General features: G+C 43.5%; 5 protein-coding genes, 3 long non-coding RNA genes and 1 pseudogene across 16 annotated transcripts; 5 read left to right on the top strand and 4 right to left on the bottom strand.

Annotated features, from left to right (window-relative positions):
- Window positions 1-60,835: 60,835 nt before the first annotated feature.
- On the top strand, window positions 60,836-154,893 carry PGBD5 (piggyBac transposable element derived 5). Its single transcript, XM_039530154.1, is given in 8 exon segments — window positions 60,836-61,251; window positions 61,254-61,406; window positions 108,386-108,813; window positions 114,705-114,839; window positions 132,040-132,220; window positions 138,861-139,058; window positions 145,025-145,130; window positions 148,596-154,893. Coding segments are annotated over 8 exon segments (1,626 nt in total). The 5' UTR covers window positions 60,836-61,022; the 3' UTR covers window positions 148,792-154,893.
- On the top strand, window positions 74,334-77,922 carry LOC120400887. The gene is made up of 2 exons (XR_005596132.1): window positions 74,334-74,471; window positions 76,753-77,922. It is a non-coding gene; the product is annotated as an uncharacterized LOC120400887 (long non-coding RNA).
- LOC120400886 lies at window positions 132,214-169,330 on the bottom strand. 2 transcript variants are annotated; one of them, XR_005596131.1, is made up of 4 exons: window positions 168,738-169,330; window positions 143,662-143,696; window positions 141,466-141,555; window positions 132,214-133,132 (listed from the first exon to the last, which is right to left on the bottom strand). It is a non-coding gene; the product is annotated as an uncharacterized LOC120400886 (long non-coding RNA). The 2 variants fall into 2 exon arrangements; XR_005596130.1 differs by lacking the exon at window positions 132,214-133,132 and adding an exon at window positions 138,868-138,996 and having other exon boundaries at window positions 168,738-169,325.
- An 11,068-nt stretch (window positions 169,331-180,398) lies between these two features.
- GALNT2 (polypeptide N-acetylgalactosaminyltransferase 2) lies at window positions 180,399-346,285 on the bottom strand. 4 transcript variants are annotated; one of them, XM_039530759.1, is made up of 16 exons: window positions 346,168-346,285; window positions 260,517-260,610; window positions 250,614-250,767; window positions 234,575-234,673; window positions 234,411-234,478; window positions 233,547-233,612; window positions 230,356-230,477; window positions 220,849-220,936; window positions 216,692-216,779; window positions 215,414-215,517; window positions 203,355-203,481; window positions 197,296-197,388; window positions 197,028-197,111; window positions 192,110-192,236; window positions 184,704-184,823; window positions 180,399-180,900 (listed from the first exon to the last, which is right to left on the bottom strand). In XM_039530759.1, the coding sequence occupies exons 1-16, from the start codon at window positions 346,225-346,227 to the stop codon at window positions 180,745-180,747; spliced, it is 1,650 nt and encodes a 549-aa protein (XP_039386693.1). In that variant the 5' UTR covers window positions 346,228-346,285; the 3' UTR covers window positions 180,399-180,744. The 4 variants fall into 4 exon arrangements, with proteins under 4 accessions (XP_039386693.1, XP_039386694.1, XP_039386695.1 ...); XM_039530760.1 differs by having other exon boundaries at window positions 346,258-346,276; XM_039530761.1 differs by lacking the exon at window positions 346,168-346,285 and adding an exon at window positions 345,965-346,091.
- Window positions 346,286-365,045: 18,760 nt separating this feature from the next.
- On the bottom strand, window positions 365,046-368,168 carry LOC120401754. Its single transcript, XR_005596713.1, has 3 exons — window positions 367,890-368,168; window positions 367,171-367,387; window positions 365,046-366,459 (listed from the first exon to the last, which is right to left on the bottom strand). It is a non-coding gene; the product is annotated as an uncharacterized LOC120401754 (long non-coding RNA).
- Window positions 368,169-432,228: 64,060 nt separating this feature from the next.
- On the bottom strand, window positions 432,229-456,756 carry URB2 (URB2 ribosome biogenesis homolog). 2 transcript variants are annotated; one of them, XM_039530363.1, is made up of 10 exons: window positions 456,593-456,756; window positions 455,516-455,658; window positions 452,774-452,950; window positions 448,417-451,825; window positions 446,205-446,365; window positions 444,341-444,451; window positions 443,129-443,371; window positions 442,285-442,375; window positions 440,735-440,874; window positions 432,229-433,157 (listed from the first exon to the last, which is right to left on the bottom strand). In XM_039530363.1, the coding sequence occupies exons 2-10, from the start codon at window positions 455,639-455,641 to the stop codon at window positions 432,963-432,965; spliced, it is 4,653 nt and encodes a 1,550-aa protein (XP_039386297.1). In that variant the 5' UTR covers window positions 455,642-455,658; window positions 456,593-456,756; the 3' UTR covers window positions 432,229-432,962. The 2 variants fall into 2 exon arrangements, with proteins under 2 accessions (XP_039386297.1, XP_039386298.1); XM_039530364.1 differs by lacking the exon at window positions 456,593-456,756 and adding an exon at window positions 456,265-456,526.
- A 73-nt stretch (window positions 456,757-456,829) lies between these two features.
- TAF5L (TATA-box binding protein associated factor 5 like) lies at window positions 456,830-483,158 on the top strand. 3 transcript variants are annotated; one of them, XM_039530367.1, is made up of 6 exons: window positions 456,867-456,984; window positions 459,805-459,981; window positions 463,640-463,784; window positions 469,746-469,850; window positions 472,542-473,266; window positions 481,214-483,158. In XM_039530367.1, the coding sequence occupies exons 3-6, from the start codon at window positions 463,643-463,645 to the stop codon at window positions 482,009-482,011; spliced, it is 1,770 nt and encodes a 589-aa protein (XP_039386301.1). In that variant the 5' UTR covers window positions 456,867-456,984; window positions 459,805-459,981; window positions 463,640-463,642; the 3' UTR covers window positions 482,012-483,158. The 3 variants fall into 3 exon arrangements, with proteins under 3 accessions (XP_039386299.1, XP_039386301.1, XP_039386302.1); XM_039530365.1 differs by lacking the exon at window positions 459,805-459,981 and having other exon boundaries at window positions 456,830-456,984; XM_039530368.1 differs by lacking the exon at window positions 456,867-456,984 and having other exon boundaries at window positions 459,802-459,981.
- Window positions 483,159-492,129: 8,971 nt separating this feature from the next.
- On the top strand, window positions 492,130-493,057 carry LOC120401136 (annotated as a pseudogene).
- A 3,605-nt stretch (window positions 493,058-496,662) lies between these two features.
- ABCB10 (ATP binding cassette subfamily B member 10) lies at window positions 496,663-532,472 on the top strand. Of its 2 annotated transcripts, none has more exons than XM_039532792.1 (13): window positions 496,663-496,823; window positions 508,469-508,669; window positions 509,048-509,250; window positions 512,393-512,527; window positions 516,061-516,207; window positions 517,295-517,430; window positions 518,393-518,488; window positions 524,143-524,352; window positions 525,116-525,195; window positions 527,472-527,652; window positions 527,914-527,957; window positions 530,766-530,800; window positions 531,647-532,472. In XM_039532792.1, the coding sequence occupies exons 2-13, from the start codon at window positions 508,507-508,509 to the stop codon at window positions 531,900-531,902; spliced, it is 1,686 nt and encodes a 561-aa protein (XP_039388726.1). In that variant the 5' UTR covers window positions 496,663-496,823; window positions 508,469-508,506; the 3' UTR covers window positions 531,903-532,472. The 2 variants fall into 2 exon arrangements, with proteins under 2 accessions (XP_039388726.1, XP_039388725.1); XM_039532791.1 differs by lacking the exon at window positions 496,663-496,823 and adding an exon at window positions 505,263-505,403.
- Window positions 532,473-533,325: the final 853 nt, after the last annotated feature.

The raw sequence follows: 533,325 nt of genomic DNA, 5'->3' as shown, positions 1-533,325 counted from the left end.
AGAGTTAATGAAAGAGATGCCTGGAGCTCAATAATTTTTTTTACTTTAATAACTGACACAGCAAGCCAGAGGTGTTGGGGCTATGGCCAAGCCTAGAGGTGCCAGGGTTCAGCCTTGGCATAAATTCAGTACTGCTCACCCTTGGTATTTAGCCTGGTGCCCTAACTCGGGTTCAGTTCTCTGATGTACATGAGGTTTCTGGCCCTAGACAATTTAGGGCAGTGATTTTTGACCATATTCAGCTAGGGCAAAGATAGGCAGGCTTTACCTCAGCTTCTGGATGTGACAACAAGAATGTCCAACTATCAGGGTGACTGGCCCCTTTAAGAGGCACAAGGTTCCTGTGCATCCCATTTAGACCCAACTTTCATAGGAGGAAGGTATCTAGAGTCATATCTTAAAGGTATATAGAGAGAGGGCTCTAAAGTTGGTGTCAGATTGGCCCCTTTAAGAGAGAGTAGGTTCACTGTCCAACTGTGCTTTAGGGAAGGCACCTGAGCCATATAAAGAGGGAGACAGCTGCAGCTGGTTGTTGGCTGATGTATGTTCCTTTATAAAACACGGGTGCCTTCCCTCAAGCCCAATTAGGCAGCAGATAATTAGTCCAAGTTATAGGGGCCAATCAACTTGTGACACCATTAGAGCCATCTATTTAGCCTTTAACTTATGACTGTGGATACCAATCTCCTATGAAAATTGGGTCTAATTCCAGACTCTCTAGTCTGTAACATACTCAAGGCACATTCCAGTTCTAGAGTGGCTTTACCAGATTGGAATCTAAACCAAAAGATGTGTTCTGTATTTGCATCTTCACTTGTCATTAAAATGCTATGTGGGTAAGGAATGTATTTTTTTGTGTGTTTGTACATTGGAGAGGGCCTTGATCCTGACTGAGGTCTCTGGGGGGTTAGTATAATATAAATATACAATAATAAACACTCCATGGGAACCTCACACTTTAGCCATAAGAACTGAGGCAAAATAGTTGAGAGTCATAGTGAGCTGATACTGGTTCTGCCCTAGTCCACTAAACTAGACTATAGACACCCAAAGTGGTGCTACTCAATGGGAGTGGTGCAATGGAATGGAGGTATTACAAAAATACTCTGGTTCTTTAATTGTTTCTATCTGTTACATAATTTTGCTAGGTGTAAATTAAATAAGGTGGTGGGGTAGGTTTGGTTAGAGAATTTTGTTACTAACCAATCCTAACAGTGTAAAATTTTAGTATAATGATTGGTTAAGGTAGAGCTAGAAAGGACTCACATTTCACTATATAAACTGGGGTCCAAAAGGAAGTTCTTTGGGAGCCAATTCCAAGACACAGCCCCAAAGATCAGAGCTGCCAGACCTCACCACTCTGCTAATGACACAATGCAGAAACTGGAGTCCCCCAGATGAATCTGATCCTGACTGGCCAGCAAGGAAAAGTTAATGTCTTATTGGGAGTGGTGAACACTGTATGTGTAACGTGTGCATTCTGGTTTTGGTAATTGTTAATAAATAGAGGATAAGGATATTGCTGTGTAAGGCTCTTTCACTGATAAAAGGTCCTGCAAACCAGCAGGGTTATGCCTGAGCCCTAGGAAGAGGGTAAGGGTAGGTGCCTAAATTAAGAGGATTATATCTTGTGCAGGTAACACATTGCCAAAGTAGGAAGGTTGGGGGGGAAAAAAAGAGGTACTTACAGACTGCACAGAGGCTGATAGCTTTTAAAGATCCCAGTGTCACTTCACATCCCTGAGCAGAGGACACTTCAAGGGATGCACATTGATATGATAAATAATCACTTTCCTGAGGGCTGCCAATGACTAATCTACTATCTTGGAAAAGCTTCCATTCCAATATACATTAGTTAAATGAGGAAGTAAAGAAACCATGTAACCTCCTGTCTCAGTCTTAAGGTTTCTCTGGGTGTTATTTTTACTAAAAAGCATTGCTTGTCAGGGACATTGCATACAATTTAGGATAAAGGGTAGAAGTACAACAGCATGCTGCATGCAGGGACAGAGATACCAAAATTAATTCATGAGAGATGTGTAGGCTACCAAGAACCTCCAGGAAATGTAGATAACATTAAACAAAATGATGTACTTGGTGCTGACGCATTGCTTTGAGTGCATTCCCTTAATAAAATGACATTTCTGCCACTGCAATGCTTGGCTGTCTGCCCACATTGTTAAAGACAAATTCTATTTTGGCTACTTCCTGTAGATGTCTAAAAACTGAACTCTAATTAAGAATCTTAAGTTCAAAGCAAAGGAAGATGTTTCCAACTAATACTTCACTTGCATCCATTGTTTTCTGTTGACTGCAAAGCACGTGGCAGTGGGTCTACTCGTGTGAGTAAAGTGAGCAGGAGTTAGTTCTGTGGGTCCAAGCCTGCACGCTGAAGTCTATGGGGATTTTTCCATTGGCTTCAGTTACAGCAGGATAAGGCCCAAGACCCTGGTTCAGCAAGATACTTAAGCGTGTACTAACTTTAGACACATGAGTAGTTCCACTGGGGCCAGTGAGATTCCACTCATGCTTCAAGTTAATATGTGCATTAGCATCTTGATGGATCAGGGCCCATATGAGTCAGATGAAGAATTAAGGTTGCTGAATTTCCCAACTGATGTGCAATTTAAATCTGGACCATAGAATTGAACTGACATTGATTTGGTCTGGTTTTTTGTTTTTGTTTTGTTATAATTTATTATATATTTGATAAAAGGTATAGTAGATTTATGTAAAATGCATTATTCACATATGAAAATGGAACAGTTTTGCAACTTTTAAAACATATGTAAAACACATTAAAATGTTGTAAAATTGGGCCCCTTTTCATCAAGGATAATTCATGGGCCATGTAGTGAGTCGGTGTGGCTCCCCTCCTGCCCAGCAGAGGGAGCTCCCTCCCAGACACCCAAGTGGGCGGAGCCACCACCACCAGTTCCCGCCCCCCGGAAGTCAAGGGGTGGGACAGGAAGTAGAAAAGCCGGCCGCCAAAGCTCAGTCAGGGCCTAGCCACTGCCGGGAGCAGATGTGCTGGTGGGAGCTCCTGAGTGGGAACCCTCCAGGGCCCGAGGCAGCTGTCCTGACTGGCCGGAGCTTCCTCGCACCCAGTACGACGAGGAGCCACCGGAGCTTCCCCATGACCGGTACCCGGAGGAGCCACTGGAACTCCCCCGCGCCCGCTACGAAGAGGAGCCGCCGGAGCTTCCCCGTCCCTGCTGTTACCTGGAGGAGCCGCCTGAGCACGCCTGGCCGGACTTCCCAGAGGAGCTGCCGGACCTGCCACCAAGCCCTGGGCTGGAGGAGCCTATGCAGGTTGACTGGCCTGGAGCAGGCGCCCCGGACGAGGTAAGCCCTGAGGGGGAAAGTGGAAGTAGCCCGGGGGTAGCCGACCCCTGTCAGGCTGCAGACGCAGAGGTCCCGATGTCAGTGTGTTGCGGTCAGGACCCCACTGACCAGCGGCAGTGATAGCCGCTGTTAGGGCCCCGGGCTGGGACACAGTGGAGTGGGCGGGCCTGTGTCCCCCCTGCCACCCCACTCACGGGTGGCAGTTTTCCCCCTCACCCAGGTGTAAGGACCTGGGCCTATACGCCTACTGTTTACTGCTCAGCCCCTGCTCCAAAGGGCCTGAGCTCATTGCACTGTACTGCTGCTCAGCCCCTGCTCCAAAGGGCCTGAGCTCATTGCACTGTACTGCTGCTCAGCCCCTGCTCCAAAGGACCCGAGCTTTCTAACGCTGTTTACTGTCGTTCAGCCGGTCCAATAGGAGACGAGGAGTGAGTCGGTGTGGCTCCCCTCCTGCTGAGAGGAGGGTCGAGCCCCGGCTCAACCGATTACAGGCCAGATTATCTTCAGCCAGAAACACTTAGTGAAGGCAGGAGTGAAGAGGGGGCATCAGGGAACTGGTTGTAGCACATTGATTCTCAAGCTGCCCTGATCCTACTCCTGAGAGAAATCAGAGCAGACAAGGAGGTGCTCTGCCCCATGACAGCTATCTGTGGTTCCTAAAGGACCACCTGCCACCTGAAAATTGCTGTAGGTTCCCTGTCCCTTCCTGACATGCCCCCTATGACAGAGTGGGAGAGATGAGCATAAGAACTAACTCTGCTAGCTTTATGCCAGTTGAGATTTCCCCTCTGCAGGGGAACAGCTTAGCTGGCCAAATCCTCAGACAGCACAAAGTGGATAGAACCGTGGCTGAGAAACTAGCCCTGTGTGCTTTAATATACTATGTAATACAGGAGCAAGGCTACCCAAATGATTGCTGGTTTCCATCTTTAGAAAAGAGAAGGAAGAAGTAAATATATCCTCTAGTAAACATACTGGAAGTGAATACACAAATATTAGCATCTGCATAACTAGCCACTGGATGTCACTGATGCTTCACAGAAACAGAGAAGCATGCATATTTTTGTGGCTGTAAATAACGTGACTTCAAGAACAAGAAGTCTAAAAGAGAAGTAGTTATATGTGTTTAGTATGACTCCAAGAGGAGCAGGTTATAGCAATGTAAACATGGACCAAATTGGGCCCAGTGAGTTGTATTGAATTCTGATATGCTAAGAGAGAAGAACAGGGACTCCATTAAACAGGTCTGTGGGACTCTTCCTAGTGCTAAGCTTGCAATGATCTCTTGTGGAATCTCAGAAGGTCACAAAGGCATGTACATAACCAAGCTGAAAGATAAACTTATTATGGGATTTAATAACTATCACATTCCGGAGTGCAATCCAGACCAGTGAGGAGTTGTCACCCCTGACCTGTAACCTTGGGTGCCTCACAATGTCTTGCTGCTATAGCTCCCACCTGTGATGCTCACAAACAGCCTGCCAGCAGGCAGGTAACACCCAGAGTGTCTGTATATAGTTGCAGCATGCCAGCCATGCATCAGTCACACACTGGTTTCCACCAGCCATGGTTACCATTTTCATGGTGTCCCCAACATACTTCCAGCCCCAGATTTCCCCTCAAAATGTGAGCTCTGCACTGTCCAGCCCTCTCCTAGACAGTCCAGATATATTAGGTCCATTGCCCTCATAAGGGGATCAATATACAACAGCTTGCTACCCTAAATGGAGATTCCCACACAGTTCACAACACTGAATTAGTTTTGGCTAAAGAATAAAACATTTAACTACAAAGAGATAAGTTTTAAGTGAGTAGAAATAATGAGGCATTAAAGTCAGAAATGTTTGCAAGAAAAAGATAACACACTTCCTAGTACTAAAACTTAAACTAGAGTTGGTTCAAGGTGAAGTGCCTTACCATGTGTTTTCAGTAATATTGTTGACCAAACTCTGAGGCAAGGATCTGTGCACAAAGTCCAAAGGCTGTTTCTTCTGTCGTCTTAGATGAAAGAGAGAGATGGATAGGGAAAGAGAGCTTGGGGTAGTTTTGCCCCTCACTTTATAGTCCAGTCCCCCTTTGAAATGCCTTTTCCTGAGGGTTACCCCTAGATATAAAGTTCATTCTCTCTGTGAGGAAGGAGTCATGCAGTTTCATGGTGAAAGAGGTTTCATGCTATTGTTTGCTAAGATGCTGATCTGCTTGTTCCTGCCCCCTTCCTTGCCAAAAATGACCACTTAATAGGTGATTGCCCATCAACTTTGATGACACTTGGCTAAAGGTGTCAGCTTGTCATTTGTCTTTGAGAAACAGGTTGACCCACTCCCCACACTTACCTTTCAAACACACTTCAGTCGTGATTTCAGCTTATGTTCATAACTTTACATATAATGTTGTTACACACACTGTATCATGATATTATTGATCAATGAGTGATTAGTTATCCAATGATACCGCACAAAACATATTTTGTACAAAGATTATTACAACAGTGTGTAGGGTGTGAATAAATGGATGCATTTGATAATAACCACTCATTGAGTTGTATGCATAATATATATCACAAAAATCTGTATCTATACCTCCAGCACATGAGTAAGTTATGGAAATGACTCAAATGTGCCATCATTGCCTAAACTGCTTTAAAGGAGAAATGCACACTTTTGGCTTTTGACAATGGTTGTAGCATAAAAGGGCAATGTACTCGTTAAACTATTCCTGGGAGGGAATATAATGAATTGTCTTTATGTCTGTGAGGTAAGGTACAAGGAGATATTACTAGTAAATGGGTTAATCTTAATATGTGACCTATATTAGTTATCTATTTCTGTTACAGTAGCACTCAAAATGTGGTAAGAGTTCTATAGGCACTGGCCACACTAGGAATATTAGTGTTGCCATTTGTTTCTTTTTCAGGTTCCTGACCATTGCAGATTGTTGGCTCTTACTTCAAGCAATGACCAAGCATGTGCTATGCTGATGATGTCACAACCACCAGGGAACTCCATAGTGGCTTGAGTACAGGCCTAGGAACTTGGAGTTCTGAAGCTTTAATCCTAACTCTCACACTAATTTCCTTTGTGGCCTAAGGCAATTTACTTAATGTCTACCTGTCTCTGTTTCCCCATCTATAAAATGGCAATAATCAAATTTACCAAGCTCAAAAATTTCTTGTGAATTGCAAAGATCAGAAACACTTTGTAGATTAGATTGCAAGGTCTTTGGGGGCAGGGACTGACTTTTTGTTCTCTGTTTGTACACTAGCTATCACAATGGGGTCCTGTTCCATGGCTAGGGCTCCTAGGGGCAATGGGAATAATAATAATAATAATAAAGATTGAAAATGTTAAATAAGTTACTAAGGATTATTATTATTTAGTTTAAGACCCTCAAACTAACCAACCTTTGGAGTCTTTGAAACTGGGCTAAAGCTCATGGGCATGCCAATTTATTAGTGGTATTTTATCACAACCACTTCTGTTCTTATCTGGACCCAGTAATACAGACTGGCATAGCCAAAAGTGTAAAAGGCGGGGGATGGGGGGGGAAAGAATTATCCAGAGCTCAACTTAGGTTTGGTTAAAGCTCTGTCTGGACTTTTGGGGCAGTTATTATTTGATGTGAATAATCATATTTTATCTTAATAAATTTTGCCCAGTCCTACAAGAAAACTGAAAGGTTGCATGCAGTTTTCTTTCAAGGAGATTTTTTCCTCTTGATATGGATGGAAAGTAATAATAAACACCATCTGTTGTAAATTAGGTTACTCTCTTAGCAACCTGTTAGATCAGACTACTGTTCAACCTCCTGTTTTCTATACTTAAGTACTGCTGAGTCCACAACAGAGTGAGTGATCAGAAATGAAGTGGAAAAGAGAAATGTGCTGAGAGCAATTTCTGTTAGCTCAGGGATTGGTAGCATTGCAAGGACCACAGTCTTGAGACCAGCATAAAGGTTTTGAAAACCTTTTACTCTTCCCATTGCCAAAAATAGCAGCAAACAATAGGTTATATTCAGCCCTCAAATTCTGCTGGTGCATCTGAATTGCAGGCCTCGTGGCAGAAAGTCATTTTAGAGGGCCAAGAGCAACATCACAAAGTGCTTGCAACCGTGCTCTGCTGGGGGGTGCTGGGAGCCAGCCCAGAGAGGAAGTAGAATCAGCAAGAGAGATGTCAACGTGAGATGAGCTGTAAATTAAAACTGTCTGCCCCAGCAGAACCTTTGTGGCAGAGAGGCAGTGATGCACTCCATTCACTACCTGTCCTCCCTCAGCAGTGAATATCCCAGCTTGTGCACCTTCCCTGTGGGTGCAATTTTCTTCACCAGCCAGCCACCGACTTTTTCCTTCCTGTTTCATTATTGTATTGCCTGATGATTACAGTGTGTCAAATTGTTTAGAGCAGCAGTCTGAGCAGACACAGCATAGAATCTTTTAATGCAAAGCTTTGGCTGCTGGACAAAGGCAGATTTTTCCAGAAAAAAACAGGTATATTTCCTCTATTTGTGTAAAGAGACAAAAGTAGAACTGGTGGATCATTAATTATTATTTATATTGCAGTAATGTCCAAGGGCCTTGATAATGATCCAATAACCATTGTGCTAGGTACTCTACAAACATGTAGAAAGACAATTCATGCCATGAAAACATTACAATATATTTGTAAACAAAGGACTTGAATTTGATCCATTACTATAGGAAGTGTCATACTATCCTTTAGTCAAAATATTCAGACAGCCCTCATGAAAATAATCACAAATCTTGAAAGTTTCAAGAATTCCTATTGGGAGTACTTTATTTGCTATTTCCCATTTGTCATTCTGCCTTTTAAAAAGTTTCCAATCAGTGCCCTGATGTGTAATTTTTGGCATGATCAATAATAGGAAAACAAAGTTCTTATGTGATGAGATTTTAGTGGCTTTCTACTGGATCCACTAAATGAGTCAATCAGGGAGCAGCAACAATACCATGTGATCAGTCACACTTCACAAATTGTGAAATGCCAGTAGTTGTGGAGAGCAGTTCATTAACTATCTATGCTCATGTCAGCTGATCACATCTGCCATCGTGCCCTGGGTAAAGAGGTAGTCTAATGCTGGAAGAGTGTGGGATGCTTTCTTCACTTATATAGTGAGAGAGAAACAGATGAACCCGGAGTGCATTGAAAAGCCAGTACCTCACATTTGTTAGACTAGTGACTGGTATATCCTTTAGGATTACCATATAGCGTTTGTACTACTTACAACATTCCTTTTCTTATGTTCTAAATAAAACATGAGTCACTTGCAATAAGTTTGTCAACAGGCAGTTAAGGTTGTGAGCACAAAACACATTCTTCTTGTCCTTATGCCCTTCCAGAATGTGGGACTTGAAAAATCCAAGCAACCAAACCACAATCTGAAATGTTAGACCTTCAAAAAATAAGTTAGGGTAAAAAACAAAACAACAACCAACAAATGTACAAAACTCAGGAAATACACAATTAAGATGCTCCTTCCAACAAACAAACACACAATCCCTGCAACCAAACTTTTGAAAAGCAGGAAATGTGCAGTTAGATTGCTCCTTCATACACTACACAGCCACATAAACTTAACTGTGTCCTTGGGGCTTGCCAGCACATGGAAACACGAAGGAAATGCACATCAGTGCATCCAGTGTGATCTCTGTTGACCTGCTGCATTTACTGGACACAGCAAGCTGCCTCTCCTCTTGTAAACTTCAAACAACAACCATGCCACGGGGACTGAGTTAAAGTTTCGTGGTTAACCCAGCAAATTGATGACTTTGCTGCTTATACTATCCATGCTGTGTGTGACCTTCATCACCTAACACAGTATTCTAGAAGATGAAAGAGAATGTATGAGGTTATGATTTGCAGTCCCCATTCTGTCAGTGTACCAGCTTTGTCAGGTTTTCAATCAGATCTACCAGTTAATTTACACTGTGACAGTAAATGGTCAGACACAAACTCACATTTTCTGTCTATTCCATCTTTTTCTGCTTTTCTTCTTCAATCTACATGTAATTAATGGATTTTGTCAAGACACTTATGTTGGCTATAGCTGAAGATCAGGCCCGTAGCTTCTAGAGATAGTTGAATTTATAACCCACATTTCAAATTAAACCAAATGAGCCTTTCAATGTTTGAGAACTCAATCTCTCTCTCTGCGTCAGATCCCCTGCTATACAGCAATCATCTTGCTGAAATCTCTCTCAGCAGCACTTATAGCATCCCTGTATGAGTGGGCTGATTTTAGAAGTCTCATAAGTTCCAGAACTTTCCCAGAGTTAGACAGGGCAGTGCATACTGAAAGGACTCCTTATGGAAAAGTCAGAGAGAGCATAACAGAAAATGATATCCCTGCTACAGGATTCTATGAGATGGCTCAACAGACCCATAGAAAGATTTGTATTTTCTAGTAAATTCTATGTGTACGATTATCTTATTTATTTTGTCCCCATTGTGTTGCTCTAGTTGCCCAAAGTTGCCAGAAAGCCACCAGACCTCCTTGGATTTGGATTCCCCTAACACTGGGGAGTCCCATAGCCTAGAACTGCCTATACCAGGGCCAGTTTCACTTTACCCAAGCAAAGAGAAATGGTGGTGGTGGGAGTGTGTATCGCTACTCTACCGCAGCAGATGGCTCCTCGGGCATTATAGCCAGCAGACGTTCTGTAGAGTAGATGTACTTTGTAGAACGATGGAGCCCAAGCCCATATACAACTGACCCCAAAATCAGGGAGCCACTATCAGTTACCTCTGCACCATACCCCAATGGATACTGGGTACAGCAGAGAATAATTTCTATAGAACCCTATTGAGGTTAATCCCTTTACATTCTATAGGATTTTCCAATAAGAGTGGGAAAGCCCAAAAGCATGGAACATCCAGCTAGAGCCCAACAGAGAGAGAGTGAGCGAGCAAGCTCTGAGGTCAGCTCCAATGGAATAGCACTAAAGATACTGGTAGGACTAATAGGCGTTGGGTGTAGGATTCTGAAGTCTAAGATCTGTTAGGAGGTCATGGAGAGGAAGTTGGACAGATTATGAGGCATCTGTGAAGACTGAAGCAAGGGATGGCGCTCAAAGAAAGGAAGAGCTAAAAAGCCACAGGTGGTATAATCCTCCTTCAAACCTCCCCTTAAAGCCCACCTGTGCCAATGATGCCTACAAATTGCTTGACAATGGTGAGTCACCTGGTGTTCTGTGACTGCTGCTTATTACTCTATTCATAACTTGGCTCCTCATTACCATGTGCTCCATCCCCACCCCAAACTCCCCCTGAAGTTTATAAGCACTTTTGGGCAGTTATTGTCTTTTCATTATGTGTGAGTACAGTACCTACCACAATGGGTATCTGACCCCTGATGAGGGACTCCAGGCCCCACTGTACACAAACAAATAATAATAATAATAATAACTAAAAGAAAAGGAAGAAGAACATGGAAGTAGGGAGACTTTCAAAAGTTCAGGTACATTTTGGGTAGATAGAAACTTTCTGGAGCTTATCTAGAGCAAAACTTTTGATATTTCCCGATCACAAATGGGGAACACAATTGGTTCTAAGTGGTATATACGGCAGGGAGGGGATAGTCAGATGAGAAGGACGGACAGTTGTAATGCTGGAGATGCTCAAAGTTTTGAACTGCTCATAGGCACTAAACAAACAGCTTTGCAAGAATTGTGAGCTCAGCTGGGAATAAACTTTGTGTCACCTTGTTACCAATGTTTCACTGCCCTAAGACAATGAAGTAAAGGAAGCCATAGCAGGCTAGGTTTCAAATGCACTTGTATTACAGTTGGGGTAATTCCAGCTCTCATCTGTTGTAAAACACTGGTCCTCTGAAGCATCTTCCTTATTCCTGTCTATAATTTGTTAAAGTTATCTAGTAGATATTTTTCTAAGAACACAGGACTAGCCATACAGGATCAGACCAGTGGTTCAGCTTGTCTTACATCCTGTCTCTGACGGTGGGTAGGACCAGCACAAATAGCATTTATTGAACTGACAAAAGGGATTTTATTTAAACATGGCCCTAGCTAATTCTTAGAAGTGCTCAGATGCCACAGGGGGAAAGGCACCTTAAAGCAAATAGGCTACCTGAGACGCCACAGCCATCTTCTATTCTTAGTCCAACCACCAGCTGCATTGTCACTCTCAGAGAGCAAGAGGGTAATGGTGTATGTAGGCCACAGCTTATGCTGATAGTACAGGTAAACTCTTTACCAGATAAGGAGGGGAGGTTTCATCACAACATACAATGATGGAAGGATTGATTGGGTGGGGAATGGAGTAGAAGAAGGGGTTTGAACCACCGTTTCTACGACCTAAGGCTTGTAACATACCCATTTGTCTCATCTCAGTCCCAGGAGCCTAAGTAGTGAGTGAATGTTTCATTAAAGTCCCAATTTGTTTATGACTCTAGGCCAATAATTTATAGGATTTTTTTCCCGTGATTCTCAGAAATGTTGTTTAAGATGGAGCACAGAGCGTTCTACTTGTTCTAACAGCATGTGCAGCATGTTAACCTCGCACCTCATTTGGATTACGGCTTGAAGCTTCTGCACACTGTGGGAGGGAAGCTGCCTAATTGTTTTTGTTCATTTGTTAACCATAATTGTTTCCCCCCCCAGCCTCTCTTTTTCTCTTTTGATGTATGCTATATCACTAGGCCTCTAATAGATGTAATTAGTGATTCCCGCAGTTTGGTCAGATATGGGGCAATTGCATTATTCCGTTCAAGATAAGTCTTTATTTCATGTTTCAGCTATTTGCATAAATGTTTATCCAACAGAAAAGAAGTTCGAAGATGTACTGTCCTTTGAGAACTTTGCCCTAGTTATTTCTGCCTTAATGCAACTAGAGTGTAGTCAAAAAATTGCAGTAGTGTGCATGGAAGTTGACTAACTCATGGGAAAGCAGAAAGAAATTGATCTAGAGCATATATTACAGGGAAGGAATTATGAACAGTTCTGTAATTCATTTTGGAAGGAAGAAGTTTCTGAAAGTCTCACATACTGATCCATTGTCAGAACTGTACCTCTTGCCAAATTTCTAAGTATCTTGGAAAACCCAGGCCCATCACTCAATAGACCTGTTACTTGAAGTCTCCTCTCTCAGCATATATTATCTCCCATGGGAATATGATTACTGTTATAACAAACTTTGCAGATTTCAAGTGCCTTCCATCTGAAGGTCTCAAAACACTTAACAATAATGAAGCCTCAGTTCACCCCTATAATGTTTTATGCCCATTTTACTTATGGGGAAACTGAGGTACAGAAAGTTTAAGGATACATGCCTACGGTTATACAGAGAGTAAGTGACAAAGTGACAAAGTAAGTGACGCATGCCAGGAATCGTGATGCCCAAACTCATACCACAACATACTCTCTGCTCCTTCCCCTAATACGTGGTTTGCCACAGGATGAAAGAATTCAGATAACATCCAGTTACAGTAAGAGAACTCAGAGTTTTACTTAGTAGCATTGGATCCTACCTTTAGATTTAGAGTAAGAAAATCCTACCTGCTTCTTTCTTGTACATACCCAAGGTTGGCGTTTGCATTTTCCCTTCCCCAAAGTCACATTGCAACACTGTGACAAAGTTTTATGACATTTGCATTTGCAAGTCCTAACTCTGCATCAGTGAGTGATAACACACCACCACAATGTCTATAGACACACAGTTTGAACAGGTGGCAATCCAGCATCAGGATAATAATTTTGTGACACCCAAAATAAAATGTCATGGTGAGTGGCAACTGCACCCCAACTTCCTGTTCTCTTCTGTCCTCACCTCCTGAGGGAGAATAGATGGATGAAAGACTAGCTCCCCTCCTCCCTAAACCACCAGATATTAAAACCATGTAACTATCTTGTGTGTGTGCACACAAAAACACATACATAGACACACATGCACAAAAATAAAGAGCTTATTGCCATTGCAAAATTCCTTATTAAAACCATGCACTGCCCTTGCAAAAAGAACTTTATTCTAAGCCCCACACCACCTCCCATTACACAATCAAGTCTCCTGACACATCCTGATGTGTCCCTAACATCAAACTTCTCCCAATAGTTCCAGACATCCTCTCTCATCTATTTAGCTTAACAAAGAGAAAGTTAAGGGATGACTTAGTCACAGCCTATAAGTATCTACATGGAGAACATGTATTTAATAATGGGCTCTTCAATCTAGCAGAAAAAGGTATAACAGGATCAAGTGGTTGGAAGTTGAAGCTAGGCAAATTCAGACAGGAAAGGCATACATTTTTGTCAGTGAGAGTAATTAACTCCAGGAACCATTTACCCAGTGTTGTGGTGGAGTCTCCATCACTGACCATTTTAAAATCAAGGTTGGATGTTTTTCTAAAAGATCTGCTCTAGGAATTAGTTCAGAGAAGTTCTATGGCATGTGCTATACAGGAGCTCAGACTGGATGATCACAGTGGACTGATTTTCTAAGGTGCCAGAGGGTGCTCAACCTCTGGCTCTGCCCCATGCTCCAACCCCACTCCACCCCTTCCTCCAAGGCCCTGCCCCCGCCCTGCCCCCACTCCACCCCGCCCTGCCTCTTCCCACCCCATTCTGCCCCCTCCCCCAGCGCGCTGCACCCTCGCTCTTCCCCCTCCCTCCCAAAGCCTCCTGCACGCTGCAAAACAGTTGATCATGGTGGGTGTGGGGAGGGATGGGGAGGTGCTGATCAGTGGGGCCTGCCAGCAGGCAGCAAACACTGGGAGGCAGAGGGGGAGTTGATAGGGGGGCTGCTGGTGGGTGTTCAGCCTTCCAGCCCTGGAGCACCCACCGAGTCAGTGCCTATGCAACACTATGAATCTCTAATCAGGCTCCTTGACCTTACTCCACCTCAGCCAGGCCCTCCTTTAGCCCTTCCTCTGAATGCAGCAGCATGCTTCCTCCTCCCACCCCACAAATGATTGTCACCAGACTGCTAACACCATGCTCCCTTATCACTCCATGAGGGTTTCACCGCAAAGCATGCAGGAAGATGAACAGACATGGTTTCTCCTCTTCTATTGTTATATTCCTTGCCCTTCTTTCTCTTCTCCTCTGCCATGCTTGTTAATATTTTTTTTTCTAATTATTTTCTTTCCTTTTCTGTATTTTTAGTCATCCTTCTTCTGCCTTTTCTTCCATCTTCCATTCCCACCTTTCCTCCATTCCGCCTGCAAAATCACACCTCCAATCCCAGTTGCCCCAAATCCATTGAGTACATGCAAGGTCTGATTCAAAGTCCACTGAAGTCTGTGGGAGTCTTTCCATTGCCTTCAGATCAGGCCTATACATGCATAGTCAAATTCTTATGGGACAGGATGGTTACCCTTTTAACTTTAGGTGAAAAGTTTGCCACTACCAATTTATTACTGACATGAAGCTTGGGATATTTTTCATCCTCTTCTTGAGCAGAGACCATATGCTGGAGTATGGTAGACCTATCCCATGTGACTAATTTCCTTCAATTGCAGGGGCGGGGTGGTGACTGATGGATCTTGTGCCTGCCTTCCCATCTTCTATGCTCTGTAAACCTAATCCCTTTTAAGCCTAATATTCATGCTGTCTATTAAATGCGTGTCTTGGATTAGTGCAGTATCAGCATTTTTTTAAAGATAAGATCAGTTGTACTTTTGGCCTATTTGGACTAGGTATACCCTGTACAAACCATGAAATCAATTTTGGACAGTGTCATTTTCCACTGGATTTCAGATTTCTCTTATCTCTTGTATCCCACATTTAACCCAGCGTGTACACAGGGCCCAAGAGGCAGAGAAAGTACACTGTCCCTTCAGCATGATGCATTCCAAGAATGCAGCTAGTTTTTAACTAGTGTCTATCCCAGCCTCTTTGGGTGATTCACAGAAGCTCTCAGAGCCTGGAAACATTTGCCAGAGCAAAGTTAAAAGGCAAAGAGAAAAAGCCAGGAGGAATTCTCTGATTAAACTTGAAAACAGAAAACTTTTCAGTGAGATACATAAAGAACACTGTCCTGCTGAGACAAATTAGCATAGCCCCTACTCCATGCTGAATTACCTGGGACAGCTGCTACTGTCAGTAATGCAAGGATTTGGTGATGTGCAGGATGAATACTTGGCAAGTCCAGTTAGCACCAGATATCAAACCCTGCTAACACCTCAACTTTGTGCCTGGCAGTGTGCAAATCTATGATCTAGCTGAATACAACAGTATGTGAAAGCCAGTCAAGGAGTGAGGAACTCAATCTGCTGTTAAGCATCCTGCTATCAAATTAGCATTGGAAGACACTGCCTTACAAACTTACCCAAAGTCATAAAGACACCCGTTAGAAAGCTAGTCCTATAGAAATAACTGGATGGCAAATGTTTCAAAGCACAGCTCTGGGAATTACATGCCCCTTAATTACCAACAGACTAACAGAGCACTTTCTAACACTTATTTTTTGGTGAATAAATCTCTATAATTTTACCATTAAAACAACCTGCTTCCCAGCACAAATACCACTCACACAACAATCTTGCTTGAATAGTGGCGATGATAAAAAAAAATGTCTCTTGGTTGCGCAACACAATTCTGTGAATATTCTGTCAATTCTTGCCTGTGATATACTCAGCTGGGAATCTAAATAGCCCGCTAGCCTCAATCCTCCTTTATTGAGGGAAAGGGGTTGCTAGTCTCCCTACAATCTCTGTGTGCCTTTGTCTGGTCCAAATAGCACTAGTTCAAATGAGAATTTCTAGAACTTTATTCTGGGCAAAATGATCTTTTGACATCATTTAACTGCCTCCTCTCATCTGCAAATGCACTAGCAGGGGGGTTCCTTCTGTCTGGTAGAAATAACAAGTGGTGAGCAGCACAAGTGACTAATACTCCACAGAGCTGCTAGCAGGAGGTGCTAACACAGTGTCTGTAAATCCATCATCATCACCCTTTCCCCCTCCTTTCCAGAGCACAAGGACATCACCTCCAGGATAAGCAAGCTTGACACAGCTAAGCCTGAGACAAGCCTGAATCCAGGTCTCTCTATGCTGTGGCGTGCCAAGCTCTGCAGCTGCAGGACTCTGTCCCCACTACAGAACATCACAGCCAGGCTGCTGCTAAAAATTACACCCTCTACAGTAACACAGCAGAGTCATCGGTTGTTTTTTTAATCCCAGAAGGAATTTATAGTAATTTGGGGAATAATATTTCCATTCATCGAAAACTGCCATGCCAGTGCAGTCTGTGACAATCCTAAGCATGACTGATTTCAAGGATTCATTATAGCAGGGGTGGCCAAACTTACTGACCCTCCGAGCCACATACAACAATCTTCAGAAGTTTGAGAGCCGGAGTGCACCTGTCGGGGCTCAGGGCTTCTGCCCTGCGGCAAGGTGGTGGGACTAGGGACTTCAGCCCTGTAGGGTCAGGGTCTCTCGAAGCTTCAGCCCTGCAGGGCATGCCTGCTGGAGCATGAGGCTTCAGCCTTGCTCTCACTGAAGCCCCCAAACCCACCTCCCTGCTGGGCAGAAGCCCCTAGTCCCACCACCTCACTGCAGGGCAGAAGCCCTGAGCTCCCCCAAACAATCTGGTAGGCAGAGAATGAGGAGTGTGGGGGGCTCTGAGAGCTGCACTTTAACTGTAAAAGAGCCTCATGTGGCTCATGAGCCACAGTTTGGCCACCCCTGCATTATAGTATCCTCGTTCCTTAATTTTTAATAAAGTGATTTAGGAAAGTTCTAGCAATTAAATAATAGTTATTTTTATCTTCCCAGTGGCTTAAGTACTATTTCCCCTGCAGTTTTCTTACTTTAAAGAGGAACATACATTTTCAGTTGTGTGGGATTGCAGAGAAGAGACAGCCTTCAAAGCATTAGAAGGAAGCTAAGCAGAGAAATTGTACAGGATAATTGTCCACTGACTCTGTACAGATTTTTAAAGAATGCGCGCTGGCTTGTCTGCAGAATTTTTATCACCTGAATAGTTAAAATGTGAAATTAGGAAAGGCCTGGCATGGCAGAAACGTTATCCAGGGAATAAGCCTGTCCAGGAAATAAGTCCCTGGGTTCCCCTAGGATGCCAGTCAAGCACCCTAGTTGTCAGGTACACCTTGTACATGGTATGTTGCAGGGCTGCCACTGGCAGGTCGGGCTCTTGTACAGATATGGACTGGCTACCGAGCTTCCTTTCCAGAGAGATATGCCAGAGATGCGTTCACTATACGATCCTTTAATGTTCTGTCAGCCATGGCTGAGGTTAGCTTAAATAAGGTATGTTACACAGGCAGTCCCACCTAGTGGCTGAACAGGATCATACAATTTAGCATTCTATTACGCTAGTTACACCCCTTTCTTTAGGGGGAGATGTGACAGATATAGCAATTTTCTCCAACAGCCTTGAAAAATCGTATTGAATGAAGTTTAAATATCTTTGGAGCCCATTGTATTATGTATTATTGTGGGTCTGGATGAGCAAAAGGACTATATTGAACAATGTGGCAGACCAGAATGGTCTATTGGGACAATATGTGCAAAGTGGAATTCTTGGGGAAAATCTGGGAGGGAGGGGAGCAGAGGAGGGCTGAAAGGCAAATCCCTCCCTGCCTGCCCACAGACACCCCGGTAGTGCAAAAACCCAGCCTTCTGCAGCCATGCACTGAGGAGGGGACCACTATCTGCTGATCAGCAGTTCCCAGAATCAGAAGATCAAAGGCCCAAACTATATAAAGGAACAGGCTGATCTGCATGGTCTATGTGCTTGTTCTGAGCTGAGGCTGCCATGAACTTGTAACTACAGAAAAGTCTCTTGGTCAGGAAGGCGAGAGTGACTGTTCTCCCAAGAGAGGTGATGGCTGAGGAGCTGGGATCCTAAAGGTGAGTGTCCCTGCTGGACCACAGAGGGGAAATACAGATGCAGTTGCCCTGAACTGTGACATATATACATATAGAGGGTAGGGGGGAACCAAGGCAATTATTCCTGCAATACTCGTCAAGGACCAAGAGTCCTGGGATCTGTTTCATCCCTATGTCTCTCCCATATGATATGGGAGAACAAATTACATCAGGCATGATCCACCTAGTGCATTGGTCCCCTCAGCCTGCACTCCAAAGGAGTGTTCCTATTCCTTGGGGTAGTACAATATGTCATCCCTCTACCTGCATCTTGGGTTAAAGTGAATAAACTGGAAATCACATTCAGCCTGTGACTGCTTGATCCTTTCTATTGCTATAACCTTGTCTCCATCTATATATGGAGATATACATATCTCATAGAATTGGAAGGGACCTTGCAAGGTCATTGAGTTGAGTCCAGTCCCCTGTCTTTGCTAGCAGGACCAAATATTGTCCCTAACAGCTGGTTTTGTTTTGTCCTTCCTTGATGGCCCCCTCAAGGATTGAGCTCACAACCCTGGGTTTAGTAGGCCAATGCTCAAACCACTGAGCTATCCCTCCCTGCAGCTAAGGACAGCAAGTACAAAAAATTGCCCCCATGGACCTGCAACCAGTAGGCTGCCTTGAATATTGGCACCAAATAAGCAAAACTTCAAGTACACATAAGCTTGCCCTGGATATAATTTCTAAGTGAACAGAAACCATCCAACGAGTCAGAGTGAGACACAACCAAATGAAACCCAAATAAAAATGTAAAAAGTTTAGGAGGGATTGGTATATCACCCTCCCCCCCAGGTATGTCTACACAGCAAAAGCTGTGAAGGAACTAGCTTACTTGAGCTAGCTTGGTTTCCGATAACAAAAAGCAGTGAATACAAAAGCAGTGAATACAGTGAAGTGCAGGTTTCAGCATGTGTTGGAATTAATATTATTTACGCAGGGTGTTACCACAACACTAGTTTGATAATAAATTCCTTTATTAAATCCAAAGGCCAAATGGTATTTATACAATTACTCTAAATATGCCTAAAATGCTAACTAATAAGCAAACAGTAACAAAATATTTATAAGCATTTGATCAAGATACTTACAAACAAACTAAAACCCAGGGGAGCTTAGGCCCATATTGGTCAGCTCCAATCAACCAGGTATTAGCAATGAACCCTTTCAGAGTTTATTTTTTACACCCTTTAACAAACAAGTGATGTCATTGCCAATTATCGGACCTTAGCTAAGGCCAAATGAAGCACTTTTTTATATAGCCAATTATTTTCTGCACCTGGTACCCAATTAACTGTGTTTTATTTCTATTACTTGGCTCTAACCTTAAGTAAGATAACACTGTTATTGTGAAAGGTCACTAACAAGTTTAACACAACAACTCTTCTTTCCCATGAGCTCATTCTTTTTGGTCATGTGCTTTGGGCCTATTGCTCATGCTAATATCCCCACTTAATTTAAAACCACCGTTCACCCAATCTAATGTGGGTCTGTATTCCTACAGGGTGGGTAGGACAGGCCCAGCACAGAGCGTGGGTACATATGCAAGCTCCCTTGCTGATGGTGAGATGGGAGAGGCCACATCCTCCACTGTTATAAGTAGAAGCAGCTCTGTTGCACATTTACACCAGCCAAGCATTTGACCCGCCACGTTTCCCTAGCTCAGTGAGTGGCAGCTGTTATTGTTTCTCTTAATAGTTAGTCTCAGTCACACCAATTATGTGACATTGTTTATTTAAAGTAGTTCCATTTATTTATAGCTGCTCTAAAATCATCATCAGCTCATCATTTCAGTGGAATATTTTGTCATTGAAATGAATTTCAAACATTCCACTGAGGTTTAAATCTACCTCAGAATAGACAGAACTTTCTCACACACATTAATATTGCTTCCAGAAATAAAAAGGCAAGACCAGACCAGGTTCTCCTTTTTCTAGATTTCTCCTGGGATGGATACTTGCAGCTTTCTGCACCTGAAATACGTCATCTGCTCTTGCACACCCCAATTCACCCTTTGTTAATCTCTTTCTTAGAAGAAGATACTGAATGGTTGTGAAGCAAATATATCTCTTCCCAAAGGCCAAGCACAGAACTTTGATAGTTAAGGACTGGGAGAAATGATCCAGCTGGAAACTCAGCTGAATCAAACACTTAAAGGTTTGGATGGCTTCAGATAAGTGAAACGCCCACCTGTAGGTCCACAACAAGACCCCTTCCTCACTACTTATGTACTTATGCATGTAGATAGTCAGGCTAACACACCGGGCTCAGTGACAGTGGCAGCTTCTCTGTTAGGCCCTATGCACCGTTAATTGAAAGTCTTTCCCATGTTGGTATAACATGCTCTCTGGAGGGCCACTAAGGGGACAATTCCTGTAGCATGTGAATTTTGAAGCAGAATTACTGGGGTCAACTAAAAGGGGCTGTTCTACAGCTGCAGGGGGTCACCAGGACCCTGCTGGACAAAGCATTAAGGGGTTCTCAAGTCAGGCCTGGTAGAGGGAAGTGGGGAGATGGAGTCTGAGTGCTGCCAAGATCAACCTGCACCAGACCTAGCTTAAAAAATTAATTCAGATTAAACCACATGCAAACACTAACATCATATCACAGAAAGGGGATAAGACAACTCTGGAGACAGGCTTTGTAGCCTGTTCATCTTCTCACTCACTGGTTTACATCCCAAACAGGTCAGTAGTGCTCAGAATCTGTATCATCCCCTGGCTGATCTAGGTACAATATGAAATGAGCTGGTTGTTCCACTGGTCCATGGTGGACAAATATCCACATCACAAAGGGCAGGGGTGCCAAAAGGGTCAAGCAATTTCCTCAGCGAGGCCAAGGACTGAATAGGTTAAAGACAGCACTACCATCTTTCTCCAGCCGTGAGCCCTTCTGCTTAGGCTCAGACATGTTGGTGGGGTGTGGAAACTTACCCTCAGCCAATTAAGCTGCATGTAGATAACCATGTTTGCTGACTAGCATGTTTGTACTACCACCACCATCTGGATCTCTGGCTGACAGGGGAGTTAGGCTGATGGAAAATTATATAGATTTTGCTTGATTGACACAGGGCTCTGACCACATGATCATAACGTTCATTTCCTTTGTCCTTTTTATATATCCAGTCATCAACAGCATTCTAGGGAAAATTGTCTCCATTCTTAGTGCTATTCTCTCTTCCCTCACTGGAAAAATATACCAATTTCATAATCTTGCAGATTTTTATAGCTATGAAACCACCACATAATTAGGCAAAATCCAGCGTAATATAATCTCTTCTCGGGACCAGTGATGGCTTTTGTTATTTCCATACACAAAACAAATCATTTACTTTCAGTCGAGATTGCTTTCCTTAAACTAAAATAAAAGCAAAGAAAGGACAATTATACAGTCCCTATGATAGACATAAAGAGAGAGACAAAGACCCTCTATCTTGAATCCTTTCAGAGGCTTGCCCCCAGCAGACAGGCTTCTTCACTTCTTCACTTACACTGCATCAGACACAGAAAACTGAATCATAGCTCCCCACATCACAGCTTCAGGCACGGAAAGGCCAGGTGGCTTCATAGGGGATGAGGCAGCCGCCAATGCTGTCCCTAAAAGCAAGCCACATTCTAAGTACTGACAGCAAAGGCAGACAGTATGGAAGGGAGGAATGAGGTGTGGTGGGCCCAGCAAGTGACATGGTATTGCCTAAATGGAGATCAAGCAAAATATTCAGACAGCTGAGGGGTGGGCAAGCACCTAGCACCTCCTGTCCACTAGGAGTAGGGTGGTTGAAAATTTGCCACTGAAAACGCCCCAAACAGCTGATCGGTGGCGGGCAGAAGGCACTGCGGGGAGAGGGAGGAAGGGGAGGAGCTGATCGGTGGGCCCTCCAAACAGCTGGGTGGCTGGTGGGTGCTGAGCACTGACTATATTTTTTTCTGTGGGTGCTCCAGCCCCAAAGCACCCATGGAGTCAGCGCCTATGATGTGTAATGCTGCTAAATGTTCAAAATAAGGTGTTTTGGCTGAGTTTGGCTGAACACAATTCCAAGTCCCTTATCTTTGTTTATCAAAGCTTCAAAAACAATGACTTTGTGCTGGCATTTAGTCAGGATGCCTGTACCATGAGCATGCTTATAGAACTCATGCAGGTAATGGTAGGCACCATCACTACATATTAATACAGCACCTACAGTGCATCTATTTTTGAGCAGAAGTCCTCCAACAGCTTGATACCAGATAGGTACATGGCTGCCCCACTGACACCAATGCAGAAGCAGGAGCTGGGAAAAGTAATAAAGCAAAATGTTTGCCCAGCAACAAAGGGGAGAGATCTTATCAGCAACCTCCAGAAAGGAGACGGACCACACCCCTAATGTTCACACATGTACCCTGTACATTACTATAACTGACACTCAAACTCTTGGGGAAGCAGCTTTACTAGGTGAGCTGATCTCTAGTTAAGCCTGAAAGGGGCTACCTTAAATTGGTCTCCACTAGAAATCAACAATTCTATATTTCACAATTTCTTCCATCTACAGGAGGTGGAGCTAGAGGCAGAAACCAATACTGTCCCCATCACCGGCTGATGTGTCTGGTACCACAGTGAATTCAGACCGCATTTTTCAAAAGTGAGAACTGATTTTGGATGCTTCCATCTCATGGTACCCAACTTCAGACACCTGCTGGCCTTCTTTTCAGAAGTGCTGAGCACCCACCACTCCAAAAGAAGTCAAAGAGCACAGTCAGTGTGCATCAGCTTTGAAAGTCAACCCCAGGTGTCCAAAGATGGGTCCCCCAAAGTCAATAGCCACTTTTGAGAAACTGGACCCTAATCAACTAGTGGAGCCCCCTAACATTAAAGACCCAGAGGGGTCAAAATGCTGACCATAATCAGAGCCGTCCCTAGGGGACAGTGAATGGGGGTGACCTCTCTGGGCCCTGCGCTTTGGGGGCCCCATGGGCCAGCGCAATTGGCCGGTACCACATGGGCGGCGGGTGAACCACTGGCTGGGGGAGTGGTTCACTCTTAGCCCTGCCCCTTCCACCTGAGGTAGAGCACGCTGGGAGGGAGAGTGCGCAGCTGCACTGCTGCAGCCTCCCCAGCCCCAGAGCACCGGGAGGGAGAGTGTGTGGTGCTGCCATAGTCTCCCCAGCCCCGGGAAGGTGAGTGGCGTGGTCCCAGCTCCCTGGAGCCTCAGTGGGGGTGGAGTGTGGGCAGGGGGCCACGCCTGGCTGTTTGGGGAGGCACCGCCTCCCCCAGCCTCCCCTACTTGCCCTGGCACGGTCAGTCCCGGAAGTGACGTCACTTCCGGCTCAGGCCCCGCACCCTGCTAGGGACGGCCCTGACCACAATCCTTCCTCCCTTCAACCATGTTTTAAGTTTCCTTTTGGATTCTTCATACCAACTGCAAGAAAATGAAGTCTTCTATGGATTATCTGTTGTAAAAGCTTAATGCTTGATTGAGACTTTTGAAAAGAGTTGGGCCCAAACACCCCAACCTTTAGGGTGGTGATTTTCAACCATTTGCGGATCTCAAAAATTTCGAATGGAGGTGCAGACCCCTTTGGAAATCTTAGACATCATCTGAGGACCCCCAGTGGTCCACGGACCACAGGTTGAAAACCACTGCTTTAGGGTGTTCAGAATCCAAATCTTGCTGCTTGAGGCCCTTTTTTCTTTTGAAATTCTGAAAACATTTGTAGCTGGAAGCTGAGACGCTCTTTTCCTGGAAGAAGCTCTCTGTTCTGCCTATGTAACTTTACGGTATCTCCTCAATGATTTCTTTGCAGGGACAAATAGTGTTGAGTGTTATCGTAATGCTTCCTAAAAGCTCTGGTTGACCACAGAGACCACTTTTGGGGTCCTCGCCATAGGTGCCGATTCTGTGGGTGCTCCAGCCCTGGAACACCCACAGAAAAAAATTAGCAGGTGCTTAGCACCCACCGGCAGCCAGATCCCTCCTCCCTCCTGCCCGCCAACAGCCCCACCGATCAACTCCTCTCCCTCCCTCCCAGTGCCTCCCACCTGCTGTTCTGCGGTGTTCAGGATGCACTGAATGCAGAGCGGGGAAGGGACATGCTCAGGGGAGAAGGCGGAACTGGGCAGGGAGAGGCAGAGTGGGGGTGGGGCCTCAGGGGAAGGAGTGGAGTGGGGGGTGGGGCCTGAGGCAGAGCGAGGGTGGGAGGGAGCAGAACAGGGGTGGGGGGTTAGGGGTGGAGTGTGGATGGGGCCTGGGGCTGAGTGGGGTTTGAGCACCCCTGAGGAAAGGAGGAAGCCAGCGCCTGTGGTCCACACAGTCTTGTACAGTAACCTTGTAAATGAACGAAAAAAGTAGTGTAATATCAGAAGTCAGCTAACTCAGATAATTCCCTGTGTTCATAAATATTTTAAATCATCCCTTTTAAATGATGGTCTTTTCTAAGAATATCCAGAACCTTTCGTTAGTGTCTTCTGCTAATGCCTTTTCCTGACTGAGGTTGTTATCCTCAGTTATACTAATAGCAACTTGAGAGACAGACCAGTAGTGACATAACTGAGGCGGCATTCTCTGTCTGAGTTGTGCCAACAGAAACAGGAACAACCCAGGTTGCAGGTTTCAGCAAAGATAAATCTGCCTGAAGCAGGGTGAAGCTGCACAAGCCACCTGCAAGAGGTCTACTGTCGGCCGGAGCAGCTCTAAAAGTGGCTGGCTCAGGAGGGATTGGGACCAGGCAAGCTAGGAAATGTGATGAAGCTGTTACAAATTAGTACAATATGGAGTAGCCCTGGGGTTGCTCTATCTAAGTTGTGCTGGGAGCTGAATTGGTCCAAAGCAGTTCCAAGGATTGGGAGGAGTTGGGAGAAAGGGGGCAGAAAGCCACCTTCACTCTCTGCTGCACCTGGGGATCCGGCCCAACATCTTTACAATTGCCTTTGCAATGAATTAATATGACCACAGTATTTGTGTAATTCCTTATACTAAAAGTATAGGGATTTCTAGGGTAACACCATCTATTTGCAAAGGCAGAAGGGTAAAGATGTATATGATGACCCCTGTCATCTACATAGGATTAATAGCTTCATTTGCTTCCACATGAGAAGGCAAAATTCAGTCTATGTTCAGTATTGGTCCTGTTTCTCTTAGATTTTCCTGGTGCCTGTCAGAAATGTAGGTATGTTTGTTTCTCCTTTGTGGCATCCACGATACTCTTTTTGTGATCTTCTAAGGGATACCTTTGTAATGTGGTCTGAATAGCTGCAGTGTGGATATTGCTATTGATCTTGTAGGAGTACCAGCCTGTCTGTAATTAAGATGTGTGATGGCTGAGTGAGCAGCTTTCCAACTATGCAACACACCAGGCCTGTCACAATATTCCAGCTCAGCCTGCAACTGCACCCAGGGCTCACCCATTTGGCACTGAAGGATCCCAGCTCAATTTTTGCACCCATAAACTCAACCAATTTACAGTTTCCCTGCAGAGCTTAGCTCCACAGTGCTCAATGGCAAGTTTACCTTGGATGATTATGGGGATGATGTAGCTGCAGGGTGCAAAAGCTCATGTAACATGCAAAAGCTCATGCAACGTTTCCAGTTCATCAGCCAAACCAAATCCCCAGTAGCCACCTATGCACATGTCATTGACTGCCTGGTGTTGGACTGTCATATTGCGCACATCTGTCTTATACACAAACACTAAAGGGGAGTGTGTGAAGAAGCCACCTTGTTGTTTCTTTACTGTGTTTGGGCCCAGTTCAAAGTCCATGAAATCAAAGGACTTTGCATCAGTTTCTGGAAGGGAAGCTTTGTGACATGATGCTTATAAGAACAGCTGAATAATTTAATTAATCGGTGTGTGCAGGGGGGAAATGTGATGCTCTCCTTAATATTTTTCAATATTATAGCTGTCATGCAGGAAATTATTGATGAATGTCTTAAATTAATACAAAGCAAGAACTGTATGTTTACATCTAGTCCCATTGTGCTTTTCCTACATATGCCATATCAGTATCACTATGGATAGATGTTAACTAATTGGGTCAGAGGCTTTCTTTATAAGAGATTTTTAATATTAACATCTTTACTGGATTTTTCCAAATGAAAAAAACGGGTTTATAACTCAGAAGAGATCCTTGCATGACCTGCTTCTGTTGCCATCTTACAGTTCTTAGAACAGCATAGATCTTTGCAGAGGTTGGAAATCCTTGGCAACCTGACTTCCCCCCCCCGCCCCCATCCAGATTAAACTTGAGAGAAGTAACGCAACATGACACTTGCTGGTGACTGAGACATCAGAGACTCCTGAGCATCAAATTGAAGTGAAACCAGCTCTGCTTTTTAGTACTGCGTTGCAATGAGATGCTGAGATTTCTGATCTTTAAACTGAAAGATAAAATCCTGTTTCACCGACTCCATATGACATTACATTGATAGATATTTCTGTGCAACCCCCACTCCCCCAAAATTTCTTAACATTAATGAAACATTAATGGTGAGAAATCAAGCATATAAATAAGTAAATGCAGAGTTCAGCCATAACTTTCTTCATGCATGTACCTCAAAATATGAGGCACCATTGTGAGCTGGTATAAATCAGTATAGCTTCATTGAAGTCAAGGGGCTACACAGGGGTGGCCAGGCCATTGGGGCTAGCCCCGACCCCTCCCCTTCTGCCTGAGATCCCACCTCTCGCCCGCCCCTTCTACTCCCCCTCCCCAGCAGGAGCCCAGAGCACCCCCCAGAGCCTCCCCACCCCAGCCATGGGCCACCTGAGTGCCTCCAGCCCCAGAGCTCCAGATGGCCGGGCGGTGTGGCCCCAGCCCCGGAGCTCCAGGCAGGACCCCAACCCCAGCCCTGGAGCACTGGGTGGCCAGGTGGCATGGTCCCAGTGCCCCGAATGCCGGGTGGGCAGCATGGCCCCAGCACCAGTTGCCCCAAGTCCCAGCAGCATACCAGCTCCAGCCAGCCTGCGCTACAGAACAGCGGGAACCGGGAAGGAACTGCAGGAAGGGGCCTAGGAGCAGATGGTGGGCAAGGCCATGCCAGGTTGTTTGGGGAGGCACAGCCTCCCCCAGCCGATGATACTGCTGCCCATGGGGCTACACCAATTAACACTAGCTGAGGATCTGGCCAGTGGTCTTTTTCATAAATTGTTGAATACTATATTATATAATACAAGCTAGCATTGCTGTTACAACTTTAATACAGTATGTGGTACATTACATGGAGTTTGCGCTTTGGTTTGATTAAGTACAAGGAGATCCATAAAACAAGCCAAGTCAGGAGAAATTCAGTTTAATGGTTTGAAAATGATCAGCTTTTTCAGTAAACACCTCAGATTGGGCCTAAGTTTGAAAAATATCACTGGCTCTGAACTGAGTACTGAGTTGAAATATTTTATCTTGCTGACTTTAAAATTACTGAATTGTTTTTCTTCAAATATTGCTTATCCTTGACTGAAACAATCTTAACTCTCCAGTGTTTTTAACTTGGAGGAGTCTTTAATATCTTGGAGTTGGACTTCATTAACGCATTCCCCCTGATGATCATAGAATCGTAAGACTGGAAGGGACCTCGAGAGATCATCTAGTCCAGTCCCCTGCACTCATGGCAGGCCTAAGTATTATCTAGACCATCCCTGACAGGTGTTTGTCTAACCAGCTCTTAAAAATCTCCAATGATGGAGATTCCCCAGGCAACTTATTCCAGTACTTAACCACCCTGACAGGAAAGAAGTTTTTCCTAATGTCCAACCTAAACCTCCCTTGCTGCAATTTAAGCCCATTGCTTCTTGTCCTATCCTCAGAGGTTAAGAAGAACAGTTTTTCTCCCTCCTTCTTGTAACAACCTTTTATGTACTTGAAAACTGTTATCATGTCTCCTCTCAGTCGTCTCTTTTCCAGACTAAACAAACCCAGTTTTTTCAATCTTACCTCATAGTCATGTTTTCTAGACCTTTAATCATTTGTGTTGCTCTTCTCTGGACTTTCTCCAATTTGTCCACATCTTTCCTGAGATATGGCGCCCAGAACTGGACACAATACTCCAGTTGAGGCCTAATCAGCACGGAGTAGAGTAGAAGAATTACTTCTCATGTCTTGCTTACAACACTCCTGCTAATACATACCAGAATGATGTTCGTTTTTTTTGCAGTGTTACATTGTTGACTCTTATTTAGCTTGTGGTCCACTATGACGCCTTCCTAGGCAGTCATTTCCCATTTTGTATGTGTACAACTGATTGGTCCTTCCTAAATGGAGTACTTTGCATTTGTCCTTATTGAATTTCATCCTATTTACTTCAGACCATTTCTCCAGATTGTCCAGATCATTTTGAATTATAATCTTACCCTCCAAAGTACTTGCAACCCCTCCCATCTTGGTATCATCCACAAACTTTATAAGTGTATTCTCTATACCATTATTTAAATCATTCATGAAGATATTGAACAGAACTGGACCCAGAACTGATCCCTGCAGGACCCCACTGGTATGCCTTTCCAGAATGACTGTGAACTACTGATAACTACTCTCTGGGAATGTTTTCCAACCAGTTATGCACACACCTTATAGTAGCTCCATCTAGGTAGCATTTCCATTGTTTGTTTATGAGAAGGTCATGTGAGACAGTATTAAAAGCTTTACTAAAGTCAAGATATACCCCGTCTACCACTTCCCCCCAACCACAAGGCTTGCTACCCTGTCAAAGAAAGCTGTCAGGTTGGTTTGACATGATTTGTTCTTGAAAAATCCATGCTGACTGTTACTTATCACTTTATTATCTTCTAGATGTTTGCAAATTGAATGCTTAATTATTTACTCCATTATCTTTTCAGGTACAGAAGTTAAGCTGACTGGTGTGTAATTCCCTGGGTTGTCCTTATTTCCCTTTTTATAGATTGGCACTATATTTGCCCTTTTCTAGTCTTCTGGAATCTCTCCGGTCTTCCATGACTTTTCAAAGATAATCGTTAATGGCTCAGATATCTCCTCAGTCAGCTTCTTGAGTATTCTAGGATGCATTCTAGGCCTTGATGACTTGAAGACATCTAACTTGTCTAAGTAATTTATAACTTGTTCTTTCCCTATTTTAGCCTCTGATCCTACCTCATTGTCACTGGCATTCATTATGTTAGACATCCAATCACCACCAACCTTAGTGGTGAAAAACGAAACAAAGAAGTCATTAAGCACCTCTGCCATTTCCACATTTTCTGTTATTGTTTCCACCCCTACTCATTGACTAACAGGCCTACCCTGTCCTTGGTCTTCCTCTTGCTTCTAATGTATTTGTTGAATGTTTTCTTGTTACCCTTTATATCTCTAGCTAGTTTGATCTCGTTTTGTGCCTTGGACTTTTTAATTTTGTCCCTACATATTTGTTTATATTCATCCTTTGTCATTTGACCTAGTTTCCACTTTTTGTAGAACTATTTTTTTGATTTTTAGATCATTGAAGATCTCCTGGTTAAGCCAGAGTGGTCTCTTGCCATACTACCTATCTTTCCTATATAGTGGGATAGTTTGCTTTTGTGCCCTTAATAATGTCTCTTTGAAAAACTGCCAACTGTCTTCAATTGTTTTTCCCCTTAGACTTGCTTCCCATGGGATCTTACCTGCCAACTCCCTGAGTTTGCTAAAGTCTGCCTTCTTGAAATCCATTGTCTTTATTTTGCTGTTCTCCGTCCTACCATTCCTTAGAATCATGAACTCTATCATTTCATGATCACTTTCACCCAATCTGTCTTCCACCTTCAAATTCTCAACCAGTTCCTCCCTATTCGTCGAAATCAAATCTAGAACAGAATCTCCCCTAGTCAGGGGCGGCTCTACAAATTTGGAGCAATCATGCCGCCATGACTGCTGGTCGCGCGGCTCAGCTGGACCTAGCTGCCGCAGTCATGCCTGCGGGAGGTCCAGACCTCCCGCAGGCATGACTGCGGCAGGTCCACCGCCCAATCTGCCGCCCCAGGAAAGGCTGGGCTCTAGAGCCGCGCCTGCCCCTAGTAGCTTTCTCCACCTTCTGAAATAAAAAATTATCTCCAATACATTCCAAGAACCTGTTGGCTAATCTGTGCCCTGCTGTGTTATTTTCCCAACAGATGTCTGAGTAGTTTAAGTCCCACATCACCCCCATCTTATGCCAGTAATGAATTTGGTCTTTTAAATACATACTAGAGCTGATTGGGAAATTTTCTGAGACATTTTCCACTTGAAAAATGTGGATTCATTGAAACCAAAACTATCAGGGGGAAAGGGCCAGTTCTGATGAATTTCTTGCCTTGCAAAAAATGCTAAAATTATTTTTTAATTGTCAAAATATCCTATTTTGACATTTTCAAAATGAAAAATTTCATTTTCCTGTCTCAACATGACTTTTTGTTTCAAAATGTAAGCTAATTGTAGTAAAACCAATTTTACAAATAAAAAAAATGGCTGAAATCAAGTCAAATTCAAAATTATCAGAATGACCCAAATTTAATTTTTTGTCAGTTTACAAAAAATTTCAAGATTTCAACTTTTTGCCCCAATTTGGCTTGGGAAATTTCTTCAAAATCTCAGATATTTTTCGAAAACAGGAAGACCACTTCCCACCAGTTCTAGTACAAACTTGAACCTGTACTGAAGAACAGAAACTACAGCTGCACAACTATGAGGTATGTTGTATTTATCTGCTCTTCTTCGAAAGGTTGCCTTCAAGTTGGGAAGGAGATTTGTTATAAAGTTCAGCACTACCAAGGGAGTGATATTATCGACAGTGAACTATATCCATGAAGGAGCATTTAACAGAGGGGAATAGGTTTAGTGCTTATAAAGATACCATAAATGTTCAAAACCCCCAAGTGTGAACCCTGTAGGCTGTTCTCAGTTCTGCAGTAGTATAAGGCAATATGGAAATATTTGCACTGGACAGTTTCAGAACCAGCCCTTAATATTGGTATTTGACTGAGATACTCTTACTCAAATTGAATACGTAGTACCTTACTCCACATGTAGTGATTAAAGGCTGTTACAATCTAAACACACTAAATCTCATCAGGAGCTGTTTCACATAGTTTGTCTGTATCAACCTAAATGCATCTACAACACAGAGAAAAAGATTGCTTGGAAGATTTTCTTCCCTCTTAGTTCATTGATTTACTACCCTCTAGACCTGAGGATAGACACTTCGAAATCTAGACATACATATGACAGACTTGTGCTCTAGGTCTGAACCACAAGACGGTATTTATTTGTATTGGGCCAAAGACTGACCTCAGCTGCACGTGCACACTCCATTGACTTCGCTGAGGAAGCAACGGTGTAATCAAGGACAGAATTTGTCTCCATTTGTAATTCTTAATAGCCCAGCACCTCATGCAGCTATATTTTGTATTGTGAATCTCTGAAAACAGCTTCTTTTCAAATAATGGGTGGTCTGAACTCCCTGGCCTGATGATAATGGGGAAGCTGATATATAGGCAAGACAAGACTGTCCTGCACATGAAAATGACCTGCATTTTCTGAAGGACTTCAATCCATCTGAAGCATTCTATTGACCATACTGATTCTCATGCTGCCCGCATGTGTTTTAATTCCATCAGGTATGAGAGAACCTTACACAGTGGCCCTGTGCCAGTATTTGATTTTACGCCTTGAACAGACTGGAATTTCCCCCACCTCTCCACACTGTCCTCAGTGAGACAGAGGATTGATGGTTGCACAGTTAGCATGCAGTGGTAAAATGCCCTCTCCACTCCCTCACTTTTCCTTACTATCATCTGTTACTGTCCTTGGCTATTTAGTAGTGTATTTTATAGATGAAGCTGCTTCATTTGATCTTAATACTGCAGCCAAGCTGCTTTCTGGCATTATCCCAGCATAATCACCATAATTGCTTCAGCTTCCGATATAGGTCAAGTTATACCCAATTCAATAAAATATCATTTTAAAGTAAGTGTTGTTAATCATATGGTACATTAGTCTGTTTCATTTTGATAATTGTTCTCCATTATTTTTGTTAGCTCTCCCCCTCCCCCCCCCCCCGCCCTTCCCTGCTATTTAATTCAGTAATCATGCTATGGATTAGTAAAAAGCTGAAGCACCGCTTAAATGAGGTGGTTATATACAAGTGTTTGCTTCCTGGCTCAGTTTACATTCTTTCGGGGTTCAAGCCTCACAGTCTTCTAGAGCTGGGATGGGGATGTCAGAAGTGTCCTGGTTGCAGTGTTGACAAAAGGAATGAAAGGGTCTGGTCATATCAGACTCTGAGACAGAACTCATTAGCAACTGAAAATATTAAAAAGCTGGATCAGTTGGGGACTGGATGGCTCAGAGGATTGGTAATTGGATATTTTTTGTGTGTGGCATATGATGTCTTCTGGAAGAAAAAAATATTCTTAAGGCAAAAAAAATTCAGCTGATGTTTATGAGGTATAAGGCACCAATATACACACTCGATTATACAGTAGAAACTCAGTTATGAACACCTTGGGAATGGAGATTGTTCATAACTCTGAAATGTTCATAACTCTGAACAAAACATTATGGTTGTTCTTTCAAAAGCTTACAACTGAACATTGACTTAACACAGCTTTGAAAATTTACTATGCAGAAGAAAAATGCTGCTTTCCATTTTTTGTAATAGTTTACATTTAATACAGTATGGCGTACCAGCAAGAGCCGGCGTGCCGTACCAAGGTGAATCGGCTTCCCCTGGTGGCAATTTAAAGCAGCAGCTGAAGCCCCGGGCCCTTTAAACTGCCGCCAGAGCCCTGCTGCTGGAGCCCTGGGGAAGTGGCAGTGGGGCTCGGGCAGCGATTTAAAGGGCCCAGGTCTCCTGCCACAGCTACCACCCTGGGCCTTTTAAATCATCCCAGGAGCCCTGGGGTAGCGGCAGCGGAGCTCCAGTGGCTCTTTGAAGGATACAGGGCTGTGGCAGCCGCTACTGCCCCAGCCCTTAAAATAGGCGCTGGAGCACCACCTCCGCTACCCCAGGGCTCCGGCAGCAGGGCTCCGGGGATAATTTAAAGGACCCCGGAGGGTAGTGGCAGCTGGAGCCCTGGGCCTTTAAATCACTGCCCGAGCCCCCGGCTGCCACTGCTACCCCGGGGCTCCAACAGCATGGCTCAAGTGGTGATTTAAAGGGCCTGGGGCTCTCACTGCCGCTACCCTCTGTGGCTCTTTAAATCGCCACTTGAGCCCTGCTGCTGGAGCCCTGGGGTAGCAGCCGCGGGGCTCTGTCAGTGATTTAAAGGGCCAGGGACTTCCGGCTGCCATTACTGCAGCAGAGCTCCAGACCCTTTAAAGCTCCACCGGAGGCTGGGGCCCCTCCAATGGTGATTTAAAGGACCTGGGGTTCCACTATGGTAGCAGCAGCTGAAGGCCCAGGCCCTTTAAATCACCCCCGGGGCTCCCAGCCTCTGCAGCTGGTAGCTCAGGGGTGATTTAAAGAACCCAGGCCTGCCAGCTGCTGCTACCACAGCCCCAGCCCTGGGCCCTTTAAATCCTGATTTAAAGCACCCAGGGTTTAAAGGTCCTGCCTCTTCTGGTAGAGGCCATGCCTCTTCTGGTTGAGGCCCCGCCCCCTCCTTAGGACTCCAGAGTAGGGTATGTCCTTTAAGTTATTTTCATCCCTGACAGTACTGTACTGTATTTGCTTCCCTCCTCCTTTTTTTGTGTGTCTTTGCTGCTGCCTGGTTGCGTACTTCTAATGCCAAATGAGGTGCGTTGTTGATTGGTTAGTTTTTAACTCTGGTGCTCATAAATCTGAGGTTCTACTGTACCTTCTATTTTATTAGAGATTGGCTGAAACCAAATCTCCAAAATTAAACACCTTAGTGCAGGGGACTGGACTAGATGACCTATCAAGGTCCCTTCCAGTCCTACATTTCTATGATTCTATGAAATCAAGATTTACAAGTTGCAGCTTGAGCCCATGTCAGAATTTTATAAATCCATCCTGTGGTTTGTAGAGGTGCACAACAGTGCAGTGAGTTACAGAAGTCACTCAGAAAGATCACATGGCATTGAGAGGCTGCCTTTAGAAACTCTTGACTACAAACTAAAAGCAGCTTTGGTTGTTCTGGCTTTGCTAGCATAAGTGGCTTTCTTCCTAATATGGGCTTCTTTGCTGGAAGGCTTGAGCCCCTCACCAAGTGAGAAGCAATTGTAAAAACATACAAACGCACCAGTTTTCCAAAAGCTTAGGCATTCTCGGTACCAAGATAGAAAGAATAAATAAGACTCCCAACTAGAGCTGGCTGGCTGTTCCCCAAGAAAATAACAAAATTTGGAGGGGAGGGGGAATTGCCTATTGGTCCCAGCTCTCATGATTACTCTGATCCCTGCTTGCTGACTACTGCCTGGTGACCGCAGTCCAGCAGTGACATTTAGGCCAGAGCCATGAAAATGTTTCATTTTGATAAAGTTCAAATTTTTTGTTTTGACAATACCAAAACACTATAATACAATATAAAATATTAACTATACCATATGGTGCATAATATTTAATACACTGTGTATACTTATATTAGTAAATTATTTTAATACTAGATAAGTCAAAACTAATTAATCAAAACAAAGTCAAAATGAAACATTTTCAACATTACCAAAATAAGAAAGTTAAAATGCTTAATTTTGTTTTTTTCCATACAAAATTTCATTAACAAAAATCCAGGTGTTCCTGGTGAAACATTGATTTCAATGAAACTGCATTTTCCAGTAGAAAACTGTTCCACCAAAAATGTTTCAACCAGCTCTACTCACAATTAGTGTTTTTTAAATAGCATCCAGTAACCTATCTGATGATAGACAGTGGAAGGAAAGTTTAATGTTTCTCATGCAAATTAGGGAACACTCCAATTATGAATAATAATAATGTATTTCTTCTAGCACCCACAGTATGCTAGATGCTATAACAAACACAAATCTTACAGAAGGTAAAAACCCAACAACAACAACAATCCCCTTAAAACAAAATCATAAAAGCCTTTAAGTTTTCTTTATACATTACAGAAAAGCAAGAGAATGCATAGGCCCAATTAAAAAAATCTTTATCACAATTCATTTCATTACATTTCAGAGAAACTTGGAAGAAGAAAAAAAACAAACAAAGCAGAGAACATAAATAAATCATGCATGTGTTACCTCACCCTCCAGCTAACCTTTTTCAGTGCAGAAAGTAGAAAATGTTGGGGGTCTGCTCCTTCTACAGAGCTGAAGGACCAAAACAAATTGTGTCTGCTCTAACACGTCAGATCCCCAGAGGGAGAGAAAACTAGTAGAACAATTACTTACTTTTAACAGGCCACTTCCTAGAACAAATGGAACTCATTGCCACAAGACACCATTGAGGTGAAGAGCTTAGTAGGATTAAAAAAAAAAGGATTGGACTTTTATATGGAATGAGAACATCCACAGTTACATTAGATAGGATATTTTTTGTATATATTTGGGATAAAAATCATTCTGCTTCAAGGCATAAGTCAGCCACTAAATGATAATGTTTGGAAGAAAATTCCCCTATATGTATATTATTCCATAATTGTCCACAATAGGTTTCTTGCACCTTTGTTCAAAGCACCTGGAATGTGGCATTGTTTCTGTTTCCCCTTGTCTATGTAGGCCCTGGCTCAGCAAGGTGCTTAAGTGTGAGTGTAATTTTAAGCACGTGACTAGTACCAATGACTTCTATGGGTCTATTTGCAGGCTTAATGTTATATATGTGTGTAAGCAGAGTCAGGATGAGATCTACCCTGACATCTGGTGGTACATTATGAGGAGTGGGCAAAGGAATTTTAGGAATGTGCATTTGCATTGGTAAACCCACTCCACTTAGCATAACACACAGCAGCATGGGATGGTTATTTTCACACTGTGGAATCCCCAATTTCTTTGTTATCGGGGCAGGAAGGAAAAAAAGGGGCTGTTACCTTAATTATGTGAATGAGGAACTATGAGACTGCTTTATGACAGAAATGACTCAACCTACATTAAATAGTACTTGCTAGATAAGGGACATGGGTTCCAAAACCCAGTGAAGGGAGAGAGGCTGGGGACTGGTGTGTGTACCTGATGGTGTGGGCCCCTTTTGAGGGCCTGGAACACCAATTGCACTTCCTCCTCTCTCCACTGTTAAAGAGCAGAGCTAATTTTGAATCCTTTAGGAGTCCATCTAGAGGTTGCTGACCTGAATTCACGTTGGGCCATGTGGCAGTGGGGCTCTCCTACTACAAGTTGAAATCACTAAGCGCTGAAATCACTAAAAGAGCTAAGCTTATTAAGCCGAGATCACTGAGTGCTGTGTTAAGTAGTGGGAGAGCCTGAAGATCTATCGCTAAGCAGCTGGCAGAGCGGAGCAGTCTGCAGCACGTTGGAGCAGCCCATGGAACAGTGAGCAGTGTGGAGTGGTTTGTGGGGGACGGCTGACGTGGTTCACGGGTCTGCTGGAGAAGCGGCACAGCTGGTGGAGTGGAGCCAGTCGTGGTGAAGGCTGCAGCAGAACTCCACGGAGAAGCGGGGCAGTCGGCCCTGGCCCAGGTAAGGTGTCCCTAGCACCCTGTGTGTGCGACCCCCCCCATTTCCACCCAGGCTGGGGGGGGTAAAACTCTGCAGATAAACTTTTGAACTCTGGGGTGGCACTGACCGGAGACTGAGACTTTTGGGTTATTGGACTTTGGGGTGATTGGACTTAAGACCCTAAGGACAGTGCCAAATGTACTTGGAGGTGGGTTTTTTGCTTATGGTTTGTGTACAGTCCTGTTTGTGGTGTCTCTCCAACGTGATGCCACATTGTTTCCCTCCTTTATTAAAAGGATTTTGCTACACTCAGACTTCGGAAGTATTGCCTCCTAGAGGCGCCGGAGGTGGTAGGTAATTGTCCCAGGTCACTGGGTGGGGGCTCGAGCCGGTTTTGCATTGTGTTATTGAAACGGAACCCCTGGATACTGAACCCGGCCCTTGTTGCTGCCAACTCAGAGGGGCAGAAGGGTTACATGTGCTTAAATATCATGTTGAATCAAGGCATCAGATTGGAAGCTGTTCAGAGCAAGGACTGTATCTTACTTAGGGCCCTCAATGGACTAGCACTGGCACTGACTATAATATAATAATAGCAATGCCTATCAAACACCTGCTACTGGACTAATGGATCATTGGTGTGAACCTGTCTGGCAACCCCTGTGTTCACATCCGAAGAATCCAATTCTTCTTGCATCCGAAGAAGTGGGTGTTCACCCACGAAAGCTCATGCTACAAAACATCTGTTAGTCTATAAGGTGCCACAGGATTCTTTGCTGTGTTCACATGCTAACTCATGCGGGCAACTTAATGCTCCTATCCAGCTATCTATCCTATCCAAAAGTATGTCTGGATGGCTATTACGTAACCTTGACTGGCAAACAGTACACAGAAGGGAAGATCGTCCATCTCGGTAGGCAGCCGAGAAAAAACGGAAAGGAAAGAGCATCTCTCCTTTTGGCTAGGAATCTGTGCCTAGCTGCATTCAATTGTTAGTATAATTACATACACTGAAAGCACTGGGAGTGCTCAGCTGTGGGGGGCATTATAGCTGAATTCTAATGATCAGCTAGCTGGCTATCAGCTGCTCTTTTTCACATGGGCAGAGTGGTGAGCACAAGTTTTGGCCAGCTTGGGGTCTTCAACTCCTGGGCATTGAGGACTCTGGGACCTTGTCTGCCCTAGAAAAATGTGTAAGTGTATTTAGTGGATGTGTAAGGTGGGTGCAACTGTAGCCGTTTTACCACTGTTTTAAGCTGCAGCGGATGCCTCCCTTATGTCACAACAAATGCTAGAAATGAAAGGACTGTAGCCCTTCATCTAATCCCAAACATTTGGGCATCAGAAATTCTTGTCACAGATGATCAGTCTTTCTAACCATGGCTTGTTCCTGCCTGTGTATCATAAAAGCAACTTAGCTTGTCAACAGAGCTGGCAGGTCTGAAGAATCGTATTCTGCCACTCCTCCTACACATCTTAAGCAATTCCTGACCACCAGCTTCACATCAGCGTGCGTAGGGACAGCCTGCTGTAAGCTGCAAGGGCATGGGTGGCCTACCTTGTAGGTGGATCAGGACAGTGCCTGGTGGTTGTGGTGGCAGTTTGGGTAATAACAAGCATAGATCTAGGGATCAGGCACTAGTCTAAAGCTGAAGCTAGACTCAGGGTAAAGGTCTTAACCAGAGTCAGAAGCCAAAGCCTAAGCTGAAGGGAAAGGCTGAGTCATAATCAGAGCTTGGACCACAAGCTAAGTATGAGTCAGCAGTGTAACGCTGTTGCAAAAAAAGCGAACATCATTCTGGGATGTATTAGCTGGACTGTTGTAAGCAAGATATGAGAAGTAATTCTTCCACTCTACCCCGTGCTGATTAGGCCTCAACTGGAGTATTATATTCAGTTCTGGGCGCCACATTTCAGGGAAGATGTGGACAAATTGGAGAAAGTCCAGAGAAGAGCAACAAAAATGATTAAAGATCTAGAAAACATGACCCATGAGGGAAGATTGAAAAAGTGGGTTTGTTTAGTCTGGAAAAGAGAAGACTGAGAGGGGACATGATAATAGTTTTCAAGTACATAAAAGGTTGTTACAAGGAGGAGGGAGAGAATCTGTTTTTAACCACTGAGGACAGGAAGCAAGGAAGGGTTAGGTTGGCAATTAGGAAAAACTTCAGGGTCCTGTCAGGGTGGTTAGGCACTGGAATAAATTGCCTAGGGAGCTTGTGGAATCTCCATCACTGGAGATTTTTAAGATCAGGTTAGACAAACACCTGTCAGGAATGGTCTAGATAATACTTGATCCTGCCATGAGTGCAGGGGACTGGACTAGATGACCTCTCAAGCTGCCTTTCAGTCCTGATTCTATGATTCTAAGTAGTCCATAGGTCAAAGCTGGGAGTTGGAAGTCAAAGTCTAGGCCAAAAGTCTAAGATGGAGTTCTAGTCAGGGACATAGTCAAGTATCAGTGCCAGGAGTAAGAAACCAGAACAGAGCAGATAGGTGGGAGCAGGGGCAAGGGCTAGAAGTAGGAAGCAGAAGTTAGAGGAGGGTAAGTGCAGTGGTGGGCCTGGTAAGCAGAGAGCAGATGCTACTGCTGCAAGGTTCAAGGAGAAGAGTGTGACGCATGGTGGGGGGCATGCCCCCCCCCAGTTTTCTGCCAAGGTTTATATGCCCTGCCCTGTACCCTGCTGCATACACCAGAACCTTTACATTGTGCCCCCCTCCCACTATCAACAGTTACGTGTCATCTCTGCTGGCTCCCCTGCCCAATCAAGAAGTGCAACCATTTGGAGGGGACTTACTGGGCCCAATTGAGCTTGCTGGGTTACCTAGTGACCTGGTTAGCAGCCAACTGAACACCTGACACCTGAGCATACCAGGGGGCAGGGAATGGGAGTTATGGAGCATGCAGCGCTCTGCTGACAGACATGAGAGAGGGGTGGGGAAGGGTGAACAGTTTCTATGTGTAACCCACACACCTGGGGGATGGAGGGGGAAGGGGAGAGAGAGAGAGAGAGAAAGGAGTTTGCTGTACAGCCTTAGCTAACAGCCATATGGCTTTTAGCTCATGCAGTAGAGGTTCATGCCTATAGCTCCAGATGTGTATATCATTGCACATATTGGTACCAAAGTTAAGGCTGGGTGGGGGATGTAAGATGAGTGGAGTGATTGTTAGTGAGGAAGGTTTGCATGGCAGTGAGGAACAGGCTAGGTCTCTTAACTGTTTGTGCTAGCATGAGCACTGGGGCAGAAGCCTCATGTGAGTCTAATTAGTTGTTTGAGCACAATGATTTTTAAAAAATGCTTATGCTGTGGCCATGTGGGAGGGAAAGAAAAAGTTATTTGTCTCAGTCATTAGCATCTGCAATATCTTGGAGCAGATTTGTTTTGGACTGTACATAGTGTGTGGACTGTCTCTGCTTGGCAGCTGGTCCAAGTGCCTCCCATTGTGAGGACATTTCTTATTTTGCAGATAAGACTGATCATATTACGGATGGGCTGACTGCTTCTGTGGTGTGAGAGGAAGGTCTTGAAGGAACAAGGGCTTGGTCTTCTATGCTAGACTTTCAGCCGGTGATGCTCAGTGAGGCACTGGAGGTGCTGAGACAACTTCATCCCACAACCTGTGTTTTGGATCTGCCGCCCGAACTGCCGAAGCAAAAAAAAAAAAGTTGCCTGGACTGTGCCGCCCCAAGAACGGACGGAATGCTGCCTCTTAGCATGTGCCGCCCCAGGCACATGCTTCCTTCGCTGGTGCCTGGAACCGGCCCTGGCTCATGCTCACTATTTAATCCACATGGCTGTCCCAAGAAGTACTCTGGGCAATCTCACAGACATCTGGCTGCTGTGACTCCAGTCTCTTACCCTGGCCTGACTCTGACCGTGGCCCTTGCCTATTGGTCCCAGCTCTCATGATTACTCTGATCCCTGCTTGCTGACTACTGCCTGGTGACCGCAGTCCAGCAGTGACATTTAGGCCAGACAGCCTATGCCCTGGTCCTTTACAATTATTTCTTCCTGGGGATGGATGAAGATCAGGTGTCCATGCTGGTATTATTAAATCCATCAGCTCCCTTCAGTAAGGTGTTGTTGATTCACTGACGGACCCAGATGGGATTAGTTTTTTTCTCTCAGAGATACCTTGGTGAATAGTTGTGGGCCATTGCTCCTCTTCTTGGAGAGCACTCAGGTGTGGGTGTTGTGGGGTGCTATTCTCTCAACCCACCTCTTCAGCGTGTATAGGAGGTCATAAGAAAGATTAACAAAGAAGCATAGGGTGTGATATTTTCAGTGATGCTGATGACACCCAACTGTATAATTCACATGTATAACTCGACTCACAGTCGACTCGGACACTGATGAGTTTCAGTGCCTCAGCTGGCATCTGGATGAGACTGGGGCATGGGGGTAAAGGTAATAATTGGAGATATACCAATCTCCTAGAACTGGAAGGGACCTTGAAAGGTCATTGAGTCCAGCCCCCTGCCTTCACTAGCAGGACCAATTTTTGCTCCCGATCCCTAAGTGGCCTCCTCAAGGCTTGAACTCACAACCCTGGGTTTAGCAGGGGAGGAGAGCAAGCTGACTGACACTTAGCTCAGACAAAACTCACATGGTGATGGTGGGTTGGGGGAAGAAGCTGAAGGAGATGGCAGAGGTAATATCAGTCCCTTTGATTGAGGGAGTATGTCCACCTCTAGTTACTAGGGTCCAACTTGGGGATGATCCTAGACCCCTACCTTCTGTTTGACTATTCTATTACAACAGTAACCCAGTCTGCTTTTTACCACCTGTATCTGGCTGGGAGGTTGTGACCTTTGTTTTAGGAGCTGACCTTGCCACTGTTACCCATGCTTGTCTGACTTCAAGATTAGACTTTGCAATGTGCACTACATGGGACTACACCTTTAAACAACTTGAAGATGGCAGCTGGTGCAGAACGCAGCAGCTCACTTATTGAGGCGGTATCTCGCTGGGACCACATGACATCAGTGCTCTGGAATCTGCACTGGCTGCCCACTGGTCTTTGGGTGGAGTGTAAGATGTTGGTTATGATCTATAAATTTCTATATGGCCTGGGACTGGCCTACCTGAGGGATCTCCTCTGTCATTTGCCATAGTGCCACAGCTCTCCCACCCATGTAGAATCTCTCTGGACCAAGCCCAGCTACTCAGTCTTGTGTGGGGTGGGAGAGGGTTTGGTTTTACTCCCTTTTTAGCTCTCTTCTTGTGGCCTCAAAGAATACTGCCTCAGGAGAGCCTTAAAATGAAAGGCCGGTGAAGTGTGTACTAGCTTTCTGCAATTATCACGTGAAATCACTTCTCAAAGCTTTCCAAATCTCACCCCACCCCAAAATCAACAAACAACCCTCCTGTATCTTTGTTACTGATACTAAATGAAATAGAACTATGTGGTTACAAAAACAAACCCTGTGAGACTGCTGGGCCTAATTCAACCCTGGTTTAACTCTATTTGGCTTCAATGGAGTTACAGAAGGAATCATTTGGCCCATATCCTTTGGCTCTATAAAGTAAATAGCTATTACATAAGACGAAGGCAGCCAGAGCTGTCAATCTGCCAAGTAAAATTAATATAATTATTGTTTGATTTCATGTTTTTACCTTAGTTGGTGTAGAATGTTGGGTTTTTTTTGCGTTTTTTTTGTTACTCCCAAGAGTGAAGCACGCTGATGTGATTTCCTATACTAATTAAATCTTTGACAGACTTGTTGAGTGATCCCTCAGGGAGATAATCACCCTCTTGTGTGTGTGCCGTGATTTCCAAGTTCATCTATGTAAAAAGAGGAAAAGGCAAATTCCTCTCTTTCGGGGATAGCAATTAGGGCATCATATGTCTGTAAACTACCAGCAGCCTCTAGATTTCAGATGCCTCAAAGTATAACCACGTCAGACTATAAGAAGATGTTGCTGCAGTTGCAGAACAGTAAGTGATTTTAAACCGTGGTCAAAGCCATGATTCAAATAACAAGCAAAGTGGAGACAGAACTGACGTCAGTATCTTGGAAGGGAAGAGCTTCAGCTTCTTGTTTTCCCAAGCAAACTTTTAGTTTCTCCACTCCAAGTCCTCCCTCACCTGCTGGTCCCCAAGGCACATCTTCAGGAGACTGCTAGAGGGGCTTCCACAAGTAGCAACAATTCCTTGTCCTGACAGAGAGACCCTCTGAACCCCAGGAACTTGAGGAGAAAGGGAGTGGAGTACCTTTTTTTGATTCATCACCATTCACAGAGGGCGAGAGAGGGAGCAATTTCTCAGGTATCATGGTGAGTATGTCTGGCCTGCAGAGGGAAGCAATGGGTACCAGTGAAACTGGCCTACTGAAGGTAAGGGAGTGGGGGAGTTTTGGACACGCTCTCTTTGAGGAGTGAATACCACAGTCTTTCGGGGCTGTGGAAAAGGGATGGGTACCAGGAAGTCTGGTGGGGCTGGGAGCAGAAGGGAGGATACTGAGGAATCTCACTGAGTTGTGTTTTGTGGCGAGGGAAGGATGCTGATCACATGTAGTCTGGCTTGGTGGGACAGGGTGATGCTAATAGTGAGTTCACTATGAGAAGAAGACAAGGTACTGAGATGTGTGTCTGGGGTGGAGGGGAGCTGTGTTGAGAAGTTTCCCAGAATAGGGAAGAGAAACTACACTGGAGTCCCGCAGTGCTTAGAGGAAGCCAAGTGCAAGAAATCATCTTCACTATTCCTGGCACGAAGAGGGGAAATCAGCAGCAAAGCATGATGCTTCCTTCCCTTCTGAAGCTTTCCTCTAGAGAGCAGGAGCAGAGGTGCCAGAAGGAAGCTCAGAAGCTCGGTGAGCGTGCCAGGCCTTTACAAATCAGGTGTGACTCACTGTGGGAGTCCTGGAGAAAGCCTGCTGTGGTGGTCTCTCTCCTGTGGAGGTGATAGCATGTGGTGACTTCCATCTGGAGAATGGGATAAGCCCCTCCCCCTCAGCCCGAGACTAGCACTGCCCTGTTTTGAGAAGGTGCTTTCTAATGCTCCAGCCACATTCCTCCAGTCTTGGCCTCCTTTCTATTCATTTCCAATTAGATTCTTTTACAGATATGGTCACTCTTGCTTTCATTGTCATTGCTGTCTGGAACTCCTACCTCCCACCTGCTTATTTGCTACTTCTCTTTGAGATGCTCTCTTTGCTCTAACCTATAGTTGACACTAGCACTCAGTTCACCTTTCTCATCCCCATACTGTATCCTTCCATTCCCTTCTCAATGGAAGCAGTCAGCAGCAATACACAAATGCATGTTTATAGGGGGTTGTAACAGGGTGTTGGCTAGGAGAAACAAGCCAGGCCCCTGTTAGCCCTGTTCCAGAGGAAGAAGGGTATTAGTTGGGCTGGCTGAGGGGCCACACCCTAATTACCAGAGTGGATCCACCTGCAAGCCTGGATAGCCAGCCTGCCCTATAAAGCTGGCTAAGAGACAGGAAGAGGGAGGAGTGTGGGCTCTAGATCCCTGCTGGCTGGAAAGTTAGTAGTCTCCCAGAGTGTTGGTTTCTGTAAATGATAAGTGGTGGGAATGGACACAAACAATAAAAGGATATGGGTGCTGCACTTCAGTTGGTCTCTGATTGCGTTTGTGGAGGGGCTGGGAGCAGGAACCTCTACAGGGGTTTAAACTGGTTCACACTTCCCCTCAAAATTCTAGTTGTGTCCAGAAAGGAAACACAAAAATATCTGTACTTTGCAAAGTTATAAAGGAAGCAATTACAGGGCTTATAACTGAACCCTATATGCTGTCATTTTTTATTTGTATTGTGGTGTCAACTAGTTTCACAACCTTGAAGTCTTATTCAAATCTTACCTCTCCTCGTCAAGGCTCTAACTAAATCCTGTTGCTTATTCTTCTATAATATCTCTAAAAAACAATCCATTCTTCTTCATTCCAAATGCTAAAACCCTGGCTGCTGTGGTCCATAGCTTGATCATCTCTTACCTCAGCTTCTGCAACTTTCTCCTCTCAGGCCTCCCTATATCTAACTTCTAGTCCCTTCTGAAGACGAGAAAAGCTTCCTCTTCCATTGTTCTGAACTCATCATAATCTCCCCCATTGGTGAATCCTTTGCATAGCTTCCTTTCTAATTCCATATTAGATTTGAATACCTTGTTCTCAGGTTCAAAGCTGTGCATGAATTAGCTCCCACCTATGTTTCTTCACTCATTTTCTCCTACTCTTCTGCCCACTCCTTATATTCTTCCCCATCCTCTCTCCTGACAGAATTCTTTATCTTCTCCTACATACAGCTTTGTGACTCCTTTCATGGCCCTGCCACTTTACACAGCCTCCCACTTCATGTGCACAAGTTCCCTCCTTTTCTCCTTTAAATCCTTCCTTACAACCCAGCTCTTTCGTGGACACCTCAGTGTTGATCCATCCCAACTGTGTTTGATTCTTTCACTTAAACTTTTGACCTGTGTGTCCTAGCCATTTGAGGTAAACTGTAAACTCTTTGGGAAAGAGATGTTACCTTCTCGGCTTTTTACAAGTTTGTAAGTTGCTGAGTACACCTAAGGGGCTAATAAAGACAATGAAACCTTTTCCAGACTCCCAACATTATACCTGCATTTCAAACCTTTTCTGTGTAAGCACAGATCACTGGCAAAGCTGAAAGAGAAGACAGCTGATGGAAGGGCTTTTCAAAAACAGTCATCACTAGCCTAACTCTGCTTCCACTGAAGCTAATGGGAATTTTACCACTGACTTTAATGAGAGAATGCTAAGCCAATGCTGAGCACTTCTGAAAATCCCACCCTATAGTTTCACAGAAGGCAGAAACAGTGAAATTGAAGAACTGGGATTCCTGCCCTTCTCTTGATTCTATGCATAGACAGATGAGCAGACAGGTTGCAGACACAGGTATAGGCCAGGGGGGAGGGGGAATCTTCCAAACACCAGCAGCATCCATCTTATGGCCAGATGGACTCTAACTGAGCCAAAACATTATTTGACCCAGCGATTTGCAACTCCCAGTTTAGCCCCATTGGGTAGCTGCCACAATCATACAGCTCCTATGAAATAACAGCAAACCATTTTATGTGGCCAGTGACAAATAAGGAACAGTCACAAGATGATGTAATATCTGGTTGCTTTTGTTTAAAATCCCAACACGCTTACAACAATTACATTAAAATAAGATTGCACGGGTTTATGTCCTTCTTTTTGAATAAGCAACTTTGTGTGGTCTGTTAATTTCTTTGCAGCCTTCAGCTATTCTTCTGTCACAGTGAAATCAATGTCTCTTTATATAAACTACCAGATGAAAGGTACCCACAGTTGGGCAGATGAGTTTAACAAGCTTTGCTTCATAAATCTTGCAGAAAATATGTTTGCAAGATGGATAAATGCTCATGATTCTTTTTTATCTTTCAGCCTGTTTTTGTGTGAATTCCAAGATCAGAGAGATATATGGGATTTGAGCTCATTGAAAGGGAACAGTATTATAGCCAACAGCTGATGATTTGACCTCTGTTCATCTTCAGATAGCAGCTGCTTGGAAAAGGGAGTTGAAATGCAGCAAAGCTGACTTTAAAGTATAAATCCAACTATATTCATTGTACGGTATGTTTGATGGCTGAAAATAGATTGAAAAAAATAAAAAATAACCATATGAAATGTCCTTGCAAAATAGCTATATCAAATTATTAATCTACACCAAATAAATTGGAATGACTTGTATTGCAGCTGCTACAGTTAATGACTATTTTACTTGAACTTTAAAGTTTGCAGAGAAATGTAATTAACATACCCATCTTTGGAGGAGAGATATGTCAGAGGCTGGCAATGTTTGCCTGATACACCCTACCATGTTAGCAGGTGTTGATACTGCTGCAAAAGTCCATGGTAGAAAGGCGGTAGGGATGTTTCTCTTGGGAAGACAGAACCTAGGATTTGGGCTGAGCGCAGAGGAAAGCTGGGAGCAGCCAGTGGGGGCAGGGAGAGCAAAAGCTTAGGCCGGATTTTACATAGTTTCATTTTTTGTTCATGAATAAAATCAAACCCTACCTTGTGTCCCCCGTGTTTAGAGCAAGATACGGGGAGGATACCTACCAAGAACATAACATATTCATTGCAATGATTGCAATTCACCAATAGGAATAACAGCAGTATAGAAATAAACCATGGTTACTTGTACCTTTTTGGGGGGTGAGGGCTACCTACGAATCAGGAAATTGCAAGAAATGTTTATGATAAAGTTAATTAGACATAATGTACTTGTTTTGCTTTGATACAGTCTCATAATAGAGAGCATGCTGCAATACTGATCAGCAGTTTTATTGTCTGTATTTTGAGAGACAAAGGGAATTTGTAAAGAACACTGTACAGCACAGCACTATGAGGAAAGAATCTTGGAAACGACAGTACACGCACTGCACCCTTACATAAGAAGTACTGGCCCTGAGCCTACTCTTAGTTAAGTCAATGACAAAACTCTCACTGACTTTAATGGAAACAGGATTGGTCTGAATGAAATCAAGGAAAATTCAGGGATTATGTAAATGACATGAATGCATGTAAAGGGATCTGAGGTCTTGGCATATAAACTGGGACTAAAGCAGTCAACTGTACCTAAATTAGACCCCAGAGAAATGTGCTGTTTCCGGAGGTGTAAATAAACCTTGATGCAGACCTGGTGTAAATCATGATGGCGATGCTAAATTTGCATCCTGCATCTACATAACCTCCTCCATGGACTAGTCTTAGTGTATGGACTGTGGAAAGGTAAGTGACCAAAGATAGAACACCTAAGAGGGCAGACTGCAGAGACCAAATGAGTGATCCCAGGGCATTAGGCCAGAAAGTGATACATAATATTTATTTTAAACTGCAGTAAATTATTAGTTTGGGTCTCAAAAAAGATTGTTTTTGTGTTTTGAGAGGCTATATGTTATGGAGTTAACAGGCAGAAAAATCTCAAATAATACCTGGTAAATATAAATATAATTCCAGAATTTACCAAAGATCCATTGACTTCACACTCTAGCGTTTTCTTGTTTACTTCATGAAAGCATGCAGACTGGCAAATGACACATGAAGCATTGTGTCAGATTTACTGTAGTAGCTAAGCTTCAGTCAGTTCTTCCATTATGCAGTGCTATTTCCAGCATATATAACTTTGCCAAAAGAAATTCTGGGCAACACAATACGTTTAAAAAGATTTTTGGCTCTATTTACTCTACTGTCAGGTTAAAAGTTAAAGAAACTCATTCTTGTTCCCTGTCTGGGGGGATCAAGTGGTTTGGGGGACTGGTAATGGGAAGTACAGGTAGCTGCCTGTTCCAATCCAGCCCAAGTCCCCTCACCCCTAAAGTGAACTCTCCATATTTAAAAAGGGGAGGATTTACAAAACCTAATGGGAAAACTCCTGACCCTGAGCACAAGTGCCAAGGGTACACTTCTGAGGTCAGAGGATTGAATCCTCCACTATGAAACTTCAATGATCAGCAAGCAGCTCCACAGCCCTTTTAACAGGCCTTAGGGTCTGGTAGCCATTGCCAGCTGAAATACAATAGCAGCTGTAATTGGCACATCCCTGCCTCCCCACCCTCATATGGAGGCTTTAATCAGTGGATTTACTTAGTTATGTGTCCACCATATGCAACAGTTCCTTCCTTGGTTTGCCTTTGCCCCCTCCCTGAATGGTGGTAGGATTGATCCCTCACACAGCAGTGCTCTGAGCTGTACAGAGAGTACAGTGTGCCCATCTGTGAGTTCCCCACAGCCAGTCACTCGCCCCTGCACTGCTTCCAATGCCTCTCTGGCCACGTGCATCCATGGATGCATGTGCAGGATTTGAGCCAATTAGAAATGTTTTCATTATTTTTTAATGTAGTAAAACAGGTTTTAAGGCAATTTTAACATTCTCCTTGAAATGCTAGTAACCCAAGTACAACAAAGAATCCCAGTGCAACAAAGCAACCCAACTTGCTAGCTCCTGAAAAAGCAAAAGGAAACTGACTATAAATAAGAAGTGGAATTGAATTCATTGTCCAAGCTGAGTGAAGTACAAGAAAAGGGTATAAATGGTGAAAAGTGCCTCTCATTTTTTAAATTCTTCCATTTTTAATGCAGAGAATAAAAACAACATGTATGGAACTCAGTCCTTCTCTTCATACTACAGGATTGGACCCCTGATTTTTATCTTGACAGTGTCCCTGCAAAATATTCCTGTTGTGCATCCTGATTAGTATTTTTTTAAAAACCCTTGAATTTAAATAAATTATCTCCTATAAAGAATCATAGGCATTTCCTTCCAGATGTCAGCTCTAAAATAGTATCCTGCTTCCACGCAGCATTTCAAGCTCTTTAAATATCACAGTTCCAGGAATTTTGGTAGCTTCCATTGGTTCATCTCAGAATAGAAATCAGAAAGCGTGCTGAGTTAATAATCACTGAAATTCCCTGGAAGGATTCATTCTAAAGGACAAATCCTGAGAGATGTTCAAGTATCTGCAGATCTCAGTCATTTCAATGGGAGCTGCAGATGTTCAATAATCCTCAAGAACTAACCCTATATTCTTTGGTGATGTTTCAACTTCTACTTGAAAATAACTGTACTTAGCCCCTAGGGGTTAAAACAAGGGTAAATTACCACATAAATGGCATTTCTGAGACTAGCAATTATCTTCATTAAAGGAAAGACACATTATCTCTCACATCACCCCTCTCCCTCAGACATTTTCAATATTGCTCCTTTTTATGATCTAGTCTTGATATCTAAAGGACTTCTTCTGAGGGAAACTGATCTGGGGATTGGTATCTCCAGTGTCTGTTCTGGCTAAACAGAATGGAGAAATTCTCTTTCGATGGTGATGAACAGCCATCTATCTGCCTTATGTGATAACTAACATTTATCCTCTTACAGGGGGAAAACATGATGAGATTTCAGATTCTTAAGCAACTCCATTTTCTCCTACCACCCAAAATGGATAGTAATTCTGCTTTTCAGGCTCTTTTCCCATTCTCCAGAGAAGGGGCTGATGCCCTAAAAGATGCAATAGAAAAGGGTGACATTGACCAAACTGACTCACAGTCGATGAAATGTAGCAGAATCTAAGTTTCTTCTCTAACCTGTGCTGCATTGCAAGGACTTGGCTGGCTTATCTATTTCAATAAGATTTAATTTCCTGATTAGCTGTTAAAGTAAAAAGGAAACACCTTTCTATGAGAAGGTTTAACAAAAATTGCTAATGGTCTGAAACATATTTAGATAAGGCAAACCAATGTGTTCTCCTAACAACTACTAAATAGGATCCCGCTCCTCCTAATGGATTAAAGGCATATTTTAGAAGGTAAAAAGATATGGTAAAAAGAGTTAGCTGAAGAGACAGATTTTGAAATGAAAGCAGAAGGATGGAAGTTAAAGTCAGCGACGTGGCTGACAGAATCCAGGAAGTGCAAACTTTGCTGGCTTGGACACATACAGAGGATGAGTGAAGAGGACGTAGTGAGGAAAGCATGGCAAGAGATGGGGATAGGAAATAGGCCCAGAGGAAAGCAGAGGAAGCAATGGATGGATTGCATCAATGAAGATGGTAAGCAGGTGGACCTTTGTGCTGCCTCGGACAGACAAAGATGACAGATGCTTGCACGACACAGTGGCCCCAGGTAATGGGATAAGGGGAAGAAAAAGAAAACACAATATTTAAAAGCAATAGGAATTATAACAGCAAAAGTGAAGGTAATGTTGGTTGGCAAAGGGAAGCAACTTGAGGAACTGATGAGGGTGATGATTTCTCCATCTATTGAGGAACTATGTTAACCCCTTGAAAAAGACATTCACAATTTTGTGGTACTTTTGGACCCATTTAGCGGCAGTGGCTCATACCATTTAAAATAATTATTATTTATTTGCATTGTAGCAGCACTTAGAGGCCCCCGGAGCAATCTGGGTCCCAGCAAGACTGGCTAGGAGCTTGCAGTCTTCCATGTATGGAATCCATCTTGCTATGGTCATCCTTGTTTTTGTGATCTGCAGGGGCTGTGCTTGAAGACCATTAGAAAGCCTCAGCTAGTGCACAATGTGGCAGCCTGTGTGCTTAGTGGAGTGAGTTAATGTGAGCATATTCTGGCCTATGTTCCACAAACTGCATTAACTTCCACTCTGCTTCTTAATGCAATTCTAACTGTTAGCGCAAACATATAAAGCTGTACATGATCTGAGACCTAGATACCTTGTGGCTTGCTTTTCTCTCTGTTCCCAGCCAATGAAGCAGAGATCAGATGAGATGCTTTTGCTGACAGTCCCTAGATGTGAACTTTTAAGGAAGGGAAGCTTTTCACTGGAGGGTCCCCAATTGTAGAACTGTGGTTCACCAGAGCCCAAATTTACTGACCCTCAGAACATAGTACAAGACATACCCTGAAATCATTCCTCATTCACTGCATATCATGCAAGATGCACCTTACAAGGCTGTAGAAATAAACATATATTTTATTGTGTTGTTTTGAAAATAGCATATGATCATGTAATTAAAGGCTTTATTGTAGCTCAGACTTTCAAGGGGGTAGAGTTAATGTCACTACCTTAGCTTTGGCATTTCCTGACTTTTGAGCATTTAACCATACAATCTTAATGATCTTTTAATGTATTGATAATAGAATTTGCTTGTTTGGAAAAGAATAGAAAAAGTGCAGACACCACCAGAAAGCCCAACTCCCATGCACTTGAAAACTCCCATAGTAGAGACTCCATTCCTGTGTAACCTAAGAGCCGGATGGTTTTTACACCATATGGTACACAGAGATTGAGAGACAGGCTCTTACAGAACCCTGACTCTATCACTGCACACCTCAAAAGAGTTGCACTGCACAAGATAAGTGATTCTCTGAAACTTTGCCTTATTGAATTTGAACTAAGAAAGGTTTTCCCTGACTGAGGTGAGGTGTGCTCTACAAAAGGTGCATTTCAAAAATGTACACCTTTAAAATATATAATAAATGGAACATGGGCTCATTCGATGCACACTAAACACAGAGTGTACTGCCCTTACGTATTCTCATGCCCCTGGCTCGATGTTGACACTTTCTAAAGTATGCGTGATGCCCAATGCACAGGTACATATAGGACACACGGAGAATGAGGCAGAGAGCCTCCAGACCCCTGTATCATTCACTACAAACACTCCATAAATTATTAACCACGTGGCTAATTTTCCATGCATGCATAAGCAATACACCCTGCCTTCCTCAGAAAGTTAGGCAAACATTGTTAATAATACTGCTGTGGTTAAAAATGTCCAGTGCATGCACAAAATGTGATTTTTTTTCCAAATGCTCATAATTCAACCAAATCAAAACCATTTATCACTGAAACATTCCAAGGTACTTTGCCTCCCGGAGAACTATTTCTCAGCCAAATTTTAACTTTCAGGCCACAGCTGTTTCAATGTTAGGTCTGTTTAAAAATTCACAGGATATATATTTTTTACATAATGGTGAAGATGTCTTTTTTTCCTCTCTCCACTTACTTGAAAATGTTGACCTGTTTTTCCTCAAACATCCAGCTAATGTTGCTTTTGGGCAAAGATCAGACCTGTAAAATTTCAGCCCAAGAAATGAAAGACTTGGAAAGTTATGCGTGACTGAAAATAGGGGTTTAGAATGGGAATATGTAGGCAGCTGTGATGAGGTATACAAACCCCACAATGAAGAGCAAGAGGTTAAGGAACAGCTCTGGGCCCAGGCACCCCTGCCCAGCCACACCTGCAAAGCCTGCACAAGCTGGAGGTGGGGCTTTAAAAGGGGGAGCAGAGCAACTCAGAGGCAGTAACAGAAGGGAGCAGAGGGCTGCTCTGAGCTCTGAAGGGAAAATACTACTGAGGTGCTCCTTGCCTGGAACCTGGCAGTGCAGGCCTGTGTAAACCCGGCAGGTGAGATATTGCAGGCCAGAGACTTGATTAGAGTGAGTCACTCCAAGAAGTAAAAGGAGACTAAGGTAGGAAATGGTCCAAGGAGGTATGACGTTCCCCTCTGGTGTTATCTGGACCGGTGTTCTGCAAGGCCACTCCAATCCTTGACTCTGGGAGCCAGCCTTACCCTGCTCTGCTGTGAGAATCCCCACTCCTGGGCTGTTCATGCACAGCCTCTGGCATGTAAGCTGCTCCCAGCTACTTGCAAGTGAATGACACTAGCCAATATTTCCGGTCCCAGAAACAACCCTAGGAACCTCCGTCTTGCAGTGTCCAGTTATGCCCACTGGACGCTGCAAGCTTATGTAAGTTCATCAATTTAACAAAGAAATTGATATGTACCAGGCTTGTTATCCTAAGGGGAGTTTCTGACACACTGCAAACCAAATGCACTGCTTCAGGTAGAATAAACAAACAGATTTATTAACTATAAAGGTAGATTTAAGTGATTATATGTCAAAGCATAACAAATCAGATTTGGTCAAATGAAATAAAAGCAAAATGCATTCTAAACTGATCTTAACACTTTCAATGTCCTTACAAACTTAGATGCTTCTCAACACGGGCTGGCTCTTCAGCCAGGCTCTCCTCTTTGATCAATGGTTCAGTCGCTTGGTGGTGGTGTCTGTAGAAGTATGTGGAAGAGAGAGAGCATGGCAAAATGTCTCTCCCTTTTATTGTGTCCTTTCTTTCCTCTTGGCTTTGTGCTCCCCCCCACCTTCAGAGTCAGCTGAGCATTACCTCATCGCAGTCCCAAACTGCCTAAAGAAAGGGGGTGACTCCCTCGAGGGTCTAACAGATTATTTTGTTGCTGCCTAAGCCAGTGTCCATTGTTCCTGTGAAGCTGAGCTGGGTTTGTCCCATCCATGCCCTGATGAGGTGTGAACTGCCTCCCTGTTCTTGGAGAGTTTTGCTTCAAGCCATGAGGATACATTTTCAGCCTCATAACTATATACATCAACTTATAACCTATAACCTTACTATAACATTACTGTAATAATTACTATAACATCAGTATAACAACCATGCTCTGTGCATTATGAGCCTTCCGAAGACCCTCAACATTACAAACTTTGCATTGGATACCACACAATCATTTTATAAAGATGAACATGGGGGTGTAGTGTGTTCCCCTAAGGTATAGAGTGTCACAGGTCTGTGGTGGCTTAGCACCCCAAGGTGTCAAGTGTGGCTGCCAGCCATTGGGCCCTAGATTGGAGCTCAGTGTAGAGGACAGGGGTTCCCTACCCACTCCGAAAGGCCATTAATCCACCAGGAGTTTTCACCTAGGTGAGAGACCTGCTGGAAAAAGCCTTGACTGTTCAATGGCTCTGCCCCAATAAAATCTCTGTGCTAAAGGGAATGACTGGAAACTCTTGGGGTAGGGGCACACAATGGGAATCCACCATGTCAAAACCCCGCCTAACCATTAGGCAGTATTGTTGGTTATTATGCACCTTCTACAGCAACCTTAGTTATGGTGGCCAAAAGCACTTCAGCTAGACCTGTTTAACAAGTTTCAAAAAGAAAAATATTTTCAACATCACTTTATGACCCACATTATGCAACTGTACAGGGGAGCAGGGAGGTGTAAGGTGCCTCCAACTCTCCTGCATGGGCTAACTATAGCACACAGTACAGCACAAGGAGGAAGAACAGCCTCTGCAGGCCTGGTATTCCCCATCCCATGCAGGTGGGCAGGCAGGGGAAGGCACCATAGCTGTGCCACTGTGGGTGGGGATGTCACCACATCAATTATAGGGCTGAAGCAGATAACTCCCCCCTGAAGCAACAAGAGAACCAGGCATCCTGCTTTGGCACTCTGAGTCACAATACGGTCCTTGATCTCAGAGTCTGTGGTCTAACCACAGTGTAGTTCTATTTCTGTCTCAAGTGATCAGAAAAGTGAATGTGTAAAAATAGCACCTTCTGACTCAATGTATATTCCCTGTGTCTCTGAGTCATTGCTACTCATTTTACAGATAAAACATATTTTTGTTAGTTTTACAAGTGCCCCTGCAGAGACAATACAGCTAAGAAAGTGTGGACTGTAATCTATTCTGCTCCATAAATCACCACCACCATTGTCTGTTGAGTTCTGATTGCATAATCACTGGTACTAGTGATTAGAACTGGGTAGAAAATGGATTTCCCATCCCATGAAAATTTTTGATATTTCAAAAATTGTCCTGTTCCACATCAGGATGAAACTGAGCTCTTTCCAAGTGTTTTGATGAAAAACTAAAGAGTAAGTGAGGCCCCAGAATAGCCTGGTGATTAGGGCATGCACCAGGAATATAGGAGACCCAGTCTGAATCAGAGACTTGAATCTGCAGGTTCAAGAAGACCCAACTTCAAGTCCCTGATTCAGACCTGGGTTTCCTGGATCCCACATGAGTATCCTAACCACCAGGCTATTGACTATTCGGGGGTGGGGTATCTCTCTGTGGCTGGAAATTTCATCCTAGACGTGAGCAATCTTTCCTGGTAAAAGTTTCATTAAAATGCATGTTTTACTATGTATGTTTCTGAAAAATGTTTTGGTTTCAGCAAGTTGGTATTTTCTAGCAAAAAATTCCCAACCAGCATTGCTGGTGATGATTGGAGAAGCAGCAGGAATTCATCTTGAAATTCAGATTCTAGGCTGGATTTACAGAACTGAGAATTGAGACAAATCATATTTTGTAACCTGAGAAATATTATTAATTACTTTAAAGCACCCCGCATAGTTTGGTGTCATAGAAACACGGAACAAAAAGAGAGCTGCCCCAAAGAAATTGCAGTCTAAATATGATATGGAAGTCACTGAGAAATGATAAATACAGAGCTTTATTATACATTTTTTACAGAATCACTTTTCTAAGTACAATCAAGTATTAAAACCTTGTTTTATCTTGTGCATATCTTCATAGGTCCACACAATAATCTCTCTATCTTCCCTCTCATTCAGGACTGGATAACATCCCTGTGGCAGCAATAGTGTTTGGATACATGGGAAAATAATATTAGGAAAGTCCTGATATATTTTTAGCTGTCTTTAATGTTTTTTAGCAGGTGGATACAAAGATAATTACAAATATGTGGCCAGCCAGTTCTTTGTGGACCACCAGCTAATGTTCTACAGATTGCTGGTAATCTATGGGCGTCAGTTGGAGAACCACTGCAGTAGCTAGAGAATAAACTGAAACAGATAATTGTAAGTGGTGCCTTTTATATAATAATGGCCATGTCTACACTACAAGCTAAGGGTGTGATTCCCCTGTTCGTGTACACATACTTGTGCTAGCTCTCCTCGAGCTTGCATGAGTATAAATTCCAGGGTAGCCACGGTAGCATGGGTAGTGGAGCAGAGGCATGGCTGAGCCAAACTGAGTACAAACCCACCTGAAATGGTGGGAATGTACTCAGCATGACTCAGCCAAGCCTCCACTGCTGCTACCCTTGCTTCCGTGGTGACACAACAATTTATGCTTGAGCTAGCTTGATGAGAGCTAGCATGAGTACGTGTACACTAGTGGGGGCATCACACAGCTAGCTCGCAGTGTAAACATAGCCAAACTGAATAACAAAATAAGGGCCTGATCCCACTCCCATGCCTTCAAAGAGAGTGGGATCAGGCTCCCATTGACTGTAATTGGAGCAGGATTAGATCCTAAAATGTGCAAACTGAATATCTGAATTTAATGGAGTGTCTGATTTAACATGCTGTCACTCTGCTCCATGTACTTTGCTTTGCATTGTTGGATGAAATAAGTGAGAATCTCAAAAGATTTTATGAATTAATTTAAGGAGTATGTTGCCAGACTGGGGAGGTCACAGGGAAATTCCTAGACATTTAATGACTTGTTTAAAAAGGTGAGGGAAATTTTGGAAATGCAGCCGGAGATCATTACTGCTATTGTAATAAAAATAGAAGAACGTAAAATAAACCCTAACATTTTATGTGTTGGGAGTTAAAAGCTGAACTGTGGGTTGTAATGGATACAATGTTCAGTTTACTGGAGTGGTCATTTCCTAGCAGCTAAACACCAGTATAAGTAACTCAGAGGAAAGCAGAACTTTATTCGCAATGTTCCATAAGGCTTTTAGTTCAATTAAAGAAACCCCTGATGATTTTTTCTTCATTTAAAACAAAACAAACAAAAAAGCCTGACCTGATCCATTTTATCTATCTAACTGCCATATATATATATATATATATATATATATATATATAATCACGCTACTACTAACATTTCAGACAACTCAGTTCAGACAGTATTTAAATGTGCCCATTTCAGGTCACAGTAATCTAGTTAGCGGTCTGCATGTGCTAGGCATCCCAACAGGGAAACCCCCTTACGCAGCCTCAGAGCTGAGGCCCCACCTTCACACCTACTTGGAGTGGTAAGTGCAGGGGGCACTCACACAAGAACTGTCTGCTCTGCTGGTGGGAAGGGCCACCAAACACTCCTCTTTGGGCAGGCCAGATTATCCCCCCTCCCAGGGCTACCATTTCCTAGTTTTAGGTGGGCTGGCATCTGTCCTGGAGGAGGGAAGGCTAGCAAAGAGCTCTGCATGTTTGTAGGAGTGGGTGGAGACTGTTGACCTCACCCCAGCAGAATCATGATGGACTAGCAGTAGCAAGGGCCAGACTCTCCCTAGCCACAATCTTCTGCTGCAGAGGGGTGGGCCTTCTAGAACAGGGGGTGTTCAGCATTAATAACCCAGTAAGGTGAATAGCACAGTTCAGCCCTCTCAGAACTATTGTTCAGGCTGTTTGCAAACTCATGCAGACCTCACTGCCTTGTTTATGCTCTGCTCACATTCTCCTCCACAACCAAGAGGCCTAAAAAGATACATTTTAAAAAAGAGAGATAAAGTTCTGACATCATCACAGCACTCTTGGAGCTGAGGCCCTACACACATGCCTATTGTGCCTATACCAGCACTTGCTGTGTGTAAACTCTTTGGCTGAAGTGGGTAAGGCCCGAGAGGCAAACTCCATCCTTGAACTTGCAGAGCAGCTCTTCTATGGGCATTACTCCGTCCTGTGAGCTGCTCTCCTGTACCAGTTGCAGGGGAAGTCCACTATGTCTAGTAGACCTTCCCTTCCCCTGTCCTGACAAACCTTCCTGCTGACAAGTTCTACTAACAAGGAGGTGTGGTGACCCCCCTCCACACACATACACATGCAGCCCCTTCAACACTCATCTCCCCCAAACCCTGCAGAGACCCTAAGCATACCCTCTTAACTCGGGTGAAATCTGTACTGTCTGTGCTGAGAATTCCATATTACTAACAAAACTCAGGGCTGGGTAATCTTCCCAGAGGCAGCAGCATTTGCCACTGAGAACATCCATGGGTTGTGGATTGGAGAACAGCACTCATATATGAAGGCTAGGTGTGATATAAGCAGAGAGACCTATTGAATAAGCAATCATGGACAATCTGATGCCAGTACTAACAGGGCATGGTGGAGCAGCAGATGAAACTGCTGCCCCAATAAAATACCACAAAAGCCCAAAGATTGCACTGGACATGGTGAACATAGGCCGCCATTAAATAAGCCAGCAGCCAATCCTAACCACTGCCAGAAAGAATTCTGAAAAGACATATGAACCCTAAACAGTCAATGGCATTTGCTCACGGTTTTGGGGTCAGATAGTTTTGGGGTCAGTGTGAAACAGTACTCCCTAGTAACTCACCACCAGATGTGGAAATCTGCATAATTAAATCTGCAAAGTAGCCTTGTAATCTGACTGGCAATCAGCATTGCCTTGTACCCAGGCAGGACAATGTAAAATAGACTAATGGGTGCAGTGATGTGGGTAACTGGTTATCTTGTATAATATCAGCTACTGGAAAATTACACAGTTCCTTGAGATCCTAGGTAAGAGAATAACATCTTTCTGCAGACACATTGCTTTCTAAACACACAATGACTTGATTCTGGAGTTCATATTATCAGTTAGGATTGCAGGCAAACCAGGAAGAGGAAGAAAGAGAGCCAGCTACATCACAAACTCTGTCACAATTGCAAAAGATGGAAGGTAGTGGTCAACAACTTCCCTATCAGACTTCTCACTTAAAGAAGATGACTAACAAAACTATATTCCTAATTCCTTTAGTACGCAGAACCTGACAACACCTTTAAAGTGTCTTTTTACTATATAAGGTGATTCTGTAAGAATCACTATATAGTGATTCCGTAAGATTCTGGGGAACCATGTTTATTGTGGTTTGTGGATTCAGTCTAAAATAGATTTAATTTGTAAGGAGAAATACAGGTATTTTATTTCCTAACTGCCAGCACAGCAAACTGGACTCTGTGAATCAAGCTGCTTAGTCATCATCACCAGTAATAAAGTTTTTGCAGTTCCAGTTATGTCCTAAGAGATAACTGTGTGACTCCATACTCTTCAAATGATTATCGCAATTATATTTAATTTATTTTCCTTTACTTTGTTTTATCTTATGACATCATATTGCTTTTTAAATTAGTTGTAGGTGTGTATATGCCTGTTGGAACAACTGCTGCTTTATACCATATTATTCATTAAACACAAGAAAAGCATTTTAAAAGCTCAGTCCTGCAAGGTGCTGAACGTTCTGGCCCCAATCCTGCTATTTTGGAAGCAATCACGTGCTTAACTTTAAGTGTGTGCATAGTCTCACTGTAGTCAATGGAGCTATTCAGATGATTCAAAATAGACATATGCTTAGGTGCTTTGCTGGATTGGGGCCAGAGTGCTAGGTCTCCCAAACTCAAGCCCACTCAACCCCCTAAGCTTGATCTCAAGTGGCTATCCCAAGTAGTCACAAGAGACTCAATATCCACACTGCTATTTTAAGTGTGCTAGTAGACCCATTAGCATGAGACTGGCTACCCAGGCTTAGGGGCTTGCTCCCAGCTGCAGTGTAGACATACTCACAGAGTCAAGCCCTTGCTTATAGGGTTACTTCTTCTTCAGTGGTCATTCTGTTGTGCAAAACAGCTAGTTCCTGTGAACTCTGTGAATCTTAATCCCAGCTGGTTTTGGATCAGTGAAAAAATAAATTTACAGTGCTGCAAAATTGTTAACTGTGTGTACCCACATGGAGATCATGATGAGTTGGTTTTGAGTCACCATGGCCGGGATCCAAATCTCATTGGATTCAATTGGAATCCTTCCATTAACTTCGATGAGAGGTGGATCTGGCCCCATATATTGGTTATACATAGTGTTCATTTACATTCATTTATTGTATTAGGCCTTAGTTACAGCTGGTTTTCTAGTATTTGTTTTACTAGTGCTCAGCTCAGAATCCATTACTTGCTATAGTAAATTGTAACACACCCAGTATAGAAGTTACTGTCATAATTATCCAGTAAGCCCATGGGAAATATTTTACTACAGAATGGTAGCTTTTAAACACCCCTAAAACTATCCCTGAAGTACCCACATGGGTAACCTATAGAGAGTGTGCCCTTTTCCCTCCTCCCATTTTTTCCAGGCTCAGTAGGGTTTGCACTCATCTTTCATTAAGGTGGCTCTCATCAGTATGAAACTGATTTGCAGACCTTAGCTATAGATTAATGCAATCTTGGAGGAAGAAGGTGTGATAGGATAGTGATCATTATGACCCTCATACACCTCAACTCGGTTTAAGGGCCTGTGTGCTTTTCTGTGTCCTTCCTGCTTCTCCCACTGATTCCTGTTGCTTGTCACAATCCCCTTCCCGGCGCTCAGTCATTATGTAACAAGCACTGCCACACCCCGGGGACCTAGAGGGATGTCAGTCTCTTCCCACTGTCGATGAAAAGTCTCAGCCGCAAGTTGGACGCGCAGGCTGCACTGGGGCTCCTGGGGCGGGTGGGCTTCAGCACCGCAGCCCGCGGACAGCTCCGTGCGCCCGGGAGCCTAAGGGGTGGGGAAGGAAGCGCAGCTCCCGCAGGGCGGCTCTCTGCCGGGGGAGGAGCGGAAGAACTCCTCCCCCCCGCGTCTCATCGAGCCTGGGGCGGGGCGGGGCGGGGCGGGGCGGGACGAGACCCGACCCCTCCCGGCGGCGGCTCTCCCAGAGAGGCTCTGTGATTTTAAATGCGCCGAGACCCGCCCCTTCGGGGTGGGGCGTGGGCGGGCCAGGCCGTCCGGGGCTGCCATATAACCCCACCTCTTGGGTGAGGACTGCGGCTATAATTGGCTGGATGTGGTATTTGGAGATGCTGAGCTGGCTCCTTCCCCCCATGTCCCTGCACACACACAGGGGTGGGTTGCGCGGGCGGCCGAGGGAGGCAGGGCTGGGTGGTGGCGGCGGCGGCAGCGACGGCGGCTCTGCCACTCCCTGCCTCCCCGCCTCGCTGTCCGAGCCGCTCTCGCTGCTGGGCTGCTGCCTGCGGCCGGGCGAGGCGGCGGAGCCGGGCCGCGGGGAGCGGGGCGGCTGCTGCTGGCGGCGGCGGCGGGGATGATGGCGGAGGGCGGCGGCGGGGGGCCGCGGCGGAAGGCGCTGTCCCTGCTGGAGGCGGCCCGCTCCCGCTACGAGAGCCTGCAGATCTCGGACGACGTGTTCGGGGAGTCGGGCCAGGACAGCAGCGGGAACCCCTTCTACAGCACCTCGGCCGACTCCCGCTCCGCCTCCTCCCAGGACGAGGACGAGGAGCAGCTCGCGGCTGCGGAGGGGCCAGGCCCCCGGGGCAGGGGCGCCGTGTCCCCAGGGCGGCGGCGGCGGAGCGGCAGCAGGTTCCCGGCGGCGGCGGCAGCCCCGGCCCCGAGGAGGAGGAGGAGGAGGAGGGGGGCTGGACCCCGACCCTGCGAGACGCCCCACCCCCAGACTTCAAGGATAGCTTCGGTAACAGGCGGGCCGGGCAGCGGGGTGGTGCCTGCAGGGGGGAGCCCCGTCCCTCGCCTCGCCGGCTGGGGGTGGGGTGCCTGGGCTGCTGCCTGCGGGGAGCCGAGGGACGGGGCTTTGCGGGTAATGCTCAAGGGGCGGCCCCGGCCGGCAAGCGAGAGGAGCAGGGGAAGTCCCTGCTCCGGCGGGAAGGTTAGTGTGGGGGCTGCAGCCAGGGCCTGAGGCTGGAGGGCGGGTGCAGCCGCGGGGCACTTTTGCAGTTTGGTCAGAGGCAGGGCAGGCGGCAGCTCTCGTTGCACGGGGGCTGCTTACAAGAGAGCCCCGATCGCTCAGCTCCTCGGAGCCCTGTGCAGGTGTAAAGGTCGCGGAGCCCCCCTGAAATCAGTGCTCCGCGCTTGGCCCCAGATGTCCCGACCACCAACTATAACTAGCGGGCGGGGTAACGGGCTCAGCAGCGTACGGGAGAAACAGGCTGATTTGCTCATCCCTGGCCTGGCGCCCGAAACCCCCGGAAGGGGAGGCTGGATCTGTGGGGTTAATTTGAGAGAGTGCGGTCGGTCTGCCGACCCCTGCCACCTGACTGCGCTTTGGCCTCGTTAAACAAATCGCTCCTAGGGCGGATGCTAGTGAGCATGTTAGTCACTAGGGAGAGAACAGCCCCTTCTCGGGAAGAGTTGCTCGGTTCATCTGCACAAGAGCAGCAGCAGGGTAGGGCTGGCTGTTCAATCGTTGCCTTTCAGGACAGAATATATAAATATCTCTCCTGTGCACCGGCTGAAAGCTTTATTTGATTTCATTATGATAAAGGATAGCTTCCCTCTTTCAGCGTACTGGCTTTTTTCATTCCTTAGTTATTATGAGGCATAGCTTGTATTTATGTACTAACTGGATAATTGCCTGGACTTAGATGAAATGGTGTCTAACAAGACCCAGGGAGGGCAGCATGTGATTGATCATGAACACTTTGTCCGTTTTTCGTCTCCCCTGATAATTTTGTGATCCTCAGAACAACAGGGCAGGTTATACAATGTGCCCTTGGGAATCTCTGCTGCTTTGCTGGAGTTGGAAGCTGGAAATCCTGCTCAGCCTGTGTGTCCTAACATGTACATGGCCTATGATATAGGGAATGTTGTTATACCCACTTTACAGATGGGAGAAGTTGTGGACCAGAATGATTAAGTGACTTGCTCTAGATCACACAAGAAGTCTGTGGCAGCCCTGGGAATAGAACTCGGCTCCCTAACCCTTGTCTTTACTACAAAGCCATTCTCAGCTCTACGCACCACCACACAGGTCTTTGAGAAAGTAAATGTTGAGAGCTCACTGAAGTGATCTGATGTATTATGGCACTGCATGGTATGGAGATTTTAATGGAATGATCTGTGTGAGAGTACATGTTATAGTGGTTTATAGGGAGCCATTCCAACATCGGTCCACGACATTAATAATTATGTTGTGTATGTAGCAAAGAAAAGTCATGTAAAGAAAACTTGCAGAATGTGAAAAATACAGCAATCAAGTAGAGCTCACAAATAAACCTGTAATATATAGTATTCTGAGATGTTGCATTACTCTACTACTAGCAGCTTGTCCAATTTTATATTTGCTAGCCTAACCCCACTGGTTTCTAATTCTTGATTGTCAGGCTTAATTCATTAATGTTGATGAGAAGTATCAGAGAAAAGTCTATAAATATCAAATAAATAAATGAAGATTCAAGAAAGAAAAAGTGCACTTCAACAAACCTCCCTGTACCACAGTGGGAATTAAAACAGAGCTAGAGGAAGTAATTTTTTTTTTTAGCTAATGTAAAAAGAACCCCAAACAAAGTTAAGCTCCAAATACTATATTACAATAACATTATTTTTGACTGACGTGTTAACTAACAAAAGCAAGACAGGCTGCTGCTCCCCTGTCTAATCACTGTAAAATATTAAACATCATGTACTAATATAAAACTTTTGTGCGTCTTTAAAGAGAATGCTAGTGGATATCCTGGATTCCTCTAATTCTCAAGCATATCTGAGGACACAATTTGGACCATACTTTTTATGGAGTTAAATAAGGATGAAGTAACTTACCCTTTAATTTCTTTGCCTTTGCTAGTATATACATTTGTGTAACTTTAAAGCCGTGATATGCATTTAATATAGAGATGGGATTGACATTTTTATTGCTTCTTTGAAAAAAGAAAATTAAGTTGATGACCTATTAGCTCATGAGTTCAGATTTCCTTAGAATTGGAGTTTGATTTTTGGGAGACAGAAGTGAACACAGAAGTCTTTGGAGCAAGGAGAGTTGGTAATACAGAGTCTGCTTCCACCTAACAGTAGATTTGAGAGAGGTTTCTGCTGCTTCTTACTCTGTTTGTGGCATGAACTGCATACAGTATCTATAATAGTGATTAGCTTTGGCAAAAACTTGGTTGAATAAGAATGTCCATATTGGGCCAGACCAATGGTCTATCTAGTCCAGTATCCTGTCTTCCAACAGTGGCTGGTGCCAGATACTTCAGAGGCAATGAACAAAACAGAGCACTGTCATCCAGACCCAGCTTCTGGCCGTCAGAGGTTTAGGGACACCCAGAGCATGGGGTTGTGTCCCTGACCATCTTGGCTAATTGCCATTGGTGGACCTGTACTCAAGGAACTCATCTAATTCCTTTTTTAACCCAGTTATACCTTTGACCTTCACAACATCCCTTGGTAATGAGTTCCACAGGTTGACTGTGTAGTGTGAAGAAGTACTTCCTTATGTTTGTTTAAATCTGCTGCCTATTAATTTCATTGGGTGACCCCTGATTCTCATGTTATGTGAAAAAGTAAATAACACAACCCTATCACTGTCTCCATGCCATTCGTGATTTTATATAACTTTATCATAACCCCCAGGCCTCCGTCCAGTCATCTCTTTTTTTTTCCCCAAGCTGAACAGTCCCAGCCTTTTTAACCTCTCCTCATATGGAAGCTGTTCCATACTCCTAATAATTTTTGTTGCCATTCTCTGTATTTTTTTCCAGTTCTGATGTATCTTTTTTGAGATAAGGTGACAAGAAGTGTGCAATGGGCGCACCATGGATTTATGTAGTGGCATTATGATCTATCCCTTTCCTAATGGTTCCCAGCATTGTTTGCTTTTTTGACTGCCGCTGCACATAGAGTGGATGTTTTCAAAGAACTATCCACAATTACCCCAAGATCTCTTCCTTGAGTGGTAACAGCTAATTTAGACTCCATCGTTTTGTATGTATAGTTGGAATTGTTTTCCAATGTGCATTACTTTGCATTTATCAACAGTGAATTTCATCTGCCACTTTCTTGCCCATTCACCCAGTTTTGTGAGATTGCTTTGCAACTCTTCACAGTCAGCTTTGGACTTAACTATATTGAGTAATTTTGTATCATCTGCAGACTTTGTCAACTCCCTAGTTACCTCTTCTTTTCAGCTCATTTATGAATATGTTGAACAGCACTGGTCCCAGTACAGTTCCTTGTGGGATCTTGCTATTTACCTCTCTCTATTGTGAAAACTGATCCTTTATTCCTACCCTTTGTTTCATATCTTTTAAGCAGGGACTGATCCACAAGACTGCCCATGACTGTCTACTTTGTTTAAGAGCCTTTGGTGAGAGACCTTGTCAAAGGCTTTCTGAAAGTCTAAGTACACTATATCTGCTGGATCAGTGGTTCTCAGCCAGTGGTCTGCAGCCCCCTGGGGGACTGCGAGACCCTTCAGGGGGCCATGAGACCCCTGTGGCTGAAACCCAATGCTCCCCATGGGCTGAAGCCAGGAGCTGCGGGGCTGAAGCCTTGATCCCCAGCGCCCCACATGGGACTAAAGCTGTGAGTGGTTGGGCTGAATCTCGGGTCCCCGAGCCCTGGTGCTCCCCATGGTGGAGCAGAAACCCTGAGCCCATGGGCAGAGTTGGGGAGGGGGGGAAAGAACAATGCCCCCTGTGCCTCCCAACTACAGTGCAAGAGCAGGGCAGTCAGGGCAAGGGGCAGCTCAAAACACTCCCATGTCCATCTCTGCCTGTGACTTGGCCAGGTCAGAGGTGGGAAGCCGGAGCTGGGCAGTGTGGAGCAGCTGCTGCTCTGACTGGTTCCATGGAGCAGGCTGCTGGGGTGTTCCCTCATCTCCTGCTGGTATCTGGGGTGGAAGCTGCTCCTCAGCTCCTAGCCCCCTTAGCTCATGCAGCCAGTAAGAGCCACCAGGGAAGGGGGACCCAGCTCCATGGCTGGCAGAGCCCTCCTGGAACAGGGACTGCAGGGGCACCTTCCTGGCACACAGCCCCTAGCTACCCCTCTCCCTGCAGCCTGAGCTACCACCCCACCTGCACACAGCCCCTAGCTACTGCTCTCTCTGCATCCTGAGCTACCCCCTGCCTGCACACGGCCCCTAGCTACTGCTCTTCCTGCACCCTGAGCCACCACCCCGCCTGCACACGGCCCCCAGCTGCTCCCCTCCCTGCACCCTGAGCCGCACCCTGCCTGCACACAGCCCCTAGCTACTGCTCTCCCTGCACCCTGAGCTACCCGCCTGCCTGCGCATAGCCCCTAGCTACCCCCTCCCTGCACCCTCTGCCTGCACACAGCCCCTAGTTAAGTGCTGCCTGCACCCTGAGCTATTTTCAAACTTTCTGCACTGAGCCCTCCCCCTTTGAGTTATAATTTTTGTTTGTACTCCCCACAACCTGTCTGGGTTGTGGGGAGTCGAGGTGGAGGTGGCGCAGAAGCCGTTCCATTCCCCTAATAATTTTTGTTGCCCTTTTCTGAACCTTTTCCAATTCCAGTGTATCTTTTTTGAGATGAGACGATCACATCTGCATGCAGAATTCAAGATGTGGGCGTACCATGGGTTTATATAGAGGCAACATATTTTCTGTCTTATCTATCCCTTTCTTAATGATGCCCAACATTCTGTTGCCTTTTTTGACTGCCGCTGAACATTGAGTGGATGTTTTCAGAGAACTCTCCACAATGACTCCAAGATCTTTCTTGACAGCTAATTAAACCCCATCATTTTGTATGTATAATTCCAGCTATGTTTTCCAATGTGCATTACTTTGCATTTATCAACATTGAATTTCATCTTCCATTTTGTTGCCTAGTCACCTATTTTTGAGAGATCCTTTTGTAGCTCTTCGCAGTCTGCCTGGGACTTAACTATCTTGAGCAGTTTTGAATCATCTGCAAATTTTACCACCTCAATGGCCTTCCAGACCATTTATGAATGTGTTGAATAGGACTGGTCCTGTTCAAAAGAAGAAATACTACCGTAGGCATCAAAAGATAGGCTAGCACTGACGGCAACTTTCTTCTCCTCCTTGCCTCTGTACACTCTTGTTCTCCTCATAAGATATACTCATATGCACATGCCCAAAGATGTTAGTAAAATGATATGCTAGAGATTTTCCCTATTGAAAATGCAGATTGACACCCCCCCCTTCAGTAGACACACACAAAGTATGGTTTATAGTGCACAGCTCTGGTTTTGCATGGACTTTTGCTTTTGAAGACACTTTTCTAATGTGTGTTATGCCCTACAATCTTTGGAGAACACATTCAGGTAGAAGAGAGAACTGCTAGGCAGCAGTCATGTTGACTTAGACTTTTCTAATGACCTTGAAGAGATTTAAACAAACTTTAAATAGTCTTCTTTAACCTACATTTATGGTGGTGGGAGGAAACATTTTCTAAAAGCCAGGTTATAGGAAACATTCATTTATCGCAAAGTGGTTGTCAGATGTGACTTGACCCCTGTATGCAGAAGATCACTTTTGCTGGGTAGATGAGAATCAGGACTTCATGCAGCAGCATAGCACACTCTAAATATGCATGTCAGGAAGCAAAGGATAGCTTTTGATTAATGCAGTGAACTGGTCACATCTTTTGGGAGTTAGCCAGTTAAATATTAGTTGCATCTGCAGCTCACTGCTGAAAAAACACACTGGTGAGCATTAGAGATTTTACTTTAAATAATTCTCATTTCACTTTTTCTGCTAGTTCACCAATGGGCAGCAAAAACCAACTACTAGGAAAAGGATTATTTATAGGTGTGCATTAAAGCAGCTTTACTCCATTGTAAATATATTACATTGGGCTGCGTCCACTTCTCAAATTAAATTATTCAGAGCAGCAATATAAATGCTGACTATGCACATCTGAGATGTGCAATCTGTCTCCTTGATTATGCGATCATTAAACTTAGTTTCCGTTCTTAACTTTACTGAAGAATGTTTACTGAAGTTGGGTTAGCTGAGGAGGGGGAGAGATGCATCTGTGTAGGTGGTTAATGAACCAACTTCCAGTTGGATGGATGAAGGTTACAAGATGTTAAGAAGGATGCTGTCTCTTCTTATGTTTGCATAGTGCCTCGTACAATAGGGCTTCAGTCTTCGTTGCTTCCTCTTGGCACTGCTGTTATACAAATAAAGAAAATGAATTTGGCTCCTTTGAAATAAGAATAAGGAAAATGTGTTTAGCTCCCTCCGTCTAGTCTCCAGTGAACCTCATAATACAACATAGTTAGTATGGCGTCATTCATACATCCTGTATACCAATGTGTTTTACAGGAATTAAATAGTAACTGAAGGGGGGATGATGGGACATAGCTGAAGGAGAAAAGAGGGCTTTTAGCTGAGATTTCAAAGAATAGAATCTTTGCTAAGCAGAGAGATACAGGAAGATTGTGCAGAAGGGAGGAGAGTCAAAGAGATAGTGAGATCACATGGAAAGGCAGAAGAAGTCAGTACTAGAGGAGCAGGGTGGGAGTAGAGAGAGAGCCCTCGAGGTAGGATGCAGCATATCCATAAAGACTTGTAATAAGGAGGGGAACTTTGGTCTGAATCTTGGAAAGAATCAGGAATTCTGGGTGATGCAAAGTCACTAAAGAAAGGTCCAGTACAAGAATAGCAGGAAAGATGCACTGCAGGAGGTGGAAAAATATTTGAGCATCACTTATTCATCTGTGCCAGATTGTGCTGTAGAATGTGGCCTAAATAGCTCTCTGCTTGTGAACGTGGGTGCAACTCCTCTGACTTCAATGGTGTTTTGCCTATTTAGGCCATCAGAGAAATTGGTCTATTTAACTTATGAACCCTAAAATTATTTCAGAGTGTAGAATATTTATAGGAAATAATTTTGCATTCACCTTTGGATAAATTCTCCAATATTTTCCTGGGTGTGTTTGTTATATAATAAATAATACAGTAATAGGACTCAGAATTGCAGGATGATGGTGAATGCATCTGTTGAGATATCAGAGGAAATGTGTGTAGGATGATCTAAAAGTTTTTATGTTTAGCATAATCCACATCTTTATTTAGCAAAGGTTCAGTATCTTCTAGATCTTATGAAATCCAAACATGTGCTTCTGAAGGTTTTATTGGGCCTAAAGCAGATTTCTCTCCATCCATCATTGCTAATAGTGTTGATTTCAGTGCAAGACAACCTTGCAGATCTTAAAATGTAATGCAATTTAACTGTCATTTCCCTTCCCCCCACTTTGCATTATTCATGTTCAAGTTCAGCAGCAAAATGCTCATTACTTAAACTGGGTAGAAGAACCAGATTTTCTGCTCTTAAAATGACAAGCATTCGTACTTTGTATTTAATATGCAAAAGTCAGTAAACACTGCAGATGAAGGGCTCTTCTTCACAATATATCTGTAGCCTTTTGCATAGGAGAAGCATGTTTCCTCCCAGACTGATCTCTTGCATGTGACCAAATGATCTCCCCTCCCCCATCTCCTTTTGAAGTGAATGAAGTGGTCGTTCAAAGGTAGTGGGTGAGCAGCTCTGGGAAGTACGGTCCTCTCTGCACAATACAGGAACAGTATAAGAAACAGCAATGCCCTGTCAATGTGCCTCAAACTTGAACTGCAGGGACCACCTTGTGGTGTGAGAGGGTGGTCTTTCCATGTCCATTCAGCTCTCTGCCGAGACTAATGAGGCTACTAATCACTGATTAGCTTAGTTAGTCTGTATAGACTTAAGCTCACAGAAAGTACTTGCCTAGGTGGCACAGAATTGAAAGAAGCTGGAGGCTTCACTCAGTTGAAACTTTTCCTTCCATGCTCAACATCCCACCAAATTCAGTAAGAACACAATGAATCCTGCACAAATATGGATTCCTCGGTAGAGAAGTGTGACGCACACCTCAAAGGAATGTTAACAATGGGTATAACCGGATTCCCCAAGAAGACCTGTTGTAATGTCTGTCCTTCCTGCAATCAGAAACCAGTGAGTATGTGGTGATTGCTGAAATATTGTTAGGGACCCTTGTCACAGGGCATCAAAGCCAACTAATAAAGATGTTCCATTGTACTCTTATATTCTATTTCTTCTGTGGTTAACTTGTCCCTCTTTTAGCATTGTCAAAGCAGAACACATTAAAATAGAGAACAGCTGTGTTCCAAAGGTAGGTGCAAGGAAAAATCAAATAATAGTTCTCCCATTCATCTGTCATTTTACTTTCTTGTGGCATGGCATTCTTCTCAGGGAGAGAATCCTTGCTGAAACAAATCTATCATTCCCTTTCATATTTCTTAAAGGACAGGGTATAAGATCCCCTTTCTCTCCCCTCACCCAACATGACCTGCCCGGTTATACAGTGGATCTGTGTGAGTGGGAGGGGAACAAGCTTAAGATAGCTGCTTAACATATCTTGTGACAGTAATGGTGTCTCTGGCAGCTTCCTAAGGAGAAGACCAGGAAAACGGCCGGCACATGTTAATAGTGTATTAATTGAAGCATTCTTCAAACTCCTGGCCTTCCACATCTCCTTCCTCAGATGTGGCATAGAATTTCACATGATTTGTATTGATTTAATTTCGCAAAACTATGTTCACTCCTGTATCTTATTTGATAGTTGAATAGAAATTGCTTTCATTCACCAGTAATAAAAAGCTGTAGCTGATCAGTTTGTAGCTACAGAGTGAGGAGTGGGGAGAGAGCAACCATACATACTTCGGGCAACCCTGTGGCCTAGGAATTGCTTGTACAGGCTATACCCTGAAGACAAGCGGAAAAGATGCTCTGGCTTGAAAATCAGAGAGAAGGAGCAGGAGATGACTCTAGACTAGAACTGGAGGGATGAGTAGTACACTATGGAGCTGATCTTCATTCATGTAAAGAACCTCTCAAACACACTTCATGTTTTCAGGCCAAGCAGAAGAGGACTTGCACAATTTCTAGTCAATGTGCAATACTCTTAATGTGGAGGCACAGCAGAAGAGCTCCTGACAGGATAGAAAATGCGATCTCAGCAGGGCCATCCCCAGACATTGTGATGTCCTATGCAGCCCCTCCCCCCGCGGGGAGCTGGTGTCCCCAAGCCTCCACAGGGGTGTGTGTGCACCCAAGGTCTATGGGAGGCAGGGCAGAAACTGCCCCCCAGCATGAGCTGACAGAGGAGCGGGTTGGGGCTGGGTCGCTTAACTTCCTGCCGCCCGGTGATTGCAGGGCAGGCCTGACCCTGCACTGATGGGGCAGTGGGAAGTAGAGTGACCTGGCCCCAGCCCGCTCCGCTCTGCTCCCCTGGCTCCCAGGCTTGGGACTTGAGGGGCAGAGGGGAACAGCTCCCGTGTGGCTGGGAGCTTTCAGAGCAGGCTGGGTCACTCCACTTCCCGCCGCCACATGAGTACAGGGTCGGGCCCGACCCCTGCTGCAGTCCCCCGGGATATAGCTCAGGGAAAGTGATGGAGTGAGGGCGGGGCTGGGGCAGAGCAGGGGTGGGGGCAGCTTTCCTGGCTGGCTCAGCCAGCTGGGGGATCGGGCTGGCAACTGGAGCAGCACACAGCTGCGTGGGGCACCAGGAAATTTGGGGCAATTTGGTGCCCCAAATTCCCTGGTGCCCTACGCAGCTGCGTAGTTTGCATATGGGTAAGGATCTCAGATAGGGAAAGTGAATTCTTTCAGCCCTTTAGACCATTTGTACTGCAGAAGGGGATTGTATAAGCGCTGTAGATCATGTGCAACTTATCCCTTTCAACCCTAGATGTAGTTCACTGAGGCACTCTGTGAGGACGGAAGATCATGTCAGACAGGAATACACGAGAGATGTTGAAGCAAAGAATACTGTATATGGCCTTGCTTGGGGGGGGGGGGGGAGAAAGTTGTGCGTTGAACAGGAAGATTTGGTATAAAAGATTATTGTTAGGATGTTTCTTGTGAAGCAAAAGCAGACAAGAGACTTAACAGCTGGCTGTTGTAAGAGGCATTGATCTCTATTGCATAGGGCACAGAGGCAGATGGATACCAAGTAGATTAAATTAAAGAGAGATAAATTTAAAATATTGACTTGTGTATTTCAGAGTGAGAGTTCAGAGCCAAAAGGGACCACCTGAGCATCTAGTCTGACATCCTGCATATCACAGGCCGCTAAACCCCACCCTTTACTGTGCACAATAACCAGCATTAGGCAGAAGTGTTACAGCCCTCATGGGGTTTTAACTATTGTGTGCCACAGACAAACAGTAGGAGGAACTGTGATGCACCAATGTCTGGGGCCCCTTCAGTTGCACGGAATTGATTTAGTGAGGTGTACTCAGATGATCCTAGTAAGCAACCTGCACTTTGTGCTGCACAGGAAGACAGAAAAAAAACCCAGCTAGGTTCCTGCCAATCTGACCTGGGTCAAAAATTCCTCCCTGCCTGTGAAAATGGCAGTCAGTATAACTCTGAGCATGTGAGCAAGACACGGCAGCCAAGCATTTGAAAGAGACTTGTGTATTGCCTCAGAGGACTGGCCGTTCCTGTCTGGTGTTCCATCTCCAGTCGTAGCCATCTCTGTTTCAAAGAAAGGAATGTGGCTGGAACAAAGTACACTGGGAGCAGGAGTGGGAATCCTTCCTGACCCCTAAACGTGACTGGCTGAAGCATTAGTTTTAGGAACATAAGTTGTAGGGTCAGAAGGTACCTCTTGAGTCACCGAGCACAGCCCCCTGTCACTGGAAGAAAACCTGTAAAATTATCCTGCTCATACATTTAAGAAGCTCTTTTAGAGTTTACCTGTGGTGCTCACTGTTGCAGAAAGTCAAAGCAAATACGACCATTGTATTTTTTAAAAGTGCTGGCTGACTTTCTGACCATGAACAACTCTTGTAGCTGTGCAAACTAGGGCCCACGCTCAGCAGGACACTTAAAGCATCTGTGGAGCTTTGAGAATGTGATTAGCCCCAGTGATGTAAATGGAACTTTTCAGATGCAGATAGTTACCCGCATACTTAAGGGCCTTGCTGAGTTAGGCCCTAGATGAGATAATCAAGTCTCATTTCAAGGCATAAATTGACTTTCTGTAATGGTGATTCCAGATGCACAACTCTTTCCATGTATATCATTGTGTAAATGGCTAGATGCATTTGGGAATGGGGGATCAGAAGCCGGATCGCTTCCTTCTGGCCACTGCTAGAACCAGGATGCCAAACTACATAAATTAATAATCTTATTTGGCTTGTCTAATTTTACTTTCCCAGACTCAGAACCCTTTCCCAGTGACGGTGTGGTGTGGTTTTTGTTTTTTTTGCATATTCAGTTTCCTCAGTATAACACCCAGTTCACTAGGGTTGAAAGAGGAGAAGACATCTAAACTTCTCCAGAAGGAAGAATGCTGTTCCTTAAAGCTTGAAATTAAGTTCTGCAGGGCCATTATCAATAGAATTATTTTTACGTTGAATCAAAACAAAAGATTCAGATGAGCTGAGCCTGGAAAACCAGCAGGGTTTCGGACCCAGTACTGCTGAATATGTTGTATGGTTTTGGATAAATCCCAAATCAAACTTTCAATGTTGTTGCCACGTATCCCAGTTGTTTCTGGGTTGCTGGACTGTTGGTCGCTTGATAGGCTCACTAAAGAAAACTGAACAAACCCAAGTGACCAGTAGCAACCTATATCAGTGGTCCCCAACCTTTTCAGTGTGGCAGGCACCTGACGACTAGCCACGGAGGAGCATGCCCGCCGGACAAGCAGCCGCTAAAATGCTGCCGAAAATCAGCGGCATTTTGGTGGCAGCGCTTCTTGACGTTGCCACTTCTCGGCAGCATTTCGGTGGCTGCTTTTCCGGCGGCCAGTAGGCAGGTGCACATAGATGCCACGGCGGGCACCATGGCACCCACGGGCACCGCATTGGGGACCCCTGACCTATATGGTGCTAACTTGCACATGATTTCAGTTCTTCCTTTTAGGCTGTAAAGGGAGGAAGAACGTCTCTCTCTAAAAGCTCTCCCGTGATTCCCCCCTGGCTAACTGGAAAAGCAGTGATGACCGGCTCTAGAGCGAGCCACATCCTGCTTTCTGCATCTGATGGTAGATGGGTGTGCATGAGAGTAATAAGGAATGACCCTCTTCCAAGACACAATCTGCTCCACCTATTTCTACATCGCTGGGCACTGACTTGCTGTCTGGTGTCATCTTTAGTAACAATTAAGGCTAAGATTTTTTGTCACAGGTATTTTTAGTAAAAGTCATGGACAGGACACAGGCAATAAACAAAAATTCATGGAAGCCCATGACCTGTCCCTGACTTATACTAAAAATATCCCTGACAAAATGGGGAGGGAGGAGGGTCCTGCACCCACAGCTGCTGGGGCTCCTGAGTTTCCCCCGCCACCTGTGGCGGCTGGAGTTGCAGGGTCCCCCCATGGCAGCAGAGAGGTCAGCGGTTCCCCCCACAACCCGCCGTAGCTAAGCAGCTGCTGGGGGTCTCCCCCCCCCCCCCACCACACCCAGCAGCTGGGAGCTCTGGGTGACTCCTGCCCCCAGCGGGGGCTGGGAGCTGTGGGGGTCCCCCTGCTGCCCGGCAGCTGAGAGCTCCAGCCCCACTGTCCTGGGGCTGAAGTGGAAAATGTCATGGAGGTCTCTGGAAGTCATGGATTCCATGACCTCCATGACATAATCGTAGCCTTAGTAACAATCTAAGACAGGGATTCTCAAACTTTTAAGCATTGTCAGTTGCTTCAAAAGAACTACTAATCCTTCCCACACTGATTACACACCACCTGTGCTGCAGCAATTGTTCTTGCTTGCATCAGAGAGGACAGCATTGAAAAGATGAAAAATAACATGGTATTGCTGCTTGGTTAGATTGCCATCTGTGCTGTCTATTTGCTTTCCCTGCCTGTAGGCCGCTCCTGATGCCTGCGTTGCTAGAATCCCTTCAGCTTGCTTTGTGGTTTCATCCTGTCTTCTCATGCGTTTGCTGCCTTTTCAGTGTGGGGGACATCTGCAAAGCTGACCATGGCTGAATTTACATTAGAGAAGTACTTGACAAAGAAAGGCATGAAGCAGCTGTGCAAAGTATTGGTGTTTTGGTTTTTTTTGCAGGGGCGGGGTTGAGAGAAGCCTTCTAGATACCCTAGAAGAGTTATGTAGTGGCCTATAATTAGCAGGAAATACTGTTACTGCGTTTCTGGTAGCTTGTGCTTCCCATTTCTGTTTGTATCAGCCTGTTGCCTTTCATCAGATATTTAGACTGTAATCTCTTCATTGTGTGTACAGAGCTTAGCACAATGAGGCCTCAGTGCATTACTGCAGAAGAAATAATAACTATGACAAAAGTGCCTCTGTGGACCAAAATTCTCCACAGACCCCCAATGTAATAGAGACACCAATGCAAGAACATTGTATCTAACAGATACATTCTGTGGTGAGAGTGCCTCAAAGAGATTGTGTTGTTGCTATATTGGTCTTTATTGCTCTTTGAAATCAATGGAGCTACCCTGATTTATACCATCAGAGGGTCTGGCCTGGTATCTCTAAAAGTACTGGTTGCATAGCCAAGCCTTCTATTTATTTCTCTGTTCTGCTCTCCTAACAGAATCTTCCTCTGTGTTGCATTTAGGGACAGGATGAAGCCACAGCATTCAGATTGGAAATGCCTCAGGGTTCATGGCTGCTAACTTGGGGTTTTAGTTTGGTCCATTAAACTGGTAAAGACTCATTTGCAAGATTCAGATCCTGTTTTGGATTTTTTTACTCTGCCTTTTTGGTGGGTTCAGATCTGGGATTGTGGCTGTATCCGCACTGCTGCATTTTCTAAACATAGTACGCAGATTCTGCATTTTAAGGTAAAATGCAAGCACTGGGGAAGCAGTGCGATTCCAAACTGTAGTGTTTGCAGTACCATGCTATTCACAGTCTATATAACTTTTGCTCCCCTGGATTGGGAACAGCGAGGAAGTCATGTGTGCAGTCCCTGGAAAGGGTCTCTTAAGTGCTCAGTAGATTTGTAGATTACAAAACTGGAAGAGATTGCTCTTATCATCTAGTCTGACCTCAAAATAGATGTCTTTCTATTCCGTTAGGGCAAAATTCCCCTGTGTAGAGGGCCAGTATAAGGCTTATGTGCCCCTTACTGTTGTCAACTCTTGCAATTTTTATCACAAGTTTTGTGAAAATTTAGGTGGGATTTTGTTCTTAATACCGCAGTGCTCAGTTTCAAGTGATTACATCAGAATCCCAGTTTTCATTTAAAAAACAGTAAGCTTCTAGCCTTCATGTTTTCAGATAATGTTTCAAAGTGACCCATGGGCACCCTACATTCTCAAATCAGAGGGCAAATAAAAAGCAACCCAAATCTAATTTTTATGTCATGATTTTTAAGACAATCTAAGACTTTGGGGGCCCTGACTCAGTATTTTATGAATGCTTAGGGCAGGGGACTGGCAACCATGCTCTTTAGACCCACTTAAGCCTCCAAAATAGGGCTTACGTGATGCCTAGGCCCTGTGCTAGTGAATTTCACCTCTCATGACAAATGCTGAGAGGCTTTTCCAAATGAACATTAACCAAAAGAATGGAGTCTCCAAAATGAACCAGTGGAGTGGTGTGAAAGTGGTGGTGGGGTATGGGGGAAGATAGGGAAAACAGACTACTCATAAACCTCTGGAGAGGAAGATGCAAGCCATTTCATTGATTTTGAACTTTGTATCCACTAACCTGATAGAGCAGTTTTGCTTTTGAGGACAGACTGTGGGTCCAAAATAGTGTGCAATAAAGCATTTTTGTGTCATGAAACCAGTAGCGGGCATTGAGGGGTTTTTAGGCATATAAATAATGAATATGAAATAAATCCTTGAAGCTGCTAGTGCTGCTGGCTAGACTGGACCAGCACTGAATTCTCCATTAGTATTTTTTTTAAGGACCAGACTGTGAGACTTTTTAATCAATGAAGGAAATCTTAGTTTAACAATAAAAAGTTCCTTTTAGACATCTGAATGTAGTCACCTACATTAAGGGGAAGGATCTGATAGAATTTTGTGGGTATATATTGAAATTGTGGGATACAGACTGAATGTGCCTTTTGACTTATTGATAGCTCTTTTTCCCACATCTACCTTTTTGAAAGATTGATACAAAGGGAGACAGTTGGATATTGACCTGAAATGTGCTGACTTCAAGCAGTGGATCACCAGTTGCTCTAATACATCATTTTTTCCCCAAGATAAAAAAGACAAAGATAAGAATCCATTTCTTTTATGCTGAGACTGGCTAGTGAAGGAAAAACTCCTAAGCACAACATTTTTGATCTGGAATGGAGCATGAAGCAAGAACACCAAAATTGTACTAACCTTTACTTCAAAGTTATCTGTATCCACTGACTCCTTTTAATCAGTGCTATGACTTTTTCCTATACTGTCTGACTGTGCTACAGTATTTAGTTTGTTGTCTAATAGCATTTAGCTTCTTAGAATGCTCCAGACTGGCTTCCAGGTGAATGCTATATTTTATACTTACTAATATAACTTATATTGGGGGAGGGGGGTGATAGCAGTACCTGTTGTTAATGTTGCCTGACACTTCCCATTATAATACCCTGCTTTCAGTTACTTATAACTTTTCTTATACTTTAACTGTTTGGGCTGAAATTTTCCATGTCCGATGTCTGCCTCAGGGTTGGGGTTTCAGGTAAAACAATTCAGCCATTTCCAAGAAGGAGGGTAGGGAAAAAGACATTGTTTTGCCCATATGAAAATAGTGGTGTCCTTTTCTTTGAAAAGCACTAGCTCCCCTCCCCCATGCTTTGGTGCAAAGGCTTTAAATTTGGCTGGGGGGTGGCCGCTGTGTTAGGGATGTGCCTTTTGCTGTCACTGTGAAAATTCACCCATTTTTTTGACCAAGTTATAAGCCACTGAAAAATTGCAGCTCACACCTGCTCAGTAAAGACTGCTTGGATTTTATCCGCTAAATACTCTGAATATTCTGCACTGGGCATGTTCCAGCCTGGGGCTGAGCAGGACTTGTTCTGCAATTGAAGCTCTGGGCACCTGAACTGAGAGCGGGGAGCCTCCCTCTCCTGCGCTCTCAGTGAATCCTCTGTTGGGCCCCGGCAGTGTAGAGGAGGAAAAAATAGTATGTAATCAAAGACTGTATCATAATGCATATACTTAAGGGGGCCAAACTGTGACCTTAATTCTGGCATTTTCAAACTTTTGAGTGTCTGACTTTATTAAGATTGCAATGTTCTTTTAACGCGTTTTGTTTGTAAAATTAGATATAAAATTATCCTAATCTTTAATTCCTGTGATCTTCCCTGTACATCCTGTCTCCTCTCTCTGTCTTATTTAGACTGTGAGGTCTTTGGGGCAGAGACTGCGTATTTTTGTTTCACACACATGCTTGTTTCACATACTGATGCTTAAAGAAGAGAAATTACCACATATGTGGAGGAGATGGCCATATGATAAATGCACTTTATCATGCACTTTTGATCTGGTCCTGGGTGAGTCGTGAGCGGGTTGGGCATTTTAAAAAATATGTAGGGATACAAAGAAGTGTCTAATCAGCGTCTACATTTCAGTTGTATGGATAATTCTGTCCCAAATCTCACTGCAGAGGTAGAAAGATCATTTAAAAATATATATATATATATCCGGGTGCTACAGAAGAGAGGGAAGACAAGTGAAAGAAGATACCCAGTCTACAGAGAAAGCAGTTACGTGTGATTTAAGATGACTAAGCCAAGAATTTGGACCACGATTTCTGAGTAGTTCTCTTCTCTTTGGGCTGGGTCTTCTGGTCACTCTTTTCTGTCTGGCTTTTTCCCCCTGACCTGCTCTACACAATCTCCTTCAGAGTCACAAAATTATAGTCCCTGGGAGAGGAAGAGGGGAGCAAAAATAAGTGGGCACCAGTATTTCTCCAAGCATTGCTGGTGTTTGTTACTTTCCTTTCTCTCTCCTTCGCTTGTGGAGCTGGTTGATTCTCTGTCACCCTGCGTCTTGTGGAGTCACTTACACCATAGGAAAGCAGGTGTGAAAAGCTATCAGCTACTAGTGTTTTACACCCACTTCCCTTCACTGTGCACTAATGTAAATGGCTACACAAGGTGCCGAGTAACAGTGAATTGGGCCCTGCCTTACTCTGTACTCAGCAGGAAACAGTTCAAGCTGTGCTTCTCCTGGTCTAGCTGACCCTGATAGTGGGATTCTGTGGTGTGAATCTTGAACTGGTAAATCTAGTCAGCAGCTGCCATTAAATCCCCTCACAGGCTTTGTGGTTTTACATCAGATTCTCGTATTTAAAATGCTTTTCTCTTCTCTGTTTCTTTGTGGGGGAAAAAACCCACCCAAACAAAAAGAGAAACTGCCAACTACACAAGAGAAACAGTGAAAATGATTATAAACCAAGTGGTGTCTAATGCGCATAGTGAACAAAATGAGACAGTTTAGGTTCTTATGATCTCATCACTCTAGGTCTGAGTGCCTTGTAAAAATTAAAAAGTTTATCCTCAACACTGTGAGGTAGGGAAGTATGATTAGCATCCTCACTTTATAGGCACAGAGACATAGGCCCTGATCCAGCAAAGCATCCAAGTAGGTGCTTAATTTTAGGGTCCGAATAGTCCCATTCATGTGCTTAAAGTTAAGCATGTGCTTTACTGGATCATGGCCTAAGTGACTTACCCAAGGTCAGAATGGAGGTCTGTGGCACTGCCAACAATTTAACCTGGATCTCCTGAGAAGTACATCAAATTCTCAGCCATGAGTTTATCCTTCCTCTCAAAAAAACCAGGATTTTTTTCCTCTATTCTCTTTCAGCTACGGTAAACTTAGAGGTTATTTGCAACAATAGCAAGTTAAAAAGAAAGTTCAGGCAGATGTGTGAAATTTTTTTCTAAGTTGATGGTGTCCTTTTAAGCGAATGAAATAGAAATACATGAGAGTGCAAATGATGCTACTATTACTGCTAATGATGCCTGGAAATGTGATATCAAGGGAGATTAATCTGTTACTCAAGAGAAAAGAGGAAAAAAATACTGAAGAAGAAATTGAACTTAGGCTCCCATGCATGTATTTTGGAGTTTCCTGCTAATCAGCATGAATCGATCAAAACTGCAAAGACAATTAAAGTAAACATGTCAAAGATAAAGACAGGCCAAACTAATAATCACAAAGGAAAACAGATCCATTTTGTCAAGGAGGGGAAGTTCTTGCTCAATCCACCTCTGTTTCTGGGAACAATCACGCTGAAAGCTTCTTACTGAAGCAAAATATAGAATTGCAAAATGACTCACTCAGTATTGCCAACCCCTTGTGTTAAAAAATCATGTGTAGCACCAAAAAATGTCATGAGATGTAAACACCAGGATGAATCACATTCTGTTTTTTCCCACTGTCTGGTTTGAACCTTTAAGCAAGCCTTGTCTCCCCAATTTGTGTACTAGGTTCAGTTGAAAAGTCAACCGTAAGTGTGCAAACACAAATGCAGACATCCGCTGGTTCCACTTCCAGGGTATGTCTACACTGCAGTCAGGGGATGTGATTTCCAGCGTGTGGAGACCATCTTACACATGATAGTGCATTAGCTCAAATCACAGCTAAAAATAACGTAGCTGCAGTAGCTTGGACTAACAGAGTACAATCCTGTCCAAGGGGAGGTTTACACTAGAAGCACTACATCAGTGGAGCTGAACCGCTGCAGCTGTACTGCTGTAGCACGTCTGGTGAAGACCCTCAGTGCTGACGGGAGAGCGCTCTCCCATCAGCATTACTACTCCACCTCTGCAAGAGGCGGTGTGGACAGTGCTTAGGTCGCTGTAACTTGCGTCGCTCAGGGAGGTGTCTTTTTAACACCCCTGAGCGACGTAAGTTAGATAGATGTAAGCGGTAATGTAGACTTGCCCCAAGATCCTAGGCATGTACTCAGGTGGCTAGACTGAGCCACTGTGGCTACACTGCTCTTTTTAGCATGCTGGTTCAATCAAAGCTAGCACACGAAAATCTACAGAAGCTGGAAATTACACCTCCCAGCTGCAGTGTAGACATACCCACAGTCACCAACTCCTGAGATGAAGGAGCCATCGCTGCCTCTCTCCTTATGCATTTGTGTGTGTAAAACTCATCTGCTCAAATGTTTATGGAAACTGAATATGGAAGGGGCACAGGCTTGACCAGCACAAATTTAAGCAAAATACTCATGGACATCTGTTTGGGCTATTGTCCCAGTTCTAATAACTGCATTTTTATAGGCATCACCTAAGGTTTTTTTTAAAGGTGTAAAGTAACACCTTTCAGTAGAAGGTCTGGGTACAAATGGAGGAGTTGATATTTCAAGATCTACAGCTGTAAGGAAAATCTGTAGAGCAGGGGTCAGCAACCTATGGCACGCCAGCAGCGGGCTGAGCAGGGCCGGCGGCCGAGACCCCGGCAGGCAGCAGCGTGCCATTAAAAATCCTGCCCAGCTCAGCCTGCTCTTCTCCACCCCCCCCCACCACTCTCTCCTGCAGGGGCAGGGGGCAGAAGCTTGGTCCTGACGGCTGCTGCTACAGGGCAGCCTCCACCGGCCGCCAAGCTCCCTCCTCCCCTGCCTCTTCCTCCAGTGTGCTGGGTTCCTGCCCCTCCTCCTCACCTCCCTGGGGAGGGAACAGCTGATGGCCCTGGAGAGGGGGAGGAGAAGGAACTGCAGAGGCAGCATGCTTGCTGCTCCGGAGAAGAGGCGGGGATGGGGCTTTAGGGAAGGAGGGTGGAATCAGGGCATATCCCCTCCAGTCCCCTGCCATGAGCCGCTCAGGGCTGGGAGAATCCCCACGACTCCAGCCCATGCCCCCTGCCCTGATTCCTGAACCCCCGCACACACACCAAGCCCTCTGCCCTGAGCCCTGCACCCCACCATGACCCCAGTCCTGACTCCTGCACCCTTCTCACACACCCCCATGCCCTGACTCTTGCACCCCCCACATCCCCACCCTGAGCACCAAACAGAAGCTCCTCCTCCCCATTCCCACCTGCACCCCTCACACCAAATGGGAGCTGCCCAGGTAAGCACTCCTGCCCCAACCCTGAGCCCCCTCCCTCATTCTAGCTCCTGGCCAGACCCTACACCCCAACCCCCAGCCTGCTCCTTCATCCCTAGCCCTCCCCCAGTTCAGTGTACTCCCACCCTCAGCTCTGTGCAGAGAGAAAGGAAGAGAATGGGCTAAAACCAGGGAGAAGGTAGGTACCCACTCTATGTGGCAGGAAGTTAGAGAGCTGTTGCTTAACCAGGACATTTCTTTGTGAACATCCCACTAAGGAACTGAAAGAAAGGAGGGGAAGGCACAAAGACACAAATCTCAGGGTACGTCTACACTACGGGATTATTCCGAATTTGCATAAACCGGTTTTGTAAAACAGAATTTATAAAATCGGGTGGAGCACGGCCATACTAAGCACATTAAATCGGTGGTGTGCGTCCATGGTCCGTGGCTAGCGTCGATTTCTGGAGCGTTGCACTGTGGGTAGCTATTCCCTAGCTATCCCATAGTTCCCGCAGCCTCCCCCACCCCTTGGAACTTCCGGGTTGAGATCCCAGTGCCTGATGGGGCAAAAATAATTGTCGCGGGTGGTTCTGGGTAAATGTCGTCAGTCACTCCTTCGTCTGGGAAAGCAACGGCAGACAAGCATTTCGCGCCTTTTTCCCCTGGATTGCCCTGGCAGATGCCATAGCATGGCAATCATGGAGCTTGTTTTGCCGTTTGTGACTCTCACCGTATGTGTACTAGATGCCGCTCACAGAGGCGATTCAGCAGCGCTACACAAAGCATGCTTTTGCTTTTGCATGACAGCAGAGATGGTTACTAGCCATATTGCACCATCCAAACCCTTCCATAAATTGGAACTGAGGATGATCATGGCTACCAGTCCTTTTGTACCATTTGCTGCTAGTGCCCCTGGCCGATCAGCCAGGGGCGCAAAAGCCAAGATTGGTTACTAGCCATATTGCACCTTCCATCGTTTTGTACCATTTGCTGCTGTCATAAGTGCCCCTGGCCGATGAGCCAGGGGCGCAAAAGCAAAAATTGGGAATGACTCCCTGAGTCAATCCCTCCTTTTTGGTATCTAAAAATAGAATCAGTGCTGCCTAATATAGGCAAGTGTACTAGAGAACCACCGTATCATAGAACCAGAGAGCACAGCTGCTCTGTGTCAGAGCCTGCAGAAATTATGATCTGTATGCTATTCACAGGAGGTGCTCCTGTAACAACCCCACCTTTTGATTCCGTTCTTCCCCCAGCCTTTCTTGGCTACCGTAGCATTGTCCCCCCACTTGTGTGATGAATTAATAAAGAATGCAGGAATAAGACACACTGACTTGTTAGTGAGAAATGAGTGGAAGGCAGCCTCCAGCTGCTATGATAGTCCAGACAGGACATTAAGCAGTGTGTAGGAGAGAAGCCCAGCATCCCACTGCTAGTCCAGGGGCAACTGAATCTTTTCTTTACACATGAAGGGTGGGGGCTGATGGAGCTCAGCCCCCTGTTGCTATGATGAGGATGGTTACCAGCCATATTGCACCATCCATCCACCAGAAAAAATTAGGGCCAATAGGCTGATGACGAGGACGGTTACCAGTCCTTTTGTCCCATCAGCTGAGGCTGATGAAGAGGATGGATTTCCATCATTTTGTACCATCAGCCACCCATGGCGGGGGGGGGGGGGGAGGTGGAGCAAGGATGTTGGTGTTGAGTGCTGCACTATCGCGTCTATCTGCAGCATTCAGTAAAGATAGGGTGACATGTAAAAGAGTCAGAGGATTGTTTTACCTTTCGCTTCTGGGGGTGGTGGGGGGTGGGTGAGTAGATTGCCAAGCTATGCCCTGACCTGCGGACACTGTGTTTGACCCTAGAAGCATTTGGAGCTCAGCCAAGAATGCAAATACTTTTCGGAGGCTGCAGGAACTGTGGGAAAGCTTCAGTCCTCCAGTCCATGAGCGTCCATTTGATTCTTTGGCTTTCCGTTACGCTTGTCACGCTGCAGTGCGCTGAGTCCCTGCTATGGCGTCTGTCTGGAGATTTTTAAAAAAGGATTCTGAATTTCATCTTCTGTAACAGAGCGCTGATAGAACGGATTTGCCTGCCCTTACAGCGATCACATCTGCATGGTCCATGCGGGAGCTCTTTTTTTATTTTGATTTGGATTACGCCATACCCGTGCTGATCGGAGCTCCACGCTGGGCAAACAGGAAATATTCAAAAGTTCGCGGGGCTTTTCCTGTTTACCTGACCACTGCATCCGAGTTCAGATTGCGGTCCAGAGCGGTCACTGGTGCACTGTGGGATAGCTCCCGGAGGCCAATACCGTCGATCAGCGTCCACACTAACCCTAATCCGATATGTTAATACCGATACTAGCGTTACTCCTCTCGTTAGGGAGGAGTACAGAAACCGGTTTAAAGAGCCATTAAAATCGATATAAGGTGCCTCCTAGTGTGGACGGTTTTGGCGTTAAATCGGTTTTACGCTCCTAAAACCGATTTAAACGCCTAGTGTAGACCAGGCCTCAGCTATCCTATAAAAAGAGTGTTAGCGGGTTAGTGCCACGAGGCATAAAAGCAGGACAGTCTCCGTGCAGCTTTGTATTCTTTCATATTGATTTACCATGACTTCCCGGCCAGGCTATTCCTGCACACATTGACTTGAGCTGGGAAAGTTTAACAAGGGTAGGGAAGCTTGGGTCTCTGGCTACTTTCAATTCTATGATCAAAAGATATTTAAACCAATTCAAAAAAATGAAAGGCAGCTCAGAGGGGAAAAAGCAAGGATCCATCACTGTGAAACAAGGGGACACCAAATCTCCATTATCCTTGCTGGAACAGCAACAACAACATTCTGCGGTTACTTCCAGGGGACAAGCATTTGGGACCTTGGACTTCCCTGATAGACAGGAACTGACTTGACAAAGGAAGTGTCACAATGAGAGGGTGGAAGGGGAGTTCTCAGAATTTTAGGACAAATGATGATGAAGATCTACAATAGTTCATATATGCTGGTAACAAGGAAGGGAAATTTTTTACACTGTGGGAGTAATAACTCACCTGCTTACGTAACCCTAAGCTGTTTGTTCTAAATGGGAAAAATTCTAAAGTGAGTTTGTTGCTCTAAGACTGAGTGAAGATGTAGCAGAGAAAATAATCTTGGATTTTCTCATCTGCTTCTTTTAAGTAAAAACAAGGAGTCCGAAGAAGTAAGGTTTTTTTACTCACAAAAGCTTATGCCCAAATAAATCTGTTAGTCTTTAAGGTGCCACTGGACTCCTTGTTGTTTTTGTGGATACAGACTAGCACAGCTACCTCCTGATACTATTATTTTTAAGTGGCACTAAAAACCAAAATTCTGTAAGAGCTCTCAGTCCATTCCTCATCGGTAAAGACTGGACAAAACTGAATTGAGATCTGCAGTTTATCAACATCAGTTGTCACTCCTCTCTGTCATAGGATGTTTTATTGGACTAAACTACTTAAACACATACATTTTCTCCCTCATCCACTTCCACAAGTAGCTCCTACTATGTTTTTTTTTAAAGCCATCAAAATTACATTAAATATTTCATGACTAATGTCATCTTTAGTATTGTATGCTGAGTGCAGCTTGTTTACTTGTGGTACAGTCAGCTGTATACTCCATTGTGGGAAAAACAGCGAGGGGTGAAACCTTTTATCTTGTCATGCAGGATAATGTAGACTTTGAAACAGAAAATAATGGGGATATTTCCTAATTTTTTTTCTCTTTTTCAATTATGGAGCTCAGCCACAGGCAGTTCATGATGACTTCTGCTTTATGTGTGTGGTGTGTATATCTTTCTGCTGGTTGTTTGATACAAACCCCCAATCTTCAGGAAACAGGTATATTTAAGTAGGAACACACACACACACACACACACACACACACACACCTACCTCTAGTGTGTTAACATTACAGCCTTAGGATACTCATTGTGGACATAAGGGGGAGTTGGTACCTGGCATTGTTTTTGAGCTGCTGTAAACATAAAGATCAGAGATGAGATCTAGGGCCCAGATCCTCAAAAGTTTTTAGTTGCCTAAACTTCCATTGAGTCAATGGGAGTTAGGTGCCTAAATACTCTTGAAGACTAGAGCCTAAGTCCATATTCCCTGTGGTTTGCACAGGAGAGCCTTTCTTCCACTGGTCACTGGATGTTAGTCACTCAGCACAAATTGGACTGACCCTCCATTTATCTGAGTAAACATTTGATTCAAAGCAGGAACCATGGAAGCAGCAGTTTCAAGATGAATTGACTCTTACTAGTATAAGCCTAAGTCTCCTGTACTCCCCATCACTGAAATAACTCTTAGGAGAATGAGGCTTACTAGAGAATGGAGGCTTCCAAGAAGGTGTGGCAGCCTTTGCAAAATGCAGTGTTGGGGAAGGGAGAAAGGGGATAGAGAGGATGAGAAAGCAAGGAAAATGAAAATCTAGGGAAGAAAAGTCTGGGATTGGATAAGAACCAGGCAGTAGAAGAAGAAGAGAAAAGTGAGGAAGGTGAATGACTGAAAGAGGAAGAAAGAGAGGCAAATCCTATTATCATTCATTTGGGAAAAGGATAAACTGAAACCCCAGTGAAAATGGGACTTGCCTCCACTCATGCAGGAAGGCAGTGGCAGAGTAAAAAACCAAGTGTCTCAAACTCCCAGTCCCCTGCTCTGCATATTTGCATTAATTGGTGTTCAGGCAGTTCCAAAGAAAACATCAGCTGATTTCATGCACCACCTCAGAGAGAGACATTGCTTGCTTTCTAGGCGGTGATCAGAATTTGCAGGGTGTAATGTCTCCTAATCATAAAACTTCCAGGATATTTACTTCACGCTGAGTAAATATGCTTTTCTAAAGTATAGCCTGAGATTGTAAACAAGACTTAACAAAGAAGGAATCTTAAGGGAAAATTTTAAAGACACCCAGACTGTAAATACAATTAAACAAATGCCACCACACCATTTTAATGATTAAGGTGAACATTTTACTTTCACAAAAGTTCAGGACATTCAAATCAGTATTTTTGCTGTGAATATCAGATTCAGAACATTGAATCTGAAATTTCCATATTTTTGTGTAATTAAAAATGTCATCATAATGTTCCATTAATATTGGCCTTGACCCTTATATAATTTTGAGAGATGGAGTCCAAGTCACCAAATTTTGATCTAAATGTCTCCAAAGTTTAACTCAACTCAGTAGAGAGACAGGGACCAGTTATAAAGTTCAGGTGTGAATTGAGGTGAATTTCTGCAGAATTCAGATCTGGAGATTCAGTTTGGGTGCATCCCTAATAATTTTCATCTTTACATCTGTGTTGAGTGTGTCCTCTCCTGAGCAATAACAAAGGGAAAACTGGAGAAAAACACAATGGGTACTTACTGGCTGCATCTTTCTCTTATAACTGGTAAGTGCTGACCTTCTGTCACATGCGTTTCCATCTGCAGATGCCCTAAACCTGTGGCTATAGAGAAGGAAGTTACGATTAATTATTAATAGACTCACTAAGGATCAGGGTTCCCTTTTGTGCTAGGCACTGTCCAAACACATGGAATTTCCACTCTGAATATTTTACAATAAAAGACTTACTAATCTAAATGTGTCTAGCTGCTGATACAACACTTACCCTCACAGGCCAAAGGAAATGAAGCTTTGGGTTCCAGCGTGTTTATAGGAGCAAAAAAGATGTGTGCCATGCTCTTGGCTCCACTGCCTTAAGCCTCTGCCTTCTCTCCTTCCTACTGGGAGATGGTCACTGAATTAAGCACTTTAAGGAGTTCCCTCAAATCTCTCATTTTAATGCACTTATTTCACGAAGCACTTGGAAATCTCTAGTACAGTGGTCCTCAACCAGGGGTACACGTACCCCTGGGGGTACTCAGAGGTCTTCCAGGGGGTACTCAGCTCACCTAGAGATTTCCCTAGTTTTACAACAGGTTACATAAAAACCACTAGCCAAGTCAGTACAAACTAACATTTCACAGACAAGGATTTGTTTATACTGCTCTATATACTATACACAGTACTGTATTTATATTCCAATTGATTTATTTTATAAATATATGGTAAAAATGAGGAAGGAAGCAATTTTTCAGTAACAGTGTGCTATGACATTTTTGTCTGATTTTTGTAAGCAGGTAGTTTTTAAGTGAGGGGTAATTTGGGGGTACACAAGACAAATCAGACTCCTGAAAGAGGTTCAGTAGTCTGGAAAGGTTGAGAGCCACTGCTCTGGTACATATATTTTATTTCTGTAACTACTAGGACACTCATCATGAGGGATGTGTATTGCTTCCTTCATTTACAAGCTGCTGGACATTACTGTTTCTGCTATTGCAAATCTAAAAGGAGCATAGGGAGCTTCAAACAATGAGGGTTTGAGGCATTAATTGGTCACCGTGTTGGCAATCTAAGCAAAGAAGGAAAACATTGAATGGACATGGAATTTGAATCTCAATTGAAATGATCTCTCTAGGTATGTCTACACTACGGGATTATTCCGATTTTACAGAAACCAGTTTTTTAAAACAGATTGTATAAAGTCAAGTGCACGCGGCCACACTAAGCACATTAATTCGGTGGTGTGCGTCCATGTACCGAGGCTAGCGTCGATTTCCTGAGCGTTGCACTGTGGGTAGCTATCTCATAGCTATCCCATAGTTCCCGCAGTCTCCCCCGCCCATTGGAATGCTGGGTTGAGATCCCAGTGCCTGATGGGGCAAAAAACATTGTCGCGGGTGCTTCCTCACCCCTCCCTCCGTGAAAGCAGCAGCAGCCAATCGTTTCGCACCTTTTTTTCCTGGGTGAACTGTGCAGACGCCATTCCACGGCAAGCATGGACCCTGCTGAGCTCAAGACAGCAATCATGGACATTTTAAACACCTCGCGCATTATCGTGCAGTCTATGCTGAACCGAGACCTGCAAAGCCAGGCAAGGAGGCGGCGGCTATGGCAGCGGCAACGAGAGTGATGAGGACATGGACACAGAATTCTGTCAAACTGCGGGCCCCTGTGCTTTGGAGATCCTGCTGGTAATGGGGCAGGTTCTAGCCATTGAACGCCGATTTTGGGCCCAGGAAACAAGCACACATGCATGCGTAAGGGCACTTTCATGGAACTTTGTGACTTGCTTTCCCCTGCCCTGAAGCGCCAGAATACAAAGATGAGAGCAGCCCTCACAGTTGAGAAGCGAGTGGCAATAGCCCTGTGGAAGCTTGCAACGCCAGACAGCTACCAGTCAGTCGGGAATCAATTTGGAGTGGGCAAATCTACTGTGGGGGCTGCTGTGATGCAAGTAGCCAAAGTAATCACTAAGCGGCTGCTACGAAAGGTTGTGACTCTGGGAAATGTGCAGGTGATAGTGGATGGCTTTGCTGCAATGGGATTCCCTAACTGTGGGGGGGGGGCGATAGATGGAACCCATATCCCTATCTTGGCACCGGAGCACCAGGGCACCCACTACATAAACCGCAAGGGGTACTTTTCCATGGTGCTGCAAGCACTGGTGGATCACAAGGGACGTTTCACCAACATCCACGTGGGATGGCCGGGAACGGTTCATGACGCTCGCGTCTTCAGGAACAGTACTCTGTTTAAACCGCTGCAGCAAGGGAATTACTTCCTAGACCAGAAAATAACAGTTGGGGATGTTGAAATGCCTGTCATTATCCTGGGGGACCCAGCCTACCCCTTGATGCCATGGCTCATGAAGCCATACACCGGCAGCCTGGATAGTAGTCAGGAGCTGTTCAACTACAGGCTGAGCAAGTGCAGAATGGTGGTAGAATGTGCATTTGGCCATTTAAAGGTGCACTGGCGCACATTACTGACTCGCTCAGACCTCAGCCAAACCAATGTCCCCCTTTGTTATTGCTGCTTGCTGTGTGCTCCACAATCTCTGTGAGAGTAAGGGGGAGACCTTTATGGCGGGGTGGGAGGCTGAGGCAAATCACCTGGCCGCTGATTACGCACAGCCAGACACCAGGGCGATTAGAAGAGCACACCAGGAAGCAGTGCGCATTGGAGAAGGTTTGAAAACCAGTTTCATCACTGGCCAGGGTACAGTGTGACTGTTTGTTTCTCCTTGATGACCCCCCTCCCTTGATTGACTCATTCCCTGTAGGCCACCCCCCCTTTCGATCACAGCTTGCTTTCTACAGAAATAAAGTCACTCTCGTTTAAAAATCATGTATTCTTTATTACTTAATTATAAAAAGAGGGAGAGAACTGACAAGGTAGCCCGGGTGGGGTTTGGGAGGAGAATAGTAGGGAAGGAAAAGGCCACTAAAAAAATTTCATAATAATGAGAGCCTTTTGGTTGGGCTGTCCACTGGGGTGGAGTGGGCGGGTGCACGGAGCCTACCCCCACGGAGCCTCCTCACCTGTCTGGCAGGTGAGGAGGCTAAGGAACATGGTGAGGGGGGAGGGTGGTTATACAGGGGCTGCAGCGGCACTCTGTGATCCTGCTGCCGTTCCTGAAGCTCCACCATATGCCGGAGCATGTCAGTTTGATCATGCAGCCGCCCCAGAGTTGCATCCTGCCACCGCTGATCTTCCTGCCACCACCTGTCCTCACGTGCGTCCCTCCTGTCCTCACGTGCGTCCCTCACGTGCGTCCCTCCTGTCCTCACGTGCGTCCCTCCTGTCCTCACGTGCGTCCCTCCTGTCCTCACGGTCACTGGCATCTTTCCTGTACTTTGCTACCACGTCCTTCCACTCATTCAGATGAGCTCTTTCATTGCGGGTCACTTCCATGATTTCCGAAAACATTTCTTCTCACGTCCTTTTTTTTTTTTTTTCCGCCGCCTTATCTGAGAGAGCCTTCGGGACGGAGTAGGTAAGCTTGAAAAATTTGCACCTGCGTGAGGGAGGGAAAAAGGGAGAGAATTATTTTAAAAGATACATTTTAGAGAACAATGGTCATACTCTTTCACGGTGAACAACACTATTCACCTTACATAGCACATGTGTCTTCACTACAAGGTCGCATTTTGCATCTTAATATTGAGTGCCTGCAGCTTTGGTGTTACCGTTGAGTGCTGCTTCTTTCCTGTTAACGTGCAGCAGCAGAAACCACCCTGTGGCTGGCATCATGGAAGATCACTGCTAAACACCCCCCACCCCACCCCCCCACCACGTGGCTGGTAGCAGGAAAGATTCCTGCTAGCCAAACGCGGAAAAGCTCAGCGCCAATCGCGCCCCACACCCTTCCCCCCCGCTTGGCTACCTTCAGGGAAGGATTTCTTTTAAGCCACAGCCCAGTAGGAATGGCCATCTCTGTCCCCTTACTTAAATTCCCGAATTTCAACCAGGTTACCATGAACGATATCACACTCTCCTGAGTATAACCCATCGAGATAAAGAACGGATGTTGCTTGAAAGCCAGCAATCATCGGGACCATACGCAGCTAGGCTTTGTCATGCAATGATACCAGATTACTTGCTACATGCATGGCGTGGTCAAGTGTCCTACCCTGGAGGACGGAATAAAGCCGCGCTGCCCAGAAACCTTCTGCAAAGGCTTTTGGAGTACCTCCAGGAGAGCTTCATGGAGATGTCCCTGGAGGATTTCTGCTCCATCCCCAGACATGTTAACAGACTTTTCCAGTAACTGTACTGGCCGCGAATGCATCCCAAGTCCTCAGGGCAAATTAATCATTAAAAAACGCTTGCTTTTAAACCATATCTTATATTTACAAGGTACACTCACCAGAGGTCCCTTCCATGGCTTCATTGTCCGGGATAGTTGCTTGGGAGGGTAATTCCATCAGGGTGAGAAAAAGCTCCTGGCTGTTGGGGAGAACGGAGTGTTGTGTGCTCTCTACAAGCTCGTCCTCCTCATCTTCCCCGTCCGCAGAATCCTCAGCCATGGCTGCGATTGCCACCCCCACCTCGGAATCCACGGACAGGGGTGGGGTAGCGGTGGCAGACCCCCCCTAGAATTGCATGCAGCTCAGCATAGAAGCGGCATGTTTTTGGCCCTGCCCTGGACTTTCCGTTTGCTTCTTTGGTTTTCTGGTAGGCTTGTCTTAGCTCCTTAACTTTTTTCACATGGCACTGTACTGAGTCCCTGGTGTGGCCTCTCTGCATCATGGCCTTGGAAATTTTTTTAAATGTTTTTTCATTTTGTCTTTTGGAATGGAGTTCTGTTAGCACAGAATCCTCTCCCCATACAGCGATCAGATCCAGTACCTCCCATGCAGTCCATGCTGGAGCTCTTTTTCGATTCTCAGGAGACTGCATTGTTACCTGTGCTGGTGAGCTCTCCACGGTGGCCAAACAGGAAATGAAATTCAAAAGTTCGCGGGGCTTTTCCTGTCTACCTGGCCAGTGCATCCGAGTTCAGATGGCTTTCCAGAGCGGCCACAATGGTGCACTGTGGGATAGCTCCCGGAGGCCAATACCGTCGAATTGCGGCCACACTAACCCTAATCCGACATGGCAATACCGATTTGAGCGCTACTCCCCTCGTCGGGGAGGAGTACAGATATCGGTTTTAAGAGCCCTTTATATCGATATAAAGGGCTTCGTTGTGTGGACGGGTGCAGCGTAAAATCGGTTTAACGCTGCTAAATTCGGTATAAACGCATAGTGTAGACCAGGCCTCTGAGTCAGAGTTGGGACATATCAGCAGGGTAGTGTGGGGAAACTTGCCCTGGTGCTGCCTATCCTGTGCTTCTTGGCACTCCAGAATTGTCAATCCTGAGCCCTTCACCAGCACTGTACACAAACAAACATTCAAGGGGATGTTCATTGCTGTTGGATAAACTGCATGTTTTGTGAGTGACATGATTTCCTTTTCCAATCTCAGCAATGTAGAATAATTGAAATTGGGTGGGAGGGAGTGGACTGTGGATCTAAAATGACAAGCCATCCCTCATAAGAGAGGTCATTGAGAGTACTGTAAGATTTCCACTCCTCATGAGCTTGTCGCCATGGCCCAGCCCCCACTCTGATGGCCCTATGACAGCTTTGCAGTGCAGCTGCAGACTCTTGACAGAAGCGCCATGACAGGTGCTGATCAGTTATGCCTCCTGCACACAGTCCCTGGAAAGAGGTTGCAGAGGTGGTGTTCTGTTGCTGAGGGAATCGGATGCTATTTCTGGACACCGCTCTGTCTTCACCATATTGTTTGACAATGATTTGTGTTTCCCACTCTCTGTGCAATTGCAACTCCCAAAAAGCCTCCCCCCAGAAATGTGACTGCGGTAAACATGCACACTTGGCCATGGATTTACCACGTGCATGCCAAAAGTGTAGGCTGCAGCTCACTGGGTGCAGCAGTGCCTCTGCACTGATAATTGCACCTCTTGTAGATTTAAAAAAATCTTTGAAGAAAGACTGTTTCCTCTTATTGAGGAATGATTAATTTAGCATTTAGCAGATTTAGTGGAAAGATTAAGCAGTCAGCTGTGCAAGACTCACTGTGCATTCCATGTGGTAAAAGGATTAAGAATGTTTATATGCAAGGTATATAGGAGGGATTGGCAAACCTGTTTAACCACTCCAGGATTGTGAGTTCGGAAGTTCAAACAACCCACATGGCTGGGTTTGTCTTCTGTGAAAGAGAGAATGGGAAAAGCAACAGAGAGAGGTAGAAAATCCAATGGGAAGAATAGGGCAAAAATACAGCGGTGAGCGTACCCAATGAAAAATGCATCTCGAGACTGGGGAGGGGAAAAGGAGCAGGGACAGGGAGAATACACACACACATTCACTCAGAGTACATAGAGCAGGCTTTGCAGGTGCAACAGGGTGGGGTTACCTGGGCAGAGAGCTTCTCCTTAACCCTTTCATCTTCAGTGTGGGGTTCGTATATCAGATTGCACAGATGATTACTTTTCTTTCCCTAACAGAGGGCACACACACAAGCTTCTCTATAGCTAGACAAATATTTTTGACTTGATTCCCCTGTAGGAAAAATCAGGGAGTTAGAACTACAGAAAATCTCATGACCTTAAACTAGTTTGAGAGGCTCACAGCAAAGATGGTTCAGTTGTCAGCTGAGGGTGCCAGAGGTTTGAGCACTGGGTGAATGTATTTTATACTTATGAGCTCTCAAGAGAAGAGAGAGCCTTATAATGTCTCCCCCACCTCCCCTTCCCCCCCACTGTAGGCAACCTTCGAGTTCCAAGAGAAGCCTCATCCTCAGATTGCTGTGCCAGGTTTGGAATTTCCTCAGTTTTACTACACAGAGTAGCAAAATCCAGTGTTTGGGGGATATTTGGGGCTGAGCTTTAGATTCAGGCCCTCATCTAGTTCGAACATATGATAGCGCTTGTGCTGCTCCAAACCCCTGTCTCACTATTGTGAAAGTCACATTCCACCCCACATCGGAGCATGTAAAATTGAGAGGGAGCACTGACAGGTACTATGGAGATCTGAGGCTTGGTCTACACTACAGAGTTAGGTTGACCTAATTATGTCACTGTCTACACTACAATGCTGCTTCTGCCAAAGTAAGTGGCCCACTACACTGCCATAATAACTCCACCTCCATGCGAGGCGTAGCACTTACGTCAGTGTAGTTAGGGTGACACAGTGTCTGTGTAAACACTGCATTACTTACATTGGCTGGTGGCTGTCAGCTGGGTGCCAGGCTCACAGCAGTGTTGTCCCCCCCAGGCCACAGCTGTCAGCCAGGCACTGGGGCAACAACCTGAGGGGTGAGCTGAGCTCAATTTCACAGCACAGGAACCTACCAGCAGTGAAATTGATATTCTTGTGTGTTTCAAAGCTGCTATTTTCTCTACTGGGGGCTTACAGCTGATAGGCTCCCTACTGTGAAACTGACCCCCATGCTGGGCTCACAGCTCAGGCTGTCACCTCGGGCCTGGGAGCTGGGAGCCCCGCGCAGCTGTCAGTACCCCCACACTCTGGCTGTCCGTGCCCCACAATGCCCCACTTCAGACTGTGCAAGAGCTCCTGATGAGGACGTGCACCATGGCAGAAGGAAGGTAGTGTGGACACCAATAGCCAACTTGATTACTACAGTGGCTGTAGGTCAACCTAACTGAAGTCAAATTAATTTTGGAGTGTAGACAAGCCCGAAGTCTGGCTAACTAGTATTGTTGCTTAAAAAGATAGAAACCCCAGCTCTAGTTAAAACACTGCTGAGCTGTCTGGATTTTCAATTGATTTTACTTTTTTACTCCAGGTGATTTGCATTGAGTTTTTTAAAAATCAATTTGTGAGCAAAGCCCCATGCAAGTCCCTCATGAGATTAACTCACAGCAATAGGTCCTGTGGCATGTGTGTTTTGCATGTAAATGTAGGCGTTAACCTCAAAGCTTTCAGCATCTCATTACATGGGTCACTCCCTCATTGACTTTTATTTATGAATGACAAATTAAATGTCCTGGTCCTTAGCATGGAAAACATAGTGTGCCATTTCCCTTCTTCACACATAAATCTCTCCTTTGTGAGCAGGGTCCTAATAATGAGCTGGGAATGGCTGATTGGGTGGATTCTTTTTTAATAGTTACAGAGTATTAGTAAGTGACAGGTTTGTAATGATTCTGGTGAATGATGAGCAATAGAATTGAATATATTGCTGCTTGGTTCAGATTTTACCCAGGAATAACAAGCCTGAAGGTACTGCATGTCAGTAAGTGCTCACAGATTAGATCCTTCCCATAAGGGGATATTTCCAATCCAAAGAAGTATATACTGGGGATTTAGCTGTGAGTCCCTTTAATCGTAATGGGAGTGATGCTGCTATAAATACCTCTGTGCTGCTTTGAAGATTTACGCCACATAAACCTACACACATCAGGCTGTAGATGCAGCTGTGGAACAGCTTTGTTTATGGTCTATTGAAAGCAGTAGTAGAGCTACTGTATGAAGTTAACCTTTTGAAAGCTGCCTCTAACCTGTTAAGTACATTCAGACAGATTACGGTATGACCGCCGGACAGTCAGATGCAGTAGATGTGTCCTGATATTGGAGTGCAGTGGGGGGTTAATAAAAAAAAAAAGTAGCAATACAAAAAGGTGAAATAGAACATCAGCAGTGGAACAGTTAAAAAATAAAGCCAAAGCTTAGTTGACAAGGAGTATATTTTCCTAGTCCTGCATCCAAATGATAAATAAATGCAGAAAGTACAGTATAAGATGTAAGCTGACACATATAGTATTGGTTTTAATGTCAGCCGTGCTGCCTTAAACTTTGCTTGTATAATGTTACCCATAAATCCTTGTGCACAGGTGGTGGGAGGATAGATCCTGTTTGGGTGCTGATAATACTGATTGGCAGATCTCCCACTAGAAATAAGCTACACATATAATTAAAGACATCAGCATTATCAGCTGTGGGCTTTTTGTTCCTTCCAACTCACTGGTTTCAGCATGAAGGTTTAGTTTGTTTTTAAAATGGTAAACACAAGGAAATATATTTAATTAAATGTTTAGGTACTGGCTTAAATCCACAAAAGAAAATAAAGTTATATGAAAGGCTGCCATACAGCGCCTTTATCCCCATCCCTCATGCTAAGACCATTTGGTGGTATATAGCGTAACACACAACCTATGGCAACCTTTTGACTGAGAGCCAAAGCTATTACCCTCAGCAGCCCGGTCTTGTTCCCATTGACTTCATCCATGGTCTGCTGCTGCGCCCAATGGATATTTGTTGGCCCATTTGAATGGAGCTGGTGTTCTAAGTTGGGTCTTACTGTGAGGCCAAGCAAGGAATGGGCAGCGTGGAGTCTCAATGGTGAGTTGGGGAAGCTGCTTTTACCATTACCTGTGGGGTTAAATAGGGCTCTCACACATTCAGTAAAGAAAAAAATGAGCTTTGTGAACTACATAGTAGGGATCTGATTCTCCTCTTACCTAGGCCGGGTTTATAGTTTAGACTTCAGTAGAATCATAGAGTATCAGGGTTGGAAGGGACCTCAGGAGATCATCTAGTCCAACCTCCTGCTCAAAGCAGGACCAATCCCCAGACAGATTTTTGCCCTAGATCTCTAAATGACCCCCTCAAGGATTGAATGCACAACCCTGGCTTTAGCAGGCCAATGCTCAGATCACTGAGCTATCCCTCCCCTATTTTATACTGGCATAAGTGAGAGGAGATTCGAGTCCTAATATTTGGCGAAGAACCAGAATTCATTGTGGTAAATCATTTAATCTAACACACCCTAGATTGTTTCACTTTGCTGTGGAGGTAAGAGGCTGAAATGTAGCTATCTTTAGAACTGAACCAATGCTGTCCATACCTTGGTGCAATATTACCTTTCAGGGGGAGCTAGAGAATCTAAACATGCAGTTTTGCATTCAGCTTTAGCCCACAACAACCAGCTCTAAATTCTTTTTATGGGTAGTACTTAGGATGCCATGTGTGGATCACTTTATTGCTAGCGCTACAAAGGAAACGATCAGGTTTAATGCTGGGATGAGGGATGGGGGCGGGGAGGCAATCCACTGGAATATGCTCTGAACAGTTCTTTATGATGCCATTACAGATGCGGAATGGAAGCATTGTGTCAGAGAGCCATTTACTTTTGGAGTTTTAGCAGATGCAGTCAAGTCATATTTCACAAAGTAGTTTGGAACAAACTTAAAACCAAAAATATATTGTGGCAGGGTGCTCTCCCTTTAAGAGCAGGGCGGGATGGGAACTGCAAGGATATAAAATAAGAATTTCCAGAAGGAAGTTAATCTAGCATAGATTCTGGTAGAGGAAAGATCTGCCAGTTCAGTAGAACTACATGGATTTATGCCAGCTGAGGGTCTGGCTCCATGTTTATAAAATATCCAGCACGATATTCTAAAAACCAAATAGCTTTGTACACACTGCTGCTCAGTCTTGAGAGAATGGGAGAAACCTCTGAAATACAGTAGAGTAAAATGCAGCAGAAGAAATAAACACTCTTTAGTGTTTATAATCTATAGTAACACAAATCAAATTTCCCATTACCTGATAATGTAAGAGTTACAAGTGGATGAATGGACTCATGTGAACTCCTCCCAAAGTACAGGGAACAGGGTAGGTTGGAAAACTGAATTTCTGTTCCACCGGAAATTCTGACATTTCAAAGTTTGTTTCTGTGCTACAGGAGCACAGGAAACCTATTATGTAAGAGCCCAAATAGGGATTTGTTCTTGTCTTTACAAATCACACGGTCTTCTGTCAAACACCAGCATAATTTTTCATCCATTATTTAAGCTTCAAAGGTGGAGAGGGTTTGGGGGATCCCATCAGTGCCTAGCAATATACTGCGACAGGGTGCTAGTTGTAACAACTTGGTCACTGAAGTTGCTGGAGCCCAGAGAAGGATTCAGGCTTACTGGGAATCAATCAACCTGTTACTGGTGGGGATGGATTACTGACAGACACTTGGTGGCAGTTTTTGAGGTAATTGGCTTTTTAATAAGAGGGTGAAGGAAAGAAAGTCTGTTAAAGGCTTCTTCTGCTATACACCCATGTTATGGCCTGTCCTGGTTTGAAACAGGGTTGAAGGTGCATGTGGTAAAAATGAAACAGATTGTGTATTTGCAAGCAGGGTAGGCAGCGCTGCTCCTCGGGTAGCTGAAGAAGTGCCCTGTGACACGTACCTTATAAAATCTTTTGCTCTCGGTCTATAAACTCTGTTGGTGAGTTATTAATGGTGGGAAGATAATTATAACTGGGGGACTGATGTCAAATATTAATTTTGCAGGTATGAAATTCATTAGGCTAGTCTAAGCACATGCTCTCAGATTGCTTTCCCAGCCTTCTTACTAAGCAAATAGAGAAAAAGTAATTTATTAAAAAAAAAAAAAAGGGGGGGGGAATTCAAATGAATATCTGCTGAAAGTCATTTGCCTGTCTGTGCTGGAAGTGCTGGGGGACTGATCATTGAGGCCCCAGTCCTATACTGAGCCCCGGTGAAGCACCTGCACATGCTGAGTGGGGCTTCACGTAGATGCAGGGAACCACATCTGCTATTCTCATTTGTAAGATCAGGGCCTAAATTGTTTCTTTTTTGTATTTGTTTTCCTAAGCCTCCTAGGATGTTTTACCATTTTTTACAACTTTTCTTGCTGGTAGGCAGCTGCAGTAAGCATTATTAAAGCCAGAGCTCACTCTTTAGTGCACATAGTATAAGGGCTAGGGTCTCATATCTACTCCTGAATCAGGTCTCCAGTGTTGCTTTCTCTGCCTTTGCTTTCTCACCATCTTCATGACTGATTTCCCGCTCTCCCCCCCCCCCCCCCCGGGTGATTAAGGAGCCATTGCCCTGTTGATTGGCTTTGAGAAAGACATTACTTCCACATGCAAAGTATAAAATTAAACCAACTGGTCCTGCAAGTTGTTGCTGTTTCAGCCATTTGCAGCTGATGTCACGTGGTACCGTTATCTGAAAAAGGTGTGTGTGATGAGGGTAAGAGAGAATTGTATTTTGATGCAGAAAATTTGAATTTTCCATATATTGCGACATGGGCTTTTAAAGTGGAATGCACCAAATTAAGACATACTGTCTGCAATATCTGTTTGAGCTTTCTGTATATTTGTCTCTGGCAATTGATGGGATACATACTAGATTTCCAAAGGATGCCTATTAAGGCCAGATCCTTCAACTGGGCTTTACACAAGAGCAAAAGTTTGTGCTACTGAATCTGATTATAGGATTTGGGTCTACGTGTGAAATTGTGGACTCAGGGATGCGCGCGCGCACACACACACACACACACACACACCCGCCTCAAAAATAAATAAATAAACAAACACCTTGGTGCAATGGCACTGCCATTGCATTTGAAAATAATTTTAAGATTGAGTTTGCAAATGGACATGTATATGTCCATAACTGTTTCCCTAATATTCACTCTGACTATCTAGCCCAGGACTCTTTTCAGTGTAATAAAGTCCCATTTATTCAAAGATAACAGAGGATTTCTAATTTTTCAGCTAAATAAGATTTTTGGATAAATAGGGACTCCTCAGTGCAAAAGATACACATCAGGAATTGCAGCCCAATTTTAGATAACTTTTGGATTAGTGTGGTTCAAGGTAAATGAGGTTCTGCTGTAACTTGTAATAACTTCAGGGTGCAAATCCACTAATCAAGGGTTATTGCACAGTTTGCTCCCTCTGGAAAATACCTGTGTGCTTAAATAGATGGCAACAATTTACTAAAGAAGCTTGCTCACTTATCTTAGGCTGGTCATTTCAGCATGTAACAGGTTTTGTGTTTGTTAAAGTGCAATTGTGCTTTAAAAAAAACAAACACCTTCTAAAAGCATGCTTGTAGGCAGGGCTTTGGAGCAGCTCCGGAGCAGCAGAGCTGCAGGTTTTTGCCTGGAGCGGGAGCGGAGCTGGAGCACAGCTCCAAAGCCCTGCTTGTAGGGTTCCACATTGTCATTGGTAAAATATGACAAATGATTTTTTTAAAGACAATAGGGTTGGACAGATGGCCTTGCAAATGACATTTAGTCAACAACTATGTTGACGTGCAAGCCAGAAATGAATTCAGTTCATTCTTCCGTAGCTGCGTAGGTTCTGCATGGCTGACAGTAGTAGAATCTTGTTTTTTGTCACTAAAGAAAGCAAATAGGACTCTGTATGAGCACAGAGAGCAGATCTGTTGAGTAAAATGGTGTTGCTTTTACATAATCACTTTTCAAGGCAGAACCGCACTTTAAGTGACAGCTATTGAAAATGTAATTACACACAAAATTGACTGTCTTGTGCTGCTGACTGCATAACCAGCCTCCTGAAAATGGAGCCCAATATATACATACTGTCAACATCCCCATGTCTCAGGAACAGAATATTTCACCTTCATAAAGCCCTCTACCGTATGAACATATCTTTTGCCCCTGCTCTCAGCCTGCTTCTCCTAAGGGCAGGGATTACAAAATTGCCTCCCTCATCACCCCTTGTAGGGTGCCTAGGTCCTAGTGCTGAATGCAATAACTAGTAATCCAGGGGGGAATTCCACACCTAAAAATTCTGCATGCAATATTTTTAAATAATACCTAGTAGCAAGTATACCTGTAACAATAACAAAGTATGTCTGTAAAAATACAGACAGCAAAAATAAAATAAAATAAAATACAAGAAATGTTTTTTGACATTTCTTACTAGGCATATTAATACCGAATGTTGAGTAATAATAAATTTACACTACTATAAGAACTGTATTTTCCACACTCCTCAGAAGCAGAGCAAAGGCTTGAGGGAATGGAGGAGCTGAGGGAAAGGGACGGAGCCTGGGAGTGAACCTGAAAGGTTGTTGGGTATGGGAGGGAGAAAAATGGAAGAGGGTTGTTAGGGCTTTTTTGCAGGGGGGAGGGATTGTTTGGGAGTTGGGGAGCCTCCCCCCTGCAGACCCAGGCTGACCCCTAGCCTCTCCCATTAAAGCTACATCTACACTACCTGCCATATTGGTGGGTAGTAATCAATCTATCAGGGATTGAAGTATCGCGTCTCATCTAGAAGCGATAAATCGATCCCCGAATTGACGCCCGTACTCCACCCCGGCAGGAGGAGTAAGCGGAGTCGACGGGGGAGCCATGGCGGTCGACTTTCTGCCATGAGGACGGCCAGGTAAGTCGAACTAAGATACTTCGCATAGCTGAAGTTGCATATCTTAGATCGATTTCCCCCCGCCCAGTGTAGACCAGCCCTAAGTCAGGCACATCTGCACATGTGCCGTCCTTTGTATTTATGGGGTCCTATGCAGTATTATTAAACTGGTTCCCCTATGCCCCATGCTCACAGCCCGTGGGGGAGAGGGATGAGACAGTAAAGGATACCGAGCTGCCCGGTCCGCCTCACAGCGGCGGAGAGTCTTAGTTCCCCGCAGAGACCCCTGTACCCTCTTCCTCACGCAGAATATGCGGCGCCGGCACATTTGCCTCTGTGAATATGGCCCCGGTCTAAGGATGCTTTGTAGTAAGGGCAAGTCAGCTGTCCTGCTGAATACAACATTAAATATTATGGAATACATGATGCAGCTCTTCTCTGGTTTACATTTTCTTAATCGGTATTTCTAAGTTGATTTTGTATTTTAAATGTACTCTTAAGCCTTCATAAAGTAATCATTCCAGATTACTACATATTTAACTCACTGAAACAAAGACATTTTAAATTAATCAGTCACAGAGGTTTAGTGTGTTCATAACAATATTCATTGCTTTTAGAAAAAGGGAATACTAATTTACCCTGTGTGATCTCCATAACAATATATATGTTTATGAAATTTCACCAACTTTAAAATCTTTGGAAATATATTTTTTAGGCATAACAGAGGATTTTATATCTTACTAAGGTACTGATTTCACAGGAGGGTTCTCTTAAAACTAGTTCATCAAATAGTCAGAAGTAAAGAAAGGGAAACTGGTTTGTCCAACTATCTGGAAGGAAAGGGGTGTTGTCCCTTTAAGGGCTCTTCAACAGGGGGGTGAAGGGGGGAAAGGGTGGATAGAAAGGACAGGAAGACTTTGGAAGCAAGTTTTTTGTACTATAGTAATTAACGTGTATTTTAGATCAGGGTGGTCTTTTGAAGGATTTATTTTAAAAACTATATGTCTGAAGATCCAAGCATTTAAGGCTAAAAATGAATACTCAGATTGTGCATCTAAAAATGTATGCAAGGATTTTTTTTTAGAGATGTGATTTTATAATCTTGAGCAACACAGTAATGAAATATTTTTAAAGCAAATTTTAAGCTAAGGTCCTGTAGACTAACCTGTTCCGAGTAAATATTACGGTAATGCACAACTTCTTTTTTCTTCGGTAAATTCAGAAACTGACAGTATATACCTGGGGGTTGGCAAATGCCTGTTAAATAGCTTCATTACTATGGCTTTTCAACAGTTTCAGTGTTGTGCTAATAGGTCTGGCAGGCTGGAAGACTTTTTCACTTTTAAGTTACTAGATCCCCTCTGGAGGAAGACTCACCGAGCTGCAGGAAGGGTCAGAACAGGGATAAGAAGAGGCGGAGGGTGGACACTAAGACCCAGGGGATCTCCAAATTTTTGGGTGCCTATGCAGCCGGGTATGCTGCGTATGCCTAAGGATGGCTCTGCATGTCCCCATGTGTCCTTAAAACCCCCTCCCTCCCCCACTCTCTCTTGTCCTCATGTGGCCCTTCACTCCCACTCCCATTCAGTCCCTGGCTCAATGCTGTCACCCCACTAGCTCCTGTACCTCTACCCCAGTCTCTCCCACTATCCCTTCTGAACCCTAGTCTGTGTGACACCTCAGCAACACCGTGTGCCCCACTCTGTCTGTCCCTCCATATCTCTTGCCGCCTCACCTGGCAAAGCAGGCTCTGCCCTCCCTCTCTGAGACTGGCTGCTCGGGCCCCTGAGCCTGCTGCCCTCTCTTCTGGTGCCTTCTAGTGGCCAAAAGGTATAAATGCAACTTACCTTTACCTCCCCGTCAGAATCACTTATGCTGCAGGGCATATTACCGTATTTTTTCCGTGTATAAGACGCCCCCATGTATAAGACGACCCCCCCCACTTTTCTAACCCAAAATTCAGAAATCAATATTTTAAACATAAAACAGAACACATTTTTATTTAGTAATTACCGTAGACAACATTTACATACCAGCTGTGAACGCGGGAAGCCTGGGAGGGCTGAGAATCAAGCAGGCTTCCCGCTCAGGCCCAGGAAGAGGACGCCAAAGTAGGGGTAGAGGGAACGAGGAGGGCTGTGCGCCCCGGCTTGTCTCCGGCCGCGGCCCTGCCCGGCTCCTACCGCGTCCCTCCCCGGCCGCCCGGCTCCGTCTGCGCGCCCCCGGCCCCGCGTCCCCAGCCGCCCGGCTCCGGTAGTGCGGGTCCGAGCACTGCGGCGGCCGCGACCCCACCTACCCGGATGCCCGGCTCTGGACACTGCCTGGCCCCGTGGCTCCAGCCGCCCGGCTCCTGCTGTTTTGCCACGCGGCTGGGCTCCGGCAGCGCGGGTCCGGGTGCGGCGGCTGCCCAGCTCCGGCTGCGACCCTCCCCGGCTCCAGCCACCCGACTCCCGCCACATCCTCCGGCTCCGGCCCCGCGACTCCTGCCCCGGCCCCACGTCCCAGGCTCCCAGCTCCAGCTGCGGCCGGACTGTAGCACCGCCAGCCACGTCCAGGCAGCGCGGTAAGGGGGCAGGGAGGGGGTGTTGGAGAGAGGGCAGGGGAGTTTGGGGGTGGGGGGGAGTGGATAGGGGTTGGGATTTTGGCAGCTCATCACTGGGTATGGGCAGTTTCGCAACCGCGCGGTTCTCTCCTCGGCTTACTTCCATGTATAAAACGACCCTCAATTTTTAGTCTAACAATTTTAGGAAAAAGTATAGTCTTATACACGGAAAAATACGGTTAATTCTGCGCTTGCACAGTGGCACAGAATTCTCCCAGGAGTATAACTAGGCAAGAGTTCTTATATAAGTCATGTTATCAAAGAGCCATATCTAGTGGGCAACAGTGAAACTTAATCAAGTGATATCCAAAAGAAAATGTAAACGTTTTCATAACATGTCATCGATCCCTTTTCTCTCTCTCAGCTGCTCAGTGCTGCTCTTCCTTTGCAGCTGTCCTGAACATCAGCCTGCAGGTAATTCCTGAGTATCGCATTCTGGGGTGCAATCCAAACTAATGAGGTGTTGTCATGACCTGCCCTGCAACCTTGGGTGCCTCACAATGCTTTGCTGCGGTAGCTCTCAACTTGGGCTGCTCACAATCAGGTCAAACCCTGAGTTTCTAAATATAGCCACAGCCCTAATCTAGTAACTCTGACCCTAGCAGCCTGTCATAAACACCAGATACACTCTGGCTTCCTGCAGCCTTAGTTACTACCTGCAGGGTGACCCTGACACACTCCCAGTCCCAATTTCTCCTCCAAAACACGTGTTCTGCACTGTCCAGCCCTTTCATGGACAGTTCAGGTGTTATAGGTCCATGGCCCCTGTAGGGAGTCAATATACAACAGTTTGCTACTTTAATTGGGGTTACCAAACAATGCAGTTTAAACACAACGCTGGATTAGTTTTGATTAAATAATAAAACTAGTTTAATTACAAAGAGTACAAGTGTGAGGTATTGAAGTCAAATGATTATAAGAGAAATAAAAATAAAATACTTTTAAATAACTAAACTTAAATTAGACCTGGTTTAAGGTAAAATCCCTTCTCATATCAGGATCTGCCCCCAAAGTCTAAAGGGCTGGTTTCTTTGTCATCTTAGGAGAAAGAGTGAGTGACAGAGTCTTTGGGATGTTTTTGGGCCTCACTTTTAGAGTCCTGTCACCCTTTGAAATGCATCTTCCTGAGAGTTATCTCAAGATAAAATTCCTGCTAGTTGTGAAGATGGAGACGGGAATCTTGTGGTGAAAGAGATTCCATGTTGTTGTTTGCTAAAATGCAGATTGATCTGTGCCTGCCCTGTTGGCTACCAAAGAATGGCCATTTGACCAGTGATTGCCAATCAGCTTTGATGACACCTGGGTAGAAGCATTAGCTTGTCCTGTGTCTTTGAGAAACAGGCTTTCCCCCTGCACCCAGACTTGTCTGGTAAACACATTTCAGTCATAATTTCAGTTTATGTTCATAACTTTACATATGTTTCACCATGATATTATTGACTAACAAGTTGTTAGATTTCAAATGATACCACAAGTCATATTTTGTCCAAAGATTATTACAATGGTATGTACGGTGCAAATACAGGGGTGCATTCAGTCACCCTATGGCACTGTGCTCTGTGACTTGTACTATGTGATTCTTTGTAGTCCAATTTGCCTTATAGAAATTGTTTCACTCCGGTTTGGGCAGGCAGCTATACAGAACTTTGATATACAGAACTCCTCTGTAACAGGCTTTATTATGATAGAGAACAGCAGCGACAGTTATAGTCTGGGTTACGTAAATGTATCCATTATAACTCCTTGTTCTCGGTTACATCTGAAAAACGTGCACTATTTATGGTGAACGTTTCCACTTGGTCTCTGCACAGTGTGCTGTTTTTTTCCTGTTTTGGTAAAGAGTATAACAGTTCAGCTGCTTATAGGTCTGCACTATTTTGTATACAATATAATCACCTACTAGAATATAAAATTATACCTATATTAGCTTTTCTCATAAAATAAGTTCACTTTTTCCCCCTGGCATTTCTTGACTCTTGATAGCTTAATTTTGCAACCTTAACATTCTTTGTGTCATTTTTGATGGAGTTAGAATATCCTAAAGGTGGTTCTTGTTTACGAGGCAATAACTAAATAGCTTGACCTTAAGAGAGACTGCAGCTGAAACAAGGTATGTAAAGTAAACACAATTGGATGCCAAGTTAGCCCTTGATCTCTTAGTTATTGCCAAGTTAAGAGGAAGCCCTCAAAGAGAAATCCAGGGAGTACAAACCATGCAGTCCAAAGCCAAAAGAGGTTTTAATTCATCTTTATGATCCAAAGCCACAGGATTTCACACTTCTCTTCTTCGAGCGTTTGACATTCAAACTGAATCAGGACCCAAGTAGTCACGTACTGCAAGGAAAACACTTTCCTGTTATTAACCAGAATTTCAAATGCTAATGTCAGCTCAAAAGTCATTAGATGGACAGGAGACTGTACACATGCTTACAGGGCCGGCTATAGGAAGTGCAGGGCCCGATTCAAATAGTTTTGATGGGGCCCCGGCAGGGATGACTCACCCGGCAGCGCTCTGGGTCTTCCGTGGCACTGAAGGACCTGCCGCCGAAATGCTGCTGAAGACCCGAAGCGAGTGAAGGACCCGCTGCTGAAGTGCCGCCAAAGACCCGGAGCGCCGCCGGGTGAGTAAAAATTAAAAAGACGCCTAAGTTAGGCGCTCTTCTTTAGGGCGCAGGGGCCTCTTAGGCGTGGGGCCCGATTCAGGGGAATCGGCCTAAAGCCAGCCCTGCATGCTTAGGGTGTAGGAGACATGGTACTGAGTTAAGAACCTAAGGCTCGTAACAGTAATCAGCATGCTTTCAGTGTACCTTGTATTTTTTTCCTGTTAGAATAAAATAAAGGCTTGAAAACTTTCCATTTTCTCTGCAGTTCAGTCAAAAAACAAAGTAACTAGAGGGGGGAAGTGCAAGGTTTATCCTTTGTTGTGGGGGTGATGTGCTGGATAAAGAACATATCTCAACAAGAATCATATATAATGCAAGATAGAAAAACTTGTCCATATGGTGTTTTAGTTTGTTCTACAAAGGCCTGATCTTACACTGATTGAAATCAATGACAAAATTCCATAGATTTCAGAGGGTACCAAATCAGATTCACAGATACCATGGCCTAGATACTGTCAGGGCTGCCCAGAGGGGGGGGCAAGAGGGGCAATTTGCCCCAGGCCCCGAGCCCCACAGGGGCCCCCACCAGAGTTTTTCGGGGCCCCTGGAACGGGGTCCTTCACTCGCTCCGGGGGGCCCGGAAAACTCTTGCGGGGCCGGGCGCAGGAGCTTCTTCTGCTCCCGGTCTTCGCCGGCAGGGGGTCTTCCGCTCTGGGGCGGAAGGACCCCCCACTGGCGAATTACCGCCGAAGACGGAGCGGGACCCGCTGCCGAAGTGCAGCCCGGTCTTTGGCGGTAATTCGGCGGCGGGGGGCCGTTCCCTTCCGGGACCCGCTGCCGAAGTGCCCCGAAGACCCGCGGCAGGGGCCCCCCTCCTCCGAATTACCGCCGAAGACCGGGCTGCACTTCGGCGGTGGGTCCGGTTTCGGCGGTAATTCGGCGGCGGGGCGGGGGCCCGCCGCAGGTCTTCGGGGCACTTCGGCGGCGGGTCCCGGAATGGAAGGGCCCCCCACCGTCGAAGACCCCGGGCCCCCGGAATTCTCTGGGCGGCCCTGGATACTGTGGTGATTTATGTAATGTTGCGCCAGTGTGTATGTAGTAACCAGCAAGGTTGTGGTAATAGCATCCAAGAGGTAACACTGAAAAAGACAGAGGGCTGATAGTAGACAGCAAATTTGACAGGAGCTTGAAATGCAGTATAGGAGCAAAAAAAGCCATTCAGGTTTTGACGGCAGGGGAATTATGTCACCTTTCATAGAGGCAAGAACCTCTCTCAATATGGCTGTCATGTGCCTGATCATAGAATATTGCATTTGCCGTACCATCTTCTTTAGAAGATAGACAAACTGGAGAGAATTCAGAGGAGCAATGACAACAATTGGGGGCTGGAAGGACCGATATATGGGGAAAGATTAAGAATGCTAAATATGTATAGATTGGCTTAGAGACTAAGGCCATATGTACACTACATCTGTGCCAGCATAACCCTGTAGTGTAGACACAGCTTTCAGTGATGGATGGTAGCTAGGTCAGTGGACGCATTCTTCCATCGATCTAGCTGCATTTACACTGGGGGTTAGATCAACATTGCTCAAGGGTGTGGATTTTTCACATCCCCGAGCACTGTAGCTATGTTGACCTAGACTAGACCTAGGAGAGAATTGACAGTCTCTAAATAGCTGAAGGGCATAAATACTGAAGAGGGAGAGGAATTATTTAGAGTGATATATGGGGTGTAACCAGAAATAATTATATGAAACTAAGGTTGAATATTAGGAAAACATTTCTGACACAGATTGTTTATTCAGTGGGATAGCCTAACAAGGGAAGTGGCCCAAATCCCATCACTTGGGACTTTGTGTAAAGACTACACAATATACTGCAGGAAACTCTCCTGCACTGGCTGAAGCAAGGGATTGGATGATCTAATAGTTGTTAGTTATCAATCTAACTAACCACTATGATGAATAGTTAATCCAGAAATGAGCTTGTTTTTTCCCCACTTTTGTTCTAGGTCCAACCCATAAAATGCCCCCAACTGCCAGTGCCATGGACTTTTTTCAGCTCTTTGTCCCTGACAATGTACTAAAGAACATGGTGGTACAAACCAACATGTATGCCAAGAAGTACCAGGAGAGATTTGGCAAAGATGATGCCTGGATGGATGTCACGCTAACAGAAATGAAAGCCTTCCTAGGCTACATGATCTCAACAAGCATTCACCACTGTGAGTCCGTCCTCAGCATTTGGAGCAGTGGCTTCTACAGCAACAAGAGCATTGCGCTGATCATGACACAGCCGCGGTTTGAGAAAATCCTGAAGTACTTCCACATTGTGGCCTTCCGTTCCAGCCAGATGACACACGGCCTCTACAAAATTCAGCCTTTTCTGGACTCTCTGCAGCATGGCTTTGACTCTACTTTTAGGCCTTCCCAAACCCAGGTAAGAGTTAACTTATTGGCAGTTGAAATCTTAGCTTGCTACATACTCTAGGTTATTTTCCAATGACCATTAGTACCGAAACTGCAGAGGAGTTGCCTGTAGAGAGAGTTAGACATTAAAGAATGAAGACACAATGCAGTGTGACTATGACTGGGTATAAGTGGCACCTTCTAGCTCTGAGCATCTGCTCTTGAGCAAGAATCTGAGAGGCTTGCAACTCTCAAAACAATAGAAGTTGCAGGTGCCCAGCCACTTCGGTTTGGCTCTGTCTCGTAAGCCGTGTTTCTTTGCCTGACTGATCAAAACATGTTTTCACTGCTGTTGGCCCTGCAGCGATGGATCTTATTGCCTGCATGCTGACAAAAAAGTCAGTCAAGTTCTAATTGTGGACTCTTTTTAATTATTGGTGCTGCTGTAGGAGGCCGGTAGAACCCAGCTGGATTTTTAGATTCCAGGTTCAGGTTGCAGTTAGGGGGGGAACTTCAGGCTTGTAAGCTGAGCAAGTTTCATATAAGACATTGAGAAACCAAACATGGAAACCTGTGCTATTATTGTTACCGTTACTTATCTGATTATTGCCACACAAGCTGATAAGTAACCAAATAAACCAAGATCAAGGAAATGTAACTTAAAATTCTCACAACCTATATCATTTACTCTTCCATCCATGGCACAAAATGTTATATATGGCAAACAGCTCTGTGGACAATTCTATTTCCCACCTTCAGGAGTTTAGGAAAATAATAAAACAAATGTAATTCAAAATGTTCTACTTGAAATACCTTTTAATCAAGCTCATGCTTTCAGGGTGCAAAGCTGACTTATTGTGGAGAGCAGCAAAAGGACTTTCTTTTCTTCTTTTTTTCTTTTCTTCTTGTCTGTTTCCTGTGCTATAGCATTGCAAAAAGAGATGAGTTATAGGAGTGTTTGCCCTCCTCTGAAGCATTGGGTATTGGCTATGATCAGAGACAAGATACCAGACTAGGTGGATGTATAACCTGATCCAGCATGGCAAGTCTTATCTTAAAATATTTTGCCATTGAAGTATGGCTAAAAATAAATAGAGCTGAGTAGTAAATAATGGAAATTTGCCTATTTTGTAGGGGAAGAGAGAGAGAGAGACCAGCCAACCATTGTGGCTGTAGAATTCAGGACAGTGCAGCAGTTCACAGTCCAAACATTAATCAGTTTGAGGTAGGAGTCATGAGACAGAACCCTTCATGTTAGGCTACGCCGGCAAGGTGCTGTCTCTGGTGTCAAGGCAAAACAGCAAATCAAACACAGAAAGCATTCCGAGGATAGGGCATCCCACCTATTGACTTCAGTGGATGCAAAAATCAAGGGCTTAGAAGCTTGATCACCATGTTTGTAAATGCTCGGAACGTTGGATTCCTGTGGGACATTTGAAAAGCACAAATCCCATTAACGAGTAATGTGACTCCCACATATACCGTCCCCCACACAAGGTCTGAAAACGTAATCAATAGAATCACCTGTACCACGTTTGCGATGACTAAGCGTCTGAATCTCCACACGCAGTCTGTATATTTGTGTGTTGTTTTGTATGGAGACTTTTCTCTCTCTCTTGTGTGTGTGTTTTTTTTTTAAGGTGACAGCCATTCTTAGCTCCCATTTACCCCACCCCTAGGCTCCCTTGTCAATGTGTGTTGATTTTATAAAGCACCCTTCAGCCGTCTCAAGCTGAACATCAAACACCAAAATTAATTAGAGGTGAGAAAGGGGTTTTAAGTCTGTTCTTGAAAATAGTAAGACAATCAGAGGAATAAGTATCATACTGGAGTACAATCCAGACCTGATCCTGCAAGGGGCTGAGTGCTCTAGCTCTCTGTGGAGTCAACAGAAATTGTATACCCAACATCCTGAGGGACTGGGGCTCCACCAGCTTGAAGCAAGAGGGGGGGGGAAAAACCTCTAACTGAGAATTACCCAGGGTGCAGATGCTATAAGATTAAGTGTCATATCCAGAATGTAAGGGCCAAGCGAAAACATAAATACTAATCCTGTTGAACAGATACAAGGGGAAATGGCAAGAAAGAGCTCATTCTGATGGGCGGTTGGATGTGTCCTGTTTATAGCTATGGCAACTGTGTTATGGAAAACCCCCCCTCCCCCATTTTTCTCTGACCCAGGGATTTTTGGAGAACTTTGGGGGGTGGCTATTTTGTGCATGGGGGTTTCTAGTCTGTCACTTGTTTCTGGATGGTTTGAGATAACATTTCCTGAGGCAGCCAAGGTTATTGTGTGTCCACCAGTATGTTTTAATTGGCTGGCTTTAATAATAATAATAATAATTAATAATAATTTTTAAAAATTGGTATCCAAGCTGCAGCCTTCTTATCCGTATCTGGATTTCTAGTATTCTCAAACCTTGTGGTCCCCAAATCAGGAGTTTTGGCACAGGCCCATCTCCTGTCGGTCCTCTCCCCCCACCCCTGCCTCCCCAACAGCTGTGTGTTCTTACCTTTAAATTCCTTTCCATTATTTTGATTGGATGATTTGTGTAATCAATGCTAAGGTTGTGGTGTTTGTCACCTTCTTGTTGCTAGTCCTCAGGAGGCTTGTGAGTCTGGTACAGTCTTGGAGTTATGAAGCCTGGGTTCTTTAGCTCTGGCAGTAAAGGCTCATGCTTGAGGTCCTGCCTTCAGTTCCTGCTGCTGATAACCTATCCAGGGGCATCATATTACATGTGTTATTGGGGCAGCGTACCATTTTTCAGAGACACAAATTCCTGTCTCTTATCCCAAAATCCACATCATATATTTTAAATGAATGCTAAACTTTTGCATGCTCTCTTTTAAGGTGCATATGCTACAGAAAACATCACACTTGGGGATTTTGTGAACTCCTTTTGTACAAGGGGATGGGAAAGCTAATATCCAAAGTTGAAGAATGAGGTAAACAGAGCATGGTACTGTGGCAGGGGTAGTCAAGAAGTAGACCATGGGCCAAATCTAGACCCCCCAGGTGCTTTTGAACATACAGTGAAATCTTATTTACTTATTATCGTTATTGGTTTCTGTATTCTTCTCTCTAGAGTCTGGACTTTGACAAGAAATTTGGACCTTGACAAAAACTAGTTAATTACCCCTGTACTATGGTATATTTAGCATATGATAACGCAAACAGAAATGTACATAGAGGAAATAATACCCCCTGCCCCAGGTTGAGAAGTTATTTAAAGTACAGAACCAATTAACAGAGAGCCAGATCCTGTTGTCGCTCCATTAGCTTCAATTACATTGATTTTAAAGCAGCTGAGAATCTGGCTCACATTGTTTAGAAGGACAGGAGAATTTCCTTGCTATCCCATCCCTCCCCAACAAACACATGTAAAGAAATCACTGCCTTTACCTGGAAAAGCCAGTGGGAAGGGGTTTTGAGCCTCAACTACTAGGGTCAATGCTTCATCTGTTGCCACTTGGGTACACTTTTTTTAGTGGACAGGTGGTACTGTTATGCAGGGCAGATTCCATCCACAAGAGGATGTGTGTGTACATGTGTACACGCGCACGCGCACACACACACAAGCACACTTCACAATACTGAACAATAGCCAGTTTGAGACTAGAAAAAGGGAAATAAATAACTGATCAACCCCCCTTTTTTTGTTTTTTTTTCCTTTTTAGAAAGGCTTATGATTGAATACAGATTTGTACCAGATGTTTATGTGAGATGATGTTGGGCAAGTCACAACCTCTCTGTATTTCAGTTTCCCCATTTGCAAAATATGTATAAATATCCAGCCTCAAGGGAGTGTTGAGAGACTTAATATTTGCAATGTGCTTTGAGATCCTCAAATGAAAAGTTGCTACAAACGTGCAAAGTGCTGTGTGTACTTTAACTATAAGTTATTTGACTTGATCCTAAAGGAAGAAGGTTCAGTCGTGTTGGGATAACTGGCGCTAGGTGGGCTGGCAACTGCAGCTTCCCCAACAGCCAGGAGAATTTGCATGCCTCCTCACGTCTGCATCTCTATTTCTGTAGGTAATCTGTACATTTTGCAAGAGTGCATTCAGATGGTGCCGTGAATGTTTTATGAGCCATTAAAACCTGGAGTGTGTCTAAATGAAGCTGTGCAGCAGCCACGGGCCAGAGAACATGTGTGCCTCTTCTGGATTGAAGGAATGATGTCTTAACAACTTCAGTTTTTGAGAGACAAGTGGCTACCTCTGAGGTGGCATTACACAGGGGTGTGCCACATCTCCACACACATCCCATGTTTAATGCAGCAGTGGCATTGCAAAAAAGTACCCTGATTTATTTATTTTTTTATAATTAGATGCATATAGATGAATACACCTGTTAAATTGAAGTTTATTTTGTGTGGGCACACACAGGTCAATATACATATAAGACCCACACAGGTTGATAATTTGTTTTATTTATTTTTTATCATCAGGAAAGGGAGATGTGTAATGGTTATAGAGTTCCTGGTCCTCCACAGTTACCAGAGAGGACCAAGATGTTTTCCAGGGGTGCTTCATAAAAGAGAGACTTCCTAGTCCTGGATTTCTATAGTTACTGCTCACGGCATGGCTCTTTGTGTTTGTCCTCACACTGCGCAACTGTGCATACCCACATTGGAAAAACCTAGGCCACAGTGGCAGCCCACAAGGCAATAGGAGTGATAGGAACACTCTTCTGTAAGTAACTCCAGGAGCACTAAAGGAACTCCACCTTTGTAAAGAATTCCACACAAAAAATTGTTAAAAGAATATTAAGATTGCCAAGTCAAACATTCGATGTAGGAAGTGCTGGAATTAAGGTTGCCTGTGGACTGTCAGGCCTGTTCCACCTTTCTCTGAGGCCTCCAGGACTAGCCACTGTCAGACAGAACCGTGTAATAGATGGATCAGTTATCTTGTTCCAGTATGGAAACTTTTATGATCTTATTTAATAGCAGCCATTAGCAACCAGCGCAAATCTTTGAAAATGTGTATAGTGTCCCACTTTCAGGTCTTCGTTTCCACTCAGCATGACTATTGTGCCTTCCTTTTTATAGCCTTCCCACATCCCAGCACACGCAGAATGCTGCTGCTGTTGTACACGCACACTTAAAGAAGCACAAACTATATAATTCACATCCTCAAATAGTTCTACTGGCTCCCCATTCATGCTATGTTGCTGGTGCAAAATTGCCCCATTTTGAAACACTCCATAGACTTGCTCCAGTCTGCATCATAGAACTTACCTCTTTATATTCCTGTCCCTGCTCATTTTGCCCCCGCTTCCTGCCTGTCCTTTCACAGAATCTCACTGCTACTGGTGCAAGAGCCTTCTCCTCTGCAGCTCCTGGGATTGGGAACAAAATTCCCTCATCTCCATTTTTTCTCAAGTGGCCTAAGAAAGCATCCTTATCTCCCTTGAGTACCTCTTTAATTTCTCCCCCCCCCCCCCGCTGTTTATTTTTTGCTCAATAACTATGTCATGTAAACCTGCAAAATACTGTAGGATATAATTGGCACGAAAAATGCTCTGCAAAATAAAATAACATTTTATGGATAAGCATGTATTTGAAGTTCTCATGGGATAGTTTCACATTATAAATCACCTGGAGAGGCATATAACTTTGTGACAAGGAGGACATGAATGCAGTCTAATGTCAACATTGGGGACAATTAAAATTAGGGTGGAGAGACTAAGACAGACTCCTAAGGACCTCACTTCTTTCACATAGTCCTCAATGCTCAAGAGAGCATATTGGCTTGTGATGATGGGCCATAGTGCTTCTAGATGAGAGAACTGAGCAAAAGTAGCATTTCTTTCTCTTACGGGGTGGCAAGTGCAATCATGACAGAGATAACATTGCCTTGGAAGACTTTACAGTACTGTTACTTCTAAACAAAGTAATGTACTTATTTTGATCATAGGTGCTACATGAACCGCTGATCGATGAGGACCCAGTTTTCATTGCCACATGCACAGAGCGGGAGCTACGGAAAAGGAAAAAGCGGAAATTCAGCCTGTGGGTTCGGCAGTGCTCATCTACTGGTTTCATCTGTCAGGTAGGTTCTGCGTTGGTTGGTCTCTGTGCAATTTCTAGCGGATAGGTGTGTGCACAAGACTCATCAAAATTGCCAGCTTTACTGGTAGTCTCAGCAGAGGCTGAGGGTTAAATGGGCTCTGGAGGCTGAACCAGGCCTCTCTTCACCCTGTGGATGGTAGCTCCAGAATGGATTAGAGGCACGTTTCTAATACCATCAAAGGAAGCTTGTACTGCCACTACCCATGCTATACTTGTTCTGTGGCTAAACAGGGGGGTTCCATTTCTGGAACTATCCAGCTGGCTGCAAGCCTTAAAAGCATTTAAAAAAAAAAAAAAAAAGCCAAACTGCAGCAATAGGGAATATCTCCATCCCAAAGATAGCTGAGGAATCTTTCCTGTTCTTTAATTGGATCATTTTTTCCTCCAAGCATAACACTGCATATATCAGACAGTTTAAGTTGTATCCATATATGCAATAGAACTAGTCCAAGTGTAGCATCCTCATGGCCTGCATTCTGTGGCCAGTATATTAGGTTCCCCCTCCTAGCCCTCCAAGACATAATCTGACATTACCTGAAGAAAACATAAGAGCTTGAGTTAAGGCTTCTGGTTGGGTCTGTTTATAAAACATTTTGAGCTAGATTTTTTTTGGAAGAGCCACTTATTTTGGTGCCTAGATGATGGGGGAAGGGGGAATGGCCCAACTGTGAGTGCTGAGCCCTTTTGAAAACCTGGCCCATGTCAGCAATGGTGTAAACTATTTGGATAGCTCTCCAAGAAAGAATTTTATTCTGTAAGACCGGTTAGCTGGAAATAAAGGTCTGCATTTTCAGTGGTGCAATAAATTGGCAAAGGAATTGGGAGAAAACTAGAATCATATACTTCCACCAGCTTTGCCAGCAGCAGCTTTCTCTGTCACAGCAACCCCAGACAAGGGCTCCCTGTCCCGTCCAACCACCCACCCCCACCTCCCTGGTTGGCATGGCTGAAAGGTGGCCAAGCTCTGAAGGCAGGGCTGGGGAGAGACTGGGTGGCAGAGAAGCTGTGAGTAGGGTGGGGGAACTCAAGCAGGGGAAGTGTGTGTGTGGATGTGGGGGTTGTCTCTTGCCTGTGTTCCCAGGCTCTGAGGGGCCTCATAGAGAAGACAGAGGGAACGGCTCTGCACACATGGAACTGCAACTCCCATGATGCTCCTGTGTCATGTGTCAGCAGCTGCATGGTTCCTCGTGCCCAGGGCTGTTTATGTTGTGTAGCAACCTTGGAAGTTTCCACTCACTGGCTTTTGGAAGGCAACATTCAGCACAGCGGTAGTGTCCTTAGTCTCCAAGGAGAACTTTCCTTCCAGGTTATTATTGATGGATAATAGGGACAGAGACAGAAGAATAAAGTTCACAGATCTATCCAAAAAACCCGATAAGATGACAGACATGCCAGGATTTCAGATACACTGAGCTGTAATTAGATTGTATCCCCCAATCTTCTCCATTAATGCACTCTTTAAATGGACGAGTCAGTGGAAGCAGAGGACACTCGGCACCTCACAGGATCAGACCCAGATGCTCTCTCACAATTATGAAGTTGACACTCATGCCTGACTTGCATCCAAATAACTAGAATATTCTTAACGGCCTTTAGGTCCTTTCCATTATGTGACTCATTCATCATCATATTAAAATGGCTGGGTGAGAGAGCCCTTAGGAAGGGGTGAGAATGAATATTGAGAAGCATGAACATTCATTCCAAAACAGAAAACACACAGGATTTTGCCAATTACAGTAGCAACTACAGACTTTAAATACCATGTTCAGCACTGTCACTTAGTTCTCCACCACATTCACTCAGGCCTTGCAGAAGCCAAACACTTAGGTGGTGACTGCTGTTCTGTGAAGGAGTAAAACAGTAATTTTCTTAATGTACCAAAAAATGGGTTTTAGCTGAGTTTCATATAAAGAGATCATAGATCCAGATAAGAGGAAAGTTCCATGTCTCTCTCCCACCACACCCATCCTGCAAGTCTGCCAACATAAACAAAAGCCTGTTGATAGATAATTAATGGGTGACCAAGCTGTGTGTTCTCAAAGAAGCTCCCATATGCAGGCAAATGCAGCACAAAATCCTGTAACACCAAGGGGCCAGATTCCACCCTGACACATACATGTACAGAGATCTCAGTGGGAACAATGGTCACTTGCTTGTGGACAGAATTTGGCACTATACGTTTGTATATAGGAAATTTTAATGTAATTCAACCAATTGGGCCACTGTAGGCAGAAGAGGACCGAGCTACTTGGTCAACAGGTCAACTTGCTCACATTTGTTTTTTGAAGTTATTCACTGAATCATTTCTGTGCACAATTCTTGGTGTGTAGTTCACCAATGGGTTTGTTGCTAGCATTCAGTATTTGAAATTTGAGCTGTTCAGAAAGATCATGTGGTTTTGATCTGCTCCCTGATTGGATGAGCAGAACTCTGAATCAGATGTTGGTGTAAACATGAATATTTGTTTACACCAAGTTCAACATTCATTCCCTATGAATATTCTGCAATATGCGTTGATAGTTTGCTGTCAGGGTAATATTCCTGCCAGCAAACTAATTCATTAGAAACTTCATGGAACATTAGATGCTAAAACACAAAGCGCATTCATTTATATGTTGCGGTACTGGTCCAGCTCTCTCTCCTGTGCTATGAATAACTTGATTCCAGAGTTGGCAATGCAGGTCCTTGCTTTGGGATGAATTTACATTTTGTATCACATCTGCCTCAGAACTTCCTAAACAAAGCACCACCTCTTGGTTCCTAATATCTTCCTGGTGTAGCTCAGCCATTCAACTAAAACAAGTAAGAATATGAGCTAAGCATAGGCAAACCCAGTTTGGATAAGATAAATCTACATGTACAGTTGCTCAGAACTCAAATGAAAGCTTTCTGGAGATTTAAAATTTCTCTCATTTTTTTTCCACTTCCCTATCCCCATTTTCCATTCCACGTGTGTTATGAATATTATATATCGAGTGATAAAAGCAATGTTTAGTTCTCTCGTATTTTCTTCCATTAGAGTTGCTGTACTGAAAAAAGGGCTCCTCTTTGCTTTAAACGTGCAATGGCCATACAGAATTGCAACGACTGCACAGCCTCCAATCTGATTATCCTTTTAACATTCTCCCATCATTAGTATCAATACATTTAGCCTACTTAGGTAAGTGCGGCAGAACAGTTCTGTTCTTTACAAAATTAACTCATTTGATAGCTAGCTGCAAAGGAAAGTTGGGTCTTTTAGTTCGAGTGTGAGAGGCAGGACCTCTGGGTATATGCTTGGCCAAGCTGTGTCACTTTAGGCATCTCACTTAAACTCTTCGCCTTAGTTTCTCCATCTGTAAAACCAGGATTACAGTCTGGAGTATTTGGGGCCATCTAGGATATCCTGGCTGCCCCTGTACTGCATTCCAGGGCAACTTCCTTCATGATAACTGAAGCCCTACAGTGCAGGTTCTTCTGCACCAAAAGCTAAAACTGAAGGAGAATCTATCAGCAGTACATGGCTGATGACACCGAGATAAGTAGTTCAGATTGGTGCGTGCACACACTAGTTAGTTTCTTACATTGTTGACTTTCCCCTCACAGTTGCTGCAGATAAATGAATGTTTGTAAAGTGCATGGAGAGCGCAGGTGGAAAGCACTTGAAGTGTGAATTATTAGCCGCTATTACAGGCATTGCAGATTGGATTTGCCTTCCCTAGGGAATGCCAAATTTACAGAAGTAACACTGAAGTTGGGTTTGAACTTGGGCCTGCTGTCTGTCCTACAAGCTGAGCCAGCAGGCTGTCTTTCCAATATATTTCCCTATGTATTTATTGCTGTTGAGATGCTTTTCAAGCCAAGCCTTCAGTACTTTAAGTGCAGTTTTCTGGCTACAGTCCTGCAGTGGAAGGGTTTTCTTCTTTTTGAGAGCATTTGCTGACACTGTTTAAATCAAAACCCTAGATGTGCCTTTTGATTTCACTCTCTTGATTTCTCCCTCGCCAACATTCTGGGATGCTTTACTTAACAGATCTTTGTAAATGCAAGTGATTAATAGTGCTAACTACACCCCCATCAGCTTACTGCAGACTCTTGGAACTACCAAACAGCTGTAACTGGGCATTTTAGCACCCTGGGCGAGTGACGCAAATATCCCTTATGGGATTTTTTTAGATAAAGAGTTAGAATATTAGAGAAGTTATAATGCATTTATTTTTGCATATCAATACAGTATGTAGACAATAAAAGCTACTCTATGTGATGCTTTTAGTTGCCACATTACTTTTCACACAATCGTTTAGCATCCAGGGCCATTGTGCCGTGAAGGTGCCAGTTCCCTGCTGTGTGAGTGCACCTTGCTGGCCAGATACTGGAGCATTATAACGATAGATCAGAGGGAGGCTCCTTATTCTGCTCTGTAATAAGGATTGGCTCAGGCTGGGGGAGAAACAAGTAAGGGTAGGTCACAGTAACAGGAAAACACTCCTAAAGCAGGGAGCAGGATGTGTTTTATCCCTACTGACTAGTGACTAAAAAGGCATGTTTTACTTGTGCAATGTTTACTTCTTTGTTTCTACTGTGGCTTCCACTAGAAGTAAATCACAAGCAACCCAGGCCGACTTAATTTTTCTTCTCCGAACACTTCCTCCTGAGCATGGAAACCGTTCTGTTCCCCCGCCCTCATTTTTGCAAACAGGGCAGGTGGCTCATCCCGTCAGGGTAACTGTTACCCCCTCTGCCACTATCTGGCAGTACCTCAATCCTGGGCTGAACCCCGACTCCTACCCCAAATTTTGCTCCTCAGCCCCTCTCTTGTCCCTGCCTCCTCCTGTTTGACACCCCCCCCCACCCACTTGGTTTCTGCCCCCTGGTCAGACCCTGCCCATTCCTCCCTTTAACTTTTTTAATTCCCAGCGAGGGCAGCAGTTTCACCAGATGTTACTGAGCAATGAGCATGCTCAGTAGGAGCCAAGCTGGCACTCAACACCCTGCCACCCCACCACGGTCTTAGTGCTGGGGAACCTGCTCCACGATCCAGCAGGGAGGGGGGCCCTGAGCACCCTAGGCTCTGGCTGGACACCACTGGCTCTGATTTTGCAAGGGTAGGGGCTGACACCACTGGGCCTCTGATCCTCTGTGCTACCCCATTTTTGCACCCCCGGTGGCTCTGTGCCCTGGGTGGCTGCTGTGCTGACCCCACCCTAGTTACAGCCCTGCTACCAAAGGATTCAAAACAGAGCTGTTGAAACTTTTTGTTGTGCTAGGACACTTCCTTTTGTTAGATGTCTCAAAGGGGATGACCAAGTACAAATGCTAGCTGAACTTAGCCAGTAACAACTTAAGGAGGGGAGGGGGAAAAGTTATTAATAAGTAACTTTTAGCTCTCAGAGATCTCCAGGAAAAAGTACTATATAAGTGCTTTTCCAATGAAGACAAATGGTTTTATTATCCCCATTTTACAGATGGGGAAACTGAGGCACTGAAGTTTAAATGGCTCGTTCAAGATCATACAGTGAGTCAGAGGCAGGATGAGGGCCAGAAGCCAGGTCTCCTTAGTCCCATGCTTGTGTTTTATTCAGTGGATCATGCTGTCCCCCCAGGTCACCATATTCCTTCCCCTCTCCAGTGAAACCTTTCCATACAACCAGCCCGTGTTCAGGGGACCGTGAATTGTGTGTGAAGGGGGCAGGGATAGACTTGGGAAACAGCCCTTTCTGACATTTGCAGTGTCTCTTTTAGAAGCTATTGCTGAGCCAGGCTTCCGTATGCACCTGTAGAGTCCTGCTGTGCACTCTCACAGGGGTGGGGAGGGGTGTACTGGGAGCTAGTGGGCAGCCTATGAAAGCCACACTCTTGTCTCCTCTTCATTACTTTTTTCCCTTGCTCTTTTCAGGTGTGATGTATTTCATCTGAGAATTGTACGCTGGGGTGTTTCAGTTCTGTACAGACGTGGAGTATTTGCCATGTGCTGTTCACAATAGCTTTACATTTCCCATTGGAGCTTTGTATAGTAAAAGAATCACTTATATTTAGCTTCTAGGGAACTTTACAGATCTGTCATAATGTAGCTTTGTCCTGGCTGGATATTTGTGCTCCCCAATTTCTAGTGAGATCCTGTGTATCCTTTGCATGAATGATTTTCCACAAGGTAAAATCATCAGCACAAGTGCTGGGGAGCCTTAGTGGCCTATAGTGCTAATGTCTATTCCAAGACCCTAAAGTGTGGGGGTGGCAGCTCATTTCTGTCTTCCTTTCCCCAGTAGCCTTTTAACAGTCTGCATTGTTTTCTCAGCCAAATGTATTTGCTTGAGAATTTGAAGTCTGGTCTACATGGAAAAAGTTGTTGACTCAGCTACATCACTCAGGGGTGTGAGAAAATCCATGGAGGATTTCTTCCATTGACCTAGCTACCACTGCTCAGGGAGGTAGATTACCTAACCAAAGGGAGAACCCCTCCCCCCAGCATAGGTAGCAGGCCACTCTAATGCTTCAGTGTGGACATCTGAAGCTGTGATCTTGTAGCATTTCAAATGTAGACAAGCTCCTGGTGACGGTGGCAAGAGAATGGGAATTCAGGCACCTGACTCTGTGAAATGCCTCTCAAATGGTAATGTGTTTTCCAATAACCTCTCATCAGCTGAAGCCAGCATTTCCAGAATGTGGTTGGGGTTTTTTGGAGGTGGCAGGGGAAGGGGGTGGTTTTTTTGTACTAGATCAGCATATTGCTCTGGCATCCAAGGGCTATGCTATTCCACAATACACTGATTAATAGTCTATTCTGAGTGCATATGCACTCAAGTTCTAGGGGATTAAATCCATTCCCTAAGTTTGCCATGAGCCATCTGTTTTTTTCAGACTTCGTTGGTTTCCCATTTCATTTCACTCACTGGCAGAATGTTCACTAGCAAAACTGTGTGTTTCATTTTCATTAATGGCCATTTGAAATTTCACTGGTTCCAGCTATATTAAGTCATTTAGTCCCTTGTGTTGGTTCTGCATTTGAGCTCCTATTTTTAACTGCTTATCGTGGAAGAAATGAGTCTGAGAAAATGTCAAAGATTAAGAGAGCACGAAAAAGAATTGGTTACCTCTCATCCAGAGTCCTCCAACCCAGATGGGTTTCCTTTCTACATTACTAACCTATTACTATTTGTATTGGAGTGCTTCAGTGTGTTAGGATAAGAAACAGTTCTTGCCCTGAAGAGCTTACAATCTAAGTATACAAGACAAAAAACAAGCACAGAAGTGAAGTGACTTGCTTAAAATCATGCAGCAGGTCAAGAGCAGAGTTGCAACTAGAACCCAGGTCTACTGACACACATATCTTCCCCCGTCCACTGCCTCACCCACTAGATCCTGTTGCATCCCCGGTCTTGATATTCCTTTAATTGTTATAGCATCTCACATTAGTTGTAGGTGGGATTTTTCTACAGTATAAGAGGTTGTGTGAAATGCTGCTGTCCAGTCCTGATGCCAACTCTGGTCTATACAATTGGCTCAAACTCTTCATAATATGAAATACCAGGAACTATTTCCAGTGCCCTTTTTAAAAAAAAATCAGTATTAAGGGAAACTGGGAAGGTATACTGAAGAATCTGTATCACTTCACTATCACACAAAAATATCACAAAGAACAAGCTTCTCTCTCATTAAGCTATAATTGATTTACCAGATCTATTTTGAAAGAGGGAGGGGAAAAAATGGGGTGAATTTATATTTCAAGGTCCAAGTTACAGGAGAGTTAATTATTTGTCCATTTGTTAATCATGCAGCTAAAAAAGTTAGTTTTCCATCATATTTAAGTTCTGTTTAGAGGTTTGGGTTTTTTTAGCAATGCCTTGTTAGTGTCTTTTTTTTTTTTTAAATAACTGGCAGTTAGAATGCACAAAAGCAAGTAGTCTCATTAAATATATTCTCAAGCTCAGTTTTAGTTCAGAAAGAGAGTCCATGAAGTTGGGCAGTTTTATTTGTGTGCATTTTCAATCAGAGAATCCTCCAGCAATGTTTTTCCATAGCTTCCCCAACAGGGCCGGCTTTAAGCCAATTCCCCTGATTCCCCGGAACTGGGCCCCGAGCCTAAGGTGTCTTTTAAAAAAACATTTTTTTACGCGGGCGGGGGGGTCCTGCTCCAGGTCTTCGGCGGCATTTCAGCGGCGGGGGGTGGGTCCTTCAGTGCCGCGGAAGACACTGAGCAAACCCCCCCACCACTGAAGTGCCACCGAATCCCCAGACCGCCACCAGGTATTCGAATCAGGCCCCGCCATTCATAAAGCTGGCCCTGCTCCCCAAAGATTATCTCAGTTTCAATTAGCCTTGGTCCTTAACAACACTGCGTACAGTTCTATAGCATCTTCATCTGAGGATCTCAAACTGTATTCCAAATGTTAATTAAGCCAGGGTTTAAAAAATAATCCATTCACCACTTTCAAGGAGGAGGGAAGTTTTCCCAGGCAATTTCTGTAGAATTTAAGTTCTAATTGTTTCTAGCTCAGGGCTGGGAAAATAGCCTTCAAAACATGAACCAAGGCAGTGCTCTTTTCCTGAGCCTACACCCAGTTTCAGTGTCTCTGCTGCTGCTCGTGGTTTCCCTGAGCAGCAGCAAAGTAAAAGTAATGCGGTTCTTGGTTTTACTGACGCTGTTCTCGACCACATGGGCAGCAGTGTCACTGAGAAAAATCATACCAGGTTTACTCTGCTCCTGCTTATTAAGGCAGACACTAGAGCTCTTCATGAGGGAAGAGGATATAAATAGCGGAGACTGGAGCCTGGTCTACACTAGGCGTTTAAATCGGTTTTAGGAGCGTAAAACCGATTTAACGCCAAAACCGTCCACACTAGGAGGCACCTTATATCGATTTTAATGGCTCTTTAAACCGGTTTCTGTACTCCTCCCTAACGAGAGGAGTAACGCTAGTATCGGTATTAACATATCGGATTAGGGTTAGTGTGGACGCTGATCGACGGTATTGGCCTCCGGGAGTTATCCCACAGTGCACCAGTGACCGCTCTGGACCGCAATCTGAACTCGGATGCAGTGGTCAGGTAAACAGGAAAAGCCCCGCAAACTTTTGAATATTTCCTGTTTGCCCAGCGTGGAGCTCCGATCAGCACGGGTGGCGATGCAGTCCGAAATCAAAATAAAAAAAGAGCTCCCGCATGGACCATGCGGATGTGATCGCTGTAAGGGCAGGCAAATCCGTTCTATCAGCGCTCCGTTACAGAAGATGAAATTCAGAATCCTTTTTAAAAAATCTCCAGTCCATAGCAGGGACTCAGCGCACTGCAGCGTGACAAGCGTAACGGAAAGCCAAAGAATCAAATGGATGCTCATGGACTGGAGGACTGAAGCTATCCCACAGTTCCTGCAGCCTCCGAAAAGTATTTGCATTCTTGGCTGAGCTCTAAATGCTTCTAGGGTCAAACACAGTGTCCGCGGGTCAGGGCATAGCTTGGCAATCTACTCACCCACCCCCCACCCACCCCCAGAAGCGAAAGGTAAAACAATCCTCTGACTCTTTTACGTCACCCTATCTTTACTGAATGCTGCAGATAGACGCGATAGTGCAGCACTCAACACCAACATCCTTGCTCCCCCCCCCTGCCATGGGTGGCTGAGGGTACAAAAAGATGGAAATCCATCCTCATCATCAGCCTCAGCTGATGGTACAAAAGGACTGGTAACTGTCCTCGTCATCAGCCTATTGGCCCTAATTTTTTCTGGTGGATGGATGGTGCAATATGGCTGGTAACCATCCTCATCATAGCAACAGGGGGCTGAGCTCCATCAGCCCCCACCCTTCATGTGTAAAGAAAAGATTCAGTTGCCCCTGGACTAGCAGTGGGATGCTGGGCTTCTCTCCTACACACTGCTTAATGTCCTGTCTGGACTATCATAGCATCTGGAGGCTGCCTTCCACTCATTTCTCACTAACAAGTCAGTGTGTATTATTCCTGCATTCTTTATTAATTCATCACACAAGTGGGGGGACAATGCTACGGTAGCCAAGAAAGGCTGGGGGAAGAACGGAATCAACAGGTGGGGTTGTTACAGGAGCACCCCCTGTGAATAGCATACAGATCATAATTTCTGCAGGCTCTGACACAGAGCAGCTGTGCTCTCTGGTTCTATGATACGGTGGTTCTCTAGTACACTTGCCTATATTAGGCAGCACTGATTCTATTTTTAGATACCAAAAAGGAGGGATTGACTCAGGGAGTCATTCCCAATTTTTGCTTTTGCGCCCCTGGCTGATTGGCCAGGGGCACTTATGACAGCAGCAAATGGTACAAAACGATGGAAGGTGCAATATGGCTAGTAACCAATCTTGGCTTTTGCGCCCCTGGCTGATCGGCCAGGGGCACTAGCAGCAAATGGTACAAAAGGACTGGTAGCCATGATCATCCTCAGTTCCAATTTATGGAAGGGTTTGGCTGGTGCAATATGGCTAGTAACCATCTCTGCTGTCATGCAAAAGCAAAAGCATGCTTCTGTGTAGCGCTGCTGAATCGCCTCTGTGAGCGGCATCTAGTACACATACGGTGAGAGTCACAAACGGCAAAACAAGCTCCATGATTGCCATGCTATGGCATCTGCCAGGGCAATCCAGGAGAAAAAGGCGCGAAATGCTTGTCTGCCGTTGCTTTCCCAGACGAAGGAGTGACTGACGACATTTACCCAGAACCACCCGCGACAATGATTTTTGCCCCATCAGGCACTGGGATCTCAACCCGGAAGTTCCAAGGGGCGGGGGAGGCTGCGGGAACTATGGGATAGCTAGGGAATAGCTACCCACAGTGCAACGCTCCAGAAATCAACGCTAGCCACGGACCATGGACGCACACCACCGCTTTAATGTGCTTAGTATGGCCGCGCTCCACCCGATTTTATAAATTCTGTTTTACAAAACCGGTTTATGCAAATTCGGAATAATCCCGTAGTGTAGACATACCCTGTGAGAAAGGAAAAGAAGCGGAGCCTACCCACTTCCCAAACATATGTCAGGAGACTCTGGTGGGAGAAGGGAGGAGGAAGACTAGAGAAAGCTCCTTCTCCCTTCCAGCAGCTAGGGGCACAATGGCCTCAGAAATAGACACTTAACAGCTGGTGGGTGCTCCTCAAGATGGAAATGGCTGTTGGACAATAGCCTCTGCAGCAGACTGTGCTATGGAAAACTACAGCGGTGAATTGCAATGGGAACTGATCCCTTGCTACTGAAAAATGTCACACAGTAAAATGAATTCTCACTTCCCCTGTCTCTTTAATAGTGCCTGTGCTTTAGACTAGACTTGTTGGTGGAAATAGATTACATTATCTTTGTGTGTCAGTTTCCCATGGGAATGCACAGGTGTAACATTTTGCTGGGGTACCCAGAGCTGTGAGCCACTGTTACCTTTCTGCCTCAGCAAGAGTGAGCTTTGCTAGTGATTAGACTGTGTGTCAGCTCCCTGCCACACTAGTCTGTCTTCCTCCCCAGGAAACTCCTCAAGGCTTTCCTGGCCCAAACCTCATCTAGCAGGTAACAACATCTAGCAGTGAACTCCAGCCTCTGTTCAGAGATGTATCTTTGCAATGCACAACCCCTGCCACTGTACATTCACAGATATTAAGTTTGCTGCTCTTTTAAAGAGTCAGTACATTACAGCTTAACAACTTAACTAGGGTATACACACCACTGCCTTCAAACACAGCACTGACTTGGTTTAAAATAAAACAAGTGTATTAACAAAAGGACATAGGTTAAGTGATACCAAATAGATAGAAGGGATAAAGATGGGAATGGTTACAAACAATAGTAAAAATATACTTTCTAAGGGCTGAGACCTAACTTAACAAGCTACAGACTTTGTAGAGCCTCCTTCTCAATCTTCCCTTTCCAGCAATAGCTGATTACCTCTTAGCCAGGATCCCCACAGAGTCCAAGGCACCAGTTTTCCTTGTCTCCTCAGGTGAAGGGTAACTTAGGGGTTCACTCCCTCTCTTGTTCTAGTCTTCTGAAATATATCCCAAGTTAAAGATCCTTTTTCCTGCTGGCTGTGGGTTCCTCACCCCTGCACACTCCATTGATAATTTTTACAATGCAAATTCTCTCTTCCTGCAACCTCGGATACAAATGAATAGCCCATTGAATTTAGTCACAGCTGGTTTCACCACCACTGCCTTTGAAGTCTCTGTCTTTCCTGTGCTTTCCACTGATGAGCTGAGTCTGCTGGGGCCTAATGTCTGGCTGATATGCTTTTTTGAATTAATTAAATGGTCCATATAAGTTTAGCAGTGGTGGAAGTGCTGGTGTGACAGCTTTCAGGACTGAAGGCCCCTGTTTACTGTAGAACCTCAGAGTTATGGACACCTCGGGAATGGAGGTTGTTCAGAGTTATGAACCACCTCCATTCAAGATGCTATGGGATGCTCCTCAGGGCGAACTGCTCAGAGCAGGGGCTCACAGCAGTCCATAACTCTGGTGTTTGTATCTTTGAAGTTCTACTGTATCTGCAAAACAAGTAGAGCATTGTCAGAGGCAGCACAATATTTCCTACTAATCTGCTTCAACCCTCACCTGGAGACTAGTCTTGTATAAAAAACCCCCAATTGAGCAGGATATTGAATAGTATAATATATTTAGACTTCCTTTTACATAGGAAGAGTTTTATAAATACTTTAGGAGCACAAGAAAGACAAAGGAAAGTGAAGACAAATAACATTAAGAATGCTGAGGTGTTCAATGCCTATTTTGTTTTTAGTCTTTAGTAAAAAGAGTAATGGTGACAACATCCTTGACACAATATTAACAACAAGGGGGCAGGAACAGAAGCCAGAATAGGGAAATAACAGGTTGAAGATTATTTAGATAAGTTAAGTTGGCAGGGCTTGATGAAATTCATCCTAGGGTACATAAAGACCTAGCTGAAGCAATCTCAGAACTGCTAGCGATTGTCTTTGAGAACTCATGAAGGATAGGTGAGGTCCCAGGAGAGTGGGGACAGGCAAACATTGCCCCTGTTTTTAAAAAGGGGAAGAAAGCGGATAGAGGGAATTATAGATCAGTCAGCCTAAGTTCAATACCTGGAAAGATACTGGAACCATTTGTTAAACGATCAATATGTAAGCACCTAGAGGATAAGGAATAGTGGACAGCATAGATTTGCCAAAAAACAACTCACGCCAACCCAACCTAATTTCCTCCTTTTGACAAGGTTACTGGCGTAGCAGATAGGGAGGAAAGCAATAGATGTGATGATCTTGATTTTAGTAAGGCTTTTGACACAGTCCCACATAACGTTCTCATAAGCAACTAGGGAAAGGTGGTCTAGATTGAATTACTATAAAGTAGGTGCACAGCTGGTTGAAAGACTATCCTCAAAGAGCAGTGATCACTAGTTCACTGTCAAACTAGGAGGACATATCTAGTGGGGTCCTACAGAGGGTCTGTCCTGAGTCCAGTACTATTCAATATTTTCATTGATGACTTGGACAATGGAGTGGAGCGTGTGCTTGTAAAATTTGCAGAGGATACCAGGCCTGGAGAGGCTGCAAACACTTTGGAGGACAGGATCAGAATTCAAAGTCACCTTGACAAATTGAAGAATTAGTCTGACATCAACAAGATGAAATTCAATAAAGATAAGTGCAAAGTACTACACTTTAGAAGAAAAGATCAAATGCACACATCTAAAATGGAGAATTACTGGCTAGGCAGTAGTACTGCTTAAAAAGAGGAGGGGTTATAGTGGATCACAAATTTAATATGAGCCAACAATGTGATACAATTTCAAAAAAAAAAGCCAATATAATTCTGGGGTGTATTAACAAGAGTATTGTATGTAAGACACAGGAGGTGATTTCTACTCTGTTCGGCACTGAGGAAGCCTCTGCTGGAGTACTGTGTCCAGTTTTAGGTGCCACATACTAAGAAAAGTAGGAAAAAATTCACACAGTCGAGAGGAAAGTAACAACAAATGAGAAAAGGTTTAGAAAACCTAACCTGTGGAGGAAAGGTTAAAAACCCTGGGCATGTTTAATCTTGAGAAAAGACCACCAAGTAGGGACTTGATAACAGTCTTCAGATATGTTAAGGGCTGTTATAAAGAGGACTGTGATCAATTGTTTTCCATGTCCCCTGAAGGTAGGACAGGAAGTAATGGACTTAGTCTGCAGCAAGGGAGAGTTAGGTTAGATATTAGGAGAAAACTTTCTGGCTAGAAGGATAGTTAAATTCTGGAATAGGCTTCCAAGGAGGGTGTGGAATGCCCATCACTGGAGATTTTTAAGAACACCGTAGTCACATACCTGTCAATGATGGTTTAGATTTACTTGGTCCTGCCTCAGTGCAGAGGGCTGGACTAGATTACCTCGAGGTCCCTTCCAGCCCTACATTTCTATGATCTACTGTCTAATTAGATCCAGTCATTAGTATATATTTTGTACTACATTGAACTTGTCCATTAATGCATAAGTTATTTGAAAAATACAAAACACCTGATTTCTTGGAGGCATCACACAGTACGTATTCTCTGGGGTCTGTTTCATGATTGATGAACAGTCAGAGAATATTGTGCCAGTATTCCTAGAACCTAGTGCTGGAAGCTGTAGCATCTAAAAATAAATAGAAACAGGTTCAATTGAATTTCCTCCCCCCAAAAATGATCTTTGGGATACCAAAAAATTACTGAGCACCACTGCAAACATTCGAATTCTACTCATTTTGTTCTCTGATTAGGTTTGTAGTGCAGTTTCCTTTATGCTGATTGGCGCCCCTGAAGATGGGGAGAGATGTGTGCAGGGAATGATCTTCTGAATGAATCATCTTCTGAATGATTGCAGACTCTGGATGAAGTTTTCCAAAGCTGATGAGGGGATTTAGAAGCACCATTCCAATTTAAAAATGAATGAGTGTTCACATAAATCCTCTGAGTGATTTTGAACATCTCAATCTTTACTCTAATGAAAACAGGTAAAATTTTTGAAAGCACCTAAGTGGTTTAGGAGTCTAAGGCTATGCCTACATTTGAGGCAGCGTGTAGAGTACAGGCACTACAGGTGTAGCTACACACTACAGTGAGGCAGGCTGTCTTGTCACCGCGCCATGTAGCTACATACCATGGAAAGGCTTTGATAGTTCCTTGCTGCCTCCCTGGCGCCAGAGCCTTTCAATGTGATGGGGAAAGGCTCCAGCAAGGGGGAGCTATGGGACAGTGCACAGCAGTGTGGACTTGAGGGGCACTGGTTGGGCATGTAGAGAGCCATGTAGGGTATATACCCTGCAGGTTCAGGCATGTAGGGTACTCTAATCTACTCTACTCACCTAAGATGTGCCTTACCATTAGTACTGCTGTTTATACCCATGCTAGCTGGCTGTGCAGTGTCTACTCTACCCAGTGCCATAAGTGTAGATGCACCTTTAGTCTCATTGAAAGTCAATGGGACTCAGGCTCCCAAGTCACTTAGGCACTTTCGAAAATTTTGCCCACTTTATTCATGTTTTTTTTATTAAGATCTTCATAAACAAATAAAATTAAGACTATTTAGGGATTCAGATTATAGGGCTAGATTCTCCTCTCCTTTACGCAAGCGTGTGTCTGCTGACTTTGAGAGCAAAGGCAGGATCAGGCCCATTGTTTAATTGAATTTAATTTTGGTGGAAGATGCTAGATTGGCCATTCCTGGAAATTGAGACCCCCAGATCTTTTCCTCAGATGGTGCTCCCACTGTTGTGATCAGTGAAGGACTGAGAGCTAACAGTTCCTTGGTTTAAAAGTTGGGGGGAGGAGGAGGAGCTGGTGGCAGGGTATTTTCAGCAAAGGATCTTCAGCTCTGTAAGTCACTCCTTCCTTTGGTCCAAAGTTGTTGAGGTTTACAGCCTGCCTTCCACGTCATTTATTTTGGGGGCTTGGGGGAAAGTGAGTGGATCGAGAAATAGGATGGGCAGATGAGACAGAGGTGATTTGTGTATTCTGGGTCAAGATTGCTAAATTATTTGTGTCTGGGATTTTAGCCTAGATATATACAATTCAAATGTTTGTATGAGCAGCTAGGCCACTGGAAGAGCTGCTTTCCAGTAGCAGGAATAAAATAAATGAAAACTGAAGTCCTCTATTTCTACAATGAAAAGAGGTGCACTTTCCTCTACTGCCCAACTAACGTGCCATAACCCGTTCCCAGAGTGACCATCTGCAGAGTGAGGCTCTAGTCTGGCCTCTGTGCCATTTCCATCCTCCACCTCTCAACAAGCAGGCCAGTTGTGCTATACATACCTGTCCACTTGCAAATCGGACTAAGGTCATCAGCAACTCATTTTACCAGAGGCAAAACACATTCCTGCCATTGGATATCCACTTAAATGGCCTTGTGTGGATGGTGGCTGAGTATTATGAAGGGCAGAAGGAACATTGCCTGGACAATGGTAGCTGTTAGTTTTAAGATACTATGGCAGTAATACAGTATCTGTAAGGATTGCAGCCAGCTAGAAAGGAGCCAGATGCTTAAGACTTTTAAAGCCAGTTTAATGCACTCTTTCCCCCTTGTTCAATCTGTTTTAATGGGTTGTCTCCAAGTCATGATCTGGACACAAATGCTGAGAGTTAGAGCTACCCCTGAAGATTCCAGTTAGAATGTATGGTTGGTATGTAAGGACACCACTGGCTTGTACTGGAAAAAGTGTCATGCTGGCATTAGCGTGGTCATGTCACCCTTTAGTGTCTGCTACCAGAGAAAATACAGCTGAACTCTATTATAGTAAAGCTAGCAGACCAGATTCCTTCTGGTCATCTAGTAGAGGCCTGTGTTTTCAGAGCAGAAGGTCCCAAGTTCTCCCTTTACTGGCAACAATGAAGTCTATATAGGATCAACACAACATACAGTTCTCTTTAGGAGTCATGGTTTATTACTGCCAGACAAATGCTTTTCCAGCTACACAATAGCAAGAGCAACCTCAAGCAGCCCTTAATCTTAGGCATAGAGCTGTATTTCCCAATAGCCACCCCAGCAGAAAATTCCAAACCTGCCCCAACTATTCCAAAGTCATTTAAAGGCACCAGTCATAAAAGGTGTATTAGGGGTTAAATCTGAAACAGGTATCTACTGCCTTAAATTTTTCAGCTCATCTCTAGTGAAAGCCGAGCAAGGGGTTTGGCAACTGCGTGGCTCGTGCCTGATCTGTTCTAACCACATTGACTTGTCTTCTTGTTTCTACTTGCTCCTTAAGATTTACGTCCATCTAAAAGAAGGAGGTGGTGCCGACGGACTGGATGCTTTGAAGAACAAGCCCCAACTCCACAGCATGGTGGCCAAGAGCCTTTGTCAGAATGCATCAGGAAAAAACTACATCATCTTCACTGGCCCTAGCATTACCAGCCTGAACCTTTTTGAAGAGTTTGAGAAGCAAGGTTTGTGACAGCTGATCCACTGACCGTTCATGCCAAAAGGCTTATGAATATCCTGCTGCCAGAAGTCAGCAAATAACCTGAAGTGTTTTTGATTGAGGCTTTATCTCCTCGCATAGCCATGAGCAGCCAAGCCAGAGAAATCCTAAGGGTAATTTAGTCTGTTCATTACAAGGGGACCTGCAGAAGTTATTTAAACTGAGCTTGAGCTTTCCTTTGAGTCGTCTTCATGTAGAAAGAAGGCTACTTTAACGGGAGGTGGGGGGAGAGAATAGAAGGGCTCTGATTTTTTTCTTTTACCTTAGGAATTTAAACTCTGGTTATTCCTGTGGTTTTTTTTCCTGGAGGACTTCTTGGGGGTCTTCTATATGTATGGGAATTCTTTCTTGTGAATAGGGTGTGTGGGAAGAAGGAGTGTGCTGAGTCTTTAACTAAGGCAAGGTATACCCTAGAAACGTTTGCCAGTAAAATGTCAGTTGGAGAGCAATTTTTTTTTTTAAATGCAAAAGCCCCATGGTAGAGACAGTTGCTAGCAAAGCACCCTTTTGCCCATATAAGCTGCACCTACACTAGAAGGGTTTGCCCATATAGCAATACAGGCATAAGTATAGACTAGAGTTAAACCCAAATGCCTGTTAATCCGTGGTGTTAAATAGGTGTTGTACAAGTGATCTGAATTTCAGATATGCTGAGTATTCACTGCTCCCATTGAGTGCAGTTGTAGTCGTAGATGTTCCCACTCTGAAAATCAAACAGTTACTGAACATCCATTTCCCCATGAACTAGTCAGCTTAAAATCTTCTCCAGGGATGCAACTTTTCCACTAGTTCTCCAGGCACCAGGGTCTTCCATTGTAAACAAGATTTGAATTTCTAGCATCAAGAAGAATTTCCTTTGTAGATGAACACTTCATACCTTTCCAAAAACACACACAAAAACAAACCAAACAAACTGAGGCCACAAGCTCATTTTTTCCCCTCCTGTGCAGTTCATCTTTGGGAGCCAAGTTCTGTTTTCAGCATGGCTTCCACTGACAATGTGGGACGTTCAAGAATGGAATTTGGCCCAAAATATAGAAATTGGAATTCTGCCATTATTTTGAGTCCTACTTAAAAGGAAAATGCCAGTGATTGGTTACAATACTTTAGCTACCTAATGTCTTCAATCTTGCCCTCAGCTCAGTGCGTGCACACAGGTCTGCCCTCATGGAGCACAATGCAGGATTGGGTTGTAAATTATTTTACATACATTGTAAACATCCACAGAGCTCTTTGAAATGCATCTATACATATATAGAAGTAACTATGGGTTCTCTTAGTACTCTAAATATAATGGCCACATTCAACGAATCAATAATATTTATATTACACTGGAGTTTTCCCTCTAATGACTGGAGAATATTCCGTCTGAATTTTTTTCATAAATTTTATGGCTGGCTGCCCACAAGGCCATTATTTCTAGCATTATAAAAGCCATTTTATCAAATGTCTAGTTATTATGCATGAAAACCTAAATATTCCAGTGTGTCTAATTCTTAAGCCATTTCAGTTGAAATAAGGGGTTACTAGATCCTTAGACCTAAAACTGTGACTTTTGGAAAATGATCCTTTATTCTGACAGACTTGCGAAAGAGAAAGAAGGGGATAATATTCTCCTCTGTGTCTCTGGAATCACAGTAGAAAAGAATCCTGGCTACTGAACCACCACAGTATTTCTTTCTCACAGGTAACTCAGATTACCTACAGTAGTTAACTACTCACAGGCATAGCACTGAAGAGAACTCAAATTACCAGCTGTTAGCAGGTAGCTGACACTAAATGCCTTCTAGAGATTCAAAGTTAGGTACGTTATCTGATCAAAAATGAAAACCCTATGCAGCGTTTTCACTTCCTTGTTCATGTTTTATTATGTGGCTCCATGCGATTTTGTGATCCATAACAACTGCTTCCTCTGCATTCTATTCACTAGCAGAAATGATAGTGAGTATTGAATTGCAAATTTAATTTTGGGAGACTCAGAGCAGATTTACTAGCTTTTTTGGTAAGTAGCTTGGGTACTCCTTTCAAAGCAGGCTGCAGTGGGAACATTGACACATTGTGTTAAACAGGGACATGGGATTGTTTGGCTTTTATGTTTGGGTGATAAAGGCTAGTTCACTGGCTTGGCAGGGTATATTGAATTGGAAGGATTATGGGACACTCAGGGAAATCAAACCTTTGGCATGTCACAACAGTGGTGAAGTCAGTCAAGAGCCCTGGAGGAGACTGTGAATCTTGACCCTACCCACAGAGCCAGAGGTAAGGTACTATAGTCAGCACTTGCTGTGATCCCGCAGCATTAGCTGTGAAATTTGGAGCAGAGATTTGCCAGTGGAAGGCCTAGCATCCCCTCAAAAAACAGTTCTCGTGGTGTGTCCTAATTTCATGCATTCAGGCCGAACAGTGGCATCAGGTTGATCAGTGCTCTGTGAGCCAGGAGTAATGCTTAGTTGGAGAATTAAAGTCACACAAGGATAAAAATGCAACTAAGGAGGAGAATGTCCTGAGAAAACCTGAGGAACCTGCTATAGAGGATGAGAGCAACCTTGCAAAATTAAGACACATTCCTAACATATTGGATTAACTTTTGTTGTTCTAGAGAAATTATAGTTCCTGGGCTAGAGCTGAATGAATAGAGGTGGAGGGGAAAAAAAAATCACAAAAATTTGAGTCAAAGGAATTTCTATTCATCCATCTTTGCAATGCTTTCTGTGAATCTTCAACATGGACAGTGGGGAAAGATTTGAACCAAGACTTTTTAACCAACCCCCCCGCCCCCCAAACAAACTAGTTATTAGGTGCCTTAGTAGTTGGGTGCCTGAACTGACATCTTGAAAGGGCCTGATTTTTCTGAAAGTGCTGGTCACCTGTCCTCTGAAAGTCAGAGCCTTTAGGATTCCCTTCCATTGGAATCCAAAAGTGTAGGCACCAATAAATAAAATCACTGTTCACTTTTGGAAAACTTTGGTCAAGGCTTTTGTGGAGCCTTCACTATAAAATTACCTCCCATCTCTGTTTCATAACTACAATAGTACTGTTCTGAAATTAGTAATAACCTTAATTGTATCATCCCAAAGTGTTTCTGTGAATATAAAAGGATGTCTGCAACACTCAATTCCAAAGTCATTAAAATTGGACCATGGGCTTCTTCTGAAAAATAAGAACGTCCTCTGACTGTTTCAAAAACCAAACTCGATGTAAGCCTACTTTATATAACTACCTTTATGACCATGGAGCATAAGTTTCTGGTTTCCAAGTAGAACAGGAACCAGGCACTGAAATGGCACAGGAAATGCTATTCTGCATGGAGTTTTAGATGTGACTAAAAGTAGAGATGCCAGAAATTTTATGAGTGCCTGTCCTGGTGAGATTCAAGCTCACTCATGAAGTTTAGATATTGCTGTTTGTGAACTGAACCGGTTGAGATTCCCTACTTAAGCACAGATTTGTGGGCTGCTTTTTAAGTTTGAAATAGAAATGACAGTTGGAATGGGCTCTGTATGAATGAAACTCATAGGTGCTGAAAGTAGGGGTGCTGAGGGTGGTGCCGCACCCCCTGGCTTGAAGTAGTTATTAACAGGGTTTACAGTTAGATTCAATGGCTCTTAGCACCCCCACTATAAAAATTGTACCAGCACCCCTGATGAAGCCCTCTTAAATTTCCCTCTGAAGCAAGAATGTTACCATTGACTTATGAGTAGGGCCCTACCAAATTCACAGTCCATTTTGATCAATTTGATGGCCAGAGGATTTTTTAATTGATCAGTTTCAAGTTTTCAGCTGTTTACATCTGAAATTTCATGGCGTTGTAACCGTGGAGGTCCCAACCCAAAAGGTGGTGGGTCTGATCTGCCCCATTTGTCCCACACAGCAGCCCTGCAGGGGAAGGACAAGTCCTGTTCCTCCCCAGCCTGGCAGGGACTTGCAGCAAGGGGGAGGTCAGATTTCACAGGGAAAGGCTTATTTCACAATCTGGGACACGTTTTTCATGGCTGTGAAATTGGTAGGGCCCTACTTATGAGAGCAGGACTGGGGTCTGTTCAGACTTCTTTTGAATTCTATAACACTTCATTTTCTTCTGGGCTGTAATAAAACATGTTAAGCATTTAATTAAATTTGGACCACACCATTGTGCCAGATGGGCTTAATTTTTATTGCTGCTATTGTCATAGCAACTGGTTGTTCTAAATTACAGCTTTTAAAAACCTCCACAAATTACATATGCCATCCTCTGCAAGTGGTGATACTAAATCTGCAGCTACCATATTGGTCACCACTTTGTGTTATGTAAGGAGATGCTTCATTATTTTTTCCTGAGATGTGCAAGATGGTTCCAATTGTCTTATGAAAAGAGCAAAACAGCTGCTTGAGTCTTTTGCAAGCTTACATGAGCTTAAGAAAAGGCTGCACTTAATTACCTCAGCAATCCTAAAAATAGCAATGTACTGGCTAGAGTGGCTCTGTTCTACTGCCCTCTGCTGAGGAGAATTAAAATGGCCTTTCAGCGAGTCATAGACCCTATAATGCTAGCAGCTAAAGGAAATTCTTCTCTAGGTTAAGGGATTGTGCTATTGGAGCAGGAGGATCAGAGTTCTAATCCTGATGCTGCAGTGACGTTCTCAATGGCACATAGTGACAACTAAAATCCTAGGTGGTCACAGACTTGTTAAAGAAAGTTTCAGAGATAGTGGTAGCAAGAGGGTTTTTAGCACATATCATATGTATACTTGTCCCACCACAGTGCAGAGATCTCTCTTTTCAAATCCCTTCCAGCCATTTCTATGATTTGAAATTCCAGTGGTTGAGATCAGAACTGGGAGATAACACAGGATCCATTAGACAAGTCCTCCCCTAAACTCAAATAGCTAAGTTGATGTGTTGGTTTTCCATTCTGACATTTAAAAAGCTCCTGTCTTCTAATTGAAGAGTCACTGCTTCAGTCTTACTGCTGGGGCAACAGGAACAATTATGTTTATGTAAAAATGTAATGCAGCTGTAATTTTTTTTAAGTTATAGTTCTGTGGTCTCCCAGCCTGTAGTTTTTTTTCTGGTTTTATAAAGCATTGTTTGGGAAATCTCAAGAACCAGTTGCCAATTGTTTTCTGCTCTTTGGATCAGTTCATGAGCATTATTGATTATTTTGTATTACCATAGCACCTAGGAGCCCTAGTGAAGGACCAGGACCGCACTGCACTAGGTGCAGTACAAACAGAAACCCCCACACAAAAGACTGCCCCTGCTCCAAAGAGCGTACAGAATTCCAGACCGACAAAGGCAGAAGAGACGCATAGTATGTAACAGCCTCTATTCCCCCTTGGTCAAGTGGTTTGATTTTTAATATTCTTTATTTGCTGAAGGATGATAGTTCAATAAGTAGATTTTAGACTCTAAAATGTAGGTCAGTGTTCTCAGTTAACAGACCTATTTTGTTTTACCTGAAATAGCAGCTTTGGGCTGCTGTAGTTTAAGTGGATCAGTCTAAGTATAATATACACACAGATGTGTGCGCTCTCATTCCCTTCATATAGTCAAAACAAAGCCTAGAGAGATGGTGAGGAGATTTGGATTTAAGATTTCCTGGATTTTGTAAAGCTCACATCAGGAAGAGGACATTGCTTTGCAATATCGAATATCTCAATACTGAAAGATTTGACTCTTGGCCAAAGCTGGATTTGATCCTTTAATCCAGTTGATCAGCTGTTTGATTTGGGGATTTCTGACTAAATTTCCTATGCAGAGTCTCTCTCTTCTGATAGCAAGAAATTCTATTAGTATATGCTCTTTAAATTAATCAGATGAATGGAAGTTTTAACCCTCTGATATTTTTCTTATCACCTACACATACTCAACACAAGCTAGGCACTGTCATTATTAACGTATGTTAAGTGATTTGGTTATTCTGATGTGGCTACATTGATTGCTAGAGTCAGACGTGTCTGGGTTTCACAACATATGAATTTACTCATGGGTCCCTTTACTCATCCTTTTGTCATGGATGAAGGAGGGTAGAATTGATGAGCGTTGATAAGATTGTACTGCGAGGCAGTTGTAGGCTGAGTTGTCATCTGCTAGCACCAAAAGCTGTCAGCCATAGGCTCTAGGATTAAAAGCACCATGGGGATCATTTCAGAAACTTAAATTGGAAAAAAGGCTTTGGCCTCCTTATCAGCATAGTTAAACATGGAAGAGAGTACATCCTCCACTACTTTGTCGAGTCTAATGCTCAATGCCAAAGCAATGTGGCCTCCTCCCTGGGAGGAAATGTCACAACTTGATAGATTTTATTGGTGGGAAGTTCAGCTACTTGGCCTGTATTCTCCATTTTCGTTTCATTTTAATTATACCCCCCTTTATCGTATTAAATCACCTGGAGAACTGGCTCTCTGGACTCGTGTATTGAATGCATTTCTTCCTGGAGCCTGCAAGGAGAGAGTGGTCCTGGATACCACAGGGAAATCCTCGGACATTGGCCAACTTATGTATCTACTGGCTTAGTTTTAGGACCAGCTCTTCCTCCAGTCAAATAGGTCAGACAGCCCACTGTCATTTCTTTCTAACCCTATCAGATGGTTTGCTGATGGGAATTTATTCTCTTTCACGTGCAGAGATTTATTGCTGCGGATTGCTGAGTTCCAGGAAAAGTGACTGCACAGGCCTTCCTCCATCAATGCTGCATAACCCAGACGCTCCTCAGTCCAGAGGGCAGTACAGAATAAAGATGAGAGGAAACATGTCCCTGATCTGCTGGTACAACAAAGGGCATTTTCGTTTTCTCACTAATGCCTATTCTCCAGTTCAACAAGGTAAGCAGTCAGCAGTATCGCTACCTGTACTGTGACCATGTTTTTCAAAATAGGTGACAAGACAAGATAGGACACTTACTAAGTTTGATAACCCCAGACAAGCAGCTTGATAATTATCCTAGATAAACCGTAGCATTAATGATAATTTCCATTGTGTTTGCTCTTGTCCATAAGGTACTAGTTAATCTACATTAGCAGTGGCTAAACATGTTCTGTCTGCAACTGATGTCTTCTCTGCATAAAGTTAAAAAAGCTTACTAATGCTACCAGCTAATAGTTACTCCTTTAGCTGGCACAGGAGAGAGCTGTTCCTTTTTGATGTTATACACATCCCAGCTGACCTGTGGTCGTGCAGAGAGTTGTAACGGAGGTTAAAATCCTATATGTAACAAGGTGTCTCATGGGATAATTGCATGATAAGTCTTTGTAAAGAGTAACTCCTAAATGCATAAAATATTTTGGACTGATAAGAACCATATTGACTATTAAAACTTTGACCAGATTCTAGAATTAGTTTCTCCTGTGGATTTAAAACCCATTCATCACATACAAATGGCTTTTGTCAAGAGCCTTCCCATTGCATACTAAACTGATTGTGCAGCCACTAAAAAGAAAACCAGAACAGCCAGAAGTATATTTGGGAGTAGTTTTAGAGTGTGAATAGTTTCTTGAAGGCTCAGCTGAAATTGATCTTACTAGGAGAGGGGTTTAAGGGACTCAAAGATTTTTAGGTATAATGTAAGTTTTGAAAAAATATTTACAAAACCCAACACGAAAGGACATTTTTAAAGAGTAGTTTGTCCATTTAAAATCTCTTGTACTTCTATTGTCCAAAGTGAGTAAAATACAAAAGTCAAATTATAGTTGAAAGAATGTTACATATTTACGAATGTAAGGTGCTACTGCTTACAAAGGTAACTTGGTGCTTAAACCACATTCTCAAAAACTTGTACAGAATTTAAGGTATTCAGGTGGTAGTTAAGTGTTGCATAGGCACACCATATGGCTAAATGTCATAGGAATTGGGGGTTCATTTATCAGAATTCACTGCACATCCTAACCTTTATGCAATGAGCTAGGGAACTGGACGCTACTTGGAATGCTATTATACGTCACAAGAGAACATTGATTTAACTAAAAAGAGCAGATAACTTGAAAGGGTTGGTGTCTTAGGGCCTGATTCTAAAAACACATGAGAAAGAAGTTACACATTAGTAGTTTGATTGAAACCCATGGAATTATATAAAGTTACTATATGTTTGCAGAATCAGACACCAGCAATACAGAATTAGAGCCTTTCTAATAAGACCTTAAATTTTAAATTGAATTAAGTTCAACAAGCTAATTTATGGTCATTAGTTGCATTGTCCGAACTTGCTAACATGCAAAAAGCAAACAACATAGAGTAATTAAACCAAAGTCAAGTCAATAAGCATCACCTGGTTCTCATGCACTAGCACAAAGCTGCTGTCTTTGGCTACAATTACTAAAAACAAGTTTCAGAAAAGAAATGTGTTTGTAAAGATGCTGGTGACCGTTAAGCTTTACAAACAAAACAAACTGGTTGAATGTCCCTTTAACAGAAGCAGAGCAGACAGACAACAAATTTTACACATGGGTGTGAAAATCTGCACATTTAGGACCCATCTCAGCGTAAAGTCACACACTGGTATGTAGATGAGGCTAGAACCTCAGCTGGTATAAACTCACATAGTTCCATTTACAGAACATGATAATGGTTTACAAAGTTTAGCCTCTAAGGTATGCAAAATCTTTCAAGTACATGTTCACTAAAATGCTTCACAGGGATTCCTGATAAAGAACATTAAACAAATAGTAGCAAATTCAGAGAAAATGTGAGTTATAGGCTAGGGAGAAAAGATAAAGGCTTCAGTTGAGATTTGAGAAAGGAGGGAGATTCATTGAGACTGGTAGAGGGCCAGATTGCCAGGTGGTGTAAATTGGCATCTCTCAGTTGAAGTGAATGTAGCAATGCCAGTTTATGCCAACTAAGGATCTGGCCCAAGAAGTCTCTTTCCAATGTCAGGGGCACAGAGGAGACGTCTTTCACACACACTGTGGCAAGACTGCACTAAAGCCAGTGTTGAGCACATGGATTGAGTGGGAAAGGAAGGAGGGAGAGATATATCAGTGATGTAGACTGGAGTAAGCACAGAGAAGGCCGTTTTGAACTGGAGCTGGAGATGAGTGGGGGCCAGTGAAACAGTTTGAGAATGGAGCCATGTTGTCACAGCTTTTTGCATTAAAAGTGGGCGGCAGCTTACTGCACCCGGGGGGACTTGAGCAAGCTGAGGCGTGGATGAGGATTTCAGCAAAGGTGGAGGCAACAAGAATTAACCTAGTTACTTACTTTACATAAAATAAAAACAGAGAAAGGGAATCTCACCTGTGTCCTGTATGACTTCAGCAATTTACACCAGTTGAAGATTTTGGCGCTAAACTTCCAAATACCCTTTACGAGAATTCACTGATGAGTCTGGTGGGGAAAAACATTGTAGTAGAATTATGCTTCAGACCTTTTAAACTATGGCAATTCAGGTCTATGCATTTCCTTACCTCACGGGACTTTGAGGATTTGTTAGAGGATATCTGTACAGCACTTCGGACCTGCAGTGCTCTGTTGACCCCTATGGGTGCACACACCCCACTAACAGCCCCTGCACACCACGGAACATGCAAGCTGCTCCTAATATTATCAACCTACTGTTCAAAAATCATGAGTCGGGGATTGGCTAAAACAAAAAAAACCCAAACATTTTAGGTGATTTTATTTGCCTTCTGGTGGCTGAGCTTTAGCATGCGATTGGGTCACATTTCAAGCTTCTCTGTAACCATGGCTCATTTCCCCCCTCCCCCCTTTCCAATAAAAGCTGAGATTCTCACAATCACATAATGCCAGGAGCTGGAGCATTAAGGGAAAACCACCACACACACGATTGTAGGAGTTGGGATTTAAAAAAATCACAAGAGTTAGCAGCATGGCCCACCTCTCTCCACATCCCAGGAAAGAACAAGCAGTGTTTGCAGCTCAGTTCTTCTCTGGTAGCTCCACCAGGGGAAGGGCTACATAGGAGCCCTGTTAGCAAGACACCTTGGGGGGAGGGTCTGCTGAATGAGCACATCATCATCATCGGTGTATCCTGGCAATGCCACCTCTCAGCCAGCTATCTGCTGGAGCACTGTTGACCAGAGGAGCTCCCAGGGCAGTGCCAAAGGTTTGAGCAATTTGTGCCACCCCAACCTCTTTCTGGGGAACCTTGTTGACCCCCTCCTACCAATGGCTCGACTCAAGCCTGCGAAGTGCTACAAGATAAACCTATCCACATTCCAGAAATTGAAACACTTTATAATTGAAAATAAGAGGGAGTACATGGTGCTATGTAGCTGTAATCACACATTTTTAGTGAAAGTGAATGATGGAAGGCGAATCAAAGGAAATTCTAGAAGCCAAAAAAAGTTTCACCAAACACACTGAACAGATCTCCTTATACTTTCTGACTTACTAGGAGAAAGACATGGAAAGACAGCCTTGTCTTCATACAGTCAACCAGATCTTTCAGGACTATTCCATCAAAGAAAATAAACACCCTTGCTGGGTATGTTGAGAGCAATAAGAAATATTGGTTTTGTAAGCTTTAAGGATCCCCCCTTTGCCCACCATGTTCTATCATGCATCATGCTCAACTCTAACATCATTTGGGACTCATTAAAATCTGTCACTCAAAGGCTTTAAACAAACAGTCATGGATCAGTCATAAATATGACACTTAGTATGTGCTGCGAGTCTTCGATTCAAAACAGGGCCTACCAAGTAGGGTGTCATAGGGGACATGTCAGAGATAATGGAGGGAATTGTACTTCTAGCCAAAAGAATTTAATTCTCAAGCCTGTAATCAAAACATGAGTAACAATTTTGGTCCGTACGTCTTATGAAGTAATTTAATGGTTTAGAAGATTCAGGAAAGACCAGAGAGCCAGGAGGAGTCTGGGATCTCATCCAAACTGATACAGTGACTAAAAGTGGGACCAAGCACAAGGCACCTTAATCCTTTGTGTCTCAGTAACTTCAGCCAAGCTGAGCTGCCTTCCCGGAGGAATTAGAATAGTCCCTAGGAGACAGTGAAGGACAGGGTTCCATTGTGCTAGGCACCATGCAGAGTGAGGGAGACAGTCCCTGCTTCAAAGAGAGTTTACAGTTTAAATATACCAGACAAAGCCTAAGGGAAAAGAATAGAACACACCTGCAGAGGGAATGGAGTGGCACTACCACCACTGAGTGTGGAGTGAGGCAGGCGCCTACTTCATTCTCACAAGACATTACTTAGGTACCTACTCCACCTGACTTAAAGTGGCTGGTAACTATTCATGGATCCCTAAGCTGAACGTGGCATCTCCCTGCAGTCCAGATATAGACCCCTCCCCCCATCTCCAAGAAAGGGGCGGGGATTCACACCCAGCCCTCTCATTGGCATCTCCCATTAGCTAGCTTCGGCTGCACCCCACCTAGCATGCTGGCTTTTGTGGATCACATTCTTAGGTGCCTAGGCTCCCTATGTAAAGAATGGGGAAGATAGGTGCCTACCTCAGCTTTGTTGAGTATGTTGTTGTTCTGGGCACCTAGAAAAAAAAATCACAGGAAGTTAGGCACCATGATGATGAGGATTGCAACACCCTAGTCCCTCCATGGACCCCACCCTAAATGTATATGAAGAAAATACTAGACTCCATATCAGATTTCCGCTCCAAACTGACCTTCAAGGCCCCCAAACCTGCTGCTGCTTAGCAAATTGTATTGCTCCTTTGCTGAGCAGCAAAGGATGTGTCAGTGTCCCTATTTGAAGCAGAGCTCAGTGACATGGAGTCCAGTATTTTCTTAGTATGGTTTATTTACAAAATGTGCACAAGTCCCATTTCCTTGGGCACAGGGCGGTAATAGAGCACAGACAAGTGCCTCCTGCAGAAACTTCATATGAGACATCTGGAAATAAATTACAAATGCTTCTCTGACTCTTCAGCCCATCACACCAGGCAGGCCTGGACTAGATTTCTAACCAAGTGCCCCATGAACTTTTCCCTTCTCCAGACCACTGGTCTCATCCGTTTCCTTGCAGGAGAGCGAGCGAGCTCTGGATACAAATGCAGTAGCAAAGACAGGGTGGAGGCAGTACAGCTGGGAAGAGGGGAAGTGTCTCACCTCAAGGATGAATCATGGTGAGGCAGGTGGTAGCTGCAGCATATAACACCAGCCTAAGACAGTTTGCAGCCATATCTGGCACCAGCTGTTTTGCTTACAGTGCTCCCTGTAGACCCCACTACCTTAAGGCTTACAACTGCAACAGAGGTGATTATCACATCCCATGGTAACCATTGCTCTTCAGTACCTGCTAGTGTCTCAGTCCATGAAGAAGGGCTAGGCAAATAGTACACACCAGAATCCAAACCCACAGCATTCTGTCCCAGTGAATCAAAGCTGAACTTTTGCAAGTTCGAATTTAGCATCTCAACAAGATACTGGTGCATCAAGAAGCAATCACCACCACATGAAGTCTGACCAACAAGTGCCCCACCATGAAGGGCCCCTAGCTGGAGCTCGGGAAAGAGTTCAAGTTTGTGTTTTGACCTCTTTAAAAAAAATTATATATATCTTGCATCGCCCACACAGTTGCTTTGGCATGCACATTACTAGCAAGGTCTATGATACAATCTTCCAGGTGCCAGTTGGACTGAGAAGAGGGGTGGGGGAAGGAAAGTAAATTCAAGATCAACAAGGTTTAGTTTCAGCATAGAAATTCTAATGATTAATGGAGTCTTGCTAGCGCTGGCACACTAAGTAGCTGATCTCAAATCCCCTTTTCAGAAAGTGTATTGTCGTTGGTAACACTGATGCTAACACAAACAGTTAAGATTCAACAGCTGTATTTTGTTTTGTTTTTTAATTGATGCAGGAGTTATAATTAAGAGAAAAAGTGGCGAGATCCCTTGCCCGTTGGCAGTAGAAGCTTTTGCTGCTCATCTTAGCTATATCTGCAAATATGACGACAAATACAGCAAGTAAGTGGGTGGAATGGCAAGTGGGTGAATCCCATGTTACTGGAACATTTGAACCTTTCTTAGATTTTGAGGAGAGACTAGGAGCATGATCCTGCCCTCATTAAATTCAATGCCAAAACTCTCATTTACTTCAAAGCAAGTGGAATCAGGCTCTATAGCTTTGCACATGATTTTCCTAAGGGGAGCAAGCTGCACTGCTGACCATTATCTTGGGAATGTGTGTAGGAGTTAGATATGAACAAACAGTTCTGATTAAATTCAGAACATCCTTCCCTCCCCCCTTCACATCTTACATAATTCAGCAAAACTGGACCAGATCCAAAACAACCCTGCGATACTCCTGTCTGTCCATTCGTCAGCCAAAACACCACGAGAATTGCATCCTTGGAGTATTTAAATGACATAGCTAGAGAGCTGTTTGAGAGAGAAGAACCAAAGTGGTGGTGGATCCACATTAGGTTTAGGCTAAAGTTTGGGTTTAGGGCCAAACCAGCGTGTCTGGTGAAGACACTCATTGCCCACGGGAGAGAGCTCTCCTGTGAGCATAATAAAACCACCTCCGCAAGCAGCAGAAGCTATGTCCGTGGGGGAGACACTAGCGCTTAGGTCAGGGTAACTTGTGTTGCCCAGTGGGTGGAATAGTCAAACCCCTGAGCAATATAAGTGGTAGTGTAGACATAGCCTAAGGCTACCAGGAGTTTCTACTGCCTTCCAACACACTGTCAGTCACCAGCTTCACCGTGCTATAATCCAGCTGCTCCCAGGCACCAGGGAATAGTTACAGCGGCTTTGATCCAAGTCATAACTACAAGAGATTGTTTCTTTGCTATAGCTGCCCTCTCTATGTTGTCTACCCTTAGTGAGCATCAGCTTCAGGACACTCCATAATTAGCAGCCTCTGCACTTCTTCTGGAGCTGGGCAGGTCCTTTCACAGATTCTTAATTCCCTCCTTGCCCCTGTCTGGGGCTGTTTTTGTATCCTTGATTTTTAGGGATATCTTTGCTTAAGTGGTCATTATAAAAACCCTGTTCCTTCCCTGTGCTACTAACAGCACCGTAATCAGCTGTACACAAGCTTTCTTGCCATGGACAAGTAGCTGTCTTCCTGTGGGTTAGCAAAATTATGTTTTTGCCCTGATAATCCTCATGGCAAGGGTACATGAGTAGGTTTTGTGCCTCACTTGGCAAATTTACATGACTGTTTTGCTAAGGCTGCATGACTAAGGGAGACTTCTTTAAAAATAAACTATTCACCATTTAGGCAGTTTGCTTAGTGCTTTTTGCTCAGCTTGGATGATGATCCGAAATAGACAGTTCCATGTATTTCCTTTCTGGTTGTACACTGGATCACAGGTGTATTTGGGCAGATGGCATTCAGTGAAGCAGAGTTATGGCAGCCATTTTACAAGCTATATTTTATTACCTTTGTACATGGGATGGGATCCATGAAAACTGTTAGGTGCTTAAGTCGCAGGTTGAACTGCGCAAGTCCCAGTCTTGGGTCCACTGTGATCCACAAAACTTCCCCTGAACCCTGTAGCTACCTAAGCTCACTTGGCGCCTAAGTTTCTGCCTCTGGGCATGCAGGCTGGTACCTCCCTCTAGGCAACTGCCTAAGCCCTAGAGTAAGTCACAAACCAGGAAAAGACAAGCATTCAACCATCTAAGTCACATGAGGGACCTCATCTGATAGGTGGCCTCTGAGCACGTATGCTGGATTGGGTCCCATTCAAAATCCAGCCAAAGAAAGAGGCAGCGAGCTTGTAACTTTTAGTCTAGTAGTTAGAGCATGCACCTGGGATATCAGAGCCTCAGGTTCAATTCCCTCCTCTGCCCGAGGCTTAGCACACACCCCTGCCATTGGCATCTCCTGATGTCTACCTTAGGCCACTCCCCACCTAGCATGCTAGCTTTGTAGATCACATTCTTAGGCACTGCTCTCTCCCCATTCCTTATATAGGGAGCTGAGGCGCCTAACTCAGTTTTGCGGAACAACACTGATCCGCTGATTTTCTAGGTGCCCAGAAGTTAGATGCCATAGTGTTCAATGTTGCAATACCCGAGCCCCCGTATACTACCACCAGCCAAGCATTAGGTCTTAGTAATATAAGGGTTAAGGGAACAGTTCTGCACAATGACAGCAGTGGGCAAAGTGACTGAATGGGCCCTCCCCCATCTCTAAGGTCTGTTGCTTCCACATACACATGCGGTTTCTCACTAGGCAGGAAGTCAGTAAAATGTGCCATTTTTAAAAACAAAGGAACTGGGTTCTGGATAAATTCAAATTGCATCATGGTTTGGGTCCAACTCAGAAAAGAACGCTTACTAAGCCCATAAGCGTTCTCCAGGCTCACAGCAGCTGGTGCTGTGCAGCAAATCTGGACCTCTGGGCTTTTGCTGTTTTAGCTGGTGGACTTGGTTGTGATCTGGGGCTGAACTTGAAGCTGTTTTGAAAACTGTAACCGGAACATGGCTCTTAGAGCATTAAGCACTTTCTCTGGGAGTTAGTACAGCAGGTAGTGAGGTGCTTAACTCCCATTGATTTCAATGGGAGTTTGGCACCTAAATACCTTTGAGGAGCTGGACCAAATGCCTCATTGTTGAGTATTGTAAGGGTAAGAGCTGCCTGCTGAGCACTATTGGGGGAACTTGTTTGGGAGAAAGAGGCAAACTAATATATTGCTATGTTGTATGTTACGGCAATAGTGGACTCCGTTTTGGGCATCTCATTGCCAGAAAGATATTGAGCAACTGGAGGATGTTTAGAGAAGAGAAATTAATGTCCAGTTAATCCCTCTGTTCCAATGATAATAGGAATTGGCAACGCAATGAATGATGGGGCAGAAGTCTACAAGTATATGAAGGACGTGAACATCAGAGAGAGTGCGATTATTTGGGGTGGTACAAAGGGATGAACTAGGATTGATGGCCTGAACTTAATGGAGGGAAAATTTAGGCTAAATTTCAGGAAAAAAGGTTTCCTGACAGTGAGCTATATTTAGCTACAGCATAGGTTGCCAAGGGAAGTGGTGGAAGCTCCACCACTTGGCACACTGAAAACTGGACGGAGACCGAAAGTACTGAAGTGACCGATCCTGTACTGCTAGGTGACCAAAACAGGCCTTTTCCATCGTGCATTTTTTTTGCCCAGATGATGTGATCTATTGGCAACCCTGGAGCTAGGACTTTCTGATGAGTGCAGAAAAATGCAAGACACAGACAACCGAACATTGCACCGAAAAGGGAGAACTAGAGACTCTCTCATAACTTTACTACAACAAAGAGTTATCAAACATATTGTTGTACATGTCCCTTAAGACAGGGACAATGAACAGCTGGCGTATCGTCCTAATGAGAGCTCCTGGGCCTGCAGAACGTCTGGGGTCACTTTTCTTGCCTCCCAGCAGGACACACATAGAAGGGTTTGAATGTTGATTATCTTTTCACTCTCTCCCCCTTTCATAGGTATTTCATTTCTCATAAACCAAACAAGACCTGGCAACAAGTGTTCTGGTTTACCATCAGCATTGCCATAAACAATGCCTACATCCTCTACAAAATGTCAGATGCCTACCATGTGAAAAGGTATAGCCGGGCACAGTTTGGTGAGAGACTTATAAAGGAGCTGCTGGGCTTGGAGGACACCTCACCTTCTCATTGATGCATTATTCCTTGTGGCTTAGGTATGGGGTGGAGGGGGAGCAGAAGAGGAGACCACAGCTCTGGAATGTCAAAGCAGGGAAACTCATGACATCACCAATGCCGCTCCCTAGAGGAAAATGACAGTGATGCCAGTAGAGGGGTGGAGACTTTGTTAAAAGTAGCAGCTGGCTCTTGAGTGTCCTACAGAGAGAGCCACAGGAAAAAAGTCAACACACAACTGCATCTGTGAATGCTCTGCGGGTACCTGTCCATCCAAAAAGATTAAAGTTAGTAGCCATTTGTCTGCCATATCTGTTGAACAGGGTCATCTTGTAAGGCTTCCATAGGGCTCACCATGAGCTTGCCACAAAGGGATGTAGCTCAGTGGTCCTGGGTGGGCATTACCAAAACTCTGCCTTGTCTGGAGTTCTTTAACTGTGGAACAAGCAATGTTGTGTCATGGATAACAGTGCTTGGCATCTTGTAAGGAATCGTGACAGGGTTAAAGAGAAACAACATAGATTTATGTTCTTCACAAGTATATTGACAGATTACTTGTTACAGACAAAGACAATAGAGAACGTAACAGTTAAGAATTTTTTTTTAATTAGTGTAAGGCAATCAGATTGCCGTATAGGAATAAAAAGTTTAGAGGAAAATTAAACATCTTGGAGAACCTTAAAAAAAAAGCAGCCTGAGTGAAATTTTAAAAATCATGGGGAAAGCTAAATTGATGCACATAGTTTAACAAATAAATGAGATAATACTGCCTGCCACCATAGCTTCCATATTGCCCGTGTGCAGGTGAGAAATCTGAGTGTAAGCACTAAAACAACTATATTTTCCTTGATTTCAGTTGTAGCTTCAGGTTCTTCCAACTGTTGCTCAAGATCTACCTTAATGGACTGTTTTACTTAAATTTCTATGGATGATTTTTCATTTCTCCCTCCCCCCCTCCCCGTTTTTTTTTTTTAAATATCAAGACAGATTCTTCCTCTTAGATCTTCATTTCCTATTAACACACATGTGGCAAGCAAAAAATAGTTCACCGATAGCAGTGCGTTTTGCGTTTTCACTGTTGGGTGTTCTGTAGGAATCCTTCTTAGAATTTGAAATGCGTCACAGTAGCTGTATTTTTGCAGATTATATGTTTAGAAAAATAGCGTGTCATTGTAAAAAACTGTTCAGGTGCAACCAGACATTGACATCACTGAAGCAGAACAAAACCCAAATGCTTTCCTTGTTTTGAGTGACTCTCTGGAAGCTAGAACCATTTGGAATTAGTGCAGCCTGGTGCCACTGGCTAGTATTGACAAGACTTGTTGGCTGAATGTTTTCAGCAGAATACTGGAGTTCACTGCCACCAGGACGCTTCAGTGGGGAAAGCAAAAGGGGAGAGAGGTCTGAGAGCAGGGGGCAAAAACCCAGCACTGGAGTAAAATACGGCTCTTCCTTCATCACATTATTGATTAAAGCCACAACCCAATAAACTGGGAGATGTATTACAGTTAAAACTTTAGTATGGTAGAACTTATGGGAACGCACTAATTTATAGGGCACAAATATGATGCAACTTCTCTTTGTGGATGGTTTGGGCCAACTCTCACCAAAGGCAATAGGAAAGCTCTCATTGACTTTGCTGAGAGTTTTACATGCTAGTCACTGCTCGTTTTAAGGGCACAAGTAGTTGTCCCAAAATTTGGATTTTGTTTGGAGAAGAAAAAAAAGTTTCACACAAACTTTACTTGACCAGAGAGGGGTTTTCATTAGTTAAGAAGCGTTTGTTTTTAAATTTTCTACTGTTTGTGTCCCAGAACACAACTGCCTCCTCCTAGTATAGGAGACCCTTTCAGTGAAACTGGCCATAAAGGGAAGGTGGGTTTGAGCAGCCTAAATTCACTGTCCATGGGGCATAAATGGGGAAAAATAAATGTTAATTAGAAAAACACTCACTCAGCACCCCCTGGCGTTCTGAGAGATGTAGAGGAATTTTGAAAATATGAGTTATCTTTCTTGTGCCCCATAATTGCCAGCAGGGTTATAAGAAGCAATAAATAGTCAGTAAGGCTCTAGCAGGGGCGGGGTGATACAATTTAGAAGCCCAAAGATGGACAAGATCATTCCCTTGGGCTGGGGGTGAGAACTGTCTGTTTCTGCCAAATTCTTCCACTGCATAATGGAGTTTGCTTTTTCCCGCACAACCTTCAAACGCAGCAGGATATTTGGCATCCAGACCTCACCTGATCTGTGCCTAGCTTCTGACTGAGACCTCCCCCTTTCCAACTACCAGGCTGTGCAAGTCCAGTAGGTCAGTGCTGTCAGGATATTTCTCACACATGCGCCTCTCCCACCCCACCATGAAAAAGGGTTGCTAAGGGGTGTGGGGACCTTACAAAAAGGCATTCAGCTTTTTGCATGGAAGCCCTGTGGGGCTCAAAGGGGAAAACGCATGCCCCCCCCCCCATGATCTCCCCCCTCCTCACAATGATCTCTAAATCCACTCTCAGCCCTCTGGGAAGACAGACACATGCCCAGTTCTCTGTAGGAGGAAAATCTGCACAGGGAGAGTCACCTCCATCCAAAATTTTCTAGCAGAACATTCCTCTCCATTATTAGGCCTAGAGCCACACTGAACCAATTAGCTCCTGTGCTGTATAGGGGCATCATTACACAAGATTCTGTGTAATAAAATGGAACAAAGTGTAGTAAGGAGCAATTGGACACACAGGGATAAGATGACAATATAGAGGTAGAAAAGTTAATGTAAACAAAAAGTATTGGAAAGGATATAGAACCTCAAGCTCAGGCTTTACACCAATCTCTGATTAAAGATTAGGATGAAATCTTAACAGAAGTTAGATTATCCCATGTTTGCCTACTATGGGGTTCTTACATCTTGCTCTGAGGCATCTGGTACTATCCACTGCCAGGGACAGGCTACTGGACTAGATGGACCTTGGGTCTGTTCCAGGTTGGCACTGCCTATGTATTTCAGTCTAATAGTTGTAAGAGTTATGTGATCTGATAGGCCATGCCAAGTGGTGCCACTTTATTCCCTACTCATTGTCAGCACAACCCTACATTTACATTACAGCATTGGCTTTGCACATGGCCAGTCAAAGTGCAGTGGTTTTAACAGTTTCATCACATAGCAGCAAAAACATCTGCGTGCACAGCATGAATTTGCTTTCTAGTGTTGTCACACCAGAGCACCATCATGTGATCATTGTAGACACCCATAGAGATTTCAAGACCTGTTTTGTTTGCAGGGAAACCAAGCTCAGCCCCATAAAAATTGAGGTAATCAGTTTACCTAATACTACACCGTAGTTGGCAGAAATAGATTGATAGAGTGGTAATAAATACCACCTCTCTAAGGCCAAATATTTGAATAAACTGGCATTGAAATCCATTTTCAGAGGTGCTCAGAACCCACCACTCTCAACCTGTGAAAATCAAGCCCCTAATTGTAATGCCTGACTTTAACCAGCCACGTTTGAAAAATATTGGCCTAAACTATCATGTAAAGAGTAGATGACATGCTCATTGTGCCCTGTAAGTTCAAAATTTTGCCAAAATTTATTCTGAAGAGTTGGTGCTAGTTACATAGCTAGAATTACCAAGAAAAGAATATTGGGATGAGATCTGGTTGGAACTTTCATAAACAGACAGCTTCCCCACAGCAACCGTCTGATCTGAGCAACCTTCCTTCCTTTGTCGCAGTGCAAGAACATTGCTGAGAAAGGATGAGCTCAATCCTCCAACATGCTGAGTATCTCCCATAAGGATCTGAGTGCCCCAACTCTCACTGATATCAATGGTAGCTAAAGACTTTCTGCAACTCACAGGAGGTCCTCAGCACTTTATAGTAGTAAAACCCAGACCAACTAGATGTGTTACACCTGTTCTCTCAGCACTTGGGCCTAACATAGGGTCTGATGCAAAACCATTTTGCAGTCTTTTCAGTGACATCAGTGGATGAGGCCCATCTACTACAGCAATTGCTTTTTTTTTTTAATTATATAAATAAATAAATAGTTGGAATATAGTTTCCCGCTGGCTTGTTCTGCTCACCATACAGATTGCGTGAGCTAAAATTTTTTACCAGGTCCTAGTTTTACCTCAGGGATTGGCTCCTAAGTAGTTCTCCCTTGATTTGGTGTTGACAGGCCGATTACACAGTGGCTGACTGATTATTATAGGGAAGATGCTTTTCCCCCCTCCTGCGCAAAGGAGAAAAACTGAGACAGAAACAAAGTATTGCTTTGCAGTGAGTTTCAGTCCCCCACCCCCTCCCCCAGGCATCTCCCACAACCTTGAACCGGCTTCCTTAAGATGCCTAGAAATTCAATAAAAGAATAAGCTAACAAACACACACACCCCCACCCTATATAAAATTACTAAAAGCTGGGTTTCACAGCCTACAAGCAAAATTCATCAAAGTAAAACTTAGCCTATGCCAATAAAATGACTGTGATCCACTGTATCTTTCCCATTATATTTATCTGGGAGGAGGAAGGATGGGGGATATTATGGGGTTTGGTTTTGTTGTTGTTGTTAAAAAGCATCTCACAATTTCTCTTCAAATATTACAAAAACCTTTTCTTGGTTAAAACAATTTAGTATCGATAGCAGTTCAGAATCAGTCTTTAGTCAGTCTCCTGCTGTATATTAAATTTTGCGATTTCCCCCCACCCAGCCACAGAAATACATGGCTGATCCTTAGTTTCAGAAGTCAATAAAAGCAAAGGGCTAAGTGTCAGAGTATTGCAAGAACACTCTTGATGACAACCTTGTATGAGCATGGATACCAATGACATTGCGTAAACATGGTTTGTGTGATGGCTTGTACCATCAGATTGGGTATGTTTAAGTATCCTCAAGCCATTCTGGGTAAAGACCTTAAAGCTCAGCATTAATTAAAAACTGAGGGAAATGCCAACTACCCGAGATCAGCTTCTCTCTACCTCTGAGAAAGGGGACATTGAAAGTGGAGCAAATGGGGGGAGGGAAAGTTGTCCCTCTTCTGTTAAATTTGTTTTCATTCAGTAAACAATTCCTAGCATTGGAGATTCTTTGTTCACTGCAGTATGCAGACTGCTTCAAAGAATTAAAGTCAGACAGTGTGATATGCAGACAACATTCTATGCACAGCACCTCTTCCAAGGAGTTTTCATGTCCTGTCAAGACATGTATTTGAAAAAAAGGTTCATTATGGTGTGAAACATTTATATAACGTTCGCTGAAGCTAAAAGCCAGTGTCAAATAGTGTTGTTATAGTTTGCTCCACCACGGAAAACTATTGTAAGGGCTCACTGGAACTCTGACCCTGTTGCTTTTTATCTCAGCCCATTTGTGCACTTGAAAAGAAAGGGAATGATTTAAAGAGAGACATCTCTCCTGTTTCCCCTTTTGCTCAGTAGTTCTGGCTACATTTGCGCTAAGCATCTCTCTTAATCCATGTCTCTCTTTTTCATTAAGAGATATTTTAAGAACCCCGATTTCTCAGTGTCACTAAATAATTGATTCAACGATATCATTTTTGGTTTCTTATACATCTCACAAAGGAAAGAGATTCCTCTGTTTCCACGGTTACACAAAGGGCACTGACTCAGAACCAGCATTTTCATTACTGACCTCCAGCAACCCTTACTTTATTCCTTTTATAACAGGTTTGTTCTTCTAACAGCTACCTAACGTGCTTTTTTGAGTTGGCAGGTAATGAGGCCTCTGTTAGGGCAATTCTATGCTTCCTTTAGGTACGTGTCATGTCAGGAGATGATTTTAGTGGTGGTTTTGGAAATACACTGCACTGTAATAACATTTTGCACTTCTATAATGTCTTCCATCTAAGGATCTTGAAGTGCTTTAGAATATGAACATTAATTAGCCCCTCACTATACCCCTGTGAAGGGGGCAGGAAGTATCAACACCTCCCCCGCCATTTACAAATGGGGAAACAGACAGAGGGTAAGTGATTTACCCAAGGTCACTCCAGAAAGTCTGTGGTAGAGCTGGGAAATAGACTTGATTCTCCCAGTCCTTAGGACTGCATGTGATTTTTTAGAAAATTTATAGTTTTTTTATTCATAGACCCAGAGGTCAAACTAGATGTTAAGTTCCTTTCATTTATTTTTCTAGTTTAGAAAAATACAAGACCAGCCTTCCCCTCTGGAGTAGAGACGACATGACTCAGTCACCTCACTAACTTCATTTCTCTCAATGCATTGTGAGCCTCAGCCAAAGCCCACTGCAGTCACTGGCAAGATTCCCACTGAATTCAGTGAGCTTTAGACGAGACCTATGGACTTGACTGAGGGAGCCCAGAGCAGGGAGACAAAGAGAGGGTCTGTAATCCAGAGAACAACGTACAATGTAGTGCAATCCAGCCAGTAAGAGAAACAGTTACTAACAAATTATCTCTAGTAAAAAATAAAAGTCTAGGTTAAAGAGATTTCCCATCCTTCTCTGCTATGGAATTCCCATGGAACCAAAAGCTCATCTAAGTCTGAGCTCCAAAGAGAAAGCCAACATCTACAGAGCAAAGCAGCTTTGTTGTAGCTTAAAAGCTGTATATATTTGGCCTGCCTTTGAATAGAAGGATCTTTGCAAAGATCCTTATCTGCTCAAATGTAGTAAGAATTGTAAATAGGATTACGTTTCTCCTTGTCTAGGTTACAATGTAAGGCTACCCTCAACCCCCCCCACTGTTTTTTGTTCACAGGATCATTAAAAAGAGAGATGGAAAGGCCTTGTTAGATCTAGTCCAGGGGTGGCAAAGCCTTGGCTCCTTGTATAGACCCCACATGTGGCTCCTTGTATAGGCACCAACTTTCCAATGTGCTGGGGGTGCTCACTGCTCAACCCCTGGCTCTGCCACAGGCCCTTCTCCCACTCCACCCCTCCCCCGAGCCCTCACTCCTCCCCTCCCCTGAGCCCTCCCCCGACCCTCCTGCATAGCACGAAAGAGCTGATTGGGAGGGATGGGGAGGCGCTGATCAGCAGGGCTACTGGTGGGTGGGAGGCGCTGGGGCACTGATGGGGGGGCTGCTGACGTATTACTGTGGCTCTTTGGCAATGTACATTGGTAAATTCTGGCTCCTTCTCAGGCTCAGGCTGGCCACCCCTGATTTAGTCCTTGGAAAACAGTGCAGAATTGGTGTGCCTTAGCTGATCTAATTTTAAAGTGTTCCTGTCAGTTGGATTTTGTCCGCCTTGCTTGGTAAACTGGTCTGTATGCTAACAGAGCTCCCTTTGGAAGCTTTTCCTGATAAGAAAATAAAGATGTAGACTTTTCTTAATTTCAGCTGTTATGCCCTCGGATCACATTAAATCATCCTACTAGTTCTTGGTCTACACCTCTCTAAGCAGTAGTTCATTCTGGAAGGCGAGAGGTCAGACAGAGTTGACCATCTATGTTTTTATTATATTACTTTGCAAATGATACCCTGTTTTACTTTGATATTTTTTAAAAAATTGGCAAAGACTCTACTTACTGCAGTCACTGGGAAGCCCCAACAGTGCTTCCCAAGACAGAGATATCAGAGGTATCACATCCACCAGTGCACGTTTTGAGGCAGCAATATTTTCCATAAATGTGACTGCTGCCAGATGGGACCTTGACATAGTCTGTTGTACCCCCATTCAGTCCTCAGCAGCTCTACTGAAACTATCATAAGATCAAGAAGGTAATATATCAATAGCACTCTTATGGAGTAATAACTGTTTGTATTAGATGTCAAGGTGGTTCATACAATGTGTGATGTCAAAATGTCAGTGTAAACATCACTCTGCAGAAGTACTCATTTAGTGTTACTGTGAACATGGCCCTTTGGTAAGAAGTATGGGATTGGGATGGACAACCTGATTGTAGAGGTAAGAAATCTAACTCCTGGAGCTTGCTGGTCTAAAGGGGGACATGGAAACCGGTGAAGGGAACAAGGAAACGAGAGATCAGTGTTGGGGTTCCAAGCTTCCTTGACTAGTGGGTGGTGGAAAGACGCCTAGTGACACTCAAACCCATGTCATGTCCTGGCCATGGCAGGTGCTCTAGGAGCCACACTCAGTCCTACAAGGACAGAGGGACAGACGAGCCCAGTGAGAGACCATGGGCAGATGAAGAACAGAGAGTATTCCAAGACCCTGTAACGATCTAACTCTTGAGTAAGGAAAGGGGGCTCAGAGGTTCAACATTTCTGCTGCATCTGTCTCCACATGGGAGAGTGTTCGGACTCCTCCTGGACAAGTAGTTCTACACAGAGCATTTTGTACTGTGTTTACTGGTCTCCAAGTAAAAGAGCAAAAAGCCTCAAGACAGTCAAGTTGGAGCCCAGTCACACTAGGGTCCTCTATCCCAAATCCCAACCCACTTGCTGTCAAAGTAACTTTGTGGTATTGCCCTCCAATGAAATCTGTGTCCAAGTATGTGCAAAAGTGACTAATGAAGAGCTCACACCTCACCACAACACTGAGGGAAGTTACTTACTTGATGGTAAACAAGTTGCAGGTGACTTGATTATTCAGTTGGAATTAATTTTACAACTTGGTTTAGTTATTCTTGGGTCATACTCTCCAATTTACCAGCTAACTTTGAATCTGGTAGGGGGAAATACACAAGTAAAAATACATTAGTAGAGTGAGAGGAAATGTTTGCTATTACAAAAAAAAAAGGCGCACAAAGCGTTAGGCCCAATTCATCACCTGTTGTACGGCTACTGATGTCAATGATGGAGTTACATCTGGGATGAATCTGGCTCCCTGTATGGGGAAATCATCAATAGAATCCAGAAATAGTGATGTGAAAAGTAAGACAAGCAGCACATTGCTGCATTTGGAAGAGATCAGATGACAGGATTAGAGGCTGGGAGTGCAGAGAGATCCCAGCTGTTCAGCTCCACTACCTGCCCTTCTGTTTTATGTTGTCACCGTTTCCCAACCCCCTTATCACTCCCATATTTAAATATAAAAGCTAGCATTTCATATCTTTGACACAGCCAGGCATCCAGCTGCTCTAGCTATAGTGAAGCCAGCAGGGGTGGCACTCTATGCCTCTGTTTGGACTAGAAAGGCAGAGTGGCCATAGGTCTCAAAATCACATCACCACTGAGTGTCTTAGGATAGTTTGAAGAGGAGAGTTAAGAGTAACAACATTGTACTAATGGGAACAATAGAGATTCTTCAAGGGAGTCCTACAAGCTATAATTCCTTATTGGTATGGGTTTTTTCCCCTGTGCAACTTACATTCCATCAAATGAAGTGACTGTACAGAACACAAGGATAGTCCATAGTTCTGTAGGTGCAATTGATACACCACTGTTGTCAGGCTGTGCTCACAAACGATTGCATTTTAGTTGCAAACTTCCATTTTCTTCCCAACAATGGAGTTCTATTGACACTGTAAAGACCGTTGATTAAACGTACAGCATAGTTTGTTCTCTTTGGTTGGAAACTTCTTGGAGCAATTTTATAATAGACACATCGTTCAGACAACGTGTGTGTGGCCCCTATGCATGGTAAGGCCCACAGCTGCATTTCTCGGTGTGGCGGGAAACTATTTTTGTGACAATGGTTTTTGTTCTACACAAAGGCACGCTTGCAATAAGTTTTTACAAATTTTGTACACCATGAGCTAAATTCTGAGTTCCAAAATGTGAAGTGTGGCAACAACAACAACAAAATGGATTTATAGTATCACTGAAATCTTGTCATGTGATTTTATTTCTTCAACTAAGTTTGTTTACAATCAGCAACTTTGAAATACAGTCAAAATATTACTGGCTGCCTCTTTGTGCCTCATTCTTTAATGGGGGGGCAGGGAAGGGGGGGGGAAAAAGAGAACAGTTGGTAGCATTTCCTGTCTCCTATTTGAACGGGGATCAACAGAATCCCACTAGCCGTACTCCAGGCTCTCACTTAAAAATGATTATGACCCAAAGCCTGACATCCTTATTCAGTCTTTGCTCAGGCAAAGCTCACTGAACTCCATGGGATCTTTACCTGAGAAAGAGCTGAGTAACAGAGGGCCTAATCATTCCCTAGAGGCCTACACACAGATCACACCTCTCCTCCATGGGAAGGGGACTTAGCTGTCTCCACAGCATCATTTTCCAGCCGTCTCAAGGACCTTCGCTGACATCAAAGGACCTGAGAAGGAAACAAGTGAACAGAGGGTCTCACATTGCCTCCTCACTGCCCCCACAGATTTTTTTCCATTGAAAAATACTAGCCCATCAGTATTATCATTGAACACCAGCTACTGGGACTTCCCTTTAAGAGGAGCACCAAGGGCAACCACTGATTGCACGAGCCCTGTGTCAGCATGGCTTTGGGTACCAGAAAGCTGAGAGTAAGGAAGCACCAGGGGCACAGAGCTTCCATACAGACAGCCCAAGTATCCCATTGCCCGGGATCCACAGGATGTGCAGGCCAGCTCCACACATCGTCCCACAAAGAGTGGAAACCCTGCTTATCCCCCAGTGCAGGAGACAACTCAGGAAGAAAAATCCATGGAGATTAGGCTGTGGACAAGGGCCAAATCCCGAGCTCCTACATCTATACGGAATTCTAACCCATGAAGGACGATTTTCTGATTGCCTTACTACTGTACAGAAGGTTTGTCCCATACAAAGTACAGCAACAGGCTGTGATTCATCCCTCAAAGATTATGTAATGTCGCTAGCTTCCCACCTCTCCCTTGTTGGGCTGATGTGAAGGTTCATGCCTCTCTGTGAGGTCACTAGCTGAGCAGTAAAGCTGGTCAGAATTCTACACGCACACACACACCCCTTAGGAAAATTCAACAAAAAAATTGGAAAAGTTTAATTTTCAACAAAGTTTTCCACATAAATTTGACTTCTCAGGGCATTTGCCGGGGGGAGAGGGGGCTGGTGAACAGCAAAAACTTCTAGCTGAGAACTGAAAATTTCAATTAGGAAATGCCATCGTGGTGCCTCATGCCCCCATTCTCTATAGGACAGGCTCTCTGGCTAGACTATTTTTCCCCATGATGCAATAAAAGTTTCTCCTCTTGCTGAGCCACCATGGTGAATTATGGAAGCTCCTGGTAAAGACACTTCATGAGGGATGTAGTCCAGCAGGGGAACATGCCCCATAGAGAAGAACGATGCCATGAGACACCTAAACTACAAATCCCATGAGGCACCATGGCAGCATTGCTGCATCAAAAAAAAGTGTTTGTTTTTTAGGTATTTTAATAGCAAAAACAAAAAGTCAACGTTTTCTACAGAAGTTAGATGCTTTTCATGAAAATGTGTTTAGTCAGAAGCCCAATTTCCTTCAAAAAAACAGTTTTTTCAACCAGCCCTACACCACACCTTTAACATGCTGAGAGAAAACCTCAGAGGTTACTGACTCAGCACCCCTAAATTGTTGGGCTACGGAGGAGTCAGAGGCCTATGCTTTGATATCAGCCAAACACCTCCTGGTCACAGGATTCATGTCAACATACAGGTCATTAGATTAACACTTCTAACTAGCTGTTATGATGGCAAGGGACATGTCTCTGAGGTCTGAAGGAGACAGTGTGGGTCTGTTCACTCAACCTTGTTCCTCCTTTAACACCTAGTGCCTTCTGGCTGCACCGCACACGGTGGCTTTTACAATGGATGCCTGAGACAGAACTCACATTTTGGAGTAGGAAATTGTAGGGCCATTTAGTGTGCTAGAGGGGAACAGCCATTAGCTGCAGTGGTAGCATAGCCATTTTCTTCTTTGGTTGCTATTATCTCACATATTTGAGCAGTTCTAGGAACAGGAAGCATTTCTCCAGAATTCTCTTGCTTACATTTTGCCATCATGATCTGAGAACTCTCCAAGCAGCCATAATGCTTCCCTCTCCTGTTCCCCACATACCTTTTGCCAGTGACATCAGCCAAAGACGCATGTAGTATTCTGCGTCATCAGAGATGGAAGCAGCAACACAAATAATCTTTAAAATGCTAATTGAATATAGTGAGGAATTTAATTTGGGAAATTATGGAGTCCAGAATTTGATTAACACTGAAATGCAGATGCATGCACAACCTCAGCACTGTCATTTAAACAATGGCATCTACTTATATCAGACCAGGGGTCTGCATTAACTCAATCTCCCATGAAATTTACCTTGAGAGAATTTTCAATTAATTTCCACAATTTAACATTTTGATTAAACTAAATTTAAGATTCCCGTTTGCATTACTTTCCAACTTGATCCTCTTCTACTTTCACATCTAGAGAGGGTCAGGAGTGGGGGGAGATGTCAAAGCACAGATACTGCAGAGAAAATATCCCTAAATATTAAGATTTCGACCCTTCTAAATCACCTTTCATCCTAGGTTCTCACAGCACGACATACATTAATGATTCAAGCCTCATAAGACCCCTGTTAGGCAGGAAAATCTTATCTTCATTTGTACAGATTAGAAATGTGAAAGCGAGGTCCAGATCCTCAAAAGGTATTTAGGTTCCTAATTTCCACTGATTTAGTTAGGAGCCTAAATACCTTTGAGGAACTGGGCCTAAATTATTTGCCCAAGATTTCACAGTTTAATTGTTGGAGAAACCAGAAGGGAGTATCAAGATTTCCTGGCTGGTAGTCCTGGCTTCCATTCCATGTTGTTCAACAGGGCCATACCTTGGGAATATGGATCGATACAAGTAATGACAAATTACGAGAGCTATGCGTTGTTTAAAATCATATGGCTGGGATGAAAGGCAGAAGACATGGACGACCAAGTATGATGAACTAGGCTGACCATCTTTGGAGATGGGGATTTAGTTGTGAATTGAAGTTACACATGAAGTAAGATTTGAGGCCATGATTTTCAAAAGGTGAATCATGACTGCAGGTGCCTCAGTTTTGAGGGGACCAACTTGAGATATTTTAAAAAGACATTTTTCTTTCAGACTGCAGGTGCTCAACACTTTCTAAAAATCAGGCCTCTTTAAGGCTTCTAGCAGCCATGTTTGGATCATGAAAATTATGACATGATAATCTCTGCTTAGGAGAAGCATGTATTCCAACCCCAAGGGGCACTGCAGATCCACAACAGAAGCACTGGCAGAATTTGGGGGTGGCTGGCAATTTCAGACTGTTGACTCTCATACTGAGAGTGGATTCTGGGTCATCTGGGTGAAGCACAGGAACCCCTGTCAGCAAACCAGGAGGCACTTTGCCAGGAACACTTTCACCTGTGCCATTCCACCCAGGAGTTTTCTTCTGTTTCCGACTTGTTGCCTGGGCTTCTCGGAGACATTACAGTTGGGAATGGAGACAGTCTCCCCAGAGAATGGAGTGAAGAGTAAGCATTCACTTTCCTGTTCGGCTGCTTTGCATCATTCCTGCAGCTCTTACATTTTGGTAGAAATGAAAAGGAGAGGGTGAGAAGGCATCAGCAGCCCATTAGCTCTAAGACCAGGCCTCTGGGATGTCTCTGACTCTGGATATATAACTCACTGGATGCCCAGGCCTGTGTGGAGTCTTTGTTACACCTCCTCTTTAGAGGGCTGATGGCTCATGGTGGCCTGTGCTTAGACAACTGCCACACCCACCTTTGCCCTGATGAGACAAGCAGCATGAAATCCTTTATGAGCAGCAATGTTTCTGCCTCCATTTCAACCAGGCAACATCTTGCTTGTTTGCATAGCAAACATGGTAAGTGGCAGGCTGCACACACCCAAGCTACAGGGCTTGCTGAGGAGCTCCAAGGGTCCATAGCTTTGAGGTCATTAGTGGAAAATCAAACAAGTCACTATTGTAAACCCCTGGCAGAACACATTGCCCAATGCCAGGCATGCACACGCTGAGGGAAACATAAGAAAATTTAAAAAATGTATCCAGACATGCTAAATGCACATCCAGCTAGTCACCACGCTAGCTGTGAGCATTAGGCTTTGCTTTGCCTTAAAAAACTACAGAAATAAAATAAAGTGATAATCTGAATGATCTGGGCAGAAGTCAATCTAGAGTCTTCCAACTGATACGTGCATATCCAGACTGGCCCTACATAACTTGTTCCGCACGCCCAATCTCTGGTCAAATTTCCCACCATGACATCTCCTCCATTTGTTCTTTGCAGTCTTTTGCCTTACTGGTCCCTTCATCCTTACTCTTTGCTTTCAACCTTCTCATGCTGCCTGCTCAGTCTGGGGCAGCATCCTGAACTTCTCCTCCAAACACACCTACCTACCCCTCCAAATCCTTCCTTACCATTCCATTCTTCCAGCAATCCTCCCTACCTTACCATTAATAACCCCACCATCCAATTTACCTCACCACTTGTCCAGAATTGGTTGTGTGTGTGTGTCTGGGCCAGCTAGGAAGGTTGGTTTCCCTGTCCCAGAGTGCTATTGCTCTCACTGGCTACAGAAAATTGCTAGAGAGCCCTGTGTTTCTCCTACTCCTGGCCCCTCTAGAATTCAGGGCTCAACTGTGGCCTCCCACAAGTGCATATATTGACATAAGAGGTCAGTGATGGGGCTAGCATGTGAACAAAGGGGCTGTGTGCAAGAAGGGGGGTAGCTCAGGGAGCGGGTAGCTAGGGGCTGTGTGCGGGCAGGGGGTAGCTCAGGGTGCAGGAAAAGGGGGTAGCTAGGGGCTGCGTGCTGGGACCCCTGTGCAGCCACTGCTCCCTGAGGGCTCTGCCAGTCTAGGCAGCTCTTACCAGCTGCATGAACAGTCAGAGGGGGCTGAGAGCTGAGGGACAGCTGCAATCCTGAGCACCGGCAGCAGCAGGAGATGGGGGAACACTGTGCCTGCCCGCTCCATGGCACCAGCCAGAGCAGCAGCTGCCCCACACTGCCCAGCTCCTGCTTCCTGCCTTCAACCTTGCCAGGGCCTCAAGGGCAGGGGGAGAGAAGGAGGTGGGGGTGTAGAGCTGCCCCCAGGACTGCCTGGCTCTGGGTAAGGTACTGCATTTTAGGGGGAGATAATGCCCCCCCATGACTACCAAATTCCACCCCTTGTCTCAGGGCTTCTGCCCTGCAGAGAGCACCAGGGCTTGGGGCTCTGGGATGCTGCTCTGCAGCCCCCAGCTTCTGCCCCATGGAGAGCTCCGGTGCTTCGCAGCCCCCCTAAAAGGCTCATGGCCTCCCAGGGGGATGCAGACCCTCAGCTGAGAACTGCTGGCCTAGAAAACACAATCCATGAGAAAAACTGGAAAAAAATTGGGTTTGTTTAGTCTGGAGAGGAGAAGACTTTGGGGGGCGGGGGAGACATGATAACAGTCTTCATGTACGTAAAAGCTTGTTATAAAAAGGGTGATAAATTGCTCTCCTTTATCACGGAGGATGGGAGAAATAGTAATGAGCTTAAAACACAGCAAGAGAGATTTAGGCTGGACATGAGGAAAAGCATCCTCTCTGCAAAAGGTAGTTAAGCACTGGAACAAACTGCCTAGGGAGGTCATGAAATCTCCATCACTGGAGGGTTTTTTAACAGGTTAGACAGACACCTGTCAGGGACAGCCTGGATAATATTTGGGTTGCCCTGTAGTGCGGCAGGACTCTCAAGGTCCCTACTTTTCTAGGATTCCATGCTTATACAGATTGGTCCCCTGCCAGCCCACTGAAAGAGATATGCCAAATGGAGAGCTTCCATTTTTTCCTACAAGCAGCTGTTTTTCTCATCTTCATTTTACAGAACGAAAAATGTACCGTGCGAAGATTTGCATGTCAAGCAGCTAGTGTGCTCCTGTCTTTCAGATTATCCATACTATCATATTTGTTGGTTGTTCAGGGATAGAGAAATTCAAAAATCAAAATGGTTAACAGTGTTTGGAAAAATATGCTAGTCAATGTCTGTTTGTCGGCAGAACAACCAGCATGTGCAGTCACATATGGAAGCTCTACGGTTCGTGAAGGGTCATTGTATCAGCAAGAAGCACTTAAAAAAAAGAAAAAAAAAAAAAAAGGATTGATGCAGTCAAAACTTCAGCTAGATTAGGTCTCCCCCTTCCAAGGCCACCATGAAGGGCTGGAGAGCAACAGTTGTGGTATATGCTTGAGTACCATTGAGCTACTTGACAGACATAAGACAATTCTGGCAAACAAATCAGTGACACCAAGGGAATGAAATACTTGAGCAAGACAATTAATGATGAATTTAAGTCTTTTAGCATCAGAAAGCAGGAGGCACTTAATAGCTGCAAAGAAGCTAATTTTTTTTTACTGTTATTGCAGACATCAGCACTGACTGAGTGCTCTGGGGCTCAAACACCCACAAAAAAGGGTGCTCAGCACCCAAAAGGCCAGATTAGTCTTTGTGGGCTCTGGCGCCCGGACCATGGCCCCACGCTTCTCCCTGCCCCAAAGCCCCATCCTCACTCAGCCTCTTCCTGAACCCACTGCTCTGCCCTGAGGCCCCACCCCCACTCAGCCTCTTCCCCCAAGGTACCACCCCTGCTCCACCCACAACTCACATGGGGAGGGGAGGAAGGAGGCCGAGAGGAGCATCCACCAGCAACCAAAAAAAAAAAAAAAAAAAGTCAGCACCTGTGATTGCAGATGCAGTCATGGATATTAGTCATGTTGATCAAATAGGCATTTTGCTTTGCTTTGTTTTAATATTGATCACATTGAAGGAAAAGTAGATATATAAAAGCATGGTGTAAACTTTGTTGACAATGAGTGAGGCAGATGCCACATCCTTGTGTGACCAGTTAGCAAGTATGGATTAGAACCCAAATACGTATCTGGACAGGGATATGAAGAGGCCAGCGTTATGATCAGAGCTCATGGAGGACTGCAAGCAAAAATTAGAAAATATCTTTCAGGCAAGGGATGCAAAACATAGGTACCATACATCCATTGCCCAGCACATCAAATTAATGTAGCTTGGCTTCATGCTGCTGAAGACAACCTTCAGATCCAGACTGGCCTTTTCTTCACAACTTTTCAGGAAATATTAATATATTTTGCAGACTAATCATTGATAGGAAAAACTAATGGTTAATCTAACAGTTATCCTCATCTTCAAACTGTACAGTTTCACAAAGGGAAGAGGAAGTTGATGATGTACTTCACGCCCATGAAGTTGACAGGATCGATGTAGTTGATGAAAGGAGACCTTTCTATCTAAAGGCACGCTGCAAGATTAGCTGGGCAGTTCAAATGGAAGCCAGTGAGGCAAGGACAGCAAATATTCACAGTATAATTGAATGCCTAGAACAGCGTTTCTCAAATGCTGTCACCAGGGGCTTTTCTTGCAGCCACAGCCTCTTGGGCTGTAATTGGGGGTGGGAGGGGTGTTAGCAAAGCAGTGACTCCTCCCCTGGGGCTGGTTCCTACCCCCTTCCGGAGCCACAAACATCTTAGGAACAGGCAACCAGTGTGAGTTCCCCACTTTCCCAGGGACAGTGGGGCTCCAGCTTCAGGCTTCTGCCCTGGGGTGGTGGGCAGCAGGATCTGGCCATGCGGTGGCAGGCTCTGTTCCCCAGCCACAGGGTTTTGGGCGCCATCCCTGGACTCTCCCCCTGCCATCACTTCAACTCCCACTGCCTCCTCCAGACCCCTGCCCCCTTACCCACCTCCTCATCCAGGGAGGAATTTGTCCTCCAGCTTGCTGGGGATGAGTAAGTCTGCTGTGAACAGTGATATTAACAAATATACAAATATCACTTTTCACAGTAGCAGACTTACTAGCTAGCAAGTCTTAAAAAAAAAATCAAAACATGCAAAGCACCTTATTTTTGTTTCTATTCTGTCTGGGTCCAGTAAAGAATAGAGACAACTGTACATTATTGTTATTGAGTCTGAAAAAAAAACCCCTACATAAATTACAATATGGACACATATACATGTGCATATTTACTTGTTTTTCTTAAAGTTAATTAAGTATTTTAGGAAAAATTCTCAGAGCGGCCATCAGCAAGAGTTGGTAGCCACACTCTGAGGCCACTGAAAATTATGTTGGGAGAACCCCTGGACTAGAAGATGAAACTGTTGCTGAACACAGGAGTAGCAAGGACATACATTGAGCAAAAAAATCAGTCTGTCTTTGATGGCCTGGATGTTCTACCTCACTCTGTTGGACCCCATGCGGCATGTTTGCTAACCATGCTCTGCCCCTTACATCTGCCCCGTAACAATCTACAGCCTGCAGCAAAACTGAGCAATCATTAGTATTAATGCTGCAAATCAAGTCTAACAATCAAGTCAGTACAGTAAAATATAACCAGTTAGTTTAACCAGAAGATCATCATAGCTTTAACCAGGAGTTGGCTCAATTCCACGCAGTGCTGGAGAAGCTATTACAATGCTTCTGAAATATATATTTCGGGTGGCTGTCATACAAGTTGCTGAATATCTATATTCACAACATTGGCTGAGGTTGATAAAGTAAACAGCAGCCAGACGGCTTTAATAAGTCATCAATATTTATGAGGATTCTCTTTTAATTGGGATGACTGTAGCCAATTTCAAGCTTTTGTGCACTAGACCAATTTTAAAAGTAGCATTTACGCTGCACAGTATGCTTCTGCCTTCTCTGATCTGATAGGTGACAGACAAGCAGAGGCACTCTGTCCAAAGACTTGAATGGTCCAATGGGATCTAATTATGAGAGCGGAGAAGCTGCCACTCGTATTGTTAGACCCCGGCCAGTGCTAAATGTTTCTGTTGTTGCGTCCTGAAATGACCTCCACCCCAGATCAGCAGCTGAGCTCTCTAAGTACAAAGGCCTTGGCTGCAGAATTGGTTCCTCTGGCAGCTCCTGCGAGTGAGGCTGGGGATCATGAGTGCACAGGATGTTTAGGCTGACAGATTTGAGCCTTTGAATTTAGGGCTCAGTTGTGGCACTTAGAGCCAGATTTGCTCTGGGGGAAGGGGAAGGAAGTGCACCTGAGCAATATTGCCTGGAACCAGTATGTCTACTCATAGGCGCTGACTTCTGCTCCCGCCAGTGGGTGCTCAACCCTCCTCTGCCCCCAGCCCCACCACAACTCCGCCCCCTCCCTGCCCCTATTCCAACTCCTTCCCCAAATCCCCACCTCAGCCCCACCTCCTCCTCTGAACATGCCATGTTCCTGCTCTCCCCCTACCACCCGGAGCAGCCAAACCACTGTCTGGCAGTAGCTGGTGGGAAGCGCTGGGAGGTAGGCAGAGGAGCAGGGACGTGGCGTGCTCAGGGGAGGAGGCAGAAGAGGAGATAGGAGGGAGGGGAGCTTTTCCCCGTGGGTGCTCCAGGAGCAGAGCACCCACAGAGTCAGCACCTATGTGTCTACTGACTGCAAGATCACAAATCCACATTGAAGGGAGCTTGTCCACTCAGCAGCCATTACCTTATCTTTTGAGAAGGGGGTCGCTTGCCCTACCTCCAGGCACAGCTGTCTAGCTGCAATCTGTGAACATGAGGGAGAGGCCCAAGGCCATACTCCACCCAAGCAAGGGCCTATGAGTAACACCAAACAGACTCAGGTCCAGCCATCCTCTTTTGCTTTTGAGGTCTGCACACACCTGCCTGCTGAGCCTTCAGCCCCATGTAGGAAAGTGAACCTCATGGGGTTAACTGGGTTATGCCAAGTATGATAGGTGACAGCCATACTCCACTCCTCCTTTACTGCCGCTTTAGCAAGTATGCCTTTTCCCTCTCTCAGCTCGTTATGTAGTTGAATAAAGCAGCCTGTTCCCAGCCTGCAGAACTGTAGATGAAGTGTTTCTTGTTCACAGAGTGGTCCCCTGACAAATGTGGTGAGGAAGAAAAAAGTTTTCCCCAAAACTGCCATTCTTACCAAGACATTTAATCAGCCAATGAGGATTAACAGCAATACACTGAAAGATTGGGCCACCATTCCCTTATAAGTCAGATGACAGATAAGGACAAACAGAAAACAATATTCCTCAGTGCCTATGGCAGTAAAACTTCTTCCCTCTTAAGGAGTTTGTTCCAGCCTCAGAAACCAGGAGACAGAAGTTCAGAAAACCTGCAAAAGATCTTAACCAAGCAAGGTAACGGGGTTCACTACTCACCACTTGCATGCCTTCTAGCAGCCCATCTGGGAATTAGCCCACAATTAGAAGCCCCTTCCGCAGTCACCTGTTGTCTCAATCGCACCCTCCAGGACTCTGCATGATCTTTGTGACTCAGCCCATGTCACTTTAGTTCTCCCCTTCCAGGGGTCTATCAAGGTCTCTCTGGACAAGCTGCTGTTCCAGGCAGGCCTGTGTTTTATGGCCAAGGCTGTATCACTTCCCAGGGCTAGTAGGGGAAACCCAGCTCTGCCCTCTACCCCAGGTTTGAGACTACAGACCTATGGTCTACTTGCACCCAGCCCTGGTTGCTACTTCCCCTGGCTTTCTGCAGCTTCCTCTTTCAAGCCTCTGGGTTTACTACCCAGCTGAGCTTCCTCTACTCCCTGTGGCTATTTCTCCCTTTAGCTTCTTGGCAGGCCCTGTAATCTCTAACAAACCTCCCTCCTGTACGGGAAGTCACTGCAAACGCTTTCCCCCTGTAGCCCCTTTCTGTTCCTAGCCTGACAGAAGCTCTGCCTGTGCCAGCCCAGGTGAGCTTCATCCTTAATTAAGCATTATTGAGCCCTAGCTCCCCTCCAGGTGCAGCCTATGCAGTTAATTGGCCCATCTTAGCCTCCCTTCAGTTCAGCTGTGGGTGAACACCTCATCACAAGCACAGCACACCAAAAACAGATATTGCTGTGAAACATTTCACGTTTCATACTAGAATGAGGGGGAAAGGTGAAAGTGTAGCTGTGCATGTGGCAGAGTCAGCAAGATGAACAGAATATTGTTCATTTGGAAATGTCCTAGGGTCTATGTGGCAGGATGGATTTGTTTGAATTCTCTTATTAGTAACACCACAAAGACAATTGCTGGTAGTGAGAACTTAACCTGGCCCAAAGCTGTAGAATTAGCCAAAACAACAGAAGCAGCAGTGAAAAACTTATAAGATTTGCACTTGGAATACAGGGATAATCAAACTAACTCAATAAACAAAATCTATCATGGCTTGGAAGGGACTCAGGCTCCTGAGAGGGTTTCCACAGTGGAGGAGCTCATTTTGCATCAGTTTGTAAATTTAAAATGGCCCAGTGTCATTAATGCCTCAAGGTTGAATGCTTAGCCAGCAAATGCAAAGGCAACTATCAAACTGCATCTCAAGTCCCTGAGGGCAGACCCCAAAAGACCAGAGGCAAACAAAGAAAGCAGGTGGCATTTTATCTTGTGGTGGAGGAAGACAGAGAGGAAGAGGTGCACACTATGTACTGTCTAAAAGGGAAGAAAGTGGGACCTTATGAAGTAATGGTAGAGTTAAACAGCCAGTATATATGGAAGTAGATTTAGGGGCTTCACCTACTGCAGTCAATGAATATACATATTAGCAGTGCCAAGCAGGACTGAGCCCACTAGTGAATGCAAGAGTGACCCTGCAAACCTACACCAGGGAACCCATCCACGTGGTCAGTTCTGTGCTTGTTGCTGTAAAATATAAAAGCCAAAAGAAAAAGTTCCCAGTTCCAGTGATCTGGGAACCAAGGCCGAATCTGTTAAGCAGAGGTGGAGGAAGTCAGTCTCTGGCTGTCAGTGAAAGGTGCGACCCTGTGAGAGAGAAGAGACCTTGGCTATTTAAAACAGAGGTTTTCAACCTTTTTCTTTCTGAGCCACCCCCACTATAAAAACTCCACAGCCCACCTGTGCTACAATAACTGGCTTTCTGTATATAAAAGCCAGAGCCAGTGTTAGGGGGTAGCAAGTAGGGCAATTGCCCAGGGCCACAGAAGCCCTTGCAAAGCTACATTGCTCAGGCTTCAGCTTCAGCCCAGGGGGTGGGGCTTAGGGCCCCAGACTGCAGCCCCATGCCATGGGGCTTGGGCTTTGGCTTTCTGCCCTGGGCCCCAGTGAGTCTAATGATGGTCCTGCTTGGTGCCTCCCCCACCAAAACCTGCTCATGGTCCCCAGACCCCTGATTTAAAAGACTACATCCAGGCTGTAAATTAAGGAGGTGAGTGTAGTTAAGTGGTCATCAAGGGGTTAACTGGTTACTCAGAGTATTATGGGTTAGATCTATGCTCCACTTCTCCCTTACTTCCGTTTGATTACTCTGTGTTTCTCCCCCCCTCTGTTTATGTAGCTAAAGAAAGCAGCAGGTTCTCAGCCTGCAGTACTGTAAGTAAAGTGTTTTTCTTGTGCACTGAGCAATCTCTACAAAAGTCAGCTTTGCTGCTGCTCTTGAGAAACACCCTTTTGCAGTGTGGCTGTGAGCGCCTTTCAGAACAGTGCAGGTGCGTGATGCAACTACCCATCCAGAAATCAGTGAAGCTGACAAGCCCCAAAGGCCTCTCAAGTCCAGAATGGGAACAAACTGGAAAACAGAGAGGGAAAAATAAATATTTGGCAAATCTGTCTCTCTCCTGATAACCTTAGGGGGTTACTTAAATTCATATCAGGTGCACCATTTTCAGATGGAAATGTGATTTTTTTTCAATTGTTGAGTCCCTTTAACTACAGCATCTGCAGCATTTTATTGTGTGAGAAGCTTAACCCCGTGTTACTTGGATAATGAAAAGCATTGGTGAATTGGATTTTTATTTCTTGCTGCTGCTGTCCTAGGAGCTTACATGTCGTGATTCAAACAACTGGGCATGGATTTGCGGCATTATCTTGTTAATAGGAATGCAGCCCCTCCGGCAACAGAGTAGAGTCATCGCACGGCTTTACTTCTAGTAGGTGGGCACAAAGCCACCTTTCTGCATTCAAAACAAGGAAATGCCTTTTATACGGAATGGGGGGTGTTTTCCAGGCCAAACAGGATGGTTCTGCCCGTGCTGCCTGGCCCCCAGTGTCAGGTTTAGATGGGATGGATTCTGTGCTCAGGGAGGGGCAGCACAGAACACAGCCCAGCAGGGCGGGCAGGCAGAGGTAGTATTGTGCCACATCTGTGCCACCCAGATTTTATGCTGCTGAAGGGATCAATGTGTCCCCCGAGCAGGGCCGCCCAGAGGATTCAGGGGGCCTGGGGCAAAACAATTTTGGGGGCCCCTTCCATAAAAAAGATTGCAATACTATATTCTCGTGGGGGCCCCTGTGGGGCCCAGCACAAATTGCCCCACTTGCTCCCCCCCCATGGGCGGCCCTGGGAAAAATAAACCTTCTGCATCTCGGCACTAACCCAGTTTCGAGAAAACTTCTTCACAAGGTATCACTGGCTCTCAGCATCAGATAGTGCTAAAAGGCACTAAAGCTCATTAAAAGGGTTGGACAAATATTTTCCGTCAAAACTTTTTCTGGTTCGAAAACTAGGGGTTCTTAAAAAGCAGAAAAAAATCACGGACAATGTCTGCTTTCCTTCAAAATTTGTTGTGGTTTTTTTTAATTGAAAAGCTGAAATTAGTCTGCCAAAACCTGAATATGGTTTGGGGTTTCAGAAGTGTGTGGCCAAATATTTGCTGCTTGCTGTGTTTGTTTAAAGAAACAATAAAAAAATTCTGCTTAAAAAAAATCCAAAACTTTTGAACCACCTCAGCTTGTGATCAAACGCCTGAGCCCATCCAGGCAGAGATTTTTCCAGGTTTCTGATACTCTGCTGGCTTCCTTGACTCATATCTGTCTCCATAACATTGGGTTCATTTAGGTTAGAACATAAGAACAGCCATACTGGGTCAAACCAAAGGTCCATCCAGCCCAGTATCCTGTCTACCAACAATGGCCAATGCCAAGTGCCCCAGAGGGAGTAAACCTAACAGGTAATGATCAAGTGATCTCTTTCCTGCCATCCATCTCCACCCTCTGACAAACAGAGGCTAGGGACACCATTCCTTACCCATCCTGGCTAATAGCCATTAATGGACTTAACCTCCATGCATTTATCTGTTTCCTAGAGACTGGCTCCATGGGATCCCTCACAAACTGGAGACGGTTACTGTGGGTTTGTCTTTAGTATAGACTATGTACATACTCCACGAACAGCATTTGAGCTTGTTCCAGAATCTGGGATAAGACTATGTTGTGAAAACTGAAATGCTCAACATAGCACATGCATGTGAATGGACACAGGGTGTTAAAATTAAATTAACCCAGGGGTTCTCAAACTGGGGGTAAGGACCCCTCAGGGGGTCACGAGGTTATTACTGGGGGTGGTGAGCTGTCAGCCTCCACCTCAAACCCCGCTTTGCCTCCAGCATTTATAATAGTATTAAATATATAAAAAAAGTGTTTTTAATTTATAAGGGGGGTGTCACACTCAGAGGTTTGCTATGTGACAGGGATCACCAGTATAAAAGTTTGAGAACCACTGAATTAACCCCTCTGGAGCCTCAGGAAATGTAGGGGAGGGGGAGGTCTCCCTTGGTAGGGTTGGGAAGGATATTGCTCTTCTCATGTGATCCCTTCTCCAGTGGCTAATTTTAAATGAAGCTACCCTCCCCTGACATGAATCTCCCTATGGCACTGAAATTAAATATAGACTATAATTTGGTATTTGAGATGTGAAAGGGATGGTAGCCCTAATGGAACAGCTAACAGCTTAGCTCTTCTGCTGAATGAGCTTTAGGGTAGGGAAGGCTGTGCCTCCCAAACAGCCTGGCCCTGTCCCCTATCCGACCCCCATCCACTTCCTGCCCTCCAACGGCCTGCCCCCCCTCAGAATCCCCAACCCATCCTGCTCCTTGTCCCCTCACCGTCCCCCAGAGACACCCTCCCCCACCACCATCCTGAGACCACACCCCACTCCCTGTCCCCTGACTGCCCCGATCCCTATCCACCCCGCTGAGTCCTGACAGACCCTGGAACGCCCACAATCCAACCCCATTCCCTGTCCCCTGACCGACCCCCCAACCTCTGCCCCCTCCCTGCCCCTTAGCCAGCCCCTCTGGTCCCGGCCTCTTACCCCCGGCCCCCGCCCCTCACCCGGAGCCTCAGCGCATCCAGGACCTTCCCTCGACAGTGGTGCAGCGTGTCTCCGGCGGGGGGCCCCTGAGCCCTGCCCCGCTCAGAGCCGCGTGGTAAGAGGGCGGGGCTGCGAGCTCCACGCCGAGCAGAGGAAGCTCAGGCCCCACTGGAGCTCGCAGCCCCGCCCTCTTACCACACGGCTCTGAGCGGGGCAGAGCTCAGGGGCCCCGCCAGAGCCACGCTGAAGCGCTGTGGCTCCGGGAGGGGGGGCGGACATGGAGTTGGGTGGGGCGGGGGAGGCAGCCTCAGCCATTCTCATGGGGGCCCCTGCGGCGCTCGGGGCAAATTGCCCCATTTGCCCGGCCCTGCCCCCAAGCTCTAATTTACAGCAGCTTCCTGCGGGCTGCCACAGAACAAGAGCATTGCCAACCCCAAGTGTTCAGGACTCACAAATCAGCCCCCTTGAAAGAGAGTTAGATGGGCTTAAAAAGCACTTTAAATGGCCCCTGTAGGCTGTACACCACCACCACAGTGGCATACGTGGGCCAGAGAGGAGAATGGGCCCCTCAGCCATACTTTCCACAGCAGCAGACACAAGGGGCTAAGTCCTCCACTGCCCTAATGATGGCTTAACCCACCCCCAAACATCTCTTGCGTAGGGGGTACTGAGCTGCTGTGGCTCCTCCCCACTTCCTGCAGCCAATGCACAGGGAGCTGGGAAAGGTACTATAGCAACCCCAGCTGCCAGAACAGCCCCTTGGAGTCACAGGCAGCCCTTAGGCTGCTCTAAGTTGCTCTGTGGAGACTGTTCTGGAGCAGACTGGCCCAGGGTCAGTGGAGCGCTGCAGTCCATGGCTCCCTTTGCATATGCCTGAGCTGACCGGACTGCTACGTGGGGGTAACTTGAGATGTGGCCAACTCAGCAGCAACACTGTGTTGCAGCTACAGAAGAAACACAGACTTGCCCATATAAGTGTGGCTTGGCTGACTGGAGTTGTTGTTAAACTAGGAGAGGACTCCTCATTTGACAAGGTTTAATCCAATCATGTGGCAGCTGTGGGTATTCAGTATATCAAGTCCTATTTTCTCAGTTCAGTGCCCATAGGAAGCACAGGGTGTGTGTGTGTGGGGGGGGTGTTACATTAGACCAGAGTAGGTAGGAAGGTAAGAGCTGTTATTCTCAGCCTGTACTAATGTGCGAAAATCAAATTCTGTTTCCACCAAAATGATAAACAAAAGTAGTAGCATTTTTTAATTCACCTCATACAGCTACTGAAGTGCAATCTCTTTATTGTGAAAGTGCAACTTATAAAGGTAGTTTTTTTGTTACATAACTGCACTCAAAAACAAAATGTAAAACTTTAGAGCCTACAAGTCCACTCAGTCCTACTTCTTGTTCAGCCAATCGCTAAGAGAAACAAGGTTGTTTACATTTATGGGAGGTAATGCTGCCTGCTTCTTTTGTCTGTCACCTGAAAGTGAGAACAGGTGTTCATATGACACTTTTGTAGCTGGCATTGCAAGATATTTACGTGCCAGATGCACTAAAGATTCATATGCCTCTTCATGCTTTGGCCATAGTTCCAGAGGACATGCTTCTATGCTGATGATGCTTGTTAAAAAAAATACCTTTATTAAATTTGTGACTGAACTCCTTGGGTAGAATTGTATGTCTCCTGCTGTTTTACCCTCATTCTGCATATATTTCATGTTCTAGCAGTCTTGGATAATGACCCAGCACATGTTCATTTTAAGAATACTTTCACTGAAAATTTGACAAACTGCAAAGAAGATACCAATATGAAATTTCTGAAGATAGCTACAGCACTCCACCCAAGATTTAAGAATCTGAAATGGCGTCCAAAATCTGAGAGGGACGAGGTGTGGAGCATGCTTTCAGAAGTTTTAAAAGAGCAACACCCCGATGCAGAAACTACAGAACCTGAACCACCGAAAAAGAAAATCAACCTTCTGCGGGTGGCATCTGATTCAGACGATGAAAATAAACATGCATCGGTCCACACTGCTTTGGATCGTTATCTAGCAGAATCTGTCATCAGCATGGATGCATGTCCTCTGGAATGGTGGTTGAAGCATCAAGGGACATAATCTGTAGTGCATCTATCATGTAAATATCTTGCAGCACTGGCTACAACAGTGCCATGCAAATGCCTGTTCTCACTGTCAGGTGACATTATAAACAAGAAGCAGGCAGCATTATCTTCTGCAAATGTAAACAAAGCTGTTTGTTTGAGCAATTGGGTGAACAAGAAATAGGACTGAGTGGACTTGTAAGCTCTAAAGTTTGATGTTGTAGAAAATGTAGAAAACGTCAAAATATTTAAATAAATGGTATTCTATTGTTTAATCATGCAATGATTAATCCATGGCTGATTAATCCATGATTAATTTTTTTAATTGCTTGACAGCCTTACTTTCAATAAAAAGATTTCCATTAACTGCTTTTCTATTATTCAGACATTTGTATTCAGCACTGAAAATGAATCGAGAGTCTCAAATGCATATTTTGGAATACAGAATTGTTAGATTAATCAGATCTAAATTAATATTTCATTTATAATAGTTACATTTATTGGTAGTCAAGATTTTCAAAAATCAGCATAGATGGAATGAACTACGTAGATTATTTGGGGGAAGACTGAGTTTGATGTATAGGGGGGATACATTTGTATTAAATACTACACAGGTTACTTAATTACATTTTCATGCCAAGCAGTATGGGATACAATTCTGCTTGGCAGTGTATATTAAATGTGATTTATATATATATATAAAAGTGGACATGGCCACTCTTAGCATACAGTTTGAAAATGTAGAAAAATTGCAACTTTTTCAAATGGAATGTGCGGGTTTGTTGGATGTTTGGCTCATTTAATCCCTATGTTTTAATGTAACTTCTAAATGAAAAAGAAAAGTGTCGCTTTTGTTTACTGTCATTTGACAGGCTTATTTGATTCCACCCAAACATGAATATAGCTCAGTAATGTCTTCTATAAAGGTCTGTTTTTACCCACTGATATTACAGGATTCCATTACACAGAGGGATAATGATTTATGTCTCAGAGGTAGGGGTGGTTAAGATGTTGGCAGTGCTTAAATTCTGGTGTAGCCCCACAATCACCTAGCAGGGCTGGATAGGTTAGGTGCCCATCTCCTCAGGGACCACATGGCTGTGTTTATATTTTCCCTCCAGCAAACTAAGGGCCCGTGAAGGACAATGGGAGTTTTGCTATTGATGTCAGTGTGGGCAGGAGCATGCCCTGCCCAAGACTGGCCCTGGGAACTCTGATTAGCAGTGCTGACTGGTCAATGCACAGCAAGGGTGTTCTCCAGTTCACTCTGGATTTTGTCCAGGAAGTTCTCAGTGTGATGCCTTGGGGGTTAGGGTATTCTGAGGGGCACAGCACTGGCATGATTCCCGAGCGGAGCTAGACCAACACTAAGCACTGTTGAAAGTCTTACCCTAAGTGAATTATCCCCACCACCATTATTCCCTCATTAGAGAGCCTCTTTTTCCCCACCTAATCTCTGCTGCCAGTGTTGCCAGATGCTGTTCCTCCCTGCTGGCCTGAGCTGTTGCTACCAGCAAGGCTGCCTCTCCCTTGAGCTTTTCCATACTGAGGGAAGAATCAGGGAAACCAGGTATGTTGGAGGAATGAAGCAGGACCCTGATCCTCCTGAAATTCTCAGCAGTAAAAGACTTTCTTGCCCACAACAGCACTCCTTAGAGACCACAGAGAGCCAGGGAACTGGCTGGTCCTCAAGAGGAAAATACAATTCTCGATAAGAGTTTCCTACAGGTTAACATTTAAACTCACTTACACAACTTTTCTCCTGTGAAGGCAACCTGTAAAAACCAATTTTTTTTATTTTTATTTTTTAAAAAGACTCATGAAACAGTCAAATGGATCAAAACATTTGGAAACAGCTGCCAGATTCTGGGTGCATGAAACCAAATAATTATAGCATCAATCATAATCTTATCTATAAAGTAATTTTCTTTATTTAAGTTAAAGTTTTCAAGGATGGTTTCCATCTATAAAATGAACAAAGTACAAGCTCTGTACAGCAGATTTTTTTTAAACCAACTGAAAAGACAATTTCCAAACTATATTTTGAAAATTTGCAAAACAAGCTCACATGTACCATCATTTTTGCTTTGAAGACTATAAGAAAAGATCTTTCAGAGAAGACTCCATCACAATTTGATTCAGGGGTTCTTAGGAATTTTACCTTTCTTAAAAAGGGGCTCATAATAATCCTGATACTTTAAAAATAATTAAATCACAGTAAATAACTTTGGCACACAGTCATGTAAACATATCTAACAAAAGGACACAATCTCTTTTCTGTTCTGCGCCCATGACACATACAGTGATGCTGTCTATTGTACAGCTCCTATATTAAGACGCATCTGCATAGCTTCCATAGGAGTTTAAAGATATATTTCTATTTCACAATATGTAGGATGACATTTAAAGACTTGGTTTGCAATCAAGAAGGGTGAAGGGGCGGAATTTATAAAAATTAAGACTTTTTACTAGTGATCCTGCTTAGAGGTAGAAATCAGAACAGTCAACCGTATCCAGACTCGCTCCTGATTTCAGTTAGCAGTGGCTTGTCCATTTGCTAAGCTCCAAGTCATACAGGGAAATGCAGCATAGTATGAATTTAGTGCACCTTTTAAATTCTCTTCTCTCAGAACAATTAGACCATAAATGAATGTGCTGCTGAGATCAGTCTTCAAGAATTCAACGTTTATTCTCAAGAGTAGCAGCAATCCCCACCATGACTGAATCACATCCCTCTGCAAACTCAGCTAGTTTAGGCCTAATATACACGTGAAAGTTAGGTTGACCTAGCTACATTGCTTGGGGGTGTGAAAAACTGACCACAGAGACCGAGTTAAGCTGACGTAAGCCCCAGTATAGACACTGCTAGGTCAATGGATCAATTTTTCTGTGGACCAAGTTAACTCCCTCTAAAGCAGATTTGCTACAGTGACAGAAAAACCCCTTACATTGCTATAGCAAGTGTCTGGCTTCTGTTGTGCCTGTAGCATAGACATACCCTCAAAGGGTGTGGATGCGGAGAAACTGAAGGCTGAAAACAAGTTGTTTATCCACTGCATGCCACCTTGAAACAGGCAAATGCCCAGAGTTTTTACTGGAGGAGATAAAAGGATTGAAGGGTGGGGGAAGACGAGAGAGATTCCTCCTCTTCATGTATTTGTAGGAGAGTTGGACAGAAGGGAGAAGCGCTGATTCAATCTCTTCCCTAAGTATTCCTGGTACACCCAAAAGACACCGGTGTAGATCCACAAATGCATGTTATGCAACTCCAACTCAGACATCAGACACATTTATGGGCCTCTTATTTCAATGTCTGTCACTGCAAAGTAAAAACCATTTTGCCTGGAGAGATTCCACTTACTGTACTAAATGCATCCAGAAAGGAAAGTGCAGCTCATGACATACTCTGCTCCCCGAGACTCAGAAAAAGGGAAAGACCACTGTCGTCGTATGGTTTAGTAACAATATTTCTAAATCTCTCTTTCAAATCAGCCCTTAGGCTGTTTGAGATCCATTATCTTACCAAACTAGATTTTACATCGCTCATCTCCAAGTTATCAATGCAGTGTTTATTATTGCCAGCACCGATTCTTTCCTTTTTTTTTTTTAAAAAAAAAACAAATGCTTCAGTGAGCTTTTAACAAATCATATAGTCTAGGCAAACATAAGCGAGTAGGTAAATGTTGGGGTCAAGTTAACTTTGACAGCATTGCTTTAATACAAAAATGATGTCAATTGGGCTGAAGCTGTAAATTCCATTTATTCTAAGGTTAAAAACACCACTTGGCATCTGCTGGTACCCAGAGTAGAGCCTGGATCAGTTTCAAAAATTCTGTTTGGAGGAATTAAAAAAAAAAAAAAGGATCCCCTATAGCAGGTTTATAGATTAAACAAGTGCAACTCTGAGATACCATGTAGCTGCTGATCCTTGCAGATTAAAACTTATGATCATCTTGTGCTATCTGTACACAGTGATGCTACTATTCGGTCTTATCCCGATTCATTTTGACAAAGAAGTTAAGCTGATCTATTGTCCTGCTAAAAAAACCAAACTCTGCTGAACCCCAATGGCTGCACCTGTGAAAGAGCTGCACTGCTTATATAATTTTTTTTTAATAAAAGAAAAAAGTATTTTAAAGACCAAGTACTAGAGAAATGTTCAACATAAATATCAAGTACAAGTTTACAGATACCCAGGGCACACGTAGTGAATTCCCAGTCAGAAGAGACAATCCAAGCAATGATGTGTGCAGATCCATCAGTTTGTTCTGCTGTTTCCTCTTCCTCCTCTTGAGTTCCATAATCTCCGCAAATAGTCAAGTGCTAAGAAGTAGGTCCAGTTTGCAAAGCAAAAGCATCCAGTGTTAGCATCGACATGACACGCCTTCACACAGTTTTGTTCTCTCAACAGTCCAATCCACTTTCTGGTTTAAGTATGTTAATCACTTGGTTGATAATTACAAGATGAAGAAAATTGATAAACAGTTGGGAATAATGATAAAATACATATATTATATATATGTATAATATATATATTTAGAGTCCATCATAGAAAAGTTCATATTCAAATATACCAATTACACATGGAAAAAAACCTTCAAAATGACACTTCAGCTTCTGGAAACCACAAATGATGATTTCTATGTAAATGGAGATTTCAATTTCTCCTAGCAGTTTATTTTCCCCCGTCTCCCTCCCCCCGCCCCATTCCCCTCCCTCCTTCTGTGTGTTAAGATCCATTTTCTACTGTACATCAATTGTTTCTAGGGATGTTAATCATCTGCTGTGCAAGTACTAAACTGAAGTCAGACAGGAACTGAGAAGTCTTTACACCAGAAGGGAACTTTGCTACACTACGTTCAGTGAGATAATTGCAGTGTTCCACATCCCCTTGGTTCCCTTGTGTTCAGCTTTGTTCTCTCCTACTTTCAGACGAAGATGGAATACTGAGGTATATAAGTTCCGTGGAAAGTTTAAGAAATATATCAATCAAAACTTTGCCCAATGTCTAGGAAACAAGATGGCGTTGTGTGTAAGCCCTTCTACTGCTGTAGATTAAGTGTGAATTTCCACTGTTGCGACAGAGAAGGATTGCAGACCTCAACGGTAAGACCGCCATTTTTGGCGTTTCGGCTGTCTAGACACAGATTACTGCCAACATGCCTCAGTTTAGAGTTGCTCTCAATTTGCTCCCATTTCTGGAAAAAAAATAAAGTAATGAGCTATCCAAGTGTGCATAAAAATGTGTTTCATGTTCTGCCTTCCTAGTTCTCCATCCTCAAATCCCTCCCCGGCCTCTGTTTGTGGTAATTCTGAATACTGAGATAATAGTTTAGATACTGTCCTTTATGACTTGCCAAACTATCACAAGCCATGCTAACACAACCATTAATCCAGCTAATACTTTGCACTAGAAATGGAGGTTACACCGAGTCATTTTGTCCAGCTCTCTCCTCAAATACATACAATCCCAATGCAGTGCCAGGTTAGAGGCCTGCAAAGCCTGCAGCTGTGGTCCCCTCAACCTGCGAGACATAGAAATGTCAGCACTAACTTCAGCTCCCCGCCTCCACCCCCAATGTTTTAAAATTGTAAATCACAAGAACTGATCCCCAAGGCAGTCTTTCAGAGGTTGTGCAACCATGGCCATAGAGCCCACCTAATTAATTTGTGGCTGTTAAAAGCAGCATTGTCCAGGGCAATGCTGAGGATTGTTGTCTGATTGACAAAGTATGGGACTAAGAAAAAGGGACTCTTGTATTCTATTTCTAGCTGACAATTTCCCACTGTGACTCTTTTCAAGAACTCTCTTCCTTGGTTTCCCTATCTGTTAAAATAGAGATAATACTTGTCCTGCCTTTAAGGGTGGAGTTTGTGACAATAATGTTGGTAAATACTGTAACTAGAATGCCCACAAACCCTCTGACAGATGGGGACCTAGCAGCTCTCAGCCTATTCAAAGAAGTAACCTTTGCCAAATTTTCGTAAATATTGGCAACTGTGCAGAGACTCTGGGATAAGCAGAAGTGGTCTCCTCTCCTGGATGAGAAGACTGAGGGGGTTGGGCTGACAGAGGGAAGGGAGATACCTGAAGTTCTGACCCAAACATATTTTGTAAAATGAATCCATTAAGTTTGTTAACTGGGATACAACCATTCTCACTAAATTAGGGGTAGGCAAACTTTTTGGCCCAAGGGCCTCATCGGGGTTGCGCAACTGTATGGAGGGCCAGGTAGGGAAGGCTGTGCCTCCCCAAACAGCCTGGCCCCTGCCCCCTATCTGCCCTCTCCCACTTCCTGCCCCCAACTGCCCCCCTTAGAACCTCCGACCCATCCAACCCCCCTTCCTCCTTGTCCTCTGACTGCCCTCTCCCGAGACCCCTGCCCACCATCCAACCTTCTGCTCCCTGTCCCGACTGCCCAGACCCCTATCCACACCCCTGCCCAGACTCCCACCCCCTATCCAACCGCCCTCTGCTCCTCATCCCCTGACCACCTCCTCCCAGGACCCTCCACCCCTACTTGCCCCCAGATCCCACCCCCTTATCCAAACCCCCTGCTCCTTGTCCCCTGACCTGCCCTCCCACCCCATCCACATCCTCACTGCCTGACAGGCCCCCTGGGACCCACTCCCAACACTTCCTGTTTTGCATCCCCAGACTGCTCCCCCCGCCCAGAACCTCCACCCCATCCAACCACCCCCTCTTCCCTGACTGCCCTTCAGGATCCCCCGCTCCCTTACCCAACCCCAGTGCTCCCTGCCCCCATACCAGCAGCAGGAGCTCACAGCTGCAATGCCCGGCCAGAGCCAGCTGCGCTTCCCACACTGCCCAGAGGGCGCAACGGGCCAGAGGGACAGCGGGGGAGGGGCTGGGGACTAGGCTCCCTGGCTGGGAGCTCAGGGACCAGGCAGGACAGTCCTGCAGGCTGTATGTGGCCCGCAGGCCGTAGTTTGCCCACATCTGCACTAAATAGTATCTCACAGAAAGCAAACTCCCAGTCATGAAGTATTTGCAGAATAGTTGCTCCCTGAGCACAAAAGCACAGAGGCTCAGAGGAAAGAAAAAAACATGGCTTTGCAGAGCAGACTTCTCTATGACTATATGAAAGGGATTTGCTGCTGAGATGACTCTGCAAATGTGATTTTACTTGTGCATGCAACTGGAAGACAAAATAACTGTGCTGCTTAATAATGCAATTTGTTTGGGAGAGCACCAGGCTCCCTAAAGTGCGGTCCTATGTCTTCCTTCATTTTTTGCCTTCTCCCTAGCTCCAGAAAGGCTTTTCCTTCTAATATTTTCCTTTTAAATGATATGTAAGACATGTACATCAGTAGCAGCAGACATGTCAGTTCTTGGTTGCTGAGGTCTGAAGGGGAGAGGGAATCGAGCTCTATTCTTGTCAGAGAGACAGACTGTCACATGTTCAGGCTTCGCTGAAATACGGGCTTCAAAAATATATTATGGATCTGTCTCTGGAAATAGGTTTGATAGCACAGACCCATGCAGTACACACCACCGCTGCTGGGATGACCTACTGATAAGGCAAGTTTGAGGAAGACAGCTTTGTATATTAAGATTACATGGACACAACTGCGAAATGCACACCTCATCCCTTACTGATCTCTGCTCCTTGCATTTCTTATTATATTTCCATTGGACAGTTTACTATTATACTAGCATCTAAGCTGTAATATATGTTGACAATTATTGGTTAGTCTTCCTTTACATTCTATTACATTACCATATGATAGTCTCACTTAGGAACACAAGAAAAATATGCACTTGCAATGTAAATAAAAAAAGTCTCTAGATTACACAAGTGCTGTGAGCACTTAACATTCTTCTTGTTGAAATAAAAGAGAGACAGACAGACAACAGGCATCAGTGAAAAAAAAAAAAAAAAAAAATATACTGACTGACTGACTGCAAAAAAAAAAAAAGTTACACTTATGGACAGATTACCTCATATGGACAGATTTAGTGCATTTCTCATGGGTTTTAGATGGGGAGAGGAAGAAGAGCACAAAAGCAAAAAAGAAAAAAAGACCTTTGTAGGTATTTGTCAGATGAATTATTTGGTGGAGGAGGAGAGGAGGGGGAAAAGGTTTATGGTGCAGTGTTACTGTAGCTTTCCACTCATATTCCATAATGCACTTTAAGTACTAATATAATCAAAAAAAAAAATAAAAAAGACAATAAAAAAAAGCCTCAGCATCAACTATTCAACCTCAACCTATGCAGGGTTCATAGGGTAAGGGGTAAATTAAGGGTAAATGAAGGCTCAACTAAATTCTGGATTCCTAAATTTACAATTACACACTATTTTCTCCATCTAGAGGCCGTGGTCTCTGAAACAGTCTGCCATTACATATCCCTGCATGTATCTTTATCTTTCCTCAGTTAAAGACTCAAGACTGTTTCCTTTTTATGATCGTGTTGTTCCAGTGTTTTAGGTTTACCTAGTTTGCCAGCATTTAGATTCTTATGGGCACATTGCCTTGATTATTAAAACAAATGTATGTTTGCTTTACCACTACCACCAAGAGACCTTCTGAGAGGGGTCACTTTTAGTAAGCTACCAAGAGATTTTGACAGCCTTTTTCTAAATATCTAACCTCCATATACTTTAGTGGGGAAAATTTAGCCTCCATATGCTAGTTCCACTAATACTGTCTCTTTTCCACTGGACTCCTTTCTAAGTTTCACATCCATCTCAAATCAAGTTATCATCAATGCCTCTCTGCGGCCACACAAATGGGTGAAGTGCTCAACACACAAGCATGGCCTCACCATTTCTACTGCACTTCCCAACTGTTCTGCTGGCAGTGAGAGTCATCTGCATCCTGATATACACACATGTGGGGCAGAGAGCAAACTATTGGTTTGCTCTCTGCCAAGAACCTCAGCAGGTTAAGTATGCATGTGTGCGCACACACACGGAGATTTTTGATTTTCCAGTAGAACTGCTTGCACAGTGAGTTATACACATTATGTACTCACCTGTCTACTGTCATTTTCTCTGCAGCCCTGGAGTTTTATTAGTGAACTAGGTGCTCGGTCCACAACAGTAAGGCACAAATCCATATGTTTCACTGACTTGTCCTTAGTTAAGGCCCATTCCTGGAACACAAGGAAATAAAATGAAATATATATTTGTGAACATAGAAACATGCAAACACATATACAAACATGCTCAGTTGGCCTATGTTAGACTCCTGTGAAAAGGCTCAGAAGGGACTTTCTGTAACCAAGAGCCCCACTTTGGATTTAAAGCACCAAGTGTTTGAACAGTGCTTTTTCAACACACAGTTTTAAAAGAAGTGTAAACTAATATTCCAAACTGACAACCTTCTGTTGTGACTGGTCGGATTCAGAGCCCATTTTAGCTAGAACCATATTGAAACATGGTCCTCTAGAACCCCAATGTAGCTGAGGACTAATTTACTGTGAAACTGCATCTTGCACCTCTGTCTCCCGAGGCTTCAAAGCATGAGCCTCATCTTCAGAGAGTCATCTATGCAGCTATTTTTAGAATGCTAGCATGGGCCCCGCCAACGCAAAACTGCCCGCCTGGGCTCAAAACACTGCATACACCAGGGGTCGGCAGCCTTTCAGAAGTGATGTGCTGAGTCTTCATTTAGTCACTCTAATTTAAGGTTCCGCGTGCCAGTAATACATTTTAACGTTTTTAGAAGGTCTCTTTCTATAAGTCTATAATATATAACTAAACTATTGTTGTATGTAAAGTAACAGGTAGGGACTAGCCTGCCTTAGCTGAGCAGCACGCCGACAGGACTTAACAGCCCAGGCGGTGGTGCAGTTCTGGGTTGCAACCCACGATTTGAAAACCACTGGTCTATATGTCTCTTTAAAGTTTGAGATAAACGGCTTAATGGATAAATTACCTTATGTTAATCCAGGCAGTTAATTTCCAGTGATGTTTAGGAAAGAGGTTACTCCAAAAACCTACAGTCCTGGGTGAACAACAGGCTTTTGAAGTTACCTCTTTCCTAAACATCACTGGAAATTAACTACCTGGATTAACATAAGGTAATTTATCCATTAAGCCGTTTATCTCAAAACTTTAGAGACATATAGACACATGGCCAAAAAGGGTTATGCAGCTCGCAGGCTAATCTACCCGATTCAACCTTTAGAGACAGGTTAGAAAAGTATGTAAATGGTAATTAGGGCCATTCCATGTTAGATGGACTAGAATTTTGAAATGCAAACCTGTATTGTTAGAGAATGACATTAAGGTAATTTATCCATTAAGCCATTTATCTCAAACTGTATAAAAACTCTTGGGACCTGATCCTGTCATCTCAGATCTGCTTGATGCTTTATGTGGGGAAGCTTGAGTCGTAAGACTGAGATCTCCAGTCCCCCCGGATCACCCTGGATCTGAACATTGGACTATAGACTATGGACTACTTCTGAAAGAAGTCTTTGCAATTACAAAGCTCACCATCTCTACTATGAAACTGATCTCAGAACTGTACTCATGTCCGTATGTATACTGATCTTTTAACCAATACTCACTCTCTCTTTTCTTTAATAAATTTTAGTTTCGTTAATAAGAATTGGCTGTAAGCCTGTATTTGGGTAAGTTCTGAAATATTCGCTAACTTGGGAGGTAACGTGTCTGACCCTTTGGGATTGGTAGAATATGATGAATAAGATTTTTAGTAATCCTCATCATATTTTACTTGGATGTGTGGGAGGAAGTCCAAGGGTGGGTTGCTATAAGGGAACTGTGTTGTTGGCTTCTGGGTAACCAGTGAGGTATAGAAGCTATTTTGTGCTGGTTTGGTAAATCTAAGTATTGGAATATCCACCAGCTTCGAGGATTATCTGCCGCATTCTTTGCGGTTTTCCCTAACTGAGTAACCTCAGTGTAGCCCCTCTGGGATCCTTGTCACAGCTCCTGATCACTCCCCATTCTCTGGTTTCCCTCTTCCTCCCAGGCTAATTCCCTCTACCGCTGAAAGCCACCTCTTCACCTTCAATTCGCTTCTTAATCAGGCCTTTTAAAGAATAAAGTCTGCTCTTGGTGCCTGAGGAGGATTCTGAGCTATGAGATCTAGTTGCACAGGACTGAATTTATTAGCCATAACATTAACAACTATTTTGCAAGCAACACACATGACTGGAAGAGATTAGCTAATTAGATCATCAAATTTTTCATTTGATTTATCTTCTGATTTAACTGCACATTTGGCATGCACTCTCTCTTGCAACTCCACTGGATTAAGAATGACTCAGTCAATTTCCTCATGAGAATACGCACAAAAAATAATCAGAATTTATCCGATTACAAACTATTACCAACATAAAGATTTAGTAAACAGCTGCTAGCAATTCATCAGCTAAGGACATGGAAATTACACATCATAGGTGTAAAGGAAATCATATGACTGCACAAGAACATTGTTAACTCCCCATGATCCCTTTGTGAACTACGAATCTACCTAAAATTCAGACTGTAAACTTTCAGTTTAGAACAAACAAAATACTCTAAGTATTTTTTAAATGTGTAGTTTCAGGTAACTGAAACATGACTTTTTGCTGGGTATTTCCCTCCAATCCTTATATGATTAACTGCCATTGTTTAAGAGCAAAGTAAAAATAATGGTTATTTGTTAGGACTTTGATTTAATATTATGTAATGGAACCAGTATTGTAACACTCTCATGTGAATTTCTAAAAACATTAAAATGATTGAAATGGGCACCCTCTGTGAGAGCCACATTTGCTGGTTAATGGAAATAAGCAGTACCAGCTAGCTGGTAAAGCTTGTCACTAGATTTTTAGTTTTAAATTTTCACTAATTTTCTGACTCTAGTTATGTTTCAGGAGGGCTCCAATGAACTCTAACTCTGCACAGTGCCTCAGCATGTACTATGTAGATGTGAACTGCAGAGCCCAAAGTGCTGCAATCTAACTTCCCCGAGTGCATGCTGCTGGCAAATTAAAAGGTACCTAAGCCTACGTTACCATAGTCCACTTTCTAACAGGACTATGCTAACAAAAGCTAGGCACTTTTTAATTCACACATGCAGTGTCCACAGAGGTAGAAGCTCCAGAGAAACTATGGTGGCATAACATCACAACTGGAGAGAAACAAGGATATTCCTCGTCAATAGTTGCGTCCCAAGGCTCAGAATGTATTCCCTTTGGAAAGCTAAAGCAAAACAATTTTGTAGGCTTGCACTGCCTGACAGCCTTCGCATTCTAGATTAGTGGTTTCAAACAGCAGGTTGTGATCCAGTATTGGGTCACAGAATGTAAGGCAGTGGGTTGCGATGACTCTAGTCAGCACTGCCGACCGGGCCATTAAAGGTCCCACCAGCGGTGCTGCCCGGCCCCTTCCTGCACCCCAAACCTCTCATCCCCACTCCAGAACCTGCACCCTCCCAAACCCAGAGCCCCCTCCTGCACCCCAAACCCCGCATCCCCAGCTCCACTGGGTTGCAGGCATCAACAATTTTCTTCAACTGGGTCACCAGAAAAAAAGTTTGAAAACCACTGTTCTAGATGCTTTACAATTAAGTACTCAAATCAGTCCAATGCGTGACTCAGTAAAATCTTTCCCCTATTGTCTGCATATAAAACTTTCCTTTGCATAGCTGTTACTTAAATAATACAAGCCTGATTAAAACTGAAAAGTCTTCTATCATTCCTTGAAGATTACCAGACACTGACAGACAGGGGGCCAGTTAGAAAGGAGAAGGCAAAACAAGTGGAGTATTCTTCCAGGCTCCAACCCCACATTGCCAGAATGAGGCAATTCTCACAGTAGATTACACAGATATTCAAAATACAATCCTGCAGCTCTTCTGATCTCCACTGGGCTTGGTTTCCCTTGGTTGAGCTCAGATGCCCCAGTGGGCTTCCTTGAGTGTGGCTCATTCTTGATAGGCAGAAATATATGGAGGGATTTCTTTCAAACTCTACCCACTCGTGGTGCCAAACTGAGCTGTCACTCTGAGTAGATTCTGCTGCGATGTATAAAGCAGTTCACACCTTGGTTCATATTTTAGAGGTTTTCTTCACAACCATAAGAGCTAAAGACTTTTTAAAAATGAAAAGAGATTCTGAGCACGAAATAGCAGCTTGGAAGAGGTGCAATTAATCCATACAACCACATACCTGACCAATCCAGCCCTGGTTACAGACAAAAATCACAGCAGTACTTTTGATTAAAAGCCTAACTGCCCCAAAGTCAATACATTTGAAGTTAGGATTCCAACACCAACCTCAGCTCTGCCCCTTGCATCTCCATCGGTTTGGGGCCAAGCACCCCACTTAAATCCATCCACCCTTTTGCATCTATTTTTACAACATTAACACCTCCTCTATACCATATCTTTACCAAAACTCTACATACTTGTCTGCAAGCTATCAAACCACAAAGTCCCCATCTTCTTGTATGTTGCCCTCCCAAATGGAGTACAGCGCTCACCATCTCACTTTCACCATCCTATACTGGGAGTAACCCCCCCATTCTATCAAGATAATTATCCAATTCAGATCAGACATCTTATTCTATTGGGTGGGTTAACAGATTACAAACCAGAATCCACCCTCCAGATTCAGGTGAGAATCCTCCTGTACCCTAATACAGCATGTATGTACAGCTATGCTCATGATTCCCCATATACTTTCCCAATGTGGACTGGATCAGATAAAACACTAACGTGAAAGCAGCACTCGGAGGCAAGAAAGTTGTACGTTTGATACTCTTTCCCTTTATAAAAAGTTAATTCTGTTATCTCCCCTTTAAAAATGTCACCCCTCATCTCTGCTCATGGGCAGCTGCTAGCTTACATTTAACCACAGAGGCAGACTTTTGGATTTCTGCACTTGCTCTATTATTAAGTTAAAGCGTTGGTATACCAACATAACAAGGAGTAAGTATTATTTTTCTAGAAACTTCCCTTTAAAACAAAGTTAAATCTTGAAGCTTTTATGTTGTCAGTGAAAATCCCTGCTAAAAAGTCCACCCTCTCAGACCCCACAAGGGGCCACGAGAAAAGCTTTCAGGTGAGTCCTGAGCAAGATTAGTTAATACTTCAAAAGACTATGTTCAGAATTATCAGCATTGCCTCAGTGTTTCCAGTGAGTGGTAAACATAAAATTAAAACCTCGCAGAGTTCTGTCTACTCACAAAGGGACCTCTGTTTACTCAATCATGCCTTAGTCATAGCTGAATAAAATTATCTTTTAGCTATTCAAAATCAAGCACAAAAGCATCTAAAACAAGTTGAAATCCAATTTCGCCCATTAGAGTCTTTTTCAAACAAACTGGAGAAAGGAATGGACAGGATACTATACCGGTAGTTTCAAATGCACTGGGTTGAAAGAGGATTTTTCAAGTGGGTTGCTTAAACGCAGAAAAAAGAATTAGCTTGAAACTAGCTCTCCAAAGCTCCATATCATAGCAGATCACCTCTCCTAGTTCTGTGCTCCTGTCTGCAAGCAAGGCAGGAGCATCAGGCTCAACATCGTAAAGCCACTACTCTCAGGGGGATTCTTGCACTAGCCCTTCATGGAATGTGGGCAACTATAGTGCTTTGCCAATTCCTTTCAATGTTGTAGGTGAAGCCAATCCCATGTATATAAAAACTAACTGTTCAGAGCAGATATTTATAATAAAAATATAAAACTCTGTATTCTGTGTTGTAAATTAAATCAATACATTTGAGAATGTGGAAAACTTTCAAAAATATTTATATAAATAGCATTCTATTATTAACAGCATGATTAATCGCGATTATTTTTTTTAATCGCTTGACAGCACAAATATTTACCCTTTCCTCTCAAGACCAGCTTGGGGCTCTCCACTTAAAGGATAAGTATTTTCTCACAGATGACAGAAAATATATCAGTTTGTGTGTGGGCAACAGTCACTCTCAGTATTAGCGCTATGCCCTTTCTGCTGTGCCAATGTTATTTATCAAGTACACAACAATGGTTGCCACGTCTCTCAAATAAAGATATTTTCATACTTAAATGACTGGCTTTTTGAAGGTAGTGTCAAGGCTCATTCTGTATAGGGCAAGTTTGCCACAGTGGTCAGCCTCTGCCCTGTACCCACTTGGGAGATTCTCAAGACAGTTTTCAAAACATTCACTGAACAAAATACCAGATGCAGGGTCTAAACAAGAGTCAAGATTTAGTCTATTAATTTAACAGAAACTCTTTCTGGAGTACTGGAACCTGAGCAATCCCATCCCCTTCAAGCTGAGACGAAATCAGGAAAAAGCTGGCCCAGGATCAGGGAAGTACAAAGGAGGCTTGAAGTTTTTTTTCAACTCTCCTCCTGAGTTGTACTGTGTGCTCTTTGGCTGTAGCTACACAATGTCATCAAATATAATGGCACTTGGAAAAATTTCTCTCTCGTCTCTGGAGAAGAGACTGAAATTGAAGATGCCTCTAAAGCTGATGGTATGGTGGGAGTGCATTCAGATTCATACGATGCTTTTTCTGGAATTGTTCATATTTTTTAGTTCTGTGATCCTGGTAAGATTTTCATTTTGACACCCCCCCCCCACCCTCCCGCAATTTAAATTAATAGTTTAATGTGGTAGAAAACTGACTGATTAGAAAATTAACTATTAACTGTTAATTATTTATTAACAATGTTAATGTCAATTTAATTGTATTTGGAGTTCTATGTGAAAACCATTTGTGTACAAAACCAGCACAGGAAACTAGAGGAAAAGCATATGCAAGTAGTTTGTTAATGGTGCCTGTAAGACACCACTGTATAATTAGATCCTTTGCAGTAATTAATGTTTCCACTCAGTTCTTGTTTACTGCTTTGACACACCTGCAATTAGTCTTTAAAAGAAAGATTGGAAAGGATTTACTGAAACAACATCTTTTCTGTAAATAAGTTGGATGTGACTTTTGGTGCCTATGCTTTCTGAAAGAACATGTCTGGGATTTAAGAAAGATTTTTTTCTCACACAGCAACCCCCCAGTGGGAAAGGGAACAGCACCATATAAAAAATATTTGTTTTTCCCCCTTGTCTTCGGGATGTTTACAGAATATGGCAATATAAACTCTCAGTCCAAACTATTATTTTTTTGTAGACGTGTCCCACAGGAAACATGTTTTCATAAAGATGCAACTTTTGGTGAGGATGGGATAGGGCTATAGAGTAAGAGTGAAAATTTAAAATATTGAGATGTGGAGTGGATTATCTGATCCCCATTTTCCTTCTCTGGCCTCTATGATTCTAAAACTCAAAATAAGAAGTTATTTGAGGGACAAGTGATTTAGCCAACCTTGTTGATTCAGCCTTCCCAACACTAGTACACATTGCCTGCCTGCCTGAAATTCTGTATTTTTCAAAAAGACTATGGGTTTTAAAAAAATAATTTAATAGCATACAGACCTGGTTTCCCCCAGCATTATGACATTCATAAACTCCAACAACACCATCTGCAAAATGGCCCAAAGTGTCGAGGCAATTGGTACCCTGCTGCAAAGCCCCAAAAGCTATATCTTGATGATCAGGTACCCTAAATATAAAACAAGAAACATCTGTTTTAATTCCATTTCTCTCTTGCTTTAACTTTGATGCCCTTCCTTTACTTAACAGCCTTCTAGATGAGAGGCAATTGGCAACAAGTAATGATTTTATTTTGGTACACAAGCTATATTCCACTCCCCACAACATTTTGAAGAAGTTACAAGTAATTATTTGGTCAAGAGACCCTGCTCTCTTAACTAAGCGGTCAAAGGTTTTCAGTGGATTTGTAGGTTAAAAGATTGAATATGAGTAAAATATACTGGGAGAACTACAATGAACATGAGCATTAGAGAGTCACATCACAAGTGTGGCTGGCAGCAATGTGTATAGTTAAGGTTGCGTAACACTTTCCATTATAAATCCCTCTTTTGTGTAGCTCATGACCGTGTCAAACTTTAACCAGTGAGGCAGAAATTTGGCATGCTGCAGTTCTGCCTCAGGCTGATTTTTCTCTTTAAGTTTCAGTAAAAAACAGTTCTACCATTTCTGAAAACGAAGTTTGACAAAACAGCATATTTCCCACAATGTTCACAAATCCAACTGTTCCTTTGAGAAACTAATGCCTCCATGCTTTGGAGCAGGGACTTGAGATTTGTCAGTCTCTGTGGCATTAAGCAGCTACCTTTTGTGGTCCCCATGAAAAATTCACTGAGATTTGGTGACTTTATAGACCACAGAAAATCAGGGTTTATTATTTGTACTACCATAGTGCCTAGGAATCCCAATCCTGGACCAAGACCCTCTATTGTGCTAGGCATGGGCGGCGGGTATAATAGACCAGGCGCTTTATTATGCCCCATGCAGGTTCCGGGGTGGCACCTGTTGCTCAGCTTCCTGGGTACATCAGTCATCTCTCTGGACTCCAGGGAGATGATTGATGGACCCAGGAAGCAGAGTAGCAAATACCGCCTCCTCCATGGCCCCAGAATCTGCATGGGGCATATCAAATGCGTCTTTGGACGAGAGTGAGGCTTTTCTCTGCAGCGGCTTGGGGTCTGGAGGGGGTGGCGTGGTTGCTGCTGGCCCGGGGCAGCCCAGGGCAGGTGGGGAAGAATACGACATTGGGGCACCTCTGGGCGGGGCTCTCTGAACTCTCTGGCCGAGGGGGGACTTGTGGCCCTGGCCACGGGAGCAGGGGCGGGGATCTTGGGGCTCTGGCTGGTGGGCGGGGGGGAAGGGAAGGCAGGCAGAAAGGGCAGAGCCAGGGGCTAGCCTCCCCTAAGGGGGGCTCCACCTGCCACCCATGGTGCAAGTGTAACCCACACACCTCCTGAGTGTGGTGTTCTGTCCCCTCTGGTGGCTCTGAGACCACTTAGAGAGCTAAGGCTATAGAGCAGACTCATTAATCTAACCATATGGCTTTGAGCTCATGCAGTAGAGGCTCATGCAGTAAGCTCCAGAGGCCCCGGGTTAGATCCTGCCCACCGACAACCAGGGTCTGTTGGTGTTACACTAGGTGCTGTACAAATAGAGACCAAAGACAGTCCCTGCCCCAAGAATATTACACATTCAGTACAGGCTTTTTAGGGACTGGCAGCAAAGAGTTCCAAAGATTCCATCTGCATTGAGCATGCTAAAAAAAAACGCTGAGCAAGACTTTTACTTCAATTGTTTCCCAGGGCTGCTGAGCACCAGAACCAGGAGCACAGAATATTTCTCCTATGTTCCCTATGTTCACACTTCTGGCACTCAGTCAGCATGGAAGGGGAGAAGATAGCCTCTGCATTTGAGTCGGGCTTAAACATGGAAATGGACAAGGACATGGGGGAACAGGGACAGATGGCAGGATAACAGATAGAGTGGGGAGGTGGCTGCCTTGGGTTATCCTGCTTTTTCTACTTCTTCCACCTCCCACCTCCTGCTCCTACTGCCTCTGCTTTCTACCAGTTTCTCCAGGCACTCAGGTCAACCCTGTGTCCTCCAGTCCTCTTCTTTAGATGAGGGATAAGCTCCTGCCTCCCTTCACACCCACCCCACTGCTCCATTCTGAGCACTGAATAAGGCAGATGTCCTGGGGAAAATATAGTGTGTGATCACTTAAATACTATCATAATGTATACAATGTAAGAGGGTTCCATTAAAGTTGCACAGGCAAACTTAACTCTGGAATTCCTTAATTTTTGTGCACTTGATTTTGCAGTGTTAACATTTTTAATGTAGATTTGTGAATATATATGTATTAATGTTACAGAATGTGCCAAAACTGGAACCCTGAATCCAAATCCTTGTCAGAGCTAGAGGATGAACTGCACCCCGGTCCCCTTAGTCCATCTTTAGTGCAAGCAGTCCAACCACTTTGGGATTGGGTCTCTGACTTGCAATCCCCAGTGGTTCCCAACCATGTTAACACCAGAAGCCCAAACTCATTTTTGGCACCTATAAGAGTTTCCCTTCAGGAGCTCATGACAACATAAGTTTGCAGTGACACAGAAATTGCATCTTCAAAACAAAGCATTATTTATTCATTCTTCAAAAGTACAAAGCACACAGATCAAAAGATAAAACAACAGAAGACCTACACACAGGTATTGCTTATAAAAACTGGCAAGGAAAGTTTAAGATACAAGACCCTTCTGCCCTGATAATTCTATCTCTGGCAGGGAGAAGCAGACTACATTCCTTTGTGTGTTTGCCAGACGGTCCACTTTCCGTTGACACACCCTGCGCAGTCTCCCCTAGTTCACCTAAACTCCCTCCCTTTTCTAAAGTCTTTGAGGTTTAGGATCCCCCAAGATCCCAGGCTCTAGCCCTGGGGAGAGTAAACCTTTCTAGTTTGGATGAAGCCAGACAATTTCTTCCCTGTTGATGGTCCAGCCATTGTTAACTCCTTTGAAGCTGTTTACCCCAGGGCTCTTATTTTTGTCACTGTTTCATTCCTGGTGGGTTACCCCAGCAACTTCCTTTGAGTTAACTATGCATTCAGGCAGGATCATCTTACCCAGATAAACTGAGATGCATATGATTTATTTAAAAAAAGTAAATAGCGATTTCCCAGTTCTCACCACTTGTAGTCAGATTTTTTTTTTTAATTTTTTTTTTCCCAAAGGCCAGAAGACCACCCACATAACACAGGACATAAAATCTCATCTAGTAATTCCTGCACAGAACCCACCCCTATGGTTTTGATTCCAGGCTGGATTCAAAACTGCAGTGGTTGTAAATTTTTATTCTAGTTTGGATGCAACTGAAATCTTGACATTTTGGCCCCAAAGCCTTGCAAAGACAGGTTGAGAGTTTATGGCACAACTGAACAAATAGCTTAGCGTAAAATCTAACCTGGATCTGAACACTCCCTTGAGCTCTCCAACTTTTAAGGAAGGTTCATTTTAAAAAAGAGCCATTTATTAGAAAAGAATGAGGGTCTGGACACTGACTTTACAAATGAGGTTTAAGCCATAATTAACTGCTAATAGCCAAAATAAATAAAGCTAATATTTTAAAAGTTTGACATGGTAAAGAATTACAGGTTAATAATGCGTTATTTACTGACACCTGGGGAATAGTATTTGTTGTAAGTTACCGACAAGCCTTCATTGAGGATCCTTCCACTAAAATTTAGCATTGCCATCTTGTGGTAAAATTCAAGATGGTGACAGCTACAAACTGCCAAATTTATTAGCTGCTTGAGGGCGTGCAGGAAGGTATGGGTAATCTTAAAATTTCTAGTTAAGTTTCAAATGAAATTCATGCAAATCCTAAAACAAGAGACCCTAAAGCACATCCGCTGGTAGGTACAGGTGTGGGGAGTTGCAGGGAGAGGAACATCTGTTCAAATGAGACATCAGAGATCATTTTTGCCCAACTCTAAGGGAAAGTGAATATCCCATGGCACTTTTTGAAAAGAAAAAAGGGTAACTGGACTCCTTACAATTATTATCCCTCTTTATAAGACAGGCTCTAATGTTTATGGGTCTGTGAAAGTTTTTACTGAGGGTATATTAGCTGCTGCTTTTGCCTAAAAAAAAAAGTCACTGTACTACCAGTATTTATTTCATTGTATTCTAACAAAGTGTTTTGGAACTCCTACAACAAGAAATGTGCTACTGTATAAAAGCCACATACTAGTCTACAGTTATTAAATAAGATTAGCCATATGACAGATACTAACTCACAGACCCTTAGGTTTGACAGGTAGGGCTAGTAGATATTGAGCATGGTGGTTTTATTCATTTAAAATTTTTGTTTGGTAAATAAATACAGCTCTGAAGATTTTTCTATCCTACAGAAGAGATGAATGGAAATCCACCGGATAGATTGTATTCTCATGCCTGGACTCTGACCAATGCCTCCAAAGTACCTTAAATGTTTTCATCTGAAGACCTCAGTTAACCTATAACATAACTCTACATGGGAGGATTGCTCACTAAACTGGCAGTAAAAGTTTTGCACTGCACCTAGTTTAAGGCTGCTCACATAGCTTCACCTATGTGGCATGCTTAGCAAACAGCTTGAAGGAGAGTGGAGAAGGATGAAGAATGATGCATTTCCAGCAAGCAGGTAGCCAGGAGTACAGTAGTTTTGGAGGAGAAAGTCAGCCCTCTTGGCAGTGACTGAATCACATGATGCAATTGCAATATGGATATGGGGCAAGAGGAAAGGGGATGGGTGAGTGAAGAAAATGACAGCAGAATAAAGTAGTAAGCAAAAACTGAAAGAGACATGTTTTAACTAGCTAATATCCTAGATGCCTGTGCAGGAGAGATGTAGTAAAGTTTCTGGCCAAGCCAGGTAAAGAAAGAACCTATGCTGCCAGAAAACAGGAAGGCTGTTTGAGACTCACCTTAACTCAGGATAGACGTTTTCAAGATACCACTTGAAAGGTTTGCAGCTAAGTCTCTTTCTCAGTTCCATTCGGCTTTGAATACTAGAGAGAAACAAAAAAACCAGCAAGTTCTGGCAGTTGTATTTGATGAATTTTAAGGACGTTTAATAAGCGAGACATTTATCAGTAGAAATATATTTCAAAGAAATAAACACCCCTTTGCCCTCATGAACTACAAATGGCAAACAGAATAAGTGAATAGGAAGAAGCACCAGATCGGACTTACTTGCCATAAGGTACGTTTCTGGCTGAAGGCACTGCTGCATAATAGAAATTTTTGTACTCATCCATCCACACTTCTGCTGCCCTACGTGTATTTCTAGGAACAATCAAATTGAGATGCAGGTTATGTTTTCTCCTGTCACAATCATGACACTTATTTTTGTTTGTTATGGTTATGTTTATTTTTTCCCCACCCTCTACTACACATACCACAGAGGTGGTATGACTGAAACACACATATTTGGAATGGACTTTGTGCCTTCCTTATACTTCAGCCTGATCCACACTTAAATTTTAGGTCAACATGGGTATAATGCTCACGAGTGTGAAAAATCCACACCAAGTGCCTCAGCTATGCCATTATAGTCCCAGCAGTGTAGAGATGGCCTAAGACAGGGGTCCCCAACGCGGTGCCCGCAGGCGCCATGGTGCCTGCTGTGGAATCTATGTGCGCCCGCCTACTGGCCGCCAGAAAAGCAGCCACCAAGAAGCGGCAACGTCAAGAAGCGCTGCTGCTGAAATGCCTCTGATTTTCGGCAGCATTTCAGCAGCAACGCCTCTTGATGACACTGCTTCTCGGCGGCATTTCAGTGGCTGCTTGTCCGGCGACCACGCTCCTCGGTGGCTAGTCATCAGGCGCCCGCCACACTGAAAAGGTTGGGGACCACTGGCCTCAGGGCTTGTCAACACATGAAAATTAACCCATAATAAAATAGGGTGTAAATTTAAAGTGGATTACCTATTCCTGATTAAGTCCATGTGTGGACATCTTTTTTTATTGCAAAATAAATAAGTTCAGACCTGGAGTTAATCAGGAACAGCAGACAAGTCCTAATAGCTGGTCCAAGCTTCCAATCAGAAAAGGTACAAAGTTTAGTTCAAGACTTTCATTTTCTACAATGCTCTTTTTGAAAGCAACTTTGTTAATTTATTAGGCCACATCTTGTAAAGAAACGAAATTTACTGAGTGTTTTTTGAATCAGCAACGGGGAAGAATCTAAAACCTCAACAGCTGGCAATATTTGACAGTTTGCCTTTTATCTTACAAGCAGTTTTCACTAAAGCCAGAGAAAATTGACACACCATCTTATGGAATGTATATTTCTCAACCTCCTTTTTGTCCCCCACTACACACCAACTTGAACGCTACCTAGATGGATAAATAATTGTAAGTGGTGAAACATTTAGATTTATGAACCTAGAGGTTTTGTTACAGCTGAGATGACAAAGAATAAGCTGAAGGTTAGACGTTTGTAACACTGCTTAAAATTCTGTATTAAAGATATGAAAATGTTGTCCAAACTCTTCAGAGATTGCTGTGTATTTTTATATATTTATATTTATATAAACAGTGTCTTTAAACCGGAGCTGCAATGTGACTAAAGCTTTGTCATTCTCCAGGATATTCCTCTTGCCATTCTGTCAAAAAGTTCTCTTCTGCTAGAGTACAGTCTCAAAAAGCAACTCTAAGCTTTTATCAATTCAACATTAAACAGATAATCTTGCACAGAAACATATTACCTGTTAGAAGTTGTCTGCAAAAATCCTGGTGTGTTACATATGCATACACAGAAGCAGCATCCATGTAGCAAATATTACAGAACCAAATGATAAATATCACACACCTCTGACTGGCTCAGTTGCCTTCTGTCCACTAATCCATCATCTCCAGGACTTACAAACATTTGTAACATTCCAAAATGCTAGGCAGCTTCCAAAAGCTTTTTTCTTTATAGGTCAGCCTACCAAAGAAATATTTTCCCCCTTCTCTTTCAAATATGGTATTCCTATATGCCAATAATTACCTCCGATGAGGATTGGGACAGGCAATCCAGTCCCAGTAACATTTTCTGTGCATAAAAATATCACAATTTGATAGTATGTTGTCATCAGATACTGTAAGGATAGAAATAGGAGCTTCATGCCATTGAGGGGGGAAGATTCTCACCTTCCCAGTGGAACCCAGCGTTTGTTTCTAGACTTGGGAGATTGAGAGACACCTACAATTTTAAGTAGTTATGTACAGAAAAGCTATTTTAGGTCATTTTTAGACATTTGTATGATCTCCTGAGGTATGTGCAATTGGACACGAAGGATATGGACAATATTCCCAGTACAAACTTTTTAAACGCTTTAAAATGTAGTTTTTCAGCTCTTCCTCCTGTTAAAACTTTCTCTTCACACACACCCCTCTGCTCCCAGAGAAAGCCTTATTATCTTTTACAAAATTAGAAGTGATCGTTTGGGGAATTAAAGTTTTATTTCATTAGCACCTTCCATGCTCTGAAGCCTATTTTGTACATTTGGCAATAAAAATCTCTAGTGATTTGTGGGACATTACCCATCTTCATCAGCTCAGGGAGGATAGGTCCATCAATGGCTAGCAGCCAAGATGTTCAGGGATGCAACAACATATTCTGGCTGTCCCTAGCCTCTGTTTGCCAGAAGCTAAGAGTGGATGACAGGAGATGGATCACTCAATGATTGTTCTGTTCATTCCCTCTGCAGCACCTGGCATTGGCCACTGTTGGAAGACAGGATACTGGGCTAGATGGACCTTTGGTCTGATCCAGTATGGCTGTTCTTATGTTATGTTTGGATAACATATTGGTTTGGGAGTTAAAGACATTTGTACCCTTCTGCTTGTGCAGGGGAAATGAAATAACTATGAGCTGAAGAAGGCTGGTCAAAAACTCCTGAGAGCAAAAACCCCAAGCGAAGAGGAAGCTCAAACAGTCTCTGCGTTTTGATTGATGATAATTTCCTTGTGGAAACTGCTAATTTTCTAAAACTCCCTTTCAGCCAAAGCCGAGGAGTTGTTTTTCAGCTCCCCCTCTGCTTCTGGGTTTTGTCAGGGATACTTCCTATTTGGCCAACAGCAACTCAAGTGTAAACAAAATTGCATTAATTAACCTTATCCTCTCACCCCTCCATCCCCCAAACAACACGCAATTACAGTGACTTGTAAGGGTTTTCACAGCCTTTCAGTTCATGAGGCACCTGGGCAGCCAAAGGGAGAGGAGGAAAATCAGCTGTGTGGAAAGGCAGACCAGAAGAGACATTGCTTACACACTTCCACTGTCTTTACAGTTCAAGTTGGTATTGGTTTCTTAAAATCCTTTTGAAGAACAAAGATAGGGACATGTTTTAAAAAGATTTTCCCTTCCAGTATTTTCCCCATTACAATCAATGGGCGTAAGGATATCTGTTTGAATGAGGAGGTCCTACCTGTGCACCCTTGCGATTTGGTTGCATAACTGACATCACAGGCCAGATCCTTTCCAACCCAAATGCAGTTTTGGATAGTGCTCCAGACAAACAGTAATTTGATTTACCACACACAGTTATATTATATATAGACACACCCTTTCCCATTGCTCAAATCTGGGCTATATTTAAGTACAAGAGCTTGGTGAATAATGGATTTTTTTGGTTCATTAACAAACAAAGAATGACTTTCCAATTTTTTCAGCAAATCGAGAAGTAAAAAAAACTTGAGTCAAAACAAAATCCTTTAGTAATGATAAAACATTTAATTGTGACCCAAATACTTTCATTTCAGTGTTCAGGCATTTTGAAAAATGCAAAGGAAAGGAGGACTAGATTAACAAAATTGCTGGAGAAGGTGGTGATGGTGCCTCCCTTAAAAGCACTTTCTCCCTGGCCCAATGACTGTCCCTTGTCATTCACAGAGACAATTCATACAGGGAAAGAGAGTGAGAATGACTCTGGAGTCTGGACATTAGAGCACTCTCCCACAAAGTGGAAGACCCAATTTCAAATTCTTTGTCTCTCACATCTCAGGTGAATGCCCTAAGCACTGGGCTAAAGCTTATAAGGGATAAACCACCACCTCTTGTCATTTTCTGCATCTAGTGCCTTTCCTTTGTCAAAATGCCTGAAATTTAAAATAGAATTTTTGGTCAGAACCAAAAAGTTGAATTTTGACATTACCAAAACATTTTGATTTTTCCAGTTTGGTTGAAACAATGATGTGAATTTGACACGAATTTGCAAATAGTTTTAGTTAACCTAAATGTGCTTTCTTGGCAAGTAAGCTATTTGTCTGAAAAATTTCACCCATCTCTATTAAGTACCTATTAAGTCTTATGAGAGGAAAAGCATCTTGGCATCAGCCCAAAACTGAAAATTGCAGAGCAGTGTGCAAATTACAGTCTTTCATTAACATGACCCTGAAAACTACTGTGAAATTGATATGCAGTTATGTCATAAACCCAACCCATATAGTGGAATCAGTAGATCTTCCTATTCCCTGGTGTGATATTGGAGCCGGACTGTAATCAAGACAGGGTATTTCATTATCAATCTTTTGTTTCCTCAGATGTGTCATTATTAATATTCCACAACAGCATAAAATTCAGATCTCAACAGAAAGGGGAAGCAGATATACAAAGAAAAATCCCTGCTAAAACTATTCAGAGAGAAACAAGACCAGTAATTTTATTTCACCAAATCAGCCAATTCATTAGTGCTGCACCAAAAAGTAGAATCAATCTGCACTTCCAAAGAGAGAGTATTTTATCTAACGTGAAACACTGCCTAAGCGATTGGGTCAGAAGATTCCAGATGTGAAGAACGTATCTCTGGGCTCTCTAAATCAGTGGTTTTCAAAGTTCAGGTCGGGACCCAGTACTGGGTCGTGGAATGCAAGGCACTGGGTAGCCTTGCTCAGCACCCAAGGACCCTGGCTGCCAGACAGTAAAAACTAGTAGACCTTACCTATTCTGACACTGCGCTGCGTCCCAGACCTGCGAACCTGTGGATGCGGCACGTAAACATGGTGGGCTGCGAGCCAAAGGTTGCTGATCCCTGTTCTATGCTATGGATACTACAGAGGTTCAGCTACGGTGCTGTTGCGACATAATATAGACTCTTCTTACAGAGACAGAAGGGGTTTTTCCATTCACCTCGTGGTAATAGCATTCTTCCCTCAATGTAGTAGCATCTACACAGGGTTAGGCTGGCATAGCTACGGTGCTCAATTTCACATCCTTTAGAGACATATCTATGTTGATCTAAATTTTAAGTGTAGACCAGGCCTCACGCTGCATCTCTGGTTCTTTAGGGAAACAACACATCAATGAAAATTTCGTACAACATGTACTTATACAGTGCCTTGGTGCATAGGTCTCAAAGCTCTTTACAAACATTGATAAAAATCACTTTCCTCATTCTACAGAAGGAAAATTGAGAAAAAGTTAGTGATTCAAGTTCACACAGTGAATCAATAGCAGAGATGGGATTTCTTAACTACTGAATCATGATGCCTCCCCAAAAGGGTGTTTTGGGTTTTTTTTTGTTTGTTTGTTTTTTGTTTTTTTTAAAGTTACAGTATAAGGAAGGAAAACTTCATATTACAAACACACACAGAGAGAGGAGTGGATATTTTTGACAGGCCAGATTCTAATAGGTACTACTCACTGGAAATATCAGAATCTGGGCCTATGTGATTATTAACATGACACCACAGAATTGTTTAGTATTGAACCAGGAACCCCAAACCAAAATGCAACACAAATATACAAAAAGATCACACAGTTGGTGGATTCTGAGTGTCCAAAGGGAAAAAATGAACAATTTAATTTTCTTCATCTTTTAAAAACAGACTGAATACTGAAGATAAACCCTTTATTTCCCACAAGATCATTTAAGAAGATATACACAAAGTTTTCAAAGTTGATGGTAAATTTCCGTTATTAAAATATTTTCCATTTCTTCCCTTTCCCCATTTGGCTCAGAATTCTTCTGGCTGATTCTAGGTAATTCCTCACCTCTTTATTAAAACGTTTTACCAGTTTCATCTCAGTCTTCCAATTTTTATTTTTGCCCTAATTTGAGCATCTGAGTTATCACTAGAGCTAAAAGGTAATCTCCTTTTAATTAAAAAAATTATTCATAAGATTTTCACTTCAGATCATATTGTACATATTTTTAGTAAAAGGCCCTGGAAGTTTAATGAAGTTACTGCCACCTGCTGGCTAACTGGGAAAAAAACAAAAATCCACAGTTCCACAATTTAGCCAAGAACTTGCAAATAGTTACCTTGCAAACACAGTACCACTCCCACCAGGGAAGGTGTAAGGATGTTGCTTGCGGAATACATGACCCACTCTGCTGCATGGGATAATTTCAAGGCTCCCTCCACACTGCCACACTCTGAATGAAATCTCTGCAATTAGGAATGCATAATAAGTATCCACATAAACCTAAAGTAATTTGTAAATTCTGAACCTTAACACATTTTTTTCTAATATATGCACTATGTCACATACGATTAAAGGAAAATATTTAGCTTGCAGAGAACATGAAAAAGCTAACAAACGGGGCTCAGCGTGTCTGACTGTCTCACTTCAGTGTTCTCTAAACTCTGGAGAAGCAGCTATGGACTTATATCCCTTTATAAATACTGGCAGGCAAAGTTCCATTGGTGAGTTTTACTAGAGAGTTTACACAGCTTTCAGCCCAGAGATTAAAATCTATAGTGGACTGATGCAAAACAAAACAACTAAATTCAAGTGAGAGCTATGTAAAGTTGCACTCGTAGATAAAAGTTTGAAGCTAGTTTGCATAGTTTCAGCAGAAGGGTGAAGGGTAAGCACACAACAGATGTCAATATTAGAATTCATACGGGGTTTAGGAGGATTTCTTCTGAATGTCAGATCATGGAATCAGAACTGGTATTGGCACAAAAAAAGCTAGCTTTTTTTTTAAAAAAAGGACTGAAATAATCACAAATTCAGTCCAACAAGATAGCGTTTGTATTCAATATTCAAGTTGATTTCTACAAAAAATTTTGAAATACCTTTCGCAAATGACCCTTTATTTTATACATCACTGTTTGCTGTGTTTCAATTAACCAAATCCCTCTCGCCCCAATCAACTACCCCCATTACATATCGTAGGCATCGGGATATATTTTTTATTTGAATATGGTCCCAACTATTCACCTTTGAATTGATGCACATCTGTGATTTAATCAAAAAGGCACAAACAGTCAGTAACTGGTGTTCTTCAAGACGTGTTGCTCATGTCTATTCCACAACAGGTGTGCATGCTCACCACATGCACTGGTGTTGGAAGTTTTTCCCCTAGCAGTACCCGTAGGGGAGTGCCCCTAGCAACCCCTGGAGTGGCATCTCCATGGAGCAGTATAAGGGACGCTGCGTGCTCCCCTCACCCTCAGTTCCTCCTTGCCAGACAACTCCGATAGAGGGGAAGGAGGGCGGGATGTGGAATAGACATGAGCAACATCTTGAAGAACACCAGTTATGGAAAAGGTAACTGTCTCTTCTTCTTCGAGTGATTGCTCATGTGTATTCCATAATAGGTGATTCCAAGCAATACCTTCTGGAGGTGGGGAGGCGTTCACAAATTCTCGGGACGGAGCACAGCCCTGCCGAACCCGGTGTTCTCCCTGGTTTGGGAGACGATTGCATACCACGCGGCAGCCCTACACATGTCCTGGATGGGGACATGGGCCCAAAGAGCAGCCGACAAGGCCTGTGCCCTAGTTGAGTGTGCCTTCACAGTTGACGGTGGGGGGATTCCCACCAGGCCATAACAGGTATGGATGCACGATGTGATCCAATTGGAGAGCTGCTACGTGGAGACCAGATGACCCTTCATGCGTTCAGCTGAGGCAATGAACAGCTGCGAGGACTTTTTGAATGGTTTTGTCCACTCCAAGTAGAAAGCCAGAGCCCACTGCACATCCAGTGTGTGAAGGCGGCGCTCCTCACTGGACGCACGGGGATTGGGGCAGAGGACCAGCAGAAAAATGTCCTGACCCATGTCGTAGGCAGAGACCACCTTCGGGAGGAACGAAGGATGTGGGCAGAGCTAGAGACTTTATCATCTTCATGGAATACCCTGTACGGGGGCTCGGAGGTCAGGGTCCTGAGTTCCGAGACCCACCTAGCCGACATGATTGCCACCAGAAAGTCAACCTTGCACAAGAGGTGTGACCAGGAGCACATAGCTAGCGGTTCAAATAGGGGTTCCGTGAGGCAGGCCAGCACCAGGTTCAGGTCCCAATGTGCAATGGGAATGGGTGAAAAGGCATAGAGAAACCAGCCCAACCAGGATAGAAGGAAGGCTTCGGAGATAGTGCCAAGTCCCAGTATCCCCCACAGCAGAACCGGGGACAGTGATGTTTCAGCCGGGTCGCAGAGTTGCCCACTCTTGGAAAAGTCTGTACACTAACTCTGGGTGAAGGGACCACTCGTGCTGAGAGAAGAAGTCCCTGCTGAAGCGATCCGCTTGTGAGTTCCAGGAGCTCAGTAGGTTGTAGGCCTGGTCGCAAATATTGTGGGCTATACAGAAGTCCCACAGCCTGAGGGCTTCCTGGCAGAGGATTAGGCACCGCCTTGCCTGCTGAAGTAAACCATAGAGGACATGTTGTCCGTGAGATCCCTGACCATCCGGCCCTCCAGGTGCAAGTGGAAGGCCATGCATACCACCTGCACTGCCCTGAGCTCCTTGACGTTTATGGGGAGGGCCAGGTCCTGCGCAGACCACAGACCTTGGACCTGAATATCCCCCTCAGGGGCTCCCCACATGCATTGGACACCAATTTCATCAATGGAGGCCTGCCTCTGACCCATGGGGAGGACGACCATCGTAGGGAGGTGATCACTGGTTCGGGCACAGTGAGGACTTTGCCCATCCTGTGTCTGGTCTGGGAGAACGCCGAGGCCAACCAGAGCTGAAGGGGTCTCATCCCGAGTCTGGTGTGGCAGACCACATACGTGCACGCCCACATGTGACCCAAGAGCTGGAGGCATGCTCTGGCTGTTGTCACTGGAAACTTTGTGACTATGTCGATGAGCCCTTTCAGGGTCTTGAACCTGTCCTGTGGGAGGGCGGCTCTGGCCGATGTGGCGTCCAGGACTGCTCCAATAAACTCTATGTGTTGTACTGGGACTAAGGAAGCGGACAGTACGTTAAATAGGGAGTCTGGGTGGAAAGCGCACACCCGGTTGGAGAAGGGAAGCTTTATTGTGGGTGGATCCCTGATGAGAACTGGCAGGGCTCCCCCGGGTGTCCCGTCAAAACCGCTGTTTCCCTGCTTGTTTGCCCTTGGAGGACCCAGGCTGGAGGGCAGGCCGAGATTGCCTGTGGGATTTTCTTATAGTCCCCGTGACTCTTTAGAAGCGGGCTTGTATTTAGAGTGGGCGGCCTGGGCGGGAGCTTGCTGCGGCTTAAATTTAGCCTTAGCCAGAGCTAGAACATAGAGGCCCAAAGTCTGAAGCATCGTGCAGGAGTCTTTCAGGCCATGCAGTTTTATATCCATTTGTTCTGCAAATGGAGCTTTGCCATCAACCGGGAGGTCCTGCAAGGAGTTCTGCGCCTCACTGGACAGCCCAGAGAGCAGGAGCCACGACACCCTTCTCATGGACACTGTGGAGGCCATGGACTGTGCAGCCATGTCCGCCGCATCCAATGCTGCCTGCAGGGTTGCCCTGGCAGCTGCAGTACCCTCCTCCACCAGCGCTTTTAACTCCTTCCTGTCACGCTCCTGGAAAGAGTGCTCGAACTTGGGCAAAGAGCCCCACAAGTCAAACTCATACCGGCCCAGGAGATCCTGATGGTTCACCATCTGCAACTGGAAGCTCAAGGACAAAAATTTTTCTTCCAAATGAGTCTAGCCTCCTTGAATCTTTATTTTTCAGAATAGGAGCTGGTTGGCCCTGCCACTCCCTGTGGTTGACCAACTCAACCACAAGGGAGTTAGGGGCAGGGTGGATGTATAGGTATTCATGCCCCTTGGCAGGCACAAAATACTTGCATTCTTCTCTCTTAGAGATGGTGGCCAATGAGGCGGGGTTTGCCACAGGGCATTTGAAATTTTCGCCTCCTTTTCATGGAGAGGCAAGGCCACCCTGCCCAGTACCGAAGCGGACAGTACGTTAAATAGGGAGTCTGAAGGCTCCTTCACCTCCTCTGCCTGGAGGTTGAGGCTTGATGCCACCCTTTTTAATAGTTCTTGGTGGGCTTTAGAATCCTCCTGCAGGACGGAGGGTCTGGTCTGTCTCCATGCACAGTGCCGAGGATGTACGTCCCACTGACTCCTTCCTCAGAGGCTGGGAGAGAGAGGTCAACGGTCCTTCTGATGCTCCGGCCGAGTGAACCCCCACCGGAGGCTGCATTGGGGGCCACAGTGCCCCCAGTACCACTGGGCCAGCCATGGTGCCCAGTGCCACTGCACTGTTCAGCCTGGCTAGTCTAACCCATCAATGGACAGCTACAAAGGGAGGCCAGGCTGACATATGATCTCCCACAGTCCCTGGATCAAAAGGAGCGGTCGTGCTGGGAGTGGTGCCGACCCCAAGACTGTGACCTCGATGTGGAGGACCGATATCGTCAGTAACAGCAGCTCGGCGATTGGCTCTGACGGGCGGATCCATGACGGCGACTCGCCGGTGATTGACGCCCGGGGCTGCGGGAGCAGTGCCATGGTGGGGTCCTGGAGCGGGACGATGTTCGTGTCACAACCAGTTACGATAGCCCCTCTGAGACTAGGACCTTCGGCGTTGTCTGCCTCGGTCCCGTCAGTGTTCGCTCCTCGAGGCGGAGTGGTGCCTGAAGTCTCGGTCAGGCGGAATGCAGCCAGACAACCTGGTGGGAGTTGATAGCGACCCACATGGACTATGCATGAACGGTTGCTGAGCGGTGAATAGCGTTGGGAACGTTCCCTCAACCGAGACCGGTACCAAGCCAGGGTTGACTGTGGAGATCCAGTGGCTGCTTGCCTCTGGAGTGCGGGGCTAACATTGGCGGTGTTCCTGGTACTGGCAAGGACATAATGTCCTGGGCTGCCTGCAGGGCCTCTGGTATGGAGGGCATCCGGACATCCAGGGAAGCCTGCTCCGACTGGGCTGGACTACTCTGCTTGACTTGAGTCGGAGGCCTATAGGCTGATGGGGATCGAGTACTGCCCACCACAGGTCTAGACTCTGTCCCAGATTTACTCCAGTGCCATGGTGGAGACTTATCAGAGGGGTAGCCATGTTAGTCTGGATCTGTAAAAGCAGCAAAGAATCCTGTGGCACCTTATAGACTAACAGACGTTTTGCAGCATGAGCTTTCACTTCGTTGGATGCAAGTGGAGAAGGCCTCTTCTTAGCCTTCTTGGCGTGCACTGTGGATGGGGAGCAACTAGTACATGGTACCGGGGGGTCGCCGTGCTCCGACATTGCTGTGCCCGATGCCTACTTGGAGCGGCGCGCCGGAGTCGGGGTCAACACCGACTCCATGAGGATAGCCCAGAGCCTAATGTCTCTTTCTCTCAGTCCAAGGCTTAAAAGACTTGCGAATCTTACAGTGATCGCTGAGATGAGTTTCACCCAAACAATGTAGACCGTCTGAGTGCGGATCACTCACTAGCATCAGGCACCTACAAGTGTTGCACGACTTAAAACCTGGGGCACAGGGCATGCCCCTGCCCTGGCGCTCTAGCTAAACTAAACTAAAACTAATCGAGTAATAAGTACAGGTCACATACACTGAACAAACAAGAGTTCTGGGGACAAGCTGGAGCAGAGCAGTTCCGAAGCACCTTCTCTGGCGGCAAGAAGGAACTGAGGGTGAGGGGAGCGGGCAGCGCCCCTCATACTGTGCCATGGAGGCGCCACTCCAGGGGTCACTAGGGGCACTCTCCTACGGGTACTGCTTGGGGAAAAACTTCCAACACCGGTGCATGTGGCGAGCATGCACACCTATTGTGGAATACATATGAGCAATCACTCGAAGAACTACTACATATTCCCCAATGGTGTAATGATATTTGTATAGATTCGTTCAACAACGGACTCATTCTTGCTCCTGTAGCATTACACTAATATAAAAACTATGAAGGAAGTCTTGCTTGCTTACGAACTGGTTTAACAAAATCAAACCACTACAAAGAAGAACCTCTAAACCCAAGTTTAGATCCAAATGTGTTAGAAATATATCTTATTCCCCACGATATTCAAATTCTTCTCTGCCATGCCCTTTTGTTATTCTTAGGAATAGAGTTCCCAAAGTTATCATTGATCTACAGCCAGTTTCCGTATCTCACACAACAAAAATACTGTATTTAACAATGACAATAAAATATATCCCCTCTTAATTGTTTAAAATAACGGTTGAACAGACATCAAAACACTACAATACCATTTTATATTTGATAGAGTCAAGTGTACTTGTGTAAATAAAACCTCATTTAGTTCACTCAACTAAATATCCAGGAAAATATTTCAATAGAAATAATGCTAAGTTTTAAACAGTAAGTTTCAGCAGAACATTTAGAACTAATGTTTTAAATATCCACTAAGTGGTTTTACTTACCTACAGCACTGCCCAATCAATCTAGACATATTGTTACTGCAGCAAGTTAGATGATTGGACATGCAGATGTCCACTGCTGTACAATGTAGATATCAAGTATCTGGTGTGCGTATTGTGCATTTTAAACAGAAAAAATGAAGGATATTCAATTTTTCCTGCCAATTGATTATTTTTGACTAATCATGTGATGCCTGCAGAAAGTTCACTACTTGCTACTCTAACTTCATTTGTGCGGTAGTTGACACCCATAATAGGAAGAGAAGTCACCGCCTAGGCAGTCTTCAGAACTGCCTCTAGCTTCCCTCACATCCTTCCACATGGGGAGAAGGGAACAGAGGGAGCACCATAAAGCAGGTCTTTGTTACAGCTTCCAGCCTGCCCTCCCCCGCCCCCCCCCAAAGTCCTGATCCTGCAAAGCATTTAAGCACCTGCTTAATTTTAAGCACATGAAGTCAATAGGACTACTCATGCTTAAAGTTAAACATGTACTTAAGTGCGCTGCTGGATTAGGGCCCAAAGAGTATTCCGGGAGGTGAAGTGAAAGGAAACAGTATGGAAAATGTGTGGGACAGCAGGAGAGAAAGTGCTTGGACGGGGATCTCAGGGCTGTGCTCCCACTGAAGGAAAAAAGGACTGAGTGAGCTGTTTGAACCTTCCCTCAGCAGATAAGAAAGAAGGGCATTAATATATACTGATTGGCTCAAGAGTAATACTGCATGCTCTGGTTTAAAAATGCTTTCAGTTAAAATAAAGTCAACTGCAACATGCAGTATTAGTTTTACAATGAATTTCCTGGTAATTTTTTAAAAAGTGACCATAACTGCAACATTCAAATAAGCATGATTTAGTAATGCACAAATCAACATGAGAGCCAAACTTGATTCAAGTGTTTGAATACTCTCATGTGTATTCTAGTTCAGCCAGGAGTTATTTTAGTGAAATTCCATGGCCTGTGTTATACAGGAGGTCACACCAGACAATCCTTCCAACCCCTGAATGTATGAATTATTTGTATTCCTGTAGTGTGCTTCTGGCAACAGATTGAGATAAATGCACTCCAAGGCTTTAAATAAGTGTGTATGTAAAAACCCTGAATGGATGGATGGATGACACAACACACTAAAAGTTTGAAAGTAGTGTACTTTGCATGTGCAGTGCACAAATTTGAACTGTAACTGGTTTCTAAATTAAACTACTTCAAAAATGTCTAAGATACTTAATATAGTCCTTCAGTAAAGACAACAGCAAACTGGAAGTTCTAAAAAAGTTGTCACAGTGAAAAATATTTTTGAATACACCACTCTTAGCAGAAGCAAAAAACTTCATGCTACTGTAATCCAAACAACCAAAACATAATTATTCAGCCCAAGAACAAGAATTAGAACATGGCCAAAGGCCAGTTTTTTCCCAGAATAATAGAACTATCTTAAACTTAGGGCCAAGTGGTCTACTAGGACAGATGATAAAAAATTACGTTAGATCAGTCTTCAGCTAGCTACATTTTAATTGATTTCTTAAAGCATACATAAGAGGATTAAACTCATGAACTTTTGTGTTCTGCTTTACATGATTAAATTTCACCATCATCTTAAGAAGCCCCTTAAACTGGTGGCACTTAGGGCTTGGCTACACTTACAAGTTGCAGCGCTGGGAGTTACAGCGCTGCTCATGCAGCTGTGTAAGGGCCAGCGCTGGAGAGTGCACACACACACAGCTACCAGCAGCGTGTGTGCACACACACAGCACTTTCCAGGCGCAGCTGTGCATTGCATTGTGTGGCAGCTATCCACACAACACCAGACAGCTTTTGGCGCTGCGCTTTTGCGCTTGTGAGTATTGGAAGAAGAAGGAAGTGTGTGGTCATTCCTTCACCTTCCCCCAGCCCCACGTGTGTCGCATCCATCCATCCATTCATTCCGGCAGCGCCGCGCTGGGCGCTGTGTGTCTGTGTTCCTCTGTGTCGTCTCTGCTCGCGCGCGGTGTCTGTGGGGATGAGGACTCTCTGCTGAGGACTCACCTGATGACCAGCACAGCACAACACGCGCTATTCCCAGCTCCTTAGTGACAGTGAAGAGACAGTGATGAGTATCAATATGATATCAATATGGATGAGACACTAGAGTGCTTGTGCATTGAGTGCGGCAATGCTCAGCACAATGCTCAGCCGCTTTGGGGCTCAAACAAGCACAAGCATGGTGTGGTGGGATCACATCACATGTCTGGGTGGGGGATGACTGACGCAGAACTTCAGAACTTTCGCTGTAGAAAAAAAGCGCCTCATGATCATGCGCGCTGTCTCACCGGCGCGGCAACACAAGATTCAAGACAGAGAGCTGTGCTGAAAAGGGGAAAAGGTGGTGGCAATGGTGGGCATTGCAATCTCAAATCGGTGTCGGTACCCCAGTCGGGAGTGGGAAACGGGTTTGGTGTCGACGGGGAAAGTGCATCGTGGCAAGGCAATTAATCCAATCCTGCTAAGAAAGACCGTGAGACTGGGGACGGACGGACATTGTGGCGGATTGTGGGGGGGGGTTTTGGGGTTTGGCTGTGGAGGGCGGACGATGGGGTATTTCTATTCTATCTGGCCCCCCTATGGCCCCAGAGTGGCATCAGATCGGGGTATTGTGTTCTGGTTGCTCAGGCGCTTGTGGATCAACCTTGATGCTTTCATTGACATTGGCACAGGCTGGCCTGGGGCTGGATGCACATGCAGCATGTGGATGAACAGTGTTCAGGAGGACTTTTTGCAGGGAGGTTTTTTTTCACAGGACAGGAACAGTACAGTGGAGGGATCAGCCCACTGATATCCTGAGCCCCCGTGATCGCCTTGGCTCATGAAACCCCAGGCTGCTCCTTGACAAGAGACAGGAGAAAGGAGGCCGACTGGGAGAGCAACCGAAGAGGCTGAGAGTGTGCTTGGGTGTGGTGTGTGGAGCTGCTGGGCTGTATGGGAAGCTAGACTTGTGGGAAAGGCTGTCTGGCTGGTTTAAGCACTTTGGAAAGCCCTCCCCAATATTTATAAGCGCTGAAGTGTGAAATTGAGGGTGGCAAGGACCCAGGAGCAATGGTCACAGGGAGTCCTGGATGAAGAAGCCAGAGCTGAGGCTGAGAGAGCACAGCCAGAGAGGGGCAGCTAGGATTAGGGAGCCTTGGGGGGAGGATTTGAGGAGGGAAAGAATGAGAGAAGAATGCTGCTGTGAAATGTTGCTGCTGCACTGCTGCTTACTCTGTTATTCTATTATCCTATTTAATCTAATATTCTATTATTTGCTTCTTTCTTTTGATTTTCTTACTTCTTTCATCTGCTATCTAAAATAAGAATTTTAGAGAAGCCAAGAAAAGAATTGAAAAAAAAAAAAAAAAAAAACAAACAGACAGACACACAACAACACACAGCACACACACACACACACAGTGTGCAGTGGTGTGTTGGTGTACAAGTTAGTCACAAGTTTGTTTGGTATGCCATGTCTTGATGCCTGCACTTCAGGTGCATATACTTGATGGTGATGGGGGGGTGGGGTGGTGATGGGGGGGTGGGGGTGGGTGGGGGGGGTGGTGGGGGTGGCAGGTGGTTTGGTGGTGGCAGCTGGTGGGGTGGCTGGCCTGAGGCTGGGAGAGAGGGGGGTGGCTGCACAAGGGCGGGGGGGGGGGGGGGGGGGGGGGGGGGGGCGGGTGGCAGTAGCACGTGCTGGCAACGCTGGCATGGCTCTCTCTCTCTGGCCTCCGCCTCCCTCTTGGCCTCTCAGCTGCTTTTCTTTCCTCCTGCTTTTTCTCTTTCTTTCTTATGGTCCTCTTTTCTCTTTTCTCTCTTTTTCTTCTCTTCTCTTCTTTCTCTCTGTATTTCTCTCTTCTGCAGAGTTTTTTTGCTTTTTCGGGATTTTTCTTTCTTTGCTTTTTTCTGATTTTTCTCTTGATTTGAAGGGCCTGTGAGTCATCACAGTCACACACACCAGAGCAAACATTTACACACAGCCAGACATGAATTGTATCACTGAGGCATTGTGTGAGGCTTCTCCCAGAGAGGAACTTCACTGCAAGTTCTCACTGGCAACAAGAAGGAAAACAACAACACAACCCAAAAGGTGAAGGAGTGAGAGGGGTTGCTTGGGAGAGTGAGAGTGGGAGCTGTTGGGTAGTGGGGGTGATGGAGGGGGCAGATGTTCTGGAGATCTTATCTCCTATTCTGAAGATCAGAGTCTCCCAACATTTTTCCAGGACTTTCTCCTGGAAGATGTTTCACATTTTTCAGGAAGGGGGCCTGCCTTTTTAACAGCGGGACTCTCGCCGGGGACCATATGCGGCCCCGACCCTATGCCGGTCCCCCTGCGTTCCTGGGCGCGCGCGCCCCCGCGCCACCGTGGGACGCCACACACACACAGGGGGAAACGCCGGCGCGCGGGCATATTGCCCCACGGAATATGAAGCTTTTGCTGGCAATGAAGCAGCATGAGCATATTGCGCGACCACATAGAAACGGATTCAGACCACCGCAACGACTATTCGCATCGCTGCCATGCATCCCATCTCTGCCTCCTCATCTTCCAGATCAGAAAGCTTGCATCAACACAAACACCGCCTCTCAGCAAATAAAACTGCACTGCGCTGCTGCCGCCGCTGCTCACTCTTCTCCTGGCTTGAGAAGAGCTGCTGGCTGCTGCCTGCTCCTGGCTGCCTCCTCAGCCTCCTCCCTTCCACCTCCTGCCTCCCCATCTCTCCCCCCCTCCTCCCTCCTCCTCCCCCATCTCCCTCTCCCCCCTCCTCCCCCGCCCTGTCCCTCCTCCTCCCTCCCCAGTCCTGCTGTCCAGTTCCATCTCATGGTTCCCCTCTGCATGTGGTCCATCCCCACGGAAAACGGCACCTCGTCGCGCTTTGTCGGGCTTTTCATAAGCTCTGCATGATCTCTCTTCGTGTTTAGCTCTGCTTTGTTCACTTCTTTTCCGCTACTCCCGCTGATGGCCCCTGCCCGCCGATCGCAGCTCAAAGCTGCCCCCAGCAGCCTGCTGAAATCCTAGGGCCATACCTGACGCCCTTGCCTGCCCATGCCGCTCGCTCCACACCACCCTGTGCACTGTGGAGGTCCTGCTGCTGGTTTGCTGATTGCTCCACTTGCCTGTAACTGGAGCAAGAGCTGTAACACATTTACTGATTGCATTTAAACCTGAAAACTGCAGCAAAAAGGGTGATGCATTTTAAGGGGAGGCTGGAAGAGGAGCGCATTTGTGCAGGCATTTTGAGGCAGTGTGCTGACTGGAGTGCAGTGGTGGCAAAGGAATTCTGCTGAGCTGGACTGTGCTGAGCAGGCCAGGGCCACAGCGCTGCTGGTGCCTGGAGCTGGACAGCTGCAGCGTCAACCAGCAGCTGCTGCACAGCCACGCTGCAACTGGGTCTTTGCTGGAAGGGTCTCAGCAGGCGCTGCAACTTGTAAGTGTAGCCAAGCCCATAGACACTGTGGCATTTTAATCAATTTAGCTAGAAGAGAATGCCATTTTAGAGCTATACCGGAAATTATTTTTCAAAAATGCAATCTGTATTCCTGTAATTTCTTACTTCCATTTTATTGGCCTGCCTTTTCACAAAAATAATTGAACTGTATAGTTAACAAATACTTCCCTCTCAGTCATTCATATTCAACATGCTAGTCCTACCCTATTCTAATTCTTTATTTTAAACTGCAGCCTGGTTGTCTCTGAATTTTTGCTAATAATCCACTTAGTCTTAACTGTCATTTAAATCTTCTCTGTACAAACAGAAAAAAGGCATGTACATACCTAAGTTTTCTCCACCCCACACATCCATCATCATATCGTACTTTCCTAACTCTTCGAAATAGAATTTGTCCATCACAAACAACCCGCCAGCTATCATTGGTGTTCTAAAGAGTCAGAAGGGAGAAAAGTCAGAAGTTAAATATTTCATCATCTGCCAGTTTATCATTCTCTACCATTTGAGCCTTCAAGGCTGAATGCCTACCTGAAGTAGCCTTGCAATATTTTTATCTTGAAAGCATTTAGTCACTATTCCTTGTACAGCACTACATGCATACCACCACAGTAGCATTTCTATGGAATATACTGCTTCATGGCTTATGCAGATAAAAGTTGTTTCTATTTCCAGATCCTTAGTTGGGTCTCATATTCCTTTTATATAGGACATGTATTCTCAGAGTCAAAACCCTTACCTTAGTCTTAGCACAATAAAGATTAATTTCAATTCAAGAAAGAAAGGGTCATCTTATAAGTGCAGACAGTACACTAAGATCCTTAGAAATAATAGTTAATTTGCACTTATAACTGTTTCTATCTGAGGGTCTCAAGAGTGCTATACAAGCAACGAAAGAATTAAGCCTCATCATCCCAGTGAGGTAGGATCAATGATCCCCTTTCTGCAGCTGGGGAAAAATGAAGTAGTCCATTTGGTCATAATAGGCCTCGGTCCATTTACATTTTTCAATGTATGTCAAGCCAAGTGGTATACACAGAGTATACGTTATAATGTGTTCACGTCATATACATCTGACAGTTAAACATCATAGGTTAACTATCAACAGTTAACAGGCCAACAAACTGGTTAAAAATAGTTCTACACATTCTAGAAAAAGGAATAAATAAAAGAAGCTCTTGATATTAACTATTAAATGCTATCAGACTTTTGCTGATTATGTATACCAATAATGGAAGCTGAACAATGAATAACAGTGATTATTTCCATTCAAATCCACAGACTTGTACTATCAGTTTCTTGCTTCTGTTCCATGTGGTACAACGCCAGCTTGCACAATACTAAAAACCATAAGTTTAGGTAGAAGAATGGGGAAGGAGAAAAGTATTGGATGACTCAGCTTCAGGCAATGTTCTGGAACAACATTACAGAACTGCAAGTTTTTGTCTTGCATTTAAAACTTTCATAAAAGAACTCCCTAGCACTTATCAGTTAGCATAGGGATCGTTTGTGGAAGACAATATTTGGGAGATAATCGCTCAGGAAGCTGCACTTTTTAAAATATCTACAACATTGTTTTGTGAAGGGAAATGTTGACAGGAACATACTTTATGGGAGCAACTGGGTTTCCTTGTCTTGCTCTTCTTTGCTCTGGTGTCATGTAATCCCATTTGAACACCAAGTTCCAATCAAAGCCTACAAGGGTGGGGGAAAAATCAGAAAGGAAAAAAAATTGGAAGTTAATTGACGTTTTTATTCACTGTTCAGCCTTTACAGATGAATTTCTGACTAAAATTACTGGGAACTGACATTCAGATTAGATGGTTAGCGCAAAATGAAGAGTTTAATTTAAGGATTCAAAATGAAAATCTGAGCTCAAGTAAACATCTGAGGAGAGAACAGAAATGAAAAGGAAAGGATGGAACAAATAAGATTCCGGATGAAAGAGAAGAAGCTAGATATGATGCAGAAATAGGCTCAAATGTAAACTAAATTTATCTTGAAATAATTCTATATTGTATTTTAAAATCCACAGTCAGCAACACTAAATGAAAAACAAAAAGCCTTGGTATGGATCTAGCCTCATACACCTCTGGTTAAGTAGAGCATCAAACAAAGAACTTTCAGTTATCATGGACACGAGAAGTCATTACCACACAGTTATAATCTGATTTGTCAGATTGTACATACCACTCCCACAGCAGCTAACGTTTATTTGTTCATCTGTTTATAACACGAAGCACTCTCCTGGATATCACAATAGGTTATTTGCAATTTTTTTCACCTACCTTGTTTGGAAACCTACTTATGCCACTTTCTTTAACTGCATGCTTAGAAAATATGGCATGTTAAAACCTTCAGATGCAGTGCTTTATGTTTAGCTAAAATTGTTTTATGTAAGGGTGGAAAACCTCTCTTTGGACAGCTTGCTTTGTGAATTAAGATTAGAAAAACAAGCACAGAAACTGCCAAAGCTAGATCAGACCAGTCATGTATCCAGTCCAGCATTCTGTCTCCAACTGTGGCTCGTACCAGATGCTTCAGAAGAAGATGCAAGAAACCCAGCAGCTATGCGATAACTGGCCAATAGTGAAAATTTCTTCCTACCCCCCTTCTCTGAGGAAGCCTTATGCCCTGAAGCATGGAGGTTTATAAAAGGTACTAGAGAAAGCTACAGTGCTCACTGTGTAATGCCTAACATGCCAGCTATTCATACTACACCTGCTACCAAAAGCATTTAGAACAGATGAGGTCATCTAATGGAGGATTTCCAAATTTGTCAGAGAGATCAGAGGTTTTCCTTTCCTGAATGGAGGTATAGCAGTTTGCCTTTGGAGAAATGGGATAGATAGGAAAAGGACAAAACTGGATCAGGAAACATTTGCCCCACCAACTCTTTTGCACTAAGGATCCTTAACACGTACCAGTAGATTTCTGCCTGATAGGACTGATGTAGACAGCAAAATGAAAACAGCTGAATCCATCTTCTACCCCACAAGATATTTATATTAATTTTATATTAACAGAAAGCGAGTAGTAAGTAGTTCTGAAGTCTTTCATCAGACAAGTGTGCCAACGGGGCAAACCTCTTTAAAATTTTGGAAGTTCCTATAAAATATTAAAAAACTAAAAAGCATTTCCATATTATATTTAGAGCTTTCATCTCTTAAAAAGCACTTTTAGATATAAAAGTGGTATTACATTAGATAAAGTCTCCATCACAACAAGAAAAATGTACCCTGATACTTGGTATCCTATTATGTCAAATTTATTTTGTACCCCATAAAATGATTTGAATTACAGTGGCTTGTACTGTAGCTGCTGTTCCAGTGCACAAGAACTATTAAGACAAGAGTTACATACCCTATACTGAACACAAGGGGTCTCTTCTGGAACGCAGGAGAGTGTTACAAAACAACACATAGAATAAGCGTAGAAAGCATTTCTAATGATAGTATTGTTTTTGCTTCACCATCTTCAGTGACTGGGGAAAGCCTGAGCTGAATGAGGTGAGATCACCAACTCGATAACAGAAGTTCTTTTAAACAGCACGTTTATATGTACTGTATCACTCAAGTGCAGGCCTCATGTGAAAAAGGTATTTCTTCTTCCTTCATATGCAAGACAGTGATAGGAGTGTCCATAAATTAAGTGTTTAGATCTAATTTAATAACATTCTATTACAGTAATTGAAAAGATTTTTTTTCAACGGGTAACAACACTTACAACATTAACTGTATGAAAAGGCTGAAAATTGTCTTAGACCAAAAAGATGAAAGTACATGGATTTGAAAACTGTGGTCAGATTTAGAAGTGAATGTAAGGAATTTTTTCCCTTTCTCCCACCCATTTAAAAAAAAAGGATGATGAATTTAGTGCTTGGAAAAGACGCCAGACTGCTAGCCCTGGGTAATTAAGTTCTCTCCCCACAGATAGTGTATAAAAACAGTATAAGTAAGATTTCCCATGCCTCAGTCATGACATGGAGAGACTACATCTTGGGACGAAAGCATAGTTCAGTTTCCATGCTTAGTCTTCGGCCTTTGCTGAGATGGCCAAAGATGCCACGTGTCACAGTGATTGTGATTGGTGTCTGTCCTCAAGGAACAGAGGGACACCACAAATTCATGTAACACAGACCTCTAAACTATTTTTAAAAGTTTGAAATGCAACATTTCTATTAACATTCAAAAGTAGGCAAGTCCCACCTTTTGAGTCCAGGAGGGCAGAGGGTCCCACATGCTTAAACTGATGGAGGGCAAGTGGGCAGGACTGGGGAACCACAGATCCATAGGAGTAACATGAGGAGTAGCGGCAGGCTATTAGATACATTCACCATGCACTATTACCCTCTCTTCCCCTCTCCACCCACTCCCATGGAGCAAGGGATTAAGCAGCATAACCACTATGGCAGCTACTCTACAGCTGGAAGGAGGGGATACAACCTCAGTTGGCAGAGAATTCCAGTGCACAAAAAGTGGTGCATAGATATCCAGGATTTAAAAGCATGGCAAAGAAAAATACTAGACTTGCATGTTTTAGAAAGCTGGCACGTTTACACACCACCACCAGAAGGCTTAGGAAGTGCTAATTTTGTATACATTTAGAATTCAGTTATTTACCTTCTTTATGATAACGAGTATTATAATTGTGGGGAAACTGCATGCCTCCAGGTATTAATAAAGGGATAAGGAGCCTCTCATCACCAGGTCACAGGTTGGAACTTGACACACAGATGTAGTGTCTGAAGTGAAGACTGACCATATTCAGTCTAGTTTTGTCAGTAGGGATCATTCCTAAGACAGCCAATGTAACTAGCAAATGCAGTGGCAGTCTCAGTAAACACTAAAGACTAAATGGGCATGGAAACTGAACTACCCTCCCTGAACGGAGCTCCTCTAAGCCATGGTTGAAACACCTCAGAGATCAGCATGAAGGAGTTTCCACTGACACTGCTTACATAGTACCTGTCATGTGAACAGAGTTCAGTTTCTAGGGTTATTACTCATCCACTTTGCTTTGTCTTGTATTTTAATGGCAGCACCGAAGAACTCAGCCCTGGTTTGAAGTTTTACAGGTGTTGTATAAAGCATTTGTTGTCAGTCAACTATTCACACAAATAGGTTCAGGGAGTGCTTTTAATTTATTATTTTGAAAGAAAGATTCTACTATTTCTAACAGAGTTCTCCATTATAAAATTAAGGAATAATGGAATGGTAGAATTTTTCCAACCAGTATACATTATTTGAAGGTAGCCACTGTACCCTACCAATGCACACAATTCATGATTGTATTGTCAAATAGTTAAGTCCAAATGTTTGAGATGAGAGTTTCGTTTTAATTTTTAAATAAACTCTGCATGCATGCATCGGGGGCAGGGTGTGAGGAAAAAAAAATCAATAAGCACAACACTACTGATGACTTGCCAAGCTATATAGTGATAAATGCCTTAGCATCTAAGAGTAGAATCAAATACTGTGGCCATATGCTTCTCATAAACATCGCTGAGAGTTTTGTATGAGAACAGGGTAGTATAAACCTTAAGAGTTTGTTTATGGCTCAAAAGAAACAGCTTTCAAATAATGGAATCAGAATCCAATTTGAGTCCAGTCTAAGCCCAGGAAGACTGTGTGAAAACACCAACTTTATGTATGAAAAGAAACAAGGGAGCATTAATGCTGTCAGTTCTGGGAATGCAGCAATTATGTTTTGTGCTTTGATGCATTAATTTTTTGTTGACTCGTATTCCAGTACAGGTACATACCGCCTTTTAAATCAGCTGACGCCCCCACGTACTGGAAGTTGTCCATATTAATTACATCAATTATAGGAGACACAACTCTGGTCTTGTCCTAAAATAAATATTAAAAAGTAATATTGAAATAATGAAATCAATAGAAAAAGATTCAAGCAGAATGAGATGTTGAACCATTTAGTGGGAGACCATTAACACCCCTTTTCCTGTTTTTGACTCACTCTGAACAGTCAAAGAATTTCTCATATCGGCTCTCTCAGCAAGAGAGTTCTCTCCATCACCTTCAAAAGCAGCTGCCTCGTCTTATGGTTTTCACCCCCCTCTATAATCTAGGCTACTTTTATATAATTTAATCCTCTCCCTTCAACTTGATCCTCAAGCAGACATTACTGCACATCAAACCTCAGAAGGCAGTCAGAAGCACTTGCACCATTCTTAGCTTAAACTACCCCAAAGAACAGGAGTGTCAAAGCTGCTCCAGAATTCAGATCTCAAGTCTCCTGCAATCCAGTATACTGCAGTACTCACCAGGTCTTTGCTAGTCTACCACCTTAACCCAATTAAAAAAAATGTTTTGACCCTGCTACATCAGGAGATCCTTTCACTAGCACTGATAATGTTACAGGCCAGTGTAGAATGTAAAAAACCTGGATTCTTAAGGAGGTCAACAGACTCCACATTCAAATACAGTATTCAATTAGATAGGAAAAAAGAATGTCAAAATATTAAATCCATGAAAAGTCACTAATTGCTACCAACAAAGCCTTTGCACCCATCAGTAGTGAAATTGCTTTGAATGCTACTCCAAACAATATGTTCTTCAAATGCAAAGTGTTTTATCAAATTCACAAAAAACTTGCTTTCCCACTAACCCTGAATGTAATCATTAGGATCTTGGTACGGTCATAGTACTTAAAACTACTGATTTTATGATATTCCAAATGTGATAGCTTGGCATGTTCCATTTCTTTCCATTAAGTGAACATAAACACATTCAAACAGAACTTCTGATAGGTCAGAATTTGTTTGAACAATCTTGAAAAATATTTGCTTGCATGCAAAGTAATAGTAAAAGAATTCTGGGCTCAGACGTAAGATTCAGATTGCATCACTTTGATGACATGCATGGATAACATTTCTGAACAGAATGCCATCAATTAGGGACAGGACCAAAACATGTAACTCAAGAAATCCCTGTAGGTTAAGTAGTATGGAAAATGTAAACAGGTCTCCAATAAAGGAAAGGAGATCTATTTTGATTAATCTATAATAAAGTAAGCACTCATGTTAAATGAGGCACAAAGCTAAATCTCTTAATCATGCTTTTAACTGTATTTATGTGGTTAGTTTTCATTTAAAAGTAATAGGGTATATAACTTCTAATTATGGGTTCAGCACACACACTTTGCACCTCTAATTGGTTATTAATCATTGTGTCCCTTGCGCTACTGAACTTTTGCAAGATTATAATAATTGCATATTTAAAGTGACTGCTGTAAAGTATTCACTCCTCTGGCTAATCAATTTAAATATACCAAGTCATGAAAGATATCACCTTGTTTTATCTTCATTTAAGATTAATTGCTAACTCCCTAATGATCTCAGTGTAGCCTCTGCAAGTTATTACAAGTACCTATAATCTTGTGAAATACGGAGTATTTTACAGGAGTTGGACAGGTCATCTTACCCTCAGTGAGTAGGCTGTCTGAAATCTATAGCCTTCTAAATTCATCGAAGGAGAATCTAATTGGGTCTGTAATTAAAATTCAAGCTAAGGGTCCTAACCAATATCATTTCAGTTGTGGCACATAGGCCAAGTATGACCCTTCATCGAAGACTTTAAACCTTGAACACTGTGTTGCGTTCATAGTAGAGGGACAAATAATGCAATAATTAGTTTAGTCTAATTAAGTTAGAAAAACCCAGAGACACAAATCAAGCTTGAGACACAGGACAAGACAGGAAAGGCAAAAAATAAGCTTTTTTGCTCCCCGACCCTTTATATATCCACTTGTGCCAAGCTAATCCTAGATATAAACTGCACAGACAAAAGACTGGCACTAAATGAACCCCTTTGTGCTCTCAAATGAGCAGTCAATTTTCCAACCAGCTCAAGTATTATTCCATGAATTTATAGGAAAGGGTAACATAAAAAACCAAAATGAACCCCCCCAGAAAGTAAGATGTTTGAACCAAAAAAAAAAATAAAAAAATATTTGTGTGTGTGTGTGTTTTACTTTGGTAAAAATATTTCCAAATACTGAGTTGCTGCTAGGGGAAACTTCCTTGTTTAAAAGTAAGTGGTGGGATGGGAAGCCTCACAGTGCGCACCCAGAAGCATTGCAGCCTATCTGGTTGTTTTTATAGTACATCCAACACTGGATGTCCATGTGTAGCAACCAATTCCACACTAAATGCTGCTCATTCTTCAGTTGAAAGTGAGGTATCTAAGCCCAGCTCTGAGAGAATCAGCTTGGCACAGCTGAGTGTCAGTAAAAGATGCTCAAACCACCTTTGCAGCTCTCCAATATGGGGCTGTTACACCAGGAGGGGATTGCCAGAACACAGCAGAGCTCCAGCCATGCCCTCTATGTCAGGGGTGGGCATAATGGGGTAGGTCGCAGCTTGCTGACTATATATCCATCTGTGATTCCCACATGCCAGGAATTCTAGTCCGGTCCATTTCACTTTGATACCCATACACTAGTATCAAAATGTTTAAACAAAAACTTTATAAAGCTTTTATAATTTTTTTAAAGTATCCCACAAACTAATTTGTAGGTTTAAACTACCAGACCGTAGCTCTCTAATACTGCATTACTCTCCAGTTTTTTTAACCATCTATGGTTTTCCTCATGATGTAAAATGATTTTTTGTTGTTGTTGGCAGCAAAATGGACAGAGCATTTATGCATTCTTAATATTAATCCTTGCACCGTGCTACTAAAACTGTTCATGCATGTAAAGTGTTAACTAATATTCAGGCTTCAGTATATAGGGGGTACAGAACCCTCCACTGAAAAGATTAAATTCAACGGCCCCCCTGAAACAGCCATTAAACTGCATTTGCTATGCGAAAAGAGACTTAATTTCCATTGCTGAAATCCTATAGACAGTCTGATGTGCATTTTGAATACCAGAACAAAGGCTAAGTGAAAACTGTGTTACATTTTTTGGTCTGCTGCTTCTGTTCCGTTGGTTTTCCACTATACTTTGCAATGGCATATAGAACAGAAAAGGTGTGTGTGTTTTGTGGTGATGTTGAAGGCAAATAAAGTGTGAACACAGTACGAGTCTCTAGAGCCTGGAAATTCAAAGTAATATAGTATTTCATTTTAATATTTGGTAGAGAAGTAATGCAGGCTTTACAAATTTGGTGCATCATATACTGTACTTAAACCATCAGGAAGTATCCTCAGGATTCTAAATATTTTGCTTTTTAAAAGTTCTAGAGGATTTCAAATGGTTTCACAAAGATTAAGCTTCACAATACTACGAGGATCTACTGATATTCTCATTTTGCTGTTGTGCAAACAGAGTTTAAGAGACTCACTGAAAGTCACATGAGAAATCTGAGAGCCATGGAAATAAAACCAGTCTCACTCAGTCACAATGCCATCCTTTCTTCCTCCAAACCTTGTTTGTTTTAAAGTCTACCACTGTCAAGTAAGAGTGATACTCAGAGTTTACAGTCTACAGTTAGGCTGTGATGGCAGAGATCATGAATTAAACTGTCCTCAGATATGCACGCAACCCTTGTTTATAGAACAGATATAGGAAATAGAAAATACCAAATAGAAAGGATGTAATATCTGGGCTTGTGAAGAACATGTGAGCTATCTGTATTATTTTTACGAATATTGTGTACCTGTTTATTTGATTATGATTACATTTGCTATCTGATTTCTAAGGATTAGCTCATACAGGAGCTCACCTCACAGCAGAGATCAGAGCATGGCTTTACATCAATCAGTCACCAGTTCCTAACAGATAATACAATCATCTGCTTTGAAGCCTTTCCTTGACCTCCCCCGCAGTGGGGTGCATAAGCTGATTTGGTCAGTTTCAGGAGACCCCCCATCAGACAAAGGAACTTTGGAGGGACATAAAAAGGGGACCACAGAACAGGAAGAGAGTCTGCAGGAAAGCAGACAGAACCCCTGTCAACAGAAGCAGAAGTACCTAGGATAAGCTGGACTTCCCTAGGCTTTGAAGGAATACCAAGCTGTAGGCAAGACAATATGAGTGTAGGCCTTCTGTCGTTTTAACCCTTTTCTCAGATTGCTATGCTACTATATATAAATTTTGTTTTAAAAAAGCTGCTTTGAGTCACTGTTTACACCTATTGGCCACAGCTCCTGAAGAGAAGGCTCTTGCAGGTGCCAAACCCAATTGGGCCTGTTCAGGAATCACGGTAAGTAAACTGGGATGCTGTAGACCAGAAACCCAGTCTGAGTGGGAGAATCATGGAATTCCACTCCCAGACAGAAGGCAAGGGCCCAGTGTCTGAGGGGTGTACTCTGGAGAGATCTGTGAGGGGAAAAGGTAGAGTTTACATTAACTGTGGCAATGCTGTTACAGCATGTCATTCGTGTAAACTGATTCAATTCAATCACCACACTAAGATATTTGTACTGTACTTTGCTAAATCTGCTCTCCTTCCCCTGCCCCATTAGAAGTTTTCTATCAACTTTCATAGTGTATTTAATCTTTGTAAAAACCAGTGACCACTGGGCAGCCTGGAAATAGACCTCTAGTTACCTACAAAGCTGGTATTGCAAGGGCAGCAGCAGTGCAGGCTTTCCACACCATCCTATTAAAATGTGTCCCAACCACGACCTGAAGACGTCATCTCTAGGCCTAAAACAGAGGAGTTTTCACATCCATTCCACTTTTAGGCTCAGACTGTTAAAAAAGTGCCAATTAATGCCAAACTACATATTGTTTGCACTGTGAGCAAGTCTGAGACCAATGCATAAGGTAACCAAGAGCCATCACACACTGTATATGAATTGTTTCCAGTCCTTACCAACCTGAGCCAGCATAACACCTGGAATCAGTATGCTCCATTATCAAACTCCCAGTCATCTAGTCCAATGGTCTCCAAAGTGGGGTGCGCAAGACGATCCATTGGGGGGCGCAGCGGAAGGAGCATTGCCGGAGGAAAAAAAAGGGCGGGGGGGCGGACGGAGGGAGTGAGCAGGGAAGCTGCTTCCACCCTCCTGCCCCAGCAGGGCCACCCGGAACGCAGGGGCTGCAGGGCCCTGGGCTAAGGGGGCCCCAGGGCCCTGGTCTGCAGCTCTAAAGCCCCTTTCGGAATGCGGCCCTGAGTCCTCTGGCCCCTGGAGGAGCAGGGGCAGCCGCGCAGCCAGCGGCTGGAAAGAAGCGGCGCTTTCCCCTTCAAAGCTGGCTGGAGAGAAGTGGGGCTTCGAAGGGGAAAGCAGCGCTTCTCTCTGGCCACTGCCTGTGCGGCTGCCCCTGCTCCTCCTGAGTCCTCCGGCCCGGGCTCACAAGACAGCATTCCAAAAGGGGCTTTAGAGCTGCAGGCCAGGGCCCCAGGGCCCCCTTAGCCCAGGGCTCTGCAGCCCCTAAAGCCCCTGCGTTCCAGGTAGCCCTTCCTCGCAGGGCGGAGAGAGGGGGACAGCTCCCAGAATCACGGCGATGGGGGCAGCGCTGTGCTGCACAGAGCCACCTGCACATCCCCTGCACCAGACAGGAGCTGCCCCAGGTAAGTGCTCTGCACCTCCTGGCTGCCCCAGCCCCAAACCTCCTTCCACAACCCCAGCCTGAGCGCCCTCCTGCACCCTAATTCCCTTCCGCACCCCACCCTGAGCGCCCTCCTGCACCCTAAACCTAATCCAGACCTTCAAATCACTGTATCACAAAGTGTTAAACCAAGATTTTCAGAAATAATGAAGCATATTCAATCACATTGCTCTCACTAAAAATATTGATATTTTTTGAGAGCAAAAAGGTTTTTTGTACCATTAATAAATAAAATTTAAAAATAGTTTATTTAATCTTTAGCTCATCCTTTTTTAATTTCTATTTTTGTGTATGTTTTATAATATACATAATATACTAGTTCGATAGTACGTGTATATAATTTATACATAAATAAATATACATATATTGGGGGTGTGCTCTCAAAATTTATTTTACTGATAGAGGTGTGCAATCAAAAATTTTCGGAGACCACTGATCTAGTCAATGAGTCTTGCCCTTTTTTCTGAAAGGGCAGAATATATTATACTCTAACTTCTACCCAAGAGAGAAACCTGAACTTCATCACCCTTAAATGCTCATCCCATTCATAAATGGGTTTATATGGCAGATTGCCTATAATAGCAGGGGACTGGATTTAACGATCCAGGAGGGCCCTTCCAGTCCTATGTTCATTGAACAATGTATGAAACCAAGCATGTTACAATGCAAAAAGTCAAACTGTAATACATCAAATAGAGAACCATTCAGGATTTCAGATATGATTAGTTCATATATGTTTCTACTTCTCAGGGAGGTATTTGCTATATGATAATGGTGATGAAACAAGTTTAAGTGGATTTAACCACTTCTATCCTGCTGGACATAGCTGACATGTGGAGCAAAATGCATCAGATGCTTCTTCCAAGCAAATCACTTAATAGTGCAGGTGCTCCATTACCCTGTCAGAACTTCAGAATAAAAAGTACCATATATTCTGTTTTAACAAAGGGGTTAAATGACATTTATTACCTCCCAATTTAACTTTCTAAAACAGTCAAGTGTAGCCTGAAGAGTGCATAACGGCACTGTACTAGTACAGAGACTGGAAACAAATAAAAGCTGGGGGGCGGGATATTTGCCCTCTACAAAGAGCTGTTCTGGCTCAGAACTCCACTTTACTTCCTGTCCCCCAGTAGGTAGAGACTTCAGTCAAGCTGGGCTAGTGGGCTTCCAAAGAGTTTCCTTCTCTCTAACTTTTTTGTATTGGCATAACAAGTTTGTAAGCTGAGGGCTTCCCACAAGACATTGTTATTTTCCTTTCCCTTGCTCCCTCTGAAACTCTCTACAGAACTGTTTGCTGGTTTGGGGGTTTTTTGCTCCCTTTTGAGACAGAGACCATCTAGCACTACAGAACCAGAGGGATAGATGGAACCTCAGCTAAGGGGGCTTTGATATACGTCACTTTACGCAAGTGCTAAGAAATATCAGCACTGATGTGATGTAATTAGCTTCAGGCACTCTAGGCACTAATTAGTTACTCTAGTACTGTCAAGGTTTGACTTGGTTGAAGTTATTAACATTTGGAAATAGAACACCAAATCAACTAGCAACCGGGTACCACAGAATTAAACAGCAGAAAGTACCAAACATAGAAATTGGTACCTGCCACTGCTTGTTGATAATAAGAAGAACTACAATCCATCTGTTCTGAATTGGAGTATTGATGGCATAGACTAATTCTTCTGTGAGAGGGGTAGAAGAATATGGCGCTAGTAAGACCAAGTATCTAATGGAAACTGTTTTTAAGATGAAGGCTGCATTATTTATTACTGTATTCATCGTTTGGTACATTATAAACTGATTTGGATGTGATTTTGTCTGAAGCTCCAGACAGCAGCATTCTTCAGCCATCCTGGGCCCGGGTTTGATCAATTCAGCTACTGATGGTGGCCTATGTAATTTTAAAACAAGAGTTTTGCCTTTTTCATCCCCTCCACCCCCCACTCCACTATGTAGAAAGAGGGAATTAGAGCACGGTCATTGTGAGAGGAAACATTTGTGGAACAGGTGTGACGTTATTGACATGAACTGTGAACGTATAGATCACTCTTGCAACCAAGGTCATATAGTGGCAGCAAATATTGTACAAAGGTTGTCATGTGAGGTCTATGAAGAGATTATGATTTGCTGGTTATAATTATGCTAACGGTACATGTGTATCATTTTTGTATTTGAAGTTATGAATATGGGCTATGTACTTGTATCTTAAATGTTTTTGATTCCAAGTAGCCTCAGTGAAGCATTTGGTCAGCTTCTTGAGAATGGGCACTTACTGAGAATAGTCCTATCAAGAAACACTTAACTGACAATGAACTTTGGGAGATACCAATCCACATCTGAGCTTTCCTGGGAACTTCAAACCAACATGTAAACAATGGCGTCCGCCTGTAAAGAACTGAGTCATGCATGGACATGCGACTTGCCCATGAGACCCGAAAATCCGTCTTGCTGTGATTTTCCACAGTCAGAACAAAGGGGTGTCCTTTCACAGGGAGAGAATATAAAAGGCTACGGAAACTCCTCCATCTTGTCTTCAATCCTGCTTCTGACCTTTGCTACAAATTGAAGCTCTGAACAAAGGACTGAATGACCCATCCCAGCTGTGGATGTACTTCAGAGACTTGATTTGAACCTGCAATTTATTCCATCACTGCTACAAGCCTGAACCAAGAACTTTGCCATTACTGTCTGTAATTGATTCCATTTAAACAATTTTAGCTCTCATCTCTATCTTTTCCTTTATGAATAAACCTTTAGATTTTAGATTCTAAACGATTGGCAACAGCGTGATTTGTGGGTAAGATCTAATTTGTATATTGACCTGGGTCTGCGGGTCCTTTGGGATCGGGAGAACCTTTTCTCTTTTACTGGGATATCGGTTTTCATAACCATTCATCCCCATAACGAGTGGCACTGGTGCGGATACTGGGAAACAGGAGTGGCTAAGGGAATTGCTTGTATGACTTATGGTTAGCCACTGGGGTAAAACCAAAGTCCTCTCTGTCTGGCTGGTTTGGTGTGCCTTAGAAGTGGAGAAACCCCAGCTTTGTGCTGTAACTGCCCTGCTCTAAGCAATTTGTCCTGAACTGATACTCTCAGAAGTGTTCCACCAAAGGCAGCATCGTTACAACAGGTAAATTAAAAGGGCATTTTAATGAGACGGGGAGGAGGGGTTGAAAGGTAGGCAATTTGCTTTTTGTCCTTTTCTTCAACACTTCCTGGGGCAATGTTTGGACCTGCTGTTACTTATACAGAATTTTGAGAAATTAAAGATGTTGCTTGCTTACCAAGAAACAAGTAAAAATATATATATATGGTTAACACGTGTGTATTCTTAACCAATCTTACCAACAGCTTTCCACAGACACAAATTAGTTAGCCCAACTTTTTCCCATTAACAATCTGAATATCCTCTCACAACACCATCAAACAGGAATAAATATTCACATAAATGGAGTTACACTGGGGTGATGAGAATTATATCTAGCTTTACAGTTTCTTAAAAAAAAGGTTACAAAGAAAAGTCACTGAGGAACCAAGAAGCATGTTTGAATTGCTTAGAAAAATTATAGAGTATTTACAAATTAAGCTCTACTGTTTATATTAAATGACCAAGAAGTGGGCTTTCATCAGTGAACACTCATGTCATCTTTCCTCTCACTTCAAAGAGAAAACAATCTTTTTATATATACATAAATTTAATGCAGTATAAATCATTTTATAACCAGGTAAGCTTACACCTTAAACTAACCTCAGCAACTCTTTCCAGAAGAGGTTCCAGCCAGTGCTCATTGCATTCACAGTGACTGTCCAGGAACGTCAGTACTTTAGCCTGTGCTGCATCTGCCCCTCTGACACGGGAGCGCATCAAGCCTGAGGGGAAAAAAATCTAAATAAGAATATCAAACAGTAAAGAGACAATAACTAAGTGATCTAAAATGTAATTAGTACTCCAATTCAGTCAGCCTGTTAACAAGCCTAGCTATAAACCAGCTGTTAGTGTAGATTTAGTGAAATGAGAGGATAAAATGACCAAAAGTGACAAATTTCCAATCTGTTAAAGGCTGGTCTACAGTTTTTGTACTTAATTATTTCAATTAGGTGTGATTTTCTACCAAAATAGTCATACTAGTGCAACCCCTAGTGCAAACACAGTATACTGGTATAAATGGTGCTTTGACAGCATATCTTAATTCCCCTTTCCTTACAGCAATAACTATACTGATATATAAGTATCTTCACACCTGCATAACTCCATCCACACTAGGAGGCTGTGCTGCTTTAAACTATATTGGTATAGTTAAGTGGTATAACTTGCATGCTTAGACAAGCCCTAACTTTCCCCAATAACTTGCTGTAGTGGTTCCTGTCCCAGGCAGTGGCAGATTTGCAAAAGGGGACACCATTGCCAAAACTCTCCCCTTCCCTTTTACCTCAAGACTCCTTGAGCACACTTTCTGCTCCTCCCTCTTTGATTGCTTCTAGTCTGGTATCTGCCCCTCTCAACTGCATCAAAACTGTTCTCACAAAACTAGGACTTTTTATTCCATGTTTAAGTATCTTCTCCATTTCCAATCCTCTATTCTTTGGGCTTCTGTGACACTCTTCTCTGGTGGTTCTCCTACTTGGCTGACCACTCCAAAAGAACTTTTGGTGAACACACTTCTCCCCTTCCCCCAGAGTAAGTCCTGGGGAGATTTACTCTTAGTTCCCTCCTTTTTATCGTCTCTTCTACCATTGCTAACTGAGTGATCTCCTCTGTTCCTATGGTCTCTTACCATGTCTATGCAGACAACTCAGATCTATCTTTCCGCCCCCAACTTCTCCCCATCTGTCTCATTTCTCAACCAATGTCTCACCTCTTACTTAAATTAAACATAGTAAATACTGAACTCCTTAACTTACCACGTCTTCATCACTGTTAACAATCCATTGTTTTTACTGTTATTCAAGATCACACCCCTGGGATTATATCCTTCCTTCTCTACTTATTCTCCAGTTCCCATCAAATCTTGTTGCCTCTCCATCTACAAATGTTCTAAAAATCCACCCTTCCTCTCCATCTTCACTGCCAAAAGCCTCATTCAAAAGCGTAACTCTGTCATATGGACTACTGCAACCTTTTCCTCTCAGGCATTCCCAACTCATCTTTCCCTTCCTTCAGGCTGACATTCAGCAGCTAATGAAGTCCTGAAGTCCCTTTCACGATGTCTTTCTACATGAAGTTTAAACACCTCATCCTCACTTTTAAGGCTTTACCCTGCTTACATTTCACCTCATTTTCCCCCATCTCGCCCTCTGTGCTCTGACCACCATCACACCTTGTTGCTTCCTTTGCCTCTTTCCCACTCTCACCTACATACTTTTTGTTTGTTTGCTTGTTTTTAAATAATTGCCCCCTCCATGTAGAACATCCCACTGGGGCACCAACCACCTTCATTATTCTCTTTCCAGTCCCTTTTCCCAAAATACAACCTTTGGATTTTGCTTGCATTAACTTCCACTCCCAGGATGTCTTCTCTACTCTCTTGCACTATGCCTGAAAAATATCAGGCTTTCCAATTTGCTTGCTCTGACTTTTTTGTTTTAACTCGTCCCCTCATTTTCCTACCTTTTTCCTTTGTCCAGCTTCACATTCTGCTTTTCTGATTTCTTATGTTACACTTCATTTCTCTTATTTTTGCTCCTCTTAAGTTTTAATGTTCAGATCAATAAGGTATCAATTTAGTACGATAGAATTTACTTTCTATATTTGTTTTGTACATAATAGTAACACATGCTTTTGTTGAAAACAAAATGTTAAAATGTTTTCAATGCATTGTTTTTTGTTTATATTGCTCTTTGTAAACTTGTATATGGTTGTACATTTAGGGAAAAAAATAAAATCTTAATAAAAACCAGACTGCTTGTTCTTCAGGGCAAGAATCATATCTACTCTCTAAAGCACCATGCAAAATGAATCCACTCCCATTAATTGTTCATAAATTATTTTTTCTGGGACATGCATCATTAGTAAAAGATTTGAGAGTCAAATTATGTCTTCGGTTACACTTGTGCAATCCTGCTCTCTAGATGTATGAACCAAAAAGAATTTAGCTCACCCTCTCTACAGTACTGTGAAGAGTTAAAAAACACTTTAAAACATTTACTATCACACTAAGATCTCTACTTTAAATCAGTTTTCCAGTGGCAATTATCTTGTTCTTTATTTTAAATACAGTTATGATCTGAAAAACGGCACCCTCTTACTCAATAGATCCCAGTCAGTGTTCTAAGTCATCAATGCTTTTTTCCTGACAAAGTATTGCTTACAAGCAAAGTCCAAACAATATATTCAAGCACTGTAGACCCAGCAGAATGGAAATTCTTGTGCAAAATATACCTTTAATTATACAATGTCAAGAGGTTTCACGTGTGTCAATTACTGGTCTTGGACAATCTCTTATAATTACTTAAACATTCAATAATTCTAGCTGCCCCAGAGGCAAGACTGGCAGCCTCGTAGGCAAATATTTATAAAAGTGAATAAGGACATGTCTGATAGTTCACTCTCAGCTACAGTAGCTGTCAACCTCACAAAGTTACATCAACAAACAGCTATAGGACAGTCTCCCATGTCTTTAAACCCCATATTCAAAAAGCTACTGTCTGAAGGGCTCCCATGCTGTGAAGCGAGAGACTAGTGTGCAATGTCAAGGGGAAGAAAGAGAGAGACAGAAGAGAGAAGTGCCTGAATCAGATTGGAAAATTACCTTATTTACACACCTAAGAACATTACTTTTTATTTGTTGCATTACTAATCCACGTATACTTTTTTGCACAAAGAGATACAGAATACATAGCACATAATTAAAATATTTCAAGTTCACTGTTAACAAAAAAACCTACAGGCCTAAAATCCAAGGCATTTTCCCCTCCCCAAAGTAATTTTACAAAACGCACCTTCTCGACGATCATTTCGAAGAACCCGCACTTTCTCAATTTTCCCCAACAGAGCACCATCCTCAGCTAGATGAGACATGAATCAAATAAATGACATGAAACTTGACATAATTAAAAGAAATCATAAAATTTGCTGTTTTATCAATGAAAAGCAAAACATTCAAGTTTCAACATATTTACATTTTAATATACTTATAAATTAATAAAAAGATAAAAGGAATCTCTCGTCTTGTCACAAATAGATGAAAAATTATTTAACTGAAAAACTGAGCTTGCCTTAAGTTTTCCAATATTTCTGATGTGATGAACTTCTAATGTGCTACAAAATGCATGTTCCTGTAAATTAAAGGTATCCTGCCAACTTTATTTTAGGCACAATGTTTTGCAGAAATAGGCTTTTACAAGATATATTAATAAAAATAACTGATTTCCCTTTAAACATTTTTTTAAAAGGCATTATGTCTCTGCAGTGTCTATAACCCAAACTTCGCAGTATCCTGCTAATATATGTGAACTCACCAGTGAAATGAAGTAGACCGTGATTTGTAATCAAAATTTATACTGACTGGCCTAATTTCATTGTCCAAGGTGTCAGCCCCCTTGTAAGGCAGTGATATCAAATGGCTGGTACAAATATCAGAAGTTTATAATAAAAACGTTAATACTATGGGGCAAGCTCTTTCTCCTGTTTGAGCTACACCCAGCAAGATGTGATTAAAAATTACATACTGCATGTTTCTTCATAGTTAAATGGCAATGACAATAATTCTGACAGAACTAAGATCAAACATGGAACTTGAAACTCCAAACTCCAAGTCACATCAGTAAGTATATTGAAGGCCCAGGCCCCACCATAGTACTTACGATCATTGCTGTAGTCATCCACCAGTATGATTTCTTTGATAAGATGTGATGGGCTTTTTTTAAGCACACTGAAAAAAGAGAAGTCAGATAACTAATTAGGGTTCACCTTCCATATTACAGTTATGAGAGTGACTTGCAGGGCAACAGGATCTCTCTCTGTATACCTGACAACAGTTCGAAGTAAAGCAGATCTGGCCTCGTTGTGGAAGGTGATCACTACACTAGTGGCTGGCAGGTCTATCCGCCATTGTTTCCGTTGACACCTAAAGACAAAAAACCCTGTAATTTAAACTCATAGTACTCACATTGCAAAGAACTCCATTACGAAGCTGTTACCAATTAAGTTAATGTATGTCCTACCATACATCTACCTTAAATATTCTTCAGAAGATTGAAATACTTGGCTCTCGTGAGTAACATTAGAATAAAGTAATTTCCTCTTTCTGACAATTCTGGTAACTGCTCTAAGCAGAGTACTTTGTTTATAGTTCACAAAGTTATAACAGCTATGTACTGGCCATATTCAAGGACTAGGTAAGCCTTTCCAACCAGTGACAAAAGGGCTTCAATTTGATTTGCTATGAGCCCACAGATAACCCTTTAATAACAGTACTTTGTATTTCAGAGTAATTTATTGAAGAACCATTTGAAAACATGTGATTTTTACAGTTACTTAAACAACAGGTTTCAAGTATTCACCTTTCTCTGTCAAAATGCACACAAATATATCTAGAGTTTTCAGGGATGCATAGCATGTGTCTGACAAGTGTAGATGTATGTTTATGCTATTACTATCAATGTTTGATAAAACTAAGAATTGACATGCAAGGGCTGCTATGTCACTGTTGCAGTGTACAAGCAAGGCAGAGCAAGCAGATGGCTGAACAAGTTGGAGCTCTTTTGTCACTGGAGATGTTTCAGCTGTTTCCTGAATTAGGCAAACATTCCGACATTTAACTGTTTTGTTGCCTCATCACTTTAGCAGATCATATGGGAAAGGTGCTGAAAGTGAAATCCACTGGGAGAAGGGAAAACAGAAGATAGGGAAAGAAGAGAAAGAAAAGGCAGAAATAATGATGGCCCTGAAGGTGAGCCTACTTTCCCAGCGAGTGATTGAATGCAACAATAAAGTACTGAATAAAGAAATAAATAAATAAATAAAAGATGGGGCAAATTGATGTAGTACTCAATTCTCAAATGGCAATATTGCTTAAGCACAGCAGGAAACTGCTTTGAAACCTTCTTGTGAAGCTGCTGTATGCATACAAAATTTTATTCAAGTTGTGAGTTCTATTTTTTTTTTTAAAGCTGGTAATTAAAATTGGCATTTCAGACTACTGCTTGTGGCAACAACTTGATTGAAGAGCAGCAGTAAGTAACATTTTAGCCCCTTAACCATATTTCTCTCGCACACATTAGGCTAGATAAAAATTCAATACTATTTCCAGGAAATAAATAAAAAAGAGGACACATTGTCCCATAAAATATTTTAACCCAATAAGTAAGTGAATAACAAATTAAAGTTTTATTTGACCAAGTCTTCCATTTTCTTTTAAAGTGTTTGTTCCCTTGCAAAGGTGATAAGGCACTTTTCAGTTGAGCAGTTCATTTTGTACTACTAGCATTGCAATCCCTGATGAATATAAGATTAAATGGCAATTACATTTAAAAAAGGGATAGACTAATATAATTAGAAAATACTACTGATGACCTGGGTAGAACTGGATCTGATCCTGTCCTTGAACTGTAATACATTACAAATCTTTAAGTTCCTCGGTTCTGGGAAATCTGATTTTCTCTAATGCCTAATTCCAATATCAGAATTTAAGGGTGAACATATTCATTCCTCAAAGGTCCTCTTTTGCTATATTTGACTTCAGTGCAATGGTGCTTAAAAAAGCTCTTTATAATACTTAGAACTTGGATAAGTACATCTAAATATGAATAGTTAAATAAACCTTTTAAAAATTAGAGTGTTTAAAGGGCTGCATTCTGATTGTTTGGGACTGGGTGCTCAATTTCATGCTCAGTCCCTCACTTTCAACATCCAATTCCATGTACAGGTCTCCTAGGTGGCTGGCACTGTACTGGTCTTGCTCACAAATATGCTCCTAAAAATCCATATTTTAGGATTCTAAAATTCAGAATGTGAAAAACAAGATTAGCTGTGAAATGATATTCATGCAAACACACACACACAATATAATCTTTCTAAACAGTGATAATGGTAGAGTAGTCCATCTAACAACTAACTTTTCATCAACTCTAATGGGCTCAGAGTTTAATCTAGAAAAGACCAAATCCCAAAATGCTTAATCCCCCACAGGACCCATAAGAAATTAAGCTGCTTAAAAATCTCATTGGCAATACATTTGAAAAATACTATCAATTATTGTGTATTTGTTCCCTTCCAAAGTTAACAGAGCAGGAGAAAGCCTCACTTTAGAAGAGATCCTATGGTATGTATCACAAAAGGCCTGGGGAATAAAAAAAAAAGTGATCCTTGTCCACGTATAATGAGACACACTAGTCTGTTTTAGTGACTTCATTTCCTTTGATGTCCTTTTAATTAATATTAAAAGCCGAGTGTTTTAAGTAGTGGTTCTCAACCTTTCCAGACTACAGTACCCCTTTCAGGAGTCTGATTAATCTTGCATATCCCAAGTTTCACCTTACTTAAACTACTTCTTACAAAAATCAGATATACAAATACAAAAGGGTCACAAACACACTATTACTGAAAAATTGCTTACTTTCTCATTTTTACCATATAATTATGAAATAAATCAATTGGAATATTTGTACTTGCATTTCAGTGGATAGTATATAGAGCAGTATAAACAACTCATGGTCTGTATGATATTTTAGTTTGTACTGATTTGGCTAGAGCTTTTTATGTAGCTTCTCGTAAAACTAGGCAAATATCTAGATGAGTTGATGTACCCCGAGAAGACCTCTGCGCACCCTGGTTGAGAACCACTGTTCTAAAGCACACAGAAATATGCAGCGTTGGTAGCCATGACTAGCTGCACCATCAACTAATAGCAAGCTCAGCACATCTAAGCAATGTTTTGTCTGAATATACAATCAAATCCACTTAAGGAAAAAAAAAAAAGATTCCTACCTAAATGTTTAAAAAAAAAAAAAAGAATCTGCCTGCATAAAAGCATTCTCCACATCTGAGGACATGAGAGTCAATGATATGCATATAAAACTTGGCAAATTATAAATATTTATGGAATGGAGAAGCAAGCAGCAGTGGCTAGAGCTGCGAAAGCTTCCGCCTTTCCCACGTATAAAAGGCCCCATCTACACTACATAATTTTAGCGTTAACAACTCCAAATCCCTAGCACACGATAGCATGACACACACACACACACACACACACACACACGTGCTTCCAGTGGTACACAAATATTCACAGAACAGTTGTGATTACATGTCAAGGCTATGTCTGTCAAGCCTTGAAGGTCTACACTGCCGCTGGGAACGAGCCTTCCAGCCAGGCAGACAGATTTGCATTAGAGGGGTTTGAGGTAGGACAATAAAAATAGCAGCATGGATGATGCTGCACCCGCAATGGCTCAGGCTGGCCACCTGAGCTCAAATCCAGAAATCTGGGTGGGTCCAAGTCAGGTAGCTACCCCAAGCCTTCACTGGTGCAGCAACATCCATTGCTGTTTTTAGTGTGCACTAGCTCAAGCCCTGTTAGCACAAGTCTGTCTTCCCAGGCTGGGAGGCTCGCTCCCAGCTGTAGACAGGCTCTAATTGAACTGTCATCTATCTAGATTTGCAGAGCCAGGTTTGGCTTTGTGACTCAAAATCTATTGGCGTTTATGGTCTGTAGAGTGACAGTGAAGTTGGATACCGCATTAATGTCCATTGTGGGGTGAGAATACCATGCCTCTTTGTCCACCCCAGAAAAGTGGAGCCTTACTAAAATCTTAACACGCATGTTTTCACCCCATCTAAACATCCATGCAGGATCCAGCCAAAGTGATACACCAAGGCTTGGATCACCAGGAAGTTGGAGCTTTCTCTATTAAGGTATTGACTTAATGGGGTAAGCCCAGAATGGGCACCTTGGTATTGTCTATAGCACCAGCGCAGTTCAAAAAGTCCAACTGTTCCTCAATAAAACTGGAACTTCCATTGGCAGTTGCACGGCACATCTGAAAGCCAGGCTACTAATTTACCATATATACTCATTCATAAGCTGAATTTTTTTTTTTTTTTTTGTAAAAAAGGGAAGCACCAGAGAAGGGGGTTGGCTTATGAACTGGCACAGAGGGGGAGGGATGGGACACAGCCCCTGCCCCTAACAGAGGGAGCAAGGAACATGCTACGGCCGCGCCGCCCCCTCTGGTCCGCTGGAGCAGGCTGCGGCCACGCTGCCCAGCTTGCCGGAGCAGCTCCAGCCAGGTCAGAGACATCCTCCCCTGTCCCTCCCCAGATAAGGTGGTAAGGGATGGGATGGGGAGAGTGTGGGGGTCCCAGGCTAGGGGTGGGGTCATGTGTGTGTGTGTGGGGGGGGGGTCACATGGATTACTCTCCTGACTCCAAGCTTCTCCCCCCAAAAAAATTTCCCCACCAGTTGCTACCCTGACGGGCTGGGACAAGCAGCTGGCATGCCGGGACACGTTGTTTACTTTGGTTTACCTCCGTGCCTGCGGACTCTCAAGGTAAACAAACCATCTCGACCTACCAGCAGCTTATCCTGGGAGCCAAAGTTTTCTGACCCTTGAATTATAGGGTTGGCTTATGAACGGGTTATAAAATTTTTTCCATTTTTACTTATCCATCTTGGAGGGGTTGGCTTATAAACGAACAAGCTTATGATCGAGTATATATGGTAAGTGCCTAATTTTTACACATGTGTTTGACAATGGGGGGGGCGATAATGAGGTTCTCTTATTAAAATCCTATGTACATTTATATGCAAAATATCAGAGGTGTAGCCGTGTTAGTCTGGATCTGTAAAAGCAGCAAAGAGTCCAGTGGCACCTTATAGACTAACAGACGTATTGGAGCATGAGCTTTCGTGGTATTCACTCACAGGACTCTTTGCTGCTTTTATATGCAAATTACACACAACTCTCTGGCTCTCAGCAGGTTGCCAGCAGGACCCGAGCATTACAAAAATTGTGTACCACTGACCTAAACACTGTGAATGGTCGTACCAGTACAGGCTCACAACACAGTCCCTTAAAGGTTCCATATGCTGAAAATTAAATCTGCGGTCATGCATTTTATTTTTTGTCCCAAAGCAACTCAAATGGATTAGATATCCTAACACTACAACTAGTATTACCAAAAAACAGCATTAACCTGCTCCTCTTTAACTAGTATAAACGTATCTCACTTTAATGACCCTGAGTCTGTTCTATATGCCAGTGAATCATGAAGTTAATATTCAACAACATGCAGTAGGATTTGAAAATTTAACATTTAACTTAATTTAGTTGTTGCACTTTTGCAAATGAGAACATTTGAACCAGAATACGTCTTATGAAATGTCAAAGTTATTTGATGCAGAGAAGCTTCTTGCCTTGAAAAAGGTAAGCGTGGGAATAAACTCACTCCTATTTTGAGGGAGAATCCAAGGCTCCAAATTTGAACTACTGCATAATGATCTGAAAGAATTTGCCTATAGTATATTTTAAATGTGACCTATTTCTATTTCTCATTCTATATTCAAAAAAGTACTGTAATTTTGGGAATGATATTCTATTCTTCATGCATAAAGTGTTTGAATTCCTGCTTTAAGTGCAAAACTCAACTCAGCCTTAGCCATGGAACCACAGTGTTTGCAAAATAGGATGATACTGCAGTTGTGTTCAAGATGCACATCTTGCCACTCCACTGTCAAGAATTTTGTAAAAGCCTTTTTTTTTTGATGGACTTCCCTAAAAAAAAATCTGAACAGCCAATTTTCTAACATCTTTAATACTAGAGCTGTGCTGGATAATCAATTCCTTATAAACCTATTTGTGCACAGTCAAGTGCTATAAATTAAAAATGTCAAGTCACTTCAAAGACTACTAAAAAGGATGCCATCAGAAGTGTGGCAAGGCACAGAAACTTTAAGCTTTTAAAACGTTAAATTTTAAGCTAAGGGCTGAAATTTAAAAGCTGTATCTGTCATGGAAGTTACTGTGATGTTAGTGCTCAGCTCTGTTACTACAGTAACTTCGACTGTACAGAGGCATCCACCATGATATTAACACAGTTACTGCCACTGTGAGGGGCCATCAAAGCTTACCACTGTATGAGCACACCTGATATCACGGGGACAGTTTAAAATAAATAAATACATAAATAAATAAATCAGATCCTCTCAGTGTTGCCTTCCATTTGTCCCAGGCCGCTTCTATCTAAACCAGAGGTGGGCAAACTACGGCCCGTGGGACCGTCCTGCCCGGGGAGGCTAGCCAGCCTCCGGCCCCTCCCTCGCTGTCCCTCCTCCCCCGCAGAGCCACGCCGCCGCATGGGCAGTGCTCTGGGTGGTGGAGTTGAGCGCTCCTGCCAGCGCGGCAGCCAGACATGCTTCTCTGCATGCTTTGCTTGGCATGGTAAGTGGGCCGGGGTATAAGGGGTGGGTAGGCCTGTGGGGGCAGGGCAGTCAGAGGACAGGGAGAAGAGGGCAGTTAAATGGGGTGGAGTTTCTGGGAAGGGCAGTCAGGGGACAGGGAATGGGAGGGTTGGATAGGCATGGGGTCCCAGGGGGCCTATCAGTGGGCGGGGGTGTGGATGGGGTCAGGTAGTCAGGGGACTGGGAGCAGGGGGCGATGGATAGGGGGTGGGATCCCAGGGGCGGTTGGGGCAGGGGGTCCCAGGAGGGGGCAGTTAGGGGACAAGGAGCAAGGGGGAGGGGTTGAATGAGTCAGGGGTTTTGAGGGGGGCGGGAAGTGGGAGGAGCGGGGGGCCCTCGAGCCAAAATGTTTGTCCACCCCTGGTCTAAACTCTCCCTCCACCTCCAATCTAATTCCACCTTTATGACTAAAGAAAATAACTTTTGGAAACTTGTTTAATTCCTCTAAACACCCTGTCTATTTTTGTTCTAATGCAAGCTCCACGTGATAAGCACAACACAGAAGCAGCCCTTTCCCAGGAGCATCTTCCTTGTTGGCTTCCTGTTCCCTGGACCCTTCTAACTCTCCCCAGAGTAGGGCCGTCCTTATAGGATGATTTAGTGAAAGTGATCAAACAGACCTATACATCCTACATACAGTCAACATATGGATTTCAACATATGGAGGAAACCATTATGAGAAACTCTTTCAATCCACCTCAACAAAAACTAGGTGCTATAGAGCTTTTCAATCAGTAGATCTCAAAACATTCCACAAAGGAAGGTATCAGCTCCATTTTGCAGATGGAGAAACTAAGTATAACTAAGTATATCATACTTCTACTCTAGCCAGGTCCAAAGGATACCAGCCATCACAATTCAACACAAAAGGAGGAACTTGCCAACATACCCATTACCCAATAAGCTCATTGAAATTATAACAAGATAGGGGCTGAGGTTTTATGCTTTCATTTTAAAGTGCAGTGTTGAAACAGATGTAAGATTAGATTTCTCACGCATTAAAGTATACCTCAAAAAGGCAAATAAAAGGCCATCTCTTTACAACTGCTCAATACACTGTAGGCAAGTTCCTCTGCTTTACTGAGCCCTAGTCTACACTACAAATGTATGTTGCTATAACCGCATTGCTCTGGCATGTGGAAATCTGCACCCCTCAGCAACGCAGTTATATCAACCTAACTCCTAGTGTAGACAGTGCTATGTGGATGGGAGGGCTTCTCCTGTTGACATAGCAACCGCTTCTCAGGGCGGTGGAGTACCTGCGCTGATGGGAGAAACTCTCCTGTCAGCATAGGTAGCATCTTCATTAAGCACTACAGTGGCACAGCTGCACCAATGCAGCTACATTGCTGAAAGGGTAGACAAGCCCTCGATACTTTCCTGGCAGCAAGGGAAACAAATACTGAATTCTTCTTGCTTTCCAGAATGATTAACATTAGATATACAAGACTTTCTTCTAATCAGCGTGCCTATCACAAGTGTGAGGAAATTCCAGGTTGCTATACAATTTGTAGTTACAAATTGTTAAAGAAAACAAAGGTGATGCCAATACCTTCCCCATCCCCCTCTCTGCTGCCTCTCCTAGCTACTCCCATCTTCAAAGCACTGCCATGTTTAACTAACCTAACTACTTCATTTCTGTATTTATCTAACCTACTTATGATTGACTCCATTAATTATAATACTTTTGGCACTAAGTATATTTATTGAAGAGCTACAATTAAGCCAGGTGGATTGTTTCATTTTGTTTTCCTCAAGTTATTGAAGAGCCCCATATTGTGAATGACTAATGCTTTAATCTTGATTAAATAGCTTGCAACAACACTGCTTACACTGTAGTTAAAGCAAAAAAGTCTTCAGAAATCAGGAAAGTGGTCTGCAAGTTTTTATTCTGAAATGAAATAACTTTACCTTCATACTTTCTATTTTTTTTTTTTTACACACACAAAAGCTACAAAACAAAGGGTGCCCAAACAAATGTGTTTGATATAAATAAATAGTGTTTTGAACACTTGATAAAAACAGTTTTTAAGTCTAAAATTAAACACCACCCCTTTAAAAATCCATTTAATGCACAACCGTGGGGGAGGGGGAAAGTGCTCTCGTTATTTCTTCCTTTAAAAGGCAGTAAGTTTGAGGGCCCCTTTTTCTTAAGGCTGTTTAATTATGGTACATAGAAAGTATATTAGATCAATTGTTAACATGCAAACTTTCTTCTGTATTTCACTTTACTTTCAAGATGTTTCTGCCACACAGTTGTTTTTTTAAAAAAGGCGTTATTGTATTATTGAAGAGATGTGCTTAGTTGTACTGAGAAGAAAGTAACTTACTTGTGCTTTTCATGATCTTTGACACCCCAAATGCAGACAGAGGCATCAGATTTTAGGCTTCACTCAAGAATTAAGAGTCCATTAGCTCCTGTACCAGCATGGCAGTCCTTCTCTTGGCCCTCCCTCTCAGCAGGTGTTTGTATGCTGCAGGGAACTGCCGATGTATTCCTGACGGCTCACTGGTGGGCGCAACAGTATGGGTTGAGAGGCCTCAGGCTCAATAGAACTCAGGGAGTAAACCTAACAGCATTAAAGAAGGGGAGAAGGCTTGGGCTGAAATTTGTTATAGGGGCAGAGAACGATTCTTACTAGGTGTCTGTAAAGCACCTAACACAATGGAACTATGATTTCAGTTGGGGTCTTGGATGCAAACAGTTACTTGTTTCTTTGTAAATAAAGCCAAACATCATGAAGGGGATGAGCTTTGGCCTTTTACAGTGTGTGGGCTGTGTTTTGGAGAAGTGTGGGAAAGCCACCTGTTCACAGGCCACCTATGAATCCTTTAATTCCCTTCCTGTCTCCAGTATTTTTGGCAAAGCAAGCGAGTAGGGAAGGAGGAGGAAACACTTTGAATGACAACCAAGAAGGTTGTGGGTTTATTTTCATCTGGCTTCTAGTCCATTCAGATGCAGATTTTAGTTAAGCAGTCCTGTGGGGACTGGATAAGGAGTGCAGTGCCCACAGTTGGGTGCTCTTATGTGCAACTTGGAGAAGTGTGGTTGTTCAGAACACATCAACCTGTTCTGGTTAGCAAGCCATCTCTACACTCACAGTCTAAGACATCTCACACCCCTACTAGAATGCTTTCCCACTGAACTTACAAGCAAGTCAGGTAATGGAGAGTGCCTTTCTCCCTTTTAAACAAAGACACCAAACTCTCAGATTTCCTTACAGCTACAGCAGAACATAGATAGCCAGGAAATGGAACTGCCTCTAAGTATACAAGTCTTTCCAACCCTAATGAGAACAATGAAAATATAAATACAGATTTAAATAAAAATCTTCAGTGAAGAAATGAAAATGTGATGAGAGAAGTTGGGAGTTTAATATCAGGTCTATCCTTTCTCAGGACGACTGCTTCTGAGCAGTCTGCTAAATAACTGGGGTTGTGTATGAAGGTTACACAATTACCCTTCTGTTCTATGAGAATATAAAATGAATGGGTTAAGCTGAAACTTGCTGTGTGGACCATCATATCTCTCATAATGAATTTGATCACCACAAGGTCCTGGGACATTTACTTTTCCATTTGGGGACTGTTAAGTGCTAAAAGTGGATCCATTAGCACAGGGGTTCTCAACATTTTTCTTTGTGAGTTCTGCCCCCATCCCCCCCAACATGCTATAAAAATTCCAAGAGTGTGAGTGAGTGTCAAGGCTTTAGCCCTGCAGGGCATTGGCGGGGGAGGGGACACGATTTGGGGCTTTAGATGCCAAACGGGTGGGAGGGGTTCAAAGCTCCTGCCCCACGGGGTGCTGCGGGGGACCTTGGGGCTCCCAGGTTTAGCCCCATGGGGCAGCTTAGGGTTCACAGACCCCTGAAACAGCTTGTGGACCCCAGCTGAGAACCACTGTATCAGCACTCTGCCAATGTTCTCAATTGTACAGAAACAGCATGTGATACTGAGATGAAAGTGGCATGCCTAAATACCAAAATGGTAGTCTACAGTCAGCACTAGAGAAGATGGATTCCAAAAAACAAAGAGGGTGGGTGGGAACAAACTAACTGAGATGATAGTGAGAAGAGCCACTAGTACTAAGCCAAGACACTCTTTAAGCTACTCAAGAGCTCTTGACAGTGATAACAGAACACAAATGAATAGACCCAAGAGTAAGGCCTTGTCTACACTACAAAATTAAGTTGACCCAAGTTAGGCTATGTCTACATAAGAGACTTTACAGAGGCACAGCCATGCCACAGCAGCTGCACTGCTGTACCGTCTCCTCTGTAGCTGCTCTATGCCAACAGGAGAGAGCTCTCCCGTCAGCATAATTAAACCACCCTCAACGAGCGGCCGTAGGTATGTCGGCAGGAAAGCGTCTCCCACTGACATAGTGTTATCCACACCAGCGCTTCTGTTGGTGTAACTTATGTCGCTCAGGGGGGAGAATGGGGTAGTTTTTTCACACCCCTGAGCGATATAAACTGTAATTGACAAAAGTGCTCGCATAGACATAGCGGAAGGTCGACATTCAGCCACCGCAGCTCATGGCCACACTACACCCTCTCTGTTGATGGTGCATGTCCTTACTAGGAGCACCTCCACAAACTTAACTGTGTGGGGCATTGTGGGGCACTGACAGCTGGAGACCCCCTCACCCCAGGGCCCACAGCCCGAGCTATATGCCCCCCCCACCCAGGGGCTTACAGCTGTCACCCCATCACCAGGCCGCTCCAGCTGTGAGCTCTAGGGTGGGTGGGCTCCGGCTGTAAGCCCCACGCAGGGCTGGCAGCCAACAGATGATTTAAGTACAGACACAGACACTGTGCATCCCTATCTACATCAACCTAAGCACCACCCTCTTGTGGAGGTGGCGTTATTAGGTTGGTGTAGTGGGCAACTTACATTGGCAGGAGCAACATTGTAGCGTAGACATGTACATAGTTAGGTTGACACAGGGGTGTGTGAAGGAATTTAAATTCACTGCTTTTGGAGGGGCATGTTTTGTGCCCCCGCCACAGCCCTGGGGCCGGAGGAGTTCTGTGCCTCTGCCAATTACTGGGGGGGGGGGGGAGACCATGTCCTGACTTGCCCCTCCTTGTGCATGCCCCTAGGCTGACATAAGGCAGCCTATGTCAATCCAACTCCACAGCGTAGACCAAGCCCAAGGGCTAGTCTACACTGGCAACTGGCTGCGGCAATGCTTTAAGGTGCCTTGTGTGGTCACGGCGCAGTGCTGGGAGAGAGGTCTCCCAGCGGTTTAAAAAAAAAACAAAAAACCCAGCGCTTGTGCACTGTCTATACTGGCGTTTTACAACGCTGCAACTTGCTGCGCTCAGGGGAGTGTTTTTTCACACCCCTGAGCAAGAAAGTTGCAGCGCTGTTAGTTGCCAGGGTAGACAAGCCCTAAGTCACAAGACCAGCAACAGGTCAATAGTTGTAAAGCAACCACATGTCATCTATATTATAAACTAATGGACTCATGAGTTTGCATGGCAAAGTTCCAGACACTGCAAGAGAGCTACTTCTGTTCTTGTCAATTAGTCTGCCTTTCTAATAGTCTCCCAAAAGGACTATTTTTTGTTGCCTTCTTTTTTTTAATAGATGGAGCTCAATTCCATTACACTACCCCAAAAAGCTATATTTTTAGTGGAAAGCACAGATGTATTATAAACATCATTTTTTCAAAGACAACTCTAATTCAAGTATTGGGATAGGTGGCCACTATAACAGACTTTTTCTAATACAGTTGAACCAAACACAGATGATTTATGCCATGTGAACTCCAAAGGCATTCTGAAAATGGAACACAATTTAATTAAGGCCACACAATATAACTATAGCTGTAGAAAGTAAAAGGATACATCTGATTTTTTTTTTGTAGTTATAGGGGTGCAAAGTAAGTTAATTCTCAAATTTATATGTTCATTCTAATAATCTATGATCACAAACAGCAGAGGACACCCTCTGATCCAAACAACATTTCTTTTGGTACATTCTGAAAGAAACCACAGAACATTAAAATATTTATAAGACTACGCTCAGCCTGAAGTAAGGAAAAGTCAAAGTAATTCACAACTGTAACCATCCTTTCTTATCACCCGGCCCCCAACAAGAGGAGGGGAAAAAAAATGACTTGTTTTTCAGTTTTGGTTGGGCTCCTATAAGTTTAGCTTTTTCAATCCATCAGCCTAATGGATTTCATTATTCCATTTACTAAATGGTTCGTGGGGAGCCCCAGACAGACGTCAGTGTGGGTTCTCCAGCATTCTTTCCTGGCCATTTAACAGCACTGAGTGGGGAGAAGGACTCGATCAAAAAGGCTGAGTATCTGACTCGTTTGTCATTCTAGATTCTGTGTTAAATGCTAACTCCTCCCTTTAAAGAAATCAATCCTTTTCTGCGCTTTCACTTTTTAGAATACTCTCTCTTGATGTCCAGGGGAGCATAAAGCCATAGGTGGTTGCTAAATTAGGGTCATAATGTGCCACTTATTGAGACGACAGGCCAGCTAATGCCCAGAATGTTGCAAATTACCAAGGACAGCTGGTAATGATACCTCACTAGTTACTCACTTAACCTCTTCCTGTGAGCTCAACTCCAGAAAGGGGGCGGAGGGACGGACTAGTGAAGACAAAGCAATCTTCATGCTAAAGTTCTCTTTACTTCACAGAAACTAAACAGCTTTTCCATCATCATGTGCATGAATACCATTCACTACCAATAGCACGATTTTACGCTGCTCAGCTTAGTTTACAAATCCTAAAACTATGTGATTTGATCACACAAATGCGTTCATCTGATAAATCAGTATCCCAGACAGCAACTCTTCATTTCACTACACCAAGATAGTATTTCCATAAAACTAAGTGTAAACACAAACACTGAAGTAAGTTAATGACTCTGGGAGCCACTTTCAATTTCGAGTGTAATTTACAGCCTTACACTTGGAGGTCTACGTACACTACTTAGATATACGTACAGTGGTGCTGGAACCCTTTTAATAATATATGAAAATATACCTCTCTCAGAGCTGGAAGGGACCTTGAAAGGTCATTGAGTCCAGCCCCTTGCCTTCACTAGCAGGATCAAGTACTGATTTTGCCCCAGATCCCTAAGTGGCCCCCTCAAGGATTGAACTCACAACCCTGGGTTTAGCAGGCCAGTGCTCAAACCACTGAGCTATCCCTCACCCTATAGTGGGAGTGCTGAAATCTACCTCCCTTACTCCTTCTGTGCCCCTCCCCCCCCAGTAGGGGACGGGAGCAGTGCCGTGTCTCCAGGAGGGGGGACAGGACCCAAACAGGAGTAAGGGGAAAAGGCTGAGGGTGGGCACAGGGCCATGAGCAGAGCCCCAGGCATGGGCCCGCAGCCAGCACCCTGCATGCAGGGTCAGGAGTGGAGCCCCGGGAGTGGGGCCAGTGGCCAGGATCCCGGGAGCAGGGGGCTGGATGTGGGACCCTGGGCACAGGGCCAATGAGCGGGCCAGCGCCCCAAGAGCAGAGCCCCGGGTGCAGGGCACTGGGTACAGGGCCAGCAGCCGGGAAGTTGGCAGGCAGCCAGGATCGGAGCCCAGGGTACAGGGCCTGCGGCTGAGACCTGAACCCCGGGCGCAGGGCTGGGAAGCAGAGTCCCAGGCTTGGGGCCATAGGCCGGGAGCAGGGCCCTGGCGCGGAGCCCTGGGCACGGGGCCAGCAGCCGGGACCCAAGCCCCGGGCTGGGGAGTGGAGGCCTGGGTGCAGGGCCAGCGGCTCCATGTAAAACCTGGGGGTGCTACAGCACTCCCCACACACATAGTTCTATGATGTTTAGATGTTGCTTGTAATTATTAAAACTGGGAGCACTGGCTGTTGGGAGTCTGAAAGGTCAGGAAACAGGAGGGGGGGAGGAGTTGAGGAGGCAGAGTGAGAGTTACAGAGGGTGCAGCAGCAGCTTGGTAAAAAGGTTTCCACTTTAAAAATAAAGTCATGTTGAAGTTTGTTAGTACCTTGCCTGGTTAATACAACAAGTTCCCACACCTATGTATACATTTTAAAAATAAGGTTTATTTGTCTACAATACTATAACTAGCTAATCTTTAACAGCTGAAGAATCATATCCTTATCCAGTGACTTTGCAGTAAGACATAACACAGTATTGGGTTTTGCAGTATCATGAATAATGCAACCCTTGATCAGTCATCCAGTGGGTAACAAGTCAGAAGATTTAGCCTACTTGTCACCAGTGCTCAAGGTTCACACAAGGTTGAAGTGGGCAAGAGAGAAATGCTCAAAGTCTCGTAGACATTCCAAATGCATAACTCAAAAAAGCTAAAGCAGACACATACTTCCCCCCCACCCCAAAATCTACACTGCTATCCACTGTCAACAGTGTGGTCAGCAAAGAGTCCCCCTAAACTGATAACAAAAGTGGTTTTGTCCTACCTAAACTATTAGTTAAGCCATTTTCAGTGTCAGTTCAGAAAGAACTTGACTACCACTATCAGCAATGGAGCACAGTTTCTTTGAATAGATGAGGTTAGAGACACAAAGGACTGGTTTATATTTAAAGTTTAGGTCAACATAGCTACATCGGTCCAGGATATGAAAAAAATCCATACCCGACTGACATAGCTACACCAACCTAATCCCCAGGGTACATGCAGCTACATAGATAGAAAATTGCTTCCGTCAACCTAGCTACCATCGTTTTAGTAGGTGATGTTTCTACAGTGACTGAAAAACCCCTTCCATTGCTGTTGGTGAGTCTACACACCATGGGGCTATGCCAGTATTGTCCCCGTAGCATATGCATACCCACAGACTTCAGAGTTAACACCCCACTGATATAAATTGAGGTAGTTCACACCTCTTAGGGCAAACAAGTGTGCCCTCTTCCTTACACTAACTCATGTGCAGGCAGGCAGCATTCAGGAAGGCTGGCCAGAGGATGTGGACTCACAGCATGTCATGGAGCCCTGTTGTATTCCTGATACCCAGTTGTCCCACTGCTTTGTGAATCCACTGAACATTCACACCGTGTATTTTGGGGCATAAGCAGTGTGGAAGCTACCACAGCCTGAGGATGGAGTACTGCTCAAAGAGCAGGAGTGGGTATACACACACATGTATTCTATCAACCCCCAGACCTGAAGGAATTTCATGATGCACAGCCCAGCTACCCAGGATGAGATTTGACCTTCAGGCAGTTTATTACTCATCCTGAATCTCCAAAGGCAACCTGCAACAGAAGTGCTACAGTTTTTGGCATTTTACTTATTCTGCCTGGGATCCAGTAATAGCAAAGCACTAGACACGCAGACACTACAAAATGGCCACCTGGTCTTTGTCAACACTAGCAAAAACAAGACATGTAATTCACCACCAGTTGAACTGGTGAATTCAACTGGTGATAAGAAAAGTAGAAGCTGTACAGTAGACAAAGTTTAGGCAAGCTTAAGCATGTTTTATCATGTTTAAAGCTCAAGGTCGTACCATCAGCCCAGCTACTTGGGCCAGGAAATTCTCATTGGTGGCAGTTTAGACACAACTGTGCAGGGTACTGAAGAGCCATATGCAGCGCAAGGGCTGTAAATGAAGAATAACTGATTAACTCAACAACTGCTGAGTTTGGCACTTACTGATCATGCCTGGTATCAGGTATGTTTCTGTCCATTTGCAGTTTGTCACTTTCTACTTGATTGAACTTATTACGAGCGTATGGGTCCTGCCCAGATCGGACCATAGTAACACCAACGTAACTGTCTTGATCAAAATCTTGCCATCGAACTTTTCCTAAAAAGGAAGAAACCCAAAGTTAAATATTTGCATCACAGATCTGAAGGATTAAGCTCTAGTTTTCAAATGTCTGAAATCAAGTTTTCACTTTTACGGGATCACAGTGCTTTAATATAAATGAAGCCTTAAACACAAAGTTATTTGCATAAAGTTATTTGCTCTGAGTCACACAACTGACTAGTGCAAAGTTTCAGTAGGAACTGAATTAATAGTATCCTGACTCCTAGTCCTGCTGCTACTGTAATCATTAGACCACGCTGCTTTCCTCAGTTACAGGTTTTAACCTCAGGAACCATATGTTCCACTTTCAAAGGACATTTCCACATCAGGGAGCTGATGATTCAAGCACAGATTTACACCCCAAGAAAGACTCATTTAATTTTTCCAGTTTAGATTTCAATTAACTTCACTAAACCAAACCACTGTGGTTTAATTTAGCCAGTCTCATCTTTAAAAGTAATGATTTGTAACTCCATGCTCTAAAGGTCTGTTCTTCATAAACATGGTTACAAGTAAACTTTATAAGTTATTTTGTAAGACATATATACACTACCAATAGTTAGGACACTTGACCACTTTCTGATATGAAATACATGAACTAGTTGGAACACTTTGTAGCTTTTAGATTCTGTCATGAGCCGGTTAACTCTTTACTAAAAAGAGCACATAGCTACGCGATCCCTGGTAATAGTTGGCATGCTTATGGGGATGTATGCTTTATCCAAAGCCTGCTTCTTCTAACATTATACTACGGAATTAAGGTAAAACAATGTTCTCTTCTGAGAGGATGGACACTTTCATAAAATTACTGATCTTGTGATATACACCAGAAGCTTGAAGGCTTGCATCTCAAAAAAATGAAACTCTGTTCTTAACTCTTAATTTTAAATAAATTATTCCTTCTTATATGGCTATTGACAGCCAACCTATTGCAACTGTACAGGATTTATGCTTTATGACTCAAAACCACTTGAGCACAAATAGTGTTACCCCTAACAACTAAATGCAATTTTAATGCATAAGTGTTCTTCAAGGCACCATACTAAAGTTGCTGTGTAGCACCAAGCACACTACTGACAGTAAACAAATGATGACACAAAACACTCTCTGGGGGTCAGTATGTTTGACAACGAACGTGTTCACAAGGAGAAGTTATGCTTCACTCAGAGTTTTTCAAAAGCAACATGGGGAACTGATATTTCAGAGGTATTTTTGGGCAAGTTCAGTAAGTGGCAGATTAGGGCAGGGAGGTGGGGGAGAGAGGGGGAGAGAGCGCGCGCGATTCTCTTGGAGCACCCCATGGATGCTAACAAAAAAGTTTTTAGGCAAGTAAAGCGTATACCTTAGGATACTTTACACGTAACCTGCTGCTCTGCTTCACGGATGTACTATTATAAGAGGCATTCATTAGGGCAGCCAGATATTGGTCAGACATTTCAAATACACCTTTACTGTTGCCAATTTGCAGTGTGCGCTAGGTGAGTTAGGGCTGTCTGTTACACAACTGATTGAAGATATAGCCAGCTAGAATTCCATTTGGAATTTCTGCTGGAAAATAAGACTGATACCAAAATATTGGGTGACACAAAAAATCCATCGAGAATGGAAACTGTTTACTGAAAAGAAAATCATTGAATAGATTTGAGATTCTCTAGGGTTTGAGCCATCTGAGGAGTTGATGAAGTTAGCTCTGACCAAGCTTGTGGTGGTGTTTGGAGTTCAAATACTGACAGCTTACCTGAACAGCAAGTACTAGTGAAAAGCAGAGGAACTATGGAAGTAAATATTTTAAGAGTCTAGTCACAGAGCAAGAACATAGATGCCTATATTTTGGATTACAGGTTTAAGAGCTATTCAATTAGTTCAGATTGAACACCTCCTACAAATGAATTTACCTCCCAAAAGAGGCTGAAGAAAACATGCAGAAAAGCCAGAACCAGAGAGACCAAAATGTAACAGACTGAAAAACATTTATTTAGCAACCTGTGAAGAGACCCAGAGGGAAGACTACAGCACTATGGGGAGAAAGACAGATTTTCAGCTTCCAATTAGTGAAAATGCAGCAGAGGGAACACTTTGTAGCTGTCAAAGCCCAGCCTTAAGAGTGGTGAAAAGAAACTTCTATGAGTCTTCCACAATTTCTCTCAGGACATTTTTAGGGTTTGAAGGCAGTTCTACACTTGAGAATTCTGACATTGCAAACACTTGCAACATCTTCACACAACAGTTTGCAATAATGCACAATTGCTCCTACTTGAAACAAGGCTTATCACTTCTCCTGCACCAAGTCACTCAGCACTTTTGCAAAGACAGCATATGCCACTAGTGCTAATGCTGCAGCTACACCATGGTAACTGGTCTTCCTAGCAGTGTTCCACAATATCCCTGCAAGCTCTCCAGCAACCAATACGTGCAATATCACTGTGAGAGATATGGCAAACAGGTATTTAACATTAGGAATGTTATCTGTATATTTGAGCGAGCCCTTGAAAGCATGAAAAACCTCAGAGACTATTATATTGAGAGGCCAGGTGATACGGGCACATGTGATACAAAGGTCTGAACATTCTATTTGTGTGTTCCTGGCTCACCGGGTGATTTCCCTGTGGAATCACTGTGGATGATCAACGCAAAATCCCAAGGCTGGTTATGCAGATACCCAGCATTTGAAGTCTGACCACCTGGGGAAAGGGGTAGTTTTACATGTTTCAGGAGGCTTGAAAACAAAAACAGGGGGTTTGGATATAAAGGCAGAGTTTGAACTGACAGAGCGGGCTTCTTGGGCTACAAACGGCCATGACCTGACAACCAAGAGAGGCAAAGCCTGACTGAAAGATCTGAAAGACTTTTGAATTTATCAGGGATTCCAATTCCCATAAGAACTGATGGCGAGGATGGGGGCTTCTGGTGAACTTAACAAGCATTTAATCCTTTTATTGTTTTACATGTTTTCTCCAAGGCTTTTTATCCTAAAATCAATGTGCTCTGCTCTGAAAGAGATGTTTGACTACTTGGAACTACTGGCATACACTAGTCCAAGTCCTGGAAGAGAAAGCAACACAGGTGCTGGACTCAGACTTGTGGAGATAAACAAGGGGGCTGCAAGTCTAAACCCCCTGGGTTAAGAGGGAGAGGGATGTGTGTCCCTGCCCAGAGAATGGTGATGGCTAGAGGCCTGAGAGGGGATTCCTTGAGCAGAGCACAGAGGAGGTCAAAGGTTTAGTTAGCCCAAAACTGTGACAATCACCTATACGCCTGATGATTTATACTGAACTACAGTAACTTCTATTATTTGATGCATATTTGTTTTCCATTTAATAAAGTGCAATGCATTCAATCCTAAGGCTTTTCTGGTTTCAAAAATAAAGGCTATTTTAATGCAATGCTGACATTTAATTTTACAAAATACATACTACTGTATACATTAAAAATGTTAATGCATATGATTTACTTTTTAAATGGTTAAAGCACCTCTTCAATAGTGAAATGGTATTCCCACCAAGCCCTGCTTCAGGGACTTGCACTGACAACTGTGGAATGCATACCCACAATGCTCTGGTATGACAGCAGTTGGAGGGAGCAATGCAAGTGTTCCCATTTGACAGGTTTACATTAGCTAGAATTGCTCATGTGGTTCTGCATGGTTACAAGTTACAACAGTCCAAGTGAACTGCTGTAAATTACAACTGCGCAGAGGGAAATTGAAATGCTGCGCAGCAAAAATGAGGCTAGTCTTTGAAGCTGCAAAGAGGGTAGCGTGTGACAATTTACTAATCATTAAGTTTTAAGATAAAAGGCTCTATTACTCAGCCTTTTCCAGCAACTGACCATGTATTTTTATATGTTATCTGCTTCGTTTCCCAGTATATAAGTATGACTACAGAAATCATTTTTCAGAGCTACTGGTGAGCATTTATTGGTGGCTTGGAGAGCTGGGTCTGTTTCCAACTATCAAACTGCATTAAAAGATGTTATACTTAACTTATATTTTACCTTATGCAATATTGATAGAACATGCTTCCTAAACTTTGTATTGTATGTGCTATGTAGTGTAGTTTTGATTTTAACTCTGTTAAACTAAAAATAAAATTTTCGGTTCTGATTCATATATCAGATATCAGATTAAGTTTCAGGACTGGCAGTTAGTATCCAACAAGACTGGGGAAAAAAAAATAGAACCATATTCCTAATCACTGACAATGTCCCAGAGAGCAGTAGAGACTTGCACTGCTTCAGGCATTTGTGATGCAGTCAGCTGTAGCCAAGGAAATGCAAAAGCCTGAATTTGGGTTGACAGGTAAGTAAAAGAATTTTCAAATATTTTGTTTCACGTTTTATTTGTAAGCGCTAGTGATACAGTAGCTTTAGAATTTATTAAAAGCATTTTCATTAATTTTAAAAAGCAGATGACGCCTAAAAAAGTTTGGAAAGAGTTCTACGTAGAAACAGTCGTCTCGATGTTGTCTTCCCTCCCTTTAAGTTAGCGTTATCTACTTTAAAAGGATCTTCACTTCTAAGGAGATTCTTACTCCTGCTTCCAATTTGCTAACTCAAGACTTTGAGCCAGATCCTGGGTGGCAGCAGCAAAAAAAAAAGGTACAGAGTTGCTGTAATAAGGCAACTGGAGACTGGAGAATTTCCAAGTGGTATAAGGTTGGCATAGCTGACTCTAAAGCACTTGCTCTAGGTTTGGGCAGGGACAGTAAGGGGAAGCTGAACATATCGTACTTTGGCCATTCCTGGCCTACAGAATGAACCTGGGGGAAAAAGAACAGAGGAGATCTGGGAGAAAAAGGGAGAAGGAAATGGGCCACAGAATAAATTAGCTTAACTGAACTGGTAGAGAAGAGATGACCGAGCAGATGAACTTGGATGTGAAGGAAGGGAACAGGTGAAACTCCAGCGGTAGGCATCGTTGTGTGGGATGGGGAGCAAGACCCCAGCAGGAACAGCATATGGGGGATATGTAAAGGAAAGAGGGGGTTGGGAGTGGGAAAGAGTAGCATGTCAGCTACTCAGGAAATCCCCAACCCAAGCAGCAGCCACAGGTGACATGGGGATCAGGAGCTCACTGTTTGGAACTAGTTTTACTACTAAACATAGGTCAATACCAGTGGGATATATTGTATAGTTCTCTTAATGTGGATGTCAATAGCTGCTAGACTGTGGCCGTTATCAAAGAGATGGAAGGGAAGAGAACTGGAATGTCATGTCAGTTGTGCAGTAACATTTAAATCCTCTCCAAGAAGGACCATTTAAAATATTTTTAATGTTACTCTAGTCTAAAATGGAGTAACCTGTACTGGGAAGAGAGACAGAAAAATTTTAAAAAGAAGTTACTAAAATAGGGAAAGTTCCTTGATTAGTTTTAATCTCTCAGTCTCAATATTATTTTTATTAAGTCCTTTATAAAAATTGTACTGTCAGGTTCAAAGGTGTAGTTAATTGCACCGTTACTCAAAAAGGGAAATGCAATGCTTTAATTAAAATGTATAATCACAAATTGTTAATTTAATACAATTAAAGATTGATACTAATACATGTGAGCTAGAAATAAATCTTTTTTTTAGTAATCTGTCAAGACAAGTGGTCAGAGTTTTGCTTTACCCCTGCTAAAGCTGACACCACCACTTCAGAGTATGGGAATTTAGCTCCCTGCAGTGTTGAAGATGTGATGTATCAAATGCTTTAGGACAGCGTCTCTCAAATGCAGTCACCACGGCTTCATGCGGCAACCAGGGACTTTTCTTGCAGCCACAGCCTCCTGGGTGATGGTGGGGAGGAGGGAGAGTGGGGAGGGGAGGGCAAAGCAGTAGCCCCTCCCACAGAGCCACCAGCAGGGGCTGGTCCCTGCAGCAGCAGGCTCCAACCCCCAGCTGCAGGGCAGCAGGCTCTAGCTTTGGGTCTGGACTCACCCCCCACACATCACCCCTGGCCCCCGCTGCCTCTTCCAGTCCCCATCCGTGCAGCAGGACCTTATCCTTCTGCCCTGACCCCCCATCGCCCTTGACCCCTGCTGCCTCCCATCTATCCCCCATCACCCCATGGCCCCCTACTTACCTCCTCATCCAAGGCTTAATTTGTTCCACCGCTTGCTGGGGCTGAGTAGGTCTGCTTGAAAAGTGACATTGACAAATATACAAATATCACTTTTCACAGCAGAAGACTTACTTGCTAGCAAGTCTAAAAAAATGCAACCAAAAAAGCAAAACATGCAAAGCACCTTATTTGTGTTTCTATTCTATTTAGGCCAGTGAAGAATAGAGACAACTGTACATTAATTTTTAATTACCGAGTCTGCAAAAAAACCTACATAAATAAATTACAGTGATTTGGACATGCATATGTGCATATTTAATTTGTCCTAAAGTTAAGTATTTTAGGAAAAATTGTCAGCAGCCACCAGCAAGAGTTGGTGGCTGCACTTTAAGGCCACCTAAAAATTTGTTGGGAGAACCCCTGAACACTGCACCGTGAATAGAGTTTTTGATGGTAAAATGTCAATTTACCTTTAAAACATTAATGACTTTGTATAAAGACTGACTCCCAAGTTTACTTTTTAAAATATTTGTGCACTGAGCTCTCAGTAAACAATTCCTTGCTTTTCCTGGAGCTCTAGAAATACAATGTTGCAGAAGGCTGAAACAAGCAGCAGCTCTCCTAAACCTCAACTGAAAAGCAGGAAGGGAATAGTGAGCCAAACAGAGAAAAGGGAAAAAAAGCCTAATAGGTGAAGCCTAACCACTTGCATTAAAAAAATTGCACAAAACTTGCAAAAGTCTGGATTAGAGATCTCATAATGTGTATTCACAACATTATGTGCAACCCATTGTTCAAAACGCTCATACCAGCACAGCATTTTAAGAGTATAATCCTGTGACAATACATTCGTTAAGCGTTGTAATTAGAGTCCCGTGTATTCTGCAAGAGTATGTGGAGAGACTGGTCAACAGACCTCCTTTCTGAACGTTCTGGAATCTGGTCTCATTCCTGGCTCCATATCCTCCAGCTCCTGGCCTCTCCCTTACTACATTTAAGACAAACCTCTAAATCCTCCCTTTCCATGTTTTCCCCATACCCATCTCAACACCTGTGTCTGCTCCCTATGACCAATGGGAAGATCTCCCCTACTCAGGAGGAAAGCCAAAAGCATTTGATATATGCCTGGAACCCCAAAACCAGTGGTGCCCAAACTTTTCTCAGGGGCCAAGAGTGGGGGTCACGGGCTAAGGCCAGAGCAAAGCTGGGGACGGGACAGGGCAGGGCTGGGTGACGCTCCCTCCCTGCCGCACCTCCTGGGGGTACGCCTCATACTTTGGGAACTGTTGCCCTAAACCACGGCTAAGTAGCCCAATCCCTACAAATGAAGAGCTGCAGCTAAAAGTCGCAAGAAAAGCTAAATTATAGTAAAAGTGAGAGGTATTAAACATATTTGCAAAGAGGCCTGTTAAGGAGAAAACAGTATAGAAAAAGGACTGCTAGAAACCAAACTAGCTGAATTACCACCAAGTCTTTACGCACATGAATAAACTGGAAAATTGTTAAAAAAAATTCTAATATATGGTGTGTAATACTAATATATATATGCTAGAAAGCAAAGGTTCATAATAATTATATTTCCTTAAGTGACTAAAACAAGCTGGGTCAAAGACTGCAGAGTGGAAAACCATTAATTTAAAAATAGTTTATGCTGCACCAGATATTAAAAATTACAAAACAAAAACATGCTTAAATTAGAGCAAATCCTGCTTAAAGTACAGAGGAAAACTCGCCTAGGTTGTTAATTTTCTTCAAGATCATCTATACTAGTCCAGATGCTTGGGTTATAATTTCTCCCGACCAAGCATCTGGATTTGTATAGAAGATCAATGAGAGAACACATACCGTGGAACCATCTGGTAGAAAGTAATTTCCTTTGCAAGACACACTTGTCCTTCAAGCAGAGTGCTAGGCATCAGAAACAATTCTAATAAGTTATTAGCTTTTTTACACTCCTTGGTGCTTTAATTCTAGCTATGCATATTTATCACTGCTGCAAAACAGCAGTTTTATAGCAACAGGAGTACTAAGAAGAGGAACAAACCTATACTGAGAAATAAATAAATGGGCACATCACACGGTCACTTGGGGCTTTCCTAGCTCACATCTCAGGAAACATCCCTGTTCCTCTTAAACAGACACTGGACTCCTTGCTCCATTCATATGTTCTATGCTAGAGAATGTCAGATGAGTGGGAAAAGATGTCACTTTGCTTTGGAGCACAAAGCTCATAGCCAACACATTAGCCTAGACAGACTGTTACACAAGAGAAACACAATATCTATCACAAAAGCCTGTGGTTTTTTCCCCAATTTGAAGCTAAAATGACCTGCTCCTGATTGAAGCTGGGCTCATGTGTTAAGTATCACATTCCAATAGGGAGTGCATACCACCTGCTAGTCCCACCAGTGGAGAACTGGAGCACCCAGCGCCGGTGCAACCATTTAGGCGACCGCTAGGATTTGGGGGGCAGCATTTTCTTTGGCAGTGACTGCGGCGGCCGAATCTTCGGCCACCACTGGCATTTAGGTGGAGGGAGCTGGGGCAGGGGAGCGCGGGGAGGGTCGCCTGCAGCAAGTAAGGGGAAGAGGGGGCGGCATGCAGGGGAACTCCCCGCTCCAGCTCACCCCTGCCCCGCCTCCTCCTCGAGCTGCTTCACTTTTCCCGCCTCCCAGTCTTGCGGAACCTAAGCTGATTGGCGCCACAAGCCTGGGAGGCGGGAGAAGCGAAGCAGCGACGGCGTGCTCGGGGAGGAGGCGGGGCAGGGGTGAGCTGGGGCTGGGGGGGGGGGTGCCTCAGGGTGGAGGGAGAGGGGGGCACCTCAGGGCGGAGGGAGGGAGCTGCCGCGGGGACGGAGGGGCACCTCAAGGCAGGGGTTCGGGGATGGGGGAGGGCGCAAGGTGGAAGTTTCGCCTAGGATCACCTCTTGTACAAGAGCCTTCTTCCAACAACTGAATCTGTACCCAGGGAATAGCTTACAGCAGGGATCTCAAACTCAAATCACCACGAGAGCCACATGAGGACTAGTACATTGGCCTGAGGGCCACATCACTGACACCTTTTCATATAAAAGTACAAAAGCCCGCCCTTCTGCCCCCTCATCCACTCCACCCCTTCTATGAGGCCCCACCTTGCCTCGCCTCTTCCCACCCCTTCCTCACCCCCAAATCCCCACCCATGCCCCATCTCTTCTCCGCCTCCTCCCCCAAGCACACGGCTCCCCACTCCTTTCACACACACCCCCGAAAACGCTAAGCACCACCAAACAGTTGTTTGGCAGTGGAAAGTGCCTGGAGGTAGGCAGAGGAATGGGGACATGGCGCACTGGCGTGGGGCGGGGGGGTGAGGGGAGCATGGTGGCCACCAGAAATAACTCCGAGAGGGTGCAGGAAGCTTGGTGGACTGCAGCAAATAACTGCACAGGCCACATGCAGCCCGTGTGTTTGAGACCCCTGGCTTATAGCATGAGCAGGCACAGATCAAATGTAGGTAGAGTGTTTTAGGACCAAGTCTCAGCAAAATAGGTATTTTTACTCATAAGGTGGGCTAGAGTTCTGAAAGTTGAAGTTTTCAGAATTAAAGCAAAACCACATTTTGCATAATAATTCTCTCCCTTCCTGGGTAAAAGCCTCTATCAGAAAAATTCACAGCCCCAGCTTTTCATAGTTTTGGACTTTTTACTTTGGCAACAGCCATTATTGCAATACCTGGAGGTAGGGTCTCCACGCTTTGTGCTTTGTCTTCCCCATTGTTACTGCGAGGGTCTTTCTTTTTTAGTGCATCAATGTCATTTGGGTCCTCCTGGGGAAGAAAAAAAACCAAACAAAACAAAAAACCTTAAAACCATTTCTTAAATTGGTATGACTAATTGATATTAATTTTCTGTATTTTCAAAAGGGATGACGAGTCACTTTTACTCTTTGGCCCTAACATGGCCTTTAGACCCTTTTAAAGGCATAAAAACCTCAAGAGATCTGTTTTAGGCACCAAGGGAAAGAATGGCAAGTTCCCCAATTTTTCCAAAAACAGGAAAACAAAACAGCGTTCTAGACACTGGATCAAACGTTTAACATATGTGGCAACTACTTACTCGAAGAAACGTCTTGCTCTCAAATAGAAAATTTATTAGGAAATGTGAACCTAAATGTAATCCGTGATACTGAAGTTTGTTTCTACAAAGAATCGTGATGGCAAAGTGTGACGAAAACAACAGCTGAATAAATAGTCTATGTCCAGCAGTTTGCACATTCAGAGCACTTCTAATGAATATTTATAATAAAAGCTAAATACTACATAGCCAAGTTATTAATAATTTTCATCATACTCTGGGAAGTGGCTTTCTGATAAAAAACTTTTGAAAGGGCCACAGCAAGTTGCCATTTACGGGCCCCCATTTTGGCAGAACCCATGTTAATAGTAGATTTTCAAATAAAATTTCTACTGGATTTCTGACTATATTAAAAATAGTAACATTTAATGAAAAACTAACCATCAGTCTTTTTGAATTCCAGTAAAGGTATTGATAAATACAGGATGAAAGTTCACTAACAGCCCCATTTTTCTTCCTGCTTAATCCCACAGAGAAGTCATAATCATGTGTTCATGGTACCATTAAAACAACTGGTGTCAATTCAGCATTAGGATATATCGCAGAATCAAGTTGAAAGAGAAAGTGGGATAACAGGAAGCATTTATTTTATAGACTATATTTGGGAATTAGGTATATAACTACAGTGAGATTTTACTATGACATGTCTCTGGAAAAGCCTTTATTCTACACATCTGCACTCTATTTATTCAGTCAGCTGCTCCTATTAGCCCTGCAGAGTCAACACAATTAAGGAAGATTGTATTCCTTCTCCTGTATTACAGTTATTTGCTAAGTTTCAATTACAGAGTCAGTTTCCCTTGTGAAAGCCCACTAAGGGCAGGATTTCCCTGCAGAATCTTTAATATTGATGGTGGCATGTGAGAAGGAATGAACCAAGCTTGACACTCAGAGTCAAAGCTAAGCAAGCAAGGGCAGTTGTTAACAGAGTATATTTGATCTGAACGAAGTTGGAAGGCAAACATTGACATTAGCTATAAAACAGTAAAAATTTGTAAGGGAACTCAAGGGCAGGTGTAGCTGGTGAAACTACTTTTCACTCAGTACCATCTAGATTTCAATTGTGTCCCCCTCTAAAGGAGAAATATCCTGTACTTTCATGAAAATTCAGAGTACACATCTGTCAAAGCATTTCTAAAGCTCCCATCCACTGTAGATTACCAATGCCAAATTCAAAATTAAGTACTTTATGTACAAAGTTTACATGCATTGCTGCTTAAGCATAAGTGTATTTTTAGAGGGCTTTTTGTTGTTTTTTAAACAGCCACTACCCGTGCAAATACTGAAACAAGCTGCAAGTCCGAACTGAGATTTTATAGATTCAGAACAGACTGGAGTAAACAATGCTTATCAGAAATTTGTTTATTCAGAATTCCTTGGCTATTTCCAAGATTCACATACTTTGTGGTAAGCTATATTCTGCAGCAAGAGGCTTGTTTTTTACAGCACTATGGTGCAGCAGACTGGAAAATTTGGCCCAGCGTCATTCAAGTTCAATGTGCCACAAAAATTTGTACTGACAACGTACAATTGCATCAAAGAAGCTGTAACGGAAAAGCTGGGTAGGAGATATTTGTAGGTTTCAGCATCCAAAAAGGCATGGCAGACAGTTGGAGGCTGTGAGATAAACGCATTAGCTCCACATATCTGATAAAGATCAGCATTGACATAATGAAGTTGATATTTAAATGGTCATCTTTAGGTTTTAGAATTTAAATCTCAGATGATTTTACAGTTACACACTTTTCAACTTGCTTGCTGGCTCAAGCAAACCTCACACCTTTGTTCAGATTGGGTAGGTTTTCTTTACAGCTACGAGAGCTAGGAAGTTTTAGATTCTAGAGTACAACTCTGCAGAACATTCCATATGGCATCAAAAAATACACGGGGCCTTACTTTCACATAAGTAGCTTTATTATATATCAAATTCTTAAAGCTTAAAGAGGTAATTAGTTATAACAGAAAAATCCATTAATCTGCCTTGTTCAAGGGACACCCAAAGAGACTCAATCTCAGATACAGACCTGGCACTGTGAGCCTGAACAGAGAACATTTACCCTGACATCTTGAATCTCAAAATGGTTTACAAAAGTATATACAGGAATTACTTCACCTAACTTCATGGGTAGAATGTGGCAGGTGTGAAAACAGTGCATGAGAGATAAGCACAGGAAATGAATACTTAATCCAACTGAAATTATAAAGAGAATTATGGATGGGCAGAATATTAGTTATCCAAAACACATGACTGGTCTGTGCAGTTCAGGAATATTTATTCCCGGAAATCAGATATGTAGTTCTGAAACAATGATTCATTATTGTTGGTAAGTAAAACATCAGAAAGCCCTAGCCTCAGAGTCACTATCCTGGGCTTCCCTCTGCACTCATGGGAGGTTTCCCTTAAAGGCTAGCTTCCTCTGCTCCTGGCTTCTCACTCATGTTTGGAAGCTCCTTCCCCATCAACTTCCTTCTTTCAGCTGTCCTGAAATTAACAGATAGGCAGAGCTAAATTCTGTTTGTGAAGTATGCAATCTGATAACTTCTAATTGTGCACACATTCAGTTAACAGTGTATCCACCTTCCTTGAACTGTTGATGTCTTTAAAAGAAAGAAAATAAATTTTCCCCTTTTTTAAATGCGTTCCTTAGCAAACATAACTTTACCAAGTTTTGCCTAGAAATCAGCTTTAAAATTAACTCTTTGTGATTCTGATTTAGGTTAAACTGGCAATCAATTTGCTTTCCCTGGCAAGAGAAACTCCTTGGTATCAAGCCCCTCTCCAAAAGAAAAGCCAGATTACCTGGACTTGATTACTAATGCACCATAATATCACTACAATTGCCAACAACTCTAAAATTTGTAAAACTATCACAAGAGCAATGACTAGGAGAGCCAGTTCCAAAGGTGAAGATGTTTTTACAAAATATAAGTGTAGGTACCAAGTCCCACATGTTGAATCCTAGAGCAAAATGTTAAAGAGAGCTATAGCAATTTAGATTAACTGACAAGGACAATAAAATGCACAAGCCTAACAAACAATAACCATTCTTCCCCTTCCCCATACATACTAATGTCAGACTCTTTCAGTGGAATAGCATTCAGTGGTAAGTGCAAGATACTGCAGGTTAGCTAGCTTACCATAGGAGAATCTCTTAACAGATTACTATTCATATTCATACTCATTGCTAAGGTAAAGAGCTGTATTGATTTAATGGTGCAGAAAATAGCAGGCTGGGTGTGCAAATCATTCATGCCTTCCTTCTGGCATTTGGTGACATTTAAGGAAACTAAAGTGAAAGGCCAGTTCTTATTTACAAGCTCACATCAGACATGTTGGTCAGTCAATGCATGCAGGATTTTTAAGTGCAGGTTAGCAACTGGCTCAGTGGATGTCAATAATAAAAGTAGTAGGGAGACCTGGTCTCAGTGAGGTAGAAGATCTTGATTTTCAATGGCCATTTCCTGCCCAGCTGATTGGTGGGGAGAAGGAACACCTATTGGTCTGTACTATTAGCAGGCTACAGAAATAAGCTATCTCCCAAAACATCTGGAACACAGTTTACACACAAATGAAAATTCATGATTCTATTACTTCTCCACCCCTGAAAAGAAAAACTGGGAGACGAACTAGGACATATTTCCTGCAATAAGTCATTTGTCTTTTACAAACAATGGTCAAAGCAGTCATTTAATTCTCAAATTATTTTACTATTTCTACACAAACAGATATGTATAGTCATATTTCTATGGCAAGTGCAGGCTCAGCAACAGAAGCTATTTATATTGAGCTATCAGACACATTCGACTTGGAAAAATCTAATAAGCCAAATCATAAATCTGTTTCATTTACAAGAACCTTGAGTTATCCGATGCTATTGTGAGTGTGCAAGACAGCTTCAGTAGGAAAAAATAATAAAATTCAACACATCTCCACAGGAAAAAAAAGGAGGGTTACGGAAACAGTGACATTGAGCACTAATACTTGCAAATTGTTAGCAGCATGATAACAATGTAACAAAAGAAAGGTCTGTCTAGCTAATTTTCAGACTTTAGAGTGGCTCCTATATTCCTTAGTAACTGAACAGAATAGCTCTTTTATAAGTACTTGATAGGAAACCTATAGCTCTTATTCTGCATGTGCTGTATGTTCTAAATCCCCATGTAAAGAATTGCTTAGCAGGAGGAATTCCAAACACATACAAAAAGCAGGTGACAAAAAGATACCCAGAAATAGAACCCAAGGACTGTTTAGCCAAAAGTCCTGTTCTTAGAATATAGAAAGGCTTTCTACATGATTTTCTATAAAGAAAGGTTTTCAGCGTGATAGCTGAAGACATGATTACAGTAGTGCTTGTGATCAGACACCCATAGGAGTTCAGAAACAGCAATCCCAGAATCAGAAGACTGGATAAAATACTTTGCATTGGGACAGCTCTTTCAAGAGCAACCATACAACTCCATTTACTAACTGTCATAAACCACAACAGGATGCACGTTTGTATCAAGGTGTTAGAAATAAAATATAAAACGTCCACTGACTTTGACACCACAAGTATGTCTACACTGCAATTAGACACCCACAGCTGGCCTGTGCCAGCAGGCTTGGGCAATGGGGCTGTTTAATTGCTTGGGCTTGGCCAGCAGCCTGAGCTCACTCTGCAGGATTTTAAAGCCCAGGTTCCAGCCCGAATGTCTACATTGCAATTAAACTAGCCCCTTACCCGAGCCCTGAGAGCCCGAGTCAGTGGACACGGGCCAACTGCAGGTTTTTAATTGCAATATAGACACTCTGAGTGATCGGTACTATAAAAACTTAAAAGTCCCTAAATACAGCCACCATTTTTTGAATACAAAACATTAAAATTATCCAAAACAAATGCATGTTCTAGCTATTGTTTGTCACACAATAAAAATTAAGAAGTTGTTGAAAACTTAAGTTTTAGCAGGAAGTCACTTAAGACTTACCTAAACAGACAAAATAATATGGATTTTAATGTCTGCATATATGCATTTTTTAATTTACATGTATTCCAGACTTTGTGTAGGCAGTGACCTATTACAGGCATTCCTACATTTTAGAAGACAGGGGCACAAGCCAAGTTACTAATTAAGTACTGTGCAAGTGCCATGCAATCTCAGTTAAAGGGGTCAGCAATCTACTTCCAATGGCTGCTTTGATACTCAGGGTATGTCTATACTGCACTCAAAGGTGTGATCGCTCCTTGTGTTGGCACACCCACACTAGTTTTAATAAAGCTAGTGTGACTAAAAATAGCAGTGAAGCCATGGCGGTGCAGGCTTCAGCGCAGGCAATACGTACTCAGGGTTACAGGTAGGCACATTAAATGGCAAAAAGCTCCGTTAACAGAAAGTTAAGGTGGCACTGAGGTATCCTGTGCCCTGCTATTCCAGAACATTGAGTTGAGCAAAACCTAAACTTGTGAAGACCAGGAAAAACAGAGTTAAGGTACACATCCATGAAACCTTAACTCTGCCCCTGCCCCCTCTCCTACAAATCCCCCTCCCCCTCAACAGCCAAGAGCCACTGGGAATTATCTGCATGCACTCCAGCTCCATTCACTGTGTTAGGCGTAGCTGCATTGAATGGTGGAGGAATAAGTTGGAGCTGCTTGGAAGAGCTGTCATTGTGATACAAGATGATCTGGGTGGTTGTGGCCCTCTGGGGGAGATGTGAGCCCCCTCTTCCCTGACCCCTCTGTGGGTGATCAAAGGGAAGTGCATGTGCATCTTGGGAGAGCCAATATGCCTCATTTCAGGGCTGTACTGTGCAGGTTGTGTCACTACCAGGGCACCCCCACTGCCATGGGGATTGTCAGCAGCTAGGTGCGAGAGGAGTGTGGTCTATGCATTTAATAAAGGGTAAATGAAAGCATAGTGCTTGATGGCATCGTATGCATAAAGTCAAGGGTTGTAAGAGGGGTTGAAGGAGTTAGTGGATGTGGTGTTCTTTCAGCAGAGTGGTTAAGTGTCAGAGTGTAGGGCAGGTGCAGGTATTTCTTATTCCCTGCAGGGCAAAAAGGTAAAGTATGTGTTATGGGCTTATATGAGCATTGCTCAAAAAGAGGGAAGAGTTAAGGCTGTGCGGGCATGTACCTGAACTCTGTGTCCTGGTTTTCTCTGAGCATACTGCTCAAGTGAGACACTTATGCCAGGTCACCAAATTTCAAGGAAAGCTAAATAACTGTGTGGATTTTAGAGCACTTAGAAAAATCAAGTTTAAACAGAAAGTTGGTTTTAACCTAAACTACAGCAGACATGGCAGTCTGTTATAATAGTCACATTCCTAGCCCTCACCAGGGTACATGCTGCTGCATCTTCACTGCTATTTTTAGCTGTACTAGCCAGATTAAAGCTGGCATGGGTGTGCCTACACAAGCTGCAATCACATGTCCAATTGCAGGGCAGACATTCTGTGACAATCAATTCACTGCCCTACTCCAAGGCACAAAGTTAAAAACTGAATTCACACCTGAACTGCTACTAGGTTGTGTAGTCTCATTGCTACCAGACACTGGCAGAGCAGGAAAATGGTTCTGGCTGACCTTAGTGAACTGGATCTGACTATAAACATATCAATGTCACTGATGCTCAGTGCACCTCATTCTCCCTGTGGCTTCACTCACACATTGAAGGGAGTTGAAAAGATTGAACCCAGTGGAACACCATGAATAAGAGCACTTGGCAAAGAAGTGAAATTGCTCATCATAATTCATCATGCTTCATTTTATAACATTCAGCTCTTAAATATTTCAGTTGTGTCACCTCACTAGTTCTCTCAAGAAGATTTCTCATAGATAAGGCCCTCCCATTCTATTTATCTGTTACCTATTGGTTACTCTAACCCTATCCTTCAAGTACATTAACCAACTCCATAAACATTCTACTTACCTAATTACATTTTATATACCACTAAACTTGTACAACAGCTACGAGTCTGAATCTTGCCCATTTCCTCAATGTTAGTATCTGCAAATTTAATGATACTTTATAATTACATAAATTTTTTTTTAAATATTGGTCCTGTAGTGAGGTAGACAGGTGATGGTATACTAGCCATGCATAGCTGAAGTTTATCCAGATTGCTTTAAAAGGGGCTCTAAACATTTTGATTTTTTTTTAAATGTCATTTTGTAACATTAAGCAAATATCCCTATTCTGCATAAATGCTCTTGTTATTCGCCTTTGGAAGAGAGACATTCCCTAACGGATTCTGAAAGCAGGCAAGATGAAGATTTTGGAGGTATCATAGCTTGCTGCCCATGGAGGGCCTGGGAGAGCATTAATTGGATTTCATTTTTCTGACAGTGCAAGAAGCTAGCTGTCCATAGAAGTAGCTCCTGACAAACATTAAATAAAACTAAAGGGAAAACAGATTACAAATGATTGAGCCAACTAGCTGAAATCCCTATACTATAATAGATCTAATAGCTGAAACAGTAAGCTGGAACTGAAACTTTTAGCTCCATACTATAAAACTTTGATACAACTTTAATCTCATTCTAAAACAAGGTGGGGAACTTTCCCATGAATGCTGAGGCCTGGCAAAAAGAGGATGAGAGCCAAAGTCTTCTCAAGCAGTGGCCTATTCATCTGCATTCCCTTCAGAGAGGAGAGGTCACCAACTGTGAACTGTTCAGAGAACTCTAAAACAAACTCTGCACAGAAAGCACACAATAGAAACAGACTTAAGAGAAAAAACAAAATTAAGGACTGACCCAAGCATGACAGATAAACCAGGTGCAGTGTAGAAAAAGCTTTTATACTACAATCAAATCCACAAACAAAGGAAAGTCTTGAAACTTAACTTGGACAATTACAACAGGAGAAACAGCTCAGAGTTTGATTTCATCCAGGTTGCCTAACTGAAAGTTGTTCATAAATCACTAGAAGTGAAAGCTTCTCAATGAAAAATTTAAATTTAAACCAGTCAGGCAGTATTTACCATCCATTTCTAAAAATCACTTTGCCAACATATGCCAAACTTAGCTATTCAGCACCCCACTGGAAACTAAAATATGAACTCTAATCTTGTTGGGAAATGGAAGCCAACTGATGATTTTGAAGTCATGAACAGCATGTAAAAGACTGCAAGACAATGGAAAGTTAACTCCAGTTATTTAGCATTTCTACAAGAGTCAGTATTATAGCAGCATACTCCATTGCTTCAAATTCTCTAGAGACCTCTTTGCCGTCCCTCACAAGGCAAGCAAACTTTTTAAATTTACATGTTAGAAGTCATTCCAAAACAGCAAATATAAAAAACAGCAGACCAGGAAAGATCCCCTTTCACATGAATGTATATTTCCTTAGGAATCCCTTCAGTTTTGGGGCAGGAAAAAGACAAGAGGAATGGCTCAAGCATGTGGACCACCACATTTTGTGGTAAAATCAGGGTGGATTACTTAAATCAGCAATTTACATCAGGATTTAAATTGCCAAGTGGAAAGCCTTGATTTAAATAGATTTTCAACAACTTTTTCATTTGTACTTCAGTTATTTTCTAAAGAAAGGGGCATTCTGATTGGTCGATATAACCATTAAAACATGTTGATTTACAACTAGAGACTTTACACTAGACTTGCTTTTTTTGCTGCATAGGAGGGTACCCTATAACTATATATATTATTTAAGCAATTACAGAGCTTAATATTTTCTTAGTCATGGTACATTTTAGTATGTCAGAAAAATGTAAATGATTTTGCTTATTTACTAGATAGTTAACATTTTGCTAACAATTTGCGTCAAGCTAATTAGGATGGTAACTGGAACTAAATTAAACAACATAGCATATAATGTTTATTTTTTATTAACAAAACAACCTTAAGTGTTTTGAATATATAAACTTATCAAAATATGCTTCACATTTACAACTAAATGATTTATTAAAGGAATAGAGGTATTAACTGTGGTCAGTGAATTAAATTGATTAATTCAGGTCAGCCAGTGAAAATTTTCAAATGTGCCTAACAGAAAGTGACTAGAGATTAAGCGCCTACTGAAAATGAAACAGTTTAAGTTACTTAGGCTGTACTTCAGACTTTTAAAAACTAGTAGATCTCATCCCCTCCCACCTTGTTTGTACTCCTAGACCGAAAGAGAGATAAGTTTTCCTGCCTTTTCAACTCCTGGTGTCTCCACTTTGAATGAACTAGTCCAAATGGCATGGGGGGGAAATCCTTTCGGTGCCTGCAAAAGAGGCTACTTGCTGTCAAAAGCTGATTTAGCATTTCCACAAACTCTAGTTCCAGGTGCAAGCTAGCTATTTCCACTGTTACAGTGGAGTGACTTTCTTTTAAAGCATCATGCTGTAATGGTTCGCCAGCCTTGAAATTTATTACGGTTGGCATGATTGATGGGTGATTATTAGATGCCCATGCCATTGCAGCAGCATCTTCAGCAGTTGGGCATCTACCCCGGTACTTTGGGTTAAGAATATTGGCAAGAAAATGAGGTGGAGTAAGCATTTGATCCATCCACCTCCTTACTGCATACAATTTAACTTTGTTCTTGGGTATTTCTTTCTTCAATATCTCAAAGTTCTTTCCAAAATTTCAACAGCATCAGCAATCTTTCTACAGTTTGTCCAAGGCTATGGAAACAGGTTTCAGTATATTCACCATACCATCTTCATTTCTCTTTAGTCCAATGTTGACTACTTTGGTTGTGATCATTCCATCTATTTTGTCACAATTTTCTTCACAAATTGTCATCAGAACAGGTCAGTTCTTAATAAATAGCTCAAAACTGTCAACCACTGAATTCCACTGTACATCATGGTGGAAAATTAGCTTGGATCATGCTGCTCTCAGTGAAGATGAAGCAAAAGGTTGTTACATAACTATTTTGCAGTTTCAACAATTTCTTTTATTCCTGCAGTTGCAGGGAAAAAATTAAATGTAAGATGCATCAGATGAGCACTATCCCCACATTATAAGTTTCAGGTTCCCTTCATTATCTTCTTCTAGATTTTGTCTCCTCTTTGCTACATTTGTAGCATTGTTTGTGACAAAGCAATGCACTTGACACTTGAATTTTTGATCAGTTTGTTATAGCATTTACTGCTACATCTCTTAATATTCTGCTGCATTGGCATTTCCTGATGTGTCAATTGTTTCTGTAAAATAGACAACACTATCTTCTGTTGTCATACAAATACATATTACTGGATCATTGTGTACATTGTTCCACCCATCAAGACTCAGACTAATGAATTTCCCATCAATTTTTTTGCACATTGTTCAATTTCCTTTTCATACACTCTATTCAGCAATATTCCAGAAATGTCTGCTCTGTCAGGTGGAGTACAGCCTGGTTGTAATGACTGAAACGTGTCAATTAAATGTTTGTTCTGAACAAGACAAAAAAGGGAGAATTTGTCACATAAATGAACCAAAACTATTTTTCCCCATCTATGGAGTCTTGCTGGAATTTGCTGGTCTTGGCTACAAACTCATGCATGCTTTTACTGGACAATGAAAAAAGTCTTTTTTGATATATAGGTAATTTACTATCCAACATAAGTTAAGTTGCAGCACTGCTGGTAGTACCAGCAGATGACTCTGACGTTGTTCACATTGCAGATGGACATGCAGAAACCCTTATGTCTAAGCTGGACCCTGAAACTAAAAAAGGTAAGAGTCACTCTCACTCACTAAGAATATAGAGTGCACTGCTTTTAAAAAAAAAAAAGATTGTAAATGAAAGATTCTGCCTACTGCAGCTGTCTGTGCTACTGTTCAAATGATATAATTTATTCTAAACCCAGTTTTATAGGTTCATAGGGGAAATTAATATATCATTGGATAATCTAAATCTATTTAAACCCTTATCTCTAGCATTTGGAAAAAACATTTTTAAATGTTAAAATTCTTAAATGCCTAATAAAACTTTACTTTTAAAACAGGATGTTTGTTTATATTGATTGAGCAATTAAAAAAAATCATAAATCCAGCAGTACTGATAAAAATGTAATTGATAAATACTCCCACAACAAATTGCCAATTCTATTTTGAACACTAACATTTTGAAATTCATAAATAATCCACCATAAAAACCACATTTCTGACAATAATGTAAGTTATCATTCACTAGCATAGTAAGACAGGGCAGGCAGTCCATACGAATAGCACAAAAATAAGTTTAGACCAGGATAAAGCCCTTAACGCGTGTGGCCTATTGTGCCATATTTATAATGCTTGATCTCAGTTAGATTCCCCCCCACCCCCCAATTCTGCCTTCATACAGGAAAAACAGCCTTTAACTCAAAGTTTTTGATAGAGGCACATGGATTCAGCATAAGTATTTTATATTTAAATGTTTTGAGGGATAACAACAAATTTAGGCTTTAGCGGATTTTGTAATAAATTCAGATTTCATTTTATAAAAGAAAATTTAAAAAAATCTATTTTAAAAAAAAAAAATCACACACACCCCTCCCAAAATATTGGATTTTTATTCACCGTGGGTAAATCACTGCAGATAGGACATTGTTTTTTGAGTTAATAAAAGGAATATCCTACACAACCCTGGAATATCAGCACATTCCCTCTGGTTCAGGGAACCAAGAATATTCCATGATAAGAAACAAGAACATCTCCCTCTAAGACTGCAAGAAAACACAACACAGCAGTCAAACTGACTATTTTTGGTAATAGCATTTTTTTAAATTTATCCATTTGAGGCTGTTGCATTTTTAATCTATCATTTATATATCATTTAAAGTATGATAGATCTAAGATAGGTCCCTGACTTGAACAGCTTACAATCTAAATAGAGAAGCAGCTGAAAAGATGGGGGGGCAGGATAAAATATACAAGTAGTGACTGGAGATGTTATACATATATTCTGGTGGTTCCAGAGTTTTGTGGTTTTTTTTAAATCCATCTCTTCATCCCTCCCTTGTTTTCCTCTGCACCACTGCCCTTGCTCTAGTCACTTCCCCATCACTATGCCAAAATAAAAGTGCATACTCTTTAGCAACTACCTTCCACCCAGTCTTCCTCATTTGGGGCTGAATGAGACATCTACAAAAAAGGAAAGGAAAAAAAAAAAAAAAAGCTAGTCTGAAGCTATCCAAAGTCTCATGTTTTGAAAGACAGTCTCTGGAACAGATTGAAAGCTGGATCTCATGGATACTCTATCTCCACAGTCTTGGAGCAGCTCGTGTCTCACACAAGGGGCTACCCCCCCAGCATCAGGAATAACAAATAACCAATTTTTTCCACCACTGACACTGGAAGGTGAAGCCATTCTACTTATAAATTAAGCAATTCTCCTCTCCACTTCATGCACATTTCCTGCTATAATCCTTTTTGTAGTGCATACGGAGTATTAGCCAGGCTAAGCCTGGCACAGTGATCCTGAAAGCAAATAAAGTATGCTGTGATGCTCAAATAAGTGGCAGAAGACGACAGCACTCCGCACAGTCTTTTTTGCATGTCCTGACACTAAGAATCTTTAGGGCATTTCTGCAAATTTGCTCCCAGTTCCCTTTGACCTTCTCTACTAACTTTTCGGATTGTCAACTTTACAGACACTACCTGTTGTCAGCAAGTAGCATCAGCAACTGGTGCAGCTGAACTTTTGATGCTCATTCACACTTGCAACTAAACTGTGCATAGACCACGTTCAGTTAAAAACCATGTTCATCACAGTTTTTGCCTTGACAATACGTGCAGCTCAAATGTTCAGCAACATCCAACAAGTAGATTATACAACGTTGGTTGGACTCTAGCTTCTTTTATGAGCTAACATTTTTAGTTAAAGTATGTGAACTTAATCAGTCAACAATATTGTTAGATTACTCCTGTTCAAGTAATCTTGATTAACATGGGGCTCTCTCATACTCTACTGGAGGTACTGAACAATCAGCATGGGGCCATTTCTAATGGAGACAATGTAGAAGAGTTGTCTTAAGCACTACCAAACTATCCCAAAATGTATACTTTCATCTAACCATTTGGTTAACATTAAGAGAACATGCAACAGGAGTGAGTGATTTTTGCAGTGTTGCTTTAGCTAGTTGGTCCCAGGATATGAGAGGAGACAAGGAGGGTGAGATAATATCTTACTGTACCAACTTCTGTTGGTGAAAGAGACAAGCCTTCAAGCTACACAGAGTTCAAGTCTTCTTCTAGAGGAGAGATGTTGGTTTCCATTTGTTGGAAATTATTCCTCGGTTTGATCAAGCAGTCTGTAGCAAACCAGGAGTTTAGCCAAGAGTAGCATGTGATCATGTTAATAAATAATTCATCAACATATACACACAAGGGGCAAAGTTCAGATTGTGACTTTACTCAATTTTTGCTGTAGTACGAATGAGGCAACGTACAAAATGTTACTGGTTCATTTGTTAGATATGGGTAACTAAAACAGTTGTGTCATCATGGTGAAGACCAGAGTAGATATTTGTGCCTGGGATAACAAGTTTTATAACAATTTTAGAAAGTTTCTTTAGCAGATTAAGAATTCAGAAATGGCTAGCTGGTAAACCCTACTTCCTAAGCCTTATGAATATAGCAAGTATCACCTTGTACTTCTGGAGTGTTCCCTGAGAGTTTTATGCATTTACATCAAAATCTTCTCATGTGTGACTCTTTCAAGTCTCTTACCAAAAAAAACCCACAATTTTTTTCTACACTTAATTAATATTCTGCTTATCCAAGTTTCCTTGATATGAAGGGATTTTTCACAACTTCCTGCACTCTACCAGGCTTATGGATTAATAAGAATTTTTTTACTCTGAGGTAAAGTTTTTCCTTATAGAATGGTTAAAAAGAAATGAACAATTAAAATGTGGTCAGACAAAAACTCCTATACTTAGGCAATCACTTCACATCCTCTCCCTCTTTCCCTGAAAAAAGCAGTACATGATCTCCCATACCCACAAAGCAACACCTGAGGACTAAATTTAACTTTTTCTTGTTTTGAAAATTCAGATTTGAGGAAGTTTCCCCCCAGCACAATGGAAAAATAAACAGTGAGCAGGGCTGAAAAGAAAATACCTTCTAAACCATCAGATCTGCTATCAAGGAGATCCTTTTTGAAACTGAAATGATCATTGAGGTGCACAGAACCCTGTTAGAAGCAGCACCAGCAGGACCAAAAAGATATGAAAATGCATTTCACAGCAGAAGGAAGCTGTCCTGAAACATTCTAGAGGCAAGAAAGAAATCAGCTATCCAGGTCATAAGAATCATCTTTAGGACATTCCTGCCACCATGTTGATACAAAGAAGGAACATTAGGGAGATTAGAGAAGAATACAAGAGATTGTTGGGGCTCCCTTCTAATTATAATTGCAACAGAACCAGAGCTTCCTCAGATACCCATAAAGGTTGTGTGAAAGAAGAGTGATCTGACTTACAAAGAGAACTTGGATAATACATGTGTAAACATCTGGTAGCTGGCAAACCCCTAAGGAAGAGATCACCATGGGGCGGGGGGAGAGGGGGGGGAGACATTTAAAGCTCTGCTTCAGTGCAAATTTAAAAAAGGAAGCAAATAAATGAATATTTATCAATATTCATACAGTTAGACAGGATATAGTACTAAAGTATATTTTTAAAAATTCCAGTTAACAGAAAGCAGATTGTCCCTCTACAGAATTACTCTTTTAGAGGTGCAATGGGATAATATGGGGAAGGGGAACTGACCTCATGGATAATGACTGACAATCCAGGACATCAAGGCTCTGGAAATGCTAAACTAGAAACAGACTTTAGCAGTCTTTCAAAGGTTAGTTTATTCCCTCAAAGCAGTGCAGTACAGCAATTCCTAGACCAGCCATAGACAAGGCAAGCACTACAGTCCTGGAAAACTATGAAGCAGGGGAGGGGAAAATATACACATCTCATGGTAGCTGGTGTGCAAAAGTAACATTCTACCACCTTAAATTGCTAGTGTAGATCAAGCCTAAGTGTTCAGAAATGGGGTAATTGGTTTATTTCCATCAGGCTTTGCTTTGTTATGAAACTTTACTAATCACTAATTCCAAAATATATTAAGAACGTAAGAGCAGCCATATCGGTCAAACCATCTAGTCCCCTACCCTGTCTTCTGACAGTGGCCAATGCCAGATTCTTCAGAGGAAATGAAGAAAACAGGGAAATTTTTGAGTGATCCATTGTCACCCACTCCCAGCAGTTAGAGGGATTGTGTCCCTGACCATCTTGGCTAATTGCCATTGATAGACTTATCCTCCATGAACTTATCTAATTCTTTTTTGAACCCAGTTATACTTTTGGCCCTCGCAACATCCCCTGGCAATGAGTTCCACAGGTTGACTCTGCTCTGTGTGAAGAGTACTTCCTTATGTTTAAACTTGCTGCCTATTCATTTAATTGGATCACCCTGGTTCTTGTGTTATGAGAAGGGATAAACAAACACTCTTATTTACTGTCTCCACACCATTCGTGATTTTATAGACCTCTCTCATATCACGCCTTAGTCATCTTTTTCAAGATGAGAAATCCCACTCTTTTTAATCTTTCCTCGTATGGAAGCTAATTTTTTCTGCACCTCTCTGTATCTTCCCCAATTCCAATATATCTTTTTTGAGATGGGGCAACCAGAATTGCATATGGCATTCAAGGTATGGGCTGAAAGATGACTACTTTTATCTGACTAAAAGAAAAAAAAAAGTTTCCTTTATAAGTTCCTTGTCAGAATATAGCTGTCCAGAAGAGAAGGCAGGCTTCAAGAAATGAATGTTCTAACGATCACTGAAGTCCTACATTACACTAGTATCAAAGGGTTACGTGATTATGCTTTCCTTTCTTTATCATCCTTGGAATTTCAACAGGAAGCCAGAAGCATGCTGGCTGAATACAAAGTCCCTTGCCAATGCAAAACAATTAGATGAACAGACTACAGGAGCATTGGAGAACAGCCTATTTTGTGACAACCACAACAGAAAGCAGTCAAGCATATTCCTTATAGGAAGAGCAACTAGTGAAAGATCAAACAGTTGAGCCATTGCTTCTCTCATACTAAGAGAAGTTGCATGCAGTGATGTTGCAGCCATGTAGGTATCAAGATATTAGAGAGACAAGGTAGATGAGGTAACATCTTTTATTGGACCAACTTCTGTTGTTGACAGAGACAAGCTTTTGAGCTACACAGAGCTCTTCTTCAGGTCTGGGAAAGGTGCTAAATACAAGATTGAATAAACAGCTCATATTCTAAGGAACTATTCAAGGTGAAGTGGCCAGTTAGCCTATAGGCATAGGACAAAAAGAAGGGATAGTGGGTTACAGACTATTGTAATAAGCCATAAATCCAGTGTCTTTATTAAGATCATGATTTTTAGGGTCAGGAAAAGTTATGAATTTAAATTCTCGGGCTTATGTTTTGAAAGTGTTGTGCAGGTTTCATTTGATGAGGACCGAGAGGTCAGATATAGAATGACCACTTTGTGAAACATATTTCACCCACAGATGGTAAAGTGTTTTTGTCTTTTATCATTTTTCTGTGAGAGTTCATTCGAGAGCATAGTGATTGTCTGGTTTTATCCACACAGTTGTTATTGAGGCATGTAGTGCACTACATGAGGTACATCACACATTGTGATAGGCATGTGCAGGACCCATGGATCTTGAAAGGTGTGTTGTAGAGGGTATTGATCACTGTAGGAGTGGAGATGTGTCTGCAGGTTTTGCAGCTGTTTTGACAGGGTCTGACACTGCTTTGAGTTTGTGTGTCCTGGGTTGTGGGGAGTTTGCTTCTGATGAATATGGAGAGGTTGGGAGATTGTTTGAAGGCCAAAAGTTTGTGCAGGAGGGTGTTTCAGGAAAGATTTTTCTGTCTGGGGTCCCCATCAAGTATGGGTTCTAGATGTTTGATACCCCATATGGGTTCAAATATGGGTTCTAGATGTTTGATACCCCATATGGGTTCCAGCATGAGGTGGTAGGTGACAAGTAGAGGTGTGTAATCAGAGAGGGTTTAATTTCTGTACTGAAGCAGGTTCTCTAGGGGCATTTGGGTGGCCCATTCCATGATGCAATTTATTTCTCTGGAGGATCGCTCTTGTTTGGTGAAGGCGGTTTTGAGTATGTTGAGTAGTATATCCCAGACTTTCTACTCGGTGCATATTCTGTGGTATCTAAGTGCCTGGCTACAGATAAACAGATGTATTGGTATGTATGCAGTGATTACTGGATCTATGAAGTAGGTGTGGCAATCCATGGGTTTCTTATATATAGTTTCTGAAGCTGATTGTGGTCTCCATGAAGTTAATGCTAGAGTGGGAGTGTTCCAGAGAGAATTTAATGGATGGGTAGTGGATGTTGAAGTTGTGGTGGATCTATGAGGGAGTTTAAGCTGTCTGTCCAGAGAATGAAAATAACCATTGATGTAACTCAGGTATATCATTGGTTTTGTGGTGGGTGAAACCAGACAATCACTACACAGGCTGTTAACTATACAGAGTATTAAGAGGCTGCTTCATCTTGAATGGCCCCTTAGAATATGTGCTATTTATGCTAAACTATCTGTTTAATCTTGTATTTGGCTCTGACACTGAATACCTTTCCCACACCTGAAGAACAGCTGAGAGAGCTTGAAAACTTGCCTCTCTCACCAACAAAAAAGTTGGTCCAATAAAAGATATTTCCTTACCCACCTCGTCTCACTAAGAGAAGTGCTACATATGCATGTTAGTCAGTTCTGAGTCTCTCTCCAATATCCTGGTACCAACATGGCAACAGCAACACTGCATACAATCAGACATTTCCCAAAAAAGAGTGAAGAGTTTAGAATGATCAAACTGCCAAATTTAACTATAATACAAGCAAATTAAGGCTGGTTTTCCCCTGCTCCTCCACATGGACTCCTACTTTATCCATTTCTCATATTTCTCTTAATATGACTCACTCCTGGCTCAACTAGCCTCCATCTGTTAAACAAACCTGGAAATAAATGACTACAGACAAAATGCATTGTGCATACCCATAGATAGAGCAAAACTTGTTATCTGAGAAAAGGAAGGAAGGAGAAAAAACTGAAAAGGGACATTGTTCCTCAAAAGGTGCAGGGGTTGTCTAAAAGCCTCACAATTTCATAAAAAGGTAGTCTAAATAAATTCCACTAGATAACAGTTTTACAATTGGTAGGTCTAATTTTGGATCTAAATTGTTGGAATGTTTATTCAAGTATTACTTGCCAAAACCACTTTATTTTTTAAAAAAATTTAAAAAAAATTGGCTAATTGGCTAGCATTTTCCAGTGCACTATAAAAAAACAATAAGCCACTTCGCTATTTCTGAAGATAGAAAGGAAACAAGTTCTGTGGGTACCTTTTACTGCTCCTTTACAGATGTATACTGTGCACTTCAAAGTGTGCAGTATTTATCTTTGGTATCTTTGTGCTAAAATGCAAAAGTTCATCTTTCATGCTTAGCAACAGACAGCTTTTTAGGACTGTTACATCTTTCCCCCCTCCCATGGGCTTTTGTCAACTTTTAAATAAGGATTTATCTTTTTATAAAACAAAGTTACCAATACTATTACACTTAAATTAATGTAATCTAAAAAACAAAATATTCTTCCTGATTTTTAACCTTCTAAGTGTCAGGAGCACCTAGGCTTCCCTGTTTTTGCCACAGGACTCCTAAAAGTTCAGAATGGAGTAGGAACGTGACTGCACAATAGAACAACAGGCTTTGCATCTTTCCCAGCCATCAGTTGAAGACAGGGACAGGGAAATGTTTGATTATCAATCAGCATGACCTCCCACCACAAATGAGAGCTGAGAAAATTGTTACTCATGTAATTGCAATAACTATTCTAACACCAAACCTCCAATCTTCCATGTCTTCAAATGTATAAAGAAACTTTAAAGTACATCACAAATCAACAATGAAGAATACAAATTTCCACTATGGCTCACATTTAGCCTGCCAAAGTCAAATATGTACCACAACTACATACATTATTGTTTCAAAACAAAGAGTCCTAGATATAATGATAAATACATGAGATGCCATTAGTGCCAGCCAGTCCATGCATCTCACAGGGCACAGATTTGATTAAAGAAAAACACCACCAAATCTCAGGATCAGATTCCTATCTCAAATAAATAGCATATATCACTTCAGTGCAAGAAGAGGAATATTAAGGCAAATGCCATAATATATGCACACAGTTGTGGATTTTTTTTTTTTAAATGTACATGGATACACAGCGATGTTTGATGCACATCTAAAGTTAGAAATAGATCTCAGTACTGGGGAGGTAGCCTGAGACCGTTTGCCAATTTTCAGTTAATAATCGGTCTCGTGGTTTCTAAAGAACAAGCCACTCTATTGCATACATACTTTTATCAGAAGAATGTGTTAATAAGGGAACATCTGTTCATCTGAAATGGAGTCATTCGAAAATGTATTAAAATGTTTAATTTAATTTTAATTTCATGTAGCCAATGTGTACCAAAAAAACAAACCCCAATTAACTGCTGCTGATTCAGTTTTTGGTAACAAAGATGGGAAATCCCTCCCCTTACTATCAAGGATTCTTATTCTGAATCCAAACACTCCACAAAGAACCAAAGTATATGTGCAAGAGAATTCTGCGCACACAGATTTAATTCCATGGAATTAAGTTTCTCTAGACAGTAGAATCTAGATTGCAGACTAACAACCACACAATGAGAGAGAGAGACAGACAGACAAAATCCTGCAATGTAGTCGCTTGGTCAGTACTTTCATACTGGCACACTCATATTAATAGAAAGGCATGGGGCTATATTTTGTGTTGTCTACATTATTTATTCATCTCCAGTCTCTCATTTATAGTATCACTGTTTTCACTCAAGTGTTTTAATGAGTGGAAATGTTATGGCTTTAAAAGGCATGTTCTGGTTACATGAATACAGATTTCAGCAAAGGTGACTTCAGTTAGTGGTAAGGTAGATGAGGGTTTTTTGTTTGTTTGTTTTTTAATTGGACCAGTTTCTGTTGGTGGAAATTACAGGCTTTCAAGCTTCACAGAGTTCTTCAGGTCTGGGGAAGGAAATCAGTACCTGAGCTAAATACAAGTCGGGCTAGATTATTAAGCAGAAGTGGTAATACATGTTGTAGGACATCGGTCTGCGGCCCCCTGGGGGTATGCAAGCCCTTTCAGGGGGCCATGGAGCCCCATCACTGAAACCCGGTGCCCCGAGCCCCAGCATCACCATGGGGCTGAAGCTGGGACAGTGTGGGGATAAAACCCCAAGTCCCCCAACCCTCCTGCAGCTGGGAGCAGTGCGGGGCTGAAACCCCAAGCCCCCCAACCCCTCTGCAGCCAGCAGCAGAAAGCTTGAGCCCATGGGCAGAGTTGAGAGGGCACAAGCCATAAGCACAAGCACAAGCACAGCCCAGATCTTAGGCAGGAAGACAGAGCCAAGCAGTGAGGGGCTCTGCACCTCTGGCTGGTGGTGTCATGGAGTGGGCAACCGTGGCATCCCCCGCATCTGCTCCTCAGCTCCCAGCCTCCTTTCACTGTTCACCCAGCCAGTCAGAGCTGCCCAGGCATCTCCAGGCCCAGCAGAGCCATCTGGGAGTAGCCACCGGCACGCAATCCCAGACAGGTGGGTGGCCTGATGAGGTGAGTCAGGGGGCTGGAGGTACCAGTCCCTCACTGGACCCTGCTGTGCAGTGCTGGCCCGAGCCCTGCTGGCCCTCCCACCAAAATAGATGCCCCACAGTCCAAACCCTGGCCTGGCCTCCCCTTCCCCCACTGGGCCTTGGAGTTTTTCTAGCATGTTGAGGGGGGCCCCAAAGAAAAAGGTTGAGAACCTTTGTTGTAGGAGATCACTTAAAATGAAGTGGGCAATTATGGGTTAGCAGGCAATGGGGTTTATTATAAATAGACATGAACCATAAAACCAGAGCCCCTGTCGAGTCCATGCTTTTTTTAATGTCTAGCAGAGTTATGAATTTAAGTTTCCAGGCTTGCCTTTTGAAGGTGTTACACAGGTTTCCTCTGAGGAGAACTAAAAGATCAGATATGAGTGCTCACTTTGTGAAGTGTTTGTCCACAGGTGATATGGTGATTTTGTCTTATTTTTCTATGAGTTCATTTGAGAGACCAGTGATTCTTTGGTTTCACCCACATAGTTGTTGCTGGGGCACTCGATGCAATGAATTAGGTATACCACAGGTCATAATAAGCACGTGAAGGACCCATGGATTTTGAAAGGTGTGTTGTGGGAGATACAATCATCGTATCAGCAGAGATGTGTCTGCAGATTTTGCGTCTGTTCTAAGAGTCTGGTACCAATTTAGGTGGTGTGTCCTGTTCTGTGGGGAGCTCTCTTCTGATGATGAGCCTGGTTGGGGGTTGTCTGAAGGCCAGAAGAGGGGGTGTGGGAAAGATTTATTTCACGATGTGGTCCCCAACAAATATGGGTTGTAATTGTTTGAGGATACCCTGAATAGATTCCAGTGTGGGGTGGCAAGTGACAACTAGGGCCCTGAGGTCAGTGGGTGGTTCTTTTCTGTATTGAAGCAGCTTCGCCTGGTATATTTGGGTGACCCATTCCATGACCCCATCTACTTCTCTGGAAGAGTAGCACTGTTTAGTGAAGGCATTTTAAGTGTGTGTTTAGACATGTGTATCGGACTCTCTCTTCAGAGTAAGCAGAGAGTGAGTAGAGCGTAAAACACCCCACTGCCTGCTAACTCTTAGTTGTCCCAGTGGTGGGCCTTAAAATGAAGTGGGTGTTTGGGCCAGTATCTTCCAAGAGACATGAATCAAGAGTATAAAATCACCGCACTAATGCCCCACCTACGCTGAAGGCAACAAGAACACTTGAAAGACAAAGACTTTAAACTGAGGAGATTCCTTCTTAGCCTGGAACCAAATTCAGCCTGTTTATTAAGAATTGTGAGCTGCCTGTAACGTTTATTAGGGCGAGAAAAATTACTTGATTCAAATCTTGCTTAGTCAGATAAACTTTAGAATTTAGACTGCAAATTTTACTTTTATTTCTTTTGTAACCATCTGTGTCCTATATGCCTAATACTTGTCATCACTTTAAAAAAAAATCTCTCTGTAGATAAAACTTATTTTAATGTTTTATCTTAACCAGTGGGTTTGTCTGAAATGCTTGGGGAATCTGATCATATTACAAAGGCTGGTGCATGTCCACTATCCTTTGATGAAGTGGCAAACTATTTAATGAGCTTATATTGTTCAAGAGAAGGTCTTGAGCAGGGTAAAGTGGTACATTACTGGGGTGCAAGGCTGGGGAGATTTGCTGGTGTCTCATGCTGTATAGTTCAGGAGTGGCTTAGAGAACATTCATGCAACTTAGAGAGGTGTCTCTCTGCATGCTAGTGGCTGAGTGATAGTGCCTGGAGGGGTTTTCTGCTTGTCATTACCCAAGCATTGTGAGAGAGTCCAGGCTGGAGAATTAAAGAGGCACAGCGGTCCCAGAGTTCCAGGCTGTGCCCCAGGGAATCCTATCTCTCTGCTGGTCAATGGCTCATGATGGTTGTTTAACGCCCATTTGGGTGTGGGTGGCCACCTTTGTCACCACTGGAGAGCGAAGAATAAAAACGGAAATAAAAACAACCCAGGAAACTACAGACCAGGGAAGATAATGGAGCAAGTAATTAAGGAAATCATCTGCAGACACTTGGAGGGTGGTAAGGTGATAGGGAATAGCCAGCATGGATTTGTAAAGAACAAATCACGTCAAACAAATCTGATAGCTTTCTTTGATAGGGTAACGAGTCTTGTGGATTAGGGAGAAGTGGTGGATGTGGTATACCTAGACGAGGGGTCAGCAACCTTTCAGAAGTGGTGTGCCGAGTCTTCATTTATTCACTCTAATTTAAGGTTTCGCATGCCAGTAATACATTTTAATGTTTTTAGAAGGTCTCTTTCTAAAAGTCTATAATATATAACTAAACTATTGTTGTATGTAAAGTAAATAAGGTTTTTAAAATGTTTAAGAAGCTTCAACTAAAATTAAATTAAAATGCAGAGCCCCCCGGACTGGTGGCCAGGACCCAGGCAGTGTGAGTGCCACTGAAAATCAGCTCGCGTGCCGCCTTTGCACATGATACCAAACTGGGAGGGACTGCAACTGCTTTGGAGGATAGGGTCATAATTCAAAATGATCTGGACAAATTGGAGAAATGGTCTGAGGTAAACAGGATGAAGTTTAATAAAGACAAATGCAAAGTGCTCCACTTCGGAAGGAACAATCAGTTTCACACATACAGAATGGGAAGAGACGGTCTAGGAAGGAGTACGGCAGAAAAGGATCTAGGGGTTATAGTGGACCACAAGCTAAATATGAGTCAACGGCGTGATGCTGTTGCAAAACAAGCAAACATGATTCTGGGATGCATTAACAGGTGGGTTGTGAGCAAGACACGAGAAGTCATTTTTCCGCTCTACTCTGCGCTGGTTAGGCCTCAACTGGAGTATTGTGCTCTGGGCACCACATTTCAAGAAAGATGTGGAGAAATTGGAGAGGGTCCAGAGAAGAGCAACAAGAATGATTAAAGGTCTTGAGAACATGACCTATGAAGGAAGGCTGAAAGAACTGGGTTTGTTTAGTTTGGAAAAGAGAAGACTGAGAGGGGACATGATAGCAGTTTTCAGGCATCTAAAAGGGCGTCATAACGAGGAGGGAGAAAACTTGTTCACCTTAGCCTCTAAGGATAGAACAAGAAGCAATGGGCTTAAACTGCAGAGAGGTTTAGGTTAGACATTAGGAAAAAGTTCCTAACTGTCAGGGCGGTTAAACACTGGAATAAATTGCCTAGGGAGGTTGCGGAATCTCCATCTCTGGAGATATTTAAGAGTATGTTAGATAAATGTCTATCCAGGATGGTCTAGACAGTATTTGGTCCTCCCATGAGGGCAGGAGACTGGACTCGACCTCTCAAGGTCCCTTCCAGTCCTAGAATCTATGAATCAAAAGACTACGTTCCATTGGCAAGGAGGAACTGTAACTGAGTATCTAGACTGGTATAGAAGAGAAGACAATATCACAGAAGCAAAAAGTGCAAACTGTTACAGTGATGCTTTTCTAAATCTGCAGACAACTCCCAGAACGTCTGTTGCTGCTCCTGATACCCCAGGCTTTCTCAAACTAAAAAAAAAAAAGTGAAAATTGACTAGTCTTTTCAATTTTCTGTTATACTGTTGGGAACCCTGAGGGTAACAAGTGAAGCAGTCAAGAATCAGGTCACTTACCTTGGAACAACTTGGAAAAGTGGAAATCACCATAGCTATTCATTAGAAAGGGGAAAAAACAGACATTTATCTAACATACTCTTGTCCCATCATCTTTGCAATAATCAGTAGGTTCTGGAATAGGAAGAGGAGGAACAGGAACATGCATGCACCTTCTCCCTTCCAGCAGCCACAGGGAGTCAGGGTGATTCAAGTTTTATCAGATCCCTATCCCTATTTACTGGAGTCTCGAAGGGATACAACACATCAGGACAGGATACAGGAACAGCTCCCAAATTGGAATCCTACCTCTTTTCCCTTTCCAAGCAGGAGAGGGTAGAGGTAGAGCTTGATGTCTTACTAGAGTATTGCCCCTGGACAATAGGGCCTCTCACCTTAGTCTAGTCTTTAAAGTTACTGTGTGTTAAAAAAATTTCAAGCTGTATGTATGATGCACTTGGGATAGATATGAGGTGAAGGGCTGTGTACAGTGGAAGAGATTGACAGGGTTAGCTCCAGAAGTATGGTATGCACATCTTTATAAACACTGAATAGGGATCAGAGAGTTTAAAAATATAACAATAGAAGTAGCCCACACAATGTAGGGGGGAAAACAAAAAGGATATGGGGGAGATAGGGGAGAAGGTGGGAGAAAGGATACAGAAGTCAGGAAGAGATGTACCATTACTTATTCTAGGAAATAAACGAGAAGTGAAACTTGAGAGAGAGAAAAATGTGAGAAGGGTCATAAATTGCACTCTATAAACAAAATAAAGTTGATTGTAATGTCAGTTAAACACAAAATCGGTAGAGTGCCTAAACTATTTCGTTCCTTTAAACTGCAGAGGCCATGGAAGCACAGGTGTTTTTCCACTGACTAGCAGGCCTAACCCTTCATGTAACAGTTGGCAGGTATAATTTTCAAGTCTTGCTGGGGAAGATATAGGTTTACGAAGAGAGGAAAAGTATAGGAAGAGTTCCTGCTGTACTTGATTTCTTCAAAAGTAGAAAGAGACCAAAGTTTAAGTGTCATAGCAATTCTGAGCAGAAGGCAGTGCAAAAAAATTGTGTGACAAGACTGGCTCTGCTCCTTATCTGTTATGAAGAAAGAACAACCCAGCAGCTAAAAACTGCAGTCCTGAAGTTGCACAAACAGGGCATAAATTATGGTACAATAATAAATCACATCTAATATATTGCTAGAACATAAGGCTGAAGAAAAATGTTGCATATCATTAAGGAATATTTTAAAAATTCTGCTTGCTGCAAGATAAGAATATAAGAACCACCATACTGGGTCAGATCAAAGGTATTCATCTAGCCCAGTATCTGTCTTCTTGACAGTGGCCAGTGCCAGGTGCCCCAGAGGGAAAGAACAGGTAATCATCAAGTGAGCCATCCACTGTCGTCCATTCCCAGCTTCTGGCAAATAGAGGTTAGGGATACCATCCCTGCCCATCCTGGCTAATAGCCAGTGATAGACCTATCCTCCATGAATTTATCTAGTTTTTTGAACCCTGTTATAGTCTTGACCTTCACAACATCCTCTGGCAAAGAGTTCCACAGGTTGATTGTGTGTTGTGTGAAGAAATACTTCCTTTTGTTAGTTGTAAACCTGCTGCCTATTAATTTCATTTGGTTGCCCCTAGTTTTGTTATGAGGAGTAAATAACACTTCATTATTATTTACCATATATACTCGTTCATAAGCCAAATTTTTTTTAGTAAAAAAGGGAAGCACCAGAGAAGGGGGTCGGTTTATGAACGAGTATAGCAGAGGGAGAGGTGGGACACAGCCCCTCCCCCCAACAGAGGGAGCAAGGAGAGGCAGCACGGCCAGCAAAGCCAGAAGGGAAGAGGCGGGGCCAGAATCTCTCCGCTTCTGGCCACGCTGCTCTCTCCACAGCCTCCGAAGCAGCTGCAGCTCCGGCACTGGCAGGCTGCAGCCGTGCCGCTCGGCCCCGCCCCCCAGAGCAGGCTACGGCCGCGCCGCCCGGCCCAGCCCGCTGGAACATACTGCGGCCACACTGCCTAGCCTGCTGGAGCAGCTCCAGCCAAGCCAGAGACATCCTCCCCGGCCTTCCCCAGATAATGTGGTAAGGGATGGGGAGAGTATGGGGGTCCCGGGCTAGGGGTGGGGTCATGTGGGAGGTGGTCACCGGGGTTACTCCCCTGACCCCCCCCAGCTTCTCCCCCCCAAAAAATTTCCCCACCAGTTGCTGTCCCGGACAGTCAGGGTAAGCAGCTGGCGCGCCGGGACACTTTGTTTACTTAGGTTTACCTCCGTGCCTGCGGACACTCAAGGTAAACAAACCATCTTGGCCCACCAGTAGCTTATCCTGATGTCCCAGGAGCCAAAGTTTGCTGACCCCTGAATTATAGGGTTGGCTTATGAACGGGTTATAAATTTTTTCCATATCTATCTGGGGGAATGGGGGTCTGCTTATAAACGAACCAGCTTATGATCAAATATATACGGTACTTTCAATTTCCAAAAAGAGGTATAAAAAACTACTTTCAAAGACTGGTACCAAAATTTTGGACACCATGCCAGCAAAGGTCATTTGCTGGCCAACATAAACAAGAACACTGTCCAATAGCAAGCAAGAAGTATGTTCATCATACGACACTAACGTATTCAACCAAACTGCATACCACAATGCTGCACAGCAGGAGTAAGCAGGGCAGCATTTTCAACTTATATGATTACACTTGATTACTCATTGAAAGATTATATAGGCATCAGCTCAAAACAGGACACTCAAGTAGTTTGCACTTCCAAAAAGTGGACGTATTACTACAATCCTCTTCACAGACATTTATTTCTCAGGGGGTTGTGGTATTCTGTAGGTTTGGGAGAACTAAAAATATGTTTTGACCAGTTTATATCTAGCTCAGATAATTCATGTGAGCACATGCCATTATACCACATTAGCGAATGGAACAGTAAATAGAACAGTACAGACTTGAAATGTGTTTGAGAGAATTATCATCAACTTTTATCCCCTACTATCAGAGCATACCTCTGGGAGATTTTATGAGTATCACTGTTCAATTGCTGGAAATCAGCTGTCATCTATACCCAAAACAATTTTCCTCCTTAAAACACCAGACAGTATGGGGTGGATTTTTTAATACAAATTTGGCTTGGACAAATGCATATCACGAAGCTTTTGACTATGACACTGCATCATATTGCTACATACATTTCAATTTAGGATGCCATCAAACCCAAACAAATCTAACGCAGTTTCCTCAGGGGGTGATTTCACATAAAGTGAATGTGTAAATTCCTGAAACATACTAACAAATGAACTGTTGCTTTTTTTGCTGCTATATATTTCAGCTCTATGCAGAAAACACCTACATGCAGTTGTGTGAAGTGTAACTGCACTTCAGATCACTTTCATTTTAATTTGGCATTTATTTCAGGGTACTGAAATGAATAATTGATTTATAGTGATCAACAATACACATCAAACAAGAAAAGAAGATATCCAGAATGACAACAGCAGATTTGTGTAATGGGGAAGGGAAGGAGAAAGGCACAATGTTTTTGGCAGGATTTTGAGAGTTGGGTAGTGCCATAGTAAATACATTTAACCAACTTTATTTGGGAGGGGGCAGGGCGAATTTGAAGGGGAAGCAGGAGAAGTCAGCTTAGATCTTTATTCTCTTTTGAAAACATAACATTTGAAAAAGCCATCTTAACAAGAAGCCCTAGTTGTTTAACAGCTGGCACTCTTGGCAAGGAAACCATATATGCAATAATACCCCACTTGTTTAAGAGGTACCAAAATCCCCAATTAAGGAAAGGAAGAGGAGGAAAGAACTCCACACTAAATATCACTTTGTAAAGGTTTGTTTGAACTACAACTCTAACACTGTATTAGCAGAACTGTGCCACTGTAAATATTTAATATAAAACGACATTACTAGCTTGATTAGAACTTCCAATCTGAACAAAATTAACAGAGGGAACAAGGATTAATGGACTTAGATCTGGATTCTATCTTTAATTATTTTGATTAAGTGATGGGAACCATACCTCTTGGAATAATTTATTTAGGGACAGTTGAATTACATTCAGAAAAGTGACGTGAAGTTCCACGTTTTCTATCACAATGAACAAATTACCTACATTACTGAGTCAAGAGTGCATTTCTTACTGCTGCAATGCAAACTCAGACAGGGATCTAAAAATAAAGTGGAGTTCTGTCGCACACAATTAGAATAATCTAAAATCAGACCTTGCTGACTCTGTTCTGTTGATGCATGTGTCAGACCAGAATCCTGTTCACTCTTTCATAGTACTTGCAGAATCAAAATAGCTAACAGTAGTGAAAACTATTTACATCAAGCAAAAAAACCCATGACAATTAAATTAGGAGTAGACACATCAGGCAAGAGCTATTTTTACCATGCCCTTTTTCTAGCCTTGCTACTGATCTTGTGCCAAAGTTAGATGACAGATTAGGCAAAATTTAAAGAACCTAATGTTACACAGACAAACTAATGTGAGTTTCTGAAATATTTACAGCATGAACAAGATGAGAAAATAGGCTACTTAAATTAAAATGACCTGTATGGAATGTACTTCAGGGGGTCTGGGTTTTTCCCCTCATAATGAGGGCCATATTTTAAGGAGAGGTTGTTTTCTTGGTCGCCTCCCCTCTCATTCACTACTGCATGAACCACCTTCCCAACCTCACTTGCAATCACAACATCCATGAGGTAACTACAGTAATGGCTTTGGTAAGATAAGTTAAATTCTAGGAAAGTCTTTTTCCCTGGGGGAGAAGAGGGGAAAATGGATGTTGTTTGGCATCTGGGAACAAGAACCAGCACCATGTAACCACTCAATTCTCTGCTGCCCCTGAGTTCCATGGACTATGGGTAGAAAATCTCTGCAGCTCTCATTCCCTCACTCACAATCTCCCCTTTGTTATCCTGCCCGTTAACTGGGGTGAAAATGATGAATTCACATCACAAATGGTGATGCAGAAAGGAGTGCTGAATTATAATGTTTTACAGTAAACATCCCAGGCAGCTCAATGCCACTTTGACTGATAAGAACTGGGAGGATAACAAAGATTCTAACAGGAAACTGTTGAATTCATTCCTACTTACACATTCACAGAGTTGTTCTTGGTATTCCTCTTCCCTCCCATACACTATCAGAGGACTAGCTAGATTTTGCTGACAGAGATAAGTATTATAAATCAGTGAATGTTTAGCTGCCCATGTCATGCAAGGAACTTCAACGTGTAATCAAAAAGCATTAAAAAAAATCACAACTTCAAGCTCAGTAACTTAACACATGTAATATCACTGGTTCATATCTTCTCACTAAAGCTTTTATTTTCACTAAATGTAGCTGACTAAAACTATGTCTACACTAGCACTTTTGTCAGTCAGCTGTGTGGGAAAAAAAACAAAAAACAAAAAAACAAACAAACAAACACCACACACTGACCTGACCAGTTACACCACCAAGGTGTGAGTGTGGAGCACTGGGGGATGGGAGAGAGACTCTCCACTCACTGCAGCGACTGCTGGTGGGGATGGTTTAATTGTGCCAACAGGAGTCTCTCCCCCCTCCCGCCAAAACAATAGACCAACAGTACCTTAGACAATACGTCAAGTGCTACAGTGCTGCCACGCTACGCGTGGCTGTGTGTGTGGCTGTGTAGTGCTGGGAGACAGGTCTCCCAGCGCTATAAAAAAACCACACACCTCCATGACAGGAATAGCTCCCAGCGCTGGGAGTGTGGATCCCAGCACTGGTGCACTGTTTACACTGGCACTTTACAGCACTGAAACTTGCAGTGCTGGGGGGAGGAATGTTTTTTCACACCCCTGACCGAGAAAGTTGCAGCGCTACCAAGTGCCAGTGTAAACAAATTAATATACAACTACCCTTTTAGAATAAAAGCCATGCTTGTTTTCCAACGGATCCACAGATTTATGAAGACAGTATCCACACACTTTCCTATTAAATGATAACAGGTTTCAGAGTGGTAGCCGTGTTAGTCTGTATTAGCAAAAAGAATTAGGAGTACTTGTGGCACCTTAGAGACTAACACATTTATTTGGGCATAAGCTTTTGTGGGCTAAAACCACTTCATCAGATGCATCCAGTGGAAAATACAGTAGGAAGATGTATATACACACAGAGAACATGAAAAAATGGATGTTGCCATACCAACACTAATGAGACTAATCAATTAAAGGTGGGCTATTATCAGCAAGAGGAAAAAAAGAAAACTTTCATAGTGATAATCACAGATTTTGGGAGACAGGCCAGACCTCGCTTACAGATAACCCTCCAACCTGAAGCAAATACTCACCAGCAACCACACACCACACAACAAAAACACTAACCCAGGAACCTGTCCTTGCAACAAAGCCCGATGCCAATTCTGTCCACATATCATAGGACCTAATCACATCAGCCACACTACCAGAGGCTCATTCACCGGAACATCTACCAATGTGATACACACCATCATGTGCCAGCAATGCCCCTCTGCCATGTACATTGGCCAAACCAGACAGTCTCTGCGCAAAAGAATAAATGGACACAAATCAGATGTCAAGAATTATAACATCCAAAAACCAGTTGGAGAACACTTTAACCCCTCTGGTCACTCAATTACAGACCAAAAAGTCACAATTCTTCAATAAAAATCTTCAAAAACAGACTCCAATGAGAAACTGCAGAACTGGAAATAATTTGCAAACTGGACACCATTAAATTAGGCTTGAATAAAGACTGGGAGTGGATGGGTCACTCCACAAAAAGTAAAAAAAACTTTTTTCCCCCTAACATTACTCACACCTTCTTGTCAAATGTTTGAAATGGGCCACCCTGATTATCACTACAAAAGTTTTTTTTCCCCTCCTGCTGATAACAGTTCACCTTAATTGATTAATCTCATTAGAGTTGGTATGGAAACACCCATTTTTTCACGTTCTCTGTGTGTGTGTGTGTGTGTGTATATATATATATATATATTTTCCTACTTTATTTTCCACTGCATGCATCCGATGAAGTGGGTTTTAGCCCACGAAAGCTTATGCCCAAATAAATGTGTTAGTCTCTAAGGTGCCACAAGTACTCCTTGTTCTTTTTCCTATTACATGTTTATGGAGGACAGTTATTGATGAGAGACTGAATGAACAGAATGAAAAAAAAAAGACGTACAGGTTACATGTACTGGGTGTTATTTTAAGTACCAGCGTATAATTTAACCAAGGCATCTAGTTAAATTTTCTAAGATTAAAAACTAACTTTTCTGATTCAATAATTAATGCACATTAGGTTCACACTTTGTATGAATTATTCAACACTGACTGGAAAGAGGATATGGGACTTCGACAAAGCTAGAGTGGCATAGCATTTTTTTTTTTTAACAATCTAAAAGAACGTAATTCAAGCAGAAGCAGAACAAAGTCAGATCTGGAAGTTTCTGATGAATCAAAACTGGAATAGGAAGAAGAAATGAAAGTGAGTGTCAAAGATTTAACAAAATTCCTCCAGGCATAGATGTATAAGATATTTCCAATAAAAGCTTCTAAACTTTATGATCAGATCAAAGTTCCCCTTAGACAGGGTTTCATGAGATTTCATATGATGGACATTTTACATCTGTGGAAACAAAGTATCTGAATCCTTTTCAACAGATCTAGTTTAATATCATAATAAATGGACAGAAGACATAACCAACACTCTGCACTTCTCTGGACTTGAATGAGTAGATCCCTGTAGCATGGCAGCCACCTCTGGTTTCAAGCTAGACTATTCCAGCTCTGAATTTCTGTAGAGTACTTCAAAGAATTCCATTTCAAGCTGCAACTCTTAGGATCCAAATAAAAGCATGAAGTCAACATACTGTATCTGATCTTCCCATTGTTTAATTATCAGTATCACTTCAGCAATTTAGAAGCTGTTGTGTCCCCAAACTTCTGAATTATTTCCTCTTTCCTGTAAGCTCTGTAAGATCACAGCTAGATGAAAAAGTGAATACTGAAGGTATGTGGGATTTGGCACACAAAACAAGCTGCTAGCCTTTTTGCTCAGAATAAATCAGCACATTGGTACCAGTGTACCTCCAAGCTTGATACAAGATGGTTACACCAGTGGTCTCCAAAGTGGGGTGCACAAGACGACCCATTGGGGGGGCGCAGCAGGAGGAGCGCTGCCAGAGCAAAAGGGCGGTGCAGATTTTGGGCTCTGCTTTCATAACAGACCTTACTCAATATATTTTAAAGTACAATAACACTGTATACAATTGGCTAATTTAACTGCTTTTCTTTTGGAGTTTCAAATCTTCTGTTCTCCCATGGGGGTGTCTAGACCTGGTTATCACAGAAACACTTTGGGAGTTACAGCCAACAAACTGTCTTCAAAGTTATGAATTTATTCCTCTACACTTACTGGAAGGGAGACATTCCTACCCGGGGGTGGGTTAGGAGCACACATTACTATTTTTAATTATGTTCTACTTCACTTGCCCATTATTTTTTTCTTAATAAGGTGGCAACCTCACCCCAAGGCACACTGATCAGGAGGCAATTTTGTGTGTATTCAAACAGGTATAGAGTGGGTGACCATTAGACGTGAATATAATACTGCATTTAACATCAGAGAGACTTGCAAACTCTTCAGGTGTGCCATTCTATACAAATCCTGAAGATAAACAGACTGGATGCATTAGGGTTCCAGTTTTCCAAATGCAATTAAAAATCTTAAGAATGTGAGTGACATCCTTTCCACTATTGTGGAGTGCAAAGCAGCTTTTCTTTGAAGGTTTAATGCTGGTTTCTACAGGCCCCACACAGCATGCTATATTGTCTGCACTTATTCTAACTGAAAAGAATTTCTAAAACAGAAGATTCAAAAGGAAAAACCTTTGGCGCCACTAACGTGTGTATATAGATTATTTCATAATACTTTCAAATTAAGTCCAGGATACTTGGGGGGGAGGAGGGTGGGGACTACTTTGATCAGTTTTCTAGGAATGCACATCACAAGCAGCATTAAGGAAGGCTGAAGCAGAAGAATGGCTATTATGTGGTATTTCTGTTTTAAGTCACATGCAGCTCAGGTTACTCTCCATATGTATTCTGCATACTGGGTCAGCGCACAGTATATACTGATAAATGACTTTACAGCTCATATTTACTAGCCCACATCCTCCTGCTAATGAAAGGAGATTCAGAAAGCAAGTGCATTTTGCATTTAGCTACTTTTCAACGTTATTTGAAACAGAGGTGTATCTGGTTGAATTATGAATTCCAGGATTCCGAAGCCTATGAAAGATTGAGTGTTTTGAGTGGGTAGATGGTGGGACACAGCTGTTTTTATCTCAACATATAATGCTTTTAACTCAAAAAATTATTTTTACACTTGGTATTTCAGATTGTAAAACACATTCTTAACTTGTGCACAAGCTGAAGTTTTTGGATCAAAAGTGAAACTAATTCGGAGGGTATGGCTACACTTACGGTTTGCAGCGCTGGTAGTTTGCAGCGCTGGTCATCCAGCTGTGTAGGAGCAGCGCTGGTGTGTGGCCACACTCACAGCTACCAGCGCTGGTGTGTGGCCACATTTGGAGCATTTGCAGCGCTGTTGGGAGTGCTGCATTATGGGCAGCTATCCCAGCATTCAAGTGCACCAACGTGCTTTTCAAAAGAGGGGGGTGGAGGGTGGTGTACTGTGACAGGGAGCGGGGGGAAAGAGAGAGGGGATTTTTGGAGCCAACGCTGTGTGTTAGCTTCCTGGATTGGAAAAATCACAAAATGTTCATGAGCCCTTAGTCTTAATTCTAATTACAAACAGCCTGCCTCCAACACAGACTGCCCCCTGATTCACTCACTCCCTGTGGTGTACTGTGACAGGGAGCGGGGAAGAGAGAGATTGGAAAAATCACAAAATGTTTGCAAACCCTAACAGCCTGCATCCAACACTGTTTTCCCTGCCTCTCATTTGATCGTTCACAGCCAGGTACAGATAGTTCCTGTTTGCTGTGATCAGTGTTTGTTTTTATAGATAAGCAGTTCAAACGGAGCTCGATCAGCTCCGTTCTGTTTCATTCACTCTGCCTGCCTGCCTCTCATTTGATTGTTTACAGCCAGGTACAGAACGGAGCTCCGATCGGAGCTCGTTCACAACAAAACAAAGAGAGGCTGCATAACAAAACAAAGAGAGTAATTTATAAAAACATTCTGGGATACACCTTATTCCCTGGAGGCCAATCACAGCGCTGGTGTGTGGCCACACTTGATGACCAGCGCTGCAGCACCAGCGCTGGAATCCTTATTCCCCATGCTGAGTGAGGTGTACGGCCAGCGCTGCAGCCAGGGAGTTGCAGCGCTGGAAGTGCCCTGCAGGTGTGGCCACTTACTAATTGCAGCGCTGGTGGAGGCTTTCCAGCGCTGCAAATCGCCAGTGTAGCCATACCCTAAGGTTGGCCTAATGGTTGAGCAGCAGTGATCTCTTACTATGGAAGAAATCGGAGATCCAGCCTGACAAAGTGCCTGGCCCTGGGAAGAAAGGGGCTGGCTGGGGCTGCAGGAGGTGGCAACAGGCTGGATGAGTGAGAGCAAGAGTGTTAAGGGGCGCTGAGCAGGGGCCTGGGGAAAGATGGGGGTACACATGGGACATGAATCTCTGAAAGGGAGCATGCAATAAAAAGTTTGAGAACCTTTAACCTAGAAAAATCAGGTCATGGTCTGCAGTCGTGTGTTTAAAACAGACAGCACTAACATCCAACTGCTGTCCTAAAGCTTATGTGGGAGAACAAATGGTAACGCGAGATAAGAGATCAGCTATATTCTGCTGGACTTAAGGGAACCAAGATATGAGGATTTAAATTTTTTTAAAGCCTGTAGATTATTTTGAATGGCACAATTTTACAAACCTTGTTAGCTGATTAAAATTCACTGTTATTTACCAGACAAAATACTTTATCTGCTTAACAAACTGCATTGTGTGAAATTGCAAAGTCAGGCATGATTGTATCAAACAGTGAAAACACTCTGTGGAAAAAACAGGTGCTAGCTATTTCTAGTTGAGTTACACCATATTCATTTCAACCTTTTGCTCAGCTATAAGGCAAGAGAGGATGTTTGCTAATTTACTCAGTATAACACCACTCTTCCCCTCTGGACATTTAATTAACTATTACATCATTTGGAAGGTACCTGTGAAATGTGCCTTATAATTAAATCCTAGAAGGGAGAAAATTGTATTGGTGAGGCAGGGAGTGGAAAGGGGGAAGCAGGCAGAGAAGGAGTAAAGGCAGAAGTTTAGAGAAAGCAATTTAAAACCAGTCATATCTGACAAAGGATTTTTTGATCAGTTGGGCACCAGTATTTCTCAGGCTAATTCAGGCTCCTGAAAATTTGCCTACATATGATCAGAATCCAGTTAATCTTTTGTGCCTCTGACTAGTTTAGTGCTAAAGAAGCAAAGCTAATTGGAATAGGACTTGGAAAGAAGCACTTTTCTTTTTTAAATAGTGTTAAAAAAAAAGAGCAAGACGGCTAGGCTGAACAGAAGCTCTCGTCAAGCAGCATAAAAACAAAAATATAAAACTTCTCAATAGGTAACTCAAATATATTGTAAAATAAAAGAGTGAAACTATAGGTTGAAGTCATCAGTCTAAAATAGTGACTAGTTCAAAATGTGTAGTACTATCAAATCTTTTGCTTTGAGAAGGTAACACCCACAAACTTAACAAGCTCACCAGCCAACTTTCACATGGCTGGTTTCAGAGTGGCAGCCGTGTTAGTCTGTATCCGCAAAAAGAACAGGAGTACTTGTGGCACCTTAGAGACTAACAAATTTATTTCAGCATGAGCTTTCGTGAGCTACAGCTCACTTCTTCAGATGCATAGAATGGAACACACAAACAGGAGATATTTATACATACAGAGAACATGAAAAGGTGGAAGTATGCATACCAACAGGAAGAGTCTAATCAATTGAGATGAGCTATCATCAGCAGGAGGAAAAAAAACTTTTGAAGTGATAATTAAGATGACCCATAGAAGGTGTGAGGAGAACTTAAAATAGGGAAATAGACTATTTAAAAAAGCAAACTTGAAAATTCTTTTACTGTCCTCCTGTGGAGACTCCTGTTTTTTGCTATTTGTTGAAGTAACAGCTTCTAGTGACCCTGGGTGAGGTACTGCCTTGTTCCACTGCCTCAGCCAGTCTGTAGTTCAAGGTTGAAATCACAGGATAAACACAAGACGAAGGGGAGAAAGAGCTATGCATGCTGTGCTCCCCTTCAGCCCTACAACAGCTCCTCTGTCATTCTACCATAGCCTCATACGGGGAACGTCTATTGTCAGACAACGGAAGGAGCAGTTTAGGACAGGGGTGGGCAAACTTTTTGGCCCAAGGGCCACATTAGGGTTACAAAACTGTATGGAGGGCCAGGTAGGGAAGGCTGTGTCTCCCCAAACAGCCTGGACCCCACCCCCATCTGCCCCCTCCTACTTCCTGCCCCCTCAGAACTCCCGACTCATCCAACTCCCCCTGCTCCTTGTCCCCTGCCCCAGGATCCTGGCCCCAATTGCCCCCTGAGACCCCACCCCCATCCACCCCCTCCCCCCCGTTCCCAGTCCCCTGACTGCCCTGACCCCATCCACACACCTGTCCCCTGACAGGCGCCCCCGGGACTCCCACGCTTATGCAACCCCCCTGACTGTCCCCCCCCAACCTCTGCCCCATCCCGCTGCCCCGTCTCCTGACTGCCCTCTGGGACCCCCCCCCCCCGCTCCTTATCCAACCCCCTGACCCCCTTATCATGATGCTCAGAGCAGCATGTCTGGCAGCCGCAGTGCCCAGCTGGAGCTAGATAGGCTGCCGCTCTGCTCCGCAGGAGCACGCAATCCCGCCACCCAGACTGTGCTTTACTTCTCTTGTGGGTCATACTTGTACATACGGATTCTCCAGTCAGCTGGTATGCTGATGTGCAACAGTAATTGCACTTAAGTATCATTAATGAGAATATTGCATAAAGTATGTTTCCTAGCATCACTGACTCCATCAACTGAAATTGAAAATCATACTAACTTTAGGATTTTCACTTAAAGCATCTGTGCAAACTAGGTATTAATGATTGGCACTTTTCCATATCCAAAAATGGACAGAGATTGAGTTTGAGGGACAAAGGCTGCTCTCACTATCAAAGCTCCTAGGGCTTGGCTACACTTGAAAGTTGCAGCACTGGTGGAGGCTTTCCAGCACTGCAATTAGTAACTGTTCACACCTGCAAGGCACATCCAGCGCTGCAACTCCCTGGCTGCAGCGCTGGCTGAACACCTGGTCTGCTTGGGGTATAACGAGTGCAGCGCTGGTGATCCAGCGCTGCTTGTCAAGTGTGGCCACACACCAGCGCTGTTATTGGCCTCCAAGGTATTAGGAGATATCCCAGAATGCTTTTAACTAAATTACTCTCTTTGTTTTGTTATGCAGCCTCTCTGTTTTGTTGTGAACTCGGAGCTGGCGCTCCGGAGCACAGGGAGCTGCTTATCTAAAAAACAAACACAGCTCCTGTTTGCTGTGATCAATCTGTACCTGACTGTGAACAATCAAATGAGAAAACCCCCTGCCTGTCTCATTCACAGGGGTTGAGTGTTTGCTTGACGAGGAATAGCGGGGGCAGAGGGGAGGACAGGAGTCCGTTGGATGCAGGCTGTTTGCAGTTAAGAGTTAAGATTAAGGGGTCGGGAACATTTTCTGATTTTGCAAGTCAGGAAGCTAACATACAGTGTTGGCTCCAAAAATCCACTCTCTCTCTCCCCCGCTCCCTGTCACACTACACACCACCCCACCCCCCTCTTTTGAAAAGCACATTGCTGCCACTTGAACGCTGGGATAGCTGCCCATAATGCACTGCTCCCAACAGCGCTGCAAATGCTGCAAATGTGGCCACACTGCAGCGCTGGTAGCTGTCAGTGTGGCCACACACCAGCGCTGTCCCTACACAGCTGCACGACCAGCGCTTTAACTTTCAGGTGTAGCCAAGCCCTAAGTCAACATCGCTGTCTACCCTACCCCACCAAACAGCTTTATTCCGCATAACATCTTTTTTTCCCCCTTATGGGAAAGACTGCTTTTGTTTACCCTTCTCTCCTCCCTCCCCTCCCCCTGCCCCATATTAGCTGTTGTACATAATTATTCTATGTCTGCCTTTTGACACTGCCAAATCATCATGGGAAGGAGAAGGAAGCAACATAGAGCTGCAGTGGAGGGAAAAGATATATGGAGAGAAGGCAAAAATCAACAAAAGGAACTCTCTGCCTCATTTCTTTCAGCTTAAATAAACTGAAGAAAGGATCCATGTAAGAGCTGGAGAGGTGGTGATCCTAGTAGTTGCCTATACGAGTGATAAGTGGCTTTCTTCAAGTTTGCATAAAACTGTACATATTACTTTTTTACTTAATTTGAGGGGGTTTTATTGGGGTTGGGAGGTGGTTCAAGAGAAGTATATGTATGAAACGTCTGCAGTAGAATTCTTCTTTTGTTGCACTAACAATATAGCACTACTGAGTTTACCAGGATACATTTGCTTAGCTTCTGAGTTTACAAGGCAATAAACATCCCCATGCACTGTGAATAATACTGAAGTTTTAGACTGAGCTATTGAGTATGCACTTTTGCTGAGTTTACTTGGAGGCAAATACAATTATTCCCCATTAGGTTAAGTACAGCATAAATAGTAAAAACTCTTTCTCCAAGTTTTGTTGTCTTGCTTGTACTGCCGCCTCCTCCTCCTCCACACCTTGATTGCTTCCAGACAAATGCTTTTGTGATTTTTACTTCATTTCTAGACACTTTTTAAAATACGAAAAATATATGGCATGTTGAACTACGGGTTCATGGAAACAACTGGATTTTTATCAGGTAGCTGGGAACTGGATGAAATCAGGTCTCAGATCTGCCTTACTGGAGGTGAAGCTTTTATTTTACTAAATCCTTTCATGACACAAGCTAGATTTTCTTTTTTTTCCCTTCTTGTTCAAGTAAAATGTTCGGACAAATAAAATGTGTAGTATGGTAGGGTGCAAAACTAAGGGGAAAAAGTTGCAGCTCAAGGATGTTACCTTGTCCTAGAATGCAGGACTCTTTGAAGTGTATGTCCTTGACTTCTGGATTTTCAAATGGAAGGGAAGTCTTGTTTAATGTAAGTATATCTCTATGAAAACCTAAACTCTGAACAGTTACAGCAAGAGGCAGAATAAAGTCCATCTGGAGTAGATGGTCTCCGCTCATTTTAGAAAAAAGTCTTGGTCAAAAATGAACAAAATGGGGGTTCAAACCTTTTAATTAACATTAAGGATTTTGTTAAGTATTCCCTAACCACATTTTACAGAAAATTTTAATCATCATTGCTTTCCTGAGATAGATGCTAGTTTGATAATGTGTGTGACAGAATGACTATCCAAGGTTTTCCATCTTTTGATGTACAGTACAGATCTCCATCACTTGAGCTAACTGAGTCACGGGTAGTATTAACTGTTATCTTCTATTTGGACCAGCCACTGAAAGAGGTAAAGACAATTTGCCACTTGGCCTCATAAATATTTGATATAGTTATCTGCCATGTTAGAAACTTGGGTCCTAGTCCCAACTCTGCCAAGACTGACCATGTGCATCTTTTGCTTATTTGTGAAGTGTGTGTGGAAGGAGAGTATTTGCCTGCCTCTTACAGTAGGGGAATAAAGGCCATGAAGTGCACAGAGCTGTTGACACCAGTCAGTGGAAGAGCTGAGTTTAGAATTTATGGTCTGCTCTTGACTCCCAGCCAAGCATGCCTTCCCCTAGGCCAAAGCATAGTTGTCAGGTTTTATGCAGCTTTGTGTCACATTGCTTGCCAGTGATAAATGGTAATTTATTTACCCTTCATTGTGCCCTGGGTTGGTATAAAGGGAGACAGGAGACTTTCCAGTTCACTTTGCAGATGCTTGGTTGTGGGACCTGGGGTGACTAGAGAACTTGGAGAAACTAGTGAGACTCAAAGGAAGTCAGGAGCAGACTATGGGTGGGGGGAGGGGAGGAAATGGAGGCTTTTGGGGTGGGGCCTTTTGTATGGCTAGCCAGCTCAAACCACTTAAATTTTGCACTAAGTTTATAGAGTATCATTTACACACTACAAAGAGTTCACAGATTAGAAGTGCACATTGAAAGCCCAAAAATCTATCAAATATCCTTGAATGAAAAGTTCTTGGAACCCTTGTGTATTTAAAATACTGTGTTGAAGGCTATGAATAGAACATCTGAATATTTTTGTTTGTAAGCGCTTGAGAGAGACTTTTCCCTGGGACTGATTTAGTCAACTGTGAAAATAAATTGAAAGGGCCATCCCCCAGTGACCTAATAAGGTTTTACTCAGGTTAAATTCCAAGCCTCAAGTCACCAGGCCAGCAGAGGCCAAGACTGCCACAGAGGCACTGTGCTTAACTTAACCCTTGGGACACAAGAAATTTACATCTCAACCAATTTCTCTCTTCTTTCTAAGGTTTGGAGTGGAGTCATAGATAAGGCCAGAAGGGATCATTGCAATCCTCTAGTCCAGGGGTCGTCAACCTTTCAGAAGCGGGGTGCCAAGTCTTAATTTAGTCACTGTAATTTAAGGTTCTGCATGACAATAATACATTTTAAGTCTATATTATATAACTAAAGTAAATAATAGTGCAGCGAGGTGAGTGAGGCCGGCAGCTGGTATCCCAGGCTGGCAGTGGGCTGAGCGGGGATGGTGGCCAGTACCCCGGCTGGCAGTGGGCTGGTGGCCAGAACCCCAGAGCGGCTGCAGGCTGAGCAGGGCCGGCGGCTGGAACCCCAGACCATCAGCAGGCTGATGAGCGGCTCAGCCCGCTGCCAGTCTGGGGTTCCAGCCACCAGCCCCTGCCAGCTGGAGTCCCGGCCACCGGTCCCGCTCAGCCCTCTGCCAGCCTGGGATTCTGTTCATCAAGGCCGGCAGTGGGCTGAGCAGGGCCAGTGGCCAGGACTCCAGCTGGCAGCAGAGTGCCACTATAAATCGGCTCGCATGCCATGCCGCCTTTGGCATGCATGCTGCAGGTTGCTGACCCCTGAGCTAATCTGACCTCCTGTATATAACACAGGCCACTGGAGTCCCTTTAATTCCTGTTTGAATTAGAAACATCTCTTTTAGAAAAACATCCAATCTGGATTTAAATATTTCCAAGCCTCAAAGCAAAATGTAAGGTGAAGCAGATTGTTTAGCATAAGTAATTAGCACATATTGTAAGGGACCATTCAAGATAGAATGGCCCATTAACACCTGGGACTAATACAGCTAAAACTACATAGCATGTTAACACAATGATCAAAACTGAGGCCATATCTACACTACAAAATTAGGTTGATCTAACTTATGTTGGCATATAGCCACCACAGTTTTAACATCACTTGTGAGCGTGCACACTTGGCTCCTTGGGTTGGCGGTACACATTGTCATCACAAGCGCTTGTATCCATTGTATTGCCAGTGTGGAGCATTTTTGGGGGGGGGGGGGAAGAAGGCTCCTGGAGGACATTTACAGTCAATGTAAGCAACAGTGTCTACGCTGACCTGACGCTGCATTGACCTAATTACATCGAGGGTGACTCTACACCGCTCAGCGAGGTGGGGTTACTAAATTGGTGTAGAGAAGGACTTAAATTTGGCTCCTGCTGACGTAAGGGAAGACACTTCCACAGCTAGGTCAATGCAACGCAGCTTATGTCGACCTAACCATGTAGTACAGATGAGGCCCAAAAAGTGTGCTAATAAAATTTACATATCGCACAAAGCTGAGAGGTATAACCAATATAGAGGAGGACCAGAACATCATACAAGAAGATCTGGATGACCTTTTAAACTGGAGTAATAGAAAAGGGATGAAATTTAATAATGAAAAGTGCCAGATCATGCATTTAGAGACTAACAAGAATTTTTGTTATAAACTGGGGACTTATCAGTTGGAAGTGACAGAGGAGGAGAAAGACCTGGGTGTATTGGTTGATCACAGGAGGACTACAAGCCATCAGTGTGATGTGGCTATGAAAAAAGCGAATGTCGTCCTAGGATGCATCAGGTGAGGTATTTCCAGTAGAGACAGGGAAGTGTTCACACCATTATACAAGGCACTGGTGACCTCATCTAGAATACTGTGTGCAACTCTGGTCTCCCATGTTTAAGATGGATTAATTCAAACTGGAACAGGTGCAGAGAAGGGCTACTAAGATGATCCAAGGAATTGAGTATCTAGTATTGAGGTTTTCCAAGAGTTTGGCTAATTTAGCCTAACCAAAAGAAGGCTATGGGGAAATATGATTGCTCTTTATAAATACATCAGAGGGATAAATACCAAGGAGGGAGAGGAATTAAGGTAAATGCTAATGTGGACACAAGAACAAATGACTATAAACTGAGCATCAACAAATTTAGGCTCAAAATTAGATGAAGGTTTCTAATCATCAGAGAAGTGAAGTTCTGGAACAGCCTTCCAAGTGAAGCAGTGGGGACAAAAACCTAACTGGCTTCAAGACCACACTTGCTCAGTTTGTGGAGGAGATGGTATGATGGAATGGCCTATGATGGCATGTGGCCCACTGGCAACTGTCAGTAGCAGAAATCCCTAACTGCTGAAGATGGGACACTAGATGATTTCTTTTCCAGTTATCTGCCTGGCAGGTCTAGGGACTAGGGACTAACTGATAGCCATAGTTGTAGTCGGGAAGGAATTTTCCTCCAGGTCAGACTTGGAGATACCCTGCAGGGTTTTCGCCTTCCTCTGCAGCACAAGGCACAGATCACTTGCAGGTTTAAACTAGTGTAAATGGTTAATATTCTATAACTTGAAGTTTTTAAACCATGATTTGAGGACTTCAGTAACTCAGACAGAGGTCAGGGGTCTATTTCAGGAGCAGGTGAGGTTCTGTGGCTGCAATGTGCAGGAGGTCAGACTAGATGATCACGATGGTGTCTTCTGACCTTGACGTCTATGAGTATGGAAAAGCTAGCAGAATAGTTAGACTTATTTAGTAAGAGGGGTTTTGTGATATTTTGAGCATTACCAAAAGGCATCCGTACATGGGTCAGTAATTTTACTTCAACACCTACAACAGAATCAGACAGCCACACATTAACAAAGACAGTTTTTACAGGAGGAATCCTAATATGGATATGGAGTAATTAAGACCATGTACTTTAACTAAGAAAGGTAATGCTCACAAAAAGTGCTGAATTTTACAGTCAAGCCTACGTAGTTTACCGACTTGGACAGTGTGGTCAGAAGACTTCGCCTTCTGTGAGTGAAAGGATGAGATAAGGCATCCTCCTTACCCTGTCAGTCATTCTAGATCAGTGCTTTAAAATTAATTGGCAGGAACTGTCTTTGTGACCGACAATACCAGGAACAACTGCTCTAAAGACTGCTAACAAGAAAATAATAAGCACACAAAAAAAGAGCTGGGAGCAAGACAACAGAACTACAGGCAATAAAGACTTCGCATCCAGATATGCAGTAAATAATTATTATAGCTCCCAAAACTGAAAGTGACATTTGACGCCACCTCAGAATATTAAGCCTTCTTGACATTTATTTTAGTATCACAGCATGTTTTAATGATTGCAGAAGGTCACTCAGATACAGGAAACAAGAAGTAGTTTTATAATATGAATCCTCAATTCAGGACAAGCATGTATTATGCAGGAGAGAAGAGGGGAAAATAAACCATCTTGCAACACAAACGAATATGGCGATATCACAGCCAGTGTTCCCTCTAATTTTTCCCACCCATATGCAGAATGAATTTTGTTATGTGCAGTGATGTGAAGCTGATGTGTCACATATCACCTCCATATTGGTGCACGTAACAAAATTCATGTGGTGGGGGTGGGGCTGAGGAGTTCGGAGTGCAGGAGGGGGCTTAGGGCTGGGGCAGAGGGTTGGGTGCAGGGGGTGAGGGCTCTGCCTGGGGGTGCAGGCTCTGTGGCGGGGTCAGAGATGAGCAGTTTGGGATGCAGGAGGGTGCTCTGGGTCTATGGCAGGGAGAGAGGACTCTTTCCCCCCCCCCCCAGCCCTCTCTCCCCGCAGAAGCACCTGGGCTGGGGGGAGGAGAGGCGCCTCTCCCCACCATGGAGGCTCTGGGGCTGGGGCCGCAGGATAGGTGCCCCTCCCGCACCCCCGGCACCTGAAGGTCTAGACCAGGGCTAGGTTCAGGGAGGAGTGCTCCAGCCGCGACAGGTCTGGGCCGGGCCTGGGTTCGAAGAGGGGTGCCCTGGCCGCAGCTGGGCCCAGGCTGGGGTAGAGGTGCTCCACTTGGCAAGTGGGGAGCCAGATGGGCTATGTTGGGGCTGGGGGAGGGGGCACCTATCCCCCATCACGGCAGTTCCCTGGACGGGTTTCCTGAGCGCCTGTGCAACACTAAATAGGTTGCTGGTCTACTTTGACAGCTAATTTCCTAGTTAATTGATTAAGATGTGACTAAAGTAGGGAATTTCTTTAAAAAAAACAAAAAAACCAGCAATTAGACACAGCAGCATTGGAAACTAATGTAGACAGGACCACAAACTGCCAACACCATTTTTATCACTGTTTCAGTAACCCCTTTGGGAGCAAGCCTTTTTGTAAGCTCTTCAGGATAGAGAGTCTATTATGATTTTACAGTGTTTAGCACAAGACTTGGGTTCTAGGCAATACAAATAATGATAGTCAAACCAGTACTAAAGAAAATTTTGGCAGCCTTTTTACTGGAGTTTCCATCATTGCTAAATTAGTGTTCATAATGGTGAGAAGTTTTCCAAGAGAGTCCCTGCACTAGACAAGATCTTAGAAATTTCTAGGAAAATATACACTATTTCAGTTACTTGAAAATATTGACATGAGTGTAAACCAATACAATGCTGTGTTCTTGCCTTTGCAAATAGCCTGAAACAAACCTAAGATGTATGAACCATCCTAGTCATCTCAATGGGTTAAGTGTAACCTCAATGATTTTTTTTTTAAATTATGCTTGTGCTTTTATTTACATGTTTACTGTATAGAAACAATGCCTTTCAGGCCTTAATTGTTTTTAAACTCAGAAATACTAGGAACATCAAATCTGATCTTACCTGGGTTTGCTCAAGAATTTTTGGAAGGTCTTGGGGATGTTTTTGAGGCATAGCACCTTACCTTAAGGTTCTAAAAGTTTAGCAAAGACTTTCTATATCATAGATGTCAGTCACTGCAGGAGAGTCAAGCATTAAAATAAAAACAATTTGAAGAGTCTAAACATCCATTCCCTTCAGCTGCTCACTTCTGACTTTCTTGGCTCTTGTGTTACCACTAATTCTCCAGTCAAGAGTCTTGCAGCCTAGAAAGGACCAGAATTTCTGATGCTAGGCTGCCACACAAAAAAAAAAGTTTCAGATGTGTTTTTCCCCCCCACTCTGCTGTAATGAGCACAAGCCCAAGTTTCTCTTCCACCCTCCCAAACAACTCATATGCACATCACCTTTAAATGTGAAATCTGAAGATGACGCTGTAAACATCACTTAGCTATTTCAATGCTGATCACTTTTAGTAGAAATTTATTAGCTAGATGTTTATTTCACAATCCTCAAGTGGCAAAAGACCCAAATGCCCCCTATCCAGTTGCCAAAATATCCACCTTCACCCCAACCAATTTCTATGATGTAAGTAACAAATTCTAAAACTGAAAACTTGTGGGCAACGTAGAAAATTAAATTTAATATCAGAACAAGGGGGCTACTGTATTTGAATTCTCATTTTAAAAAAAGGAAATTTTAATTAATTAACAAATTACGAATGTCTTACCTAGGAACCCTGCTAAAGTCTTTGGCTTTCAACTACAGTCTGGCACAGGACATTAACTCACATGGTACTTTAGCATGAGCTTTCGTGAGCTACACCTCACTTCTTCGGATGCATAGAATGGAACATACAGACAGGAGATATTTATACATACAGAGAACATGAAAAGGTGGAAGTATGCATAACAAGGTGCCACAAGTACTCCTGTTCTTTTTGCGGATACAGACTAACACGGCTGCTACTCTGAAACCTGTCACATGGTACTGTATAACATGGACCTAAGTAATAACTACCATCTTTTCCAAAGGGGGTTTTGTGGCAGGACGCAGAGTATTTCTGCATATATCCAATAGGAAGAAAAATGGTTCAACAAGTAATTGGTCCTTTTTGACACTGATTTATCATTTTTAAGAGGTATTAAGAATAGTTCTGAAGAATCTGGTAAATGATAGAACCATTCCAAAGATTTCACAAAGGGTCTTTTTTGTATGTGTTACAATTATTATTTTGTCATTTAGCGGTCATCTGCAGAAAACTTCAAAAGAAAGCCAGATGCTGAACTGATGGAACTAAAAAGAACATTTCCTAATTAAAACTTCAAAAAAGTATCAGCTAGTGTATTAAGTATGGGTAATAACTGCTCCACAAATTAAATCAGTTGCCAATTTGTTAAAATTAATCACACAGTAAAAACTGCAACTCAGTGGGATTTTCATGGCAAAGTGACAGCCTAAAAAAACATAACAGTCTTCTCAGAACACAAGTATGAAAAATTCAAGAACAATAAAATGAGAGTCATACTTCAGAAGTTGCTCAGCTTATACAGTGCAATGTTATAGAATAGCATCTGGTAAAATCTAGGAGCTGGTACATAGTAAAAAACTGAGCAAATTTACTGACTATGAAAGATGCTGAATGAACAGCCATGAATATTGAAATGGTCCACTTTTTGACAGAACAGATATAATGGCAGTGCCAATACCACAGGCTCTTTTGCACTGCCTAGCCAATGTGCCTCAACACTAATCAGATGAAATCTTTGCTAGCCAATGAAAAGATAATTCACCCAGAGATTAACTCTCATTGTCCTTTCTACTGAGTGTGCCAGTTGTAGTAGAGGTTTCATGATACAGATATTTACTAATACACCTCTACACCAATATAACATAACCCGATATAACACGAATTTGGATATAATGCAGTAAAGCAGTGGGGAGCCCCGGGCCCTTTAAAGTGCCACCCGAGCTCCGCTGCCAGAGCTCCGGCAATGATTTTAAGGGCCCAGGGCTCCCCACAGCAGCTGGAGCACTGAGCCCTTTAAATCACCGCCGGGGAAGCCGGTCCAGTCTGGCACAGCATACCGGCTCTTGCCTGTACACCGTACCAGCTTACTTTCACCTCTGGTTTCACCTACAACACAGCGAGATTTTTTGGCTCCCATGTTATATCAGGGTAGAGGTGTAGTTGGACAGAGACCTTTGATCACTTAGGCCAATGGGTTTCAACCTTTTTTCATTTGCAGACCCCTAAAAAATTTCTAATAGGTGCACAGACCCCTTTGGAAATCTTAGACATAGTCTGCAGACCCCCAGCGGTCCATGGATCACAGGCTGAAAACCACTGATTTATGCCAACACACCATCAGATGGCAACAACTTGATGCCAAATCAAACTGGTTAATAAGAAGTAAAGTTTCCATCACTTTACCAAGGCATTAAAGCAGCCAGTCTCAATGTGCATTATTAAGTGTTTAGATGTTTCCATTCATCTTACCAGAAGCAAAGAATCAAAAACTGGCCATCACTCCACTAACAGTCCTTGTAGTTCTAGCATCATGCTGAAAGTGTACTTACTGCCTGCCCTTAAACAAACAGGACTAAGAGACCACAACAGTTTTAGTAGCCAAAAATAATTTCAGCTGTACTGATTATTTTCAAGTGGCTAAACATAAGGAACCTCATACAATGAAGAAATAGATATTTTTTGATCAAGTCATCTGTCTGAGGATTCATACGTAACACCATGAGTTACCTGGGATTATCTGAACCCAAAGCTATGCTAGCTAATCTCTGTTTTTCAGGTGGTGTCAGAAAATAAATCAGTGGGGGATACAGCACCTCTGTCTGATTTGTACACACAAGAGTGCTTCCACTCAAAAATCCTTGTTTTTACTGAGTACAAATCACACATCAAAACTAGCAATACAGAAGCAGCCCAAATATAGTTACCCAAAATTTGAGGTGATGCCAAGTGATTAAGCAGCAGGGTTCCGGTGGCCAGCTTTTCTCCTAGCTATTGGAGAGTTTGATGCCAGCCTCCTAGTTCATAGAAAATCCAAACTTCTCCAAAATACACTCTCTAACTAAACTCTTTATAGGTTTTCTCCAGACCAAGCACATAACTCATAACAGCCCCTAATTACAATCTCCCTAGTAACAGCAAATAATTCATTATTCTACTTATCAGCAAAGGAACTTCAGCAAGAAACTTACAAACACAGGTAGCCAGACCAAGGTCAGCTTTTCACACTCCCCCTCCCCACACACACACACACTTCTCATGAGCCTATCCTTTCACTTTATTTATCTTAGTTAGTAACACCCCAACTGCACAGATGTTTTTGTTCTGTCTGCCTAGGCCAGAATTTTCCTGACTCTGTGGTGTCCTCACTTCCAGCTTGGTGGCTAGGTGCACAACATGCCTATGGTTATGTCAAGTCCAGTTCTCTCATAACATGTTAGCTTTGTACCATTCCTTTGTATAACCTTTCCACAACTGAATCCTTTCTATTTCAAGCACCTCTGGTACATGGTGCAACAGGGAATCAAGAATCTATGAAATTTCTTGCCAGTGCCTGCCCCCATGCATACCGTAGGGGTTTTTTTGCTCATTTTTTTCAAGTTACATGAAGGTGTTTGTGCAAAAGTGTATCAAAATATTACAAGAAAAATTAGTCACACAGAATGACCATGTTTTGATAAGAAAGTGTACATTGAGTAGCAGAGTTTCTGGATGCAGGTAGTTCTTAAATTCATTGGAAAACATAATCCCAACTATACATATACAATAAGAGAGTCTAAATTAGCTGTTACAACTCAAGAAAGATCTTGGAGTCACTGTGGAGAGTTCTCTGAAATCATCCAGTCAACATGCAGCAAGTCAAAAAAAGCAAACAGAATGCTGGGAATCATCAAGAAAGGGATAGATAATAAGACAGAAAATATCATATTGCCTCTATATAAATCAATGGTACACCCACACCTTGAATACTGCGCCCCGTCTCAAAAAAGATGTATTGGAATTGGAAAAGGTTCAGAAAAGGGCAACAAAAATTATCAGGGGTATAGAATGGCTTCCATATGAGGAGATTAATAAGACAGGGACTTTTCAGCTTGGAAAAGAGGTGACTAAGGGAGGATATAATAGAGGTCTATAAAATCACAAGTGGTATAGAGAAAGTAAATAAGTGTTATTAATTTCATTTGGTGCCCCCCCCCATTCTTGTATTGTGTGAAGAAATAAATAGGTAGCAGGTTTAAAACAAACACAAGAAAGTATTTTTTCCCACACAACGCACTGTCAACCTCTGGAACTCCATGCCAGAGGGTGTTGTGAAGGAAAATACTATTACAGGGTTCAAAAGGGAGCTAGATAGATTAATGGAAGATAGCCACTGATGGACCTATTAGCCAGGATGCGCAGGAATGATGTCCCTAGCCTCTGTTTGCCAGAAGCTGGGATTGCGTGACACAGCATGGATCACTTGATGATAACCTGTCTGTTCATTCCCTTTGGGGCACCTGTCATTGGCCACTGTCAAAGGACAGGATATTAGGCTTGATGGACCTTTGGTCTGAACCAGTATGGCCGTTCTTATGTTAAAAATCTCCAGTGATAGAAATTCCACAACTTCCCTAGGCAATTTATTCTAGTGCTTAACTACCCTGACAGTTAGGAAGTTTTTCCTAATGTCCAACCTAAATCTTTAAGTGAGAATACCTTAATATGAGGAAAGTAGTTGACAGTGAGGATGGGAAAGAAGTGCATTTTGTATGGATAAAAGCAAAAGATTCAATAGAAAAAAAACTGCCATCATATTTATATCATGGACAGGCATCAGATATCAAACAGTATTTTTGGTAAGAGCTAGCACACCTTATGAGCATGGATGGTGTTTACACTAAATCTTGTAATGCATGACTGTCAAGAAACTGGAACAGGCATAGTACTTATGCCTCACATTATTCATTCTCTACACTTTTTAAACCGCATCACTCCAGGGGGCATTTCCATTCACAGAAGAACCCTAAATACTAAGAGCAATGTCACTACAGTTTTAAAGTTGATGTATACAGAAACCATAGTGAAGCAGCAAATCAAAGTGGAATATGGAATAATACTTTGAGAATTGCAACCATTAAACCTCACAATAGCCATGCAAAATGGAGACTAAAAGACAGGCAGTCTAAGAGACTTGCTCAAGATGATACACCATGTTCATAAAAGACCTATGAATAGAATCAGTCTTGTTTCCCCAGTTCCCTGATCTAACCACTAGACAATTTTCCCTACACAGCTCCCTTATCCATATCTACCATACTTAACTCAAGAGTGGAATCATCAGCACTGAGACCAAAGACAATCACTAAACTGAAGAACAAAAGCAACAGGTATCTTGCAGTTAAATATCAGTTTCCCACTACCTCCCCATGCAAATGTGAGGTTTCCCATCAAAATGTCACCTCAAAGAGTAACGAAGAAACAGGGAAAGAGCCTATTATGTAATTCTGGCCCGTCACTGCAAGTGAACCTAGTTTCACACAAGACATGTTCCATGAGGGTGACTGACTAAAACTACCACTGACTGACAAAATGACTCAATGTCTAAGCATACTAAAATAATTCTGTAAAATGAGACTTTAATAAACGGAAAGTACATATAACTACATTTTCAAAAGACTTTTATATACTGCAGTGAAAGAAGAAAAGCCTTGGTGGCACAGTAATTAAAGAACACAATTCCCTTTTCAAATGAAGAACTGCAAATTACAAGAAAAAAAAATATCACCTATTACTAAGGATTCGATTTAATCACGAAGGTCACGGAAGTCATGGAATGCGTGACTTTCAACCACTGCAGGCTGAAGTCACAGAGGCCGTTGGAAGCTGCAAGGTCCCCTGCCACCCGCTGAGGCAGGAAGCTGTGGGGTACCCCTGCCACCTCCAGTGGCCCCCGCAGCCCCCTGCCACCACGAGCGGCGGGGGAAACCCCCTCAAGCTCCCTGCTGCTAGGGGACAACGCTGCGGTCACGAAGCTCCCCCGAGCTCCCAGCAGGGAACCCCCAAGTTCCATGCCACTGTGGCAGCTCCTAGCCCCCATGGGTGGCAGGGAACCCCGAGCTCCCAGCTCCTGTGGGCAGCAAGAGACACCCGGAGCTGCAGGCGGCAGGGGTACCCTGCAGCCCCCAGCTGCTACAGGCAGCTCTTAGTCCCTGCAGCTCCCCGTCTTGAAATAGTGTGGGGAGCTGCAGATCCCCATTTTGTCAGAAATATTTTTATTAAAAGTTAGGGACAGGTCACTGCTTCCGTCAATTTTTCTGTTTTGTCCGTGACTTTTACTAAAAATATCCACCAATATTACCTCCAAAACAGAAAGGAGCATCATTTGTCTTCTAGATCCATGCTCTTTCTAGAAAGTTAAGAACTCAAGAAGAGAGAAGAGCCATACAGAACTAGTTAAGGTACCTGTTCAAGATTAAGAATAGCCAAAATATCCTAACATTGAGATACTAACAAACTAAATCCAAGAACATATAGTATAAGGAGTTAATATCTCAAATGATAGAAACCTAAACTCAAACTCCCTGTGTGGCTATATGTTCAGAATCCTCAAGTTATAAAGTGGGTGGAATGGGTTACACATATCCTCACACACAAGCAACAGCGGCCAAGTTGAGAAGGCTCCCTGCAGATACCACACTTTTTTAAAAATAAGTTTTCCCAAAAACAGCCCAGGGCCTCTATATACGTTCACTGATGTGTCCTATGCTATAACTTAAAAGGGATACTGTTAATTAAAAATGCCACTTATCAGGAAGTTTCATTTTGGTGACAAAAGTAACACCCAAGACTACAAAAACTGAAGAACTAGACAAAAACATTTCCTTTTGTTTCCACTTAAATCTACAAAAATGAATTTGAAATGTCATATTTCTATATGTAGTTTTCTCGTTCTCTCCTTCATACTTGTTATACGTGTTTCATTTAACACTATTTTACTTAATGTCCTGGTTTAAAAAAAAAGCTGCATTATAAAGATATGCTACATTTGCTAACAGGCACAATGCGAAAGTCCTGTCATCCTTGAGCTACCACAGAAGCACCCCATTCCCTGATCTTGATTTACTTATAATCAACAGATATACTCAAGTTAAGGCATCACCTTTTCCCTTTGATTCATTCCTTTTCTGCTTGCTCCATGGTAAACCAACCTATCAAGAATTTGTCCATTTCAGAAAACCAGAACAGGAAAAAAAGATTTGGGAGGGGGGGGGGGGGAGAAACTGTAGAGAGGAGTCACACACAACCAGCTCAGGAATAGCCTGCTTCCCTATGGCTCAGCTAATTATAATTCTGAATCTGCCCAATTTTACTAGACCACAAAATATCCTGGAATAACAGAGATTAACAGATCCTGGAACCATTTTACAAGTTTTTTTTTTTTTTAGTTTGACCTTTAAGACAATCCTGCAGAGTTACCCATATGATAAGCGGAGTGGCTCCTAATTCTACTTGCAATGTAGTGGCCCCCCACCCAATTATCAGAGGCTCTTTAGGTGAAAATAATGAGGGACCCTCCAACTGCTGCTCTTTGGGGGGGAAGGGGGGAGCTTCTGGCCTGATAGACCCATTCTCTTCCATAGCTATAGAAAGACAAGCAATCAGCCAGGGAAATCCTAATATGTTTGGTTAACAGCCTTTTTATGATTGCCTTACACATACATATTAACCTGAGCAGAAAATGACTGTCCCTGTAAAATATTACCTGAGTAATAACCAGTGTACCATTCTGTAGCTCCAACAGAAGATGTATTTTCCTGCTTTGAAAATGGGAACAGTCATGAAAGTTTATTTGTTCTGAATGAGAATGAATAGGCAGAACTTGCTGGCAAAAGAGTGCTAAATAAATCACAGAAGTATGCTACTTTTTAAACAGTAAGTAATCAAATATCCACATCATAAAGACCAACCATTGTTTACCATCCCCCAAAACTGTACCCAAAATACTACAAAGTTTGTGTTTCTGATATGCCATGTTTATGTTTTTGATGCTCATCATTATTTAGCACATTACTTATCTAGAACCCAAATAACTTAATTCAATAAAAGTATGCATTACTAGCTACACATTCTTTATAAGGCAGTGCACGCACTGAAAGACTGCAAGTGGAGAACCAAAGAAACAGAAATACAAATTAAGAATATCAGACAATTCTAATAAGGGAAAAAACTAAAGTCCTGGTTACTCAATGGGCCCAATCATGCCCTATAGTGAGCACCGTCAAAGTTGTGCTTTCTCCCACGCTGTTCCACATCCTTGGGAGACACTTCCTGTAAACACCCACAAAGCTACTTCATTAGCCATATTCAAATCCCTCCTAAAGACTGTCAAGTTTTTTTGTAGAAGACAAGTTAGGCTGTGCACAGACCACTGTCTATGATGCTAACCAATACTGTCTCACTGTTTATTTGTACTCCCCCATCTGTCTATATCGGGGATCGGCAACCTTTGGAACACGACCAGCCAGGGTAAGCCCCCTGACAGGCCAGGCCAGTTTGTTTACCCGCCACATCCACAGGTATGGACGATCGCAGCTCCCACTGGCCATTCCAGGCCAATGGGGGCTTACCCTGGCAGGCCACGTGCCAAAGGTTGCCTGGCCTATATACTTCAGTTGTCTCGTCTCATACTTTGATTGTGAACCCTTTGGGCAGACTGTCTTTTTGTTCTGTTTTGTACACCACCGAGCACAATAGGGTCCTGGTCTATGACTAGGGCCCCTAGGCTATAATTACACAAATAATCAGTAAGCATACTGAAGTCAGTGGGAATTGTTTGACCTCATCACCTCACAGAACATGTTCCCTAGATTTGTACTTTTTTGTCATCCTAATATAAGCATACGTTCTTTGTATGAATGAGATCTGAGTAATTTGCATCCTAACTTTTAATTATATAATTATGAACCATCCTTTTCCCAGTTCTGTAATTTGTAGACTGAGCAAGTCAAGAATTCAGTCTACTAAAACTGCTATTCCACGAGAGACTCCTCTGTGTTTTTGCCGTACTGAAATAGTTTGAGAGCAATTAGGACTGCAGAGTCATCTAGACCAAGAAATTCACCACAGCAGCATTTCTATTCATAAAGCTAAGAGTGTGTTTTTGCTTTATTTCAGGATCTGACATTTTAAGTCAATTAGTCTTTTACTGATATTTCAAAAGCAATTACATTCACACACCTCTTCCTCTACTTACATTCACTAAACCATTCTAAGGGTTGGGATTAAATTTTATGCTTCACTGACAGAAAATAGAATCCTAAATCACCAATCTATGTATGACTGTTAATTTCCCCCTCTTGTTTCTTATGACCCCAATACCTATTTTCCTCTGTACCAGGCATTACTTTAGTCTTGCATATTTTAAATCCAGTGCTAAGACCCTGTCCGTGTTTATTAACTCTTCTCATTTTTTGGCTTCTCTTTGCTGTAACTCTCTCAACTGTTCAGACTTATTGAATTTTGTATGGAATGATAACTGGTCATGACGTGCAAAAAAGGATCAACATCACAGGCCTCAATATTAATACAGTTAAATAACATGTCAAGTATCTCTCCCTTGATAGTAATTTCTCTAAACATTAAGATTTGTCTTAGCTAACTTTCTCTGCCTCCATTATATACTATCAGCAGCCTATTTTTACTTACTAAATACACTTGTATGGACCTCAAAGTTTTTTAAGACCACTGCCCTAATTCCATCACATGCTAGACCTATTTCAGTTATGAGCCCCCTGTATCTGTTTGAGAATGAGAGTTTGTATTTACAGTTATACATTAATATTTAGTTACAACATTAAAGATTTATTTCAGTAATTATGGTATAGTAAATTCATTTTGAACTATGAAAAGGTAGCATGGCAAAACATTAACTCAGATGCAGACCCTGATGCTACAAACTCTTAGTCATGGAACTAACTATTTTACTTCAAGATTTACTGTAGAATCTGTCCCTCATCAGACTTCTATCATGAAAATAGCTATTAATCTACAACTCAGACTCCATCAACATTAATGGGAAATACAGACCCATCTTGTAATTGTGAAACACTACTTCAAAAATAATTAAGGTTTGGATTTAAAAGGCCAATTCCCAGCTAAACAATATTACCCTAGGTGTTTTTTTTTTTAAACCACACATAATATGACATGAGAATATGTACAAAATAACAAACGTTCTGACAATTTTGCTACACCTACCCATAACTTCTTTAAAACTCAAAACTTCCTGGCTTTGCTAGTCTTAATAACATAAAACTTATTTTAAATATTTTGTTAATTTGACTCTACAAAAATTAAAGTTTCATATTTTAAAAATGTCTAAAGATCTTTGAACCCACATGAAAGTGGACTATAAAAGTACCTAACCAAAGCCTGATATTTCCATGCATTTATTTCCATGACAAATGAAGTGTTGCAATATATTGTAAAATATTTATTTAAAAAGTCACAATACATGATTACATTAAATGACTTCTTAATTGTATCTAGTCAGGCAGTTTCAAAGCATTATTAATTGAACCATTAAACAAAAGAGATGAGCATCAGCTCAAACTAAGCTGGCATTTGAAAAGTCATTGCAAAACCAAACTGGGGGGGAAAAAAATCAACCTTTTAATCACATTATAATTGTGGGAATAAAGAAAAGTGCTAAACTAAGGTTTAGAAAAATGGGGAATAAGGGACAGGGAAATAAAAATATCCACTGCTGTAATTAAAATTATATTTATCCTCTCTAGGTTGAAAAGTGGAACAACCGAATTATTAACTCTTCCACACACACAAAAAGGGCAGAGGATTATTACGAGAGGCTCTGCAACTGCCAAGGAGAGACGGAAAAGCAAGGTGGCAGAAGAGGAGCCAGGGAGATGAGGAGAAAACAGATATGGGAATTGATCCCAGCTACCGACCAAATAATATTTAAGAGATGTTGGAAGAAACAACTAGTTAATTACATAAGGTGACTATCTAGTCAGAACATCTCTTCCTGCACATTCCGTCTTTGCCCCAAGCCCAGCCCCCATTCTCTCCCAGCCCTCCCCCACAAAACTTCTCCACAGCCTGGGACGTGGCTCGTTGCAGTTGGAGAAGGAGCGATTCATACAATGACGAGGTGAAACCAGTCTGAAGTCCACAAAGAAACCATCTGCCTTTTAAAACGTGCTGCGGGGGGGGGGCCTTACAAGCTTTTATCCACCCCCTCCCCTCCCCTCCCGTCCTTCGTAGGCGGCAGAGGGGAAAAGAAATGAACTGAATCCCGTCCTCCCGCAGGGGAAAAGCCCCGGGTCACACACACCACTTGGGGAGGAGAGACAGCGCAGAGGGGAGGCTGGGGAAAGCCGCCCACACACTGTAGGGGAAACCCGGGAGACGGGGCGATTCCTTCCCCCCCCTCACCGGACACACACCATAGGGGGGTGCGAGGGGGCCCCCAGCAGCTCGCTGTGGGGAAGGGGAAGTCGCCACGCCGCGGACTGAGAGGCTGCGGGGAGCCCACACACGCCACGGGAGGGAAGGGGCTCGGGGGCGGCCTCGGCGCTGCGTGGCGGGGAAGCGGACCACGGCCCACATGGGCTGGGGAATCCCCGCACGGGAGGGAGGGGACCAGACCGCCGCGGGTCCGGGGGGGAGCGGAGACACCCCCAGGGGAGCCGCCGCCGCCGCCCCCCGGCTCGCACTCACCTTCCTGCCGCCCCCGGCCAGCGCGGCGCTGCCCCCCGAGTACATGTAGTAGGCGATGCCCAGCACCCAGAGGAAGGCGAAGCAGAGCAGCAGCCGAGACCTGCGCCGCATCCTCCCGCCCGCCCCGTGCAGCCGCCGCCGCCAGGCCAGCAGGAAACGGCCACCAGCAGCCGCCACCGCGCAGGGTCAGGGGGCAGAGGGCGAGCGCCCGCCCCCCGGCCAATCCCGAGCCGCCCGGCCCCACAAGGGGCGGGGCAGGGAAGGACTAGCGGCGTCTCCATGGTTACATCACGCTAGGCCTCCCGCCGCCCCGCCCACCCGGGGTGGAAGGGCGGGGCTCCTGCCAGGCTCCCGTGACGCGCTCCACCTGCTCCGAGCGAGCCCCTCCCCTCCCTTCCCCCTGCGCTGCCCCTTGGGAGAGCGGCCGACAGAACGTCCGGGAGAGAGCGAGGGAGGGAGGGAGCCCGCCCCCGCCCCCGCCCCCGCCCTGCCCTCACAGGCGTGACGGGCAGCCGGCCCGGGTGGGGGTCGGGTCTCCCCCAGACACAGCGCTGCTTCCCGGAGGGCTGGCTCCTCGTGCGAGCCGGAGCGGCGCCCGGGCATCTGAGCCACGGGCAATACTTCCATAGAGGGAATCTTTACAGAAGAAGGGGAAGGCGCTTCTCTAAGGGGGGAGGCACCCGTGAAGAAAGTGCTGCTGCTTGCAAGAAGAGTTTACAACTGAATCCTCATCTTTTTCTCCTTGACGTTTAGCCAACTGACCTGTTAGGCTCGTTATAACCCACTCTGACCTAGAGCACGTTTACATGAGGAAACTGCATTGATTTAACTAAACCAGTTTAGAAACGGATTTAGTTAAATCCATGCAACCCCCTTGCACAGAAACTTATTCAAATAGGTAAGAAATCTTTAAGATGTACTCCAACCTTAAACGTTAAATCCCTCTAGCAGGGCTTGCAGGTTGTACAGGGATCCTTCTTCCTTGCCTGCCTGGAGCCTCCCACAAGGGTAAGCCATCCATGCAGGACCCCACACCCCTGCTTTGACTTGTTGCATTTGGGACATCTCTTCCTGACACTGTTCCCTTGCCTTCTACTGCGGCCACCGCTTACCCTGACTCTACCCCTAAGCAGCCCAAGACAGCTGCAACACTGCTCCTGGTTCTCACTGGGATCTGCTGACTTCTGTTTGTCACTTGCTGGGCCCCTTTTGGTGCCACCGGTTTCCTGTTGTTCAGTTCTAACCGCCATCTGCTCTCACAGGGAGTTAACACAAAACAAGAATGTGAAACTGAAAAGAACAAAAAAAAACCACATAAACAGCATATACACCTCTACCCTGATATAACGCTACCCAATATAACATGAATTTGGATATAATGTGGTAAAGCAGTGCTCGGGGGTGGGGAGGGCTGCGCACTCCGGCGGATCAAAGCAAGTTCGATATAATGCGGTTTCACCTATAACACAGTAAGATTTTTTTGGCTCCTGAAGACAGCGTTATATTGGGGTAGAGGTGTATATCAGCATCACAGTATCTGATTTAGGCATGACATTAATGATTTTTAAAGGTTTGCTCTATCATCTCACCAAGTTGTTGGTTTTTTTTAAACTTTAGTCCATTTTATTGCTGCATATACTGACAGAGTCCCATATTTCTATGATTCTTCTGTCTACTGATGCCAATAGCCTCTGCCAATCCTGCTGCCCTTCTGCCAGTCCATCTGCACCAATGGCTGCAGTATCTGTTGCCAGTCTCTAGAAGACTTGACTCCAAGCAGTACAGGAATGTGGCAAGGGACCAGTGTTAGGGCTGGCAAAAGCTCTGTTACATTAGCAGGAAAAGAAACAGTAGCCATTAGGAAGCGAGTGTAAAAACTGCCCCTGCTGCTCAGCAGAGCAGAGACTTTGTTGACAGTCTCATCAGAGAGGCTGATCCTTTCATATCAAGGCTGATTGTCTCTGCTGTAGTTGTTCAGCATCTGAGGATTTCATTCAAAGCACCTCCCAAGGCCTGAATGTGGGATACAATGTGTGACAAAGTGTATATCTACACTGCAATTGGAGGTGTGATTATAGCACTGGTAGACATACCCAGGCTAGCTTTAATCTAGCTAGTGCAAATATCAATAGCAGTGAAACTGCAACAGCATTGGCTTCGGTGCAGGCTGTACAAGCCTGTCCAGGACCCTTGGGTGGCTAGCCTATGTGGCAGTCCATGTTTTCATGGGCTTCACTGCTATTGGTACTCATACTAGCTAGCTTAAAGCTAGTTCAAGTATGTCTACACATGATGCGATCACACCTTCAATTGCAGTGTAGACATACCCACAAACCGAGGAACACAAAACAATTATTCATGCTGGAAACTTAAAATGGTGCAAAGAGATTTATCCTGTTAGTGCAAATGACTCTGTAAATTCAGTTTCATTATTCTTAGTTTTGGAAGTAAATTTTCACCAGTAAAATTCAAGGAGATGCTCAATTTGTGTGGAACATTTGGAACAAAATGATTGACATTCCTTGGAGTGAAGGAATAAGCTTGTCAGAGGTATAGGCTGCAGAGAGCCATATAGACATTATGAGAAGATCCTCAGGTGTTCCCAAAGCATTTTGAATACAGGAGGAGGGGATGAGGAGGGGAGGTGCAAAGGAGATGGGGTAAATCCTGGGGCCAGTTCTTCACTGGCCTGGTTCTCAGTGTAGTTTAGAGCAGACACAGCAGCCAGTGATTGCCCCAGTGTAGGGATGTCCTGGCCACACTCACTATGCCATAGCTGAGGTAGGAACATGTATGCCAGCCGTAAGCCCCAGGAAGATTCCTTCACTAAACAGTTCAGATCTGCCAGGTCTTGAGACAGGGAGCATATACAAAGAAGATTTAACAGATCCAGTAACAGGATACTATTGACCAAATTGTTTCACATAGAAAAGATCACACACTGATGTCTAAAGGGTTAAAATATGGAGCCTTCCCAATCTCTTTTACCCTTACAAGGTCTTCAGGGCCTGAGTCACAAACTGCTACCCTCCTCCCCCTTACAAAGTCTACAAGACTCCTTCCTTGCCTCCTTCACAACCTCAAGATCTTCATTCAGATCTTCAAATACCTTCCTGCAGCCCCTGCAGTGTCCTCACTGGTTCACAGCAACATATGGCCCTATTACTAGACTTTTCATTCCACAGCAAAATTAGCCACCCATGCATGCACAGCAAATCCTTCCATAGCCACACACTTTACAGCTTAGCAAAATAATGTACTGCACATGCTCACTATGCAATTTTCAAAGGCTTATAACTCAGTCAAATCCAAAGTAATTTCCTCTGGAACAAGCAAAGGCCCTTCTGCTCAACAAGGGCTAGCTACTTCTATGCCAGATTTCACTTTTCAACCTTCTGCTGATTAAGTCGTAGAAAGGTTTCAATAATTTATTTTAGAATGGGAAATGTATTTTTCATGCTTCTGATATTCGAGAATGACAGAACCAGTTTTGCTGAAACATTCCAAATATATTCATCTTTGGACAGACACCAAGGCCAGAAGATTTCACCCTGAAATGTAAATGTTTCAGAAAGATGTAAGCAAGTAAAGCACAGGGAGTTAGAATGTAAATCATGCAGCCTTAACTATATATTAGTAGCTGCTTCTCCTATTATAGCATATTCACACACATACTTCTCTGCCCCCAAAATCCTATCCTACTTACGCAGCAAAGTAAAAACCAAACTAAGTTTGCCTTAAAGCAAGAAATGTAAGAAAAATGTAAGCAATCTTGAATGCATTTCAAAAGAAAATATTAGAATATTTTAAGAGCAGCATTGGTAGAACGATCCAGAGAATGTAAAGGGAAATCATGTCCCCTGATGGCAGATATCATCAATGTTTCCTTCAGAAGATAGCATGCTTCTACCCCCCTTGAAACATGCCATTTTCCTACCAATTCTGCAGAAACCTGTACAAACTGTTGCCCTATTTCCAACTTGCCCTACCTGAGCAAAATCATTGAGAAGTTTGTAACAACTAAACTCCAGCAGCACGTAACTTCTTCCAATGTTCTTGACAATCAGATTTCAGAATGAGACATGGCACAGAAACAGCTCTCTCGAAAGAAAGATGACAAGGGAAGAGAGAATCCCTAGAGGGATTTGCTATAACATTGACCTCAGCTTTTGACTGAGGATATCTGATCATCAGGTTTGTGTGACTCCTCAGGGTCATGCTGTACTCTTCATGGCTCCCAGTGACACAGCATTCTCAACAGTGGTGAAAAACACTTTCTACCATTTGTGACAAGACAGGAGATTCCACCCCTTCCTGTAAGACAAGACTACACCCACTGTGATCCACAGCTCAAACTAGCACTAATGATTCTCACCAGGGGATGCGGGAAATACCAAGTGAAAACTGCAACTAGTACATCACACAGCAGCAGGGGCGGCTCTAGACATTTCGCCGCCCCAAGCAGGGCGGCATGCCGCGGGGGGCGCTCTGCCGGTCGCGGGGAGGGCGGCAGGCGGCTCCGGTGGACCTCCCACAGGCGTGCCTGTGGAGGGTCTGCTGGTCCCGTGGCTTTGGTGGACCACCCGCAGGCACCGGACCAGCGGACCCACCGCAGGCACGCCTGCGGGAGGTCCACCAGAGCCACCTGCCGCCCGACTGGCAGAGCACCCCCCGCGACATGCCGCCCCAAGCACGCACTTGGCGTGCTGGGGCCTGGAGCCGCCCCTGCACAGCAGCCTGTCTTTTGAGCAACAAAGATAAATCAGAACAAATTGCACCCCTCTGCAAACTCCACTAGCACTTTATACATTTCTGCTTTGAATTCAGAGTCATACTCCAAATCAACAAGGCCCTTAATAGCCTAGGACCAGGCAACATCAGAGACTATCTATCCATCTGCGACCCAGCAAAGCAGCTGCCCTCTGCAGGAAAATTTCAACTAAAATAGCCCTTGGATGACTGGACAAAGAATTTCCAACTACAGAATGCCTTACTATATGGGATGAGACTGAGCCTCAGCCTAACCATGTTCACCACCTATTCAAGAAGGTCTTTCCCCATTATCAGCATGCCCTTCCACCTCCCACACTAGGTGAAAGGGGGAATAAGGGGAAAGAAAGACTCGCCAGAAGAGAGGAAGGAAGAAGAGGGTGGAGAAGGAATGAGAAAGTGAGGAAACAAAAAGAGTGTCTCTGAGCATGCTTTAAGCTACACTTCATGTTGCCCCACACTTAGGCCCTGATCTTGCACTCAGTGAAGTCAATGACAAAGGTGCCAGTCAGTGCAGCATTAGAACCTGAGGTATCTCAGTGATAGGAACCTTAGAAATACAACAGATTAGATAGATTATTGCCCTGATCTATTTAGAGAGAGAGGTGTAGACTACCAGAAAAGCTTAGAAAAACGGAAAAAATAGAAAAATGTGGAAAACAAATGCCATAAACACATATCAGCTGTGCTTGAATTGATCTTTTCAAAGGCATGGGGCCCAGTCTATCAGTAATAAGCAAATACACCTGTTGAATTTGAAAAAAATATTTTCTTCCAGATTCTTCAATTTATTACACAGTAGGACCATGTTCAAACATACTCAGTGGAGCACAAATCCTCATCCCACCCGCAACATCATGCTCATGGTTGACTGAGGACATAGCATTGTCTGATGGATGTTATTAGTCCATATCTCCTGGTGCTCCCTTTGCCAGATGGGGGTGCTACACAAATGGACTTATCTGAACCTGTCCCAACACTGTGTCTGACACAGTAGTTCCACTGCTTTTTCTAACACATTTGGTGTTTAGACATATAAGCCACAATACAGTATTTATGTCATTTACTGTACATTATAGTCCAGGATACTGCTCAAGAATATTTTTCATCGTGCAATTAAGTAGTTGTTTGACATAGTATCCTTGATTTTTAAAGTTAAAATGCATTATAAATAAATATACTGTGCATTATTTTATCATGTTTGTTTGCATATTTGTTTGCATAATCAGCAAAATCTGGTATTAGGTTTCTATATCACACTCAAGAGCATATTTCATGTAAGAAAGAAAATAAATGCCCATAATAATTTCAGTTCACATAGCTTTCAGGAGTCATATATTGAGTCTTTTCCAAATTTAATCATTCGGTACTTTGGAAGGGACAGTGAATAGGCCCTTACACTGCAGGAAATGGAAACCAACCTCGATTGTAGCCTTTATGGCCCTTTTGGCTTTCAAAATGTATATATTTCCTAAAGGCAAGGCCAAAAACAAACAATCGAGAAATTCCTCTCACACTCTTCTACTTCCAACACAAGGAACCAAATTCATCATTTGGGTAACTCCACTGAACCAGGGATGAATCTGGCCCAACAAGTCCATCAGAAAAACAAGAGAATTTCAAAGAAAGAGATTGCACCTCAGGGACAGTGTGTTTTCCTGGCCCTGTGCCCTTTCCAGAGCTTCAAATAGAACAGCAAGTGTTTCCATTCAAGAAGAGAGATTGCAAATGAAAGGACTTTCCATCTGTGTCTTTTTAAGCTGAAGAACTTTGATAGTACAACATCAAGTTATGAGTCTTTTTCCCTCCCTCACTCCACCAGAGTAATGTTCACTGTTTTCTCAACTTCCAAAAGTATTTCTGCATAGTCAGTGTGTAGCGAGAGAGGTGCATCTCTCAGAGAGATGGCTAACTTTGATTTTACCTGTCAATTTGTCTCTTCTACTTATACAGCTGTAAATGAGGTCATATCTAGTAAAATAACATTTTGTCTTAAGAAATTCACAAGCAAGGAAATTTATCCAATAATTTAGATATAGATATACCAAGTGTGAACCTCATCTTCCATACACAGGTGTATCACAGGGTGGCTGGCCCCTATAACTGAAGCAGGTACAGCCCCTCTCTGCCAGAGCATCTGCTCCCAGTCAGGGCCGGCTCCAGGGTTTTTGCTGCCCCAAGCAGTGAAAAAAACCCAAAAGCCGTGATCGCGATTGGCGTCAGCTCCACCGCGCCACTTTCTTCTTCGGCGGCAATTCGGCGGCAGGTCCTTCCCTCCAAGAGGGACTGAGGGACCTGCCGCCGAATTGCCGCCGAAGAACCCAACGTGCCTTCCCCTTGGCCGCTCCAAGCACCTGCTTGCTGAGCTGGTGGCTGGAGCCGGCCCTGCTCCCAGTTGCCCCAGTTAAGAGGGTGGGGCTGTATCTGGGGCTGTAAAGGGTTAACAGGTGTTCCAGTGAAGGGCTGGCTGTGGGAAGGAACTGGCTGAGAGAAAATGAGCCAGAAAGAGTCAGGAGGCAGGACTGGTAAAGCCTGTGGTATATGGGCAAGTCTAGGCCTGATCAAAACTAAAGGGCTGCCCCTCAAGCACAGGGAAGGAACCATTGAGCCCAGACCACAAACGAATTATTGAGACAATGAATGAGAAAACAGGAAAAGGAGCAAAGGTCAAAGGTTAAAAATCAGGGATTCAGAAGGGGACACTGCAGAGAGCCCTGGACACTGCTCACTAATCCTCAAAGGTGTCCAAGAAGGAGTCAGTGGACACCACCCAGCAGAACTGGAATAGGACTGCTAGAATAGAATCCCCTGGGAGGGGAGACAGTGAAAGCCAGAGCAGGGCCGGATCAGCGAACGAAAAAAAAAAAAAAAAAGCAGCCACGCCGCCCTAGGATTGTGTGGAATGCCGCCCCGTAGATTCTGCCGCCCCAAGCACGAGCCCTGAGCCAGAGATGCAAAGAGTAAGCCAAGGCACGGTTTTTTGGTTGTTTAAGTCTGGACAATAAAAACTTGCATAAAAGAGATGTGAGTGTGGCATTAAGTCCTTGGTAAGCTGGGAAGAAGCTCAGTCTTGTGACAATGGGCTAGATGCACATTGTCCTTTCTTGGGGTCTTGGAGTGTACCACCCACTGGTGGTACCAAACTGAACAGGGAGACTGAGGAACACTTAATATTCATAAAAGATAATACAGTTTCCCAGTTTGTCACAAGGAATAACTCCACTGAAATTAATAGAGTTACAATGGGGTAAAACCAATGTAAGTGAGAGAAGAATGAGGCCTACGTTTATCTCCCTTTTTCAAGATGTGTGCAAAAACAACATTAATATGCACTTGTAATTATGGTTCTAATGCATACAACCTTCCTACCAATTATCCCTGCTAGGAGCAAGAATAATTTATCCATGGAGATACCTATCGGGGTCAATATCAGGCCCAAAAGTGAACATGCATAAATATGTGGACCATGGCGTCTGACACATAGGCTACACCCAAGCATCCCTCTGTGAAGAGAGTAGCCCCTCAGCAAGTCTGGGGACAGGGCTGGCCTTACCATGAGGCGAACTGAGGTGGCCACCTCAGGTGGCCGACTATGGGGGCGGGTGCGGGGGGGTGCACTAGGACCCAGAGTGTAGAAAATCGTGTCTGCTACTGGTGCATATATATCCTCTCTGCTCTAGATGCACAGAGATGGTGGAGTGCTGTGCTGGCGGAAGGAGGGCACAAGAGACATAACAGGCAGGCAGGAGAAAAGGTGAGAGAGGGAATAACAGAAAGCAGCAGGAGCTGCAGGGAGAGAGAGGAGGAGGAGGAACCTCTTATGTGCCTCTCTAGCACCCCCAGGAGCCTGGACTGATTAACACCAGATTCTCAGAGAGCTTCCTGTTTCCTGCTGCTTCCCTGAACCCACTTGAAGAGACCAGGCAGTCAACTGAAGTAGTAGGAGCCAGTTAGACCCTTAAGATGTTGATATCTTCCCTCACTCAGGCCCTGCTACCAGCCTGCTTATTTGTCCCCTTCACTTGAGTGTTGAGAGCCACTATAGCTGGCACAGAAGAGCAGTCATGAGTGAAAGAAGAAAACGCCCCTCTGGGGCAGCATTCAGAAAAAGAAAGAAAGCAAAAGAAGCTTTTCTATCTAAGCAGGAAGGAGCTCTCCTGAGATACATAGACACAAATGTTCACGGTGAGCCTTCCGGCCCCAGTGAGGATGTGAGTGGCGAGGAGATGTCTGATCTTCCAGTTAGTCAGAGTGTAGGTGACCTGGCAGCTACTGCAGCATCCATATCTCCATCTCAAATGGTGTAACCATGCACATTCATGAAGAAAAGTGTAGATCAGAGTGTTGTAGAGGTGCAAGAAACAGCTGCTGCTGAGGTTAGTTCCTTAAGTCTAAATGATCCAGGACTGTGGACCCGGTTGAGCAGTAGCCTGAGGGACTTCCTTGTACTGCATGGGCCGCAGCAAGTGAAAAACTTCATGTTCCCCAAAGACAATGAAAATAGAAGTTTCCATCCAACACATTACTGGTGTGAAATCCCCAATGATGACAAAGTGGAGAGGCCATGGCTTATGTACTCAAATACCCAGAATGCTGCATACTGTTTTTGTTGCAAACTCTTCCAGTCTAATGTTCCAGCCACATTGGGCTATACAGGAACAAAGGACTCGAAAAATCTGGCCAGAAATCTGGCATGCCATGAGAAGGCAGCAAATCACCAGAGAGCATTCCATAGATGGAAAGAGCTTGAGATGAGACTAAGGGTAAAGGCCACCATAGATAATCAGCATCAAGAGAAGATTGCATCAGAGTCTCTTTACTGGCAAAATGTTCTGAAAAGGCTCATTGCCATTGTGAGTATGCTTGCTACTCAAAACCTAGCACTCCGTGGCCATTCAGATCAGCTGTATGTGCCAAACAATGGAAACTTCCTTAAAATTGTGGAGCTGATGGCTTAATTTGATGCTGTACTCCAGGAGCATCTAAGAAGAGTCACCACCCAAGAAATGTACACATACCACTACCTTGGAAAAACAATTCAAAATGAGATTATACAGTTACTGGCAACAAAAGTCAAACAGAAGATTGTGGCAGATCTGAAGTCAGCAAGATATTAATCTGTTATTCTGGACTGCACACCTGACATCGGCCATATGGAACAAATGACTTTAATGGTGCGTTTTGTAACAAGAACAGAACCTAGTGAAAATGTCCCTGCAATGGTGACTGTCAGAGAGTATTTTCTAGAATTTATTGACATTGATGATACTACAGAAGCTGGTATGACAAACGTGCTTCTTAAAAAGCTGGAAGATACGGGAATTGCGATAGCTGACATGAGAGGTCAGGGCTACAATAATGGTGCCAACATGAGAGGAAAGAACAGAGGAGTGCAGACATGGATCCAAGAGTTAAACCCTCGAGCTTTTTTTGTCCCATGCAGTTCTCATTCATTGAACTTGGTGGTCAGTGATGCAGCATCAGCTTCTAGTGAGGCTGCTGAATTTTTTAATGTAATTCAAAGCATCTTTGTATTTTTCTCTGCATCAACTCATCGATAGCAAACTTTGAAGCAATATCTGGGAACATCCTCTCTGACACTGACACTACTGAGTGCCACACGATGGGAAAGTCAAGTGGAGGTGATAAAGCCTATCAAACACCAAATTGGGAAGATAGATGATGCCATAGTTGCAATTATGAAGGATAATGCTATGATAGGAACTGTTCGTGGGAGAACAGTGGCAGACGGAAATGGAATCACCAGAAACATACATAACTTCAAATTTCTGTGTGGCTTAGTGTTGTGGCATGACATACTGTTTGAAATAAATGTTGTAAGCAAGAGACTCCAAGGTGTTGACCTTGATATATCTGGAGTAATGGAACAACTGGACAAAGCAAAGTCATACCTACAGTCTTACCGGTCAGATGAGGGATTTCAAAACATGCTGAAGAGTGCACAGAAGTTGGCAGAGGAACTTCACACTGAAGCTTTTTTCCCACCCATTCAAGAATACAAGAGTCACTGAAGAAGAAATTTTGATTACAAGGCGCGGGATAATCCCATAAGAGACCCCAAACAACAATTCAAAGTTGAATTCTTTAACCAGATGCTAGATTGTGCAATATAGTCAGTTGAAGAACGTTTCATGTAGCTCAAGGAACACAGCAGTATATTTGGGATGTTTTATGATATTCCAAAACTCTTCACTATACCTGAAAAAGACCTACACCATCAGTGCAGGGCACTAGAGACAGTGGTGACACATGATGATGTGCAATATCGATGTGAGTGATTTAGGTGATGAACTGAAGGCCCTTTCAAGATACCTTTCAGCAGGATCAACTCCAAAGGCTGTTCTGGAATATATGTGCACAAATAAGATGACCACCCTCTTTCCAAATGCTTTCCAAATGCTTGGAGAAGCTGAAGTTAATAAAAACACATCTACACTCCACAATGACACAGGAGAGGCTGTTCGGCCTTGCAACCATCTCAATAGAGCATGAGCTGACCCAGACTGTGGACCTTCAGGAAGCAGTTCAAATCTTTGCAACCAAGAAGGCACAGAAAGCATCACTTTGATTATTCAAACAGATAAAAATGCCAGTGTTTACTATGCAGACAAGAAAAGTTACATTTGCTGTTCAGGAGTTTGAAAGATAAGTGTTACTTAAAATTTTTGAACAAGGCATTTTAAGTTGTTAGTTCTCCTTTTTTGGGGTAGGTAGCAGAGCAGTACCATGAGAGGAGTAAAACAGGAAGGCAGAATTGAGACCTTTCAAAGTTTTGGCCCAAGCAAGGGGGAATGGGGGCATCATTTAAGCTCCCTGCCTCAGGTGCCAAAATGTTGTGGGCCGGCCCTGTCTGGGGACAGCTTGTACCCTGCACTCCCTCTGCTGGCCACAGGTTTTCCAGACAGTACCTCTGGGGAGCACCTGTCAGCATTTGGCCTTCTACAGGTAAACTTCAATGTCAGTGTTGCTAAAATACACTTGCCAAATGCCCATTCATGTGAACTTTGAGTGACTTTTTAAAAAGGTTTGAGTTTTCATTGCTCCGTGGGTGATAAATTACATTCTACCCGGATGTTCCAAGACAATCCTACAGGAACTGACTTTTCAGCTGTTCAGTACAAAGTTAGTAACAGAAGGTCTTTAGGTTAATCATTATATAAAAGCTGGATAAATATTTGCCTAGAGGTGCACACATACATTATATATATATATATATATATATATATATACACACCGGTATATATATATATATATATACATACACACACATTTTATCTTAGTGTTCCACAGGGCAGCAATGGCAAAAAAAGACAGTGCTAATTCCTGCCTTTAACTGAAGCAGCCAGGCCAGGAGTTATTGATGTTTTGTCAGCAAAGCATTTGTCCCAAGAATCACCTGCAGCTGTCCATAACTTATGTAGTGCAAGAAAGGATGGGTGGGTTGGTTCTTAATTCTTCATGTTTGTTTTAGTGTTACAAAGTATTACAATGGGTTAGAAGTACTTGAAAATCACCAAAATGTGTGTGATGTAATTTGGACAGCCCCTCTTCCCTTACAGGGCAGGCTGGTTCTGGATACGTTGTTGTTGCAATGAGCTGCCCACACTGTTTACTATCCTTATGCATTGGAGCAGTTTACACAAGGGTTCTCTGGTTGGCTAGTGTGCAAATCTGATGGCAACAGAGGCTAAACATACTACCAAACCTATAGGTCATGATTCCTTGAGGAAGAGGAGTATGCCCCAACATGTAAGCCAAGCACATATCCTAGCACACCCCTATGCACTGTGGAGAGATCTGCCTGGCTGTGTGCTTGGGAAATTACTCCCTATACCCTCTTTAGTAGGCATCCTTGTACACCAGCAGGCCACAGTGCAGGATTTAGCCAGACAAAGAAGACAAAAATCTTCATGTTTGGCTGTCTTGTGGTGTGCGTGTGTTGGTTTTTGTTTTGTTTTGTTGTTGTTTTGGTTTGGTTTTTTTTTTTAGCTTCGGGGCATTTTCTTGGAGTGGTCAGCTGGAACTAAAACCCTGGCTTTGTATAGTAAAACTGCTTGTTTTAATCTCTCAAGTCATAAATTTGCTCAGTCCAGTCTTTTTGTGGAGGGTGGTATCCTTCTAGGCCTATTGGAGAGTAATACGTGTTGGTGCGATTAATCCCATTGAAATAGTTTTCTGGTGCATTACCTTAATAAAACAATTTCCCCGGCAGCTTGGAGCTCCCTGGATCAGATCAGGATGTTCTTTGCTGGTGTGCTGTAGTCCTTTCAGTTTTTCTCCATTGCTTTTTTGGCCAAGTTGCCTCCAAGCATACCATGTGCTTTAGTAATAATAACAAAAGACAAAAATGAAGCCACTCATAAGACCATTATTTTCATTAGCTCTTCTGTTCTAAAAGCCAGGAAAACATCAGCAGGGCCCACCAGACCCTAGCCAGCTGTCTTCTTCCTCCAGTCATCAAAACAGTGAGCTATTATGTAAGCTCTACTAGAAGAGTTTGCTAGGAAACCAAATTAGTTCAGGATCTCACTGGTATCTTAGGTGCTAAGTTTGATCAACTAGCCCTCTCAGGTCAAAGTATAGAAAGTATAGAATCAGAACTGATGGAGCAGAGCCAAGAAGAAACTGTGAGGAAATTGAATTAAGGCACACATGCACACACAAAGAAAACAGATGTGACATGGCTACCAATTCATGGAACGCTAATGTTAAACTACAAGTATTGCATCAAAACAATGAATTACCACCAAGTGAGAGTGGCCAATGTCAGATTTCTGGCATTATTTACCAAGTGGTCTAATCACATTTATTACAGCTAGAGCAGGGAGCAACAGCTAGAGAAAAGGTTGCAGGAATTTCTTCATTTTGGGCTAGATTCTGCCCAGCTTCATTCCATGAATACTCCCATTTTCTTCTATATAACTACTACTGGAGTGGAGTAGTATGCAGCATGAGGAAGAGAGGAAGAATGGCAGAGTTTAGCCTTTCATATTTTTTCTTTCAAAATATTTTTTTTTCTTTCAAAGGAAATTTCATACAAAAAAAATTGCACTAAAGGCCAAATTGTGTCTTTTAGGCATTGGTTTGTATTGGCGATGCATAGACCAGGGACAGCTCAGGAAGTTTTTACATCCATGTAACTCACTGACTTCAAGAGAGTTACTTCCAATTCACATCCTTGCAGATTCCTATGTCACTGCACATGTTCTCAGGCCCTGCAGTGCCTGGTGGATATCTGGGCAGGGCACTTTGATGCAATATTGCATTTGCCTGATTGTACCATGAGCTCGTATTATCACTCAAAGGAGCAGGAGAGAGATGTCTGGTTTATGACTGAGAGATCCTAAGAGATTATGGATACTTATTAGTCTTGATCTGTCCCTGCTCTCCAAAGATGTCATTATGCAGCTGCTGTGAAGCAAACCAATATATTTTAAAATAAAGGGCCAAATGGTGCCCTCAAAGGCCCAAATGTGGCCCCTGCTGAAATTATTGGGAGCCCTCTCCTCTCTCAAACAGCCTAGAGTAGAATTTGAGCCAAAGACTTTACAAAATACTTGTACGTGGTTGAACTAAAGGAGTGGAAACATATGTGGGGAGCAACAGGACATGGTGGGATTCTGAGCGAGCTGCAGATAAATGCCAGTGAAGCACTGGCTCAGTATTGGCCAAGGGACCTGAGGGAGGCTGGAGGCTGACACTGAGGATTATATTTTATAATTTATTTTTGAAAGAAAAATATCTGGGACCAGGATGGGTCAAGTGGATATTATCAAAGAGGTTACATTTAAATTGATGATGTTCTAAAAACAATGACTGCAATGTTAAGATTTTCTGAACTCACCCTAAAGCATACTGCCCAAGTAACCTTTTCAGTCTGACTACATGCCAAACTTGTCTACAACTATAGTGCATCATTTATTAATGGTGAGAGCAGAGGGTGTGGATCGTGGGAAATTAAGGGTGTATGTGGGTGTAAATGATAGCAAAATGTATCTCTATGTATCTATGCCCATGCCAAGGAATGAGACAAGGTGGGTGAGCTAGTATCTTTTATTGAGCCAATTTCTGTTGGTGAAAAAGACAAGCTTTCAAGCTTACACAGAGCTCTTCTTTAGGTCTGGGAAAGGCACTCAGAGTGGCACAGCTAAATACAAGGTGGAACAGATTGTTTAGCATAAGTAGTTAGCGCATATTGTAAGGAACCATTCGAGGTGAAATGGCCAGTTAACTCCTCTGCAGTCATAGGACAAAAAAGGGGGCTTAGTGGGTTACAGATTGTTATCATAAACCATAAAACCAGTGTCCATGGCCATGTCTACACGTACAGCACTGCAGCGGCGCAGCTGTACCAATAGAGCTGTGCCACTGCAGAGCCTCTGGTGAAGACACTCTATGCCGACAGGAGAGAGCTCTTCCATTGGCATAAAAAAACCCACCCTCTGAGCAGCATAACCTATGTTGGCAGGAGAAGCTCTATCGCCAACATAGCACTATGCCCACAAGTGCTTATGTAGGTATCATTTATGTCACTCAGAGGGTGGAATATTCACATCTCTGAGCGGCACAAGTTTTGCCCACATAGGCAATAGTGTAGATATAGCCTATGAATGTCCTTCCTCATCACATTGTTCAAAACACTGCGATGACGGCTAGCGAGGGATTTCCAGTCACTTGAAATTGATATGAGAGATTATCCTGTGGATTTGTATTACTTTTTTGGGCAAGAGTATGGAACTCAAGAACAAGCTGCAGTAATACAGAGCTGTACAACTTGTGTTGGATAAATAATTGAGGGCTATGGATAAACAGGTGAACACCAGCTGGCTAAGTCTGGAATTAACTGTAACACATACTGCACAGCAGAATCTTGGATTTGGAAGCTACTAGGTTTCAGCAGCCATTTCAGCTATTCACTTCCAAAGACTGCCAACACACATGTAAGACCTGGTGTCTGACCTAATATAATCATAAGCCATGCTGTACTGGAACAAGTCGCTGTTGAGCCATCTAGCTTGGTTTCCTAGCTCTGGCTGTGGCCAGTATGTGATGAGTCACAGGAAGTTGAAAAATCCCCCAAAATACATGAAGTCAATTGGGCATTGCTATATGCTAGGGGGAGGAGGGAATTCCTTCCTGATGCCACCAGCTGATCAATCCAATCCAATCACTGTGTATAACCATCCATTGAAAAGAGAGCGGAACGTCTGACTTGTGCTAGTCATTTACAGTCTGATGTAGCTTTGGAAATGTTTTTCTCCTCTGGATTCTTCAGGGATTTAAAGATTTACAGTTCTGGTTAGAAAAGGAATGCAATTTCAATATCAGATTAATTTTATGCCCACGGCAGCCAGAAGTAGAAATAAGCATTCTGGCAAATGTATAGAGGACATTGGATGATTGCCAACAGAACAGAAGACGACACGGGAATGAGAAAAGAAATACTATATTCCAGTGTAGGTCTGAGATAATGATGATGAGTAATCTATTACAGATTATTTCTGCTTGTTTTAAACCATACAGACCTTCCAGGAATAATGTATGTTTAATATCAAACCACTTCAAATCACTCCACTGCAGTACTCCATTTGCTTCACACTAATAAACAAGACAAATATGGGGTAGCCTGTTCCATCAGACTCTGCTGTAATAAACATGGGGAGGTTGGGTTTTTCTGCCCACTGTGGGGAGCAGGATCATGTGCGGCTGGCTGAGTGGGAATGAAGGAGACTCTCTTGAGGCCTAGACTGTCCCCAGGAAAAGCATGTCCTCCAGTTTCAGACACCAAAGCACCCCCCAAAAGAGCAGCTACTTTCTCCGTTTGAGACACTGAAGCCTCCCATAAAAAGCAGCTTATCCTATTTTAAGACAATAAGTTATCCCACAGAGAGTAATTCCCCACAGTCTGGGACACTGAGTTCTCTCACAAGCAGCAGCTCCCCCTAATGTGAGACACCAAACTTCCCCCCAAAGCAGCTCCTCCACTGTCAGACTCTGGCCCCTCTCCCTACACACAGAGCGGTTCTCCCCCGTTTTTTCAAACACCCACAGCAGGTAGCTACAGTCAAGTGCTGGCAGCGTCACAAACATTTAATTTCTTCAGACCAACTGACTTTAACTACAGGTTCTGGTTGTAAAATCCCTTCTTCAGCAAAACTGGATGTCTTGAGGGACTGATATGGAATACAGAGGTTCCCTGGCTCTCCCTCTGCTTAGTAATTACCAGAAATTGTTACTATTTAACACTTTGACAGCAACTGGTACTTGGTTGCTTATCCATAAGAAAAACTGTACTGAGACTATTCTATTTCTTTTGCTAACATGCTGTCATTAAATTGGTAAGATTCCAGAGCCTCCTCACTCTGCGTTCCACAAGCAAAAAGGCAATAAGTACAGATTAAATTTAAAGTATTTTTATAGTTTGGAAACTTACTATTTCTAAGCATTTTTTTTATTTGTGCAAGTCCCACTTATGGTCACATGAAAATATTGACAGAATCCAACATTTCTTGGATTATTTTTTTACTAAGGTGCCTTTTGTGGTTTACTGATAGTAAATTTACTTACAGAAATATGTGGAATAAGCTGGTGGGCTCAGTCCAGTTACTACAGTGAACAAATGCCCAGATTATAATAACCAGCATAGCAGTTGGCACGTATGTGAGATAGTCTGCATAACTCATTTGTGGTTTCACCCACTGAGTGTGACTATATATATGGAGTACACAGACTAGCAAAGAAAGAAAACTACAGTATATATGTGTGTGCTGCGATTTTCAAAGCCAAGTAGGAAATTTAGCCACACAACTCATGTTAATTGAAAATTTAAAGATATATATATACACACACACACAAAACACCCACATCCAAATGTATGTATGTATATAAACATACAGACATATATGCACACATATGAATAAGAAAAGCCTCTGCAGTTACACTGCTATAGCAGTTTTTTATTCCTGTAAATGAATGATGCACTTCTAGTCAATATATTCATCCTGTACAATTGTGCCTCTGCCCAGAACCTTTCTTTTCACTGTGAGGTAAATAATGACTCACTTCCCATGATGCAATATCAGATTTTGGGTGGCTGACATATACGGTTGCCAATTGTCTAACCACATGAACCCGAACGCCCTAGCCCTGCCCTTTCCCCGAGGCCACACCCCTGCCCCACCCCTTCTCTGAGGCCGAGCCCACTCCATCCCCTCTCCCTCCATTGTTCACTCTCCCCCACCTTCACTCACTTTCACAGGGCTGGGGCAGGGGGTTAGGCTGCAGGCTCTGGGCTGGGGCCAAGGGGTTCAGAGTGTGGAGGGATCTCCGGGCTGAGCCTGGGGAAGGGGGTTGGGGTGCAGGAGAGGGTGTGGGGTGCAAGCTCTGGGAGGGAGTTTGAGTGCTAGAGGGGGCTCAGGGCTGGGGCAGGGGGTTGGGGTGTGGGATGCAGGCTCCACCCAGGAGGCGCTTACCTTGGGTGGTTCCCGGTCAACGGCGCAGCAGGGCTAAGTCAGGCTCCCTGCCTGCCCTGGCCCCATGCCGCTTCCAGAAGCGGCTGCCATGTCTGACCCGTGGGGGCGGGGCAGGGGGCTCCGCACGCTGCCTGTGCCCACAAGCACTGTTCCCACAGCTCCCACTGGCCGCAGTTCCCAGCCTATGGGAACAGCAGAATTGGCACATGGGGCGCAGGAAACACACGGAGACCCTTTCCCGCCCCCAGGGGCTACAGGGACGTGCCGGCCACTTTCAGGAGCAGCACAGGACCAGGGCAGGCAGGGAGCCTGCTTTAGCCCCCTGTGCCGCCAGACTTTTAGCACCTAAAATCTCCTGGTTTGGCTTCAGTAGCCTCCAGGAGATAGGGCCTGATTCCAGGAGACTCCTGGCAAAACCAGGAGGGTTAGCAATCCTACTGACACGGAATTATGTCAAGAGGGACTTGGCCAGGACATAGCTGATAGAAAAATATGGTGTATGTGCATTGCTGATTTCTTTGTTTGGCAGAGAGGTGAAACTACTGAAATGAAGGAATTGCCAGGGTTCCTTTTCTTCTGCCAAATACTGAGCGTATTGTCCCCTCTGCTGAGACATATGGTAGGATGAAAATAATGTACATGTGAGTTAAATCTGGCCGGTTAGCATGGAAGGGGAGGATCAGAGTCTACTCAGGATGGTGGAAGTTTCTAAGTGCAACTACTGTGCAGCTGGGGCTCTGTGTGTTTTGGAGGCTTCTCCAGCTGACAATAGGAGCAGATGCGGAGGTGGTTGCTATATATGGCCCTGTCCATTCTGCAATTCATGGATTTTTCAGTGGAAATCCCTTCACAAGGTAGTGCAGCTCACAGCCACAGCAGCTTCTGTATGTCTTCTTTTCCATACTGCATGCCCCATAGAGAGGAGGGTAATAGACTGCCATGACTAAGGTTCAGATTTTGTCAGGATTATTTTTAGTAAAAGTCAGGGACAGGTCACGGGCAAATAAAAATTCACGGAAGTCCGTGACCTGTCCCTGACTTTTACTAAAAATAACGATGACAAAATGGGGCTGAGGTGGGGATTAGAGCCTGAGTCCTGCTGCAGGGGAAAAGTGGGGTTGGGGGGAGGCCAGCACCTGCTGCCGCTGCAATTGGCAGCTCTGTGGCTTGGAGCTCCGGATTTCTGCCACCCATGGCAGCTGAGAGCTATGGGGGCCCCTGCCACCCACAGCAGGTGGGAGCTCCAAATCTGGTGGTGGGGAGCTGCAGGGTCACCCCACTGCCCGCGATAGCTCGGAGCTCTGGGTCCCCCCACTGTTCGTGGCAGCTGAGAGCTGTGGGGGTCCCCAGATGCCTGTGGCAGCTTGGGGCTCTAGGCCCCCTGCCACCTGACAGCTCCAGCCTCACTGCCATGGGGCTGAAATGGAAAATGTCACAGAGGTCTCTGGAAGTCATAGAATCCGTGACTTCCACCACCTCCATGACATAATCTTATCCTTAGCCATGACCTGCCGTGAGTGGCAGCTGGGCTCCAGCGTGATACCGTGCTGCAAGGGAGGGGAGGCACCAAAGAACTGCATGTAGGGACTGGCTCTGTTTAGGTATCCCTGAGATCTGCTGATTATCAATGCAGTTGGAGGGCTCTGCAGGCAGCTGCACTGCAGCCCCCCAAACCCCTCTCTCTGGAGAAAACAATGCATCAGAAACACCGCACAAGCATTCCCGCATCACAGGTTTTTTTCCATGATATAGAATGACAGAGCTCACTGTGATTCAGTTCCCCTGGATCCAATTAATCATTTTCATAATTAAAAACATATGTTCAACTTGAAAGCACAGCCAGAGAGTTAGGCAACTCAACATGGAAGTGCATTGTTGCCTAATTCTAATAATACTGATTAAAACTGATCTTACAGCCCTTGCACAGAAAACACTCCCACCAAAATCAAGGCCAGCATTTGCATTTAGCACATTCCATCCTGGATCACAAAGCACCTCAACAAACATTAACTGAGCCCGATAAAATCCCTGTGGGTAAAGTCTCATCCCTATTTCAAACCAAAGGCAAACAGAGATATAGTGATGTTAATTTTTTGGCTTTAATATTTTGTTACTGACCCTCCTTGCTTGTCTTTCTGAATCTGAACTGGAATTCCCCTCTTTTCCACTGTCTCCTCCTGTAGAGTTGATGGACCAACTTCAGCCCCTAAGTTTACACTATGCCCATTATTTTCAAGGGGGTTGCGCAGGTACAATCTCAGGGCAGAATTTGACTCAGTAGCCATAACACAGTGAAGCATTTTAAAAATCTCCTCCACACTAGTTCATGAATTATCTACTTTAAAAACATTTTGGTCAGGTAGTGTCTCCCTGTAATTCTGTAGCAAAAGGGCAGCTAACTTTACAGTGCTTGTTTAGTAATAGATTGCTCCTTTCCTTTGAACAGTCACATTACAGAAGTACACATTACCCACATCTCGTTATCTCAGACACCACATTTGGAGCTAAGGTTCTTTCCTGAGTTGTCTGAATAGAGACCCATCTTTTCTACAGAAGACTTTGGGGCTTCTGAAAACAAAATAGCCCGGACAAGATGTAAGAATTATAGCCAATGATGTTGCTATTTCATCGTTGTAACTAAGGTTCATGCCAATGTTTCCACTGTAAAGCCCATTTTACAAGAGTTTATATGACCCTGCCATTAAAATGGATTCCAAGTAGAAACTGGCTAAACAAATTCTCAACACAGAAGTGAATGCAGGGCCAAATCTTGAAGTCCTTACTTAGGCATAACTCCTGCTGGCTCAGAGTCCAACCTTCACCCATTGAAACAATAAGATTTTTGCCATTGACTTCAATAGGTGCACGACTGAGCCCTTGTTGGAAGATTTCCCCTGAGGAAGGTGGAATAAAAATAGAGTTGGGACTTCAGGATTTTTTTTCTTTTTCCTTTTCACAAAATTTGAGGAAAATCACTTTAGTTGTTTCTAATTCCAAGAAAACAGATAAATCTGTTTGGAGACATGTTTTGCAATCTTCTTAAAGGAAAGAAAAAGCCTGCTCTACTAATAGCCATTCAGAAGGTGCATGTTGACTAATATAAGCTGGCTAGCATATATGCATATATTAATAATATGTATTAGCCAGACCACATATATCTTAGTATGTATTAAGCACAAATATTATAGCAATTATATAGCCTAAATTGGCCTATGATTTTTATATGGCCCTGCTCACTTATGCTAAGTATCCCGTAACCCCTTGCATTCACTGAAGTAAGTTTTGGCTTGAGCAAATAGGGAAGCTGTCAAGATCAGGACAGATGAGTGCTTTACCATAGCAACAGAAAGGGAGTTACTCTCCCAGTAGTGTAGTGTAATGTCCCAAAGGAAGAGGACAAGATGTATGATTGTACTACTCTACTATGAACCTAGGAGATGGCGTCATGCCCTTTAGTACTTGAAATGCATGTGTTCAAAACAAAGAGATAAGGGGTACACCACAGTACTAGAAAAACAAGGTAGAACGTTGATTGCTTAAAACTAGTTTCAGATGACATACACAGTACCTTTTACTTGTAAACTGGTAGGGTGTAAAAAGATGGCTTTAGGGATATAACTTTGGGAGCACACTTTCTGCATAAGGTAAATGTAACATCGCTGCACGAGATGGCTTCCCAGAGACTGGTATTGTATAGAACATTTGTTGGGTTGTTGCAATAAACCTGACTGATGCTGGTTATTTGGTCTCTTGAGTATGTTTCATAACAAATCAAAGTGTGGTCAAGCAATTGACTATATACTTTATCAACAGGTAAGATCATGGCCTGACCTACTGGGCTCAGTCAGCGCTGTAAGCAGTGCTAGCAGGAGTCACCCTGCACACCACAGCAGTAAGAGAGAGTGGTTATGCCGGTTCCCTGTGTGGGTGCACCAGGGGAGGAAGCACACTCTGCATTCTCTCTCCCCTCTAACACAGAGGAAATCCTAATTTAACTCACTGCTGACTAGAGCCATACTGGTATTTTTCATTAGTAAATTTCCCTTGGAAAATATAGGGCCAAGTCCTCAAATGGTGTAAATCAGTGTAGCTCTATTGAAATCAATGGAGCTGTGCCACTTTACACCAGCTGGGGATCTGGCACATGCAGTACTAGCTAAGTGCTTGGTATTATTATTGTATAAACAAATTGCAAAGTCCTGGGAAGGGCTCAAGGAAATGAAATTCCAGACAATTTACTCAACTTTTTCCAACATTCCTTTCTAACGGTTATGTCAAATATTACTGTACATGTTTATGTTCACACTGTCTGGGTCTGTCTACCCAGTGCTCAGCAAGCATTTGATGGCAAACAAGGACTGTGATGAGTTGCCATAATGCTAGGACCTTATTATACTTAGAAAATGTAATACAGAATGGCTCCTACTACATTATGGAGTCTGTATTACCAACAAAAGAAAAAGTAATTAAAATGGTCAAAATGAACGAGTAAAGTATGTTCGATGGGTTGGCTTTACCTCCTTATTGTCTGTATACATTTACATGCTAATTTGCCAAATTCAGTTGTTTGCAATGGATCTCCCCATTATGAATGAGAACAAGCCAGGTTGTTTGGGTTTTTTTAGTTATAGGAAAGAAACATGATTCAATTTGGGGAAAAGGCCTGATGGAGATCCAATGGAAGTCAATGAATATTTTTCTATTGACTTCAATAACAGTGAAATAGACAGGGAAAGAGACACCCTGCTATTTCATTGGGTTTACTGAAGAGTCAGTTCAGAACCACAACTCGTCCCCTCAGACAACTAGAAAGGGACACTGCACTGTTTCCATCCAACTGCCAGACTGAATCCTTCTCCCACTTCCATTCCTTCAAGCTTGTGCAGCATGGCTCTGTGCTGGGAAAGGGCAGATACCAGACACAGAGGCTGTAAAGATTGCTGTGACTAACTTTTCCTTAGACAATCAACTGTAAAGTTTTCTATATCCTTCCCCAACCAGGACCTTTCCAAATCTTGCTGACCAATCCACACAGCTCCAGAACCATTGCTGCCTGACTGCTGGCTGGCTGAGAATTGCACAGACACTGGGACATGCTGATTTTTTCCTTTATAAAGAGTTTGAAAAAATAGCTTGAGAAGCCAACTGCATACTTGTGGGTCATCAGAAATCAATAAAAATGATTGATTTAGAACTCTGTCTGGCTTGAGGCCCATTTTGAGGTGGAGCAGAGTTGAGGCTGGATGGGGGTGGAGGGAATGTTGGAGGAGTTCAGTAGGGGGATGAAGCATCACTGCAGTTCAAAGACCCAGAGACACAGCAATGCATGGCATAGCGTCCAAGGAGGAAAAGTCGGCATGGTTCTTCAGATGCTCTTTATACTAAAATCAGGAATGTAGCAGTAGAGTAGGAGGGCACATCAGTGGGGAGGGCAGGGGTCCATTGTAATGTAACCATTCTGGCTCCTGACACAGCTCAGGGTCCTCCTCAGTTGTATCACGGGAGGTTTCTTCAAGCTGGCCCTCTGAGCATGCAGAACCACATGCTCCAAGTCTTCTGGGGTGTCCCACGGACCCTACTTCCTCCTCACCCTGGTCCTCATCAGCGCCCTCATGGACAATGAGGTAGGTGGGGCCAAGGAGGGGAGGGGATAGCTCAGTGATTTGAGCATTGGCCTGCTAAACCTAGGGTTGTGAGTTCAATCCTTGAGGGGGCCACTTAGGGATCTGGGGCAAAAATTAGTACTTGGTCCTGCTAGTAAAGGCAGGGGGCTGGACTCAATGACCTTTCAAGATCCCTTCCAGTTCTAGGAGATTGGTATATCTCCCATTATTATTACTAGGGACTCTTGACAGCACCCAATGCAGCTCTTAGAAGGGATATATACAATGAACCCTCCAAGACTGAATGTTAGAGTCTGGCTTTCCTGTACGAGAGCCTCAAGTGCTTCATGCTTTCCCAGCACTGGGACAGAGCCCACTCAACACTCACCTGCTCCAGCCTCTGTGAAACTTCTGGGTACAGGTGAATGTTCCCGCTGCTCCAGCTGAATATCTGAGGACGCTGTACTTCCCCCCACACACACATTGATCAGCATCCAAGTATCCCCAGTGGACAAAAACGCTGCTCTGAGCAGTGGATCCATTTTCATCTGTAAGAGGTGCAGCAGAATGTTGCTCTGCTGTGGTCAGTCAGTGCCGCATTGCTTCTACCAGTGTGCAGGGGGACAGGGACAGGGACCATGTCAGGATCAGGAAAAAAGTAATTCAGTGTGTTGTGGGAACAGGGAGTGGAGGACTAATGAAACTCAAGGCCTGGTACACACCCTGTACCCTCGTTTGCTCTGCAAACTGGCACAGGAACAGGCTTGTGCCACAACCTGGACTACCCCAAATTCACACCCCTGAAAGACAAAGCTATACTGACCTAACCCCCAGTGTAGACAGCACTAGATCCATGGGAGAACTCTTTCATCGGCCTAGCTACCATCTCCTGGGGAGGTGGACTAATTACAGCGATGGGAGAACCCCTCCCATTGCTATAGTGAGTGTCTCCACTGAAGTGCTACGGCGGCGCAGCTGCACAGCTGTAGCATTTTAAGTGTAGCCATAGCCTCAGGCATGTACTTACCCACACACCCCGCAGGTGTGCTAGCTTACTCGCCCTCTACTTACCTTCGGGCACGTGCTTTTGGGGTTTAACTATGGCCAACAGGAGGATTATGGCACAACCAGTGTATGGACATGTGAACAGTCAGTAGTGTAGATGTACCCACAGGCAACTCTGAAAGGACAATATTCAAACCATAGTGCAATCACCAGTACAAGCATTTTTTTACATCCTCTTGATCTGTTGTTCCAATAAGTCAGCCTGCTCCTGATCCCACTGAAGCCATTAGTAAAATTCCCCACTGACTTCAATGCATTTATGCTCTTGGGTGGCTTTCTTTGCTGACTGGGTCTACACCTGTCCTCTCTCATGTATGCGCCCAAGCTGTTCATTCTTTGATCCAAAGCTGATGGTACTTTACTACATCTGCAGGGAGCCTGTTCTAAATTACAAGTTTCAGAGCCTGATGGTTTCAAAGTTAAAGACAGATTACAGGTTGCAATCTGCAAAGCTCCCTATTTGGATTCATTCCAGATGGACTCATCTTCAAGCAATCCCAGATTAACGTGGCATTCAATTTGGTGAGCGCAGCAGCCAAAAGACATATGGGGGTGGGGGGCGGGAGTCAGAGAGGGGAGTTTGTTCTCCCCCTCAGGAATCCTCTACATCATTCTCAGAGCCTGGAGGATGCCCCCAGTTTACACTCCCTCTGTTTTGCAATCCCATCCTCCAGGCCTGCACCTGCATTTCAACTACTGTTCTAATGTTTAATGGAGGACTGGAGCCAGTTGATGCCTCTCCTTAAATGGGCTGGAATGAATCATTGCTGAATGATGTAAGACCATGTGGGATGGATAATGTCTAAACTTGACCTGGACTGATCAACAATGTAGGTCCTCAAACTACTTGTGAAGGTGTGAGACACTGGAGAACAGTCCTCTGAGGATGTCTTTCTGACACTGGGCCTGGATCATTCAATTCATTCAATCCTGGCCAAATGCAATTATGAAGAACTTCCCTCTCCAATACTAGGAGCCCAATTTTCAAATTACAGAACCTAAATTATGGTGCACATCCTGTGTTTGGGCATTAATATCGGCACGTGGGTGCCCAGAGCAGATATTTGAACATGCAGAATTAGTGTCAGTTAAGATGTATAAATGTGGAATGGGATGCCCTCGTTTCCTCTTCTTCAACATTTATCCAGTGATACTGTAAGTTAGGTGCCTATTGTGCCTGACCCAGAGAGGTGCTCACTGCCCACAATTCCCACTGGACTCAATTGCTCAGCACCACAGCTCAGGAGTAGGCCCATTGTGGGTTTTGTTAAAAAATGGGGATATATCTCGTGTAAGTTTCTGATGCTGGTGCCAAGGAGCCTTTTGGATGAAATTATTTCTCTTCTTCAACACCCTTGTGGTTTGCGACTTTTTCTTTTTATCTCGCCCCGTTTGTATTGGTTTGATTTCTTTATGCCTCTTGTGCGACTCTTTGTTCCGGGCTGCAATGAATGAGCAACAAGTGTGGATGATGAATTATGGATTGAAAGAAAAGGCTAAGCTAGTTTGGAATCACTCCTCAGTGAATCTCAAAGGGCACTGGAATCTCCAAAAGGTCTGAGTTTAAACTATGAATCTGGGTTGGAATATTTTTATGTAAAAAAATAAAAAGTAATTCTAGTGCAACTCAGTTCACTGGTGTTTTTTTCTCACCTGCTTCCTCAGAGCTAGTTCTGGAACCCTCATGCACATTGATTAGTACTTACCTAAGTCATCCTATTGAATTCAATGGGGCAACTCACATGCGTGTTTTAAAACCAGAGCCAAGCACATGCCGTGTTACTTTAACCAAATGCCTTTCTTAATACTCCTTCTTCTGGCTGGCAACCACCAGGTTAGTGAAAAATAAATAGCAAATTTTTGGTGCCTAAATTCCAGTATTCAAAAACTATTAGTAAAGACAAGTGTGGGAGGCTAGAAGGAAGAATAAAGATGCATTCTAATTCCACTGAAATCTATTGAGCTACAAACATTTTCTGAGGGATGGAGTGGGAGAATGCTAATGCTTTTCTAAAACTTAAGAACCCTCTGAAGCAGAGAGAAGGAACAAGTACAATGACATCTGTCTTCAGTGACCACTCAAGAGACCAACAAAAATTGGTTGATTAATTAATAGGGTGGGTGGGACGGCCTAGTGGATAAAGCACTGGACTGGGTTCTATTCTGAGCTATGCTACTACTAGATGAGCATAGCTTGGGTGAGCTTGAACAAGCCACCTTGTTGCCCTGTGCCTCAGTTTCCCCATTTGTAAAATGAAAATAATTATTACCTCTTTTGTAAAACGCTTTGAGCTCTACAGTTGAAAAATGCTATATAAGAGCTAAGTATTCATTAATTATTATTATTACAGATGGAGCAGAATTGTACTCCGTATGTTTGGGGTAACTTTTGGTCAGTGCCTTAAAACAGGAGATGATCTGATATTTATTTGTTTTGATTTATAAAGTAACAATAATAGCCTCCAATTCCATGCTCTGAGCTCTCATGCAGGGATCACTGTATATGTCGGTGACACTGGCAGCACATGCATCCAATGCCAGGGAACCAAATTCTGTTCTAATCATAGAAGTGTTCTAATCTACACTCCACTATCTAGTCTAGCAACTAGACTGCAGTTCCTCATTGCATGAAATGATTAACACACCAACAGCGCTAAAAGGGTCACATGCTTTTCTAGGCGCATACAATGTAAAGCCATTAGACCCATTTAAAAAGCTTCCAAAGTCTTTGCTTGTTAGCAGCTAGATCACAATCGCAGCTGAACTGGAAAAGACCCCAGACTCTCCCCACTGACCAAGAGTTTGCCAAACTAAGGGCTATCCTGTCTATGGAAAAAATATCACCCGTCAGAAAAAGCAATAAAAACACAAAGAGCATCTGGAAACCATTTACCAATTACGTTCAGATACTTTCAACAAACAGGCAGATGCACTGCAAATCTTAGTGGCATTTGAGCCAAACAAATAAGGGGTCGAACAAAATCTTAATGCCATTTGTGTTATAATTATTGCTAGGTAGCTCCAAAGGGTTATTTTATAGACTATGAACTTTACGTTACCAGCTCCGTGTTCTCTCCCTTAGGAGTCTTCAAACAACAGAACAGGACAACAAGAAAGAGAGTGTTGGCAGCCAGCCATGTTTCTCCCACCCTTTCTCCTCTAGTTCTATTACTGCATAAAATGGCTCTGCTCACACTAGCAAGGTACCACTCAGTGTGAGTAAAGAGTGGCAACATCTGGACCAGAGTCAGCATTAAATTACCTCAGCTAAGGTGCCACAGGGCTTTGGGGAGGGGACGGAGCTGCTGCAGAGATCAGCCATTTTCAGCCCCGCACTGGCTTGATTCCTTACATGCACTGGCCGGGGAGTTTCCAGAGGGCTGGGGTGAAAAGGAAACTATGCTGCAGAGGCAGTGCTTTCCTCTTCCTCCAGAATTGCCAGGTTTTCATCCTCTGCACCTGCCCAGGAGGAGGGGTGAGACAGATCTAAATTGCTCCGATACCCTCTTGTGCTTGGGTGAGTCCAAAGTGCCTTGATTTTAAAAGACTTCACACATGATGGGCATTTAGTTTTCAGGGAGGAGACATGCTTCCCAGAGGTTGAACATGAGGGTGGGGGAGAGGAGGCACAAGGGCTATTGTGGGAAGTTCACCTCTGCATTTCCCAACCATCACACAATTAAAATTCAAACCTTAGCATTAACATCGTTTTGTGCATTCAGAGTGGGGGAAAATTCTCTCGACTGCTACTGCTCTTTTCAGCTATAGCAGCTCCTCATTCTGCTGCAGCCATCTCCACCTCTTTTCCTCCTGCTGCTGCAGCATGGATTGCTACTGTTTCTGTATCTGCATCTGCCCCTGCTCCTACTACTGCCATTTCTATTGTTCCTCTCTCCATGAAGGGCTGCTAATGGAATTCCTGTGACCACAGGCACACGAATCCATCCGTAAATTCCCCAGAGTGATTAAAAGACAGGGCCATAGGTAGCAGTTTAAAACACTAGCCAGTCCTCAAAACTCATCCCCATAGCATATGCTTTTACAAACAATGTGATCGCTGACACAGATGCACTGAGATACAGAGAGCTTCCTTTCCAGGCACTCTAACCCTTCCTTCCCCTCCTGCACCCTGGACCTTCCATGCTGACTTCCTCTCTTGTTTTACACAGAGTTCAAACCTCCACTTAATTTCACAGGTCTCCTTGACTCTGCTCCTGCCTACACCTGCTCCATCTCCACCAAACTTCTTTCCATACTCCTCTACTGGCAGCATCCCTTGAGTCCTCTACCCACTCCAGACATGGTGCCATCTGTTATGCCACCCCATACGTTGGAATAGCCACCCGCCCTACTATTATTCACCAAGCTAATGCCTTATTCTACTCCAGAATCTTCTCAAACCCCATCTCTTCTGTGAAGCAATGCATCTATAGGGCCAAACCCCTGTAAGGTGGCGAGCAGCTGAAGTCAATGGGAGCAGAGGGCACTCAGCTCCTCACAGGGTTGGGCTCATACTGATCATCCACCTATTCTGAGTCTGTTTTGTTTGTATTATGCTGTATTGTATCTACTTGTGCCTTTTGAGCCTGATCCTGACAGGTGCTGAGGATCACTTAGGATCAAATCCTTAGGTTCAGCTTTTTAGGTAGGAGTTTGTTATCCATATTGCCTGTTGTAAGGAGCAGTGTATATTGTTATGCTGGCGGGTGTGCTAGCAGCCTTCTGTTAAACTTAAATGAGGGAGTAATTAAATGCCCTTTTTTTAGTGAGAGCAGAAACAGGGGGATTGATTGGATTGCAGCTGTGTGTATGTGGCTCAGATATACAAAGCCAGCAGAAAAGGAAGCAGAATGAGACAGCAAGAGAAGCACAGCCCTGAGAGAAATCCAAGCAAGAGGGGTTTTGAGGCAGAGTTCTGGCTGGAAAAGAAGACTTGGAATTGTGAGCAAGGAAACTGCTACCTCTCGTTTGATTCCTACTGTGTTCAGGGATACAGGACTTTGTGTACATTCTTTGTAAACAAACAGGATTGCATCAGAGAAATACCTGTGTGATGGGGCACGACTCACCACTGCGGCTGTCCAGTGAATTAATGCTGCGCCCTCTGCTGGTGGTGTCTCACCCACTGTCACCTCTGTTCTAGGAAGTATGTCGTCCCAAAGGATATAGCGTCCTCTTCAGGACGCAGCCCTCCAGCTGTGTCACACTCTGTTTCCCCCGCTTCCAGGGGAACGGCAGTCCACTGTTCAGCCACTTCCTCGATGGCAAGTGCTGGGGGGAGGGGAGGGACCCAGGCCCGCCCACTAATCCAGGTCCCAGTCCAGGGACCCTGAAGATGGCAGCCATGTGCTACGTCCCCTCCAACCCCACAGTCTACTTCCCTGTAGCCCCAGCGCCTTCTCCCCCCTTGTCTCAGGCCCCAGCATGTCAGCAGTCAGCCAGGAGCTTACCTTTGCTCCCCTGATCCTGCCCAGCACAGCTCTATCCAAGGTGCTAGCTGCCCTCTGCCTGTAAGACAGCCAGTCCTCCTACCTCCCCAAGCTCCAGGGACTGACTGACTTGCTCTGCCCTGTAGCTCTTCTTAGGGTACGTCTACACTACGGGACTATTCCGAATTTGCATAAACCGGTTTTGTAAAACAGATTGTATAAAATCGAGTGCACGCGGCCACACTAAACACATTAAATCGGTGGTGTGCGTCCACGGTCCGAGGCTAGCATCGACTTCTGGAGCGTTGCACTGTGGGTAGCTATTCCGTAGCTATCCCATAGTTCCCGCAGCCTCCCCCGCCCCTTGGAATTTCCAGGTTGAGATCCCAGTGCCTGATGGGGCAAAAATCATTGTCGCGGGTGGTTCTGGGTAAATGTCGTCAGTCACTCCTTCCTCTGGGAAAGCAACGGCAGACAAGCATTTCGCGCCTTTTTTCCCTGGATTGCCCTGGCAGATGCCATAGCATGGCAATCATGGAACCTGTTTTGCCTTTTGTGACTGTCACCGTATGTGTACTAGATGCCGCTGACAGAGGCGATTCAGCAGCGCTACACAGCAACATGCTTTTGCTTTTGCATGACAGCAGAGATGGTTACCAGCCATACTGCACCATCTACCAATCCATAAATTGGTAAAAAGATGAGCATGGCTACCAGTCGTTTTGCACCATTTGCTGCTGTCATAAGTGCCCCTGGCTGCTCTTAGCCAGGGGCGCAAAAGCCAAAATTGGGAATGACTCCCAGAGTCAATTCCTCCTTTTTGGTATCTAAAAATAGAATCAGTCCTGCCTAGAATATGGGCAAGTGTACTAGAGAACCACTGTATCAGAGAGCACAGCTGCTCTGTGTCAGATCCTGCAGAAATTATGAGCTGTATGCTATTCACAGGGGGTGCTCCTGCAACAACCCCACCTGTTGATTCCGTTCTTCCCCCAGACTTCCTGGGCTACTGTAGCATTGTCCCCCCACTTGTGTGATGAAGTAATAAAGAATGCAGGAATAAGACACACTGACTTGTTAGTGAGAAATGAGTGGAAGGCAGCCTCCAGCTGCTATGATCGTCCAGACATGACAGTAAGGAGTGTGGAGCAGAGGAGCCCAGCATCCCTCTGCTAGTCCAGGGGCAATTGAATCTTTTTTTTACACATGAAGGGTGGGGGCTGACAGAGCTCAGCCCCCTGTTGCTATGACGATGATGGTTATCAGCCATACTGTACCATCTACCAGGAAAAATTAGGGCCAGGCACCCTTGATAGACCTCACCGATGCTAGTCTGCATGGTTACCAGTCCTTTTGCACTGCCCCATGTGCCAATAGGCTGATGACGAGGACGGATACCAGTCGTATTGCACCATCAGCCACCCATGGCGGGGGGGAGCAAGGATGTTGGTGTTGAGTGCTGCAGCATCGGGTCTATCTGCAGCATTCACTAAAGATAGGGTGACATGTTAAAGAGTCAAGAGAGGATTGTTTTCCCTTTCACTTCTGGGGGTGGGGGGGGGTGCGTAAATTGCCGAGCTATGCCCTGACCCACCGCGGACACCGTGTTTGACCCTAGAAGCATTTGGAGCTCAGCCAAAAATGCAAATACTTTTCGGAGACTGCAGGAACTGTGGGATAGCTTGAGTCCTCCAGTCCATGAGCGTCCATTTGATTCTTGGGCTTTCCGTTACGTTTGTCACGCAGCAGTGCGCTGAGCCCCTGCTATGGCGTCTGTCTGGAGATTTTTTAAAAATGATTTTGAATTTCGTCTTCTGTAACGGAGCGCTGATAGAACAGATTTGCCTGCCCTTACAGCGATCACATCCGCATGGTCCATGCGGGAGCTCTTTCTTTATTTTGATTTTTAACTGCATCGCCACACGTGCTGATCTGAGCTCCACGCTAGGCAAACAGGAAATATTCAAAAGTTCGCAGGGCTTTTCCTGTCTATCTGGCCACTGCATCCGAGTTCAGATTGCTGTCCAGAGCGGTCAGTGGTGCACTGTGGGATACCGGCCGGAGGCCAATACCGTCGATCTGCAGCCACACTAACCCTAATCCGATATGGTAATTCCGATACTAGCGCTACTCCTCTCGTTAGGGAGGAGTACAGAAACCGGTTTAAAGAGCCCTTTATACCGATATAAAGGGCCTCTCAGTGTGGACGGGTGTGGCGTTAAATCAGTTTTACGCTCCTAAAACCGGTTTAAACGCCTAGTGTAGACCAGGCCTTAGATGGGCCTGCCCGGCCCTGACTGGCTGCTCCTTGTAGCACTCTCCAATTGACTGTATCCTGCACAGCCTCCCTAGGGTCCTCTCCCATTGGCTGTCTGTTGCACAGCCTCCCTAGGGCTCTATTAATCCTTTATGGGCTAGTGTGGGGCAGACGCCCCATCACAACCTGATTTGTAATCCATTTCTCCTACCCATTAAACACACTGTAAGGCCCCAAATATTGGCTAACTCCTTGGCCCGAAAGAGACAACAGAGTTAAGGGGCTAAATAAATAATTGGACCTGGTTGACAAATTTCAATTTAATTTTGCTTCAGTTGAGAACAAACACATATAACTTTTTCCTCACTTTTTTTCCAGTGGAAAAAGAGTAAATAAATGAAAGTGAGGTTTTACCCTGCCAAAATAAAATGAAATTGTTTATCAAAAAACAAAATTTCCCAAATATTTTTTGAATGGAAATGCTCATTTCCTTAGGATTGTTATGACAAAACCTTTTTATTAAAAAATAAATAAATCCCAGCTCTAAAAATAACAGAGTTTGGGAACTGCTTTTGAATAGCTACGTTCTGCTTAGTCAGTTGGGGCCTTTTGGGTGAAGTCACAGCCATATGCTAGTTCCCAATAATGGACAGGTGTTACCTACTCATCAAATTGCACTGTATGATAATATGCAAGTGACAAAAGCATTGGTAGGGTGATGAAGTTGTGGTAGGTATGAGTATGAACAGAGTCGGTGGGAAGATGATGAGGAGAGGACAGAAAGTGAAGGGCTGAAGGAGACAGTGATAGTTTTAAACTGCCAAGCTGCCATTTCAGCCATTTCTAATTCATTTGCTATTGCAAAAGCTAAGCTGGGAACTATTAAATACTCCAGATTTCATTTTGATAAAGGAAAGCAGGGTCCTAGAGTCCAGACTCCAGCATGAGCCTGGAAGTCTACACAGCAATGAAACAGCCCCATGAGCCCGAGTTGGCTGGCATGGATTAGCCACGGGTTTTTCTTTGCTGAGTAAACATTCCTCAAGTCACAAGTTTCTTCCCAGTCTGTTCCAGGGATAGGGTACCAATGTACTGCACCTTGCTCAGGGCTGGTGGTGAAACCACGATTCAGCCATTTTCTTGGAACTACTTTTCACAGTGACAGGATACTTTGCTTAAAGTCCCACAAAATAATTTAGTTTTAAAATTGAATTACAGAAGTGATGAGCCACAGCAACAGGGCAGTATCCCTTTTTTTTTTAATAGTTTGTGATCCCTCTAGTGGTGCTCACCAGGTTCTCTGATTTAGAAGCCACAAGAAACCATTCTCAGCCACAACCCATAGGTAGCTGGAGTTGCATGTTTGTTTACACAGTATACTCCTGATTATCTGAATAGCATGGGGGGCAGAGGGGTGGAGAGAATGGATTTAATTTGGCTAATTGAGAGAGCAGAAGTGACAGTGCAGGGAGGGAGCTCTCTGCAGCCAACTCCGGTATCATGGCCCTGAACACTCAGTCCCATGACAGCAGGGCTGCAGAGGGCTCCCTGTGCTGCCGCTCCTGCCATCTTGATTATGGCAGATGCAAGGGGCCGGGGGGTTGAGGGGGAGGCTGCATTCCTGGTGGCACAGTGCAGAGACCCACAGTCAGGCTTCTGCTTTGCCCCACCAGTACCACAGGCTTCCTTGCACCTTGTGCCTGCAGGGATTGGGTGTCACCGACCCTGAAGAATGCAGGGAGCCCTCTGCAGCCCACAGAAGCCACTGAGCAGCAGGGTGGCCTCCTCTGTGGTCTATTATCTGACCCTCTGCATTATCCAAATCCCTTCCTTGTCTCCTAGCACAAAGAAGGATTCAGATAATTTGGAGGTGCAGTATACTGCATTTAGTAAACACCATTTTTGGGGGACCCAACTGTGCCCACGTGGGTTCTCCACACTGTTTTGTTGTGTAAAGAGCAAACAAAAACACATACTGGAATAATAATAAGCCACTCCACGGTGAGCATCTGTAGGCTCTTAGTCATTCAACCGTACAAGAATCACACCTCTAACCTAATGCACACTCTGTTGTAGCTGATTGCTATAATGATATGTACGCTAATCTGCATACATTTACACCAATGTATCTTTACACACGCCACTGGTCCTGTTGCATAACTTTACACACATGAAAAATCTGTGCATTACTAAGTGTGCACAGGATTGGGACTTTAGACTGTCAGCTCAAGTCAAAGGACCTTGTTTTTATTTCTCTGTAAAATGCCTACCACCTTTTTGAGGCCAGCTCAATAATAATTTTAAAAGATGAACAAGAAACCCCACTCTCTAATCACTACAAGAAATGTTGCCCTCAGGATATTAAAAAATAGATGGCAGGGCATACAGAGCACATGCCTCCCTACCTTCATAATGAAATATAGATGCCAGACAGAAACTATGAAGTTGGAGGGATTCTCTGAGTATTTTCATCCTGAGCTTTTGAGTTCCTGAGGGGAAAAAATGAGAACCTGGCAATGACAAGAGATTTAAAAGCATTTGTGTGAGCCATTTCTTCTGTAAGGTGAGAGTGATGATTTCATCAATCTCGCTGTCGAAGCACTGCACTAATTTATGCAAAGCCATGAATTCCACTCTCCATGTGATATTGCAGTACACCAGCACTTGTGCTATTTGTCTGTAAAATATATTCTGGCTTACTGAGCCCCTGTACCAAATCATTTTCTTTTTATAAACACCATTCCCTGCATATTATATAGTCTCTCTCCCTTGCACCCACTGAACAGCATTAATGTCAATCTAAATGTAGGCATACAGGAAAGGATAAAAAGTGGGACAAATAGCACCAGGACTATGTCGATAGCAAGTGGCAGAAAAAGAAATAGAGAGAAAGAGTGCAGTGGATACCAAAAGGAATTTGATTGTGGATTGTAGGTATAAATCTTCACTTAGGAGGAAATTGTAGGCAGCATTGCACACAGGAACCCCTCTGAAAAAAACCAGGCCATTGGCTGGAGGCTGGTCACCCAGGTCCTATCCTTCATTAAAATCTTTATGGGGAAGCCATGCTGCAGGCCCTCCTTGAAAGGAACCATAGAGAGGGTGAGCCTAAGAGCACCCCAGTGCCAGAGGGGAAAGAGCTCCCCCGTATTTAGCAGTGAGCCTCTGGTGGCCTGATCAACTCACTGTTGTCATAATATGTATCTAAAAGGTGTCATGTAAGGTGTCAAATGTACACTGGCAACACACTGGTCATTAATATTATTGCAAGTATATAATTGGTTTTGTGGTGCATTTTTCCAGAAATTCTTCCGCAAGGTGGCCCATGAAGTGGTTGGCATATTGGGGAGCCACCCTAGTACCCAGGGCTCACTTCATTTTGAATGGGCCCTTGCAACATGTGTTAACTCTGATGTTTAAGAATCTGTTCCCCCTTGTATTTAGCTGTGACACGCTACCTTTCCCAGAAAAAATGGAACACAAGTAGCAAGGAATATTGATGTAAAATAAAAAGGGAGAAATCAAAAAAAGATTGGATGGGTCAATAAACGGGATACCAAAGTAAGAAACTCTTGGTTCTTGAAAAGAAAGTGGCAAAAGAACCAGTGCTGTATTTGTTAAGGAAAAGGATTAGCAGCACATCTTTCAAGAGTGTGTTCATGGGTACTAATGAGGACAGGTTGAGAGTACTGAGATTACTGAATCAGTGATAAACAGTCACTCAAACAAGATAAAGGTGAACAAATGCCAGCTAATTACAACCACAGCTGAGATGCGAGATTAGGGATCAAAGAATTGAAATAAAAATTGTACTTTTTGAAAGAATAGGCATGAATCAGTATAGTTCTTTGAAAGGTAAATCATGTCAGACAAACGTGGTTATCTTTTTTATGAAATAACTGTTGATTTAGTAGAGACAAGACAATTATTGGACTTCATTCTCCTCTCATAAAAAATGAAAGAAATTCAAATACCACAGTGATGGGTGACCTTATAAAAATCTAGACTGACAGATTTTTCACCAGTGTAAATCCCCTGATTTCAGTGGAGTTACTCTGAGTGTCTCCAAGGTAAATGAATGGAGAATGAGACACAAATGTTTTAACATATCTTAATTTTAGAAAACTTTGACAAATTTTCATTCGGTGAGTTATTGAATTAAATCTCTAAATAAGACTTAGCTAAATTATAAAGATGGGTAAAGAATCAGTTAATAGGTAGAAAGATGTTGGAGTTAAAGGTGTATATCAGGGGTTCCCAAACTTTCTGCCAGCATGACCCTATTTTAATGAAGTCTTTCCTGCTGGGACCCCAGACAACATGGTGAATGCCATTTTGAAGAGCAAAATATCATCCTCTCCACAATGTGACCTTGCACACTCCATACATGTGAGGTCATACCACATGGAGGATGCCATTTTGCTCTACAAAATGGTGTCCTCTGCACAGTGTGATCTTGTACATATGGTGCATGCGAGGTCATGCTGTGCGGAGAATGCCAGTTTGTAGCGTAAAATGGCATCCTCTATGCGTTGTGACCTCGCATACATTGTACATATGAGGTCATATGCTGCAGAGCAAAATGGTATCCTCTGCAAAGAAGGGATCACCCTGACCCCATCTGCTGATAGTGCGAGCCCATGTGGGGTCACGACCCAAAGTTTGGGAACCACTGATCTATATATTTTGTGGAAGTTGGTGGGGAATAAAATCCCATAGGGACCTATAGTGGAACAGTTATTTGTAACTGATATGATCTTGACATATTAATAATGTGTAAGATCAGTAAATTTACAGATAAAACTAAAATAGAGTGATTAAGACTGAGGCACCTGGCTCAACAAAGACAATGAATGGGCTCAGATTAGAAACATGGAACGGAATGGACCTGATTCTGATCTCACTTGTGCTGCTGTAAATCAGGACTAGTTCCAATAGGGTGACCAGATGTCCTGATTTTATAGGAACAGTCCCAATTTTGGGGTCTTTTTCTTATATAAGCTCCTATTACCTCCCACCCCCATCCCAACTTTTCACACTTGCTGTCTGGTCACCCTAAATTCCAATGAAGTCAATGGAGTTACACTGGTGTAAAGGGTCTGATTCTATATGATCATGTAATTAAAGACTGTAGCATAAAGCATATGCCCAAAGGAAACGTTTAATTCCGGCATATCCTAACTTCTGAGCTCCTGACCTTGCAAACTTTATAACAATCTTTTAAAGCAGTTATTGTATGGAATGGGATGACTAGAATTAACAAGTTTACCTACGAGGAACCGTTTACTAGACTGGGCTTGAGAGAAGACAAGAGGTGCCATGAAGAATTTAAACGAGCTAAATGATACATTTACACATGAGTTCCTAATGGAGGTCATTTGACATACCTGAACAAGGGAGCCCAGGTTTAGGTTAAGGTGGAATCTATGTAAAAAGAACTTGAGGATTATTTTACAGAGAGTGCTGAGTAAGTGGTATGAACTTTCAACTAAACTGGTACAGTTAAGCAATGCTAACATAAGCAAACTTTGGATGACGATACAGTTTTAATCGGTTTGTGTTTGAGATTAGCCAACAACCCATTGTGAGGGGGAATGGAAATTTTTTCAATAATCGTGTTCTTGCAGTTTGACTATGTGGGGTTTTTGTTCCTGTTGTGCTGTGCGTGTGTTTTTTTGCGTGTGCACATGGGAGTGTTTATGCCTTTTTTGGCAGAGAAGTTGGTTAGGTTTAGAAAAGTGGAGGGATTTTTTTTTAAGTTTATGTTTTAAAGAAAATTTTGAAACATGTGTGAGTGATGTGGCAAAGATGACACCAGTCTCTCAGGCACAAAGGATCTGCTTCTGCTCCAAAACAATTGTGTAACAATGTGGGTTCTGTCTTCCATAATTAGTCCAAGTCCTCTGCTGACCCGGGCTTCTGAAGTTTCATTTCTTCTTACATAACTGAAATCACTTCGGTGCAGTTACTATGGGATCCTGCAATGCTTCTATTAGGGTTGCAAAAATAAAATTCAAATCAGATTAAGTTCTGAAGGTAAATTGTGTTATGGATGGAAAGGAACAAGTAGGTCTCTGCTCTTATTCACCACAGTCTTGGACACAATTGTTATGGGGAAACTGATAAATCAAACAACACTTAAAAGGGGAGTATCGGAGTTTTAATAATTATAATTATATCGGTCGCCTTTCATCTAAGACACTCAAATGCACCATGTTATCCCAGTTTTACAGACAGGGAAACAGGCAGGGAGAAAAGTTATGTAAATTGCCTAAAGTCACAGTGAAACAAATATGAAATCTAGGAATAGAATTCAGTACTTCTTCCTTTTGATTCTCTTGCTCTGACCTATAGAGAATGCTGCCTCCTGTTAACTGAGTTTGCAGACAAATATGAAATATGCAAATGCAAAAACTGAAGAGTGGATGTCTCCTTCTCATAATAGCCTGTTGGGGCCAATTGCTTTTGAATTTAGAACTTTAACTTTATGGGCATTTACTCAGTTCTTGACTCCAAATAGTTTGCAACTCAAATCATTATGGTCCATAATTTTCCAACTTGGCAAATACATATACAATAAACACTTTGTGCTTTTCAAAAGGAAGCAATCCTGCAACAATCCCAAAGATGATTTTTGGTCTTTCTTCTTTTTACTTTATTGAATCCTGACTTTGTCCATTATTTCTGTGTACCCCAAAATGAGAGCGGTAGGATCTAGCAGCTCAAGTACAAGGCAGTAAATTAATTCCTGAGCTGTAATAATCCTGGTTCTAACACCTCTCCCCCCCACACACATAAATGGATGAAACACACCCAAAAAACAGTCTAATCATAAGACTTTTTGGATGCAACACTTTTTAAGTTAGGACATTGTCATCTATAATATTTAGAAAGTGTGAGGAATTCCACTCTTCAAAAAAATATGTTGAAAAATTGGAAAGAGTTCAGAAGAGAAAGAATTATTTGAGGCCTGAAAAACTATATGTTATATTGAGAGATTTAAGAAGCTCAACGTATTTAGTTTATCCAAGAGAAGGTTAAAGATTATTGGATCACAGTCTACAAGTACCTACATGGGGAAGAAATTTCAGAAAAAGAGATGAAATCCAATGGCTGGAAACTGGAACTAGACAAATTCAGATTAGAAACAAGGGGAAAAAATCAGCAGTGAAGGTAACTAACCACTGGGATAATTTGCCTAGGAATGTGATGGATTCTCTATCACTTACAGTCTTCAAATCAGGAATGCAACTCTTCCTGAAAGATATGGTGTATCTTAAACAGAAATTATGGGCTTGCTGCAGAAATTACTGGATGAGTTTCTTTGACCCGTGTTATGCAGGAGGTCAGACTAAATTATTATAATAGTCCCTACTGGCCTTAAAAAAAGTCTATGAAAATGGGGATAATAGCATTTACTTAATGACCTCACAAGAGAGTTATGGGTTAAACAGAATAATTCACAATGAATAATTGATTACATTAATTCATCCCAATTTTCTGCTTATAAAATATTTAGGAGCAGATAATTAATTCCTCGGATTTATTGACTTGAATTTAACTGACAAATATCTTAGCAAAATCTTTACTCCAAATGCAAGCCGGGATACTTAGTTGTGATTGTACAGAGAAAGTGCATCATATTGTTTCTGTTCCAGGACTGGATGAGCATATAAAAAGTCTCCAGTTGCTTCCCTTTATCAGTTGCCATCCAGATCTTTCAGTGGAGCTGTCTTGTTCTTTATCGGCCCAATGGCCTTTCTAATGCCCTCATACAACTGTCTACTGTCACCTGTGTCAGCCGCCTGTTGGATGCTGTCGCAGAGACCAAGCTAAAATTCTTGAGCACACCTCCTGGAAGCCATTTGAACAACCTTACGAGCTTCTCTTAGGTTGTTGAGCGAATCAGTAGTAGGAATAGACTTGTAGGTGATCAGGGCAGATGGTATGACTATAGCCAAAGTATTTTCATTTACAAATTCAAGCAAAAATTCACAAAACAGGTTGTTTCCTTCCTCCCCCCGCCCCGCCATTATTTACTCAGTTCTAGGTATACAAAATAATTTAAATTTGAAGATTAAGAGTGTTATATAAGTGTGCTCATTGGGGCAAAGACCATCTTTCTGTTCTGTGTCTGTATGATGCCCAACATAATGGGGTCCTGGTCTGTGACTGGGGCTCCTAGGTATGACTGCAATACAAATGATAAGACATTTAAAAAAATCAAAACCTACCCATATTTAATATAATTGATGTGAGGGAAACAAGTCTTGCGTATTGAGAGACAAGCGAAACCAAGGTCAATTCACCCCATTTGTGATTGAATATTATTACGACAAGACCACAATAATAAAATAAGATACCTACAAAAGAATAAACGTTAAAATAATCTCTTCAACCACAATCATACCAGACCTTTCATGGTTAGTGAAATCCATTTAAACAGATACTTGACAAAGGAATGAAAACTGTTGTCTGGTGATGATCAGACCTGCTGAAAGAATTAAACTGTTAAAGCGAAGGAGTCTGCCAGCGGCAGCTTTATGTCAATGGTTATGTCTACAGCTACCAGGCCAAGGAGTAAGCCTGTTAAAAAGGAAAAGATTTGTTATGCCTCAAAAATATGCACTTACGAGACCTTTACGGTACTGACAGGCCCTGGTAATCCGTGTCTAACCTGGATTATTCATGTGCCCAAGAATCCAAAATATTGCAGTTGTACTCTATTTCAATCACAGTGTTCAACCCATTGATCAAATTCCATGATGATGTAAATACTAGTTAATTTGGTCAAGCAAGTGTAGGAAATGGAATATTATCTACTGTGGTAGTGCTTACAGGCCCACAGGGATCGAGGCCCCATTACACCAGGCAGGGGCGGCTCTAGCTTTTTTGCTGTCCCAAGCACGGCAGGCAGGCTGCCTTCGGTGGCTTGCCTGTGGGAGGTCCCCAGTCCCGCAGATTTGGCGGCATGCAGGCGGGAGGTCCGCCAGTCCTGCTGCTTTGGCGTACCTGCCGCCGAATTGCCACCAAATCCGTGGGACCGGCGGACCTCCCACAGGCATGCCGCCGAAGGCAGCCTGACTGCCGCACTTGCAGGGACTGGCAGGGCCCCCCCCGTGGCTTGCTGCCCCAGGCACGCACTTGGAGCGCTGGTGCCTGGAGCCGCCACTGACGCCAGGCACTGTACACACATATAACCGAGAGATGGTCCCTACAATCGAAGTAGGACATGACAGACACCAGGTGGTTACAACAGCACAGGATTATAATTAAACCTTAGGTAGGAACTTGCATCAATTTGGTCTTCATGTGTGTGCAAAATGAGCATAACTGGTATCAAAAGGAGGTGGGGATGGGATTAGCAGAAAAAGCAATTAAGAGTAGGAGTAAAGAAGTGAGCATGTTGGGGGTAGGAGTTTGCACCCACCTGTTAGATCCTTTTCCTACTGCTCTCTTACATCCACACTCTGGCATGGAAATCACATTGATTTTGTACATTAACTCAATGCCAAATCAGGGGCACCACTGTATTATTTAGACCTGTTTTACAATCCACGTACATCCAACAGGTGACTTGCACCATGTACCTCACTGCTCAGTTTGACTTGGAGACTCCCAGGGGAGTTGCACTGGCTTATATCAGGTATGAATTCAGGGAAGGTACAGCCCAGTTTGGCCCACGGGATTGAATAACTGTGCAGCATATTGTGGCATCTGTGCTAATGGGCATGTGTAATGAATGGTATTTGGATCAAAAAAGAGCTAGAAGAATTCCACCTTCAGGAAATGTGGTACACAGGTTTAAAACCACTGCAATAACTGAGGTAAAACAGTGACAGTGTTCAGCTGAGAAAACCTTAGCTGAGCCCCTACTGGTTTGGTGAGGGAGAGGCTTCCTTTTTGGTTCACCGAGTACCAGCCTGTGACCCACATGGAACATGGCTCAAGTCTTGGCTTTACAACAATATGGAGGAGACACACACCGAAAAACCAGTCATCTAGCACGAGGGACCATTATCACTAAGGACCTGATTCTGATCTCACACCAATGTAATCCCATTGACTTCAACAGTTACTATTCTGCTTTGCAGTGCGGTAACTAAGATCAAAATCAGGCCCTAATTAAAGGCCCAGTCCTCAATCACTTAATATCGAGTGCATTTCTCACCGCCCTATTAACAGTGAGCACAGTGCTCAATAGTAAGTGTTTGCAGGATTGGGCCCTACATCCGCTCTGCTGTGGGCCCAGCAGTGGCAAATAGAACAGTGAGTATGCTGAGGGGCACTCGGCATTTCCACCTTATTGTCCCCTCCAGCTGTTTTGTCAGCCAGCCTAGCTGCTGTTTGGTTTGCTTCGGAGTTCAGTGTTAATATGTTGAATGCAAGCTGGCTGCTGGGTTAAACCCAAATGTGGATGCCTAGCCACCGACATTTTATGTTATTGCCAAGAATAACAGTCATGGTTTTTAAAGCTCTCTTTTAAAACTGTCTGTTCTGCTGCTGACTGAATAGAGCTAGATTTTAAAAGGTGTTTAAAGTTTTATGGCCACTAGTAGCATATGTAAATATGCCTGTACAGACAAGATCTGCCTTTTTCCCAAAGCGTGAGCTGAGCTCCTGCAGGGCTTGAGGAGGAGAATTTTCTCCCTCACATAATGCAAAACTGGCAAGGTACATAACCAAGGAGGATGACTTGTTGCGGAAGGGAGGCAGTGTTCACCTTCATCCAAGAGCCAGGTATGGGTCACAGCGGGAGAAAAGAATTTGGATTTCACTGGTTAGTGGTCTGCTCTGCTATGGCAAATCCCATATTTCTATCTGTCCATCCCACCCTCTTGCATGGAATTGACACAGAGTGATTGACAGGACTGTTTGAAGAAGGGATAGTTTAGGGCCCGATTTGGTTCTCACTTATACAAATGTAACCCTATTGACTATAATGGAGTTACTCCTCATTTACAGTGATTTGAGACCAGGATCAGGCCCTTAATATGGCAGGAGGGAGGAAGATCAATGGAGATCAGCAGCAGGTGTCATTTTGCCTAACAGAGGCTTTTAAAAACTATAGGTACTAGGTTATGAAGTAAAAGGACAGGGGGGCAACACGATAGAGGGCAATTAGTACAATTTACAATAACTTTTCTAGCCAGGTGCTCCCTCATTATCCATATGGGGTCAAACTCTCAGTGTGAGTTGCATGACAGTGAGAGAGAGATTCTAGTTGACAGAAAATACGGACAAGAAGAAGCAAACTCTGCTCTCAGTCACACCAGTGTAAATTTGGAATAACTCCATTTACATCAGTGGAGCTGCTCCACATTTATGCTAATGCAACAGAGCAGAAGCTGGTGCACATACTGTAGAGTTCATCCTGAGTTTTACAAGGCAGAAAGAGATAGGGTTTACTTGCCCTTTACAGAAAGCACATTGCAGATGAAAGCATGCGCTGCATTTCCCGTCTGTGCTGACTCAAATCTACAAAAAGCAATATTCTGTGCTCTTTTCTTCCCGGATAAACACCACCATCCAGTCCTTGCTGTGGAAATCTGACATTTTTAAGACTGCTGTAAGTACCAGTGGAAATTTGTTGCTTCAGCTTCATCAAGGGATTCCGGAGGCTTGCTTGACTCCACCTGGGTCTTCTGATGTTTAACTTATTCTCTTCTACGGCTGCTAGCATGTCTAAGAGCCAAGATCATCCGTGTGGGACCAGTTCATTTACTATTCTATTTTGTCCATCAAGACTTAATTAAATTTGACTGAGCCACTGAGTGCTGCTTCCACTTGCTTCTTCTTACTAGCTTGTTCTATAATAACTCATCTGCACTTCCTGTTTTCCTTTCCTGGGACTCCATGGGACTATCTTTATTGTTAACTCTAATGAGAGGATTACATTTTCAACCACTGGTGGGCATTTCAGACTTTTTATATCTTTCAAAGAATCCTTAACTTTCAAATATCCACATGGCAAATTACTCAAAATTAGGCACATGTGGTTACACGCATTTTTGTGCACACCTAGTTTATGCCTACAGATACCTGCTGCATGCCCACACATTGTGTATTTAAGTGTGCCCATGGCCTATTAGATGCTCTACTGGTTGAATGCAAATGCACAATCCGGAGTTGCATGTATACCTCAGCTATTTTGGAAGCATAACTTAAGGGCCTATCCCTCCCTTTGAATAACTTCCCCGTACTCTTATTTTCCATTGTCCCAAGGGCTTTTCTAGGGCTAGCTTTAAAAGGTACAACCAGGTTGCCTCTCATGCTTTTTTTCTCTCTCTTTCCCAGCCTCAAGTGGGTCTCTGGCTGTTGTCCATGGACTCTGTGGATTCCATTAGACTTATCTTCTCCTAGCTTTATCTCTCTCCCCACTTATCACTAAGGCTGACTATATTGCCCTCCTTTAGGTTGATGATGGTCTATCACTCTCGTCCCTCCCTGTGGCACAGCTCACGTAAGATTTAGGTCAAGTAATGGCAGCCCCATGCTAGCAAAAGGGCGTGAAGATGATTGTAAGACCACCAGGAACTGGAGCAATTGGACTGTCTCCATCACTGCCGGGTATCTGTAGACTTAAGGAAATATTCTAGTGCACAGCCTGTAATTTGTTAAATCAAACCTAGATAATTTCAAGTCAAGCACAAGTGTTGGGCCTGTGTTAACGGTGTGGCCATGGCATGTTTCAGACTTAAGCCAAGTTTGCTGTAGTTCCATACAAAAGCGTGCTTAGGTTTTGTTTTTATAGAGGAGAAGAGCATTCTCCCCCCTCCTCACTCCACAATAATGCAAAAATGACACACAATATTTCGTTCCAGCTTTTCTAGAACAATTCACCCCCAAGCAGTGATGACACATGGAACATTTCAGGCCAAGAGGCATGAGTGATTTAGAAAGTGATGAGCATGTGGCAATCAGAGGTTATTATGAACACTGCTTTAAACCTTTACACATAGAATTTAGTACTGGCAACTGGTATAATAATCCTGGGAAAGAAGCTGTTATGCTTAATGATAGCAGCAATAATTAAAAACAGAGCTGGTCAAAAGAGTTAACTGCTGATTAATTAATCTGTTTATATTAAAAAAAACAGTGTTGGCTTAACTAACTAATAAATTGTCCATGCACAAGACAGCTGTCACCAAAAATCACTTGTTGGATAAGTGCTTAAGTCATTTTAAAGTTATTTTAATTAAGTTTCCAGTAATTGGACTCACCCCAATTTATTCTTCACTCTCATGGTGTGGGAGACAGACAGACAGAGAATATATGCGTGTGTGTGTGTGAGAGCGAGCGAGAGAGAGAGAGAGAATGAATTGAGGTAACTAAATTACAATTGGAAATCTATGGGAAAGAAAATATCTGTGACATTCCATATTCCTTATGAAAATATGTTTATGATATGAATATGACATAACTGAAATGTACTTTATTCAAGATGGCTCATGTGAGATATCATTGGAAAGGTTATGATGTACTGAATGTGATTATTCAGTTTGTATGCCTGTATCATTTCTGTATCTGAAGTTAGGAATATGAACTATGTATCTGTATTTCAAATGTGTTACTTTGGGTGTCATCCCCAAACAGTGCTTCACGTACAAGGGAAAAGCCAGACAGGGCTAATGGGCCATTAGCAGAGACAATGGACTGTGAAAGAGCTTAGTCTTCCTGTGGACGCTGGACACAGCCTACGAGCAATGGCTGCCACAGTCATGCAGAGACAGAGATCTGAGTCACCTGGTACTGGATCCCCCTTCTCCCCTTTTGGAATACCAGTGGTTTTCCACTAGAAGACCAAGGGTTCTCGCCCTACACAAGAGCTATATAAGGCAGGGAAGTGACATCATCGTGGTTCTCCTCTGCCTTCCCACCCTAAGAGACACTGAAAAAGACCAGGAACCAAGAACTGAACTTAGGGGAGAATGATTGAACCCAAGCTGGAAGGGTATCTAGCTCGTGAGTAATAATAATACCTGAGGTCTCAAGAGGGAGACCAGTGCAGCTGCCTTTCAAGACTTTCTGTAATCTGCCTGCAACAATATCTAGGGTGAGAAATACTATTTGTAACCAATTTCTTTAGTGAAACTACCTTAGTTTGCGTGTTTGGTTTAATTTGCTTAGTAATCTGCTTTGTTCTGTTTGCTACCCCTTTTACCACTTAAAATCTGCCTTTTGTAGTTAATAAAATGTTGTTTATAATATAACCCAGTTTCTGTAATTTCTAACTGGGGCAGGGGGAAGCTTGTGCATACCTTCCTCCACATTGAGGGAGGAGGCGGATTTCATAATATACCTTTGGGTCTGCACTCCAAGGAAGGTGGACATCTGAGTGCTGAAGCAGTCCCCTAAGCTGTCTTCCCAGAGCTGATCTGCAGTTGGGTGTAGCCCTGCCTGTGTGTGTGTTAGAGGAGGCTTTAATAGCCTGGATCAGCAAGACAGGTTAAAGAGGGCCCATGCTGGCAGAACAGGTAGACTCAGTGGTATCTCAGCACATCAGGTTGCTTCCCAAGGGGTCCAACCCATCACAATATCCATTATGATCTTCTTGCCATGTCAACGGCTCTTAGAAGTCTGGGGGCAATTAGGTTTGGGGTTTTTGGTGGGGTGGGGATTGCCTTGCAAACATTGGAGCCCTACAATACTCAACATGGTGAATTCATAATAGCAACAGAGTCTCTATGTCAAGAAATCTTTGTGTGCTCACACAATTCATTACGTACAATATCAGCCACTCACATAAAATTGGGGGGGGGGAGGATAATTTATGACTTTCCAATAAAGTCTCACTTGCAGTATGATTGTGCTGTTCCCACTCTGGAGCCTTGCAGTTGTCACTGTACAAGAAATGTTCTCCAGCACACTTTCGGTGTATGATGGGAGAAGAAGTGGAGAGAGGCAGTCTCTCTGGGGTCTGGAAGAGGCTTTACATCAAAACGATCAAGTAAGAGGGGGCAAGTATATCAGGTCTGATGGTGCCACTAATAGCATTGCCTCCAAGGAAGCGATTAGTTGACATTGTCAGTGGATCAGATAAAATGAGTGTTGGCGGGAGAGGGAGAGGGAAAGAGAGAAGAGTTCTTTTGTTCCTGGAAATTCAATTATAGGGTTGCTGTAAAGACCTTTTTAATACATCACTGTTCTGTGCATTACAGATTTTGTGCCATATAGCTTGTTCTTAAAGAAAAAACAAACAAAAAAGACTCCTGGGCATCATCACATAGCCTCTATGTCGTCTCTGCTCCCCAGAAGGTTGCTTTGTTAATGGCTTCATTGATCCAGGCCTTTGTTCAGTTCAATATGCCATTTTGTACCAGTCCACACTATTTCAATGATTTGGTGCTTCAGCTCTGGGGCACAGTGACCCAGCCATGACACTGAGTCATGCTGTAATTTAGTCATTTGGAACCAAGTAGCTTATTTTCTAAGTTTCAAACTTTCCAACTTAAGAACTGCCAGCGACACAGAGGAAGGCCAAAGCTCTGATATAGCGACGACGTGAAGCAAGGACAGGCCCCAAGAAATTCAGCGTTCCCACTGACAACTGGGAAAATCCGGCCCACAATTGCTCAGTTTGGAGAAGCTGAGTTAAGGCTGGCACAGTCACCACGAAGAGCCATCAGAGAGCCCAGGCTGAGGCCTGCAGGCGAGCCAGGAAGCAGACTGTTCTTCAACTTCCATCTGGTGAGCGGACCGGTAGCCACTGTGGGAAGGTTTGCCGCTCACGCTTCAGGCTCTTTTCCCACACCATTGGTAAGCACCACCAACGGACCGACTTTGTCACGGCTCTTTCATCTGTCAAGATGTTGGACAGCCATATATTTAATATATAAATTGGTGTCATGAAGCCCCAGGATCATGCCTCCAGAACAAAGAGAAGAGATTAGAATGTCAATAAGCCAGAAAATAACCACATCCCGTTATCACTCAGATAGTCACTAACTGCACCACATACAAAAGTATAACACAGAAACAAAAATACCAAAAATACCAAAATAACAAAAATCTGTAACAGAGCAAAAGTTTCCCATGGTACAGAAGGATCAAGGAATATTTATATTCCAGACAGACAGCCCTCTTATTATTTATTAAAGATTGGTGTTAGGAAAAGTTTCAAAAAGGAAACTTATTCCGGAGGGAAGGGAAACGGGAACTGTTGTCTTTTTCAATGTTTTTCACATTCCCTCCCTCACACTTTAGAATTGTTATTGAAAACAATGTCTGAACTGCTATTGAAACAGTTCCATTAAAAGTTTTTTATTTTAAAAAAATGTAGTGAATCATTAAGAAAAAAAGTAGGTTAGTTCTGACCCTTGAAAAAATGGAAACCACTTTGAAATTTTCAGTGTTGCAATTAAAAACAACAAAAATCAACCACCTCTCTAGTATTTGTATTACAGTAGTCCTATAAAGGTGTATGCCTTCCCTGTAGTGCTCCCTTCTAGCCAAGCAACCTCCTGCCTCAGTTTCTTTTCTTGGACTCCTTAAAAACGCCACAAAGGCTTTTCCTCTTCCAGTAACACCCTCCTTTCTAAACTCCTCAGACTACAAATTTCATCATTCCCAATCCTACCTGGTTGGAGTCGTCTTCTCCCCTGGAATTTGCTCTCTGTTCCAGTGTCCAGCTCTCCTCTCCTCCTTGGAGATGGAGTTATTTAGGCCAGCTGTAGAGTCTCAGACAGCTTCTCCTTCAGCTGGCCCTAGACAGACTTCTTCCCAAAACTTATCCCAATTGGACGAGAGAAGGGAGCCTTGCCCCAGCCACTCTGCAAGACTTCTGGTCCCAGGTCCTTAAAGAAACAGCAGCCTGGGTTTTCCCCAAATCTTAACTATTCCCCTGGGACATCTTCCTGGCTCCCAACACCTAGCTCTGCCTTCCCTAGGAGTTCACCTGCTCTAAAAGTCCCAAGACTTAAAGGGACACAGCACAGAACAAATGTTCACTGATCTCAATTCCTTACTACCCTGATACATACCTCTTCCCCCACCCCCACCCCCCCGCCCGCCCCCGGCCTTCCTGTGCCAGAAAGTAGTATCTTCTGGGCAGCTTTTGGTCAAATTCTCCAACCAAGTGGATGCTTCTTCCACTGACACCAAGAGGTCTAGCAAATCCTTGTCAATAGCCTTGATTTTGCTTCTTATAAATGGTGTGACCAAAGTTTGGCCAGCACTATGTCAGATGCACTTTATACGACTCATGTTGTCCCAAAGATCTCGGCATTTGTAATTCGTTAGACATTGTGAATATCTAGCTCATGGGCTATCGTGGAGTAATGAAAGTCAGGCTGTTACCCTGGTTAAGTTTCTGGAATGCTGTTTCACAATCGTTTGCGGAAGAGCACCCATGAATATATACACATGCACCCCCTTCAGTGTTAAGAAGGTCTATAATAATACCGAGCCTCCATGGGTGGCGCATGATGCATATTAAATCTCTTCTTCATAGTTTTTTTATTTCCTCTCTCTCTCTCTCTCTCTCTCTCTCCCCCTGGCTTTCCCTGTGTGTCTCTGGCCATAGACTGTGCACTCAGCCACTCTGCTGAACTGCTGAGTCCCATCTGAAAGGCAAACCAGGCTTCACCCCCACCCTGGTGCCGTGCTGACCTCAGTGCTGACTTCACAGTGCTGGGCTTTGTGCTGAATCTGATAGGATGACATCATAGTGTGGAGCTGAGATGCTCTCCCTGCTGCCTCTTTCCTTTCTCCCAGAGTTAGACTGTACTTTACTCCCTCACTTTTTGATGAAAAGTCTTTTACTAATATAGTGCAAGGCAGTCACTGCCACTATCCCTGCCGTCTTGAACAAGGGAGTCAGCCAAATATGTCTGTGCTTTTCAATCTCCACTCTGTCACCTAAATTACACAATCATCAAGTTCTGGGTTTCCAGCCTCCCATTTTCTTCTTCCAGATGGTGATCACTGATTCTGTATGTTAGAGGGCTCTGCTTTGTTTTCCATATGCAGAGACTCTAGTAATGGGGAGGTTCTGCTTAGGGACTTGTAGTGAAGTTATGTCTTTTGATTTCTGATCTTTCCCCAGAGGTTAACTTGTCCTTTTTAGATCTAGGATTAGCATTCTGAATATCGTTCAGTTCTGAAGTCAGGGATGTTAAGATCTGGAAGTGCTGCAGAATCTGTGCTATTCCTGCAGAGATCCCTGGGTCTGTCATGCCCTGTCCCAGCATCAGTCCCTCATTCCACAGGGGGACAGATTTTCTCAGCCTCGGTGATTTGGGGATTTCCTCCTCCAGTTCTCTAGTTTATGTTCATATGCGTGACTTTATCTTTCACTGAGAATCCCATGTCAGCTGCACATCAGAGGAAAGGACACTTCCTGTATCTGATCTCAGGGATTCATTTGAATCCTCTCCTTTTCTTCACATGTTGCCTCTTGATTCTCTATGTTTTTTAATTTCTGTTTCCTATCTCTCTTTCACTTCCCTCTGTGGGCCCCCGTGGCCATGAGATCTCACAAGAGTGCTGTGCAGATAAATTCATGAAGGTTTGTGAAGCATTCAGGTGCTACGATAATGAGCACCATAGAAAAGCCCAGGAGGAGCAGGGTTGGAATAGTGTGCAGTAAATAAGATCTGGGGCCAAACATTGACCACTGAGGATAACAAAATATTGAAGCTGCTTATTAAATGAGTATCATCCATCCTGTGCACTGAAGGAGGCAGGGGTCCTGTGGGAGAAAAAATAGCATGTGATGATGTAATTAGAGACTGTATTATAATGCATGTGCCCAAGGTTGCACATGCAACCTTAATTAAGGATTTTTTTTTTACTTTTGAGGGCTTGACTTTGTCACCTTAAAGTTCTTTTAATTCAAGGATCACAGCCTCACTGAGCTGGGCACTGTGCAGTGACACGTTAGAGAGGCATTTGTTTGTGTAAGCAGAGTCAGGATGAGATCTACCCTGACATTTGGTGGTACATTATGAGGAGTGGGCAAAGGAATTTTAGGAATGTGCATTTGCATTGGTAAACCCACTCCACTTATAATAACACACAGATGGTTGGTTTCACACTGTTTTTCACCCCCCAAATTTTGTTTTTGGTGTTATTGGGGGAAAAAGGAAAAAAAGCTAATTTTATATGAATAATGTGAATGAGGAACTGACTGACTTGACACTATGAACTAAATGACACACTAAATAGTATATAAGACTTGCTAGGTATGAAACCAGTCCAAAAGAGAGGCTGGAGAAGGGGCTGATGGGGGGTGTGTGTACCTGTACCTGATGGCACCAGCCCTGGACTGGCTCCTCTCCACCCTTCCCTCCCTCCCTCTCTCCAGAGTTAAGAGCAGTCCTAGAGGAGGTTGCTGAGAGTCCATCTAGAGCTTGCCTGAATGGCACGTGGGCCATGTGCAGTGGGGTTCTCCTACTCTGAAATGAAAAAAGAAAGCTACTGAAATCACTTGCTGAGCTACTGAGATCACTGCTGAGTGAGAGCAGTGTTGGGAGAGTCTGGAGAGCAGCCAGATCTATCACCAAGCAGCTGGCAGAGCGGAGCAGCACTGCAGCACGTTGGAGCAGCCCATGGAACGGTGAGCAGTGGGGGGGGGTGTGGGACGGGAGCGGGCGGTGGAGGAGGAGCTGGTGGGGAGGAGCCAGTGGAGGGGAGAGAGTGCAGAAAGACTGCAGACTTGAGGCAGAACTCCACGGAGGCGGAGCACCCCAGCCCTGGCAGGTGATGTCCACCCTGGCTGGGCCCCCAAACCCTGCAGATAAACTTTGAACTTGAACTCTGGGGTGGCACCTCTGCAGACTGAGACTTTGAGGGACTTGGGGGACTTTGGGTTTGACTTTGGACTGGTGATTGACTGGACTTTGTGGTGGTTTTGCATTTGAATGTTTTTGTGTTGGTTGTTTTGTGGTGTGGTCTGTTGTGTGTGTTGTGTCCTGTTTCCTCTACTTTGAAGGATTGATTTGCTCCTTTTTATTGGCTTTTTTGCTGCAAGACTTCTGCTCAGATGGGGGTGGCTGGGGTGTAATGTGGTCTGTGCGGGGCCCGGGGTACGGCTGTGGTCCTGTGGGTCTGTGTGTGGCAGAAGGCTGAACTCGGCATGAGTGTTATCTGTTACTGAACCCCTGGATGCTGCATTTTGCAATGTGCAACAAACATTTTTTTTTGACCAATAAAAAAGGTATTTATTTAATTGTTTTGTTCTCTTAAGAAAATCTGACTATTTTGTCTATCTGATTAAAGAAAAAAAGCTTTGCTGAGTAGCAAAAAACCCCAACCAAATAAAAACCCCACATATACAAAAAGTGTTCTGTGCTTTTGGTACATTCAGCATTTTTTCTGAGTGTTCACAGAACACTCACATGAATAAAGCATTTTTTGTTTTAATTAGATAAAGCTCAGAGAAAGAGATTAAATAAATCTTGAAGTAAGAGGAGGAAAAAAATAGATTTTAAATGAAAGGGAGAAATAAGTAAGATTCTCATTGAGACATTTCCTAAGGCAGGATATTCTAATGCAGCAGTTCTCAAACTCGAGCTTTGGCTTCAGCCCTCCCCAGTCCGGGGCAGCGTGTCTCAGGCTTTGGCTTCAGCCTCACATGGGGTCATGTAGTAATTTTTGTTTTCAGAAGGGGGTCGCGCTGCTCTAACATATGATCACTTTCCTATATAGATTCATGAATTTTAAGGCCAAAAGAGACTATTATGATCATCTAGTCTGACCTCCTATATAAACACTAGCCATAGAATTTTACCCAGAAATTCCTGCATCAAGCCCATGCTTGAGAGAGGAGAACGGGTTGAAGACATGATCTGTTCCAGCTATAGAGATTTTTGACCACAAACCAAACATGGAAGCTCAGGTTTCAAGCTGGCATTGATGGAGTGACCAGCCAGTGTTTGACACCCCATGTGAAATGAGAGGGTAGTTTTAACAGACTTGAGTCCTTATCACAACCACCACAGCCATCTACACTCCTGTAGGCAGTTTCAGCAGAGCAGTCAAGAAAAGAATGGGCCTGGAGAGCCAACTTCCTTCTCACATTCGGGCTATATCTATACTAGCACTTTTGTTGGATTAATTTATGTTGTTCAGGGATGCGAAAAAACCCACCCTCCTGAGTGACGTAAGTTACACCAACAGAAGCGCTGATATGGACAGCGCTATGTTGGCAAAAGAGCCTCTCCTGCTGACATAGGTACCGCTGCTCGTTGGAGGTGATTTAATTAAGTGGATGCTGGACAGGCAAGTTCTCACCCATCAGCATTGAGCGGTTACCCGGCAGACCTTACAGCAGCACAGCTGCATTGGTACAGCCATGCCGCTGTAAGCTCTCTAGTGTGGACATGGCCTAAGAAGTGGTCAGTCCTTCCAGGTCAGGTTGGCAGCGTCCTAGGGGTGTGATTTGGGAAAGTTTGCGTTGCTGCTGTCCATGCTGTACCTGTTCTGTGACTAAAGAGGACATCTGGATCCAGGACTATTAGTCTGACATTTCTCATGAGGCACTATCACAAAAATAGACTAGGAGCTGTTTGTTTACAGATGAGATGATTTAAACAACATAGAGGAGAGAGGAGGTGCAGAAGGCTGGGGCGCTAACACCCTCACAGTGGATAAGTCTCCAAAGTAGTCCCATAAAAGAGAGCAAAGCAGAAAGGTAGCGAGCACTTTGCATGATAGAGTCACTGACCTTAAAGTCTATGAGTCTATGAGTCCAGGGCACTATTAGCAGTTGTGGCCATTTCTTCCTCTTTGTAAATGAGACCATTTCCATGAGACATACGATGCGATTTTTTTCTGCAGAGGGTAAAATATCTTACAATCAACATGCATTCAATAATGAGATGAACAGGGCCAGATGGAAAGATGAATTTTCTCCCTAGCATCCAAGAGAGTGGGCTGACGTGGTTACAAGTGGAGATGGAGCTGAGTTGCAAAGTTAGGATCTGGATTCAAATTATTTGCTGATTGGGGGGGTTGGACTCTCCTGTTTACATAGAGACTTTAGGATGAAGAAAATCAAAAGTGTACCTGCCTTGAGCAAGGACACCTGTCTTCAGGGTGAATATATATTTTTAGTGAAGATGTTTGACATTTTGATAACCAGGGATGAGACCCCACATCCTCAAAGTACATTAAAATACAGAAGACTATACTTGTCATTGCAACAGCCCCCTCCTACAAGCACCCAACCCCATCGTGTCGGACCAAACCTCCCATTGTGCAGCCCTACCCACTACCACCACCTGTGAAAAGAGCCCTGTTCCAATTCTGCTGCTGAGCCTTCCTTCCATTCACCTATGATGTGCCCAGACTGATCCTGCTTCCCACCAGCAAAATAATCCTGTCCTCTCCACCTCACTTCCCCGAGTCCAGAAAATGTATAGCCCGCCCCTATTGCACATGCCAAACTTTTCTGTTATGTTCACAGCACAGCCAGAGAGAAAACAGACACACGGAGATACATTGCAACCTTCCAGCAAGAGTATCACTATGCGTCAGTGCTCTAACTGCTGAGGGCACCTCCTACTGTCTGAAAATTCCTTCGGGTGCCACCATTTGCCTAAGCAGGTGTCTGTGTGATACAAAATCGGGTCAATTATTCTGACAGTGTTCTGAAGGGGGTGGGGCTCCTGGCTCCCACTCCTCTAGTCCCTTTAGTATAGTCCCAGTTTACCTAACCCTGAAAGGGGTCAAAGATAGCAGTGCCAGCCACCTAACGGCTCGCCGTGGGGCTTGTCGAACCTCTCCTACCCAACCGGTGTACCAAAATTCTACTGTTCCATTGTGGGCACGGGTGGGTTGGGGGGAAGGGGAAATCAGTGACTGGCCCTCCTGGGGCCAGTTCCCCTGGGAGTCTCTTCTGGGATCTGGAAAGCTGCTATCTGATCTCCTCCAGAGCTGCTTGGCAACTGTCTGAAACTGCCTGCTTTTAAGCCCTTATTCCACCACTGACAGGAGGACTGACAGGACCAGAGGGGCAAGGCTAGCCTTGACTCCAGCATCAATTTAACCCCTTCATCACCTGTGCAGGGCTTATACACTCTGTCACACACCCTCCCCTTCAGGATTGGGGTAAGGGTGTTAGAGTTGGTGAGGGGAGGGGCTCCCTCATCACAGGGAAAAAAGGCAGCATTTTGGTGAGCTTTTCCAGCTTTGTGACAGCTTGGAGACTATATGAGTCTAGTAACAAATACCAACACATTATTTGAGGATTGGTCTCCTACACTGTGTTCAACCATCGGAGTGGTGCATGGTCTGTAATTAGCAAAAAGGGGTTGCTATGTGAGTTGCAATGGTGGTGAACCCCGGGACAAAACATCGATAGTATGTGACTAATCCTAGGAATCGTCGCACTTGTTTTTTCATCAGAGGGACAGAGCAGATCATCAAAATGGGGACTTTGTCCACCCAGTATCGCAGCTGGCCACCTACTATTGCATACCTCAGGTACATGGCTTCATGATTCCCGATCTTGCATTTCACCAAATGGCTGTCAACCCTGTCTCTGTGAGGGACTGAAGTACCACTGCTACTGTTTCAGGCTGTCCCCCCATTTCTGGCTATAGATGAGAATCTTGTCCAGATAGGTGGTGGCACATTGTCAATGGGGTTGCAAGATTTTATCCATCAACCTCAGGAAGGTTACAGATGCACCATAGAGCCCGAATGGTATGGTATGGAACTAGTACAAACCAAATGGTATGGAGAAAGCCATCTTTTCCCTGCAGTCAGGTGCAAGAGGGATCTGCCAGTACCCTTTGATAAGGTCATTGGTAGATATATTCTCTGCTGCCCCAACTGCTCCAGTAATGTGGGATAGGCATAACATTTAGATATTGCATTAACTTTGTGGAAATCTATGCACCATTCCGTCCAGCTTAGGGACCAGGGCAATGGGGGTCCTCCATTTACTTTAGCACACCTCTACCTCTTCCAGGTCTAACACTGCTTGAAGCTCTGAACTAGGTCCTACATTTTCTGGGGCAGAGGGCAAGGGTTTTTCCTCGCTTTTTGTCCTGATGCTGTTTTAATATGAGGAGAGACCAAGTATAGCTTTCCTGGAGTAGATAAGAAGGCCGTGGGGAACAGATTGCTGGACTTGTCCTTTGTTCAGGTTGTAAGATTTTCTCCATCTTTACAGTCTCACAGGTTTATCAATCAGGGCCTGAGTTTGGATATGGGGGCAGGGTTCAAGAAAACCCCTCCCTGGCCTTCCAGGCCTTTAAAAGGTTTATATGATAAATCTGGATTTTTCCTTTTCCCTGAGTGCAGGATTTCATAATCAACAGGGTCCACTGTTCTAACTGCCTCGAAGGGCCCTTGCCAGTGGGCCAACAGTTTAGATTCTGTAGCAGTAACAGTACCCAATCACATGGCTTAAACTCTCTCAATCAAGCTCTGCAGTTATAGAGTGTCTCTTGTTTGCGTTGAGCCTGCAGAGGTTTCTTTCTGGCAAATGCTTCCAGTTCTCCATATCCATAACTGGAGGGTGTGTTGGAGCATGTTGGACACCTGAGGACCCTGTTCTTCCCAGGACTCTCAAAACAGTTCTAGAACACTGTGGGGTTGTCTTCTATATAAGAGCTCAAAAGGTGAAAAGCCCATGGAGAACTGAGGAACTTCCCAGATGGTGAATAGCAGGGAAGAGAGTAGTTGGTCCCAGTGTTTGGGGTCTGTGATCACAAATTTCCTAAACATTTCTTTTAGAGCTTTATTAAAAGTTATACTAGACTCTCTGTTTGCAGATGATAGACTGATGTTCACAGTGTCTTAACTTTCATAGGTTGCATAGTCCCTTCATCGACCAAGACACCAATGTCTCTGACTAACATTTTAACACCCCAGCCCTTCCACCGGCAGATAGGAGGTGCATGTACTGTTCCACCAACACAATTTCAGCTACTTGTACCCCTGTCCTGGCTTCTGGATTTAGCCAGTGCCAGCAATGGTCCCTTAACCACTGAACTACGACTTGGGGTCATGCTCCTAGGGAGTATTTCCCTTCTCCAAAGTGCAGATGGTGGGTTTCCTCTGTAATAGCTACATACTCAAAGGACAGCCATTTTCACTTTCAGGTAGTCCTGTGTGGCCATCACATCCAGTTCTCCATATGCTGCCTGGGCTGGTCCAATGAGGAAAGGGGCCACCAGGGTGGACTAGCATTCCTGTAGCCACTAGGCTGCCTCAGCCATCCGTTCAAATGTGAATAAGGAAGGATTCAAGGTCATCATTTGGGCCCATTTTTGCCAGCTTCACCGAGGATGAAAGATTTCATCCTCGGACTTGTTGGTGTCCCCACTGCCACTCTGCTTGGCTTGAAAAAACAACAACATTTGTTGGACCTGCTGTTGTTGGTCTTGCTGTCATGCCGTTATTTCCCTTAGCAGCTCTTGCTGCTACGGCACCTGCTGCTGCTGCATAGCTAATTGTTGTAGCAGCTGCTGTGTGGCTTGTTGCTGTTGGCTTTCTGTCAGCCATTTCAGCAGCCTGTCCAAGTCCATCTTGCTTAGACAGCCCACACGTGTAAGTAACTTTCTCTCACACACCTCCAGCTCTTCTTACCTCAGGGGCGATTTCATGCCTGCATTCTCCACCATTTGTCACAGTTCTCGGGCTGCTGAGAGGAACCTCCTGCTGTCTGGACACTGAAAAATCCTTAGGGTGCCCCCATCTGCCTTAGCAGGAGCCTCTATGATACAAAATAGCATCAAATAGTCCAACAGTGTTTGAAGAGAGTGGGGCTCGCAGTCCCACAGTCCCTTTCGTAGAGTCCCTAACCCTCAAAGGGGTAAAGGGTCATAGTATCAGCCACCTAACAGCTCCTTTTAGTGCTGTTGGGGTTCCCCCAAGCCCCATTCCACTCAGTTCCAGAAAAAAATCAGTTCAACTCCAATCTCATCACTCAGGTGCCTTTATTTGACATCCAGCAAAGCTATGCTGAGTTGATCAGACTCAAACACAAGGGATGGATGCAGGGTACATCACAGATCCAAAGACATACAACAAGTCTTTTTCTTATCTACATTTCTACCAACACTAGTTCCTAACTATACATTGCATCATACACTTCATGACTGGCTTGGTTACTCTTCAGGAACCAATCCCTGTGCAGCCTACTTGGTCCATGCATAATCTCACTTCTGCCTTATCTACCTTTAGGCTTGCTTACTAATATCAGAATGTTCCTGCTTATCTTAACTAGCCACCCTGACTCTAGCATCCTGCTTGTTATGACAACGTAACCTTCCACTCACCTTCCCAATCATGTCCACTAAGCAACTAGGCAAGTTACTTATATCAAGTTATTTAAATTAAGCCAGGGCTACAAGGACTTGTGGAACCTATCCTACCCAGCTGGTATACCAGAGAGTCTGTTGTCTCCTTGAGGGAACTGTAGGTATTGGGAAGGAGAAGGGGAGAAATTGGTGAATGGCCTTCCAGAAGGCTTCCAGGAGTTTCTCTTGGCCCACCGTCTGCTCTCTTCAAGAGCTGTTCAGCAACTATATGGAACTTCCTGCTTTTAAACCCTTATTCCACCCCTGACATAACTGACTGGGTGAGTGGGAAGCGGCCAGCCTTGCCAACAGCCGCTCTTTAACCCCTTCATCACCATTGCTGGGTTTATACAGCCAATTACCCACTACTTCATTTCTTAGAATCCAGAACGAGAATCTAGAAGAATGCAAAAAACAGAGAGAGAAAAACCAGGCTGCTCCCTAAGGCAGCAAGGCACAACTTACCCCACCTTACTTTAAACTGGCGCTTTCCAGAATGACTCTGTCCTCATGCTTTGCTATAGCTCCAGCCTGCAAGGAGGACCAGGAACCTCCCCCCCGCAACCCCTTGCTGTTAAAGTTATAGCTTGCAATTTCAACACAGTCCTTAGTACACTACACTTACCATGACACTATTTCTCTGTCCCTGCCTACAGTCTGGTTGTGGCACCCACTCCCTCCCCACACATGATGCAGCCTTGACCTCTTTCCGTCTCAGCTGCTGAGCCCTCCTGCAGAGAAATACTCCCATACAGGTGGGCATTCACTCTATACTGGCACGCACTTTACCCCACCTTAATAAAATAAATAATAATAATAATAATAATAATAATAATAATCTACCACTGTTGCATATTGTGGTGTTCACAGTTTGGTTTTCACCCCAGCAGTGATTCCATGGTGCTGTAACTATACGGTTGCATGGCTTTTTATAAATATAACAATGTCATTTCATGGACCTTGGCGCTATTTTTGTGCTGAGTGAGCCCAAGATCAGCATTCCTAGCATGACTCCGCTTTGCCATGGCCTTGTCAAGAGGAAACCCGATCAGTGTTTATGCATGGAAAGTAGCCCCACTGCTTACATCTCACTTGAAATTATTTTGCAACAATGGACTCCCCGCATTCCTACTTGCCTGATGTAGAAGGGTCTTTGTCTATCATGCTGCCACAGAATCTGCGATTTCACCTGTTCAAAACAGCTGTTGATCAAACACCCTCGGTTGAGCTTTAGTGCCAAAGAGAGAGAAACATAAACAGCTTACAGTAGGTACACAAGCAAGCTTTTCTCAATCATACGTTACAACGGAAATAGCACCTAGTAAGTGCATATGCAATTGATTGCTGGGAGTGGCCTTTTAAAGTTCAACCCATGGGCAGAGCTGAGGCAGGGCAGAGGAATAAGAGAGACAGGTATGGCAAATTATCTCCAAGCCAGCCTGTTGGGAGCCAAGCAGGGGCTCTCCCGCCATTGCTCCTTTAAGGAACCTTCTCTTTGCCATTTTCATTTCCTGTTTGCTCCCTCCCTTAACCACCTTTTTTTGATTTAACTCCTGGCAGCCAGGCAGCTTAATAGCAAACAGTTGACCTGAGAGGCATAGGATACTTATAAAAAAATACTCCATATAACACCCTCATTCTCCACAGCATCCCTTCCAGATCCAGTAGCATAGCAAAGCACTATCTCTCTCAGGAGGAGAGAGAGTACTGAATTGTACTTTACTACACTAGCTATAAAACTTTGGTTCTGATTTTATAGGCTTTGGGGATTTTTTTTAGGGATTGTAATTTTGTTTACTAGAAGATGTCAAGTACAACAAGAGAATATAGCAATTGCCATACTCGATCAGACCAGTGATTCATTAGTCTAGTACCTTGTCCCTGACAGTGTCTGACCAATACAAGCTGCTTTAGAGATTGGTGCAAGATACCTTGTGGAACAACATGTCCATGGAGGAGGTTTCTGCCTAAACTCCTCAGTTGTTGGGGACTTCAAGTTTTCATGCAGAAACATCAGCTACAAGCAATAAGCAACGAGAGGTAACATCCCAAATTATAAATATCTCATGCAAAGGAATATCTAATCAATAATCATAATAGATTTATATCACAGCACCTTTCATCCTGAATGGTCCCAGAGTGCTGTACAACTCTGAAAAAACCTATAGCACCACTGAAACGTAGCCAAGTGCAGGCTAGCAGGCAGCAGCAGTAGTCACACATGCAACACTTTGGGGGCGGGGGGATTTGGGTCAAAAACAGGGGTGGCTAGCCTCTACCGTTATTGTCCTACACTACTCCGCGCTGGTGAGACCTCAGCTGGAGTATTGCATCCAGTTCTGGGCACCACACTTTAGGAATGATATGGACAAATGTGTCCAGAGGAGAGCAACAAAAATGATCAAAGATTTAGAAAACCTAACCTATGAGGAAAGGTTGAAAAACCTGGGCATATTTCATCTTGAAAAAAGAAGACTGAAGGGGGACCTGATAAGAGTCTTCAAATATGTTCAGGGCTGTTATAAAGGGGGCAGTGATCATTGGCCTACCGTGAGTGGACATGGAGAACAAAACAGTAATGGGCTTAATCTGCCGCAAGGGAGATTTTGGTTTGATGTTAGGAAAAACTTTCTAACTATAAGGGTAGTTAAGCCCTGGAACAGGCTTCCAAGGGAGATTTTGGAATCCCCATCACTGGAGATGTTTAAGAACAGGTGGGACAAACACCCATCAGGGATGGCCTAGGTTTATTTGGCCCTCCCTCCGTGTAGGGGGCTGGACTTGATGACCTCTTGAGGTCTCTTACAGGCATACACTATATGATTCTATAAAAACTGTTATGAGATCTTTAGTATGCATGTCATTTGTAAAGCCTCATCAGAAAGACATGCTGAAGTTCACAAAACTGAATCACGCTAAGTCAATGAGACAAAGAGATGAGTAAATTATCCAGGATACGAGTGTAATGAATGCTCACACACAGACACTATGATCATCTGTGGGGACTGAACCCAGGGCCGCCCAGAGGGGGGTCAAGAGGGGCAATTTGCCCCAGGCCCCGAGCCCCACAGGGGCCCCCATCAGAGTTTTTCGGGGCCCCTGGAGTGGGGTCCTTCACTCGCTCCAGGGGGCCCGGAAAACTCTTGCGGGGCCGGGTGCAGGAGCTTCTTCTGCTCCCGGTCTTCGCCGGCGGGGGGTCCTTCCGCTCCGGGGCGGAAGGACCCCCCGCTGGCGAGTTACCGCCGAAGACGGAGCGGGACCCGCTGCCGAAGTGCAGCCCGGTCTTCGGCGGTAATTCGGCGGCGGGGGGCCGTTCCCTTCCGGGACCCGCCGCCGAAGTGCCCCGAAGACCCGCGGCGGGGGCCCCCCTCCTCCGAATTACCGCCGAAGACCGGGCTGCACTTCGGCGGCGGGTCCAGCTTCGGCGGTAATTCGGCGGCGGGGGGGGCCCGCCGCGGGTCTTCGGGGCACTTCGGCGGCGGGTCCCGGAACGGAAGGGCCCCCCGCCACCGAAGACCCCGGGCCCCCGGAATCCTCTGGGCGGCCCTGACTGAACCTGGGATCTTCAGCATCAAGAGCACAGACCTCTATCACTTAAGCTAAAGAAAAGCTCCTTTAGGTGTCAGAAAGTTGTAGTTTATCAGCCTCCTGGGCCAGACACAAGAGGAAGACATGATCATAAACATGAAGGCCCAGATCATTCAACCAGCTCCACATAGATAGGACCTTGATCCATGCCAAGCGCCATAATTTCAGTGCAATTCCATTTGGGAGTAAGTGTCTGTCCAGGCAGATCCAATTACAGGATCCGGGCCTAAGTCAGTGTTACTTATGATCTAAGAAGTGTAGATATTTCAAAACTTACTTATTATACTAAGCTATCATTCCAAATCCCATTATTAAAATAAAGACCACAATGAGTACAGATATCATGTTAAACTATTTCAATGCACTCTTACGTTTTCAAAGCACTTTACAACCCCATAAATGAGGAAAGACGTCTTCACTGTGATGCCCTTATCGTTCCGTTGGTACCAGCATAGTAAGATTTCAGGCTAGTACTAATCCAGGGGGTAGTAAATTTGATCCTATTTGCTGGAGAGGCAGAAACATACACATGATGAGAAATCCAAGTGTGGGCTCCCAGAACACTGAATCTACAGAATTCAGATTCCTTGATGTACAAGGAACAAAATAGAACCATCTTATTTAAAAGAGAGCCATACCATTTATCATTTAAAATCTGACTGAAAAACTATCATTTATTGGATTAAAGAAATCTATTGTCTTTTTTAATTTTTTTTTTTTTTTTTTACTATGCAGTGCTTAATAGTCAGCATTTTACTCATCAAGGGTGACATTCATCTCTGTGCAGGGAGCCACCTCAGGGCCTAGGCACTGGGATGAATTTCACCCCAAGAGAATAGCAAGTTGAGGGAAACCCATGAGGCTACACCACAATCAACTGAAATATCTTTGGAACAATACAATGTTGTGGTGTTGTTTTACATTTACATTTACCAGCCCAGGTAGGTTGTAACTGTTCAGTGGTTTCCATAAAATGTGTCTGGTGGACTCAGTCAAGGTCCTAGTGAAAAGTCCACATCCAAATCCCCATCAGCACCGCCAGTCCCCAGTCATTAATTTGTTCCATCAACTCTCATTTCAGCAAAGGATTAAATGGGCCTGGAGATTGACCTTGTCCCACCAGGTTTGAGCTACATTGGCAGGGCAGTGTGAGAAAGCTGTGCTTGTTCTGAAGAGACAGGACTTCAGTCTCCAAGGCTGTGAATCCAGCAGCCTTCATAAGCACTAAAAAGAAAAAAACCTATCAACCAAAAAAAGGAGGGGGAGGAAAGATATGAGGTCTCTAAGGACATAATAGACAGTTATGATTTAATATATTCTTTTAAAGATGGGCATGAGTAGGAGCAAGGTAGGATGGATTAATGACTAATTTGGCCAGATGCCAGAATAGGCACAAAATAATCAGATACCTCCAAAATCAATTATCAAAGGACAGGCAGCTGGAATGAACCTACTGAGATCAAAAATCAACCTTAAATTTCAATGTTAAATTGAAAAAGTCTAAGCTAACAAACATTAAACTCATAATTGAAACCCACAAAAGCAAATTAGGAAATTCAGTGGCAAAGCTCCCTCAGAAAACCTTAACTCTTCATGTGAGCACACAGCATGCATTGCAATAGGGCCTTTCATTACATGATCACATAACACTGGGCAATGTGACAGTGAAGGAAAATATTTATTTTACAAATACGGGTTAACTACTGTAACTGGAGGCTCAGAAATATTTCTAACACTAATTGCAGTAAATTATCAGATTACGCAGGAAAGCGGACATATGTGACTTTCTCAGAGCACTGGGAAGTGAGCCATATCACTAAAATACTTTTTTTCAAACACATATATCAAAGAGAGAGACTGAATGCATTTATCACACAACCATTAACTCCTCATAGATCTCATAAATACTAGCACTGGGCTGATTCGGAGAGATACTGCATATCCACGCCCTCTTTAGCATCAACAGGAGTTGCAGGTGCCCAGCAGCAATCAGGCCTGATTCTGGTGGGTTAAGGGCCAGATTCTAAAGATATTCAGCTTCCTAAAAATGATTTCAATGGGAGTTGTCTCCTACATCGTTTTGGAAATCTCAATAGATGCCTATCTGCTTCTCTACGCCAGCGGTGCTGGAACAATTTTTATAGTGGGGGTGCTGAGCAGGGGCGGCTCTATGGTTTTTGCAGCCCCACGCATGGCAATCAGGCTCTATGATTTTTGCTGCTCCAAGCAGGGCAGTCAGGCAGCTTTTGACGGCACGCCTGTGGGCGGTCTGCTGGTCACGCAGATTCGGCGGCATGCCTGCGGTAGGTCCGCTGGGGCCGCGTCTTCAGTGTCCCCACTGCCAGACCGGCGGACCTCCCGCAGGCATGCCACCGAATGCAGCCTGACTGTCACCCTCACAGCAACCGACAGGCTGCCCCCTGCAGCACGCCCCAGGCACGCACTTGCTGCAGTGGTGCCTGGAGCCGCCCCTGATGCTGAGAGCCATTAAGCCAAACTGTAAACCCTGTATATAATGGAAACCGCTTCAAACCCGGGGGAAAGCTGGGCCTTCTTGGCATCAACAGTCCATGTACCGCTTGTTGTCCTTTTTTGCATTTGAGATGGTTCTTCAGCTCCTCCTGCATGTGGTGAATCTGTTGGATTCAGTCAGCAACTGCTGGGTTTGAGGAGGCCACCAGTAAGGCCAAATGGAATCAAGGGTGGACCCCATAATTTGTGAAAAAAGAGACTCTGTCCCATGGAGGTGTGGTCAGAATTGTTGTACGAGAACTCAGTGTGAGGCAGGAGGGAGGACCATTTATCTTGGTGATAGCTGACAAAACACCTTAACTATTGCTCTAGTATTTGGTTCTCCCTCTTCATCTGCCCATCTGTGTAGAGGTGGTACATGGAAAAGGTAAAAGCAAGAACATGCAGTAACTGAAGCATTTTGTGCCCAAAGTATGAGACAAACTGTGGGCCTCAGCCTGAGATGATATGATCTGGAAGCCCTCTGGAGACAGATAACATGCACCACCAGGAGCTAGGTCATTGTTTCAAGAGAGGGCAGGCCAGCACAGGAGAAGCAGTGCACCATTTTGGTCAGTTTGTCTACAATGGCCAAGACCATCATGTGGCCATCAGAGTCAACGAGTTCCATTATGAAGTCCGGAGGATTGAGGCCCAGGATCTATCTGAGATCTCCAGGGGTACTAAAGAGCTCTGGGGCTTAGTGTGGGGCATCTTGGTGTTCACACCCATTACAAGCATCAGTGTCATCATGGACTTTGGCTCACATATGGGGTCACAAGAATAATAGGACTGGAAGAGACCTCAAGAGGTCATCTAGTCCAGTCCCTTGCACTCAAGGCAGGACTAAATATTATCTAGACCATCCCTGACAGGTGTTTGTCCAACTTGCTCTTAAAATCCCCAATGATGGAGATTCCATCTCCTCCCTAGGCAATTTATTCCAGTGCTTAACCACCCTGACAGTTAGGAAGTTTTTCCTAATGTCCAACCTAAACCGCCCTTGCTGCGAGAAGAAATGGGAAGCCATGCAGCAGGCGCACCAACAGTGTATCATGGCAGAGGTGAATCACCTCCTTCTAGGGGCACCCTGGCGGAACATATATGTGCCTGTCAACATATGTGACCCAGTCCTGTGTGAAGCACTGCATTTTGGTTCTGGTTTTTGTTTGCTCAGGCTGTTCCATCAGTTCCTGAGTAATGGGTTGTCCTGCAAGGTGGATCAGATTAGACCCATCAGGTCTTGGTGTACATTGGTGCTAAGGAAATTGCAAGGTTTTAGGAAATAGGATCATTCTTGGTCAGGCTCCTCACTCTCTAGGTAGTATTCCCCCTTTCAGGATAAAGTGTTGACATTCCCATTCCTGGGCAATAGGTGATGATGAAGTCAAACTGAGAGAAAAATAATGCCCACCTGAGATGTCTTGGATTCAACACTTGAGCCTTCTAGGTTCTTCTGGTCAGAACAGACTTGCATCAGGTGTTAGGCTTCCTTGAGGTGATGGCACCATTGTTTGAAAGCTTATTTAATTGAGAGCAGTTGTTTATCTAGTATTTCATAATCTCATTCTGCAGGGGTGAGTTTTCAGGAGTCATGTGAGCAGGGGAGAAGCAATTTCTGTGGCCCATGCCTCAGAGAGTATTGCCCCAATGGCTACAGGGGATGCACTGACTTCCACTATGAATGCCTGGGCTGGGTCTGAGTGTGCCAGAATGGCAGCAGTGGTGAAAGTGGCCTTGGGCTGTTCAAAGGCATGGTGAGCTTCAGGTGTCCAAACAAATCTGACAGCCTTGCAGAGGAGGTTTGTCATGGGGGCCATTTGCCCTGAAAGCCCAGAATGAACTGTCAGTAAAAGTCTGCAAAGCCCAGGAAGTGTTGCAACTTCTAGGAGAATCTGGGCACAGCCCAACTGTGGATGGCCTCTAGCTTCCAGACATGTCTATCTTAATGCCCACTGGGGAGAGTATATAACCCAAAATTCTGTGGAGCATTGGTCAAAAGATACATTTCAGTAGTTTCAAATACAGACTGTGCTCCCATAGTCTTTCCAGGACAGAATGGACGTAGTAACAATGCTGCTCGGTGTTCTCTGACAACACAAGTATGTCATCAAGATAGATAACTATATACTGGTCCAGGATGTCTTTAAAACATATCCTTCACAAAGTGTTGAAATGTCACAGGAGTGTTGGTCAGGCCAAATGGCATTACTAAGTATTTAAAGTACACATAGTGGGTTTGGAAGGCAGTCTTCCATTTGTGTCCTGACCTAATCCGCACTAGGATGTAAGCCTCCCAGAGGTCCAGTTTTGTGAAAATTCTGAAAGATGGCACACAATCTAGCAACCTCAAGATTAGGGGCAGGAATAATTGTTTCACACTGTCATTTGGTTTAGAGCCCAGTAGTCTAAACACAGGAACAGTAATACATCCTTCTTGATGAAAAGAATCGGAACTCCTGCTGGGGAGATGGAACATCAGATGAAGCCCTTGACCAGGTTTTCCTGGATATACACCTGAAGGGTGCCAGTTCCGGTTCTGACATTCCATAGATCCATCATAAGGGCCTTCACTCTGGGTTGAAGGCCTATGGGGCTGTCATAGTCTCAGTTCAGAGGCAGCATGTCCACATTTTTCTATTCAAAATCTTCTGTACAATCCTGGTACTTTATCAAGAAGATGTGGACTTAGTTTTAGGAGCAGTTCATTCTGGCTAGCTGCTGCCATCTAGGATTCCCTCCCATCTTTTAAAGGAGCCCAGCAGGGCCAGCCTTACATAGGGGCAAATTGGGAGAAATCCCAGGGTGCCATTATAAATGGAGCACCTCCGGAGCAGGGGCGCCCCTCCCCCTAGCAAGCTGGCATCAGTCCCACCCTGGGACTGGCTGGTGGGTTATATTTGACCGCGGAGCGGGAAAAGGTGATGGGCATCAGTTCAGAAAACCCCTGAACTTCAGGCAGTTCCCATCAAAACGCTCAGGTGATGGTACCATGGGATCCTTGGAGGGCAGTGGCCCAACCTGAACCTGGAGCACAGCCCTTTCTTCCTGGGAGCATGCCAGCTGCTTGTGGAGTGTCTGATTTTCCGCTAGGAGCTGTGTCACTGGGGCCCACAGCACATGGTTCTTGGTTCAGAGTTGGGCAATTTGCTCCTGCTCATCCGGTACCCCCTGGTGTCCCTTGGGTGGCGATAGACCTGCCCCTTACATAACCCTGCTAAGGGACTTTTGTGTGTGTGTGAGGAGGGGGGGGGTCGAAAGGGGTCTTGACGAACCTTAAGAGATCAAGGCATAGGCAGTCTGGCCTAGGGGTCACTGCTGGGCTGGTGTTACAGTATCAAGGACAGCCATGAGGTGGTAGTCACAGAACAAGGATCAGAGTAACTGCAAGGGCTGGGATCAGTAGGCAAAAGTCAAGGTAGCAGTCAAGCCAAGGTTGGAGACCGAAGAGCAGGAGTAGTTACTGGGCTGAAGTCGGAAGGCAAGAGGCAAGAGTCAGGGTCAGAGTCAGACCAAGGCTGGAGACTTAAAAGTGAGGCAAGGTCTGGAGCTGCAGCAAGCCAGAAGTCTGTGTGGTTGACCAGACAGCTTTCTGGGGCATCCTCAAGGGTTAAATAGTAAGTGTGAGCCAATCAGAGGGCTGCAGATGCTGGCCCTTTTGGGTGGTACTTCCTGTGACACCTAATCTCCCTAGGGCTCTTTGGCAGAGGCTCTGCATGGCCTCCCAGTGGCAATGGGCCAATGTCAGCTGCTCCCAGACATGGGTTTTAGTCCCAGCAATCCTTACAATTTCTCTCTCTCTCTTATTTTTTTTTGGCCAGGTTGCTCCTTCTACTAAACCTTTGTTCCATCTCAGTCTGGAAGCATAAGGGCCGAGGCAAGGAGAAAGATTCTCAGAATAGATAAGTGTGACAATGTTACATATCATAAGGCTAGGAGCATGCTTACTAGTTTAAAAAGGAATTAAAGACATGGTATTTATCTGTGCCACAGGAAGACTCCATTTCAGTCAAGTATCCTGCTTCAAGGAAGTGTCTGTACACAAACAAAAGTATAACCCAAGGCAGGGCTTTGCAGGACAGCACCAACTCCACTACATCAGGTGTATGGTCCAGGGGTTCTGGAACAATTTTTATAGTGAGGGTGCTGATGACAGAAATCATGGAAAACCATGGACATCATGTATTAGGTGTTTGTTGTGACTACTTCATGCCAGGGGGTGCAGCACCACTGTGTATAGTTTATTTTTTCTCTAACTGAAGTAATGTCTGATGGGAAAAGGGGCGTGGTTAAGGGCTATAAAAGGTTGAACCAGAACTAAGACACTCGGTCCAGCTATGGCTAAGTAATGGAAAGACCTTCTTAGAGCTAAGCTCTGTTTGGTTTTCTCTCAAGTCTGTTGCATCTGCAAGTGTATACAAGGCCTAACTGCCTTCAGCACTCTTTAGTTTGCCCTTGTCTATGTTTGCAGTTTAGCTGTCCCAGTTCAGTTAAACTGGTTGACAGCCATGCTCAGTAACTGTTTAATTCTGTAAGGTAGACAAAGCCACAGAGCTGAACTGAGAACAAGGAATTTCAGTATCATATTTTGAAGACCTTAAGAGCTGAGTATTCTCTGAGTCCTTGGGTCTGATTCTCCATCATTGCCACTTTGTGTAGCAGCATGTACCGATGCAAAATGAGTGTGTTATGTTACAAGATCAGAATGCCAGCCTTTGACACCCACTGTGCACAAGCGCAAGTGAGTCTACAAGGTGTAAGGCTGTGAAGAATTAGATCCCTTGTCTCCTGAAAGGACGTCAGCAAACCAGAAGGAATGCTGTGCTCGCATCAAAGAATAGTTCCTCCTTTGATTCTAAAATATCGAGATCCTTACATTAAAACATAATTGCTATGGCATCTGTAGAAGTGAAAAGCTCTAGCTAAGGTTGTATCATTAAATATTCAAAACCACCTTCTATAGGAAATCATACCATATCATTAAATCACCCTGGCATAAGTTAATGTATTCATTATAGTGATAAAAAAGTTCCATTTCAATTTATTGTTGAGGCTGGGCAGCTCTAAATAGGACTCTGGGGAGGAAAAAGGCAGCAGTTAGCATTTAGAAGGTAGCACTTTTTGAAAGTTCTTTACACACATTGTACAACACTGTGGTATAGGTAGATAAATATTGTGATTCCCATTTTACAGATGGGAAATCCAAGGCACTTGCGTTAAGTAACTTGCCCAAAGTCACAGAAGATGTCAATGTTACATGCCTCCCCCCATGCCCAATCCACAGAGGACCCTGAGACTGCTACAGCCTTCAGTTACAGATCCTGGTTCTTTAACTCAAGCTGTAGACACTTATTATGTCGATAGCCCTAGAGGTTCCCAGATCAAGCCCCAGTGTGTTGCACAAGGTAGCAGACAGCACATAAATAAGGGCTCATCCAGGTTTCAAACTCATATGAACCTTAGTCGCTCAGGAAGTTCTTATCCAGAAGAAGTATGGAGGGAGTGTTAAGATGGCAGCCATCACACCTAACAGGCCATCAGGTTTGGGCTATTTCTGACCAAGGTGGGGAGAAGCACTGTCCAGAGAACGTCCAGCCAGCCGCTGCTCTCTTCGAGTGAGGGGGATTCAGCTCAGGTGCTGTTGTGGACTGTAACTGCGCCTGTATGTCACAGGGAGAGGGACTGTCTTTCAGGTAGGCAGGATTTTAATAACATTTTGAGAACAGTTTTAACCAGGGGATTAAGTAGAGCTGGGCACAATCTCATTCCTGATGGCTCTGAAGCACTCCAAGGTGAAGCAATGAGAGGCTGGTGACGGCTACTGCTCCAGTAAGTAGGGAGCAGGAGGAAGTCTGTTATCTCAAGGTTATATGGTTCGAGCCACGTGGCTTGTCCATATACACTTGTATTAAATCTTTCTGGCAGATTTATGAAGAAAGCGTGATTTTTAAAAAGTGCTCGTGTTTTTAAAAAACTCATCAAAATAATGTTCCGTAACAGGTAGACAATAAATTAATGAAAGTAAATTATTGTCTTCAAATTGTGCCAGAGGGAAAAATTTATTGCTGGGAGAATGGGGGAAAACACAAAAAAGCATCTCCACCTTCTGTAATCTCATGGCATTGTGCTATTTTCGCCTCTTGAAATCTAATTTCCATGAGACATTTCTGCAGAGTGCACATTTCCTGAAGATGAATTTCTTAGTAGACTTGCTAATATGAATGCCATAATTCCACAGTAAAGAGACAGTGCCCTGGTGGCCTTTGACTGACATAGATTATATTTCAGAAGGACCTCCAGCTCATTCCGAAGCTCTGTGAATAACCACTGCATGAGATGGAGGCAGATTGACAGAGGCAGTCGTAGACCCCCCTAAAGGTGTATATGTAATTTTCAATGATATAGGTTTCATTCATGCCCAGAAATATAAACGCATCTTCACTTTGATTTCGGTGTCCTCTGCAGACTAATGCAGGGACAGAATTCCAGTGTAAGGTTATTCACAGCAGCTGTTCATAGCTAGTTCCAGCTTGGGTATGTTTACAGTACTAATGGGGTTACTTGCACAATGTTACTGAAGAATGCATTTGCTTTGGGTTATGCATCCTAAATAATTTCTCAGTCCTTGTCACATTTGCATTCTCATCTCCATCTCACTCTGCCTCCCGCCCCTCCTGATTGCTATTAAAACAACAGTTGCACTGCTTCCCACCAGCCTCAGTTTTACAGAAGTATAAATAACTGTCCTTGGTTGTATATTTCAGATCGACAGGATGGGCCAAATGTATCCCTGGCTGAATCGGCCACCTGGCTAGAATGTAAACATTTCAGTTTATGTTACACCCTGACATGGACTCAGTGGGAAGTTCTGCCACATATAAAGGAGGTTCAGAATCCACACAGCACCAATTTGTAGTACCCAGTGCAGCCGTGGCTATTTGGTGGCTACAGCAGGGTATGGACAGGAGAAGTGATTGTAGTTCCCACTGCCTCACGTGCAGCTGTGGGCCAGCGAATCAGCACAGCTCATACCCATCAGCCATGGCCCCAAATCTTCCCTACCAGGCTTCTGCTTTCACAATCAAAATAAGCCTAAACTGTTACTAAAGTTACATTTGCCAATAGAATAAAGAAAACTGCAGTGCCATCTAGTGATGTTGAAAGACGCACATTAGAACCAGCAACTGCAAACTCTGCCCACATATCTACACCAGCAACACCATCACAGGACCTAACCAGATCAGCCACACCATCACCGGTTCATTCACCTGCACGTCCACCAATGTAATATATGCCATCATATGCCAGTCTCTAAGGAAAAGGATAAATGGACACAAATCAGACATTAGGAATGGCAATATACAAAAACCTGTAGGAGAACACTTCAACCTCCCTGACCACACAATAGCAGATTTTAAGGTGCCTCCCCCCCAAAAAAAAAAAAGACCAGACTCAGAGAGAAACTGCTGAGCTCCAGTTCATATGCAAATTTAACACCATCAGTTTAGGACTAAACAAAGACTGTGAATGGCTTGCCAATTACAGAACCAGTTTCTCCTCCCTTGGTTTTTCACTCAGCTGCTGGAACAGGGCCCCATCCTAGCTCATGCTGCAAAACATCTGTTAGTCTATAAGGTGCCACAGGATTCTTTGCTGCTTCATTAGAACCATGCTCCTGGTGCTTGCAAAGTTAACTCATGTTTATGTAGGGCCCTATTATGCCTTCTGCTTCCATGGACAGAAGGGGCAAAAACCTAGCAAATCCAGGTGGGGGGCACACACAGGGGGTAGAACTAGCCTCTGTGGGGGTTGGTGACTATACTTGGGAGGGGAAGAAATGTCTGCTCACTCTGGCCTCATCCCTCACCCTTCAAAGCTCTCCAGGCTTTGTGCGTAAATGAGTACTGTCCCTGTCAGCCATAGCTTCTTCACTTGCCCCCCTCCCTGCGGAGGGAACAGCCCTTCCTGGAAAGCATGTTCCAGCAGGGGATGTGGCTACTGGAGATTTCCTAGCAGCACAGCTCCCTCCTGGCAGGAGTTACACTTTCTGAGAGTTGGAGGAGGCAGGAGGGTTTCCATAAGGATGTTCCTGACCTCTGCAGATCCATTAGTCATAAGGAGATGGGCCTCTTTGCCGTTTCCACAGCTGTGAACACTGTAGGAGCTTCCCGTCCCCTGTTATTATGATCTATTATTTGTCCTGTGGTAATCACTAGCAGCCCTCCTAGTCACAGACCAGGACCACACTGTGCTAGACTCTGCATGCACACAGAACAAACAGGCAGCCCCTGTCCTAAAGAGCTTACTGTCTACTCCTGTGGGTAACCATATAAGGGACAATAGGACTCCTAATGCCTCTCATCATGGTTCCTAAGCACTAGACTTTGCAGACCCAGAGGTCACTCTGCCTTTTCTGGGGTAGAACACTTCAGCCTTCCTACGCGTAACAGATTTTAGGAGGGGAAGTGGAGAATTTACCCATAATGTTTTTGGCACAGAACTGCCACACAACAGGGCAGTTGCTTGTCATGAAGGGAGTTACATTTTCAGATTTGTGTCAACGAATGTGTCACATTAGAACAAACATCCTGTCAAGCTGTGCCAGTTGCGTCCCACCCCATTTAATATCAAACACTTCCAGAATGAGTAATCAGAACGCATGAATTGTCAGCTTTTTGCCCTTAGAGAGAAAAGGTGGGTGAGGCCATATCGAGTTCTGTGGGGGAGAGACAGGAGCTTTTGAGCCACGCAAAGCTCTTCTTCAGGTCAGGGAAAGAAACTCCCAGCCCCACAGCAAAATGCAAAGTGGAACAGATTGTTTAGCATAAGTAGTTAGTGCATATTGTAAGGGACCATTCAAGGCAGAGTGGCCCGCAGGACCGGCTCTAGGCACCAGCAAACCAAGCACGTGCTTGGGGCGGCACATTTCCAGGGGCAGCATTCTGGCCATCTTTTTTTTTTTCTTCCGGCAGCAAAAGCCTAGAGCCAACCCTGGTAGCAGCAGTGCATCATGGGTGGGGGCACCCTGGGGCCGCTGTGGTTCGCGCTGCGGGGGAGCAGCACCCACACCTTGTGGCTGGGCTGGGCAGGCTCCGAGCGGGGGACACTCGGGCTGGGGGCCACCCCGCGGGGCACACGGAGCCACCTGCGTGTGCCGCAGGGCAGCTGTCCCTCAGCGCCACAGCTGGGCCTGGGCGAAGCGGCCCGAGCTGTCCAGGGACTGCAGCACGGCAGCCAGAAGCAGCAGCAGTGGGGCCATAGAGGGCGGGGCGCTGCCGTGCAGTGCCCGCTGTCCCACACTCCGGGGCTCCGCTCCCTCTGGGGCTACCCTGCCCTGGCTCCTCAACCCCCTGCCGGGGCGGGCCCCTGGCTCTGCCCTCCCGGGTCCCGGCCGGTCCTGGAGGCAGGAACCCTGGCTGGAGGGACCCTGGGCTGAGGCGCGCCCGGGAGCCCTGCTGCTTACCCCGACCTTGCCAGCGCCGGACTGGCTGGAGGTGGGGGGGAGCCCAGGGCTGGGGCGGCAGGGGTGCAGGTGGGATGGGGTGGGGGGAAGAGCCCAGCATTGGGGTGTAGGGGGTGTGGGTGGGGTGGGCTGGGGCAGCAGCCCAGGGCTGGGGCAGCAGGGGGTACAGGTAGGGGAGAGAGAGAGCCCAGGGCTGAGGCAGCAGAGGGTGCAGGTGGGGGAGAGAGAGAGCCCAGGGCTAGAGTGGCAGGGGGTGCGGGTGGGGGAGGGCACTGGTGGGGGTGTGGGGGTGAGAGACCAGGGCTGGGGTGGGGGGCAGCCAAAATTTTTTTTGCTTGGGGCGGCAAAAAACCTAGAGCCAGCCCTGGTGGCCTGTAAACACCTCTGCAGTCACAAGGAAAAAAGAGAGGGTTAGTGGGTTACAGATACTTTAATAAGCCTGTCTCTCTTCAGTCCATGATGTTTGATGTCTAGCAGAATGATGAATTTAAGCTCTTGACTATAGAAGGTGTTGTGCAGGTTTTCTTTGAGGATGAGGACTGAGAGGTCCGACATAGAGTGATCACTTTGTGACAAGTGTTCGCCTACAGGTGATAGGGTGTTTTTGTCTTTTATTGTTTTCCTGTGAGAGTTCATTTGAGAGCATAGTGCTTGTCCGGTTTCACCCACATAGTTGGTTTTGGGACATTTAGTGCACTGGATGAGGAACACATGTTGTGATAGGCATGTATAGCACCCATGGATCTTGAAAGGTGTGTTGTGGGGGGGGGTGCTGATCACTGTAGCAGTGGAGACATGTCTGCAGGTTTTGCATCTGTTGTTCTGGCAGGGCCTGGTGCCGCTGTGAGTTGGTATGTTACTACATGAACATTGCATTTCCTCTGTGTGTGTAAATACTTTGTGTGCAGGGGTTCAAAGACTTACCCTGGAAAGTGTTGGCAAACGCAAACCTTCAACTCCTATTGCCTTCAGTGAGAACTGATGGGGTTCAGCACCTTGCAGGACAGGGCCCTTAGGGAGGGCAAAAGAAGCCAAACTGACAGCTAGAGCCATGTGAAGTATTCAAGGCAACATTTTTTACATCTCAAAATCTGATGTTTTCAGATTTAATTTCAGTTTCCTTCCAATTTTGAGATAAAGGTTGCGAAATGTCAGGTTTTTGTTGGAAAATAGGATCATCTGAATTTCAGTGGACTTGTTTTAACTTTAAGCAGGCTTATTTTTGAAGCAAAAACTTGACATTTTTTAAATTGGAAATTTTGTTGGGATAAAGATGAGTGTTCACATCGCACCATGCAAAAAAGCAAGTTTTGGTGCAAGAAACCCAAAAACCAACCAACCAAACCCACATGATTTTAAATTTTGTAGGTATCAAATCACCTGAAAGGAAATAACCACTCTCAAAAGTTCTAATTTTGTGCAGCCTTATTGACAGTACTGGACACCATACGTCTTTTCAGGGGTGAGAGGGCAGGTCAATATCCCTATCCCTCCAATCCTGCTCCTGCTAAAACAGCCAGTTAGAGCCAGCTGTGCAGGTGGGATCTGAGATAGAGATCTGTCCATTGGAGAGGGCGTACAGCCCACCAACCTCATTTCACAAAGGCCACTCACAAGCTCTCCGCTGAGTAAGACATTCACTACCAGCCCGGACTGGAGTTGAACTGGCAGCATAAAGGCTCTGTAGTCAGTCTCCTGAGCCACCCAGATTGCCCACTAAAGCATTTTGTATTTTCATTTTCCCCTTCACTCTCCTTTACTGTGGCTCTTTAATATTCTGATTGCACCTTCATTAGCATGTGAACTGGCCATGTTCCTTCTTGTAAATCTTCCTGCAGAAACAAAAGAAATACACCCATTGCAGGTAAATACAGAAATGCAGGTGCTCCTTGTAAAGTAGGTAACAAGGAAACTACAGACATTAATATCAAGTTCTGAATGTCACAGCTGAATTTTTACTAGCTAAGCATCTCTCAAGCCACCAGTACCATTACAGCAGGTAGTTCAAATCTGTCTTATTCCCAGTACAAAGGTACAAAGATCCAGATACCAAGAGTTCTCTCAGTGTTGCAGCTATGCTGCTAAGGCCTGTCAGAGCTGAGCCCCTAGTACCTCTCTCATGGCAGGAGGTGAAATTAAATTAAAGTTGGTACCCAATTTTGTTTTAGCAGCTGAATTCCAACATAGGCAAATGGACACTAGAGCAAACAGAATAATTTTGGGGGGGGGGGGGGATCTAAAAATTATTGCTCTGAATCACTCAACACCTAAAATGAGTTAGTGATCCATGGCAACTAAACAGTCACCACAGTCATCAGCTAAGTCATATGTATCCAACAAGGGGAATAGCACTTTTTCTTTGTACTTTTTTTTTTTTCAAAGATGTGACAGAAGATCTATAAAACCACAATTTAGGGATCCATAAAACCACATTACTTAGCAATGTATACCATGCTTTAATAAAATAAGACATATGTATACCATGCATCGTAATATAAGACATGCCAGGAGGTACGTGTGATTTATTTATATATATAATGACATACCAGTCAGTACGTGTGATTATATATATGTAAACAAAACCAGCCTTAATCATGTAACAAACTTGAAATGTTATATTTGAGTTTGTTATAGCAAAATAAGCTAATGCATTTTTCCATATATTTTCTGTTATAGAACTTGACTCCCCTTTCAATTTAGTATATTTAGCAACCCACCTCACAGTTATAAATAACTTTTAGTAACTTAATCTGACCCTGTCCAGAAAAGGGAAAGCTAAGAAGTAACCTTGATCCTGTCTATACAAGGAGGTCCCTATGTATAAAGGACAGTGCCACTTGCTAGATAAAGAACTCAAGACAGGCTGTTTTACAGTGATTCTGTGTTAAGAATCAACCAGCCACATGAATATGTCATTTGATAGCTGGCCATGAGAGACCAGACAGCACATCAGAAAGCCAGTAGAAAGCTTTCCCTTTGTAACACTGAGTGGCAAGTTGCTTAATCAATGTGGCAGGCAGGAGTCAGTGTGTTCCAGCGATGGGAAAGTCAGTGTCTCCTAGAAGAAATTATAATAAAAGCAAAAGCAAGGGCAACCTAAGGACTCAGGAGGATCTTTAGATCAACCAGGAAGTTTTTCAAGAGACCTCTTCAGTGCAGCTCCATGTGAAAAAATATTTAAAAATTAATAAAATAACATTCATTTTATATTTATATTGCACCTTTCATCTGTTAGAATCTCAAAGCATTTTAGAACTATACACAGACACAAGGAAACCACCCAATCCACAACTGAATTGCAGCCACCTCTCTGTTGGAATATCGTAGCTATTTAATGGTTCACAACTCTATACAGTAAATTAGAACAGGATATGAAAAATGCTGTATCCAAGGGAATTTAAGCAAGCTCAATGGTCCTGCAAAAGTTCTATCACTATGGAAATTATACTAGCAGAAGGGTTTTTTTCTGTCAGTGCATGAACACTACCTCCCTGGAACAGAGTTAGCTACACTGACAGAAGCCCTCTTCTGTTGACATAGTATGGCTACACTAGATGTTTTTTTACCTAGTGGGTGGGTAGATGTACCCACGCTAATTCTGATCGAGGTAGTGGGCTAAAAATAGAAGAGTAGCTGTGGTGGTGCAAAGGGTGAGAGGGAATAGCTGCCCCAAGTAAGTACCTTGTACTAGGGTTGCCAATTCGGGTTGGACATATTCCTGGAGGTTTCATCACATGACATAGTCTTTAATTAAAGATACGTCTTTAAGTCCTGGAGAATCCAGGACAATCCTGAAGGGTTGGCAACATTACTTCATAAGTCTGTTTTTATCACACTAGCTTAATTAGAGCTAGCACAGGTCTGTCTCCTTGAGCTGGAAATTACACCTCTGGCTCCAAGAGTAGACATACCCTGAGGTGAAGAAACTTTGTGTTGACTGGTGTTGGAGGGGCAGGGAAGCTGGAGGGCTGCTGAAGCAAACACCCAATCAGCACAGGGCAGAGAAAGTCCAGTCAAAACAGTGGGAAGTTCTCTAAATCACTGGCTCTCAACCTTTCCAGACTACTGTCCCCCTTTCAGGAGTGTGATTTATCTTGCCCACCGCCCAGGTTTCACTTCACTTAAAAACTACTTGCTTACAAAATCAGACATTAAAATACAAAAGTGTCACAGCACACTATTACAGAAAAATTGCTTCCTTTCTCATTTTACCATATAATTATAAAATAAATCAATTGGAATATAAATATTTGTGCTTACATTTCAGTGTATAGTATGCAGAGCAGTATAAACAAGTCATTGTCTGTATGAAATTTTAGTTTATACTGACTTCGCTTTTTACGTAGCCTCTTGTAAAACTAGGCAAATATCTAGATGAGTTGATGTACCCGCCCTGGAAGACCTCTGTGTACTCCCAGGGGTGCATGTACCCCTGTTTGAGAACCACTGCTCTAAATGTCTAAAGGCCCAGAAGCTTTGGCTGCTTCTACCCCTACCACCAGGAGTCTCTCGCTGGCTCCTTTCTGCAGTTTTCCTCTTGTTTTATTCAGGCAAAGTCTCTTTGAAATGCAGTTTGCCTTACTCACACAAGTAAACCAACAGGTCTACTTCACATCAAGTGAGCTTTGCTCTCGGTTGTCTACAAATCAGATCTTTGAAGAAGCTGTGCAGATGGGGGATGGTAGTGACTCACCAGAAACAAGACACATCAGAGACTAGTCAAGTCTGTTGCGAGCAGCAAGTCTTTATAACCATGAAAGAATCCAAATGATTAACCATAAGCCACAACAAACAGCCACAAAATCCTCCCCTGCATGGGGCTCATCCATTCCTCAAAACTTTGGTGTGGAGGCCTGCATCCCAAAGGCATTTTCCCCCTCCCTTAGTCCCCAGCTGCCCCATTCCTGAAAAAGGGAGGAGGGAGAGGAAACCAGAGTTAACCTTTTGTTTACTATTTTCAGTGTTTAATATTAAACTTATGACATGACTCAAATAGTCAATTAAAGAATGAAAAAATGCATAAAGCAAAATCCTTGGCACCAAATTAAGTAATCACAAATAAAAGAATACTGTTGAAATATAGACTCTACATCAGATGTAGCACAGACTGTGATTAGCAGCATGCTCTATCCAAGTCTGATCACTAAAACTTACTCAGATTAAAAAATGTCTAAACTAGCACTTATGTCAGCAAAATGTTTGTCGCTCGGGGGTGTGAAAAAACACCCCCCTGAGTGACACAAATTTTGCTGGCATAAGCGGTCGTGTGGGGAGATGCTTTCCCACCAACATAGCTACCACCGCTCATTGAGGTGGTTTTATTATATCGACAGAAGAGCTCTCTTCCATCACCATAGCAGGGCTACACAAGCCATCTTACAGCAGCACAGCTGTAACAGTACCAGGCTGCATGCTGTAGACATGGCCTTAATAGCGCATTCTGGGAACCAGACACAGCCCCAAATTCGATTTCTCTCTCACTATCCAAATTCAACAATTAAAAAGAATCTGCCCAGACTGCCTACATAAATCCCCAGCAAGGCCCTATGTTTTTGTTATATAAACTAAAATCAGATAGAAACTCTTTTTACCCAGCTAGTAGGTTATAAAGGCAAAGGATGTGTTTTTGAACTGTTTTGGAGAAGCAAGTAATTCCAAATTATCGGTATGACAAAATTAGAAATAAAAGGGAGCTGGAAGAGGAGAAACAGTCCCGTTTTAAGTTACATAACTATTTGCTCTCTCTGTCAGTATGATTTTTTAAAAAAAGCTTTTGCCTACTAATAATGCCCAGCTTGGTACAAAGGATGTCTGCAAGTGTACATAGCGCAAACGCAGACATAAACTGGAGGAAACGTGTATGTTAAATGAGCATGAGGGATGTTGACTTGGGTGTAGTTATGAGTACAGAAATTTCTTGGGTTTTTTGAAACATTAATGATAAGCTATATATGCAACTGGAGGGCCCTCATTTACGTGTGTAGAATTTCACACAAATAAATAAGAATTCTTTCCAGATGAACTAGGTACTCCAGGTAACACAGTACCCTTCTACAGCACTTTTCATCAGGGGATCTCAAAGTGCTATAAAAAGGAGGGGAAGGTATTATCATCACTATTTTTACAGGTAAGGAGATGGAGACAGTGAGGCTAAGTGGCTTGATCAAGAACACACAGAAAGTCTGTGGCAGAGTTGGGTAGACTACCCTGGTTCTCCCAACTTCCAGCCCCCAGTTCGAACCACTAGAATACGCTGCGTCTCATACTCCTGAAAATAGTTCCGTTCTTATGCATGCGCCTATTTAGCTGCATATTTAACAACGGAAATCTATTCCTCATTATTTTTATGTACATTGTAGTGTAAATACTGTGTGAATGCTTGGAGATGACGGGGTTGTGTCTAAGGTGAACAATTTTTAGAAGTCCAGAGGTTAGTTAGAAATATGTCAAATGAGCTTTCAAAGATAAGAGGCTAACACAGTGCTTAAGTGGAACTATCCCATCAGTAGAGAGGGGATTCCAGCTCCAAAGAAATCAAAGCTCCCAGCAAGATTAGGCAATACATCATGAGAACACGCTCTCACTGGTTGATTGTACCCTGAAGACCTCAGACTGTTGCTAGCTGCTTCTAATGACAGGAGCCTTTATACAGATTACCACAAATGTGCACTCTAAGTCTTTTTCAAATAAGCTGGAAATTTTCAAGCTGTGTATTGTGTATTTTGGTCCTGGTCCTGTAAGCCCTTGTGAATAATGTTACTCACATGCAGGCTCAGCACTTTCATACTGTATTATCTAGGTGTTTACCACTGTCCCCATCTTCCTGGAATCTGAGTTAGATCTTTCAATTCAGACACTTAAAATATTTTAAAAGCAGTCTAGTGTGATAATTTTCTCTGAACTTGTTGGCAGGGTGTATGGTGCCACCTATCATGCTCACAATTATGATGGTAGACTCTAGCGTTATGAACAGAGGAACTCCTGGGATTTAAATTCTGCTCTGACACTTAACAGCTCTGTGACCTTGGGCAAACCATTTAACCTCTGCCTCGTTGTATCTAAACACTGACAATCAACATGGCCTCAATTTCCTCATCTGTAAAATGAGGCTAGTAATATTTAGCCTAACTTGTGTATAAAGTAGTTAGGAGGTTTAATTAATATTCGTACAGAACTTTGCAGATGTTAAGGGTTAATGAGGGAGACATTTCTATATGCTGCAGTCCCACGGTCTGTATGAAGTATAAAATGTAAAGCCTAAGATGAATAGTTATATAGTATATGAAATTTGATAGACTGATCTAACCATTCTCCTAAAGTCTCCACTGAGTACAGGTCTTCTCCTAAAACAGCTTCAGGCCAACATAGCATCTGATGGAGATTTTGTGTTGTAACATGATGAAGCACCAAGAAGTCTTGATGCAAACATCACAACATGGTGATATGTTACCTCTTTGGAGACCTCTTAGCCACAGCACCATCACCTCCTCCCACTAAACTTGGCAGTTTCTGGGTCTGTCTGCTTAGTGCTCAAAGAGGGTGCAGGAGGCCCAGGTCATAAGAACATAAGAACCGCCATACAGGGTCAGACCAGTGGTCCATGTAGCTCAGTATCCTGCCTTCCCACTGTGGCCAGCACCAGATGCTTCAGAGGGAATGAACCGAACAGGGCAATTTATTGAGTGATACATCCCATCATCCAGCCCCAGCTTCTGGCAGTCAGAGGTCAGAATGGAGAAAGGGAAAGTTGACTAGAGGTTTGTGTTTGAGGACAGATCTCCCTCTCTGGCTGAGTGCAAATGGGCTTAGCCCAAATTGACAGTACCTTGGAAAAAGTCACTGGGCTAGATTCTCTAGCTGAGTCACAAGTCCTTTGATGGACTGAGGTGGTGGTGCAAAGGGGCTGTAATCCAGCCACAGATAATTCCTCTCTCAGAGGCGCACTGACCGCTAGCACTTCGCCCTGCTGTGGAGACCCTCATCTCTCAGAGTAGGGGGTGGGAGAGGGCAGGAAAGGGGCAGGGTAGAGTTCTGTTCCACTCCACCAACCCTCTACTGGCATATGAACCATTAAGGACCCTATATCATGGGAACCACTAGAGCTGCCTGACAGCAACATCTGACCATGAGGATCATGGAGCCATAACTGGCTCTAATCAACTTCTCGCTGCATTTCTTTCCTTGTTGTTTAACCAGAATTAAACTCAAGAATAAAAACCATTAAGGGCAGCTCCAATGCTTCCCCAGAGCTACCTGCTCTGGCTTCTGGTCAGCACAATAGCCCCTTGATCCTCTCATGTCTGAGAGCACCACCCCTTCTTTGAGGACTCCAAATCATTATCTGGCTCATTGGGGTTTCCTCCAAGAGACACCACTGGAGCAGGGAGTGGCTGGGCTTCTGGATATCCTTTTGGGGGCACAAAAATATCTGTACACCCCACCACAAGGAGAAATTCACATAATGTGAAGCAGCATAATTCAAACGTATGGAGCAGTCCAGGAAAACATACTGTAAAACAGTAGCCAGCAATGAGAATTAGTCCAGTAAAGCCTTGAAGGGTATGTCTACACTGCAATTAAAAACCCATGGAACGCTCATGCCAGCTGGCTTAGACTCACAGGTATTGAGCTAAGAGACTGTTTAATTGTGGTGTAGACACTGGGGCTTCGGATGGATCCCAGACCTTGGACTCCAGCCTGAGCCCGAATGTCTACACTGCAGTTAGACAGCCCCTTAGCCCCAGCCCCACGAGCCTGAGTCAGCTGGTACGGGCCAGCTGCAGGTGTACCCTAAGGGTATGTCCACATTGCACACTAAGCCTGGGTTCTGACTCAGGTTTGAGCCCAAACCCCCCTTCCATTCACACACAAATCAGTCTGACTCAGGTCAGCTGGCACTCAGGACCCAAGTCCTAAGACCCTGCCAGGGACAGGTCAGAGCCTGAGTCCCACTACGATTCAGGTCCAAGTCCTGTCATTTTTGCAATGTGGAGGTAGCTCAAGCCACAGACCCAAGTCAGAAGGTCTGTGCAGTGCAGTATGGATGTATTAGCACAGCTGTGAGACCCGGGTCCAGCAGTTGTAAGCCCAGGTTTACAATGCAGTGTGGACATACCCAAAGTTAACTCTCTTTCTTCTGCATCCTTTCTGTGTAGTGTTCCTCTTGTTTTGTTTCCCTTTTTAAAATCATTGCATCATTTTTCTGGTGCCAAATATTTGTTTTCAATTCCATATTGGTGTAGGTACTGCCAGGGGAGAAAAGTGCTAGAGCTCAGATCCTGCACACTTCAAGAGAGTTGCCCATGGAGACATGTTTCAGATGACCTGGGAGCTCACATAAAGCAGCAGAATCCTTGAGCTCAATGCTTTTGTTAATAAGTGTGACCATCAAGACTGAAATTTCATTATGAATAATCAGGATTTTATTTATAGTGACAAGAAGAGAGGGTCCTTTATGCAATATTCACTAAGGTTACCCAGGTCAATGGCAGCTTCATTGTACCATCTTACTCTGTGGGATTAAATATTTTATATGCGGCACTGTTGTATTCTGTCAGCCTCACCTGCCAGTAACTGCTGTCATCTAATTTTTTCTCTCCCCTCCCCAAACAGACTAGAAAAGAATTCAACATATGCCATTTCCATTTATCTTATGGAAGACAAGAGTCAGCACGAGTCATGTCAAAGACATGACAGTGGAAGCATTTGCTAAAGCTTTCCTTTGAAATGGTTATTCCTACTTCATTTATACAAATATTCACATATGTGGTAGGGCAGCACCAAGGATCTCCAAGGGGTCTACCAATATTCAGCTCCTGCAAGGTAGGTGTGGTTATTCCCCCTTTGACAGAAAGGTAAATCGAGGAACAGAGAGGTCAGGTGACATGTCGAAGGTCATAAAGCAAGTGAACGGAAGAGCTGGGAACAGAATTTAGGAATCTTGACACTAAGCCCCTGCCATAAGAACTTGACCACATTCTCTCCTGGTTTGTAACATATTAATACAGTTCAAATAGTTGGCGAGCAAGCAGACTCTTGTTAAACTCTTCTCTCTTCTTCTGGAATCAGAGAAGGCCAGAACCAGTGGGGTGGCTCTGCTCTTCAGAGAGAGGGACAGCTCCAGGAAGACTTGCTGGTCACTGGTGCAAAGCAAGGATTTGGGAGTGGATTCACCAGTGGATTCACCAGTTATTTGTCCTACCTCAGCTGAGGAAAAAAGATGTAAATGGTAGAGGCTACTCCAAACTTCAGGCTGGAATAGCAGACACAGTACAGCTCCAGTTGTGTTGGAAGACTTTCTCTGCCTTAGACCTGGAAGAACTCCCCAGAACACAGCACAGCTGTTATGTGCATTTGAGGAAGGATTTTGTCCTGTATGATCACAAAAAACCCACGTATGATAAAAGTATCTACAGTGAAAGCAATGCAATGCATGTGTACATAACACAACCATAGTGGAAGCTACATCTTCCCAGATACACACTCAGAAAGGATAGAAGCACTGATGTGATCCCGTGAGATGAAAAAGGAGAAGGAAACAGAATAGAGACATATGAATCTTTGTCGAGATAAATTGCCTTGTAACAGAGAGCTCTGGGAGCATCCAAGCAGTGATTAACTTCCTAATTATGTATTTCATCAAGTACATTTTGGTTCTTATATAATACAGATACGCAAATATACTGCAGATATTGTGGGCCTAATTATCCTCTCATTATTCTGTAAACTGGGAGTAATCCTGCGGAAGGCAATGGGAGTACACCGGCATAGATGAGTGGAGAGTGAGTATCAGACTTTGTTCAAATATTGATCAAACAATATGTTGCGTGCATACAGATGACATATTAGCACTGCAGGCACTGGGTCAGACATTGTGGTGGTTTATGTGTGAGTTGGGGAGAGATGTGTGCGCTACATTAGTTTTCTTAAAATTTCATTCTGAGTGCTTTCTGACCCCAAATTACATGCAAAGCTGTAACCATTTTATGACAGATACGCCAATGCAATTTTTAGCATATTTTTATCACCTTTTTTTAACTGACTGCAAAGAAAATGCATTGAGTAGGATGTTAAATTCTAATTATTAAGGTTTTTCCAGAGTTACCTTTAAAACAATGGACATAATAAAATGATACTGTGTACCAGTCTTTTTAAGTAACAGCTGAGAATTTGTGGGAGTTGCTGACTTTTGGGGACATTCACTTTTTGCTTTTTAATGAAACATCAGCGTTTATCAGGTTGGTTTTCTGTAGCATCTTTCTTACTCGAGGTATCACAGAGCACTTTACATAGTCCCAAGTAAGGGCCTGATCCTACAGCCACTTACTACCTATCACAATGCTTACTACCACAAGTGGTCTCCATGGAAGAAATTCTGCTCATCTTCCCCAGGTATAAATCTGTGATCTTCAAGGGATCTACTCCAGATATACACTGGTATAAATGAGAGCAGAATTTGGCCACTGAGACTACACATGGAAGTGAGCACTTCATCCAGCAGTAAGAGCTTACAGGATCAGGCCCTTAGCAGCGTACTGACTGTGTAGGTAAAGGAGGGGCCATTGTGCATCGAGCAATAGCTCCCACAACAGCTTGGTCAATGGGGCTATTCATTTGGAAATTTGGGTAATCCCCTTCACTCTTCAGGGAAGGGCCATAGGCCACCTTGGCAGCCAAGAGGGATGGGCAAAAGGGACTTCCATTTAATCAGGTATCCAAAGGCTGGCACCTCTGAAAGAGCAGCCACCCGTCCAGCTGCCCTGGAGCGTCAGGCTGGGTAGAGACCCAAATACTGGTGTTGGATTCTAATCTCAACCTTCTGGCCACCATGACAGCATGTACTCTTATGCAGAGCTTCATCCCGATTGCTGCTGAGATGTAGAAAGCTGCTAGCTATCTTATAGGTGATAGCATAAAACTTCTATCTGCTATATCGTGCTTGTTATTCATCATATTGGGCCTGATTCTCATTTGCCCTCAGGCTCTTTTACACTGCCCTGACAGTGAAAAGAAGCCCTAAAGTGGGAATAAATTACAGTCACACCCACTTTAAGACCCCCTTCACTCTGCCGGAGCAGTCAAAAGGAGTCATATTGCAAGTGGGAATTCAGGCCAGAAACTAGGATGCTCTCGATAATGAATTAAACATCCGTAGGTGCTGATGGTTCTCGGTGCTACTGAGATGCAAAGTTCATTAAATGTCTGATATAGATCCTTCATGCAACCGGTTTTTGTATAATTAGGTCTCCAGAGAGAAAAAAGCTTAATCACAGAAAAATATCAACAGCAATTAAAGGGGTGCTGCAATATGATATAGATTCAGCACATCTGAACTGGCCCCCTGAGCTTTGATACTAGAGAGTCTAGATTTTAAATACAGAGTGGGGTGAGATTCGTATCTTGTCTAACTCACTGACTTCAAATGGAGTTATAAAAGGCAAGAATCTGTCTCCTGGAGTTTATCCCTTGTCTATATCATAAGCCCTACTGGGGAAATATTGACCTGACGTAGCACAGCTCAAGGCTTGTCCTGCTCTACACAGGCTAGAGAATATGTTTGAGTTTAGTGCTAATACATGTTTCTGTTCCCACTATTCAAAACATCTCTGCCTCTTCCAGTTCTCCCATTACTGCAGACAGTCTCTAATAAGAACCAGTCTACACCGTGCCACTGTCTCATTTTAAACAACACTGGAACCCTGGCTCCTTCAGTTCCAGAAACACAGGCTGCTACCACTTAGGGCGGCAGTCCTGTAGCTGCTAGGAGCTGCAGATCCCTTACTGCAGTGGTCCCCAATCTTTTTACCTCATGCACCTCCTTACCCCTGTCCATGCATCTTCTGCCCCCCGGAACTGGGAGCAGAGCCGTGGCTCCAGGATGGGGGAGATAGACAGGGGTAAGGAGTCTGAGGCTGGGACCACAGCTGTGGACTGGGGTGGGGCCGGGCGCACGGCCTTGGGCGTGGGGCTGGAAGTGGAGCTGTGTGGTGTTCCCTCCACACCCTCCATAGGGGCTGGCCCAGGCCCCAGCTGTGCCCCTCCCCCCAAAATGTTCCTCCATGCCCCCCTAGGTGGGTGCACCCCACAGTTTGGGGACCTCTGCCTTACTGTCTGTGTGAGCCATTGTGACAGGGCACTGCACTATTAGTAGCACCCTGGTCACTGCAGTTGCTGCAGCCCTGGGAAGAGTGCAGGCTTAATTGAAGCCAATTAACCAGTTTGTGTTGGGAATTACTGACACTTGGTGGCAATTACTGGGCTAACAAGACAATTGGCTGAGTAACTAGGAGGAAGAGGAAGCAGGTGAGAGCTCAGAGGATGAACCTGGGCTGGGGGAGAGAAGGCTGTGTAGAAATTTCCTGCTGTAAACAGGCAAATGTTCTGTTATACTACACAAGTGAAGAATAAATACACACGTGGTGAAAGTGTGATAACATGATGTGTGTTGGTGGTTAAGAGCTCAAGAAACAGGCCAGGCAATGTGGCACACTGGATGCGGACAGAGCCACCCTGTGACAGCCCCCTTCAAGGGGCAACATCATCCATGCACATGAAGCCAGCCCAATAGGTTAAAATAGGGAAGGAGTTCCAGGTATATGGGATACCATGGCAGGAAGGCATGAAAAAGAGAAGATGAGTGAGAGAAGGGGATTATGAGTGACTTGATGACACCAAAGTGACCAGTGGAGTTTTGCACAATATTGAAGGAACTATACTTATATCATTCTGACATCAGAAAAAAAGAAACGGTAGAGGAATAAACCTTCCTAATCCCCATGAGATGTGCCAGCAGTATGTTTATGGGGAGGTTGATTTGTATTGATGGATGGCTAAACCTTGTGACTGTTCACTTAATATGACAGGACTGAGATTCATCTATGGTAGAAATTCCTGCAGAAAACGAAGACTGTCTTATGCTATTATAGTGTCACTGTTGATCTTAATAACAAGAGACTACAAACAGATTTTAGTGCATGGCTGCTTCAAGGGGAAAATAAAGAGAAGCCTCAGAATCTCTATGCAAAGGAAGAAGTCTGAAACTCTCCGAAACTCATTGCACAGGATGGAAGGTGTTTCAACATCAGAAGAAACAAGTGAAGGGCCACCCACCTATAATAGTCCCACTTGGTTTTTCTTTCAACATCAATGGATGATGAATTTTCTTTCAACATCAATGGGTGATGTGCAAAGGGGGCACAGATTCCGATTTTTCCCCGTTTATCACATCTTTCTGATGCATAAAGAAACATGGAAAAATTAATTGCTTCTTTTTTTACATTAGCAATTAGATATTTATCCATGCTGGTGGCACCCATGCTAAGCAGGCCTGTGGCATCTTGAGATTTTCTACCCCACCCCAGCACCATCTCTAGTTATTTTGTTACCTGACGCTACAGAATGGTTGAACTGGTCATTAAACAATCATCCACTGAAGGGAAAGCCTACATCAGCAGGGGGCTCTACTGGAGTGTTAACCCAGAAGGGCATCCTAATAATACAAAGCTCCTGCCCTAGATGGGGTTCCAAGCCAGAAACAGAGAAAAGGCAGGCACACTATAGAGTTGGTCACCCTCCATTCTCCTGCACGCTGCACTACAGAAATAAAGACCTAAGGAAATGATCACTAGTGCTCTGGGGATCCTCTGAATCCAGTGATACAAAAAAAGCCTGCAATGCCAGTTTGCAACTGGGAGATTCCCTCTTGGAATCATCTAGAGAGGCAGTGTTGCCTAGCAGATAGAGCATGGAACTGGACTTCCGGAAATCTGAATTCTATTCCTGGCTCTGTGACTGGCCTGCTGGATAACTTGGGACAAGTCACTTCCTGGTTCGGTGCCTCAGTTTCCCCAAGGTAGTTCAGGCCAGGACTCTTAAATTGAGAACTCCCTGAGAGCTGGAGTGTCTAAGCAAAGGCTGGGTTCTTGGCAAGGCGTAATTATTACCATTAAGCATCCATGTTTGAAAACTCAATCCTGGTAGTTTGGAAAAGCTCTCTTAATAAGATTTGAAAGTCACCTTTGCAACCACAAGGGCTACTGACGTCTCTGTTTTGTTTTGTTTTTTAATTTAAAGTGTAGATTCGAGAGCAGAAGGTGGCAACAACCCCACAATAAATAAAATAAAAATCACCAGCTGAGTTATCCTGAAGTGACTCCATTTGACCACAGTGCCTAGAATCTTGTTTGTTGTCTTCTTCTAGTTATTTGGAGAGCAGAGGAAGTGACCCAGATAGGAAATTCCTCACAATGCCACACTACCTTTTTGGTTAAAACAGTCCCATTCCTTATTTCTCAAGTACAAGTTAAAATTGGCCTGATCAACATCAAGATGCTCTGATTCCAGTCTATCCCTACGACACCACCTCCTGTACCACATGTGTGCACGCACACACATACACATGCTTATTTGGCCTGATTTCCCTAGCTAAGATGCACCATTAGAGGATTTTGACAGCCACACAGGCAGAGGCTGCGAGTTGAGAACGATTACGAGGTAAATATTTAGCTATAGTGGAGTAAGATAGAAGGCAAGGGAATTGGAACAACATAATGAAGAGAGAGGTAGCAAATGAAAAGATGAAGTGGATAAGTAAAGAAGAAAGATCCTTTAAGGAAAATGTACTACGAACAGAGGGAGGTGAGAGATTGTTTCTATGGCAATACAAGTCTGAGACTAAGACTGCAAAGCTGCTGGCAGCAAGCAAATGTATTCCAAATGAAACATGAGGTAACTGAGGTAACTGAGCAGACCCCTCTGCCAATAATGGGGAAGTCACTAGGCAGTTTTGAGCCTCCAGTAACCCCCCACCCCTTATTCATCAGCTGCAGCACTACGATATCACACACATACCCCAGAAGCTATTATTGTCTTTGTTTTGGTCCTTAGGTAGTAATTGTGTTCCCCCCATACTGACATATAGGACCACAGCTGTTATAAATTGAAGAGACCTTGCAGAGCATTATGTCCTTTCCATACCAGCAAGAGATATAACACACCATTGGTGCTTCACACTCACACAGCATAACAATTTCCTAACTTAGGAACATATTACATGCTATTTTGCTTCTGTAGGACCATAGGTGCTGGATAGAAGAGCGCTTGGGATGCTGCCGTCTCCCCGGACTTACAGTGGTTTCCATCCTATCCAGGGTTTACAGTTTGGTTCAGTGGCTCTCAGCACCCTACTACACAAATTGTTCCAGCACCCCTGTAAAGGGCCCAAGCCTGCAAAATTCACCTTTGGCAAGTGTAGCAGGGTGGTCTGGTCCTTTAAGGGAGCTGGGCTTAGCATCTCTGGGTGTAGAAAGTGAGCTGGAGAAAAGTGAGACCCTACAGTGGCTCATAGAGGTTATTAAATGGGGTACACGTTAGGGAGCCTTTCTGGTTGCTCTGGTCTGTGCCAGGAGCTGACCCAATCCTTGAATAGGGGAGACACAAGCCACCTTTCTCTGCCCTTCCACCAGCACCAGTGCAAAGGTCAGTCCGTCCTTTAGTCTGTCTTGTCGGCTTTGTGCTAAAGACGTGCTAAGGCCTTACAGCGATGTGGAAAGATTTGGAGGTCGTCACTTTGTATGTGATAAACAGAGATTTAATTTTTAGATTGAGTGGGCAAAAATAAGGCAAAGTAGAGGGAAATAAAATTAATTTAAACACAGGTACATAGAGATGAACATGTTCTCAGTCTGCTGTAGGCCTATGATTTTAACAGAAATAGAGGTTATAAAAAAAAAGGAAAAGAAATCAAATCAAACTTGGCTTTTCCTCTACATGACTCCTATAGCTCCAGTCTGACTGAGCCTGACAGCTTTCTCTGACTCAGAAGGTCTCTCTCTTTCATTCAAACAATGCCGTGGATGCGCATGCCCAGCTCCCAACAATTTCAAACAATTTTGGTCCCTGTAGTAGAAGGTCTCTAGATGCCATGATGTGGAATCTTAGAAGCAATGGGTCGAAGACACAGGTGGCAGGTAAGGTGGGGTGAGTTACATGTTGGCAAGTTGTTTTACATGAATGTGAGTGAGTGTATAGTGGTCTAACTTACAGAGCAGAGGGGTTGTAGGAAAGTGCAAGATGATGTAAGTTACAGTAGGGTGGGGAGTACTTCAATTTACACCCTTCAGTTATCTGCTCTTCCTGTTACACCCCTCTCCTCCAGCCCTTTGGCATTTGAATTACACCCACTTAGGCTCCCTTATTCCTATGTATACCCACTTACAGAGGGGTAAGAAGGATGGTTTACCAGATCAGGCACTGGAATGGGACTCTGGAGATTTGGGTTTGGTTTTCAGCTCACAATTTCCCTCTGTGACCTTGGACAAGTCACTTCATCTACCCTGTGCCTCAGCTCCCCATCTGTAAAATGGGGTCATTCTTCCATACCATAGAGAAAAATTGATTAATGGTGCTCAGATACTAAGGTGATGGGGACCATGTCAGTGCGTAGGTGTATAGCTTACACATCACCTCCAAATGTAACCCAATGTCCTTTCATCAAAAAATAGCCAACAAATTGGTTTGTTAGACAATGCCTATGACCATTCAATTCCTAATCTTTTTCAACCAGGAATGAGTTAAGTTGTTTTCAATAGATAAAAATGTTCAACCAAAGAGCCTAATTCCCCACTATGTTACTCCAGTTTTACGCCAGTGTAACTGAATTAGCATGCCTGGAATTCCACTGATGTAAAACTGAAGTAATGTAGTGGTGAATCAGGCTCCATGTCTTTAATCAAGCCACCTCTGTTCCCAGAATATACTCTACTTGGATAGGGATTTTACTGGATTAACCGAGTCATGTATCAGCCTCCTCCAATGGCCGTCCTCTCTCTTTGAAATGTTGTCTGGGCATCAGTCATCATTTCACTCTTGATGCCCACATCCATTACAGAGGCCTACCTGTTTCCAGAAAGCAACTAATTATAGTAAAGGAAGGAATCCAAGTGTGTTGATATTTGTGCCTGAGCACTCTGAAGTTGGATTACTCTGCTGCTTTATACTATATTTCATTTTTCACCATTTTATTCCTTTGTAGCTAGCACTGCACTCCGTGCTTGGCCTGTGGTGGGGAAGGCAGACAGATTCGGAGCTTGTAGAGAAATAATCTGCCAGAAGGTGCTGAATGTTACACCCTCCTCACCTCCCCCCAAAACAAAAACTGAATAATACAACATGCCATGTGTACAACCAACCTTAAGGTCTCTCCTTTTCTAACCCTTAACATTTTCTTTGTGTTAGTCTAGCACTCATGTATGCAGCCACCTTGACAGCCTTGTTGGGTAAAAATCCTTTGTTCAGACACAAAACAGATATAGCATATGCAGCGTAAGCCTCCTCATGCCTCATCACCTATGTGCTGTTAGTCTGTTTTGAAGGTGCATCTCTGGAATGAAAGCATAGTTCTGCCTCTAAACTCTATTCATTCCTTGGTGTCTTTGCTGAAACTAACAGCAAGTGAGCCATTTGTCATGCTGGGAGCTGAGTGAATAATTCATGGCAGATAATTTATTTTCATGATTTTTAGCCTCTTTTTCTGTTTGCAAGTAGCTTATGAATGTCTCAAATTTATCTGAGACTTACAATTAATCCCTGAGTACTTACTGCAAATAATTCCCAGCCTGCAGATTGTTCATGAGCAGTTCAGTGCAAGTTTTTGAAACTGCAGATTCTGACCATTCATCACTTGTGCCAGACTCTGATCTCAGTTACACAGGTGTAAATCAAAAGTAACTTCAGCGGCATGACTCCATATTACACTGGTGTTACTAAGATCAGAGTCTGCCCTTAATACATTTCTGTTCTCAGACTAGAGGAGGAACATTTGGGATCAGGCTTCCATGGCAGGTATTCCCAACATTTTCAAGTTCAAAATTTGCTTCCTTGAAGATAAAGTGTGTTGTTTCTGTGACCATTCCTATCTGTCAACTCCTTTTGTTTGTTTTAAACCTGCTGCCTATTAATTTCATTTGGTGATCCCTAGTTCTTGTGTCATGAGAAGGAGAAAATAACACTTCCTTATCTACTTTCTCTACACTAGTCATGATTTTATAGACCTCAGTCATATCCCCCCTTAATTGTCTCTTTTCCAAGCTGAAAAGACAGTCTTATTAATCCCTCCTCAGACAGAAGCTGTTCCATACCCCTAATCATTTTTGTTGCCCTTTTTTGAATCTTTTCCAATTCCAATATATATTTTTGAGATGGGGCGACCACCTCTCCATACAGTATTCAAGATGTGGGTGTACCATGGGTTTATATAGAGGTAATATGATATTTTCTGTCTTATCTGTTCCTTTCTTAATGATGTCCAACATTGTTTGCTTTTTTGACTGCCACTGCACATTGAGTGGATGTTTTCAGAGAACTCTCCACAATGACTCCAAGATCTTTCTTGAGTGGTAACAGCCAATTTAGACCCCATCATTTTATATGTATAGTTGGGATTATGTTTGGGCTGATGGTTGGATCAGGTGATCAGGCATCACATGATGGTAGGCTATTGGGCTATAAGTAAGGCTAAGATTTTGTCATGGATATTTTTAGTAAAAGTCATGGACAGGTCACGGGCAATAAAGAAAAATTCAGGAAAGCCATGACCTGTCTGAGACTTTTACTAAAAATATCCGTGATCAAATGGGGTTCTACGGGCCCCCACACCGCCTACAGCGGGACAGCTGTGCAGCGACTAGGAGCGCCGGGGGTGACCACCGCGGGTTGGGTGTCAGATCTCCAGGGTCCCCTGCTGCCTGCAGCAGCTGGGGGCTGCAGAGTATCTCACCCGTGGGGGCCAGGAGCTGTGGGGTGCCCCTGCTGCCCACAGAGCCGGGAGCTGCAGGGTACCCCTGCCGTCTGCAGCTCTGGGGGCCCACAGTGGCCAGGAATTGTGGGGTGCCCCCGCCACCTGTAGGGGCCCACAGTGGCCGGGAGCTGGAGCTGCAGGTTTCCCCTGCTGCCCTCAGCCCTGGTAGCCCTGCCAGCTGCGGCAGCCAGGAGTTCCGGGGGCACCAGAGGCAGCGGGGGTACCCTGCAGCTCCCAACCATCACAGGCTGAAGTCATGGAGGTCACTGGAAGTCACGGATTCTTCCACAACCTCTGTGCCTAAATCGTAGCCTTGGCTATAAGCCAGTGCCTGCTCCACCAGAGAGAGAGAGACCAGGGGAGGTATCTTCAGAGAAGTCAAGAGTGAGCCGGGCAGAGCTCATCTGCTCAGAGTGACCTGGGAGAATAAACAATGGCTGGAGCCTGAGGTCCCTGATACAAGGATAACTGGGGAGAGAAACCTGCAGGGATTCCATAGGGGATCCAAGGCCAGCGAGGACCAGGAAAGGAGCTCTCCACACCAGCCAGATGAAAAGGCCTGGCAGGAGCAAGCTCTCTCCATGCCAGCCACATGGCAAGGTCTGGCTTAAGAGTAAGAGACTGCGGAAACTCCAGGCAGCAGGATGTGACTTTTGGAAATAAATGTTAAGCCCAGCTAGGGACTGAAGAGACTGATGTGGAGGACAGACTTGTTTTGGTTTAAATTGGCATTTGAACTATGAGGATGTTTTAATAAAATAGACCCCAAGAAAGGGTATTCATTGAGTTGCAATGGCTGTGGGCAGTTTTGGAGAAGCCCCAGAAGGAGAAACTGAGGCAGTAGCAGGGTACCACACTGGATTAGATTAGACCTGGTTACACACCCCATTAGTGAATGCTTAACCATATCTGGGATCTGGCCCTGCTGGCTCTTCTGACATGGACAAACACTGACTCCCTAGCAAGTAAACTGAGATGATCACATTCATTTCATATAGGCCACTGAACAGCAATCGGCAGGTAATGAAGAAGTCACTCTATGTATGAGGGTCAGATTGAATTGATGACCCAGCAGTGAAAGGATCTATCTCCCAATCCCCAGATCCAGGCTTGCCTTGGATAATCAGGCAGATAAGAGTTTTATTTAACCTTCTTAAAGCTGGAAATCTAACTGCAGGCCCCTCCAATCAGGTTCTCAGGTTTCAGCAAGGCAGGAACTACTGTAAAGTTAAACAAACAGGTACAAACAGTCAGACAACGTTAAGTTTGGGTGTTGTGTGAGGACTTGTTTTGGTTCTTGTTTTATCCAAATTGCCCAGAATGCAAACAGCCTGACCAGTGCTGCAGCACAAATCAGGAAACACCAGGATCTTTGCTGACAATGAAGAGACCCCGATTCAAGCTTCACCCTTGTGCACCTCTGTCCCAGCAATGGCTTCATTTTTATTTGCTGTTGATGCATTTGTCAAGTTTGTAGAATCACTTTGGTCCAGATCTTTTACTTTCCAGCCCTGAAAAGGAGGTGGTATTTATATTGCAAATGGTGAACGTGTATGCTGTGCACTGGAACGATACTACGGAGGCATGGGGGGAGGGGAGATGTATTTGCTTGTGTCTGTATATAAATTGTACAGATCTGCTTGCCAATCCCAGGTTTGTTTGAATCTTACTTGGAAATAGTTTTTAAGCCTGTCAGTGCTGAAGTCTTTTTGGCAGCCAAGTCTTAAATACAGACTCTAATCACAACTGCACATGTTGTACAATCAGCCTAAAAACTGATTAACTTTTATATAAGCTTATGTTCAAGGGGCAAGTCAAGATGCTGAGTTGGCACCAGTTCAGTGTCTGAGTTTGTGTCTCTTTCCCATGCATGCAATAAAAATGTATACCATATGCTTAAAAGAGAGAAGCAAATTATATATAATGGGAGATTAAGAGGAATGACCATGGAATTGCCATCATAAATTAGATGGGCCATTTGGATATAACGATGGAATGAGCTGCTGGGAAAATACTTATTTTACTGAACATACTTAGTCTTCATCTATTTGTATTGGTTGGTGGGTTTCATTGAGACTGGGGTTTTCATTTCATTTTAAGAAAAATGGAAGAGGGAAACAAACCCTCTGGCTCATACTGTTTCTGTGGGAAGGGATATGGTGGGGGGGGGAGAGCGAGTGAATTTAAAGATATTTAGTAGCATAGTTTTCCAATTCATCTCTAGTATAAATGCCATTAGCATCACTATAGTTACCCCTCAGATTAATTAGGCCCTACACGTTCAGTAGAAAGGCATTCGAACATAGATCTGTAGCACAGCTAAAGTCACAAGGGAGAGAAATCATGCTTCAGACCATAAATTAATCACCAGCTGGAATCAGGCAAAAAAAATTCCCTCTGGAATAATACTGCAGTTAGCTAGATTGGAGAGGGATTTGTACCTTCATTTCAAACATCCAAAACTTGCCACTATTGGAGACAGGATATTCGACTAAATGGCCCATCATTCTGGTCTGGTAGAGTAATTCTTGCGAGCTATGAGTTCCTAGCTTCCTTCACAAATCAGACATTGTTTTCTATTCAGCCGCACAAAACTGTTGTCCACCTGCACAAAACTGATCCTTGTAACAGTATTTAGCCCCCCGTGGTCATATTTCCTACACAGAGTCACCAATGTTCCCCATCTTCGATGGGTTTGCAGAAAGAATGAGTTGTGTAGCAGCTAGTACATGAACAGCTGCCAGGAAGTGCTCCTAATCAGTGGACTACCGGCTTTCTTTCCCAGGCAGTGGGTGCTTCATCTTTAAATTCAATCTGACTTGCTGGCACAAACCCAGGAAGTGTTAGTCCATCTGCCAACTGAATATCCCAGTTAGTCTGCAGAGGTTTGCTGTCAGCTGTACAAGACTCCCCCCTTCCTCCCCCCCTTCAGGAATTTCTTTTTTTGGACCGACTCAGACAGGATCCTGATAATCTGAACCATACTTTCCCTCTCCTAATAAGCCTCCACCAAGCCCTGTAAAGAAGTTTAGGAGCACACAGTGCAATTACTACCACCCCTAATCCAGCTGGTGAGGTGACTGGGTAATGCCGGGTAAGTGAGCCTGGGGAAGTTCAGGTTTTATCAACAAAGTTTGGCAAAGCTCATCCCAGAATCAAACATTATTTCTCACTGGTCGGGGGAATGGGATCCAGGAGCATGGCGTGTTTCTACTACATAGCTATCCCGGGGTACAACGGGGCGTACAAACCCCACACTGGGGAACAGAGGGTTAAGGAATGCTCTGGTAACAGGAGGCCCCGCCCAGATGAACCTGCTGGGTCTGCTGTCAGTGGAGGTGGAGCTGAAAAGGGTGCAGCTCAGCTCATTCAGGGCAGTCAGTGAAAGGGAGCAAGCCTGCACTGATATCTCCTGCAGGACTCCAGTGGGAGCTGCACACCACCCCGCCGCTCACCTCAACTGATAGTGGCTAGCAGCTCTGAGAAGAGATACAAAACATTTGTTCGTGAGTGGGGAAGGGAACCCTCTGATCTACTTCTGAGGGGATGCATTGTAGGCTATTGGCCAGGCCTTCACCATGCCTCTGGAGAGGCAGGGAAGTAACCCAGAGGGTAGCTGGATGGTATCCTGGTCCAAAGTGCATGTGCCTGCCCCTGGGTTGGAACCTGGAGGAGCGGGAGGGCCCAGGTTCCCCTATTGCCAATCCTTGGATTTGAGCCACTAGGCGGTCTGGCTAACCACCAGTGCTCTGACCACCTGGGGCTGTGGTCTGGGGAGACGTCCATATCACAGATTCTGACCTTGGAATCGAGATCATCCTACTGTAGTTAGAGGTAAAGAACCCTACCACTCACCACAAGAAATGCTGGCCCTCAGTGAAGTTCCTTGCGGATTGGTGTCCATGTCACAAATCCAACCACCACAACTGGCAGAGAAGTCTAGGAATGACTGAGAAGGGAGACAGGAAACCCCCTCATCTTTAGAAACACTCAGTGATGACTTGCCCGCACTCGGTCACTTAGGGAAGCTTACACCGTTGCTGCCCGGGCTGTAACTGTTCTGTGGCTAAGCAGCGGACTTCAGTCTCCAAAGCCATCAGTGTGGTACTTTTCACAATCACGCCTGTTGAACATCTGGCATGACGGGCCTCCAGCTGACACTGACTCCTTTACCTTCCGACTGTGGGAGGCTACACTGAGTCATGCCTGGATGGACAGCATCTATGTGTCCTTCTTTAGCATGCTGGTACATTTCACAGTGCCAGAGTCACACACAATACATAACAATTATGCACTCAACTTCCAGAGCCCCTTCTACCCAAGGATCTCATTAATGTTTGGAAAACTTTGTAAGTCAGTGCTCACCCTCTTCCAGTGCAGTAGGTAAATATTATCTCCATTTTTACAATGAGACTAAAACCGAGGCACAGAGACCTTGTCTGCCTGTCCCCAGGGCCCAGAGGAACTCTGAGCCAGAGTCTAGACCACTCCTCTCACTCCTGACTCCCAAGTGTGTGTTTGAATAGGTTTCTCTCTAAAACAAATTACCCCCTGACATTTTCCAGGTCATCTACCTGAAGAGCAGCCTAGGAAAGGCTGTGCAGTAGTCAACATGTGTTAAACTTCTCCTCCCTCATACTGTTCGCAGGGACTGACTTTATTTTGTGTCTTAGCACAACATTAGCACTTAAGTTATAAGGAATCCTCAATTCTCCCACCGAAATATAATTTGTCCTATTCCATATTAGTGCCCATCACTGCTGGATGCTGTCAGCAATGTTGTTTATTATTTGTTGGAACCTGTAGGAGGGAGCCAGGTGAGAGAAGAGTTTCTTCAAATGCTTCCATCATGGGTGTGGGGTGGAACCCCTGAAGAAGCGAGGGTTTGGCCCTGCAGAACTCTGGTATCCACTGGAGGAATGGGGCCATGTACTTCTCTCCCAGCTCCATAGCAGTGACTAGAACCCCCATGAAATGGGAGCCTCTTGCAATATTAAGGGGGACCCTACAAAACAGAATACTCCCTGGGTCTGTATTAGCTCTTGTGCAGATTCACTGCTGGCTGCCAAGACTGTGAAGCACAGAGCACTGGCCAGCAGGCCCTGCTCCAAGCCTGCCCAATATGCAGGCCTTGTACATTGGTGGCAAATCATCATTGAGATGGCTGCCTCCCACTTCCATGCAGGACAGGGGAGAGGCATACCTAGAGGAGACCCTTAACACAGAGATCCCTCCACACAAGTATTTTTGCATGGAGTCTAATAGGGCCGGCTTTATGAACTGCGGGGCCTGATTCGAATACCCATCGGCGGTCTGGGGCTTTGGCGGCGGGGGTCCACTCCGGGTCTTCCGCAGCAACGAAGGACCCCCTGCCGCTGAAATGCCGCTGAAGACTCCTGGAGCGGACCCCCCCCCCGCCAAAATGCCACCGAAGACCCCCAAAGTGGACCCCCCCATCGCCGAAATACCGAAGACTCCTGGAGCGGACCCCCCGCCGCCAAAATGCTGCCGAAGACGCCAGAGTGGACACCCCTCCCACCCCGCCGCCGAAATGCCACCGAAGACCCCCGGAGCAGACCACTGCCAGGTGAGTAAAAAAATTTTTTTTAAAGCGCCTAAGGCGCGGGGCCCGATTCCAGGGAATCGGCCTAAAGCCAGCCCTTTCTATGCCAGGGTATGCTGGCAAGCCCTCCCTTGCTTCTCAGGAATAAGGGGCTTTTCCAGTGTCCTTGATCTCCTACTTCAGGAGGCCTGGAGTCCAAATGTAGCACTTGTCTAATATCTCATCTAATCTCGCTCCCTCTCATTCTATTACTGATGCTTTCTGCCACAGCTCTTCTGTCCTGATTTGCAGTAACCCTGCTGCTCCAGCACAGCTCCTCCCCTAAACAAAGGCAGCTATTCAGTGCCACGGGTGTAGTATTTTATGCTATAGACAAATGGCCACCATTGTCACCCATACTGTAGGCCAGAGACATTACACGCAAAATGTCTTTATTTCAGAACACCAATCCCTGTTCCTTCATCAGCAGGATGAAGAGCCCATGTAGCTGGCTAAAACAGAGTTGGGCCTGTCCACCAGCTTGGGGACAAAACAGTCAGCCATGCCCCACTTCTACACAGGCTCTCTTGTTCTTCCACCACACAAGACAGATGGGAAAGGAACAGGGATAGACTTGACTTGACCTGGACTGATACTGCAGGGTCCTCCACTCCCCAGTAGCTAGAGAGTCACAGCCTTCCCTTAGCCTTCAGGTGGACCACAGGGCCTGCCTCCTTAGTTGCAGCCTTCTGCTACTGCTCCTCAGGGAATTGTTTATCTGTCTGCCCTGTCTGGCCACCACTCCCCACCCTGACAAGTCCCCTTCCCCCACTTCTCTCTCCTAGTTGGGAGTCAGCACAATCACTGGCAGCTGCTTACCTGGATCAGCTGGTTCTCAACACCTGCCTGCTGGGCTTCTCCTTAGGCCAGGGCTTGCTGCTCAGACACTTAAAGGGGCAGACCACTACTACAGTGCCCCACTGAAATCACTGGGCTCCACACAAGTGTAACTACACTTCTGTACTCACCCTTGCTCTGTACGGCACTCTGGCCTTAGGCACTGGGCCACGCGTAAAAGTTGATGAGCCTGCTACAGTGGTGTATTGACAAAGAGGTGTTTTAGCTCAGGCAGTAGTTCCTAGTGCTTTAGATCCAGAGGTGACAAGCCCTGCTGCCGATGAGCCACATGGGGGTGTGGTGTTACACAAGCACAGGAGTCCACCTGCATGAAGCTCACTGCAGGACCAAGGCCTACGCTTTTACACCAGACACATTACCATGGTAGCTGACCACCTCAATTCAGTACCAGCCGTCAAGTGGGGCATCACAAAATGATAACAGTCATGTTTCTAACTACCTGATAGGTGGGACACTGAGGCAGGTATCTGATCTCTGACAGTTGCATTTCCAATTGGCTGAAGACACAAAATGAGCAGCTTTCCTAAAAATAGCCAAATAAATCTGTTTCCATCTATAAATCTCTCTGATCTGCATATTATCATATTAGGCTCAGCAAAGATCTACAGACATCAAGAGACAATTGACACGGGACACAGTGGCTTCTCAAGTGTGGGTCATTTTCCATTAGTGAGTCACTGGGACGGCGGGAGCAGAATTGCCACAGCAGCCGGGGATGGATTAACACTAAGTGGGACCTAGATCAGCCACAAGCGCATGGCATCAAAATGACTCACTTGTTTCTGGGAGGTTCAGGTCGGTCTCTACAGAAATTCTGGGGTCTCTTTTGGCTCCTAGGACTCAGCTCAGGCCATCTGCTTGATCCTGCCAAATCTGCTACTAACCACATTGCAGCAGAAATGTCATACAAAGTTCAGTGCAGCAGCATGGCTGCAGGCAGATGGTGCGTAAAAGAAGACCAGTGATCAGACTGACATGTTGCAGGATTTCTGATTTTCGTGCTGTTGTGGGAGACCCCAGGAAACGCTATCAGTGGAATCAGACAGTGAAGTGAATTCAGAAGAAGATTGTTGAAAGAGAGGGTAAAAAGCCTAGGAACACTTAGAGCAGGCTAAATTGCTCAATACTCTGCGTCTCCAAGAGAAAGATGTGATGGCTGGGTTCCCCCCTCCCATGGTGTTATACACTGCACTAATTCACAGAACTGACGAACGTCTAAACGGGCACAATTACAGGGAATATTTAAATAGTCATATTGACCTGAGGCTTTGCTTGTCATTTGCAATGATGATGATAACTTGCATTTCTCTAGCATTTTCCATCCCCCCAAAGGTCCTCAAGAACATTACAGAAATCCTACTAAACAGAAATCACTTCTCTCACCATTAAACAAACAAACACAGCTGCCATGTTTTGGGGTAGAACGTGGCAGATGTTGAACAGCAAAGTTTAGGACAGCAAGTGAAAGATACTATATCCAATAAAAACTCAAGGTGCCATGGGGAAGGTCGGATGTAACTATTCATAGTGCCAAACATGCCATGGAACCTTCAGGACCTGAGTGCTGAGCACCCTCACTTCCAGGTGATGTGACTGTGAGCTGCATCTTAAAATGAAACAGCACTATGTTAAAGCACATTAGGGGATCTTTAGTGAGTGCCAGCAGAGTCTGCACGGACCAATTAATGCACAATGTGTTAGTGCGCTCTACACATCACACCCCTGGAGTGCACATTACCACACCATGTGGACAAGTCCCCAGAGTGCTTCCTTTTCTGAATATTTTAGAGGAGCAAATTGATTTCCAGTTCAGCCCCTGAAATGACTTGGTGGATATGTATTGTCACATCTTAAAAGCACCACTCTGGGTGACTGGAGTGTGGAGAAAGGGTTATGGAGTCTTGCATCCCTAGATCCTCATTTGACTCCAAGCCAGAGACCCTTTTCTCCTGCTGCAGGATCTAAGTATCCTGTGCAGGGGTGAAATCCACACTTGTGCAGAGACCAGCACACGCCCTTAAGGCCTAAGTGTGATTTAAGGGATGCAAAGGCCTCTGGCTGGCCCCTCTGCACAGGGTGGATTTCACCCTGGAAAAATAGGGCTCTGCATAATTAGTAACTGAAAGTAGATATCATCGATGGTTTCTTATTGGCCCATTCATATTGCAGTTGATGAACCCTGTCCAGTTCTCAGTGCACAAGCATTTACATCTCTTCCCTCCACAGTAACACACACACACTCCCCAATCTACAGCTACTCAGTGGCTGCCTCTACACAGACAAAGGAGACAATGTGTATGGAGAGACAATTACTCCCTCAGTCCTAGAGATCGACCCTCCAGGTCAGGGTTGTTTGACAAGGGGATTTTATTTTTCTACTGGAAAATTTGAATTTTTTTACGGTTTTCCCCCAAGATGTCCCATAATCCCCCCACCCCAAAATCATAGGTGAAAACTGAAGCATTGGATTTTGGTTTGGGGGGTTTTTTGTGTAGGGGGTTTAGTTGAAAAAAACAAGACATTTCAAATGCAATGAACGTGTTCTCACAGAAATATTTGCTTCCCTCAAAAAAGCCATTTTCCATTAAAAAAATAGAAAATTTTCCATCAGCCTTAACTGTGGCAGAGCTAGATGAATCACATACTCTTGAAGATGAAACCTGAACTTTGGATCTGGACTTCACAGATAAATGCAGGGGGACTGATGTTCAACCATGGTGTTTAAGAATGTTTTCATTTCATAGATTCATAGAAATTAGGGCCAGAATCGCCTAGTCTGACCTCCTGTATATCACAGGCCATTGAATTTCACCCAGCTACCCCTATATTGAGTCCTATAATTAGTGTTTGCATAAAGAATAAGGCATAACTCTGTTCTCTCCCCCTTGTCAAGGTCATATGGGACCAAGGGGTTTTTTCTGCATGTGTTTGTGCGTGTGGGGGAGAAGGGAAGGGGGAAGAAGGATGCAAAGCCGCCAGATGGAAGCAACAGAGGATGATTACAGGATTAAGTGGAGGGAAATTGGCCCAGTGACTTTTGTGCCCCTCTTTTCTCAGCAAAGTTTTATTTGCTTTCCCCTCTTCCTGTCAGTCCCTGTGCCTTTTCAGGTCTTCACTATGAAACTTAGCAGGAAAATTATTAATTTGATTGCTCATAAGAGTTGCCCAAAGATAAATACATGCAGCTTTATAAACCTTGTGAGCGGGAAGGAAGGAGAGAACATTTAATTCATGTACTGTAGAAATGGTTGCAAAGCACTTTTGAAGATGAAGAGTGCCATGACTAGGATGCTGCCCTCAGAAGTCACGCACATGTATCTGATGGCAGAAGATAGCTCTAAATATTAGTACAGTCTTTCAGGGAATAAGTAGCACATGTAATGACTACTCTTGGCTGCATGTAGGGGTGAGGGAGCTCACAGATACTCTACCCTTTTGCATCCTGGGAGTGACGTTGTCGCAGAAGGTGCAGGGAAATGGGACTTGTGAACCCTTTGCCTCGTATGGGTTGGCTTACAAGGCCGGTGGTGGTAAAATTATTGAGCCATCGGTCTAGGCTTGTGTGACTGTCTTGCCTGCGGAATTTTCTCTTCAGGGCAGGTGTATATATTCCCAACGAATGGAGGGTGGCCTTGGAGTCCTTTAGAGTGTGTAAGGATTCATCTGACTTCTGGTTACAAAGATAAGTTTCAACAAAGGACAGGACCTCCCTGGAAAACCCTGCAGTGGGAAGCCATGATTCATGGCACATCGTAATGGCAGTACCCATTGCCCTTGAAGATGTATCTGCTGCATCTACTGCTGATTGAAGAGTGGTCCTGGCAACCAGATTGCCTCCCTCAATGACAGCCTAAAATTGAGCTCTGTCTTGTTGCAGAAGCTTGTCAATGAAGTCTATGAATTTATAATAGTTCATACTTAGCTGTCAGTGTTTGGTAATTGGCTATTCTGAACCAAAGGCGATAGAAGTGAAGACCTTCCTTCCCAATAAATTGAGTCATTTACCCCTTTATTGACCAGCTTGGATCTAGGTTGTTGCTGTCCAGATGTTTCCATGGCAGCTTGGACAACCAACGAGTTAGGAGCAGGATGAGAAAAGAGAACTTTTGGTCCTGCTTTGAGCAGGGGGTTGGACTAGATGACCTTCTGAGGTCCCTTCCAACCCTGATATTCTATGATTCTATGAACTTATGCCCCTTTGGCTAGGACAAAATAGCATTTTTCTGCCCTCTTGGGGTAGGGGCACAGGTCTTGGGGATATACAAGACTATTCTAGCTGGTTCCAGAATGGCTTCATTAACAGGATGTGCTATTCGGCTGGATCCAGAGGATGTCCAGGAGTTTATGCTGAGAATCCTGAACTTCCCCCCAAGGAAGATCTGTAACGCCTCTGAAATCATATGTAACAGTTCCTGGAATTGTTTATGGTCACTGGGGAGAATGGGGATAATGGAGCAATTGCTTCATTCATGGATGGGGACAGTCTCATTGGTACCAGCGGACCTGCCAGATCTGGTTCATAATTCTCCTTTTTCATTGGGCCAGGAGGAAGCTCTGCCTGTCCTCTCACAGGGGAAAGGTGGACTGCCTCCCTAGTGGATCATGCTGTCTCTGCAGGGTGGTATGGGTCCTACAGGCCCCACTATGGTCAACGGGTGATTGTGGAGGTCCCCATGGCATGGGATGCCAACTGTTCCAAGGCAGGTCTCAGGCAGAGATTGGTTCCAGACTGACCCAGGACCCCTGTCTGGGAAGGAATGTCCCATAGGAAAAGACATTGGTTCCTCAGGTGGGTCAGAGGCTCCAAGAAAGAAAATGCTGATTCTGGATCCATCAGCAGTACCAACAGTTCTGCTAGAGGGAAACCATGGCTGGACGCTGGAATAGGAAACAGACTCTGCCCATAAATTTCATCCTGGTGGAGTCAGGACCTCCCTGGAGAGGGAATGGGCTGATAGAGATGGAGATTGAGGATCCAGAAGAGCAAAAATGTCCTGGGGTGGAGCATAAGACTCTACTCTTCATGGAGTATGAGGGGTCCTGTCAAAGCTGGAGCAGTTACAGTTTGTGCCACTGTCAGGCGAGGCAGAGCCAGTATCATCAGTGGTTGAGGCTCCCGGTGGTTTCATTTTGTTGGTGCAGTCGGTTCCCAGAGCTGAGGCTTAGTTGGTCCCAGAGGCACTGCTGCCACCAGAGCGCAGTCTGGTACTGATGCTGCCCTGGATTTGTGGGCTTCCTTGTGATTTAGGGCATTCTAAGTCCACATGGGCTGAGCAGGAAGACTTCTCGGCTTAGGCGGGGCTGTATCGGACTTCTTTGAAGCAAATGTAGAGCGTTTATGAGAACACTCCCTGCCCTCCCAACAAGACCCCAATGAGGGCTCTGTGAGGATAAATTCCCTTGCTCCTCAATTGGATCTCACAGCAGCAGGTGCAGACCTTGCTGAGTCAGGCCAGTGTAGAGACAGGGGTTGAAACCTGGGGTTCTGGGCATAGTCCAGTACCCATAACAGGGCAGGGAGTGGGGGAGTGGTGAAATTCCCCAGGATGGGGAGTCTAACTAACTACCAAACTTAGCTAAGAACTATCGGATAAAATTCTTTAACTATTTACAAAAAATATCTACCTATGTAGTTACAGATTGAAGAATAAAGGAAGACAAAGCTTTGGACAGTGGAGGTTTTGACCCAGGCCATGCAGCTGTAGGAAAGAACTGGAGAGGCAGTCAGTCCACTCTGCCTGTAGTCTTATTGGAAACTTGGGAGGTGGGCAGGTGCAAGCCTGCCCACTTCTAAAGGCCCTTCTGCCAGCCTAGCGGGAGGGACCACTGGACCCAGGGACCAAATGAGCACAGGGGACAACAAATGAAAAAAACAGGGATCGAGGTGAAGGTCATAGGTTCAAAACGAGGGTACTGGATGGGGACACCGAGCAGAGAACCCTGGACAACGCCCACTGCTCCTCAAAGATGTCGAGGGAGCCAGCGGACGCTGCCCAGTGGAACTCTGACCAGATGTGTGAAACTAGGGAGGAACAGACGCTGCCTGTACTTATTGCCACCCGCCCACTGCTAAAGGATCCCCACCCCCAGCCTGAGGGGAGGATCTACAGGACCTCAAAACCCAACTGAGTTTGGGGGACAACTAATAAAAGAACAGGGCTGAGTGGGTGCACTGGACTACAGGGAAGTGGCCCAGGGAAGGCAGGCAGTGATGGGGAGTGGAGGAAGGCAGCAAGTGGCTGCTGCTCAAGGGTCCCTGGGCTGGGGCCCAGAGTAGTGGGCGGGCCTGGGTCCTCCCCCTGCCTTGCACCGCACCTTGCCACAAGGGAGGGTGGCCCATGGACTGCACCTTGTCCTGGAGGTAAGGGACTAAACTTTGGGGTGGCAGGTGGCAATGAAGGCAAGTGTGGACTAGGACAGCTGATATACCTCTGGAAGGGGGGGAGAATGGAGTAGTGGGCACTGCTGGAGGGCAGGGTCCTGAAGAGGACACCATGGTCCAGAGAATGACGCGTTTCCTGGTGGTGGAGACAACACAGCCGAGCAGATAATGGGCAAGACATCACCTGCAGAGGGCGCTCCACAGCTGAACGAGCTAATTCCCAGAGCAAGCCAGCAGGAGGCACAGTGGTGGTGAGTCAGAGCTTCATTACACTGCTCTTTATCTCGTTGGTTGGAGGCATGAGGAGAGCAGAGGCAAACATGTGGCCCAACAGATGCGGCTTTCAAGAATTTTCCAGTTCCGGGTGCTCAGCTTCCCTTGTTCTTCCACTGAGCTGCTGGAGGCTGAGCACTTTTCAAAAATCTGGTCCTTCTTGTTGTTGGGATAAACTCAGAGTTAGGATGCCGTGCTCCGGTGTCACACACAATGCTGCACTGGCATGTTGTAATGCAACCAGGGCTAAATCTTGTTACAAAGTTATGTGTACATGACTGTCATGTCGGGACAGTCATGTCATGTCGTGAGCTAGAGGCCTGATCCTGAAAACTCTTACTCATGCTATTAGCCTTCACTCACATCAGCAGAGCCGTTGAGGTCAATGGCGCTATACATGAGTGAAGGTTGTAGGTCTGAGTTAGAGTGTTTATTAAAAAAAAAAAAAAAAGTCTGGAACAAATAAGGAAGGGGACCAGATCCTGGGGAAAAAAATAGCACTGCTGAATGTAGTAGTTCTGGTTATGTCCTGGTTTGTGCCCCACTTCTTCTCGCTCTTCCTTTTTCTCCCCCAGATCTCACCTCTCCATCAGTGGACCAAGGGAAAGACTCCTGTCTCCCTGATGCACTTTCAGCCCCTCCCCACAAGCAGACTGCCATGCTGGGACAAGATGGCCCAGGACTTGAAAGATGTTCCAGCCAAGGGTGAGAGAGCACTGGAGACTTTCCCCAATGAAAAAAGGTTCGTATGTGTGGGAAGAGGAGAAATCATAGAGAGAACTCAAACAAATTCCAATTGTCAGTTGCAAAATTGTTTACTTTAGTGTTGTAGCAGTTTATCTCTGCCAAAGTTAAAAGGAAAGCTCCAGAAAGGCATGCTGGGGAAAACTTCCTATACAAGGGCAACCTTGAAGCAGGGAATTAGTAGGGACCAGGAAACCACTAGTGACGAGGTTGTAGCAGTTCTGTACCTATTATTACACTATCACTTCTGTTTTGTTTCCTTATTTGTTAGGAACATAGCACTGGAAGGGACCTCCTGATTCCTGGAGTCCAGTCTCCTGCTATTGCAGACAACTCCATCACATAATCCTGTTTATAAATGTATCATGTTCCTTCTTAAAACCAGTCAGGTTGTTTGCCCCCAGGGCTGTTCCAAAACCTCCCTACTCTAATGGTTAGAAACCTTCTAATTTCTAGCCTAAATTTATTCATAGCCAGTTTATACCCATTTGTTCTTGTGCCAGTGCTGTCCTATAAATTAAATAGTTCTTCCTCTCCCTGGTGTTTACCTCCCTGATGTATTTATTATCCTCAAAAGTATACAGAAAGAAAGGAGTCCTTTTTGAGGAAGGGGGGGATAAGGTGTTGAGGGTGTTTTATTTTGTTAATCTTGCATGTATAAGGAATATCTAGTACAGGGGTGGCCAACCTGTGGCTCCAGAGCCACATGCGGCTCTTTAGAAGTTAACATGCGGCTCCTTGTATAGGCACTGACTCCAGGGCTGGAAATACAGGCACCAACTTTCCAATGTGCCGGGGGGGGGGGGGTGCTCACTGTTCAACCCCTGGCTCTGCCGCAAGTCCTGCCCCCACTCCACCCCTTCCCAAGCCCTTCCCTGAGCCTGATGTGCCCTTATTCCTCCCCCAGAGCCTCCTGTATGCCACGAAACAGCTGATCAGGAGGGAGGGGGAAGTGCTGATTGGCAGGGCTGCCAGTAGGTGGGAGGCAGTGAGGGGCTGGGGGAAGAGCTGATGGTGGGCTGCTGATATATTACTGTGCCTCTTTGGCAATGTACATTGGTGAATTCTGGCTCCTTCTCAGGCTCAGATTGGCCACCCCGATCTAGTATGTTCTTCCTGGGTTTTCCTGAAGAACTCTTTGAAGGACTCCCATGGACTGCGAGCTTTCTCAGTCTTTCATTAAGAGGCAGGATTCTCTTTAACTTTAACAAAGATGTACTGTCCTGGAGAGTTTCTCAGGTGTTTAAAGGTTTTTAAAAACTCTGACATTTTAAACAGTCTGAATACAGATCACTGCCCCTTTATAGTTAATTAGGTTTCAATTGCTTGGTGTGTCTAACACAGATCTACTACACTGGGCGCAGTTACAAGGATTTCTTCCATGTTGAAAGGTTGTGCTAGTTTGAGAGATTCCCTGTATGCACAATAGGGAACACCAGCACTGGCAGAAATTTTGTAATATTAGTTCTTTAGTTCTTCAGTAATCCACAGAATTTTTTTGAAAAACAGGAAGATCTGAATTTCTAATATAAAATATAAGGAGAAGAAGTAAACTTTTCAAGTATCAGAGGGGTAGCCGTGTTAGTCTGGTTCTGTAGAAGCAGCAAAGAATCCTGTGGCACCTTATCGACTAACAGACGTTTTGCAGCATGAGCTTTCGTGGGTGAATACCCACTTCTTCGGATGCAAGCAGACCGAATTCACCCGTATTCACCCACGAAAGCTCATGCTGCAAAACATCTGTTAGTCTATAAGGTGCCACAGGATTCTTTGCTGCTTCTAAACTTTTCAAGTCTTCTTAAAACACAGGTGCAGTTCCCACTCTGAACAAAATATATTCCAAATACTGGGGCACTTATTGCATCGCTTGAGTCAAACTTTCCCCTGCAAGTGAAATGAATAATATTCAAAGATTAAACAGGCCCAGTACAGCCATCATCACATTAGCCATTTAATGGTTCAGTAATAGTGATGCAAGAGTCTCTCTCTTAAAATGTCCCTTTCTTTATAGTATAGTACTTTAACTCACAAGGAAGGCTCTGAAGGAGCCCTTTATTTTTTCTGGCATCTGTAGCCCCCATACATGAGTATGAAACTAGGGTGCCAATTCGATAGTCAGGGATCTAAATGATTAGTGCATTGTCTTCTCTTTGCCACTAAGAAAAAACATCTTTGTGAACAGGCAAAATACTATACAATTGTATAGTGTCATCTTTGTAAGGGTCTCTAACCACTTTAAACATTGATTAATGATTGTGGGAGGTAGCTGGAAAAGTACTGTTAGCTCCATGTTACAGAAGACAGTTGCTTAAAAAGCTCCTAACATGATGTTTGCCCACCATGACTGCTTATATGTTGCATCCTTTCCCCCCCAGCCGTTGCCCATTTAGCTTGTAAGTTCTTTAGGGGCACAGAATATCTCACTACATGTTTGCACAATACCTAGCACAACAGAGCCACTATTTTGGTTGGAGCCTTTATGTGCTTCTGTAATAGGAACAGAAAACAATGAAGGTCACTGAACAAGTCTGTGGCAGTCAGGAGCACAACCTGGAACTCTTGACACTTGGGCCTTATCTATACAGGGGTTTTAAGCCACTGATGTAGCAGCAATGCAACCCCTCATGTAGATGCATTGCACCAGTAACCAGGCTAAGGTATAGCATTGCAAAAGTCATGCTAGAAGTTTGCACTGCATTGATATAGCGATACACCAGTGACTAAAAGTGCCAATATAGACACAGCCTCAATCCTGCTCCTTATTTACAAGATTGTGCTTCCTACAAACTCTTTGCCTTCCAATTGGAATACTCTAACATATAAAGAAAAAACCATGACTTCATAGATTGCCTTTGTGACTTTGCAGGATGGCTCCATCTTGTGATGAAAGATTGCACTGCATCCAAATGTGAATTGCTTTAACAGGAGAAATCCAACTTTTTTCACCCAGATTGGTTACACCATAACCTTAATGATTTATTCTAGCTCAGGGGTTCTCAAACTGGGGGTCATGAGCCCCTGAGGTTATCACCTGGGGGGTTGTGAGCTGTCAGGCTCCACCCCAAACCCTGCTTCACCTCTAGCATTTATAATGGTGTTAAATATAACAAGTGTTTTTAATGTATAAGGCGGGGGTCGCACTCAGAGGCTTGCTGTGTGAAAGGGGGTCACCAGTACAAAAGTTTGAGAACCACTGCTCTAGCTAAAGAACCTAAGAAAATTCTCAGGCAAAAATCTAAGATTATCAAGTTAGAATAGTGCCCTCATAGTGAAGGCTTAAAGCAGAGACATTCATCCTTATTTTTAACCTAACCTTCTCAAAACAAACAGATAAATCCTCCTCTGTCTTACAGTCATCATGCTTCATCTGAAGACTGGAGACCTTTGGGGGTATGTGCCAACTGGGTAGCAAGTTTGAAATCTTTTCACCATTCAAAAACTGCTATTATAAAAAGGCCAAATTGGTTGTTCCCATTAGTCCTCAGTGAGAACTCTTGCATAGGATCAATTTGACACTTACTTACCAAGCTGAATAGTAATTCAAGGTTAAAATGGTTACTACTGGATCATTTCTAACATTCTCCCCCCCCCCCCGCCTTAGTTTCTCTTGCAAGATGACTGGCAAAGATGTTATCCACTCCACTATCTACGTTCAGCACAGCTTTGCCAGTGGAGGTTTTGACTAGAGCTGAGTGGGAAAAAAAACCAATTTCTTAGTTCTATGTCAAACACTTCAGCAAATCAAAAGAGGAAGAAAAAATTTGTTTCAGGTCCAACAAAACCTTTTGTTTTGGTATTTTTAATAAAAGCAAAGGAAATGAAGGGCTAGATTCACAATAGCAGAGGAGTGGGTGGTAGGTAGTGGTTACCCAGTGGTAAGGGCATTCACCTGGGCTACAGAATACCCAGCTTCAAATCCCTGCTCTGGTCCAGTGATTATTCAAATATTTTACAGAAAGTGGAACAATTGTAAAGACTGAAGGCAGGTCGACACTTAAAATGCTGCATCGGCACAGATCTGCCACTGTAGCGCTTTAATGAAGAGGCTCTAAGCTGACAGGAGAGAGCTGCTCCTGTCGGCTTTGTTAATCCACTTCTACTCCTCCTAACTTAACTACCACCTCTCACAGATCTCCCACCAACATAGTGCTGTCTACACCAGCACTTAGGTTGGCAGAACTACATCGCTCAGCGGTGTGGATTATTTACATCTGTGAGTGACATAATGATACAGAAGTAATTCTGTAGTGTAAACCAGGGCTTAGACAGACCCTCCCCAGCATACCCTATAGCCAGGTGACTAGAAAGAAAACCAGGGTTCAAGTCTCTTCTTGCTGCCTAAATCGCCTTGATTTTTCATGTTTGATTCCCAAGATGTTTTGTTGCACGAATGATTAAATGAACCATTTTGACATTTCCAAAGTTTTTTCTTTTTGATAGAAATTTGCCAAAATCAACACAAATTCACCCAATGTTTCAGTCAATCTAAGTCTGCATTTTTCAGTGGGGAAAAAAGTTTAGTTTAAAAAATTTCACTTAGCTTTAGTTGTAACTCATACCTTACCCTCTACGTGCAAGTCAGAACCGCTACCCTGTTGGGGGGCCAAGGAGCTCACTGTACTGGTTCACCCCCACACCCTGAGTCAGAAACCTCACCCTTCTGCCCAGGGCCTCTGCCAATGCTCACCGCCCTCCAGCTCATACTGGACTACTGACTCCCAGGGAGCTCCTCTCTGTTTGCTACCCCCTTTCCTGAGCCACAGGCTGTTCTTATTTTCCCTCCAGCCAGCCTGCTCATCCTTTGTCACCCATCTGCTCCAGCTGGGGAGGTAAGCAAGTCTGGTACAGGTGCACCTGAGCCCTAACACTCCCCACCTCTTAAAAGCAGAGCTCATACTGGGAAAGCCCCAAGCACTTGGTGCACGGCCCTAACAATCCTTCACATTCCTGGAATCTCAAGGAGCGGCAGTGGACAGCACTATCTTTTCAACTACGGCTGTCCAAGAGGTCATGTGACTTTTCTACTTCATTTAAAGTATCAAAATAAAGCCAAATTCTAGCCATTCCCACCACCCCCTTAAGGATTTAAGATGTAATATTTTTCTTCTTCCATTAGCAAATAAAAATAAATTGGAACACAGTGTTATTTTGGGCAAAGCTGTCCCAGAATTGTTCAGATCAAATGGTTTTAACAATGGTCAGATTTTTTAAAAATCATTATTAGTCACAAGTTTTAGTTGCTATCATTTTCAGCTTTGCTTAAAGGGATAACATCTATAGCAGTGGTTCTCAAACTTCTGTAGTAGTGACTCTTTTTACACAGCAAGCCTCCAAGTGTAACCCCCTCCTTATAAATTAAACACTTTAAAAAAAAAAGTACCATTATAAATGCTGGAGAGGGGTGTGTGTGTGTGTGTGTGTGTGTGTGTGTGTGTGTGTGTGTGTGTGTGTGTGTGTGTGTCCGTCCGTCCGTCCGTCCTCCCATGTAATAACCTTGCAACTCCCTGACGTGTCTCAACCCCCAGTTGAAGATATCAACCCATATCAGGCTGAAGATATGAGTTAAAGGTTGTTTCAGAAACACAAGACTGAGTTCCCCTGCCAATTTTGGGGGTTTTGTAAATCCAAGTTTCCTGTACTCTTATTCTTTTCTCTTCCTTGTTGCTGGGTGAAAGCTCCACACAAAACAAAAAGGGGAACTTGCTAACTATGCCTCCACTCCTGCAAACTGCTTCATGCAGGCACTGGAGTCAATGGGGTTCCACTGTCTGCCTGCTTGGAGCACTTTGCAGGAGCAGGGGCCTAAGCTGGAGAGGACACTGAACTCAAAGACAGGTGACTTGGGTTCTGGCTCATCTCAGCACTGACTCGCTGTGTGACCTTTGGCAAGTCACTTTATCTGTCTGGGCCTGTTTTCCTTCCCTTCCCTTTGTCTATTAGATGGTAAGCATTTGGTGGCAAGGACTGTCTCACTGTTTGTACAGTGCTTAGCACAAGGGACCTCTGGCCATTACTGTAATACAAATAATAAATGGTTAATGAGGTGGGGAAGACTGAAACTGACTATACATAAAGCCAACAAAATAAAAGCAAAAGCTTTCCCCCCTCCCCCCAATATTTCAGTTATGGAAAGCTTAGGTAGTACTTGTAAAGATACCAAAGAGTATTCAGGCAGAATGATTTACTTTGGTTACATATTTGTGCAAGTTAAGCATGTGTGATTTCATGAAACAGTCACAGGAGGGCAGCAACAGATCAACAAGTTGTTTTAGTTTTGATGGAAGGGAGATATATATGATAAAGCCTTCTAGCAGGCCAGTATTTATGACAATACTTCGTAAAACACAGTAGAAAAAAAAAAAAACTTACTGGCCAAACGGATACAAACACCACTTCAGGTTTTCTAAAAATCTGTATTTACACAACTTTGTAACAGAAGCTGACTGAATATTTTACAATTGCACACAAATGTATTTGGCGTGAATGTAAAAATGCATGGCATGGGGCACTCTACCATTATTTAGCGCCGCTCCTCATTGTAAATGACAGCAGGGCAGTTGCATAATCACTGAAGGTTTTCACTCAGTACAGTCTTTGCTTGCACAGGAAAACTACATAAGGCCCCAGATCCTGCAACAAGTAGCACATATACAGGCTGCAGAGATTTCAATGGGGCTCTGCACAATTGCAGTAGGGCTGAGGTCTAAGCATGTGTCTTTTTCCTACCATAGATGTAGAGGCCAGTTATACAGGGACATATCATTCAATATTTCACTTTTAACAAAACAACTGAGGGCACAATCCTGCAATGTGTTGATCATCCTGAACTCAGAGCTGAGGTTTCTCGGCTCCACACAAGATCAAGTCCTTACTGATTATGCAAATGTTAGGAAGGATACATCATGCAGTGTACTTTTTCTCCCCATGTTTAGTTTTGTGGTAGTGGGTATAATCATTGTACAATTCCTTAAAGACTTCTCTTACGCCCATCTGTAGTGATGCATTTAAGAACTTGATGTCCCGTTCAATGCAAAGGTCTAGGATGTGATATATTCCCTCAGTTAGATGTTTCTTTACAGATGGATGTAAGGTCACCTAGGAGATGAACAAAATCCCATGAAACTTTTTACTTTTCATAGTTAGGATACGTCAAATGACTGGAAATAAAAGTACTGACAAGACACAATCCAAGGTATCAGCCCATCTAGATAATGCAAAATATTAGATAATAAATTAGCTCCCTGATTTTGTAAACCTGATTTAAAATCACAGCAGTAATGTATAATCCTGTATATTATGATGTGCACTGGTGCTGAGTGTTCCGGTATAGACTCTGTTATACTTGGGACAATTTGAAATCATCTCAACCAAAAAAAAAAATTCTACAGTAAAATATTCTAAGATACCTATCCTGGAATTGATTTTTCAGCAGCTTTTTGTATGCCTCTTTCATATTCAGGAGACAGAACAATAGCCAACATAGTAGCTGCATGCTGCACACTGAAATCTCAGTTAGGGACAAGTCTTTCTGTGAGCCTACATCTAAAATGTAGAGTTTGTTTTGCCTCTTCCACTTTAATAAATGCATTTATCTAGCAACTTTTATCCAAGAATTTCAATTTGCTTTACAAGCATTAATTACGGAAGCCTTAAAGAAAATCCTCTGAGGTGTGGGTTTACTTGACCCATTTTAATCCTGCAGAACCCCAGGCACAGAGAAATTAAAAGACTTGCCTAAAATCATACAGCAAGCTAATGGCAGAGCTGGGAATACAACCTAGAACTGCTAACTCAGTTCCTTGCTGATCACTAGACACGCTGTCTGCCCACAACTGCCATAATCCCCATGACAAAGCTCATCAAGGCTGACTGTGGAGAGTTTTGGGGCTCTAGGCAAACTGGAACACATCCTGTGATCATAACCCACTCACTGAACATTTTACTGCCTTAGGTTCAGGTGGCCTCTGAAGCTGATCGTGCTGTTCTTTCTACAGAAACAGGTCTTTTCTCCGCTGAATACCAAAATTAACTTGGTGCCTCTAGACCTGTGCTTCTGCACTCCAAGCATAATGAAAACTGCATGAGATGCTCTCATTAAAACTCAGAATTTTCCTCTCTTTCTCAGGCAAGTAATAAACTCTTCACTATGGAAGTGAACTTCTAATCACTCTGTCAGAGCCAGGCTCTCTTTCTGCCCTGAGGGGACAGAGCAGTGAAGGGGCAGAAGTTGCCTTCTAAGAGGATGAAAAGTCAGCTGATAGCTGCATAGAAGGAACAGTATGAAGTGCCACTATAATCGAGAAGTTGGGTCAAGTTCATACCTGGTGTAAGCAGATGCATCTGCAGTGGAGTTACACCCCATCTGAATTTGGCCCCAAACCCTCTTGACTGTCTTTACTTTACAATGCAGTTCCCACTAATCACTGTCTAAAAACCTTATGAGATTTAAACAGCTGTCACTGTAGGCTGGCAGTTAATTTGACCTATAAACATTTTATAGTCTATATAGTTAGCAAGACCAATTTGCATTACAGAACTCTTGATGGGGGATGGCTAAGTGTGTGAAGAGTTATTCCGCCATTGCTGAATTATGCAACAGCTCAGAGATAACGTGTGAAAGGTGAGATCAAGCATATGGAAGAGGCTGCAGGTGTACCCAGGGCCAACGATGGCGTTTTCTAGGTTTATTTCAGAATAATTAATAAGGGTCTACATTTGTTGTGATAAATATTGATAAACTAAATTTTTCATCAGGGGAAACTGCCCTTTATGACAGAGTAAAACTGTGTGCAGCCTTTGTAAAAATCTACCTTGAAAAGGGGTTTCTCCTCTGTTCTTTCAGAGCAGCATAAGAGAGGTCACAAGTGCTTTCTAGCATGTAGAGGACCAACCCCTTCCCCCTTTGAAATTGATCCTCTTAAAAAAACAAACCTCCATGTCACCAATTCAGTAAGTGTCCCACCAATTCATTAACTCTCCTCCTCCTCATGCTCAATTATTCCCTTAACATATGAATCCCCAAAACAAAATTCATTTGTGCAGTTATTTATCATAATAAACAAACTAGTTAGACATATGGTTACACTGCACCCTTTAGCAAAAGTCTCAAGAGGCCTTACACTCTAACACAGAACCAAATAATTTGAAAATGTCAGTACGTGAAAATTAAAACAGATGCCACTTTCTGAACAGTCAATGCTTCTCTAATTACCAAGCACAGCTACTGAGCAAGTTTTAAAGAGTGAGGCTTGGAAACAGTTAAACTGCATGTTCAAACCAAAAGAGATTCAAAGTTAATGTTGGACTATGTTATTTGCAGAACAAACTTATGCTCTATATATGAAAGACACTGTTCTGAAACACTGGGGGCTTGTCTAAATGTAGGGTTACCATATTTGAACATTCAAAAAAGAGGACACTCCACGGGGGTGTTAGCCCCGCCCATAATCCTCCCATGCTCCACCCCGTCCTCACCACCGCACCTCTCCTCATCCCCTGGCCCACTGCTGCGAGCCTCCTCAGTCCCCCACCCACTGCTCACCTCCTCCCACCTGCCACTCACCTCCTCATTCCCCTGTCAGAAACCCCCATGCCCACCACGAGAACCTCCACCTACCGCTGGCTCATCGCTTGCCTACTCACCCCCACCCACCTGCCACTGGCTCCCTCACTGCTCGCCTCTTCAACCCGCTGCCCTTTTCACCCCGCACTGCTCACCTACTCAACTCCCGTTGCTCACTGCTCACCTCTTCACTCTGCCCCGCTTGCCTACTCACCCCTCCTGCCGCAGGTCCCGCTGGCTCCTAGGATCAGGGGCAGCCGAGGGGTCTCCACGTGCTGCACCCGCCACAAGCATGAGCTCCATGGCTCTCACCGGCCGGAAAAAGCGTCAATGGGAGCAGCCGGAGCCGCGGAGCAGGGCTTGCAGGTGCCGGCAGCACGCAGAGAGCCCTTTACCCCGCCCCCCAACCCTAAGAGACAGAGGGACCTGCCGGGGGGTTAGGTAGGGAGTCCCAAAAGTGCTTACCTGGGGCAGCTCCCAAGAAGCATCCGGCAGGTCCCTCTGGCTCCTAGGATAGGGTCGGAGGGCTCTCTGCCCGCCGCCAATGCCTGCGGGCCCCGCCGCCAATGCCTGCGGGCCCCGCCGCCAATGCCTGCGGGCCCCGCCGCCAATGCCTGCGGGCCCCGCCGCCGCAGCTCTGATTGGGCAGGAGGGAGCCAGTGCAGCACACAGAGACCCCCTCTGCCTCTGTGCTTAGGGGCCGCCCATACTGCAGGCTCCTGCTGGCAGGCGGGCGCCAGGAGCTGCCCCAGGAAGCGCCAACAGCCCCAGGACTTTGGACTTAGGGTTACCATACATCCGTATTTTCCCCGGACATTTTTAGCCATTTAAAAATTCCGTGTCTGGGAAAACACAGACGTATGGTAACCCTACTAAATGAAGAGTTAGTTCCTCGCAGTAGCCTGACGTGCACTAACTGTGCGTAGACCCTGCTGCCACGCACTAACAGCTCCGTAGTGTGCTTTGATCTACCTTGTTTTGAAATGGGGGTAGATCAAAGCTCACTAGGGACTTTTACTGCACAGCAGCACGGTCCACGTGGACAGTTAGCGCGTGGCATGCTAGTGTGGGGTAGATTTTACACCCCAGCAAAGTTTAAGATCAAGTGATGCACCCACTTTTAAAAATTTTGGCCATGCATACTCTCTTATAGGGAAAAGCTGCTCTTATTCAGAAACCACTGACTAGTGGGTTTTTCTGTTTGTTTTATGGGTTGCCCCTCCACATGCTCTAGTAATATCTTCTGAGCAATGTTTGTTTATAGTTTTAACTCTTCTAATGGGGGGGGGAAGGGGGCTTGGTAAAAGCACCTTGCATTTACACTGACTTTGAATATTTCCCCCCACCCCTTTTCTTCACCTGGAGCCCCCACAGCTGCAACTGATACCAAAGCGGGATTAACCTGGTCTTGGGGTGGGGGGTGCAGTTTGTGGAAAAGAAAAGGAAAGGTACAAACATGAAAATGATTACAAAGCGTGAGAAAGCAGAAGCTGGCAGCTTCTGCTGAGGATGTGGAAACAGATAGAGCAGATACCAGCGAGATCACTGCTGTGAATGAGGTGCTGAACATTGCTAGAAAAACAGGTAGGGCAGGCATGCCACAAAAAAGTACACGGACAGAACTCTGAACAGCATGTGAGCGAGTTGCAGAAGGACCTGGCAGCAACAACTTAGTTTACCCCAGTTAGTCCAACTGGGGAAAAAAAGACAAGACAGGAGCAGCTGGATTTGTTAACACCAAAGTTATCCCCTTTGGGAGTTCTCTATGGCACTACTTCCAGGAACTCCTGTCCTTCACTCATACCCAACTTATTGCTGGGAAGGGCTCTGGCTGCAGAAGCTTGAGGAAACTGATCATACTGAACATTACTTGAAAGGGTGGCCGAATTATGTGGGTAGCTAAGGACAAAATAGTCTGTTCAGCCAACTGAAGGTTCAGGCAGCACAGGTAGCACTCTCAGTAGCTGATACTCAAAGATTATCATCGTGTTAAAATGCAGCAGTACTTTGCAAGTATGATGTCAGTCTAGAGACAGCCTGAAGTTCTGCTTATGTGAGATGCAGCCCAGCAAGGCACCCAGTAAGCTGTACAGAAGTGGATTAAGCCAGACAACAACTGTGGAGATTTTTGATCCTACAGCAGTTGCTCCAGATGGCTGATAGGATTTGGATATTTGAGCAGCAGCCAAGGACAGAAAGACAAACCCGCCTGGCTGGGCGAGTGCAGAAAGGTACCTGAATATCAATGGATCAGGCCCAGGGAAGCTAGTACACAATGCAGTCCTTGGAAAGACTTTGCTGCAAGGCAGCCCTTAGCACTAGTACTCTCTAGAGCCTTAGCTGGGGCAATTTCAATAACCAGGACATCAGTAATTAGGGTAAGTAGGCAGGATATGGAGCAGCTGTGTGTCCAGCACAGAAAGGAAAAAGGCCCAGATGAGGTTTTAACCTAGGACAGGGAGACATGTAAAACCCGATCACTAGCACAAATTAATTACAAGAGGATTTTGCAGGCTTTGATGGACACAGGCAGTTTTCCAGGTTAGCCAATTTGGATTGCATTGAACAAATTAGTAATTCAGAAATTAAGTCTGGCTGTAAGGCGCTACTCCATTGTAGATGTCTTTCTGACTACGCAAGAGCAAGAATATTTGCTTTCAGTAGAACTGGGGAATGACCTTCCATATGATTTGGTGTTGGATGAGGGGGCCCAATAGTTGAAAAGTCAACCCCTCTCTATCTTGGAGAGCAATCACTTGAAGGAAGTATTGCTATTTGAAGATTTGTTACCCAGGGACACAGAACCCAAAACAAGGGTGAAGGAAATGTTTGACAGCAGTGTTATTGAAGTTGGTAGTCATACCTGACAGGGAGCTTCCCTGTGGTCTGGCAGAGTTGCAGATTGTAAACAATATTCTTAAAGGTCTGTATGATAAACTGGTTTTTATTTATGGGGAAATAAGCAAACAACCTCCTTGTGGAGCATTGTTTTTCAGTCTGATCAGATTGGCAACCATTTATTCTAAGTCAAACTTCTTTGACACCCGTGATTTTAAATTTACTACAAGAGTTAAAAAAAAAAAAAGTATCAATAGTAATAATGATAGGCTTATACAGTTTGTGTGTGTCTATCTGTCTGACAAGGAATACCTGACCTTCAAGATTAAGGGCATACAGGGAACAGAGTGAGATTGTTTGATTTAGATTGTAATAAAATTTTAACACTCCCCTCCCCGCACCAAATTGCCTTTCATGACCCCCTCTCATATTCTCCCCCCCCCCTTTCCGTTGCTGTAATCTATGTCAAACATTACAGGGTTACACCGGCACAGCTACAGCGCTGTAGTGATGCTGCTATAGTTCCCATAGTGCAGACATGGTCTGTGTGCATGCAACAGACTAAGCATGTGTGTTCTCAGCATCTCACCCCATCCTGACACAGTGTGCCTGTGCCAGGCACTGAACATGTTCATTCCCAGCTCCCCATCCTGGTTTCAGCACTGTGGGGGCAAGTTTTGAAGGGAGGTATGGAGGCAGGGAATTTAGGGGGAGGCAAATCTGAAGCCTCCCCTACTGCACAGCTTGGACCCCTCACTTCCTCCCCACCCTCTCCGATTTCTCCTTTTCCCCTAGCAACACCGCATTTGCGGTGTGGGGGTGGTGGTGGGGAGCTTCAGGGCCCTTCCCCACTGCTGGAGGCAACATGGGGAAGGAGGGGAGCTCTAGAGTCCTTCCTCTGACTGTGGAGCAGTGGAAGGAAGGGGAACCCCAGAGCCTGTGAGGGACTCACAGGAGGAACGGAGAGGGATGGAGGAACTTGAAGGGGGTGGGAGAAGGGCAAAGATGGCTCCATTTCCCTTCTCCCCAAGCATGTCACTGGAGGGGAAGGTACCCAGTTTTCCCCCTTTCTGGTTCTGCTCTGTCTGCACTTCTGAGCCCCTAGAGAACAAACGTCTCTTTTGAGGACGATCCCTTGTTCACTGCGGTATTATAGAAAAGCTACTTTTTTAGAAACCCAGTTCTTAGTCAAAGCTCTAGTCATCAAACTGGGCTTTCAAACAGTGTTTGGCTGATCCCTTCCACTAATAATGAATGTCATCTAGGAGTGCGCGGGGCTCTCAGGAGCTATAGTGCATAGCTCTAAGGGGTGAAGGCTGGCAAAGCAGAGAGCAGGGAAGCTGCAGATCAGGAACCCCTTGATCAAATGACCTTTAACGCCTGCTTTCCTTTGTACACACTCAATTCCATTGTTCAGGAAATGTTTGAGGAGGATGTAACCATCCTAACTGCTTACTGGACTCTTTCCTCTGTTTAATTAATGTCAAATTCTTGGCAGTACTTCTAAAGATTAGAGACTGGTTATAGATTTTAGAGCACTAAATTAATCGCTCTCAAACCAGAAGTTTTAGTCTGAGGGTAAAACGTGCAAGAGAAACTCCTACAGAATGCAGGCAGACAGCAAGGCATAAGATGTGCAAACACAGTCTCGGATAACTGCCAAGAGTGGGGCTCAAACTCAGCGCCTGGGTGTCCTCAGGTTTAATGACCACAGCATGTCACCTTTCACCACTCACCTTCTGTAAGAACAGGCGGCCTACAAACTCTGACTTCGACAGAGCCCGTGTCTTGCTGCACATGCCCAGGTGGCTATCACTCTCTCTTTGGTTCATTCACCAACCTGACCTGGAGTAGTAAACTTTATCCTCTAACTTGTTCAATATCACTTCCCCAAAGGGGCAGTGGTGTCATGTACTAGCCAAGATAATTCTAAGCACCTGAGATCAAGTTGGGGAGAATTAGAACCATGGTTTGAGCCCCAGGAGCAAAAAATTAAAGAAACAAACAAAACAAAAAACCACCACACCAGAAGAACCAGGTGCTTTTGTAAAAACAATTTTTAAAGGGGTATATCATCTCAGGAACCTTTGCTCAGATGACCACAAATCTGGACCACTAGCCCTACTCTAGCTGTTCCTCATAGGGATGTAATTTCAAGACATCCAAGTCAGCATGTGGATTTTAGAACATTTAAAATAGTTGGTCTTTTAAACAGCAAGTGACTCTCAACCTGAACCTTATAATGACTTTAAGGTGGATGACTGTGTATTACCTTCTGCAGTTCAATCACGTATTGGGCCACTATGAAGACAGAAAACACTGTGAACTCCTCTGTTTTTGCAGCAATGTGGCTATACATCCTTTCTATCAAGTGTGCACATTTCAATACAACTCCAAACTCATCCGTGTTCCCTAAAACAGAAATCAAAGTGTGGTTCAAAATTAGAGATTAAAAAAATTGCTATACAAAAAAGACAAACTTCAAATAAGACCAACAACTAGCCAGCCATGGATTCATATTTTGGATTTGCCAAAATGCATTTGGCTGGCTAGTTGTTGGTTTAAAAGCAACTGTGCCCTTATGAAAATGAACACTCCCATACAACACTTTATAGACTCTCTTTCAAGGGCAATGTTGTTAAGAATAAAGGCATAAGGCTGTTCACACTAGGATGCAGCCAACTTTTGTTACATGAATTGAAGCAGAGAGAAGGGCGGGGAAGGTACCTCCCACAGTCCAGCCCTCTGCCCAGTTTACCGGAAAAAGAAAAAAAAAATCTGATGTTTTTGCAAGTGCCACTTACAGAATACTTTAAAAATTAGATGGGACCGAGGACTTGAATTTTAAGGAACAATCCTTCACTGACAGGCATGAGATAACTTAACAGAAATTAGGGAGGAAAGTGGGGGGAAATCTAGGCATGTGTCTTGTTTTTTATTATTAAAATACAATAATTCTGCAGGGATAGACCAAGTGAATCTAAATCACAGGATTTCCTGAATCTGTAGCTTTCCACTGATTCTTCTCCTTGGAAAAAGTGGATATTACTGAAATGTATAAGCTCAGCTTTTATGCCATGGGTTCACCAATGTAACATTCCTCTCTCCCCTTTGGAATATTTTAGTGTACACTTGCCTGCCTATCTCTCTCTCTCTCTCTCTCTCACACACACACACACGTAAATTTCAAAGCAGCAAACTTGGTTTTAGCCACGTGAATTAATGGAGTCAAATAAGTAAATCCCAAGTAACACTTTAAACATTTACAAGATTCTGGTTTTGTATCTAACACACAGCGATGAACATGTAGTCTGGAGCATAGCTAACATCTGCAACACAGGGCTCTGTTTAGTAGCACATCTATAAAGCCCTCTCCCAAGTGCACTAGTGTAAATCAGCACATTTGGAGCCATCATACCAGAAAAAACATGCTTTTCCTAACACCATCACTGACCTTATACAATGGGGCTACTTTGGTTGTTTCTGAGTGAGAATGCAAAGGTGGGGGAGAAGAACCGAAATAAGATACAAGGAGCCTTGCCCTTGTCTGTGTCATGTCAGCCAGGGTCACAGTTCGGAATGAAAGCACTATGCTAGTCTCCCAGGATGAAGCCTGGAAAGAACCTTTCAAAGAGCGTCAGAGCGCAGATTGCTATGTGGCTCATCCTCACTTCTGCCTATGTGAGCTTTTGAGCCACGATCTGGCCCTGGGACTTTGCTTCAACTTCTAATGTTACACACAGCCTGCCCTGTCCTACACATTCTTCTGTGCATTGCACCCAATCAGAGTTGGGTATGTTAATGAAAACGATGACACAGTACCTCTGTCTCCTTTCTGTCGCCCCTCGTGCATAACAGAAACAACCAGCCTATTGAAGCTGTTCAGGAAAGATGGAGCTGCTTTTAGCATCACCTGCAAGAACATCAAATGAAAGAGGATCAGATAATACCTAATGCAGTACAGAAAAAAGGCTTTGAGAATGGTTCCTTTATTAAAGCAGAGCACACAGCATGACATGCAACACCCCAAAATAAGAGTGGATTTCTGTGCTTTAAAGGAAGGTACACTGACTGTAAGCGCTACAGGGAAGGGACTGTCTTTTTGTTCAGTTTCTACCGCTGCTGGCACAATGGGGTCCTGGTACCTGACTAGGGCTCATAGGTGCTATGGTTAATACAAATAATTATAATCATCTCAAAGTAACCCCACATCCACAAAGCAGAGGTTGAAAGTTATGCTAGTCTAATGCCTGGGACATTTACTGCCGTCTGTATGGAACCAGTGCTTGCCCAAGGGACCAGAGATTTAAGGACCAACACACTTATTTATCTGAAAACGGTTTAGAAAAATCAGCTTTCAGCTGACATAGGCACTAGAGGGAAAATTTTCAAAAGTGACTTACACAGCCAGGTGCTTAAGTCTTATTGATCTACAAAGAGACTTAGGCTAAGTGCCTATATCATTTTTTTAAAATATGGAATTTAGGCACTTTTGAAAACTTTGCCCTAATCTAACTTTAGAGGTTTTGTGATAATCTGCTTCCAAATATCGGTTATAATTTCAGAACCTCTACATGTTTTCAACCTATGGTCACAGGTCTGGGATTGGCTTCTTAAAATTTCTGATCACCAAACCTTCCCCACCCTCCAGCCCTTCTCCCTTCACCTTAGGGTGACACTGCAGTATGGAGAACAGCACTTCATGAATTCCCAGGAAGATGCTCCCATACTCCTCCATCTTCAAATGATCCAGAGGGACAGTCAGAAGAATGCTGAATGCCAGTGTCACATGATGGGGATTGGAGAGAATCTCTTCTCCTTGCCTCAGCAGGGCTGCTACCGTCTCCAGTATAGGAACAACAATGGTGGGAATCAGCAACTGGTCCTGAGAAGCCTCTTTGGTTTGTATCTACATGTGAAAGTGAAGACAACAACAACAAAAAAGAATGTGGCTGTCTACAAACAGCCCCTTCTTCCACACTAAAGAACTGTACTTTTGAACTTGAACCAGCAGAAGTACACTGGCGCAAACTGCAACTGCATAAAGCCTCATCCGTACTAATCAATCCGTTTTAGGCATATGCCGTGCACTATATCCACACACAGCATTCCCTGAAAGCACTGCAGGGCCTGTGCATTGTTGCATCTATCCCACAATCCCATAGAGAAGATGCATACAGAATATGGTAGACAGGGTCTATTTGCACCTGTTCATGTTTTTACACTGTTTCAGTGGATATTTCTGTCCTTCACAAGCATTGATTCACCTACCACGAAGGGCAGGAGAAATGCTCTCACAGGCATTGTAGATGCCATGGCAGGGGATTCCCAGTCACCCCAAGCCACTGCCAGACAATCTCTGGTCCCAGAGGGTCAGACATTGTGATGGCAAGCACCAAGACCACTACATTTGGGTGCAGCACAACACAGGTAAGGAATCGGATTTAATTATCTTCATTCACTTATTCAATCATTTTTATAGACTCTTTTTTATTTGTTGGCTTTTTGCTTTGCTGTAAGGCCAAACTAACAGTTTTTTCCTCCTCTGGATCAGAACAATCATTGCCCAGGCCTGGAGAGAGGCAACTCTCTAAGCCTCTCCATGTAGCCTAATGAGACACGTTCAACCCCTACACAATGCAGTGCAGCCCCAAAGTGACAGTGATGTTAATGAATGAGCATTTGTGCCATGCCAATATACAGGGATATACTTGGGGAAATTTGGGCCAAACGGTGTAAATGGATCCTAGCCAAACTGATGTCAAATGTAGAATTTCATTTTTTTTTTAAATATATTTCTGTGTATGTTTCAGACACAATAGCTACAGGCTCTGTCAAACAAAAGTGATAGGTAATTTATACTGTGGGAGTTACTTACCACTAAAGCTGTGATTATCTGTGGGCTGGTAAACCAGAAAGCTTTCTCTTTCTCTCCAGTTAATGGGCAGCTGAGCAGCAATTTGATTAGCGTAACAGCTGACAATACTTCCTGCAAAAAATGGATAAACAATCACTGCAAAAAGATAAATATGCTCACTTGAAATACGGCACCTCTCAGTGGAAACATTATCAGCAGTTCAACAGAATTTGTGCTGAGAAATAATAGCATTCTGTACTGTCTATTTTAAAAGCAAATCATGACATTAAAACATGATAAAATAAAGGCAGATCAACTCATGTACCAGCCCATTATAGATAATGGAGGGAGGTAGTGTGAACATAGCTTGAGCCTGCCATATAACCAGCATAATGTTTTACCAGCTAACATGTCATCACATATTGGCTTATAATAACTAAGATGAAAACACAGAACATGAACGTACTTCAGCCTTGCAGTCCAAAAACACGTGGATTTCAATGCCTATATCCTAGGGCGATTAGTGTTACACAAACAATGTGGAAAGACTAGGTTAGATTTTTTTTTTTTTAAATGGACATTATCTACAGAGAGGACACAGGTACCTTTTCCAAATGGGCAGGTCTGGGAGCCAGATACTCCTGAGCTTTAGCAAGGCTTTGAGTTCCAAGTCACTTAACCTTCCAAGAGGGGTCTATGCCAGGCTTGTTTGCCAAATTTCTTCCCAATGTTACAACTACCAATTCAGTTCCATTGGTGACAGATGTTACTCATGTCACTTAATGAACTACTGGAAGATGCTCAGATGCTACAGTAATGAGCACTGTATAGGAACCTATATAGAATAGAATAGTAGGAGCACTAATATAATCAGTGCTTCACATAACTGCTGGTGTTTAAAAGCACCATGCCATCTGACCCTATTCAGAGTAGGTTTGGACAATAAAATGGTTAAAATGCCAGTGGCTGCAAGTATCTTGTCTATGCTACAGCTTTGGTGGTAACAACAGTGAGAAATTTTTAATGATAAAACCTTTTGTCTGGTCTAGGTCTCGGTTTCTCCATCTGAAAAATCGGAATAATTGTACTAACTTACCCTCCTCCTCAAAGCAGTCTTGTGATGATCAGTACCTTTGTGTTTGTAAAGCACTTTGCCTATGAAAAGTGCTCAGTTAGTGCTAAGTAGAACTGTGATTAGCAAAGAACCATCCACTCTACAAGAAACGTGTATTAGCCTGTGCCAATTTACACCTACAATTACAAAGAACAGACCACACTAGGTGTGACTTTTAAATGAACTAGGCAAATCTTTGTTTTGAGTGAATGAAGTTCATGGACTGAACCAGCTTCCTGGTAATCACCTACATAATTAAGACAATTTTTTCTGGGTGCTGAGTCTGAGGACTCTACTGGATAAACACAATAGGAAACATAAGTAAAACTTTTATTTGGCCAGTTTGTCGTGTTAGAATTAACACATAGGAGTCGACTTTCAGCACTGTCTACAGGAACTCACTGATGTGAGACTCCTGTTACTATTACTGGAATCAGAGTGCTAAATGTCTGGGGCTCCTACTGAAAGCTTTCTTCATAGGTAGCAACTTTCTCTCTTTTTCACAGTGGATTCTATCGATCTCAGGTATTTCTAGGGCACGCTTCATCACAGTATCTAAGCACCAGTTTTATTGCTATGTAAGCTACCCTGAGTGTGCAGCATAACATAGAAACACATTTAAAACCGAACTCCTATTTCTTCCTCATATCGTTTCAGTCTTTCTTCCTGCCAATTTTATCAGATACCATCCATGTTCTATTGCAGTTCTTCAAGCCATGGAGAGACAAATAAAGAAAATAAATTATAAGAAATAAGCCGAAAGTTCCCTACTTTAGGATTTTGTTTCCAAATATTGCTAACTTCAAGTCCTTGGAGCACCAGCCTCATCATGACACAGAACTCTTCAGTAGTGCAGCTTTCCACCAGCTGGGTCATCAATTCTATCAGCTGCATTTCTAGATCTTGAATCACCTGGACTGTGGTGCCAGGGCCTGCATATTCAAGAGACACAAACACGTCTGAATTGCTTATCCACATTGGACATTACCATAAAAAAACCCTTTCAAAATCAAGCCTTGAAAAGGAGCTCTCTGTGTGTGTCTTTTTAATGTTCACCCGCACAGAACTGCTTTCTCCCACCTACCACAGCAGCAGTGGTTCATTCAGAACATTCCCATCCTACTGTTTATCCCGCAGTCATTATCTTGATTAAATGCCTTCACTCTGTGAAAACACTATAATGAGGCTTGTTCACAAGCTAGGGGAACAAGCTGATCACAAGCTGCAGAATATCAGGGTGTTGGGAGGAGACCCACACAAGACATGAACATTAATTGACAAAGCATAGATTTCTGTTAAGCAGTGACCAGGTCTCCTACATATTAAGTCAAAGTTTATATTATTTATGACTAGTTTAAATTTTAGTTTACTTTGCAAGCATATTTATCTGCTCCACAAACACCCCAAATGTAGCAGTAACTCCTGGGATTTGTGGCAAGATTTTCTGAGGAGAAAATTTTAATCTGTTTAAAGCCTGGCACTTCTACAGCACATTTCATCCGAGAATCTCAAAGCATTTTATCACCATTAATTATGCCTCTGCACTAAATAAATAGGATACCAGCTTTGTACAGGAGTAGAGTGCAGTACAGAGATGTTAAGAGGGAGTCAGCAGAAGAGCCAGGGTCAGAATTTGGTAATCCTGACTCCCAGTCCTGTTTTAACACTTACATCATACTGCCTCCTATGGTGAATTCTGTAACTGGAAAGAATTGAGATACACAGCATACAACAGATAGACTATAAGAAATATTATATATAGACACTATATAAAAATCTATTTGCAACTCAACTAGCAAGAGCTTCAGCCAGGCTCACAAACAGATTTACAAAAAGGCTTCTCCATACAGAATTGTTCTACAATTACTCTGTTAGGGATTAAGCACATTTGTGATTCCCTAACAATTAGGGAGTAATATAAATTTGTAAGATCACTGTAGTAAGCAAACTAGACTAAATCAAACCTTTTCAGGCATCAAAGACAAAAATAATATTGCCAGGGTTTTTTTGGTACTACTACACTGCACATGTGCAATGACAGTATAGGTTATATTTTAAATGAGGCAACATGGCATAGTCATTAGATCACACTGGCAGTCAGAAGACCAGGCTCCCCTAATCCCAATTCTGTCTCTGGCTCACTGTGTGCAGGTGATAAAGGGTCTGGTTTTCAGAGAGGCACTGAGTACCCACAGCTACCATGGACTTTGCCTGGAGTATATTGTGTTCAGCACCTCTGAAAACCAGGCCAGTAGTCTTTCTATTCCTCAATTTCCTCACCTTTAAATAGAGATGATACTTATCTACCTCTGAAAGGCCCTCTGAGATCTTCAGATGAAAAGCGCTGAGTTATTTAACTAAGCTGATCCATTAACTCCTTCAGTGCTAGCTGCTATACCAGATACATAAGACCAAAAAAATGCATCTTCAGAGCAGTCCCCAAAAGTTTGACCACATTTGGTGAAATGGTCCTAATCAGAATATTTTTTCAAGGGTGTTTCTCAGTGCCTTGGGCCATCACTTATAGAACACTGTAGTATCATTTTTAAAAGGGCTCAGGGCTACATTTTCAAACCTTGATGGATTTGTGTCACAAAATATACATGTGCACACACAAAACATGTATTAGCATACGCAAAATACATATTTTTGCATAAAAACAGAGCACTTAGGCATATGAGTAATTATTTCTGTGAAAACAAAGAGACCAAAATAACTACGTGGCTGACATCCACAAAGACCTTCCAGAGGAGACCACTACCAAGACAGGTCAACATTGCGTCCCAGTCATGACAACAGTTTCCCTCTAAAAGCTTCCTTCCCCCCCCCCCACTTTTTTTTAAATTAAAGATAGAACCCATTTGCTGATGGGCTAGCATAAGTGAGTATCTCATGACTTTCTTAAGAACTTCTTGGATGCTTTTACCCACCCCTGTATTCCAAAATTAACAGAGGAGCTGAAGAAAAGAAAAAAGCTCTGTACCAGCAAGTCGTTTTTTTACAGCATGAAACACAGTGAGCGCAGTCTCTTCTCCAGGATACAGATCTGTTACTGAGCAAAAAACAGTTAAAAACTGCAAGGCAGAGTGAAGGAACTGGAGATGGCCTCCTGCAGAGCTCAGCTCTCTCAGTATCTGAATGTAAAACTTTTGGTACAGTTCAGTGTGGGAATACTCCCTATATTTTCCTGGGTCTTTAGGATTCTCTTGCTCGCCTTCCATTTTCATAAAGCCACCCATGGACATGTAGCTCAGATCTGCTTTCAGTAGGGTTGTGACAGATGGGATGAATGCCAAAGGCAAAGGCTGGTCTTTGGTGAGGTTTCTAAGGCAGAGTTGAATGGCTGTTCCTGTCTGGAGGACAGTTGGCTCCAACAAAATAGACAGCATTTCTGTCAATTTCTGTTTCTTCTCTGACTGCTGCTGGAGGTACAGAGTCAGAACATGGCAGAGTGTGGTTAGTGGCACTAGGAGCAGCTGACTGACTGCAGTGTTCCAGGGCTTGCCTCTGTCTGCATCAGCATATGGTTTGCAGCTCGCTAGGAAAAAACTGAACTTTTCCAAATTGAGTTTCAGGCTCTGCCTCTTTTCAACTATCATCTGAAGAAAACATTCCAAAAAGGTTTGGATCACCTGGAGAAATTCTGCCCAGTCGGGAGTGGTCAAAACATCAGCAAAGCACTTGCTGGCTGCAAATAGGGCGGTCATGACAGCCTCAAGAGCATCACTGGCATGAAAAACTTTAAAGATGGAATTGACACTTCTGCCAGTCTGTAGGCATGTTAGGAGGTGGAAGCAGGTAATTAGAAACTTCAGTGATAGCAACTTACTGCAAGAGACGTTAGCTCTGGTATTGGCTACCAAGGATAGCAGCAAGAGAAAACAACGGGTATGGTCTGAAGGAAAAAGACTGTCAAGTTTCAAGGCAGAAATAATCTCTAGTAAATGCAAAAAGCTTTCTATCTGATCTTCTTCCAAAGTAATGGGGGAACCAGCCCTTGATAACAATAATATATGTTGAGCAATTTTTTCCATTGTTGTCCAGCAAATGAAGGCTTCATCCTTTGATTGATTGTTTTTTGACTGTGCTTCCACCATGCCAACCATTTTGCAAGATGAGAGGACTTCCTCATGCCATGGTATATTATCTGCAGACAGCTGTTGAATAGGCTGATCTGCGACGCCCTGAGTAGCAGAACACAGCACACTAGCGCACTGCTGAATAACGCGGCTTATAAAAGCACAGTGCAGCACCTTAATTTCTGGAAGAAAAGTACTATGCAGCAAAGCTTTAGAAACCTTTTCAGCTGTGATGAAGGAATCCTGATCTGCAGAAACTCCCGGAGTTTTAGTTGATGATAAAATCTTCAGAAGCACATCAGCAACATACTCTACATCTTTCAGAGAAAGATGAGGAATCAGGATTGTTAGATTTGAGACTACAAGGTACCAGTGTGCAGCTGGGTAGGTGAGAGCATTTATTGCACTAATGTTGCCATTCCAAGGTTCTGACTCTTCCGTGCTCATGCTTGATCTTCCAGAATGAAGGATGAAAGCTGCGGCATGCTGCAAGGTGTGAAGATCAGCTTCAGTCTGAAAACTGGTTTGCATTAAGATCTTTTTTATTTTCTGAAGCATGAGCAATTCTAAGCAATATTTACTAGCTGAACAGAAATTACTTGAGAGTCTCACTACCCTCTTCCAACACTGTCTATCCACGCCAGGGAGAAGGGCTGAGAAGTCCCAGCTCTCTGCAGCACAGTCAGTAACACCAGCTGCTTCAGCCAGCCGAGACACATATTTGCTGCAGTTTATACTAAGCAGAGTGTCAAGCTCCACCCATGTGTAGACAAGGAGGAGTGCAGAGTCACTGACCTTCTCTAGCCAAAGCCCTGGTTTATTTTCCTCTGCCCAGTGATCCTTCAATAGGTCCAGCAATGGATGGATTACCTCTCTCTGCATCTTGTCCAACAGACTCTGAGTGCGAAGGACAACAGGTAATGGCGTGACGTTATCCAAACTCTTCATGTTGAACAGAAAAGTGTGCAGTACTGAGCTCACAGACAACAGCTTCAGTGCCATGTCAGAGTCATCTTTAACATCAGGAATTATTAGAGTCTGACACTTCTCCAGTATGAGGAACAAAATATCCAGAATCTGATTGGGTGGCAGCTCGAGGAGGCATTCACGAAGTTTTTCCGTCAGCCCAGCAGACAAGACTGGCAGCCTTAACTCATCAGCAGCTGGACGGCAGATCACAGACAGAACCTCTTCAAAGAGTTTAGGGAACTGTCGCAGCTTTGTGTAAGTCTGAAACATGGCATTTATGAGAGTCTCCTGGGGCTTCTTTGTACGTGGCTCAGAGACCTCTGCATCGATCCAAGCTGAGGCCACTAGGTCATCCAGATCAGGCTCGACAATTAAATGATTTAATGAAATCAAGGCCTTGAGACACCTAAACCAAGCTGGGATGGAAGCCTGTGAGTGATTCACCAACATTTCTGCCAGTTTGCGGTAAAACTGGAACTGGGTCTCTTTGTGCCTGATCCGGTCAGCAGCAACGTTATAGATATCGTTACTGAGCACCAAGTTCAGGAGCTGTTCCACAGCAAGCAGTTCTGTACTCCAGTCTACTGGTGAGAGCGTCTCCTGCCATAGATCCTCCTGCAGGTGAGAAATCCTTAGACAGCCAAAAAGCCTGGTGAACATGTGGAAACAGACCATGTGGTTTTCTGCCTTGCAGTAAGAGTCCAAAAAGAGCTTATAAAGCAGAGGTACTGAATTTGCTACTATAATCACCTGGAGCGTTGGTTCACAAAAGCTAGCATCACGGAGCTTGGACAGCACTGTATTAACAGGCATCAGAATAGTTTTAAGAGCCCTTTTCTTTTTCTCTTGTGGTTCCCGTTCTGGCAGGAGCTCCTCTCTGTAAGAGGACAAGAGCTCGGGCTGGAAAATCCCAGCCTGCAGCACAGCCTCTACTTGGTTTCGGATTTCCCGGCTCAGATGCTGACGTACACGGCCGTCATCGGCTGGTGTCCACACTCTGGCCATAAGCAAATGCCTCAGGAGCAAACATGGTTGAAACAAGTGGCTGGTCACTTGCCCAAACACACGATTTGGGTTGATCTGCTGCCTCTGAATCAGGAGGTACTGAGCAAAGGTCAGCTGTAGGACATCAAACAACTGGGAGGTCACAGCATCTTCTGAGGTCAGAAATTGACAGGCCAGCCAGGAGAGCTTGCTTAGGAGATTCACCATCAGCTCACATTTTGCTGTATAAATGATGGCGAGAGGCGGAGTGGAAAGGATGCCTCTGCAACAACCCAGCACTGTGCCAACATTTCCGTGGGATTTTTGAACACAGGACTCAGATATCCTTTCATTTATGACCTGAAGATTTAAAAAAATCAAACATCCCATCACTATCAATCTTGCACACAGAAACAAAGGTCATTGGGGAACAGACAACATAATCTATGTGCTGGACAGCTCTCGCTGGACACATCAACAGCACTTAAACAATCATTAGTAACAGAAGATGGGAAGGACATAGACCCACCAGTGGTCATTCCTGACCCCAGGCATAGACAACTGATCATATAAAGACTGTAAATTCTTCAGGGTAGGGACTGTGTCTTTGCACAGCATCTGACATGAGGCCCCATTCCTGATTGCCTACTGTAATAGGAATAACAACAGGAGCAACAATGATGCATGATAGTCTACCTCATTCTAACAGTGAGGAAACTTACTTAGTGCTGCAGAGAAAAGAAAGGCAAGTTGCCCTCCCCATTCCAACAAGGCCCCTGCCAACAGGGGGAAAATTCCTTCCTTATCCCAAATTGGGCAACCTATTTAGCAAGGATCTCCATTAGTAAGCAAATAATTCCACTTGTACTCTAAAACAGCCATATGATCTCCCAGAGTTTCCTGTATTAATATACATTTGCAAGCCTTTAACTCTCTCTCACATGAGTAATCTGAATGAAGTCATCTAGGCTACTTGTGAGACTAGGAGTTGCCTGACTGGGTCTTTACTTACTAACCACAACATTTAATCCCATTCCATCCCGATGGTTTGGGGAGGGTAAAACCTGTGAGAGATCATCCGAGTATGAGGCTATTGGGAAGTGGTGTTGCTTTCAATTTTTGTTCTCCACAAATATCAGCTGTCTTGCAACAAAGGGGATAGAAAAGAAAATAAATACAACGGCCTAAAAATGTGAGCTAATTATCCATAAGCATTTCATACTACACCTCACTCTAAAAGGAAGAATCATATTGTATCACATACTGCAACGGTATTCATCACCTAACAAAGAGTATGGTTTGAGTTACCTGTGCAATCAAAAAGCTGAGGTTGATTGTCTTTCCATTCTTTAAGAGATTCTGTAGTTTTCTGCTATGGAGAATGTTATCCAGGTATGTCCAAAGTTTCTCAACAATTTCATCCTCCAGTTCAAGTTTCTTGTTGTAATATGAAACCAACGCATGGCTCACCCAATCAATCAATACCTGTGTTATTTAAACAAAGAAAAATATACAGCTGTGGGTGATCATCTTTACCTCCATGGGAAAAGGTTAAAGAACTGTAGTAGCCACTTCACACCTGAGAATTATGTGGACAGATGCCCATGAAGAACGAGCTTGATGTGGATGCAAAAGTCTGTCTATGCAGTTCTCCAAGCAGGATCAGGGCTTAAATTTGCAACACAGTTTATAAACTCAATTTTGGCCCCGTTAGTGCTCTAACCTTCATAGTAAAGCTAATTTCAAGGGTGAAAATGCTGGATTCCTTTCAGCTTCTCTTAAACCAGCAGAGAAAATTTCTCACATGAAATTTTTATATCAGTGAGGACATTTTTGAGTGAGGGAACTTACAAAAAGAATTGGTGGATTTTCACTTCATAAAAATTGTTCTAATTTCCAAAATGCAAAAACAGCTTATCCTAAAGATTGCAAGTTTATTTAAAATCTTGATCCCCAAATAGAATGATTGCACAGGCCTGATTTAACTTTTTGGAATTCCTATTTTTTCAGACTCTCTCTCTCTGTATATATGTATATTGTAAACCTCTGAAGCTTTGCAATCAGTAGAGCTTACAAAATCCTTGGGCAGTGCCTGCTTTGCTTACAAGGTGTACAGACATAGTCCATGTACTACAAGGTCTACAGAACAAACTGGAATATCTTGTAAACTCCACAATCACCACTACACAGTACAAGCGCTAAAGGCCCCGTCTGACCTGTAAAGGATTATAAATGTCATACGTCCATAGATTGTAAGCTCCATGCTGACCATTATGGAGTGTCACAGCTCTTACAAAGCCTTCAGACCTACAACTATGGTTAAGGAAGAAGCGCATACTGTAAACCAGTGAGCCAAATAGCTCTCAATCAAGGAAACAATAATCTCTCTTAGCAAAGACAATGGAGTTTTTAAATTCAGTAAAAGAAATAATAAGAGAATTTTAAAATTATTAAAGCCACTGAAGCCAAGTCTCCCGGAGGAGTAAAGAGGAAGCCTTCAATTTCTGCTCCGTTTTTGTATATAGATGTGAAATAAATAAGATTTTTCTTAATTTTTTTTCCAAGTTCTTAAAGAAGATACTTTGAAATAACAATTTTAAAGTTTCAGTTTTCTTTAAAAAGAAAAAGGAAATTTAGACAAAACACATTAAAATACAATTAAATTGTATAATGTTGTTCACTTAACCGTTTCATTACAGGTTAATTTCATGTTTTAACGTGATTCATATAGCAATTTAAAAAAACACTTTTACAGGTCCTTCTTGTGCTCAGTTCTCAACTAAAATGCTAGCTGGTTTGATAGCTGGATCAACAGGCAAAGCCCACCAAACAATGTAAGGTCTGCCCCTCTCAGGTGAAAGGAGGACCCACAAGTCCCAGAAATCAACTATTTGCAAGGAACAAAAAAAAACAGGTCACAGGATCAAAACATGGTATCCCGAGAGGAACACCACACAGAGAACGTGCTGGACAATACCCACTACTCCAAGGAAGAATCCAAGGAGTGAGTGGTCATGCTGCCCGGAATCACACAGATAATGTGCCAGGAAACAGGTCTCTCAGCCACAGAGAACTCTCCACCACCAGTCAATTTCCCCCTACTGGACTGGTGGATGGTCATTTTAGGCAGTATCGGGAGAAGGCTGGCAAGACTTTGCGGGGCCATGTAGGAGATGTGATGAAAGATGCTAGACTTACAACTCTGGAGACAGAGGTCTTCCATTTATCCACAAAACAAGTATAGCATGGGCACCATTGTGCTTGTGACCCCTTTCACACAGCAAGCCTCCGAGTGCGACCTCCCTTATAAATCAAAAACACTTTTTTTTTTTAATATTTAACACCATTATAAATGCTGGAGGCAAAGTGGGGTTTGGGGTGGAGGCTAACAGTTCATGACCCCCCCAGGTAATAACCTCATGACCCTCTGAGGGGTCCCAACCCCTAGTTTGAGAACCCCTGCACTAAACAAAACTGCCATATAACTGCCTCTTAGTGGTCATTGTTGTGATGGAGAGGAAAACCTGTTAGGAAACAGACTGGGCTACTTCGCAACCAGCAGCAACAACTTTCAGTTAGTCCCTATTACAGCTGTATTTGCACTAGTGCCTAGAGGTGAAAGGCTATGCCAGGGCTAGGCAACCTATGGCATGGGTGCCGAAGGCGGCACGCAAGCTGATTTTCAGTGGCACTCACACTGCCCGGGTCCTGGCCACCAGTCCGAGGGGCTCTGCATTTTAATTTAATTTTAAATTAAGCTTCTTAAACATTTTAAAAACCTTATATAACTTAACTATTGTTGTATGTAAAGTAAATATTATAGACTTATAGAAAGAGACCTTCTAAAAATGTTAAAATGTATTACTGGCACACAAAACCTTAAATTAGAGTGAATAAATGAAGACTCGGCACACCACTTCTGAAAGGTTGCCGACACCTGGGCTATGCAATGCATCATTCATCCTCTGAATCAGCTTGGTCTCCACAGCAATGGATTGGTACATTTTTCTGTATTTGACAATTAAAACAAAATATTTATTGAAAACATACTTGTTCTTTATTTGGAAGAAAGCACTGATGGGAAATCCATGCGAAGTGAGCTAATTTGATTTTGTCTTCCCAAGAGGTTTTTGCACTTTTCAGCTTCAGGTGAATTCCAGAGTAAATTGCAGCCATAGAGACTACTACTGTATCTGAAATATCAAATATTCATTAAAATATTAGATGCACTTGAAATAAACATTAACCAGAAGAATTTAAGAATACCAGAATTAACAGTTATTCCTCTCTATTAAAGCAGACTCTTATTTGGGCTAGCCCTGTGTTCATTCATCTTTACAATACGAGAGACCTGGGTTTGAGTTTGATACCCAGGTCTGGTCACTGAGGATCCAATCCACTGAAATCAGTGGAAACAGCACTGGATACCAGGCAAACAAGAGCTGGGAAAACTTGGAAGACATCACCACAAACTGGGCCTTTTTATGAAAGGGGCTGAATTACCCACCATTCCTCTGTAAATGACAGGAAGCTGCACATGCCCAGCACTTCTCAGGATCAGACCCTACATCCAATGCCTAATTTGTCCTAAGGTTTGCATGGTCTGAGCCCCGGCACCTCTAGGCTTGGCAGTACATAGCCCCTGCACCTCTGGGCTTGCTGCATCGGTTATGAATGTAAAAAAGTTGTTTCAGCCCCAGCACGCCCTCCATTACAAAGTCAGCACTGCCAATGCCTACATCTGAACCGCACCCACCCCTCCAAAGGTGAACCGGGGGGGCTGGTATTTAACTACATACCGGATAATAATGGACCAGATTCAGTTATGTCCAAACTCCCACACGGAGCACGTGCCAGCTGCTGCTGCCGCCATACGCCAGACCCACCCAAGCGTCACCTGAGACCACGGACCCCACCCCAGGCCCGCAACAAGCCTCGGGTCGGGCCAGTGCGCGCTCGCCCCGCTCCGAGACCCTGCGCCCAGCCCCCGCGATGCAGCCACCCGCCGGGGGACCCTTCCTGGGCTGGGGCTCGCCGCGCCCCGAACCACCGAGCCCGTTCCCGGCTCCTCCGGCCGCAGCTCGCTCACGCCTCTCACCCCCGGCCCCGCGCGGGTTCCCTCCTCACCCGGCCGCGGCTCCCCGAGTCCCCGCGCACACGTGCTTCCGCCCCGCTCGGCCCGTGGCCTTTGCCCTTCGCCCGCTCAAGGCGCCAGGCAGCGCTAGCCGAGCGCCGCGGCGAGGGCCTCCCATTGGGGGGATCCTCCACGCATGCGCCGTGGCGCCGCCCCAGCCCTCCTCGCTTTAGCTCGCTCTCTCTCTGTGTCAGTCAGTCATGGAGCGGCTGCCTCGAGCCGCGGCGGAGACGGAGGCAGCGGCAGCTGCAGCCAAGGAAGGCGGCGCGGGCTGCGCGCGCGCTGCGGAGAGCGGCGTCTCGCGCCGGCGGGCGCAGTGACAGCGCGAGACCAGGATTCCCCTTGTGCCCGCAGCAGGAGCCGCCGCCGCCGCCTGCGATGCTCAGTGAGTGGCCCCAGGGCGGAGCGCGCGAGCAGGCTGCCCCGTGCAACGCGCCCGGCAGCCGTCCCGGGCCCGGGCCGGGGGAGGGAGAGGGAGGCAGGCCTGGGCTGGGGGGGCGGCGCACACCGCGCCGGAGATGCAGCTGTGCCCGCCTGCACGGGGACGGGAACCAGCTGCCTGGCCTCCGCTCCCTGTAGCGGTGCAGCCCCAGCAACAGGGAGCGGGATGAGGATCCTGCCTCCCCATCCGCTTCTCCTTTGCTCCCTCTTGCTTTTTATCTCCTTCCTCCCCAGCTTCCTGATTCCCCCCTGGCGGCTGCTGCCTTCTCTGCCCGTGGTTTCCCCCCTCTGTGCTCTGCACTGATTTTATTAGCCTGGGAGGGGGACTATCGAACTGATTCTGCCCTGAAAAGTGATCCTGTAAAAATGGCCCCGTGGGACTCCTTGATTATTGTGTTTCATTGATTCTAGGTCACAAGAGCTCAGCTTATATGTAGGAAAACCATAACTTTTGTAACTACCACCCCTACAAACAGAGTCTGGGATCTGAAGATCAAGCTGGGGCTTTCCCTTTAATTTCATCAGAGCCAGCACTAAAGGCCCTGCAGGTCTAGTTCTGCCCTCAGCAACACCTGTGCAGCTCTACTGATGGCTAATCAGGTTGTCCAGGTGGCACTGCAGGCAAAAGTTGGTCTACAGAATCTCATGCTGTTGATGGTGCACAAGCATGAAAAAACCCAGCTTCGTTCCCAAATTGTAGGGCTGGGAGTTATGAATGACTTTCTACTGAGCACATTTGATTTGCGCTCAGTGAGACATAGGGAACCACAAATTCCCACTCTTACAGAGTTGCCTTCCAAAATACAACTGCGGTGTAAAACTCAAGCTTTTCTTATGTGTTACAAATAAATCCTGAAAGTGTTAAAAATTCAGGATTTATTAATGTTCTTTTTATGCTTATGCAAATGAAAAATTGATTTTCACTTTCTGGTCTTTATGTGCTTGCTCATTGGTGTTTTGTTTGGGTTGTAAAGGAAATTTATTATTTAAAAATACTGTTTCAGTTTTGGGGGGGGAATTCATGGAAATTGGTCTGTTACTCTAACTTTGCCTTTTACAAAATCTAATTCTGAAGTAAGATTTGACCCCACAGCTTCACTTTAAGGAAGGCAGGGATGTATTAGAATTTGAAAGGAGAGGGTGATCTGTTGTGAGCGGAAATAAAATAGATCAAGCTCGTGTGGAACACAGGAAATAAGGCAGACAAAGCTTGCCATTGAATCTCAATCTTGAAATTTCCTTCATGGGGTTGGTCAATCTTATTCTATGGACTGTGCCCAAAATGCAGGTCTGGTGTAAATGGACACAACTCCACTAAAACCCCTGTTAAACAGCTGTCTTTATTTCTGAGCCCAAACTCCACTGTTGGGTAAGGGTATAATCTACTGCAGGTAGTTAAATTATTTTTTGTCAAGGTCCAAATTTCTTGGTCAAGGTCCAGACTCCAGAGAAACATTTTTCACACCTCAATAGTAGTAATAATAAGTAAATAGAAAGATTTAACAATCTGTTTAAAAGCATCTGGTGATCCTGATTTGGCCCACAGTCTGCCTGCTGACTACCCCTGCTTACTGTTTCTACCATCTGGAATGCTTCTCCTATTTTGCTGCACCTCGTTAATTTCCATTTCAGTTTATAATGTATCTTGTCTCACTTACCCAGACCTCTATTTCTGTTACTATATATGGGGGCACTTAAGTAGAATTTGAGCAAAAATTTAGAATTTGTAAAAACAAGTTTTTGAAGAACCCTAAGACTAGTAGAAGTAATGCCATGAAATAATTTATTTTTTTTTAATTTGACTGGAAGCAGTAGCTTTTAAGCAATTAAACATTTCCCTGCATTATTTGTGACCCAAACATTGAAGTACTGAGAAGTTGAGAGAGAACAAGAGTAAACAAAAGTGGAATTGAATAATCTAACTACTTATGCTGTTGAGCAAGTTCAGTTCTCAGTTGTCAGTGACACAGGCAAAAATATTGGAAATAATTTTTTTTTAGCTGAGTCCATTTACTTCTATAAAGTGTTCTGGGATTACAGTTTATATGAAAGGCCCCATACAAAAATGAAGTTTTGCTATACTGCACGTGGACTCCAATTTTGGTGCCCCTCAGTAACAGAACATTGACCTGAAAGTGAGGGCTCAATTTGGGGATAAAAGGCAGTGATACTCTGCCTACAAGTCAATGCCTGACACTCACCATAGAATCTGCAGATGTTCAAAATATGATCAGAGGTGCTCAGCTGAACTGGTCAGGTTTGACTCTTCATATGGAGACTTGGCTACACAGTTCTCAACAAAGGCAGAGGCCCCAGCTCCTGCAGTCATGTGATGAGTTCAAAATCTAAGCTGGCTTCTGAAAAGTTGTTACTAGCCCATTTGTATGTGAAGAAAAGCTTGAAAACATGGATGGAGCATAACTGCATTAGGGTCTGCCTGAGTCTGCAGGCAGCTTCCAGAAGGAGAAGCGGCAACCACTGTAGCCAGGGAAGGTGCCCTTGGCACCACACTAACCACCAAATCAGACTAGGTTCCTGTTGCTCTGGGGAAGGGGAGCTTGGCTTGGGTTCTATGGGATTGGCACCCCCTTTGGGGCTGAGGTATTCTCTGGGCTTCTGACTTGGGGGGGGGGGAAAGCAAATGTCATTTTTCCACCTGCCACCCCCTCATGACACCAGAAGAAGATGATTTAATTCGGTGTAGACTGTGCAGCACTTCATAACATGATCTTTCCTCTCCTTTCTTTCTTATTTTGATCAGCAGTAGACGACTTAACAATATTGACCTATTATCATTCCTGGCCACTTAAGTTGATGCCCCATTAAGAAGAATCAGGTAGCTCAGACCTCTGAGTGATTTTCAGGCTTTGTGCAGACTCAGGCATTTCACATTTTAAAAGCTTTCATCACAATCAGGAGAACAAAAGACTGTAAGTGAAAGGTGAGATTTTAGAGAACAAGATGGCAGGGGGGAGGGGGAATAAAAATCTGGATCTCTGACCTGATGTGATCTGGCCTAATTTGAACCCTGCTGACAGCATTCTGAAGGGCTGATTTTTTTATGCTTATTTTGATATATTCTCTGCAATGTCCATCAAAATCACAGTATCTTTAGGAATATTGGTTTTGGTGCTTTGGGGCTTTTCTTCCTGTGTCTTTTACTGCAGATAATTTCCCTGCTTTCATTATAACACTCTTTTTAGTACTGAGGAGTCAGGTCCGATAGCCGGTGGAAGAACTGAGCTGCAGATAGCTGGAGCAAAAATACCTTTCCAGGAGAGAGGCCTTATTGGACCTCCACAGCACCTGTATCAGTAATGTCATGCATTTGCAATGTTTTAGGGGATTTGCTCAGTAGTAAACCATCTAAGCAGTTCCTGTTGGGTGACAAGAATTAAACAAAAGTGGAATTGCTAAGCAGCATAAGTAGTTAATTAGATTCTTTAAGTTCAGTTCTCAGTTGCCTGTGTTACCTATTTGGTAACTTTAAACCATCCTTTATCTACAGAAAAAAGAAATCTTCTTAGGAGATGTCATTCCTAGTGTCAGTCCCAGTCCTGTTGCACGCAAGGGAGAGAGAGTGAAGGGGAGTAAGTGTTTTCCTGCAAATGTATAGAGCCCTGCAAATTCAGAGAGATCCACTTTATATTCACGGCTATTCGTGGAACATTTTTGCAGATCGGATGTGGATACAAATTTTATAACCATGCAGGGTTCTACAAATGTAAAAAGCTAGGGTTTTTCCTGTTCCCCCTAAAGCTCTGAAAAGTCCAAGCCTGAATGAGCTTCCAGTAACTGATCTGTATCGCAAGTCCTAATCTAATTGGCGTAACACAGGGTTTCTCAAACAGGGGTTGCTGCTTGTGTAGGGAAAGCCCCTGGTGGGCCAGGCCTGTGTGTTTACCTGCAGCAGCTCCCATTTGCCTGGAGCAGCGATCCGGGGCCAGTGGGAGCCGCGATCGGCCGGACCTGCAGACAGGGCAGGTAAACACACCGGCCTGGCCTGCCAGGCACTTTCTGTACACAAGCAGTGACCCCTGTTTGAGAAACCCTGGTCTAACATCCCTAAAATGCCCAATCCCTGTATATGAGGATTTGAGAGCCCTATTTAAACTCTTGTCTTTCTCCCTTGCTTCAAACTTACCCTCTTCTCCATTAGTCATCTGCTTGATTCAGCAATTGCTGGTGAAGACTGAGCTCTGTTCCCCTCCAGCTCTTATGGGCATTACCATTTTATAGGATCTGCTGGAGTTCAACACCTCTATGCCTCAATGTAATGAGTGATGCCCCTCACTCGTTACAGGCTTATTATGAATCAGCTGTATAAGTGAGCTGTGCCCTAATGTGTGAGCACCTCTCCTTGATGCAGCTTCATGTTAGTTTTAGTAATGAAAAATCAGGCTGTGATTAAAGCAAAAAAACAAGACTCTGATGGTTAGGGGTTCTGTTTTATATTGAACCACTGGTGTGGGGCTGGTATACACACAGTTTGTGCAATGATTTAACTAAATCAGTTTAGAAACATATGTAGTTAAATCAGTGCAATGCCCTTTTGTAGATGCACACATTTTGGATTAAGCGTGGTATTGTGATTTAGTTTAAATTGGTTTAAAAAAAATGTAAAATCACTCAGTTTAAGGTACTCCATAATCTGAAATAAGAACGTTTACAAGAGGGGGTTTCACAGATTTAATTAAATCTGTTTCTAAACTGATTTAGTTAAATTTGTGCACAGAGTATGCATCAATAAGGCCTTAGTGTGAGCTTGGGCGAGTCACTTATACATCAGTTATACTAACTGCAGTATTGGATAAAATACGAGACTGCAACAAAACAGATTCTGAATCTGATTTAAGCGTCTCTGGGTGGGAGTTAGGGTTTGGAGTTCTCTGCATTCACTTTTTTGTTGACTTAAATAGAATCCTATTATACCTCTCCCTTCTGCAGAGAAGTGTTAAAGATATCAGCAGAACTTACATTGATTTATATGATTTTATTAGCTCTTTTGAGTGGAGGAAGCTGTGGTTGAATCATACAATTTCTTCATTTTTCTTCAGTTGAAAAATGCACTTGTTTGTGGGGGCCCCCCCCACAATTGACTCACTTAGGTGAACAGATGGAAAACTTTTTAAACTTGTCCCCAGAGCAAATATGGCTTTGCTATAGCACAGGTCTCTTAATTCCACTATTGCTAAAATTTCATATCCACACCCACTTGGTACTTCAAGAAGAGCTAATTGTGTTAACTGCTCCTGTAAACTGTAAAATGTGTGTGAGTATTAACAAAAGCTAAGCAACTGTCATGCTTTTTAAAAAGCTGTTAAAATCCTCTTGTTCTGTTTTTGGAGAGGGCATCCTTAAAACTAATGTCTGTCTGAGAACTGATGTACCTCATAAAACATAGTTGCTCAAACCAGAAAACATTAGTATTTATGGTAAATAAATGCAGGTCTTTTTGTAGTGGGAATGGGGACATAGGGTAGAGAGGTAGGAAGCAGACTTAATATTTAAGTTCTTTAGCTCGTTATTCTAACAGAAGAAAATTGGCACTAATCCATATTTAATAAACCATATGTCCATGTTTGGTGTTTATTTCACTTAAAACTCTTAATTTCCCTAATCCCTAAATTTCTGAATAGAGTCTATGGCTTTTGACTAAGTGTCATTAGTGGGCAAGGGGGATTCAAGTAACATCTGACCAATGTTCCGTTTGTCACAAACTATAGACTGATGCAAGCAGATTCATTCTTTTATGGCGCTATGACACTTTTAGAAAATGTTTGCAAAATTCACTGATATTACAGTACTGCAAATAATTTCTAATTAACTTGTATTGCTTCTTTTGGAATAAGGATTGCCCAAAAAGATGTGTGGGAAAGAGGTGGCTGGGTAGGGGGAAGGCAAGGGAGAGAAGGGTACAGGGAGTTCTGCTTCCTAACATTCCTATTACTTCAAAGGTAACTGGTCTTCCAGGGTTTTGCTGGAGGATCTCCTGGAAGTCCCAGAAGTTATATAATGTTAGCTCTTGCCTCTTAAACTTCATTTTAAAAAAAGTTTTTAGTTGTATGATTAAAAATCTGTTCCCTTCTTTGCTGATCAACTTTTATTTGTGTGATGATGTAATTTCACTGGTTTTGCAGTCATCAGAGTCTTTTAAGGCTAAACAGGACTTGAATTTCTAATGTGAAAAAGCAAGTAGGAGAAACATGACTTTCAGGCCCTCCCTATACATCACAATGAAAAAGGGGGTGAGGGAAAGGCACAAGCCAATTTAAAAAACAAACTTTGCAAATTACTTTTGCTACCTTAATAATGGATGTTCTTTTAGCTAAGTAAAATCTTTTGGCTAACCACTACCGTTTTCTTTTACTCTTTCAGTGTCTAGTTATGCTGAGGTATTCAGAGATGAGCACTTAAGGGTATCTCTCATACTTCAGTATCTAAAGAATCTGCCTTTGTGGTTGCTAGTATAATGGAAGTGTTGAGCCATTTGTTTTCAGTCAGGTTTAATGCAGATACTATGTTTATGGAAAAAGATACATAACCCACCTGTAAACCATATTTTTATGCACCATCTTTTTTTTTTCTTTTCTTTTGAGGTCATGAAACGCGTACGCACAGAACAGATTCAGATGGCAGTGTCCTGCTACCTCAAGCGCCGTCAGTATGTGGACTCGGAAGGTCCCCTAAAACAAGGGCTGAGGCTGTGTCAGACTGCTGAAGAGATGGCAGCTAATCTCACAGGTAAATTTTTCATGCATACTTATGGGAGGAGTAGGGGAAAATATGTAGTTTCTATATAGTAACTTTTTATTTTCAGAGGGAATTTTTCAAATACTAAATTGGGAGGAGTTACAAACAGTAGTGGGGAAGATAAAATGTAAAGGGGCCTAGACCAGAAACGTGGTCAGAAGAATAAGATGATTAATGATAGAGAATCATAGACTTTAAGGTCAGAAGGGACCATTATGATCATATAGTCTGACCTCCTGCACAACGCAGGCCACAGAATCTCACCCACCCACTCCTGTATCAAACCTATGTCTGAGCCATTAATCCCATTGTTTTAAGTGGTACAGGTTCAGGTCTTATTCTAGATTGAAACGAAAAAGCAGTGTCAAAAAAGTAAGCTAATTAATCTGGTCAAATATTCTGAAACACCCATTTATGTTCTGTGGGAAGGAGAAACCTGGTGAGTACTGATGGTGAAAAAACCTAAGGGTGAAATTGTGTATGAATAGGAAAAGCCAGTACAACTTTGTGTTGCAGAAGCACAGAATCATATCAAATAAAAATAACAGGAACTGTTTTTTTCTCTGGGTAGTAGTTGTCATGTAGTTTTGAAAGACCCTTCCACATTCCTCAAAAGAACCCTGTAATGGCTGGAATGGAAAGTGTTTACATGCACCCTCTCTCTTTCCCTTCTAAGAGTTCCTGGATCTCTGCTACACTGTCTACTCCACCCGCAACATATCCCCCTCCGCCCCAGGAACATATTTGTTTGTTTTTCAAACCATGTCTATGGCACTCTTCGCTGTAAAACCTGAAGGGGAGGGACACAACAGTCCACAAATATTGCAAGAATGTAAACACCAAAGGGTGGGGTGGGGGTTATAATGAAGGATGAAACTCATGTTTAAAGGTAAAAGAAAATATAGGCTGAATGTTCGGTGGGAGGAGGAGGAGTTTTCTGTTGGTGAGTTCTCATCCTGTGGCAGCCTCCCAAGGGGGAGTGGTACACACTCTGTTTCTTGTGATACATACAGCTTGCCTGGACAAAATACTAGTTACTGCACAATCCTGCATTGGCAGGGAGATGGACTAGAAGATGATAAAATAGATCTTTTCCATTTCTAGAATAGACCCACCACAATACCGAAGCGCAGTGTAACATGCTGTGGGTAAATGGCAGGTTCAACTCTTTATAGACCTAAGAGAAATGATAATTGGTGCTTTTTTTACAGCTTTTCATCTTCAAACCATTTTCAGACAATAGCTATAGCAGGGTTATAGTGGATCACAAATTGAATATGAGTCAACAATCTGATGCAGTTGCGAAAAGGGCTAATATGATTCTGGGTATATTAACAGGAGTGTTGTATGTAAGATACAGCGTGGTAATTGTCCCGCTCTGCTCAGCACTGGTAAGGCTTCAGCTGGTGTACTGTGTCCAGTTCTGCGCACCACATTTTAGGAAAGATGTGGAGAAACTATGGAAAGTCCAGAAAAGAGCAACAAAAATGATAAAAGATTTTGAAAACCTGACCTATGAGGAAAGGTTAAAAAACCTGGTCATATTTAGTCTTGAGAAAAGAAGACCAAGGGTTGATAAGTCTTCAGTTATGTTAAAGACTGTTAAAAGAGGTTGGTGATTGATAGGACAAGAAGTAATGAGCTTAATCTGCAGCAAGGGAGATTTGGATTAGATGTTAGGAAAAACTTTATAACTATAAGGATAGTTAAGATCTGGAATAGGCTTCCAAGGAATCCCCATCATTGGAGGTTTTTAAGAACAGGTTGGACAAACACCTGTCAGGGATGGTCTAGGTTTACTTGATCCTGCCTCAGACATCTCAAGGTCTCTTTCAGTCCTCCATTTCTATGATTCCATGTAATCTTCACAACAAACCTGTGAAGTATTATTCTCATTTTAAATGGGATGCAACTGAAGTAAAAAGATGAAGTGATTTTGCTGAAAGCTGCAGTGGGAAAGAAGAAGGCAGTGTAACAATGGGATTAGGACTCAGGAGCCATAATCTCAGTGGCATAAAGTCTGATAGTAGATGCTGGTGGGATTATGTTGGTGTTTGCAAATCTTACTATTTTGCATACAGATAAAAACCTAATTTAGATAAGAGAGTATGAATACCTGTATGTTTTTAACTGACCACCAAACACTGTAAATATATTTCTGTTCATTAGTGTGTATCCTCCTGCCAGTTCAAGGATTTTGTTGCTGGTGATCCAGAACGCAGTGATCAGTTTTCATTAGATCCCAAACTCTGGGCAGTCAGTGGTCATTTGTTGAGGTGGTCACTATTAGTTCATTTCAGACATGTTCAGTGGGAGCACAATGTGCATAAATTACAGCTCTCCAGATGAGAGCAAGCCTCTGGAAAGTTCCTTCTTCGTGACATAAAACAAATATAAAAATGGAAACTGGGCTGATCCAGACTATGGAGGTTGGATGGTCTTCCTGCAACATATCCTGACTATGGAGGTTGCCTTGGTCTTGAAGACTGATAATTAGACTAACATCTAACTGCAATAAAAAAGCCTCTGTTGAAATACTCTTGGAATAACTATTTTCATCACTTTTCCTAAAAATCTCCTGCTGACTCCCTAACAAAACCCACCCTTGCTTTTCCTGTTCAGTTGTTTCCCTGATTGTTTTTGCCATATTGTTTTCTAAACAACAATCCTTCCATTTAATTCTCTGGGTCATTTACTTCCTATTCTTGCTTATCTCCTGTAATGTGGTTTATGTTCTTTCTAGATATATTTCATACTCTTTATTTGATTTATATACTTTTCCTTTTCTTTCCTATACTGGCACTTACTTTTTCCTTCTTCCTTCAGAATTGCTTTACCTCAGCCCATTCCAAATGTTTGATATGGTCACTATATCTCTCTAGCTATTTGTCTGTTTTAGGGCCTTCACTGCAGCGTTCAAACTGGGGAGCAGAACTTCCTCCCAGCTCATCTTCTGCCCCTTATGGGACCAGAAGCATAATGCGCAAGTGAACCTGCAGCAGGTTTTTCTAATACAGGGGTATACATATACCTGTGGGTGAGGTAAATTGATAACTTTCTAACAGTCAAATAAAAGTGTGAGAGTAGCCATCCTGTGTGTATCAGCTGAAGAGAACACTTTTGTTAGCCAAAATAGAAAATTACAAGGGAGATCATCATTTCAGCTAGGATAGTTCCTTTCAATCTATTGGCAGGTCACATAACTGGCTCCATTTACAAGAACTGAAATCAGGAAATAGATGTTATCAATAGATGCTCTCATGGCCAATGGAGAGAGTGGGAGGGAAACTGTCCATGGTAGAACTGAAAGAAATGTATATACGCCCCAAATCTCTCTCTCTTTCAGAAGGAAAATACACCTGAAAACAGCTCTCCCTGCTCCAGACGAGTTTTTAGGGAGTGATTGAGTTCTTGATTCCTGTGTAAAATGTCAGAAGGGGAAGAGCTAGAATTCTAACTGCTTATAATTGGCTCATATGTAGTATCTGGTTACTGTTTGCATGATGGCAATGAGCATTGGAGGCATTGTTGAGAGAGCAAATCGCAACAACATAACTGCCCGATTAGCCTTTTCCCGAGTTAATTACTCAAAGGTAACACCCTTCTGTCTTGCATGTAAGGTGATCTTCGTGGTTTTAAAAACTAAGTCAGTTACACAGGGCTAAGGGGAGATTTAGTGGTACTCAGTAGAGTGCACCTGTGTGGTATGGGCAGAGTGGCAGATCACTCCCATTGCCTATGGGAATGTCAAAATCAGGACCTATTGCCAAGGGTAGTGCTGGGGAAACTGGAACATCCTAAAGAGCTGACGCTAAATCTTTTATTTAACCCTGTATAGAGATTTTTATTACGGAATAGCCATATTTGCGTACATGGGTGAGTCACATAAAAGGCAAGCTATTGGGTCTGCTACTGTTTGGGCTGTTCAGATGACTGATGCAGCTGACTTTGTAAACTGCTGTGCAATGCTTTTTTAGGTTAACTTGAGCAAAGTTTGTATATTATAGTTCTAATAGAGAATGTTGACTTTGTTGAGCCATAAGTCCAAGCACTAACAGAGAATCTGAACTGTAGGCATTAAGTGAGCCTAAAAAACTTTGTCTTTTAGAAGTAGAAAAACAAATTTGAAGTCATTCAATAAATATATAGGTTTTTTCCTTTTTTGCCTCACCGCTAAGATTTTATGCAACACAGCATGCCTTCAGAACCTTACTGTTTGCTTCTGCATGGAATTCCTACCAATTCTGAATTTCCAAAGTAGCTGGGTTATGGGAAAACAATCTTCCAACAGGGTTTAGACTTGTGTATTTAGGAAATAGGGGATTTGGGAGGGGTGGGATATTGTTATCCATGTGACTTCACTAGCACTGAGTTTGTTCACAGCGGGGGCTGCAGTTTTGCAGCTATCCTTATGCTCTTGCAGTTGAATTGAGCTCAGCTCTGGGAACCTGTAAACATGACCACTGCATGTCCCTAAGCTGATGGAAGATATGCCTATTTGTTATAAAGCAGGGGTGAGGGTAATGCTGAGGCACATGTGAATTTTGGCTCAACGCTATCTTCATTTCTTTCCAGTGGGACACAATAGGGGTAAGCTGGAGACTGGCCTTTCTCTCTTCAGCATGTGGAAACTGGCAACTTTGTTTATAGGCTTCCGGGCCTGTAATAACTGAGTCTTATGAACGCTAGAGAGCAAGAGGGGGACCAGGATGAGGATTAGGAATAAAGAGACTGAGGAAGAAATGGAGGGGTTTGGATTGAAAACATATGGGGAGAAGGAGAGGATGTAGGAGAGTATAAACATGGATAAAAGAAGGGGAGTGAAGGAAAGAGGGAATGAACAAATTCATAAGAAAGAAAAAGTATAGTAAAAAGGAAAAAAAACAGGTGAGAAGGAAAAGCAAAAGAATCAAGACATTACAAATTTCAAAATTTACATTTTGACATTCAAAATGTAATAGTGTACAGATGTAGTCTGCTTAGAGTGTCACAGAGAGTTGTGTATAGGTGTAGGAGGTGGAAGATTTTGGTTTTTCCTTCTTCTGATGGGGATCCCTTTTTTTGAATACTTCAAAGCTATCTTTACTAGAGTTAATATTGATCTTTCTGAAAAACAATGTAATCTCTATTTTTTGGCCATGGCATGTATTTGTCAAAACAAAACTCCATTGGAAAGGTAGTCACAAGCACCACTACAAGGTCTTTTTCTTCCCTCCTGCAAATTATTCGATATTTTGTACATGTAGGCTGGTCGAAAGATACAGCTCAGATCAGTTGGTGGATACAGCTTTTCTATAACATGCTCTCATGTTGCTGTGGACTGCATAAGGATACATTTTGATAAAAACTAGGTATTTGAAAAAGTAAAGGTATGAATTTGTGGGCACTGATTCTTTAACGGGATTTCTAGACACTGCTGTAATACAGATAAGTAGTAATTGGTGAGCAGTCCCTATACTCAAGAAATCTGATTTAATATCCCCAATTGTAGAATTTATATTCTCTGGGAATTCCTCACCTCATGTGATAGATTCATTTGAGAGAGAAACACAAGTTTGCTTCAATAAGAATGATTTATTTTAGCGCACACAGGGTTGTAGGATTGTGCTGAAGTATCTAGTGGCAATCTAAAGGGATCTGTAACAATGTTTTGAGACCGAGAACTTTGTGCTTTATTTGAAAGTTAAACGGTGGGTAACTATTGTTTCTTGTCAAGCTTTCAGTACAGTACTTAACGTGTGCAACCTTTGTCCTTTTCCCTAATTTATGTAATTTTGGATTAATAGTTTGTCAAATGCCCTATGAGACAGTATCTAAATGCTTTGCAGTACATGGCCCACATTCATCCTGAAATGTTGTCTCTTTGGTAGCATTTTGTTCAATTTTATGTTATGAATTTTGACTTTCAGATACAAATACCCTTGGATTCTAATTTTTTTTTTATTCTCCCAGTCCAATCTGAATCTGGTTGTGCCAACGTAGTGTCTGCAGCTCCCTGCCTGGCAGAGCCACAGCAATATGAAGTGCAGTTTGGACGATTACGCAGTTTTCTCACAGGTAAGCAGCTGTGGGAGGAGGAGAGCAGATTCTGGACAGGCAGTATACATTTTTAATTTTGTATAGTGTACAGTGTTAGCTCAAAGTCTTTAAAATTCCAAAAGACCTAAATCTGAAGTCCTGTAGCTTCATGAGTAAAGGGACTCCACCACTTACGTTTAAAAACAGGTAAAACAAATTAACATTTAAGATTACTGCAACTGAAAGATTAGAGAGAGAAATATTTCTCTTTTTCAGTATATTTACTCTGTGCATTTGACTGCACTTTGTGCATAGTCAGTTTTGCTGTTTCCCTTCTCAGTCGGTCAGTTTACCCTTCATGTTTGCGTGGATCTTCCATGCAGCAACAGGAGAGTGGGAAAGACGTATAATTTTTTTTAAGAAATGACAAAAGGAAGGTGTGATTGTAAAACATTAAAATTGGCAGATCATTTTAGAGGTAGATGTAGTGCTATTCTATTTCTGTTCTCGTTAGCTTTTCAGACATTGTGGTATCTGAATGCCTGAAGCTATTTTTAACTCATTTTTTCATTGTCTAGATCTTAAGGGGAACTGTGTTCCTTTAAATTTACCTGAGCATTGCTCCAAAGTTTTTTTTGGAACTAGAGGATGTGGGGAAGAAACCAACAATGTTGTCACTGTGTGCCCCCCAACATAGAAAGAAAACTTGATCTTTCTAGAAAGGAAAATACCCTTGGGGGGAGGGTAGGTGGCAGTAAAAAGTGGGAGGGCTTCTGGGGAAAGAAGTACAGAAGTGGCCAATCAAAGTGTGTGTGTGTGTGACTGCCAGCCTTCACGGCTGTGGGGAGAGCTCTATTGATTACAGTTATATTTAAGTTAGGATTAATATTCCTGCTGGAGTTGAGGAGGGTTAGTTGGGAAGATTTCCCATCACAGTATGTAATGTAGCTGGTCTGTAGACTTATCGTGACCATCAGTAATGCAAACTACTGCATGCTTTTATGATTTGGCGGGTGGAGATAGTTTTGAAAAGTGTGGACATTCTTTTCAGGATTGCAGGTAAACCTCATGTGTTAGATGCAGGGTGCAGTTTTCTTAGCATCTTCTTGCTTGAGGCTCACAGGTGCCCTTTAAGACAGCCTTCAAGGCTCCAACTGTCAGCTGCTTTCCCCTTTCTATCCCCTTCTGTTTTGGTTTTGATCTTACCTGCTTGATCCCCTTCTGACTTGAACATTAACCTACTTTTGTATCTGCATCTATGATGTGTAACCTGCAGCCAGACAGCCAAATGAAGCTCACCAAGGGCTTGCTGTCTCTGTCTCCACTGGCACTGAAAAGCTGCTGTTGCACATTTCTTAGTAGTGCATTCCTGTAGGGCTCCTGCAGGTCCCATTCTCTCCCACCCCCATTCCTGCCAACTTGTAGCCTCTTCTCCAGTGAGGTCCTGCTCCTCTCAGCACTTCTGAGGCATGGGAATGGAACAGAGCACCATCTGGCAGCTTGGGAGTTCAGAGTGTGCAAAGCACTAAGTGGTTGTGTATGACCTGGGAGAGAAGGGAGAAAGAATGCAGAGGGGGGAGAGGCTTACAAAAGGAGACAGAGAGGGGCAAAATGGCAGGATGGAAAGGAAAAAGTGTTGGAAGAATACATAGGTTCTTTTCCATTGTCTTTTCTCATTGATTTGAAAGGAAAGAGAAAATGATGTCTGGGAAGGCAAGAGGCAGAGAGAAATGGGAATAAAGAAATAAAAAGGGATGAAAAAGACCCACCTTTAAGGCTTTTAAAATATTTTGTTGCATTCATCTGAATGCATCATACACAAACGTTGAGGCTTGAGCGGCTGGTAAATTTCTGTTGTGGCCCTGTATGCTGCCACGGTGTGTGTGGCACTGCTTGGCATGCTACAGCTCCCTGCAGCCACTTGAATCCGGAAGGAAAACAGCCCCAAGAAGCTGGCTTAAAAAGGGGTGGAATTGTTACACTGTACCTTGAAGAAACTGTATGTGTGTATCCCAATCAGGTGTACATTACACTGTGTTCCAGAAATTACTGGTGGGATTTGTTTTGGCTAAAGAGAGAGAGAGCAGAGACAGAAATAAAACTGTGAAGCACAGCGTGTTGCAGTACGTTTTCAAAATAAACTGAGAGTATGTTCCTCTTCCTTCATTTGCGAATCAATTCCATGCATTTAAAAGCACCAAACGCAAGTTTTACTGGAGCTGGGAAAACCACTCAGAACAGGCCCAAATTAAAGTAGGTAAATAATTCTGTGTTAAACATTACGGAGGTCTTGTGTACAAATACATTTTTTAACATATCCTAATTTTAAAGTGCAATTATTTCAGTACATAAAGCATTTAAAATAGGAAAATTTTCTTCTAAATTCATAAAAGAAATGCCAGGAGTCATGTTGTTTATGGTGTGTATTTTAATAAATGGGCCTTAATTAAAAGTGCTGTTAGTAACAGAAGTAAGCTTTTTCAAACTGAATTTTATGTTGACAGTTCCCTCTTGCTGAGCTAAAAATGTATTTTAAATCAGAGATGCAATAGATTCTCTATTCCCCCTTTAGGGACACCAAGTATTTATTTAGAAACACCAACAGAAGGCTAGACATTTGTCCTCTAATGCCATTGAAAGCAGCTTGAAATAAATTTTTGATTTATGTTTCTAGCAGAAAATAGATTGAGAGAAACCAAAATGCTGCTTGTTGTTGTTGTTTTGATTTAGATTCAGATTCCCAGCACAGCCATGAAGTGATGCCTCTTCTGTATCCCCTTTTCGTCTACCTCCATCTTAACATGGTTCAAAATGGCCTAAAGAGCACAGTGGACAGTTTCTACAGTCGCTTCCATGGGATGTTCATGCAGAATGCCAGCCAGAAGGATATCATTGAGCAGTTGCAGACTACCCTGACTATTCAAGACATTCTGTCCAACTTCAAGCTCCGGGCATTTCTGGACAACAAGTATGTTATCCGCCTTCAAGAAGACAGCTACAACTACCTTCTCCGCTACCTCCAAAGTGACAACAACAATGCTCTTTGCAAGGTTCTTACCTTGCACATTCACCTGGATGTGCAGCCTGCCAAGAGGACAGACTACCAGCTATATGCCAGTGGCAGCTCCTCACGCAACGAGAGTAATGGCCTGGAAACAACAGACATGCCTGCTTCCATACTGCAGAATGAGGCAGCGCTGGATTTACTGCAGGACAGCATTAAACGAGTCAAGGACGGGCCTCCTTCACTAACCACCATTTGTTTCTATGCCTTCTATAACACAGAGCAGTTGCTGAACACAGCAGAGATCTCACCGGATAGCAAGCTGCTTGCTGCTGGGTTTGATAATTCTTGTGTAAAGCTGTGGAGCTTGCGATCCAGGAAGTTAAAATCTGAGCCCCATCTTGTAGACGTGTCGAGAATCCGCCTGGCTTGTGACATCGTGGATGAGGAGGTCTGAATATCCTTATTTTTCACCCTATACATTTTGGAATGTGTGTAGACTATTTATATAAGAAAGGCTAAAAGAAATGTTTTCTAACTTGGATGTGGGGATAGGGCTTCATGGAACGGGAGAGGAACTGTGAGGGCATTGAAAAGCTGAATGACCTTGAATCTGCTCCACCCCAATATGAAAGTCTTATGAGCTACTGCCATCCCTCTCTTCTCCTGCAGCAGCCCTTAATGCAGACAGCTGTGGGAGGATTTTATGTGGACAAGCTCAGGCAGCAGCCTGCCAGTCCTAGCTGCTTTTTTCCTGCTCCCTCTGTACTTGTCTTAGCCACTAGAACAGGGGTGAGCAAACTTTTTGGCGCGAGAGCCACATGTGGGTGGGGAAATTGCATGCAGGGCCATGAATGTAGGGCTAGGGCAGGGGATGCAGTGTGCAGGCAGGGTCTCAGGGCAAGGGGTTGAGGTGGAGGAGGGGACTCGGGGGTGGGGGTGCGGAGTGTGGGAGGAGGCTCAGGGCAGGGGGTTGAGGTGCAGGAGGGGTACAGCAGGGGGCTCAGGGCAGGGGTTGGGGTGCAGGAGGGGTGCGGGTTCCAGCCCAGTGCTGCTTACCTGGAGCAACTGTGGGGTGGCAGCGGCGCACGCCAGGGCAGTCTCCCCGCCTGCCCTGACCCCACGCCGCTCCGGCACCACATCCCTTCAGGGGGTGGGCAGAGGGCTCGGCGTACTGCCTTTGCCTGCGGGTACTTTCCTCGAAGCTCCCATTGGCCATGGTTTCCCGTTCCCGGCCAATGGGAGCTGCAGGGGGCAGTGCCTGCAGGTGAGGGCAGTGCACAGAGCCCTCTGCCCTGCTTCCCCCAGGGGCCGCAGGGATGTGGTGCCAGCCTCTTCTGGGAGTAGTGAGAGGCCTGCGGTGCCCTGGGGGAGGCAATCCCGTGGCCTGGATCCAAAGCCCTGACGGGCCAGATCTGGCCCGTGGGCCATAGTTTGCCCACCCCTGCACTAGAACATATGCAACCTGGTATCATTGAACCACTAGTGGAGGCCCAACCCCAGAAACACACAGCCATCCTGTGAGTGAGAGAGTGAGGCTGGATGGATAGCAGGAGTGAAACAAGAACAGTGAATAAGACAATACAAAGCAAAATTACCAGGGAAAACAAGACAAGAAGGGGGAAAAAGGAGCTGACAGAAGAGGGTAGGAGATAGAAAATGGACAGAAAAAGAAGAGAGCAGAATGGGGCTGGGCCTGGTGTGAGGAGTCATGGAAGTGGGAGCCATGCCCATTTCCCAAACTGTCTCCAGGGAGGCTCCATAAAGGTTGAGAAGCTGTGATTTAACTGATCAGTGGGTAAATGTTTAGTGTAGAGAAATTATGCAGAACTGTCTATATTAAGGAAACTGCACTGTAGAAATGTAAGAGACTTGCCAGTCTATCTTTGTAATGTTTGAGAGGAGAATGAGGCGTATGCCTTTGCATACCTGGTCTTCTCCCCAAGGCTTTGCTAGATGGCATCATCTAGTTTATTCCACATCTCTTTTACTTAGTGCCAATTGCCCCATTTCTGCCCTCCGATTGCAGCTACCCACATGGCACCTTGCATCTGATTAGGAGATCAGGACTTGTGACTGACTTTCTTTAATCATCCTTCCAAGCAAGGCCTCCCTTATTCTTGTGTCCAGCAGCTTGCTGTGAGAACATCCTCTTGCTGCTGTTTTGCCATTTTGTGGTGGTCTTTAAAGAAAACCCAGTAGCATCTAGATCAGGGGTTGGCAACCTATGGCACGCGTGGGGGTTTCCGCCGCCGGCTCCTGCCAACCGGGATTCCACCGCCCATCCCACTCAGCGCCCGCTGCTGGCCCGGGTGAAGGAACCCCAGGCTGGCAGCAGCCTGAGACCCCGTCTGGCAGGAGCCAGTGGCCAGAACCCCAGAGCTGTGGGGGCTGAGCCGCTTAGTTGCTGCTCTGGGGTTCTGGCTGCTGGCCCCTTGCCAGCCGGGGTCCCCGCCGCAGCCCCACTCACCTTGCTTCCAGTTGGAGTTGAAGCGCAGGCCCCCTGCCAGACAGGGTCCAGGCCTCCTGCTCAGCCCTACCAGCCGCCAGCTCCACTCACCTCAGCTGCCGATCTGGGGTTCCAGCCGCTGACCTCCTGCCAGCCAGTTAACAATTGATCACTCAGACGCCAGTGTGCAGCTTAAAGTATCCAAATACGTGCCAGACATTGGAAAACTCAGCAAGGAAGAGCAAGGGCAAGGATCATAGTAAACTGATAAGATCTGCATTTTAATTTAATTTTAAATAAAGTTTCTGAAACATTTTGAAACCCTTGTTTACTTTACATATAACTGTAGTTTGGTTATATAATATATGGACTTAGAGAGAGATCTTCTAAAAAATGTTAAAATGTATTACTGGCACGCAAAGCCTTATAATTAGAGTGTATAAATGAAGACTGGGCACACCACCCTGATCTAGATAGTGAGGGACTGTTTACTTCAGCATAGTAAAGAGAACTCCGAGCCCTAATTATGAGGAGTAGGGATTGTTTTGTTAGTCATCTTGGGGCAGACTTCCAGGCTTAGTAGCAATGTAGCTCAATACTCAGTACTACTTGAGTTAACCATTTCAGGTGGGTGTACAAATTGGTAGCTTAGGCTTTCCCAAGATCAGGCTGTGAACGACTTCCATCATAAGGTTCTGGGAGTCCATAGGACTTGTCACTTTGAATCAGTGCTGTGACAAATATGCAGGTCACCTCGGATTGCCTCTTGGCTTCAGGCTGCCCTATGCTATATACATTCCCTTGTTTACATATCTAACTTCTGAATAGCAAAACACTGCCAAGTTATTTGGAGTATATATTGCTTCTTGCTAGCAAGTGTTTACATACCTTTTATATGTATTCTGAAATGGCTTTGGAAGTCTGGTGCAAATGGCTCTTGCTGATTATTTAACATTTGTGTCCATTGTAATATCGGCATACAAATTTAAAACAATATCTTGTCAAAAATTAGCACACGTCCAAGCAATTACTGCCCCACCACCTTCACCCACTGACCAAAAATACCCCACCATCCTGGTAGCAGGACCAAATGTAGGGGAAAACCTGGATGAACACACTTCTTACAACATGTCCTAATATTGCCAAATTCTGGGCTAGAAAGGGAAAAAAATATAGAATGGAGAGCCCATCAATGAGAATATGCGGCCACAGGCCTCCAGGAGTTCAAACTTGAGAACGGGCATTCAGATACAATTGGGATGGAGGCAATAAATACCTATATAGGCGGAGCAAGAGCATTCTGGCTGGTCACAGGTGCCATGATGTGTGATAGTGAAAGGAAAGGCTATATCCGGGAGAGCTGTTCATGTATAAATGATCAGTACTGTGGAAAATATACAATACACAGGATAACTTAGATAAAAAGCACCTGGATGCTACAGCGATGGGTGCTGTAGAATAGCCTTTGATGCCTCACTTTGGAGATACAGGGTTTCTATATTGTCTTGTTTTTCTCCTTCCCCCCACCCCCACCCGTCCCACTCACTCCAGATACTTTTGGTTTTGGGGAGATTATTGCATATCCTTAGTGCCTGAAGTAATTTTCCTTCAACTTTGTTTCTAATTTGCAGTAAACTAAATGACTAAATTCAGTTTCTCATGATGTAAAATTGTAAGATTGCACCAATGTTCAATAGATCATTTGCCGTAACTGCACTGGTGACACTATCGGGTTTTTTGTTCATCTCTGTGTATGAACACAAAGAGAGGTTCAGATATTAAAATAATTTCCAGAGCATGAGTGTTACAGAAGTGCAGTTGCTTCTACTTGGCACAACGCCCTAAAATTATTAGGGTCAAAAGGCTTTTAGCAGGTCTAACTTACAGGGCTGAAAACAAGTTCCTTATTCAGTGTAATGCCCCAACATGCTGGTGATGTCTCATCTCTGAAGAGTGCTGGAGGCTTGAGCCTGCCCTTTTGGGATAAGGCAAGTCCATTGTCTTTATAATCACATGTGCTATAGGCTTTATATTAATATTCTCTCATTTAACTGTATACTCACAGTCCAATTGAATATGTGATTTTGCAGCTGTGCAAACAGCCTCATAATTGTCCTCTTTGCAAGGTTGCCATGTAAGTGTCTAGGACTACATAAATCAACAGCAAAAAATGCTGCATTTTGTTCCAAGCTGTAGGAGTGGCTGCTCCTAAACTCCGATGTGAAGTCAGGCCTTGGCTACACTTGCAAATTTGCAGCGCTGCAGCAGGGTGTGAAAACACACCCTCTGCAGCGCTGCAAATTGCGGCGCTGCAAAGTGCCAGTGTGGTCAAAGCCCCAGCGCTGGGAGCGCGGCTCCCAGCGCTGTACGTTATTCCCCACAGGGAGGTGGAGTACGGACAGCGCTGGGAGAGCTCTCTTCCCAGCACTGGCGCTTTGACTACACTTAGTGCTTCAAAGCGCTGCCGCAGCAGCGCTTTGAAGAGCAAGTGTAGCCAAAGCCTTAGCTCTACTTAAATTCTGCTCTGAAGATACTGAGTGGCAGGGGGCATATGAGTGAAAGAGAGGGATTAGGGTACCAGGCAGGAGGAATACTGGAGGAAGCAGCCTGAAGACTGTCCTTCAGAGCCTCTTCTCTAGCAGAGGGTAGAGGCTCTTCAAAGCAAGCACCTTCCCCTGCTGTGCTGCTATATGCAGGAATTGGGCTTCCCGCTTGAAAACCTTAGGAGCTCTGCTGGACAAGAGAGAGATTGTAGGTGTCTAGGATAATCTGCTGGTGCAGGGATGGGGGTGGAAGAATGAAATACTGCCTGGCCCCAACATTGTTCCCACTAAAGATCTTGAGGCCTGGCTCATTTCCTGCAACATGTGACTGGGATGAAAGGGTTTTGAGGATGAAATTTGTCATTTTAAAAAAGAGTAACTTCAGTCACTTTATATAAAGGTTCCCAGAATTAATAAAAACAGACTGGATCAAGGGACAATACTAAAAATAAAAAACTGCTCTGTGGGAGAAAATAGTTCTTTATTGTCTCTGCATGTGTGTGTGTGCGCACACGCATGCTCATTTTACACACACACCTAATCACCTCCTGTTTAGTTTCAGGCAATATACCACAGCCTTAATTGTTTTCTTCCCCAAGTGTTGGTTGCTGTTGCCCTCTGTGTGCATGTATGTCTGCAGGGAACCAAGGGTCTCTGCTATTCTGCCTGTCCTTCAGCCTGCTTTTTGGGTCCTTCTCAAGTACCTGCATCTGCTGCTCATAGCTTTTCCAAGTAGTGGCAGAGTGAAATTTAAATCACCATGATTCTTGTGAGTTTAACTACTTCCCACAGAGGTATAAACAGCAGCAGTGAAATTTACCAGGGTTAAATTGTCACACAGCAGCTGTTGTAAGAGAAAGATTTGAGCATCAGCAGGGGCACATTAAGCTCTCTGTAGACTCAGGAAGATGACACTGCACTGGTTCACATTTGAAAGGTAACCTTTGCAACCAAAAGGGCTTTAGAAATAAAAACACTTCAGTTCTGTAGAACTTTACCTGTCTGGGATTTTTTTTTTCTAAGATCTCGTACCAGAGATTATGACATTCGGAAAGTTTTTAATACTTTCTTTAAAAAAAAAAATTTCCAGACCGTATTGTACAAATAATAAAATACAATTGTTAATGCATGTAGTTGGCTTGTAAAAGGGTAGTGTTTTGCATATTGAAATGTGAGGAAAAAAAATGTTTACACTGCTCTAACCTGCAGTAGTAACTGCTTTGGAAGGGATGATGAGCATTACTGAGAATATCAAATGCTATCATATATCCAAGAAAAGTATGTATTATCACATTTCATGCCTGGAACAGTAATTCTGAAAAATTACTAAAGGAGAATGGATTCCCCCACCCCCACAATTGATGACAGCACAGTCCTAATTCTGTTACTGTTCTAACTGCTACAAAGAGTCAAGAGAAGAGGGGGGGAAAAAAAAGATAAAAGGTTTAGAAAACGAGGAAAGGTTGAAAAAACTGGGCATGTTTAGTCTTGAGGAAAGAAGACCGAGGGGCGACCTGATAAGTCTTCCAATATGTTAAGGACTGTTACACAGAGGATGGTGATCAATTGATCTCCATGTCCACTGAAGGTAGGACGAAAAGTAATAGACTTAATCTGCAGCAAAGAGATTTAAATTTAGATATTAGGAAAAACTTTCTAACTATAAGGGAAGTTAAGCTCTGGAATAGGCTTCCAGGGGAAAGTTGGAAGCATTTAAAAACAAGTTGGACAAACACCTGTCAGAGATGGTTTAGGTTTACTTGGTCCTGCCACAGTGCAGGGGGCTGGACTTGAGAACTTCTTGAGGTCCCTTTCAACCATAAATTTCCATAATTCTGTGAAATACTCAACTAAAATACAAAATGGAGTGTAGAAAGTTCTTTGTGGTTAGCATTTCCTGTGTGACACTGGAAACAAAGGAATTGAACTCAGTCCTCAACCAATGGTAGATTTGTGGTCTGTGAATATCTGGGTGCATTTTTTTTTGAGTACAGAAGAAGGTTACTGGAATACGAGACAGCTTCTGAGCAGAAGAGAGGTTACACATGCTTGCTGACTGTCTAGAAATCATAATTTATTGGGAGGGCATAAAACTAAAATTCTGGATTTATGTAAATTACTAAAACTGCACTGTAAAATAAGGAACCTCAGTGGGCTTTTATTGGCAACTTTGTCAGGAATCAACAACTGACATAACATGCTGCAGATTGCAAGCCCTCACCTTTAATATATGGAGATGTGGCTTACAGACAGTGCAGGCTCCAGCAAGCAATGCTACATCCAGGGCAGAGGAGGACAGTTGGCTAAAAATGGAGCTTTGCATGTTAGAACCTGTAGTCTCTGTGCCACACCCCCATAGTAGAGATTCGGTTGCTGTAAACCATATCATGAAATTCCCGTGAGTGCTGCTTTGATGAAGGAAAGATTTGTGACTTTATTATATTTCTATTCACATCTGGGGGAGGAGGAAATGCATAGTAGCATTGCTTTCAATTGCCCTTCATTTCTTTTAATCTGCTGCATCTTTTTTCTGCTAGAAGTCTGGGTTTCTTTTATCCAGAGCGACATTAATTTCCAATAATGACTACACCAAAGCATTGGGTGCCAAAATCTGTTTCCACACTACTGCCAAGAGCTTAGTAGAGAGTGAATAGGAAGTTACCAAATGAGTTTAGCAAGTGTGCCAAAGGAGGAGAAATTTGGAAAAGAATACATCTTAAAATAGCCTGTCTTGTCTATTTTAATATAATCTCAGGTCCTGTCTACACAGGGCACTCAGGAAAATTGAACCAAATTAAATAAAGATGTGACTTTAGAGTGGATAACTAAACCACATAAGAATTTAATGTGGAATTCTTATTCAGAATTGAAGCGGCCTTAACTTGGTTTATGCAGTGTTGTTGTGGCCATGTTGGTCCCCAATAAAAGACATTACCTCACACACCTTGTCTCTTTAATTCATTTTAGTTTAATTCACTTTGAAAGTGAATTAAGATAAACCAAATTAAGGCCACTTTGATTCTGAATAAGAGTATCCCCACAGGGTTTTTAGTGTGGTTTAACTAATCCACTTTATAAATTAATTTGGATTAACTTTCCTGTCTCCCCATGTAGACAAACCCTGAATTTAAGGTTCCTTCAGAGATGGGGAATGGAGGTATGGAAAGTGAAGATAAAACCAAAACTCTTTCAGCATGTCTGCATAAGATCCAGCATGGAGCAAACATGCTTGAGAAGTGGACGTTGCTGTGTTACACAGAACGGACATCTATAACTCTACCACTAGTTCTCCCTTTTTTTGGCAGTGGCAAAGGAGAGGATCCTCTGAGATCACTCCAGCCTGGTTCTCACTTGTTGCTTCTTGTTGAACAAATAAATATGCTCTTTTGTTTTCTGCGCTGTCCAGGAGGAAGATGACAACAATGTAGGCACAGAAATGAAGATACTGAGAGGACATTGTGGACCGGTGTATAGCACGAGGTTCCTATCGGACAGTTCGGGACTCTTATCTTGTTCTGAGGACATGTCCATCAGATACTGGGACCTTGGAAGTTTTACAAACACTGTGTTGTACCAAGGGCATGCCTACCCTGTCTGGGATTTGGACATAAGTCCTTGGAGCCTGTACTTTGCCAGTGGTTCCCATGACCGCACAGCAAGACTCTGGTCATTCGATCGGACATACCCACTGCGAATATACGCGGGCCACTTAGCAGATGTGGACTGTGTAAAGTTTCACCCCAATTCCAACTACTTGGCTACAGGATCCACAGACAAAACTGTGCGCTTATGGAGTACTCAGCAGGGGAACTCTGTGCGCCTCTTCACAGGTCACCGTGGCCCTGTGCTAGCACTTGCATTTTCTCCCAATGGTAAGTATCTGGCTTCAGCAGGAGAAGACCAGCGGTTAAAGCTGTGGGACTTGGCATCTGGCACACTTTACAAAGAACTGAGGGGGCACTCGGACAATATAACCAGCCTTACTTTTAGCCCCGACAGTAGTTTGATTGCCTCTGCATCGATGGACAATTCTATTCGGGTTTGGGACATTCGGAACACATACTGCAATGCCCCTGCAGATGGTTCTTCCAATGAACTGGTTGGTGTATATACCGGACAGATGAATAGTGTACTGAGTGTACAATTTATGGCCTGTAACCTTCTTCTGGTGACTGGAATTGCACAAGAAAATCAGGAACATTAATTTTTTTAGGGAGGTGGGTGGGGGTATTGAATGCCAGAGTCCATTACCAGCTGAGATTAAATTACTGACTGTGAAACACTTTCTTCCTCTCTCCCATTAGCAGACATGTTCAGAATGATGCAAATATTTTCAAATGGCTTTCCCATAAAAGGACCTATACTGTTGAACAGAGAGAGAGGAAGAGGGAATGGCAGAAAACTTTAACCTAGTCTGATACTGGTAGGGCAGAGGAAGAGGGGAAGAGAGCCTGTTGTTCAGTAGCTTGGGACAGCCAAAAACCTAGTCCAGACAAGTGAAATTATCAACTGGACAAGCTGCTGACCTGCACTTAAATACTCTGTATTGACTGATGGGCATATCCTACAGCGCTATTAGCGGAGGCATGAGTGCGCTCGCATATGTGTAACTACTGGCCCAGTTGGCTTTTCTCTTTTTCTGGTATTGCAGAGGACCAGAATTTAAGATCCTTATATTAAAATAAAATGGCTATTTACAGTAATGGTCCCAATCACTACAGCTCACAATAGCACTACTGAGGTGTTTTGGACTAATAATGTAAAAAAAATCGCCTTTTTTAGTAAGGGGAGGGAAATCTGATGTAACAGCCCATCTCTGCATTATCATTTGGGTTAAATTATTGGCACTGCCTATGAGATTTGTAACTCTTCCTGGTCCAGGAATTTGGGATTTTCCAAATCTTGTTGCACTGTATTTTGGAGGTAGAGGGAGTAGGCAAGAGTGGTGATTTGAGGGTGATTAATAACTCACCCTGGCTGGAGAAGAGTGTGAGAGCCTGATGGAACTTAACAGCAGAAACTTGGCCTCGTCATAGGAAAGGGTCATGTCTGCACCTCACCAAAAATATTTCAGCAAATGGAAGTTGGCAGTCTTTGGAGGATGGGAAGGGGACACATGAAATGGAAAATAGTATTACTAAATTATTGTGCATACACAGAGGCAGCTTTGCCAGTGTTGGATTTTTCTCAAAATGTTGCAATATCAATTATATGAACTTTGTGAAACAAATAGTCAGCATTTAAAATCAGGATCTGAGGAAAATGCAAGTCCTAATTTGTCATTTGAAGAGAAGATTAAATACTTCTGCTTTCTGGAAAGAGTTATTTTGTATTTTGTTTTCTATTAAAAGCATTTAGTTTAAAAAAAAAAAAGCATTAGTCTCTTTGTGGGGAATTTAGGGTTGCGCTGATTTGTGTGGAAGGTGAAGGCAGGTTCATTGGTTGGGTTACATCTCAATACACTTTGCATCAAGGAGAGTTGATGCTTGTTGTTGGTTATGCTATACTAGTGCCCCCATAACAGAACTAACCTTGATGGCAAGTAATGGAGTAGAACTGCCGCTAAAGGAATTAAAGTGCGGGATACCATAATTTTTCTCCTAAGATGTCTTGTCTTACACATCTCACATCCCCCTCAGTTTAAATTACCTGAAACTTAAATGTTTATAATTATTTTACATGTTTTTTGAGCAGCAAAATAAGGGCATGACCAAAATGTCTTTGGAGAAAATACTGTCACTATTAAAATGCTGATTGTCTCTGATATACCCTTAAATGTTATGGACTGTGAGTGGGATTCCCCCTTTCAGACCAAAAACAATCTGAGGATTGAATGAATGGCTTATGGGACAGGTAATGGAATATACCTTCGCTTTTGTCACCATTTCAAATCTATCTCAGGTTGGTAGCAGGGTGGATTTGATTTAAATCACTAATCAGGAAGACTCAATTTAAATCATGGTTTTCTACATAAAGTGCATTCTTGTTGGTTGTTATAACCTTAATACATATTCTTCACAACTCAGAGATAGATGTAGGTTTCGTTTTTAGAAGATACACACTATACATTTTTAAACAGCGATTTATTTTGAAAACTTTTCAGATGAGTTTTACAGCTATATCAGAAAATGAATGATTATTTCATTTACCAAAGGTAAATTGGGAGGTGAACTATCTCCAATTCAACAGGTTAATCATTAATATTTGGAGGATTTTCTTGCCATGCTGTATTAGGAGAACATCACCAGACAGACATTTACGTTGTTTAACTAAAACAACGTTAACTATTTTGGATTTTTTTCTTCAACAACAAACACATAATATTGTAACAAAACAAGCATATGTCCCTCACTTCTCACATTTATCTCCAGACTTCTCCTTGGCCAGATCTATTCCACCCCCAACAATCTTCTATTCATTGAACTTTTTGAAACTTTGCATTTTTAGAGAGAGGTAAGGGATTGACTCTGTGTACACAAATTTGCAGAGGGACAATAGAGTTGAGGTCTGTTATTTCTCACCTCTATATATTTATTTATTTTATTTTAAAACTTTTTTGTTAACAAGCATGTTACCTCTGGAGCCACACATCCACAGTTTGAGAACTGCAAAACTAAGCATCTCTAATGGTATCTTCTAGACTGAGCACTGAGCCCCATTGGGTAGATAGAAAGATTAACCTAAATCTATACAGAAGCCCCTGGAACCCCATAAGATTGGGTCCCTAATCCATGAACTATTGGAACTCATTTACAAAACTTTTTCTTAAACATTACATGAATATATTGTCTCATACTATAGAATTAGAATTTATAATCCCTATTCCGTGATGAGATATCTTGGAGCTATAATGTATCTTAATTAAAACTATCTTTAGATAGGTTTTTTCCTCAAAAAGCATTTTATCAAAAAAAATCCGATTTTTTTTATTTAATTTTTTTTTAATCATTGATTTTTATCTCCCCTAGTTGGTAGTGACCAAAAGTTGTTACAATCTGAAAGTTGTGTGGTGCTCTATGTGAAATTGGTAGGTTGTTTCAGTCCTTGAGTCACAGAAACTACCACTGTACCACAGACTGCAGTTGATTGGAATTGGTAACCTTGTGGCAGAGAGACCAAATACTGACTTAACATGGAGACTGACTGATCTATTACCCCAGAGTTATTTCCAGTTCATGGTGGAGGCACACTACAAGAGCGGAGGGGGGACGGGGGAGGGGTGGGGGAATTGCGCTGTTACTACTTGTGCTGTACTTGATCTCTGGAAAGAGTACTTCACCTCCAGAGCTGTCTATCTGATACTGCCCACCAGCATCCGGTGCACTTTTATTCTTGACCTAAGAACAACGTAGTTTCCTGCTAAATGTTGTAAAAAGAACATTTAAAGAAAATAATCAGTGGTCCAACGATCTTGTCATAAAAATTCTTACAGAATAACAGACAAGGCACACATGAGATTGCTCAGGAACTGTTTACTTACCTAGGGCTTGGCTACACTTACAAATTTGCAGCGCTGCAGCAGGGTGTGAAAACACACCCTCTGCAGCGCTGCAAATTGCGGCGCTACAAAGCGCCAGTGTAGTCAAAGCCCCAGCGCTGGGAGCCACGCTCCCAGCGCTGTCCGTTATTCCCCACAGGGAGGTGGAGTACGGACAGCGCTGGGAGAGTGTTCTCCCAGCGCTGGCGCTTTGACTACACTTAGCGCTTCAAAGCGCTGCCGCGGCAGCGCTTTGAAGTTGTAGCTATAGCCCTAGGTAGGATGTGCTTATCTGGCTTTCTGGGGAACCTGGTACTTGCTACTCACAGGAAAACTTACATGTTACTCACCTGTTAAAACACCAACAAAGTAATTCCTTCAGGGATCATTCTCGGTTGTGAGGTTGCTCAAGCAGAACAGAAATGGGAGGTGAGAATCAAACCCTGCAATATGATGCATGAGTGAATCCTCTTCACAGCTTCCAGGTTTCTATAATGGGTAGAATTTGGCTTTAATAAGGTATTCCAAAGGATTTTGCAATAAGGAGCTACATAATAATAGTGAAGGGAATATGAAGGCAGTGTGTTTATGTACGGCATACATACATAATTAGAGCTCTAAGGAAAATACTGATACCACCAATGAGCTGCTTACAACTTATGTATGTGCAGTGTAGAAATTTTTATTGCAGTACTTATGGTATGTAAATGTTTATCTCCTGGTGTCCTGCCTTCAGTTTGAACTGTTAGAAATGCTAAGACTTTGAGAACAGCCTGGATTCCAAAGGAGCAGTAGTAGTCAGAGAGGGGGAGGAATAAATATTAGAAGAAGCCTGACAAAACTCAGACAAGTCTCTCTAAATTATTCTGTATTTCAGGAAACAATCTACACTTGTACATCTCTCCCCTTTAGCACTCTAAATATTGCATACCACAAAAAGTTAAGAACATTAAGGTTGCATAGGGGAGCTCAGCACTCAGATGTCAGGAAATGCCAAAGCTAAGGTTGGTTGAGCAACTCTTCCTGCCCCGGTGAGTATGTATTCTAACAGTTCTTAATTATATATACTCACATACTATTTTTTTTTTTTTTACACAGGATCTAGTCTCATTTCACATGCAGCCTGGATGGTGCACAGTGGATGAGGCAGCTGTTCAGTACTTATTTTTATCTTCACAATTCAAGAGGGTACCCTGACCTTACATTCACCATCTCTTCCATCCTCTCCAAATCAGTTTCACTTGTGTAAAATTCAGATTTCCACCATGGTAATTGCACTAGATTATGACCAAAATTAAGGCACAAATCCAAGGGATTAGTGAATAGGCCACAGAGAAGTGACGTGCACTAAATGAGTCAGGGCTCCTGCAAAAAAATAGCATGTGATCTAGTAATTAGTGTAATGCATACCCACAAGAACAGAGTTAAGGTTGCCCTGCACAACTTTAGCATTTCCAGACTCCTGTGCTGCCCTATACAGCCTCAGTGTTTTAATGTTCCTAATGGCTTTGCTAAAAAAACAAAACGATAAAACAAATTCCATCCCATGTTACAATTTGGTAGACCAGAGTAAAATTCAGCATCCTGCACGAGCCGTGAGAGACAAGTTGCCCTCCCTTCAAGTAAAGGCTGAGAGCTCCCAATGCATAGCTGTGGCATCAACAGCCTCAGGCAAAACCAAGGAACAATACACTTGTCATTCCTGATGTTTTTAAGGGGAAAACCAAACTGAATTTTTGTAAGTCAAGTTTTTAATTTTTCTCTCCATTCAAAACCATTTTTAAATAGCTTTTCCTACCAGTGTCTTCAAGTCTGAGATAAAATTCTGCAGAACTGAGTTTTCCATTATATTCTTTACGATTCTCCAGGAAAAATAAAAGGACTTCAAGACAAGTTTTCTAATCCCTTTCCAACTGTTTCTGCCTGATAGCTTTGTGGACTCAGTAGGTTCCTCAAAAGAAAGTCCTGAAATGGCCTTCATTGTGAAGGTGTCTTATTGCTTGTGGTGAGCCAGGATCTAAAACTGTACCATTACAAGCACCTATATGACAGCTTAATTAATGACATGAATATGCCTTGCCAAAGTCTAACCCATCATGCTACACGTTAGCTCTGATTTTTTTTTTAATGTATTGGACGGGAGCCAAGATTGACTGAAATAACTCATCTTGCTCACCAAGTTCAGTTTGCTTCAGTTAAAGAACCTAAGCAAAATTTGTCAGAGGGCTAGTGTTTTTACGACTACAAGAAGTTATAAATATGCACAACTTGATTCCATTTCTTGATCACAAATATGCAACAATCTTTCATAGGAGGTGTAAAGATAAGATTCCTTCTGTCTAGGCATCTACTTTACAAAACAACACATTACGTACTGTGGCCTCATCCAGTAGAAACAGTATCAGAGGGGTAGCCGTGTTAGTCTGGTTCTGTAGAAGCAGCAAAGAATCCTGTGGCACCTTATAGACTAAAAGACATTTTGCAGCATGAGCTTTCGTGGGTGAATACCCACTTCTTTGGATGCAAGTAGTGGAAATTTCCAGGGGCAGGTATATATAAGCAAGCAAGAAGCAAGCTAGAGATAACGAGGTTAGATCAATCAGGGAGGATGAGACCCTGTTCTAGCAGTTGAGGTGTGAAAACCAAGGGAGGAGAAACTGGCATATGATGGCATATATTACATTGGTGGACGTGCAGGTGAATGAACTGGTGATGGTGTGGCTGATCTGGTTAGGTCCTGTGATGGTGTTGCTGGTGTAGATATGTGTTGCAGAGTCAGCAACACCATCACAGGACCTAACCAGATCAGCCACACCATCACCGGTTCATTCACCTGCACGTCCACCAATGTAATATATGCCATCATATGCCAGCAATGCCCCTCTGCTATGTACATCGGCCAAACTGGACAGTCTCTAAGGAAAAGGATAAATGGACACAAATCAGACATTAGGAATGGCAATATACAAAAACCTGTAGGAGAACACTTCAACCTCCCCGGCCACACAATAGCAGCTCTTAAGGTGGCCATCCTGCAGCAAAAAAAACTTTAGGACCAGACTTCAAAGAGAAACTGCTGAGCTCCAGTTCATCTGCAAATTTGACACCATCAGCTCAGGATTAAACAAAGACTGTGAATGGCTTGCCAATTACAGAACCAGTTTCTCCTCCCTTGGTTTTCACACCTCAACTGCTAGAACAGGGTCTCATCCTCCCTGATCTAACCTCGTTATCTCTAGCTTGCTTCTTGCTTGCTTATATATACCTGCCCCTGGAAATTTCCACTACTTGCATCCGAAGAAGTGGGTATTCACCCACGAAAGCTCATGCTGCAAAACGTCTGTTAGTCTATAAGGTGCCAGAGGATTCTTTGCTGCTTCCAGTAGAAACAGTATTTCTCAAGCCTGTAACATTCTTGGACAATTCAGCTGTGAAAGATATTTCTATAACTCTGTTTCATAAGTGTTATTTTGTGACTAGAAGATATGACTTCTGTTTTCAAACAGGGAAAGTAATAATGCATATTATATTCAGGCCTACAGCAAGTATGATTCAGGCACATTTCTTTGGCCAATAGCTTTGCATTATCTTTGTTAGTTTCAAATATTTGTTTTTGGTGTTTTTTTTTTAAATGTTGCCTCCTTTCTGCTTGGCTTCTTGTTCTGCTGTCTGCAATGAATTTATGATCCTCTGCTTATGCCATCAAGCTTGTTGTCATAGCAATGTCACACATTCAACAACAAGACTTTAATACAAGGAAAAGAGGGGCTTGAGGAGCTTCAGTTAAAGCCTCATCTGTAATCAAATAGCTGTGATAATTAGGAGAGCTGGTTGACTTATTTGGTGAAACAATGTCTGTTGGATTTCCTGTTCACAAATTGCCTGTAAACATCATGGGTTTGTTTTTTTTACAGATGTCTGGTTTTCAAAATGGTTCAACAAATATTTTGTGCACAGATTGAGGAAGGAATGGCTGGAAGAAATCATTACTGACCTCCTCCTGCCCCAGTTTTCTGAAGGCACCAACCTGTCTGATGGATGTCTGACTAGATTCCACTTAAATTGTAAAGGGGTAATAAGCAGGTAATCCAAAAAAGATAAAGGGTGTGATACTACTCCCGTGGAATTTGATGTCTAAACTGCCATAGACTTCAGTGGAGGAAGCAGGAGCAAGTAATAAATACTTCCAAAGTGCATTTTATAACAGTGCTATAGAAGCTCAAAAATGTCTTTTGTTCGAGAATAAGGAGTAGAAGGAAAGGAAGGTGGGCATTTAGGACAATTCATCACTTAGATAAGTTTAATTTTTGTTATCAGAGAGAGCCTTTGCTCCCACACCCACTTGGAGGACCAAAAAATGTAAAGGAGGAGAATCTCACTTAAAAAGTCTACCCCTTATCGTGAAGGACCTTGAAAACATAAATTGATATAAACCTATGTAAGGCAATTGCTGGGGTTGAAAAGAACAAGCAGCTGGGCTCAACTTCTGAGGAATTGGTTGGTGGGTGGAGGGGGGGATAGAGATTTTCCATCCATCCCTCCCCCTGCTCACACACCTTATTTAAAATGAGTTCGCTCTGTTTCAGAATCATTTCCTTGACATTCCTCAAATTCCTTATACCAGCCCTGGACACAATGAAGGCATAATTGACTTGAACAAGCTCTTTGTGGGAAGGGGGAAAGTGGCAAATTTTTTCACATGCCTGTCCAAATTACTAAGGTCACCTTTGTCTCCATCTTTGGGTATGTCTACGCTGGCAGAGTTACATCACCAGCAGTTACATCACTGCTCAGAGAGGGCTGAAGGGAAACCCCTGTTGTATGTTCACACTGTCAGCTGCCTGCACAATAGCATGTTCACACTTGCGGCACTTGCATCAGTATTCGGAGCGGTGCACTCTGGGCTGCTATCCCACAGAGCATCTCTTCCTCTTCTGCCACTAAGAGTTGTGGGAAGGCGGAGGGGGTCGTAGGGCATCCTGGATCCTGTCCCAATGACCCGTGATGCATTACTTCACATCCCAGCAATCCCTGTGCTTCCGTCCGCATTTGGTGCTATCTTTCAACGGTTTGTGTACTGCATGCCCTGCCTCTTTGGTTTTCAGGAATGGATCCCACACTGTTGACTAATATGCTGCTCGCTCTCACTAACACGTCACGAGTGGCAGTGGAGTTATTCCTCAAACTACAAAGGCAAGAGGAGTGTGACATTGATCTTGCCACGTGTAGTAGCTCTGACACGAGATTGCTTGTCCACTGCTTGCATCCGAAGAAGTGGGTATTCACCCACGAAAGCTCATGCTGCAAAACATCTGTTAGTCTATAAGGTGCCACAGGATTCTTTGCTGAGATTGCTTGTGGCATTCATGGAGGTGCTGACCACAGTGGAACACCGCTTTTGGGCTTGGGAAACAAGCACTGAATGGTGGGAATACATGGTCATGCAGGTCTGGAATGACAAACAGTGGCTGCAGAACTTTCAGCTGAGGAAAGCTACGTTCATGAGACTGTGATGAGCTTGCTCCAGCCCTGTGATGCAAGGACACGAGAATGAGAGCAGCCCTGTTGGAGAACTGGGTGGTGATTGCAGTTTGGAAGCTGGCTACTCCAGACTGCTACCGATTGGTGACTAACCAGTTTGGAGTGGGAAAGTCGACAGTTGGACTTATGTTGACAGAAATGTGCAGGCCCATTAATCACATTATGCTCTGAAAGACCGTGATTCTGGGCAATGTGCATGACATTGTGGATGGCTTTGCACAAATGGGCTTCCCTAACTGCGGATGGGTGATAGATGGCACACAAATTCCAATTCTGGCACCAGATCACCTAGCCACCGAGTACATTAATTGGAACAGGTATTTCTTAATGGTTAAAAGTTAATCACCCCTCTTCAACATTCCCTCAAGGAAGAGACATGCAAATTTCTAATTCTCCAGCACAGAGTTTGCTGCAGCAAATTCAGGAAATGTGAGAGTAAAGAGGACCCTACTTATCTGAAACTCTGTTTGTGTTCATAGTGATTGAGTTCTCTTGCTAATAGGGATCAAATTACATACTTAACAGAGTAAGTGACATTATTTACTGACAAAGTATTATCAAGATATCAAATCACACATTTTCAGAGGAAGTTGCATGCATCAATGCCTGAACTGCGTGAAAAGCATTTCTCCTATATGCTTCACTGATAAAGCTGCATGCACTTTTTCAGCTATTGTACACTATGCACCTTGCGGTGAAAGTTTCATTCTTTAGTAAAGGTTTATTTTTTAGCTAAGTGGGTTTAAATTACAGTTTAAATTACAGTGTATCAGATCACATACTGTGCCATTTGTGTGCTTTGTTTTACTTTTGTACTGCTTATTTTACTCTCTATAGACTAACTTTCTCATGCAGCTCCACATCTTGGCATATACCTCCTGCCAGGGATAATACATGCCACTAAACATTTTAAAATTTACTTGCTTGGTTCCAGTTTGTTTGGATTTTTACAAGCCCCCAAAGAGCTCCCATCCAGTGTTTGGGGCACTCTTAACAATTTTTAAATATATTAAATACATAAATCCATTAATATCCCTAGATCAGGTCAAAATAAACAGCAACAAGATAAATAGAATAATAGTTCATGGTAGTTAAAATCCTTCTTGAATAGACCTATGGATGGAATACATCTATTTAAAGGTAGCAGTAACTATGCAATTGTTATCATATTCCTTAAGCAGTCTCACTTGCATGCCCCCTCATACTTTTTAATCTCTTCTGTATTAAGCAGCTTGTTCATTTTCATATCCTGCCCAGAGAGCTCCACATTGATCATTGTGAGTGGCTCGGTCAGACTTTGTTACATGCAAACTCAGTTCTTGCAGCACTCTTTACCCCTTCCAGTTGCTGCTAAACATCCTTTCAGCAGCTCATGTGAGACTGGATTCTGGGCCTTAATATTCAAAAGCTGTGAAGGCCCTCAGAATGATAACACACGAATTCTGCCTGTTGGGCTCTTTCCTAAAGATAGCATGGGCAAGCACCAGTCTGTTTCTGTAAGCTTCTAGTACTCTACATCCCAGTCATGGCTTTGGGGTCTCCTTATTTCCTATTAGACCTGATATCTAGATTCTGAACAGGTGCTTCTAGGGCTTTCTGACACACTGCACCTCATCAGAAGCTCTATCCCTCTGGTTACTCAGAGAAACACTGGTGGGTTGTATTCTTGCTTCAGCAATGTTTGAACACAGCCTGGTCTAGAGATTCTTATTGCTCTTTTACTGCTAAATCTTATAGATACTGAAATGGAGTCCTAAGTACACTAGAACTCCATGCAGAGTGCAAGGCTGCCATAAATCATATGGTGAACCTGACATTGTATGCCAGCTATCTTTCTCTCTATATATACTGTTACTCTGACTGTGATGATGTGCTCCTCAGGCACATGACCAGGTTCCTGAAAAAGCAGTCCCATGAGCCAGAGGGAGCATGCAGAGAAGTTCTTGACATAGCAGAACATGCAAGGGGGGTGCAAGAAGTCAGAGCAGTATGAGTGGGGGAGCAGGCTGGAGGCCCTGCCATTGGAGAAGACTATGAACCAGGCCCTACTGGACTTGCATGAACTGACTTCAGAGAAAAATTACCTCCCATCTGTGTGATTTCCTGGAGTTTAAATGCCTGGATGAACAAGTGAAGGCCAGCAAGTAGTAGGGAGATTACTTCAGGAAGCTGAAGCACCTGGGAGTGTCCCAGGATGGCATGGGGGAGTACCTGTTTGACAAGCACATCTGAACTACACCCTGAAGGCTCTGTGTCAATGACCATCTAAAAGCTGGGAATATATATAGATATAAAAAAAATTAACTCAGGGAAGCTTTCTTCATGTTTTTTAAAAGTCAAGTTGGGGTCATGGGATTAGTCTTTCACATCTAGGTCACTGATTCAAGAGTCCCAATGTGGTAAACACTGAAAGCTGTTTGTTTGATGGCCTGTTTAAATGAGTTGATTACTTCAGTCCAGACCTTAGAGGAAAAGTCTCCAAAATCACGTAACCAAAATCACTGTCAGAACTGACACCCTTCTCCGCAGAATGAGGAGAAAAGCCAAGGATTGGGTGAGGAAAGTGATGGTCCCTAAGGGTTAGGCTTGAGGCATAATGGCAGAGCAGGGCAGAGTAGAGAAACTTTTACTGCTGCTGCCTATCCTGTCCCTGTTCTCGAAATTAAGGTGGGCTTAGTCAGAGTTATCAACGGGGCTTCTTTCACAAACTCTAAATTCTCTTTAAAATGTAATTTGAATTGTCTTTTTAAAAAAAGTATGGTGTTTTATCTATTCTGAGAAGTTTGAAAGGGTAGGAATATTGTTCTCCTAACCACTTGGGAAACATGCAGTGTTCCCTGTGTATCTAATGGAGGAGAAGGTAACCTAATTCTGTGTATATGACCCTGTATGTTGATGACATCAGGAACATGCTCAGCTCTAGGAGTATCTATTGGGTTCCCAGGAAACGGGGCGGGCGGTAAAAAAAAAAAGTACAGTAAAAATCACCATTCCTGGAAAATGTTGATAATACTGGCAATTTTTATATTAAAAATATATTTTTAAAAAGTCACGTGGGAGGAAAGGAACTTTTTAAGCACAAAATTTCAATCCCACTCTAGTGAGAATACAAATGCCTCATGGAAACAAGCATACACAAATATCATCCTTTTTCCACAGGGGAGAGTAACATACAGCACAATTTATCTATCTACATCCCCATGAAAGGACAGACTGTAAAATATTGTTGCCAAATTAATTCCCAGTGAGGGAGTCTGCTTCGACCCCTAAGGAAGCAATAAGAATTAGGGCAGGTCTGGATAATGCTTTGCAGTTTACATTATTCCAGTTAAAGATTTTTCATTACCTTCTTCCTGCTGCTAGCTAATGTTTTGGGAACCACACTTGGAAAACAGCTGCCAGAAATAGAGGAAGAGAGCTGGTTACACGGCATTATTCAAGGAGAGATACAAACCATACTCTCAGTTCTGTTCATTTAAACGCAACGGGGACAGAAGCACCAACTTCTGTTCATCTTTCGCCTAGGGATAGTTTGCTCCTCATCTGATCAATTGGTTGCGTCTCTGTGGCATCCCTGGCAAGGAGGAGCATGAGAAATATCCCAGTGACACTCTTAACCAGAGAGTGATGTGAAATTAGTCTCGTATGTCTCTACTGCACACGTGCACAACTTGTCTTCCTCTCTCAGGTAGGTTCTGCCCCATTCTGTCCTAGCATGAAAAGAAAACTCAGGTAGTTTAGACCCCAGACCTAGCTTGTTTAAAAAAACAAACAAGAACTTAGTACTAACAGGTATTTGAGTATTTGGTTTTAGATCTCATCAATAAAAAACAAGGAGTTGCCTACAAGAAGTGGGCTGAATCTCTCTTCCTCTCACACACACTCACTCTACATAAGAACAATCTGTGGTAATAGTAAAAATTTATACTATGGCAGTGTCCAATGGCATAATTTGTGATTGAGGACCCCTTGTGCTTGAAGTTGTACAAACGCAGCTGGGAGACAACCCCTGGATACTTTACTAAGAGAACCATAAAGATTTAGGAACTGCCCCATGTCATTATCCCCCTCATCTTTGTTACCCTCACTATGTGCCATTCTAAAATTATATTTTAAGCTCCTTGAGCCAGGGAGTTTGTTTTCTACTTGTTCTATAAAGTGTCTAGAACACTTTTGGGTGCTGTGAAAATAATTACAATTCCAGGATTTTGTTTGGATGTAATATTTTCCAGGTTGTTTTTGCAACCTAAAGATTTCAGCTGGGGGAACCTGACCCTGGCCTGAAAAGCACTCAGAACTATGTACCTAAACTCTCAGAAATCATTTAGAGTTTTGAGTATGTAAGGAATACAAGATCAGAAATGTAGATAGTACAGTAGTAAGCACTTGTAGTTCTCCATTTCTCTCTTTGGACCAGTGTAGAATAGTGATCTCCACAGAGACCTCCCAATTTGCCAGTACAGCTTAGTTCTCAAAACATTTTGTGGGCCACCAAAGAGGATGCAGTGGATCAGAGGTGTTTCTCAGGCCACTGTTCAAGAACTGCTGTTACACGTTGCCATATGTTTTAAAGCAAATCTCATCACTGATTTTAGCGGGGAATTTATTTGACTTAAACACTCATGCCAGTTTATGGCCTTTGAGTCTGATCCTGGAGCCTTTACTGGTAGGAGCAGTCAGGGCTACTGGAGGGGGGAACTAAAACGTCTATGTTTGATTGCCAGCTCTGCTGCTGATTTACTATGCAACCCCGAGAAAGATGATTCTTCTCACTGTGCCTCAGTTTTCCATCTTGAAAATGGGGATAATAACCCATAGCTACTTTTGGAATGTGATTTGAGGTCTGAGGATGGCAAGTGCCATGTAAGTGTTAAGTGGTGTTTATTATTATTATTATTATTATTAGGTATGTAGTCTGGGTGAGGGGCCAGGAAGATGGTGGAACTTAAGTTGTCAGCTCTTCAGGCCACAGAGCTCTCCTCAACAAGGCTGAGATTACAAATTCTGCCCATGTGAACTGTCACAACGGCTCGCAGTAGACTGGGCAGATAATCAAAACATGAGGGTGAGTTCCAGCGCTGCTGGGCTTCCTCCTGGGGGCCCCGAACGTGCCCGTGGGCTCTGCTGGCTCCTCCGCGACTGGAGCAAAGAAGGAAGTGTCGGTAACCTGTGTCTCCACCTGCGACGCCAGAATGAGTCGTGCCCCGCGGTGCATGCTGCTGAGCCGTGACCTTCCCTCTCCTTTCTCCCCCAGGAAGGCAGCTGGCTGGAAGGCTAGATAATAAGGAGCCCGTGAAAGTGATGCGGCGCTGAGAGGAGATTGGCGAATAAGGGCCAGGACGAGGCAGGGGGCGCAGCAACCCCACCCGGTACGGGGAGGAGTTTGCCCCTGGGGTGTATTTGAACCATATTACACGCTCCCGCCTCCGCCGCCGTGGTGAGCCGGGCAGGGGCAGCGGCAGCAGGGGGCGCTGGGTTGGCTCCTGGGCTGGCGTTGCGGCGATGAGCAGGAAGCCGCAGCCCGGCCCTTATCAGCGGGCCACAGGCGGGGCCGGGCCCCAGGACCTGCGCTCCGGCTCCATGGGCGGCGGGGGGCCGCGGCTGTAGGCGCCTCCTTCTCCTGCGCCGCGCGGCAGAGCCGGGAAACAGCAGCAGCAGCAGCACCGCCGCCGGCGCGGCCTCCCCTGCCCCATGGCGGGCTACGCTCCCCACCTGCCCCTGCTGCCGCGGAGGCTGCCGCTGCCCTGGGCTCAGGCCACCCAGCTGCCCCCGAGCGGCGCCTGGTTCCTGCTGCTCTCGGCTGGCAGGTGGGGGGCCCCAGCTGAGCCCGGCCCCTTGCGTCTCCTCTGCGGCGGCGCCCCCCGCTCCGCGTCCTCCCGGGCGGCGGCGGCGGCGGCGACCGGGGAGCCGGAGAGGAGGAGCGGGCCCCGGGGAAGCGGGAGAGACGAGGTGAAGAGGCTGCTGGCCCTGGCGCGGCAGGAGCGCTGGAGACTGACAGGTACCTGCCCCTGCCCCCTCCCGGCACCGCCTGCCCCCCAGCCCAGTGGCTGTTACCTGCCCCAGCGCCCTGCTGCCCCATACTGTCAGCCACCCCAAGCTCACTGTGACACCAGCACCCCTTGGCAAAGGGCCCCCCATCTTCACAAACAGCTGTCACCGCAGACCTGACAAACTCATTGCACCCAACATGTGTCTTACAGGGCACTTACTCACAAAGAGGAAGGTGGAAGGGAGGTAGCCTGTCGAGAGTGAGACTCTTTGTGAGCTGTGTGCTTGGGTAATATTGAAGGAATAATGTATTTACCTTAAAAGTCTGCTTTATAGACTTGGAGTAGAAATTAGTCAGCAGGGGATAATATGTCTCGGTAATGGCCCTTTTGGGCAAGGGGGATTTGTCACCCTGACTAACCTGGCTGGTGATGCAATGCAAGGCTCAATTGTTTAGCTTTGCACAATGGTAAGACTTTGAATGGGACACCATCAGAGGCAATGGCAAACAACTGAAATGCCTTAAAGGTAAATAAGAAACATTACAACAGGACTGGGGTTTGCCCTGTCTGCAAATAGAAACAAAAGGCTGCTTTCAGTATAACAGAGGAGGGAGTAGCACTCTGTATCCTTTCACTGAGGAAACCCCTTGTGAAACAGGGCTGCTTTCATAAATGTTTGGATCCTGGTGTTTAGGACATCAGCCAACTCTGCAAACAGACTGAACTTTGAGGGGAAAGGAGGAACCTACTTTATGAGATAAGAAAGATAACTCTTGATAAGTGTAGGCCCAGGTTCGCATTATGGTTTTGTTTTATATTGTAATCTTTTATTTCCATCATTCTTGTTTCTAGTTAAATCCTCATTCTTAAATAAACTCTTTTGTTTTATTATAAGTGCTTACAAGTGTTATATGGTTTAAAGGGGCAGTGCTTTAAGGTAAAACGGGTAAACTGGGGTACACTGCACTTTTGGGTGCAGAGGCTCTGTGATTTCTGTGAGTAGGCAATTTCAGGCTCGATATCACAGGGGAACAACTCAAAGGGACTCGGGGATTGGAGTGCACCTATTAACCTGAAAGGCGAAGTTAGGGCTGACAAAGTCCAAAAGAGAGTGCTTGAGTGACTGAAAGGCTGGTAGTGTAACGAGCTGGCACCCAGACAAAGAAAACTACCTCTCACTGGAGGTAGGGAATAACAAGATGACTCAGGGTATGTCTACATTATGAAATTAGGTCGATTTTATAGAAGTTGATCTTTAGAAAGTATCAGAGGAGTAGCCATGTTAGTCTGGATCTGTAAAAGTGGCAAAGAGTCCTGTGGCACCTTATAGACTAACAGACGTATTGGAGCTTTCATGGGTGAATACCCACTTCATCGGATGCATCCGTCGACGGATGCATCCGACGAAGTGGGTATTCACCTACGAAAGCTCATGCTCCAATACGTCTGTTAGTCTATAAGGTGCCACAGGATCTTTAGAAAGCGATTTTATACAGTCGATTGTGTATGACCCCTCTAAGTGCATTAAGTCGGCGGAGTGCATCCTCAATACCATGATTAGCATCGACTCACGAAGCGGTGCACTGTGGGTAGCTATCCTATAGTTTCCCCAGTCTCTGCTGCCCATTGGAATTCTGGGTTAAGCTCTCAGTGCCTGATGGGGCAAAATGTTGTCGCGGGTGGTTTTAGGTACATGTCATCAGTCTCTCTCCCTCCCTCCCTCCCTCCATGAAAGCAATGGCAGACAGTCGTTTCGCACCTTTTTTCCTGGGTTATCCATGCAGACGCCATAGCACGGAAAGCATGGAGCCTGCTCAGCTCACCACTGCTGCTATGAGCATTGTAAACCCCTCGCGCATTATCCTGCAATATGTGCAGAACCTGGCTAGGAGATGCCAGCACGAGGACGATTGTGAGGAGGACATGGACATGGACGTTCCTGAAAGCATGGGATGTGGCAATTGGGACATCATGGCAGCAGTGGGGCAGGTTGATACAGTGGAATGCCAATTCTGGGCCCGGCAAAATAGCACAGACTGGTGGGACCGCATAGTGTTGCAGGTCTGGGATGATTCCCAGTGGCTGCGAAAATTTTGCATGCATAAAGCCACTTTCCTGGAACTTTGTGAGTTGCTTTCCCCCGCCCTGAAGCGCAGGAATACCAAGATGAGAGCTGCCCTGACAGTTGAGAAGTGAGTGGCAATAGCCCTGTGGAAGCTTGCAACGCCTGACTGCTACCGGTCAGCCGGGAATCAATTTGGAGTGGGCAAATCTATTGTGGGGGCTTCTGTGATCCAAGTAGCTAATGCAATCACTGACGTTCTGCTATGTTGCTGTTTGGAGGCCTTGAAGGAAGTTGATTTGCTGAACATTTAGGTTTGATTTTCTTTTTTTTTTTCCTTTTTGTTAACCTCTTCCCAACTGACATCTTTAATGCCAGATTTTGGCCTGAAGCAATTTTTTTTTTTTTTACTGCCAAGTTATAAGCAGTTGGCATCCTTTCGTCTGTGAGAGACCGTGGGAATTGCAGCCTGTGATGTAGATGGTTTGCAATGTCTCCTGTGACTAAATAGTCCAGTCCAAGATTTGCATGATCTTTGGCAGTTACTGCAAATATGTGTGTCTTGGTTGGGAGCCGCTTGCTTCCTACAGGCTCTTTTCTTTTCAAGCTGTAGGAGCCAGCTTCTGTCATGGACTTTGATGCCCTAATGGAGATGATGGCACCACTTGTTATGATCACTTGCCAAGGTTTCCCATTGATTAAGATAGATTACAAATTACTTCATATCTCGCTTGCATGTGCCTTTATAGTGAAGCTTGGGACATCCTGTTGATCTTGTTCCCTCTGATAGCTCCCCATATAGTATGTCCTTGGGTATGCATCCATCTTCCAACCTACTCAGATGGCCCAGCCAGCACAGTCGTCTTTGCTTGAGCAGAGCTGAAACACTTGGTAAATTTGCCCTTTGAAGAACCTCTGTGTTGGTGACTTAATCTTGCCATTTGGTGTTGAATATGTGGCATAAACAGCGTAGGTGGAAACTGTTCAACCTTTTCTCCTGATGAGTATAAGTTGTCCATGTTTCCCCATACATGAGAGTGCTGAGGATGCAAGCTTAATACACTAGCGTTTTGGTTTTAATGGTAAGTTTTGGGTTGTTCCATGGTCTTTTAGTTAGTCTGCTAAAAGTGGTGGCAGCCTTTCCAATGCCAACATTTAGTTCAGGGATCAGCAACCTTTGCCACGCGGCCCATCAGGGAAAACCCGTGGTAGGACAGGTCGGTTTGTTTGCCTGTCGCGTCCGCAGGTTCGGCCAATCGCAGCTCCCACTAGCTGTCCCAGGCCAATGGGGGCTGCGGGATAGGCAGCCAGCACATCTCTCAGCCCGTGCTGCTTCCCGCAAACAGAAGTTCCCTGATTAGCACTTGCCAAGTTATAAACACCTGAAAAACATTAATAATGAAAACTCCCGCAGGCATTTAATTACAGTAGAAGTAGCAAATACTGTTGTAGATGCGTCTGTAAGGGGAAAATTTCCTGTGCTGTTTTTTCTTTTTTGTTCATAACTTACATTTTTTTTAAATAAAAACCAACCAGGGTTTGCAACTATCTTGTTACTACTGTGGGTTGGGAAATTGACCCTCAAGTACTCCTTGGTAGTACTTTTACTTTTATCTGAGAGTGTTTTTTTGTGAGAAGACAGAGGCTTACTGTTTGGTAACACTTTCACTGTACGAAACACACTGTGGATATAAAATGCTGGTTAATCTCTTCAGTGTTCTTAGCTGATACAAATGGCAAACAAATGTTTTAGTGTCTATTAAAAAGTTTGTATGTACAGTTTTGTTTAATAAAAGTTAGACTCCTCAAAATTCCTTTCATACACATAACAATAGTGACACCTCTCAGGTGCAGCACCATCGCTTCAACCACTAAACTTTGTAGTTTAGTCATTTGGGAATATTTTTTAAACACAGAACACGAGTTTTAATCGTATTTTCATTAATGTTAATGAAAAATATGATTACATGCCATGTTGAGAATTTACTCCATAGTTACTCTGTTGTTTTCAGGCTGGATAAAAATCAATGATTTAAAAAAAATATTAAAAAAATAGGATTTTTGTGATTTAAATAGGTTTTTTTGATAAAATGCTTTATGAGAAAAAACCTTTCTAAAGAGAGTTTTAATTAAGATACATTATAGCTCAAAGATATCTCATAATGGAATTGGGATTATAAATTCTAATTCTATAGTATGAGACAATATATTCATGTAATGTTTAAGAAAAGTTTTTTGTAAATGATTTCAATAGTTCATGGATTAGGGACCCAATCTTATGGGGTTCCAGGGGCTTCTATATAGATGATTTAGGTTAATCTTTCTATCTACCCAATGGCACTCAGTGCTCAGTCTAGAAGATACCATCAGAGATGCTTAGTTTTGCAGTTCTCAAACTGTGGATTTGTGTCTCCAGAGATAACATGCTTGTTAACAACAAAAATGTTTTAAAATAAATAAATAATATAGAGAGGTGAGAAATAACAGACCTCAACCCTATTGTCCCTCTGCAAATTTGTATACAGAGAGTCAATCCCTTACCTCTCTCTAAAAATGCAAAGTTTCAGAAAGTTCAATGAATAGAAGATTGTTGGGGGTGGAATAGATCTGGATAAGGAGAAGAAGTCTGGAGATAAATGTGAGAAGGGAGGGACAAGCAGTAGAAACCAAAGTGAAACTGTTTGAGCAGCATATTCCAGAAGTCTTGAGGTCTTTTTTGAGTGTAGCCTTCATTGATTTGAGATCTACCATACCATTCTCTCACTAGAAGGGAAAACCTATAATGGCAGCAGGCTGTAAAAGAGACCTAGTTTGGGAATAAGAACCATTCAAGAAATATATGTTTGCTGCTGATGTTTTAAAGAAAGTCACAGCAGTGAACTGGTGGAATTCACTTAAGCACTTGGATTCAGAGACTGTTGAAGTGAGAATCTCACTTTAACAGCAGTAGCTTCTTCTGCTGGTGTAGAAAGAATATTTTCTTCCTTTTGGACTAATTCATTCCAAATTGAGAAATCGTTTGGGACCTGAAAAAGCAGGAAAGCTTGTTTTTCTTTTCCAGATTATGAACAAACAGGAAAATGAAGGTGAAGACAACTGAGTTAGCTGAAGAAGCCAGTATTTTAAGTTTCTCATGTTGACTTGGCTGACATAGTCGATTTAATTAATTTTATTTAAATATTTAATTTAACTATTTTAGTTAAAAACAATTTTAATAAAAACCTGATTTTAAACAACTTGAATGTTTAACTAAATTCAAAAATTCATATGCTTGTTTTGTGAAAATATTACGTTTGTTGAAGAAGAAAATCCAGAATACATAATGTTGTTGTTTTAGTTAAATAAAACAATTTAAATATCTGTCTGGTGATGTTCTCTTCCTAATACAGCATGGCAAGAAAATCCTCCAAATATTAATGATTAACTTGTTGAATTGGAGATAGTTCACCTCCCAATGACTTCATAAATATCTGCTTCAATTACCTTTGGTAAATGAAATAACCAAACATTCATTCTTTTTCTGGTAAAACTAATCTGACAAGTTTTCAAAATAAATGACTTAAAAATGTATTGTGTGTACTTTCTAAAAATGAAACCTACATCCATCTCGGAGTTGTGAAGAATATGTATTAAGGTTATAACAACCAACAATTATGCACTTTAATGTAGAAATCCATGATTAAATCGAGTCTTCCTGACTAGTGATTTAAATCAAATCTACCCTGATTGTTTTGTACAATGAAGTTACAGGGTTCTTAATTCTGTAATGTCTCCAAATATTAAGGAGGGTGACTACTATAAAGAAGATAGCTTCAGGACTCCTGTGTTTACCTGATTGCATGAGATCAGCAAATGGTGCCTTTGGCTGTCTAGGATGGCACCTTGATCACAGAAGTTAAAAATAGAAAATATGAGATCAAGATCACAGGAGTTAAAAATAGAAAAGATGTATGAGATCAAGTCCAGCTCCTGGAGAGAGAGGATGTATTCATTATTAAACTGATATTATGCTTGATCTTACATTGCATTCTAGGTCACTAGCATTTGTCTTTTACTTTAGTTTCTTCTGGTTTTCCTCCTGCCCTTTTCCCATCTCATTTGTCTGCTGTGCTTTGTCCAATCCTACACTCTAATTACTTGTAGTTCCATTCCTGACCTGCATGCAAAACTAGAGGTATCTTGTTCTTGCTTTCCATTGGTAGAGTGTCTCTTTCCTATAAATACTCAGTGCTTATTTGCTCAGAGTAAAAGACAAGTGTTTCCCCACCAGGCTCTTCTGCAAGTGAGTAATGTTTTGGAATTGTGTGCTCATTCACCATAATCACTTCTTCATAAGTAGGGCCCTACCAAATTCAGGGCCATGAAAAATGCGTCACAGACCATGAAATCCGGTCTTTTGTGTGCTTTTACTGTATACTATACAGATTTCATGGGGGAAACCAGCATTTCTCAAATTGGGGGTCCTGACCCGAAAGGGAGTTGCAGGGGGGTCAAAAGGTTATTTTAGGGCGGTCGTAGTATTGCCACCCTTACTTCTGCGCTGCCTTCAGAACTGGGCGGCCGGAGAGCGACGTCTGTTAGCCCGGCGCCCAGCTTTGAAGACAGCACCCTGCTATCAGCAGCGCTGAAGTAAGGGCAATACCATACCATGTCACCCTTATTTCTGCACTGCTGCCTTTAGAGCTGGGTGGCTGGAGACTGTCGGCTGCTGACTGAGGGCCCAACTCTGCAGGCAGCCGTACAGAAGTAAGGGTGGCAATATCATACCATGCCACCTTTACTTTTGCACTGCTGCTGTTGGCGTCTCTGCCTTCAGAGCTGGGCTCCTGGCCAGTAGCCGCTGCACTCCATCTGCCAGCTCTGAAGGCAGTGCCACCGCCAGCAGCGGTGCAGAAGTAAGGGTAGCAGTATCACAGCTCCCCTCCCCATACAATAACCTTGCAACTCCTCCCCCCTTCCCCTGACTCCTTTATGGGTCAGGACCCCTACAATTACAACACTGAAATTAAAGATTTAAATAGCTGAAATAATTACATTTGTTATTTTTAAAATCCTATGACTGTGAAATTGACCAAAATAGACTGTGAATTTGGTAGGACCCTATTCGTAAGTGACTATAAAAATATTGCTATCACCACTTCCTGGTTCGTGCTAATAATTATCTTATTTACACTTCAGTTGTGGCAAATGATACTTTTTCATTCTTCTAAAAAGCTGCATAAAATTGCAGTAGGTGGTTGGTTTTATACCTTTGATTAGGAAATTTCAAACCCTATAAAAACATACTTTTTTGGAAAAAAAAACCTTAAAGTTAAGGAACAGTATTATTACCAATTTATCCATGTTAATTTTTCAGACTTACACTCTGTATCATTAATCTTGTTAAAAAATTAATCTAGTATATGTTTGTTCAGTAGTTTGTGATTTCTGGATGGGGTCACTTCCCTTCCTCTTCTGCATCGTGCCCCCTGTGTTCAGGACCCGCCTCACTCTAAATCTCCCTGAAATTAATTTGAAAATGTTGGTCAATATGACTGCACCTTAACCTAAATTCACTGGTGGCATGATTTGTCATTTTAAAATCATGTTCTCTTTTAAAACATCTTTCTCCCCTATTGCTGTGAGTACAATCCAACCAATCAGTTCCCCCTGTTTATATAATTACAGAGGTGAAACAGTTCACCTATATAGAAAGTGCTATCAAATAAACCAGATTAGTTTAAAAACTTTTTTTTTTTAGCATGGTGTTTTTTGTTTTTTTGCTACAGTGTTTTGTTGGTATTACTTTTTAAAACTTTATAGCTTTGTTAGTAATTCAATCAGCAGTGTGATTTAAGGTGGTAGTGATCCTTTAAAAAGAAAATTGTGGTAATGGAAAAGTGCATTGTCTAAGTCATTGATCTTACTTGCAATTCGCTGATTGTTTAAAAATTAATATACTCAGCTTTCTCCGGGGAGATGCTTTTGTCACACCAATAGGTTTGAATAAGTTAGGGAGATAGTGGATAACAATTAGATTTATGTGAATTATGTGTGTGTTTATTCAAGTTCATATTTGCATTATACCCATTTGAAACATTTAATGGTTAAAATAAAATGGGGATAAAGTAGTACTTCATATGATACTGTACACTTGAAGGTTTCTTATTTCAGTCCCAATGTTGGTATTTGGAAACTCACTGCATTTTTATTGTTGAGATAGACTAGCTTATATCTTAATTAAGGAAACATAATTGACATTTAAAAAACAAATGTGTTTGAAATAAATTCTATACCTATTATTAACACCTCTTACTACTAAAATGACATACCATAAATGCCTAATTTACTTGTAACCCTTCATATATTTTGTTTGTATCATGTCATATTCTGATCTCTCTGCCAGACTTTGGAGCACGTGAATGTCTGGTGTTATAGGCTGAACAACAGCACGGAGTCATCTGCATATTGTTGGCATCTGAGCCCATAAAGTTTCACTACTTCTACTAGCAAATGCTATTGTGTAGATCCCTGTAGTACGCCACAGGTAAACAGGGCCGGCTCTGGCTCTTTTGCTGCCCCAAGTGCAAAAAAAAAAAACGGGGGAGGGGGGAGGGGCCACCAGAGCGGCAAAGCCTGGGGAAAAACAAAAACAAAACCACAGCGGGGCCACAGCGGCAAAGCGGGGTGGGGGGGACAAAAAAAGGCGGGGCTGGAATGGCAAAGGGGGAGAGGGGGGAACTGCAGCACAGCTGTAGCAGCAAAGCAGGGGGCAAAGGGGGAGAGGGGGGAACTGCAGCACAGCTGTAGCAGCAAAGCAGGGGAAAAAGCAAAACAACAACATAAAACCACGGTGGAGCTGGAGCGGTAAAGGGGGTGGGGGGCAACAGGGCGCTGGAGCGGCAAAGCAGGTGAAGAAAAAGAAAACACGGCGCAGCCAGAGCGGCAAAACAGGGTGGGGGGAACAAAAAACGGTGCACCTGGAATGGCAAAGCAGGGCGGCCAGAGCAGCAAACAAACAAACAAAAAGCGTCAGTGCCACCCTAGGATTGGTTGGAATGCTGCCCCCTAGAATCTGCCGCCCCAAGCACCAGCTTGCTCAGCTGGTGCCTGGAGCCAGCCCTGCAGGTAAAGGAACCAATGACACAATTGCTACCCTCTGGATATGTCCTGTGAGGAAGAACTCAATCAGTTTCATAGTGTGCTTTTTGGACCCCTGCCACTTCTCTGAGACAGGATAACAGTATCTGTGATTGACTGTACTGACTGCTGTGGGGAAGTCAAAGAGTATGAGTATAGATCTTTTCCCTTTTTCCATGGAAAGAAAGAGAGCAGCCATCAATACTAATACTGTTCCAGATTCTGGCCTGAAACCTGACCCTAGGATCGAGGCTACTGATGTTGGACAAATGTCTGAAGATGTCTCTTTGCTAGCTTCTCAACATATTTATGAAGGCAAAAGGGATTAGTAATACAGTAACTCCTCACTTAACGTTGTAGTTATGTTCCTGAAAAATGCGTCTTTAAGCGAAACGATGTTAAGTGAATCCAGTTTCCTCATAAGAATTAATGTAAATGAGGGGGTTAGGTTCCAGGGACCGACCACACACACACACACACACACACACACACACACGCGCGCGCGCGTTTTAAACAAACAATTTAATACTGGTACACAGTGATGATTGTGAAACTTGGTTGAGGTGGAGGAGTCAGAGGGTGGGATATTTCCCTTACTGCTAAATGATGAACTAGCAATTGGCTGAGCCTTCAAGGGTTAACTCTCTCATGCTACAAGGCAGTAGGAATAGTATGCACATTTCCCCTTTAAGTGCACTGCCTTGTTAATTAGATCAACTTGCTGAGACTGCAGCAGCTGCAAGCTCCCTCTGTCCTGAGCCCTGGTGTGTCCCCCCTGCTCTATGGAAGGCAGAGTGCAGGAGCAGGGGCGAGGGGGACACTCTGACATTAGCTCCCCTCTTCCTTCCCTCTCCCCTGCACAGCAAGCAGGAGTCTCGGGGAGCAGCTCCAAGGCAGAGGGCAGGAGCAGCACATGGCAGTGGGGGGAGGGACAGCTGCAATTGCTAGCCTGCTGGGCAGCTGCTGCACAGGGAACTTAGGGAAGCGGGGAGCTGATAGGGGCAGCTGATAGGGGGGCTGCTGGTCCAACCTGGTTCCAAGCCCCCACCAGCTAGCTGCTAACGGGCTGCTCTTCTTGCAAGCAGTAGACAAAGCAGGCGGCTGCCAAAGGACGTTAGAAGGGAGCATTACACAACTTTAAATGAGCATGTTCCCTAATTGATCAGCAACGTAACAACGTTAACCAGGACAATTTTACTTGAGGAGTTACTGTAACATGGATTACTAGGTTTTTCACCAAGACAATGTTTAGAAGTATTAACCCATTGTGTCTAGTATTTAAATAAATGGAATAGTTCAGTAATCAGTAGTTTACTACGCTGGTAATATTTACTTTACTAGTATCAAAGTAAACTAACAAAGAATTATAACAAAACCTGCACCAACGATGAATGAGGAATAGCTGATTGAAGCTGAACCCAAGCAAGACAAATTATACTGCTGGATAGAGGAGAGTGCTTTGAAGAGTTTGTAGACCTGCATTTCAGTTCCTTGTCTACTCTACAAAAACTTTTGAAAAAATAACACTGGAAGCCCTAGCATAATTAGGCTACTGGCTGCTGACTATTTCCACCACTGTTATTTAACCTAGCTGGTAGCAAGTCTAATCTGCATTATGCTGAAAAAGGTGTCAGCAGCCACTGGGCTTGCTAAAATAGGGTTGGTGTTAGTGAAAAACTTGTCTAGAACTTCCCTAGCATAGAGAGGGCCCGAGGCAGTGAAGACCTCACCTCAAATTGAGAAACACTCTCCGTCTCATAAACATTCCAGTTCTTCCATGTTGGGCAGTACAGACCTTTCAAGATCCAAAAAAGGAGCCATTGTGGTTTTTGTTCCTCCCTGTACCTGCCATAATTTCCCTTGCAAAATAAGGTGCCATCCAATTGGAGGGGAAAGTTTGAGCCCAGACTAATTCTCTTAGGTGCTCATGAGAAAGAAAGCAGCACACAACCACCAGAGTGTTATAAAAGGCGGTTGATGTAGTAATAGGGTGGCTGCAGATGCTGCTCTGACAAGATCATTTTTCCACTCACTGAGTGTTCTTTCAAGAATGCATATATCTTTTTGTTCTACTACGTTCTGGGTTATGGATTCTGTTTGACTAAACCACCAAGACACACAAGCTTTGTCTGCAAGAGGGAGCTGTATGTTATTCTGCCTGTTGAAAATACATCAGGAATCTTCTGTATTAGACAAGATGCTTTTTTTCCCCCCTTCCAAAGCATCTGTTTGTGAGAGACACTTTTTTGAAATAGGCTCTGCCACACCTTCCTGCATACAGTTTTGTTGAGGCTGGTGCATTTAATAAGCAGTGTAAAATTGATTTTACAGCATTCTATTCAAGATTAAGAGCCAAAATAGAGCCCTGAAATACAGTTCTGGAGAACTCAAGTATTAATAGAAAGTAAAGGACAGTTTATAGGTACTATTAAAGTTTACACAAACTGAGTGACTTTTTTGTTTTGTTTCCAGCTGCTGTTGGCTTTCTGACAGTTTCCAGTGTCATCACCATGTCAGCCCCTTTCTTCCTGGGGAAAGTTATCGATGTAATTTATACAAATCCCACTGGAGATGTCACCGACAGCCTGACCAACCTCTGTGCCTTGCTAAGTGGAATTTTTGTGTGTGGTGCTGCTGCTAATGCTATTCGTGTCTACCTCATGCAGACTGCAGGTAAAAACAAAATGGGGTCAGGAGACTGTCTCCCTTTTTGCCATAGAAACAAAGTATTGTATAATGGTCTGAAAGAAGTCCCTGAAGCTAGCTGAGATCTTCTCTGACATAACCGTCAGTGTACTTTATCACATAGGATGTGTGTGTTTTACCCCTTCCAAGAGAGTTGTTAATCATCTTTATTTGATGAGAGAGAGCTTAAAACTCATTTTGTATCAATTCCAGCATTTAATAACATTGTAGCATGACTTCTGTGTTGCAGAACCTTGTATGAAGTCAGTAACTGGTCTGTGTGTGTGTGTTTGTGGCTATTTCTGTATGTAAAGTTTTGGTATGTCATGCTTTGCTGGAAATAGTCATCCTTTTTGCTCCTTATAGGACAAAGAATTGTGAAACGACTGAGAGCAACTATGTTCTCTTCTATTCTGAAGCAAGAAGTTGGGTTTTTTGACAAAACCAGCACAGGAGAACTGATTAACCGCTTGTCTTCAGACACAGCACTGTTGGGCCATTCCGTGACCGAAAACCTTTCTGATGGACTAAGAGCAGGAGCTCAGGCATCAGTTGGGGTTGGAATGATGGTATGTCTGTCATCTTCTGCCTCTCCCTCACTGCTCACAGCAGGTTCAAGGCTGTATAACTTGCTATCCAGTAATGGCTGTGTGTGTGAAGGTTCTGTAGTCTGCTATAAAAGCTGTTTGCGCTTTGTCGAGGCAGATTTATTCCCCTGTTTTCTTAATATCTACAATCCCCTTTACACTTATAAAGTTTGCGGATGATACCAAGCTGGGAGGGGTTGCAGGTGCTTTGGAGGATAGGATTAAAATTCAAAATGATCTGGACCAGTGGTCCACAACCTTTTTGTGGCCGGTAGCACATTCATGTTTTCAGAAGTGTGTGGCGGGCGCCAACAATTTTTCAAGGCTTATTTTGTATTTGTACATTAAATAATATGAAAAACATATTTAATATTACTAATATATGAATCTATAAGATAAAAAGGGTAATTTTACATGGAAAAGGTATTAATTAAATTATTCAGCAATTACTCTTTCACCTTATCATGTGAATTTACTCTTTTTTTATCTACCTGTAAGAAAAGATAAGGAGTTTTTAAAAAATAAATATCATAAACAGTTTTCATCTTATTTATTTTAAAAAAGTAAAACATTGTTGAACTGCTGGTCCAAATATATTTATTATTCATACTTTAACATAGAATGAAGCCTGCAGCCCCAGAGTTCTCTGTCCCTGGCAGGCACGGAGCCGCGGCTTCTCTCCAGTTTAAGCCGCGGCCCCGCACCTGCTGGGGACAGAGAACACCGGCGCCCGCAGCCTGCAGCCCCGGAGAAGCTGGAGAGAAGCCGGAGCCCCGCGCCTGCCAGGGACAGAGAACACCGGCACCTGCAGCCCCGGAGTACTCTGTCCCCAGCAGGCGCGGGGCCCCGGCTTCTCTCCGGCTTAAGCCGCAGCCACGCACCTGCCGGGGACTGAGAACACCGGCACCTGCAGCCCCGGAGTTCTCTGTCCCAGGCAGGGGCAGGGCCGCGGCTTCTCTCCGGCTTTGAAGCCGGAGAGAAGCTGCAGCCCCGCCCCTGCTGGGGACAGAGAACTGCGCCCGCAGCCTGCAGCCCCGGAGAAGCTGGAGAGAAGCTGCAGCCCCGTGCCTGCCAGGCACAGAGAACACTGGCGCCCGCAACTTGCAGCCCCGGAGTTCTCTGTCCCTGGCAGGCATGAGAGAGCGGCTTCTCTCCCCTGCTGGACACTAGGCAGGCGCACATAAATGCCCCGGTGGGTGCCATGGCGCCTGTGGGCACCACGCTGGGGACCATTGGGATAGCTAGTCCTGCCATGAGGGCAGGGGACTGGACTAGATGACCCCTCAAGGTCCCTTCCAGTTCTATGATTCTATGTACTCCATTGTAATAAACTGTGCCTGCAGCCAGTTACGAGTGTGCTACAAAGTGGATACTCGCTTCTGTATGACAAGCCATGATAAGAGAGATGGGGGAGGAACTCTCATTGTGTTCTGTCCTTTTCTTTTTTTGAAGGATCAAAAATGAACCGTGTGCCATATTTCTTAGGTTTCCCCATTCATATATTACCCAGAATATAGCTGTCAAGTGGCATGTGCCTGCATCCACTGAAATTGTAAATGGAAGTTTTGTCATTGACTTCAGTAGGAGCAGGAGAGGGCACAAGGGGCCTGATCTAAAACTGGGTGAAGTCATGTGCGTTGGGCCAAAGCCTCGTTGAGCAGGGTCAGCCTTAAATATCAAATTACTGATAAGAATTTTGCAATGGATAATAGACTGAGGCAATGGCTTGCGTGGGTAGAATATCAATAAAGGGTTTCAGTGTTACTGCTGCACAGCAAGCAAAACACTTTCTGGTGGTGGGTCAGTTACCTAATTTTTAGTACATAAAAAACGGACACTTCCCTCTCCTCCCTCTGTTGTTTATCTAGACTGAACTTTGTTATGCTATCTTATCTCAGAGAATTGGCAACTTGGTGGCAATCCTTTTAAATGATAAGCATGGTGGTTTTCTGGTGTCTTCTGAGGAAAGACCGACAGGAAAAAGTCACTTAATAAAAAGAAAGGCTTTCTAGTTTGGCAGTGCCAGCAAAAGTTGGCAAGAGTTTCTACTCTCTAAAAACGTAAAGCATTATTTAAGTCTTAAAATTTTATCTCTGATAAGATATATTACTTTCAGTCCTCTGTTAAAGTAAATGGATAAGGGCAGGCCCATAACCACAATATAGATTGTCTAAGAATAACTTCTCATTAATTCCCATGAGGAGTTCTGCTTAAAAATTGCTGGTATGGTATGGTCCTACTAGGTTGACAGGAAAAAAAATTACCTGGGGTGGAAAGGCTATTGTAAAAGTGCCTTACCGTCTGTCATATTAATAATACATCTGTAGGATCATTTTTTAAATGTATCTGAAAATTTTTTATCCAGGACACCAGAAGGAAAACAACCAACTGAAATAACATGCAATAATAAAATTAACACTTTAAAAAAAAAAGCCTTCTTATAGTATTCGGGTACTTTTGCATAGATGCTTTGCTGCTGCTTGTTAATTGTGGGTGATGACCTTATAGTATAATTAACTAAATCCATTCTTCTGACGCACAAAAAAAGTAAATAGGAATTACCTTTGCTGGTACTGCTAGATGGTAAAGAATATTGGTGATCTCTTCCATTCCTCAACCCCACTAAAATACCATGCAATATATCTGTTCTCTACATGCCCTTACGCCAAACTTTCTCTTCAGTATTTCATTGTTGATGGTGATACTTTGCATTTCTCTAACACCTTCTGTTAAAAAAGATGAAGCCTTTTACAAATATGAAAAAAATTAGGCTTTTTAACACACTCGAAAGGGAGCTAAATAGCATTGTCATTTTACAGACCGGTTAAGTGACTTGGCCAAGCCCATACAGCAAAGAAGTGGCAGAGTCAAAAATTGAATCCAGACCCCTTGACTTGCAGTCCCTTGTTCTGACCAGTAGCTAACATCCCCCAAATGCAATAGAGGAATGGGCGTTTTGTCTGTAAGAAGTAGAAGACAAAGGGAAGAATTTGTGATCACGCTAATTTTACAAATGTCTGTTGAAAGCAACCACACTGCATTAAGTCTATGTACTAGTGTATTTTAGCAAGACTTCTTTATTTGTATGCCAAAATATTAACCCCCGGACACTTACTTCTTCTAGGTTTTTGTTTCTCCAAAACTTGCTGCATTTGTTCTGAGTGTTGTGCCCCCTCTGGCTATCATAGGTTTGATTTATGGAAGATATCTGCGAAAACTTACTAGAATGACCCAGGATTCCCTTGCAGAAGCAACACAGGTAATCTTGTTAAGAAACTTGAGAGATCATGTTAGCTAAAATTAAGTTAAATAAATATTGTAGAGTTGCCGAGGTGCTGAGGATAAGAATACCTTTCATTGCGCTGAGTCAGACCTGTATCTCAGTACTAACATTCATTTAAAAAAAAAAAAAAAATGCTTTATCTATGATGTAGCATGGAGTATCTAAGATCATACAAGATTTAGGAATTCTGCTGAGGAGAGGTTAAGGGAATTGGGTGCTTTCTCAGTATGAGGGGGAGAAATGTTGACGTATGAAATCTTATATGGTTTGGGACCTGGCTGTATGTGGGACTACGTCTCTCCTTGGGCCATAGTATTGCATTTGAGATTACTAGAGTTGCTCCAGCTGAGCTTCTTAGTATAAGAGGTAGCAGCCAGTAAGTCATTCTTTGTGAGTGGCCTTGATCTTGGAACTGACCACACACTCCCCCTTGGAGCCACCTGAGCCCAGATTTGTTAACCTTAAGGGCATGCTGCAAAGTTAATCTTTTTCTCATAGACAATTGGCGAAGGGTTAAGATGCAAGTTGGAAGGACCTCATTACTGAAGGGACATTTTGTGGAAGGGGTTTTGTTATCTGTGCTGGGGCATTTATATTTATATATTGTAAAATAAAATTACTGAGAAGATGGTAGTGATCTCCTTTAATAGCAATGCTGGGGACAAGATCTAGCTGAAATATCCACAGCCTTCATCTGTGTAAGCCCTGGAATGTCATAGTTATAGACTCCTTGGCAAATTGACCTGTGCAGAAGAAAGATTAGCCTTTTGTTCATCTCTCTCATCCAAAAGAAGCTGATCTCTTTGAAAACAGGTTGGAGATTTGCCTCCTATGCTTTGAAAAGGAGGTAAAATTGTACCGTTTTCCAGTGCTTTTGTTCTTGTAGATATGCTGCTCCCAAATCCTGCCTTACCTCTCATGCCGGAGCATTGTTCTGGCATAAGATCATGTTGGTGTCCATTAGTAAGCAGTCTGATTGCATTTGGATACTTCTAGAACTAACATATTTGTTCATTTGAAGTGAAATTTACCCACTTAATTGGAATTAAGACTAGTCGGGCTAAATTCATACCTAAAGCAACTCCATTGAAATGAATGGCGTTATGCAAGCAACGAATTCAGCCTTTTCTATTTAATATAGTATGTATCAGAGTATTTGTTTTGTTTTTTCTTCAAGTCATAAGAACATAAGAACTGCAATACTGGGTCAGACCATGGTCCATCTTGCCCAGTTTTCTGTCTCCAGCAGTGGCCCATACCATAGTTGCAGGGGGAGCGTACAGAACAGGGTGATTCTGGAGTGATCCATGCCTGTCTTTTGCTTCCAGTAGTCAGAGGTTTAGGGTTACCCCAGGCATGGGGTTGCATTCCAGACCATCTTGGCTAATGGCCATTGATCGACCTATCCTCCATGAACTTATCCATTTCTTTTTTGAATCCAGTTATACTTTTGGTCATCAAAACATTCCAGGCAATGAGTTCCACAGGTTGGTTGTGCATCGTATGGGAAAAGGGCTTCTTCTTGTTTGTATTAAATCTATTGCCTGTTAATTTAATTGGGTGAGCCCTGTTTTTTGTATTATGTGAAAGGGTAAATGTCACTTCTCCATTAATTTATTTCCACACCATTCGTGATTTTATAGACCTCTGTCATAACCCCCTTTGTCCTCTTTTCTAAGATGAACAGTCCTAATCTTCTTAGTTTTTCCTTGTATGGAAGCCAGTCTATACCCGTGATCATCTTTCTTGTCCTTCTCTGAACATTTTCCAGTTCCACTATATCCTTTTTCAGATGGGGCAACCAGAACTGGACATTGAGTGGAAGTTTTCAGAGAAATATCCATGGTGACTCAAGATCTTTCTTGCGTGGTAATAGCTAATTTAGACTCCATCATTTTTTGTGTATGTGGAATTATTTTTTCCAGTCTACATTGCATTGCACTTATCAATGTTGAATTTCATCCTCCATTTTGATGATCAGTCCCCAGTTTTGTGAGATTCCTTTATAATTCATTGCAGTCTACTTTGAACTTAATTATCTTGAGTAATTTTGTGTTGTCTGCAAACTTTGCCGCTTAACTATTCACCCCTTCTCCATATCATTAATGAATATATTGAACAGCACAGGTCCCAGTATGGATCATTGGGGGACCCCATTGTTCACCTCTTCCCATTGTGAAAACTGACCATTTATTCCTATACTCTGTTTCTTATCCTTTAATCAGTTACTGATCTATGAGAGGACCTTCTCTCTTATCCTATGGCTACTTAGTTTCCTTATGAGCCTGTGGAGAGGGGCCTTGTCAAAGGCTTTCTGAAAATCCAGGTACACTATATCTACTGGATCACCCTTATCCACATGCTTGTTGACAGCCTCAAATAATTCTTAATAGATTGGTGAGGCATGACTTCCCTCTAGAAGAGCCATGTTGACTCTTCCCCAACAAACTGTGTTTATCCGTGTGTCTGGTTCTGTTTGTTAGTACAGTTTCTACCAGTTGGACTGGTACTGAAGGTTCATTGGCCTATAATTGCCAGGATCACTTCTGGAGCCTTTTTGAAAAATTGATATTGCAGTTGAAACGTCAATTTGGGACAGTACTTCAGGTTTGTCATCCAAAAAGAATAGTACTGATGTGGGGTTCTCTTCTCCCCCCCTCCCCTCCTCTGCAGCAAAGACTGATGCAAAGAATTCATTTAGCTTTTCTGTCATGGTTGTCTTCCTGGAGTGCTCTTTTAACATCTTTGTCATATAGTGGCTCTGCTGCCTTTTTAGAAGGGTTTCTTCTTCTGATACACTTCCAAAAACTAATAGTAATTTTTTTTTTTTTTTTTTTTTTTACCTTTAGCAAGTTGCTTCTCAAATTCTTTTTTGGTCTGCCTTACACTTTTACTTGACGGAGTTTGTGCTCCTTATTTTCCTCATTAGGATTTGACTTCCAAATTTTAAAGGATGTCTTTTTACCCCTAATGGCCTCCCTTATGCTGTGGTTTAGCCATGGTGGCATTCTTTTGGTCCTTCTGCTGTCTTTTTTTAATTTGGGGCATACATTTATTCTGAACATCTATTAAATGGTGTGTTTTTAAGTAGTCTCCATGCTGCTTGTAGACTTTTTACCCTTATGACAGGTCCTTTTAATTTCTAACATCCTCATTGTTGTCACAATTACAAATAATGATAAATAATCCTTTTTAATGTTCACTCCTTTCTTGGGTGGCTTGTTTTCTCTAAATTAAGATGTTTAGAACTCCTTTTTCTAATCACTTGGCACAATCCTTTCATACTACTACTCAAGCTCAACCAGTTTTGAAACTCTTTTTTCAAACTACCTTGACATAGTTACTGTTTCCAGCTTAATAGAATTAAAAAACAGAAGTGAAGGAAGGGCAAAATTTTCAGTGGTATTGAGAGACTAGGATAGTTGTACTGATTTTACTTTCAGGCATTCCAGAATGTGAGCCTACCATGAGTATCTGTATGTGTTTTTTGTTTTTTTGCTTTAATATAGTTAGCTGAAGAACGTATCGGAAACATAAGAACTGTTCGAGCTTTTGGGCAGGAGATGACTGAAATGGAGAAGTATACAAGCAAAGTTGATTACGTGCTGCAATTAGCTAAAAGAGAGGCATTAGCTCGGGCAGGCTTCTTTGGTGCAGTAAGTATATTATGGTAGCGAAGAATCCACAGAATATGATCAAGTCCTGGAAACCTGTGATTCTTTTAAATACACACAAGTGTGCTTTCAAAGTTTTACACACACCCACCCACCCACCCAATTTACTTTAAATTGGATTCCTATAAAGGTATGAGAAGAAATAGTTTGTTCAGTTCTTTTCCTCTTCATATCATTTGGTTAAGTAGGGAGCTGAATACCAAATTCTACTGCATTTGCAAAGTCATGAGGCTTAATTCACATTTGTAGTTTACACCTCCCTGCACCAGCAGAGACCACTGTCTCACAGGAGATTCACCTTTGGATAGGACAGGTAATGCATATGCTCCCACCCTCCTTCAGCGTTTTGCTTAGGGTACCACAGTTCTAAATTGTGGATTGGGGTTCCATAGGTGTCCTGCCAGAATTGGGTGGGTGAATTAGCTCGTCTTAGGGTTATCCTAGCCATGGGCCAATTCCAAGGCTAACATTGGTCATTGTGCCTCCCAGTAGAGATATAGGTGCTTGTGTCCTAACAAAGTCCCTCTGGATAGACTTTCTGCTGCCATGGGCCCTGTGCCACGAGTTTTATCTGCAAAAGGTGGTGTTCCACAGGATTGAATTGTCCCATTGTATGATTTTTATTTTGAGGTTCACCATGGTTAGGCCATTTTGTATCTAATAATTGTTGGAGGTGGGGCACAATTTCTTCTAGAGCCCATCACAGCTGTTCCTGGGTGGGGGAAGAGATCAGTTGGGAATGATGCAAAGTTGTCCTTTCCAGCCTGGAAAGTGAAAGACTGGTCTTCAAGTGCCTGCATTCCAAACCCCTGCACAGTAGCATTTTACCTGGCGTCTGGCTCACCAGACTGATTATTTACATTCTAAGAAACCAAGTTAGGAAACTAAACATGAGCAAAATTTAATCCTATAGAATCTTAAGATTACACTAAAGTCCACTTACTATGGAGAATATTCTTTTTTTTTTAAACCCCCAAAAGCCTTAACTTAGAGCATTTTAGAAGATGAAATTGAATTTATAAGGGAAGATCCAGTTTTTCTTCACTGTCGCTTTTTTTTTCTTTCCCAGACTGGGCTTTCTGGGAACATGATTGTCCTTTTGGTTCTGTACAAAGGAGGATTACTGATGGGTAGTGCCCACATGACTGTTGGTGAACTCTCTTCCTTCTTGATGTATGCATTCTGGGTTGGAGTTAGCATTGGAGGTATGAAATACACAATGTAAAACATAGGATAAAGGAATTTTTTTGATGTAAGGGAAAACATTGGTTTTAAAAACAAAACAAAAACCTCAAGTGTGTTTGTAATTCTTTGAATGTCTTCAGCTGAGAATGGTCTTTCTGAGAAGATTCATAAGTATTTTTCCAGTGAGTATGAGTCAATCAGTATTAATGGCTTTTGACTCATTAAGACCATATAGTTAGTTTAAAGCTTTCCCAAGAGAATGCAATGGTTAAATTTTTCAAGGTGCATTTCTTCAGTGTCTGGTTTATAATGCTAACTTTTCTTGATGATGATCTTTCTGTAGCCTATGATGGTGTTTATAATTTAAACAAATATTAAGGTTTTATTTGGAATAAAATGTCTTGGTCTCTGTTCAAAGAAATTATTTTACAAAGGAAGGCATGTAGGAATTAGCTGTAATTCCACACGGATAATTGTCTAAAGCTGCATTGGATCTTTAAGTGCCAGCAGAAGACTATTGTAGGGGATTGCCTTCTAGTGCAAAGGCAGAAAAGGACATCTCTTCTCTTTCCTGCTTTGCTCTTCTTCCCCTGTCAGTGAAGATCAGAAACTGTAATCTGCTGACCCAGAGACTAACTGCTCCTCTTTAGGGAACAATCATCACTACTGCACACAGGCAAAAATGAAGATAAGGTATTTCAAACAGCTAGCTTGTCAACTACTTGGAAGAGGAGTTTTTAAAGTGAGTCTGTTGCTTCTGATACATTATTGTGCCTTGTTAGTTTGAAAACAGACATTGGCTCAGTGTTTCTGGAAGGGCAGTGAGGTCTACTTATACACTTTTATTTTTCACTGGGCCTCTTTACTAAGCCCATCTCCATGTTTTCTATGATACTCATGGATGTTAAAAAACGTGTTTTTTTTTCCTAATATGATGTCTTCTATGTTCTTGGGCGATGCATAATGTTGTTGTTTGTTTTAGGTTTGAGCTCTTTCTATTCTGAGCTTATGAAAGGATTAGGAGCTGGAGGACGTCTGTGGGAACTTATTGAAAGAAAGCCAGAGCTTCCATTTAATGGTGGGTTCCTGTTTCTTTACCATTTTGCATTAGTGTTGTCAAATGCCTGATAACCGGTCAGAGACAACAGGTTGGTATTACTTAAAATTAACACCATCTTGAAAATTCTCATAAAGAAGCTAGATTCAATAGAAATCTTCCTTGGCTACTGTCAAGTTATCTGGAGTGGCTCAGCAAAAGTATCAACCTAACGGCAGACAGAAGCAGGGCACGCACCTCGATTTGGTTGTGAGTTCTGTATTTACACTTCACCAACCAAGTATCTAGTGTGAGCTCTGCACAACAACAGCCTCACCATGGAGTGTCTCAGCCTCCTTGGGTACTCTGAACTATCTTGCCACCCAAGTAATCTTGCTGTTGTGATAGATGGTCCCTTACACCAAAAATCACAATAATATTCAGGTAGCTCCCAGCCCTAAAGGACCAGTCACTTACCTCAGATCAATTGCACTTTAGATCCTACACCAAAGACTATGCTTGTAGCCAATCCTATAATTCATTAACTAAAGATTTATTAACTTTGAAAAAGTGAGAGTTATTTACAAGGTTAAAGCAAGTAAACATACACACACAAATTAGTTATAGTCTTAGGCTCCAAAAGATAATAGAAGCTGCTGTAATATGCAAATGCTATAAATCCTCTAGGGTTAACCTAGGCTAAGCACTGGGGATCCCTTGCTCATGCTTAGAAATCTTGCCCTCTCCAAGTCCAAGAAGCACAGAGATGCAGTTTCTTCCTGTCAGGAATTTCTGTTCTCTTACCCTAGAGTTCCCATGCATGTCTCCTCTTCATGGGTATGGGGGGAGCAATCAACAAAGTTTTATTTTGTCCTCTGATGTTCCACGACATTTGTCTGATATCTATGGGCTGCCTTTGGTTGGGCAGGAGATAACACCTCCTGTGGTAAACTAGTATTTCACACTTGGAAATGTTTTTCTCCTGAGTGTGGGGGTTTACAGTTTGAGAGCATACACTTAAATATTACCTTGTAACATGGGATACATATATAAGTGAGTTGACTGCATGCAGCAACTTACAAGCATTTCATAAAGTCTAAATACAGTTTCATAAACCTAATACCTATTTTAAGAATACTAACATGCCAGTTTAGCCAGACTGGTTCCAGCTTATGGATTTGCCAGTGTTTCGTTGAGGCCCAGGGTCCTTAGCATGAGCTGGCACTCAGTCTGCCAGCATCACATCTACATTCTTTGCAACAATATTTTATTGATTAAAGAGATTTTTCATAGAAATTATAAACACAGAATTTGAATTCAACAGTTCTTCATTCAGGGTGCCCTAATGAGTTTATTACCTGGCCTGGTTCTAATTCTTTAGACACAAAATGTATTACTCATCAGCATATTACTCTAATGTTGATGTCTTTCATATTAGGCCATCTTTACAGTATGAGGATGGAGGAAGAGAAGGGGGTTTTGGTCAGGATTGCACTCCTTAATGTTCAGTATTTGTGCTAAAGAAGATAACACATTACTGTCTTTAATTGCTGAATAGATAAGGGACTAGAAGGGTGAAGAAAGGACTCCAAATGGTACAAATGCTTCTCTCTTAATGAGGCAAATCTCTAACTTACTACAGACAAATGTTCACATTGATCAGGTTAAGAGTAGCTCATTGATTTATGCTGTTAAATATTACACAGATTTAATAACCTAATGATGTGGATATAACAAGTATATAAATGAATATAGTTTTCACATGTTTAGTTTACTATCTAAGTTTTCTTCTATGGGTGTTATATTTTTCTCTTTATAAATCTGAGTGATACAGTTGTTTTAAAAAAAAGCTCTCAAAAAAGTTAGATGTGCAAAATCCATCTATAAATCTGAGTGACATTTGTTCCTTGATGTTGTAATAAAGGCTTGTTGCCAGCAGCACCTGAAATGTATTGCTGCTTTCTTTAGTCATTATCACCAGTGTGAAGCCAGCAAGGGTCATTCAGTGGTTGAACCCATTGAAGAATTTTTGGATAAACACCTCTGATCAATGTGTACTTAATTCCTAATCTGCATTTAATTAGTTCAGTGAGGTTATCATAAAGACAGAAACTGTTATTTGGACTTGATCAGTTAGATCCCACTGAACAAAAATCATGTATTACTTTTGGCACCATGTATGTAGATAACAAACATCATAAAGCAGTATTTTTATCTTGGAGTTCAAGTGACATGTAAGAAAAACACTCTAGTTTTGTTCTCAAGATTTATATTGTCCTCAGAAATTCTTGATTACAAATGTAGCTATCAGAGTGGGAGGGGAGAATATGGCAGCAGACCAAGTAGAAGTGTTTTGAGTGAGCTCTGGCTATAAGGAATAGGTTTTTCATCTTATTGTATGTTTTTAGTTTTGTATCAATTGTTCTGTTTCTGCTTCTTTGGCTAGAAGAGCTAAGAGTTCTAATCCTGGCTCTGATGCTAATTCACTATGTCACCTTTAACCTCTTTGCATCTGTTTCCTAATCTGTAAAATGGGGATGACTCTTCCGTATTTGAAAGGAGTGTTATGAAAATTGGTCTGAATGATGCTTTTGAAGATGTAAACGCTCTTTTATATAAGTGGAAATGAGTATTAAATCTGATGAGCAGGGGTTAAAATTTGGAGCAGAAAATCTTTAGTCTCACAGGTAACTAACAATTAGCTAATGTAACCTCCTCCAGCAGTCTTAGACTTCAGCGTATTACAAACTGGAGGTAACTTTTCTAAATTAAGATAGCTAGAGGTTTTTAATTTCCTTTCAGCATGAAACAAATTCGTAGAGAAGACTATAGGTCTCTGCCTCAAGGAGTAAATATGGAGGTGATTTCAGAACTAAGCATACAGTAAAGGCAAAACAGCTTTGTTGCCCACACTCAAACAAAACATCTGCTCACTCTTCTGCATGGTTCTGACCTTCATTTACTCCAATTTTTTTCCTGACAATATCTCAGTATCCTAGTTAGACTGTTTTTCTACGTGTCTCCAGAATCCAAAGAGGAAAAATAAAATTGTGTATAGCTTTGATATTTTTTACATTAATATATGGGGAAATATAAAGAAAGGACTTGCTGCATCAGACTTCCTGTACTGTTGAAGCATTTCAGTGCAGTTTATGGCAGGCATTCCAGAATAACCGGACTCAAAAAGAGAGTTCACTGATACAGTAACAATTGTACTAAATAACTTAGTGTTGTTAAATTGCTATTGAGCAAATGCATCTTTAAATGAACACTTAATGAATTTACACATTTATCACACAACTTAACATTAGTACCTCCATGGTTTAATGTTGGAGAAGCAGTTTGAATCCACATGCAGCAGCTATTGACAGAGCAACTACAGTTGAACTAAATGAAGATAAGAGACTGGGAAAGAGGAGGAAATCTGAGGGGAATGGAAAGTGAAACAAAGAAGCATTACAAATATAGTTAAACTTGCTACAGATGATCACTTATTACTATACTCACCCATGCCTATTGTCTATCTACCTGCTTACCAGTTTAATAAAGTGAATAAATTAATACCCTGATTGCACTAAATTATCCTTTGCATAATATGATTATCTGTTATACCTAGGGCTTTACTAAATTCATGGTCCATTTTGGTCAATTTTACGGTCGTAGGTAGGGCCCTACCAAATTCACATCCATGAAAAATGTGTCACGGATCATGAAATCTGGTCTCCCTTCATGAAATCTGGTCTTTTATGTGCTTTTAGTCTACGCTATACAGATTTCATGGGGAAGACCAGCGTTTCTCAAACTGGGGGTACTGACCAAAAAGTGAGTTTCAGGGGAGTCGCAAGGTTATTTAAGGGGGGTCGTGGTATTGCCAGTCTTACTTCAGTTCTGCCTTCTGGGCTTGGCAGCTGGAGAGGGGCAGCTGCTGACTGAGGGCCCAGCTCTGAAGGCAGCAGCGCAGAAGTAGGAGTGGCCGTAGCATACCATGCCATCCTTACTTCTGCGCTGCTTCTGGCGGCGGCTCTGCTGTCAGAGCTGGACTCCCAGCCAGTGGCCTCCACTCTCCGGCCATCTAGCTTTGAAAACAGCATCGCAACCAGCAGCAGTGCAGAAGTAAGGGTAGCAGTACCACAACCCCCTCTACAATAGCCTTGCGACCCCCCGACAATTCCTTTTTGGGTCAGGACCCCTACAGTTGCAACACCATGAAAGTTCAGATTTGAATATCTGAATTCATGAAATTTACAATTTTTAATATCCTATGACTGTGCAATCCTATAACTAGGGCCTTACCAAATTCACAGTCCATTTTGATCAATTTCACAGTCATGGGATTTTAAAAATTGTAAATTTCATTATTTTAGATATTTAAATCTGAAATTTCATGGTGTTGTAATTGTAGGGGTCCTGACCCAAAAAGGAATTGTGGGGGAGACCGCACGTTTATTGTAGGAGGGGTTGTGGTACTGCTATCCTTACTTCTGCGCTGCTGCTGGTTGCGACGCTGCCTTCAAAGTTGGATGGCCGGAGAGCGGCGGCTGCTGGCCAGGAGCCCAGCTCTGAAGGCAGAGTCACCGCCAGCAGCAGTCCAGAAGTAAGGATGGCATGGTATGCTACTGCCACCCCTACTTCTGCACTGCTGCCTTCAGAGCTGGGCCCTCGGTCAGCAGCTGCTGCTCTCCAGCTGCCCAGCTCTGAAGGCAGCAGCACAGAAGTAAGGGTGGAAATACCCCAATTCCTCTAAAATAACCTTGCAACTCCCCCTGCAACTCACTTTTGGGTCAGGACCCCCAACTTGAGAAATGCTGGTCTCTCCAAGAAATCTGTATAATATAGGCTAAGAGCACATAAAAAAACAAATTTAACAGAGGGAGACCAGATTTCACGGTCCATGATGCGTTTTTCATGGATGTGAATTTGGTAGGGCCCAAATGTACTAAATTACTTTCACTGCACCTATTGCAGGCTCCCTCTTGATTTCCTATCCTCAGACAGTAAACTCACATAACATATGGGTTTTTTGTTGTTTTTTTTTCAAAGTTGGTGTACTCTATACATACTTTGTAGGATTTACCAGGGCCTGAACTGCTTGTGATCCTTTAAGTCTTAGTTATTTACAAGCTTTATGCTGTTTCAAAAAAAGAAAAGTGACATTTTTTTCTTTGACCATTCACTCACAATAGCTTGTTCTGGTATTTCACAAACTGAAGACTTTCAGTTTTTACTGAGCTGTCGCTAAGGGACACTGTATTGATTGGTCTGTTCTGCCTTGGACTTCAGTTAATTCCATCAACCATTCTTTTTTATGTTAAAAATCTGAAAAAGGCCGTTAGTGACTTGTTTGAATTCAATCTGGAAGCAGATTTGTTCCGGTGACAGCTTGGCTGAGAAGCTAAGCATCGAATAGCCAATAGAGATTAAACTACTCTTATTGTTAAAGGTGCAATATTGTACGCTAGGAGGTTCGGTCTCCATGTGTTACATGTTAAAAATGGTGGGGGATCCACTACAGTTTTGCATAACAGGTGCAGCACTCAAGCACCTGGTAAATTGATAATGTGATCTGTGGTTTGGCAAATGTTGGGTGCCTCTGTAGTAGCCAGCAGGTTTTATGGAAAGCTGACCTGCCATTGTGGAGGTTGATATATTTTTATTGTCATTCAGCTTCTTCTGTATTTTAATTCTTCATCATTCAGATGGAATTGTATTAAACAAAGACATGTTCAAAGGTGCTTTGGAATTCAAAGAGATCCACTTTGCATATCCAACACGTCCAGAAATTTCACTTTTCCAAGACTTCAGCCTTTCCATTCCGGCTGGCTCTGTTATGGCATTGGTTGGCCCAAGTGGCTCAGGCAAATCAACCATTGTATCTCTTCTGTTGAGGCTGTATGATCCCATCTCAGGTACGTTTATATGTTACTGTAACTGCCATTAGAAATCATTAATATTCTGCATCTAAGAAAACACTTTTCTGAACAACCAGTGGGGGTGTAATGGAAGGGTTCTGAGTTGAGGTCCCAGCCTGAAAGCTAAGCAGAAGCAACACTTTCCTCTTTACGAGAGAGTGTGCCTCAAATTGCTGGGTGCTTGATGCAGCAGTTCTGTAGAGTCCTGTGCTGTTCTGTGTAGTCATGGTCACTGCGACATGGGGCAAAACCGATGTGATAACATTAAAAGGCAATCTGTGGAGTAACCTGCCAGTCATTGCCTCAGAGAGGGGGAAGAATGGGCCCCAGCAGTTTAAATAAGGAAAACTCTGTGTAGAGTTGCCTTGCTTCCTCTGCACCCACTGGCGAGAGACTAGCACTGCCAACGGTACTAGCCTGTGTCAGCCCGTGCACTCAGAAGCGCAAGGACAACCACTGTACCTGGCCCCTGCACCCAAGGAGATTCTGTGGACACTTTTCTGCTTCACCCCCGCCACATCTCTACTTTCTTGCACCTGACAGACTGAGGCGCGATCTTGCCTCGCATGTTTAAATGAGCACAGTAGAGTGCCTGAAAAGGGACAGGATAAATAATTGCTCCATCAAGTACTCCACCTTTGTAGGACTGAGAGAGAGCACATCTCTTATGAACACCTGAAAACTGAGTATTTTCCTCCACTGCTTTCTGCCTTTTGTCAGTATCTTATATCCTGTATAACTTAATGTTTCTTAAATTAAGGTACTATCACCGTTGATGGCGTTGATATCCGTCAATTGAATCCACTCTGGTTCAGGACTAAAATTGGAACAGTGAGTCAGGTAAGGAATAGGGGAATTTCTACGTGAAAGAAGAAATCTGTAATCAGTTACTACTGTCTCACTTTCTAATTTTGTACTGTTAAAGACTTGTTTACATGGACACTTAGTGTGCGGCAAACTGGGGTGAGACTCTACAGCACACTAACTTGCCATGCACTAACTAGTCATGTGGACCCTGCTACCACATACTAAAATTTTGTAGATTCACACCCCAGCTTGCTGTACACTCCGGGCAACTCTATGCTTAAAATGCTGCAATGGCGCAGCTCTGGTGCTTTAATGAAGACACTCTCTGCCAGTGGTGGGCAACCTGCAGCCCGCAGGCTGCATAAGGCCCATCAGGGTAGTCTGATTTTGGGCTGTGAGACATTTTGCTGATGTTGACCGCACGCAGGCATGGCCCCCGCAGCTCCCAGTGGCTGCGGATCGCCGTTCCCGGACAATGGGGAGTGGCAGTGGCCCGCTGCTTCCCGTAGCTTCCATTGGCCGGGAACGGTGAACCGCAGCCACTGGGAGCTGCGGGGGGCCGTGCCTGTGGACGGTCAACGTCAGCAAAATGTCTCTCAGCCCAAAATCAGATTACCCTGATGGGCCGCATGCAGGCCGCAGGTTGCTCACCCTACTCTATGCTGATGGGTGAGAACTCTCCTGTCGGCGTAGTTAATCCACCTTCCTGGGAGGCAGTTGCTATGTTGATGGGAGAAGCTCTCCCACTGACATAGTGGTGTCTACACAGGAGGTTAGGTTGGCATAACTATTTCATTCAGGGGTGTGGATTTTTTCACACCTTTGAGTGATGTAGTTATACTGATAAAGGTCTGTAGTGTAGACAAGCCACTTGGAGTTTTTCTTTTTGTGGAAAAAACAAGACCTCTTGCCCTCATACGTATTAATTAGTCACTGTCATGTTATACTATATTCTAAAATGGTAAATTCCCAATTAGTCCCAAACTGCTTGTTCTGTGGTCTGCAAGTGTCTGATTGTGTAGGTTAGGTAAGTAGCTCCTGAAAGATAGCAATCACTGGTAAAATACCTCTTGTGTGGGGCAGTGTTTCTCAACCTTTTTGATACCAAGGACCGGCTTGCTGCCTTCCTAAACTATGTCAGGGAGATTTCAGGGACCAGTGCTGATCCACGGACTGGTCATTGAGAAACACTGGTGTAGAGGACTGGAAAGGACATAGTTCACAACTGAGAACATAAGTTGCTTGATTTTCGAGGGACTTTCTTATGAATAAATAGTCAAGAAAGGACCTCCAGAAGCTAATGCTGCAGATATGCATGACTGCTTAGCTCCATGACTCCCATTGATATTAATCAAAGTTACACAATCCTGTGCTTACATGCTGCTTTGAAAACTTACCTTCTATTGGCTAATCCTTTTGCTTCCTCGCTTACACAATTATTTCCATTATGAAGGCATGCTAATATGACACTGTTGGCGCTTACTTTTCTCTTGTCCACCATGCTAAAGGTGCAGAAAGTACACATTCAATTATCCCTTAAAGAGGAGCCACCCGAACAGTTTGAAAGTAGTACAGGCTTTTTACAGAAAGTCTTCATAACATGACTGGCTGGCTAGCTAACTGGGGTATCACAGCCCAGTTATTTTTCTAATCCAAATGTACTTCACATTCCAAAACATCATCTGTATTGCAAGACAGTACCACTGAATATCCTTCATGTAGGAAGAATCTCTTTTCCTTGTAGGCATGTCAACATTTAGTTTTTCTTCATTTTTAAAAATCTCACCTTGTCCAGTTTTGAGTTAATAATAAAAGTTACAATAGGAAACCTTTCTGTTTCATACAGAGAGCAGTCTTATCTTGTCCTGAATACCTTCTCATTGTACATCATTTGACTTGCCTTCTATTTCCTATGCCTGTGTTTACACTTTCTTGCTGTTTCAGTACACAAAGCATACAATGTAGGTAGCCTTAATAAGAGATGACCTGGTATCCTAGAAACTTGGGTTTTCTGAATGAACAGATAGCCTTGAACTCCTTCTGGAATATTAGGAGTCAGTGGTCATGTAAAGTGTCATTTGAAAAGTTTTCCTCAAATTTTATAATCTGGACTTACCTTTGACCTCTGACCTCAATGTTAAAATAATTGGAACATTATTCATTAACCCGAAAACATTAGAGTGTACAATAAATCTTAAAACTCTGTCATCTACTTGATGCTTTAAAAGGGACTTATTTTACTTGAGATTTACTAAGAAAACATATATACTATAGAGATACCATATGAACTATGTTTTTGCATTTATCAGGAACCAATTCTGTTCTCCTGTTCTATTGCTGAAAATATTGCCTATGGTGCCGAGGACCCTTCTATGGTAACTGTTGAAGAAATCCAGAAAGTTGCTGAAATAGCTAATGCTGCCAGTTTCATCAGAGACTTTCCAGAAGGATTCCACACTTTAGTTGGAGAAAAAGGTGTTCTCCTTTCAGGTATACCTCTGACTTAAAAAAAAGATATTGCCACAGTAGAACAAAAAAAAGGCTTTATCCAGCTTGCTTTTTCAGTCAGTAGCTTTTGTTGGAGTACTGTTGTCCTAAGCACTTAATCCCTTCTTCCCCCAACATAAAATCCATTTCAGTAACTAGCAGAGATCAGTTCATGTCTAGTTACAGTCAGTTTAGATCTTTAGTTACAATCAGAACCTCTTCTGTTTTACCTTTCAGTTTAATCTAATAAAACGTTTTTCTTAGGTGGGCAGAAACAACGAATTGCAATTGCTCGAGCGCTGCTCAAGGTAAGCTTAAAAAACAGCTATTCTTTATTTAATTATTTCAAGAAGGAAAAGGAGGGGATGAGTCTCTCTCATTGGGGGGGAGAAATATTTTGAAATATTCAAAGTTCTGTATATTGATGAGGGAGTTGGAAGAGAGAGATATGGTTAAGGCAATATATTTATTTCAAGTTTAACGCCCTTTAATTTCTGTTATGCCTGATGCATTCTTTTTCCTGTGGTTAGGCTCTGACTAGAGCCACTCTATAAGGAAGACTGTAGGCCAAGATGGGATGGTTCACTTAATAAGCCTTGCTCAAGACCAAGGATGATTTCCACTTTGAATATGGTGTCAATGTCCTTGCGCAACTTGGTTTCCAGCCAGATTCATAGATTCATAGACTTAAGGTCAGAAGGGACCATTATGATCATCTAGTCTGACCTCCTGCACAACGCAGGCCACAAAATCTCACCCACCCACTCCTGTAGCAAACCCCTAAGCTATGTCTGAGTTATTGAAGTCCTCAAATTGTGGCTTAAAGACCTCAAGGTGCAGGGAATCCTCCAGCAAGTGACCTGTGCCCCATGCTGCAGAGGAAGGCGAATGTCCGAGAACAATTCTAGGGGAAGGTGAATGCAGAGCAATAACACTGGAGATGCCCAGACCTCCAGTGGGGGCAGCGTGGAAATTAATAATGGGAAGATCATTTGCAAAATTAGTCGTCGCCAAAAGATTTGTCTCTGTTCCTATTTCACGCTGCGGTGTTAGTTAGAGGAATCAGTACAGATTTTTACTATATTAATTAAACACTTAATTTTATTTAACCAAGCCAAAAACTTAGTGTCACTTATTTGCTTTGCCTGTAGTCTTCTACTTCACACTGGTCACTTAGAAATTGAGTGTCAGAGCTGGAATTGTAACAGAGTTTGACTGGGGAAAAGTAATGGTACTGCCTACCATAACAGGAGCTGAATACTGCCCTTGCCTGGGGCTAACTGCATCACCACTTTCCTATCTTTGAGCCTGGATTCCAAAAATCCAACCACAGCTTCAGCTTTAGGAACACAAGACAAATTACGAGTGAGGTTTTGCTTCTCTCCCACACTCCTTCTGCTCCTCATACAGCAATATGCTCATTGCTGCCATTTTAATTTGATTAAACTGAATTGGTACCAGGAATAGGAAAGTAAACCAGAACTTTAGCCATCTGAGATGATAAAAGGCCTGTTTAGGTCATTTTATGCATTTTCATGGCGTTGCTAATTATTGCTTGCAGGGCACTTTGGATAAAAAGCTTGGTTTGTTGAAGTTTCTGTAGAATATAAACCAATGGCTCTCCCATGTCTTTTGGGGGAACTCCTTGATGTCATTAAGAATAGAAACTCCATGCCTTTTATGAAGGAGAGTGAGGTTTGGGGTGAGTTGACCATCTTCTGAAGATAATCTTTTTTCAGCCTGTAAGTTCTCGTGATTGTCGACCAGAGGAAGGGGGCCTTTATTTTAAAGCCTAGAATCTATAAATTACTTTTCATATATTTCAACACCAGTGGATCCTCATTACCCCTAGTAATGCACACTGAAAGATTCCATCTTAACATAGTCTGTTTGGTGTTCGCTTTGTTTTTAGCATTTTAGATGACTGCAAATTGTGTTTCCTAGGATATGTCTGCATTGCAGTTAGACATCTGTGGCTGGACCGGGGCTGCGCAGCAGTCTAGTTGTGATGTAGATGTTCCTATTTGGGGTGAAGCCTGAGTTCTGGGATCCTCGCAAGGTTCTAGAGCCCGGGCTCCAGCCCAAGCCAGAACATCTATACTGCAATTATGCAGTCCTGCAGATTGAGCGCTGCACATAGGCACGGGCCAGCCAGAGGTTTTTAATTGCAGCATAGACCTACTCTTAAAGCCTTGTGTTGCTTTAGGAAGTTGAGCTGCATCCAACCCTCTCCAAGAGAGATGAAGGAAGAATGTGGTGTTAAAATGCAAATTGCATTGTTCCTTCTGTGTTTAACTAAATCTCTTCTGCTTGTTCAGTCTGGTTTTGGAATGGTTCTTGGAAATACATGCTGTGGGCAATTCCACCGTACACTATGGTTCTTTACATTTCCAGTGTGTGTTCTTGGCCTCTAGTGGTATGTCTACACAGCAAAGAAAAAACAACATCTGCTTCAGGTTGTGGGAATGTTTCATTGCTGTGTAAACTTCTGGCCTCTGGCTGGAGCCTGGGGTCTAGTACCCTGTGAGGTGGCAGGGTCCCAGAGCTCTGGCTCCAGCCCGAGCCTGGTAGCCTATGCAGCAGTGAAACAGCCCTGCAACCAAAGTGGACCGGCCACTTTTTTTTTCCTGTGTAGACATATTCTCAGTGGCCTGGTGCATTCCAGCCACGCAGGAAGTCCCAGGTGTAAGCTAAATGTTGTTTTCATGTGTAACAGGACTGAGACTGATTATAAACAAATGATAAATGGACCCGCATGAAAGATTCTAAAATCAGGGGAAACAGTGAAATCAACCCTTAAGTGCTGCCAAATGCACAAAGTAAACAAACTGAAAAGATGAGATTTATGATCTTTGTAATAGTGATTTTTAGGTGTTAAAGTAACAGTAGTAGGTGAAAAAAATAAGATAGATGTGATATTTTTATTTATATTCTATCCTTTTACCGTCTAGACTTATTACCTATTGAGTCTCACGTTGTATTCAAGTCTTCTGATGAAGCAAATAGTCTTGCTTGTAGTTTTAGTCCTGTTTGTGAATTTTTATAATAAATAGAATTTGTATCCTTCAGGTCTTGTATAACTTTGATTTTAATCATAATTTTACTTTGTTCTTCAGAATCCTAAAATTCTTCTTCTAGATGAAGCAACAAGGTAAGGAATAAAATAAAGTAAAGCTAGCAAATGTCCTATAATTAGAGCAGGAGACTTGGAGTCAGGAGATCTATGTTCTGTTCCTGTCTGTGTGTGGCCTTGGGCAAGTCGTTTAACTTTTTTTTTTTCCCCCTATCAGCTGAATGGAAAAATACTTAAAGATGCTCTGATGAAAGCTACTAGATTAAGTGCAACAGACAGTACCTTATTACTTATCAAATAAAATGTAACTCCTATGAAATATTTGTGATTTACATTAATACTAAAGCATTACACAATCTCAAAGATTTTTGTATCTCCACTTTATGAAAATATTAATGTTTGTAAGTCCTGAGTGGATAGGTAGAAGTACACCACATCCACTGTAAGTTATTCAGTGTTAAATTTCAGGGGTGTACGTGTGTGTGATCTGCATACTCAGGATGGATTGTCTGCACTAGACTTTTTCACTAAAAATTTCTCACCATTGCTACTACTGGCTCAGCTTCGTTAATGGTAGCAGATGTAAGAGTTCTAGTGTGAAATCCTTGCCCCACTGAAGTCAGTGGGAGCTTTACTGACTTTGGTGGAGTCAGGATTTCACCCCTGGTGTAGAGAGCTCTCCAGCCAGCTGCCAGTATTGTAAGCACCAACTAATTCAACTAATTCTGCTCACAATGAGTCTACATGACTTGGTGCTTAAAATGCTGGCAGCTGCCAACACTTTGTCTTCACTAGCAACTCCACTATTATTACCCTGTTGGAAAGGCTGTGATGGGAGAGCTTAGAGAAAGAAGCCTACTGTAAACTAGGCTATATTGATTTTAGAGAATAATGACACTTATTTTTTCTTTTCTTCTGAATTAGTGCTTTGGATGCTGAAAATGAGTATCTAGTGCAAGAAGCTCTAGATCGGCTTATGGAAGGGAGGACAGTCCTAATTATTGCTCATCGTCTGTCTACCATTCAGAATGCTGATTCTGTTGCAGTTCTTGACCAAGGCAGAATTATTGAATGTGGAAAACATGAGGAACTTCTTGCAAATCCAAATGGACTTTTCAGGAAACTAATGAAGAAACAAGCTTTTCTTCAGAATAGTAAAACTTTTGCATTAAATGTGTAAAATCCAGAGAAAAGGAATTTTTAAAAGAAAATATGTGAAAGGAAGTATAAGGAATAGAAATTTACAAACTACAAAGAATATAACTTGTTTCTAGTTATGTAAAGTAAATGTTATATTTTTTCCAAAGTGTACAAAATATCATTTTGAAATGTAGATGTGTTTAAACTTTTTATTCAGAGATTTTTAATAATTATTGTAACTTTTTAAATGTCCACACCACTGAAATTGTTTTCAAAGTGTATAGATTCTTCTGCTTTGTGGTAACTTAATTGATTCAGTATGGCATTTTCTCTATTTTAACTCACTGTATAGCAATGAACTCTATTCTCAAGCAAGTTCCTAATTTTAGGGAAATTAGAAATCCAGAACCTGGTAACTTCACCACCACCATCTCTTGCGTACCAGGGACCTTTTGTTTTCTGGGCTTGTCACTGTACTTTGACTTTAAAAGACTGAAGTTCAGAATTGTGTGACAGAAGTGGCAGGAGAAAAACTCTTCAGTCTCCTTTTTCACATGCTGCTTTTTTCTCTTCCCTTTCAAAATAAAACTGGAAGTTGAGGGGTGTAATCACCATCTGCAGTAACTGTAGATAATTATTTATAAACAGAAGTTATTTTAAATTATTTGGAAGCTTGGATGGGGAGTAGTACTCTTGAGAGCTTCAGGTTTTACAGCTAGGGCAAAGGGAGCAGAATTGCTGCTAAACATTAGCTTGTAGTAGAAAATTCTAAAATTTGCATGCATCTCCTCATTTCTGTATTCTTCTGGTCTTTACTTTCATTACACTCTAAAGGTGACCTTTAAAGGAACAAACAGTGGGCTTGTGCACTTTTTTGCCTCCTTGTAAAGGGTATATAAATCATGCTCAAAGCTTTATTTACAACTTTTTTCTATTCTCTGTTAGAAATTCAAGTCTTGTTTAGCTATGAAGACTCTGTGGCAACCAGAAAATTAGTGAAATTACAATATCACAATAAAAGACTGAAAGTTGAGCAACTGAGATGGGAGGGAATATTTAGTCAGTGTTTAACACTTCCCTAACTCCCATGACTACCTGAATGCTTGGGTGAAAAGATGCCTTGTTTGTCCCTTCAACTAAGGAGAAGTACACAAAAGTGTGAGAGCACCAGCAAAACCAAGCAGGACCAAATTTGATGTTCCTGATACTTAAGTTTAAAAAAAAACAAAACCACACACATCCCCTTCTAATACAGACCTTTTTTTATTCATTGTGAAGAAATAAACAAAAATCCAAAGCCAATTTAAAAAAAAATTCTTTTACAACTCACCTTAAGAGCAGTCTATGCTGACGTAAGCCTATGCATTGTTAAAATAATTGTAAGCAGCAGGTGAATTTCCTAGTACAGGGTAAGGCCTCAGTAAAATGTATGCTTGAGAATGGTGTACTGCAGCTGCTTGCAG

The sequence above is a fragment of the Mauremys reevesii genome, linkage group 3, assembly GCF_016161935.1.
Source record: "Mauremys reevesii isolate NIE-2019 linkage group 3, ASM1616193v1, whole genome shotgun sequence".
Lineage (NCBI taxonomy): Eukaryota > Metazoa > Chordata > Testudines > Geoemydidae > Mauremys > Mauremys reevesii.
The sequence above is the reverse complement of the archived record's forward strand: the minus strand, read 5'-3'. Positions and strand labels throughout refer to the sequence as shown.

What these genes read in the sequence shown, in the direction of transcription:
- GALNT2 (XM_039530758.1), bottom strand. Translation starts at nt 318,085, where the DNA reads ATGCGGCGCAGGTCTCGGCTGCTGCTCTGCTTCGCCTTCCTCTGGGTG. An exon ending in CGTGGAGACCCTACCTCCAG is followed by an intron (nt 250,768 to 260,516) that starts GTATTGCAATAA and finishes CTTCCTTTTTAG; the next exon opens with GAAAAGTTCGATGGCAAGAT. An exon ending in GAGAAAATGACAGTAGACAG is followed by an intron (nt 180,901 to 184,703) that starts GTGAGTACATAA and finishes TTTTTTTTCCAG; the next exon opens with AAATGGGAGCAAATTGAGAG.
- URB2 (XM_039530363.1), bottom strand. Translation starts at nt 455,641, where the DNA reads ATGGCTGCAATTTACTCTGGAATTCACCTGAAGCTGAAAAGTGCAAAA. An exon ending in TTTGGAAACAAAATCCTAAA is followed by an intron (nt 444,452 to 446,204) that starts GTAGGGAACTTT and finishes CATTTTTTGCAG; the next exon opens with GAAGTATTGTCAGCTGTTAC. An exon ending in GCGACAGAAAGGAGACAGAG is followed by an intron (nt 440,875 to 442,284) that starts GTACTGTGTCAT and finishes TTTCTGTTTTAG; the next exon opens with GGAACACGGATGAGTTTGGA.
- TAF5L (XM_039530365.1), top strand. Translation starts at nt 463,643, where the DNA reads ATGAAACGCGTACGCACAGAACAGATTCAGATGGCAGTGTCCTGCTAC. An exon ending in GATGGCAGCTAATCTCACAG is followed by an intron (nt 463,785 to 469,745) that starts GTAAATTTTTCA and finishes TTATTCTCCCAG; the next exon opens with TCCAATCTGAATCTGGTTGT. An exon ending in GTGACATCGTGGATGAGGAG is followed by an intron (nt 473,267 to 481,213) that starts GTCTGAATATCC and finishes TGCGCTGTCCAG; the next exon opens with GAGGAAGATGACAACAATGT.
- ABCB10 (XM_039532792.1), top strand. Translation starts at nt 508,507, where the DNA reads ATGTCAGCCCCTTTCTTCCTGGGGAAAGTTATCGATGTAATTTATACA. An exon ending in CAGTTGGGGTTGGAATGATG is followed by an intron (nt 509,251 to 512,392) that starts GTATGTCTGTCA and finishes TACTTCTTCTAG; the next exon opens with GTTTTTGTTTCTCCAAAACT. An exon ending in GCTGTATGATCCCATCTCAG is followed by an intron (nt 524,353 to 525,115) that starts GTACGTTTATAT and finishes TCTTAAATTAAG; the next exon opens with GTACTATCACCGTTGATGGC.